Source organism: Saccopteryx bilineata, chromosome 5 (assembly GCF_036850765.1).
Source record: "Saccopteryx bilineata isolate mSacBil1 chromosome 5, mSacBil1_pri_phased_curated, whole genome shotgun sequence".
Taxonomy (NCBI): Eukaryota; Metazoa; Chordata; class Mammalia; order Chiroptera; family Emballonuridae; genus Saccopteryx; species Saccopteryx bilineata.
In genome coordinates this window covers 262248590-262786089 of record NC_089494.1, presented here as the reverse complement: position 1 = coordinate 262786089, position 537500 = coordinate 262248590, and the positions used below count along the sequence as shown (strand labels likewise).

The 537500-nt window shown below is 54.8% G+C and overlaps 10 protein-coding genes, 2 long non-coding RNA genes, 1 other non-coding gene and 2 pseudogenes across 19 annotated transcripts in view; 6 read left to right on the top strand and 9 right to left on the bottom strand.

Annotated features, from left to right (window-relative positions):
* Nucleotides 1–75984, bottom strand: part of SORCS2 (sortilin related VPS10 domain containing receptor 2) — a 368252-nt gene extending 292268 nt beyond the window's left edge. Inside the window, exon 1 of one of the 2 annotated variants that reach the window (XM_066233323.1) lies at nucleotides 75446–75984. In XM_066233323.1, the coding sequence (XP_066089420.1) occupies nucleotides 75446–75916 (471 nt within the window). In that variant the 5' untranslated portion in view covers nucleotides 75917–75984. The remainder of the gene's footprint in view (nucleotides 1–75445) is intronic. The other variant, XM_066233322.1, reaches the window with a different exon arrangement.
* A 63192-nt stretch (nucleotides 75985–139176) lies between these two features.
* GRPEL1 (GrpE like 1, mitochondrial) lies at nucleotides 139177–144686 on the top strand. The gene is made up of 4 exons (XM_066233316.1): nucleotides 139177–139332; nucleotides 141420–141579; nucleotides 142826–142907; nucleotides 144022–144686. Exons 1-4 carry the CDS (start codon nucleotides 139271–139273, stop codon nucleotides 144366–144368), a joined length of 651 nt encoding a protein of 216 aa, XP_066089413.1. The 5' UTR covers nucleotides 139177–139270; the 3' UTR covers nucleotides 144369–144686.
* Nucleotides 144687–145004: 318 nt separating this feature from the next.
* On the bottom strand, nucleotides 145005–164716 carry TADA2B (transcriptional adaptor 2B). Its single transcript, XM_066233312.1, has 2 exons — nucleotides 164445–164716; nucleotides 145005–149870 (listed from the first exon to the last, which is right to left on the bottom strand). The coding sequence occupies exons 1-2, from the start codon at nucleotides 164712–164714 to the stop codon at nucleotides 148878–148880; spliced, it is 1263 nt and encodes a 420-aa protein (XP_066089409.1). The 5' UTR covers nucleotides 164715–164716; the 3' UTR covers nucleotides 145005–148877.
* Nucleotides 164717–165070: 354 nt separating this feature from the next.
* Nucleotides 165071–167934, top strand: CFAP184 (cilia and flagella associated protein 184). The gene has a single exon (XM_066233309.1). It carries the CDS (start codon nucleotides 165333–165335, stop codon nucleotides 166941–166943), a length of 1611 nt encoding a protein of 536 aa, XP_066089406.1. The 5' UTR covers nucleotides 165071–165332; the 3' UTR covers nucleotides 166944–167934.
* A 5463-nt stretch (nucleotides 167935–173397) lies between these two features.
* TBC1D14 (TBC1 domain family member 14) lies at nucleotides 173398–290270 on the bottom strand. Of its 5 annotated transcripts, none has more exons than XM_066233303.1 (14): nucleotides 290145–290269; nucleotides 279749–280484; nucleotides 236125–236245; nucleotides 205902–206020; nucleotides 204828–204910; nucleotides 203158–203275; nucleotides 201188–201294; nucleotides 196498–196578; nucleotides 195773–195867; nucleotides 192529–192600; nucleotides 191761–191889; nucleotides 187062–187171; nucleotides 178116–178374; nucleotides 173398–176004 (listed from the first exon to the last, which is right to left on the bottom strand). In XM_066233303.1, the coding sequence occupies exons 1-14, from the start codon at nucleotides 290248–290250 to the stop codon at nucleotides 175939–175941; spliced, it is 2202 nt and encodes a 733-aa protein (XP_066089400.1). In that variant the 5' UTR covers nucleotides 290251–290269; the 3' UTR covers nucleotides 173398–175938. The 5 variants fall into 5 exon arrangements, with proteins under 5 accessions (XP_066089400.1, XP_066089403.1, XP_066089401.1 ...); XM_066233306.1 differs by lacking the exon at nucleotides 290145–290269 and adding an exon at nucleotides 289687–289841; XM_066233304.1 differs by lacking the exon at nucleotides 192529–192600 and having other exon boundaries at nucleotides 290145–290270.
* Nucleotides 290271–293176: 2906 nt separating this feature from the next.
* LOC136306773 (large ribosomal subunit protein uL18-like) lies at nucleotides 293177–294158 on the top strand (annotated as a pseudogene).
* An 8963-nt stretch (nucleotides 294159–303121) lies between these two features.
* Nucleotides 303122–398891, bottom strand: KIAA0232 (KIAA0232 ortholog). 2 transcript variants are annotated; one of them, XM_066233298.1, is made up of 9 exons: nucleotides 398688–398888; nucleotides 360405–360879; nucleotides 341638–341775; nucleotides 328740–328806; nucleotides 327650–327731; nucleotides 321765–325029; nucleotides 314419–314527; nucleotides 309351–309448; nucleotides 303122–305523 (listed from the first exon to the last, which is right to left on the bottom strand). In XM_066233298.1, exons 2-9 carry the CDS (start codon nucleotides 360546–360548, stop codon nucleotides 305344–305346), a joined length of 4083 nt encoding a protein of 1360 aa, XP_066089395.1. In that variant the 5' UTR covers nucleotides 360549–360879; nucleotides 398688–398888; the 3' UTR covers nucleotides 303122–305343. The 2 variants fall into 2 exon arrangements, with proteins under 2 accessions (XP_066089395.1, XP_066089396.1); XM_066233299.1 differs by lacking the exons at nucleotides 309351–309448; nucleotides 314419–314527 and having other exon boundaries at nucleotides 398688–398891.
* Nucleotides 380768–380843, bottom strand: TRNAS-GCU (transfer RNA serine (anticodon GCU)). Its single transcript has one exon. It is a non-coding gene; the product is annotated as a tRNA-Ser (tRNA).
* Nucleotides 398892–411439: 12548 nt separating the features above from the next.
* LOC136306782 (uncharacterized) lies at nucleotides 411440–414607 on the bottom strand. The gene is made up of 3 exons (XR_010725679.1): nucleotides 414322–414607; nucleotides 414131–414245; nucleotides 411440–412499 (listed from the first exon to the last, which is right to left on the bottom strand). It is a non-coding gene; the product is annotated as an uncharacterized lncRNA (long non-coding RNA).
* Nucleotides 414608–458283: 43676 nt separating this feature from the next.
* On the bottom strand, nucleotides 458284–459658 carry BLOC1S4 (biogenesis of lysosomal organelles complex 1 subunit 4). Its single transcript, XM_066233315.1, has one exon. It carries the CDS (start codon nucleotides 459627–459629, stop codon nucleotides 458976–458978), a length of 654 nt encoding a protein of 217 aa, XP_066089412.1. The 5' UTR covers nucleotides 459630–459658; the 3' UTR covers nucleotides 458284–458975.
* A 9293-nt stretch (nucleotides 459659–468951) lies between these two features.
* Nucleotides 468952–469967, top strand: LOC136306783 (uncharacterized). Its single transcript, XR_010725680.1, has 2 exons — nucleotides 468952–469207; nucleotides 469725–469967. It is a non-coding gene; the product is annotated as an uncharacterized lncRNA (long non-coding RNA).
* Nucleotides 469968–470859: 892 nt separating this feature from the next.
* S100P (S100 calcium binding protein P) lies at nucleotides 470860–473488 on the bottom strand. Its single transcript, XM_066233320.1, has 2 exons — nucleotides 473285–473488; nucleotides 470860–471146 (listed from the first exon to the last, which is right to left on the bottom strand). Exons 1-2 carry the CDS (start codon nucleotides 473420–473422, stop codon nucleotides 470997–470999), a joined length of 288 nt encoding a protein of 95 aa, XP_066089417.1. The 5' UTR covers nucleotides 473423–473488; the 3' UTR covers nucleotides 470860–470996.
* Nucleotides 473489–495046: 21558 nt separating this feature from the next.
* Nucleotides 495047–497205, top strand: LOC136306776 (MORF4 family-associated protein 1-like). The gene is made up of 3 exons (XM_066233317.1): nucleotides 495047–495154; nucleotides 495316–495751; nucleotides 496197–497205. Exon 2 carries the CDS (start codon nucleotides 495359–495361, stop codon nucleotides 495737–495739), a length of 381 nt encoding a protein of 126 aa, XP_066089414.1. The 5' UTR covers nucleotides 495047–495154; nucleotides 495316–495358; the 3' UTR covers nucleotides 495740–495751; nucleotides 496197–497205.
* Nucleotides 497206–511555: 14350 nt separating this feature from the next.
* On the bottom strand, nucleotides 511556–512024 carry LOC136306778 (mitochondrial import inner membrane translocase subunit TIM14 pseudogene; annotated as a pseudogene).
* A 1157-nt stretch (nucleotides 512025–513181) lies between these two features.
* On the top strand, nucleotides 513182–515145 carry MRFAP1L2 (Morf4 family associated protein 1 like 2). The gene is made up of 2 exons (XM_066233318.1): nucleotides 513182–513741; nucleotides 514083–515145. Exon 1 carries the CDS (start codon nucleotides 513364–513366, stop codon nucleotides 513721–513723), a length of 360 nt encoding a protein of 119 aa, XP_066089415.1. The 5' UTR covers nucleotides 513182–513363; the 3' UTR covers nucleotides 513724–513741; nucleotides 514083–515145.
* Nucleotides 515146–537500: the final 22355 nt, after the last annotated feature.

Genomic DNA, 537500 nt, shown 5'->3' with positions numbered 1-537500 from the left:
CACACAGACACACACACACACACACACACAGACACACACACACACACACACACACACACGTTTGCTCCCGGCCCCGGCCGGGCCTTCGGATAATGACGACATGAGGCCTGTTCCCTGTCACCCCTTCCTCCTTCCCCACGACACCAACAGCGTGGGGGACACCACAGCTGGAACCAGACCGGCGAGCCCCTCGCCATGGGACTGGGAGTGACCTGTGACCTCTGGGACTGTCAGCGGCCAGGGCACCCTGGCCGGTGGAGCTGACCGTCATCTGGGTCTCTGGTTAGGAAGCTGGCGAAGGCTCTAGCCACCTGCCCCAGAAAAGTCCCAGCGTGGTCCCCAGTTTCAGGTCAAGCCTCCTGGCTTTGGAACCCACCTGGGCCAGGACCCCGGGAGAGGGCAGCTGGACCCCCTCACCTCTGACGCACCCTTTCCAGCACCACCGCCCTCATCATCACCCGCTGGGGCCGCTCCATGCCCAGCGCTCACTTCTGCCTCCCCAAACACAGCAGAGCCCAGGTTTGGAGTACAAACGGAGGACCCCCCAAAAAAATAACTCCCGTCTCTTCACACCACAGCCCCATCCTGGCCCTGTGGGGCCTTGCACACACACCCAAGTACCAGTCCCTCATCACTGTACCCCTCTGCCATGGGCCAGCCCTCAGGCCTGCTTCAGAGCACACACTGGCCAACCGCCCACTCTGAGACCCTGGAGGCAAACACAGGCCCTCTGGGCCCGGAGTCACAGGGCCCCAGGCATCAGCGTGCGGCCTAAAAGGAGACACCAACCCCAGAGGACTATCTCTTGGCCCCGCAGACTCTCTTCTGGGCCTCGGAGAGGGTCACGGCCTGAGGAGAGGAGGCACTGGACCCTCTGAGGTGTGGGGTCAGGGCAGGACCCATGCCCCCCCCAGCAGCATTCTGGGTCCCAAGGCACTTCCTGTGACGGTACTTGGGTCTGGGGCCAGCCTTGCTCTGGGTGTCACACAGAACGTGCCAGACTCCAGTCCCGGTGCCCAGCCCCGGGAGAGCAAGCCATGGGCACCAGAACTGGAAAGCCTCCGTCACTCCCGGCACACACACCTCCCACCACTCGGCAAGGGGCAGTGGCTAGCCCGGGGCCCCAGGCCGCTCGGGCAGCAACAGCAGAGTCCAAGGCCCTGTTCCCAAGCCCGACCACATGCCCAACAGTATCCCCAGGGAGGGAGGGGCAGGAGGGGGACAGGCCGAGAGGCCAGGAGGGGGCAGGGCCGGCAGGACAAACACAAAGGTGGCATTCATGCCAGGGAAGGGCTGCTGCCCAATGGCAAGGGAGAGGCCAAGGACAGCCTGGCTTCCCTGCCCAGCCCAATTCTGGGGTCGTTCTTCCCACAGCCACTGGGCACCGTGTGGGACCCCGTGACGGGCACTGGGGTTGCCGGGGTGACTCAGACAGGGCCTTCCTGGAAGGGGGACATGGGTGAAAATCCTAGCCCTCTCCACAGAGCGCAGAGCAGAGGCCCAGAGAGGGAGCCAACTGACGTTCTGGGGAGCGGGAAGGACCTCCCAGAGTCCTGGAGGAGAGAGCTGGGCTGAGTCTCTCGGGCCGGAGACAGTGGGGCACGGGTGCCCAGATGGTCCTCTGCCCGGGCGAATCCACAGGCCTTGAACACCAGGCCAGACGTGTGGACTTTACCCAGTGGGGGCCGAGAAGTGGAGGCACTCATGCTGTGCCTGTCCCCAACAGACAAGCCACCACGAGCACACAGAGGGCAGGCTCTCCTTTCTAGAGAGGTCGCTGTGTTTGCTGCTGACCCGCAGGGGTGGGCCTGGCCCTGGTCCGGGAGACAGAGTCACGCACCCCTCCCCACCGCCCTGAGTGGCTGTGACATTCATTCCCATTGGAAAGCTGGGAAAACCGCGGCCCGTAGAGATGTGGTCACTTGCCCAAGGTCCTCGCTCCATCAGTGCAGAAAATCAAGGAGCGGAAAAGAGGAGCCGCTGGGTGTTCCAAGGGCCCTTCCTGTGACGCAGCCGTGCCCCGAGGGTCCCGGACCACTCCACCCCGGCAGCAGCCAGAGGGCCTGATCCCGGCTCACTAACCCGGCTGACAACACAACTGTGCTCGTCCCGACAGGCTCAGCAAACGAACCCCGTCTGAGAGAACACGCATCCGCCCGGGAGGAGAGGCTCCAGCCCCCAGAGGCCGTGAGAGCCGGGGTCCAGGGCGGGTCTCCCCAGCGGCTGGGAAGACGGGGCACCCAGGGGGAACACCCCCAAGAAACCCCGGGGAGAAGCGGTCAGCCTGGGGACCGGCCAGCAGGTGTCGCTGCAGCCGCAGAGCTGGGCACTGGGTTCTGCTCTCCCTCTGGACGTCAAAGGGCAGTTCCCACGGGCTCAGACATGCTGACCGCAGGGAAGGCCTGGGACCTGCCCCTCCATCTGCCAGCGGGGACCCGCAGCAGCCGTGGAGCCTTGTCACTGCTACCTTCAAGCATCCAGTGAGCACCTGCTGTGTGCTGGGCACCGCGCCTCCATCAGCCCATCGGCCCCGCTGCAACCCGGCGGGGAGGCACAAGGATGCCCGTTAGAAAGGTGGGGAAACTGAGGCTCGGTCCCAGGCAACGTGAACTAGAATGGTGGGTGGGCCACATTCAACACTGGGCCTGTCCCACCGCCCCCCACAGCCACCATCATAAACAAGAATGACAGAGTCACACATAGAACAGGCTGCTCTCCGGGGGCCCCAAGCTCACGGCCGGACAGGCCACCTGTCACACAGGAGCGGCCAGTCCCGCCCCTGCCAACACTTCCCACCCACTGGTCCCTGGCCGAGGGCAACGGCTCCTCCTGAACACCCCCAGGCCGGGCATCTGGCTGCAGACGGGCCCAGGCTCCATCCCTGTCTCCCCATCCCCACCACCGAGGCAACGTGGCTCCCGGCCAGGGACTCTTCATCCGCAGACAAAGCCCCAGAGCAAACCACCCGGCTGGCCGCCCAGGCTCAGGTTGCTGCCCGCAGGGCCCTGGCTGGGAGTCTGATTATTCATGGAAATCAGGCCTCCGCCATGTTTCTGGGCTGCAGTGGGGCTGGTCTCACAATCGCCACATTGTGTGGGTGGCCATAATGGTGCCTCTAGAGAGGAGAGGAGAGGAGAGAGGATGGGTAAGGGAGGGGAGGGGAGGGGAGGGGAGAGGAGAGGAGAGAGGATGGGTAAGGGAGGGGAGGGGAGAGGATGGGGAGGGGAGGGGAGGGGAGGGGAGGGGAGGGGAGGGGAGGGTGAAGGGCAGGAGGGGTGGAGAGCAAGCATGGGAGGAGGGGGGAAACATGGAGGAAGGGAGAGATGTGAGGGGAAGGGAGAAGGGAAGGAAGAGGAGGAAGGGGAGGGAGGGCAGGGCACTGGCTGGGCCCAGAAGGCAGAAAATACCTTCCCCTCCACCCGGCACCCCCCCACCTCCTGGGGTGGGGTGGCAGCTGTCCCTGGCAAAGGGGCTCCCTGAACAGTGCCCGAGGTCACACTGAAGATCTAAAGGTCTCCCCACCCCCAGAAGGTCTCAGTGACACACCCAGGTCTCCATCCTGGGTGGAGCTGGGGGGGGTGACCGGGAGGGGGAGACCCCGTTCTGGCCCTCACAGGGTTTGATGTGCAAACAACACAGTCCAGGACAGTTCAACAATTAAAAGCCCAAACACCCCCCATTCACCCCGAGTCCAGCCAGCCAGGCCAGAGAACCAGAATGGCTTTAGAGCAGGGGTCTCAAACTCAACTCAGCATGTGGGCCGCAGAGCAAGATCACAGCCGTTCGGCGGGCCGCACTAGGTCTACAAAAGGCAACCGTTACGCAACACTTTTCAGTGTCACAAAACGACCAGAAACTGTAGTTCGCATCACAACTGCTGTTAACTAAGCTAATATCTAGCTAGGATGCTAGAGAAATGAAAAATACAAGTAGGCCCCTAGGCTTACTTAATTTTATCCAAAATATTTTGAACTTCGTGGATTAGTCTGCGGGCCGCACAAAATTGTTCGGCAGGCCACATGCGGCCCGTGAGTTTCAGACCCCTGCTTTAGAGGGTCCTTCACAGAGAAACAGGGTGGGGTCTGTGTTTCCTAAATAAAGTCCCGAGAAAGGAAACCAAGCCGTGCCATGTCACTGACAGCTGCTTCAGCATCTGCAGGGGACCCGGAGGACACACCCCTGACACCTGCGGGGGACCCGGAGGACACACCCCTGGCATCTGCGGGGGACCCGGAGGACACACCCCTGGCATCTGCGGGGGACCCGGAGGACACACCCCTGGGATCTGCGGGGGACCCGGAGGACACACCCCTGACACTTGCGGGGGGACCCGGAGGACACACCCCTGGCATCTGCGGGGGACTCGGAGGACACACCCCTGGCATCTGCGGGGGGACTCGGAGGACACACCCCTGACACCTGCGGGGGACCCGGAGGACACACCCCTGACACCTGCGGGGGACTCGGAGGACACACCCCTGACACCTGCGGGGGGACCCGGAGGACACACCCCTGACACCTGCGGAAGACTCGGAGGACACACCCCTGACACCTGCGGGGGGACCCGGAGGACACACCCCTCGCATCTGCGGGGGACCCGGAGGACACACCCCTGACACTTGCGGGGGACCCGGAGGACACACCCCTGGCATCTGCGGGGGACCCGGAGGACACAACCCTGGCATCTGCGGGGGACCCGGAGGACACACCCCTGGCATCTGCAGGGGACTCGGAGGACACACCCTGTCTCTGGAACGTGACTGGCACCCCACTAGCCACCCCTGGGCACTCATGGGGCACCACCCCTCCCTCTTCTTCCCTTGATCCCTCCACCCCGGCCCCACCCGGGTCCTCCCCAAAACACTCGGTCCTGGCATCTGTTGGCCCCCAGCCCCTCAGGACTTTGCTCTGTGGAAGCCCCCCCATTATCTGCCCACACCTGTCCCCCACACCCACATCACTGCATCGGCTCTGTCTTAGCTGCCACACTCAGTGACGTGTGTGTGCGTGTGGATGTACACCCGTGTGTACTGTGTCTGACGCTCAGAACCGGCTGGTTAGTGAGAATTAGACGCCAGCGCGCAGTGTCTGAGCACAGACAACATAAAGCGGGGAGTGGGCGGCGCTCGCTGGACACGCTGACGGATTCGGGAAGGAGGAAGCACCCCGGTGGCCAGGCCAGCGTCATTCCTAGCTGCCGGCAAGGCCAGCACGAGGCAGCCGCCTAAAACGTTAGCGCCCAGCGTGCTAGGAGGGACGCTCGTCCATCTGAGCCCACGCAGGTGTGTCTGCTTCCAAGGCAAGCACGAGGTCACCTGCGCGGAGGGGACGCAGCCTGCTGGTCTCCGAGGGACGGGGCGGCCCACACACACACTGGGCGCTGAGGTGGCTGAGTCCCGGCTCCCGCTCAGCTGCAACGTCAGGTGGCCCCCACCAGAGTCCCAGCCCTAAGGGACATCCCCCCAGACCACGCGCACCGTGGGTAGTGGCCCCTCTCCTCGCCCTGTGATGGAATTACGCGACGCTGGGCAACCCGCATGGCCCTCCTCATCGTGAGGTCAGGGTGCACTGCTGCCTCCCCTGGGCGCTGCTGAGAACTATGTGCGAGGACACGTCCCAGTGACGGGGACACTGGCCCTGCAGCACCTCCATTCCCTCCTCCTCCTCCCTCCTCGGAGATGAAGGTACCAGCTGTGACGCAGTCCAGCCTCCTTCCCGGACACTGGTCACTGTCCACCTATGCTCACACTGGGGCGTTTCCGCTGCTGAAGCATCACCACCCGGACACCCGGAGCCCCGGACCCTCAAATCCCGCGTGACTCCTCTCTCTCAGGAAGAGTGCCACACACTGGTGTTGAGCCAAGAACCTGGGGCCCTTCTAGAAGCCTCCTCTCTCCCTCAGCCCACCGCCTGTCCCCGTGGGATATCCCGGTGAACTCGCTACTCTATCCCCCTTCCCCAGACGCCCTGCCTCCAGGGCGGCCCAAGCCCAGCACTGGCTGGACAGCAGCAGCGACCCCCTCACACCCAGGGTGGGCCTCCCTCCTGGGTGGGGCTCCCTCCCAGGTCCTGTGTCACCCATCTGCACCCTGCAGTCAGAGACACATGCCCGTCCAGCTGTTAAACCCTCTCCTGGCCTCCCACTGCTTCTGCCCACACCCCCCTCACGGGCTCGGAGACCCTCGGGCTCTCCCCTCACACTTCTCCTGCCTCGTCTCTGCCCCCCCAACCCCTGTCTCCTGTCTGTGCTCCAGCTGCCTCTGTCCTGAATAGCCATGGCCATTCCCACCTCAGGACCTTTGCATATGCCATCCCCTCTGCCTGGAATACTCCATGTCCCACCCACACTCAGCCCATCCCCTAGCAGTCCCCTGGATCTCTGCCCACGTCACCTGCTCAGAAAGACCTTCCCCCCGCCCCCAGCGAAATGCTGCCCCCTCACCTGTGCCCCCTTCCAGGAGCTCTCAGTGCAGGGGGGGCAGCAGGGGCAGTTAAATCACTGACTGTAAAATCAGATCTTTAATGTCCGCATCCTCCCACACAGACCACCCCTTCCTGTTCCTCACCCCTTCCGGCCCTTGACCTCCACTCACTGAGCGAATGAATGAATGGCTACCTCGTACAGCCACTGCACTCAAGAAGCTGGGAGCCGGCCCCGTCCGGCCCTGCCCAACACACACATGCACGCTTGTGTACTCACACATGCTCACACACTCACACACACAGGCACACACACATACTCACACAGGCATGCACGTTCACACACCAGCACACACACACACACATGCACGCTTGTGCACTCACACACAGGCACACACACAGGCACACACATGTACACTCACACAGGCATGCACGTTCACACACCAGTACACACACACACACATGCATGCTTGTGCACTCACACACACACGCTCACACACACAGGCACACACATGTACACTCACACAGGCATGCACGTTCACACACCAGCACACACACACACACATGCATGCTTGTGCACTCACACACACACGCTCACACACACAGGCACACACACATGTACACTCACACAGGCATGCACGTTCACACACCAATACACTCACACACACATGCACGCTTGTGCACTCACACACACAGGCACACACACGTACACTCACACAGCATGCACGTTCACACACCAGCACACTCACACACACACATGCACGCTTGTGCACTCACACATGCTCACACACACTCACACACACACACAGGCATGCACGTTCACACACGAGCACACTCACACACACACATGCACGCTTGTGCACTCACACACTCACACACACACAGGCACACACACGTACACTCACACAGCATGCACGTTCACACACCAGCACACTCACACACACACATGCACGCTTGTGCACTCACACACTCACACACACACAGGCACACACACGTACACTCACACAGCATGCACGTTCACACACCAGCACACTCACACACACACATGCACGCTTGTGCACTCACACACTCACACACACACACAGGCACACACACGTACACTCACAGCATGCACGTTCACACACCAGCACACTCACACACACACATGCACGCTTGTGCACTCACACACTCACACACACACAGGCACACACACACTCACACAGCATGCACGTTCACACACCAGCACACTCACACACACATGCACGCTTGTGCACTCACACATGCTCACACACACTCACACACACACTCACACAGGCATGCACGTTCACACACCAGCACACACACACACATGCACGCTTGTGCACTCACACACTCACACACACACAGGCACACACACGTACACTCACACAGCATGCACGTTCACACACCAGCACACTCACACACACACATGCACGCTTGTGCACTCACACATGCTCACACACACTCACACACACACTCACACAGGCATGCACGTTCACACACCAGCACACTCACACACACACATGCACGCTTGTGCACTCACACATGCTCACACACACTCACACACACTCACACAGGCATGCACGTTCACACACCAGCACACTCACACACACACATGCACGCTTGTGCACAGCAGTGTGGGAAGGTCATCACTGGCCCGGCGGTCTCAACGGGGTGCTAGTCCTCCTCGTCCCCCTGAGTCACTGTCCTTCCCAGACCTCCATGTCCACATCTGGCCAATGGGGATGTGGGGCCAGGAGACCCAGAGGGGACACCCAGCTGCGAGCTTCCATCAACGACACTGAGAAGTCCGTGCACGGCGTGGTACTAGGGGACCCCCGTCCATGGCGGGTGCACCCCCCCTGCAGGAGCTTGGAGCCCAACAGTCACCATGGGATGTGGGCACAAAGGCACGACTCACATCCCAGTGGCACAGAGGGGACGACAGGATAGTCATCCACTCAGGACGGCACGCAACTTACAACTGACGTGTTATTTCTGGAACTTTTCGTTTAATGTTTACGGACCACAGTTGGCCGCAGGTACCTGATACCCCGGAAAACACAAGGAGGGGACTGCTGCATCAGATGTTATAAAGACTGTCCCTGGTGGGGGCCGGGGAGGGTGGTTAAGTCTCCATGCCTGTTCCCTCAAGCTGCAGCTCTGCGGTGCTGCTCGTCCCATTCCCAGGGACAGCTAGGGACAGGAGAACCTTGTGAGACTCTCCAGCAAGTCCCACCAGATCCCAGACACCCTGGGGCTGGACCCCTCTCAGCCCAGGGACACGCAGCTGCCCATAGTCCCCCCGAAGCAGAGCCCCTCGAACAGGCAGAGGCAGGCCCCCCAACCCCGTGGGCGCCCACCCCCAGGCTCGCCACCTGGGGCCACCTCTGAGGGCCGCCTTTCTGCCAACCACAGGCCCTCTTGTCTCCCTCCCACCCCCCACCCCCCGCTGCAGCAGCCGGTGGCTCCAGGTGACAGTGGCGGTAAGGAGAGTGTGCGGGGTCCTCTGCAGGCGCGGCGGCTGGCCCCGTGCGCGGGCTGGCAGCCTCCAGGGAGGCCGGGAGGGGGTGGGAGACCTCCAGCTCTCGGGGGGACGTGCAAACAGCCCGTCTGTCCCCCTGACAGCCTTTATCCTAGAAGCACCACCGGGAAGGGAGTCCCCACAGAGTCAGAATGAAAAGCTCTACATAAATTGTGATATTTTATTCAATACTAACGTCTGGGGTCTGGGAGGGACATTATTAAGGACGGCTCCATCTCCCCGGCAGGGGCTGCTGATCTGCGTGGCCGACTCAATGAATACAATTCATCAAACGTTAGTGAGCTCCCACTAGGTGTCAGGCACTGCGCCAGGCATGGGGGGCTGGGGGGGAGGCTCCGTTCCAGCAACAAATATTTACTGAGCACCCACTCGGTGGTGGGCACGGAACAGCAGTGGGGATGAGAGCCAGGCAGGCCTCGTAAGCAAGACACTGAAGATGGCGTGGTGAGCTGCGGACCACACATGCTGGAAGGCTTCCTGGAGGAGGAGGAAACACCAGGCTGTATTGCAAGAAGAAATGGGCCAAAGAAAAGGGGAGGAGGATACTCCAGGCAGAGACGAAAGCCCAGGAATGATGGAGAACCACACAAGCAGATGAGCTTGGCTGCTAATCCTGAAAGCAGCCAAAATCTTCAGGAGCCCCAAACTGCACCTGGCTTCCAGGATGGGAAGCACTGGTGTGTCACCCACACTGAAGGGGTGGTATCTTCCCATTGTTAGCCACCCCCCCCCAGAGTCTACCCCTGATGTCTAACCCAGAGGGCAGAAAACAAATGCCATGACCCAGGACAGCACAGGGCACCCTGGAAACCCAGGGTAGAGAAGGGAAGGCTTCCTGAAGGAGGTGGCACCTGGACTCGATGGCAGAAACCTCAAGCCAGAAGGACTCACGCCCACAACTCTGCCAGGGACTGAACTGTGTCTCCTCCAAAGTCCATAGGTTGAAGAGCTAACCCCCACTGTGATCGTAGGAGGTGATCAAGGTTAAATGAGGTCCTGGGAGTGGGGCCCTCAATCAACAGGACTGTGGTCTTACGAGACGAGGAGGAGAGAGACCTCTCTGCCAGGCACGCACAGAGTGAGAAGGCAGCGGTCTGCACAGCAGGAAGAGAGCCCCCCGCCCAGCCACAGCATCAATCGGCGGCACCTTTACCTTGAACCTGCGGCCTCCGGAACTCAGAACTACACCGAAGTCCCAGTTTACAGTGTTCTGTTATAGCAGCCCGTACTGACCGAGACTGACCCCCTCACCCCAGCTCTCGGCCTCCAGTGGCCTCCAAAACAACAGGAGTCTTCCAAGCAAGCTCGGACAAGGACGCCAACGCCCCCGGGGGGCGGGCACCCTGCCACAGACCCCCAGCACGCAGGTGGAGGGGGCATCTCCTGGGGCCAAGGCGGATGTCCAAGTTCTCACGGTCCGGCTGGCCTTTCCCCTCAGGCGCTCATCTCGGGAACGTGGGTGACAACTCCAGCCAATCGTCCAAACGGCGTGAGCTGGTTTCCATAAAGCCCCTCCTGCCCCCCGCCACCCCGAGCCGGATTAGTGACCCCTCCTGCGGCACTGCCAGGGCAGCTGGACACAGCCGTGGAGGAAGAGGCTCGGGACAGCCGTCCGGTCCCGCTTCTGCGCGGCTGCCTTCCGCACCTCCCTCCAAACAAGGAGCTGTTCTCTAAGAAGGGCGGGAGCCGCCACCTTGCCTCACACGTGGAGGCCACCTGAAGTGAAGACACCGGGTCCTCCGCTCCCGCATCCCCTCCGACAGGAAGTCCGCAGACCCACCTCCGCCTGCAACGGTCAGTCAGTTGGTCAATACTCCTGAATTCCTAAGAAGCTATTTTTCCCCCACAGTCAAGTGTCAAGTGAAAGGCAGTCAATACTAGTATTGTAGAATCTTTCTTTAAAAGAGAGAGAGAGAGAGAGAGAGAGAGAGAGAGAGAGAGGACAGATCATCTATTGAACGAACTCTAACCCTGTAACACCAGAATCTCTCCAGCGGCTGGCACACAGGGGTCCCACCCCGGCCCCCTGCATCCCCCCGCTAAAGGCAAGTGGACGTGATTTAGGGAATCCCTGAAGAGGAAAAGGTGTCTCATCTGTCCAAGGACAGTGTGCCCCTGCTCCCAGTTCCGGGCACCAGCTTCCTGCTCCCAATGCCAGCCTGAGAGCCCACCAATGAGCTCCCATGTCCCCGAAGGTCAGGCCCTGCTGTCTGGGAGCCTCAGCACCTCTCGACCCTGCCCAGGGGCCTGATAGGCCCCCATCCACAGCCTCCTGGATCCAGAGCCTGCTCTTGTTCCCCGTGAGTCCTTATTCTTCCTCGTCCAAAATCATCCCTTTCTTCTAGGTGGTCATTCGTTAAGGAGAGTTAACACCCGCCTCTGAGCTAGGCATGAGACACACACACACACACACACACACACCACCCTCAGCCAAGGAAACTAGAGAAAGCTGAGACCCTGGGGCAGCACAGGCAGCTGGAGACTGAGAGGAGAGCAGGGAAGACTTCCTGGAAGAGGCAGCCTGGGCCACAGCTCCTTCAAGCAAGAAGGGCTCATGTCAAAGTTCCCAACTCCTGTCTCTGCCCCCTGCACCACTGACCAGTCTCACCTCAATCGGACTCAGTTTCAGCCACCAAGTTTACCTTCCCTAAAACTTATTCAGAACACTCTCCTCCCACAACCTTCCATGGCTCCCGATGCCTGAAGAACAACACCCCCAGTCTTTGCAGTCTGAGACCGAGCCCCCTGACCCCATTCTACCTAAAGGATCACCCGTTCTCCTCCTGACCTGCCCTGGTCAACTGAGGCCCGTGAACATGGGCCAGGCCAGGGGGCAAGAGCCTCAAATTCGAGTATCAACTCTGTCGGGGACCTTTGCCCCCATGAGCAAGCCCCTCTCTGGGCCTGTGTCCTCCAGGAGTTAAATAAATGTGGACCCTGGCCAGGGTCTGAGTGATGGTCGTGCCCCCTCTGGCCCTGGCACCCGCCCCAGCTCCAGGCCAGGCCAGCCTGCCACCCTCTGTCCTGCCTTGCCCATGGCCCCCGGGGGAGAAGCAAGGAGGCCAACCCGGGCAGATGCACCCCTCAAATGTCAGGTCCCTTGGGGTGCTCCCCAAGGCCCTCCCTCCCTCCTTCACCGCCTCCCCTCTGCTCCCCTGATGTGCCCACCTTCCTGGCCCATCCCCGGGCGCAGGGTGGTTCCGCTCACACTTGGCCCATGGTCGCCTACAGCACGCCGTCCCCGGGACCCCCAGGAGAAGGAGGGTGTGAGTCGGGCAGCGAGGACGAGCACGCTGGTCGCGCCAGGAACTTGTTTACAAGCTCATCAGGTGGGGGAGGGGAAGAGCGAGGTGGGTGGACAGCAACATGGGGTACGGGAGGGACACCAGGAGGGGTGGACAGGGGACAGCAGGACAGGTAGCTGGCTCTCGGTGGTGGTGGGGCCGGTCCCCGCGCCAGGCCCCCGGCCAGGTCTGGGTGCCGGAACACCGCCCACCGCCCACGGCTCCGGGGCTCCGGCATGAGGGCCCAGTGCGCATCTGGGCGCACCCGCGGGAGTGGCTGGAACACCGCCCACCGCCCACCGCCCACGGCTCCCGGGCTCCGGCATGAAGGCCCAGTGCGCATCTGTGCGCATCCGCGGGAGTGGCTGCCTCAGCGGGAGGACCTTTCATTTGCTCTCAGGTTTGCTTTGCTAGCGGGCGACCCACGTGCCCCCGGCCCCCATGGGACTCTGCAGTCTGAGCCAGACCAGAAGGAAAGGGTTTTGATGGGTTCAGAATGCTCTAGAAGGCTCTGCTGACAGGCTGGGCCTCCCTCGAGTAAGGCAGGCCTGAGTCCCAGGGGACACCGTGTACTCACCACACATACACACACACACACACACACACGAGATAGCTGTCACGGAGGCCTTGGGAAGGCAGAGCTCTGCAGAAGCTGTGCCCCCCACAGGAAACCCAAGTCGACCGCCCGCTCAGGCCGGGTCCACGGTGGAGTTCTGGGAGGGTGTGTGGAGTGGCATGCAGGTGTGGGGGTGAGGGCAGAACAGTGTCCCCCGCGGAAGGTATGTCCACGTCCTAATACCCAGACCCCGCCGTGTGACCTTATTCGGACAAAGGGTCTTTGCAGATGTCACCGTGTTAAAGACCTGGAGGTGAGATCATCGTGGATTATCCCGTAGGCCCTAAACCCTACACCAAGTGTCCTAATAAGGGACACACAGAGAAGACGGAGCAGGAGGGAGGAGTCAAAGAAGGACGAAGGCAGGGACGGGGGTGACGTGAGCCACAAGCCACGGTGCCTCTGATCTGGAGTCCTAAGGCGCTGCCCCCAGCCCAGCACTGCTGCCCTCTGCCCCGGTTCTGGCCAGGCTCAACATGGGGTCAGTGGAAGAGCTAAGAGCTGACCCTCCGATAGGGCTGCCTTGGTGACGATCCCCATAACCTAAGGCCACATCCTCATTCCAGTCAAAGAGGTCGATGGCGCCTGACCAGGCGGTGGCGCAGTGGATAGAGCGTCAGACTGAGATGCAGAGGACCCAGGTTTGAGACCCCGAGGTCGCCAGCTTGAGCGCGGGCTCATCTGGTTTGAGCAAAAATTCCACCAGCTTGAGCCCAAGGTCACTGGCTCCAGCAAGGGGTTACTCGGTCTGCTGAAGGCCTGCGGTCAAGGCACATATGAGAAAGCAATCAATGAACAACTAAAGTGTTGCAACGCTCAATGAAAAACTAATGATTGATGCTTCTCATCTCTCCGTTCCTGTCTGTCTGTCCCTGTCTATCCCTCTCTCTGACTCACTCTCTGTCTCTGTAAAAAATAAATAAAAATTAAAAAAAAAAAAAAAAGAGGTTGATGGCACCGAGGGACCCAACAATACGAACGGAGGTCATGGACTCCCAGTGGTCCCGAGTTCTTGGTATTCGCCATTAACAAGGTGTTATACGGGTTTGTGTGTTCCAACCCTGACCTTCCCCCCCCACCCCCAAATACCGTAGCATAATCTACTTTTTAAAGGGTTGGAAAGGTTTTTCAATATGTCCATAGTTACAGCAAATCTCTAAGCCCCACCCCACCCCGCCCACCCCCCAGAAAAGTGCTTGACTCCCCGAAGGCGGGTATTTCAATGTGCACAAGAAGACAGTGCCCTCCCCGGGGCCGGAGACAGGTACCTCAGCGACCTGCAGTGGTAACGTCTCCCGGTCACACCCACCTGGTCTCCAGGCCACGGGCGGGCCTGGACACGGAGCCACAGAGGTGGCCCGGACCTGAGGTGCACAGAGGACCCAGCAGCGAGACCAGGCTCTGTGCCGAGGCCGAGAGCGGAGCCGAGGTGGGGCCAGACCGGGCCCACCTTCCTGACAGAGCCCCTGGGCATAGCGAGCCCATGGGGGGGCAGGAGTGTGGAGGCTGGCCCCAGCGCTGGAGGGCGCCCTCCGGCCTAGGGGGACGCCCGAGCACAGTCACGGCCAGTCCTCCCGAGGTGGCTCTGCATTCACTTCTGCGACAAGACGCAGTCAGAAGCAGCAGACGCCCAGCCCCCACCGAGGGACGTCCCCAGAACCTCCGTGGCCACCACTGCGATCAGTCCATGAGGACTCATGCCAGAAGGGAAGGGACAAGAGGTGACAAACCAACACAATTGTTCCCGACAGAGTGTCACTCCCCAGGGACTTCCAGTCTGCCACCATGTGGGTCTGGCCACTCACCCCCCACGTCACTGCCACGCCTGTGCTCCATGAGGCCCCCAAATCCTCCGGGTTTGCAAGGAGCAGCCAGCAGGAAGCGCGTGTGCCCGACACTGGGTCGTGAAAAGGGAGCTCGGCCCGCCCACGGCCTGCGGAGGCGCAAGACAGGCCAGAGAGGGCCCTTGCGCTGGCGAGCTGAGAGGGAGGCGGCGGACAGGGGACAGAGAAAGGGACAAAGGTCTCCAGTGGGCAGCTCTGGGGCTGCATTCAGACCTTCGTGAGTTACCCTTTGCCTGACAACCAAACGGGAAGGTGGTGTGGGGGGCTGTTACAAAAAAACGGGAGCGGTTTGCCCACGCGTCAGCCCACACCACTGACCAGCGGGGACGTTCCACCCGAGAGATAATGATTGCTCGCCAACCCAGCAGCCCCATCTCAAGAACTGGGTGCGGGCTGCCACCAGTGTGACCCCCACGCTCCCCTTCCGTCAGCGAGGCTGACAAGTAACAGCAGTATTGTGCAGCGTGCAGAACGTGCAGCGTGCCTCCCTCGGCCCCACTGGGTCCCGTCACGTGTCTCCTTTCACCGGCCCGCGCTCCCCAAAATTCAGAGACACCCCGGAGCAGGCACAGCGGGATGGGGGGCTCGCGTTTGGGGTGCAGAGGGCGGTCCTGTGCCTCTCACGGAGCCGAGCAAGCCCTCACGCCAGGCTCTTCAGGAGATGGGAGGAAGGGCTCATGTGTTGGGCACCAGGTACACACGGACGTCGCTCTCCTCGGACGCCCGCTGCCTGCCTGCTCGTGACACTTCCTGAACACTTCTGGGACGCCAGGGGCCGGGCAGAGCCCTGCACTGGGGTACAGTCATGCATTCCTCGCCACAGTGGTACGAGGTCTGCATTTTACAAGAGGGAAAAGCAGAGGCACGGAGAAGGGAAGTCACCGAGCCACGCTGAACTGGGTGTCAGCTCCTGCCCTCCTGACGTAAGCAGAGAACTGCCACCCTGCTTTCTGGGAGAATCACCCTAGTGACCTGTGGATGGAGGGGGTTTGGGGGGAGTCAGCCCCCAAGGTGCATCCTGAGCCATTCTAGGTAGCAGCCGAGTGAAACTGGCCATTGCGTTTACCACAGGCTATGGGGTCGCCCCGACGGCCCCTGCAGCACCACTGCGTTCAGGAGAGAGCGCCTGAACAACTTGTGGACTTTCATCTGACCCTCTTCCCCTCTTTCCTCTTGCTGCTAGGAAGCTCGGAGCCGATTCTGGGGCCCAACTTTATTGATTTTTTTAGAGAGAGAGGAGTGAGAGAGAGAGAAGGGGAGGAGCAGGAAGCATCAACTCCCATATGTGCCTTGACCAGGCAAGCCCAAGGTTTCGAACCGGTGACCTCAGTGTTCCAGGTCGACACTTTATCCCACTGCGCCACCACAGGTCAGGCCTGGGGCCCAACGTTAGCAATAAAGCAAGGATTTCAAGTGCCGAGCTTGGCCTTGGCTCTATTTTGTTCTTCCCCTTATTTTCTTGCTTATTTTATTTTCATGTTGCTTTTATATCTTTGTAAAAAAGATAAATAAACAAGGAGAGGGTGCAGGAGCAAACAAGAACCATTTAAACACCTTTCCAGGACTCCCTTGCAGCTTGGGCTATAGCTTGTGATGTCAGCTCTCTGAGCAGAAGGTAATTCAGGGACTGAGTGGGGGGGGGGGAGGTACATGAGGCGGTTGTCTGCGGGGGTGGCTGGTGGCCAGCGAGGGTAGCTCTGTGGACAGGAACTGCCGGCCGGCTTCCTGACAGTGGTCCAGAAGGCAGCTAGCTCGCAGACGGCTGTGCGGGGTTTTCTAGAAGTTTGATCTTGAAAATGTTTGGTTTGCTCCCCAAGCCTTTCCAAGGATTCTGGGAGCAGGCGGTCCCCGTGTGCGACCCCCTCCATGCAGGCCAGCCGGATGGTGTCCTTTCTCTGTCACCGCTTGCTGACCAATCCACTCCTCTGAAAAGAGGGAGCCTCTTATCATTCACAAGACGACAAATAACAAGGACCCGTGAGGATGTGCAGGAAAAAGGAACCCTCCTGCAGCGGCGGTGGGAACACGGAGGGTGCGGCCCCGTGGAGAACTGTACGTGTCTCCTCAACACACCAGAGACAGAACTCCCACATGACCTAGCGACTGCTCTCCCTGGGCGTTCGTCCTCAAGAAACACCGCCACGAGCTCCACACGATGCCACGCACCCCCACGTTCACGGCAGCGTCATTCACAAGAACAGCCAAGTTGCGGAGGCGGCCTGCGTGCCCCTCGGCACAGACAGACGGGTCAAGACGCGGAACGTACTGGCAACAGCACAGCGCCGGGCCATCCAAGGAACGAAGTGTCGCCATCCGCGACCACACGGATGGGCCCAGAGGACGTTCTGTTCAGTGACGCGAGCCAGACAGAGACAGATACTGTGTGATGTCACTTACACGTGGAATCTAAAACACCAAACAGAAAGCAGCCAAGGACACAGAGAACAAGCTGGTGGCTGCCAAGGGCGAGGGCGTCGCGGGGGGGGGGGGGGAGACGTCGCGGGGGAGGGCGTCGCAGGGGGGGGTGTCGCGGGGGAGGGCGTCGCGGGGGGGGGCGTCACGGGGGGCAGAGCGGGAGAGGAGATTAAGAAGTGCAGGCTTCCGGCGACAGATTGACAGGGGCGTCAGGCAGGGCACAGGGATTACAGTCGGGAACATCCGATAACACTACACACGGGGACAGATGGGCACTAAACTTAACTCTGATCACTCCGTAAGGTGTGCAGACGTCTCATCGCTACGTTGTACGCCTGAAACTAAATAATATTGTATGCCAAGGATAACTTTTTTTTTTTTTTAGCGAGGGCAGAGAGACAGACAGGAAGGGAATGTATGGCAATGATCATTAAAAATAAATTTTAAAAATGTTTCATTAGAAAGGAAAAAGAACAGAGGCAGCATTTGGTGGCAGTCGAGGCAGAGGACCTTGCCAGGCTGCTACCCGTCATGTCCCCTGTCCCCGTGAGCTCTGGGCCTGCCGCACAGACTCTCAACAACGCCCACGGAAGGAGAGGAAGGAGGGCGGGGTGGCCGGGGGCCTGAAGCTGATATGATCATGGATGCCGGAGCCTCACACGTCAGTCACAAAACCAGCCCCTGCCTGTCCTTGCCCCGCGGACCCATTAGGGACAGACAGACCAGACCTGCGGGGAGGGAGGGCCAGGGGGACACCCCCACACTTGGAACTCGCCTCCTTTGAGCAGATTCCTGGGGCGTCAGGGGAGCAGACGATGAGAGCTCAGTGGGCTGACCCTCAGGCATGGCGGTCAGTGGGGAGGGCACTGCCCCTCACGGCCTGGGTCCAAGGTCCCTTCAGAGCTGCAAGATGCCAGTGCCAGAGGGTCTCAGCCATCGTGGGCCCAGAGCCCCAGCGCCAGGGTGAGGGCAGTGGGCCTGGGGGGCCTCGGCATCCAGCGCTCAGCGGAAGGGGTCTGCACAGGGATGGCCAGCTCAGAGCTCCCCAGAAGGGGCCATCGGCTGTAGACCCAGCCCAGAGGACGACATGCCTGGACGTCCCCAGAGCAGGGCAGCCAGTCCCTCCTGAATGCTAGCCAGCATCACCCTAGGGCACCTGGCTGAATTCAGAGCTGCAGCCAGCCCTGCTTCCCGGACGGTGCCCCCCAAGGCGGGCGGGAACGCTGAGGCCGGTGGCCCTGAGCGGGACGCGCCACCTTCAGGCTGAGGAACGCTCAGTGAGTCTCCATGCCCTCACCTGTGAACGGTGGCCGTGTGGCTACCCCAGGCCACAGGGAGGATGAACGCGACCCAGGACCTGAGGACAGAGGCAAAAACTTCAGAGAAGTTTCGAGAGCAGCCGTCAGGCACCACGGGGTCCGGCGGCCTGCGGTCACGTCCTGCCCTTAGCTCGGACTTCCCGGCGACCTTTGGCAGAGAGGTTAATCCCCCCACCCCGGTCCGCTTGCCGGCACAGTGGGATGACGCTGGACCCTGGGGGCAGGTGGGCACTCAGACAGGCGGGCAGCCAGCTGAGTCAGGCGCATAGCACACACCCAGTCCCGCCCCGGCACAACCTTCCACCAGGTGACAACAGTCATGGACAAACTGCTCAGGGACAGAGAGACTTCCTGGTGCCAGAAAGGCCACGGCATCGCCGGCTGGAGAACGGGCAGGAGGGTCCCAGGGGCCCGGGCCCGACTCAGCGCACAGCCAGGCTGGACCCTCAGCGGCCCCGGGGCCTCCACTCCCGTGCGGGTGGCGGGTGGCGGGGGCTCGCCCGTGCGTGACCTGGAGGGTGTGGGGGAGACGAGGACGGTTCTGCTCCTTGCAGCTCGTGGGCGGGCGTGGGGGGTGCCTGCCGCAGGCCGACTCGCTCCTCCTCTTGAATCTCATCATCTCTCTCGCTGACCTTCAAGCAGATCCCCGGTTTCCACGGGCAGATAATGAGGCCTCGGCTTGCCCAGGAATTCCGAAACCCGGGGGGCGTTTCGGATGCTCCCCGGGACACCTGCTTACCTTCCTGGGTCTTCTTCATGTAAAACCCACATCCGGGGGCGGGGCTGCACCCACACTGTCTCTGCTGCTGCCGCTGTCGGGGCGCATGGGGGGGCGAGGGCAAGGCTGCAGCCGGGGTCACACAGCAGCCTCCAGCAGGAAAGCGCCCCCCCCAGCAGAGTATCTTCTGTAGGAAACCACTCGGCCTCCTCCCTCTCTGCCCCCACCCCGTCCCTCACCCCGTCCCCCACTCTGCTACCCCCACCTCCTTTCTCACAGCTGCCAATTTCGGGCTGAGCTTTTAGAAGCAAAAAGAGGCCTCCACGCACCACCCACTCACCCACGATCCCCCTCCCATCCTAGGACTCTCCCCCACCCTCCACCCAGCTCAAGGAGCCCAGGGGAGGCCCTCGCCAGGCCTCAGAGGGCAGAGAAGGCTTCCTGAAGGAGGTGTCGGTCGAGCGAGGCCTAGGTGGGAGTTGCTAACATAGCCAAGGCGTTTCAAGTCCCAAAGCAGGGACCAGGCACGTGGCCACCCCAGTCCAGACAGTCCAGCCAGGGGGGACGAGACCAGAGCCGCACGGCCTCACTGCCAGTCCCGGCCACACGCAGGCAGGCTGGGTGACCCTGGGTAGGCTAGCGCACCTCTCTGCCTCAGTCCCCCCAAGGGGCTGGGGGGGCGGTTATGAGGACTGAACGCCTCCGCACGGGTCAGCCCTGAGGACGGGGTCTGGCGCAGGGAATGGAAGGCCTTCTCTGCAGGGGAAGTGGACGGAGGTGAGGTCAGCCGGGGCTCGCGGTCTGGGGAACCGGGAGCAGTCCATGCTCAGCCCACGCGGACAGACCACGTCGACGTCCGCAGCTGGCGGAAACCCCTCCCTCATGCCGTGCGAGCCCCACTGCTCTTCCCTGACTGGAGGTGCCGGCCTGGGCCTCACACTTCCCCCCAAAACTTGGGCACAAGTTTAGACGCACCCCATCTCGCCTTCCTGCTCTGGGGCGCTCAACGCAAGGCTGACGGGCGGATGAATAAAAGAATCAATAAACCCCGAGAGAAGTCAATGTCACTACCTTCCACATCAAAGCGTGCCCACCTTCCCCACCGGAGAGCTTGCAAAGCCCCTCACTCAGAGCCTGTGGACTCTCAGTTTGCTTAAAACACTAGTAAGGTGGGTGAACCCGGTTTCAGGTTTCTGGACCACGAAGTGGCCTCCAGACCCAGCAGCCACGCGGACGGCGTCGCAGTGCGCCCTCCAGGGTCCAGTGCTGCGCCTGGCCCCACGGCCTTCCATAACGGACCGCTGGTGCAGCCAAGGCTCAGCCTGACGTGGGTGTAACCAATCAGAGTCCTGGGATCAGACTCCTCGTCCCGACAGCCCGATCCTGGTGCTCTTGACCCCGAGCCACGGACAGACACCACGAGAATCATCCCTCCTGCGGTGTTTCCCACACCCGCAGGCTCCCGGGCCACGCTGCCCGCTGGACGCTCGCAACCACCCACAAACCGCAGACCCTTCCCCGCGTTACAGAGGAAGAGGCCGTGACCCCAGAAAGGGCAATACCCAGGCACGCTTCCGCCATCAGCGGAAATTACACGAGGCGTTTGAGGAAGAGCCCCTCGAGCATCAATAAGAGAAAGGAGAAAGCGTCGGCCCTGACGGGGTCGCCGTTCAGGTGGCCGGGGGTCCCCCGAGCACGCCCTGCGTCAGGGACCTGCGTCTGTCATCTCCTCGACACCCCAACGCCCCTAGAAACGCGCACCAGCGCACACGCTCCGGAGAAGCCGCTGCCCACGGAGCTGTGAGCAGGGGCTGAACAGGCAGGCGCGGGGGCTCAGACCCACCACCACGCAGGGACGAGCAGCTCCGCGGGGGCTCGGACCCACCACCACGCAGGGACGAGCAGCTCCGCGGGGGCTCGGACCCACCACCACGCACCACCACGCCGGGACGAGCAGCTCCGCGGGGGCTCGGACGCACCACCACGCAGGGACGAGCAGCTCCGCGGGGGCTCGGACCCACCACCACGCCGGGACGAGCAGCCCCGCGGGGGCTCGGACCCACCACCACGCCGGGACGAGCAGCCCCGCGGGGGCTCGGACCCACCACCACGCAGGGACGAGCAGCCCCGCGGGGGCTCGGACCCACCACCACGCCGGGACGAGCAGCCCCGCGGGGGCTCGGACCCACCACCACGCCGGGACGAGCAGCCCCGCGGGGGCTCGGACCCACCACCACGCCGGGACGAGCAGCCCCGCGGGGGCTCGGACCCACCACCACGCCGGGACGAGCAGCCCCGCGGGGGCTCGGACCCACCACCACTCAGGGACGAGCAGCTCCGCGGGGGCTCGGACCCACCACCACGCCGGGACGAGCAGCTCCGCGGGGGCTCGGACCCACCACCACGCCGGGACGAGCAGCTCCGCGGGGGCTCGGACCCACCACCACGCCGGGACGAGCAGCTCCGCGGGGGCTCGGACCCACCACCACGCAGGGACGAGCAGCTCCGCGGGGGCTCGGACCCACCACCACGCCGGGACGAGCAGCTCCGCGGGGGCTCGGACCCACCACCACTCAGGGACGAGCAGCTCCGCGGGGGCTCGGACCCACCACCACGCCGGGACGAGCAGCTCCGCGGGGGCCCGGACCCACCACCACGCCGGGACGAGCAGCTCCGCGGGGGCTCGGACCCACCACCACGCAGGGACGAGCAGCTCCGCGGGGGCTCGGACCCACCACCACGCAGGGACGAGCAGCTCCGCGGGGGCTCGGACCCACCACCACGCAGGGACGAGCAGCTCCGCGGGGGCTCGGACCCACCACCACGCCGGGACGAGCAGCTCCGCGGGGGCTCGGACCCACCACCACGCCGGGACGAGCAGCTCCGCGGGGGCTCGGACCCACCACCACGCAGGGACGAGCAGCTCCGCGGGGGCTCGGACCCACCACCACGCCGGGACGAGCAGCTCCGCGGGGGCTCGGACCCACCACCACGCCGGGACGAGCAGCTCCGCGGGGGCTCGGACCCACCACCACGCCGGGACGAGCAGCTCCGCGGGGGCTCGGACCCACCACCACGCCGGGACGAGCAGCTCCGCGGGGGCTCGGACCCACCACCACGCCGGGACGAGCAGCTCCGCGGGGGCTCGGACCCACCACCACGCCGGGACGAGCAGCTCCGCGGGGGCTCGGACCCACCACCACGCCGGGACGAGCAGCTCCGCGGGGGCTCGGACCCACCACCACGCCGGACGAGCAGCTCCGCGGGGGCTCGGACCCACCACCACGCCGGACGAGCAGCTCCGCGGGGGCTCGGACCCACCACCACGCAGGGACGAGCAGCTCCGCGGGGGCTCGGACCCACCACCACGCAGGGACGAGCAGCTCCGCGGGGGCTCGGACCCACCACCACGCCGGGACGAGCAGCTCCGCGGGGGCTCGGACCCACCACCACGCAGGGACGAGCAGCTCCGCGGGGGCTCGGACCCACCACCACGCAGGGACGAGCAGCTCCGCGGGGGCTCGGACCCACCACCACGCCGGGACGAGCAGCTCCGCGGGGGCTCGGACCCACCACCACGCAGGGACGAGCAGCTCCGCGGGGGCTCGGACCCACCACCACGCAGGGACGAGCAGCTCCGCGGGGGCTCGGACCCACCACCACGCAGGGATGAGCAGCTCCGCCCGCCAGGCAGCCTGGCCCTCGACGGCACAGGGCACCGACCCGCGCCATTCCGGAGGCTTCACGGAGCGGCCCCGGCACGCAAGGCTGTAGAATGAGCAAACACACCAAGGGGTGGAGGAACGAATGGAGGAACAAACACACGGAAGAACAGATGGGAGAGGCGGTGGAGGAGCGAGCCCCCCGCCCCCACGACAGGTAAGCAACGTGGAGCCACACCTCCCAGCCCTTCAAAACCGGGGCTTCTGAGGCTCCGCTCTTCACAGCCAGCGCCTGCGGGAAAAGGGCACGGAGTGAGGAAGCTGTTTTCAGGCCGGCTGGGCAGTGACCGGATGGACGCGGGGAAGCGGGCAGGGCAGGCGAAAGGTCACGGAAGGGAAGACGGTCAGGATAATAACACGCTGGCCATGTGGACGCTCGGCGTGTCGGGGATGGAAGCAGGCGCCCAAGGTGGGGGCGGGGGTCTGTCCTGGTCGGGAGGGTTCTCTCACGGTTCTCCCACCGGTCTGCCCCCAGTCCACCCCCAAGCACCAAGCGCACGCACCGCGGCCACGCACACAGCGGCACGACATGCATCGTCTTCCCAACCCGCCCACCCAGGAAGGAGGCGCTCTGCCCGAGATGTTGGCAGACAGGACCCCGGGGTCCAGAGACGCGGAGGCCGTGCGCAAGGTCACGCAGCTTCACGCGACAGAGCCGGGTTTGCCCCGGATGTCCAGTTCCAAAACCGCGTCCTTCACCCTTTAACAAACTGCCACCTGCTCCTGCCCGGCCCGTGTCACGGACCCGGCGCGGCCCAGGGATAAACAGACTCTCAAGCAGATGGCAGAGGGAATGTTTCCTTTCGGAGGGAGAACTTTGCCGCGCCCCCCCCATGTCTCGTTTGGTGGCTTCTGAGCCTCTCAGAACCAGCCCTTTCTTTGCCCCTCAACTGTGCACACACCCCGCTCTGCCTGGCAGCATTCTGCAGACTGGCACGCAGGGGGCAGCGAGACAGGCTCCTCAGGGGCCAGCACCCCCGCCCCCACAGGCGCAGCCCCCGCCGCCCGCACAGAGCCCCTCCCTCCGCCTCCCACAGCACAGTCACCATCAGTACTGAGATCCGTCCCCCCACTCCACAGACGGCGACGTGGGGAGCCGGGGGGCCCAGGCGGGCACCCACTGCTCTCGTCACAGTTATAACCGCGTCAGCAAACGTGATGCCACGAACAACGTTCTACACGTGTCGTCTGTGCCTCTACATACGTGCTTCTCATCGGAGACGCAAAGCCAGGAGGGTGGGCCCCTTGGTGTCCCCCTGCTCATGGTCCCGGCACCGTCCTCACATGCGGGACACTGACAACTCCCATGTGTGCTCCATGCTGTCTCCCGCCCCCCCACACAAAGGAAGGGAGCCCGGGTGCCCACAGCGGGGACCGTCTCGACAGTGCTCACTGCTGGCACTGTCCCCAGCTCATTCCCTGTGCCCCCCTCTCACAGTCTGCTTCTGGGGGGACCAAACCACGACGGGGGAGGGACAGGGCTGTGGACAGGCTTCCTGCACGGTCAGCCCAGGCAAAAAGAGGCCTCACATTCCTCCTTCCCACCCCCCTCCCCCCCCCCGCCACCGCGAGGTCAGGCCTCCCTGACCTGGGCAACACCATGAGCTCGTCGGCATCGTCACCGCTGTGTGTTTGCATCTGGTCTGGGTCCTCCTCCGTGCCCCCGGGGTGCGAGGTGGTGACCTCGAAAGCCGCTGGCCAGATGCCACTTTCAACAAGCCTCCTCTGCACTCTGCAGATGCAGGTCCTGGAGGCCAGAGGGGGCGGCCAGAGAACGCAGCCTGCCCCGTGTCCCTAACGGAGCCCCGGGGTCTCCTCCTGGCCCTGCCCCACGTGGCACCAGCAGCCCCGTGTCCCTAACGGAGCCCCGGGGCCCCCTCCTGGCCCTGCCCCACGTGGCACCAGCCTGCCCCGTGTCCCTAACGGAGCCCCGGGCCCCCTCCTGGCCCTGCCCCACGTGGCACCAGCCTGCCCCGTGTCCCTAACGGAGCCCCGGGATCTCCTCCTGGCCCTGCCCCATGTGGCACCAGCCTGCCCCGTGTCCCTAACGGAGCCCCGGGCCCCCTCCTGGCCCTGCCCCACGTGGCACCAGCAGCCCCGTGTCCCTAACGGAGCCCCGGGGCCCCCTCCTGGCCCTGCCCCATGTGGCACCAGCCTGCCCCGTGTCCCTAATGGAGCCCCAGGGTCTCCCCCTGGCACTGCCCCACGTGGCACCAGCCTGCCCCACACTCCGCCATGTTGGTCCAGGGCTGGGGGGGGTGAGTGGAAATGGTTACAGAGAAGGCGTGGGGGTCTCAGAGCAGGGCCGTGGGGGAAGGTGGAGCAGAAACACTCTGGAGAGTGTGCAGACAGAGCTGAACCAACGTCCCTGCCGGCCTCATCGGGGGCTCGGCCCACACCCCGAGGCTCGGAACCCGGCTGCACAATCTCTGCGGGCCCCCGCGGCTGCAGACGGCATGATCCCTGAGACCACCCATCCCCTGGAAACCCCCTGTGAACCCCCACACCTTTTCCCACTGATGGGGTGCCCACTCCTCCCTGGGCTGTGCGGGCAGGTTGCACCTCCCAGGGAGCCCGCTTGCACCCGGGTCGAGGGGTTTATGGCCCATTCCAGCTGGTTCCATCCGGTTCTGCACAACATCAATCTGGCTGGGCGCCTTCACGGAGAAGAACCGGCAGGCTCCACCACGTACCTGTGTCACCGTGTGTCCCTGATTCCAGGACTTGAGGGGGTTGCTGTTTTTACCCCCCACGTTTTTTTTCTTTTGTTTTTTATTTTTTGTATTTTTCTGAAGCTAGAAGCAGGGAGGGCGAGAAACAGACTCCCGCATGCGCCCGATCAGGATCCACCCGGCATGCCCACCAGGGGGCGATGTTCTGCCCATCTGGGGCGTTGCTCTGTTGCATCCAGAGCCATTCTAGTGCCTGAGGCAGAGGCCATGGAGCCATCCTCAGTGCCAGGGCCAACTTTGCTCCAATGGAGCCTTGGCTGCGGGAGGGGAAGAGAGAGACAGAGAGGAAGGAGAGGGGGAGGGGTGGAGAAGCAGATGGGAGCCTCTCCTGTGTGCCCTGGCCGGGAATCGAACCCGGGACTTCCACATGCCAGGCCAACACTTTACTGCTAAGCCAATCGGCCAGGCTTTCCCCCACATTTTAACATCTCTTAAAATCAGAATGACACTCCTTCCTCGGCGGTGAATAAAAGAACGGTGCCCCTCCGAGAGGTTTCGGAGGGCGTGAAAGGCTGCGTCTGAAAGGTCTGCCTGTGGCGAGGCAAAGACAGCCGCTCTCTTCACACTGACATCCTGCCTCTCCCCGCCCAGAGCAGCTCGCCGCAGCTTCTAACGCCATCTCCAGAGAATGGGAACGAGTCCTTTAAAATGCACTTGCGCTAGAGATGAGAGGTGGCTCTTCACGGTTCTTAAAAGGCAGCAGAGATGATGATGGTAAGCCATCCAGGCGCTTCCCACCCTACCCACATTCACACACACACACACACCGCGTGTGCCAATCTTGTTGCCTCCGTTAAATACCTCAGAGACTTCCCTGTTGCCTCAGGAAAAGGTCAAGTCTCCCAAGCAAACACCCAGAGTCCAGCATCCTCCTTGACCTGCCTCTGCGTCCTCAGCCCCCACCCAGGGCCCACAGCTCCCTGCTTTCCTGAACACACACTCTTCCCTGCCCCAGTGCCTTTGCACATGCTTTTCTTCCAGCTCTTCTGCTGGGAACTCACATTCACCCTCCAAGACCTCAAGCACCTACTCATCTTGCAACCATCAGTTATTTAGCACCTCCTGATGCCAAGCCCCGCCCCAGGCACTGAGGAAGGCCCAGCTGACGAGCAGGCAGTGAGTCCTGACTGGTGGAGCTTGCATTCTCAAGGGGGAGCCACAAGATACACAGGATGACTCAGTAATGTTAACAGTGTGTTGGATACAAACAAGCGCTTTTGGAGTAAAACCACCGGGAGGAAGCAAAAGCAGGGGTTAGGTGTTGACATTTTAGACAGAGTGGCCAGGGACACCTCCCTGTGAAGGTGACGCTGGGGCACAGGCCTGAAGGAGGCGGGGAAGGGGAGGTGTGGCCATCGAGGGAAGGCCGTTAAGGCAGGGAGAACAGCAAGTGCTACGGCCCGAGACTGGACGGTGCTTGCAGATTCGAGGGGCAGTACGGAGGCCGGTGTGGCTGGGAAGGAGAGGGACAGGGGATGAGATCGAAGAAAAATGGAGACTGGATCCTCTAGGCTCTTGTGGTCCACTGGGACCATGTGACTCTTCCTCTGAAAGAGCCAGAGAGCCGAACAGGGCTTGGCGCACAGATGTGACATCCTCGAAGCAGAAGAGAATATTGTCACAGGATCCCTTCAGCTGCTGAGTGCAGGACAGACCATAGGGGCCAGGGCAGCGGCAAAAAGGCCTGACAGGAGGCTGTCGTCATGCCACCTGCCTCCCTCACAGTGCTTCCTACAGTAGCCTCATCATTTGGGGTTTGGTCCGCTGTCGTCATGGCAACACCCTATTCCCTTATCCAAGAACTGTGCTTTGCTCATCCATGTCTGTCCAGTGTCAGGCACCGGCAGGAACGAATGACTAAACTGACGGCTGAATGAATGGGTGCCGGAGAGCACACCGTTATGATAAACAACCCTGTGGTGCCTCTCAGCGCCGGGGACTGAGGCCAGTGCAGAGGGGCTGGGCTTCTAACCACTGAACTTCACTCCCCAGCAGGGTGTACTCAGAAAATAAAATCTTCTTTTTTTTTTTTTTTTTTCCTTGACGTCCTTCAAGTCCTGAAATTTCTTCCTACTTAATTTGCATTTGGTAAAAACGCTTCACAAAAAAAGAGAACGTCTCTATTCTGGTCGTCACCTCCTTGGCAGCGTCTGTAAGGAGGGAGAATGGTTGGATCTGGGAGGGATCCTTTTTTTTTTTTTTTTTTTAAGTGGGAAGGCACTAAATGTTAATTTTAGGCTAAGTCTTCTAAGCAACCATTTTCCTAGCAACAATTAGTCTCTGGATGTGACTTTAAAAAACATCCAACCCGGAGGAGACGCGGGGGTGGGAGGCGGGGAGTGAGTGGGCAGGGCCTGCCAGCCCCGGTCCGAGGGAGGTGGGAGGGACGGGGTCCCACGTGGAGGGGCCAGGGGCCCGGCCGTACTGTAACCACACGGCAGCCCCTGGTGCTGACGGAGGGGCTGGCACGGGGGGCTTCCAGGGGCTGCTCCCGCCTGAGCGTAGACCAAACCCGCTCAGCTCACCCTGGACACCGGAGGGTGCCGCGGTTATTTCTGGCGCCACGAGCTCGCGCGGGGCGCCCGCCCCCGGGAGGGCACCGTGGGCTCCGCGAGCTGGCTCTGCAGCCGCCACCGGCAGGTCGCCCCCAAGCGGCACGGGGTCTCTGGTGAGACGAAGAGGGAGGAGCCACGTCCTGCTGGCTTCCTAGGGCTGCCACGCAAATTGCCACCAAGCGAGTGGCCTGGGACACCAGAAACGTGTTTTCCTCCATTCTAGAGGCAAGGCCAGACGTCTGAAACCGGCCTCCCTGGGGCACGGTCCAGGCCTCGGCCGGTGGGCTCCTTCCGGGGGCCGAGGGAGAACCAGCTGCAGGCCTCTCTCCTTGTCCCTGGTGGCTCCAGCATCTTTGGGATCACGACGGCGACTCTCCAGCCTCTGCCTCCGGCTTCCGGCTCCGCAAGGCCTTCCCCTCCGTCTCCCCGCATCTCAGACCTCCCTCCCTCCCCCCTCCAAGGACACCGGTCACTGGACGGAGGGCCGACTCAGACCATCCAGACGACCTCGCCCGGAGATCCTTAACCGACCACGTCGGCAAAGACCCTATTTCCAGATCAACTCACATTCACAGCCCCCGGGGTGAGGACACTGACACGTGTGCTTGGGGAACACCGCTCAGCCCACGGCACCGGCACGGTGCGACCATGGTCCCATCAGCACTCTGCAGCCCCCACCCCCACAGAGTCCCGGCCCCGAATCTCCCCAGGCCACCGGCCACTGCCCATCTCGCCCGCTAGGATCTCTGTTATTTCAGGGCACGGCAGTGCCATCTTCCCAGGACACCGCCGGCACTCGGGTGTCACCAAGGCCTGTCCTCAGCACTCGGAATCAGCTCCACTGGGCCAGCAACCCGGGGGGACTCTCATGAGCCAGGCACGGGCCTGGCCGAGGTATTCGTCAGTCCTGAATCAACTGCCCGGTCCCAGCCCCTGTGATCCAGAAGTCTCCCTGCCAGGCCAGGCCTCCTCATCTCCCCCAGGGTGCCAGCCTCCTCTCTCCTTCCCTCTGCCTCACTGACCCCCTCCGCCCCACAATGCCTCAATGATCACCCCACCGCCCCCTTGCACTTAACCCCTAACTCAGCAACCATTTCCCACCCCACACCCCAGGCTGGGGGGTCTCTTCCAGGTCCGTCCTCACGCGGACACCCCTCTCCCTGAAGAGCCCATGGGCTTGCCACCATCTGCTCATGCTTGAAGACATGGTTCCGGCATCACCTCCTCCTGGAAGCCTTCCCTGATCCTTCCCCATGTCCTCCCCAGCTGGGTCGGCACTTCCCTCCACATTCTCAGCTTCCTTCACTCACCCCCTGAGGACTGCACAGCCCAGTGATAAGCAGCAGAGACGTGTCTGACACGGGCTCTCAGCGAGCTGCTGTTGATGCTACTAAAGTGATGGGCCCCGTCTGCCTTTGACACCACTGCCTTCCGTTAGCTGGCCACCGAAACCTGATGGAGGAGAGACTGACAGCTGGTGTGTAGACCAATGGGAGCTGTCAATTTGAACAAATTATCACCTCCTTCCAGAGAAACCGCTGCCACCCCCCCCAGCTCCCCACCAGGGTAAGGAGCTGGAAGGAAGGAAGAGGACTGTCCACCAGGAGGTCCGCTATGGGGCGACGAGCTCATTCTGCTTTCTAGACCCTTCCACGGATGTGTCCAATTCCGCCCCATCAAGGCTCTACCAGGCCGCAGGCCACTCACAGCAGGACAGGACCCGCGAGACAAGGCTAGCTCTCGGAGAGCCCCCTCCCCAGGGGCCAGGCCCACCCCTCAGGCTGTGCAGACGCCCAGGATCCCGCCCGAAAGCCCCTTCTCCGCGCGGCTGGCACCAGCCGGCTCCGATCCCTCCCGAGGCAAGCGGTTCTCAAAGTTTCCTGGTGCAAAGGTCACCCACGTGTGGAGCAAGCCTTTTTAGTACGTGCTTAGTGACAGACAGCTTAGACAGCCCCCGGTGCCCCAGACAAGATGATCAATCCTTCCTCCTTTATCCAACCCACGCCAGCCCCAGGCTGGACCACGGGGGCACTGCCAGGATGAGACCCGGGGAAGCGTCTCCTCAGTCGGCCCTGCGTGGGGGTGGGGAGTGCAGAAGGACCCCCTCAAACCAGACCCTCAGATCTGCACAGTCATTAGCTCCGCCACCCCGGGGGCTTCTCCAGGGACGCCCCCGGCTCGGCCCCCGATTAAGCAGGCGTTTTGTGCAGACCAGAAAATAGACACCCACGAACGGAACCCGCTGCTCTCGGTGAACAGGGGAAGGAGTTAGGGTACCAGAAGGAGCACAAACCGTAAGAGGCTCCTCGTGTCTCACAGCTGCTCCGTCCCTGGGATGGTCATTGTCTGGCTGGATGAGGAAGGCAGGGCTGTTGAACTCCTCTTGAATGATTGAATTCAGTCATTTGATCCAAGCGACGGAGAAACTGCTAAGTGCTTTCTGGACAGCCTGAGGCGGCCACGACTCCTGCCACCGAATCTGCAAGGTGCCCGACAAACTGGCCACTATGAGAAGGAGCCACCATCTCCAGGAGGGACCAGAGGCTTGGAGGGGGAGGGGAGGGGAGGTCAGGACTTTGCCTGATGCCCCGGCCACCATTGGCGGAGCTCGGATATAAACACAGCTGCCTGGAGTCCAGCATGTTAGGCTCAACAAACAGACAGAACGTGACCGGTGTCTTCACTGAGATCCACAGCAGCAACCAGAGGAGGCCTCCCAGAGGAGGTGGCCTCTGGACGGGCATGGAGACCCGTTGAGGAACGAGTCTGGCTCATCACCCCACCCTGCGAAAGCGGCTGGGGCTCCCACGTACCTCCACTCCCGGGGGCCCCTGGGTCTCGCTCAAATCTATGCTGTAGACACATATAATGTATTTATCAATAGCCGGTCGTTTTTTTCCTCCCTGGAATGACAGGAAATTTGCATTTCATACATAACACACATTCTCCAATCCACACAAGTCCAGTGAAAAGGACCTTGGGGTGCCTGGTTCACCCTTTTCTTCCCTAGGTCAGGACGGGCGGCGGGGACCTGGCCACACGGCCTCTGTGCCCTCTGTCCCCACCAGGGAACGCTGCCACCGTCAAGTGCAGTTCGGAGGGTGTGTTTCCTTCCTTGTCTTATTTCTCAACCCAGCGTCTCGGGCGGTTTGCTGAGGGGCCGGATCCCCGCCCGGCTGTAATTGAATAATCAATTGCCACTTCCTTAATAACTGAATTTATTCAATGCCGGATGTGTACAGCTGATCGTTCAAGGGACTAATCTGCAAGTCGGAGCTTTTGAGGGATTGTTTCAAGAGAAGATCTGTGTGCTTCATAAATCTGGGCTTTGTCGGGGAAGGAGGGCGTTGACAGCTGACAGGGAAATAAATCCTCGTGGCGTGATCCGCATTTGGTAAATACTGTCCCCCGTCTTGGCCACGCAGGCCGCGGCACACAAACAGCACACTCGCCGATGAGGCTGCAGGTCCTGCCAGGCCAGCAAGCTCGAGGTGGGGCTGGTATGGCCCCCCAGAGCCCGGTCCCAGCTGCCCTGGGAGCCAGGTCCTTGGCTTTTGATGGGTCCCAGGCCGGTCACAGGCTTGCAGGCATCATGTGGCGGCCTCCCCCTGTGCTCCAAACTCGGTCCAGTCCCAGTTCCCACCATGTCCCTGCACGTGTCCCAACCAAGCCAAGCTGCCTGTCACATGCTTTTGCTGTTGCCTCAGCTGGGCGTGCAATTCCATGCATCCTTGCGCCTTCCAGGGCCTGCTGAAATGTCACCTTTTCCAGGAAGCCTTCCTGGTTCCACCCTCCTCACTACCCTGTCCCCTTCCTCTGAGCTGGAGTGGCCTCCTCTTCCCCTAAACCTTCCCCTCTCTTTCTCTCTCTCTCTCTGCCTCTCTCGGGGGGCGGGGGGGGGGGGTGCAGAGTGTTCCTCTGCCCAGTGGAGGGTTACACTGTTGGTTCATCACCTCCCAAACGGCCCGTGAGCAGTGCAGGCAGCGGTCAGCACAGCTGCCCACCTACCCGTGCATTCGCTCTCTGGACACACCGGCTGGGAGCCCGCCCGGCGGGGGCCGCAGCGGGAAGGCCAGCCAAGCACCGCGCAGCACGCCAACCTCACTTAGCTCCCCACGTCCTCCCAGACCGGCGAGCAGGCTCGGGGAGCCCTTTCACAGACGAGGACCCTGAGCCTCAGAGAGGTCACAGCTCTCAGGGCGCCGGCCCGGGTTTCAGCCAAGTGAGTGGAATGTTTGTTGAGTGACAGCTAGGCCGGCCCATCAATCAATCACTCCATTGATGGACCAATCAAGACCATTGGTGCCGCCCAGTCTGGGCAGCTGGGACTGGAGCACATGGGGGTGGGGGCAGGACGGACAGACAGAGGAGTCCCCGTGGTCCTTGTGGGGTAGACCCTCTAAGCGCAGCCACGTGCAGGACAAAGCCAGCCGCCCCTGGGGCGGTCAGCTAGGAGGTCCTGGTGCATGCAGAGGGGCAGCCCCCTCCACACACCTTTCACAGCCACAGGCTCCCTGTGTGCTGCGTCCTGGTGGGAAAAGGCAGGGGACCCCATCCCACCCTTCCCGCCTGGGCCTTCGGGGGGGGGGGGAGCAGGGCCACAGCTGCCCGATCCCAGGGCCCGAGGGACAGCGGCCAATGATTTACACGTTCTAATAATATCCTGCTCCATCTCCTGTCCCAGAGGTCCCCAGATGTAACAGTATCAAAACCTGCTCTATCCCAGGAGGACGCAGAAGTTCCCACCGAGCTTCCCAGGGTGCCAACAGATGCCCTGGGGCCGTAAATTAATGACAGTGCCTGTCTCCATGACAGGCCAGCGGCACCCAGCAAGGGTGAGCAACACACCCGCCCCCCCCTCCCGTGAGGGCACCGCCCCACGGAGCTGGCGCGAGGGTGAGTCAGCTCCTGGTCAGGCCTAGCGCACAACGCACGCTCAGCCAGCGGGCTCCTCACACGCGCCCGCGAGCAAGGCAGGGCCTCCGAGAGAGTGGCCGTGGCAGGCGTGGAGTGTCAGCACCTAGGCAGGTCCGAGTTCTTCTCCAAAGAGCAAAGTCAGCCTGCCAGGCGTCCTTCGGAACTGGGCTCCTCCCACGTGAGCAACGCAGACATTTTGACAGTTCTCCGTGGTGGGGGCCGTCCCCAGGCACTGTGGGGGTGGTGAGCAGCACCCCTGGCCTCCCCCCCACGGAACCCCAGAAGCAGTCCCACCCAGGGCGGCAGCCAAAGATGGGGCTCCGGTGAGACACCCTCCTTGATCTAGAGGGAGGGGAGACTCGTGTGTCCGTGTCTGTGAGGGAACCTGGGGGAGGGAACAGGAGGGGGGAGGGGACGTGGGGGGAGGGGACGTGGGGGGAGGGGACATGGGGGGAGGGGACAGGAGGGGGAGGGACATGGGGGGGAGGGGACATGGGGGGGGAGCAGAGCGTCCTCCCCCAGGAGTCACAGCTCGTTCTGGCAGCCACGCCCATACCCACAGCCACCCAGGGCTGGCTTCACGGTGGGGACGAGAGGGACGTGCCTTGGACCCAGCCTGGAAAGAGACTGACCTGCCATGTATTGTTTTAAGTGACCTTTTAATGGCAGAACGGTTTTTAGATTGACAGGTAAGGGGCGGAGACGGCACACCCGCCGCCCAGGTTCCCTGTGAACACCTCGCACCCGGGTCCCGACCGTGCGCCATCACGGCGAACGAAGCAAGACAGACAGGTCATCACGCACTCGGGCCCACCCTCCGCTCTGATTTCACCCATTTCAGCAAATGACCTTCTCCTGTCCCGGCCCTGTGACCCCACTTGCTCTGCAGACCCGTGGCAACGGAGCCCCCAGGCGGCAGCGCTGAGTCAGAACCTGCCTTCTAACAAGCTCCTCCCACTCCGGCTTCGCGTGCCCTACAACTGGCCGAGGCAGTCCTGCCCCGCCCCAACCCCGCCCCACCAACCGCCCTCCATGCTGTTAAGGTAGATGTATATATTTCTTTACAAAAAAAAATTATTATTCAATTTTCTAGAAAAACTTTATGACGATTCCTCATAGAACAAGTTCCTTCACTTAAGTAGAGCCCAAAGATAGCGCAAGAGGGAAGAACAGAAGACACTGAGGGAGACCCTAGAGCAGGGGTCCCCAAACTTTTTACACAGGGGGCCAGTTCACTGTCCCTCAGACCATTGGAGGGCTGGACTATAAAAAAAACTATGAACAAATCCCTATGCACACTGCACATATCTTATTTTAAAGTAAAAAAACAAAACGGGAACAAATACAATATTTAAAATAAAAAACAAGTAAATTTAAATCAACAAACTGACCAGTATTTCAGTGGGAACTATGCTCCTCTCACTGACCACCAATGAAAGAGGTGCCCCTTCCGGAAGTGCAGCGGGGGCCGGATAAATGGCCTCAGGGGGCCGCATGTGGCCAGCAGGCCGTAGTTTGGGGACCCCTGCCCTGGATCAAACCATGCCTGAATCTGGAGCTCTAACCCTGGAGTTACCCATGAGGCAAAGTCACACCAGCCTCTTTTTTTTTTTTTTTAAATTCTAGTTTGACCTGGGCTTTGTCATCTGCAAATGAAATATTTACACGGCTCACAAAAATTAGGGGATCAGGGGACAGGCAGAGACGCCAGTACTCTCAGCCTTTTGTCTGGTGCATTCTCATTTTCACCAGTGACTTAACAGTTGGTTTTGCATCTCATTTGCATCATAGAGCCACTTTCTTTGACTTGTCGTTTGCTTTTCTGATGTTCTTGTTTTAATAAAAAAAAAAAGTCAAATGCTTTTTTTTTAATGGCTTCATATTCATTTTGAAATATCCCCTAATTTCTGTGAGCAGTATATTGTTCTAAAACGTACCCATTGTACAGATGGGGTCCAAAGCTCTCTCTTACCCCGAGGCCCTGGGCCTTCCGGTGGCAGAGCAGGACCGAGAGCACTGTCACTCCTCCTCTGCGACCTCACCCGTGTTCTGCGCGGCCTGCAGCGGCTGGCTCTCAGCCCTCCACCCCCGCCCACCACCCCATCGCCCTGGCTGGACAGGCCCCCGCATCTGCACTGACAGGCGCTGGCCTTCTGCCGGCCTCCGGGGAGAGTCCGGGCACGCCTCACCAGGCAGCCAAGCTGGAGGGACCGGTGGCTCTTGGCAGACGGACGTCAGTTTTAAAATCCCCAACGGCAGCCGCGAGAGCGCTGTGTGTCCCTGGGCCTCGATGCCTCAGCTCCTCCAGTACCTGGAACACCTTGGGCCGCCACACGACCCCGCCCGCGTGCCACCCAAGCGCCCTCGCCAGCCGCCTCTCAGCTGGGGAGGCCCACGGGAGAGCGGGGATGTTGCAAGCTAATCATTCCACAGGGTCCAGAGATATGTCTCGGGGACATAAATCCTGGGAAGTCTCTATGGAAACACACAAAAATGCATGTTGTTTTTATTAATACAACGAAATGTCTCTGGAATAAGCCGCTGGCTTTCAACTGCACCAGAGAGCCGGCGTGTTTCCCGTTAAAGAGAGTCTGTGGGGGTTTTTTAATTACGGATGGAGCGGCCTCCGTGAAAAGACCCCTTCAAAGTCCGGGAGGCCCAGGTGGTGGGACCGGTGCTGGGGAAAGCCGCCCTCGTCCGTCTCACGGAAGATGCGCTCTCGCTGGCGCCGGCTGAGGGCAGGGGCCTGCGCAGGGCACCCGGCGGGGGCGTGCGGAGTGAATCTCCGTGGATAAATCTCAGGTCTGCAGGCCCCCAGAGCGTCTCTGTTGTTGCTCACACACACACACAGGGGTACTGCAGCAGAGAGGGAGGAGGCCTGGGTTCGAATCCAGGTCCCCCACATCCTGCCTGGAGCAGGTTCCTTCCCCTCCACCCCTTTACCTTCTCCTCTGTGAAATGGGGACATGCCAGCACCTGTCTCCTCGGGCACAAAGGTGAGGCTCAAACGAGTGGAACGCCCGCAGGGGCACGGGAGGCTCTCACACGGGGCGGCTGCAGGGATTACAGACACTTTTGGTCTTTCGGAACCGCCATGCTGTGAGGAAGCTCAGGCCGCACGGGGAGAAAGGGACACCAGGTGGCCCCAAGCCATTCCCCTGTTCCAGCCCACGCACTCAACACAGGACGTCCAGCCCAGGCGAGCCTTCGGATGACTCCAGCCCCACCATCTGACCGCGGCCCAGCGAGACTCACACAGGTGGGTCCAGTCAACCCATCCAATCACGTCCCATACGATAAATGACCATCTTAGGCCCCTGAGAAGTGGGGCTGCTTGCTGGGGCAGCACTCTCCAGACACCTGACCCAGCGTCCAAGCCACCACTGCCAGACTGACTCGCGATCAAAACTAAAGGGGCCTGAGACGTCTCAGAAGGTGAGGGCTAAAACCCTGCTCCCCAAATCTGGTGGCCCACAGAGTCACCTCCCCTGCAGTCCCAGACACAAGCTCTCAGGGGTTCCCCGCTCCAGGGTACCGGCATCCCTGGCCCCCTGCTCCCACTCAGACCATGAGTGGAATGCTCCATCTCAACCACAGTTCTCCTCTCTGAAGGTGAGGAGGCGTTTAGGCAAAACGCTGATTAAAGGCGTAGGGCTTCAAATACTGTCAATACAACAGAAGAACTGTACACCTAAAAAGCGGAATAAAATTAAATAAAGGTTTGAGAACCCTTTAAAATTCAAGTGCTCAAATACTGTCCCTTCATGGATGACAAAAACCAAGAACAAGACACGTCCCCACCCACAGTGACGTTGCTGGTGACGTGACAACTGCCACCACTGATGAAGTGCCCTCCTCGTGCCAGGCACAGTGGGGCGCAGTCTGTCATTCTCAATCAGAAACCAGCCAAGAAGGATCATCATCCTCTTTTTTATAGGGGACACATTAAAGGTTCAGAGAGGTTAAGTAACTTGCCTGAAGTCACACAGCTGGGCCACATAACTAATGGGAGTTGGCAATGATAAAGTCTGAGTCCATCCCACTGCCCCCCACCGCCAGGGAGGGTTTGGGCTGGAATCTCAGCTAACACTGTAGAATGCGCCACCTCAACCGGAACGGCCAGGGAATCGCGCCGACGTCCAGGTAAGCATCCTGGTCTCGGGGGCTCGGCTGCAGCGGCCACACACAGTAGAGCCACAGAGCCAGAGACTGAGCTCCGGCCTGGCCACCCCGTTCACGGAGCCCGGGGCCTCCCAGCTGGGCCTCTGCCATGGGTCTCCTGACACACACCCCTCTCCCTTCCTCAGAAAGCCTCTTCAAGTCGCACATGGAGTGAGGGGTTGGGCGTCTTAGGCGACGAGGGGCACGGAGCCTTGGGGATCAAGACCGCAGTCTCCGGGGACCGGATTCCAGTGAGGAGAAGAAGCCGTCCAGTGAGGAGAAGAAGCCGCCCAGCGGGAATGGCCTGCAGAGCGCTCGCCCACACAGCACCTTTGAGCCCTAAACAGTCCTCGAGGCGGGTTCCCGGCTGACATCAGGGGCATCTCCAAGTTTAGGATGAGGAGACAGAGGCCGGCAAAAGCGACACTTAGCTACCACCTGTCCGCCCCCATCTGTTCACGCCCAGCCCCCCCCCCCCCCCCCGGCCCCCGGCCCCCGGGGCTCAGCTTTCACATCTGGCCGCCCCTCCGGCTCTTCCAACACTCTCTGAGTTTACGCCCCAGATTCTCCAGAGAAAATATGTTGGCGCCGCTCCCTTGAAGACGAACAAATTTGCTTCTCCACTTTGTTTTACGCTGCTGCTCAGGGCTGGCCAAACAACCAACTCCAACGCCGCAGTGTTGAAGAAATGTTTCTCATTATACGTTAAAGGAATGTTTGGGTACAACTATGGCATTGTTTATTCATTCCAATAATTTTCTTCTCCGAGTTTTCCACTGAAAAGATAATGGGTTTCATTCCGCAGATACAGTCAAGCTTCCAATATGCCGTAAAAAAATAATAATAATAAAAAAAAAAAAGACCAAGCCGTCCGTGTGGAGTGTGAGATTCTCAAGTCGGCCACATCAGACTCCACCGGGGAGAGCCAGCCAAGAAGCATGTGGCTCTGCACACGGGCTGCACGGCGCCTGCTGCTGGAGCCCGCTGGCCCTGGGCCACCTCGAGGGACACCAGCGTGGCCAGAGACAAACGAGGAACACGCAAATGCGGGATCCAGCCAGCCAGGCACGCTGCTCCCCCCTCCCGGGTATCTCTGGCTCCCTGGGCAAGTTCTCCTCACTGCTTGTTTGACGCTCACTCCCCGAGCACCTGCTGTGCGTCCCTGTGGAGAAGCCTGGAGAGGGGGAGATCAGAGCGGGCTCCCTGGAGGCGGCGGCAATGAGCAGCACCCAGAAGAATGGGCAGCACCACTGATGGGAAAACAGCAGGGTCAGTGGGAAAGAGTGCTGGCCGGCCGGTCACCATGGGGACCAAGTAGATGGCCCGCATCAGAGGGACGGGTGACACCACACATGGTACTGCTCGCAGGCAGGCAAGGTGCTCCCAGGTCCAGAGCAGCAGTCCCAGGCTCGCCTCCCTCCCTCCTCCCAGCCAGCCCTGGCCTGCCTGGCCATCACCTCTCAGCAAGGGTGCAGCCCTGTCCCCAGGCACCACTTTGTGTTAGACCCCCCCACCCCCCCGCAGGAGGCCGTTGGGTCTGTTTCCTAACAGCACCGTGAGGGACCCGTGGAAGAGAAGCAGGAAAGAGCCCGCGGGCAGGATGGTGCCACCTGACCTTTAACCGCTGAAGCCGGCAATCTACAGATTAGACACTAGAATGCGGGTTCCAACTACCGAAAGAGGGCAAGGAGGGTGTGCGGCTTTCTGCACGGAGCCTGCACAGAGGCCCTAACGGGGTCACCACTGCAGAGAGGAGGAGACAGAGTAGAATCCGAGCCTATCTGAGCTGCAAGCCTGTTCTTTCAGAGGAAAAGGGAACCGGCAGGGCGAACCGGTTTGTTCTCCAACAAAGATCCCACAGCACTCCTGGAGCCCCGATGGGCGGTAACAGGAAGAAGGGGGTTTGCTGAACACGTTCCCCACAGCCCCGCGGGGAGGCGTCGGTATCATTCTGCCCACTTTCTAGCGAAGGGGACCCTATCTGTGCAGGCCACCAGCTGGTCATGGCGGGGTGACAACTAGGACCGAAGGGGCTTGTGTCCAGGCTCCTGCAGCCTTCCAGAGGGGCAGGGAGAAGCAGCCGGGCCTCCACCCCGATCCCACCGTCCACACTCCCCCGGATTCTCCAGGCACAGGGCCATCTGTGCCATCCACACCTGTGGGAGCCCAAGCGCGGGGGTCCAGGGCAGGCGACCACCTTGGGTTCCCGTGGTGGCTTCCTCCCTCCCCCCTTCCCACCCAGCCGGCCGACGAGGGGGCTGGGTGGACAGGCATCCTCGGCCTTGCTGACTTGCAGATCAAGACACACGGGCTCCCTCACCAACATTCTGGACACCTGGCGCTCAGCAGAACAAACCGATTGGCTGCACAACTGCCAGTTCCTAATTGCCTAGAAAGGATTTCCCGTAATTGTATGAAAAAGAGTCCGAGGAGGCAGGCGGGGCGGGAGTGGGCGGAGGTAGGGGGGGCGGGGGCGGGTTCCCGAGTGGGCGGAGGAAGGGGGGTGCGGGGGCGGGTTCCCGGCAGGTCCGTCGGGTCCTGGGTGCTCAGCACCGAGGTGCGGTCCAGCCCGCCTTGCCCTGCTTCCCGTTTCTCTCAGCCCCGAGAACGCACGGCAGGGACAGGGCCTGGCAGACCGGCCGCTCTGCACTCGTTATACAGGGGCGAGTGGCCCCAGGGGCTGAGGATGGACCGCCCTCGACGCCTGGAGGGGCGTCACGTCACACCCGGCAGTTGGCGGGCAGTCGAGGCCGCTTAGAGCCTTGGCGCATGAATCCCCAGAAGGACCTGGCGATAAATACCACGCGGGTCAGCGCCCGGGTTTAGACACTCACTCACCCCCGAAACTTGCTGCGAGGGGAGGTGTCTCTGCAGGGCTGCCGGGGTGGAAGCCAAGCTGGCGTTCTGGGCTCCAGGGTGGAGGCGTGGCAGGATCCGGGCAGGGCCAGGCGCAGGAGGGCAATGCCCTGCCCACCCCACCCCGCTTTCCTGAAGAGTGGCCCCTTCCCAAGTGAGGACCCTCCTTCCCTTCCATGCGGGAATGGCAAAAGAGAGTCAGGGATACACAGAGGCAACAAGGACAGGGGTGACTCAGCAGGACAGGGAGGTGATGAGTCAACACGAAGGTCAGTATTTGCCCGCCAGCCACCCAATGCCCCCCTGCCCTGCCAGAATCCCATCGGCCCCACGCCTACATGCCATGCCGTGCCCTGTGGTGTTGTGTGGGGTGGGGGGCACACTCGAAGCGGGAAGAGCAGGTGTGAGGTCTGGCTCTGCTGTTGTGTGGGTGTTAGCACAGCTTGCACGCCAGGGTCTGGGAGCTTGACTGTTAAAAAGGGTCCCCCCTCCTCACTGATGACAGTGGCTCACGGGGTCTAAGCTGCTTTGTGCCAACACTGGGGTCTGTGCTGACACCTGCTGTCCCCCGGGAGGCTGAAGTTTTGGCAAGTGTCAAGCTGAGGGTGCCCATGTGACCAGCCCCCTCTACACACTCTGGGCACCGAGTCCCTAATGAGCTTGGCTGGTGGACACCTCACACCTGTTGTCCTGTTGGGGTGCAGGGGGAAGTGAGCACATCCCTGGGGACCCTGGGAAGCCTGTGTCTGGTGAGACTGGACTGCGCCCCACACACCCTCCCATTTGCCCTGGATTCTTTGCTGCAATAAACCACAGGCCTGGGTAGGACTGCACGTCCGCGCCTGAACGCACAGCGAGTCAGTCACCGAACCTGGGTCTGACCTCAGGGACCGGTTCTGTGACCCTCGGGGCTCCAGCCAGGCCTGGCAGGGAGGAAGAGGAATACAGTCTCCTCCCTTAGCCCCGACTTTGCCCAAATCCAAGACCGACGTCCAGCATCCAGCCCCTGCCAACCCTATAGCTCAGAGAGCGGCCCCAGTGCTGGCGAGACCACAACATGCCACACAGTGACCGGTGACGACTGAGGGTGCAGTCCCCAGGGATCTGTAGGGGTGCTGGCCGGCTGGACCCAGGACTCGGCACAGGAAGAGGAAGTCCCTGGGAGCACACTCAGGCTGGAGCCACAAACTCCAGTGGACAGCGCACTCAGAGAGGCCCCAGCCTGGTCCCTCCAGAACCACCCGCCAGCGTTGCCCAGGCGCTGGGCTGCAGGTTAAGTAATGCCGAGATGACAGGTTGAGGGGCACACGGACACCTTCACAGCTGAACCTAGGCTCTGATTCTGGGGGGTGGGGGGATAGTGGGCTCATGAAGGGCAAGGGGGACAGGGGCACTCAGAGACGCGTGAGTCTGCTGCCACCCGGCCCCAGCGCCCTGTGGAGCACGCAGCCTGAGGAACTGGCAGGGAGGCAGGGGCGGGACAGGCCCTTATGCAAGGAGCCCAGGCCCCCGGGCTGCAGAGGGTAGGTTGCAGATTTAGCAAATCCAAATACCAGACCCACGGTGACATCTGGATTTCAGATAAACAACGGATGACTCGGGTGGTTCTCAGTGGAAGTATGTTCTGTGCTGTAATTGAGGTTGAAGTTCAAATACACAAAAAGTAATTTTTTTTAGTACAAGTATATACTACATATTACACGAGGCATTCTTATACACCCTCCCCCCCCCAAAAAAAATAATTATTCTGTTGCTTATTTGAAATTGAAAGTCATCTGAGCATCCTGCATTTTATGAAGCTGGGTCCACACCCTCGTCTCCGGCCCCCAGCCTCCGTCTCTGTGAACAGCAGCCCAGCGTGCAGGGCCTCTCCTGGTCTCTGTGGTCACCCTCACTGCGCCTCCTTCCGGAGAGGTCCATCACTGACGGCTGCGGGACCCAAGCAGGACCCGAGGCTGAGAGGCCAGGCCACTAAGAGAGTCGGTGCTCTGGTGACCCAGCAGGACCCGGCCGGGGAAACACACTGGACAGGGCTCACGGGTGGTAGAGCTCAGAGGGGGCAGGGCCCCGCGCTTCCAGCCCCCGCACGTGCACCCCGACCCCGAGGACCCAGAAGGGAGGAGACGGGCGGGTGGCCTGGGAGGACCGGGAGCCTCTCCTCACGTCTAACGACCATCGCTCCGGCCTCCGCGCTCCCCAGCACATCCGAGCGTATCCCTCCTTGCAGCTGACAGGCTGGGTGGCTTTCCAGTGCGTATCACACGAATTACGAGTCCCCGGGAAGGGCTCCTCGTGCTAATCTGCTGGCACGACATTTTCTGCAGGAGGGAAGCCTGGTGAGAAGGAAGCTCTCCGGTGCCCTCCTCTTCACCTTCCTCCCTCCACAGCAGGTGAAACACACGTTAGAGCCGCTGTCCGGGGTCCAGTGCTGGAGACCAGCCCGTTCCCAGGGACACGGAGGCCGCTCCCCCCACCAGGGAGGGTGACACAGCCAGCGCGTACCTGGTGCTTTGCTCGGGGCTCTGACATGGAGCTCCCGGGCGCCATCCCCCGCAGTGCCAAAGGCAGCCCCACGGCACTGGGATCGTGACCGCGGCCCAGGGAAGAGAGGCTGGGTGAGGTCGGGCCACCTGTCCCGTCCCCACACTTTGGAGGAGCCGGAGATGAAGCCAGAACCCACGTCCACCGCATGGAGACCGGACTCCTTTCCGTGACGCTGCATTGTCTGCGCCCGTCCCGACCACAGCCGAGGGTGACGTGGGGCCCGACGATGAAGAGGAACAGCGTCCGTCTTCCCAAAACAGCTCGGCAAGACGGACTAAGGCAGAAGGGGCTTTTATCTTCCAAGACAAAGCAACCAGAGAGCTGCGGCTTTTCTCTTTTGCCGCCCTCGTGAAGAGCGGAGAGGGCGGCGTGGTGCTTTCAGGAAGGAGACGCCACGCCGGGCGGCACCCGCTGCCAAGTTCAGGTCTTCCCAGAGACAAAGCAGGTGCGCCCCCCCCCGGCTCCGGGAGGGCCCTTCTCACAGCCAGATGCGTCCCCTTTAAGTCCCTTCCAGTCAGAGGGTGACCGGCAAAGTCACTGAGGGCCAGCCTGCAGGAGGGCAGCACCCCGGGGCCAGCGTCCATCTCGGGGAGGACACGGGGTCAGGAAGATGAGAACGGAGAGCCAGAGCCCCCCAGGAAGACAATCAGGAGACACAGAAACAAGCGGGTTCTGAGAGGGTCACCAGGGGGTGGCTTGTTACCGGCCCTGTGGGTTCCAATTAGGCCTGTCTTCCAGCAGGCCAGCGATTCTTGGCGGAAGGCGTCCCTTGCCAAAGGAGGTCGGGGCACCTCACGGCCACAGCCCCGCCCCAGGCCCTTGTCGCTGACCTCTGTCCCCTCTGCAGAAGCCCGGAAGCTGCCAACGTGTCCCCATCGGGCCCCCGCAAGTGGGCAGAGAAAGGTTCCCTTAAACTGGCAGCAGCAGGTCGGGCACAGTGTGAGGGACACAGGACCAGCGGGGAAGAAAGGGGGGCGGGGGCGGGGAGGGGACACGATGTCAAGAGAGTCTCCTGAAGGCGAGGGAAAGGCACACCGGACTGGAGAGATGACGAGGAGGACCCTGCTGAGGGAAAGAGTGGAGCGCCCTCCCTGCACCCTGGAGGACCCCACGAGGACCTGGCGGGGCACAGAGCTTCCAGCCGTGGGGGCTGCCGATCCCACCAAGAGAAGGCCAGATTGAGCAGGGCGGCAGGCAGAAGTGGACAAGAAACGGCACTCGGCAAGGAAGGGTCCAGAGGGCTTGGCCTCCCTGGCTCCAACCCTGGGACACATGTGCAAGGAGCAACGCTGGGGGGGGGGGGGGGGGGGGGGGGGCGGAGCCACGCACTCCAGGGAGGCTGCACCCAGCACACCCGGCCAGCAGAGGGCACTGTCCTGATCACACCACTCCTCCACCTGCCCAGGTGAAGACAGGTGCTTCTCCACGGAGACCCTGCCAGGCCCCCACCTCTGTGCACACACACACGCTTATGTACACACAAAGCACCCTCGTTCCCAACAACAGCCAGGCTGCTCTGGGCTGGCAGCGCCGTCCACTGGCCAAGGGGAGAACTGTGGGACGCGCTGCCCCCTTGGGACCCCAGCTGCCTTCCCACACCAGGGCCTGGGAGATCTGTGAGCGGCATGGTGATGCCTTGTAGTCAAACAAAAAGGAAAAGGACCCACTCTTCAGGATTTGGTTCTACCTACAGCAAAGGACACCGCCGGCAACCTCTCCAGCCTTCTGCAGTAGCCGGGAGCCCCACTTAGGCCCCTCCCCCACCCCTTCTTCTAATTAAGTCTGTCCCCCCCCAGCACCAGCATCCGAAATTAATAAAATCACTATTTATTCTTTCAAGTGCATCTGGCTCGCTCAACAGGCACATTAGCATAATTTCATTTTGCCTCTGCGAACGTGGCCTCCTCACTCCCAGCACGACTGCACAGGGACACGTCTCTTACCAATGCGTCAGGAGGAGCGCTGTTTCCAAGTAAGACGCGTGTGGTGTCTCAGAGGACGGACACTCACAGCACCTTCCACCCACAACGGGTGAGTGTCTAAAAGTCCTGAATGCTCAACACCATGTTCCTCCACTTCCTCGTTCTCTAATTTATTTTTCTTCTCTCTCTCTCTCTCTCTCTCTCTCTCTTTTTTAAATTTATTCAATGAGAAGCGGAGAGGCAGAGAGACAGACTCCCACATGCGCCCGACCGGGATCCACCCGGCATGCCCACCAGGGGGGCGATGCTCTGCCCATCTGGGGCGTTGCTCTGTTGCGACCAGAGCCATTCTAGCGCCTGAGGCAGAGGCCACAGAGCCATCCTCAGTGCCCAGGCCAACTCTGCTCCAGTGGAGCCTTGGCTGCGGGAGGGAAAGAGAGAGACAGAGAGGAAGGAGAAGGGGAGGAGTGGAGAAGCAGATGGGCTTCTCCTGTGTGCCCTGGCCGGGAATCGAACCCGAGACTCCTGCACGCCAGGCCGACGCTCTACCACTAAGCCAACCAGCCAGGGCCTCAATCTCTAATTTAGAAGCAAAGGAGGTCCCCCAAGAACTCACACTGCAGGTAGACCAGGGTACAATTCTTAGAGAAACCTGGCTCTACGAACACCCCCACTGCTGCGTGTAAGGAAACAGGGCACAAAGTCACCTTCCCGGCCGGCATTCGGCTGGTTCCAAAGAGGTTCTCACACACGACCCATTTGAACTTCTGCAGTCAAACGGGCAGTCGCTTTGCAGAGACAAGAGAAGCTCAGAGAGACAAACGCAGGACTGAACACTCCAGGACGGGGAATCACGCCTGCTCTGCTCACGGCCGCACCCCTGGCAGCGGGCACAGCCCCGGGGGACACCAGAGCAACTTGATCAAACTGCTGAATGACTAATGTAAACAAGGACAGAAGGCACTCCGTGCCAGCGTCAGGCCCCGTCCTGGGCCTCCAGCGGCTCCCTGGCCACAACCCCACGGAGACGGACGCAGGTGGGTCCTCTCGGAGGAACGGCAGGGTCAGGGTTGGCGCCTGAGAGGGGCTCCGTGGACGCGGCCGCGACGGGCCGGCAGAAGGGGGCCGTCTTCGAAGAGGAAGACAAACTCCTTGGATCAGGAGCCCTTACCGGGCATTCGGAAGCGGCGGTCTATTTTTGTTGCAACCAATTTTGTCCAAGTTGGACTCAGTAAAGAACAAGATAAAGACTCCCCTGCGTTATCTGCTGCCTGTCAGAAACCTCACGCCTCTATTTCCGCCCCTGTCTGCAGTCAAGTTCCCTAACTTCTCCAGTGGTGGCTAAAAATAGCACCCTCCCCAGCGGTAGCCACTGAGGCCAGCTGTGTCAGGAGAGCCAAACTGTCCTGCAGGCCCTCCCACTCACCCAGGAGAGCCATCCAGCTCCCGGAAAGCCTGGGGTCTCCACCTTAGAAATCAGAGATGCTTCTTACTTCTGGGAGACAGGAGACTGCATTAAAATTAGAACCACAGTTAAACTGTTCCCGGCGACCAGCTGCTGGGCAACACAGGCAAGGGTCCTAGAACACCCACTCCAAGGGCCCCTCACCCGCACCCCTGCCCACTGGCAGGACTCTGCTGGGCCTCACACAGGGACACGCGCCTGCCTCAGGGCCTTTGCACTTGCTGTATCCTGCACGCACACCATGGCTCATTCCCTTACTTCCCTCACAGAATTTCTCAAAAGGCTCCTTGACAGCGACTGCTCCTCTGGCCACGGTGCCTACAATATCTGCCACCTCTACTTCCGGTCATTCCATATGCCTCCCCCTCCACTGCACACAGTGCACTCACGAACAGATGTGCGTGTGTGTGTGTGTGTGCGTGCGCGCGCGCGTGCACGTAGGTACGTTTGCTCACATGTGGGTCCACAGCACGCCCCTGCTCCACGGGGAGGCTACAGAGAAGGGGTTTTCATGTCACCTGTGACCTGCTCTGTGGCCACCCCTGGAACGGAGCCTGCACACAACAGAAGCCCGGGAAAGACATGAACGCGTGTGAACGCAGGGCCTGGCAACACTCACAGCTGACGCTATGGGGGTGTTCACGCCCGCCCACAAATCAAGTCCTGGCTCTAGCACGTGACCACGCAGGGCTCATCCGTCACGAGAGAGACCCTTGGAAGCCAGACAGGAGGGTCTCACCTTTGCAGTGAACTGTGCCTTCTCCCATGAACAACCCGCCCACTGAGTGGGCGTCAATGTGGCCCTGGGGGACGGCCCCCAAGGGGCACAGTCCGTCCCCGCACCCAGCCAGGGCCTGGCCTCTCCACGGCTGCGCGAGCAGTCAGAACGGATCCCCATGGCCTTGGGGACTCAGCCGCCACCCTCCGCAGGCAGCTGTCCCCTCCGTGGGCCTGGCACCCCAAACGCTTCCCTCTCACCGCCCCATCCGGCCCTTCCCTGTGTCCAGCACCAGAGACACCTCCTGTGGGGGGTCCAGAGCCAAAGCACAGGCCTCGAGCCCAGGGACCATGACCCTGCGGGTGACCCTGGACAAGTGCCCGCACCTCTCTGAGCCTCGTGAAGCCACGAGGTTCCGGGAAGTGAGTCTGAACAGCTCCTGGCCCAGAGGTCGGCTCTGAGGACTAGGTGAAAGCCCGAACAGAAAGAAGAGGCTGTGAAGAGGACACGCTGTTTGCCCGCCTCTGGCCGAGCACACCGAGGCCCGGGCACCAGGAGAGCCAGGCCGGGGGCAGCAGCAGGCATGAATAAATAGCACCAGGCCTGCAGACACTCGGGCACCCTGGCGTAAGCGGGCAGGGTGGCTTGTGTCTCCCAGGACTGGTTCCCGCTCCCACCTTCCCTGCTGCTGGGCCCGGGCCACAAGCAAGGGCTCTGAGCCTCAGAGAGAAGAGAACCAGAGAGAGGCATGGGCGGCACGGCCAGGGCACGCACAGGTCTCTGCCCGCTGACCTGGCCCTGAGCACCCAGCTCGGACCCTGTGCTCGGCCCTCACTGCTCTGCCAGCCGGGGCCGCACTCCCTGCCACCCTCCCCGCCAGCCACCGGGTCCCCGCTAGCCCTGTCTCCTCGGCGACGCCTGTCCCGGCACCCGCCCAGAGCGGTCACCACCTCCGGGCATGCTCCCTGACCTGCGGCCGCCCTGGACAGGCTGCCTCGAGGGCCAGAGCCCGGGCAGCCCTCAGGCGGGTGGCTGGAGAGGGCCACAGGCCACGCTGACGGGACATGAGTGAGGCCGGGTTCCATGGGCGAGAACTGAGCTCCCGCTGCGTGCCAGGCGCTGTGACAGCTTCGACACGAGGCCCTGCCCTGGAGGAGGCGCCCAGGGGACCGGTCATCAAGGACGGTGGCCAAGGACATAGCCGGAGGGTGAAGCTGGGGTCCACCTCCAAGCCTCCGAGGCCCCTGAGCGAGCGCACTGCCTGAGCCTCAGGACTAAGCTGCCCCATGGCCAGCGGGATACTCCGGACAGGCCACCCTGCAGGAGTCCTCCAGCCAACCACCCTCAACGGCACCGGACGGGCTGCAAAGCCAGGCTTAGTTCCTAAAAACAGATCACGGCCTCGCCCATGGCCGTCAGCTCCTCGGACCAGCTAAACAGGCCGGCTGGGGGGGGGGAAGGACGGGGGAGGGGGAGAGTGGAGGGGGGTGGGGGCAGAGTCCCTGCCTCAGCTGGGCCAGCACCGGCCCCTCAGCCACAGGCAGCTCAAAATCAGGCCAACCTATCAAAAGAATCAATCCACATGAGGGTGATGGACGAAGCTGCCACTTCAGTGACAGCCTGAACCCTGGGCTATCTTTCTCCCTGGAAATCTAAGTCTGCCCCCCGCCCTGGCCCCCTAGCCCCTGGGGGCCTCCTGTCCTGCGGGCACTGGGAACGCCTCCTCTCACCTCCGGGTGGGACCACGCGGGGGTCTGGCCTGTGCACCTCCCACCAGTGGGGGGTAGAGGGGGCTGTTAAGCTTTCTAGCTCTGACCTCAGACCCCTGGGTCCGAGTCCCTGCCCTCCCACGCTCCCCGCGTGCAAGCTCAGGCCCAGACCTCGCCTCGCGGCTCCTCAGTCCCCCCCTCTGTAAACGGGACGACAATAAGAGGACCCACCTCATGGGGCTGTCAGGAAGATGGACGGACCTGTCCCCGACACACCAGCCCTGCCCTGTCTCAGCACGGCCACACACACACAGCAGGGTCCCCAGCCTTGACCTGACATCCAGCACCTGGTGTGGACCGTGCTCCATTAAAATGGAACTGAGCAGAGCGCCCTGGGCTTGCCCACGGTGTCCCTACCCACGGATGGGGACACCCCGTGGCGTCCCTGCCCGGAATGAGGGACCCACGGTGTCCCTGTCCGTGGATAGAGGGGGGCTCACATGGCTGCCCAGCAGGATGGAGTCAAGACAGCTAGCTGTCTACACAGCACGCCGCCTCCCATAGCAGCCGCGGCAGCGGGCGCGCAGCAGCCTCACGGCGAGGGCCTGATTGAAATGTCGGAGCAGAGCGGGAGTCTAAAGGTCACGGACCACGAGGCCTGGTGAGAAAGCAAATTAGAAGCTCAGGCCCAGAGCCTGGGGGCTGTGGAGATGATGAAAAGGAGTATCAGCCATCCCGGGCTACCGGGAGCGACACACTGCAGCGGCCGGCGCCCTGCGGCTTGCTCACTAACTAGTGCTCTCGGCTCTCCGGTGCCCCGGCTCCAGGCCCCGGGGCCCCAGGCTCTGGGCAGCGTCCAGAGGAGCCCAGGTCCAGGCCCCGGGGCCCCAGGCTCTGGGCAGCGTCCAGAGGAGCCCCGGCTCCAGGCCCCGGGGCCCCAGGCTCTGGGCAGCGTCCAGAGGAGCCCAGCTGGGAACAGGAGCTGAGCTGGTCTGACCTCGGCCGACAGGACACCCGCCAGCCAGTGGCCTGAGTGTGTGTGTGCGGGCAGGGGGGTCACGCTGTGCGACAGGCCAGGCCATGCTTGTCGCAGCACCGCACTGTCCACGGTGACGGTCCCCTGGCTGCGGCTCCGTGAACCCCGGCCCCGTGAGTCGTGACCCGGGGCAGGAGAGAGCGTGTCATTCAGTGAGGGCGCCTGTGATCTTGGTGAGGAGGAGACCCCAGAAGTGAGAAGAGGGAGAGCCACGCCCTGGCACTGCCCGGGTGTCCCTGAAGGCGGGTGTGGCATAGGCGTGGCGCCCCGCCCACCCCCACAATCAGAGCAGGGCCTGGCCGAGAACTCCTCGCAGGCCAGACCCCTCCCACCGCGGAGCCAGGGGGGGGTCTCAGCCTGGGCGGGGACGGGGCAGGAGGCGGCTGCGGGAGCAGGGACAGATGGCCGTCTGGATTAGTGGGTCTCGGGGGAAGGGCCACCGCTTTCCTTCGTGCTGTGCAGCGTCTAGCAGACAGGCTCTGGTGCGCCCGCAGGACCGCGGCCGGCGCCCTCCACCTGTTAGGGATAAACCCCATCATAAATCTCCCCGCCGAGCTGTCACAGGCTCCAGGACTTAACCCTTCCGCCATCAGGACGGCACCAGCGACGGGCTACAGGGCGCCTGTAGCATTCTACCCGGCTCTGTCCCCTCCTCCCCTGGGCCGTCTGCCGGAGGGACCCGTGGGGGCCAAGCAAGGCCAGGTCTGGGGTCAGATGGACCAGGATTCCAATCCAGGCTCTGCTCCGTGGGCTTGGTGACCGTGGACACGCAGCCTCCCCGGGCCTCAGCCCTAAAGGCTGGGGAGCAGAGACAGTCATGGGGCCCGTGTCCACTACAGGGCACACCCGCACACAGAAGAGCCGCCACAGGAGCCAGAGCCCCTGGGCTGGGGAGGTGGCTTTGGGGTTCATCAGCCACAACCATAAGATCTCCCCGTGGTGGTTTTAAAAACAGCCGCCAATTCTGTGACTTCGCTGTCACGGAGAGACAAGGCCGTGTTCCCTTCCCCTGCACCTGGATAGGCCTCTGACGGGTCGGCAGTGGAAGGGACGGGCAGTGACTTCCAAGGCTGCCTCCTGAATGACCACAGGGACCCCACTTCCCTGCAGGAACCCCTCGCTGGAGCCCAGGGCCATCGTGTGAGCACCCCACCGCTCGCAGGCCACCAGGCCGGGAGGAAGCTCAGACCGGTGCTGACAGAGGACACGTGGAGGGGCTGGGGGTCGTGAGGAGAGCAGGGTCTGCACAGCCGCCGGCCGCCCGGCTCCAGCCCCAAATCCCCCACCGCGGGCCGGTGCTCAAGGCGAAGCTGGCCCCACTCTGCCGCTTCCAGACCTCAGAGGGAGCCAGGGTGCCCGTCCTGGCCCTGCCCAGGACTGGACCCAGCACACACGCACGGTCCCACCCCAACAACTCCCTGCCTGGCCGGCCCACGCTGGGTCGAACCACGAAGAGAGGAGAAGGCGGGGGGGAAGAGTTCAAGGAGAATGGCGCAACGAACCCTCCTGCAACGCTCTGCGGGTGGCCGAGTGCCAGGGTCGGCATTCCAGAGGTAAAGAGGCCGTGGCCCCTGCTATCCAGAGTTCCTGGTCCAGCGGGGGAGACACAGATGTCAAGGAACCACAGTGATGGTTGGGCAGGGCCCACCAGCGATAAAAACGTGTGTGTGGCAAAGCACGAGTGCAAGCAACCCACGTGGGGAACTCTGTCCAGGGAAATCAGGAAGGGCCTCACAGAGGAGGCAATACCTCATTAGGGTTTTGAAGGATAAAGAGGAGAGGAGTCTGCCGACATAGTTTGTGTCATCGGATCATAGTCTCCCCGTCTCCCTCTCTTGGAAGCACTTTATGGAACGTAGTGTTCATGCATCGCTCCCCAAAGATGGAGGGAAGCCCAGCCTGTTTGCCATCGTGTAGAGGAAACACCGAAGCAAAGATGTCCGATGTCTCCCCCGAGGTAAAACGTCACTGATGAGGCTCGGGACCCCAGGATCTGGCCCAGCAAACTGGTGGGACAGTGCGGTGGCCTCCGCTTCGTCCTGGAGGGGAAGGGAGTGGGGTGTGCCGAGGGGGTGACCTGAAGCCCCTCCTCCCACCGCCATGGTCCCCAGGTGTGGACGGGGTAAGCTGGCCAGAGCGAAAGACCCAAGGTCAGAGACTTGCAGCCAGAGAAGACGGCAGCCTGGTGCCCACCAGAGCGCCCACGGACCAGCGATGGTGGCCCGCCTCCCACTCAGCCCCTTCCACTGCCACAGATGATTCAGAGGTGCTTCCACCTTCCCTGTGTGTCCACCAGAGCGCCCATGGACCAGCGATCGTGGCCTACCTCCCACTCAGCCCCTTCCACTGCCACAGATGATTCAGAGGTGCTCCCACCTTCCCTGTGTGTCGCTTCCACCTTCCCTGTATGTCCACCGGAGCGCCCATGGACCAGCGATCGTGGCCCGCCTCCCACTCAGCCCCTTCCACTGCCACAGAGGATTCAGAAGTGCTTCCACCTTCCCTGTGTGTCCACCAGAGCACCCACGGACCAGCGATCATGGCCACCTCCCACTACCACAGAGGATTCAGAGGTGCTTCCACCTTCCCTGTGTGTCCACCAGAGCACCCACGGACCAGCGATCATGGCCACCTCCCACTACCACAGAGGATTCAGAGGTGCTTCCACCTTCCCTGTGTGTCCACCAGAGCACCCACGGACCAGCGATCATGGCCTGCCTCCCACTACCACAGAGGATTCAGAGGTGCTTCCACCTTCCCTGTGTGTCCACCAGAGCACCCACGGACCAGCGATCGTGGCCTGCCTCCCACTCAGCCCCTTCCACTACCACAGATGATTCAGAGGTGCTTCCACCTTCCCTGTGTGTGTGGTTCCTTGCTGGTGCATCTGGCAGAGGAGGACGGTTTAGAGGAGAAAACTAAACTCCGTCAGACCTGCCTTCCCAGACGCTGAGCGTGGCCCCTGCGGCTGAGCCCCAGATGCTCCCACACGGCCTGACTCCTCTCCCAGCAGGGGGTGCCTGGGCCCCCCCAGACCAGCCCCCAGCCCTCCTGGCTCCGGGCAGAGGCCACAGTCTCTGCACGTTGCTGTTAACTTGCTGATACAATGACTAAGAAGAGGATCAAACAGCCCCTGAGCTGCTCCTCGGTGCCCGGTGGGTATCGGTAATCCCACTGAACAGAGGAGAAAACTGAGGCCCACCTCCCAGGCCGCTTTAAGAACATGGACCCCAGAGCAAGGTCACAGGGTGGCCCCCGAGCTGTGTGACCCGGTGCCGGTGACCGAACCCCTCTGTGCCTTCGCGCCCCCACCTGCACGTGGGGTGACGTGGGGTGAGGGCTGCCTCACAGGACGGCTGTGAGCTCCCAGCGAGTTCAGTCAGGTAGCCCCCCCAGGTGAATCCTGGAGCGACAGAGCCCTGGGTGGGCGTGGGGGAGGGGGGAGGAGGGGGGAGAGCCCCCAGCTCGGCCGGGCGACCCCGGGACCCTGGAGCCAGGTCTGTCTCCTTCCTCGGGGCCTCGCACAGCCTACGGCAGCAGCTTCCGGCTGGGCATGCCCCTGCGTCCTGGGATGCCCACGTGCCCAGCACCCTCTGGAGGGGTCTTCAGCCCCCACCCCAGCCAGCGCGCCGTTACCAGTGCAGAGGCAGCGGCACCTGCATTCGTGCCAACGACAACCCACCTCCACTTACTGACTGTCAGATCGGGTTTAGTTACCATGGACACCAGGGACCCACACAGGGCAGCTTTGGGCCCCGCTGAACCACAGTCCTCCCAGGACACTGGAATGACCCCTCCAGCTTGAGCCACACGGGAGACCACACCACAGCCCCGCACACACGCAGGGGGCAGCAGGTGGGCACGGGTTTTCCTCTGGTGCCCCCGGGACCCTCCCTGGACCGGGCGCTGACCAACGAATGACTCCTGAAATACAGGTCATCCTGAGTCAAACCAGGCTGCCTTGCTGACCAGCACTCAGAAAACTTCAAAACACCCAAGAAAAGAGGGTATTTATAGCCTCAGCTGTGCTAGTAACAAAAGCCTAAATTAAGCAAAATTCCTTTATTTCTTTTTTTTTTTTTTTAATCTCTCAATAAAACTTTGGCAAGGACGCGGGCCGAGGGGGGCCGGGGAGCTCGTTAGCCACGGCCGCTGTGAGGTCACAGAAAATCCCCTCTGAGCAGGCTTCACTTCCCGATGGGTCGCAGCCAGCAGCTCTGCCCGGGTGCCGAGGAAAGAGCCCAGATTCACCACCCGCCCGCGGGCCCCGGTCGCCTTCAGCCGGCCGCACCCACGGGAGGCCGCAGGCCGGTGACGGTGAGAGCCGTTCCCCCCGCGGTCCAGCGCCTGAGGGAGCCCTCGGCCTTGGACCCTGGTCTTTGAATTCCCTGCCCTCCCCCAGATGAAGGTCAGCATCCCGGCGGCCAGAGACTCCACACAAGCTGACCCCTCACCGTCCCACAGCGGCCTCGGGCCGGGCCGGGCATCACGACAGTCCCAAGCCCAGCCTTTCCCATGAAGGGCCCGGAAGGGCCCCCCCACCCCGTGACACCTGCGCTCGGAGCGTCATCACGCGCTGCCCACGCCGCGGATCCAGGAACACATCGGTGGATCTTCCCGTAAAACACCCGCGGGACTCGGCAGCCGGCGAGCGAGGGGGCGGCTCCTGACCTTCGTCACAGTGCCCTGTTCAGCCAACCCGCCCTGGGAAATCATCAGATGAGGGTGAAGAGTTACTGCCAGGGGCGCTGATCTGGTCGGGACCTGTCCGTACAAATTGTTTATGATTTAAAAAAAAAAAAATGCTAAGACAGTACCATCACCTAAAGTTTTTGAAGTATTTCCACCCTGGAGGAAAATCTTTGCTATCCTGGGAAGAATCCCAAAGTGTATACAGGACTCTAATCTTTGCACCCCCCCCCCAAAAAAAAAGGGCACGGAGTGACTCAAAGCCCGGGCACTGTGCCCTCTGCGGCATGGGACTGTCGTGATTTTAGGAGTCTTTTTTTCTCAGACCTTTCGTCTTGCAAGGTCTAAACCGAGCGTGGGTGACATCCTTAATCGGAACACAGGTCTGGGTTTTGTGCTGAATCTTGGTCAATTCAGGGCTCAGGAGGTCTGGGGTTTCGACGTCCCGGGGTCCCACTGGGGACCCTCCCCGCACGCCCCCGACGAGAATCTGCGCAGAGAGCTGGGAGAAGCCCCCACGGGGTGACTGAGGAGGAGCAGGGGGCGTGGGGTCAGTTTTCCAACCTCCCTTCAGTTTGTCCGTCTGCAAAAAATCTTCCCAGGCCTGCCGCGTTAGCACCCCTGGGGAGACCCATACCTGCTGTGCCCGCCCGCCCCCCGCCTGCTTGTGCGGGTCCTCACCCACCTCCGCCATCGGGACCCGCGGACACCTCTCCTGACGCTGCAGCTCCGCCCAGCCACAGCCCGGGTGCCTCTTCTCGCCCGCCCTGGCCCCCTGCCTAACCACAGCCCACGGCCTCCGCCCGCCACCCCTCTGCTCCAGCCGTGACACCCTTCCTTCCCGACAGCGGTGTGGAGATAAAACTCACGCACCACACGGTGCGTCTATCTGAAGTGCGCAGGCCGGCGGCTCTCAGCACACCCCCAGAGCTGCACGAGCAGCCCCACACTCATTTAGAACATCTCCAGCACCCCAGGAAGAAAGCCCGCACTCCTTAGCGCTCACCCCACGCCTCCATCTCCCCTGGCCTCTGGAAGGCCCTGGGCTCCTCCGGTCTGCGTGGACCAGCCTCTTCTGCATGTTTCCCGTGGACAGAAGCAGACGACGCTGTGGTCTTCTGCGTCCGGCTTCTCTCACTCAGCATCCTGTCTCCAAGTTCATCCACGTTGACTCGGGTGTTGGGGCTCCGTTCCTGTTCACGGCCGAGTAATATTCCATTTCGTGGACAAGACTACATTTTGTTTGTCCGTTGGCCAGCTGATGGCTGGCTGGGTTGTGTCCACTTTGGGCTGCTGTGAGTGCTGCCGCTGTGAACATTCGTGGGCACGTGTTTGTGTGGCGTGCAGACGCCTGTTTTCATTTCTCTTGGAGATACACGCACACACAGAGCAAGGGCTGAGGCTGCTGGGTCGTGTGGTGCCGCCTCTCTATCCCCAAACGTGCCACAGGCTCACGTCCCCGGCTCAGACCCCCAGTGCCTTGTCCCAGGTCTTGCGTGGCAGTTTCCCCAGGCTGTCCCTGACACCCTGCCCCCTGCAGGTCATCGTCTGCTTGATGTCTCCACGGCTCTCACCACCATCTGAACTTATTTCCCTGCCCGGAGAGTTCACGCCCTCTGCCTTGCTAAGACACAAAGTCCATGAAGGCGGGGATCTGTCTGACTTGGCTTGTCACTGAATCACCGCCACCACCTGGCACAGTGTTTAATTTCATGTAATTTTACTTAAGTCCCCATCTCTGTGAAGTGCCTCCTCTTCCAGGAAGCCTGCCCTGATCCTCATGCAGAACAAGCTGCCTTCCTCTGCTCCAGCGGCCCTGACAGGCGCTTACTGATCCATCTGCACACTGGGCTTGAGGCTTCCGGAGGGCAGGGCCCGTGTCTCTCTCTGCGCCCCAGTGCTGGGTGAGGCCACCGGTCCCCGACGTCACTCCACCTTGCTACGGTTCTGGAGGGTGACCCTGGCCACTCCAGACGTCACCACAGAGTTCTGTGATTCCTCTGGCCACACGGCCTGAGAAAGGGCTCTCCTCCGCCTGAGAAAGGGCTCTCCTCCGCCTGAGAAAGGGCTCTCCCGTGGAGGCGTGAGCCAGTCCCCCCGAGAGCTCATTCCAAACGCAGACGCCCGACCCACTGCGGACATCAGGACATCGGAGGCCGGCTCTGGCCTCTGTCTTTCCGACGAACGCCCTCAGGACACCCTAACACACACCTACCTTTGGAGGGAACGCCTCAAGGGCATTAGCGACTGGGGGGGGGAAAGCAATAAAACAAATAAAAAAAAAGGTAATGACTTGTCTAGGAGAACCTGGGGACATCTGGTCAACCCCACGGGGCGTGACCAGTGCCAGATGAGGGTGAGTCCGAGCGATTAGATGTTTAATTGGGCGCTTCCACCAAGCCGACGCGTTCGCCCGCATAAGTAATTATGATTTATTAAGCAGCACGCTGCCTGCGAGAGCTGTCTCCCCCCGCCCCCCTCTCTCTCTGACAAGTCACTGGGGCCTTACTTTGTTTTGAAAAATCATTCCTTTTTTTAAAACGAACTGTGTGGGTGTCACTTAATTAATCACTTACTTTCTTGAGCAACTTGGAAACATGACAGAACATGAGCGAAAACCGTGTGTTGGAAGTTTCCGCTTGTACAAACTCACACCCCAAGTCACTTCCCACTGCCCAGAGTGACCAGGTGTGCGCTTGGGGGGAAGACTGGGAACAGGGCGTGTCCGGGCAGCGGCCCAGAGAGGCCGCTCCAGGCGTGGACCCGGGGGCCGCGGAGCACTGGACCGGGTCTCAGCGTGGGGACTATTCCCCACACCACTCGGAGCCGGACAGCAGTCCCCCCACCACCACCACCGTGGGCATCAATCCCTCCCGCGTAAATTAGCACCGAATAGATGTTCCCATAAAATCACTGGAGGGGACAGCAAAGTCTTGCTCTGCCTGGGACACGCCCCTGGCCCTGCCCGGATGTAGGGATTAGGAAAATGGGCCTCGTCCTTTTGTCTCTGCCCCGTCTCCATCCACCGTTCCCTCTCCTCCGTTACTTCCCGAGGGCCTTCTCTGCACTAGGCCTGGCACTAGGCATCAGGGCGCAGAGCCGGGGCAGACAGGGCCCGTTTTCAATACGGCATCCTCCCATGAGAGCACGGCCCCTCACCTCCTGTCCCCAAGCCTTCGTCTCCAGCTGCTTTCCTGCAGGGCAGCCTCCCCATCAGACCTGCCACCAAGCCGGGCGCGGGGGACCCCCAGTCCGCCCACCTCCAGCAACACTGAGCCACCGCTCTGGGTGGCCAGCGGGGGCTGGGACCCTACACCGTCAATGCTTTCGATGGAACTAGTTCTGAGATCCACCCCACCAGTCTCCAGCTTCTTCTGTCCTGTGAGCCAAGCACGCCCTTACTCCACACAGACACGGGGGTATCACTCACACATGACTCCCGCCTACCCCAGTGCCAGGCCTCGGCCGAGGCCAGTGACACCAGGTTCCCTGGGGGCCCCAGTGGCCGTATTTAGAGGACTCTGGGTGTGCGGGACTTCAGCACCTGGTGGTCCCAACCCAACGTGGCCCTGCAGTGTGACGCTGGCCCTCGCCTTCGGAGAGTTACTCTTTATGGTAGGGACAGACACACACACACACAGACGAGTCAACGTGCAGACAGAGAAAGCAGACACAAATCGTGGGACGCAGTCGAGGGAGCAGGCAGGTGGCACAGGTGCACAACAGGAGGCCACCTCTCGGGAGGGTGCCCCCGGCAAGGCTCTGCCCAGGCGGTTCCCAGGGTGGGAAGGAATTGGGGGACTCAGGCCCTGTAGCCGGGAGAGCCCGCCATGCCCTGGTGGCAGCTGAGCGGACCCCGCACGGCAGACAAGAGGGCAGCGGCAGCCCGGGTGGAGGCCAAAGAGTTTGCATTTCTCCCCGGGGAGAGGGCGGGAGGGGGCAGCGGGAAGCCCCAGGACCGGTGTCTGTCTGTCTGTCTGTCTGTTGGCCGCGAACGCGGGCGGATGTACCTGGATGAGAGAGGCCAGCCTCTGCGTCCGTCAGTATTCGCCATGTGAGAGGGGATGCCTCCTCGACCTTCACCACCGCATCCCCGGTGGCTGTCGGAGACGTGAGAACCCACACAGAGGAGGGGACCCACCTCTCCTCAGTCACAGGAAAGGTGCCGACTCCGCCGCGTTTTAAATTCCCAGCCTCCTGTCTCCACCCCGCACGCCCAGCAGACATCGCTGAGGAGAGGACGCGTCCTGTTTAACGGGGCGTCGCGTGCTCACTGCCCCGGCTCTCCGGGGAAGAGCACTGTGGCCGTGGGCTGGCGCTGACAGCTATCATTAGTATCTGTGTCAACTGGAACCCCCCAAAAACATTTCTTCAGGGTAAAAAATAAAAACCCTCCTGTGATTTCTGAGTAATTAACAGTTCGGTCTTCACCACGGTAAAAAAAAAAAAAAAAAAAAGGCTTCCACCTGAAACTAATTTCCTTTTTGGCTACCGAGGCCATTCTCCGAGTGACGGAGGAGAAAGCCCCGCGGACCCATTGAGGGAGCGCCAGTGGGAGGCGACAGCTGGCCGCTCGGGAGGTGAGTGGCCAAGTGCAATTAGCAGCACATACCCTCTTTGTCCGGAGTTGAACTGTTTCTTTCGTCCAAACATCAGCTGCAGCCAAGTCCGACAGCTCAGACCTGCGAGATGAACTCTGCTTCTGGCTGCGGGTGGGGGGTGTGGGGAGCCCCTGACTCCGGCCAGCAGCGGCCCGGCCCACCCTCACCCCCGGCCATGCACCCACAGGCACGTGGGGAAGCCAGGCTCTGAGAGGGGGCCACGGACTGCCCAGTGTCACTGAGCTAACAACCAGTGGACGAGGCAGGAGGCCCGGGACCCTGGTCACCAGGACCCCAGCTCAGCCTCGCTGTCCCCTCTCGGGGCTCCCAACCATCAAACCGCTCCACCGTGGCCATCCTAACAAACGTCCGCTCAGGGCCCCAACGGCCCGGCAGCCGGGACTCCCGCAGGCAGGAGCTGCCCACCTGGCCGGTCTTCCTCACGCCTCTTCTCCTGCTCGTTATTGAACCCGTCGGGTGTTTTTCCCCTTTCCATCCATGTATGCGTTGCTGTCACCTACGCCTGAGACCAGAAGCCACAGGCCTGGGGCGCTCCTGTACCTGGGTGCGGAGGCTGCACGCCCCGGCCCCACCCTGGGGAACTGCCTCCATCCACCGATGCTCAGCAAATATTTGCTGCCCTGTTATCCTTTGAAGCCGGCCAGAATTTGCCTCCCAGTGGATTACAAACTTTCGTCTTCAGCAGAAGCATGAAGACTCAAAGCTCAGAGAAAGGCTGTCTGTGCCACGGGACCCCCTCCCCCCGCCCCACGTTGGTCTACAGTCGGAAGTGGGGACCGGAAGGCCCAGCGTCAGGCTCACTGGGTAAGTATGCTTGTGCTGGGGACCGCGTGTGAGGGGTGGTCAGGGCGGGAGCAGGACCAGGGGAGGCCAGAGGTTAGGAGGCTCGGCTGGGGGGCCATTCCAGGCCGCAGAGGGAGCCAGAAGAGCCAAGGCTGGAGATGGGGGGGGTCTCCTGTGGCTAAAATCAGTGGTCAGGGCCGCAGCATAAAGGTGGGACCAGGGCTACAACAGCGCCCCAGACGCCCACATCCCGATGACCAGAACCTTCTCCGGAGACCTCGCAGCTGTGACTGACCATAGGATCTCGAGATGGAGAGATGACCGTGGACTCACTGGGTGGCCCAATGTCATCACGAGGGTTCTCATAAGAGGGAGGCAGGGGAGGTGAGACGCAGGGAAAGGCCGTGGAATGGCGGGGCAGACTTGGGGGTGATGCAGCCAAGAGCCACGGGATGCGGGACCCGCGAGAAGCTGAGCTGACCAGGAGACACGGTCCCCCCAGAGCCCCGTTCAGCCAGGGACACGGACTGGGACCCCTGACCTCCCGAACTGCCTTGTTTCAGCCACCCCAGGAGCAAGGCGGGCAGACGTGGGCCTGGGTGAGGGGCCGCAGTGCAGACCCCGCCGTCAGGGGGCCGGCCCTGGGCTGAGCTGGGTGGCGGGACTCCCCTCTCCCCAGGGCAAGGTAAGGTGACCGCTCCCTCACCTCTGCTCTCCAGTGTTTGCCGTGGAACGGAGCAAAGCCGGAGCCCCTCAGCAGTCCTGGGCACCCCCCACCCTCCCTGAGGTCCACGGCAGAACAGACTCGCAGCCCAGAGACCCAACCAGCAAAAGGACAGGCATCCTCCGCTCCACCCCGGCAACACGACCCGGCCAGGGCGCCGACCTCCTCCCATAAACCTCAACGCCACGCCACTCTCAGCGGAGACCATGTGCCGTCTGGGGAAGGGGATGAGCCTCCCGTCCCTGGAGGGATTCCAGATGGAATGGGATGACCTCCAAGAGCTCTGGAAACTCTGAGAGACCCCAGGAGTCTATCCCGGGGACGCCTCCTTGGCGACCGTCCCACACACAGTAGGTGCCCACGTGGCGTTTGCTGAATGGGACTTCCCACCCAACAGCTGTCCTGCTGGCAGGGGGAGCCATAAGCAGAGGCCAGCTTCCTGCTCAGGAGACAAGAAGAGACCCATCTGTGACTCACCTCCGGGTTCCTGTCTGACAGCCAGAGCTGGAGGCGGGAGTCTGGAGGCAAAGGCAGTAAAACAATCGGCCTCCCAGCAGAGGGAGTCCGCACAGCCCACGGCCGCTGGCTCCTCGAGAACCGGAGGCTTCACTGCTCGGACCCCGGAAGCCTGCTCCGGCCACACCAGTTCCGGGAGGTGTCAGCCAGGGCTGCGTGGCCCAGACTCAAATCACCACGGAACGAGGGAGACCACGGGAGCCCCACCCCCAGGCCAGGACAGCCACGCTCAGTCACGGCGCCTCCCCCGACTCCTTCCGCCATGTCACCAAGTGCCAGGGCCAGCCCCAGCCCTGCCTGGCCTGATCCGTGGTCCATGTCCACGGCATAAGCTGGACATGAGTGTCCCCAGGAAGGCACCCTCCTCCCCTGCACGTCACCCCAGGACCTGTCACTGCAAAGTTCCACCCACCAGCCTCCTCCCAGAGATTCCCCGGGGCACACACTGACCACAGGACAGCACAGGCACTCTGCAGAGGAGTGCCACAGGCCACGAGTGACATGCAGCAGGGGCCACACACCAGGCACCTCCTTTACTCACAAGCTGTGTGGACATGGGCTTAGCCCCACCCAGAGCCGAGGGGCCCCCGGCTGCCCGGGTCTGGGGCTGAATGACGTTTCCATCACCTTCTCCAGTGGAAATCCCACAGCCTAGAACTGACCCCTCTGGGAAACCAAGGCCCGGAGGAGGGTGAGCCCCTCGGTCAAGGCTGGCGGAGACCCGGGGTGCTGCTCAGCCCCACAGAACTGCCCGCACTGCCCTGCCTAGAGCCCCTCCCCCCGGTCTCCATTGTGTGGACCAGAGTTGGACACGGAGGCTCGGCAGACAGAGAATCTGGGCCCTCTGGCTGAGATGATGGCTCAAGGCGGGCACGTGACCCACGTGAGCATGCGGGACCCAGTTCTGGACCCCACGGGGAAGCCCTGGCGGCCAGCGGCATCCTCTGGCCTCAGTCTCTCACGGGGCCACAGCCCGGGAAGGCTGTAGGAGGCAGGTGGCAGCCCCCGGGGAAGCGGATCCCAGAGAGAGACGCCCAGGCCACCCTGGCCTTGCTGGTTCTGCGAGCCTGTGACCCACTCCCCTCCAGCCAGCTGGTGTCAGGCTCCTGTGACCCGCAACCAAGACTCCCGCTTACGGCACCTGCTCCGTGCCCAGCAGCGCAGGACGACAGGACAGGAAGGGGGGACGGGAAAGAGAAGACGGAAACCCCGCAGGGCCCAGTGACAGGCGTCGCTTCCAGGAGGCCAGACACCGCGCCCGAAGGACAGCGCCCTGAGCCCCCTGTGCTCCGCTCCCATCTCCTCTCTCCAGGAGGCCAGACACCCCGCCCGAAGGACAGCGCCCTGAGCCCCCTGTGCTCCGCCCCCATCTCCTCTCTCCAGGAGGCCAGACACCGCGCCCGAAGGACAGCTACCTGAGCCCCCTGTGCTCCGCCCCCATCTCCTCTCTCCAGGAGAACTCCCTTCCCCCCACTGAGGAGACAGGAATTCCCGGCAAGGGACCCACGGAGACTCGGGACACCCAAAGGGACTCATCCACACAGGCCACTGGGAACATTCTCGATGGAATTATGCAGAAACGGACGTCAGAGAGCGGTCATGCCCGAGGTGCACTACGACAGTGGTCCCCAACCCCTGGGCCGCGGACCGGTACAGGTCCGTGAGCCATTTGGTACCGGTCCCTGAGCCATTTGGTACCGGTCCGCAGAGAAAGAATAAATAACTTACATTATTTCCATTTTATTTTCTATTTAAGTCTGAACGATGTTTTATTTTTAAAAAATGACCAGATTCCCTCTGTTACATCCATCTAAGACTCACTCTTGATGCTTGTCTCGGTCACATGATACATTTATCCATCCCACCCTAAAGGCCGGCCTGTGAAAATATTTTCTGACATTAAACCGGGCCGTGGCCCAGAAAAGGTTGGGGACCACTGCCCTACGAGACAAAAACTGCCCTCACACCTCCTTCCAGGCGCAGCCAGGACAGCTGAAGGGTTACGGACTCTCAGCCGCCCACCCACGCCTGCTCCGCCCCCCATACCTGCCTCCCTCGTAATGGTTTGGCCAACTTGTGCGTGCTTGCCGGGACCTCAGGTGGTGGTCCGCTGGTGAAAAAAGCCCCAGAACAAATGTGTTAGGGAAGGGAACCATCCTGCCTCGGGCTCCTCCTGCTGGGGTCTTCCTCCTCTTGTTCCCAAACAGCCAAGCTAGGCCACCAGCCTGGATGCCCTCCCCTCCTCTCCTCCCGCCACCCTCTCTGGGAAGCTCTCCCCGATTGCTCCAGGGGAAAGTTTCGCTCCTGCAATAGGACACGGTATCCAAGTTAGAATTTATTGGCTTAAGGGAAAAAATGCAGACATGAAATGTCTTGCACAGATGAGTCCGCGGCCCTGACTCAGCCGGCCGTAAACTTCTGGGCATTCGGAAGAGCACAGAATGCCAGGAAGAGCCGGGGAGCACCGAGGTGCCGGCAGCTGGCCGAGCCCCACCCCCTCTGCCTCCCCAGAAAGCCCCCCGCTCCTGAGGCTGGGAGTGGGCAGGCGGCAGACCCCCGAACCCCCTTCCTGGGATCAGAGGAGCTGACACAGGCTGGTGCCAGGTTCGGTGACCGGCATTTAATGCAGTGTGTCATCTCACAGCCGACAGTGTGACAAGGTGGGTACCGGGCACCCCGTTTTATGGGCAAGGACTTGACTGGGAAAGGACAGGCAGCCGTGGGCAGCAGAGCCACCATCCTGCGCACTCCTTCAAGGTCAGGGGCTGGACGCTGGTCCCCAGCCAAATGAGGACATGGGCGGATAAGTATGAAAGGATGACCCTGGCCAGCCGGGGTACTACCCCTGAGTGGCACTCTGCTGCCCCCTACACGGCACCTACCCCCTGACCTCGGAAAAACACCACCCCATCCTGCAGGACGCCCTCCCTGAGCACCGGTTCATAAGGGCCCTGGCTTCCTCACCCCAATTAGAGACCCCCCCCTCTCAGCAGGGGCCAGACTTTGGCCCAACCCCGTCACCCCTTCCAGCTGGCAGAGGGTCCCGCCCAGAGCAGGCTCTCAGTAACTCGCTGCAGAATGAACCAGCCAACCATTCCACAGCCCTCTCCGCACCGTCCTCAGGGGCAAACACAAGTCTGGGCCAAGCCCCCAGAAGCGTCAACAAAAGCTCACAGACTTGTTAGTGAGTGGGGTCACCCTGGCGTTCCGCCAGGCGAGCTTTGCAGGATGGTAAACGGCAGACTGGACGCGATCCCAAACTCACAGACCGGTGCCTGCAGGTCAGCCAGGGGTGAGGCCGGCCGCCGCGGTCAGCGAGCTCTGCCGTCCACTGCTGCAAACAGCTGGTGGGGGAACCAGAAGATTCCACGGGAGGGGCAGATGGCCGCCCTGTTGCCCCACTCGGACCTCTGGCAGCTCCCCTTCCAGCAGGGGGTCTCCAGTGGCTTCCCACGGAGAGGGGCCCCCGGCCAGTGCTGCTCACAGGCTCCCACCCCCGAGAGCACCCAGGAAGGGCCAGCCGAGCCCAGAGGGCGGGGCGGGGCAGGGGCGCAGGGGGCACGCTGAGCAGAGCGTGCCACCAACGCCGGCCCAGCCCTCTGCGTGCGTGGCCTCGGTCCACCACAAGGCCGGGCAGGTCCCCTCGCCCCCCGGAGGGGTGGGAGAGACAAAGCTCTGACAGGTTAGCAGCTGGCCAGGCCGCAGGAAGCCAGGAAGCAGCAGAACGGAGGACACTCGTGGAGGGCCTGGGTTTGACAGTGGTCAGGAAGCTGGGGGCCTGGGGCAGGTGGGGACTGTGCCCTCTCTGTTGTGTGGGTAGACGGGGAGGCAGATGGGCCCAGCCTTCACGCTCTGCCCTTGCCGAGCAGGGCAGGGGAGCCAGGCAGCCTCACAAGACCCCAGACCAGAGCACGGACGGCCACAGGCTCACCCACGGGACTAGAGGACGGGACCGACGGGCAGGGAGGGGACCCTCACCCCACACAGACCCCGGGAACCCTGAGGGAGGCCCAGCACAGAGCGAGCCCAGCCTGGGGTCCTGCTGGGCCCGGGCTGAGAGGGGCTGCAGGCTCCCGGAGAGGAATGCACACATGCTCGGGGCGCAGCAGGCGGGACTCTCGGCCCAGCCCCGGGCCACAGGCCTAAGTCATGTCCTGGGCAGGCGGCTGGGTTTCCTGCTGACCAGAGTGGGCGCTCAGAGACGTCCTGGAGGAGAGGCGTGAGGCTGAAGGACACAGTCTCTGAGGGCTGAGGTGGGCGGGGATGAGGAGGCTGAGTGGGTGGGCTCAGCCTAGAAGCCAGAAAGCCTTGTCCCAAGGTGGGGGCTTCTGAATACTCAAAGATGCAAATGGCCCCTTTCCCAGAGCCCCTCCCCTCCCATCACAGATGGCCGAGCCCACCCACCCCCAGCTCCAAGGCTGAGAGAATGTGTGCTGGGTGGTCTTCTGCTCCTCTCTGCCCACCCCCCAGCCCAGAACAAATGCTGGCACACAGGGAGGGGGCTCAAGAAATGTGTCTGCAGAAGGCCAGCCTTGACTCCAGCCACGTCCCGCCATGGCCCCGCCCCAGCAAACACTCCTGAGTTTTCAGTGGACACGGAAGTTCATGTGGAACTGCTCCGGAAAGCAGGAACCTTGAGTGGCCTGGAGAACTGAGGGCGACTTGCATCCTCCCCCCACATGCCCCGTGGACAGCCCCCAGCACCCCCCACATGCCCCGTGGACAGCCCCCAGCCCCCCCCACATGCCCCGTGGACAGCCCCCAGCCCCCACCCTCCTCTCCTCCCGGCTCAGAGGTCAAGGTGGCCGGAGCCAGACTCAGCCCTGTCTCCCTTTCTCCACAGTACAGAGGGCCAAGGGGGCCAGGCCAGGCAGGGAGGGTCAGTGTGTCCAGGGCTCACACTCCTCATGCCAAGGAGGGCAGTGGTCACTGTTCAGGGAGGCCAGGCTGGGTCCCCCACCCCCGCCCCGGGGGCCGGAGCTGGGGGACGTGGGATCCCGTGGAAGCCAACCCCGCAGTCCCCTTCCCGCGGGACCAGCCCCAAAGGCCAGGGTTTCAGGTTTCCCTGTGGCCACCAGGCCCCCTCGGCTCCGCTCCCGGGAGACAGGGAGAAAGTCTGATTCCATCTGAAGTGTGTCCGGCAACAACTCATCTCGGGAAACTTGTGAGAAAACCAGACGTCAGCGAGAAAGGCCTTCAAGGCTGACCATCTGGGAGCCGCGCCTCACGCCACACTGCTGGGCTCTGCTCTACTTCGGCAAACTGTTCAGGAGTCGGGAAGAAAACAGGACCACGCCGCATTTCCTTCAAGGAAGGGGGCAAATTCTGACTGGCACTGGCTGTGGTCTCCTGGGATGGCAGGAACTGAGGCCCAGAAGGGCTCCGAGCAGCCCAGCAGAATCCCACCCACCTCAAGGGGCCCGGGCCCGGGCCCTCTTCCCCGGCGGACACGGCACCCCGGCACGTGAGCAGGGCCCCCAGGCACCCCAGCACGTGAGCAGGGCCCCCACCCGGCGCCGGCCGAGCCCCGGGAGCCAGTGCACTCCCTCTGCCCAGCCCAGCCCAGCCCCGGCCCTGGGGAGGAGCACAGGGGTGCTGGGGGGAAGGGAGGCCGCAAGGCCCCCAGCCACAGCCTCCAAAACATGGCTCCCTTTACGCCCTTTTAAAGGTGATGCATTGATGTGACTAAAGACATTCATGGACACAGAACCAAGGCCACACAGGCAAAGGCCGTTTTCGAGGCTCCCTCCCAGATGGCGAGGTCAGACCCGGGATGCCCCTGCGAAGCTGGCCCGGAGGACGATGAACAAACAAGGGAGTGAATGAGTGAGTGAGTGACGTAGGACGGACACTCCCCGGCAGCTGCTCCCCAGTTCCCCTGCCTGCCTGCTCTGCCCCAGAGCGCCCTCCACGTCCCAGCCCCTCAGCGCCTTCACCTCTGTTGAAAAGCCGAGCAAAACCATCTCCTGCGTGTTTCCTTCGGTTTCTGCCCGTGAGACGAGGCTGGAACCGGGGAGGTGTTTGAGAAGCCCCGAGTCATTCTGGGACCAGTGTCTCTCACCGCCAAGCACCCGGCTCCCGGCTGAGCCACCCAGAGCAGAGGCCCGGCCGGCTGGCGGGAGGCGGGGACGGGAGGCACCACGGCCTGGCTGTCTGCCCACCACTGTGAGTCCGAAGCCCTGGACTGCTCCCCCGGTCGCCCCGTTGGACAGGGTGCAGACCACCCCACCCCCCAGCCGGGGTCCTCTCTGCAGAGAAGGCATCATTAGCCTCCCGACACGTGGGCTGGGCTAATTAGGGCTGGACAGGGAACCCCAGCTCTGTCACCCACTGATCAGGTGACCCACAGCACCCCAGTTGGGCCTTCCCAAGATGCTCAGCAGAAAGGAAGTGGGTGGGCCTCTGAGCTCACAGTCCCCTCTGGACCTACGACACCCCTACTCTACGACTCTGGTGAGTTCACTGGGCGTCTCCTGAGCACCAGGGACTGGGGGCCACAGAGACCAAACAAATGCCCCTACCCTTAGGGGCCTGCGGAGACCAAGAAGGTGCTGGGGGAGACAGGACACAGGGGACAGGGTTGAAGGGGACAGTGGGAGGAAAGAAACATCATCCCCCCGGGGTCTGTCTGTCTGTCCCCTCTCCTGTCCCACACTCACATCCTACCTCATGTTACCTTCATGTCTACACACGTGTGACTCTGCCTGCTGCTGCTAGCTCCTGGCATGGTAGTGAAAAAAAAAAAAAAAAAAAACCTCATTTTAATATTCTAGTAACTTCATCGCCACAGAATTGACTTCCTTCTCATCCTACACATTTTATGTGATGCTCGTCACGAAAATGACATTCTGACCCACGTCCATGAACTTCTCCAGCCTGGTGGGGCGGCGGGGGCGGGGGGCCGGTTCTGTGGCACAGAGAGAGCGCTAAGAACCCCGATGCCAGGTTGGGGGTGTTCCTAGGAGCCAGACCCACCACGTATCACGGACAAAGAACTGACCGATGCAGGAACCAAATGAACACCCAGGAGCCCCCCCGACGGTCAGATGACAAGTCAGAAAACGGGCCCCAGTGGGGGTAGGTGGTGTTGATGCGACCACAGGAGAGAGACGGGTTTTGCAGCGAGCTCTTTATTTTGACGGAGTGGAGACTGAAGTACTTAGCAGGTCAGGGGGGAAGCCCGTGGGGAGAAGCGCCTCACACAGGTGGCGAAACATGCTTTGAACGTGACAGCAGGCGCTCCCGGCCCGGGCAATCTGTGCCTGGCGAACCCCTCCTGCACCCCGGGCCCGGGCACCCGACCAGCCAGCCTACGTCTGCCTCTGCAGCGTTCCTGGGCCCCAAGCCACAGCCCCTCCCGGAGTCCCACGTGACAGAATCCAAGGGTTCGAAGAGAACAGAAACCGAAGTGACTCCCACCACACAGCCTCACTCTGCGCCCCCGGTCCACGTGGGAGCTCCTCCAAGCCCACCGGCCGGGCGTAGGCTTCTCCGGAGGGTGCAACCTGCAACTAAACTGGCAAGCGGGCGAAACTCAAGGCAGACCCCAGCGTGCGTTCTGCTGTAGCTAAGAAGGCCTCGGGCGCCATCAGAAAATTAACACAAACTTATCACATGACCCAGCCGTCCCGCTTTCTGGGTCAACAGCCAAAAGGCTCCGAAAGCCGGGAACTTGGACAGATATTTCGACATCCAGGTAGGTTCACGCGGCGTCATTCAGGACAGCCAAGGGTAGGGGGGCAGCTCATGTGTCCACGGGCAGACGGATGGATCAACACCTCGTCCGTCCGTACCAACGGGGTATGTGATTCTGCCCTGAAAACCGGAAGAACGCTCTGAGGCCTGCTCCGACAGGAATGAACCCTGAGGACATGGTGCTCGGGACACGGACAGGAGCCAGTCACATGGGACAAGCACTGCGCAGTTCCATCGAGAGCAGAATGGTGGGTGCCAGGGCCCGGCGGCGGGGGCGGGGAGTGAGTGTTCCACTGGGACAGAGTGCCCGTGTGGGAGGATGGCAGCGGTGACAGCAGCACTACCGTGGGAATGTGTCTGATGCCACCGAACGGGGCACTTGATGGAAATGTACGTTATTTGTGTTTCTCCACTAACAAAAAATAATCACAGAGACAAAAAAGGATAAAAAGTATTTCTCGCATGACAAGAAAAAGCACTCGGCTCAAGAGTGGAGGAAAGCACACCACAGCACCTCCCGGACTCCGCGCGATGTGGTCCCGGGCGAGTCCCCTGGCCGCGTGAACCTTACCCCACTTCTCTGCCAGGCAAAGATCATAATCACGGCTGCTTCCCAGGGCTGCCTCCAGGACTGATTAAGATCACGCCAGTGACGCGCCCCGCCCGGCGAGGGGCACGTCCACCGTGGTCGCCAACCTAGCTCGCGGACCGGGAGCCCTGCGTCAATACCCAGACGCGGTGGCGGTGGCGGGAGACCGGTGACACCCGGCACAGAGGCACCGAGGTGAGCCTGACACAGGCCACCTGCCCGGCTGAGGCCAGGGAGATGGTATCTCTGCTCCTGACACTTCGGAAATATGCACGGCACCGAGACCTCATGAAAATAAAATCCCTCTCTGAATGGAAACGGACGTGGACAGAGGCAGCCGCACCCGGCCTGGCTCTCCTCTGACTTTCATTTGAACTTCAGCTCTGAGCCTCGGAAAGGGCGCCGCGCAGGGGGTGGCCCTGCCGGCGTGGGGCGAGCTCGCATCACCAGAAAGGCTCTGCTTTTGAAAAAAAAAAAAAGACTAAGGAAAAAGAGTGCTGTTCTTTTCAGATCTTCAAGCCGGAGTGAGAGAAACTAATTAAATGATTGTCATTTTCTGTGCAAATACGGTGGCTGACTGCTACAGAAATGCAAAATAGAGGGGACTTCTCTGTCGCAGAAGAACATCAGAGATCGAAAAAATAATCTTTTTTTTTCAGCTCTCCAGTGAGAGCTGACATTCAGGTACCCCACTGCATTTTTAAAACAAAGCCCTGGCCAGTTGGCTCAGTGGATAGAGCGTCGGCCTGGTGTATGGACATCCCAGGTTCGATTCCCAGTCAGGGCACACAGGAGAAGCGCCCATCTGCTTCTCCACCCCTCCCCTCCCCCCCCCACTCCCTCCCTCGAACAGCCAGGGCCTCGGTTAGTTTGAGTATGGCCCTGGGCACTGAGGGTAGCTCAGTTGGTCTGAGCATCAACCCCAGACAGGGGTTGCTGAGTGGATAATCAGGGCGCATGCAGGAGTCTGTCTCTCTATCTCCCCTCCTGTCATTGGATAAAGTGTCAACCTGGACCGCTGAGAGGTCACTGGTTCAAAACCCTGGGCTTGCCTGGTCAAAGCACATATGGGAGTTGATGCTTCCTGCTCCTCCCCTTCTCTCTCTCTCTCTCTCTCTCTTCTCTCTAAAATGAATAAATAAAATCTTTTAAAAAACATTTTTTTTAATGACAGAGCTTAGTTGGGATAAAGATGCTGACCAGTGTGAAGTGTCCGGCCCGTGGGGCTCAAACACGGAGGACGCTGCTGCTGCCCTGGGCGGCTCTCCGCCCCTAGCCGGTCACCCGCGGCTGGAACACAGTGTATGCCTGCGGCCGACAGGCCAAGCCGCGAGCAGGTCAGGGGCTGCACCTGTGTGGACCTGCTCAGGAGAAGCCGCGGTCCCCACGGGCCACTGGGAGGACCCACCCGGAAGAGCCACGAGCTGAACGGGGCCACTTGTCAGACTCTGGAGAAGCCGCGGTCCCCACGGGCCACTGGGAGGACCCACCCGGAAGAGCCACGGGCTGAACGGGGCCACTTGTCAGACTCTGGAGAAGCCGCGGTCCCCACGGGCCACTGGGAGGACCCACCCGGAAGAGCCACGGGCTGAACGGGGCCACTTGTCAGACTCTGGAGAAGCCGCGGTCCCCACGGGCCACTGGGAGGACCCACACGGAAGAGCCACGGGCTGAACGGGGCCACTTGTCAGACTCTGGAGAAGCCGCGGTCCCCACGGGCCACTGGGAGGACCCACCCGGAAGAGCCACGGGCTGAACGGGGCCACTTGTCAGACTCTGTAAATACCTCGCTCTCTGGAGGCCAGGAAAGCAACAGCGGGGGACCCCCAAACAGCAGACAGTTTACAAGCACACCCTCACGTCTTCCCGAACGGAAAGGCTCCGTCCCAGCTCATTTATTTCCTCATCACTCCAAAGCCGTTCTCCCCAAGGTCCTCCGCGGGAGTCTGAGCCTGCCTCTGACGAATTAGAATAAAGTAAAAATTAAGTAACGGCCGTCCTCTAGAAGGGCCGTGGGGGCACCACCGGGCGGCGGTCTGACCTGTGGGGGAGGGGAGGGCGGAAGAACGATGCTCATGTACAACCTCTTTAAATGACTCACGCAACGACGAATTAAACGGCCGCCTTAGTGAAGTAAAAGGAGATGTGTGCAGCGTGGTCGGGAACTCTACGAATGGGGCCGTCTCCCCGGCCTTCCAGCCAGAGGTTGATGACTGACGGCCGTGCCCCTTCTCTGCCCACAACGCCACAGGCTCTCCCTCCCCCTCAGCCTCTTCCTCCCACCATCCCACCCACCTCCTCAGCCCTGGTGACGCCGACTCTACTTGTCCTTCAGAGCTGCTGGATCACCACTTCCTCCAGGAAGTCCTCCCTGACTTCCCCAGGGCAGATTTGCAGGGCACCAGGATAGTCCACAATGAATTCCTGTCCAGGCCAAACGTCTCACCAGGACGGGATCTATGACTGATGTTGCTCATCACTGTGTCCCCAGCACCTGACAGACCCTCTAGAAAGTTGGGGGGCTAATATGAGGCCTCCTCTCACCTGGGGCTCTCAAACTTCCTGTGGTAAAGAATACATAACACCATCCTGGGTCACCCTGGCGGGTGTCCTCCTAAGTATGACAGTGCCGGTGTGCATGCCGAGACTTTCCCAGGGCACATCCGTTTCCACTGTCACCTGTCCCACAACACAGCCATCCTTTTCTCTCTCATGCTTGACCCAGCCGCCCGGCCCAGGGTCCCCAGTGGGCCTGCCAGGTGGCTTCCTGACAGCAAATTTGACAGGTGCTCAACACTGGTCACCACATCACTTGACCTGTCTGCCTCTGTCTCTTATCTGGTGGCCCCTGGTCACCTCCAGGACTGCAAGACAAAGACACGGCCTACCGCACTTTGTTACTGTAGCCCCGGAAAGCTAGTGCACCTGTCCCCAAGGACTTGACATCGAGCAGGTGCCATGATCCAATTCACCCCGTCAGAGGCTCCGTGCTCCCTCTCTGGCCCCCGGAGCAGAGAAGGTGGAGGGGCCATCAGCTCAGAATCACCCCTGCATGTACCTCCTCTGGACACCCCCAGCCCTATAGACAGAGCGCAGAACAGATGCAGAAAGCGGAGAGAGGGGCTGCTGATCTGCTGATCGGCCGTGAAAATGCTACCAGAAGCTCATGTTCAAGTCCGTCCAACATCAAAGTTCAAGTGCCGTGAGGAGAGGCGCCCGGGCGAGCTGCACTAAAAATCGCACAATGAGCACATGACCTCCCCCAGAAACGGTAATCCCTGGGGCAGGGCACAGCACCACCCCACCGAGGTGACGTGAGGCCTCGACCCCAGAGGCACAGACCAGGGCTCTGCACCCGCCTTCAAATCTCCTCTCTGCCTCCGAGGGCGGCTCAGGAGACACATCCTGGGGCCTCTGCCCAGCAGCTCGGGCCCCACCCGCCGTAGGCTCACAGGTCTCAGTGAAACATTCGTTTCACACATGACACGTTGTTGCTACAGCGAAACCTCAGACAGAAAGGCAGTGTGTGCTCCAAGGCAGTCCGCGTCCACATCTCCACGGGAGCGGGCGGAGACCGAGTGCTGGGGGGGGGGGGGCACAGAGGTGGCCACGCTGCCTCCACGGTGGGGGGGCCCTTCTCAGAAAGGCCCGAGCCCCGCAGGTGCCCTACACCACCATTTTAACACGTCTATCCCTCTCATCAAATGCTTGCTTTTCATGTCGAAAAACACCTGACACGGGAAAGCGAACACGTGGTCTCGCCTCACGTGCCCCCCCCCCCCCCGCCCGCGGAGAGCCCTTCCCGGGGTCTCGGGACCTGGGCAGACCGGGTGACAGAAGAAGCGTGGTTTTGCTTCCTGCCTGGTTCCAGGGCTCACGCCTCTTCTGAGCTTTGCCAGAGGGCAGTCTGCTCTTCCGGGGAGAACTCGGTCCCCCTGGGCCGCTCCTTCCAGAGAAGGGGCGAGGGGGGTGGGAACGGGGAGGTGTTCCATGGCTCAGCATGTCCTCCCTGTCTGGGTTTCCTTACTCGCAGACGCTGAAACTGCAAACAGTACTGGGGTACCTGGGCTTCCGCCCCCCGAGGGTCTGCTCAGTGCCAGGCAATGCCCTGCTCCCCACACAGCACACACACCCTGCCTTTTCCCGGTGGCCAGAGGAGAGATGATCTCCCCTTCTGGACTCGTCACCCCCCAGCAAGAAAAGCCAGCACCCCCATTCCCACTCCCCACTCCCCACTCCCCTCCTGGCACTCACCTGCCAGCAGCCAGGACACGGGTCCCCCCAGCCCAGCCACAGTCCCCAAGGAGCAGCACCAGGTGGGTTCCTCTGACAGGCACCCCCCAGGACCCCAGCCCCGCTGGTCCAAGCCCCCTCCTCACACTGTCCAAGGAAGCTCCCGGCTACCAGTCTGTGTGCTCGGAATGGGGGGGGACCTAAGGCACTGGTCCCACCTCGGGGGCTAGTCTGCAGTGTGTCCCTCTCTCCCCTCTTTCACCCCCTTTCCCTCCCTGAAGCTGAAATAACAGAGAAGCTCAGTGAGCTGAGGGACCGACAACCTCTGCCGGCTGGGGTGGGAGGGTGGCCGCTTTAGCGATCTGGCCACAGGGCTGACGCTCACGTTACTTGTTCCTTTAAGTGACGGGCTGCCGGTTACCCTTCCCTCCGTAAATTACAACTGACCACATGGGACACGGCTTGTTCTCAAGTACAGGACCCAGCGGCACGTCTCGGGTCTGACCCCTCCCTCCAGGTGCAGATGGGGAGGACCCCTCGGGCTCTTCTAGGGAGGCAGCACCTGCTGCCCTCTGTGAAGCACCCCCTGGGCACCCCCTGGGCACCCTGCTGGCCCGCTGCTGGGTGGAGACCCAGGAAATCAGCCCCACACCACCCCCCTGCCCAGGGTTTCTAAGTCTGGCTGGAAAATGTCAGAAATCGCCAAACACCAGAGACTTGTCCTCTGCACAGCAGCCCCCGGGGGGGGGGGCGAGCCTGGGCTCGGGAACAGTCACGCCCGTCACACGCTGCCCCCAACGTAGTCAGCCACCCCCTCTCCCGCCTCCAGCAGAACCCTCAGCGAGGAGGAGCCCCGTGGGCTGGACAGAGGAGGGGGTGAGAGGGCTGCTCAGCCCGGGTCACACCCCTTTCCTGGTGAGGGTCGCCCCTAGGCTCCCAGTCCTCCCCTCCCAGAGCATGCCAGGGTCCTGGCCCTGGGCTGCCCCCTCAGAACTTTGGGGAGCAGTGGTCAAGGATGGCAGTTGGGAGTCAGGCACCAGGGGAGACCCCTGTGAATCTTCCATTGCCATTTCTCTTACACACACACGCAGCTGCCACCATCTGACACCACCTGACACCACCACTCCTCTCCTCAAACTGTGATGACCCACTCGGGCTGCCTGGAGGTGACTCCAGCATGACCATCAGTCATCTCGAGTGGGGCAGGGTGGGCGCAAGGGAAGCAAGGCAGGAAGCAGCCCCCAAGGGGAGAATATTAGGGTGCCCGGAAGCCCTGAGACACACCACCCAAAGGATGGGGTGGGACCAGAGGGGCGGGAACCACCACCCTGGGGGAAGGAGACTCTGGGAACCCTAACAGAAGTGGCTCTGCGGGGAAAGGGATGTCTGGTCGAACTTCCAGCTGGAGCAAGGCCGACGTGGCAGGGAGGGTGGTAGGGGCACGGAGTCTGCAGCCACGGGTGTGGAGCGCAGGGATGGCACCCAAACTCAGGGGGTAGTCAACCCCAGGCATCCGGGATTGCCCCGTGTTGGGACGTCAAGGCAGCCGCGGGTCATGCGAGGGTAATCAGGGAGAGGGGTGGCCACAGAACTGGACACCAAGCTGACCAGGGAAGTCCTGGAGCCCTTAGAGGTGCCATGAGAGGTCGGGGTAAACCAGGGTGAAAAGAGTCCCAAAGCCAAAAATCCCAGAACGCACCCCTGAGCAGACAAGGTGGGGTCTGACGGTGACTGAGACGCAACACCGAGTTGGGGGACAATCCTAAGGGGCCTGGGGGCACCCCAAGGTGGCCATGGTCCAGAAGCCTCTGGAGACAACCCTAACCCCCATAACCTGGCATCTGGAGGTCATTAGGGGAGCACCCGAGGTGCCTCAGGGTCCCGGAAATCTGGAAATATCCCCCGAGGTGAAGCATGGTGCTCACATATCTGAGGACCTCTCCCCAAGTAACTGGTGGCCAGAGGCCAACAGGGGCGCCTACGAAGTGACTCGAGTCTGCAAGTAGCGAAAATCGCCCGGGGTGACCGCCAGGCGGTCCAGAAGTAGGGGTCCAACGTGTCCCTGGGCAGGGGTCCCGGGATGCGCGGAGGTCACTTACGCTGCTGTTCTGGCCCGTCCAGTGCACCATCGCCTGGTTGTGCGACGCGTCTCCCTTGAGCACGAACGACGTGCTGATGAGCGGGACCTGCGCCTGCGAAGCTTCTCCGGCCACCGGCGCCGCCCGCGCCCAGCGCCCCTGGCCCGCGGCAGGGGCTTCGTCCTCGCCGGGACCCGCAGCAGGAGCCGGAGCGCCGGGCTCAGTGCCGCGCTCCTGCCCGTCCTCGCCGCCACTAAGCAGCGCGCGCCGCGCGAGCAGGTTCGGCAGCGATCGGGTCAGCCGAGCGCGGGGACCCAGGCGCCCGGGCTCGGGGGAGCGCCCCGTCGCCCCGCAGGCGGCCAGCAGCAGCAGCAGCAGCAGCAGGAGCGGCCGCGAGCGCGGCGAGCGCGGCGGCGGCTGCGCTTCGGTGCTGGGAGCTCGGGCGGCGGGGTCAGGGCCCTTCGGGGCGCGCGGGGGCCTCCGGTGCGCCATGGTCGCTGAGGGGCGGCGGCGGGGCGGCGCGGCGCGGGAGACCGCGGCCAGGAGAGCCGGAGGGCGCTGGGGAGCGCGCGAGAGAGCGCAGAAAAAGGAGCGGGCGAGGGGAGGGAGCCGGCGGGAGGAGGGGACTCGCAGTTCCGCCGCCGCCAACGCGCAGCCGAGGGCGCACCGCCACCTATCGGCCGGCCCCGCGCCCGCCCCAACAAGCACCGAAACATCAGGGCCCGGCCGGAGGTCTTAGGGAGCGGCCCCACCCCGCACAGACACAGAGCCCTTTCCTCCCTTCCTGGTCCTTCCTCCTCTCCGTCCTCTCTCCTTCCCCCTCCCTTTCTTCCTGGATTTACGGAGCACTCACTCTTGGCCAGCCGCGGCCTGCCGGCCCGGCCCACCAGGCTGCTGGGATACAGTGGGGGCTGCCAGCCAGTTGCCAGACCCTGGCACTGACAGTCGGATAAGGGAAGCCGACCACACCCAGGTGGGCACGTTTATGAGTAAGTAACTCCGGAGAGCCCGGACTAGGACACAGTGTGCGTGTGGAGTTTTCTCCTGCGGGAGCCTCCGAAGAGCTGGCCATGGGGACAACTTAGAACCATGAAGATCCAGGAGGGGCACCTTCTGGGCAGCGGGAGGCACTGCCAAGTGGAGGCTGCCCCCTCAGAACCTCTCTGGCAGCCACTCCTGCAGCTCAGGCTTCAGAGCCTGCAGACAGTGGCTTTATGTCCCAACTCCCAGGGCCACCAACGGGCAGCCCTGAGCATAAGGACAGACAGCTGGGTAGAGGGAGAGGGTGAAGCCCGAGGCCCCACCCAGGGCAGAGCCTGGCAGGTCAAAGTGAAGAGTGCAGAACGCCCCCCCCCCCCAGTTCATGGGTTCCTTTAGACAGATCTCAGTGTAACCTCACTGAGCACCCACCATGGGATCGCCTATTGGCCTTGGAGAAAAACATGGGGGGGTGTTTGCATCCTCCGCCAGGTCAGGGGTCACCCTGCCCCCATCTTCCCACAGAGGCCCCTACATTCAGTGAAAACCCTCAGGGTCAGTGACCCTGTCACTCCAGCGTCCCAGCTGGATCTCTGCTCCGGGGAGAGAGAGAGAGAGAGCAAAGGAGCCTAACAGGGCAGACAGCACAGCCTGGACACTGAGGGAAGAGAGTGGGGTTCCCCCCCAGGCCCTCTCTTCCGCTTGTTCACGGCCCCCCCCCCCCAACCCCTCTCATCAGAAGTCATATCCAGGAACCGTCACCAGGGCTTGTCCCTGCCGGCGCTGGGCGGGGCGGGGGCGGGGAGTGAGGGAAGTTTGGCTAGGTGCCTAGGAGGGTCTGCTCCCTTGGCATGCACCCTCACCCCCTCCGCGGTGTCAGGGTGTAAATTTGCAACCTGTCAGGTTCTCCTCTCCAGCTCAGGGGAGGGAAAGGGAGCCAGCAGCTGTGGGCACACCTGGTCCAGCACAGGGGGTGGAGGAGAACAGGAAAGGGTCAGTGCCAGGCTAACGGGAGGGAGGGGCAACAGGCAACAGGGAGGCGGAGCCAGAGAGAGGCTGGCGGCAGACCTGGCTGGCGGGGAAGACTGCTCTTGGTCTGAGAGCTGCAAAAGCATCACCCACACACAGATCCACCCCCACCGCCCCGGCCGACCCCATCTCCCCAGAGGCCAGGTCGCTAAGGCCTCTTCCCGGTCGTGTGCTTTTTGTCTCAGTAAAGGAAGACATCGAAGTCCTGTCCTCAAGAAAACTCGACAGTGACAAATTATTAGTCACTGTGCTGGGCACTTTGGGGGGGGGGGTGTCCCGGAAAAGAAGACAGGACCTCAGCTCTTGAGAGGAAGGGGCTGTGGGGGGTCATATTTAATTCTCACGACCAGGCTGTGGGGTAGGTACGATTGTCCCCATTTTACAGACGAGGAAACAGACTCGGAGAAACAAGTGCCCAAGGTCAGCGGCTGGGCATGTCAGAGGCCAGACTCCAGCCCTGTTTTCGGGCGGTGGTCTGGGCCTGGGGAAGGGAGGCTGCTCACAGGGGAATGCCCGCACTGATCCAGGTGGCAGCTGCAATGACAGAGGCTGGCACCTCCGGGACGGCTCCCAGGCCTGGCTCTGTCCTTGGCGGAAGAACTTGACCCTCACAGCAGCGATAGGCATGGATGCTGTTGCCCCAGAGTAGAGATAAAGGTGGGGAGTCACGCAGGGGTTCAGGAATTTACCCGAGGGGTGCAAAGGCCCAGGTCCCCTGTACCAGCTGGGTGTCCTAAGAGAGATGCTGCACCTGTTCCCTAGGTGACCACCTGCCCAGGGGGCCGCACTGCCCTGACTCGGGGGTTCTCAACATGCTGGCCTGGGACCAGCAGCAGCAGCAGCATGAATGGGAACTGGTTAGAATGCCGATTCCTGGGCCCTTCCAGAGTTACTGAGCCAGAAACCCAGAGCTGGGGTGCTTGGGTGGTTCTGAGGACATGCCCCCCAAGTCTGAGAGCCGGAGCTGAGTCCGCAGGGGTAGCTGGGATGCACGGGAGAATCGCGTGGAGACCAGGGGAATACCGACACCCAGGCCCGCCCCACGCGTGCCCCCTCCCTTACTGGGCACAGAGCCCTGCATCTGGGCCTCTCTGAACGCCCCAGGGGATCCGACTGCAGCCAGCCTCGCGCCCTGCCCACAGCGTGGGTCATTACAAGGGTTCCTGAGAGAACAGATGCTCATACCTGGTGCAGGACTCGGCCCTGGTCATCCGTGCCCTTCCAGAGAAGTTAGGAGGCCCCCCTGAACTCCAGTCCAAACCCTTTAGCTTCAGACTCAGACTTGCCTCCCACCCACCACCACCAAGGAGAAGACTCCTCTGTCTCCCGCGTAATCAGACTGCCTGCTCATTACCCCTCAGGCTTTTTAAAGTGATTGACGGTCTCCCGTGATCACATCTTCATTTGTCTTCATAAATGGGGCAGAGCTCAACTGTGTGCCTCGCCGGTGGGCCCACCTCAGAGATAGATGGTCCAGGCGTCCACGAGCGGTCCTCCCGGGGACGCTGGGGACCCAGCAGGAGGAGTACTGAGGGGACAGGCTTGTCGGGGTGCCGACTCCACAGAGGGGAGTCCCGGGCTGGACGCCAGTGAGCTGAGACGCTGTACCTGCTCGGGACAGGCAGGCTGCGGTGACCTGCAGAGAAGTCCCCTAATGACATTCAGCGGACGTCGGGAGTTACAGGTGACAGCTCTGAGCCGAGGGAGCAAGGCTTCAATTTCTGTTATCCGGTCGTCGTGGGAAACAGAGCCGGGCTGTGGGGACAGCTGCATTCCGGCCAGCTGCAAGCAAGCGTCTGATTCGGATACTGAAGGGAGACTCAGCCGCACGGAGGAGGCAGGAAAGGCCCCACAGTGAGACCGAGACCGACGGTGAGCCAGCCGCTTCCATCCCAGAGTGGGGAGCCAGGGAGGAAGGTGGCACGGCCTTCTGTGGCTGCAGGTCCTCTCTGGTGGAGGCAGGGACTTCTGTCTCCTGGAGACCCACCACTGGGGGCAGCCAAACATCTGATGTGTCAGAGGCCTGCCGAGGAGGGGGCCCGACCCGGACAGAGACCAGGATGACACTCAACCATGCCCGGGCCGTCTGGGTTCTGCTTCACCACACGCATCGCCTAGTTGACGCATTCGACAGACGTTTACTGAGCACCTACTGTGTGCCCAGCACAGCTCTGGGCTCCGTCATCATCTCCTTCCCACAAGGAGGGCACTGAGCCGCAGGCAGAGAGGCAGAGGGGCTCCCCCAGCTCCCCCAGGCAGCGGGGCACAGCAGCCATGATGCTGGCTGAGGAGCCCCTGCGTGGCTCTGCCCTGAGAGCTCCCGGGGGCAGGGTGGGCCTGGGGGCCCTCCTCCCAGCCAGGCCGCTGGGCCTCAGCTGTCCCATGCGTGAGCCACACACACACACACACCAGCCTCACTGACACCCGGGGAGACCGAGGCCCCCGGGACGCAGCAGCTGAGCGGGGGTGGGGGGCTCCCCCAGCTGCAGGTGCACCCACAGAGCCGGTGGGACAGAAAGCAGGGGCGGTGGCCAGCTCCGGCCAGTGCTGGCAGGGGTGGGAGGGACTTCCTCTCTTTCTTCCTGGGTCCAAGCATGGCTTAGAAGCCAGCCCTCAGCGACCCAGAGCCTCATGGTACATGGTCACCTTCTGCTGGGCACTCGGGGAGGCCTGGGCAGGAGGACCCCCCGTCGGTCTGTCTGGGGCCAGGGTCCGGTTTGGTCACTCCGGCGGACAGGGCAGGGGGAGGAGGGCTAGACTTAGCAGGGACACACCACCAGTCTGTGGGGTCTCCTGAGGCCCTCGGGGAGCACAGCCGCGGCCAGGAGGGTCTTCACAGAAGCCAGTGCAGTCCCTGACCTGCGCGGGCCGGTACAGCCTGTGGGGGGAGGGGGAGAGAAGGCACACAGCCAGCCTGCGGGGCCCTCACTCCCGTGAACACACGGGGTCTGCGTTTGCGGGCTTGGCGGTGGGGCAGCGTTTGAGCGCCTCCCGTGGGCCGAGTGTCCTGCTGCAGTTATTCTGACATTGGAAATAGGCCCTGGAGGCCCAGAGAGTCCAAGTAAGCTGCCTTGGGCCACACAGCTGGAGGGACAGGTCTTCAGGACGAGGGTGCCTGTATGATGTTTCAGAGGTAGTTGTGAGGGCACCAGCAAGCCCAGCCCCAGAGGTGACTGTCCTGCCTTTGAGAGTGCTCCTCCATCAGCCTGTCCTCGGGGGTCTGGGAGACAGGAGCTCACAGTGCAGCCTGAACTCAGTCCTGTCCTGCAGTCCCTGGTGAGTCACCGGACGTCTCTGTGCCTCGGGCGGGCCCTGTGCCCAGTGAGCACGGCGACGGCACCCGCGTCACCGGTTGTCATGCAGGGAGGTGCGTGTCCGTGACACACTCAGGAGAGCAGCCAGAAGGCCCTGACTCTGGTGTGTGCAGAGAGAGAGGTCGATGACAGAGAGCCACCATGAGTCCTGTGTGTGTCACACGCCCTCCGTCTACGTGATGAGGTCCACTCGGCAGTCTGTAGTCCAGCCCCCCAGATGCCCCAGCTGGGGTACGGCGCGTGCTCATTCCAGAAGTGAACATGTCCCGAGGCCGGGGGCAGCGGAGTGGGGGGCTGAGCGGCCAGTCCCCCCCGGAGGCCGGGGGCACAGGTGGCCCGGGCGGGAGTGCCACCCTCTGCCCACAGGTCACACCCCCACAGGTACACTGCATCCCCACAGTTCTGCCCCGCCTGCTGCCTCGCCTGGCCGTGCGCTAGCTGTACGCTCCGGGTGGGCCTCAGTTTCTCCATCTATAAAACAAGAGCGTGGACTGTATGAGGCCGTCCACAGAACACAAGCCCTAGGGGGCCCCCTCCGGAAAGGTCATCTGTGGATGAGGAAGTGTCACTGACTCGTCATCCCTCTCGGAGGGTCACATGGCACTTGCAGAGTAAGGACTGGAAAGTTCTGCAATTAAAAAACCTGTTTGGGGCCCTGGCCGGTTGGCTCAGCGGTAGAGCATCGGCCTAGCGTGCGGAGGACCCGGGTTCGATTCCCGGCCAGGGCACACAGGAGAAGCGCCCATTTGCTTCTCCACCCCTCCGTCGAGCCTTCCTCTCTGTCTCTTTCTTCCCCTCCCACAGCCAAGGCTCCATTGCAGCAAAGATGGCCCGGGCGCTGGGGATGGCTCTGTGGCCTCTGCCTCAGGCGCTAGAGTGGCTCTGGTCGCAACATGGCGACGCCCAGGATGGGCAGAGCATCGCCCCTGGTGGGCAGAGCATCGCCCCTGGTGGGCGTGCTGGGTGGATCCCGGTAGGGCGCATGTGGGAGTCTGTCTCACTGTCTCTCCCTGTTTCCAGCTTCAGAAAAATGTAAAAAAAAAAAAAAAAAACCCAAAAAAACCTGTTTGCCTTTGACTAACTCAGTTTCCCCCAACCCCACCCCCTGTTAGCCTTCTGGTCAACCCCATCCTGAGAGAGATGCGTTCCCCTCAGTCACAATCGCTGTGGGTCAGGTGCCCTCCCCCACCCTGTAGCTCTGTGGCCAGGACACATGGCCTCCAAGGTGACTGTGGCAGACAAAGAGAGACGGAGAAGGACACAGGACGAGTTGTAGGGGCCGGGCCGGGAGTCACAGCACCGCTCACATCCCATTGGCCGGAGTCCAGGTTCATAGCCTCCACCCACCTGCATGGCAGGCTGGCAGGTCTCAGAGCAGGTGGGCACCGGGCAAGCCCTCCTCCTCCCTGTCACACCAGCACGGAGGCTCCACAGGCCTCTGGAAACGGTGAGGAGGAGAGCATGGGGCCTGAGGTAGAGAGCTGGGTGGGACTGGGAGTGAGATCACCGGGAAGAAAACTAGGGAAGGGGGCGACCCAGCGGATACCACCGTAAACTCCTCGGAGGGGGCGTTCAGGGATCCCCAGAGGGTGACTCAAGCATTGAATCCCAGTCTCTTGTTTCCAAATATCCGATTATTTGTTGTCATATAGACAAGGCATCCAGACTTTTTTCCTGATTTTTCAGTTTCCATATGGCTCCTTGGCATCGCGCAGACAGCCAACGGCAGTTGGCAAGCGCCTGTTCCGCGCTGCGCCTCCGCTCTCCGCAGGGCCCCAGCGTCCCCGAGATGGACTCGTCCGGGGGCGGGACACCGAAGGCTTCGGTTTTAACAAACGTTTTGAAAGAGAACGTACAGTCTTCTCGCCTTTAAGATCCATTTCAGAAATCAATTTTTTTTTTTTTTTGCTACCAAACTACGGAAGATGAAACTGATTTCTTTTATGTCAATGCTTTTTCACACTTAAATTTTTTTTTTCACAGATAAAATTTTGGTTGAAAATCCTGGCTTTAGGGATTTTGGCTTGGAGATGAAGTAAAGCTTACTGCTTTCCCCAGGAGGGACGACAGCCTCCCACCCAGACCAGGGGAGAGGCTCACGGTGGTTCTTCACAACGGACCTGGTGAGTCCCGTTCCAAAGCTCGTGTCCCCGCTCTGAGACCATGAGGCCCGTGACACTGGGGCTATGTGTCATGTATGGTCCTCCGCTTGTCCTCAGAGCCCCGCACAGTTCTGGGCACACAGTAAGCACTTAACAAGTATTGGGTGGCCGGGCAGATGGGTGGGTGGCAGTCTCCTAGGAATAAGACTGCCAGACCACAGCTCCTGAAGCGAACAGCACCTCAGCGGACGGCACAGAGCATTGACTGGGCTGGCGGCAAGAGGGCCGGGCCTCCGTGTCCACGCTCCGCTGACATAGCCTCGAGACCCTGGAAAATCCCTTCCCTGGGCGCTGCCATGCTCCTCCTCCACTGAGCAAGCTCTCCTCCGCCGGCCACCCTGCCTGTAGGGTGTCACAGCCACCACCTTCCCTGTCCCCGTCCTCCCAAGGAGCCTGAACTGCGCCCACGGCGTTGCCAGTTGGAAATGTACTTCCTGGAGGTAGAACTTCCGCTGACGGCCAAGCGGAGAGGCTGGCAAATCTCTCTCCAAAAATCAATTATGAAACTGCACAAATTGACAAAAGAAAAAAACCACCATTTCCATACTCTGGAAGCCATCCAAGAGCATGCAACAATCTGAGAAGTGTTTGTGCTTGGGCGCTGAACTTCGTGCAGTTAACGGCAGGAGCCTGCCTGCAGCGCTGGCCCAGGGCGGCTCCCACGGCACCCTCCCGGCAGGGGCCGCCCGGAGACTCCGCGGGGGGCGGGGCTGGCCACCAGGGCGGCTCCCACGGCACCCTCCCGGCAGGGGCCGCCCGGAGACTCCGCGGGGGGCGGGGCTGGCCACCAGGGCGGCTCCCAGGGCACCCTCCCGGCAGGGGCCGCCCGGAGACTCCGCGGGGGGCGGGGCTGGCCACCAGGGCGGCTCCCAGGGCACCCTCCCGGCAGGGGCCAACCCGGAGACTCTGCAGGGGGCGGGGCTGGCCACGAGGACCCGTGGCTGCAACCTCTACCCTCTGCAGGCAGCAGCGGGCGACGCCCATGCCCACTAGCACTGGCAGTGGAAATAACCGTCGTCTGGAAGACTGTGTCAGAAGGGCTGTGTACCCCTGGAGAGGACCTGGGCCAGCCACAGAGTCCCAGCTGACCCCGAGGCCATGTGTGCCCACACAGGAAGCAGGTAAGTCGAGTGAAAAGTAACAGCCAGGCAGGCCTAAGTGCTGACGGTGCTGCCCCGCCCACACACAGGTCGCTGACCGAGGGTCGGAGGCTCACCAGCTCGAGGTATGTCAGTCAGTACGACCTCTGAGCTAACGCTGGCTGACCTCTAAGCTAGGCAGGCCCAGGGGCACAAAATTCAGGCTTAAAAATAAAAATGAGAAACAGAAACAAGCCCAGCACAGCAGCTACACACAGCAAGGGAGACGGGTCTCCCCTGATGAGCCTGGGCAGCCTACCAGGCTGACAGACAGATGAGCAAGCAAAAAAAAGAAGATAAAACACCAACCTTCTGAGGGAAAGCAATACATGTATACAACGCAGAACGTGAAATTCCCGGGTTTTAACAACAACAACAACAGAAACGCATTATGAGAAATGCAAAGAAACAGGACACTGTGGTCCCTCCCTGGGTTTATGACAAAAGGACACGTTCTGTGTGACGATCACGGCACAAAGAGGACGAAGGACAGAAGCTATGTTACAGCAGAGGGTCCGCACGTGATTGACAGACAGCAAGCGTGCATCTGAGGTGGATTGTGACAAATTAGGAGGTATTTTTAGTCCCTCGAGCAACCACTAAGAAAATAATTCAAAATATAGGTTTTCTTAAAAGGAATTAAAATGGGACCCTAAAATATGTATTTGACACAAAAGAAAAGAGAACAGAGGATCCAGACATCAACAACAACAACAAAAACAAAACCCACGGGAGACATAAAGAACACAGCACGATGGACAGTATAATATAAAAGTACTTTAAATGTGCAGAGTCTAAACACCCCAATCAAAAGGCAGATATTGTCAGACTGGATACATTAGCAAGAAAAAAAATACATACATACTATGTACAAGAGACATTACTTAAATTCCAAGACACAAATAGGTTGAAAGGAGAAGAATGGAACAAAGATATACAATAAGAACAGTGACCAGAGGAGAGCTGGGGGTGATTATTTTAATATCATACAAGATAAACTCTGCCTGGCCAGGCGGTGGCACTGGGGACAGAGCGTCGACCCAGGACACGGAGGGTCATGGTTTGAAACCTCGAGGTCGCCAGCTAGAGCATGGGATCCTCTTCATGATCTCAAGGTCGCTGGCTTGAGCCCGAGGTCGCTAGCTTGAGCAAGGAGTCACTGACTCAGTGTGAGCCCCCCCGTAAGGCACATATGAGAAAGCAATCAATTAAAAAATAAAAACTAAAGTGAAGCAACTATGAGTTGATGCTTCTGATCTCTCTCCTCCTTCACCATGTCTCTCTCTCTCTCTCTCTCTCTAAAAAGAAATAAACTCTAAGACAGGAAATATTACTAGAGACAAAGAAGAATATTTCATAATGATAAAAGGGACAATATCGGGAAGATATAAAAATTATAAATGCATACATCCCTTACAATGGAGCCTCAAAATAACATGAAACAAAAACTAACAGAATTTAAAGGACCACTAGGCAAGTCAACAATAATAGCTGGAAATGCCAATATCTCACTCTGAGTAGTTAATAGAACAACTCGACCTTTAAAATCAGCAAAGATATAGAAGACTTGAGTATACTATTGACCAACACAACCTAAGTGACCCAGTGACTTCAGGACATACACTCTTTCTAACGGAACATTCTCCAACATACACCATACGGTGGGCCATAAAACGAGCTCCAATAAATGTAAAAATACCGACTTCATGAAAAGTACGATTTCTGAACGGTGTGGACTTCTATTAGATATTACCGACAGAAAGAAATCTGTGAAAGCCCAAAATATGCCAAAACTGAAAACACTTCTAAATAACTCAAAGGACCACGAGGAAATCACAAGAGAATTAGCAAATATTTTGAAATGGACGGAAAATCCCCGTAATATACGGCAGTGTGCGTCACACAGCTACTACCATGCTTAAAGGGAATTTATAACTGTAAATACCTATTTCAGAAGGAAGAAAGAGCTTAAGTAACTTAAGCTTCAACTTAAGTAGGCTAGAAAAAGAGGAGCCAGCCAAACCCAAAGCAAGCAGGAGAAAGGAAACAGGAAACATCAGAAGAGAAACAGATGAAAGAGAAAACAGAAAACAACGGAGAAAATCAACGGAACCGAAAGCTGGTTTTTAAATGATTAACAAAAGTGGAGAACTTCTAGCTAGACAGACCAAGAAAAAAAAAGAAGGAAAAAGACACAAATTACTAAAACCAAGTGTGAAAAAAGGAGCACCATTGTCTGACCTGTGGTGGCGCTGAGGGTAAAGCATCGACCTGGAACGCTGAGGTTGCTGGTTCGAAACCTCGGGCTTGCCCGGTTAAGGCATGTATGAGAAGCAACTACTATGACTTGATGCTTTCTGTTCCTCCCACCACCTTCTCTCTCTGTGTCCTCTCTCTAAAAATCAATAGCTAAAACCTTTTAAGGAAAGAAAGAAAAAAGGAGCACCATTTCCAATCTCACAGAAATTAAACTGATTATAAAGGAATACCATAAACAACTAATGCCAACAAATTAAACAACTTAGATGAATGGAAATCCTCCTCAAAATACACAAATTACCAAAACTAACTCAAGATGAGATATAAAATCCAACCAGACCTGCAACGAAGACACTGGGTTAATAATCAAAAATCTTCCCACAAGTAAAGCCCGACCCACACGGGCTTCTACCAAATATTTAAAGAAGAAATAACCCCCCCCCCTTCACGAGCTCCTTCAGAAAACAGGAGAATGGGGTGTTTCCCAGTTCATTTATTCCCTTGGTTCATCCCTCATTAAATTGGTATAAAAAAATCCTTAAAAATATATCCCACAGCCCTGGCCGGTTGGCTCAGCGGTAGAGCATCGGCCTGGCGTGCAAGGGACCCAGGTTCGATTCCCGGCCAGGGCACACAGGAGAAGCGCCCATTTGCTTCTCCACCCCCCTCCTTCCTCTCTCTCTCTTCCCCTCCCGCAGCCAAGGCTCCATTGGAGCAAAGATGGCCCGGGCGCTGGAGATGGCTCCTTGGCCTCTGCCCCAGGCGCTAGAGTGGCTCTGGTCGCGGCAGAGCAACGCCCCAGAGGGGCAGAGCATCGCCCCCTGGTGGGCAGAGCGTCGCCCCTGGTGGGCGTGCCGGGTGGATCCTGGTCGGGCGCATGCGGGAGTCTGTCTGATATATATATCCCACAAACTGAGCCCACAGCACGTAAAAAAGTGGGCTTCACCCTAGGAATGCAGGGTTAGTCTTTAACATACAAATATTAATTAACATTATAGTAGCATAGTAACAGAACAAGGGGGGGGAGAGAGGAGCCACATGATTATCCCACAGAAAGAGCATTTAAAAAAAAAAATCAGTACCGACAGAAGATGGAAACTCTCAACAAAGGGGAAATAGATGGGACCATCCTCAGCCTGTTAATGTTGAACGAAAAATAACGCTTTCCCTTCCGAGGTCAGGAGCGAGGCAGGGACAGCCGCTCTCTCTACCTCTTCATCGTTCTACGGGACGTTCTAACCTGGGCGGTGAGTCGAAGTAAATCATCAAAACCACCCAGGTCCAGAATGAAGGAGTTACACTATCTTTCCTCACAGATGACATGACCCTCTACGTAGAAAACCCCCAGAGCCCCATAAAAGCGCCAGCAGAACTAGCCAACAAAGACGTGTAGCAAGGCTGCGCAATGCAAAATCCACATGCAAAAATCAGCTGTCTCTATATACGCCAGTGGACAAGCAATCCAAAAATGAAAATAAGAAAAAACAAGTCTGCCCTGGCCAGTTGGCTCAATGGTAGAGCATCAGCCCAGCGTGTGGGTGTCGTGGGTTCGATTCCTAGTCAGGGCACACGGGAGATGCAACCATCTGCTTCTCCACTCTTCCCTATCTCACCTCTCTCTCTCTCTCTCTCTCTCTCTCTCTCTCTCTCTCTCTTCCCCTCCCACAGCCATGGTTCCATTGGAGCGAGTTGACCCCAGGGCTCAGGATGGCTCTATGGCCTCCACCTCAGGCACTAAGAAGAGCTTAATTGCTGAGCAACGGAGCAACAGTCCCAGATGGGCAGAACATCGCCCCCTGATGGACTTGCTGAGTGGATCCCAGTCAGGGCGCTTTTGGGAGTCTGTCTCTCTGCCTCTCCTCCTCTCACTGAATAAAAACATTGAAAAAAAGAAAGAAAGAAAAACAATTCCATTCACAAGAGCAGCAAAAAATAATGGAATGCTTAGGAAAAATTTAACAGAAAAAAAGCAAGACCTAACCCTGAAAGCCACCAAATATCACCAGGAGAAATTAAAGGCACTTGAAATGAACGGAAAAGTGTTCCTCGTTCACAGGTTGGGAGATTCAATATGGTGAGGATGGCACTTCTGATGTGTACACCCAGTGCAACCCCCCCACCAAAATCTCCTAGGATATCTTTGTAGAAATCCGTAAGCTGATCTTCGATGTCATATGTAAATGCAAAAGCCCTGGAATTGCCAACCCAATTTTTAAAAAAAGAAATGCTAGAGTTATACAACCTGATTTCCCACCTCCCATGAATCCGGACAGTGGTTCATTCAGGGAAGAAGGGGTGTGCAAGCCCAAGGAAACGGGATTGGGAGACCAGAAGTAAACTCGGGGTGTCTGTGGGTAATTGGTTTTTGACAGATGGGCACCAAGGCCATTCAATTGGGGGAAAGGATAGGAATTCTACCCAGGATAGATAACAAATACCTAAAACTTAAGAAGACCCCCCACACACACACACACACACAAAAGCAATCAATTTAAACAAGGGCAAAATAATTGAATAGATGTTGCACCGAAGAAGATAGCAAAAGGGCTAATAAAGCAGATTAAAAGACGTTCATCCGTTATGAGTCATTAGTGAAATGCACATGAAAACCACCCTGAGCTATGACTGCACGCTCCACTACGTGACGCTGATGAAAAAGGCAGGGGTGGAGAAGATACGCAGAGGCTAGAGCTGTGTATGTTGCTGGGGGAGGGGGCATGCACAACGGCACAGCCGCCTGGGGGGGGGGGTTTGAGATTCTCCTGAAACGTTAACATGAACATTGCAAAAGGCACTCAACATCTGGGAGCCTGAATGTCCTCATCTCTAAGATAGGGGTGCCCAGAATGCCCGCCTCACAGGGATGTGCGAGCAAGTCCACTCTGAGAACCGCCCCCTCCCCCGCCCGCTCAGCGTGCCTGGGACTGGCTGTCCACAGCAGTTTCGCCCGTGACAGCCCCACACTGGAAACCACCAGCTGTCCCTGAGCTGAGGAGAAGATCAGCAAACAGGGCGTGTGTGCGACAGGAGCACCGTGCCGTGCGGAGAGAAAGGCAGCCAGGCTCACACTGCCTGCTGCATGGCGCCGTGGGTCTGAGCCGTGCAGAAGCGGTAGCCGTGGGGAACAGAAGGCAGGCCGGTGGCTGGGGGCCAAGAGGGGCCGGGCATCCGGGCACCGGAGCACAGGCGGCGGGGGGAGGGCTTGATCTGCAGCAGGCAGAGGGCTGGTCGCACAGATCTATAAACGGACTAACAGTCATTAAAAGGGTGTTTATGGTGTGTAAATTACGCCTCAATAAAACTGTTTTTAAAAGAGTAAGGCGAGTGCCTCTGGCTTTCCACGTGTGTCCGCTCGGCCCCGCGTCTGCAGCGCCTGCCCTGTGCTGCCCTGTGCTGCCCTGCCAGGCTATGGGCCAGATCAGGAGCTGACTGCGATGCCCGAGATCACTGTGTCGGTCAATCTCTGGGAGGCGGGCACTGTTAGGGTCACCCCAGTGGGGAGAGCAAGGCTCCCAGAGGGTCAGTGTGTCATTCAACATGACCCGGTAACTGTCAGAGCTGAGCAGGGACTCCTGCAGCCTGCCCCCGGCCCACCTCCCTAAGTCCCTCACCTCCCTCCAAGGGGCACAGGGCGGTCCCACTGTCTGTCCCCTGTTATGCCCAGCTCTGTGCCACAGCCTGAGAGCTGCCCTCCCCCCTGGCAGCTTTGTACCTTTGCCCGCGCCCTCGCTCACCCTGACTGCCTCCCCCACCCAGTTCCCACCCAGGCCTGAGCTTCCTCCTCTAAAGCACCAGGTGCCACTCACAAGGGCACACCTTCTCACCTTACCTGTTCCTCAGGGTGCCCTTGACCTCGAGGGCCAGTCTAGGGGGGCAGAGGTCTGCCGTGATTTGACATGTGTCCTCCCAGAAACATCTGTCCAAGTCCTAACCCCTGGAACCTATGAATGAGACCTTCCTTGGAAGTAGGGGTCTTTGCAGATGGAATGCAGCCTGTCATAAAAAGACAAATTGTGTGCTTCTACTTATATGAGGTCCCCAGAGTCATCGAAATTCATAGAGGCAGAAAGTGTGATGGTGGCTGTCAGGGGCTGCGGGAGGGGACAGTTTCAATTTCGCAAAATGAAAAGAGTTCCGGAGACGATGGTGGCGATGGTTACACAACAGTGTGATTTGTTGAATTGTGAATACTTCCGGCTATTGAACTGGACACTTAAAAATGCTTAAGAAGTGCCTGACCAGGCGGTGGTGCAGTGGCTAGAGCATCGGTCTGGGATGCTGAGGACCCAGATTTGAAACCCCGAGATCACTGGCTTGAGCGCAGGCTCACCAGCTTGAACGTGGGATCATAGACATGACCCCATGGTCTCTGGCTTGAGCCCAAGGTCACTGGCTTGAGCAAAGGGTCACTGGCTCAGCTGGAGTCCCCTGGTCAAGGCACGTATGAGAAGTAGTCAATGAACAACTAAGGTGCTGCAACTACGAGTTAATGCTTCTCATCTCTCTCCCTCCCTATCTGTCTGTCCCTGTCTGACCCCACCTCCTCTCTCTTTGGCTAAACAAACAAACAAACAAATCTATATCTATATCTATATCTATATCTATATCTATATCTATATATATGCTTAAGAACAGTGGTGGTCAACCTGGTCCCTACTGCCCACTAGTGGGCGTTCCAGCTTTCATGGTGGGTGGTAGCAGAGCAACCAACGTATAAATAAAAAGATAGATTTAACTACAGTAAGTTGTTTTATAAAGATTTATTCTGCCAAAATTAGCAAAAATCCGACATAAAGTACTTGGTATGTAATTATTATTATATGCTTTAACTTGCTGTAATTCTGCTTTATAAGTTTTATATAGTAAAGTTACTTCCCTACTTTATAAATCACCATTACTGTGGAACCAGTGGGCGGTTAGAAAATTTTGCTACTAACAGAGATACAAAAGTGGGCGGGAGGTATAAAAAGGTTGACTACCCCTGCTTAAGAAAGTAAATTTTGCGTCGGCCTAGCGTGCGGAGGACCCAGGTTCGATTCCCGGCCAGGGCACACAGGAGAGGCGCTCATTTGCTTCTCCACCCCTCCGCCGCGCTTTCCTCTCTGTCTCTCCCTTCCCCTCCTGCAGCCAGGGCTCCATTGGAGCAAAGATGGCCCGGGCGCTGGGGATGGCTCTGTGGCCTCTGCCTCAGGCGCTAGAGTGGCTCTGGTCGCAACATGGTGACGCCCAGGATGGGCAGAGCATCGCCCCCTGGTGGGCAGAGCGTCGCCCCTGGTGGGCGTGCCGGGTGGATCCCGGTCGGGCGCATGCGGGAGTCTGTCTGACTGTCTCTCCCTGTTTCCAGCTTCAGAAAAATGAAAAAAAAAAGAAAGTAAATTTTACATGCATTTAACCACAATTCTTTAAAAATCATTACAGATTACCACCACCACCTTCATCTTCTTCCCCACCGTCCTCACCCTCACCCTCATCCCCATCATGGTCTCAGGCCAGGATGGTCAGTTTCCACCCTGGGTGACTCTGGTCCTGGGAACATCTCTGTCCAGAGCTGCCATGAGGTCCGGGCTTCACGGGCAACGGCACCCGGTGGACGGGCAGTGGCTGCCAGGCACAGAGGGGGTGCCCGCCGCTGTGCAGGTCGGGGGCCGACCTTGGTGTAAGGTGTTGGGCCTCCCCGAATCTCACTTTCATAGGACTGGGGGTCACATGTTAAAAAAGAGAATTCCTAGCCATCTGGGGAGGGACATGAGGAGGAGAGAGGTTTCATGGAGTCCCACCCTGAAACCACAAGCGGGAGTGCCAACTCCAGGTACGGTCAGGTCTGCCACGGACCGTCCCAGCATCCACGTGAGCTCCGTCCACCACAGACCCTCCCGCCATCCATGTGGGCTCCGTCCACCACCGACCCTCCCGCTGTCCATGTGGGCTCCGTCCGCCACCGACCCTCCCGCTGTCCATGTGGGCTCCGTCCACCACCGACCCTCCCGCCGTCCACGTGGGCTCCGTCCACCACCGACCCTCCCGCCGTCCACGTGGGATCCGTCCACATGGGCTCCGTCCACCACCGACCCTCTCGCCGTCCACGTGGGATCCGTCCACATGGGCTCCGTCCGCCACCAACCCTCCCGCCGTCCACGTGGGCTCCGTCCACCACCGACCCTCCCGCCATCCAGCTGGGCGGCTGGTTCCCCCTGTGGCTCCGACCAGTGAGGTCACCTGAGGTGTGGACACAGGAGAGGCTGTCGGGCGAGTCCGTTTCAGCCGCCCACGGATGCTCTTTGGTCAGAGAGCTAACAGGTGACTGACCGCACAATGAAATCCGTTTGTACTAAAACAGTTTTAAAAGCCCTCCTCTTGATGTATGTCCAAAAGAAAATATCACAAAGGAGAAGGAGTTTTCAACTCAAGTGGCACTTAGGCCTGATCTAAGTAAATTAGCTCCTTTGAGCGGGTGGCTGTACCCTGCCGCCTGCAATAAAAATAACAATAATGTACATTTAGCAGGTGTTTGATCCTCTGCAAAGCACAGGTCTTCCGCGGGTGTGGGGGAGCAGCAGGGTGACAGCAGAGGGGCGGGGGCGGGAGCTCGCAGCAGCTGATCACGTTGGGTAAAATCAACAAACGTCCAATACGGGAGAAAGCTGATTTCATGAGGCCTGGAGACCAGTGGGCTAGAAGCCTCCGCTACAGACTGAGTTATGTCCTCAACGCCCAGATTCCTGTGCAGAAGCCCTGACTCCCAGTGGGATGGTGTTTGCAGGTGGGGCCTTTGGGAGGGACGAGGTCACAGAGGTCACGTGCCGGGGCCCCAGGACGGGACTGTGCCCTCACAAGGGAGGGAGAGACATGGTGCGTTCCCCCTCTTTCTGCCTTGTGAAGACTCAGGCCGGAGCCTCACCAGACACTGAAAGCGCCCACACCCGGACCTCGGACTGGCGGCCTCAGGAACCGTGAGAACACGGTTGAAGCCCCCAGTCTGTGGTGCTCTGTATGGCAGCGCCAAGCTGACGCCCACTGTTCTCTGAAGGTCAAGTTCGAAGCCGCGGCTCGGTCCGCTGTGGAGACGTCTGGAGGCGAGGTGTCCAGGCTCCAGCACACACTGGCTGTGGGTGGCTCGGGACATCTCCTGTCGAAGAAAGAGCATCTGCCTCTCTGGTCTGCCCACTCGGACGTCACAGGTCGTGTGGGTGAAGGGAAGGGTTTGCCCGACGACAAACGACTCACAGTCTTCACGGGCCCCACATCCGCCCTCACTTCTAGGTGACTCCTCTGCCCACATCCCCCTGCCCCAGTGCCCTGGTCAACTCCTTCCTACTCGCCTTTTTTAAGCGATGCTCATTCAATAGCATCTTCCTCCAAGAAGTCTGCCCTGACCACCTACAGTTCACGAGGGTGGAACTCCCATCTTCCCCATCCTCCCACGGCCCTCTGCAGGTCCCACCCCTCCTCCGTGTCACCGTGAACGTGTCAGTTTCCACCACCCCTCCCCCCGGGGCCTCTGGCTGTCCAGCACTGAGCCTGAGAGTTGTTCCATTCACGCCACAGCATCCAGCACCAAACAGGCTCCACAGGCGCTTGCAGACCTGGTCTCAGCGTGGGCCCCGGGTCACCACCTGCAAGTTCAGCCTTCACAGGCTCTGGGAACAGGTGAAAATAGGCCACCCTCCAAATCTGGGAGGTTTTGAGAAGCCAGAAATCCATGCCAGGTGGCTGGTCATTAGCTCACAGCCCAGCCTGCAATTCCAGGACCCTACACCCACAACTGTGCATAACAAGTCCCCCGCCTTGCACGCCGGCCCAAAGACAAGTGTGGAAACCCGGCCGCTTCCCTGAACAACAACCCTAAGGTCACAGCCAGCACCAGGGCTGGAGTGAGCCCCAGGTGCCAGCTCTTTCCTGGTCACCTCCTCCGTCTTCATGGGACAAGTACCATCACCCCACTTCCCAGACACAGATACTGAGGCTCCGGGGGGGTCCTGCACAGGCCTCCTTGCTAGCAGGCGGCCGAGCTGGGGCTGGCTCTCGCATCTGCCTGACTCCGGCTCCCGAGGTTCTCACCCGTCGTCTGTGCCACCATGAAGGGGGCCGGGCGGGGTCGGGGCCGGAGGAGCCAGGCACCGTCCCTCCCCGGCAGAAGCTCTCACGCGCCCACGGGGAAGTGAGCTTCGCTTTCTTTTCACGCTTGACATCATTCTGTACGTCGATATTATTTTAATTGCAAGTGAGGGCACCCCAGGCCGAGTGCGGAGCCTGAGCGAATGCACGGAGGTGGCACCGGCCTCATGGATTCAGGAAGCTGGAGGTAACTCGGCGGAGGAAGGGGGGTGGGGAGCTGCATTGCGGGCAGGGGACCGGGACAGCCCAGCAGGGCCGGGTTCTGAGGGGCTTCACACCTCATTCCACAGGCCAGGGGGCATCTCGGAGGGCCACAGCCCACTGCCCTTCAGAAAGTGCCCTCTGCTGACTGCTCAGCAGGGGACTGGCGGGTGAGTCTGCGTCCTTACTGCCACAGTGACCGGCTACTGCCTGTCTGTCCAAGCGGCAGCCCCCAGTGGAGGCCAGGGGTCGCTGACCGCCGTCCACCCCCACCACAACCGCCTGGGACGCCTCACCGGACTCACTGCCCCCCCCCCCCCCGGTTTCGAGGCTTCCTTACCTGCCCCCACCCTCTGCACTCAAGTCGCTGAGATGGAAAACACAGATTAGGGAAAACACAGGCCAGGACACGAAAGGGCGTTTGTTTTCGTGACGAAACCCAGCGAGGCCCCCGGAAACCCAGGAGCTCGGTGGGCAGCAGGGCGGCGCGCCCTGGATCCACAGCACGTGGATAATCCCAGCACGTCAGGCGTTTAAGATGCTTTAATCCGAGGGCTTCGGGCCCTTTGAAAATCAGGACTATGATTCAGGGAACATATGGCAAAGAACTCCTCTCTGAGCTGGGCACTGGGCGACTCCCGACAGCCCGGCCCTCGGGGAAGATGCGTGCGGTGCTGCGTGGGGCCCCGGAAGAGGGCTTGGGGAGGGCGTCTGCGCAGGCGTGAGCTGCCTTTGAGAAACCACAGGGAAGGGCCGCTCTCCGGGGTCCCTGTCCCCGCTCTGAGGCCTAAGGGGCGAAAGGCAGGGCTGTCTATGGAGAACGGTGAAACCTTCAGCAAGGGCTGGGCCGCCGGACAGGGGCGATGGCCGTGGACGCCTAGGGAGGCAGGAAGGGAAGGAAGGAATACGCTGGCCTCTCTCTCATCCAATCCCCCCCCCGGCCTCTTCTGAACCAAACAGGGAGTCCCAGTCCAGCGCACGGGTCCGCACATCCATAGGGGCCAGTCTGCCGGGGCCAGGGCCGGGGCAGGGCAGTGAAGGGGTCTGAGGGTGGCAGACAATGGCTGGCACGCTGGGAAGAGCGGCCTCTCTGGTACCCAGAGGCACAAGGGTGGCATCCGGTCCTCGTAACACCACTCAGGGGATGCACAAAATTCTTAATGTCATTTCACACTGGAGCAAACGGCACTTAGAGAGGTGAAGCATGTGACAGGCCAAACTGTGTCCTCCTGAACTCACGTGCTAGAGAAGTCCTCCCCCGGGACCTCAGAATGAGACTAGGAACGACGTCGAATCCCACTCACAGCATAGTTCATGTTAAGCAGACGCCCCTTATTTTACTGGAGGGAAGGGCAGAGACAGCCTCTAACCCCTCAGATAGGAATTCCGGGTGGCTGGGTAACCCTGAACCAGAAATACCCGTGAGGGTTCTTTGGTTGGAAACAGAAGTCTCTTCAGGGCTTTGCCCGCCCGGGGAAATGGCAGAAAGAGTGACCCAAGGAGTCTGAGCTGGGGACATGGGGTCCCCTGTCTACCCCGACTTCCACTATTCCCCGGGCCCGACTTGAACACAGATCTTTGTGAACTTTCCTATGTGCCGTGTGCACTGGCTTCCCAGGGCTGCTGACACTACTAACTGAAGGGTTCAGCACAGACAAGGGCGGGCTCTCCGTGCGGGGGTAGAAGTCCAGGCTGGGGTGGCAGCAGGCCGGTGGCTCCCGGGCCCGTGGAGGTGGGAGGGAGTGTCCCAGGCCTGCCCCCAGCTGCGGGCGGTGGCTGGCATCCTGGGTGTTCCCGGGCCTGTGGGTCTCTGCCTTCGTCGTCACGTGGCGTTCACCCCATGCACACCTGTCTCTGTCCACCTTTCCCCTCCCCACAGGGACACCAGACATGCTGGACCGGGGCACACCCTCATGACCCCACTTTAATCTGAGCATCTATTAAAGACCCCATCTCCAAATAAGGTCGCGTTCTGAGATTCTGGGGTTTAGGACTCCAACATGTAAATTTCGGGGCGAGGGGGACTCAGTTGAACCCACCACATCAACACCCACAAGAGAACAGGAAGCAGAAACGTCCAGCTTCACCCTGACTGTGACCCACGGCATGAAGAACACGGTGGCCCCACAGCCCCCGGGCACTTCCCAGCGGTACCCTGGGGGTAACCAGGAAGGACTCTGAGAAGTGCTGGTGGCCCCGCTGTGCTGTGTGGCCCTGCCCTACCTACGCATCCAAACCCAGGACCCCGCGGTCATCTGAACGTCACATAAATGGAGTCACACAGAGTCTGGCTCCTTCACTCAACGTGTACTGGTAAGGCTCATTGTCACCGAGCGTGGCTTCCCAGCACAGGGACCCACAGGGGTCCGCGTCGTGCCCACGGTGTGCCCAGTGCCATGCTCTCGGGCTGGGTCCCCTTGGGCCGCTGCAGCCCAGCTGCTGGACACAGCCTGCACTGCCTTCCCCTGCCCGGCACGACCTCGGCGGAGTGCTGGGTCAGAGGGGACACGTGTCCGTGACTCTCCCAGCAAATGACAACCGTGTTCCCAAGCAGCGGCAGCAACTGAAAGCAGGTGTCAGTGAGAACAGAGAAGCCCATCGTCAGGACGCCAAAACTTCTGTCCGGGGCAGTGGAGTCCGGCATGCGCTGCAGGTCTGGCCGCTTCTGGATGCCGTCTCTGCCGGGCATTTGTTGACTTTGCCCAACACCACCGACCTCCGAACCGCCGTGAAAGGTGCTGCCCAACCAACTGTCCCACTGCCCGGTGAGAGGCGTCAGCGGTGAGAGGGGCAGGGTCACACGACTTGTCCAAAGTCCCACAGCGGATCTGAGACTGGAACCCAGGCCTGTCCCAACTGAACCCTGCACAGGCGTCTAATGTCACACCCTCATTCCAGGCGGAGACGAAAGTCGTCACCGGAGAGCAGAACGTGGCCCAACTCTGCCAGCCCAACACCCTCAACCACTGGCTCCTGAGGGTCGGGAACCCACACCCTGTCTCCGACAAGCCGCCCCAGATGTTAAGACCTCGGGGCAATTTAAATGTGCTTTGTGTCTCATGATTTATGGATGAGGCCCCCGGGGAAGCCGGCTTGCACGTCGATAGAGCACCAGTTAGGCGTGTTATTTCTGGTCTACTTAGCAAGTGGACCACACGTCCCTGCTCTGCGACCTCCGAGGGCATCTGCTCTCCCCAGACACACCGCAGAGAACTCACTCTCAGGAAGAGTCGGGGCTCCCCCCCCACTTCCCGGACCACACGTCCCTGCTCTGAGACCTCCGAGGGTATCTGCTCTCCCCAGACACACCGCAGAGAACTCACTCTCAGGAAGAGTCGGGGCTCCGCCCCCCCCCTTCCCGGTCACTCTCACGCAGGAGTTTTCAGAACCGCTCCGACAGGTGCAGCGTGCCCCCAGTTACTCTGAACGGAACCTGCTGGAGACAGGCTGTCAGCTCGTCTCAGCGCCCTGGGGAAATCACGAACGTCGACTAAGGGTGTCCTTGGGCCAGCACTTTGCAGGACACAACGCCCATTCGCAGTGAGTGGACACGCGGCCCCCCTGGGGGGAAAACAGTGCCAGGCCAGGCTGCCCCGGGCACAGAGCTACTGACAGGGCCACGGCAGGATGTCACCTCACCCTTCTCCCTCCCTCACCCGAGAGCTTTTGTCACAGGACCAAGGAGGTCCCGATTTCCAACCTGCGTGAGGCGGGCAGAAAGTCTGATGAGCAGCAAGCTTAACAACAATTACCGTGATGGGTTGAATTGTGTCCTCTCAAAATCTACGGGTTAAAGTCCTAACCCCCGGGACCTTGGAATATGATGTTATTTGGAAACATTCACTGCGGGAACAGTTAACTAAGATGAGGTCATACTGGAACAGGGCCCTCATCCGGTGTGGCTGGTGTTCTTGCAGAAAGGGGACATGTGGACAGAGGCAGGCGCACAGGGAGAAGGCCACGTGAACAGGAAGGCAGAGATCCAGGTACAGACGCTCCTACAAGCCCGGAGCACCAAGATTCCAGCAACCCTCCGGGAGCCGTGGGAGAGGTCCTCCCTCATGGCCCCCAGGAGGGGCCAACCCGCCGACACCTTGACCTTAGACGTCTCCCTGCAGAAATAGGAGATCCGTCTCCACTGTGTGAGCCACGAGGACACACAGGCACTGCCCTTAGCTTCACGGTTACGTGCAAAAGCTTCTGGCTGCAGTCCCAACGTCAGCTACGCGCCGTGAGCCACCGCCCTGGACTGGCTCTCTCAACTGCGCGGAGCTCCTGTCTTCAGGGGCTCAGGTCACCTGCGACAGCAGATACTTAAATCTGAGCTCAGAACGGCTTAAATCAGGGAAAAGTACTATCCTCACGTCATAGGAGGCCTGGAGGTGTGGTCACTCAGGAGTCCCTCATGATGTCACGGGGACCCTGAGTGGAGAACCCAGTGAAACCCTGTGCGGAAGACCCCTGACCCACAAAACCCGCGAGACAGATGCCCAGTGGGCCGTGGCTTACGCTGCTCAGTGTGCGGCACTCTGTCACGCAGCAGGGGGAGGCTGATACGCTGGGGAACGGTGTGTAAACCGAGGCACGGCCCCTCCGCTCGGGAGAAGAGAGACCAGGCTCTGCCACACGGGAGAACACACTGATGTGAATGAGCTGGCGCCACGGGCATCCGTCCGCGCAGATAAATCTCAGAGGCACCCATGCGGTGAGCTGAGCTGAGCCAAGCCAGGCACGGAAGGAAGAAGTTGTGCAACTCGCGATGCAGATACGCACGTCAGTGTGCATATCGCAGATAAAACTGCGGGGCCGGGGACGGCCCCTGCCTGTGTGGGGAGGAGGGGACGGGTCTGCATCTGCTCTGTGCCAGCAACATTCAGGTCTCTTGTTGTTCGGGAGAGAAAATACAAAAAGGCGAACAGTGGCCAGCGCGGGTACCTGATTGCCTTTTAGCTATTTTCTGAATGTTTCTGCATGTTTTCAATGGTTTTAAAACTTCTGTAATTGGTTATACTACCTCAGCCTGACATTTAAAATCCAAGGATTCGGGCCAAACTTTGAGACAACTTCCATATGTCTCGAAACGCTGGCGGCGTCTGCCAGTCTGTCCACGTAGGATCACTGCGTCCCTCCACCCACCCGGCCAGCCATCATTGCTGGCAGGGGTCTCTCCCTCCGCTGCCCTCACGCCCCTCACAGGGCACCTGGCATGCGCTTGCTCCTCCTCCGGGAGTGCCAGGCCCTCTGGCGGTGGGGAGGGGCACAGGCTGCCCCACGGGGTCTCACGAGGCTTCTGGGGCGCTATCACCGGGCAGCCGTCCTGCTCCGTGACCAGCGGTGCCTGTTCAGTGGATGAAGGTGTCTGGCTTCCTCAGGGAGGTCGTCCACGAGGCAAGGTCAAGGTCAGAGGCCCCGCCCCGCCCCCGCTTTCGCACCGCGGGCAGGACTATGTATCCTCGGTGCCACCGCGGGCTGTCTGTCCACCCTTCTGCCCGCCCCTCTCCTCCCGCGCTGGCAGCGGGCAGGTCGCCCCTCACTCACAGCGGCCCCTCGGACTCCAGCACCCCCCCTGACCCCCGCCACCCCCCGCGGTCCCCACTGCCTGGTGAGGTTACCGCCCCCAAGAGGCCCCGCCCCCAGAGCAGAGCCTGGCTCACACCCACCCACTGGCAGTGCTGGGCCAGTGGGAGGTGCCCTGGGCAGCCCCTGTGGAGTGGCCGGACCCGGGCGGTGGGAAGGCCACGTAGGGACGCTGAGGAGGATTTGATGCTCAGGCCACTGCATCCTCTGGAAGGTTCAGAGCCTCCAAGGTGGCAGCTCAGTGACCAGTGACTCATGGTGGTGGCACGGGCCACAGACATTCTCACCCTGGACGTGAAGGGTCAGTGTGAGCCCACTCTCTCCAGTGCTGTTTGGGGTGGTGGGAGTTGGAGGTGAGCTGGGGGTCCTCAGGGGTCTGCGGTGGGCACCACGCAGCAGTAAGAGGCCGCAGAGTGGACGTTGAGAGACAGACCATACAGACAAGGGCCAGACCTCGTATCAAACAGGACTCGGACCACCACCGGCAGCGACCAGCCCAGGAAGCGCCTGTTGTAGGTCAGACTTGTTGTAAGTCAGCCTGCTGTCTCTGGCCACAAGCCAGGCAGCCCCACCGGGACTCCTGTGACCGCCAGCCAGGACTGGACCGCTCACTGACAGCCTCCCTGATTCCGCCCCACTTCCAACTTAGTACCAACCGGGGGAGCCAACCCCACTCCCCTAACCAGTCACCTGCGACACCCCCTCTAGTGGCCGCCCAGCCTCCCCCACCCCAACTCCTGGGCCCCACTTTCTCCACTGGGACGCTCCCCCACCCTCTGCCTGCCTTGGGGGTCTCTGCCAGATGCAAGTGCCAGCGGCCAGCCCTCTGCTCGGCCCTCTGCTCGGCCCTCTGCTCAGCCCTCTGCTCGGCCCTCTGCTCAGCCCTCTGCTCGGCCCTCTGCCCGGCCCTCTGCTCAGTCCTCTGCTCAGCCCTCTGCCCGGCCCTCTGCTCAGCCCTCTGCCCGGCCCTCTGCTCGGCCCTCTGCTCAGCCCTCTGCCCGGCCCTCTGCCCAGCCCTCTGCTCAGCCCTCTGCTCAGCCCTCTGCTCAGCCCTCTGCTCGGCCCTCTGCTCGGCCCTCTGCCCGGCCCTCTGCTCGGCCCTCTGCTCGGCCCTCTGCTCAGCCCTCTGCTCAGCGGCCAGCCTCTGCCCAGCCCTCTGCTCAGCCCTCTGCCCGGCCCTCTGCCCAGCCCTCTGCTCAGCCCTCTGCTCAGCCCTCTGCCCGGCCCTCTGCTCGGCCCTCTGCTCAGCCCTCTGCTCAGCGGCCAGCCCTCTGCTCAGCCCTCTGCTCAGCCCTCTGCTCAGCCCTCTGCTCAGCGGCCAGCCCTCTGCTCAGCCCTCTGCTCAGCCCTCTGCTCAGCGGCCAGCCCTCTGCTCAGCCCTCTGCTCAGCGGCCAGCCCTCTGCTCAGTGTCCAGCCCTCTGCTCAGCCCTCTGCTCAGCGGCCAGCCCTCTGCTCAGCCCTCTGCTCAGCCCTCTGCCCGGCCCTCTGCTCAGCCTTCTGCTCAGCCCTCTGCTCAGCCCTCTGCTCAGCGGCCAGCCCTCTGCTCAGTGTCCAGCCCTCTGCTCAGCCCTCTGCTCAGCGGCCAGCCCTCTGCTCAGCCCTCTGCCCGGCCCTCTGCTCGGTCCTCTGCTCGGCCCTCTGCTCAGCCCTCTGCTCAGCGGCCAGCCCTCTGCTCAGCCCTCTGCTCAGCGGCCAGCCTCTGCCCAGCCCTCTGCCCAGCCCTCTGCTCAGCCCTCTGCTCAGCCCTCTGCTCAGCGGCCAGCCCTCTGCTCAGCCCTCTGCTCAGCCCTCTGCTCAGCGGCCAGCCCTCTGCTCAGCCCTCTGCTCAGCGGCCAGCCCTCTGCTCAGTGTCCAGCCCTCTGCTCAGCCCTCTGCTCAGCGGCCAGCCCTCTGCTCAGCCCTCTGCTCAGCCCTCTGCTCGGCCCTCTGCCCGGCCCTCTGCTCAGCCCTCTGCTCAGCGGCCAGCCCTCTGCTCAGCCCTCTGCTCAGCGGCCAGCCCTCTGCTCAGTGTCCAGCCCTCTGCTCAGCCCTCTGCTCAGCGGCCAGCCCTCTGCTCAGCCCTCTGCTCAGCGGCCAGCCCTCTGCTCAGCCCTCTGCTCAGCGGCCAGCCCTCTGCTCAGTGTCCAGCCCTCTGCTCAGCCCTCTGCTCAGCGGCCAGCCCTCTGCTCAGCCCTCTGCCCGGCCCTCTGCTCGGTCCTCTGCTTGGCCCTCTGCTCAGCCCTCTGCTCAGCGGCCAGCCCTCTGCTCAGCCCTCTGCTCAGCGGCCAGCCCTCTGCTCAGCCCTCTGCTCAGCCCTCTGCTCGGCCCTCTGCCCGGCCCTCTGCTCGGCCCTCTGCTCAGCCCTCTGCTCAGCGGCCAGCCCTCTGCTCAGTGTCCAGCCCTCTGCTCAGCCCTCTGCTCAGCGGCCAGCCCTCTGCTCAGCCCTCTGCTCGGCCCTCTGCTCGGCCCTCTGCTCAGCCCTCTGCTCAGCGGCCAGCCCTCTGCTCAGCCCTCTGCTCAGCGGCCAACCCTCTGCTCAGCCCTCTGCTCAGCGGCCAGCCCTCTGCTCAGTGTCCAGCCCTCTGCTCAGCCCTCTGCTCAGTGGCCAGCCCTCTGCTCAGCCCTCTGCCCGGCCCTCTGCTCAGTCCTCTGCTCGGCCCTCTGCTCAGCCCTCTGCTCAGCGGCCAGCCCTCTGCTCAGCCCTCTGCTCAGCCCTCTGCTCGGCCCTCTGCTCAGCGGCCAGCCCTCTGCTCAGTGTCCAGCCCTCTGCTCAGCCCTCTGCTCAGCCCTCTGCTCAGTGTCCAGCCCTCTGCTCAGCCCTCTGCTCAGCCCTCTGCTCAGCCCTCTGCTCGGCCCTCTGCTCAGCGGCCAGCCCTCTGCTCAGCCCTCTGCTCAGTGTCCAGCCCTCTGCTCAGCCCTCTGCTCAGCCCTCTGCTCAGCAGCCAGCCCTCTGCTCAGTCCTCTGCTCGGCCCTCTGCTCAGCCCTCTGCTCAGTGTCCAGCCCTCTGCTCAGCCCTCTGCTCGGCCCTCTGCTCAGCCCCTCTGCTCAGCCCTCTGCCCAGCCCTCTGCTCAGTGGCCAGCCCTCTGCTCAGCGGCCAGCCCTCTGCTCAGCCCTCTGCTCAGTCCTCTGCCCAGCCCTCTGCTCAGCGGCCAGCCCTCTGCTCAGCCCTCTGCTCAGCCCTCTGCTCGGCCCTCTGCTCAGCCCTCTGCTCGGCCCTCTGCTCAGCCCTCTGCTCAGTGTCCAGCCCTCTGCTCAGCCCTCTGCTCAGTGTCCAGCCCTCTGCTCAGCCCTCTACTCAGTGTCCAGCCCTCTGCCCAGCCCTCTGCTCAGCCCTCTGCTTGGCCCTCTGCTCGGCCCTCTGCTCGGCCGGCTCTGCGTAAACAGCCTTGTCCCCGTGTGGGGGTTTCTGTGTTTATTCCCACAATGCGCAGAGCACTGGGGACGAAGCCATAAGAACACAGAACTTATGAAAACCATGTGAGCGGCACATCCCAACGTTGCTGGCGCGAGTTTAACTCACACGCACGTACATGTGTTCACCAAAAGCCACCACAGCCGGGGCCTGAGAGCCCCAAACCAGATGCCACCACAGACCTCTTCCTCCCCAGGGAGGGGACCGGAGGCCGGCGGGGTGCCAGCGACGTTCGGGGTCTGGATCTGGGTGCCGACCACGCAGGTCAGTGAACGTGAGCGTCCCTGTCCCCACACGCGGACGGTCGGCGTGCTGTTTGGCACGGGCTCTCTCGCCTGCCTATTATTCTTCCATTCCGGGTTTACTCGGAACCCGTGCCCAGGAAGGATCGATGCACACTTCATAAAAGCAAAGACGCGCATGAAACACTTAGAACGGCCGTCCCGGGAGGGACAGGAAGGGGGAGTGAGGGGGTGGGACGGAGAGGAATAAACAAACAGACAAGAGAGGCCCCGCAGGGACTGGGAATCACAGGCCAGGGGCAGAGGGCAAAGCGGCCGACTCCAGCCGGGGTGCAGGGAGACCCGCAGCGCCGTGGCACCCCCTGGGGGCGGCCACAAGGTGGCGCTGCGCTGGGTGCAGGCGCCCTCCCTCCTCGGACAGCACGCGTGCTCACGTTCGGAGTCTCGACAGAGTGGTGGGACCCAAGGGGCGGGGCCCACGCGGCAGGTCTCCCGGCGACCTCCATCAAAGCTCTAGACACGGAACAACGTGGACCCAAGTGACCCCACGTCTAGGGACGCCCGGGCTGAAGGGCTCACAGGCTCGCACAAGCCTGACCTCCCTGGGACTGTCGCCGCCGCGTGGTTTGTAACGGCTGGGGATGCGGGAAACACGCAAGGACCTCTCGATGGCAGACTCGCCGTGACTTTGGTGGAGGGACTGCCACACCCAGACCGCGGAGGCGGCAGCTTCGGAAGAAAGTACCAGGCCAAAAGCGCAGGACAGGCCGGACGTGAGGCGTGACCGTCCCCGTTTCTGAAACGCAGACATGCTGTACTACATTCATGCGCTCACAACCAACCTGGCAGAGGCCACTCCGCGGGTGGCACCAGGGCTGGGGCCGCCCCTCCACGTCCACAGGGTGGCACCAGGGCCGGGCCGCCCCTGCACGTCCGCTGGCTAACGTGTATTTTCTTGGGACAGGCGGCCACCACTGTGGCAGTCTGCAAGGACATCTGGTGTAAGGGCGGCCCCATGTGGCAGACCTCTGCCGGGCGGGGGTCAGGTGATCCCTGTCCCCAGCGGGGCTGCAGTACATGCCTCACAAGCCTCGGCGGTGTCAGTATTCATACATTCAGAGGAGACGCGGCTGGAAGCGGACAGAGGGGCTTTCCCATCCCCGTCCCTGTCCCCTTGTCCCCTCGGTGTGAACCTGACCCAGCCACGTCCTCCCGCTGGCTTGCTGGCAGGTCGCAGGCCCCAGAAACGGACAGGAGCACTTCCAGCTCCCCATCCAGAGCCTGTTCCCGCAGCTACTCTCCCCGGCACAGCCCCAGCTCCCTCTGCAGTCACACGGGGAGGCCTGTGGTGGCACATCCATGACAGGCCATCGACCTCGGAGGGGACAGTGCAGGGTGGGAGGGGGCTGGTCTGGGAGGAACGGGCTCTTTGGTTTCTGGCGTCCGGGCCTGGCCGGGCAGCTCCGCTCTGGGTCCAGAACACACCAAGCCTACCCCCCTCCTGTCCAGCTTAGCAGACCCCTCCTCTTCAGCACGCAGCCAGCGAGCACTGCAGGGGGCAGGAGCAGGAGCCAGCTGCCCCCAGACCCTCCCTCCAGTCCCTGTGCATCTGGCTTGGCATGGAGTCACTTGTCAGTTATGCCCACGGCCTGGGCCCACCGAGACTGGCAACGGTGCTGACTCATCTGTTACCCTGGCATTCAGATGTGGTGATTGGAGGAAAGGAGGGAGGAGGGGAGAGAAGCTGGAAGGGAGGAAGGAAAAGAGGAAGGGAGAGAAAGGAGGTGGCGAGGGAGGAAGGAGGAAGTCACCTAGCAGGTCAGGACAAGGGCAGTGACCTCTCTCCCTTCAGTCCCCACTTCCCTCCGAGACTCTGCTGGCTTGTCCCCAATTGCCCCCCAGGACCCTCTTTCTGCCCAGCTAAGAGGGAGTGACAGCAAGAGCAGCACCCGCTGAGACCGAGGGGGTGTGAGAGCCCGGGCACCACCCCTTCTGTCCACACGTCTGGAGGCACACGTGCTCAGACGGGCCGAGGACGCCGGCAGCTTCGAGTCCTGGCGGCCCTGCCTGAGCCCACGGCACAGCTGTCCTTACCCCCCCCCCCCACCCCGCCAACGAGGAGGACAACCACCACACTCCATTCCCCGGCGGCGGGGGGCTGCAGTGGTCAGACGGGCCGAGGACGCCGGCAGCTTCGAGTCCTGGCGGCCCTGCCTGAGCCCACGGCACAGCTGTCCTTACCCCCCCACCACCCCGCCAACGAGGAGGACAACCACCACACTCCATTCCCGGCGGCGGGGGGCTGCAGTGGTCAGACGGACCGAGGACGCCGGCAGCTTCGAGTCCGGGTGGCCCTGCCTGAGCCCACGGCACAGCTGTCCTTACCCCCCCCCACCCCGCCAACGAGGAGGACAACCACCACACTCCATTCCCGGCGGCGGGGGGCTGCAGTGGTCAGACGGGCCGAGGACGCCGGCAGCTTCGAGTCCGGGCGGCCCTGCCTGAGCCCACGGCACAGCTGTCCTTACCTCCCCCCCCCCCGCCAACAAGGAGGACAACCACCACACTCCATTCCGGGCGGCGGGGGGCTGCAGTGGTCAGCGTCCTCCACAGAAACACCGTGGGCTGTGACACATGGGGCCACAGCCGGTGACCCACTGAAGGGAGCACTGTGGGCCCGGAGAGGTGCCGGCAGCAGCTTAGCTGTCCCTGAGGAGGGTCAGAGGTAGCTCCCACGGGGAGGGACGTCTGAGTCAGGCACTGAACCCTGCAGGACCAGCAGGTGCCACCCACCAGAGAGGACAGGCTGGAGACAAGAGACCCTGGAAGGGGTCCGGCTGCCCCTCGGTTTCCTCACCTGCAGAAGGGGAGTGAGGACCCTTTCCTGGAGTGCAGCAAGGCTCGCCTGCCCTTGGGGGTCGGGGTGGGGGTGGGGGTTGCCGCCCAGGGCCTCCTGCTGCAGAGGCACAGAACCGACCCACCCCATGCCCTGGGTCCCACGGCCAAGGTGTGGAGGACGGGAGGGCGGGGGAGAGGCTGCACCTCTCCTCCGAGACCAGCACTGTGATGGGGTGGGTGGGGAGCCAGAAGGGTCTCCCGGAGCCAGTGACGGCCCCAGCCTCCCCCCGGGTTTAGAGCTCAGCAAAGACAGGAACAGACGGCCGAGGACTCGGTGATGAGAGGCCGGTCGGGACGGGGTGGGCTCCAGGGAGAGGGGAGCAGGCTCTGCCCAGCAGGTCCACCCTGGCTCCATAAGACAGGGGGGGCAGGCCGGCTGATGGCGCTCTCTGCCTGTCACCGGGCTGGGCCTCAGCTCCACTTACTAGACGTGTGACCCTGGGCAAATCACTGAACTCCTCCTCTGGGGCTCCGAGTCCTCACCTGGACATGGGGACAGCAGCACTGCCTACTACTCGGGATGGCCTGTGACTCAGATGAGCTCCCACGTCGCCCACTCAGCACGCGCCTGGGCTGGGCAGGAGCTGGGCAGGAGCGCCTCTCCCTGTGCCTCCACCAGGCTGCCACCCCACCCCCACCCAGGGGGCACAGTTTCCCTTTTCTTAAATTAGATCTAAAATAGTATATGTACTTTGGGAAATACCTAAATACGGCAGTGACTAATCCCGGTGGGAGACTTCCCTGATGGTATTCTGAGCAGCGTTCGATTCCTTCTGGCTGTGTTTCCATTCACATTTTTCTCCACACACACATCACGCAGCATGAATAATTGTGCCTTTTGCATTTTCTTTTTCCACTTAAAATGTAACCATAAGCATTTTCTAGGTTATTAAGTTTTTTCATTACCACCATTGTTATTAAAAGGATACAAAAATTTCTAGCACAGGTACCTAGGTAACTCATTGATTACCCTTTATTGTATCCAGAGGTGTACTGTTGTAAATGATTCTGATAAGTAGCTTCTTGCTTATTTATTTCTTTGTTCAAATTCTTTTTCCTCCTTAATTTCCCAAAGTGGGTTCCTAAGCCAAGCAAGAAGGCTTTTTTAAAACACTAACAAATCCCTTCCCCAAAGCTTGTTTTAATTCAGCTGCTGCCTAAAAGCTGGGTCGCAGTCACCTCCACCTGCATGGGATCCCACAATGTGCATGTTGGGGGGCTCCTCGCAGCCCTGGTCTTCATCTCTTTCCTCTGTTTTCCCTTCGCTCGGACTCCTGCAAAGTCGGAGCTGTGACGTCGTTTCCTCCCGGGCAGAGCTCAGAGGCAGACGCTGAGGCCCTCGCCACTCAGAATTAGCAAGTGACGGCTCTTTCTTCAGGGTAAGAAAATTCTTACAGTTCTCAAGCTCTTACAGTCAGTGCTTGAGATCTCTTTATTTTGAGAACTGAGACACGATGGACACCAGCCTCCTTCACACTCCTGCCCAGGGCTGCCACTTCAGGGCACAGCCACCCAGTGTTTTCACTTCTGCTCCTTAGGTGTCCATAAAAAAACAACAACACCAAAAAACAAACAAACAGAAGAAAATCCACAGAATTGCTCTGTGCAGAGGTCCCCAAACTACAGCCTGCGGGCCGCATGCGGCCCCCTGAGGCCATTTATCTGGCCCCACCGCACTTCCGGAAGGGGCATCTCTTTCATTGGTGGTCAGCGAGAGGAGCAAAGTTCCCATTGAAATACTGGTCAGTTTGTTGATTTAAATTTACTTGTTCTTTATTTTAAATATTGTATTTGTTCCCGTTTTGTTTTTTTACTTTAAAATAAGATATGTGCAGTGTGCATAGGGATTTGTTCATAGTTTTTTTTTATAGTCCGGCCCTCCAACGGTCTGAGGGACAGTGAACTGGCCCCCTGTGTAAAAAGTTTGGGGACCTCTGGCTTTGTGTTTTCAAAATTTACGTGAACAATAAAAGGCATAATTTTGCAACTTGTTCCTTCCCGACTGTTGCATTAAATCAAACTGCAACACAAAACAAAAACACCTTCTCTGTGACCCACACAAATGGCCATCCCTCCCAGCTCCTCTCTTCCAGAAAACCAGGTTCATCTGGGCCAGGGGAGAACATATGGGTGTTTTTCATTCCTGAACCCACATGGCAATGAAAACACCACACTTGCGGAGTGCAGCCAATGTCGTTCCCAGGGGGAAATTAGTAGTCTTCACATTTTACATCGGAAAAGGGAGGCTGAAAACTAGTGAGCTAAGCATTCAACTTCAGAGATGAAAATAACAACTCAACAAACCCAAAGAAAATAGAAAGAAGAGGACAAGTGAATGAAACAGAAAACAAAAAAATGATTAAGATACTCCACAGAGCCAACATCTGTTCTTTGAGATGGTGAATGGAGTATGTACATTCGTCTCTGGCTGTAATTATCGAGAAAAAAGATAGAATACAATAAACAACATTTGGAATAAAAGAATGGATATCGATATACTACAGAATAAGATGCCAATAAAAATTTGATGGGAACCTTAACAAAAATACATTTAAAATTTTAAATGTGATGGATGAGTTCCAGAAAATAAACATAATAATTGAACTTTGCTGTGAAAAAAATATTAAAATTTTGAAGAGCCCCACAATTTAAAACAAGGCCTAAAGATCAATAGTTTCTCGTAAAGGAAGCTTTAAGTCTAAACCACTACCATTGAGAAAAAAAATATTAAAATTTTGAAGAGCCCCACAATTTAAAACAAGGCCTAAGGATCAATAGTTTCTTGTAAAGGAAGCTTTAAGTCTAAACCACTACCATCCTATCCAGATGTGCCCATTTGGGTGACCAGTATAACACTGGGGCCAAAAGCAGAGGAGCCGCATGAGGAAGCAACTTATCTTGCCCGTAAACAAGGATGAAAAGACCCCAAATGAAAGGCCGACAGGCAGTTTCCAGCCTCCAGGACACATCTCTGTAGAAGTAGGATGCAAACATCTCACAACCAAGAAGCTCGGTTCTGGGAAGGCAAAGATGAGTTACCTTCGCAATCCATAGGAATGATGCATCGTGCCATCAGATTAAAGAAAGATGGCTGAAAACCAAACAAGGCTCTGGCCAGTTGGCTCAGCGGTAGAGTGTTGGCCCAGTGTGTGGAAGTCCCGGGTTCAATGCCCAGTCAGGGCACACAGGAGAAGCGCCCATCTGCTTCTCCACCCCTCCCCCTCTCCTTTCTCTCTATCTCTCTCTTCCCTTCCTACAGCCAAGGCTCCATTGGAGTGAGTTGGCCCTGAGCACTGAAGATGGCTCCATGGCCTCTGCCTCAGGTGCTAAGAAGAGCTCAGTTGCTGAGCAATGGAGCAATACCCCAGATGGGCAGAGCATTGCCCCTTAGTAGGTTTGCTGGGTGGATCCTGGTCAGGATACATGTGGGAGTCTGTCTCTCTGCCTTCCCTCCTCTCACCGAATAAAATTTTTAAAAAATCTTAGCAAACTAGAAATAAAAGGCATTTTCTTAACTTGAAAGAGTATATGTAACAAAAATCCTACAGCAAATGTAATCCATCCAATCCAAACTTTAAGAATTAAGACTCCCCACTTCTATTTAACATTGTACTAGAGAGCCTACCTAATGCAATAAGGCAAGAAAAAGAAAAAAAAAGTATAAGAAAAAAAAATAACCCTTATTATTCACAAGCAACATAACTACATAGAAAACCCAAAGGAGATCTACAATCAAATCAGTAGAAATACAAAGAAAATTCAAAAACACTTTTGGACTTGAGCGCTACATAGAAAAATCAATTACATTTCTTTACAACAACAAAAAAAAGAAATGTAAGTTTAAAATGATAACATGCATAATAGCAACACAAAAACATTAACCACCTAGAAGCAAATCCAATAGTATGTGCAAGACTTTTACGGGAAAATAATTCTCACCATGGTATGACACATGCACAGCTAAGCTCAACCTGTTGAGTACACAGCTCTCTGAAGTTTAAAAACATACACAGCCGCGTAAACACCACCACCAACAAGGCAGAGAGCATTCCCATCACCCCAAGCTGCCCCTTGTGCCCCTGAAGCTGTCACCTAGGGCCCTGCGTCCTGTGTGCCCAGTGGAATGTGTACGATACTGAGAAAACACTGTCCTACATCAAAGGCCTGAGCAGAGGGGACAGTGGTCACAGAGGACGGGATAGATAGGGGATGTCCCACAAAAGGGACCCTACTGGATAAGAAGGACCACAGGTTCTCAGGCACTGAACAGTCTGGATGTCTCTGTGTAGTGGGGCCAACAGCCCTCCCCACACCCGGGGGTGTCGTCCACCTGACACCCTGATGCAGAGACAACTGACGGTGTGTGCCCACGTCACAGAGCACATGGGTGACGGCACTCCCAAATGCTCCGCCCCTCCACCACAGCTGCAGACACCCCCCTGTGCCCCCCACAGACACTTCCTCCCCGCCGCCCACCCTGGAACTGTCCCTCCAGGTCTGTCCTTCTGTCCAGAGCCCAGCAGTGCACAGAGCATACGCAGACAGGTGAGTGTAGACATCCTAGCAGCACTTAGGAGCGGCTCTAAGTGGTCGGGTGGAACAAGGCCTCGACTGTAAATCTAGATTCCATCAGACGCAGCGATGGAGGGCAGCCCCCCCCCCCGTGGCTACAGCGAGCAGAGACACCCCCCCCCCGGCCGAGGAGGAGCTGGGGTGGGGTCATCGCAGACCTGGCTGCCTCCTGGCCTTAGTCCCAGGCTCCACCAACAAAGCACCATGTCCCCAGCAGAAGGGGTACCTGCCTCTCTAGCCCTCCCCACCTTCAAAGAACCAGGTGGCCTTCGAGGGAACGGAGGACTCCATACCCAGTGCTCCCTGTGCCTCAGCACTAGGTCATCGGGGGCCGGGCCTGCCCTTCCCGAGGCCCTGGTCCTGTGAGAGCCTCCAGAGGGCAAGGGTCTACTCAGTCGTGGGATACAATCTGCTTGCACCGATTTGGCAGAACCAGTACCTAAATTTTTGTTGAGTTTGGGAAACCAGCTGTTAAAATGGCCCTTGTCATCAGGGTTCTCTCTAGGGTGGGCACCTGGGCAGCCGTCCAGTGTGGAAATCAGACATTTATATTCCTGACTCCTTTTTAACATTCATCAGTGCAACAGCGTGTTCTAAGCGCCCGTAGTCATGTTCATTCCGTCCACAGGTGATAAAAATTGCCAGTGAGGATGCCAATCAAGAAAGCAATATGAAAATATCTTAAATAACAGTTTTATTGTTTTTTTCAGATATCATTTTTTTCATTAATATTTTAAAACTCTTTCTTATAACAACGTAGTCCTGTGCACCCCTTTTATTGTTCTTATTTAAGTATCAAATGCATGAAATAATATACTATCTTTTGAAATATTGTTTTCTTACGCTTAAAATGATCATGAGGGCAGAGAACCGCTTGTTAAGTTATTTGAACCCCACTGCTGGCCGAGCCACGCACACTGTGTTCCCAGTGGCCAGCGCAGGAGAGGCGGGGTCTGGCTGCGAGGGGAGTGGGCGGCTGGCGGAGACCGGGCACCCTCAGGCCTCCACACACGAGCTCTCTACTCTCGCTCCTAGGACGGCGGTCCCCCGCGAGGCGGCCTGTTGGGCTCCCCGGTGCTCCCCTGGGGTCCTGCGGCCCTGTGTGGGGACAGCAGGCTCCTCTGTCTCCCAGCTGGATCATGACCACCTTCACGGCAGAGGACAGCTGGGCTCAGACCATCTTCCCTCTTACTCGCTGTGTGACGTTAGGCAAGTCACTTAACGCCCCTGAGCCTGCTTCCTCGTTTGTAAAATGGGGTTAATCCCAGCACCTAACTTACATGGGTTTTACTTGAGATTCACTGAGTGGATACAAATAAAGTGTTGTTGACGGCTTTCCTGTGCGTGTCCCCCGTGCCCAGGGTCTCTCACACACTTTGCCCTGTGGTCACCTCATGTGGCCTCTCCCTGGTACTGATGTCATTGCCAAGCCGCGAGGCAGAGGCTCCAGAGCCTGGAGCCCAGAGCCAGGCTGCCTGGGTTCACATCCCAGCCCACCCCCAACTCCTCGCCTGCTGTGTGATGTCACGTGGCCCCCTTAGCCTCTCTGTTTCTGCAGTGTCGATGGGGGTCCCATGCCTTCTCTGCAGAACTGTTGGGGGACAAATATCTGATGTGGAGACAGTACGTGGCAAGCCCTCCAGAAGTCACTGTCATCACCACCACCAATAGAAGTAACTCCTTCCCTCCTCCCTAGTAAGGCTGGAAAGGACGAGGGAGGTGGCGGAACTGCACCAGGAAGCCAGGGGCCAGGGGAAAGGGGGCAGGAGAGTGAGGGGACTCTGGTTGGCGTCAGAGACTGATGAATGGAGCAGGGTCACAGGGGTTTCCTGAGCCCTGCAGTCAGCCACAGACACGGTGCTGGGGCCGGAGGGGGTGCCGTGCAGAGCAGGACGCAGGGACAGACGGCCCGTCATCCGTCACTTCCAGCAGCGCCACCAGCATCCCCACCAGAGTGCCAGCGTCGCGCCCGAGGGCGGCACCAAGACCGCATCTAGGGTCCCGTCTTCGAGGGACGTGGCCCACGGGGGCGTCTGACGGAGAGGGGCCTGCGCCAGCGGCCAGCTGCCTTTGTGCCCACATGCCAAGGTCCAAGCTCTCCAGCTCAGAAGGCAGCCAGGTGCCAGCTGTGCCTGTGCCAGCCCGGATACCACAGGCAGGCCCGCGGCCAGTTCCCGGCCCACCCCGGGCAGGTTAGGTCCCAACAAGGCGGCTCCGGGAGATGACTGTGAGCTTCCTCATCCCTTCATAACAAGCCCTGAGCGTGTGCCCAGCACAGGGGGCACTGGGCACGCAGGGGGGAGAGCAGACTTGGGTGCTGGACCCTGCTTCTTGGAACCCACGAGACACCAGTCAACGCTGCCTCCGCGTGCTCTGGACGGCCTCCTAATCGTGAGAAAGACGCGTGCAGCCAGCTGTGTGACGAGGGAAGGGCTGCAGCTCATACCACGGAGCCCAGGACAATTCCCGGGGCCACACCCGGACCCTCCACCTGGAGCCCAGGATGCAGGCCGATGGGGCGGAGGCACCCCACAGCTCCCGGCCAGAACCCCCAGCTCAGGGGCTGGGCCAGCGGGCTACAGGGAGACTCAGAAACACCCACCCTCGGTGGGTGCCCCCGAAAAGGGGCAGAGTGGAGCCAGGCTGGAGGGGACAAGCAGAGAGACTCACCAAACAGTGGGGGGCCCTGCAGCCCAGCCCCCAAACATCCCCTAAGTCCAGCTCGGGGCCAGGCTCTGAGCTGATTAGAGGCCCGCAGCTTCAGAGACACAGACCACACAGAGCCCTGGTGGCTGCTCCGCGGGCCGGGGCGCTTCCTGGGAGAGCAGGTGCACGAAGGGTGCGTCAGGCTCAAGCTGACCAAGAGTAGGAGCCACAGTGTTCCAGGCGGGGGAGGCTGGGCGGAGGGCAGGGGCTAGCGGTCCTTGACCCTGTCCGGAATGTGAGGAGGTAGATGGCGGGAGGAGCCAGAAGGTGGACAGGACCCAGGTCATACCTCACACATGCATTCACTCCCCTGACCTTCAAACATCCCTGTGTGTGTGTGTGTGGGGGGGTCTTATCCCCATGTACAGATGAGGAAACTGAGGTCCAAAGGGGCTAAGAAACTTGCCCAAGGTCATTCAGCTAATACAATGACCAAAGCCTTAGTGTCTGTCAGGCAATGGGGAGCCACTGAAGGTTACTGAGGGAGGGCGTGGCCTGGTGCCCTGCGCAGCACTGGGTGGGGAAGGCAGGGAGGATGTGCCCGGAGGTGGAGACCTTACACCTCGTGGCATAAGGAGCAACAGCACCCGGACAGCAGAGCTGGCAACTGCGCTTCTGCAGCCACAGCACAGCTGTGCCAACCCCGAGAATGCGAGGAGGGGTCCTAGGGCCTCTGCTGCCAGACCGGCCAGGGCCCACTTCCTCCCTTCTTCTCGGAGCCACTTCCTGGTTCAAAAGCCAGGCTTTGGGGCTGCTCTGAAATGCAGGTGGCATTTTCAGAAGTCCCTGTTTCACCTTTGCAGGGGGCGGCGTGCCCCGCCACCTGAGGCTCTGACTCACCATATACCTGCAGATAACCCTCAGTTCCAGGAATGTGGGGTCGCAGGGCAGGAGATGGAGGCCAGGGGTGTCGTCTGCTGCTGGGTCTGCGAGAAGAACAAATTACGGAATTCCTATTCATTTTCTATTTAGTCAGAATTTGAATTTCAAATCAGGCCTTGGGTGGATTCAGAGCGACTGTGGCCTGTCTCCCAGGGCCTGTCACTTGATGTCCAGTCCCCCCCCCCGCCATGGGCCCACTGACCCCCCGCAGCATCCGAGTGGCTTTCCCGGGGGAGCCCAGCACATCGAGGCAGGACGCGGAAGCTGGGCACTGGGACAGGCAGGTGGTCACGCCGCGCTCTGCCTTCCGGGCCTCTCCCTGGGTTCCACACCAGTCCTCTGCCCCAAAACCTCACCGATGTTGCGTTTCTTCCGGCTTCACTGAGATACAAGTCTCTACAATGTATATCATGGGGATTGGATACGTGTATAACTTGTGAAAGGATTCCCGCCCATCTACTTAATCGACACACCCATCACCTCACGTCTTTATTATTTTTTTTCTTTTGGTGAGAACATTTAAATTCAAGTCTCCTAGCAACTTTCTGTTACACAACACAGTGTTATCGACCATAGTCTCCATGTTGTCCATTACATCCTCGGACCTCATTCATCCTACAGCTGAAGGTTTGCCCTTCACCAGCCTCTCCCATTGGCCCAGCCCCAGCCCCTGACAACCTCCTGCTTCTCTGTTTCTGTGAGTCTGCCTTTCCTATAGGCTCCATGTGCAAGTGAGACCCTGCAGGATTTATCTTTCTGTATCCGGCATTTCTCACTCAGCATAATGTCCTCCAGGTCCAACCATGCTGTCACAAAAGGCAGGATGTCCTTCCTCTCACAGCTGAATATATTGGGGTGTGGCTTTTTTCCGATTAGTTTTGCTGAACTTTGCCGCCTGCCGCCATCTGTCTATGGATGAACCGAGAGAAGATCCACTCGTTCACTCTGTGCGTTCACCTGTTTCTGTGACCCAGCCTGGGCCTGGCCTCTGCTAACTGAAGGCTCTCCAGACACTCTGAGGCACTGAGACACCAAAGATACTGTCACCTTACAGTATGACCTGTCCCTGGCACCTCCCACCGCTCTCACCGTTGGCAGGTGCCCTGCCCTCCCAAGCCTCATTTTCCTCTCCTGTGAAGTGGGGACAGCCGAGCATGGCAGAGACCTGGCTCAGGCCTCCTTGTGATCTGAGGAGCATCCGACTGGCTCAGCGGCACTCAGCTGGTATTAACTGAGCACCTCTCATATGCCAACCTGACCTTGGGGGGTGGGGGCAGCAGGGATGGATATGACAGTGAACAGACCCACCCCCCTGTCCCCGGAGCTGTCATGCCAACATTGTGGTTCTCAAATAGGGGTGTTTTGTCCCCCAGAGGACACCTAGCAACGTCTAAAGACATTTTGTTTTTGTTTTTCAGAACACTGCAGGTGGAAGTGCTGGCGGCATCACGTGGGTGGAGGGCAGGGTGGTTCTGGAATATCGAGAGGGACCCAGGGCACAGAATGGCCACCACAGAGCTCTCCAGCCCAAATGCCACAGTACCCATCCTGGGGGGGAGACGGTGAGGAGGTGCCAAGCACTAAAGGGTTTGCCCCAGACAGGAAGTAAGGGCAGGGCTCCACCTTCCCCAGCACAGCAAGAATGGGGCTCCGCAGGGAGGAATAGGCCCCAGCCTGAGACCCAAAGACAGGCTGCCCGCCTGGCATGGACCCAGGCCAGAGACAGCCCACAGCAGCTGCCCACGGGACCTGGAGATGAATGGGGCCAGATTCCCGCCATCAGGGCCCCCAGCCTGGCAGAGGAAACTCACACATTGTGGTCTGAGGCTTTGGCCACCTGTGGGCTGTGTGCTCCTTGGCAGATGGTGGCCTGGATCTCTCTCTGAGCCTCAGTTTTCCTGTATGTAAAATGGGGACCGTGGTGGAATCTACCTCCCTTCTGTGACTGTTTCAGGGTCAAATGGGACCAGGCCACAGGAAGTGTTCACTCAAGGGTCACTGGCATTATGCTTCAGTGGTGGAGGGACGTGAAAGGTTCTGGGATACTGAGAGGAGAGAACGGGGAGTGTGCCGTTGGGAGGCAGAGGAGCTCAGAGACACTTCATCGGGGAAAGGGCACCCACCTGGGGTCTCAAAGGCTGAAGTTCACCATGTGGATAACACCAACAGGGAGGGGACACAAAGTAACCTGCTAAGTGGGTGTCACAGGGCAGGGTGTGTGTGTGAAGATACTGAGAGACAGGAAGGGACAGGGCCAGCCATGACACCCGAGAGGGTTATGGGGCCCCACGGGCGCGAGTGCCGGACCTAGGACCCACCTTCATCCTCGCCTCCTAACAGCCTCACAGCCTGTTCTCAACTCAGCCGTCCAGAAGGAGGGACAGAGGTGGTCCCTGCGGACTACCCGCTGCAGCCGCATCCATCACCTCCTGGCCTCACCACATCCTCCAAGGACTCGTCCTCCGCTGTACGGACTTGGAAGCGGCGTGCCCCACATCCAACCCGACGGCGCCGCCTGGGGTTGGGCTGCCTCACGCCCCTGATGTCCCTCCCAGGCAGGCCTGTGTCACCAGCGTGATTGCCAAAAGCTAATTTTTATTTTTAACGTGTCAGAAGGTGAGCGCGCTTCACACCTAACAGTCCTGCAACCGTACGTACCTGCTCTGCCCGTGGCACGCGGCTGAGCCTGTTTGGTGGCACAGGCCGCATAGCCCTCCACCTGTGCCCGCCCCGCTGACTCGTCCCCTCTCGGAGGACGGAACCGTCAGGGGCCCAGAGCCGCTCCCCACACAGGCCAGGGGCTCCCGCTGTGGCTGCAGCTGCGGGGTCCCCAGGCACCGAGGCCACCACCTCCAGGAGGCTGTGCAGCCCACGTTCCAAAGGTACTGGCACCGCTCGTGCCCCACCTGCTCTGGACAAGCCAGCTGATTGGTCCACACCCCTGCCACTGATTGGTCAGTGCCAAGGCATGTCATACGCATCTGGCCAATGAGAATGAAGAGAGGCCTGCCCGGGGGCATGCTGGGAAATTCCATGGATGACTAACTCTGACCCTGCCCATCCTCTGTTCTGGACATGATGCTCCAGCCGCCTTGTGAGCCCAGGAGAACCGGGCGCAGCAGAGAAACACCACCCCCACACTCACCAGCACGGGCCTGCGCTGCCGGACTGCAGACCGCCACAGGGCCTGTGGGTGGCCTGGTGGGTTCAGTCCTTCCCAGTTGGCTTGGCTGTTCCCTTCATGCTGCTGCTCCCAGCCTCGCGCTCCGGCAGTCGCGGGGTGACGCACTCTCCTCTTCAAATCCTCTTTCTGCTGAAGTCAGCCGGAGCCGGTTTCTGCTTCTTGCACCCCGATGACAGAGGAGAGCCTGAGCAGGGGCTGTCTGCGCTAGCGCAGGTGCCCAGAAAGGAATGGGCAGGGAGAGGCTGGGGCTCCCAGACTTACCCACCACCCACCCTCTCGGGCGCGACACCGATCTGACTCGGCAGGGGTCAGATCCCGGACGGCAGGGTTCAAATGCCAAGCAGAAGAATTTTGACTTTATTCTTTTTTTCAATTACAGGTTATATTCATTATTATTCTGTATTAGTTTCCGATGTACAGCATTGTAATTAGACAGTCGCGTACTTTACAGAGTGGTCCCCTCTACTCCGTTCCCGATATTTCCAGTACCCAACTGGCCCTGTACATAGTGATTACAGTATCTTTGACAATATTCCTGGTGCTGCATGTTAACTTTATTCTTAAAGTCACGAGGTTTTGACCAAAAGAGTCATTTATGGAAATGCACACTTTAGGGCAGGGGTCGGGAACCTATGGCTCACGAGCCAGATGTGGCTCTTTTGATGGCTTCATCTGGCTCGCAGACAAATCTTTAATAAAAATAATAATAACGTTAAAAAACACCAAATTTTTATTGGACAATGCGTAACATACACGGGTCGTTGTATGGCTCTCACGGAATTACATTTTAAAATATGTGGCATTCATGGCTCTCTCAGCCAAAAAGGTTCCCGACCCCTGCTTTAGGGAGTTTGCCTGGACATGGTATTTAGGGGCCCTGGAGAGGGAGTCTTGGTGTCCTCTGAGCTCCTACGGTGAGGTCCCTACCCCATCTCAGCTAAGCCACACCTACCTCCTCTGGGAGATTATGCCTTTTCCAGATGAGAGGCCAGAACTCAAATAGCAGAAGGGACTGCCCAAGAGCCCCCAGCTGGTCAGGGGCACAGCAGGGATTCTGACACCAAACCCAGGATTTTTCAGCCACCCCCTGCTGCCTCCCCCTTGCATCAGAAGAGGGTCAGTACCAGGGCTGCTCCTGCCAGTCATCCATGCTTCTCCGCCCAGCAGCAACGTACCTCTGCCATTCCCAGTGGCCAGCAACCAGGTCACCAGCTTTAAGGCTGGCTGGCCTCACGGCTGCTGAGGCTGCTGGGGACATTCCATCCTTTTATGCTACGTTAATTTAAATGAAGCTTTTGCCAGATGACCACCCCCATTGGTGTGTAATAAAGCATGCTGCAGGAATTTCAGAGAATTGCAGGAACAGCGAGGGAGAAAAGGCCAACTCTATCGCGTTCTCAGGCTCAGGGTCAGATCTCTGGCCCTGGCCCTGGCCCATCGGACAGCTGCACTGCTCTGCGGGGGCCGCAGCGGAGGGGGTTGCAGCGGGGGGCAGCCAGGGAAGCCTGTCCTCTGGCCTGAGCAGCTTGCCCAGGGTGTGGGCACCACTAGGCTTTTGTAGAAACCCAGGGACAATGACAAAGGAGCAACAATTCCGGCGACCTGCAAGGGCCTGGCACTCTGGGGGTAGATACAGCTCCACTCTCTCAGTCACCCCCTTATGTGCATGCTGCCCTCACCATCCCCCTGGTGCAGATGAGGCTGAGGGCAGCCCAGGGGTGCTGGGGGACTTGTTCCAGCTCCCGCAATGGGCAGGGCCTGGACCTGAGCCCGGAGCTGTCTGAGTGCACGTTCCCTGCCCAGCCCCTCACCATGTGAGCACAGCATGAGGAAAAGGCTGAAGTGACCAGGGAGGCTTCCTGGAGGAGAAGATGTTTCACTGAGTGTTGAAGGGGATTAGGAGCAGACAAAGGCCTTTTCCAGAGAGAGGAGAAGACAAACTAAGACACAGAGTTGAGCAGCCAAGAGGACAAAGCCACAGGGAGGAAGGGAATCCCTTCAAGCCCCCAGGAGTCTCCCCAGCACATCCCGAAGGGGAGCAGGAGAAAGGCTCAGTCCGAAAGGAAGAGCTCACGTTCACTGTCCCGTGGAGGAAAGCTCTTGGGCAAAGATTTAAAAGTTCTCTTAAAAAAAACAGCTTCGGTTTCCAAGCTGCATTTTTGGCACCTTGTTCCCTGAGGCTCTGGGCACTTGGGAGAATGACGCAGCAGGAGGTGCAGGCATGGGGGGGGGGCAGGAGAAAGGAGGCCTGGCAGGGGTTCTCCGAGGGGCAGGCGCCACCCACAGAGGGAAGGACAGGGACACCCCGAGTGCCTGCCAGGTGTCAGCACCCCGGCACTGCAGCATATGCCCCTCAGTGGCTGCTTGGACTGGGTGACACCTGAAACCCCAGGCCACCTTTTAGCTAGCCACCATGGACAAGGCACCTGCCAGGTGCATCCCAGGCACCACGCTATGTCCTGGGGGCAAAGGAGCCAAACCTCTGCAGCCATTCCACCATCAGGAGAATGCATGTGCTTCCACTCAGAAAGGAAGGTAGCTCGGAGGAACTGACGGCAATCAATAAAGCAATGGGGAAGAGGGGACATTACTCAACTAAAGCCATCCCTGCTGGGAGGAGGTCTGTGTGCACAAGCCCAGCTGCTGGCAAGGGCGAGGGCAGTAACAGGCAAACGGTGGCCCCGCGCAGTTGGTTCTGTTTTTCAGAGACTCTGGGTGCCCACTCCTCACTGGCACTCAGACACAGGCCTGGAGGAGTTCATAGTCCCATGGAGAAAGTGACACAAACACCATGTGTGGAGGATACTTCTCTGTCCCCCACCCCGACTCTGGCTTGGGGCAATGGCATGTCAGAGGGTGGGATGTGAGCAGAGGCCTTGAGTGTACCTGTATGTGGCCTCCTGAGCTCTGGTGATCCACCCACAGGCCTGGCCTCCAAAAGGAGACACGTGAAGGAGTCCAAGGCCTGCACACAAACCATCCTGACCCACAGCCTTCACTAGGGCTGCTGCAGCCATGAGTGGGAAGATAGCTACTTCCTGCAGGAAGCCACCTCATTTGGGGGGCACTTTGTTTTCCAGCATTATTGCAGCATTGGCTGACTGATACATAGTGACAACATGGTACAATAATTGCTTGGTTGGAGGCATACCCAGCTGAACTCAGACGAAGCTCTGAGCAGTCAGGAGGGCTTCATAGAGGAGGTGACGTGTGGACTGAGCCTTGGAGGATGAGCATGAGAAGAAAGCAAGAAGATGCTCCTGGCAGAAGGAGGAAGCACAGAGGGAGCCAAGGAGGGGCAGAGCGTGAGGGTGGTGGGGAAGCTGCACTACAAGGTGCTCAGTGCCACCAGAGCATGTGGGACACGAAAATCAGCGGCCAGAACACGGCAGAACAGGAAGCCCGTGCCGTCCACGGCAACCAGGAAGCCTGACAGTAATCCTTCTAAGGTGAGTGATCCGGCCACCGCCGCTCTGCCCTGGGAGACGGTCCATTGTCCGTGGACCTCCACGGGCCCTGGCACAGTGCTCTGTGCAGAGGGAAGCTGCTGGCTCGTGAACGGCCACCTGTGAGCCGGGCAATGAAGAGACAGCGGCAGTTCATTCCTGGGGTGAACTGCCCGCCTCCCCCTGGTGCAGCTTGGGGAGCCCAGGGGTGGCCTCAGGGGTTAAACTGACAAGCCCAGGGCTTCCGTTTCTGACTCCCTCAAAAGCCCAGAAAGCTTTACTCCATTCCATGTTCATGTGCCCACAGGCGCACCCCTGTGTAAGCCTGGGCTGCAGGCCTGAAGACACCATGTTCCTGAGGGGACACCTCCCTCAGCTGGATTGATACTGGGGGGTTCCCCGGTGGGAAGGACTGGGCGGCAGAGCCCCCGCCTGCTACGCCCACTGCCCCACCACGCCGCTCACACCAGCCCCGGCTTACAGTGGGGGAGCGTGGCTTTTCACCTCTGGAAGCCCCAGGTTGTAGGAAGGGTGGTCAGCACACACTGCTGCCCAGCCCCTAATCGCGGCTGAGTTCGCCACCTGTCCTTGGTGGACGGCAGGCCCCAGCCCCAGGTCACATGCCCCCTGGGGACTTCTCTAAAGCCCCAGGAAACAAGCAGTTGTCAGTACTGTCTTCTGAACTACTCCCCCACTACCACAACCCAGACGACATGTGGTCTCCGTCACCAAGCGCAGCAGGGACAGGTACATTCATCTTTCACGGCCACAGAGCATGGGTCACCAGCTTCCCAGCCTGGGTGGGCTAACGTCACCGCCCTCCCGCTTCCGTTCAGCCACGTCCACACTTTGGTTTCGTTACTTGGGGGGGGGGCGTCCTGCCTCTGGGCCACAGACCTGCTTCAGCCGGGACTTCATCCTCCTGCACGTAAAAGCAACCCCACTGTCCACCTCGGAGCCCCAGACAGGGCTCGGCCATGCTGAATGCTCTCTCGTGATGCCCGTAGGCACTTGGGACCTGCCTCGAGAGCAGGACTGGCTCACGCACACGCACGCACACTCACACGCTAACACATGCGCATGTTTGCACATATGCACTCATGAACGCCTACCCGTGTGTCTGCTTGTGAACATGCGTGTGCACACATGCACTTGCAAACGCACACACGCACACACCATGGTCCCCACATGCTCCCATGTCCCCCACAGCCCATCCCACTCTGCCGGGACATCCGGGCTCAGGCCGAGTGGCCCTGCTGAGGCCACACCCAACAGCAGCTTTCTGTCCCTCTCATCACGCAGGGCAGGGCAGGGCAGCCCCCTCCCCTGCTGAGCCCTCTCCACGCCCCTCCCCACGTAGGCACAGAGCCCCTGGCCGGGACTCCAGCGGGCTCCCCAGGCCGTCACTCGGCCCCAGCAGGCCCAGCACAGCCACACTCACCCTGGGGCGCTCAAGGCTGCCCAGCTCCCCTGTCTCTGGCTGCAGGTCCTGGTGGTTTGGGGCTCCCACTGCACCCCCTCGTCCTCCCCCAGGGCCCTTCCCCCACCTAGGTCGGAAGGCCACCACGCCCTCCCTGTTCATGGCCCCGGGTTCAGCCTCCTGCTCTCACCTGGCGGGTGAGAGCTCTTGGGTGTCTCCCTGGTCCTAACCCAGCTGTGTCTGTGGCAGGTCACTAACCTCTCCGAGCCTCAGTACCCACATCTGAGGACAGGGACACCGGGCCCTGCTCCAGTCCTGCCCTCAGCCTTGGCCCAAGCACAGCGGGCAGGGGCCCGGGGCACTCAGACCTGCCTGTCAGGGTCTTCTCCTTGCCCTGTGGCAGGGACGTCAGGGACCCTCGACTGACAGCCCCACTGGGGTCACTGGAAGGGTGGGTGAGGGCCCAAAAGTCAGGGTGCCAGACAGGCAGGAGAGGAGAACTCGTGTCTGTATCCCCGGGCAAGGAGTGTGAGGGCCAGGGTGGTGTGGGCACCGGGTCTCCTGCCTGCCGAGTGAGCCCTGAGCACCACCTTGCAGCAAGTCCACTGTTCTGAGAGCAGCCCCCCTCCCCAGAGAACAGCGCTCCCCGTGTCCTGGGCTGGCTGCTGGCGGAAAGTCTCTTGCTTTTAACCTAATCTCCAGAGGGACCGGCTCCAGGACCCGGGTCAGGAAGGAGGCGTGACCACAGCGGTGGAGGGGTGTAGACAGAAGAAGCCTGCTGGTCTGCAAAGTGCAGTGGAGTCCCCAAAGCCAGAGACACCCCATAAAGTCCCATGCAGCTGTGACCGCCCAATTCTCATTCATACACTCCCCACTGAGCACACACACACTTGATGTCTGCATTGCCAAGTCCCAGCAGAGGACATCCTGGGTGACCACAGCGCTCAGGGGACAAAACTCACGCTGGCTCCTCCTCCCATGCTGCCACCTTTTGACCTACACACCTCCTCACAGAGTTGAGGTGCAGGCTCGCCTCTGGGTCCACAACCCCAACTCAGAGGCCTGGAGCTTGGGGAGCCCGAGGAGAGGCAGAATGGAAGGGGGGAACCCAGAAGGCTCACGGGCCCCCGGGGCAGCCCTGGAGGAGATCCCCGAATCCCCGGCAAGGCAGCTCACTGATGACGAGACCAGGGACACGGAGCTGAGTGCCTGGGGAGTAACTGAAAGGTGCAATCTAGCGGAAACCCATTTCCCCACCAGCAAGCGTTTCCTACAAAACCAGCCAGGGAAGGGGAGTTTGAAATCAATCCCATCCCCCTGGGGCCACTCTGAGTCTACCGGGATGGCTGGCTTAAGCACACAAACGTAGTCAGTCATTCCCTTAACAGCTGGAATTGAGACAGAGGAGGGATCAAAGGGACCAGAGGAAAAGAGGACAGAGGGAAAGGGGATGATAGGATGGGATAAACCTGAAGGGAAGGGGGAGGACACTATAGGGAGGGGGGCAAGGGAGATGTTGAGGGGAATAGGGGGGAGGGGGGATGCATTCGGGGCGACCCTAGAATCTATGTAAAAACAATTATTTAAAAAAATAGCCCTGGCCAGTTGGCTCAGTGGTAGAGTGTCGGCCTGGTGTGAAGGAGTCTCGGGTTCAATTCCCGGCCAGGGCACACAGGAGAAGCGCCCATCTGCTTCTCCACCCCTCCCCCTCTCCTTCCTCTCTGTCTCTTTCTCTTCTCCTCCCACAGCCAAGGCTCCATTGGAGCAAAATTGGCCCGGGCGCTGAGGATGGCTCTATGGCCTCAGGCACTGGAAGGGCTCTGGTCGCAACAGAGCGACGCCCCAGATGGGCAGAGCATCGCCCCCTGGTGGGCATGCCGGGTGGATTCCGGTAGGGCGCATGCGGGAGTCTGTCTGACTGGCTCCCCGTTTCCAACTTCAGAAAAATACAAATAAATAAAGAAAGAAAGAAAGAAAATAAATGTCATGACATTTCTTTTCTATTCAAAAAAAAACCCCCAAAAAACAGTCAGTGAAAGCTTACTGTCCCAACCCTGCTCCATGTGCTGGCCAAACACAGGGACCCGGACACACAGGGCCCCACGCGACAAAGGGCAGCGGGGAAGGTGCTGTGGTCTCCGCTCCCTCAGCGCCATGGAGGGGCAGCTTGGGACTTGTCATCTGCCATTGTGACGGCCAGGCCAGCACACAGTGTGGCCCCAGGGCGGAATCAATGCATAAACAAGTGGGAGCGAGCTGTTACTGGCACCCCGTGTGCTGTCTGCAGCCCTCAAGGGCAGGAGGGGCTGGGCTGGCGGCTGCAGGCTTGGAGGAGGCCATGAGGCGGTGGCCGTGGCCGCTTCCAGGGGGCAGGCTAGGGGCAGGCTGGGGGCAGGCTGGGGCAGACGGACTTCTCGGGGCTCACCCTTTGTGCATTTTGAATTTTGTACAGTGTACATTGAGTTAGTTATTTACTGTTTTAAATATTCTAAAAGTGAGACCCGATGTTAATAATTAAGGGAAGCTGACGTTCACGACTTCTGGAACTACTATAACTGAAAGAGTATCATGAGGACAGATGCCCAGGGAGGGGCGGGCACGGGCCCACCCTCCCAGCCGGTGCGGCACCGGGAAGCACTGCACACCCGCGCCTGGCTGCAGGGATCCTATTTCCAATCCACGGCCGACGCTCCCTGTTTCTCCTTCACCAGAGTGATGGAGCTAGGACGTTAACCAGAACCACAGATGGGAGCTGGGTCCTGTCTCTCCTCCGCTCAGAACAATGCCATGACCATGTGTCCGTGCGGCGACCTGCATGTCCACAGCGGCACTGTTCACAACCGGCAAGCAGCGGGAACGACCCAAGTGTCCACTGACAGATGGACAAATGTACAGAAGCGGGCCATCCACACGGTAGAATCGTCCACGGCTGTAAAAAGCGCTGGACACCTGCTACGACAGAGGTGAACCCCGGGAACGGTGCCCTGGGAGAAAGAAGGCCACAGGGAGCCAATTCCAGGCACATCAAACGTCCAGAACAGTGAAGTCTGCAGAGACAGAGCAGATTCGTGGTTTCCTGGGGGAGCGGGAGGGGGGGCACGGGAGGGATAGAAAATGATAGCTAAAGGCGTGCGGGTTTCTTTGCAACATGATAGAAATATTCTTACCTTGACTATGGTGATGGTGATGGTTCACAACTCTAAACATACTTAAATCTATTTAATCGCCTGTTAAATGTGTGAATTATATGGCATGAGAATTATAACTCAATAAAGCCGTTACTTTTTTTTTAAGAAGCCACATGTGCTCTGGTCTCCCCTGCTCCTTCATGTTTTCCCACCACCTGCCCACTGCTGGAACCAGCCCCCCAAGGCCAAGTCCCACCCTTCTCCTCTGGCTCTAAGGCCCCCGGGTGAGGCCCCCCCACACTGGGATTTCATCCAGCGCCCGCCCGCCCCCACCTCAGGCCACTGCCTTCCCCACTGCCCCCTCCACGGGACCGGAGCCTCTAGACCAGGCAGTCTGCTCACACTGCGTGCGCTGCTGGCCGGCACTCCCCGCACTGGACTGCACGCACAGGGGCGGGACTCCCCAGCCCCTAAGACAGGCTCTGTCTTCTGGGCCCCAGGATGACTCCAGCCTGTTCCAGGGAATCACGCTGGGCCTGAGCATGGCTCCAAGGGTCGGCTGCTGGCCCGCACGGGGTGGGAGCTCTCTCCTGCCCTGGGATGGTTGTTCTGAGACCACAGGGGCCCGGGTGGGGTGCCAGCTTCCCCAGCTGCCTGCCCCCCCATGAGGTGCGGCCACAGCCCGTCCGAGGAAGGCAGGCCCGGAGGCAGAGAGAGGAGTGGAGACAACACCAGCCCAGGTTCAGCCAGCTGAGTCCAGAGCCAGCCCCGCACCTGGCCTTCCTAGTTACAACAGCCATTGGCTCCTGGCCGGAGCCGGTGTGAGAGGGCATCCATCACCTGCAAGGGCAGCCATAATGGTCTGGGATGGCTGCACAGGGACTCTGAGGACAGCTCAGTGGTTGGGCTCTGTAGCCACAGTGCTGGCACCGGCTGCATGACTCACCACCCAGGGGGACCTCACCAGGCCTGGCATCTCCCCACCCATGTGACAGAGCAGATACAGCTGCTGTCAGCACATGTGAGAGAGTGAGGAAGAAACAGGTGTGAGGGAGCATGGGAAAGTCAAAGCACTGCTCGGAGAAATGTGCTGCCCCCCCCATGGCCATGGGCAGCGCCTGTCAACTTCCCTCCCCCCTCCAGACAGTGGCTCCTCCAGAACCGTGTCCTCCCGACCTGTCCACCCGCAGCACCTGGCACCAGGCCTGGAGCCTCAAAGGTGCTTTCAAAACCAGGGTGGGTAGGCCCTGGCCGGGTAGCTCAGTGGGTTAGGGCATCATCCCAACACACGGAGTTTGCAGGTTCAATCCCCAGTCAGGGCACATACAAGAATCAACCAATGAAGCATAAATAAATGCTGGATAGCTCAGCTGATTAGAGCTTCGTCCCAAAGTAGAGAGGTTGCACGTTCGATCCCTGGTCAGGGCACAAACAGGAACAGATGGATGTTTCTGTTTTTCTTTCTCTATCTTCATTTCTCTCTTGCTAAAATCAATAAATAAAGTTTTTAAAAATAAAATTAAAAATAAAAATGCCCGGGTGGGTAAAGACCCAAGAGAGCTGAAAGCCAGCAGGGATGCGCATGCGCACTTGCACGCACGGCGGGGGCTGGGACGGATGCGCGCACACCTGCACGCAGGGTGGGGGCTGGGATGGACACGCACACCTGCACGCACGGCGGGGCTGGGATGGACACGCACACCTGCACGCACGGCGGGGCTGGGACGGACACGCGCACACCTGCACGCACGGCGGGGGCTGGGATGGACGCGCGCACACCTGCACGCACGGCGGGGGCTGGGACGGACGCGCGCACACCTGCACGCACGGCGGGGCTGGGATGGACGCGCGCACACAACTGCACACACGGCGGGGCTGGGACGGACACGCGCACACCTGCACGCACGGCGGGGGCTGAGATGGACGCGCGCACACCTGCACGCACGGCGGGGGCTGGGATGGACGCGCGCACACCTGCACACACGGCGGGGCTGGGACGGACACGCGCACACCTGCACGCACGGCGGGGGCTGGGATGGACGCGCGCACACCTGCACGCACGGCGGGGGCTGGGACGGATGCGCGCACACCTGCACGCACGGCGGGGCTGGGACGGACGCGCGCACACCTGCACGCACGGCGGGGGCTGGGACGGACGCGCGCACACCTGCACGCACGGCGGGGCTGGGACGGACGCGCGCACACCTGCACGCACGGCGGGGGCTGGGATGGACGCGCGCACACCTGCACGCACGGCGGGGCTGGGATGGACGCGCGCACACAACTGCACACACTGCGGGGCTGGGACGGACACGCGCACACAACTGCACACACTGCGGGGCTGGGACGGACACGCGCACACCTGCACGCACGGCGGGGCTGGGATGGACGCGCGCACACCTGCACGCAGGGTGGGGGCTGGGATGGACGCGCGCACACCTGCACGCAGGGTGGGGGCTGGGATGGACACGCACACCTGCACGCACGGCGGGGCTGGGATGGACGCGCGCACACCTGCACGCAGGGTGGGGGCTGGGATGGACGCGCGCACACCTGCACGCACGGCGGGGCTGGGATGGACGCGCGCACACCTGCACGCAGGGTGGGGGCTGGGATGGACACACACACCTGCACGCACGGCGGGGCTGGGATGGACGCGCGCACACCTGCACGCAGGGTGGGGGCTGGGATGGACACACACACCTGCACGCACGGCGGGGCTGGGATGGACGCGCGCACACCTGCACGCACGGCGGGGCTGGGATGGACGCGCGCACACCTGCACGCACGGCGGGGCTGGGATGGACGCGCGCACACCTGCACGCAGGGTGGGGGCTGGGATGGACACACACACCTGCACGCACTGCGGGGCTGGGACGGACACGCACACCTGCACGCACAGGGGCTGAGACAAACGCGCGCACACCTGCAGGCACGCACGCACACCTGGGCCATTCACAACAGCCATGCTGTGGTAGCAGCCACAGGCCGGTGGACGCTCCGTCCACACGACAGAAATGGCTCGGCCCTAACAGGGATGGAGACTCTGACACCTGCTACGACGTGGAGGAACCTGGAGGCACAGTGCTCCATGAGATGGGCCAGTCGGAGCAGGACAAACCCTGTGCGGTTCCACTGACGGGAGGTCTCTACACGGCTAGAGACAGAAAGCAGATGGCGGGTCCCAGGGGCTAGGGGAGAGAGGAGGGTTCGCGTGTCACAGGGACAGAGCTTCGATTTGGGAAGATGAGACGCCCTGGAGAGGACAGAAGGGACGACCACACAGCTGGGAACGCACTTGATACCACTGAACTGGACACTGAGGAATGGTGGTGACGGCTCTATGTTAGGTGTATTCGCCACAACTTTTTAAACACCTGAGAAGCAGGACTGGAAGTATATTGAATGGGACACATGAAGTGACTTCAGCAAATAAACAGGGAGCCCTCGCCACAGCTTACTTGCAGTGAAAATCGCTCTTGGCAGCACAACAGAAATGGTGATTTATTTTTTATTTTTTGGCCTTTGCAAAGCACTGGCCACAAATCACACCTGCTCTGCTAAATGCTCCCCGGCTTGGAGACCAGTCACAGAACTGGCGACCTCACTGCCGGTCGGCTGTGCCGGTGAAGATGGCAGGGAGAGGCTGACGTGTCCTTCCCCGAGGAGAACCTGGCCAAGCTGAGGCTCCGCGCTCTGGGAGTTGCCGGCGTGTGTCCGTGGCACGGCCGGAGGGGCCGCGGGCGCGCTGAGCCCGCTCCCTGGTGCGACCTCTCGGCCCGAAGAGCTCTCTGAACTGCGCTCACAGCGACAGCAGCGGTCAGCCGGGGGTGCGGACAGTGATCCCTTCACACTTTATCTGCTTGCGGTGGCTCAGCTTTTTCCAACTCACGTGTTTTCGTTTTGCAATTAAAAGAAAATGTTTAAAGGAGAAAATTTCATTTGCATGAGAAGGTAGGATTCCATAAATCACAAACGGTACAGGGCTTGCTATTTACAGAGAGTTTAACAGCCCCCGTTTGACTGGGTCTTCCAAACGCCCCCCCCCAGGCTCGCAGCACCCCCTGCAGAGGTCGGGAAGAGGGTGTTGCTGAGATTTAGGTCACCATCCAATTAGAAAGTGATGAACTCGGTCAACCCCGGGGCTCCAAGTCCACGCTCAGCCGAGCCCAGGGCCCGCGGAGCACCTGCACTTCTGAACTCCACGATCCAGGCCTGTCTTGTTACCTGGTCACCTCTCACCTCCTCAGCCGGCACCTCCTTTCACACCTGTGCCATCACACCACCTGTGCTGCCTGCTTTGGGGAGGACTGGAACAGCCCGTCGGTGACTCCCTCTCCCCGTAAGACCATAACATGAGGGCAGGAGCCGGAGCACCTGCCCCCCAAACCAGGGCTGAAATAAATGCGGACGCGGGGGAGGGGCGAGATTAGAGGGACCAGTCAGCCAGCAGTGAGCCAGGAGGGCCCACTTCACCCTCACAACTCCCCATCAGGGCCCCGGGGCTGGAACAGGCTTGTTTAACAGAAGCAGAAGCCCAGAAACAGGGATGTTAAGAACCCACCAAGGTCACAAGACTGGTGCAAGGGAGCTGGGATTTGAACCTGGCCGCCCAGCTCCAAAGCCCCTGTCTGAGCCACGTGCTGTCCCACCTGTCCTAGGTGCGTGGGACTCACGAGGGCCAGCGCACAGAGGGCCCTGGTCCAGCCTGGGCAGGGAGGGCTGGGGACGCACTGTGAGCCCCAAGACGGAGAGGGGGAGGGGGGAGGGAAGGGAGGGGAGGTATGAGACAAGTTTTCAGACAGAGTCTGGCGCAGGGCAGGGGCGAGCAGGGGAGAGGTGAGCTCAGAGAGAAAAACAGGCTGACCAGGCAGCGCCCTGGAACACACTGCACAGAGACAGTGTGTCCCTAAAGGCAACAGTGTATCCTAAAGCAATGGGGAGGCACGGAAGGCTTCAGGCAGGTGATTGCCAAGGTCATCTCGGGCTTGCAGAGAGATGCCTCTGACTACAGCATGAAGGGTGGGGTAGAGGAGAGAAGCAGGCGGGGGGCAGCCACCCTGGAGCACCAGGAAGGCGGCTGTGAGACTGGGCCATCCTGGACACCTCCTGGGGACTGTACAGCTATGAGACCATAGCCCACATAGTCCCCCAGGTCCCACAGCAGGCTCCAGTGCCAATTCTCTGCCCCTCGACAATGACCAATAAAGAAAAGACCATACACACGGCGTCCCACCACCAGAGGACACAAAATGAGCACATGCAGCCAGTGAACCAACGAGAGCTGTAGGCAGGGGCAGGGCACTCAGCACTCCAGTACCGAGCCGGAAAGGAAGGGGCTGCTATGGGCTAAACGTCTGTGCCCTCCCCCAAATCCCCATGCTGAACCTCGGCCCCCAGGGGGGTGGCATGTGGTGGTGGAGCTTTGGGGCGGGCAGCGACAAGGCTTGGATGACGGCCTGAGGGTGGCGCCCCCATGATGGGGTTAGCGTCCTCATAAGAAAGGAAGAGACGGCCCTGGCCAGTTGGCTCAGCGGTAGAGCGTCGGCCTAGCGTGTGGAGGACCCGGGTTCGATTCCTGGCCAGGGCACACAGGAGAGGCGCCCATCTGCTTCTCCACTCCTCCCCCTCTCCTTCCTCTCTGTCTCTCTCTTCCCCTCCCGCAGCCAAGGCTCCATTGGAGCAAAGATGGCCCGGGTGCTGGGGATGGCTCTGTGGCCTCTGCCTCAGGCGCTCGAGTGGCTCTGGTCGCAACATGGCGACGCCCAGGATGGGCAGAGCATCGCCCCCTGGTGGGCAGAGCTTCGCCCCTGGTGGGCATGCCGGGTGGATCCTGGTCGGGCGCATGCGGGAGTCTGTCTGACTGTCTCTCCCCGTTTCCAGCTTCAGAAAAATGGAAAATAAATAAATAAATAAATAAAAAAGAAAGGAAGAGACAGCATAGTGAGAAGGTGGCCATTCTCATGCCAGGAAGAGAACCAACCAGCACCCCGACCATGTGATACCCTGATCTTGGACTCCTGTCTCAGAACTGTGAGAAAATAGACTGGGGCGCTTTGTTACAACAGCTGAGCTGACTGAGACAGTCATGGCCAGAGCAGCCTGGGACATTGGCACAGGGCTCACCTCCTCACTGTGAGATTACACAACCCTGTGAACCCAGCCCAGCCCAGCCCAGGACTTCTGCCCCATTCACAGAAGAGAAACAGGCTCAGAGGGAAAAGGTGACATGTTCAAAGTCACACAGCTACTGAGAGGCAGACACCCTGCTAGGTTACACGTCATACAGTATGAGGCCGAGGTTCAAGTCCTAAACCACCCTCTCACCCGCTGCCCTGGGATACTGACTTCGCCATAAATTGAGAATGACAGTATTTACCACAAAGGGCCATTTCAACATTTCAGTGAAATTACGAATGTGAAATACTGTGGTAAACTGCAAAGTCCTAGCCAATTGTGAGTTGTCCCAAAGGAGTTTCACCTCGGGAGCAGGGTGAGCTCCTAGCCATCCTTCAAAGCCCCAGCTCCAACATCCCTCCTCTGGGAAGAGTATCTGACCCTTCACTGTGGGGTCCCAGCGAACAGAACTCAGGTACAGCCTGTCCCATTGGCTGCGGAAGTCAGCAAACAGGCGGCCCCGCCTCCAGGCGGAGCTCAGGGAAGGTGGGCTGGGGGCTGCCTCCATGCCTGGTCCCTCAAAGGGGCTCAGAAACGGCCGCTGAACCAGTGCAAAAGAAACTTGCCTTCTCCGAGTTCCTACGCACATTGGACCCTTAGGCTCCGTGCTGTCTCCTGTTGTCACGCTTCACAGAGCCCTCCGTCCCCCACGTGAGCACTGTCCTCCCTAGCTTGGCGAACTCGGGGGCCAGTCCTGCCGCCCCCGCGGATGAAATGTCAGCACAAGCAGCACGGGGCACTTACCGGCGGCAGCTGTAAAACCAGTGCCTGACTCTTGTTCTCATGCCCTTCCTCAAGAGCACGGCCGCTCCCAGCCACCTGGGGCCCGAGCAGGGTGAAAGGGACTGGTGCCCGCCCTGGGCACGCTGACCCTCGGGCTTCCTCCCTGAGCCCCCAGCTCCGTCTCCGGGTGTGTGGCCTGGGTCTGTGCGGAGCAGGAGTAAGTTCGAGGAGCTGCCACCACCCAGGTCAGCCCCAGCCGGTGATGGACAGGACTATCCCTGCCTCCTGGGCTGTGGCCCGTGGCCGGACGCAGGGGCCCCGGGGCACTGAGCCGTTGTCCACAGGGGTCTCCTGCTCGGTACACCGCAGCCCGCCGCCCCGCCCACTCCCTTCCTCACCCCCCAGCGCCCTGCGTCTCCTCCGCCCTCAGCTCCACCTGAACCGCGTGCAGGCGGACTTCTGCGTCCAGGCCAGCGTTGGGGGCACCGAATCTCACACTGGGGACGGGAAAGACTTCCTGCAGGGCCCTCTGCTGGCCCGTGGGGGCCGCGAGTTTGAGCAAGAAATAGGCCTTTGCCTCCAGCCCCTGAGTTGGGAACCCTTTGGTCACAGCAGCGTAGCTTTTCAGAGTTGGGAGCTATGATCCCGTCTGCGGTTCCGGAAGTAGGTGACCCTGCAGGAGTGGCTCACAGAGCTGTCCCTCTCAGAGGGCTGCTCTCAGCCACCTACTCTGTGCTGGGAGAAGGGGACCCTGTCAGGGACCACAGCTGCAGCCCAGGGCTCCTGTCTGCACCGAGCGGAGCAGCCGAGGGCTCGCCAATCTCCCCCATCATTTCCTGGGGCCACTAGTGGCCCCTGCAGTAGAGCTGGGGGGCAGCACACATGTTGGCCCAGCGTCTGGAACAGAGGAGTTTCCTGGGGTGTCCACACCCCTCCCTCACCCACTGCAGGAGCAGCTGGCAGCTCTGCAGCACGCACTGCTGAGAACGGCCTTGGTGCCCAGGCCACCCCGCCTGACGCGGTTCCATCTGGGAGGCGGTCTGGGAGGCAGGGCGGGCGGGATCTCCTCAGCCCCGGGCCCGGCCGGTGCGTGGCTCCGGGGCTGTTTCCAGGCTCTGCGGTTTCCTGGCACTTCCGCGGAGGCCCTGGAGACCTGCAAGGTGTTTTTGGTTAAGAATCTCTTCCAGCTTTAATGAGGGTGAGAGACAGAGCAGGGAGCGGGAGGCGTCCTGAAGGCCGTGTTGGACCTGAGTCATCCCTCACCGGCACGGGGACAAGGACCCGCCTGGGGGTGGGGACGACTGCAGACATTTCCCCCAAGAACAACCTGAGAGGTGCAGGCCAGTCGGGGCCCTGCCTCGGCCGAGCCTGCGGGCCACCCGTGTCTGAGCTTTCTCTACCGGCCAGCTGGGCCGGAGCAGAAGGCATTCCTAATGGCTTGGACTTCCAGGGTCTGTTTATTTCCCAGTCTCCGCGGGGACGGAGAGTCCTCCTAGAGCTGCCAGGCCTGGTCAGGTGGGGAGCTCCCTGTCGTGGGAGGTGTGCAAGCCAGGGATGCCACCAACGTAGACAGGTTAAGGGGCCTCCAGTGTTAGTCCGGCCGGGATTGCCTAAGTAACTCCTCAAGGGGGACCCTCCATGCCGGACCATCTGCCAGGGGAATGGGGTCAGGTGTGGACCCAACGCTCTGGCCCACTGCGTTTCAGTTCTTGTTTTTTTGGCTAATGACCGATTTGACAAACACACAGGAGGGTTCGAACCACAGTGGGCTCATGATGACCAGTGGGATTAGCCTTAGATTCAAATTCTCTCTCGTGTCCCCCTGGTTTCTTAAAAAGCTCTCCTCAGGCTTTGAGGAGTTTGCCACTTCCTCTCCCTCCCCCGTCCTCAGTGAGTCAGGCCACCTCACACCAACGCCATGGCAGGAGATGAACACAATGGGTGCCTGGGCCACAGCTGAGCCATGGCTGTCCTTTGGGGGTTCCGGGAAACAGCTGTGAGTTAACATTGCAATCACTCGTTCCCTGGCCAACTGATGAGGCTCTTTTTGCAGAGTTATTTCAACTTGACGTCTGTGGCATTTTCCTTTTTCTTTTTTATCTTCTTGATTGATTTTAGAGAGACAGAGAGAGGAAGGAGGGAGAGAGAGAAAGAGAGAAAGAGGAACTTGATTTGGTGTTCCACTTAGTTGTACATTTACTGATTGTTCCTGTTATGTGTCCTGACCGGGGATTGAACCTACAACCTTGGTGTTTTGAGACGATGCTCTACTGAGCAGCCGGCCAGGGCCTGGAGGCATTTCCTTACCAAGAACATTCTTTCTAGTTTGGAGCCTGTGGCAGTGAAGTCTGCAGCCAGGTCATCAAGTCCCTGTTCCAGGGAAGACCCTCCACCCACGAACCTCAGTTTCTTCAGGGGGTGGGGTCAGGGGTGTCCCCTGTAGCCACGCCGAAACAAAGTGGACCAAGAATGAGACATGGCAACAGGAATGGGAGCCAGGCAGAGATTAATTCATCTGTGTTCTGAGATCCAAAATAATGATCCAGTAAAACTGAGGAGACAAGTAATGCCCGCCTCCTGGGGTTATCATGTGGCTGGGCACCTGGGCTGGGGTCTCCCTCAGGATCTCACGGGATCGAGGTGCTGGTGGGCAGGGCTCTCATCTGGGGGCTCCTCAGGCCTGAGGTCCTCGTTTCCTTGCTGGGGGCCAGCTGGGGGCTATGCTCATGCTCTGTTCCTACAGGGCTGCCTGCCCGCTTTCTCACGACCTGTCCACCTGCAGAGCAGCGGTCACGACCTGCGTCTTCCTCGTGCTTTGAAGTTCTGACTTCACCTGCTGGATGAAACGCTCTGCTTTTCCAGGCTCGCCAAGGTCAAGCCCGCCAGATCGGCTCCGTCGAGGTCATGTGGCATGGGACTTGCATTACATCAGCAAAGCCCTTCACGGCATCAGCTTGACCAGTGCTTGTTGAAGGAGCCAGAGGGTGGGGCTCTTGAGGACCGGCATTCGAGTCCTGCCTACCCCACCTATTAGGCCCATGTTTGTTTCATTTTATTATTTCAGAGGTTGATGAAGAATGAAAACCCATGCCCTACCTGAGGAATAATAATAACAATGATGACGGTGATGATGGTGATGATGGTGGGGTTTGTAGCAGCAGATGGACTCTACACGCTGCATTCTAGCTTCTGTCCTGACAGTCACACGGGAGCAGCTGAGATTAGTCAGGAGGAACACACAAATGCTCTCCCTTTTCCCACCTGCCTCACCTTGAGCAAGTGACCCAGCCAGGTGAGTGGTCAGCCCGCACCGTGGACTGACCACTAGAGGACATCGGCTCAGAGCCCGGCACCCGCCGCTCTGCTGTTAGGTACATCACACCCGAGGCCGACATGCTGTTGGACCATCTGCACCACCTTCGCCTGAGAATGGTTTGCTTTTTAAGCGCCACCCCATCCTTGTTGGGCCCACTAGTGCCATCTAGCTTGGTCTCGGGCACCCCCTGGCTAAGCCCCCTCCCATCCCTTTGCTGGAAGAGTGTGCTGCTGGCTGGCCCAGGTAGGAATCACGTGTGGAGCCAGCTACAGGACACGCCCACGCCCACACCTAGAGCTTCCTCTCCACGTGATGACTGGCACTGAGGGGCTCAAGTTCTAGACCTCAGGACTACCTGAGCCGCTCCCAAGAGCAGCAGCAAAAGCACACCCCGCCCCCAGCTCCCTTTGGAGCAGTTCCCAATGCGGCCATTAGGTGGCAGCACAGGCAGGCCTCACGGTGAGGGAAATCCCCTAGTTGTAATAGGGATCCATCCAGGGCATGGCCTCCTGGCTGGCCTGGACTGACCATGTACCCAGTGTGGTACCGACGCCTGGAGTTTGCCTGTCTTCGGACACAGCGGCTGTAGCTCTACTGATTCCCTACACTGCACCATGAGCTATTTACTGCAGGATGCCCACCTGATTTCCTCTGACCCCAAAAGCAGTTAGGAAATGAATATTTGTATCGTTTTTCGACTTCAGAATAAATATAATCCCAGTTTTACAGGTCAGTACATCAAAGCTAAGAGCAAGCAAGGGACACAGCCAATGAGAAACATAACACGTTGTTTTAAATTTTATTACACTTTTTTTTCCCTTCTTTTTTCAAGTGAGAGGAGGGGAGATACAGAGACAGACTCCCGCATGCGACCCAACCAGGATCCACCTGGTGAACCCTGTCTGGGGCCGATGTTCTGCCTATCTGGGGCCATGCTCGGAACCCAGCTACTTTTAGCGCCTGAGGTGAAGGTTCCTCAGTGCCTGGGCCAATGCACTTGGTCCAATGGAGCCATGGCTGCAAACCGGGAAGAGAGAGAAAGAAAGGGGAGGGAGGGGGAGAAGTAGATGGTCTCTTCTTCTGTATGCTCTGACCAGAAATTGTACCCAGGACTTCCACACATTGGAGCGATACTCTACCACTGAGCCAACCAGTCAGGGCCTACACTATTGTTTTTTTGTGTTTAATCTTTGAAAAGATTTTTTTCACTTATTTATTTTAAAGAGGAGAGAGAGAGAGAGATAAGAGGCAGAGAGCAGGAAGCATCAACTCCCATATGTGCCTTGACCAGGCAAGCCTGGGGTTTCAAACTGGCGATCTCAGCATTCCAAGTCGATGTTTTATTCACTGTGCCACCACAGGTCAGGCTACACTTAGTTTTTACCATAATATTTATAAAGTAAATCTAGACACTGCGGCAATTCACTGTAAGTACAATTAGGACATTTTTCCTAACCACTGTGGCCATAATCTTTTCCTAACAAAAGTACAATAAGTCATTATTATCTAGTACCGTTTATACTCACATTTCCCCCCACTGTCTCACCAATGTCTGGTTTTAGCTGGTTTTTTCATACAGTCTGTACCTCCAACTCGATTGTGTCCCTCAAGCTCTTTTATTCCCCAACCGTCCTAATTCCCTTCTTTCCCCCCTCCAGGCCCTTAATTAACTAACAAATCAGCGCTTTTCCCACATAACATCCTAAATTCTGGATTTGGCTGTTGGCCTCCAGCCAGTGGCACAGGTTTAAAAAATAGATAATATTGAACCTGACACACAGTAGGTGCTCATTCAACATTAGGAATGCTTAAGGAGCAGCAAAGCGAAGTAACAGAGGTTCGGTCTTCACGTATGTGACAAGCAGGCAGCCCTACACTTGGTAGATGACAGGTTCCAGCCCCGGGATGCTGGAGGACACGGCTACTCCAGCCCTCCATCTTGGGGGACACCAGGGACTGCAGCCCTCAGATCTCGGCACAGGGGACGGCAGGCCAGGCAGAGTTTCCGGGGGCTCAGTGAAGGGACAGCAGCTAAGGGATGGAAGAACCAGGGAACCTCCCTTTCCAGCACCTGCGCTTCTTCGTGACCCGTGTAGAATGGCATGACCTTTGTCGGATTAATAGAACTGTTGGATTTATGAGCGTTAGCTGCGTCCCCACAGTGTTCCCAGGTGCTGTTTCTTACCTAGTTCGTTCCGTTTTGCTCTGAGAAAACGGAAGGTGGGCGCCCAGTGCAACGAAAACCAACACGCACGCAGCCGTCCTCCAACATCGCACTGCTGACGTCGCGTCCCACTTGCTCCCTGGGTTTTCTTGCTTTTGTTTTTTAATAAAACTCACAGATAGCGATGGAGCACTCCGACCAGAACTTGACCCTGCTCCCCTTGCACCACCGCAGAGCTGCAGCGTGAGGGCTGCAGCCTCCAGGCCGCTGTTTCTAACGTGCTTGTGGGTGCCTGTCGCCGTGCTTTGACCCTTAGCCTGACCATCTGCATTCAACCAGCAGTGGGCGCTCTGTGCCGGCCCCGGTGCCAGGCGGCTGGGGTCGCAAGGTGAACAGACAGATGCCCATTCCGCCCCCAGGTTGCCTCCAAGAGCAAAGGGCGCCCTGATGCGAAATGGACTATCTTCAGAACCGAACACTTGCGCACACTTCCGGCGCCCGTGCCCCGCCCACCTAGGCTGCCTCCCCACTGGTTCTTCCTTGGCCACGCCCCTCACGGAATCTCCTCCCACTGTTTCCTTCAACTTTCACCTCCTCACTTACTGGGGCTCCAAAGATCTCAGACCTCCGCCTCACCCGCCGTGACCCACGGTTATTGGTGACTATTGCCCGTCTATCAAAGAACACTCGGTCGCGAATTGGTTGAAAAGAAGTAGTAGGCACAGAGTCTGCGCAAATTGCCGGACCCCCCCCAAGAGGGCGGGCCAGCGGGATCTGCGCATGCCCGGTACGTGCGCTGTGCCGGCGCGGGGTGGCAGTTATGGCGGCTCAGTGCGTGAGGTTGGTGCGGCGCAGCCTCCCGGCTTTGGCGTTCTCTCTTAGGTAAGAGGCGCCCGGCTGCCTTCGGCCGAAGGGCGCGGTCTTCGGTGCCGCCCTGTCCGGGTCTGGCCCGGGAGCGGGGATCGCAGGCCGCGGACCCCCTCGTGGGCTGGAGTGGAAGGGACGGCGCGCCCCGCTCGCCCGAGGCCCGCACCTGCGTCTCGGGACCAGTGTGCGGCCCCCACGTGCGCGCGCCCGGGCACAGACGGCCGCGGCCCCGGCGGCAGCGCGAGGCCGGGTCCCCATCGGCGCTCGCCCAGAAAGTTGTAGAAGCCAGGCTCGGGTCGGCGGATCACGGGCTTTTTCCACTCGGCCCGAGTTCCTTCTGCGCCTCCGCCTTTTCCGGGGCCTGAGGTCAGAAGTGCAGCGGAGCCTGCCCGGCCCGGCGCGGGAGAGGAGTTTGTTTAGACAAGGGCGGCGACTCCGCAGGGAGGGTACACAGTGCAGGAGCTGGGCTTCCTCGCCGAGCGCACTCAAGTGCTCGGGGGCCCCGGCGGGCCGGGCCACGTCACTGGTTGTGGACGGGGGTCACGGCGTGGTTGCTTCCCTAGTAAAGTACATAAACAGGACAGGGGAGCAGTGACCCGCCTGGAGTACCTGAGTCATGCGTGGCTTTGAATTTGGAATTCACTGCCAGGCAGAGATGCCCAGTCAGCATGAAGGTCTGTCCGTGGAAAGAGGCTCAAGTGGGGAGGGGAAAGGGTCAAGAGAGCTGAATTGTGGTCATAGCTCTTAGAGGAACCGAGCAGCTCCAAGACTCAGTTTCCCTCTCTGCATCCACGACCTGCTGCGCTGCTGCCCTCCTTCCGCTGGCGTTGCTTACAGGAACGGCCCAGAGGCTGTGACAGGCACATCCAGAAGGCGGAACCACCAGAAAACAGGTTTCACAACAGCACACTCCATTTCTTTCGACTGTGAGCTTTTTGAAGTTACAGAAGCAAAAATACAGGAAGAAGGAGGTTATGGCTCTCCAACCCAGAGTGACAGACTGATGGCTCCTTGGTTCCACTCTGCGGAAGATCTCACATAGACCCAGGATTGTTGGGTGGTTCTACACACGTGGATGGGGCCGTGTTTTGTGTTGCATTTCTTGCACACTGTTCTATATTGTGGAAGCGACCGTGGATCCCACCAGTGCTTGACTTATGGGCCTTCTGATCCCAGCTTGCGCCCTGCTGCACTGTCGTTCTCATCCTCTTATGTTGTGTGTGCTGACAGCTTCCCTGCGCATTGAGGCAGCTCCCTCGAATCTGGAAAGGAGAGTTGAACGTATTTATTTTCTGATCGGATTGTGCCATAGTTAAGAAAGCTCCACTGGTCCGGGGGAAGAAATCTGGGTGTTAAGACTATTCTAACATTTATTCATGGCTCTGTGACTTTGGGCTTATTACTTCACCTTTAGGATGCGGGGATCAGATTGGATAACACGTGAAGTCACTTCCAGGATGAGTTGTAGAGTTTGATTGTATTTCCCATGTGTATACCCCCTGCCTTCCTGCCGCCGTGCCTTGTCTGAGCAGTTTCCTCTTCCTGAAGTGGGTCTGTCATGTCCACTGACTGCCTGTGTGGGCCAGCCTGCCCTTCCAAGCCCCTCCGCACAAAGCCGGCCATGGTCTTCATTCCCCAAGGACAGAAATGATCTGCCCTGAGGCTCCTGAGGCACTTGGCTCCTCTTTTATCACTTGAACCCCCAGTTAGAGTTCTTTGTGTATAGATTCCTTTCTTGTGTGATGGTAAGTGCCCTATGGCAGGGTCTCTGTGCTGTTCATAGCTGTGATCAGCATGGGCTCTGGCCTGGCCTCTGATGATGGCCACGCCCCTGGTGATAGCCACTCCTCAGTATGAGGTCTGGCCAGGGGACCATAACTCTGGGCAGAAAGAGGCGGCGGCGAACAGCACAGCCTCGGTTCACGGGTGTACCTGCTTAGGCCTGTCCCGCAGAATTTTCATAAATGGCTTCTAAATGTCGTGATTTGTCTTAAGTATATCCAAAATAAATCTTTTTCTCCCCCAACAAGTTAGTAGCAAACAGTCTTAATTATCTCAGATTACAAAAATCATACCTCTGACTGGTGTGAACTTGAATCCAGGCCCTCGCCACGGCTGCTGTGCACAGCTACGAAGCAAAAGAACAGTGGGCAGAACTTGGAAGAGGACGTGGGTCAGAGTGAGCAGAAGACAGATTCTCCCGCAGAGAAGACACCCGTGGAGGACAAGGTCAAGTTAGAGGAACAGCTGAAGGAGACGATGGTAAGACTGACAGGCCCTGTGGGGAGGGGGGTCAGCTACATGCCACACGGGTTCAGGCATTTGTCCAGGGACTAGAGCTGCGTCCTGTAGCAAGATACTGCTAAAGAAGAGACTGGAACCCAAGTTCTGTGGCTCTGGTTCTGTCATGGGGCTCATCTTTATATACGACATTGATTATATTGAATTAAGACTTAAACGGCCTTTACAAAAGAGGACTACTCACCAAAGCTGCTTAAGCTGGGTGGGGAGAGGGGCAAAGGTGGGGAGGGGGAGTATTATGGACAGTTAGTGACATGGATCGTTACTCCACGTAATGCGCAGGGGGCATAAATCAGTTCTTTAAGGATTTAGGAGTGGTGATCCAGACACTTCCTATGTGCTGATGGTATTCTAATATATCTACGTATATCAATGCTCACAACCACCCTCTGCGTTAGCTGTTAATGTCCCTGTTTACAGGCGAGGGAACTGAAGCACAGAAGGGTTAGGTCAGCTTCCCATGGTCCCTGGCTGCTGAGTGCAGAGTCAGGGTGTGCGACTGGGAGACCTTGCCCTTCGGCAGGGCACTGGCAGTGCCCAGGTGAGGACTGGGCAGACAGCGTGCAGCTGCCCCCACCCCCAGCGTCACTAGTCCACGTTAAAAATGTAAATGCTCAGGAGATGAGTGTGAGCTACGGTAAGTGGTGGGAAGTGGGGACGATGCCCTAATTTAGATGATTATTACACAATAGACGTGGGACTGAGCCATGTAGAAGTGATAGTAAAAATACCAAAGGTTCGTTGATGGGCTTTTCTTTCTTCGAAGGGATAGAGGCCTGAACTGTCCACCCAGGTTTGTGGCTGTCTTGAACCTCCTCAAAGTGTGGGAACTACAGTGTGCCAGCCCCCAACTAGGGTGCCGGGGTCCCCCCAAGCTGCAGACCGTGCCAAAGCACTGAGAGGTCTTTCCTGGAGGGGCTATGAGGCCGTCTGAATCTGGAGAGAGTCGTTTTCTCTTGTTCTCTTCACAGCTGTCCACTGAGTCAGAATGGTCCTGGGGCCACACAAATACTGTCACCTTGACGTCCTACTCCCTGCTTGCCGGACAGTGACACAGGTGTCACTGCGAAGCTGCGTTACACTGTCTAGTCCAAAAGCTCAAACATAATCACTGTTTGTATTCTGACTTAGAGTTTGTTTGTCAGACTGTCTTGCTGTGAATTTGTCCGATACTTTATTCATGTAAGTTTCCTTTTTTTCCTTTTAGGAGAAATACAAACGAGCTCTGGCCGATACTGAGAATTTGCGGCAGAGGACACAGAAACTGGTGGAGGAGGCAAAGTTATACGGTAACTTCAGACATTATGTGGTCATTGGTCTGGAAGGCGGGGTGGGGCGTACATGGGTAGCAAACAGCAAGATCAACCAGGCGGGACTGGGGGAGCCCTGATTTTGAGCCGGGTCAGTTCTGAAGTCTGTAAAGAGCAGAGCACGGAGCTATGACTGTGCACGCGGTTCCCTCAGTGAGGGCGGCGTGGCTGCTGGCCCACGTGCAGGCCTCGATGGGAACTGCAGGCCGTCCTGGCCATCGGCTTCTGCTGTCCATTTCCTCAGCATTACCAGCAGTAACTTTGGTATCACCTTGCCGAAGGGCAAGGTCTCCTGAAGTGCTGTCACCTTTGGATTTTTGTCACTGTCCTTCCCACTTTCCGGTGGAGACCCTTGAGGCTCCAGTGCCTGAGGCCACCACGTGACTGCTGGGCCGAGCCAGGCAGGCTTGCTTCCCTCAGAGCTGAGGGGCCTGAGGCCCAGCAGCCGCGGCTACAGCCAGGGCCCCCGCGGAAGCAGGTGCCAGTTTGGTGCTCTTGTCATCCCTGACTTCCGTTCAGCGTCGGAAGCATTCTTTTGAAACTGCAAAAATTATGCAATACATTGCCTTGAATTTCGAGTGACTTTTCTAATGTTCTGCCTTCTGTTAGATTAAAGTGAAGGCTTGGGGTGTGTCTGGGTAGCTTTTACCCCACGGTGCCTAAGAGTTGCCAACGTTCATTGAGGACTCTGAGCTCATATGACTCTGTCTCCATAACTACACTGGTGGATACTGTCCTCATCCCTGCTTTATAACTGAGTTTAGCTGAGATCCAGAGAGGTTGTTGACCAAGACCCCACGGCAGCTGAGGAAGAGCCGGGGATGTGGCCCTGGCTCTGTGCCACCTAGCTGCTGCACGGGGGCCTCTACCGGCGGCTGTAGCGTGCGGAGGGCAGTGTGCTCTGCTGGAGCCGAGTTGTGGGGAGCTGGTTCTGCAGATGTGCAGCCACCAGTCTGCATACCTAATTAGCTTTTGTCTAAACCCAGAAGAGGGTGTTGATTTTTTCTTTTCCAATCAAGCCAGTGAAATGACCACTGTGAGTTGCCCACTCAGTTGGTACAGATGGAATGCAAATGCTCTTCTCTTTGTTCAGGCATTCAGGCCTTCTGCAAGGACTTGCTAGAGGTGGCAGACATTTTGGAGAAGGCAACACAGAGTGTCCCCAAAGAAGAGGTTACAGATGACAACCCTCACCTGAAGAACCTCTACGAAGGGCTCAAAATGACTGAAGTCCAGATCCAGAAGGTGTTCACCAAGCACGGCTTGCTCAGGCTGGACCCCGTGGGAGCCAAGTTCGACCCGTACGAGCACGAGGCCTTGTTCCACACGCCGGTGGAGGGGAAGGAGCCTGGCACGGTGGCGCTGGTCAACAAAGTGGGCTACAAGCTGCACGGGCGCACCCTGCGGCCCGCCCTGGTCGGGGTGGTGAAGGGGGCTTAGCTTCCTGCGGGGGGGGGCTGGGTTTTTGGTCATCACTTGCTGTAACTGAAAAGGCGGGTTCATCTTGTCTCACCTGGGAATACGTTTGACCTCTCCCCAGGCCGTGTTGGGAGCTTTAGTGATCAGCAGGTACACAGGCTGCACAGTAGTTACTGGACTCCACATCTACCTGGGCCTGCCTGTTGATTTTCAGTACCCATTCACTAGTTCACACACTTCCAGAGCCTGGACTGTAGCGTATCGTGAATAACCCTGTATCTGATCTGCTCCAAGCCTGGTGACATCAAGGTATTGTAAATGAATAAAAGGTCCTGGGGAGTCCTGCCGTCTGGCTGCAGCCTGGCCGGCCACCCTGCGCGTCGTCTGCCTCCCTGTGGCGTGTGAGCTCGGACCACTCAGCCCACCACACTGCACTCGGCGAGGGCAAGGCGAGGCTGTGGGCGCCGTCCTCGCTCAGAACACCATGGCCCTGGTGCCCCGGTGGAGAGCGTAGGGAGTTCACTTAGAACCACTGTCAGTGCTGAAGGTGACCAGCCCCAGCTTTCTTGGGCGGTGTGAAAGGAAAACCTACCTAACACTTCTCACCACTTTGCTTCGCCAGTAATGGAATTTGCAAAATCAGTTACTTTTGCCCAGTTGTTCACCTTGTTTAAATCTTCTATTCAGAGAGGTAGATGACCTGAAAGTATTTTCCCTAGTAAGATGGACTTGCTCAAAATCTGATGTGTGCATGCTTGCTAAATTTTAAATGTTAATGTTTAGTTTATTTAGTTTAAATTTTTTATTTAAGAAGATTAAAGCCCTAATTTTATTTTCCTACTTTTTTTTTTTTTTTTCTGAAGCTGGAAACGGGGAGAGACAGTCAGACAGACTCCCGCATGCGCCCGACCGGGATCCACCCGGCACGCCCACCAGGGGGCGATGCTCTGCCCCTCCGGGGGGGGGGGGGGTCGCTCTGCCACGACCAGAGCCACTCTAGCGCCTGGGGCAGAGGCCAAGGAGCCATCCCCAGCGCCTGGGCCATCTTTGCTCCAATGGAGCCTTGGCTGCGGGAGGGGAAGAGAGAGACAGAGGAGGGGGGGGGGGTGGAGAAGCAGATGGGCGCTTCTCCTGTGTGCCCTGGCCGGGAATCGAACCCGGGTCCCCTGCACGCCAGGCCGACGCTCTACCACTGAGCCAACCGGCCAGGGCCTTTTCCTACTTTTTGATAACTAATTCATGCACCTTAGTGGAGCTCCTCACTAAACAACTGTGACCTCGCTCTCCTGTTCTCTGCTCAAACCACATGGCTTTGTGTTGGACGTGTGCGCGCAGACATGCACAGCAGGCTGGTGCATGGCCGGCCTGTGGCTCAGGGCGGTGTGTCTGTCTGAGGACCGTGACGGGGACCGCATTCAGGAGCTGCTGTGGCAGGAACAGTCTGCAAAGGCTGACCCAACTTGTCACAGGGCCCTCCGCATCTGTTACAAACAGAAAGTTCCTCTCTTGCTGCCTGCGCTTCTGAGGGGTCCTTCCAGGATCGAAGGGCAGGGCTTCCTAGCCCGTCACTGCATAAAGAGACAGTCAGTCGCTTTACTTTGCTTATAACTCAGAGATGTAAGTAATATTCCCATAATTAAAATGTCAATTTATACAATTTCAAAATACTTTTCTCTATTTAAATTATTTGGTCACAGGCATATCCCAGAAATAAGGCTGTGAGTACACACACACACACACACACACACACACCCCAGGACTCGCCTGGGTAAGAAAAGCACGAGAAAGGGACATGCAGTAACTCCTCCCTCTTCATCCGCAGCCATGCTGCTGAGGAGCCCAGACCCCAGGGGTGGGCTTCCACGCCGGGAGCCAGTTCTCCCAGTGCCAGTCCTTGGTCACCAGGCGTGGGACAGCACTGAACCTATGTATAGGACCTCCTCCGTGAAACCAGTTTTGTCACAGCCTAATTGCTATAAACGAGTTGGGCTCCTTTGGCGTCTCGGCGAGATGACGTTACTGGAGGACCTGCTGTACTATTTACACTGGGATTGTTGAGTCCTTACCCATCCGCGTCTCTGGGTCTGGCTGAGTGTGGCCTGGATCCATGCCCAGTGTGGACAGTCAGCGGTCTGCTAACGGCGGCCCGGTGCGGATGGGCCTTCCTCTGGCTGCCTTGGGGGGGGGGGCTGCCACAGAGGGTTTCCTGCTAAACAGTTTTAACTATGGAGTTGGGGTCGGGGGGAGAAATGGTCTGATGGGAGTGCTGTCCCCACCCTGCATCAGAAAGCTGGCTCAGAAAAGTTCCGGTTCGTGGACCAGGCGCTATGATAAGCAGTCAATGACACTATGTCTCAACTCGTTTAATAAGTGAAAGGGCAGTAAAAACAGTTTCCATTTTAACACACCTTGGAATGCTGGCTGTCCAGAGTTTAGAATAGCTGAGTTATGGAACTTGACTGAAAAGTTGGGAGTTTAAATTTTGAAAAGACCTAATTTTGTGGGACTATGGTAACTAATATATTATGAAAATTAAATATAGAAGTGTAAAGGCTCTAACAGGGTTACGGACAGCAATAGCTGGAGGGGTTGGGATAAATGCAACCAATCTGAAAATTACTCTCCCCTTATAAAAAAGTGTTAATACTTAACATAAATTAATTATACATTCATTATGGTGTTTTAAAACAGTCAAGCCTAAATAAACTCTTCATACATCAAAGATAAACATCCTATAAACCTTACAAAGTTTTCATCTGACAGCTCTTGGCCTGGGCCAGTTACAGGGGTGTTCTGCTTCTCAAGCTTAAAGTCTGAAAAATCATTTTATATAGAAAAATAAGACTAAATTTAAAACCTCACCAAACTAGGCATCTGACAGAAAACCCAGAAAAGACAACACCAGGGTAGCTAAAGCCGGTGGTTCTCCAAGGTTGGTTTGCATCCAGGCAGCCAGGAGGCTTGTGCCCGAGCTCCAGGCCCCGCCCCCAGGGTGAGGCGGGGCCTGGGCTGCACTTGGCGGGTTCCCAGGAGGCTGACGCTGCTGGTCCAGAAACTGCGTTAGGACCCCTGGCTAAGGAACTTGTAAAACCTGAGTGCTGTCTCCCTCAGTTTGGTGGCAGACAGTACTGGCTCTGTCAAAGGCAGGCATCCCGCAGGGGGGCGCCAGGAGGAACATCAGGGCTCAGTGCCATTGTCAGGAGTCCCGGGCCTGGTGGACAAGGAGAGCTTCCCCGCCAGCGTGCCGTGGACACTGAAGCCACGTACACTATATTTGAAATGTTTTATTTAATGCTGAAAAAACTTACCCTAGGGGACAAAGACAAAAAGAAAGGAAAAGGCACCGTAACTATGTCGTCCTTGGAAATGATGAGGGTCTTTTTCTTTCAAATAACTTCACTTTAATGTAACTTCAGGCCCAGCATTCTGGGAGGTAAACAGTCTCACTAACTGTGGGCCAGAGAGGCAGAGGGGTGGCTGCTGGCGGGGTGCTCTCACGCCCGCTCTAGAGCAGGCTCCTGGACCTGAGAGCCCTGAACAGCCCGGAAGACAAACAGCTGACCCCAGTTCCAAGGGAAGACACTGCATAAGAGGGTCCCTGAAAAAACTCCTAAACAGGGCTGGGCAGGGCCCCATCTGAGTCTGGTTCATGACAGTGACCCAGAAAAGCAGCAAAAGGGCCTTGGGGCCTGGACCAGCCATGTGAGCCACCCCATCTCTGGCCCGTCTGCTGAGTGCCTGAGGCCGCCCAAAGGCAAGGTGCTCAGGCAGGCTAGCGTGGTCAGGGTTCCAGTGAAAAGGGGACTTGAACTGTGATGGAAATCCTAGATGCTAACGCCAGAACTCAGAACTCAGCCGTGAACTTCCTATCCTGCATGTGAAATGCACAGCAAGTACAAAGAGCAGCCGCCCCCGGAAGAGACCCAAGTCCTGGCCCTCTGCACTCCTCCTCCTGCTGCCATGCCCCCCACAGCCAGGTTCCCCACCCTAGGGGGTGGGGGCTCTGCTAGAGCACACGAGGTAAGGAGCCGTTCCTGCCCTGGGACCCGGTCACGGCTGCCCACCAGACTCTTCCTCAAGCTCCAAGGAAAGCTCGCCCATCCTGTGGCCTCCCCGCCTCCCCACCCAGCCCCTCTAAAGTGCCACGTGTCAGGGCTGAGCCGGAACCTGTGTCGCAGGGGAAGGCTGGCCTGGCCGCCGGCGGGCCAGCACAAGCGGTGTAGCAGGGGGGGTGGGGGGCTCCATAGGAAACAATCCCACCTCCTCACATGCTCCAAACTGAACAAAGGAACGCAGATCATCTTAACGTGCTACTTCCAGGATTAATGTACATGTGTTTCTCCATGATCTCATCTAAGACTGTTACTATTGCTTCTTTCAGAGACCATGAAAAGAATTTATACCCTAAAAAAACAAAACTCAAGTTGCTTAGAAAAGAAGAGTGGGGTAAAGCGGTTCCTGTCCCCTCCCTCACCCGCAGTCATTTTGGCTCAGCGCGGTTTCAGCTTCACTCCAGCTGGGGGCTGGGCTTCAGGAGGCGTCCCTGGAAATCCAGCCGCTCTCCGTGAGGAAGTTTAGAATCCTTTTCTTCAGAACCTTGTCCAGGTAGCTGGGAAGGCGGCTCTTGGAGGGGATGCCCTGCCGCTTCTGGACATGGTCCCTGATGATGATGGTCTTGGCGGTCACGTAGCGCGCGGGGCTCAGGTTGAGCGAACTGCAGAGTGCCTTCTCGCGGTCGGACAGCAGCTCGAAGCCTGGCAGGTTCTCGATGGCAGCGAACTCACCGTCCTTAGCGTCCTCCCGGCCGCGCTTGGCGCCCGGCGCGCTGCGGTTCTCCTTGCGCCTCTCGCGCTTGTGGCGCGCCGCCTCGTACTCTGCCGACTCCTCCAGCTTGGTGATGCCGTTGCGCCGGTAGCGCTGCAGCTCCCGGATCTTGGCGCGCAGCAGCTTCTCTTTATGCATGTTCTCAAAAAGGTCATCGAACTCCTTGCAAGACATGAACTGGTAGAGCGGCCGCAGCTTCAGCCGCAGCTCCCGCTCCTCCTTGGTGACCTTGCGCTTGGTCGCCTTCTCGCGCTCCTTCTTGTCCTTGCCCAGGAAGGCCGGCACCAGGTTGTAGTCGCGCGCAATGTTCTTGCGCCGCTGCCTCTCCCTCAGCTTCCGCACGTACATGTCCACATGGGCACGCTTGAGCTCAATCTCCACGTCGTCATCGTCATAGTTGACCGAGAGCCCACTGATGAGCGTCTCGGCGTCCTGGTCGTACTCGATCTCGTAGTCATCCCGCAGCGGCATGTAGCCCAACTGCTGCTGCTCAGCCACCGAGATGTCTAGGGGAGGCAAGGGGGTGGTGAGGCTGGGCGAGAGGGGGCCTCCACTAGGGCAGGTGTGGTCTGTCACCCGGTTGGGGATGGTGTCCGGGATGCAGGCCTTCCCCAGGTTGCCGTGGATGTACATGCTTACATAATGCTCCATCACTTCCTGGGGAGTCCGGGAAGCTCCAACGTGAGCAGCCATGTCTTCCTACAACAACAAATGTCAGGGTCATTTCCAAAGTCAGAGGGTCAGACTCGGAGTCCGCACAGATTTCCGTAACATTTCACAAAGGTTACCTGGACTACTTCCTATTGCCAGCAAGACCCCCTCCCAAAACCAAGTCAACCACACCGTCCCGGGCCAGGCTTATCGGCTGATGTCAGCACTAGAAGAGACCTTCAGGCATTCCGCACGTGACAAGGTGAAGACCCAGAGCAGGGCACACTTGCCTGGGGTCACAGTGTGAGCTGGTGGCGGAGCAGAGACAGATCTGGACTGATCTAGTTCCTGAAACAGGACTAGCAGGGCCCACCTGGGACTGGCATTGTGCCCCTTATCTAACCCTGCATTTCTGTGGGGTGGGGGGAGCTGTTTGTGAGTGGAACAAGACACAGGTGAGCAGGGCCACAGGGCACCAGGTGCACCGCCTCCTCCCAACACAGCCCCTTGGTTCCCAGACCGGAGAACAGACTTGTCCAGACTTCACAGCCCAGGCCCCGACAGGAGTGGCCCACTCCACCACACTGTCTGCCCCGGGACAGAAAGGGCTGAGCCTCTGACTTTGATGCTTCCCTGGCTCAGAAGGGGCACACCGTCCTTTCCGAAGTGGCGGCACAGGTGAGGAAGCACACGCCTTTTAAAGGGAACAGGGGCCTCATTTCTGACAGCCTCCACCCCTAGGCAGCGCTCTGAACTCAGCCCTGGGCTGCCGGCCCCTCCTGCAAAAAGGTAACCATGAACACCAGGGTTATTAATGGGAGGAAATTGTACAACTCCTTCAATCTTTTCCTTCTGCCAAGAGCCCTCTTCCTTAAACTCAACCACTAAAGCCACTTGAGAAAGCAGCTGCCCAAAATGCGCACTCATCCCCCAGCAAGCACTCAGCTCCGCCCACAGCCTCCACGCCCCTTCCTCTTCTCCTGAGACACAAGCTGCCTTCCGCCCAGCAACGCTCACACCTGCAAGATCGAGGTGGTCTCTGCACCGCCACGGGCCAAACTGGAACCCCAGAAACCAGCGAGGCCACGTGGCTGGGCTGACAACAGTGGGCTTGGGGAGGTCCATGCTGGTGGTGCAGTGAAAAGACCCTATACCCGAGGCTCCTGTCAGGCACCTCAACCCCTACAGGCGCTCTTCCCACGGGCACTGGGGTGCTGGGGGCAGAGCCTAAGGCACAGGAACAGAGGCGGCCACCCTGGGACCTACCACAAGAAAAGGGAAGGTCAGAGCTAAAATTAGATTCTGGTCTTATGGGGATGAAATGTTCACAGGCTTCTTTAAGAGGTCACTATGAGCCACAAATCTATTCACTATATTTTCCCAGGAAGCATCTGGTCAGAAAACAAACTCCAGCACCTACTGCCACTCTGTGTGACCCAGGCTAGCCACCTGCCGTTGCTGAACACCCAGCGCTGGGGGGTGCCACAGGGTGGCCAGGCCTAACCCACCAGCTTCTCCAGTGCTGCAGCAGATTCAGTTACCGGGGAGCTCCAGGGCAAGGAAGCTGGTGCCGTTAGCAGCTTCATGGTCAGGAAGCCAGGCCCAGCGAGAGGACCCGCAGTGGCACACCAGCCACTCAGAGCAACATGTTGGATAAAACTTAAATCCAGGAAGAAAAGAAGGATTCTAAGTAATAAAATATATGACCACACCAAGATGATTTATTGGAACTTTTTATTTATGTCCACCAACTTCAACACTCTGGGGACAGAGAGCAGAAAATGGAAGCAGCAAGGAGCCTCCGGCAGGGGCAGGCCGACACCTCCGTCCCCCCCCCCCAAGCATCCTGCCGCTCCACACCAGTTCACTTTCCTGGGCTGGGCAAGCCGGTCAGCTGTGGACACTGAGCCAACACCTCGCGCCGTCCAGGTCCACTCTACAACAAAGGAGACTCTGTCCTCAGTGTTTACGAAGCTACAAATCCGAGGGGCGAGAGCCTTGTCACCAGGAGCCCAGGAACACCCATCATCAACCTCAGCCGCTGCCTAAGGACAGCTGAAAGGCCTCACTAGGAGCCAGGGCCATCAGCTACTCGTGGAAGACAACTGTCCCTCAGGGGCCACCGTGTCACTTTAATCAGTTAGAAAGGCCCAGGAAAACAAGCAAGACCCTAATTGTCAAGACCTGTGAAAATGGAGAGTGAGAGCAAAATGGAACAATGTCAGTAAGAATGACAACACAGCTCTGATTCTTACAAGAATCCACAGAAGACAGACAGGTTCAATGAAGAGAAATTATAGTAAGGGAGGTATTTTAAAAGATGATTACATGTACTGATGGTCACACAACTCACCCACCCCGCCAGGGAGAGAAGTGTCCTGTCACCGCATCACAGCGCCACAGGTGACAGCAGCACTCTGGCTGCGAGGGCAGTTCTTTCCCTCACAGGTTCCACCACGTTTCTGCCTGATCTGGATGGATGGGTGAATGAGTGGATGGTGGATGGAGGGATGGATGGATGGTGGACGGATGGCTGGATGGACGGACGATGGATGGAGCTGGATGGACGGACGATGGATGGACGGATGGGTGGATGGATGGATTATGGATGGATGGACGGATGGGTGGATGGATAGATGGTGGATGGATGGATAGATGGATGGATAGTGAATGAACGAATGGACGATGGGTAGATGGATGGATAGATGGATGGGTGGGTGGATGGATGATGGATGGGTGGACAATGGATGGATGATGGATGGACAGACAGATGGTGGATGGATGGGTGATGGATTGATGGATGGATGGATAGATGGATGGATGGATGGATAGACGGATGGGTGGATGAATGGATGATGGATAGATGGATGATGGATGGGTGGATGATGCATGGATGGAAGGTGGATGGACATATGGTGGATGGATGGGTGGGTGGATGGATGGGTAGGTGGATGGATGGATGGATGGTGGATGAATGGATGGATGGATGGATGGGTGGATGGATAGTGGATGAATGAATGGACGATGGATAGATGGATGGATGGATGGATGGATAGACGGATGATGAATGGGTGGATGGGTGGATGATGGATGGATGGACGCATGGATGGATGGTGGATGGACGGATGGTGGATGGATGGGTGGGTGGGTGGATGAATGGATGATGGATGGCTAGATGGATGATGAATGGGTGGATGATGGATGGATGGACGCATGGATGGATGGTGGATGGACGGATGGTGAATGGATGGGTGGATGGGTGGGTGGATGGGTGGGTGGATGAATGGATAGATGGATGATGAATGGGTGGATGGGTGGATGGACGGATGGTGGGTGGGTGGATGGGTGGGTGGATGGATGGATGGGTAGATGGATGGAGAGACAGAAGCAGCAGACGTGTATTTGGGAGAATGAAATGTAGAGAGAAAGTTCAACTCAAGTACGACTATAACAGAGAGCACAACTGTCCACTGAACTGAGTTTCGACACTGCAGCCTACAGGAGCAGGAGGCCAGGTGTGTTTTTTCTCCATGCTTTCTATTAAAAATAAAATAAAGAGAGACAGGTGCTGCTTCTTTAAAGTCCTTTGAAAACAGGGCGACAGTATCTCTAGAGAGTGAGCTTCCCAGGGAGTGAGGACCACACCGGTCTTCCAGCTGCTCTGGCCATCTTCACGCCTTCTTGTGGCTCCCGTGTGCTGGCCTCCAGCACCCGAGCAGGGAAGGTCCGGAGAAACTGTCGTCACCACAGGTTGGCCGGCTCCCACCCGTCAGCCTCGTTCAGGCTTCTATCGACGCTCCGGCCAGGGCCACCCCACCATTCTGCCCTGGGGGTCTCCACACACACTCAATGGGGCCTAGCTATCCAAGGCTCCCATCAGCAAACACACTGCCTCTCACTGGGCTGGCCAGGATCAAGGGTGAAATTTAAAAATACGTATATAAGGATGACGTAGATTTTCCTGCAAGCTAAACTTTGCCATTTAAAGGACAGTCCTTCACCCCAGGATTACGTCCACTCTGGGGCGCATTAAGATCATATTTCCTTTTGAGAAATGATGACCGATAGATAGCTGACTGGAGCTTTAAACATTTCTTTAATGTCAGCCCCGGCCAGCTGGCTCAGTGGTAGAGCATCAGCCCAACGTATGGAAGTCCCAGGTTCAATTCCTGACCAGAGCACACAGGAGAAGCGCCCATCTGCTTCTCCCCCCTCCCCCCTCTTCTAGCTCTCTCTTCCCCTCCTGCAGCCAAGGCTCCATTGGAGCAATGTTGGCCCTGGGCACTGAGAACGGCTCCATGGCCTCCACCTCAGGTGCTAGAATGGCTCCGGTTACAACAGAGCAACACTCCAGATGGGCAGAGCATCGCCTCATGGTGGGTGTGCCAGGTGGATTCTGGTCAGGCATATGCAGGAGTCTGTCTCTCTGCCTCCTCACTTCTAACTTCAGAAAAATATATAAAAGAAAAAATGAAAAAAAAAACCATTTCTTTAATGCCCTTCAAGTTGGTAATTCTACATCCTCTTTCAAAATGAACTGTCTACAAAATATGAAGGCACACAGTACTCATCCATCATACTGGCCAGACACCTCCCTGTGCTCTCCAGGGCCTTTCAGACCGCCCCTGCCCACCCCCGATGGAAAGCCTCTTTCTCCAAGTGCAGAGGATCATTTGCTGAGTAACTGGGTCCATTACTTCTTTGACCTCCCTGAGTCTCAGTGACACATGACTGCTTCACAGCACGGCGAGGAGGATCATGAGGGCACCCAGCTAGACTACTGCTTCCCCTCAGTGCTGGCCACTGTTACTTCCAGGAAGCTGTCAGCTTCATGCCCACAGCCTGTGTTCATCCTTCAGAACACAGGTCACCTCCTCCAGGAAGCCATCAATGATCCCCAGAGCTGGATTCGATTCCAGCTCAATTACTTACTAGCTGTTCCTTAGCCTCTCAGAGGGCTTCGTCAAGGTGGAAGAAAGACCGTGTCACGGTAACAGTTAACGTGAGCATGCAGCACAAAGCAATCCCACGTGCAGTGTGAGCAGTAACACACAGTTTACAGAGGAGGAGAATAGACTGAGGTTAAGCTGCTCCCAAGGGCAGCAGGCCAGTCCACACTGAGCCTGTCTAAACAGCATGCATCTCACTGCAGACAGCACCGTCCCTGTCCCCACACTGCCCTCGTGCTGCAGCGCCCCGCACGCACCAGTCTCGGTGCCGGACACTTGACACCTGCAGGGCGCTGCCTACCAGACGCCCTCTGTCCAGACAAGCACGTCCCAACGAGCCACCACGCCTCTCCCTGCACTGCAGCTCAGCCCAGGCTCCGGGACCTGGATGAGGGCGTGTGGCACCTGCTTCTGGCTGCAGAGAACTCCGTTCTGTCTCTGCGTACAAAGCAGCACCTTGAGCAAACGGACTAGCCTGAGCTTCCTGGCATGCTCGAAGCGCCACTGCACTCGTCCCATCACATCCCTTCTCCCCTGCGGGTCCCAACGGGAAGCACAGGCAGCGGCCTTGGGGTGGCTTTATTCCACAGGGGCTACAGGGCTTCAAAGGGGCAGAGGTGGCTGGAGGACCCTCCCGCATGAAGCGGAGGCTCCTGGGCAGCGGCTCTGAGGGCAACAAGACCCCCGACAGCGAGGGGCATGGGCATTGTGGTGGCAGGAGGGGCAGAGGCCATCACAGAGTCGGCAGAGGCTCTCTCTGAGGGAGGGACGTGGCGTGCCCTAAAGAACGGGCAGGCACTGTCCCAGCCCAAAGGGAAGACGGAGACAGAGCCATGGGGTCCACTGTCTCTGGAGCCCAGGCAGGGGCGTTCCTGGACTGACCCCTCACCCCTGGGCTCACGTCCAGAGCACGGGCATGTCTGCTGACAGGACGTGCTGAGGTGCCGCCTCTTTCACAAGCTGCGCGATGCAGGCCCGCAGGGCTCCCTCTCATCTGACCTGGCGCTGGCCTTGGCCACCTTGCAGGCTGGCTGTGTGGAGCTAGTGAGAACATGTGAGCAGGAGACCCAGGAGGGGCCTCCTAGGAGACGGTGCTGGGACAGGCCCCACATGGCCCTCAGTCAATCCTACGCCTGTCTCCTTTCCCTACTGACTGAACACAGGCTCCACACGCAACTCCCTGCCCTCTGCTCCGTCTGCACTGCTGTCACGTCCCGCGACACCACCACCTGTGGTACCCACTCAGTCACTGGTCTGCAAGAGCACCCAGACAGGCTCCCCCCCCGCGAGAGCACCCACGGGGCCAGGCCCCCCTGCGAGAGCACCCACGGGCTCCCCCCCCACAAGAGCACCCACGGGGCCAGGCCCCCCCCACGAGAGCACCCACGGGGCCAGGCCCCCCCTGCGATAGCACCCATGGAGTCCCCCTACGAGAGCACCCACGGGGCCAGGCCCCCCCTGCGATAGCACCCATGGAGTCCCCCTACGAGAGCACCCATGGGGCCAGGCCCCCCCTGCGATAGCACCCATGGAGTCCCCCTACGAGAGCACCCACGGGGCCAGGCCCCCCCTGCGATAGCACCCACAGGCTCCCCCTACGAGAGCACCCACGGGGCCAGGCTCCCCCTGCGATAGCACCCATGGGGTCCCCCTACGAGAGCACCCACGGGGCCAGACCCCCCCCTGCGATAGCACCCACAGGCTCCCCCTATGAGAGCACCCACGGGCTCCTGCTACGAGAGCACTCACGGGGCCAGGTCCCCCACTGCGAGAGCACCCACGGGGCCAGGCCCCCCCTGCGATAGCACCCATGGGCTCCCCCTACGAGAGCACCCACGGGGCCAGGACCCCCCTGCGATAGCACCCATGGGCTCCCCCTACGAGAGCACCCACGGGGCCAGCCCCCCCCCCAATTAGAGCACCCACGGGCTCCCCCGCGAGAGCACCCACGGGGCCAGGCTGTCTGTTTACTAGTGTGGCTGTCCCGGTAGCTGAGGTCAACACAGGCTTCAGACACCCCGCCCAGGCTAAAACCCCAGCTCAGCCACACAGGGGGACCCTGGACACGATCATTCTGTCATCTCTGAAATGACAAGAACAGCCCACCTGCCTCAAGGGGGCTAAACACCCTCTGGCCTGGGCTACCCTCCAACCATGTCCTCCAGACCCTCCCTCCATCTTCCTGTTGCTTCCCACTCAAGAGTCCCAGCCCTCCTCTGAGGACACACTGGTCATCGGTGCCACCTCCGATGACTGACAATGGCTATCCATCTGTCCTTCCAGGTCATCAGCCATTCCAGGGGCCCTGTTTGCCTTGGCCACCCCTCTTGCTTGTTGGTTTTTTTTCAGTGGAAAGTTCCATAAGCCTCAGGACCAGGCCCCTGCCCTCTAAACCCACTAATTCCCATGGCTGTGACTGGCCCTCAGGTGACTAGAGCCTTTCAGGTGAAGTGAGGCTATCTGTGATACAGCTTTAAAGGTGCAGCTGCAGACAGCACCTGGGTCCTCAACAAATCAAACAGAACCCTCATCCGACCCAGCAGGTCCACCTCTAGGCGTTCGCCTGAAAGGACTGAAGGCAGGGACTCCAGCAGAGAACCGCACACCCACACCCACAGAGCACCCTTCACAGCAACCCCAGTGTCCGTCAGCGGGGGCACAGACAAGCAAGATGCGGTCCATCCTGACAGCAGACCCGTCCTTAAGGAGGAGCCTGACCTGTGGTGGTGCAGTGGACAAAACGTCAACCTGGAATGCTGAGGTTGCTGGTTCGAAACCCCGGGCTTGCCTGGTCAAGGCACACACGAGAAGCAACTACTACGAGTTGATGCTTCCTGCTCACAGCACTCCTTTCTTTCTCTCTCCTCTCTCTAATAAATCAGTAAATAAAATCTTTTTTAAAAAAAGAAAGAAAAAAGGAACTTCTGGAGCATGCTGTGACAGGGAAGGACCCAGAGGACATCACACTCAGTGAAATTAGCCAGATACAAGATGAACATTATGCCTCCACTTACACAGGGTTCCAAGAATCAAACTCAGAGACAGACAGTAGGTGGTGGGTGCCAGGGCTGGGGGAAGGAAAGGGGAGGGCAGAGGAGGAGAGGGGAGGGGAAGGGGCAGGGGGAGGGGAGGAGAAGGAAAGTGGAGGGGAGGAGAGGGGTAGAGGGGAGGGGAGGGGGGAGGAGGAGGGGAGTGAGGGTTCAGTGGGGACAGAGTTCAGTCTGGGAAGAGGGAAAAGGCCTGGAGAGGACAGTGGTGACGGCTGCACAACAATGTGAATGCACTTGATGCCACTGAGCTGTGTGTGCACTTAACAATGGTCATGACGGTATAGATTCTATGTCTTACATATTTTACCACAATAGAAATAAACTTTTAAAAGTAAAAAAGAACAACTTTAAAGTGGTAGGCTTTAGTCCACATCAGTGGTTCTTAAGGTGGGATCCTAAGCCAGCAGTATCAACACCACCTAAGACTTGTTAGGAATGCACGTTCCCAGGCCCACCCAGACCTGCTACCCAGAGGACAGGCCCGGGGAGCTGTGAGCCTTGCTGAAGGGCAAGGCACTGCTCTGCCCAGCCCTCTTCCTGGGGGCTGCTTTCTCCCCCTCCCCACCCTTAATAGCAACTCCCAACCCCACTGTCAGAATACTCCCTGGAGGGGCTTCCCCAGTCCCACAGAAGGGACTCCTGCCTCAGCGACGGGTGGCCGTTCTCAGGTTCCGAAATGCGGTTCCATGGCCCCACCTTGTTGGAACTCCCTGGGAACCTTTTCACAACCACCTCTTTCAGACCTGCCCCACAGATGTGCCAGTACAGGAGGCCTGGGGGAGTCCCTGAGAACCCCGAATCCTCAGATGATTCTATTACGCAACTGGTGAGCCAATGACATAGAAGGTTCTAGGCACAGAGTCAAATTCTCTCACTGCCTACCGCTGCTCCCTCACTGGTAAGTGAGGGCCTAGGAGGTCGTGTGGCCGGGACTGTGAGTCAACATGAACAGCCCAGCTCAGAGTGGGGTGCTAGCTCGCACCCAGGGACAGCTCCGACTGAATCAGCTTCAAAACCCCATCACACCCTGGTGGCCCGGAGCTCAAGGGTTTTCAAAATGTGACCCCACACACCCTGACCTGCCTATCCCCAACCTGAAGCCTCTGCTTCAGGCCCCCTGGCTTTTGCCTGGCTCCTTAGCACACCACACGCCTGGGACGTAGAAAGCCCTTGTCCACACCACCCTTCCACCTGGAAGGCCTCCTCCTCCCCTTTCCACCAAGCGAGACCCCGAGTACATGTAAGCAGACAGCAAGGGGACATGGCTATCTCACTTCTCCCCGTTTCCACCACAAAGCCCAGGCTGGGGGTGGCCCGTGCCTCCAGCACAGCGCTGACATGGAATGGGCCCTCAGGGAGTGCTGCAGAACTGACAGCGAGTAAGGGCCCCACGCAGGGCCTACCCACAGGCCTGCCATCACCCGGCCTTCTACAAGAGGGGAAGGCGCACTCCTGACACCCTGCGTGTCTCCACCAGTCAGCCTGAACACGCACACACAGGCACAAGGCCCGGCCCGGTCTACCGTCTACCGAGAACTTCACAGACTTTTTTTTTTTTTTTTTTTTTTACATTTTATTTTGTTTTTTTATTTTATTTTATTTTATTTATTCATTTTAGAGAGGAGAGAGAGAGAGAGACAGGGGGGAGGAGCTGGAGGCATCAACTCCCATATGTGCCTTGACCAGGCAAGCCCAGGGTTTCGAACCAGCGACCTCAGCATTTCCAGGTCGACGCCTTAATCCACTGCGCCACCACAGGTCAGGCAACTTCACAGACATTTTGTTTCATTTTCTACCATTTTGAAATTATGCTGCAATCTCACAAAACACCACTTCTGAGTAATTTTGTATGATTTTCCTACAAACAAGGACTTTCTCCTATGTAACCACAATATCACCATCAAATTTGTGAAATTTAAAAGACGCTGCCTGAGCAGGCGGTGGTGCAGTGGACAGAGTGGACCTGGGACTTACCAACAACTCAAGACCTCGAGGTCCCCAGCAGGAGCGTGGGGTCATAGACAAGACCCCATGGTCGCTGGCTTGAGCCCAAAGGTCATCCGGCTTGAAGCCCTAGGTGGCTAACTTGAGCAAGGGGTCACTAGCTCAGCTACAGCTCCACCCCCACCCCCACCCCCGTCAAGGCACATATGAGAAGCAATCAATGAACAACTAAAGTGTGGCAACTATGAGTCTCTCTCCCCTCTTGTCTGTCTGTCTCTCTTGCTAAAATAATAAAAATAGAAGTTGCATTATTACTATGCAAACCTCTGCTCCCACTGAAGTTTTCCCAATCTCCCTAACAACATCCTTCATTGACCAAGGACCCAACTCAGGATCCTGTATTGTGTATAGTTCCACCCTGTTTCTCAGTCTTTGATTTTCCTCACCTGCAGGGCTCTGACATTAAATTGTGGACACACACACACACACACACATGTCCTCTTTACCCACTCGGCCTGTGACAACCTGCACTGGCCATCCTCCCAACCACCGCACCTTCCTCACTCCACTCCAAGGCTGACGTCCCTGCTGGGAGGCCTCCCTCACCTCCTGGGCTCCGCCCCCCTCACGGAGGCCCTGCTCATTCCAGTACTCTACTGAACACAGGGCTTCTCCCACCTCCCAGTGTCATGTGGACGCCCGGGTGGGCACCCCGCCCCCGTCAGGCCAGCGCAGCTACAGAGAACCCACATGCTTTTAAAATTCAAAATCTAGTTTCAAAGCTAGCCTGACCCTCACCCACCCCCAAAGTCCATCTGATCACGACCTGCAGAGGAACTCTGGCCTTCCTCAAACTGCTCAAATGTCTGACAACCAATCAAGAAGTCTACAGCTCACCTACTACAGGCCAGAACTGTCGTAAAATAGTTCATGTTGGCATGTAGGTCTGCGTACGCGTTCCAGCAAGACCTGCACTTCTGGAATCTGCATGGCACCCAGCACAAAAGAACTGCCTCGAGGTTCTCAAAACCCCTGGTCACGTGACTGTGGGTCCCTGGTCTCGTATTCACAAGCACCTCTCCCCGCCTGTCCCCTCTGCCGCTTGTCATCAAATGCATTCACCCCGAGTGTCAGAGCCTGGCCACACTGCTCGTCCCCAAACCCTCCGGGCCTGTTAACATCCTTCAGCCACACCTGTTCCTGGAACAAAGTGTGGGTAGATGAGACCTTGGGGTATCCTGAAATAACCCACCGCCACGAACTCCACACAACACAGGACAACCCCAAGGTCACAGGTCACCCACCAGCTGAGAACCAGAACGCAGTCTTGCCTTCCTCTGTGTCACCGTCCCCAATATGCACAAGGCCTTGCTGCTTACTCCCCACCTGGTCCATGAAGCCGGCTCCCACACACAGCAGGCCCCCGACCCATCCCACACAGCGAGTGCCCGAGGGGGAACCAGGTCCAGACTCCACTCATCAAAAAGCCCTTCCAAGCTAGCCATGCCTTCAGCTGCCCCCAGAAGCTCCCACGCCAAGTCCGACCCACATTATCTAATGCTCTTACACTGAGAGGTCAGAGCCCAGACGTCGAAATCGACAGGCCTGAATCTAAACCTTGGCTTTCGCACGGGAAAAGCCGGGCCTCCTGGACTTCAGCTGTACATGAAGGAGTCCCTCCACAGCTGCTGGGCAGAGCACGGACATGTGTGAGCAGGAGCCTGGCCCAGAACCGGCAGGTGCTGAACACAGCACCCGTGGACCGTTTCATCCGCACATCTGCAGCTCTGCTCAGAAAGGAACCACACATCTGAGCTGCATGTGACGTGGCGAGGGTCAAGTGGGCAGCCCCACAGCGCACAGCAGACACCGGAGCCCGCTGCGCTGTGCGGCCTGTCCAGGCAAGGTTAGCACGCAGAGCTGCAGCCGCCCCTGGAACAGCCCGGGAGAAGGCCCCGGGGCCACAGGCCCAGGCACTCCTCCTCCAGCTCCGCCTCTTCTGACAGCTGACACGCTCTGAATGAGAACCTGCACTTTCAGCGGCCCTCCAGGGGACTCAGGTGCACATTAAAGTTTGAAAGGCACTGCTTTAAACAATGCTCCCTTCCAGCCCCGTGCTTCCTCCAAAACGGTGTAAATGTTTTAGTCCCTCGGCTTGTTTTTCTCTATTTCTCACAGTGCTGCAGGGAAGGTAGTGTAGACAGTGCAGCTAGGAGCACAGCCTCTGTAGTAAAATACTGAGTTCAAACCTGCTGCACAGGCTGCTGGGAACACAAGAGGCATGCACAGCACCCAGGGAGGGCCCGGCACTCAGCTCAGCAAGGCCCAGGCACCCAGCGAGGCCCCGGCACCCAGTGAGGCCCGGGCAGCCAGCTCAGCGAGGCCTCAGTACCCAGCAAGGCCCCGGCACCCAGTGAGGCCCTCCGCTGCCCAGCGAGGCCTCAGCACTCAGTGAGGCCCCCCGGCACTCGGCGAGGGCCCCGGCCACGTCAGCTCTTCTAGCTGCTACTGCAGATATGTCCTAAAGGGTGGTGTGGGAAAGGGATGTCTCTGAGGCACCGACATGTAACAAGAAAGACCAGTCAGAAACTGTAATTTGGAAAAGAGACCTCTAAGCAAAAGAAATAAAAAACGATCCCGGGGGCAGCAGCTGAGACCCCAGACTGCAGCAGCTACTGGAAGGCCAAGCAGGCTGTGAAGTGGAAGTGGGTCTGGGAGCCAATAACGGGATGTGATGTGACATGTCTTCTAAGACCACTCTGATTATGGTGTGTGAAACGGGCCAAAGGGCTCCCGGCTGAAGCAGGAGGACCAAACGAGAGGCTCCAGATGTGGCCAGGACAAGAGAGAAACAGTCTGGACTGAGGCTGTGAGAAGCAGTGTGATTCTGGAACAATTTTTTTTTTTTTTTCAGCAAGTGAGAGAGAGAGACAGGGACAGACAAGAAGGGAGAGAGATGAGAAGCATCAACTCATAGTTGCAGCACTTTAGTTGTTCATTGATTGCTTTCTTATATGTGCCTTGACTGGGGGCTCCAACCGAGCCAGTGACCCCTTGCTCAAGCCAGTGACCCTGGGCTCAAGCTAGCAACCTTGGGCTCAAGCCAGCAACCAGGGGGTCATGGCTATGATCCCACGCTCAAGCTGGCAACCCCAAGCTCAAGCTGGTGAGCCCGCACTCAAGCCAGAGACCTCAGGGTTTCGAACCTGGGTCCTTAGCATTGCAGGCTGACGCTCTACCCAATGTGCCACCACCTGGTCAGGTCCAGAACAATTTTGAAGACAGGGCTGCTGCTGAGCTGGACCTGGAAGGAGGAACTGAGATTCATCCAGCGTGCCCAGGAGCTAAGCAGATACGGACAAGGGGTAGTAGTCTGACAGTCTCTCAATGTCGTATGTGCTTAATACACACCAGCGAACAGCATTTCAGGACAAGGTGACGGCGGTTTCTGGAGAGTGGTGATCTCAATGCTGGTGCTTAGGTGAGAATGTGCAGAGCCCTGTCTAAGGAGTTGAGAGAGAAGTAAATAATCCAGGGTGTAGAATGAGTACTGGCCCCTGAAGGCTGGCTCAGTTTACGGAAAGAACAGCAAAAGGAAATAGAAGCAGGATCGGTTTGGGGACAAAGGGAGCCTTCTACAGGAAACCCGCAGGAGGGGAGAAATTCTGGAGAAGGGGCGAGAACGAGTACTGGTTCAGGAAAGAAGGGGCCCACCACGTGGAAGGGTCTGGAAAGATTCCGGGGATGGGATGTCTCTCCTCCCTACTCCTCATGATGTGGGAGGCAGCCACTTACCCTTTGCGATTCTTGGCCGGAACACAACCAGAGATTTTTCCTTTCCTTTTTTTTTTTTTTTAATTATTTTTGGATTTTTACTTTCTCATACAGGCAAAAGCTTCCTCTTCCAGAGCGGAGAGAGCTCCTCAGAGACCGTCTAGGGAAGAGCACGCACTTCCCTCTCAAGGAGTGCAGCACACCCGCCGCTGGCACGAAGGAATCCAGGCCAGCTCGCACCTTCTGCCGTGGGATAAAAGCCCCTACGGAAACCTTCTCATAGAGAGCGATGCCCGGGACAAACGCCTCCTAGCCAGGCTCCTCTGTGCAGTTCCTACTGCCCACTCCGCAAACCCCGTCCTGGGTGTTGTGAGTTCCCAGGATAGACACGGCCCTGGCCAGGGACACGGGCGCGCGCACACACGTGCACAGACAGCAGCACCAAGCAGCTGGGGCCACCGGTGCAAACTCGGTGCCACCGGACTGTGACAACCCGGGGCGTGTGCGAAGCTTGTCTGGCCTTCACCACGCCAGGGCTCCGAACGAAAACCAACTCCTTCCTCGGTGCTCCTCCTGACCTGCCTCTGTCCGCCCGTTCCCACTCAAGTAGGGAGCCGGGTCTTACCCACAGTGCGCACGCAACACCTACGAAGTATTTCCTAAAGGTCAGGAAAATGGCTCGGTTGCCAGAAAGCCCCGGTCCAAACCCCTGCTTTGCTACTTCCTGGCTGTGTGACCTTGGGCAGGTTGCTTAACCTCTCTGCGCCCCGGCTTCCCGTGCGCACTGTGCCCGCCTCGCTGGTGGCCCAGGGCGCTGTGCATCGAACGAGCAGGTGCGCGTCGCGTCCGCACCGACCGAGGAGGGGACGAGCCCCAGCGCCTCCCGCCCGGGGTCCGCCGCTCACCCAGTTTCCGAAGCCAAACTGCTCGATGGCATCCAGCAGCAGCTGCTCCTCGCGGCTGGTCCAGCCGCCCTCGGCCTCGGGCCCCCAGAGCGTGAAGCGCCCGCCGTCCACCAGCTGGTAGCCGTGGTAGCGGCGGTGGTGGCCGATCTCGGCGCCGGCCGAGAAGCACTCGGGGCACAGCTCGATGTCCTGGCACTCGGTGCAGCGGAAGCGCAGTGGGCTCACCTCGGCCAGGCAGTACACGCAGTACTTCTTACCGAGCTCCGCCATCTTCCCCCGCCCGCCGCCCGCGCCCGCCGCCGCCGCCGCCGCCGCTGCTGCGCCCGCCGCCGCCCTCGGCGCAGCCCGGGCCGCCGCCGTGCTCCAGCAACCGCCGCTCGCCGCTGCCGCGCCGCCCCGCCCAGGCGCCGCCGAAGCCGGCCAGCCGGGCCGCGTCCCGCCTCAGCACGCAGGCGCCCTCGGGCCCGGCCCGGCCGCCACAGCCACCGCCGTCGCCCCGCCGCATCGCGCAGGCGCCCCGCTCGCGCCACCGCGCGGAGGCCCGGCTCGCCGCTCTGCGCCTGCGCGTTCCTCGCGCCGGCCGCCCGCCCCGCCCAGCGGCTCCCGACGCCACGCCCCAACCCGGGCCCTGGGAAATGAGCGGAAAGCAAGCGCGGCGGAAACGCCACGCCCCTCTCGGCGGGAGTCTATGCCCTCTCCCAATCAACGCCGCCGTTCGTCCCGTCACGACCTCCCATTGGTTGGAGTCCGCTGAAAGGCGGGGAGAAGCAGAAAAGCGTCGGAAAGACTCCTGGCCAATCGCCGGGCCCACCGCGAGCGGCCCTGGTTGCCCCTGGAAACCTAACAGCCTGCAGCCAGCTTCAGCTGCGCTGGCGGAGGCGGAGGGAGATGGACCGCCAGCTTAAACACACCGGCGCCCCTGAGCCGGAGGGCGAAGAGGTAATGAGCGTAGTCTCCCGGCTGTCTGGGATCACGGCCAGCTCTGGTCCCGAGTCCCCTGCCGAGCCCCCGAAGCCGGAAGCCATGGAGACCTCGAAGGAAGGCGCCGCCGCGGCCGAGCCCGCCGAGCCGACCGAGCCCGCCGAGCTCAGGGAAGGGTCGGCGGCCACCGATGTTGAGGGCGAGGAGAAACCTGGAGAGCGGGAGTGGCCGGCCGAGCCAGAGGAGCCAGCCAAGCCGGGGTCCGACGGCGGGCCCGAGGAACCCGAGGAAGAGAAGAGAAAGAAGGCGCCGGAGGAGGACAACACCGTACAGCAGAAGAAGAGGAGTAAAACCCTGTCGTGGGTCTCTGTGCCGCTGTCCACGACCGGCCGGGAAGAGGCTGCGCCAGTCTCGGAGGCTGAGCGGGAAGGATCGGAGGAGGAGGCAGAGAGCGAGGGCGGCGAGGGGAAGAGTGGGGAAGGAAGCCGGGCGAAAAGCAAGTTGGGAGCGAACGGTCTGGACGAGGGTGAGGATTTGGAATGGACCGAGGAGGTGCAGAAGCTGCAGAAACAGCAGCTGCGCTCTGAGCTCCTGGAACAGTACCGCTCCCTGATGGAGAAGCGGAGCCTGTATCAGCGCTACAACATCTACCTGCAGCACAGGATCTTCGAGTCGCTGCGCAAGAAGAAGGGCCTGGACGCAGCAGCCGAGGTGCCCGAGAAGGGCACGGAGCCCGACGCCCCCGAGAAAGAGCAGGCCTACCTCCGCTATCTGGCCGTGCTGGAGGAGCTAAGGAAGCAGGAAGCCGACGACCTGGAGTGGTATCACCAGGAGCTAGACCAGCTCAAGCAGCAGTGCAGTGAGAAGCTCTCCAGGGTGGAGAAGGAATGGCGAAGCTTCCAGGCGCTCAAGAAGCAGGTGATGATACAGGCCATGGGCAGCTGTTGGATGAGGGGCGGTCGGCAGGCCGCCCTGCAAGAGGTGGAGCAGATCCAGGCGCTGGAGGACAAGAAGGAGAAGGAGATGAGCGCCGTGAGGCTGGAGAACGTGCAACTGAAGCAAAGCCTGGTGCATTTTGCAACCAGGATGAGAACGCAGGAGGACATGGCCGAGGGCCTGCTCCTCATCGACTTCGAGCAGCTTAAGATTGAGAACCAGACCTTCAATGAGAAAGTCGAGGCGCGAAACGAGGAGCTTTTGAAATTGCGCAACAAGGTGAACAACAACGTGCAAATCATCACCCACCTGAAGGAGAAGTTATACTTCGTGGATATTGAGAACGCAAGGAAAAAGTCCCAGCTTTTGGAAATTGAAACTCAGGTGGCCCTAAGGAGGGACCTGCTGACCAAGACTAAGCAAGTTCGGGACCGTCTGCGGACTGACAACATCAAGCTGAACCAGAAGTGCGGGCTGCTGGGCAAGGAGCCGCTCCTGCGGGACATGGAGGACAAGGTGGGCAAGAAGGAGCTACTCAAGGAGCGCCTGGAGTCCCTGCAGCGCCACCACGCCGGGCTGGCTCTGTCCTGCCGAGGGGTGAGGCAGAAGATCCGTGAAGCCAGAGCCTTCCTTCCCCCCTGAAACGGCTGAGGAGCAGGGCCCACCGGCAGTTTCCACCTCAGCACACGTTATTCTTCGTTAACTTTTATTCTCCCTTTTATTTTTTGGCCCTTCTTTAAAAGGCCTATGATATTTAGGCTGGAACTACATTTTTGTCTTGTAATTTTTCAGCTTCCAAACGAGTGCTGAACACAAAATTGGGTGAGAAGTCAGGTTGTTTTTTGGGAGGGGGGGGGGTGTATGTAAAATAGGCCCAGAGAAACAAACAACAGGTAATGTACCTGACTTCTCCTAACAGCTCTCAAGCCCTGGCTCGGTAGCTCCGTGGGTTAAGTAAGCAGCACCCTGGTAACGCCAACATTGGGGTTCGATACAGGGCACACTCAGGAATCAACAAGTTAATGCATAAATAACAGGAAAAAGCATAGTCGATGTTTCCCTTCCCCTCTAAAATAAAATTTAAACAGCAAAGCCGTTTTATCTGAGCAATTTCATAATTTCAGTGAGCTGATACTAAGGAGAACTATTCCTCTTCAATATGTAAGGAGGGGTCAACCAATGGGCAGGCTGTGCCCAAAATTTCTGTGCTAGTTATTAAATCCCTTTGAATTTATTAAACTATGTAGTCCCGAGTCTGTCTCAATTCAAAGCTCACTAATCCCCTTAGATGAACCTAAAATTTTGTATGTAACTAGCCTAACTTCTGGTGCATGTATGTCTATATATATTTATAGATACACACACACACCCCTCCAGGAAACGGGAGAAATAATAGGAAAGAAGCTGTTCGCTGAAGAGAGGCTCAGTCTGCTTAACTACTGATGCTTGTTTCTAGCTCAATGACTGTCTTCAATTCTAATGAAATGTTCTCCTGGATCCTCTAAAGCAGGGGTCCCCAAACTACGGCCCGCGGGCCGCATGCGGCCCCCTGAGGCCATTTATCCGGCCCCCACAGCACTTCCAGAAGAGGCACCTCTTTCATTGGTGGTCAGTGAGAGGAGCATAGTTCCCATTGAAATACTGGTCAGTTTGTTGATTTAAATTTACTTGTTCTTTATTTTAAATATTGTATTTGTTCCCGTTTTGTTTTTTTACTTTAAAATAAGATATGTGCAGTGTGCATAGGGATTTGTTCATAGTTTTTTTTATAGTCTGGCCCTCCAACGGTCTGAGGGATAGTGAACTGGCCCCCTATGTAAAAAGTTTGGGGACCCCTGCTCTAAAGGAAGGCATTGATCTGTACCAAGAAATGAAATCTTGTTGTCTAGTGAAGACAATGATGGTTTTTAAATATTTTTTTAAGACTTTATTAATTTTAGAGAAGAGAGAAAGAGAAGGGGGAGGAGCAGGAAGCACCAACTCCCATATGTGCCTTGACCGGGCAAGCCCAGGGTTTCAAACGGGCGACTTCAGCGTTCTAGGTCAACACTTTATCCACTGCGCCACCACAGGTCAGGCACAATGAAGGTTGTTTTGCCAGGTGCAAAATGTATGGTCACTCCTGACTGACCATACGCCTTTTGTTTTCAGGAAGGGAACAGAACCCTCATGTGGTTCTACTATATATCAAAAATTAAAAACACCTGTTATTCCTCGTGTTCCTGTAAGAGAGTTCATGATAGGTCTATCTCCTAATGCAGCATCAGTGACTAACATTTTCAGTTTTCCTTGATGCTTCTGGAGCTAGGGGCTTGGTTTTATTCTTAATCTTAGGTTAAATTTCTAGATGGGAAGCTTTGGTATTAAAAGTATTCTCCCATCCCTAACCTTAAGTGGGTCACAGGAAGGGTACTCTATTTTTTTGGTGCTAAAAACCTTTTATGAATGTTAGAAACCCCACTCCAGGCAGGTGACTCCGCTGGTCCTGACAATGTCCCAACAACCTTATCTTTTGATGGTTTTGTTTTCTAAAGTGTTTTTCCTTTGATGCCAATAAAGGTCAATTAAAATTCCTTTTTATAGTCTACATGTTGAATACACTTTTTATAATAATATACTTATCCTACCACACAAATATAACCATTTGCAAAAAGCTTTGACTTCCTATTTCCATTCTCCTTATCCTCTACAATTTTTCTTTTTTCTCTACCTGTTCATCAAGGCCAAAGTAAAGTAGTAAGTCACTGGCAAATAGCCTCCAACAAAAAGCAGCACTGTTCCTCTGTGGTTGGGAGACTTCAAGGTGAAACTAGCAATATGCTTGGTGAAGACACCAAACTGTATTGTTGGGTACCCAGCCTCCTGATTCACAATCAGTGGTAGTCAACCTGGTCCCTACTGTCCACTAGTGGGCATTCCAGCTTTCATGGTGGGCGGTAGCGGAGCAACCAAAGTATAAATAAAAAGATTTAACTATAGTAAGTTGTTTTATAAAGATTTATTCTGCCAAACTTAGCAAAAATCTGACATAAAGTACTTGGTAAGTAATTATTATTATATGCTTTAACTTGCTGTAACTCTGCTTTATAAATTTTATAAAGTAAAGTTACTTCCCTACTTTATAAATCACCATTACTGTGGAACCAGTGGGCAGTTAGAAAATGTTACTACTAACAGAGATACAAAAGTGGGCGGTAGGTATAAAAAGGTTGACTAGCCCTGCACTAGAGGGAGAAGAGATACCTTCAGCAGATTTTGGCCCATTGGCAATTAATTATCCAGGTCAAACTAAGCATTCCCCCATTGTCCTTGACCTCAGCCGAGGCAGGTCTTTGAGAGCACAAAGATAACAAAAGAAACTGAAGAGGCAGTCATTGTTCTAAGGAGTAAAGTTACCAATGCCCTTCAATTCCACTAATGCATGCTACAGTGTTACAATTCACTAGAGGATAATCCTGATCATAACAAGGTTCTTCCTAAATAGATTATAGGAGATCTCTTCACCATGGAAAAGCAACACATTCACAGATTGTTTCAGAGGGACCACCTTGAGGGAGCCTGCCACAGACCCTAATAGTCCTCTCCCCAGTTTTACCGACCTGCTGCCTCTAGTCCCGGGTCAGCCTTCTACGAACTGCTGTGTGCCTGTCTGCTCAGCTTTCTGCACCCCAATGAGATAAAGGCCCTGGAAGGCAAGGACTTGGGGCTTCTTATTTCCCCTAGAAACCAGCCTAGTGCCGTGCACATCATCAATGCTCAATAAATGTGTCGAATATACTATGAATATAAAGCCAGTCTCGTTTTCCTGAAAACTAAGCGTTACTTGAATGCTTAATACATGTCAGGCGTTGATAATTCCTATGTTGGATTCAAAAATAACTACAGGTAGAAAGAGGAATCCTCAAGAAGTAGAAGCATTTTATGGACAGTTCACCCCCCCCCCCCAACCACTGGCAAAACCTAAACTCTGGGCTGCAGATGAACTTATATATATTTTATATATATATAAAATGACAGGGATGCAGGCCTGTCATCATGGAAGGATGACCCTACAGGTACAGAGCTGTCCATGCAGCATGAGAAACCTCTAAATGAAGATTAGTTTTATGAATGCTAAAATCACAGGCAAAAAATTTTTCCTCTGTCAAAGTGCAGGGCCTGAAAAATGCAGGCCTAGTAAAATCTGAGTGAGGGGCTACATGGAAATTAGCCTTTTGGAAATGGGTCTGAGTCCAAAGTATCCCCTTCAGTGTTACAGGAGGTGGTCTTTGTTTTAACAGCACTAGCAGGCATCTGAGGACACACTTGTTAAACATTTATTTATTGATTTTAGTGAGAAAGGAAGGAAGGGAGAGAGAGAGAAACGGGGACATCCATCTGTTCCTGTATGTGCCCCGACCAGGGATTGAACTGGCAACCTCTGTGCTCTGGGACGATGTTCTAACCACCCACGCTCTGTGGCCAGGGCGGACATTTTTTTCATCGGGAAATGAGAACCATTTCTGGTGACTTAACACATTTGGGACTTTTAAATTATGTAAATGGAAATACATGCTTTCTTTTTTTCCTAAGTTCATCTAAAGCTCCAATTCAGATTTTGCCACTGGTTGAGGGTGTCTGTCCACAAATTAAGAAAGTTAATGCACCCCAATTTGGTGCTTTATATGCTTCAAGCTTTCAGAAAGCCAACGTCGGAGTGATGAATGGCACCCTGAACGGAGGACAGGGCAGAAGCTAGCCGGAGCCGGGACCAGCAGGAAGAGCACTGCTGAAGTTCATGTCTCCTCCCTCCCATGCAACATTCCTCTCAAGGGTCCTCTACTTTTCATTTAAAAAAACAGTGATTCAATAAGTGCATGTTTAATTAATAAACCGACACCCTCCCCAACTTTTCAACTCATGTGAAGTCTTTTTTTTTTTTTTTTTTTGTATTTTTCTGAAGCTGGAAACGGGGAGAGACAGTCAGACAGACTCCCGCATGCGCCCGACCGGGATCCACCCGGCACACCCACCAGGGGGCGACGCTCTGCCCATCCGGGGCGTCGCTCTGTCGCGACCAGAGCCACTCTAGCGCCTGGGGCAGAGGCCAAGGAGCCATCCCCAGCGCCCGGGTCATCTTTTTGCTCCAATGGAGCCTCAGCTGCTGCGGGAGAGGAAGAGAGAGACAGAGAGGAAGGAGAGGGGGAGGGGTAGAGAAGCAGATGGGCGCTTCTCCTGTGTGCCCAGGCCGGGAATCGAACCCGGGACTTCCGCATGCCAGGCCGACGCTCTATCATGTGAAGTCTTCTAATATCTCCCCCAAAGGATGAAGGCAGATACGTAAGGAGAATACAGTGTCGTGCTTGGGGACAAAGACTCCAGTCCCAGGCTGACCTGGGTTCCATTCTCTTCCGATTGTCGCCTGGGACAATCACCACAACCCTCTAAGCCTCAATGTACTCACCTGTAAAACGGGGAAAAGGTCAGGATATGATAAAAGTATCTCTTTTCTGTGATAAAATTAAAATTATTTTCTTTGTGCTTTTCTGTAATTTACAAATTTTATACAATGAGCATTTTAGTGTGTGTGGGGGTCCTGAATTTTAAAAATTCGAAAGTTCAAGAAAAGTGATGAACGCTGAAAGTGTGCACATTGAGAGGAGCCCAACCATTTATGGCAACGTTCCTTTTAACGACACAATTCAGCAAGTTAGTTTAATCCTCACAAACCAGTGGCTAGGTGCTGAGTGTCCTTTATAACCTGAGTTACAGAAAAGTGAGGCTTAGAGAATTTAACTTCTCTTGTTCCTAATCCTTAGCTAGACTGCACCTTAAACTGGGGTTATTTTCGACTGGAGCAGTTTAAGAAAAACTGCTGAGACTGCGGAGTCAGCCGGGGGAGCCGGCTTTGCCGTGTTGTTCAGGGAGGAGGCCACTGCCCCTCCGTCCACAGGGAGCCCCACAGGGCTCAGGCGTCCTGGGACGTGGCGGCAGGGGCCACGGTGCTCCCCGCAGTCCTGGAGTAAAACCTGTGCAGACAGTGCTGGGGCTCAGACAGCGCATGGCCCACCGGAGGACTTGCTTTGGCTCCAAGGCTTCCATCTGCTGGTCCACCTGGAAGTATCCTTCTTCTGTCTGCTCCGCCCGATGACCAACAGCTCCTCTCCAGGAGACTCAAGGAGACACGAGGGGCGAACAGGAGGGCCGCAGCATCTGTGACAGTCGTGGACGACAGGTACAGGCACCACCATGTGACCCTGAGGACTGCTTCAGCCACCGCTCATCTCCGTGCCACAGATGGGAACCGGGGCACACGCTGGTCCAGGAAGAGCCAGGGACCCCGTCCCGGGGCAGCGGGACACAGCACCGGGCTGAGCAGGCTGGGGGTGGGTTTCCCGGGGCAGGGGGAAGAGCCAGGGAACCCGCCCTGGGGCAGCGGGACACAGCACCGGGCTGATCAGGCTGGGGGTGGGTTTCCCGGGGCAGGGGGGAGAGCCAGGGACCCCGCCCTGGGGCAGCGGGACACAGCACCGGGCTGAGCAGGCTGGGGGTGGGTTTCCCGGGGCAGGGGGGAGAGCCAGGGACCCCGCCCTGGGGCAGCGGGACACAGCACCGGGCTGATCAGGCTGGGGGTGGGTTTCCCGGGGCAGGGGGAAGAGCCAGGGACCCTGCCCTGGGGCAGCGGGACACAGCACCTGGCTGAGCAGGCTGTGGGCGGGTTTCCCGGGGCGGGGGGAACAGCACCGGGCTGAGCAGGCTGGGGGCGGGTTTCCCGGGGCAGGGGGAAGAGCCCAGTGGCCGGCACGGAGGAGGCGACCTGCTGGGCGGGGCGGCAGGCGGGTGGCAGACATGGGGATGGGGGGAGAAAGGGCTACGGCTGGGAGCAGAGTCCCGTTTGACAGGGGCAGCCAGTCCGGGGCTCCGCTTCGGCTCAGAAGGGATGCACTGAATGCTCAGACTCCTTGATCAAATCACCAGAAATGCACCATGTCTCATCCACCTGATCCGACTGAGACTTAAAACCCTGAAACGGCATCATGCCTGCCCGAAGTCAAGCAGCCGCCAAACTTCGAAGTGAGGACTCCCCGTTTTAAATCAAACTGCAGTGACGTAAGTAACAAGTTTACATGACTTTTATTTAATAAAACCATATATTTACAATTCAAAAAGTCCTAACTTGATACATATTACTAAATAAGATTAAAGGTTAACTGTACACGCAATTAAAACATGATATGTAGCAAGAGTTATCGGGATTTTTCTATCAGCAAACTATTCAAAATAGTCAAAACTGAGCGGTTAAAAAGTACCTTTTAAAGTGAGAGTTGTGTTTGGAGGAGATTCCAAGCCCTGGTGGGGGAGCGAGCGGCTTTGAGCAGCTGGTGGCACGTAGGCCCTGGCGGAGGCCGGAGGGTTCAGACTGCAAACCTAGGGCCCGGGGTGGGAAGCGTGTGCTTCCAAGGGGCGTGGCCTAGGGCCCCGGGGGGTGGGAAGCGTGTGCTTCCAAGGGGCGTGGCCTCGCAGCTTCTTTTCCAGTTTTCTTAAAGGATGATGTCAAACAAAGAAGCACAGCCCCATGGTCTCAAGCAACCCTCGGTGGAAAGGGCCCAGGCGGCCACGGGCGGGAACTGAGAATGTCCAGGCCGCTGAAGGGGACACAGCAAACCAGCCAGACCTCACGGGGTCACTGAATAGGTCATGAAAACCTCTTCTGAACTAGAGATTTGGTTTCATACTCCAAATGGAACCTATTTAAAACTTAACACGGAAAGGATGCTATCCAAAGAGGTGTCAAACTGACAGATCGTTAAGGTCTGGGCTGGAATGCACAAATGCATCCTGAAGGGGACTGCTTTCTGTCAAGAACTTAAGGAATATCTAAGAAAATATATACATCTTTCAGAAACAGAAAGCCCCTGTCATGGAACAGAACAGGTACGTCTGCAAGGGATGGCTGAGTCCAGGTTACATTCAGCGTCGTGGTGTCAGGGACCGGCTGTGTCCGGAAGGCACCACGGCCTCGGGAGAGACAGAACGCCTCGTCCCAGAGGTCGGGCACGTCAGCGGTTAAGGGCTCCGGCGGAAAGGGCATCCATGATGCTCTGCAGCCTCCCTGGAGTGTGCAGCGAGGAGATGAGGGACAGAGGCGGCTCCACGCAGACGGACACACAGAACAGACGGGATGGAGGGCACGAAGACGGCCACAGGCTCGGCAGGTGCTACTGCACCCATGGCGACGCTGGCAGACGTGGCCAATGCCCACAGCCAGGCTATACCTTCCACCCCAGGTCTCCTGGCTGCAGGCTGCATGCTCAAAGCAGAGGGTGCTTCCAGCACCAGACACGAGACCAACCCTGGGACACCCCCCAAGCGGGGCAGCGGGGCTGAGAGGGCCAGACGGAGCGGCCAGACCCCACTGCGGCAGCACTGGCGGCTGGCTGCCAGTGCCCTTGAACCTGGTCTGCCCAGCATGCCCAGAGACCAACATGCCAATAGCTTATCACGTGAGAGCTTTCTTCTTAAGAGATTAGCTAGTCCTTTGGACTACTCTGTGCAAAAACTACTCATTTCTTTGAATCTGGACAACCCAAAGTTCTCAAAACTCGTCAGAGAAAATCTAGATCAAAACATGGTGCGAATGAGCCCCGGGGAAACCAACTAACAGGGAAAGGCCGATGGTACGGGCACTAAGAATGTGATGAGACTGCCTGGGCCGGCAGATGTGCGGCTCACTTCTCAGTCCTCTCAATAGTCTACCTTTAGGCCAAATGCACAAGGAGGGGCCCAGCGGCACTCCGGGCTGATCCTGTGGTCCGGGTGACAAAGGACTGAGCAGCCTTGTCAGCCCAACGGAGCCCCCCCACACACACACACAGTGCTGTCTGCAGCCTGCACGGAAACGAGGTCTAACACCCTCCTTCTCTGCCCTCTGACTTAACTGGGAGCGGTCTCCATCAATTTAGGAGCTGTCTGCGGTCCCAGGCCTTCTGCGTGTCCAGTCCTCTCTGTGCAAACCTTCCTCCACTGCTGAGCAGGTGCAGGTGCAGGGAGCCGCCTCTGGGAGTGTGGGCACCCCCAGCCCGCGCTGCGCGGTGTCAAGGCAACATGGTAGATATCACTCCGCGGCCGGCGGAGTCCGGGGCTGCTGTCGGCACCCACCCACCAGAGCCCGCCTGCCTTTAATGCATCTTTGGTAACTGGGATTTAAAAACAACCTGTTTCTAGAAAGTTTACCTCGACAACTCAATCATCCACTTTTTTCTTATCAAAATAGGTCCCTGGGAGCCGATAACATCTCTGAGGTCTGTCTCCCAAAGCACGTCTCACGCGCCTCGGCTAAGAAAGTCTGTAGTGTCCCTTCCAGTAGCTGACATAAAAGCATTGCCATTTAATTAACTTCTGCTGGAATAAAGGGAGGGAGGCAGCCGCTGCCCTGTTTTTAAACCACACAGAGTGCGCGGTGGTCGCCATGTCAACACCAGGTCACCGTCCCACTGAGCTGCTTAAGGCTGAGCCTTGGTCGGGTTCTTCAAATGTTTTGCTCGTTCTGTTTAAGGCCAACTCCAGCGTCAGGAATCAGACAGGAAAACACCCCTGTTGTAAGCTGCGGGGTGTCCATCCCCAAGGACACAGGTGCGCTGGGAGCTACGCCGGCGCCTCAGTGTCTCAGAGACGGGCTGCCTTTCTCCATCTCGCGGCTGTCCCTCTGCAGCGCGGTCAGCACCTGGGAATCACAAGGAGGGCGTCATGGCGACCCGCCACCCACGCTGAGGAAGATCCCGGAAGGCTCCCACGAACCCTCTGCCTCTCCTGACGTCCACCTCCCGCTCCCAGACGCACTGACTCACGCAGGGCTGCGCCAAGCCGTCTCTGGGCGAGTGCCCCCAGCCCCTCCTGGCAGCTACGGTGCCAATGCCCCGGTGCGGAGGACTGCAGGGCTCACCCTGCGCTCACTGCCACCGCAGCTGGGCTCCCGCTCCCTCTTGGACTCCTCCTCTCTGCTCTCTCAGCTCTTGCTTAACCTTTATTTTTAAAATATTACATCCCAGGCCCTGGCCGGTTGGCTCAGTGGTAGAGCATCGGCCTGGCATGCAGGAGTCCCGGGTTCGATTCCTGGCTAGGGCACACAGGAGAAGCGCCCATCTGCTTCTCCACCCCTCCCCCCTCCTTCCTCTCTGTCTCTCTCTTCCCCTCCCGCAGCCGAGGCTCCACTGGAGCAAAGTTGGCCCGGGCGCTGAGGATGGCTCTGTGGCCTCTGCCTCAGGCGCTAGAATGGCTCTGGTTGCAACAGAGCAACGCCCCAGATGGGCAGAGCATCGCCCCCTGGTGGGCATGCCTGGTGGATCCTGGTCGGGCGCATGCGGGAGTCTGACTGCCTCCCCGTTTCCAGCTTCAGAAAAGTACAAAAAAATTACATCCCACTGTGACTGCTTAAAAACAGTGGCTGCATGGCCCTGGCCGGTTGGCTCAGTGGTAGAGCGTCGGCCTAGCGTGTGGAGGACCCGGGTTCGATTCCTGGCCAGGGCACACAGGAGAAACGCCCATTTGCTTCTCCACCCCTCCGCCGCGCTTCCTCTCTCTCTCTCTTCCTCTCCCGCAGCCAAGGCTCCATTGGAGCAAAGGTGGCCCGGGCGCTGGGGATGGCTCTGTGGCCTCTGCCCCAGGCGCTAGAGTGGCTCTGGTCGCAACATGGTGACGCCCAGGATGGGCAGAGCATCGCCCCCTGGTGGGCAGAGTGTCGCCCCTGGTGGGCGTGCCGGGTGGATCCCGGTCGAGCGCATGCGGGAGTCTGTCTGACTGTCTCTCCGTTTCCAGCTTCAGAAAAATGAAAAAAAAAAAAAAAAAAAAGTGGCTGCAGTTCTTGAAGGCCCCCTCGACGCCCATCAGAGCCCACACTCCACCAGGTGCGTCACGCCTGGTGGCTGTTCACTCACCACAACAATCGTGCTCAGGAAGCTTCACACCCATCACCAGGCACCCGAGAAACGGGCGCCCACAGGAGTGGCCTGCTCCAAGGCAAACAGCTCGGATGGATTCAAACTCAGATCTGCCTGGTTTCTACGCCCAGGGAACGTTTGAAGCACTCATGCTAACCCACGAGGGGCCAGGCAACATGCCCCCTGGACTGAATTACAAACTACAAGGGGTCGAGCAGAAACCTTTCGTGCAGGTTACAAACAGGCTGCACAGGTCTGAGCTAGATAAAAGTGCCCCCCACCTCTAAGTAAACTGGACTGCCGACCACACCCAGCATCTACTCGTCCTGGAGAGCTCACCGGGGTCCTCACCGCAAGCCCGGCATTAAGAGCCAGGTGCACAGACCACAAGTCCCACGGGACCTGCAACTGTGTAAAACTAGACAATGTTCACCCCACAGCCACCATCGGGATGTGTGTGAATGTGGGGGAGGGGGTGTATGTTGGGGGGCGTGGCCACGGGGAAGACCAGTGACATGGAAAGGACCCAGTGGACTATGACTGCACACATTGCACAGCCCAGGAAGCCGGGTGGGACCTCTGTCCCGGGCAGCCTCCCCGTGTCAGTTCCCTGTACTTTCCATCTCAGGCACCTTTATAAAGGGGAGGGGCCTGGTTTACAAAACGCCGTCCACTGCGCAGTGGGCACCATGACGACGCACTGGAGGTCCTGACGCCCAGCGCCACTGCAGACTGGCTGGCAGCCCCGCGGAGGGGAGGGCTCCCCAGAACCCCGGCTGAGCCCAGCCCCACACCCAGGCCTCCAGAGCAAGAGCCACTGGGGAGAGGGCTGTGGACGGTGCCTCCTAAATGTTGCTGCTGAGTCCACAGGGGAGAGGGGAGCCCCAGGCCCGCTCACCTGAGCCCACTTCTTGTTCCGACTCTGCATCTGGACGGTGGCTATGGAAGCAAAGAGCTCCTCCGCGGGCAGGTCGTCGGGCAGCCTGGTGAGGAACTGGGCCATGTGGATGAAGTCCATCTTAGTCAGGATGTCCTCGAACAGCCGCAGGATGCCCAGGGCCGTGCGGAACAGGAACTCCTCCCCGTCGCGGCAGAACACGTCCCATATGCGGCAGGCCAGGTCGAGGGGCAGCGACTTACTGTACAGGGTGAAGATCCTGGAGGGAGAGCAGGGCGGTTCAGGCTCTGGATGGCGAAGAGCAAGAACTGCGGACGGCGTGTGTCCATCACCAACGCCCCGAGTCAGGCCCGTTCGTACTGAGACACACACACGGGGCCTGGGGCACGAGCACGAGCCTGCGTTCAAGCCTACGGCAGGGTGAACGCTTCCAGAGACAGCACCGTCGGCTTCCACACGGAATCTCGAACTCAGCGCGACTCTGGAGTTGCTGGTACTGATGACACCGCCACGCAGCGGATACTCATCAAGCACCTACTTCACGCTTGCTTCGTGGGTAGGCGCTGGGTATGAGGTTCATAAGGCAGAGAGAGTTTAGGGCAGGAACTGGGAACCATTTTGGCTGAGAGAGCCATGAACGCCACATATTTTAAACTGTAATTCCATGAAAGCCATACAACAACCCGTGTACATTACGCATTATCCAATAAAAATTTGGTGTTGTCCCGGAGGACAGCTGTGATTGGCTCCAGCCACCCGCAACCATGAACATGAGCGGTAGGAAATGGATTATAATACATGAGAATGTTTTATATTTTTAATGTTATTATTTTTTTATTAAAGATTTGTCTGCGAGCCAGATGCAGCCATCAAAAGAGCCACATTGGGCTCTCGAGCCATAGGTTCCCGACCCCTGGTTTAGGGTCTGGTGGGCAACAGAAACGGTGAACAGAAGTTTACAACTCGGTGTCCACATGTGCACAGTACTTGTGGAGAGTACTATACACTCTTCTTCTGAAGGGGTCAACAAAGGAACAGTGAATTTTTCCAAATAAATTTGACCGTGGATTACAAAAAAACTGATCTTATATTTAACAATGCAAGTTATCAGATGAAAAAAAAAAAGAAATACGAATATGTATTCCCTTAAAAAGTGGTGATAATCACAACGCACACTGCCAGACAGACACAATCCCAAGGGACCCAAGTGTTACCAGGCTTACCCGTGTCTAACTGGGCCTCCTTCACACACGGCACGGAGAGTCCAGGCTGAACGTTGGCAAACCGATTCCCCGTGAACCATCCCCTCCTTCAGCTGCGAGATGCAGCCTGGGCACCACCCCCAGGGAGTCCCGACCCGCAGCCCAGCAGAGTGCCCCTCCCTTCCTGGGCTCCCCTCCACCCAGGTGCTACCACAAGCATACAGGCCCTGGGCTTGCCTGTCTCCTGTGGAGACAGCACGGGAGTAGGGACCCCGCCCTGCACCTCTCCGGCCGGAGCATCCAGCACGTGGCCATCTTTGCTGAAGGAGCCAGTAATGGACAGGCTCCCAAACCTGCTCTGGATGTCCCAGAGTGGTGGTTCTCAGGACCTCCTCCCCAGTACTGGTACTCACTAGAAGTGGTGACTCTTAACTGGTGGGGGACAGCCCTATCAATCCTGGAAAATCACTCTTCCTCAGACTTCAGTATTCCCTTTGTGCCTGTGCTGGTCTGGGGGACCCACAGGACCCGTGGGGACACCGAGCTCAGGCTCCCACCGTGGAGTCGCCTTGGTCAGGAGGGAATGTCATCAAGCCTCCAACAGTGGGACCCTCACCTTCCTGTAGCAGACACCACCAGGAACACTACCCCGTGTTAGCAAACCTGCACGCGTTTCATGGGCAAGGCTTCCTGGCTGCAGTGATGTCCGGGATGCAATTCAGCCCTAGCTTTCCCTGGCTGGACGCTCCGCTGGGAAACAGCCTCTCCCCCAGGACCCAGAGGAGCCACTGTGCCCGCAACACACCAGGCTGACAGAGCCCAACAACGCCCAAGGCTACAGCTCGTCATAGATTTACAACTCGAGAGGATTGGAGGAAGCCACAACAATTTAGATCTCACTCAACTCAGGCGATGGGACAGGGAGACCGATGTCACAGGAAATGTGCCCAGGTCCTGCCACCAGTAAGTGGTAGAGCCAGGCTTTGAACCCGACCCCAAAGCCCGTGCCCTAATGTCCAGACCACACAAGAGTCCATCAGGCGGCTCAGGGAGAGGTCACAGCAAAGCCCCCGCCCCCGCCCCCCGAGCTCTGTCCCAGTTCAGAAACTGAGAGCAGTTACAGAGAGGACCGGGAGGTCTTCTGCTTCTGGTCTCAACCTCCAGAACCTTCTCCATCCTGTCTAGAGCTGTGGTTTTCAACCGCCGGTCCACCAGAAATTTCCCGCTGGTCCACAGATGAACGCCACCAATCTAAGAGGATGTGGGGTTTTTGTTTTTTTTAATTAAGTAGAACTGACTCAATCCACAGTTACAACCTCTTCCTGCCAGTTCGTTCAGAGAAATCAAGCCTTCACGTCTTCAAAGCAGAGTCCCGAGGGGAAAGGACGAGGAAACAGAGCAGCGGTAAGAAGTTTCTTCAGCGTGAAATTCTTCAGTTCGGGGGTGGGAGGGCTCCATAAACGAGCTGTTCCGAACTTCGTCCAGTCAAGCCAGCATGTGAGCGACCCGGGTGCCGCAGTCACAGCCTGAGCGCGCGCACAGCCCTCACACACCGAGCACTGCGGCCCCCGTGAGCTCTGCCCAGACCTGCGCTCTCCTGGTGCCAAGTGAGCAGTCAGCCCGTCGTCTGCAGTCCTGCTTTGAAGTGCTGTCTGCCTGTCACTGTTCTCCAGGGACGAGGCTGCATCATAGTAGCATCGATCAGACAGCACTGCCTCCCCTCTGGGGCAGAGGGTGTGCTGACTTAACTGCAAGCAGGGGCAGGAGACAGGGACTGCCAGACTGGGCGTGCACGCACGTGTGAGGGCGTGCACGCACGTGTGAGGCGTGCACAGACACACGCTTGGAAATAGGATCAGCAGGGAAGACCACATCACTGAAAAGTGACATCTGTCTAAAGTTCTGAAGAGGAAGCCACAAGCCAAGAGAAAGGGTCTGGAAAGGACCCAAGTTTACAAGCTCTGAGGCGGGAACGGACTGGACAGATCCCAGGAAGAGCCAGGAGGCCAGCAGGCTGCAGCCACAAGCAGCAAAGGGGAGAACACATGGAGAGGCCCTGAGACCAGGGCCTGGCACGCGTGGGGCCTGACGAGCTTTCTCCTACGTGATGTGGAAATGAGTGGAGGTCTGGCCACAGGAGGGTCCCATCCACGGAATAGACACGCGCCTGTGGGGGAACAACGGCCACAGGGCGGCCACTGGAACCAGGCCCGGTCAGAGCAGCGTGGCAGTGGCGGGCTGGCCAGCAGTCAGGAGAACCTGAAGGGACCCTGCAACGGGGTCGTCTCACAGAAGACGGAACAGGACGCACGGACGCTGGGTGCTGGCTGAGTGGTTCCAAGGAAGGAGCTGTCATTTATGGAGACGAGGGACCTCTGGTTCGGAGGGGAGGGTCAAGGGCTGAGGGTTTAGACGTGTGAAGTTTGAGGAGTCTGACACCCAGAGGGTGCACGAATTCACCGAGGTCAGGGGTGGCTCCGGGCTGGCGACAGTGTGCGTGCGGATAGCGCCCCAGAAGAGAGGGTTCCAGGTCAGAGGGCGAGTGTCCAGCGCTGCTGACCCGTGAGACAGTCGGAGAACTGGTCCCCAGGTTGTACTTCAAGCAGGAAAGTGTAAGTCATGCCACGCTTGATATCATTTACCATTTTTACAGACTGACATGGAGTTATTAAGGCCTTGAATGCCTTTATGGCTTAAATAAAATGTGCTTTTTAAACAAAAATTTTTTAAATTTCCACCTGGCCAATGTGTCCTTCTCCACATCTCAGCTGGTGCTAGGCTGTTTCCATGGCCTCAGACCTCCCCTTTCATGGGTCACCAGGCAGGGACGGACACCCGGCCACCGCCCCTGCTGCCCCCCCCCCCCCCAGCCCAGAAGACTCAGCGGGCCTTTCAGCACCAGCTTCCCAGTCCAGGGCTGCCCTGAGAGCCAGGCCCGGACTGCAGGGACCTCTCCGCCCCGCTCTCCGAGCAGTGAGGGAGGGCCTCTCGGCTGCGTCCCCCGCTCCCGCCATCACGGAAAACCCTTCGTCACCACCAGCTTTCAGACGCTTGGCTGGAAATTTTACACATTTAGATTCAAATCCCAGCTGTGAACAGGAACCACAGACAATGCTCTCCCGCCTCAGTCTCAGAAGAGGGGCGAAGCAGCTAGCTCCTTGCAGCCTCTGAAGAGCCAGCCCAGCCCCACCCCAGAGCTGACACCTGACCCAGGGCTCCGTCCTGGTCCCCCAGAGCCGGCCACGGGATAGGACAGCGCTCGGAGCGCCCCCATCCTGCCCTCGGAGAGCCCCTGCCCCGCCCCCGTGCCCTCTGGGCTTGTCCTGCCCCAGCTAGGGCCAGCTGGGAGGAACAGGACGGGCGGAGCCAGCCCTCCTGGCCTCCCTGGTGCTCCTCCCACGGAGGAGGAGATCATGCGAGGACTGTCCTCCCCCGAGCACTGCATATTCATGCACTGTATATAAATATGGTAATGTCGGGCAGAAATTCAACTAATGCAAATTAATGTCTTCTGTGCTGCTGAAGCAATGAGGTGGCTGTAGGTTTATCAGGACCCCAAGCGCCGGCTGTATCTGCTTCCCCCACAACGTGTGTGAGGGGTCGACAGGACGAGTTTTCTGGTCAGGCCTTCACCGTCCCCAGAAAGCATCTGGCGACATCTGCTCTGGCTGCCGGCCTGAGTGTGCAGCAAGCCAGGGTGCATGGAGCGGGAGGGAAGGCCAGATGGGGCAAAGGCTCCCTCTCAGACCCCCAAGTGAGGCCACTGACTTCTGCCCTGGGCCACTCCTTCCTCCCAGCCCCCAGCTCGGGTCCCAGCAGAGGGAGGGGGCACTTGCTTCCCTGGGTGGGGCTGCCCCCTGCTTCCACCTGGGCTCCTCCCACACCATGACAGAGCTGCCGCCACCTCAATTCCACAGATCAGAAAACTGCACACACAGGGAGGGCGAGGACTCCAGACTTTAGCCCGAGGGAAAGCAGGGCAAAGGTCACATAGCAGTCTCCCCCTTGAGAAGCCACAGCCAGAGACTTGGACCTTCAGGGCCTGACCCCACCAATTTCCAGTGGAGCCAAATTTCCCCTCCAGACTGATTCCTGAGAACAAGCCCCTCCCCCATGGCGCTCCTCTAACCCGTGAACCGCGAGACAGATGCTGCCGGAAGAGAAGGGCTGGCCGCTCAGCGAGACAGATGCGGCCGGAAGAGAAGGGCTGGCCGCTCAGCGAGACAGATGCGGCCGGAAGAGAAGGGCTGGCCGCTCAGCGAGACAGATGCTGCCGGAAGAGAAGGGCTGGCCGCTCAGCGAGACAGATGCTGCCGGAAGAGAAGGGCTGGCCGCTCAGCGAGACAGATGCTGCCGGAAGAGAAGGGCTGGCCGCTCAGCGAGACAGATGCTGCCGGAAGAGAAGGGCTGGCCGCTCAGCGAGACAGATGCTGCCGGAAGAGAAGGGCTGGCCGCTCAGGCTCCTTAGGTTTCGTGAGGTCCCAGGTAGAACTACATTCATTAAAAATTGCAGGTAGTGATTCAGACTCAGTCTGAAGTTAGTGAACACGTCCAACCCCAGCTCCCATCCGGAAAGTCATTAAATCCTGCATTAAGTCCAGAGAGCGCCTTGTAATTTGAGCCAAGAGGCGCTGTTACCTCACGTCCCAGCACCTAGTAGGGGTCAGCAGAACCCTGCATTAGAACGTGGGCTCCACCTTCCCCCAGACCAGGGTGGCGGGTGACCCACAGGGTGGCTGTGTGGCCCTTCCTGTGAGCAGGCTTCCTGCTACAGGCTTGGAGTCCTCCGCCCCACACACACTCGCACTGAACATGCGTGCACGCACACACACACCAGCCCCAGTATGTGACAGACACCGTTCTGAATGCTTGGGAGCTCACCAAGATAGCCCCTGCTCCGGAGAAGTTCTCAGACACGCTCACTGAGAATCATGCCACGCTCCCTGAGAACCAGCCACACCCACTGAGAACCAGCCACGCTCCCTGAGAACCAGCCACGCTCCCTGAGAATCACGCCGGGAAGGTGGTGTCGTCAGCTGTGACAGCCCTGGAACCACCAGTCAGACAACATCCAGTTTCCACACAGAGCAGCGGCTACAGCCCAGGGGGGCTCAGGCTGGATTCTAAGTATTTAAACCCAGAAAGGGGCCCCGCAGGAACAGAGGTCTTCTCTGATCCAGGAATCGTGCCAAGCACAGGGTCAAACACGAGGGACAGAGGTGACTGACGGAGCTCTGTCTATCACAGGAGCAGCATGCAACAAAGGACAACCTCAAGCAGACTGGCGCTGTGACGGGGGAGCATCGGGCGTGGGCGGAGGGGGGAAACAAACCAGGTACCAGCCGACCCTGCAATACCCAGCAGGACGGAGAAACCGGGGATGAGGAAGGACGGTTCCCAGCTGGCCTCCGTGCGGACAGGACAGTGGGGCAGGGAAGGTACTGTCTTCTCACCGGAGCCCCAGCCCAGCTCACCCAGAATGCTCAGCGGCCAGCCCACGAGTGCCCTCAGTCTCTGACAGGGTGGGACAGAGGTCTGCTGCTAGGGAGCGGGTTGTGGGCACCCTAGACTTCACCGTGTTCACGGGCCGCACCCAAGGACAGCCACCGTGCGCATGGTATGCAGAGGCAGGCCTGGCCGTCCAAGGTGTGGATGTGGCTTCTGGGAGGTGAGGTGACTGGCAGAAGAGAGCAGACAGAACTGGCTCACTCAGAACAGGTGCGCCCGGGCGAGGGGCCTTGGCGGCTTCCTCTGCTGAAATGCGCACCTACTCCAGACACTGTGTGATGACCCCCACTGAGGGTCGGACTGTCAGCTCCTCGGGCGGGCTCTGGGCAACACTGGCCCTGCCCTGTGCCTCCTCCCGGGGCCCACCCTGCTCTGCCTTGAGCTTTCACCCCCCTCTGAGCACCCAAGTGAGGGCCGGGACCACCGCAGGCCGCCTCTAAATGTGGGCAGGAATAAACAGTGAACGCACGGTTTCCATGCTGCACTCAACGTCAGCGTGTACCTGGGACTCACGGTGCGCCCAGCCCTGCATGGGGACTGCAGACCCAGGTGACGTATGTCCTACTTGGTCCTCTTCTAAGAAGCAGTCGAGCATTCACTTCCTTGTGCAAGAATATAAGCTGACACCGGCAGAGGCCTCAGCAGAGCTCAGTGGGCAGGGATCATGAGGTGCTCAGCAGCCACATGTCACATCATAAAGGTGTCAGCAACCCCCGCCCCAGCCTCCTCCTCATTTAGACATCCTGCACGCTGCTGCACTCAGCGCTGCAGACAGGACTGACCCATGCTTGACCCTCCCCCGTGGGGCCATCAGTGCAGTGACTCCACCTCCAGAGGCTGTGCGGGGACCCACATCATGGATATGCTGCCCTATGACGAAGTCCCCGGGAAAGGAATGTGCAGAAGGCGTGCCAGCTCCGGGGCCGGCTACTGGGCACGAGTGCCAGCTTCGCCGTTCGGCCCGCCGTAAGACCCCGGCACGCCACTGTACCGCTCTGAGCCTCAGCTGTCTCACCTGTAAAACAGGTGTTACCACGGACAGCCAGGGGCTGTTCTGAAGGTTAAACGAGGTCCCGTGGGAAAGCACGGCAGCCGGGCAAGCGGGAGGCCTGGGCCTCTGCCCCACTCAGGATCAGGCCACCTTCCGACTACAGAAGACAGACAGGTAGCGCTGGTCATCCTGCCCAGGTCCTCAGCGTGGTGTCCCAGATGCACCAGGACCCGGCCTGCCACCCCTCCCCTGCCCCCTCCATCCCTGACTTGAGGCCCAGCATCACCACGCCACCGCCCAGAGCCCTGCTAATTCCGGAACACCACACACTCCCAGCGGGCCTTGGCACAGGCTCATGTGTTGCCCTGTGCCCTCTGATCCCCAAGCCCGGGTCCAGGGCCTCCGGCTTCCCCTCACCCCCGAGAGACAACACTCATCATGCTGCACAGCCATCCGTGAGCACGTGTCTCCCTCCAGCCAGGGCTCTTGGCAGGCAGGCTGTCTCGCTCAACACCGATCCCTGGTGCCAGCAGAGCCTGTCACAGACAGACCTGGTACTGAGTGACATCTCGTTCAATGAATAGATCAATGGCACTTAAAAACAGACAGGTCAGCCCTGGCGGGTTGGCTCAGCAGTAAAGCACTGGCCCAGCATGTGGATGTCCCGGGTTCGATTCCCGGCCAGGGCACACAGGAGAAGCGCCCATCTGCTTCTCCACCCCTCCCCCTCTCCTTCCTCTCTGTCTCTCTCTTCCCCTCCCACAGCCAAGGCTCCATTGGAGCAAAGTTGGCCTGGACGCTGAGGATGGCTCCATGGCCTCTGCCTCAGGCGCTAGAGTGGCTCTGGTTGTAGCAGAGCAACAGACCAGATGGGCAGAGCACTGCCCCCTGGTGGGCATGCCGGGTGGATCCCGGTCAGGCGCAAGCGGGAGTCTGCCCCCGCCTTCTCACTTTGGAAAAATACAAAAATAAATAAATAAATAAACAAAAAAACCAGGTTCAAGACACCACTTCTCCCCTGCAAGAATTTAGAAGGACCCGTTAAGAGTCACAGATAGTAACCAAAAAGCTAACCGTGCCAGCAGACAATAGGGCCGGAGCTCAGAACACAGAGGCTGCCGGCGTGCGGGGTGGTGGGGTGGGGGTTGGCCGAGCCCTGAAGGAAGGGCCCACGAGGACACTGGAAAATGGGGCAGGAGAAGAAACAAAGGAAAACACTCTGAAAACATAACAATGCAGACTTACCAATCAATTAGGTAGATGTCTGGAGTCAAATTGTTTTTCTTGAAATGAGCAAATAATTTCGGCAAATTTTCTTCAAAGAATACCTCAAATGCAGCAAAATAAGTCAACATCTGGGGAGATAAGGAGAGACACGAATAAACTGCTTGTTGGCACCGGGTTCCATCGACAGGACGCGTCAGCGCGCTCACAGTAAGAACCCAGCAACCGCCTCCTCGTGGAACTAACAACACACGCTGACGCCGCTTCGCAGCCACGCACCAGGGCTGGCCCCGGCACCCCTCGGTCTCCTGTCCCTCCAGACACTGTGCTGGCCCCGGCACCCCTCGGTCTCCTGTCCCTCCAGACGCTGTGCTGGCCCCGGCACCCCTCGGTCTCCTGTCCCTCCAGACGCTGTGCTGGCCCCGGCACCCCTCGGTCTCCTGTCCCTCCAGACGCTGTGCTGGCCCCGGCACCCCTCGGTCTCCTGTCCCTCCAGACGCTGTGCTGTTCACAACGTGAGCTGGTGGCAACCCGGGGTCGGGCAAGTCTCCCGGCACCGCTGTTCCCGCAGGCCCAGAGGATGCTCAGGAACTTTTAGTAATATTCTTTTCCTTGGTTTTTTTTTTAAGATTTTATTTATTGAATTCACGGAGGGTGAGGGAATGAGAAGTAGTTGCTTCACTCTAGCAGTTCACTGGTTGCTTGTCGTATGTGCCTTGACTGGGCAAGCCCAGGGTTTCGAACTGGGGACCTCAGTGTTCCAGGCTGGTGCTCTGTCCACTGCGCTATCACAGGTCAAGCAGAAAGTGTTCTTTAACTAAGGTGCGCATACCATTTCAGACACAATGCTGCTGCAACTTAACCAACTGTAGTACAATGTAAACATCATTTTAAGGCCCTGGCCGGCTGGCTCAGTGGTAGAGCATCGGCCTAGTGTATGGATGTCCCAGGTTCAATTCCCAGGCAGGGCACACAGGAGAAGCACCATCTGCTTCTCCACTCCTCCCCCTCTCTCCCTTCCCCTCCTGCAGCCATGGCTTGATTGGAGCTAGTTGGCCCTGGGCACTGAGGATAGCTTCATGGCCTCAAACACTCAGAAGAGCTTGGTTGCTGAGCAATGGAGCAGAGCCCCAGGTGGGCATAACATTGCCCCCTAGTGGACTTGCCAGGTGCATCCCAGTCAGGGTACATGCAGGAGTCTGTCTCTGCCTTCCCTCCTCTCACTGAATTTAAAAGAAAAAAAAAGTGTAAACATCATTTTATGTGCACAGAATCCGTGACTGGCTTTGCTGAGATGCTGCTTTATTGTGGTGGTCGGGACTAAACCACAGGATCTCCGAGCATGCCTGTGAACACAACCGCTAATCTTCACAGGGAGACCACTAGCCACCACTTATTATTTCTTCAATTTATAGATAAGAAGACTGAAACCCAGAATTGTTACATAATTTGTCAAATAAGGTGATGGCATCAGCGTGTGGCTGGGGCTGGGCCCTGTGTCTGTCCCACTGCAGAGGCAGTCTCCCCCTTTCCTGAGAACCAGGAATGAACTAACTGCCTGAGCGACCTGGATAAACAGGCAGGGCTCCCTCCAACCCTGGTGTTTCTGGGGGCAGCACAGCACTGATGTCTCAGCATGGGCACCAGTGCTGCAGGACCCAGGGCAGTGAGGGAGGACACAGATCTTAGCACGGGCACCAGGGCTGCAGGACCCAGGGCAGAGAGGGAGGACACAGGTCTCAGCACGGGCACCAGGGCTGCAGGACCCAGGGCAGTGAGGGAGGACACAGGTCTCAGCACGGGCACCAGGGCTGCAGGACCCAGGGCGCCCCCAGGGCAGCGAGGGAGGACACAGGTCTCAGCATGGGCACCAGTGCTGCAGGACCCAGGGCAGTGAGGGAGGACACAGCCCAGGTCAGTGAGGAGCGAGCGGTCCTAGCCGGCGCCTCGGCAGTGCAGGCCTCTCGGCCTCTGCAGGGCCTGCAGGAAACGGAAGGGCAGCGCAGGGGAGTGGTGCGAAGCGGCCGCTGCTGCTGGAGCAGGGGTGACACGCAGAGGGGCAGCCGGCCCGACGCTGGGCCGTCCGTCCTCCAGCTGGACGCTCGCGGGCAGACAGCAGCTCTGGGAGGCTACCTGCCTGCTCACCTTAAAGAAGGGTCGTCCTGCAAACCAGAGGTTCCCAACAGGGGGCTCTGCCTCTCAGGGGACATCTGGCAATGTCTGAGGACATTTCTGATGGTCACACTGCGGGGGGAGGTGAGAGGTGCTGTCCACTGTACAGGACAGCCCCCACCACAGCCCTCGGCCCCAAATGTCTTCAGTGCTACTACTGACAGGCCCTGCATCATCGTGATTGTTATTTTCCCTTCATAATTAGGCTAAAATTCTTAAATACAGTCTTTACCCAGATGTTGCCAAAAGCAGGGGTCTTATCTTCAAAATTAAGAGATGTTTAGATATAAGTCATGGTACTACACATGAAGAGTTTTTCCCTATGAAAGTGGCACCCGTACAGGCCCACTGCAGAAAACTTAAGTAAGTACAGAAACCAATAAAAACCACCCATACACGCTGTTAAGGCTGTGGTGGGTTTTCTTTCAGTGTTCAATACGGAAGCCATCACAGCTCATGTTCTATTTTACATACTTTGGGGGGAAATTAGCATTTTATCTTAAACCCTTTTCTATAGTATATAGAATTCTCGGCGAACATCACTACTGCAGTGGATATGTTACTCGATTTCAATGAACCATTCTGTATTCCCCAAAACCCTGTGTGTGTTTTTTTGTTTGTTTGTTTTTGTATTTTTCTGAAGCTGGAAACGGGGAGAGACAGTCAGACAGACTCCCGCATGCGCCCGACTGGGATCCACCTGGCACGCCCACCAGGGGCAACGCTCTGCCCACCAGGGGGTGATGCTCTGCCCCTCCAGGGCGTCACTCTGTTGCGACCAGAGCCACTCCAGCGCCTGGGGCAGAGGCCAAGGAGCCATCCCCAGCGCCTGGGCCATCTTTGCTCCAATGGAGCCTCGGCTCTGGGAAGAGAGAGACAGAGAGGAAGGAGAGGGGGAGGGGTGGAGAAGCAGATGGGCGTTTCTCCTGTTTGCCCTGGCTGGGAATCGAACCTGGGACTTCTGCACGCCAGGCCGACGCTCTACCGCTGAGCCAACTGGCCAGGGCCCAAACCCTGTTTTTAAAGGATTTCGCTTTCACAGTAAAATGCCATTTTAAATTATTATTAAATAATTATAAATAGTTGGGTGACAACTATCTTTGTGCAAAATGCGTCCACAATTTTGACTCTCTTAGATTCTTACAAGCAGAATTACATACCAACACCATTTAGTGCCACTGATACTTAATACCCTGTTTCTCCCAAAAGAATTCTGCCAATGTATGCTTTCCCAAATAGCTACCCACTTAGCAACAGTTTTTAAATACTTTAAAAAAAAATGTACGTACTGCTTGAGCAAGAAATACTCAGGAGTCCTTAAGATATTACGGAGGGAACAGTCCCTCGCTGATCTAACTACCAGACTGTTTTGGTCCTGAAGTACTTGGTGGTAATTATCAGCCAACGATCTAAAATTTATTTTAGCCCTGGCCGGTTGGCTCAGCGGTAGAGCGTCGGCCTAGCGTGCGTAGGACCCGGGTTCGATTCCCGGCCAGGGCACACAGGAGAAGCGCCCATTTGCTTCTCCACCCCTCCGCCGCGCTTTCCTGTCTCTCTCTTCCCCTCCTGCAGCCAAGGCTCCATTGGAGCAAAGATGGCCCGGGCGCTGGGGATGGCTCTGTGGCCTCTGCCTCAGGCGCTAGAGTGGCTCTGGTCGCAACATGGCGACGCCCAGGATGGGCAGAGCATCGCCCCCTGGTGGGCAGAGCGTTGCCCCTGGTGGGCGTGCCGGGTGGATCCCGGTCGGGCGCACGCGGGAGTCTGTCTGACTGTCTCTCCCTGTTTCCAGCTTCAGAAAAATGAAAAAAAAAAAAATTTTAGTTTGAAATGCTCATTTAAAATTGCTACTTTAAAAGCCGATGGATTTGTTAAACCGTGACTTTTGTCTGGGCCACAGACAAGACAGGGGCTTAGGAGGTGCAGTGGGTAGCCCCTGGCTCCCCGGCTGCGCCCAGCAGAGCTCCACCCCCCAGGGCACGGGAGGGCCTCGGGGCAGCCGCACCCTCCCTGGGCCTCAGGCTTGGCACAGGACTGAATGAATGCGCGGAGCCCCTCCGCTCACCCAGTCTACAGGAGTGCACCCAGCACACTGCTCCTCTGTGCAGCGAGGGGGCCGACTCAGACGTGCCCCCGTCCCGCCTGTGAGCGCACCACCGGGCACAGCGTCCCCACGTGACAGGGAGCAGCAAGGCAGGTCGTTTACGCCTTGTCCTATGCGACAGAGCAAACCCGGAGGCTGCTCTGCACACACAGCGGGCACGTTTCTGCAGGGCGCCACCCTCCCTCCTGTGCAGAACACGTTTGCAGAAACACTCTCTGAAAGAATGTACTCAGAAATTCACACACATGGCTATTAACCCCACATGCTGTTAAAATTCAACACAATGCCTCAAGAATTCTCTACCTGCCACAGTGCTACTTATTCTAACTCCCTCCACTGAAAAGACACACAGTTCCTGCTCTGTGAAGACACCGTATCCAGGGCACGCGTGCGCGTACACACACACACACACACACACACACACACACACACACACGGGATACTCACAAGGCCATGGTCCACTCGGAAAAACGCCATTTGACAGGGTTTATTCAAAAGATTAGAAAAAGCAATGAAGGCATCCGCAGTATCTAAGTTCAAGATCAACACCGCAGCTATGAAGGACATGCCCTGAACCTGAGGGAGGGAGAGAGGGGGTTAGACTCACGGCGGCCTGGACGGCAGAACAGCTCTTCCATTTCATGACAGAGGAACCCAAACACCCCCCACCCCCATGGCTGCCCCCACGCTGAGCTGACAGCCTCGATTCTGACCTGCTCGGCCCGTGAGCCGCCCCGTCTGTCTCCTCTACCCCGCCCTCACCACGTCCACACGGAGCCCGTACACAGCCCCGCCCCGGGCACCTGCCCGCTGGGACACCACCCCTGGAAGGTAGTTTCCGGGCGCGCGGAGAGAGGTGCGTCTAACTCCACGTGTTAGATCCGGAACCATGCACACAGCTGCTAAGCCGCGGACACAGCAGCAGCGCTTTTAAAAAATGGTTACAGCTCAAGGCATTTTTTTTTCACTTAATGCTGAAAAAACCCCACATGCAAATAACTAAAATCAAGTCCAGCTGCAGTGTGGCCGACGGGGCAGAGCCGCCCGGTCCGCTCGGCTCGCTCCGAGGAGCCGGGCAGACACGTCGCCCGTGAGGCCCAAGTCAGCCAGGAACTAGGCTGCTCACGTCGGTACCCGCAGCTGAGATACTCTGGGCGACGTTCTAATTTTTTTTTAAGATGATTAATATTATAAATATCGAAAAAGTTCACTTACGTAGCCCACATCCGGTCGGTAACAAGTATAAGCGCCCAAAATACTGTGCAACATGTCATGATACGGGCCACCCTGAAAGGACCAACACACCAAAGGACACATGCAGAAGTCTTGTTAGTGCTCGGGCCACCCTCTGCGCCTCTGCCGCCGCGGTCACACCGCTGCAACGGAGGAGAGCCCGATCACGCCAAGCACAGGCCAGCCGCTCTGCGTGTATTAGGAACCGAACAACTCAACAACAAACCAGTTAGCACGGGGCCTGCAGCTCAATCCACCGAGCTGCTCTGAGCTGGTGGGTCAAGCACGAGCACCTCGCTAGGAAGACACCTTGGTTCGGCTCCTGCTGTCTAACGGTAGTCCCCTTCCAAGTTCCACAGACAACCGGGTCCGTCCCCCCACCCCAGGGCCTACAGAGCAGCCCTGTGCTGACTGCTGCCCTGATGCTGCCCTCTCCCCCTCTGCTGTGCCCTCACTGACCCCTGCCAGCCCACCACGGCCTTGACTCGGCCCTGTTTTTCATGCTGGCAGGTGTAGAAATACACTCTCAATCTTGAGTCGTAACAGCCTCCACTCAGTCCCACACTGTCCCGGCTCGCCCACCCCTCCCAGAGGTCCACTTGCTCCTGTAACGCCTTCCAAACATCTAGGTGCTGCAAGTTCTTCTCTCTGATTGCGCACAGGAGAGCGAGGTGTCTCCCTGACGTCAGCAGTCTGTGGACACCAGGACAGAGCCGCGGGGGCCACGTCACACACTTAACTGTCCCCACGTTCCATATGCCCACAGCGCCTTCCACAAGGAGTAGGAGGTGCTGAGGTGTGTGGCTAGGAAGTCCCTCCACAGGTGACTACGTGTGGCTCATGAAAGAATGCTGTGGCCCAAACCATCACATTTTAACATTAAAAGAAGAAACCCTTCAGAACACAGAGGGACAAAGAAGACAATGTCCAGAACTAGATGGTGAGAGAGGGGGACAAGGAGGGGACGAGGGGCCTGTGGCAGCCTCAAGTGCCTACCTGAGCTCTGGGGACCTCACCTGCTGTCACCAAGTTATATCGGGCCCACGCCAATGAGAAACACAAGAGAGCTGTCCTTAACTTTTCTTAAAGCTAAATGCTTTTGGACCTGACAGACCTCTCGCCATCGTGATATGTCCTTCCTCTGATGAAAAGACGGTGGTGGCAGACGTCAGCCCCCTACTTTAAATGCCCGTGGCCAGTCCTGGAGGGCTCACTGTCCCCCTACCCCCACCCCACCCTTTCTCTTACTATTGCCCATTTATGAAACCTAGCACTTTGAAAGACACACCTGGAGGAACCCAGAGGAAAAGAGAAAAGCCACCTGTTCCCAACCCCACCTGAAAAAAACCCCTAAGCTCCTCCCCTCCTCTTTCTGCTCCAAGATCACTGCCCAGTGACTCCCAGAGTCAGCGCAACTGAGCTCCCGAGAGGCTCCGTGGGGAGCCTCGGTCCCAGGCGCGGGGAAGGCTGGACCTCAGCTTCAGCGGGGTGTCAGCCCCCTTCAGGATCCAGTCCCGGTGCCCTGACCGCCCTCCTCAACCAAAGCTCTGCCCTCGTACCCTCCTCCAGAGCAGAGCTGCCCGCAGCAGGCCCCAGCTCAGAGCAGCCAGTTAGCAGGGAGAATGCACGAAACTGAACTGCGCCATCTCTGTCCGTTCCCCTGGCGATGTTCTCTCTCCCCAAATGAATCGGGACTCCACGACCCATCAGTGGTCTGACACCCCCATAATAGACCTTCTGCCTGGAATGTCTTCCCATTTTCTGGCAGACTGTCATTCAAAGCTAGTCAGAGCACAGCCCAAGAGCTGCTTCCCCAGGGACGCCACTCCTGACCCCCTGGTCCCCTCCCCCTCCCCCCGGCTGTACCACCAGGAGAGTGAACCTTCACTCCTCTGGGCTGTCCGAGTGTCTGGGACACGGACGTTTTTGCAAAGCCCAAGTGTAAACCTCTAAGCCTCCGGTCCCATTCTAGGTGGCCACTTAACTAAGTTGTTCCAATTTATTCCACTATCCTTTCCTGGTCTCCTAGTGCTGTAAGGTGTGGTGGCAGAAACTCGGGCATGAGAGAGTCAGAGTGGGGATGCCAAGGTTACTTGGGAGGCCGTGGCGTGACCGGGCAGAGGGAAGCGGTCAGGAGAGATGCGTAGAGGCCAGGCGCAGAGGTCCACAGGAGATGAGGTCTGAACGAAGTGAAGGCAGTGAGAACAGAGAGGGGACAGACTCAGAGATATTTCGGAGGCAGAGCTGGCAAAAAAACGTTCTACGCTGCACAAGGGAAGGATCAAATAGGACCCCAGGTAAAAGTCTGCCGGCCGAGACAAGGTCTCCAGACACCTCTGCTCCGGAACCTGGGCTGGCAGCCCTGAGCCTGTACTGCACTCAGAGGCCCATGGGAGATGCCACTTTCTCAGTGCTGCCAGCCAGAGGAAACCTCCCGTCTTGTCTCTGTGCTGGCCTCAGGGCCCACTGGTGCACCTGCCGGCCCACCTGCTCAGAAACCCCCCCTGCCTACACTCCAAGGCTGCCGAGGCCCCTCCTCCCCCGGGCTGGCGCCCTCTCCGAGATGCACTCTGACAGGTGGGCTGTGCACGGGCTTCCTCGGGCCCTGGAAAGGCTTCTGATGCAGGGGTTTCAGAGGACAGAGCTGCCCTCAGAAGCAGGAACATGGCCACGTGAAATATTTGTTGGAAAGCATCAATTACCCTTACTCTTTTTTTTTTTTTTTTTTTTACAGAGACAGAGAGTGAGTCAGAGAGAGGGATGGACAGGGACAGACAGACCGGAACAGAGAGAGATGAGAAGCATCAATCATTAGTTTTTTTGTTGCGCGTTGCAACATCTTAGTTGTTCGTTGATTGCTTTCTCATATGTGCCTTGACCGGGGGGCTACAGCAGACTGAGTAACCCCTTGCTGAAGTCAGTGACCTTGGGTTCAAGCTGGTGGGCTCAAACCAGATGAGCCCGTGCTCAAGCTGGTGACCTTGGGGTCTCGAACCTGGGTCCTTGGCATCCCAGTCCAACGCTCTATCCACTGCGCCACTGCCTGGTCAGGCCAATTACCCTTACTGTTTAAAGTCTACACGTATTAACACACGGTCCACCCTCCCTCTCCCACCCCTCCCCCCAAAACCCAAGTGCTTTTCAAATTTGTTGACCAATGTATGCATTTAAACATCTGTGCATTTTAGACAAACAGACTTGAAAGAAATAAATCACCACCACCTACTTGCTGGAAAATGCAGAGGTTGGGGAATGTTCTAGAAATGTCCAGTTTAATAAGCTCCAGACTGGCTTCTCTGTCAGCTGCTGAAAAACCAGCGTCTAGCAAAAGATGAAGAGTCATTACACTCTCAGAGGCGGTACGCGGGGTCATTAGCCAGGAGGCTCCGTGGTCTTACAGGAGCAAGACAAGGGTGAGTTCTTCGGGGCCACGCAGACCTAACGACAAGCAAACCGAGTCTGCAGAGCTTCGTGCTGAGGAGCAAGTGCTGCCGGCCCCCCTAACGCTGGAGCGTCTCAGGTGGCTCCCAGCGCCTGAAACAGTCTCCTTTAATAACACTGGCATCCACAGGGTCCGTGGGAGCGACGAACGAGTAAGGGAATACACAAATTCATTCCAGGCACGAAAACCAGTAGGTTCTTATTTGATCTAAAACAGCACTGGTGCAAACTCAGAACCCATGGGGGGTGTGGCCGTGCGACACTCACGTGTACTGTTTCTAACAAATACAAATAACTAACTGGGTTTTTATTTTTGTGAATTTCAGTACCATGTAGGTAGTAAAAAAAAAGGTTTTTTCTTTAACTTGTTTGCTCTTTAAAAATCCCTTTTTCATAAAGCTTTCTGTAAACCAGCACCAGGCATGACCTGGGCTAAGTGACCTGTCTGTCATGTGGCAGCGACGCAGACCACGGGCCAGAGCAGCCTGCCAGCCTCCGCGCAGTACGTACCTTCGCCCTCCGCTTCCGAGCCACCCGTGCTGAAGGACCGCCACCTCTCCTTGGCCCGGGCGAGACAGATGTCGAAGAGCTCTGGAAGAAAGGACTCCAGCTGAGCATCACGTGCCGGGAGGGTGTCTCCTCAAACCCACCAGGACACACTGCCGGCCGCCCCACCGGAGCATCTCAAGTTTGCGGACTGCGGACTTCTATTAAGGCTACTTAACCCCCCGACCTGGCCTGAGTCCCTTCCCCTGCCTGAAGACAGCACCATGTACAAAGACAGAATCACAAACACTGCCACCTCACTCTGTCACACGGCCCACCGCCAACGGCTGTGCACAAGAGAAACAGGCCAACGTTGCAAACAAGAGGGGCTCTAGTGGCAGAGAAGGATCAAGACCGGTCTACCCCCAATCTCCAGATCGCCTCCGTGCTTAGGACTTCTTTTCTCAGGAACTGTCCTCTTTGGGTGGGCCGGTGCGACAGGCCTCCAGGTCTTGGCTGCCCCACCAGCCCGGACCCGGGGCTTCTGCTCCTTGGGCCCTGATGCTCCCTAGCAGATGTCCTGGGCCACTCACCATCCTTCAGACTTGAACTACAGCAGGGCACACCTGCCTTCCAGAAAGCGCATTTTATTTCATTAAAATATGTCAAATTCTTTTGTGATCCAACAAGTAAAATCTTTTTTTTAAAAGTTTAATTTATTGGTTTTAGACAGAGAGGAAGGAAGAGAGCGAGAGGGAGACACCGACCTGTGTCCCACTTGTTTACGCATTCACTGGGCGATTCTTGTACATGCCCTGACCAGGGACCAGGCCTTGCAACTGTGGCGCACTGGGATGATGCTCTAACCAAGTGAGCTACCTGGCCAAGGCCAAAAGATAGAACCTTCCGCTCTATCCACTGCGCCACCGCCTGGTCAGGCCGAAAGATAGAACCTTAAGGACCTTCTCCTGGCGTTGTGCAGGCCCTAGCTTACAATCTACGCGAGTGCCAAACGGAAGAGAACTCTGGAACGCACCTGTCTGCTACCACCACTGCCCAGAGGGCAGCACACGTCTCACCTCAGACACCTGTGGTGCTGAGCTGCAGGCTGCAGGGTCTGGGGGCCTGCTCCAGGAGGCGGGCTTGGCCTCGGCCGTCCCAATAGGAGAGGGGGAAACAACTGGGTGGCCCCCAAACCCTTGCAACCACGCCCAAATGAGGTACCTGAGTTACCACACATGCTGCCGCCTCAGGGTCCGAGTTCAAGTATCTCTGGGCTTTACTGGTGTGTGTTTGCGGGGCGGGTGGGGGAGGGGGAATTTTGGAGGAAAGATGTTAGAACAGCAAACACCTCCTTCCCAGACCCATTTCAAAATACAAGGCTGACTTCCCTGGGAGTGAAATTTCAATAGTGTTATTAGAGTGACTTTTACTAAGTTTCTAATTGCATGACCACAACAGAAGAAAAATTCTGGCGCTTCCCACGTCGGACCAGGAGCTTCTGAGTTGCCAGGGTGAGCGTGGGGACCCCCAGCGCCACAGTGCAGCAGCCAGGAGGAGCGTGGGGACCCCAGTGCCACAGTGCAGCAGCCAGGAGAGCGTGGGGACCCCCAGCGCCACAGTGCAGCAGCCAGGAGGAGCGTGGGGACCCCCAGCGCCACAGTGCAGCAGCCAGGAGGAGCGTGGGGACCCCAGTGCCACAGTGCAGCAGCCAGGAGAGCGTGGGGACCCCCAGCGCCACAGTGCAGCAGCCAGGAGGAGCGTGGGGACCCCAGTGCCACAGTGCAGCAGCCAGGAGAGCGTGGGGACCCCCAGCGCCACAGTGCAGCAGCCAGGAGGAGCGTGGGGACCCCAGTGCCACAGTGCAGCAGCCAGGAGAGCGTGGGGACCCCAGTGCCACAGTGCAGCAGCCAGGAGAGCGTGGGGACCCCCAGCGCCACAGTGCAGCAGCCAGGAGGCTGGGGCAGGCCCTCGGCTGTTCTTTGGGGCGCTCAACCTTCCTGGGGTGAACACAGTCAACAGTACCTGCTGTCAAGGCTCAATGAGAAACTTCGGCAAGTAACCTGACATGACGCCTCGCCTCTACAGCTGCACTGGCTTAAAGACGCAGAAAAACTGAAATTAAGTAGAACCCTAGAAGATAGCACTCATTCATTCATTCACTCATTCATTCATTCAGCAAATTCCTCTCGAGGGCCTGCCACGTGCACACAGCTGTGCCTGGCATGGTGACAGCGCACAGAGCAGAGCAGGGGAGGCCCCAGCTTCCCGAGTACCGGTTACGGTGGAGGGAACTGACACCTGGCAGCTCATGGACAAGAGAGACACGGTTTAAATACGATGAGCTAACATCAGGATTTAGACACACTTTTCAGACATGGAACTGCTTCATTAGCTGTTCAGCCCAATCTTCTATGGTATGGACCACACAACATTTTAATCTAAATAAAGCCATCCCAGACATCAGCGAGGACCAAAACTAAGCATGCACACGCACACGTACACAGAAACACGCGCACGCACACACACACACGCTACTTTGCATAACATTCAGCTGGCTTCGTTGCACAGAGCTGTTGAGAGTTTCAAGAATAAGGAGTGAAATAACTGCTCAGCAATCCTCCAAACCCCTATCTCTGGGATGCTTTTTTTAAAAAAATTTTTATTGATTTACTTTTTAAAATTTTATTTATTCATTTTTATTAGAGAGAGAGAGAGGGGAGGAGGGAGAGAGATAGAGAACAGGGGGAGGAGCAGGAAGCATCAACTCCCATATGTGCCTTGACCGGGTAAGCCCAGGGTTTTGAACTGGCAACCTCAGCATTCCAGGTCATTGCTTTATTCACTGCACCACCACAGGTCAGGCCTGGGATGCTTTTTAAAAACTACGTTACATGTTATACTTCTTCTCAAGTAAAGATGCTCAATTTTTGGTAGGCATGGAGTTCAATTTTTGGCAGGTATGGATTAGCCAAAAATGGAGCTTTGAACAGAGGCCAGTCACACTGCCCCCAGCTAGCTGGCACTACTCAAGACAGAGACAGACTGGCCAGGCTGCCATCACAGGATGGATGGACGTCTCAGGAGATGGAGACAATAATAATACAAACCCCAAGCACACAGAGAAGATAAATATCAAATCTGTTTTAAACATGAAGGCCTTCAACTGCTACCATTGATCCCACAAGCATTTCCTGGGCACCAATAACATAAAGATCACTGACAGGAAGGGGGAGCTCCTGTCCCCTGCAGGCAGGGAGAGAAAAGCAAAAAGGAACAAATCCAAGTCATTCCGCATTTAAGTGCACGTCTGTGAGCTCCTGGCCCGGATGTCACCGGGCGCACAGTGCCAGGCGGAGTGGCATGAGTGCAGGGAATGCAGATGCATGAGACGGGGCATCCCAGGCTGGGCACAGGGCAAGACACGCCACCCTCGGGAAGGGGCGTCCAGACCTCGCCTCACGCCCCCCCACTGAAGCCACTGGAACCTCCAGCAGGCAGGCGGGTGCAGTGTGTCACCTCTAAAAGTGCTTATGGAGAAACCAACAGTCCCTCAACTAGGATCTGCACCTCAGACAGAAGCCCCACCCACCGCCCTCCCACCGCCGGGCCCCTCCCGCTTTCCACAGAGCCCGGAGGAGAGACCCCAGTGTGACTCCACCCCCTGGTGCTGTGACGATGGCAATGACGTCAGACCCGCAGGAGCTCCCCGTCTCTCCAGGGAGCACGCAGGTATCAGGAAAGCAGGCAACCTCTCTGAACGGGCAGGGAACCGAAGAACCTGGGAGTGAACCCAGGCCTTCCAACGGCCTCTCCCCCTAGAGCAAGGGTCCCCAACCTTTTTTGGGCCACAGACCGGTTTAATATCAGAAAATATTTTCACGGACTGGCCTCTAGGGTGGGACGAATAAATGCACAAAATTAAATTATGCGACTGACATAAAAACTGTAGTATTTTAAAATATAATTGTCAAACTTATGAGACAAGTGTTAAGAGTGAGTCTTAGACGGATGTAACAGAGGGAATCTGGTCATTTTTTAAAAATAAAACATTGTGGGCCCTGGCCGGTTGGCTCAGTGGTGGAGCGTCGGCCTGGTGTGTAGAAGTCCCAGGTTCGGTTCCTGGCCAAGGCACACAGGAGAAGCGCCCATCTGCTTCTCCACCCCTCCCCCTCTCCTTCCTCTCTGTCTCTCTCTTCCCCTCGCGCAGCCAAGGCTCCATTGGAGCAAAGATGGCCTGGGCGCTGGGGATGGCTCTGTGGCCTCTGTCTCAGGCGCTAGAATGGCTCTGGTCGCAACAGAGCAACTCCCAAGATGGGCAGAGCATCGCCCCCTGGTGGGCGTGCCGGGTGGATCCTGGTAGGGCGCATGCGGGAATCTGTCTGACTGCCTCCCTGTTTCCAACTTCAGAAAAGAAAAAAAGAAAAATAAATAAATAAATAAATAAAACATCATTTAGACTTAAATATAAATAAAACGGAAATAATGTAAGTGTTTATTCTTTCTCTGTAGACCAGTACCAAATGGCCCATGGACCAGTACCGGTCCGCGACCCAGAGATTGGGGACCACTGCCCTAGAGAACACCGGCATCTGGCCTCTCAGAAGACACAGCTCCACAGCAATGGTTTCCTCGCCCCTGACCCTGCCGACGGGACAGGGAAGCCATGGGCCCAGAGCGTGGGTCCCGATCCCACAGTCACACAAGCACTCACCGTGGGTGATGTTTAACTCGTTGCCGATGGCCAAGCTCCAGACCTTGCCCCTCACGCTGGGCGGGACGCCCTGCCACCACAGGTCCCGAGCTTTTCTGGAGCACCACCTGGGCAGAAGGGAGCACCGGAGTATGAGTTTGCGCTCGGTGAAGAAATACATCTACCTATCTGTGTGCCTGGCCCCAAACCAGAAGGGCAGGGGTGTACTGCAGCCCCTGCCCTTAGGGGGCTTATAGTCCAGCATGCCAGAGACCAGGAGGTCAGTGCCTATCTCCACTGGGCAGGTGCTGTGACAGGTCCCGCCAGGGCATTGCTCTGGAGCCGCAGCCTCAGCACCTGGTAGCAGCTTAGGCAAATGGAGGGTGGGAAGGACTTTCTGAGCAGAAAGGACAGCAATGAGACCTGGCCCTGCTCTACGGCACTGCTAATCAGGGGCATGGGGCGGGGGTAGGAGCGCCTGGAGGACGGCTGCTGAGGGGCGGGGCTGCGGGGGTGGGGTGGGGGGAGAGGATGTGGCGGGGCGGGGGCGGGGCGCGGCCAGGCAGCCAGCAGCTGCGCTCCTTACTGCACAGGTGGCGCACTCAGGGGACAGAGAACTCTGCTAACTCAGAAGTTCCCAACTGCTCAGAATCGTGGAGCCTGCTGCTCACAATGACTCACATTGCCAACAGACCCGGACGAGTTGCCAAAGCCTCCCTGGTGCTCCTCAACACAGCCCAGGGGGAGAGCACAGGTCCCGGCTGCAGAGCAGGTCTGCACCCTGATGCCTGGCTTCCCTGTTGAACCCCGAGCCCGTAACACCTCTCGGCATCGAGATGACGAGGCCCCCCCTGAAAGGGCTGTTGCAGAGACGATGTGGGATGACGCATAATGCCACCCGGCCCCTGCCGGCACCCAGCTGGTGCGTTCCACGGCAGCTGCTGGCAGGTGGGGCACCTGGCCCTCAGCCAACACCGTCAGTGAAGGACGGTATGCGGTGGGCTCTGCAGCCACAAAGGGCAACTGGTCCCCTTGGAGAAAGTGTTTTCTGCCTGTGTCCAGCCTGCTGGAGACACTGCCTAGAAAACCTGGCTCTGGGAATGCTAGTCTTCCTAGTGGGCGTCCTCAGCGGGGCCGTCTGTCCCCTGTAATGAACCCAAGTGAGACTCAGGTCAGTCCCACGTCCTGACCCATGGTGTGGGCTGAACGGGAAAAACCCAGAAGGGAAACTGGCATCCAAGCTTCCTGGCAGCTCCTGCTGACGAGGGGAGGCCCGGGAGGTGCCATGAGCCTCTGGGCCTGGGCCTGCTGTCCACACACTCCCCCTGCCTATCCTGAACCACAGGGAGACGATCGACAGCTGCCCCTCGGATGTAAAGATGACAGCAGCTGTCAGGCTCTGCTAGAACTGGCCACTGGGGGATGTCATCAGAGAAGACCCAGTCCCTGTCCTCAGACAGAGGACAACTAGCAGTGTAGCCAGGGGTGTCCTCTATGGTCACAGGGGCAGGAAAATCTTCCCGACCACGGAAGAGTGAGCTTTAAAGAACAGAGAGCTGGGCAAGGAGTTAATGAGCCAGGGGACCCCAGGTAGAGGGAACAGAGCATGCAAAGGCCCTGAGGCTCCTTAATGAGAGGGCTCCGTCCAAGAGGAGAGAGAACAGGTGAGGCTACAGAGACAGGGAAGAACTCATGGTCACAGTCATTGGCAGTCACTGAACTTTCACGTGGGGCATCGACACAGACAGGCCTTAGAGACCCCCTGGTTGCTGGGTAGATGAGCTGGGAGAAGGGTTGGGTAGGGGGGAGGGGGAACTGTCACCGGATCCAGGCAAGGGACAATGCGTCCTGAGCCCAGGCAGGGGATGAGTGACACGATGTAACTCCACTGAGGTCACGTGGCCAAAGGCTGCACTGCGACCAACCACTGCCGCTGGGCGGAGCTTCTAGAGGAGCGCTCAGCCCAGTGCTACCCGCCCTGCGCAGCTTACATGGCGTCCCAGTTGGGCAGGATCTCGTTGTTCCAGGTCAGGACGGCGTTCCCAATGCTCTCCTCCAGCCGGCACCGCTCCTCCAGCTGCCTCTTCCTCCGCTGGGCTTCCTTCAGCTCTAGAGACCACAGTGGCACACAGGGAGACAAAAGGTCCACTAGCCGGTACCCACCACTTCCAAGCCGGGCGACTGTTCTCAGAGCCCTGCAGCCAGAACCCCTGGAGAGCGGCTCTGCAGGAGGGCGGGGAGACCCCGCCCCGCCCGGGCGTTTCCTGGTGCAAGGTTTCCAGCTCTCGGACACTGTCCGCCTACAGTACGCTGTTGAAGTGTGCATACACACAGACAGGTACACAAAGAAAACACGATCGACCGCTGCCCGATGACAAACCCAGGACACTACCAGCTCGGTCCACAAGCAGAACGTGACCCGACACCAGACGGCCCCGTGCTCCCTGCCCAGCTCCCGCCCGGTGTCACCAGCAGCCTCGCTTCTTACGGCTGTGGCATCACTCCTGGTGCTCACCAGCAGCTGAGAAACACCACGCGTTTAACTTACAGGGACTGTTCTCTATTTTTTATGGTGGTGAAATACACAAGACATAAAATTCACCCTTTCAGCCATTTTAGGTATACAATCCGTGGTATTAAGCACATTCACGCTGTTACACAACTATCACCAACAGCACCTCCAGAATATTCTCATCTTCCCAAAGGGAAACTGCACCAACTGTACTCTAACTCCCCCCCAATTCCCTCCTGCTCCAGCCCCCGGCCCCCAGCATCCGACCTTCGGTCTCCATTCCGACTACTCTGAGGAGCCGAGAGAAGGGAAATCACACTGTGTTTGTCCTTGACTGGCTTATGTCACTAAGCATGACATCCTCAAGGTTCACACATGTTGAGGCATGTTCTAAAATTTCCTTACCTTTTAAGCCTGAGTAATATTCCATTGTATGTACAGACCACATCATGTTCATCACATTTACTTTTTTTGAGGGAGAGAGAGGGAGTGAGAAAGTCAGGGAGAGAGAGGGTGAGAAGCATCAACTCGTAGCTGTTTTAATTTAGTTGTGTATTGATTGCTTCCTGTATGTGCCTTGACCGCGGCCAAGCCAGGGTCCCCCTGCTCCAGCCAGCGACCTTGGGCTTTTCACACCAGCAACCTTTGGGCTCCAGCTGGCGAGCTTTGGGATCATGTGGACGATTTCCCTGCTCAAGTCAGTGACCCCACACTGACAAGCCAGCGCTCAGAGCCAGCAACCCCCCGGCCTTCGAGCCAGCGACCCCAGCATTCTGGGTCAACGCTTTATGCCTTTTACACATCCTATAATCGAGTGTTTCAAGAGATTTTATCAAATCCCATCCGCTCTTTAAAATAGGGAAAACAGCCCAGAGAGAGAGAAGAGCGCCTGGCTGGTCACTACTGGGAGAGGCGTTCTCTCGTCCAGTACCTTTACCATATAGACGGTCTCTTTTGTGGCATGTGTTCAAAGTGTTACTACCTCGAATAGCTACCAGGAATGACGTTTAGCAGGAACACACATTTTTGGTGGAAAACTATACACTTCAAAATACTAAAACAATCAACACAGTTCAGATTCTGGGGCCCCAGACGGGACACTCAATCTTGTGTCGTCTTACACAAGCGAACACGTGTGAATCCCATTACCTCGTTTTTTGGCCTGAACCACCATTTCTTCATACTGCTGTCTGTGTTTCTGAGCTTCGTCAGCTGGCTTCGCCGGGAGATTTCTTGATAGAAAAAAGAAAAAAAGCTTTTTCACCATAATAAATACCAAATAAAATTCTTTGGGAAACAAAACTTGAAGCATCATTTACTTAAAAAAAAAATTAAAAGCTCAAAGATAAAAAACCCAAAAAGTTAATCAAACAAGATCATTGTAACAATGTGAAGTATAAAAGATTAGTAGGAAGAAAAAGATAATAATTCCCCATAATCCCAAAAGAGACAAACACTTCAGCTTCTCCTGTGGTTTTTCACCCCGGCCTCCAAAGAACCTTTGATGTGACCACGGTACACTAATGAGTGCCAACAGTCTGTGAAGAAGGGGACCCAGTGACCTGTTACATATGTGTCTGCACACATTTCCGGGCCAGTTTGCAGGAGTGCAAGTTTCACAGTAGCTATGTGGTCCGCCGGCTTTGTTTTTTATACACAAATGGATATCACAGTTCTAAGCATCTGAATGTGCCGTTCAACTGCGAATTCTAAGAAAATGCAAGCTCTCTTTCAGAAACGTGCAGCCCATCAGAGAGGAGGCCACTAGGAGAGGGGCTTGCTAAGGCCACCGTCCCCACAGATCCCCAGGACCCAGAGGCCCGCCCAGGCACTGCTCTGTACTCCTGGGTCCCTGCAACTCTCGGGGACCCAGAACCCCACCTGCACTCTCGGGGTTCTCCTGCCGCTATGAGCCCGCCCACGAGTTAGAACAGCAACTCCGGTATTTTTAAATGCTAAACGAAAATGAAAAGTCACCGGGACGGAAAATCCTGGGCAGAACGTCTATGTTAAAGGTTGGTTTTTCCAAACTGGTCATTTACTATGAGGAGCACAGGTGTTCATTAACATAGGGAATGAGAGGGACTGGACGTTCTGAGCGAGCGTGGGGCTTCTCCTTCTGCCCTGCGCTTCCCTGGTTCTTTCCCAGCAAAAAGGTAATTCATTAGCAAGCTGTGCTTCTCCACCCAAACACACACCCTACAGACTCCTCTTAGGACTCACGCTGGTCTGTCTTCCAGGATCAGCGCGGTGGTCGAAAGTGGCTCAAAATCGAGATTCTTCCTCACATTCTGCTTCGGGGAGGGTGGCCTGCTAGGTCGTCCTGCCTTGTCTTCATATTCCTAGGACAAAGGGACCGGGGTTAACTCCAGGCCTGGCTTACGGAGACACGGTGCTGCCCTTCTGAAAGCAAGAACGTGTCCTGTTAGGATGAAACCATTCAAGTTGATTTTGAAGATGATGTGCTAAAAATATCTCTTGCTCTTCAGAAGGAAAAACTACCACGGAAAGGGGAGGGTCCTACGACTCTGCAGGTCCAGGCACCACTTTGTGACACAGGACAGTGGACTTCCCACGCTGGTGGGAAAGCCATTAAGGACTCACTGGCCCTTTGTAAGGGCCCATACACACCTTCTCAGGCATCCCATGCTTCTCGTGGGTTAGGGGTGTGTTCTCTGGACACTGTCAATGTTAAATGATTGTTACAATGGCCATGGGAATCTCGGAGCCAGAGCAACAGCCAGTTCTAGTGTTCACCTGACCTCCCAGCCCATCTCACACACTCTCTCCCACCCTCAAGTCCTAATCCACTTCCCTTCATCCCATGGCATCTGATATATATTTATTTTAGATTTATTCATTTTAGAGAGGAGAGGAGAGAGAGGGAAAGAATGGGGGGGGGAGCAGGAAGCATCAACTCCCATATGTTCCTTGACCAGGCAAGCCCAGGGTTTAGAACCAGCAACCTCAGCGTTCCAGGTCGATGCTTTATTCACTGTGCCACCACAGGTCAGGACTCATGTTTACTTGTTAGCCCTTTAAATCTTTTCTGAAATGAGTTACAGGTTAAAAATATTTTTTATTTTTATTTTTTAGCAAGAGAGAAAGAGAGACAGAGAGGAATGAAGAGATGAGAAGCATCAATTCTTCCTTGTGGCTCCTTAGTTGTTCATTGATTGCTTTCTCATTTCTCCTTAGTTTCATTGATTGCCTTGACCAGGGGGCTCCAGCCGAGCCAGTGACCCCTTGCTCAAACCAGCGACCTTGGGCTCAAGCCAGAGACCCCATACTCAAGCTGGTGAACCTGAGCTCAAGTCGGGGACCTCAGGGTTTCAAATCTGGGTCCTCAGCATCCCAGGTCAACGCTCTATCCACTGTGACATCACCTGGTCAGGCAGGAACAGGTTAAAATCTTTTACATAAATATGATTAAAGCGGTTTCATTGTCTTAAACCGGAAACATCGAAAAAGAAATCCTGAAAAACTCTGTATGAAGCCCTCACCGCACGCTGTTCCATAAATAACTGCCGTGCCCTGGAAACCGAGGATCAGCCCCTATACTACCAGGTTACCAGAGCTTCGTCACATCTGGTGACCCACATTCCGAACACCCAACCGGAAGAGCTCAGGAGAGCCAAGCAAGTTGGCACCAGAGTCTAGCTTTTGAAATTGTGTATGTGTGATTGTGTGTACTCTCTGCAAATTAAAACAAACAAAACCCACAGTCTTTTCTTGTTGCCGATTATGGACAAAGCTCATGGGACGCTCCCTTAAGAGAAGACAATCTAGCTGCAAAGAGCGGACACACAATCGAGCAGTTAACCTACGACCGGAATCACCCTCCTGAGTAACGACAGAAGCGGTATCACGAGTGGGAAGTGACTAGCTGCCAAATGAATTTTATTGACACCAGCTGCCGAGAGGGGTGCTATAGGTAAAATTATTTGGCAAGCCATTCTTCTCAGCCAGAAAAGCCTCCAGAGGCCTCTCCATGTGGAAAGGAGAGCTGATCTCAAACACCCAGGCTACGGGAGGGCGCGCCCCATGGAGCCGCTGGGCGGGGCAGTTTCTGTACATCTGGATGTACGGGTTTGGATGTCTGAACATGGCTTACCCTGACTTAGGATGGTCCCATGAAAATACTAAGACCTCCACTTACCAAAGACGGAGACAATGGGTGCCCTCTGCCATCGCGTAACGTGGGTCCGAGCACCCACATGAGCAGGTGCTCGGCTGTCACTTAACGGTGTTGGTCAGCAGGACACTCCACCCCTACCTTCCCATAAAAATTCTGACTTTTATTTTTAATTTTTTTAAATATTTTATTTATTCATTTTAGAGAGGAGAGGGGGAGAGAGAGAGAGAGAGAGAGAGAGAGAAGGGGGGAGGAGCTGGAAGCATCAACTCCCATATGTGCCTTGACCAGGCAATCCCAGGGTTTCGAATCGGCGACCTCAGCATTTCCAGGTCGACGCTTTATCCACTGCGTCACCACAGGTCAGAAAAATTTTGACTTTTATAGGAAACCCATTAAAAGCTGTGTGTGGAAAATGAGTCTGAGGTACATTGCATTCAACGGTAATTAGTAATGCATGCCCCATAAGGTGCCACCTACCTGCTGACCCTTGTCTAATGAACGGTATACCAAGCCAAAGCTGTTAGCCCCAAAGTGTGATGCCCCCAGAACCTGGGCACCCGTTTCAATTTGCCTCTGTGTGCTTTACAAACGCCGTCTCACTTTCCGTCAGTAACAAGCTCAATGCCAAGTGTCAGCCCATTTTACACAACAGGGTAGCTGACCTGCCCCCAAGGACACAGTCATCAGGGGGCCGGCCTGCGGGACCAAGAACTGGGGAGAGGCTCATGAGGCCCTGAGCACAGACCCCCAGTCCCCCCCCCCCTTTCCCCCGTGCAGAGAAGGGTACCCTGGATGCCACAGAGGCAGAACTGATGCCCTAGGGCCAGACAGCAGCCAAGGAGCCCTGCAAGGTCTGCAGGCACCCCGTCCGGGATAAGGAGGAAGAAATGAGTTCAAGGCCTGAATTGAAGGTAGCTCCGGTTAGAGCTCAGAAGCTCCATCACTAACAAGAGGTGGCAGCGCTGAGGTTAACAGCAGACATTTGTCAAGGGGCTTCGTACACATGGAGCTAGCTCAATTTCCCCTCACACGGGGCCGCCTGGGAGGAGCGCCATCGCGCCCCGGTCGCACGTGGGAAGGTGGAGGCCGGCGACCGTGACTCATCCCGCTGAGGAGCTGGGGTCAGAAGCCGAGCGCCCAGCTGTGCAGCCACACTGCTCATCGAGGGCTGCTCCCCAGAGCCCACGCGGCCGCTCACAGGCGGGCTCCAGAAGCGACCTCAGCCTCCCCACTCAGTACAGAAGAGCTTTTCCAACTACGACAGCAATCTGAAGTGAGCTCAGGGCACGTGCAGGGCAAACACTGACGCTTTCATCACAGAGCATTACATGATTCAAAAAAACAACAAAGCAGAGGCGGCCTGCCCTGCCTTTCCCTGCCCAGACTTGAAACCCCAGGGAAATTCTTCTCAAAAGCCCAAGCAGCATTTCAGAACATGAACAGAACCAGACGCTGCTGCAGGTCCCGTCCAAACTCAGCTCTCCCGCAGGTACCCAGGGGTCAACGGCAAGCTCATTTTCCAAACCAACTTTAGAAACAAGAAAGAGGACTATTCACCCTAAGGATCGGGGTCGGGGGTAGGTCGGGTAGTGGCAGGTAAGAGTCTCTGGAAGAACGACTTGCAGTTGTGAGCCACCAACGTTGGGGTCAGCTTGTGAGGTGGCAAGAGCTAGGGCTTCGGAAGCAGAGACTTAGCCCTTAGTCGTGGCTCCGACCCTTCGGCACATCCTCTTGCTTCTGTCTCAGCCTCAGTCTCCTCATCTATACAATGGCAGCAGCTGCAAGGACTCCTGTGACGCTGGCATTTTCCTGCGGCCACCCACTGAAGTCGGAGCCCTCTCTGCGAGCTGGGCAAACAGCAGGGCAGCCCCAGCCCCAATCCAACTCATCATTCCCAGGTTCCTTCTCTTTTGGGGACACTTATGGGATCGAGTTTTGAAGTCTCCTGGCTTAAACCAAGTGACAATGCCCTTCACTGTGGCACCCATCAGAAGCCCAGGGGCTCATCAGTACGAATCACCCATTCAAGCAACTGCAACAGACTCCAGCGTCCAATGCCCAGGCCGAGCATTTAGAGCAGGGTTCTGCAAAGTTCCAGTGGCCAATTAGTTTAAGTGGTCAGGTCAGCATTTAAAAAAATAGAGTAAAAAGCATCAGAGTGTCTATCATAAGGCCAGTTTGTTTCAGTTCTATACCTAGTTTTACCTGTGCGCTGAGTCTCATATTGCATAACAGAGTTGGAATATGGGGGTCGGGGGGTGTCGTGTCAAAAAGGTCTGTGAGCCACTAACTTAGAAGCATAGTAGGCCAGGTCCCTGCCCTTAGTAGTTCACCATGTATCCTGCTGGGAAGGGAAGACCAACACCCATGAGACAGCAGCAAATAACACGCTGCACCTAACAAAGGGCTAGGCTGTGGGGCGCGGTCTGATGACCCCGCAAAGGGACAGGGAAGAAGCAGTGGGCAAGGGCCTAGGGGCAGGGCCTCGGTGCCACACAGGGGCCATGGCAAAACCAATCCAGCAGGCAGGAGGAAGACGGGGAGGACCTCACTTGTGAAGGAACCGCATATGGCCCAGCCCTTTTCAGGAGTCCCATAGAAGCCAGCCCTCAAGGGCTCGCTCTGGTAGGGGCACGTAAGATGCCAGCGGAGGCTAGGAATCCAGGGTAGATCCCAAAAGCTGCCAGGAGAGAGCACGCCACATGCCGCGGGAGCCCCAAGGACGAGACGCCCATGGCTGGAGGAAGAGGAAAGCATCTCATCAAGGGTGTCTGAGTGGTCAAAGGACTGGGGAGAGGGAGCCATCAAGGAGAGGCATCCTGACAGCACAAGCAGAGGACAAGAGGTGCCCATGGGCGGGCTTACTCATGGTTAGCACGAGCACTTTAAATGGAGAATGATGCTGAGTCAAAGTTGTTTTTGCTCTACATTTTAAGATCTCAGCAACAGGCTGTTTAGAGCTGGCAGACAGGTGGGTGGGGGAGAGCCGGACTCGGCACAGAGCCAGACAGCAAACCGGGAGACGTGGTTAGCCCGTCCCAGGCACCCACGCGGGGTCTCTCGCATGTCTGATCTGAGGCAGGGATAAGGGCATCAGACTTCTGAATTACGTGCATAGTTTGCCAGTTGAAAAAAGAAAAGAAGGCCCACCTGAACAGATACTTGCTTTAAGAGAACAAAGAAAAGATCAAGAGCCTCCAACGATGAGATCCTTCTCCTGTAGGATGACAAGAGAGACGTCCACGCCACTTACACTGGAGAGTACTGTCAGAATGGCCAATTGTGCTAAGAGCTTGCCCAGTAGAAGCCCCTAGCTTCTCAGGGCTGTCTCAGTAGAAGGAGAAAGGGTCATCAGCCAAAACCTGTGCTTCTAAGCCATTGACTCAACTGTACACAGTATCAAAATTAAAATAACCACTGAGGGTTCTGGAGGGATGTCTGGGATAAAGCATGGCGGGTCATCACACGTGGTAGCTATCTGAGACTGACATGAACCCATGTCAGTGACCGCACAGTGCCACATCGGTACCACATCTGCAGGCTGGGACCCAGGCAGCCCGCGGGGGAAACAGGGTGGGATGGCAGCCTGGCCTGGGTCTGAACCGTCACCTCCCCAGGGGACCAGCACCACCAGCAGCCTGACCTTGAGCACATTCCTCCACCTTCCAAGGCTGTCTCCCCACCTATGAAAGAGAACGCATTACCACAGACACGTAGCCATAGCAGGTGCCCAGACAACGACAGACAGGGAGAACGGCTGTTACCGCATTACCAACAACACGACTTTTCACAGTATTTCCCACTCAGGGCACTTAACAGGGTTGAGGATGGGAGGGTGGCATCTCGGAACACTATGGCTGGTTTCACACTCTGCCATTGGTAACAGCCATTCTGGAGCAGAGAGGGGCGTTGTTTTAGAATCTGACATGAGACCTGTTTCGGTCTTGCCATTTTTAGTGGAGAAGAGCGCCCTGTGCAGAGATCTTAACAGATGCCTGGTTTTCAAAAGCCAGTACCGGCGGCCACGTTTGTTAGGAAGGGCCTCTCGGAACCCACGGGGCTCCGCTCCTGACACTTCAATTCTTTTATCTACTTACTGCGCACTATTTTCCCAGAAAGCACTCTCTGGAAATGTTGGCATTTGGGAAACCCACTCTCCGGAGACCTTGTCTCATTGTCATGGTCCTTACAGAGCATCCAGGACACAGGAGTGACTCTGAGGACTGGACAAGGCCGCGGACTCAGAACTGAACTGGGGCTTCGAACACGCCGCCGGGTTGCTGCTGCTGCAGTCCGACCGCCTCACTCGGACCCAGGGTGAGCGGGGCACCAGAGGCCTCGCCCCCAGGACGGCCGCCAGGCCAGGCTGGCCTCTAGCAGGGATGCCCGGCCTGGACCCACCGGACTCTGGGAACAGGGTGCGATGGCACTTGGGAGCGATCGGGGTTATAGGCACCGCAGGATCTCCCACCCTCTCTCGCGACGCCCACCGGTCCCCACGGAGCCCCGTGCGACCATTACTGGGAGTCACGGACACAAAGCGCGGCCCCACGCACGCAGGCAGCTCCCGCCGGCTGGAACCGATGACGGTGACACACATGCACGGGGGCCGGCGCACACCCGCGGACGGAGCCGCCGCAGGCCGGTGACAGGCGGGCGGGCCCCACTCACCATGAACGCCGCGGGGCTCAGAGGCGCGCGGCCGGCCGCTCCATGCCCGGGGAGCAGGCGAGCAAGCGGAGCTCCGGCGGGGCCTCGGGCGGCGGCTCGGCTCGCCTCGGGCTCGGGCTCCGGCTCCGCTCGGCGCGGGCCAAAACCTGGGCGGGGGCGGCAGGCCGCTCAATCGCGCGCAGATGACGCGCCGCCGATCCGCGCGCTCGGTTTCTGCGCGTCAGGCCTGGCCAGCCGGGACCCTGGGCACTGGGCACTGGCGGGGCACGGGCACGCGGAGCTTAGACCCTGGGTCCCCCACCAGGTAGAGGAGGTGCCAGGAGGCACGTGGCGTGCAGATGCGATGCAGCGGGCGGGTTAGATGCCAGGCGGTCACCCCGTTCCAGAGGCGGCGGCCTGACTGCTCGCAGCAGCAGCGGCGGCGGTGGCGAGGTGAGCGGCACCCTGGGCACAGACACCGCGCTGGAGGACCTGCGTTCTCGGAGCAGCAGGGACCCAGCCGCATGCGGCCAAGCTCGGCTTTGGGAAAGGAGAAGTGGACGTTACCAAGCGGAACTGCATAGGAGATATTCACACGGGGAACCTCGGGCCGGGGAGTTGGTTATGAGCAAACTTCTCTTCTTTATACGCTACCATGATTCATATGTTTTCTATAGTAAGATGAGTGCAGTCAAGACGTTAGGGACACACAAAAATACACACACATAGAAATCTGACTTGTGACTGTCTGAGAAGGGGCATTAGAAGCTGGTCCAGGAGATGATGCATACAAACGCTGCCTCCACATGCATTCATTAAAACTAATTAAACGGGGGGAGGGTACTGAGGAGAGGTGGAGTAAAGAGGAACAAATGCACAGTGACTGTAAATGATATGACTTTGGGCAGTGGACACACAGCGCAATTAACAACAGTTCAAATGCCATAGAGACGTTCACCTGAAGCCTATGTACTCTTATTGATCAAGGTCACCCCATGAAATTTAATTTCAAAATTAAAAAAAATTAATTAAACAGTACACTTCAGATAAGAGTATTCCATTGTTTGTAAATTATACCTCAATTTTAAAAAAGAAATGTTTAGAATCTGCATAGGGTCAAAATTATTTCTGGCCCCCCCATGGGTCCAATGTCCGAGGACTGACCAAACTCAGTCTGGTTTGTTCAGACCACACAAGACCCTCCTGTGATGGAAACTCACAAGTCCATAGACTGTCAGTACCAGGCTACCCCCCCCCCCCAGCTGATTTCTGGATACAGAGCCTTACCAAATCACCACTAGACACTTCTTCACTCAGATGAAGCCTGTGACATGCACCAGGCTAGAATCAGAGACAGACAATGACAAGTGGTAGCATGTGAAGAATCTGGAATTTTCCTAAGTCACTAGCAGGTCATTTTGAGAATGAGTGGCATTTTCTGATATAGTTAAATGTACACCTACCACACGCCTACCTACCCCGGAGAAATAAAATACATACATCCACAAAGACTTGCATGCAAATATTCATAGAAGTATTATTATTATTTTTTTAATTTATTATTTAATTTATTCATTTTTTAGAGAGGAGAGAGACAAAGAGGGAGAGAGAGGAGAGAGACAGAGAGAGAGAAGGGGGGAGGAGCTGGAAGCATCAACTCCCATATGTGCCTTGACCGGGCAAGCCCAAGGTTTCGAACCGGCGACCTCAGTATTTCCAGGTCGACGCTTTATCCACTGCGCCACCACAGGTCAGGCTTCATAGAAGTATTATTCATAATAGCCCAACACCAAAAACAACCAGCAGCCCACTGACCTGTGAAGGAGGACAGGTACACAGCACGGACACGAGATGAAAGGGAACACAGCGCTGATGCACGCTGCCCCGTGATGCGCCGCGGACACGTCATGCTAAGTCTGAGATGCCAGACAAAAGAGAGTGTGCGTGCTTCCACGTACCTGGAATCTCCTTAAAAAGGCAGCTCTCTAGTGAGAAAGCAGTGCTTCCCTGAATCCGCAGGTGGGAACAGAGAAGCCACTGCGGACAGAACAGGCATGAGGGAACGTTTTCAAGCAATGAGAATAGTCTCAAGCTGTACCGCAGCGACAGCTGCACCCCTGCGTCAACTCGTGAAAAATCACTGAGTATCTACAATGAGTGGGTCTTCTGGTGTAGACATTATTCTTCAATAAAGCCAACTTTAAAAATAGTGAGAGAAAAGTAGAGAGGTTGATTCTGGCTGGAAGGATTAAAGAAAACATTGTTAAGAAAAATTACTCAAAATTTGAAAATATCCAGGCGGTGGCGCAGTGGATAGAGCATCAGACTGGGATGTGGAGGACCCAGGTTCGAGACCTCAAGGTCACCAGCTTGAGTGCAGGCTCATCTGGTTTGAGCAAGGCTCACCAGCTTAAGCCCAAGGTCACTGGCTCCAGCAAGGGGTCACTCACTCTGCTGTAGCCCCATGGTCAAGGCACATATGAGAAAGCTAATTAAATGAAGAACTGATGTTTCTCATCTCTCTCCCTTCCTGTCTGTCCCCATTTGTCCCTCTCTCTGTCACAAAAAAAATAAATAAATAAAAAATAAAAAAAATTGGAAATAAGACACAGGACAGGTGTGGGGAAGAGGAGAGGTAGTATTCTTTCAAGTCATACCTGGGCATTTTTAACAAATCTGCCTAAAGTTTATTTAAATCTCTAGGCAAATGTGAGCCCAGAAACTGAAGTGACATATTACTGTGGATTTATGTCCAACAGAAAAGATAACTCCAAAGATTTTCTTGTCCCCATTAGTTTGTGAGTTTAAATCTAACCTAGCACTCTTATTCAAATTCTTGTTTGTTTTTATGCCTATAAAAACCTAGTTTCTCAAATGCCTTTGTGATCAATGTTACCATCTTACTAATCTCCTCAATGTGTTAAGTGAATCTTTGACTCCTGGTCATTTTTTTAAAAAGTAAACATAAAAAATGGTAGAGCCTGACCTGGTGGTGGCGCAGTGGATAGAGCGTCGGACTGGGATGCAGAAGGACCCAGGTTCGAGACCCCGAAGTCACCAGCTTGAGTGCGGGCTCATCTGGTTTGAGTGAGGCTCACCAGCTTGGACCCAAGGTTGCTGGCTCCAGCAAGGGGTTGCTCAGCCTGCTGAAGGCCCGCAGTCAAGGCACATGTGAGAAAGCAATCAATGAACAACTAAGGTGTTGCAACGCGCAATGAAAAACTAATGATTGATGCTTCTCATCTCTCTCTGTTACTGTCTGTCTGTCCCTGTCTATCCCTCTCTCTGACTCACTCTCTGTCTCTGTAAAAAATAAATAAATAAATTTAAAAAAATAAAAAAAAATGGTAGAGCAATTGTTTTCCATTAAGAGATTAAAAGGACAAAGAACTAAAAGGTCAGCAGCTACTATGGAATTAACTGAGAATTTTCTTAGGTGTGTTAACAGTTCCACGGTTATGTAGGAAAATGTTTTTACTCTAAAGAACTTTGTATGCTGACATATTTAGGAATAAGATGTCATAATGTCTGCAACTTACTTTCAGATGGCTCCATTTTTAAAAACTAGAAAGAAGCAAATTGGCCCTGGTCGGTTTGCTCAGTGGTAGAGCGTCGGCCTGGCGTGCAGGAGTCCCGGGTTCGATTTCTGGCCAGGGCACACAGGAGAAGCGCCCATCTGCTTCTCCACCCCTCCCCCTCTCCTTCCTCTCTGTCTCTCTCTTCCCCTCCCGCAGCCGAGGCTCCATTGGAGCAAAGTTTGCCAGGCGCTGAGGATGGCCTCTGCCTCAGGCACTAGAATGGCTCTGATTGCGTCAGTGATACCCCAGATGGGCAGAGCATCGCCCCCTGGTGGGCGTGCTGGGTGGATCCCAGTCGGGCGCATGCGGGAGTCTGTCTGACTACCTCCCCGTTTCCAGCTTCGGAAAAATACAAAAAAAAAAAAAAAGGAAGCAAATTAAAATGAAGAGTGCAAAATGTCCACAATTGTTCAGTCTAAGTAGAACATACACGAGTGCTCATTAAAGCATTTTGAATGCTTCTGTGGGTCTGAGATTTTTTTTCACAAGGGCAGAAGCTAGAAGACAGCTGGGGAAAAAATCCTTCTAGTTCGTCATACACACCTATCCCCACAGACAGCCTGGCCACGGGCGGGGCGAGGCCCTGTCAGCTTCTGTGCTAGCATCCGGCTGTTTTCTCCCAGCACTTAGCACAACTTGTAATTACACGACTATTTGATTAACAGTTCTTTCCCTCCAGAGACCTTAAAACCTCTGAAAGCGGGGACGTCAGTGGTCTTTTCACAGCTAAAGGCTCTGTTAAGAACACAGCACATAGGAGACACTCAGCATTTGTGAACTCATTCCTCCCTCCCTCCCTCCCTCCCTCCCTCCCTCCCTCCCTCCTTCTCTCCCTCCCTTCCTTGTCTCAGCATTTGTGAACTCAGTCATTCCTCCCTCCCTCCCTCCCTCCCTCCCTCCTTCCTACAAGCACTGAGGGTTCTTGGCCCTAGGAATGAAGATAAACAAGGTCAATGCCTGGAGTCATTCGTAGACCAGCGCCCACATTTCTACACTGCACAGGGGCTCTGCCCTATGGCTGAAAGAAACCTCTGAGGTTTCCAAGAGCCCCAGGAAGCAATGACCCAGCCTGAGGGGTTCCTATTGTCTTTCTGGAGACAACCCTACAGGTGGGCGAGGGCTAACCCCCAAAGCTCTGTGCAGAGAGGCGCGGGCTCTCAGCCCTCCACGCCTCCTACCAACACCTAGTGCCTCACACACCGCAGACCTCGGCCAGCTGGAGCCTAGAGCTCGCTCCCCGCACGTGGGAGACGTGCCAGGCAAGGACCAAGACGTACTCACCCAACACCTTGCTCATCTCTTCCGGCAGGCTGTAACCTGCAAGCTACTACCCTCTATTTCAGAACTGAGTACCGTTTACAAAGTTTTGACTGTATGTTATACCAGGTGATGACAGCCTGACTTTTATTTTCTATTTATTTTTTATTCATTTTAGAGAGGAGAGAGAGAGACAGAGAGGAGAGAGAGAGAGAGAGAGAGGAGAGATAGAGAGAGAGAGAAGGGGGGAGGAGCTGGAAGCATCAACTCCCATATGTGCCTTGACCAGGCAAGCCCAGGGTTTCGAACCGGCGACCTCAGCATTTCCAGGTCGACACTTGATCCACTGCGCCACCACAGGTCAGGCCGACAGCCTGACTTTTACTAAAGCGAATCATGGCCCCCAAATGTGCCCACGTATTAATCCCAGGACCTGTGACAATCACCTCGCATGGCGGAAGGGCTTTTCAGATGTGATTAACATAACAGACCTTGAGAGAGGGAGATTACCCTGGATTATCTGGGTGGGCCAAGATAAGAACCATTGTCCTTGAGAGATGGCAGCAGACGGAGCTGTGACTACAGAAGGGGCAGGCAAAGTGTCACCACGAGTGAGCCAGCCACAAACCAAGGAACGCCAGCAGCCTCTAGAAGCTGGAAGACAAAGAACTGACTCTCTCCCAGAGCCTCTAGAAAGGCCAGCCCAGCCAACGCCTGCCTCATAATCTGGAAGACTCAACCTGGACTTCGGACCTCCACAACTATGGCAGAATTAAACCCAGTGTTTTAAGCCACCAGGTTGGGGGTAACTTGTTAGAGCAACAACAGGACACTAATGCAAGTGCTATCAACATCACCTCCCCTGCCACCCCCCTGACCCCAGATGCAACAACTAGAGGGACCCCCTCTAGGGAACAGCTGGCATGGGGGGCAGGGCCGGATTCCAGCCCCAGGAGTCTGATTCCAGAGCTGCTTACCGTCAAGTCCCCTGAGGAGCTGCTGCTGAACTAAGGTTTAGTTTCCTAAAATAGAGGTCCCTTCACGGCCTCACGGCCACATTAACTGTCTGACACAGGCCAAGGGACGACCGCAACCCTTGCCCATTAATTCAGGGAATACCAAGGAGTTATTCTTGACAATAATTAGACTCCTTCCAAAGTGCTTCCCCAGGCCGACATGACGTTTTGTAAAGTAGTATTCCAAGTTCCACTGCGACCAGTGACTTAAAGAAAAATGTCGAGAGAGCCTCACTGTCCTCAAATCCGAGGTTTCTCAAAGTCCTACGCAGTCCCTTGTGAAGAGCACAGTGGGCCACCCCAAAATGTGCCGCTTTGGCATACAGCTGGCACAGGAAGGTCCCCTAACCCTCTTTTGTCCCCGAGAGCAGGAGCTTAAGCTCCATGTGAAAGGTGCCCTCCCTTGACCAGGAGGGTGGACGGGGTCCTCACCACCAGAGACCAGGAATCGGGGCCAAGAAGTCTGCACAGAAAAGGGCTGTATACATTGTATACATAACCTTGCTACTTCCTCGCCATTTACGACCCCAAGCTCCAACACCTCTGTCCTATCGACTCTTCACAAACCTACCGTGTCCTTGTCTAGAAGACAGCAGAGCCTCCCGCTCTGATCCCATCTTTGCGTTCCACCCCTTTATGGGCTGCTGTGTGCCCAAACTTAAATGTGTCTTTCTCCTGTTAATCTGTGTGACGTCAAAGTAAGTATTAGATCAGCCAAAGAGCCTGGAGGGGAAGAAGGGAGACATTTAGGCCCCTAGGCTCACTGGCTGTGCCTCCTTCCTGGGCGTGCGCCGGGCCCTGACCGATGCGCCAGCACCAGCCACCAGCCGCGGAACACAGGCCGGCAGGCTGGGCTGTACCCATCGACCACAGGGAAAGGCCCAAGGCAGTAGTAGCTCCCCTGCTGCTCCCACGGAGTTGGAGAGAGTATAAAACTTCCCAGTCCTACCGTCTTCTCCTGGAATTAGCTCGAAGTGACGGGCGGTTTACTTTGGCCGTCACTGTGCTCTTAGGAACACAGGGAACTGCCCGAGGAAGGCAAAGGCGTTCGCAATCCCCAAGGGCCACCTCTCTGGGTCCTCCTCGGAAGCTGCCTGGATGACAGGAAACGCCCCTTTCTGGTTCCAGTGACGTAGAGCGCCACCAGGACGCAGACGCTAGATCGCCAAGGTCGGTCCGAGACTGGGTTCAGAACACAGACGGTCCTCTCTAACTAACCGCAGGGGCCTGCGTCTTCCCGTGGTGTCCAGCGGGCTTCCTGAGCACAACTCCCGCAGCCCAGCCCGGGACACCATCCCGCGAGTGTATTCACGTGGGTGAGATAGACACACGTGTGATCCGACTCAAAGGCAGGCCTGGGAGGGGCAGGGGAGGCACCCGCCCCTCAGAGGCCCGACCGGGAAGACCGGGAGGGGCTGGCTGCCAGTCTCCGGGGCGGGCCTTCCGGCTTCACTCCACCTACTTCTCTCTTTTGAGTATTTTACAGGTATTTTTTCAGGCACTGTTTTTTATAATATCAAAAAAAAAAACCCAAAAAAGATCTTTAAGCCATTTCATGAAATTCAAGATTGATTTTGCCAAGCGCCATTTCCAAACCACACTGAATATGCCTGCAGCAATTTTGGGGTTTTTTTTCTGGAGGGGGTTCTTAAATTTCATCCACCCACAAGAGTGAAAGGCAACAGAAACCGCTGACCCTTGCTGGGCTCCCACTGGACACCACCCGCGGCTCCAGGAGTGACCGCTGTCGTCCTGCAGAAGCCTCGCAGACACCGGCAAGGGAGGCGTCACCCTTGCAGAGGGGCCTGGAGCTCAGAGACAATGTTGCCGGCCAAAGGCCACACTGCTGACTGGGGACGACAGAACCATGAGACTCGGGGCATCTGAAGGACAGTCACTGGCATCTAATGACCACTGTGGCGAACTAGCCCAGCAGCCCTGTTACCTCACAGAAAAAAAAAAAAAAATGAAGCATGCTAATTGGCTAAGCTAGCTATTATAGTATTTCTTTATTTAATAATACACAGTTCTAAGGGAGTTCGCGGGCTCCTCGTGTAGTTTCTTAAGGTAGAAAACGAGGATTACTGATTTGAGAACTTTTTTACTATCCATTTCCCTCTCGAGCACCACACCGCACCTCACCGCACCGCACCACACCGCACCACTCCACACCACACACCACACCCACACCACACCACTCCACACACCCACACCACACACCACACACCACACCCACACCACACCACACCACACCCAAACCACACCGCACCACTCCACACCACACCACACCACACCACTCCACACCACACCCACACCACACCACACCACACCACACCCACACCACACCCACACCACACCACACCACACCCACACCACACACCAACCACACCACACCACACCACACCACACACCCACACCACACCACACACCAACCACAACACACCACACACCACACCACACACACCACACCACACACCAACCACACCACACCACACCACACCCACACCACACCCACACCACACCACACCACACCCACACCACACCCACACCACACACCAACCACACCACACCACACCACACCACACCCACACCACACACACACCACACCCACACCACACCACACCACACCACACCACACACCAACCACACCACACCACACCACACCACACCCACACCACACCCACACCACACCACACCACACCCACACCACACCCACACCACACACCAACCACACCACACCACACCACACCACACCCACACCACACCCACACCACACCACACCACACCACACCCACACCACACACACACCACACCCACACCACACCACACCACACCCACACCACACCCACACCACACACCAACCACACCACACCACACCACACCACACACCCACACCACTCCACACCACACCCACACCACACCACACCACACCCACACCACACCCACACCACACCCACACCACACCACACCCACACCACACCCACACCACACACCAACCACACCACACCACACCACACACCCACACCACACCACACCACACCCACACCACACCACACACCCACACCACACCACACCACACACCCACACCACACACCCACACCACACACCAACCACACCACACCACACCACACCACACCCACACCACACCCACACCACACACCAACCACACCACACCACACCACACCACACACCCACACCACACCACACACCAACCACAACACACCACACACCACACCACACACCAACCACACCACACCACACCACACCACACCACACACCCACACCACACCCACACCACACACCAACCACACCACACCACACCACACCACACACCCACACCACACCACACCACACCCACACACCACACACCCACACCACACCACACCCACACCACACCACACACCCACACCACACCACACCACACACCCACACCACACCACACACCCACACCACACCACACACCAACCACAACACACCACACACCACACCACACACACCACACCACACCCACACCACACACCAACAACACCACACCACACCACACCACACACCCACACCACACCACACACCAACCACACCACACCCACACCACACCCACACCACACCACACCACACCACACACCCACACCACACCACACCACACCACACACCCACACCACACCACACACCAACCACAACACACCACACACCACACCACACACACCACACCACACACCAACCACACCACACCACACCACACACCACACCCACACCACACCCACACCACACACCAACAACACCACACCACACCACACCACACACCCACACCACACCACACACCAACCACACCACACCCACACCACACCACACACCACACCCACACCACACCACACCACACCCACACCACACCCACACCACACACCAACCACACCACACCACACCACACACCAACCACACCACACCACACCACACCACACCCACACCACACCCACACCACACACCAACCACACCACACCACACCACACACCAACCACACCACACCACACACCAACCACACCACACCACACCACACCCACACCACACCACACCACACCACACCACACCCACACCACACCCACACCACACACCAACCACACCACACCACACCACACACCAACCACACCATACCCACACACCACACCCACACCACACCACACCACACCCACACCACACCCACACCACACACCAACCACACCACACCACACCACACCACACACCAACCACACCACACACCACACCCACACCACACCACACCACACCCACACCACACCCACACCACACACCAACCACACCACACCACACCACACCACACACCACACACCAACCACACCACACCACACCACACCACACACCACACACCACACCCACACCACACCACACCCACACCACACCCACACCACACCCACACACCACACCACACCACACACCAACCACACCACACACCACACCCACACCACACCACACCACACCCACACCACACCCACACCACACACCAACCACACCACACCACACCACACCACACACCACACACCAACCACACCACACCACACCACACCACACCCACACCACCCACACCACACCCACACCACACACCACACCACACCACACCCACACCACACCACACCACACCACACCCACACCACACCACACCACACCCACACCACACCCACACCACACCACACCCACACCACACCACACCCACACCACACCACACCCACACCACACCACACCACACACCAACCACACCACACCACACCACACCACACCACACCACACCCACACCACACACCAACCACACCACACCACACCACACCACACCCACACCACACACCACACCACACCACACCCACACCACACCACACCCACACCACACCACACCCACACCACACCACACCCACACCACACCACACACCAACCACACCACACCACACCACACACCACACCACACCCACACCACACACCAACCACACCCACACCACACCCACACCACACCACACCACACCCACACCACACCCACACCACACCACACCACACACCAACCACACCACACCCACACCACACCCACACCACACCACACCACACCACACACCAACCACACCACACCACACCACACACCAACCACACCACACCACACCACACCCACACCACACACCACACCACACACCACACCACACCCACACCACACCCACACCACACCACACCCACACCACACCACACCACACCCACACCACACCACACCACACCACACCCACACCACACCACACCACACACCAACCACACCACACCACACCACACACCACACCACACCCACACCACACCCACACCACACACCAACCACACCCACACCACACCACACCCACACCACACCACACCACACACCAACCACACCACACCACACCACACCCACACCACACCCACACCACACCCACACCACACCCACACCACACACCACACCACACCACACCACACCCACACCACACACCACACCACACACCACACCACACCCACACCACACCCACACCACACCCACACCACACACCACACCACACCACACCACACCACACACCACACCCACACCACACCCACACCACACACCAACCACACCACACCCACACCACACCCACACCACACACCACACCACACCACACCCACACCACACCACACCACACCCACACCACACCACACCACACCCACACCACACACCACACACACACCACACCACACCACACCAGTTGTGACAGCCTGTATTTTTCTTCAGTTCCAAACGCCTTCTAATGTTTGTTCCCCATGACTTCCGCGGGGTCCCGTGATTTATTCAGAAGCGGGTTGCTTGTTTAATTCCCAAGTTTAGGGAGATGTTCTTGTTATCTTTCTCACCGCTTGCGAGTGTAACTTCCAGTGTGGTTGGAGAACTTACTCTGGATAACATCAACCATTCAAACTGGTAGGTCTCTCTGACAACGCGGGTTCCGTAAGGTCCACCTTGGTGAGCGTTCCGGGCGCACTGGGCAGGAATGAACACGTGTTGTGTGCTTGCTGGAGGGCGGTGTGTTCTCTAAATGCCGGCTGGTGCAGCTGGCTGACGGTCAGGTCTTCTCCCTGGCGGACTCTGCTGACAGCCCTCTTCGTTCCAGTCTAGGGAGGGGGGCTGGGACCCCCCTGCTGCCGCAGCTGTGGACCTGTCCACTTGTCTCACACCTGTTGGTGTGCTGGGCAGCTGTCACTGGGTGAGGACATTTAGAATCATTCTGTCTTCATTAGGTAACATCCCACCCACCTTCTTCCTGGCAATTTTCACTGCTGACGTCGATATTAACCTATCTGTTCCCTCTTCATTTCGATTAGTAGTTTCGATGCTATGCCTTATCCATCCTTTAACTTTAACCTACACATTCTACAGTTAAAATTTCTTTTAGACAGCATACAGTTGGGTCATTTTTTTTTTTAATTTTTTTTTTTACCCATTGTGACAATCAGTCAGAACTGGGTATTCAGACACACACTCGGTGTGTTCAGAACATTTAACTTAATGTAATTATGGATATGTTTCTATTTAGACCTACCATCTGATTTCTGTTTTCCTGCCTCTACTTCCTCTTTCCAGCCTTGATTTCAGTTTGTTGTTTTTTTAACTTATTTTAGAATCCCGTTTTAATGGATTGGGTTTTGGCTCTCGTTAGTAAGCGATCTAGAGATTACAATGTATTCAACGTTTCACAATCTACCTAGAAATACGGCTTCGCCCCTCCGGGTGGGATGTAGAACCTTTACCCCCACATCCCCGCCACGCCGTGTTTTCTTCGTCTTCTGTGTCACGTCTACACGCACTGAAAACCAGACATCGTTTTTTTCCTTTCAACCAGATATATTTTAAAGAACTCATTAAGAGCACAGTGGACTACTACTGTATTCACCTAGACACTGGCCATTTCTGTTTCCCTTCTTTCCTGCGATTCAAGTTTCCCTCTAGCGCAACACCCCTACCGCCCGAGAGACTGCCTTCAGCGGTCCCTCCTGTCTGCCGGCCACAGATGCTCTGTGTCCCTCCCTGAGAGCGCCCTGACCTCCCTTCCATCCCTAGGCATTTCTGCCTGCCACTGAATTTTAAGTTGATCGTTTTTTTTTTCCTCTCAGCACTTTAAAAATGCTGTTTCATGTCTTTCTGGCCTCTGTGGTCTCTGATGACGGAACCGGTCATTGAAATCGTTGTTCCCCAACAAGCAAGAATGCTGTTTTCTCTGACTGCTTGTCAACATCTGTTGTCTTGGTGTTTCAACAATTTGGTCACCATGTGTCTGGGTAGGGACTTCTCTGTCTTTATGCTGTTTGGGGTTCAGGGAGCCCCCTCCCCCCCAGTCTGTAGGTTTATGTCTTTTGCCAGATTTGAGACCCATTCAGCCATTATTTATTTCAAACATTTTTTTTTTCCTGCATCACACTGGTCTCCTCTCCTTCTGAAACTTGTCACACAGATGTTCGACTTTAACATTGTCCTACGTGTCCCTACGGCTCTGATCCTTTTCTTTCCCAACCTTTTTCCCTGTATTATTCAGATTGGATCATTTCTACTGCTCTACCTTAAGGTTCACTCACACTTCCCTTCATTGTCTCCGTTCTGCTAGTGAGCCTAACCAGATAGGCTTTTTCTTTCAGTTACTGTCCTCCTCAGTGGTGAAACTTCTCTGTAGTTCTTCTCTGAACTGTTTCTTCACTGACACATTCTATCTTCCCATTTCAAGAGCGTCTGCATTTACTTGTTGGAACATTTAAAAAATGGCAGCTTTTCGTTTTTAGTGGATAATTCTAACACCTGTGTTATCTTGACACAGGTGTCTGTCGTTGGTCTTATCCCGTGTGAGCAAAAGTTTTCCTAGCTTTTCACATGCCAAGTAATTCCGAATTGCTAAATCTAGACATTTTGAATAGTGTTAGGGGACTCTGGGTCTTGTCTAAACCCCGAGAGGAGTGCTGCTACTTCTGTTTGAGTAAGCAGTTGACCTGGCTAAATTCCAGACCCAAGTCCCAACCAGCCTTCTGTGAGTTGTGGTTTTAAAGTCAGCTGAGTTTTCTATTTTTTTTATTTATTGATTTTTTTAAAGGGGGGGAGAGAGAGAGAGAGAGAGAGAGAGAGAAAGGGGAGGATCAGGAAGCATCAACTCCCATATGTGCCTTGACCGGGCAAGCCCAAGGTTTCAAACCGGCAACCTCAGCGTTCCAGGTGGATGCTTTATCCACTGCATCACCACAGGTCAGGCAAGTCAGCTGAGTTTTCAAAGCCTTTGCAGTACTTGGTGAATCTCTCCCACATGGACCCCACCCAGTGGCCAGTCTGCAGTGGCCAATGGTGGTCTAGCCCCATGGTCAGCTCTCAAAGTCTATCCCATTTGGGATGGATCCGTGTACCCACAACTTGGGAGTAAGCCCAGGAGTTCGTAACAACCGTAAAGGGTCGCTTCCCTGAGCTCTTCCTCCCCACACTGCCCCCAGGACGTGCTGGTTCCCGTGGGCTCCCTTTTCCTGGCTCTCCAGCCACACACTTCCCACAGCTACGCCTGCCTTGAGACCAAGTGGTGGGCAGATAGAACAGAGCACCAGGGGTCTGCCCCTCCTTCTTGGGGACGAAGCTCTGCTCATCAGTGCCCATCCTGAGAGTTCTGGGCTCCTGCCAGCCTTTGTCCTGCTGCCAAGAGACAGCTTGGTGGCTGGTGCAAGAACAGAGAAGACAGCAACAAAGCACGGGGCTTCTGCATCTCCTCTGCGTGTAGGAGACCCACTCCTTGTGCCAGGACCACACGGTGTCTCCCTGCACCCTCTCCGTCCATGGTACCGCCCCGTCCAGGGCGTGCGGCTACCATGAGCCCAGGCTGGGAGATATGGGGGGGTGTGTGTGTGTGTGTGTGATAAACTCAATCAGTGAAGTGGTACTTCCAGTTCTGGCTTTCCGCCCCAATCCACTGCTACTGGGACTTTCCAGAATCCTCAAACGGCTACTGCACGGGCTGCGTTCCAGTTCTGTAACTGCATCCGTTGGAGGAGACAGGGTGGGGTGTGATCATTCCTCCTTACCCAGAACTGCGGTCTGCTTTTTCTGTAAAAACTGGTTCGCACCCATTTCCCAAAGGTATATGGGGTGATGGCAATGAAGGAATTTCTTATTTCAGGATCCCCCTGTAGGCCCACCCGAGTTAACCTGCACTGACCACCAAGACCTACCCTTTCTGCAGTCTGTGACGACTTATGATTTCCTAAGAACCCCCGGACTTCCCAGAACCCACAGGGGAGAGGAATGACTGTCACTTTAAGACGTCCTGGATTGGCCCTCTTCTGAGATTCTCTCTGGAACATCTAACAGCTGATGTGAAATTCCAGAAGGCCATCCAAGACATTCCGGGGAATAAAAACCCAAACACATGCGCTCATCCCGGCTCACGTGGCAGCCCTCTATCTGGGCCACCGGCGTCCACAGGCCTGTCCCCTCCTGCAGCTATCCCCGCCACGGTCAGCAGCTGTCTTGGCCCCGGCCAGGACTCACGCTGCCTGCTCAGCCCCGTTTCCTGACAATACTGCCTGTCTCTGAGGTCTGTGAACACACCGCTATGTCTCCAAGACTTGTTCCGAGGCCTCCCCAAAAGCTTGCAGTCCCGAGCACCCCTGACATCTACTCAAACTACAAAGACTCACTTTTATTTTGTAGGTGGTTTTTTGTTTTTCATACTTTATTAATTGATTTTACAGAGAGAGGAGGAGGAGGCCGGACAGGAGAGGTGGCTGCTTCACTCTGTCTATTCATTGGTTGCTTCTCATACATGCTTTGACTGGGCAAGGCCAGGGTTTCGAACCGGCGACCTCAGCATTCCAGGTTGGGGCTCTAGCCACTGCGCCAGGCCAGGCCAGGCATATGTAGTCTTTTCTTTTAAAAAAAAAAAAATTAAAAGAAAGAAAAATACCAAAAGGCAAGCTAGTTATTTTGGGGCAATAAGACTATAGGTGTTTTCTTTTTCTTAATTTGCTAACATCTTATACCTCTTCTACAAATTAATATAACCAGGATGTATGTATTGCTCTTTTAGCTGAAAATATCCACCCTCCACTTCCCAGTAACTTGAGCGACTGGTGGACCATGAAGTCGTAATCACCTCACGCCAGGCTACACTAGGAATACCCCGCTAGCACGGACTCACCCACACAACCTCACGGGGCATCTGAATTTCCCAGCAATCTCTGCTTCGCAAACAAGACTGCACATCAGACCCACCAACAGAGTGTAAACCCAAACAGAACACCCGTAGCACTGTCAGGGGTGTGAGAAATGAGAAGTCAAGAACGATTCTAAAGTCTTAGACCTGAAAAAGAGGCCCACGCCCATCACTTACCAAAATGAGAAAAGATACCAAAGGGATTGGTCCAACAAAGTGGCAAAAAGGAAATCAAGTTCAGGCTTACGCTTGCTGAACGGGAAAGGCCTGTCAGACACCCAGCAGGAAGCCGGGGGCCGAGGCCTGGAGCTCAGAGATGAGGGCCTGGCCGGAGACCCGTGGGGACTGTCAGCGCAGGCCCGGGACGGAAAGGCTCGAGTCCAGTTCAGACCCCCCAGAGGGCGACCACAGGCGGAGAAGCACCCAAGAGGCACGCTAACACCGAGAGGGCGCCCAGCAAAGGAAGATAGATGCAAAGGAGGATGAGTGTGGTGGCTGAGAGCAAGGCCACCAAGCAGAGGCCTGAGTGGTCAACTGAGACAAGAACTGAGAAATGACCACTGGATCTGGCCACTGGCGGTCACTTAAAAAACCTGATTTCAAGCCCTGGCTGGTTGGCTAGGTGGTAGAGTGTCGGCCCGGCGTGTGGAAGTCCCAGGTTTGATTCCCGGCCAGGGCACACAGGAGAAGCGCCCATCTGCTTCTCCACTCCTCCCCCTCTCCTTCCTCTCTGTCTCTCTCTTCCCCTCCCGGAGCCAAGGCTCCACTGGAGCAAAGTTGGCCCCGGCACTGAGGATAGCTCCATGGCCTCTGCCTCAGGCGCTAGAATGGCTCCAGCTGCAATGGAGCAACACCCCAGATGGGCAGAACATCGCCCCCTGGTGGGCATGCCGGGTGGATCCCAGTCGGACACATGCGGGAATCTGTCTGACTGCCTCTTCGCTTCTAACTTTGGAAAAATACAAAAAAAAAGAAAAAGAAAAACAACAGCTTGACTTCAGCCTGACCTGTGGTGGCACAATGGACAGAACGTCAACCTGGGATGCTGAGGTCCCAGGTTCGAAACCCTGAGGTCGCCAGCTTGAAAGTGGGGTCACTGGCTTGGGCATGGGATCATCGACATGACCCCATGGTCACTGGCTTGAACCCAAAGGTGACTGGCTTGAAGTCTAAGGTCGCTGGCTCGAGCAAGGCGTCACTGGCTCGGCTGGAGCCCCTGGTCAAGGAACATATGAGAAGCAATCAAGCAACAACTCAAGCGTCCCCCTCACTAAAAAACAAAACAAAGAACAACCCTGATTTCAGAGAAGTGTGCTCGGTGGTGCAGGACCCTCTCCGGGAGGGCTGCACCCCACTTCCTCTCCGGGAGGGCTGCACCCCACTTCCCCTCCACAGCCCTTCCATGCTGCCGTCACTTGTAACGCGTGTCAACCTGTCTTTCCCTGATCAAGGGAAAGGCTGGAGCCAAGTACACCCTGCCCTTCATTAGAATCCTGGGAGGACCCACAGATTTGTGGAGCAAATGAGGGGCCACAGAGCCCGAGGACGGCTCCTCTGCAATCACCAGGCAAAGGGTGCATGCGAGACAGCGCTGTCACCCGCGCCAATGCGGCCAGAGCCCCACTCCACACACACCCCGCGACAGCAGAGCTGAAGGCGGCCATCTTCACATGCAGTCTCCTGCCTTCATTCTCAGGAGCACCTCCAGGTCTCCAGCAGCTGCTGCCGGGTGTGCGCGGCTGCCACTGGGCCCTTCAGGTAACGAGCTGCGGCAAAAGTGGTTACGTTCCTCTCAACGCCGACATTCCCTTCCTGCGTGACGGTGGTCTTCTGTGTGGCCGCGTGTGTTCCCATAGCCTGGAGAAGGGCGAGGACCCCGCCTGCCAGGCCTCGGCCCCGGGGTCTGCTCGCTGTGTCCTGTCCCCGGGAGAAGGGCGAGGACCCCGCCTGCCAGGCCTCGGCCCCGGGGTCTGCTCGCTGTGTCCTGTCCCTGGGAGAAGGGCGAGGACCCCGCCTGCCAGGCCTCGGCCCCGGGGTCTGCTCGCTGTGTCCTATCCCCGGGAGAAGGGCGAGGACCCCGCCTGCCAGGCCTCGGCCCCGGGGTCTGCTCGCTGTGTCCTATCCCCGGGAGAAGGGCGAGGACCCCGCCTGCCAGGCCTCGGCCCCGGGGTCTGCTCGCTGTGTCCTGTCCCCGGGAGAAGGGCGAGGACCCCACCTGCCAGGCCTCGGCCCCGGGGTCTGCTCGCTGTGTTCCCATCGCCTGGAGAAGTGCGAGGACCCCGCCTCCCACCTGCCGGGCCTCGGCCCCGGGGTCTGCGCGCTGTGTTCCCATTGCCTGGAGAAGGGCGAGGACCCCGCCTGCCGGGCCTCGGCCCCGGGGTCTGCTCGCTGTGTCCTATCCCCGGGAGAAGTGCGAGGACCCCGCCTCCCGCCTGCCAGGCCTCGGCCCGGGGTCTGCTCGCTGTGTCCTATCCCCGGGAGAAGTGCGAGGACCCCGCCTCCCGCCTGCCAGGCCTCGGCCCGGGGTCTGCTCGCTGTGTCCTATCCCCGGGAGAAGTGCGAGGACCCCGCCTCCCGCCTGCCAGGCCTCGGCCCGGGGTCTGCTCGCTGTGTCCTATCCCCGGGAGAAGTGCGAGGACCCCGCCTCCCGCCTGCCAGGCCTTGGCCCGGGGTCTGCTCGCTGTGTCCTATCCCCGGGAGAAGTGCGAGGACCCCGCCTCCTGCCTGCCAGGCCTCAGCCCCGGGGTCTGCTCGCTGTGTCCTGTCCGGGCTGGGCCTGCTAACTGGTGCTCCTCACCAATGCCCAGGGGTGACGAGAGGCGTCTGGGGACCACACTTCCAGGACACTGTTTTAGTGAGATTCATACAGCAACCTTTGACCATTTGTATATCCCCTGTTTACGAAGATCTTTCTGAAATCATCATGTAAGCTGATAGATAATAACTTACTTTTCAAAACTTTTACGAAGTTGGAAAAAACAATTGAAAGTGACAGTCCAACGTTTCCTAAAAAAGTAGCCCTGTGCATTATTAAGGCTCAAGCAAGGAGAATCGGCCCAGTTAGAGTGAAGTCAGCTGTGCCCTCAGGGGCCCTGGGAAAACCACATACAGGCCCTAGGCCGAGTACAGGGCCTGTTTATTAACTGGAAGTCACGACAGCCACTCCTTGAGTACTGACTCGGGGCCACATGCTGGGCTAAGCACCGGGCAGAAAGATCCCACATACATCCTCTCTGAATTTCTAAGAATCCGGTGAGTAAGAATCACAATGCCCATTTCGCAGACAACACTGAGAGCTGGCCCAAGGCCACATGGACAAAAGGAGGTGACGCTCCTCAAAGCTGGAAATCAAATCCAAGCCCACGAGTCCAATGACCCTGGCGCCTGCGCACGCCTGCCTCCTCAGCTGGACCCCGGGCTCCCTGGGGCACGTCGACCCAATCCCCTGTGTGCCCAGCGCCCGGAGCCCGGCGTGAGACAGGCCCACACGCGGCACTGTCTGCTGGTCAATGCAGGCAGGGACCTGAGAGGGCTGCCATGCACTCCCACAGTTTTACCTCCCACTGTCCCTGGGAGACCTGTCACCGGACAGAAACACCAACAGCAAACACTTCCTACACTTACCACACTCGGTGCTGTTCAGAGCACCTGACAGCTATCTAATCATTTAATCCTCACTTCAGAGGCAGGTACCACTGGTCTCCAAATTCCAGAGGGGAGGAAAAGGAGGTTCACAAGGTTAAGTAACACGCCCGGAGCCACACAGCCAAACTGCGGCCGAGCTGGGGTACAAACACGGGTGGCTGGCTCCGCAGTCCCCGCTCTTGAATCGCCGTGGAAGCCGCCTCTCTCGAGTAAGGAAAGAACACCCCGAAAGACAGGGAAGAGGGAAGCCGCCTCTCTCGAGTAAGGAAAGAACACCCCGAAAGACAGGGAAGAGGGAAGCCGCCTCTCTCGAGTAAGGAAAGAACACCCCGAAAGACAGGGAAGAGGGAAGCCGCCTCTCTCGAGTAAGGAAAGAACACCCCGAAAGACAGGGAAGAGGGAAGCCGCCTCTCTCGAGTAAGGAAAGAACACCCCGAAAGACAGGGAAGAGGGAAGCCGCCTCTCTCGAGTAAGGAAAGAACACCCCGAAAGACAGGGAAGAGGGATCTGCTTCCCGAACGTACTGCGGATGCTCTGGCTCGGAGCTGTCACCAGCACTGGGGATCACGCGTCCAGGCACCCAGGTCCCGGTGCTGCACCCTCTAAAGCAGTGGTGGTCAACCTGGTCCCCACCGCCCACTGGTGGGCGTTCCAGCTTTCATGGTGGGCGGTAGCGGAGCAACCAAAGTATAAATAAAAAGATAGATTTAACTAGAGTAAGTTGTTTTATAAAGATTTATTCTGCCAAACTTAGAGAAAATCCGACATAAAGTACTTGGTAATTATTATTATATGCTTTAACTTGCTGTAACTCTGCTTTATACATTTTATAAAGTAAAGTTACTTCCCTACTTTATAAATCACCATTACTGTGGAAACGGTGGGCGGTTAGAAAATGTTACTACTAACAGAGATACAAAAGTGGGCGGCAGGTATAAAAAGGTTGACTGCCCCTGCTCTAAAGTGTGTGAGGTGACATGTGGGCGGCAGGTGTAAAAAGGTTGACTACCCCTGATCTAGAGTGTGTGAGGTGACATGTGTGACGGCAGCCAGCTCCAGCCTGGTGTCCCGAAGTGGCCCCCAGGGGCAGGTGCCTGGCTCTGGGTCCCACCCAGGCCTTGCCGGCATGGGGAGCCAGGGAAGGGACGAGAGATGAGAGGGTCGGAAACACAAAGGGCACGCCCGCAGAACCCGGCGGGCCGTGTGACTCACGCAGGCACGGTTACATCCTTCATTATTGATGCCTGAAGCCAGATGGGCCTCCTCTCCGCAGTGTCGTGTTACCACAGGAGGAGCTGACCTAGCCACTGCAGTTCACAAAAATCCTTTCATTTCAAGAACATATCCATGCTCACCTCAAAAACAAAAAAAAAAGTATGAAAAAAGGGAGCAGAGAAATCTAATCAAGATGCAAATGATATTAAGAACCACAAAAAAGGGCCCTGGCCGGTTGGCTCAGCGGCAGAGTGTCAGCCTGGCGTGTGGGGAACCCAGGTTCGATTCCCGGCCAGGGCACACAGGAGAAGCGCCCATTTGCTTCTCCACCCCCCGCCCCCTTCTTCCTCTCTGTCTCTCTCTTCCCCTCCTGCAGCCAAGGCTCCATTGGAGCAAAGATGGCCCGGGCGCTGGGGATGGCTCCTTGGCCTCTGCCCCAGGCGCTAGAGTGGCTCTGGTTGTGGCAGAGCAACGCCCCGGAGGGGCAGAGCGTCGCCCCCTGGTGGGCAGAGCGTCGCCCCTGGTGGGCGTGCCGGGTAGATCCCAGTCGGGCGCATGCGGGAGTCTGTCTGACTGTCTCTCCCCATTTCCAGCTTCAGAAAAATACAAAAAAAAAAAAAAAAAAAAAAAAAGAACCACAAAAAAAGATCTATTTTGTATGATAGATACTTTTTTGAAAGAATGGCCTTCTTTTAAAATATTTTAGCTGCTTGGCTACTTAGTTTCTTGAGAAACTCATTGCTGAGTTTTGCAAACAATGCTGTCTTAATAAGGCTACACAGTAAGTGATCCAAAATAGAGCAAACTATAAAAAAAAAGAATTCCAACACTGATTTATTTTGTGAGTCTCCTGGGCCCAGACAACTGCTATCGGGAATGTCAGACCAGTCAGAACAAACTGAACTTGACGAAGCATAAAGAAGGTGCAATCCACCCTGCCGTCCCAGCTCCCTGCCACGCCGCAGCCCCCACGCCCGTATCTAACCTAATACTCAGAGGGACCGCTCTCTGCACGCCCGCGGCAGCCCCAGCACCAAGCCAGGCGCCTCTTTCTCACACCTGGACTAGTCCAAGAGCCGCACCCTTGCCAGGGTGACCTCATCCCTCCATACAGAGGTCACGCTTCAGGTCTGAGCCAGGTTCCAGGACCATCCTCACAGCACACAGGCCCCACGGCCAGTGCCCTCCCTGCTGGCTCAGGCTGCCTCCTCCTGCAGAGGCAGAGGACCAGGGGCTGCCTGCGGGGCTGAGCCAGGTTCCAGGACCATCCTCACAGCACACAGGCCCCAGGACAGTGCCCTCCCTGCTGGCTCAGGCTGCCTCCTCCTGCAGAGGCAGAGGACCAGGGGCTGCCTGCGGGGCTGAGCCAGGTTCCAGGACCATCCTCACAGCACACAGGCCCCAGGACAGTGCCCTCCCTGCTGGCTCAGGCTGCCTCCTCCTGCAGAGGCAGAGGACCAGGGGCTGAGCTCTAGCGCCGCCCCTCACTGGCTCTACAAGTCACTTGGCAGACGCCTCAGTGCGTCCCTGGTATGATGAGGACAATGCCAGCATCTTCTTCAGCCTGGCCTGTGGGAGCACCTTGCATAAAGCGCTGACCTGGAACGTGAGGTTGCCGGTTCGATTCCCCAGAATTGCCCGGTCAAGGCACATAGGAGAGGCAACTACTGAGTGGATGCTTCCCACTCCCCATCTTCTCTCTATCCTCTCTCTAAAATCAATCAATAAGTAAAAATTTTAAAAATAGTATCTTCTTCATAAGGTTGTTGCAAATTTTAAAGGAACTAGAAACCCAAGAGCTGACTCATTAACATCAGCACAGAGTAACCACCCTGTACACGACCCTCCCCAGTATTACCGCCACATCTTTCCCTCAACCTCCCACGTGGCCCTGCGGTCTGCCCCACGCACCTGCGGCCCGCCCCCGCACACCTGCAACCCGCCCCGCACACCTGTGGCCCGCCCCCAGGCACCTGCACCGCCCCCTTCAGCGCCTGCACTGGCGGCCTTTCCTCCCCAGGGGGCGCTCCTGAGCTCAGGCGCTGGGCATTCCTCCAGTCCCAGGGCAGAGCACAGGGACCCACAGGAGTAGATCCTCAGTCTTTACTGAGCAGTTAGTCACCAGGAAGACGCAGGTGGTAAAAGTCAGCCGCCCTCTGGCTTGGCTCCCTCCTTGAAAAGATGAGCTCCTGCCTGCAGCTGCCGGCATCAGCCCTCCAAGGGGGGCCTGGCAGTGGTGACACCACAGGCCTGGCCTCACCCTGAACCCCACCGCTCCCGGCAGATGGGGGCGGGGGAGCGTTGCAGAGCCAGCAAGGGGAAGGGGCTCACCACAGCCTGGGAGAAGCATGGCCCTGGCCTTCCTAGCCACAGCAGCACTAGAAGGACTCAATTCCAAGAAACCCACGGGATCAGAGGGGGAGCACGCTTTAATACCAAACACAATCAACTAAAAATGAACAATAAACAAAAAAAGGATTGAATTACATCAGGTTAGAATGATCGAAAGCCCAGCTCCCTCAACTGAACACTCCTATGTGCATATATTACAAGCTCTAAGAAATGAAAAGGGTTCAAGTCATCAACATTCTGCAGACTTAAATTTCATAAACTTGGCATGCAAATGAATACAAAGTTTCCCTCCCAATTTCAAAGCCTCGAAAACAGTCATTTTTGCAAGGTTCATAAATATCTGCTGTACAGCACAGTTCTGTGAAAGTTTTAACTGGATACCTTTTGTATTCTCTTTGACTCTTTCTGAGCGTTCTCTCGGAGTGGTATTCTTCCAAACAACTTCCATCCCAGGTCATTTTGTTTGTCAAGTCTTGCGTTCTGTTTTCTAGCAAGCAAATTCCTATGGGGAGAAAATAAAAGGGTTAGGGAACTTCTGGGTGTTTACAGGAACATCAGGACGGTCAAATCACTCCCAAAAACAAGCAGACTTCCTAGCATAGAACAACGTGATGGGCCACAAACCTTAATTTTTCAGACTTGATTTCCACATATTATAGATATAGAATTATGAGGCAGGCAAAAGACCTCGAATCTCAAATAAGCTTTTTGATATTTGCTGACATGTGTACAAAGTCTATCATTTAGAGTAAGGAAATGTATCATATAACAAAGTATATCAGAAAAAGTAGACTTTGAAGTCAGACACAAGTCAACGGAAACTCTGGATCAACCATTCACTAGCTGGCTGACTCTGACCAATATATTAACCTCTCTGATCCTCAGTTTCCCTATGTTTAGCAAGGGTCTCTGTAAGAATTAAAATTACAGGTACATAATCCGTGCTTAAAGAACAGCAGCTTTAAAATTGAATCTCTAGTTTTTATTTAAATTATCTATCAGATAAATCTATATTACCTGTTTACAGAGTCCCTACATGTCAAAAAAAAGAAAGCCACGGCCCTGGCTGGTTTGCTCAGTGGTAGAGTGTCGGCCGGGCATGTGGAAGTCCCGGGTTCGGTGCCTGGTCAGGGCACACAGGAGAAGCACCCATCTGCTTCTCCACCCTTCCCCCTCTACTTTATCTCTGTCTCTCTCTTCTCCTCCCGCAGCCAAGGCTCCACTGGAGCAAAGTTGGCCCTGGCACTGAGGATGGCTCCATAGCCTCTGCCTCAGGCTCTAGAATGGCTCTGGCTGCAGTGGAGCAACACCCCAGATGGGCAGAGCATCACCCCCTGGTGGGCATGCCGGGTGGATCCTGGTTGGGTACATGGGGGAGTCTATCTGCAGCCCCACTTTTCACTTCGGAAAATACAAAAAATAAAGGAAAAAGAAAGCCACCCATGAAACCATCACCACAAGGTCTTCTCTCCCAACATGTCAACTCAAGTTCCAAATAACATAAATGAATCCCAAATGGCAGCACAAAATAAGCTACATTTTGGAATGTACTGTATTGGTGTATCCATTAAAAACAAGTGGTTTCCAGGGCTCACGGGAAAGGATAGATGTGCAGCATCTTGTGTGCCCGAAATAGGGAAGTCTTCAAAGGGGCATAGGGACATGTCTAACGGAAACAGTTGCCAGTCTGAAAGGGCTTCCACTGGCCCTGGCAGGTAGGCTAAGTTGTAGAGCAACAGCCCAGCGTGTGGATGTCCCAGGTTCGATTTCCAGTCAGGGCACAGAGGAGAAGTGACCATCTGCTTCTCCATGCCTCCCCATCCTGCTTCTCTCTCTCTCTCTCTCTCTCTCTCTCTCTCTCTCTCGTCACTTCCCATAGCCATAGCTCGAAATAGAGTGAGCTGGCCCCAGGCAATGAGGATGGCTCCATTGTCTCCACCTCAGGTGCTAAAAAAACGGCTCAGTTGCCAAGCAATGGAGCAATGGTCCCAGATGGGCAGAGCATTACCCCACAGGGGGGCTTGTCAGGTAGATCCCGGTCGGGGCACATGCTGGATTCTGTCTCTCTGACCTCCCATACTCTCACTTAAAAAAAAAAAAAAAAAGGGCTTACACTAGCTACACCTGAAAAAATTTAATCATTGAAACAAATAACAAGAACACCTGATTATAATCCACTGAATAACAGAAATGCATGAGCCCCTATGGATACAAATAAACAAACAGTGATAAACCGAGGAGGAAGGAGAGCATTGAAGCCACCTAATGAGTGCAGAAAGGCTGATGATGTCAGGAAGTGATGGCTGGGTGCTAAACCTGGTAGGAGAAAGCTGGATGAGGAACAGGACTTTTCACATCATCTGAAAGTATGTCCCACAGACTGCTTGTTCAATACAAAGGCAAAAATAGTTCTCTCCCCAGTGGAGAGAGCTCCTTGACCCAGTGATCAAAGCCGGCGTCCCTAACATCAGGAGAGACAGCACACACCACCACGTTGTTGGCAGCTCCCCAAAAATGTACCCCCTGGATCTAACAAGGAAATGCAGACACACCCAAACTGAAGGGCAGTCTATGAAACTAAAAATGTCAGTGTCACAAAAGGCAAAGGCTACGGAATTGTTCCCGGTTAAAAGGAGACTAAAGAGACCTGACAATTAAATGTGGTGGGTGATCCAGGGCCACATCCTGGACCGCCTCTGGGACCACGGGGAAAGCTATAAAGATCATTGAGACAAGTGACAAAATCTGAATATAGAGTGTAGATTAGAAAACAGCACCAGGTCAATGTTAAATTTCCTGATCTTGAAAACTGTAGTGTAGTTTTGTAAGAAGAGAATGCCCTTGTTGTTAGGAGATATATTCAGGGGGAAAGGGGCGTGGCATCTCCAACTGACTCTTCCAACGGTTTAAACAACACGTAACTACTTACACAGCACACTTACCACACTCACTGAATGGATCAAACAAATGGAGTAGATGTAAACCAGGGGCAGTCAACCTTTTTATACCTACCGCCCACTTCTGTATCTCTGTTAGTAGTAAAATTTTCTAACCGCCTACCGCTTCCACAGTAATGGTGATTTATAAAGTAGGGAAGTAACTTTACTTTATAAAATTTTGAAGCAGAGTTACAGCAAGTTAAAGCATATAATAATAATTAATTACCAAGTATATACTTTATGTCGGATTTTCGCTAAGTTTGGCAGAATAAATCTTTATAAAACAACTTACTATATAGTTAAATCTATCTTTTTCTTTATACTTTAGTTGCTCTGCTACCACCCACCATGAAAGCTGAAACGCCCACTAGTGGGCGGTAGGGACCAGGTTGACTACCACTGATAAACACTGGTGAATCTCGGTGAAGGACAGTATATTTTTCTAGCAAGTTCTCAGTAAATTTGAAATTATATCAAAATAAAGTTTAAAAAACTCACAAAAAGAACACAAATGGCTTTATTGTATCCTTCCTTGCTTTTCTGTTGTGGTGACATTGGAATCCATTTCAGAAAGAGCCCTGGCCGGTGAGCTCCGTCGGTTAGAGCGTCATCCCAAAAGGACAAGGTTGCAGGTTCAATCCACACAATCCCAAAGCTCATTTGCTTGAGCCCAAACGTCACTACCAATGAAAAGCCCAAGGCCACTGTCTTGAGCAAGGATCCCCTTGCTGGCTCCACCCCCATCAAGACAGGTACGAGAAGCAATCCCTGCCCAACTCAAGTGAAAGCAACTACCAGTTGGTGCTTCTCACTCTCTTCCTTCTGGTCTCTCTCTCTTTCTCTCTCATAAATAAATAACAGCTTCAAAGTTATTTTTAGTGTAAGAGCTTTAGCTATCCATAATAGGCCATAACTTCTGAAAGGTTTATAAGAGGTATTTTAGGATATAACCCTTTTTGTGGATGAGAGGCTAAAGCAGGGGTCAGGAACCTTTTTGGCTGAGAGAGCCATGAACGCCACATATTTTAAAATGTAACTCCGTGAGAGCCATACAACGACCTGTGTATGTTATGCATTATCCAATAAAAATTTGGTGTTGTCCCGGAAGACAGCTGTGATTGGCTCCAGCCACCCGCAGCCATGAACGTGAGCAGTAGGAAATGAATGGATTATAATACATGGGAATTTTTTATATTTTTAACATTATTATTTTTTTTTCCCATTTTTCTGAAGCTGGAAACGGGGAGGCAGTCGACAGACTCCCGCATGCGCCCGACCGGGATCCACCCGGCACGCCCACCAGGGGGCGACGTTCTGCCCATCTAGGGCGTCGCTCGGTTGCGACCAGAGCCATTCTAGCGCCTGAGGCAGAGGCCACAGAGCCATCCTCAGCGCCCGGGTCAACTTTGCTCTAGTGGAGCCTCGGCTGTGGGAGGGGAAGAGAGAGACAGAGAGGAAGGAGAGGGGGAGGGGTGGAGAAGCAGATGGGCGCTTCTCCTGTGTGCCCTGGCCGGGAATCGAACCCGGGACTCCTGCACGCCAGGCCGATGCTCCACCACTGAGCCAACCGGCCAGGGCCAACATTATTTTTTTTTATTAAAGATTTATCTGTGAGCCAGAAGCAGCCATCAAAAGAGCCACATCTGGCTCACGAGCCATAGGTTTCCGACCCCTAGGCTAAAGTCACTACAAATTATCACGTGCTCTCAGCAGAGAGGATTATGTCCCTTGCGTCAGCTGTTTGTGTCATAGGGCACCTTAGCACAGGGAGCCAGCCAGGAAAACGTTCAGGCCCACTGTCCCCGTTCAGGTCGGGGTCACCGGAAGCCTGGCAGGGAGCTGCCTGCCGGGCCCAGGTGGCCAGGGCTCAGGCAGAGCCCAGGAACTGCCTCTGCCATCACATGACCAGCCCCATTCCGGGGGCAGGGCGAGCCCATTAGCTCAGACCTCACCCCTTTAAACTGTGCTGTCTTCCTCGCCAGGTGACCCCCAGGGCACACATGCGGTACAGCTCGCCCCAGTCCAGGAGAGCCCACAGGGAAGACAGCCATGGATCCGTCTGGCTGTCCCTTCATGAGCCCTGTGCCACAGTGAGTTAGCCCAGCCTTGCACCCTCAGGTGCCCTAAACGCTCTCGTATCGCTGGAGAAGGCAGTAGCCACTGTCACCATCTCAGATACCTCGCCAGGGGGCGGAGCACAGGGACCAGTTGATTCAAGCTTCCCATTTTATTTCCAATTCACCTTTCCCACCGCCGGCTTCTCCGAGTCCTCACGTCCGTCCTGTGTTCTGCAGAAACTGTGGACTTACTCTCCTCTGCCAAGCCTTCCCTGACCGTCAGCTGCCAGCCCAGCCCTGGGCCCGAGTTCCCACAGCAGCTGCTTCCCGAGAGCTCAGCGCGCTGTTCTGTGCTTGCTGGAGGTAGCCTGTCCCCCCGCCCCACACAGCTTTCCGCAGTGGTGGGCCTTCCCGGAATTCTATGGCACGCAGCAGGTGCTCAATACCTGTTTGCTGGCAAATGGAGCAGCTGCCGATGTGTTTGCAGGAGAGGCAGCTGCGGAGCAATCAGGAGGCAGGACGGGACCCCCCCACCCCGAGGCCAGTGGGGTGAGCCACCTCCAACAGGCAGTGCGTGTGCGTGCATGCACACACACACACACACACACGCACACACGCACACCCTGAGAGCGGGCAGAAATGCACTCCAGACGAGCCCCCTTCTTCCATGATGCCCCCTGAAACCCACCCTCCTACAACCACCAGAAAGGGGGTGCGAGTGACGGCCGAGGGGAAGCACCTAGGACTCTTCCAAAGGTGAGATGACAATCATTTCTCCTAAGAGGCTGCTAACCGTGGCCTCAACACCTCCAGGAGCCTTGCCCCAGAGCAGCCCTGCTACAGGAGAGCAGAGTGGGGATGCTCCCAACAATCCCCCAGGCCTCATCCACGCCATGAATTTTTTATGAGGGCCTTGACTATATTGAGCAACAACAACAAAAAAGGGGGGCAAGATGGCCCTGGCTGGTTGGCTCAGTGGTAGAGCGTCGGCCGGGCGTGTGGAAGTCTCGGGTTCGATTCCTGGTCAGGGCATAGAGGGGAAATGCCCATCTGCTTCTCCACCCCTCCCCCTCTCCTTCCTCTCTGTCTCTCTCTTCCCCTCCCACAGCCAAGGCTCCACTGGAGCAAAGTTGGCCCGAGCACTAAGGATGGCTCTGTGGCCTCTGCCTCAGGTGCTATAAATATCTCAGTTGCGAGCATGGCCCCAGATGGGCAGAACATCAGCCCCTGATAGGGGTGCCAGGTGGGTCCCGGTCAGGGCACATGCAGAAGTCTGTCTCGCTATCTCCCCTCCTCTCACTTAAAAAAAACAAGAAAACAAAACAAAACAGTGTGTTCGTTTCTGCCTGCCAGCTCTCCTGTGAAGACAGAAGCTCACAGGTACACTGTGGAGTGCCATGTCACATGTCAACAGTGCCATCAGCATTGGGAACAAGATCACATTTCACTGGGACAGAATGGGCCACCGGAATTGTGGCCTCCACCAAAGCTCTCCTCTCCTCAGCCGCCTCCATACTGCCAAGCAGGAGCGGTCCTGTCACAGGCTGTCCCCCACACCCCCAGAGGAAGGAAGTGCAGACAGGACTGACGTCTGGAAGAGGCCAGGGGGGCTGAGTGTGAGCGGGGAAGACAGAACCCTGGGGAGTGAGCAGCGTCACCTCCTAAGGCAGGCTGACACCTGTGCTGCCCGACACGGAAGCCGCCCGACACGGGTGACCACTGACCCTGGGGAAGTGAGCAGCGTCACCTCCTAAGGCAGGCTGACACCTGCGCTGCCCGACACGGAAGCCGCCCGACACGGGTGACCCCTGACCCTGGGGAAGTGAGCAGCGTCACCTCCTAAGGCAGGCTGACACCTGTGCTGCCCGACACGGGTGACCCCTGACCCTGGGGAAGTGAGCAGCGTCACCTCCTAAGGCAGGCTGACACCTGTGCTGCCCGACACGGAAGCCGCCCGACTCGGGTGACCCCTGAGCACGTGAGATGTGTGTATGATCTGGGTGAAACACAGCAGCTTTACTATGACTTTACTGAAATGTCACAACAAGACTGAAAACGATCCAGGGGTTCGAGACCCTGAGCGCAGCATTAAGGAGGGTTGGAGGGCACTTCCTGGAGGGACCACGGACAACGTGAATGCCATTGCGTCTGGAAGAAGGGGACTGACAGCAGCCACTGCTCTCAGCAGGCTTGTGGTGGCTCGAGGCACAGGCAGGAAGGAAACTTGTCACCCTCTACCCTCCTGTACTTTCTGGGCTTTGAACCATGCAAATGTTATCACCAACTGGGAATGGTTAATAAAATAAAACACCGCTGCAAAATCAGGAATTGCTGTCCATAAAAATATCAAATGCTCTCGCACCACCCCCATCCCATCTTCTGTGTCAGTAAGGCTTCCTCTAACCCCAGAACTGCGCCCGGCCTCTGTGCGCGCGCCTGGGGGCTCCAGGTGGTGGGTTCAGGGAGCGCCTGTCCTCTTGGGCGGGAAGGGAACAACCGTGCTCAGCGACACACTTGGTATAAAAGATGGAGCCCTCTGGAAGAGACGGGTGGAAAGAGACGTGTTCCTCAGCCGTGTGCGTACGATCGGCCGTGTGTCAGCACGGGTCCTGGCTACATCACTGGGCGGGGGCTGCATGGAGAGCCGTGCCTGTGCAGGCGTCCCCTGCGAAGACGTCACCTGTGCAGGCATCCCCTGCGAAGGCGTCACCTGTGCAGGCGTCCCCTGCGAAGGCGTCACCTGTGCAGGCGTCCCCTGCGAAAGCGTCACCTGTGCAGGCGTCCCCTGCGAAGACGTCACCTGTGCAGGCGTCCCCTGCGAAAGCGTCACCTGTGCAGGCGTCCTCTGCGAAGATGTCACCTGTGCAGGCGTCCCCTGTGCAGGTGTCAGGACCTTCAGCCTCTCAGCCCTGGCGGCTTACACTCGCCCACCAGCTCTGCTGAGTGAACGCCTGTCTGCCGAGTGGTAAACAGTGGCGGTGTGAGGTTAGGGACAGTGTCCCCCCCCTCCAAATGACTTAGAAGTTCGGCCAGTTCTCGAGATCGCCAGAGGGACTCAAACTCGGGCCCTCCCAGAGCCCCCTGGTCCAGTGCTGACGCAGTCACGCCCCCAGAGGAGGCCCACACGACTCCCCGATGCCTCCCACACGAGGGAAGAAAGGTGGCCGCAGCCCCCGGAGGAACAGAGCACAGAGCTGGCCTGGGGTGAGCGGGCCCTGCGCACAGCTGTACCCGCCCCGACTCTTCCTAGGGGAGGGCCGAGCTGCAAGGACGTGGGAGGGGCACGAGAGAACCCTGAGAAGGCACAGAAGCCAGGAGCCCACAGGCCGGCCTGCTCCCCTCACCGCTGGGCTGCCCAGGCAGGACGGAACCGCAGTCTGCCTGTGGAGAGGCCCCGACCTAGTCCCCGCCTCCCGGCCCCAGCCGCTGGGGCATCTACCTGCTCCAAGAAACCCACCCAGTGGGAGACGGCCTTGCAGCACCCGTCTCTGCCTGACACGGCCCGCAGGAGGCTCTAGGGGCCCGGCCTGCCGTCCCCAGGCCGGCTCTGCCCTTCCGGAGAGAAGCAGCGGCCAGGCCTCCTGTGCCTCCTCTGTGGACGGGGTACGAGAACTTCCGCCGGGGCCATCATGAGAAGCGAGTGAGATCGGGCAAGGGGGTGCCGGGGCCACCGTGAGAAGCGAGTGAGATCGGGCAAGGGCGCGCAGGGCTCCCGGCAGAGACGGCAAGCTGACTGGCAGCCTGTGCCTTCTGTCTGCAGGCTGATTTCCAGTCTGAAGTATTTATCAACATGTTTAGTTATCAGAAAACCAGAGAAAAACGGGGCTCCCAGCTTCCTCTGCAGTATGGGACAACGTGGGCCCCTGGCCCCCACGCCCCGTTCCTGCAGGACGACAGGCCAGGGCGGGGTGGCCGCCCGCGGGCCAGGCTCGACTGGTCCCTCCAGTGCCCCTCGGGGTCTATAGGCCAGGGCGGGGTGGCCGCCCGCGGGCCGGGCTCGACTGGTCCCTCCAGGGCCCCTCGGGGTCTATAGGCCAGAGCGGGGTGGCCGCCCGCGGGCCGGGCTCGACTGGTCCCTCCAGTGCCCTCGGGGTCTATAGGCCAGAGCGGGGTGGCCGCCCGCGGGCCGGGCTCGACTGGTCCCTCCAGTGCCCCTCGGGGTCTATAGGCCAGAGCGGGGTGGCCGCCCGCGGGCCGGGCTCGACTGGTCCCTCCAGTGCCCCTCGGGGTCTATAGGCCAGAGCGGGGTGGCCGCCCGCGGGCCGGGCTCGACTGGTCCCTCCAGTGCCCCTCGGGGTCTATAGGCCAGAGCGGGGTGGCCGCCCGCGGGCCGGGCTCGAGTGGTCCCTCCAGGGCCCCTCGGGGTCTATAGGCCAGAGCGGGGTGGCCGCCCGCGGGCCGGGCTCGAGTGGTCCCTCCAGGGCCCCTCGGGGTCTATAGGCCAGGCGGGGTGGCCGCCCGCGGGCCGGGCTCGACTGGTCCCTCCAGGGCCCCTCGGGGTCTATAGGCCAGAGCGGGGTGGCCGCCCGCGGTCCGGGCTCGAGTGGTCCCTCCAGTGCCCTCGGGGTCTATAGGCCAGAGCGGGGTGGCCGCCCGCGGGCCGGGCTCGACTGGTCCCTCCAGTGCCCTCGGGGTCTATAGGCCAGAGCGGGGAGGCCGCCCGCGGGCCGGGCTCGACTGGTCCCTCCAGTGCCCCTCGGGGTCTATAGGCCAGAGCGGGGTGGCCGCCCGCGGGCCGGGCTCGACTGGTCCCTCCAGTGCCCCTCGGGGTCTATAGGCCAGAGCGGGGTGGCCGCCCGCGGGCCGGGCTCGACTGGTCCCTCCAGTGCCCCTCGGGTCTTCATCCGCTGCTGCAGCCTCCTGTCGCCTGTGCACAGGGGCAGGGCCAGCGTGGGGGAGTCTCCACCATCTGGGGGAGTCCTCTAGGAGGAAAGAAACCTCCGTTATGTTTAAGTGCAAACACAAGATTAGGTGTGAGGGCAGAGTCCCCAGGGCTAAGTCCCATCGACATGGTGAGCGCAGCTCTGTCTCCTCGGCTGCCGGAGCCGGGACAAGTTCCGCAGCGGGGGCCGCGTGCTGACAGGTGATGCAACTCCAGCGAGCACGGCCGTCTGGGTTCCACCTCTGTTTCCTGACGAGAGGATGCGCCACAGGGCGACCGGCCCCTCCCTCCCGGGGCTGTGGGGCTGAGGCTGCGCCTTTCACTACCTTTCAGGTGACTGCAGGAGCAGTTCAACATGGTCCCTCCAGGAAGAGTTCAGGACGTGCCAGGCCTGAGCCCCGGTGCCAACGCGCCACAAAGACGCAGTGCGTGCCGGGAGCAGCCAGCGCGGGGTCTGTGCAGGCCCTCGGTGCCCCTGCTGCCCCCGCCCGCCGTCCTGTCTCCAGCACCGATCAAGTCCGCGAGGTGCGGACAGCAGGCCCTCTCACGGTGACGGTGACGTCGATGAGATGTCTCAGGAACTCTTATTAAATCGGGTTTGTTATGCGTCCACTTCAAGTCGCAGAAGCTACGGACACGTTAAGTGAGGACTTACGATCCTGCCCCTCTATTTACTGCGGTGCCTCTAGTGTGGAACAGCTCCTGGCACGCAGGGAAACAGTCAACGTCCTTCAGGGCGCGCTTTCTCGAGGAATCTCCACAAACGCCCAGAGAATCACTGCTGCCCATTGGAGATGGTGGAGGCCAGGATGTGGACCGCTGGCGTCCTGCCGAGAGACACACGCCGATCTCAGAGGCTGCGAGGCAGAGGGAGGGGGAGGCCACAGGAGGAAGCGATCCTCCCCACCTGGTGCAGCCGGTTCCACAAGCCGCCGCCTCTCCCTCTCCGCAGGGATTTCTCACAACGTCTCCGAGACTTGAGAAATAAACCTCCGTGCCCTCCTCCTGCTGTCACTCTGTCCCTCCCTGGGCCTCCTGCTCCCGCCCTCCTTCCCCTCAGGAACAGGAGCTGCAGCGATGTGACCGGGAACAAACAGGGACACATCCCGTCCCCGGGGACGGGTGGCCATCCCCTCCACCGTTTCCCGGACTGGGGTCACCTTTTACGGAGCACCTGGCTCTTCACACACATCCCATGGGTACAAGAGCCCTACAGGGAAGGTACTGCAGACAGGACACACGCTTGGTGGGGTGCAGACATGTACCCCTAAAGGGACACAGACGTCCTGGCACTCATCCGGGACACGAAAGACAAAAATCTTGAATGAGCTTTGTAAGAAGCCCATGTCACCGTGGTTGTTTCCTTCCCAGATCTCCGCCCTTCAGAAAAAACCGACAGGCTTCGCTGCCTCATGGATCCACAGCGGCCCTCTGACCCTGCTCTGGACAGGCAAGGCGGAAGGCCGCCGCTTCAACCATCACAGAAACATGCCAGACAAGACAGCATTCCACAAAGCAAACCACCTGTGCGATAAAATTCTACCAAATCCTCGTGCCCACAATTCCTCGTTCCACACACATCTAAAACATGACCCAAGGAGCGTCTGAGGCCAAACGGCTGACCCCTGAGAACAGAAACAGCAGTCAGCTCAGGGGAGCGGAGTGGAAACCAGACACCGAGAGCCTGCACGCACTGCAAACCCTCCCGAGACACAGGGCCGCACCCACTAGCCCAAGAAATACCCAAGGATCGGCTCCGCCCAACGACGGGGTGGGGGTGGGAGGCTACAACCCCCCCGGACGGTGAGAGCCGCACTCCAGTTCCGTCTCTGATTACCACGAGGAAAGGCAAGACGGCGACCACAGACCTGTCCGCGAACAGGAGCGTCGAGGAGACGGACATCACGTCTGCTGGGACCACACAGCTCTGCCAGGCCGGCCGCAGGAGCGGTGACTGTCCCCTTGCCACATTCCTGGCAAGCCCGAGCCACGGTCCCAGGGGAGCGGCAGGGACGCCCTTCGGGGCCACGCTCCGCAGTCTGGGAGGCACGCAGGACAGAGCAGACCAGCCGGAAAGGCGGGGGGCGGGGCCGGCAGGGCTCTGACTCCGAACTAGTCACCAGGCGGGCGGAGGAGGAGGGCAGGCGGCCTGCCACGCAAAGCACAAAGAAGCACAAAGCGCGAGCGGCTGGTTCCAGGGCTCAGCACAGCGCCACTCCACGTCCCGGCGCCCCACAGGGACCCAGGGCCACACACGCCAGGACAGGCCAACGGTCGCACAACCCAGGGCACTTCTGTCTGGGAAGCAACACAGAGCCACACCTGTGACAACTCAGCGTCTCCGATGTGCCAGACACCAAGCTTTGTGAAGAGGAGAGCGGGTTTCAGGTGAGTCACCGACAGGGTCACGGAAATTCCTGTCCAAACCCCTGCACCAAAACCACCCCCGGGGCTTTCTCCCTGTTCCGGACTTCAAGTACCATGAACAACTTTCAAAGGACAAGATCTGCCTAACAACTGCAAGGTCAACAAACCTGGTCCATTCTAAACCCACGTGAAGTTACTACAGGTTGGCTCGCCCACGCTGGCGGCTGGCATCAGTCCCTCTCGGGCCCACAGTGAGCCCACGGTGAAACCACGCTCCACGCCGGGGCAGAGCATCCACTAACCAGCCCCACTGCCCCTTTCAGTAAGGGAGACCACCTGTCGGTGAGTCTGTGCGTCAGCAACCGTCCAGAAAGGTCTGACGAGGGACAGTCACTAGAATGCCATCTCTGGCAAGAGGATGTGGTAAGGGACAAAGATGGAAATTTTCATTTTATTTTACAGATTTCTGTGTTGCTAAAAAAAAAAAAAATCAAATGAGCATATATATTCCTTCTGTAATTACAGAAAAGAGACAACCGACTACGGGGACAACACGGCACAGGGGTGGCACTAAGCACCCGGTCTGTGCCAGGCCCGGGGACGAGGGGACAGAACCCACGCAACCCTGCCCCAGTGCGGCTGATGCTGGCGCGTCCGGGAGCAGGTGGGGCGCCTACTGATGCCTGGACCCCAAAGGGCAGCATCTGCACTAGAGGCAGCAGGGCCCAGGAGCTGGCTGGGAACCCTGATTCTTAAGCCCTACGCAGACCTCCCGCCGGATCAGAGACTCTGGGTGGGGGGTCTCAACCATCTCTGTCTTCAGGCGCCCTCCAGGTGGCTGATGCTTGCTCCAGTCCCCGGCCGGATCAGAGACTCTGGGTGGGGGGTCTCAACCATCTCTGTCTTCAGGCGCCCTCCAGGTAGCCGATGCTTGCTCCAGTCCCCAGCCGGATCAGAGACTCTGGGTGGGGGGTCTCAACCATCTCTGTCTTCAGGCGCCCTCCAGGTAGCCGATGCTTGCTCCAGGCCCCGGCCGGATCAGAGACTCTGGGTGGGGGGTCTCAACCATCTCTGTCTTCAGGCGCCCTCCAGGTGGCTGATGCTTGCTCCAGTCCCCGGCCGGATCAGAGACTCTGGGTGGGGGGTCTCAACCATCTCTGTCTTCAGGCGCCCTCCAGGTGGCTGATGCTTGCTCCAGTCCCCGGCCGGATCAGAGACTCTGGGTGGGGGGTCTCAACCATCTCTGTCTTCAGGCGCCCTCCAGGTGGCTGATGCTTGCTCCAGTCCCCAGCCGGATCAGAGACTCTGGGTGGGGGGTCTCAACCATCTCTGTCTTCAGGCGCCCTCCAGGTGGCTGATGCTTGCTCCAGTCCCCGGCTGGATCAGAGACTCTGGGTGGGGGGTCTCAACCATCTCTGTCTTCAGGCGCCCTCCAGGTGGCTGATGCTTGCTCCAGTCCCCGGCCGGATCAGAGACTCTGGGGTGGGGGGTCTCAACCATCTCTGTCTTCAGGCGCCCTCCAGGTGGCTGATGCTTGCTCCAGGCTGAGAAGCCCCGTTCTAGTCACACCCTCAACATTCCGCCCTCTCACTGAGAACTTCAGGAGTCAAGGCCAACATTCCCTGGCCGGGCCCAGCAGCAGCGGCAGGCTGAGGGGCAGAGCGGTCACTCATTACGCCCCCACATCCTCTGTCCCTTGCTCGGAGAGCCTTGTGTCTGTCTACCTGACAGTGCCGACGGTGTCATGTTCCCACGCCCCTCCAAATTCTCCAGCCTGCAATACTCGTGTTTTATAATTACACCTCAGCAGAACAATTTTCAAAAATGTCTATAATTAAAAATCCACAAGGAAAACTCAGGTACAGATGGCCTCACGGGTGAATTCTTCCCTAACATTTAAGGAAGAAATACACAAACTCTCTCAGAACGAGTTTTACTCCTCGCCCCTCCCCACCCCGGAGGAAATGTATTATTAGGTCATTCAACGGGAGCATGTATGGTCGTGACTCAGCAAGAGAACACTTATTCAGCCAGAACTTTCTGATTCCCTTTCGAGGGTCATTTGACATCGAGAGAGAGTAAGTGTGTGTGTGTGTGTGTGTACGTGCGCGCACACACACACACATTTTTTAAATTCCATGTGAAGGCTTTAACTATTTACTTATTTTTCATTCTTCCATTGATTTGGGGGGAGGAGGGAGGAAGGAAGGGAAAGAGAGCAAGAGAAGAATCAACTTGTTTCACTTAGTTGCTCCACTGTGTTGTGCACTCTCACTGGTTGTGGAAAAATGAAAAATGGAAAGACACACCACACTCAGACATCGGACGTCTCCACGCAGTAAAAAATGGTCCATAAATTCAATGCAATCCTGAACGAAACCACGAATTTTTTTGTAGTAACTGCCAAACTAATTTTAAAATTTGTATGAAAATGAAAAAGGACCTAGAATGGTCCAAAGAAGCGCAGAGAGCAAAGCAGGAGGGCTTTCGCTGTCCGATGTCGAGACCTTTGAGACACCTGTAGTCGTTGTTTCAAAGGGCTACTGAAGGAGTGAGAGTAATGAAAGGACGGGCAGGCAGCAGGACCCGAGTGATCACCTGATCGACCTCAAGGTTCGGCGAGAGGACGGTCTGTACAGTGAGCAAACATTAACCACGACCACACACCGCACGGAAAACCAGTGCCGATGGACGGTGGATCTGGCAGGTGATGTCAAAACAAAGCTTCCAGGAGATAACAGAATTTCTTAAACAGGACAAACAAGGCACTAACCCTGAACAGGAAAGAGACTTCACTGTTCACTGCGGGAACAAAACAGCGCGGGAGCAGAGGATGGACAGGCGAGCCCAGCGCAGGGACGCCGGCCACGCACGCGGCTCACAGAGGGCTCTCGGCAGGAACACAGCGGGCACCTCCAGATGAGAGGCACCTCGGGACAGGTGTCCGGTGACCGGGGTGATAAATGTGAAGAGGCATTGCATGCCCTGCGTCATCAGGGAAATGCACAGTGAAGGCAGATCCCCAACCCCCGTCACCAGAGTGGCAGGAGGAGAAAACTCACCAACAGTGCCACGTTCTGAGGGGACGGAGGCCCAGAATGCAGAAGGACGAACAGGCGCCCTGGGAACCGGTTGCGCAGCGTCCACGACAGCAGACTCGGCGAGGACACCCAGGGCGCACACACAGCGAGAGACGAGGGCAAGAACCTGAGCGCCAGCACCCCCTCCACATCCCACAGACAGCGACTCGAGGGACCCTCGCAGGGAACCGGGGTCTGCCTGCACCCCCTCCACATCCCACAGATGGCAACTCGAGGGACCCTCGCAGGGAACCGGGGTCTGCCTGCACCCCCTCCACATCCCACAGACGGCGACTCGAGGGACCCTCGCAGGGAACCGGGGTCTGCCTGCACCCCCTCCACATCCCACAGACAGCGACTCGAGGGACCCTCGCAGGGAACCGGGGTCTGCCTGCACCCCCTCCACATCCCACAGACGGCGACTCGAGGGACCCTCGCAGGGAACCGGGGTCTGCCTGCACCCCCTCCACATGCCACAGACGGCGAATCGAGGGACCCTCGCAGGGAACCGGGGTCTGCCTGCACCCCCTCCACATCCCACAGACAGCGACTCGAGGGACCCTCGCAGGGAACCGGGGTCTGCCTGCACCCCCTCCACATCCCACAGACAGCGACTCGAGGGACCCTCGCAGGGAACCGGGGTCTGCCTGCACCCCCTCCACATCCCACAGACGGCGACTCGAGGGACCCTCGCAGGGAAACCCCCGGAGGTCTGCCTGCACCCCCTCCACATCCCACAGACAGCGACTTGAGGGACCCTCGCAGGGAACCGGGGTCTGCCTGTGCACCGGAGAGCCAAACAGCAGGAAGGGAATGACTACTGCCACCAGCCGTGAACAGCCTGGGGGGACCTCGGGCCACGCTGAGCAGACAGCCAGACACCAAAGGATAGGCTGCATGACTCCAGCTAGCTAAAAAAAAAAAAAAAAAAAAAAAAAGCAGAACTGCCCTGGCCGGTTAGCTCAGTTGGTTAAGAGCATGGTCCAGAAACAACAAGGTTGTGGGTTCGATCCCCAGTCAGGGCACACATGGAAAGCAACCAAAAAATGCACAAATGAATGAAACAACATGCTTCCCTTCCCCCTCCTCTCTCTCTCCCTTCCTCTCTCTGTCTCTCTAAAAATCAATAAAAATTAAGCCCTGGCCAGACAGCTTGCTTGGTTGGTTGGAGCGTTGTCCTGGAATGTGGAGGTTGCTGGTTTGATTCCCCGCTCAGGGCACATACAGGGGCAGCTCAATGTTCCTCTCTCTCTATCTCTCTATCAGTCTCTCTCAAAAAACAAAAACAACAACAAAAACCAGGCAAAGCAACCTGATCTGTGGTAAGAGCAGGCAGAACAGGGGGGACCCTGGGGGAGCAGGTCCTGACAGGGAAGGGAGACTTCTCGGGCAGGGGTCCCGTGACAGTCCTACGCCCACGTGTGTGTGCTCGCGCTGCACACGTCCAGTACACACTGCACACACCTCGGGAAGGGAGACTTCTCGGGCAGGGGTCCGTGACAGTCCTACCGGCCCACGTGTGTGTGTGCTCGCGCTGCACACGTCCAGTACACACTGCACACACCTCGGGAAGGGAGACTTCTCGGGCAGGGGTCCCGTGACAGTCCTACGCCCACGTGTGTGTGCTCGCGCTGCACACGTCCAGTACACACTGCACACACCTCGGGAAGGGAGACTTCTCAGCAGGGGTCCCGTGACAATCCTACCGGCCCACGTGTGTGTGCTCGCGCTGCACACGTCCAGTACACACTGCACACACCTCGGGAAGGGAGACTTCTCGGGCAGGGGTCCCGTGACAGTCCTACCGGCCCACGTGTGTGTGCTCACACTGCACACGTCCAGTACACACTGCACACACCTCGGGAAGGGAGACTTCTCAGGCAGGGGTCCCGTGACAATCCTACGCCCACGTGTGTGTGTGCTCGCGCTGCACACGTCCAGTACACACTGCACACACCTCGGGAAGGGAGACTTCTCGGGCAGGGGTCCCGTGACAGTCCTACGCCCACGTGTGTGCTCGCGCTGTACACGTCCAGTACACACTGCACACACCTCGGGAAACACGAGCTCAGCTCACACCGCTCTCTGGAGCTTTCCCAGCCGCCGGCCCTCATGCCCCAGGGCACTGGACACGCATCTTTGACAGAGCGCCAGGGCCTGCACCTTAGTTATTTCCGCATCTCCTCCCACTCTACGGAGGGGGTGGTGTCCTACTTGGTCTTTGTGTCCCCAAGGCCTGGCAGGAAACCCGCCGGACAGCACTGCGCTGACGGGTCACTCATTAACTGACCCTGAAGCACACCCGGGCCTATGTGTCTCCACTGATAAGTCAGAGTCCAGAACGAGACCCAGAGCTCTGTGTCACAGCCTCCCCGAAGCCTCCTTCACACACTCCCAACACGTAAATTCAGGAGGAGGAAGCCAACCAGGGACGCACCCGCTCAGGTTTCACAAGGAGAAGGAAGGCAGGGAGAAGGTGCCCGTGTCATTTAGTATGTCACTCTACTAAGGAAAAATCCAGACTTCCTCATCTCCAACTGGACGCTAAGAAGAGGGCAGAAGCGTTGCCGGTGGACAGTGCGTACGCATCACAAGCGCGATGGGGCCTGGGGCTCCCGACCACCACTGACAGGAGAGATGAGTGCCTCCTGGTTCCGCTTCAGGAACCTTACGGGAAGTGATCTGAGGCGCAAAGACTGCACGCACCGGAGTCAGCGTCAGGCAGGCCTGGGCTCGAATCCCAGCTTCAGAACAAGCTGCCTCGAGCGTCGGCCTAGCGTGCGGAGGACCCGGGTTCGATTCCTGGCCAGGGCACACAGGAGAAGCGCCCATTTGCTTCTCCACCCCTCCGCCGTGCTTTCCTCTCTGTCTCTCTCTTCCCCTCCCGCAGCCGAGGCTCCATTGGAGCAAAGATGGCCCGGGCGCTGGGGATGGCTCTGTGGCCTCTGCCTCAGGCGCTAGAGTGGCTCTGGTCGCAACATGGCGACGCCCAGGATGGGCAGAGCATCGCCCCCTGGTGGGCAGAGCGTCGCCCCCTGGTGGGCGTGCCGGGTGGATCCCGGTCGGGCGCATGCGGGAGTCTGTCTGACTGTCTCTCCCTGTTTCCAGCTTCGGAAAAATGAAAGAAAAGAAAAGAAAAGAAAAAAAAAAAAAAAAAGAACAAGCTGCCTCACTTCGGGTGAGAAAACAAACCTCTCAGCTCTCTCCTCTGCCAAAGGCGGCCACCACTCAGGCACCAGGTTAGTACTGTCACGTGTGCTCATTAACAGAGCAATGGGCGGTTTACTCATTACACAGGGCCAAGCATCTCACCCCATTTAATCTTAATGCCACGCACACGCTCTTTCTATCTTTTCACACACACAGTCTGCGCACAGACGAGGTCCTAGGCAGGCACTGTGCCAAGGACGGGAACAGAGTCATTGGCGACCAGAGACACAGGTCCCCAACCTCAAGGTATTTGCATATGAATTGCCCCATCTGGGAAATTCAGATATAACCTCACCCAAGGTTGCACGGTCAACTGACGGGCTTGGACTTGGACTTAAGTCCATACCTCCCCATTTGTGGTTCTCACCAATCCTGGCTGCAACCTAGAATCACTAGGAACTTTAAAAAAAAAAATCCTAATGTCCTGGTCCTGCCCCAAACAAAAGAATACTGATCTCTGAGGATGAGGCCTAGACATCAACGTATTTATTTAAGTTTCCTGGACAACTCTTCCGTGCAGCTAGGACTGAGAACTTCGTCCTGAACTAATAAATGCTTCCCTTCCTGTGTTCCTTCCTTTTTTTTTTTTTTTTTTTTTTTGGTTTAGTTTTTTTGTGTGACAAAGAGAGACAGAGAGAGGGACAGACAGACAAGAAAGGAGAGAGATGAGAAGCATCAATTCTTTGTTGCGGCACCTTAGTTGTTCATTGATTGCTTTCTCATATGTGCCTTGACCTGGGGGCTCCAGCCCAGCGAATGACCCCTTGCTCAAGCTGGCGACTTCAGGGTTTCAAACCTGGGTCCTCCGCGTCCCTGTCCAACGCTCTATCCACTGCGTCACCGCCTGGCCAGGCTCCCTCACTTCTTTGACTGATGCTCTGACCCCTGTGGATGGAAGATGAGCCCCACACCAGCAGTCTCTGCGCACGATGGATTACAACCTGAGATTTTACTTTAGACTACCCTTAACAATTCCACTCACTAAAGCGAAACAACACAGTGCACACCTGCCTGGTCAGGCACACTTCCCTGGCATTCCCACCTCCTGTCTCCACTGACTGCTACCCTAGGCGGCAACCAGAGCTCAGCCCAGGGTCCCCCCCACACACTGCAGCAAATCCGGGCCGGGCCCCCAGAATCCCGCAGGCCCTTGTCCTTCCCTCCCCGACGGGAGACGGGAGACGCCTCGCCCAGAGCAGGCCCAGAGCCCTGCCCCCGTGGATGAAAACAGACCCCTCTCCCGTGCAGCTCCAGGAACGAGGGGCCACACTGCTGCACAGGCGGGCAGAGCCGAGCCACGCTCTGCCAGTGTTCCAGGGCCACTCAAGAGCACTCGCTGGGCACTGAGTTGGGTCTCAGGGACGACTAAGACCCAGGCTCTGTCCTTGAGGGGCTCACAGCAGGATCCAGACATGCAAAACGAAACTGCACTCGGCTGGACCAACGCGAGGCAGCGGGAGAGGGCAGGAACAGACAGCGGCATGTTCAGGGGCGGCCGCCTCGGCCCTGGGGATGCCCGGAAGGCTTCACAGAAGAGGTGTCAGCTGTGCTGGGCCTTAAAGATGCGCAGCACTCCGACGGGGCGCACAGGGCGGAGGAGAGAGGGCATCTCAGGCAAAGGCAGGGCAGGGTGAGTGAGTGGGTCCTGAGAGCCAGAGTTATGACAAATTCTAGAAGCCCTCAGCCCTCGCTAAGTGTCCTCGTTCCTGAGACGGACGGAGGCTGGGCTTTCGCTGCCGGGACGCCAGCACGAGCAGAGGGCTCCTGGGGGCTCCCGGCCGCCCCTCGGGCGAGGGCTGCCTGGGGGCTGGGACTGTGGCCGAGAAGCGGGCAGCACTTCCGGGATCCTGCCCAGGAAGCCGCCCGCAGTGGACACGACACCCCAGTGACGTGCACACGGTCGTTTCATCAAGCAGAACAAAACCACTTCCTTGTCATGAGGCGAGTAAATGATTCACAGGACGCAACACCACAAAGACCTCCGTACGTGTACACATGTTTAATTATGCAGGGAACTGTTTTCTGTAAGCAAAGAAGCAAGGTACCCAACTAGAGAAACACTATGCATTTTTATGTTAAAGATTCACAGAAAGTCTGTGAGGAAAAAGAGTAAAAAGGAAAAGAAATCACTAGTAGGTGTAGAAGTGGAAAGGGAAAAAACAGAATGATGACTATGAAAATGCCAACATTTTCCTGTGCGTATTTAAACAAAGAGAACCTTAAAGAAAACAGGTAACAAAGAAAAGAAAGGTTCATCGTTTAAAAAAAAAGTCTCAGAAGAGCATGTCAGCTTTGCAGACAGCACAGGTGTGGGGGCCACACGTGCAACCTGACCCCTACACAGCTGTGTCACCCAGTGAGGGAGACCCGACTGCAGGGACAGTCTTCTCCCACAGGGTTGGCGAGGGTGTGGGTGCTGTCACAAAAGCAGTGCAGGAACTGCGGGATCCAAACAAGGACTCTGGGAGGGGTGGGGTGACCCGAGAAGGCTTCCTAGAGGAGGCGTCCCTTCAGCTCAGTCCTGAAGGATGACTCGGAACTCCGGAACGGCTCAGTGTTCGCAGCTGCAGCACAGACCCGAGCTGGGGTCCCGAGAGGCAGGCAGGGGCCGGGCCCGCAGTGCTCCTTCCACCACACCCAGCAGTCTGGGGAGAACTGGCAGGTGGGGAGAACGGCCAGTTAGGCAACAGAATGACAAAGCATTCAGCTTATCGGCTCCAGGGATTTAATTCTTAGGAAGAAGTTGAGAAGGGAAAGGGGAGGAAATCCAGAAAAATGACCCCAAAACATGGCCAGGGCTCCCAGCTCTCCTCCGACCCCTCCTGCGCTGCCCTAGGCACTGGTCCCGCTCCGGTCTCCCTGCCAAGCAGGCGATGCCACCACACGGCCGAGTTCGGGCCAGCGGATCGCAGGCGTGGGGACGTGGGCTCCCGGGACAGCCTGGCCCCCACACCCCCACACCCCCACACCCCCACACCAGACAGCTCCGGGTCCTGTCCCCCTCTTGGCTCGACACGAGAGGAGCCCAGAGCCCTCGAGCTGGAACCGCCAGAGCGGGAGGCTGAACTCGGGGACGGCCAGAGCTGGGGACCAGCGTCCCTCCGTGTCCGGGACATTCATCCGCCCCAGGTCTGTCACAGCGGCTGGCCTCACCTAAATAAACACATGTTCATTCCCATTTTCCCCCCCAACTAGGACCACCACCCGAGTTCTGCTGTTTTAAAGATAACTGCTCTCAAAGGGACTTTGGAAAGGAACGGAACCGGTGCATTCCAGGCACAAGCACTGTGAGTGAAGAGCAGCCGCTCACCCGGGCGAGGGCTGACCCAGGAAGTGCTGCTCCCTGTCTGACCAGCCCTCGCCCTCTCCCTCTCCCTCCAGCTGGGCTCCCTCCCATCTCTGCAGGAGTGGATTCCGGGACAGAGCCCACATCCCCTTGACCTCTTTCCCTGAATCTCCCCTCCTGGTAGGAAATGTGTTTGACAGGCAAATCTGAAACCTAACAGCTATTAGGACTTAAATCCTCATTTTCAAACTCCTGCAACATTGACTACTCCCTGTGACAGACACCCTGTGCACGGAGACAGGATTTGAAAAGCCCCGCCCGACCAGGCGGTGGTGCAGTAGAGTAGAGCGTCAGCCCAGGACGCTGAGGACCCAGGATCGAAACCCTGAGGTCGTCAGATTGAGGGTGGGCTCATCTGGCTTGAGCGCGGGTTCACCATAGACATGACCCCATGGTCACTGGCTTGAGCCCAAAGGTTGCTGACTTGAAGCCCAAGGTCACTGGCTTGAGCAAGGGGTCACTGGCTCAGCAGGAGCCTCCCCCCACCCCCATCAAGGCATGTACGAGGAAGCAATCAATGAACAACTAAAGTGCTGCAAATATGAGTTGATGCTTTTCATCTTTCTCCCTGTCTGTCTGTCTGTCTCTCTCTTTCTCTCTAAAAAAAGAAAGAAAAGCTTCTGGCTGAAAGCAAAGTGGAAACAACAAGAAAACTGGACTATAGTGGGGACCAAAATGGCTATTAGGCAAATCTGGATGACTCATCAGTCTCCCATATACGGAACCTTACAGGAATCCTGACAGAAACCACAACTATTCACAACAAAGAATCAGTAAAACGGGAACTGAAACAACTCTCAGTTACAAACCGAGCTCACTTAACATAAACAGGAACTCACTGGCATGACCATGGAGACTGATACGTGTGCACACAAAATTACAGGAGGCACTAATGAATTCAATGTTAGCTACACCAGAGATTCTGTGCTCTGCAAACAAAAGGTGGGAACATTTTACAACAGGCACTACACGCAAAGTAGAAAACAGGATAAGAGAGTTTAAACTGTGTTATCCCATGAACAGACTTTCAGTAGGACAGATTTTCTACCCACCAGAGCAAAGGAAGTTAATTTACTAGTAGGAAGGAGCTGGTGGCTCTAGAGCTGCTTTGCAGGAGTGGGCTTGTCTGTGGGTTTCTCAAAACCCCACCAACGCCTATGTGCCCACAAAACACCTGCACGTCACACTGAACCAGCCCTCCGGGCGGCCCGAACCCCACCAAGGGCAGGGCCAAGGCAGACTGGAAGGGCAAGGCACCGGCCTCGGGGATCCGGGAGTTCCCACGAAGTCAGTGTGACTTCCGGCAGAGCCAGCACCGGGGTGTTCTGAAACTCGGAAAGCCAAGGGAACCCTAGAGAACAGACACATTCTCCCTCCCCCACTCCTCACAGTGACCTGTTCTAAGCTGTGATCTTTTCTTTTCTTTCTTTTCTTTTTCTTTCTCTTTCTTTCTTTTTTGGTGACAGAAACAGAGAGAGGGACAGACAGGGACAAACAGGCAGGAAGGGAGAGAGATGAGAAGCATCAATTCTTCATTGTGGCAACTCAGTTGTTCATTGATTGCTTTCTCATATGTGCCTTGACTGGGGGGCTATAGCAGAGCAAGTAACCCCTTGCTCAAGCCAGTGACCCCACACTCAAGCTGCTGGGCCCGCACTCAAGCTGGTGACCTCAGAGTTTTAAACCTGGGTCCTGGCCCTGGCTGGTTGGCTCAGTGGTGGAGCGTCGGCCTGGCATGCAGGAGTCCCGGGTTCGATTCCCAGCCAGGGCACACAGGAGAGGCTCCCATCTGCTTCTCCACCCCTCCCCCTCTACTTCCTCTCTGTCTCTCTCTTCCCCTCCCACAGCCAAGGCTCCATTGGAGCAAAGCTTGCCCGGGCACTGAGATCGGCTCTGTGGCCTCTGCCTCAGGTGCTAGAATGGCTCTGATTGTGGCAGAGCAACGCCTCAGATGGGCAGAGCATTGCCCCCTGGTGGGCATGCTGGGTGGATCCCGGTCGGGCGCATGCGGGAGTCTGTCTGACTGCCCCCCTGTTTCCAACTTAAGAAAAATACAAAAAATAAAATAAAATAAAATAAATAAAAATAAGCCTGGGTCCTTCACAACCCAGCCCTCTATCCACTGCGCCACTGCCTGGTCAGGCACAGTTGTGACATTTCTAAGGACGTGGACACCCTCCAGAAGCCAGGGCGTAGAGGCTGCAGAGACATTAATGAAGCCCCTGAGGTTTATCAGGAGCTCCATCCGGCTGGTGAGCAGGACACGGACATAAACACGGAGTTCTTTCCTGGTTCTGCTCACGCCACTCCTAAATGTCCCCGATTCCGCAGTGAAAGCCCCACCTGAGGAGAAAGGCACCCACGGGATGGGCGGCTGGGCTTCAAAGCTTCTTTCCTAGATCAGAGAAGTTTCCGGACCCACCCAGGGGAAGGAAGCGGATCGTCCAGCCCCACTGGGATACAGAACAATTCCTGCTCCCTTTCGTTCAACACGAGCACAGCGCACGGAGAACAGGCCAGACCACAGAAAAACCACCTGGGGCCTTGTAAAGCCAGGAGCCACCATCGTGGCCATTCACATGCAGGTTCGCATTGGATTCGGACAGTCGGTAAAGAAACAACGGAGCCTGTTGGGCAGATAAAATGTATTATGCTCACTTTGTTAAAGATTACGCTGCCCACGAGGAGGCCGTCACCCAGGTGATATTAATGTGTGCTGAGAATCCTTGTAGCCTGGGGCTTGGTTTTGGGATTAAGCCTTTCCCACCCTTTTTGATGTAGGGCGGTACAATCCTATCATGCCTCAGAAAGTGACTTTGTATTAGAGACTTCCCTATTTTGTATATTGGATTAAGAGTTTGGATTTCTACACTATAAAATGGGGACTGAGCGAGAGCTTGGGCTCTTGGTTCCTGAGATTATCATTAGAGGAGACAGCAGAGAGCAGAGAGCAGAGAAAGGCCACGCGGAGGAGGCCAGGAGAAGCAGCTAAGATGGCGGAGTGTTGAGTGAGAGGCCAGTTTGTGCTGAGTTTGTATCTGGGATAAGGAAGGAGATGGGGAATTGAGGAGAATAAGTCTGGTAAGCTAGAAACCTTTGATTCTAGGAAACTCGGATAAATCAGTAGCTTTGTGAGCACTGAATGTGATTGGGTTTTGGAGCCCAGTGTGTATTTTTACTTGCCCGCCGGGTGCAAGCTAGGATTAAAGACTATGGCCCATCAGCTTTTGGCTCCGTTGTTTCTTTGCCGACTGTCCGAATCCAATGCGAACCTGCATGGGCCGGGCTGCTCTGATGGTGGCCCTGGCCGTGGCTCCTGGCTCTACAGAGCCACAAACTGGTGGGCCATAGTCTTTAATCCTAGCTTGCACCCGGCGGGCAAGCAAAAACACACACTGGGCTCCAAAACCCAGTCACATTCAGTGCTCACAAAGCCACTGACTTATCCGAGTTTCCTAGAATCAAAGGTTTCTAGCTCACCAGACTTATTCTCCTCTGTTCCCCATCTCCTTCCTTATCCCAGATACAAACTCTTCGCAAACTGGCATCTCACTCAGCACTCCACCATCTTGGCTGCTTCTCCTGGCCTCCTCCACGTGGCCTTTCTCTGCTCTCCTCTGCTCTCTCTTCTAATGATAATCCCAGGAACCAAGAGGACCAACTCCCGCTCCGACCCTATTTTATATTGTAGCTTCACAACCTCTAATCCAATATACAAAATAGGGAAGTCTCTAATACAAAGTCACTTCTCTGAGGCATGATTGGATTGTACCGCCCCACATCAAAAAGGGTGGGAAATGCTTAATCCCAAAACCAAGCCCCAGGCTACAAATATTCTCAACACACATTAATATCACCTGGGTGACGGCCTCCTTGTGTCATTTTTAACAAAGTGAGCATAATACACTTTATCTGCCCAACAGGCCTGCTTTTAATCAAGGCGTCCTTAACGCAGAAGAATCCACGCAGTTCAGCCCTCAGGACTGATCAAATCCTTCCTTTCTCTGCTTTCCCTTTTCTGCTGCATCTCTCCGGCACTGAAGAGCATTCATTCAGTAAGTCACTCACTCCGTCAACCCCAAGCCGGGCGGCGAGCCCTAACAGTCCAGTGAGGGTGCAGAGTCGACCACAGGGCCGGGCATACCACAGGCCCTGCCCGCTGTCACCGTTTCAGACGTAAGGAGCCAGGTCTCAGGAAAATAAAGTGGGCAGCCCCTCCGCCCAGCCCAGAGGGCAGAACAGAGTCACATCTTGACGCTACAGGTATACTCTGAACGTCCACAAGTCCTTTGTCCCCACACTGGACGCCTCCAGAACGCACCTCTGGGAGGTGCAGGCCCTTCCCCCTCCACTGTACTCAACAACCCCGGATACGCAGACATGCTTGAGTTTCCCGGCAGGGTCCCACGGGACTTCATGTGGCATTCTCAGCAAGGCAGCCGCTGCCCCAGCCCCAGAGGAGAAAGCGGGTCAGGCCTGTCCACTCCACCTGCCTTACCAGAGGCCACCTTGCCTCCATTCCTGCCCCCTCCCTGCCCGCCCAGGGCCCCGGCCGGTTTCCTCTGCAACCTTCCCTTGGCTCACACACCTCATAGGGGCATTTGCTTCTCAGCCACCATGCGCTGCTTCTATACATCAGAGAGGGGCAGATTAAAAATAAAGTCACAGGCTGTCATTTAAGCGCCGAACAACAGAACTCCGGCGGTAATGGAAATGTACAAATCTGAGCTGGGCAGCCACTGGCCGCCTGTGGCCACTGAGTGCTAGAATGCAGCTAGTGTGACCGAGGGACCACACTTTCCATTCTAATGAAATTTAAATACCTACGTGTGCTTAGTGGCTAATACCCTGGACGGCACAGGTCTAGACTCGGGACATCCACAGGCCAGGCCAACACTCTATCCACTGAGTGCCCCCACCTCAGACCTCAGACAACTACAGAGCCTGACTGCTGCTGTGTGCAGGGCCTGCCGCGGGGCCGGGGCCACGGGCACAGGTCAGTGGAGGCCGGCAGACTGTGGGAGAGCAAGGCAGGCGCCCCCAGCCCCAGAACCGCCGTGCTGCGCTGATCCCATCAGAACTCTCCGCTCTCCGCTCACTCGCTCACACCTCTGCTCAGACGTCCCCCCTGACCATCTACAGAAAGTGGAGCCTCCTCCAGCTTCCTCACTCCTCCCCAATACCCCGCTTTTACCTGTCCCAGCACTTAAAGCCCCGGCCACTGCAAGCCCCAAGGCCATCAGGTACCTTTTATATATTTGGGGGAAGGGCTTGCTGTCTCTGCATCGCCGGCCCCTGGTCCTGGGTACAGGTCACCGGGGAACTGACTGACATCTGAATTTAACTATTTACTGAATCCCAGCTAGGTCCCAGCACGGGATGAGTGAGACACAGTCCCTCGAGGGGCACCAGGCTGGGGGGACCCATCGTGTGATGGCAGCTGCCATAGCAACGGCATGAGTTGGAAGCCGTGGAGCCACTGCAAGGGGAGCCCTCCATTCTGTCCTGGGGGTCTTTGGTGGGTTCTTCTCATTTAGAGTGTGTGTGGCGGTGAGGGCGGCAATGGACCCTGAGCCAGGAAGGGGTCACAGAGCCTATGGGAGGCCAGGTGAGACACAGGCAGGTTCCCACGGAGGCCGCCTGGCCACTCTGCAGGGAGCACGTGCGAACAGGGAGTGCAGAGAGACCTGCCGCAGGTGCAGAGTCGGCGGCAGAGCCAGGACAAGTCCCGCTGCTGCTGTGAGGGCTTCCCTGGGCTTCTACAGCCCTTCCCCACACCCCACTGCAGCTGTGAGGGCTTCCCTGGGGCTTCTACAGCCCTTCCCCACACCCCACTGCCGCTGTGAGGGCTTCCCTGGGCTTCTACAGCCCTTCCCCACACCCCACTGCCGCTGTGAGGGCTTCCCTGGGCTTCTACAGCCCTTCCCCACACCCCACTGCCGCTGTGAGGGCTTCCCTGGGGCTTCTACAGCCCCTCCCCACACCCCACTGCCGCTGTGAGGGCTTCCCTGGGCTTCTACAGCCCTTCCCCACACCCCACTGCCGCTGTGAGGGCTTCCCTGGGGCTTCTACAGCCCCTCCCCACACCCCACTGCCGCTGTGAGGGCTTCCCTGGGCTTCTACAGCCCCTCCCCACACCCCACTGCCGCTGTGAGGGCTTCCCTGGGCTTCTACAGCCCCTCCCCACACCCCACTGCCGCTGTGAGGGCTTCCCTGGGCTTCTACAGCCCTTCCCCACACCCCACTGCCGCTGTGAGGGCTTCCCTGGGCTTCTACAGCCCTTCCCCACACCCCACTGCCGCTGTGAGGGCTTCCCTGGGGCTTCTACAGCCCCTCCCCACACCCCACTGCCGCTGTGAGGGCTTCCCTGGGCTTCTACAGCCCTTCCCCACACCCCACTGCCGCTGTGAGGGCTTCCCTGGGGCTTCTACAGCCCCTCCCCACACCCCACTGCCGCTGTGAGGGCTTCCCTGGGCTTCTACAGCCCTTCCCCACACCCCACTGCCGCTGTGAGGGCTTCCCTGGGGCTTCTACAGCCCTTCCCCACACCCCACTGCCGCTGTGAGGGCTTCCCTGGGCTTCTACAGCCCTTCCCCACACCCCACTGCCGCTGTGAGGGCTTCCCTGGGGCTTCTACAGCCCCTCCCCACACCCCACTGCCGCTGTGAGGGCTTCCCTGGGCTTCTACAGCCCTTCCCCACACCCCACTGCCGCTGTGAGGGCTTCCCTGGGCTTCTACAGCCCTTCCCCACACCCCACTGCCGCTGTGAGGGCTTCCCTGGGGCTTCTACAGCCCCTCCCCACACCCCACTGCCGCTGTGAGGGCTTCCCTGGGCTTCTACAGCCCTTCCCCACACCCCACTGCCGCTGTGAGGGCTTCCCTGGGGCTTCTACAGCCCTTCCCCACACCCCACTGCCGCTGTGAGGGCTTCCCTGGGCTTCTACAGCCCTTCCCCACACCCCACTGCCGCTGTGAGGGCTTCCCTGGGGCTTCTACAGCCCTTCCCCACACCCCACTGCTGCTGTGAGGGCTTCCCTGGGGCTTCTACAGCCCTTCCCCACACCCCACTGCTGCTATGAGGGCTTCCCTGGGGCTTCTACAGCCCCTCCCCACACCCCACTGCTGCTGTGAGGGCTTCCCTGGGCTTCTACAGCCCCTCCCCACACCCCACTGCAGCTGTGAGGGCTTCCCTGGGCTTCTACAGCCCTTCCCCACACCCCACTGCCACTGTGAGGGCTTCCCTGGGGCTTCTACAGCCCTTCCCCACACCCCACTACAGCTGTGAGGGCTTCCCTGGGCTTCTACAGCCCCTCCCCACACCCCACTGCCGCTGTGAGGGCTTCCCTGGGGCTTCTACAGCCCCTCCCCACACCCCACTGCCGCTGTGAGGGCTTCCCTGGGGCTTCTACAGCCCCTCCCCACACCCCACTGCTGCTGTGAGGGCTTCCCTGGGGCTTCTACAGCCCCTCCCCACACCCCACTGCCGCTGTGAGGGCTTCCCTGGGCTTCTACAGCCCTTCCCCACACCCCACTGCCGCTGTGAGGGCTTCCCTGGGCTTCTACAGCCCTTCCCCACACCCCACTGCCGCTGTGAGGGCTTCCCTGGGGCTTCTACAGCCCCTCCCCACACCCCACTGCCGCTATGAGGGCTTCCCTGGGCTTCTACAGCCCTTCCCCACACCCCACTGCAGCTGTGAGGGCTTCCCTGGGCTTCTACAGCCCTTCCCCACACCCCACTGCTGCTGTGAGGGCTTCCCTGGGCTTCTACAGCCCCTCCCCACACCCCACTGCCGCTGTGAGGGCTTCCCTGGGCTTCTACAGCCCCTCCCCACACCCCACTGCCGCTGTGAGGGCTTCCCTGGGCTTCTACAGCCCCTCCCCACACCCCACTGCCGCTGCGCCCACACAGCGGGGACCGGCAGCGGCTGCCACGTCCCTGCTCGGGCAGGGCTTTCCCTATGCAGACCCCACAACGTCCCCGAGGGGGCTCCAGTCCTGACCCACGTGCAGGGCAGGGCTGCAGCAGGGGAGGCACCAAGGACCCAGAGCAGCTCTGGCCAGATAGTTCGGTTGGTTAGAGTATCGCCCTGAAGCATTGGCTCAGTGGATAGTGTCGGCCCGGCGTCTGGATGTCCCGGATTTTATTCCCAGTCAGGGCGCACAGGAGAAGCGTCCATCTGCTTCTCTTCCCCTCCCTTTCCTCTTCTCTCTCTTCCTTTCCCACAGCCAGTAGCGCGATTGGTTCAAGCATGGCCCTGGGCCCTGAGGATGGCTCGGCTGGTACAACCATAGGCCTCGGGTACTAAAAATAGCTCAGTTGATCCAAGCAGTGACCCAAGACAGGGTTTACCAGGTGGATCCCAGTAAGGACATATGTGAAATCTGTTTCCTCTCTGCTCACTTAAAAAAAAAAAAAAAAGAGGCCCTGGCCGGTTGGCTCAGTGGTAGAGCGTCGGCCTGGCATGCAGGAGTCCCGGGTTCGATTCCCGGCCAGGGCACACAGGAGAAGCGCCCATCTGCTTCTCCACCCCTCCCCCTCTCCTTCCTCTCTGTCTCTCTCTTCCCCTCCCGCAGCGGAGGCTCCATTGGAGCAAAGATGGCCCGGGCGCTGGGGATGGCTCCTTGGTCTCTGCCCCAGGCGCTAGAGTGGCTCTGGTCGCAGCACAGCAACGCCCTGGAGGGGCAGAGCATCGCCCCCTGATGGGCAGAGCATCGCCCCTGGTGGGCGTGCCGGGTGGATCCCGGTCGGGCGCATGCGGGAGTCTGTCTGACTGTCTCTCCCCGTTTCCAGCTTCAGAAAAAATGCAAAAAAAAAAAAAAAAGAGCTGGGACCCACCAGGAGAACTACCAAAGCTACAGCCCCTGGGCAGCCGCAGCGACACACACAGCTCCCCTCCCAGCCCCTCCCATGTGCCTCCTGTGTGAATATGAGCTGCCAGAGCACACAGGCCTGGGCAGCTGGTCCTCACACGGGGCCTGGAAAGGACCCTCCTGGCAGTGGCTAAGCTTTACACAAACAGGTGTGGGTGCAGGCTGTCACACAAGCAGGGAGGTGTCCCTGAGTGAGCCCCCACTGTGCTGGCCTGGTCCCGGGCAGGGGAAGCCGTCCAGGTGGTACTCACTGGGGAATGCCAAAGGAACTGTTGCCACAGGCAGCCAGCCGGAGTGAGGGTGGGGTCCACTGGAGGCGCCAGGGCCTGAGGAAGTGATGCCCCGAGCCCGCCACGACGGTCCAGGCCTCGGAGGGTCCCTCCCGGCACGTCCTTCCCTCCTCGCCGCTCTGGCCTGGGCCCTGTAGAGGATCCCACGAGGCCGGGCCCGCTCCCGGGCACCACGGTCCCATGCAGCCCTTTAGCAGTGGGCCCAGCGGTGAGCCCATTCAGGGCTATTTACAACAACTCTCCCCCGTGCCAACCTCCTCCGAGGACAGGGTGCCGGTCACACGTATCAAGTCCAGCCCTCTAAAGCCGTGCCCGTCACAACAAGACCCCAGACAGAACTGCTGCCCCTTGTCACGCCCCCAGTGCCAGAGGACAGGGAGGAAGGCATGGCGCCCGTTCTCACTCAGCCCTCCCTGCGCAGATGCACGGGCGTAGCTTGGGCGAGACCCACTTGCCGCGGTTGAGCTCTACTGTCGGACAGACAGGCCAGGCTGGGGGGGGGGGGGAGAGGGGGCGCAACTCCTCCAGGCTCCAACGCCAACCAGCTGTACGACTGCCAGCGTAGATACATGTCATCATACAGCCGTCCAAACTCACACACTGCACAGTGCCAAGAGGGAATCCTCACATCAGCTGGGGACCCTGGGGGACTCCCACCTGCCCGTACAAAGGTACCACTCTGGAGGGGAATGTTGGCAGTGGGGGAGCTCGGCTCTGTGTATGTGGGGACAGGGGGGACATGGGACATCTCTGTACTTTCTGCTTAATTTTGCTATGAATATAAAACTGCTCTATAAAACAATGTTCGTTTTTTTTAGTGTGTTGAAATTAAAAAAAAAATCTATATCCACAAAAATAATAGACCAAAGCAGCCTTAAAAATAATAATGACTTCTATACGCACTGAGAAAAGACTTGCACCGACTCCAGCATCTCTACCCAGCCGCCTGTGGCCCAGACGATCACCCGCTGAAGCCACGTTCTCAACCTGCGTGCATGAGGCCCAGGGAGGACGCTCCGGAAGTCACGCCTTTCGCTTACGTCAAATTCCTGCTCTTCAATGTGCTAGGTTGTTCTGAACGCAAACGAAAACACGTTACAGCTCCAACACTGAGGAAAGGAAACAATGTGACAGCACTTCTTTCTGCAGCTGTCACACCATCTCTCTGCGCCCCTGGGAAGCGCGCCCACCGGGGGGCTGTGCCCGCTGTCTCCAGCTTCTCTCCCCTCATTCACTCTTCTGTAATTCACTCGATATCCCTCCGCCTGCGTCACTCCGCTAAAGCAGCTCTGGCCAGAGTCCCCAGTGACCTACTTTCTCTAAACGGCCACTCCTGGGTCCTCATCTTGCCTGACCCATCAGCACCCTCTGCCCAAGTGCCGACCCGCCTCCCTGACACCACGCTGTCTCCCACAGCACCCTGACCCCGCTGCTCGGTCTCCCTGAGGCCCCTCCTCTCCCCAGACTGCTCAGCGCTGCAGTGGTCCCCTCACCCCGTTCGGAGCCGGCCATAATGCCCACAACTCCAGGCTTCTATATCCTGCCCAGACCCAACTCTCCACCCCCCTCCATCCAAACTCCCGCGGAATCGCCCACCACACCACCTTCTCAGAAGTGACTCGCTGTCTCCAACTCGGTGTCCCGTCCTCTCGCCCACACCCGTCTGCACTGATGACAGCTCTCCTTTCCCGAGGGTTCGGGCCCGAGTCCTGGACTCATCTTCAACACTTCTCTCCACGGTCCCCAGCCATTCCTCACATGATAACCCTTTCTCCCCCCTCCCTGGCTACCGGCCAGTGCCAGCGCCTTCCGCCCTGCCCAGCAGTCTACTCTCAACACAACTGAAGCCATTCTCCGAAACCCAGATGACATCATTCATCCTGTGTTACACGGCCCCTCCGGTCCCCTCCCCCTGGGCTCACACTCTGTAGCTTCCCCTCCCCCGGAGCATGGGCATAACCTAGGGATGTGACAGTCACCTGTGGTCAGGTTATGTCACATGGCACTGGTAACAGATTATGCTCAGTGAGCCTTAGCTATGCAGTGAGCCCTTAAAACAACAAGCCCTGGGGTCTTCCTGCAAAAGAGGTTCAAACTGTGAGTGGGGCTCGACACAAGGGACATTCTCTGCTGCTGGCTTTGAAGATGGAAGGGACATATGGCAGGGGGCCTCTAGAAGCTGAGTGACAGTGGCCCCACCTTACAGCTGGGAACTGAGGACTCCGTCCTGGAACCACAGGGAACTCGGTTCTGCCAACGGCCTGCATTAGCATGGAAGCAGGTATTGAGCCAGTGATGCATCTGAAGCCACCATGTGTGTGGTTATTTGCTACAGAGCAGCAGACAACTAGGACAGATCCTCTGCTCAAAATTCTGCCCTTGCTTTCCCTTCCCTGAGTCAAACCCAACACCTTATAGGGGCCCACAGGTCCACATGGGACCTGCCCCACTGAGCTCACCCCCCAACACCCTATAGGGGCCCATAGGTCCACACGGGACCTGCCCCACTGAGCTCACCCCCAACACCCTATAGGGGCCCACAGGTCCACATGGGACCTGCCCCACTGAGCTCACCCCCCAACACCCTACAGGGGCCTACAGGTCCACACAGGACCTGACCCACTGAGCTCACCCCCCAACACCCTATAGGGGCCCACAGGTCCACACGGGACCTGCCCCACTGAGCTCACCCCCCAACACCCTATAGGGGTCCATAGGTCCACATGGGACCTGCCCCACTGAGCTCACCCCCCAACACCCTACAGGGGCCCACAGGTCCACACAGGACCTGACCCACTGAGCTCACCCCCCAACACCCTACAGGGGCCTACAGGTCCACACAGGACCTGCCCCACTGAGCTCACCCCCCAACACCCTATAGGGGTCCATAGGTCCACATGGGACCTGCCCCACTGAGCTCACCCCCCAACACCCTATAGGGGCCCATAGGTCCACATGGGACCTGCCCCACTGAGCTCATCCCCCAACACCCTATAGGGGTCCATAGGTCCACATGGGACCTGCCCCACTGAGCTCACCCCCCAACACCCTATAGGGGTCCATAGGTCCACATGGGACCTGCCCCACTGAGCTCACCCCCCAACACCCTATAGGGGTCCATAGGTCCACATGGGACCTGCCCCACTGAGCTCATCCCCCAACACCCTATAGGGGTCCATAGGTCCACATGGGACCTGCCCCACTGAGCTCACCCCCCCAACACCCTATAGGGGTCCATAGGTCCACATGGGACCTGCCCCACTGAGCTCACCCCCCAACACCCTACAGGGGCCCACAGGTCCACATGGGACCTGTCCCACTGAGCTCACCCCCAACACCCTACAGGGGCCCACAGGTCCACACAGGACCTGTCCCACTGAGCTCACCCCCAACACCCTATAGGGGCCTACAGGTCCATACGGGACCTGACCCACTGAGCTCACCCCCCAACACCCTACAGGGGCCCACAGGTCCACACGGGACCTGACCCACTGAGCTCACCCCCCAACACCCTACAGGGGCCCAAAGGTCCACACGGGACCTGACCCACTGAGCTCCTCCACCCCACCCCACCACTCAGCATCAAAGGGGCCTGCCGTGCCCTTCCCCTGCCTGAGTCGCCCCTCCTCCAGGTACCTACCTGCTTGGTAAACTTCCTCCTCCTTCAAGTCTTTGCTTAAATCCCTCCTCCTCGTGCCCCTGACGGGCACTGCCAGGTGGGCTTCCCCGACCAGCCCTCTCCTGTGTCTCCTTCTCCAGTCCTCCTAGCCCCTCCTACTGCCCCTCCTTGCCCGTGACCCCCACAGCACCTCTCCCCACCAGCACACACGCTTCACTCGCTCACTCGTGACAGTTCCTGTCCGCCTCCTCCACTAAAATACAAGCTCTTCGGGCCCGGTCTGCGGCTCACTCACAGATGAATCCCAGCAGTGCCCCGACACACGGTAGAAGCTCAGTACATACTTCCTGAGAGACGTGTTACGAGAAACATTTGAAGGACCCAGCACAGTGCTCGGCCCACTGCGGGCACTCCGTAGGTCATGACGGGGCGACCTGCAGCAGGGCCCCGGCGCACCTGGCTGTCCTGCCCGGGCACAGCTGCCCACCGGCAGACAGGCTCCCCCGGCAGCGCCTGCAGTGGTGACAGAACCTCCCCCCTCACGTGTGCAGCACACAGACAGCGGGCGCCCTGTGGCTCCTGTCAGCCACATCTGCAGGGGAACACGACCCGCTGCCTCCTCGCCGAACTCCACGGACAACCTCAGAAGGAAGCTCACCCGGGGTTGGGGAGACCTCTCAGGTCATTCACCAGTGACCGCCCAGCGCGGGGCCATGGCTGCTTCGAGCACAGCCGCGTGGCTCAGCGCTGGAGAAGGAGTGCGGGCATTCCACAGTCGAGGGGGCTGAGGTGCTGCTGCAAACCCACCCAGCACGAGAATTCAGAGCAGAGGAACTGAAGACCTTGGGGGGGGGGGGTCGTCAGTACAGGCTCAGAGAAGCCAGGACAAGTGCCTGCCTGTGACAACACTAACACAGAAAGGACAAGATTCTGAATAATTGAGACCCTCACAGACCTCCAGTCAGTGAGAACGCAACCACCCCACTCGTTGCTCTGCCTGCTAACATCTTTCCCGCTCCCGCCACGCTCTGGGCCTCCCCGGGGCAGGCCGGCGCCTAGCGCCGACTCTGCTCTGCCCGGAGTCCACCGCGGCACTCCCAGCCCACCCGGCCCACCCCCTCACAGTGGCGGGCCTCAAGCCTCAGAGCGGACCAGCCCCCTCCCACACTTCACCAGGCCTGGAGAACTCCACCACTCTGGGAGAAAAGGCTTTCTCAGCCTGCTCGCCCACGGTGCCCCCTTCCCATTGAGGAACTCCCTCCTGGGCCGAGGGGACCCCCAAGCTGACCTCCCTGGCCTGGTGGCGTCTCCTGACATCCTCCACCCACCCCTGTGCAGAGGCCCCATTGCTCCTCCACCGCCAGCCTGCAAACTGCACGGCACCTGGCAGCAGCCCGCCCCTCTGCCCTCCCAGGCCCAGTGCCCCGTCCTGCTCCCAGCACGGTCCACAAGAGACCGTGCAGAGGCTTCTGCAGAAAGGGCACGGACTCTGGAGTTGGACAAGTGCGTGTTCAAGTCACAGCTCTGCCACTCAGAGGGTCTGCGCAGTCAGCCTCTCTGAGCATGTGTGCAGCGCGCCTCCTCCTGGAAGCTGCTCAGAAGGCAGCTCGGAGCCCCCCCCCCCCACTCGGGTTAAGCCCCCCTCTCATCAAGACAGATCAGCAGCTCCTGTACCTGAGCCCCACACTCCGATCAGAGGGCTCTGTGCATTCTCCCAGCCCCGTACGGTGATATCCTCAGCTCGTTCTGCAAACAAGCCCCATGAGCCCCAGAGAGGTTGAGTGTCTGCCTTACCCAAGACCACCCACCAGCGAACAGCGAGGTCAAGAGGACAGACAGCAGCAAGTGCTCCCGCCCCGGCACCGCAGTGGCCCGTGCACACACACCGACCCCAGCAGCTCGGCGATTCCACAGGTGTTTTCTACACAGCCCCAACGCCAGGTCGTCAGGGACATCAGTCACCAGGACCGTGAGCAAGCAGGCTGTGTAGAAAAGTTACAGTACGATCTTACACCTCAGTTCACGGATACTAACTCTAAAACAGTCAACACAGTAGAAAACTACAGTCAGTTGGGCAAGAAGGAACAACAGAGCAGATATGAGTACACCTGCCATGTGCTCAGGGCTTCGTGTCCAAGTACCCTGCTGCCCATTCAACCCCAACAACCTCTGACGCATGAACTAATCCCTGTTTCCCAGATAAGAAGCCTAAGCTGAAAGACAAGGCCCGCACCGTGCCTGTAGGCCCTGCACGCTAGGGGCCCGCACCTGCCTGTAGGCCCTGCACGCTAGGGGCCCGCACCTGCCTGTAGGCCCTGCACGCTAGGGGCCCGCACCTGCCTGTAGGCCCTGCACGCTAGGGGCCCGCACCTGCCTGTAGGCCCTGCACGCGAGGGTCCCGCCCCGCGCTCAGCGCACTCGCCTGAGCCGGAACTACTTACACGGCTTCCCGGGACCCGCCAGCGGTCTGTGCAGGACACAGGAACCACTCCAGGAATTGTAAGCAGGAAGGGATTGAACCCAAGGAATCAGCTGACTTCCAAATCGCTGTAAGGGCTGAAGCAGCTGGCTCTGCCCTGAGCCCCAGGAATAGCCCCCCGAATAACAGAACCAATGCACCGGGGAGATGCCGCTGCTGAGCTGCCCCGGGAACTAAGGAGCTCCAGGATGCAACAGGTCGGGGGCCGCTACGGCTGCCTCTCCTCTGGACCAGGGCACAGAATGCAACCACCTCCCCCCCACCCCCTCCGCCGCTGCTAAACAGCCAGGAAATGAACACGGGAGGGTCTGCAGGAGCGCCTCACGTCTCCATGGCATCCCTAGATGGCAGATAATAGCCAAAGGGGAAGAAAGATGGTCTCCACCAAACTTCTGCCTCAAATCCCTCCTACATGGGGGAATGGGATGGCACCCAGTGACCATGCAGAACCCCAGCAGCAAGAGACTCCGGCAACGCCCCGTTTCCACCTCTGGCTTGCACGGTACCGGTGCCGGAGGCACCCCGAGGAGAGCAGGCCGGAGCACGTCCACAGGACCGGCCACACCACGCTCTCTCGTGTGCTCGCTGGAATGCAAACATGGCGACCACCGCAGAGTCTGAGGATGGCACCTGGCAAGCGTGAGGTGTTGCCTGGTATTTCCTGTGCCGAGGCTCTGCTGTCACCTGTCCCTGACACGCTCTGCCCCCCGAAGCGACCTCGCCTCCCTCGAGACAAAGCAAAGGGCACATTCCTTCCTTAGCATTCGCTGCTCACAAGAAAAAATAATAATAAAATAAAGATTTACTTTTCTTAAGCCAGTGGTTTCAAACTTTTTCATCTAGCAGGACATTAAAAAAAAAAAAAAGTGAAATCTTATGTGAAACCCCAACAAAGGCAGAAAGCAGGGCCAGAAATCCATCTGGCACTCTGGGTCTGCACTCTGCCCAAAGCCCCACGGGTGCTATCTCGTTTAACCTTCACACCACCTCTTTACGAGAGGTTCAGTGACCACAAGTCGCCCTGCACCCCTGGGGATCACGGAGGTTCAGTGAGTCTCCTGAGGTCACACGGTCAACAATGGCAGAACTGGGGCTCACACCTGGGTCTGAGCAACCCCGCCTCTCAACCGCCACACTCACTGCCTCTGAATCACAACTCAACGCAAGGGTAAAGCAGACACAGACGGTGCCCCCAGGGGCCCCCGGCCAGGCCAGGAAGCAGACCGGAAAACTGCATCATTCCGGGTCTTTAAACACAGCCAGGTGCACCTCACCTCCCAGCCTCCTACAAGCTGTTCCCTGGGCCCTGACACCTCTCTGCAGCCACGGACACTCGAGCACCTCTTCTGTCTGTGCTCAACACAGGGTGATACAAATGTTTACCCAAAATCGATGTGCTCTTGTTGATCAATGTCACCCCGTTATATTTAATTTTCTAAATTAAAAACAAAAACAAAAACAAAACAAAACAAAAAAAGATGTAAGTGGTCAGAGCTAACTGCTGCCCTCCAGGCCAGTGCAGAGGAGCAGCCCTAAACCCTGGGCTTCTCAGAGACAAGCGTGTCACTGAATTCCCTCACAGCTGCTGCCCGGCTCCTGGGTGAAGACTGTTCAACCACACGGGGCTCGCAGGAGGCCTGGACCCCGTCCCTCTCACATTACACGACAGTAGTCAACTTCCCACAAGGAAGCAATTAAGTTCCGATATTTTACAACCTGCTGGCTTAATCGCACTCAAAATCCGAGTCATTTAACAATGTCTCAGAGCAGTTTCTGTTGTCGAAACTGGGAATGCTACTGGCATCTAGTGGGCAGAGGCCAGGGACGCCGCCCGACAGCTACCGGCGTCTAGTGGGCAGAGCCCAGGGACACCGCCCGACAGCTACCGGCGTCTAGTGGGCACAGCCCAGGGACGCCGCCCGACAGCTACCGGCACCTAGTGGGCACAGCCCAGGGACGCCGCCCGACAGCTACCGGCATCTAGTGGGCAGAGCCCAGGGACACCGCCCGACAGCTACCGGCGCCTAGTGGGCACAGCCCAGGGACGCCGCCCGACAGCTACCGGCATCTAGTGGGCACAGCCCAGGGACGCTGCCCGACAGCTACCGGCACCTAGTGGGCACAGCCCAGGGACGCCGCCCGACAGCTACCCGCACCTAGTGGGCACAGCCCAGGGACGCCGCCCGACAGCTACCGGCGTCTAGTGGGCAGAGCCCAGGGACACCGCCCGACAGCTACCGGCGTCTAGTGGGCACAGTCCAGGGACGCCGCCCGACAGCTACCCGCGTCTAGTGGGCACAGCCCAGGGACGCCGCCCGACAGCTACCCGCATCTAGTGGGCACAGCCCAGGGATGCCGCCCGACAGCTACCGGCGCCTAGTGGGCACAGCCCAGGGACGCCGCCCGACAGCTACCCGCACCTAGTGGGCACAGCCCAGGGACGCCGCCCGACAGCTGCCGGCACCTAGTGGGCACAGCCCAGGGACGCCGCCCGACAGCTACCCGCACCTAGTGGGCACAGCCCAGGGACGCCGCCCGACAGCTACCCGCACCTAGTGGGCACAGCCCAGGGACGCCGCCCGACAGCTACCGGCGTCTAGTGGGCAGAGCCCAGGGACGCCGCCCGACAGCTACCCGCGTCTAGTGGGCACAGCCCAGGGACGCCGCCCGACAGCTACCCGCACCTAGTGGGCACAGCCCAGGGACGCCGCCCGACAGCTACCCGCACCTAGTGGGCACAGCCCAGGGACGCCGCCCGACAGCTACCGGCGTCTAGTGGGCACAGCCCAGGGACGCCGCCCGACAGCTACCCGCATCTAGTGGGCACAGCTCAGGGACGCCGCCCGACAGCTTCCCGCATCTAGTGGGCAGAGCCCAGGGACGCTGCCTGACAGCTACTGGCATCTAGTGGGCTGAGCCCAGGGACGCTGCCCGACAGCCTCCAGCACGGGAAGCCTCCCCTCACACAGATCCCTCCACCCCAAATGTCAACAGCGCCAAAACCAAGAAATCCTGACCTAGCCTTTTCAATAATGGATTGATCGATGTTGGCACAATATCAAGAAAGAACTAAAAAAAATTTTAGAAAAACTATTTTTTAGAAATGGCAATTATTTATATTAGAATCACAGTTAGCTATGACTTAGGTATTGTCGAGAAGTGTGCTCGCTGCTTTACCTACCTGAGCTCTAGCCTTGCGCAGTGGTTTTATGCCCCGTTTAGGGCTCAGGGAGGTGAAGTGACTTGCGCGAGATCACACAGCTGTTGGGCAGGAGAGCTCACGCCGCACCCAGCCCGCCAGACTCCTGCACCAGCACCCCGGGCTCTGTCCCTCAGCCCCCACCTCACAGTGTCTGGTCCGTCTTCCCCACCTGCAGTGAGCTCCTCGGTGGCGGGGCCTCTGGGCTCAGAGTGCAGCCTGCCACGGTGACGCCTGCTCCAGGCCAGACAGAGGAAGGTCCACAGGAAAAAGGGGAGCTGCCCATCAGCTGCCACTTGGCAGGTGGTCAGGCCAGAGCCGGCCTCCCTGCTGCCCGGCTGTCTGCCCCCCTCCACCAGGCCATCCTTATCGGGCACAATCGCCACGGGTCTGCTCCCAGGCCACAAGTGCCCCAGCCACCTCCACCCCTTGCTCCAGCCCTCCAAGCCCGTGTCCCCTAGACTAGCTTCCCGCCATACTGCCCACGCCTCCCTCTACAACCTAGACCTCGACTCAGTGCGGGTCAGGAGGACAGAGGGGCACGAGGGTAAAGAGAGTCACTCGGGCGGGCTCAAGGGACAAAGTGAAGAAACAGGATGACTCAGAAGCCTGGGCTGGGAACCCCAAAGGACCTGCCCTCCACAAAAACTCAGCCTGCAGTCCTCTGAGGGCCCACGACGCGCCAGGCCCTCTCCATAACTCCCCTATAAACTTCCCTGTACAACGTCTTGTGGGCTCCAAACACTTTCTTCACAAGAGCCCTTTCCCCTTCCAGGGAATTCCAGATTGAAACTGTTTTCTAACACTTTTTAAGATTCTAGGACCAAAATGTCACTGGACTTGGCCCATGATGTCACATCACTGATTCCTCTGTCACTGATGGTCCGCAGCTTCCCGGAAGAACCTGATGGCTCCCAAACACCGTCGCAGCCACGAGAACAAGGGAAGGAGATAGAAACCAAGGAGTACAAGGAGGGGACGTCTGATTTGCGGCACAGAGCTGAAGGGTTTTCAAGAACCGGTGGCTTCAGAAACGCTCTGCAGTCACTGCTGCTATTTCCTTTCACAAGAGAAGACGCTCTGAGATAGAGAGACAGAGACAGAGATAGAGACAGAGACAAAGGCAGCAGACGAAACAGGGAGCCGTCATGGTCATCACAACATGCAACTGGAACAGAGTTCTTTTTTTTTTTTTTAATTTTTTTAAATTTATTCATTTTTAGAGAGAGAGGAGAGAGCGAGAGAGAGAGTGAAAGAGGGGAGGAGCAGGAAGCATCAACTCTCATATGTGCCTTGACCAGGCAAGCCCAGGGCTTTGAACCGGCGACCTCAGCGTTCCAGGTCGTTGCTCTATCCACTGCGCCACCACAGGTCAGGCCCCCGCACTGAGTTCTAAGGGTGAGCCCACTCGCTTCCCGTGACCACACGAAGCAGGTCATCACCCCACTCCGCAGATCAGGAAGCTGAGACAGAGAGCACCAGGATGATGCAGAGGACGGGGATGACGAAGGGAAGTGCACACCCTGCATGCATATAACAGCACCATGTGCTAGGCACTGACCGCTGCTATTTTAGACAAGAGAGAACTAATTCAGAGCCGTGCAGCCACTTGCCGCAGGCCACACAGCAAGGACGGGGTACCGGCTCCTGAATCCTGAAGCTAAGCTCTCTCCTGTCTGCTGCTTCCCAGCCCCCCTCATCTTGAGCGAGGTTTCTCAAATTTGCCAAGAATCCCAAGTGATTCTGAAAACCTGGTCCCCGGGCCCCTCCCTGCGGCCCTGACTGTGGGGGTCTGGGAAGACCCCAGGAGCCACACTGAACGGGCACCTGGGTGGGACCCGTCACAGGAAACGCTGAAAACACTGGCTTGAGTCAAGGGATCGGCCCAGCCACACAACTCTGAACTGCAACAACATGAGCTCAAGCTGCGGCCTCGGCAGGGAGGGTGACAGTCTCCCCGAGAGTTCCTGGGTCCCTCCCGTGAGGGCAATCGCTGAGTGAGTGCATTCCGAGACCAGGAACACTACCCGCGGTAGCTCCGTACCCGTCTGTCTGCACATCAGAGAAGAGGTGCCCCACAAAACACAGTCCGCGCTGCAGACTGTTTCACTCGACAGGTCTTGGACTTGTCTACCATGGTCCTCACTTTCAGCTGATGAAGCCACTGAGGCCGCCTGGCCCGGGTGGCACAGTGGATAGAGCGTCGACCTGGAAGGTTGAGTTTGCTGGTTTGAAACTCTGGGCTTGCCTAATCAAGGCACATACGAGAAGCAACTACGACAAGTTGATGCTTCCCGCTCCTCCTCCCCTTCTCTCTCTCTCCCCTCTCTCTCAAAAAAATAAAATAATAATAATAAACAAAATAAGATAAAACAAAGCAACTGAGGCAGCAGCAGGTGAGCATGCGTGCCACAGTCACAAACGTCTCCGCTGAGGCTGGCCAGCCATCGCAACCTCTCACCGGGACACACGGTGCTGCCGTGTCCAGCAGGGGCTCCACTAGGCACTCACATGGAGTGGCCAGGATCAGCGGCAGCAGGGATGCTCCCACCTGCCACGCCCGGGACCACGCCCTCTGAGCAGCAGCTGTGGGGCAGGCGGCCATTCCCTGCACCCAATCTCCACAGCCCGTGCCCCCCGCACAGCCCTCCTCATGGCCCTCCACGGTCTGGGAGTTCCCATTTCCTTGTGGGCCTGACTGCTGTGCCTATGTCCACCACCCCCAGCCTGTAAGCCCCCCAGTCACCACAATGACCACTGCTACTGCCCTGCTGCCCCCGTACTCCCTGCCAAGAGCAGAGCTGGTCACAAACACGTGCTGAAGGAAAACACGGAAGCACAGGTAAGAGGCTGATGCTGTAGGACCTGCCCTCACAGGGCTAGCGGTGACACAGAGGGACCCCGGCAGCCCTGGTCTGGCACCTGGATGACAGGGCGCCATGGGCAGTGGGGTGCATGGCCTGGCCCCAACACAGGTGACAGCACACATCGCAGCAGCGAGGCCAAGGCCGGAACAAACACGGGCACACTGCTGCCACGCAGGAGCACAGGGAACACAGCCAGGGGCAGGGGCACCCAGAAACGCCAGCCCTGGGTTACGCCAGCCCTGGGTTACGCCATCGGGGCAGGAGTTAGAAACGTGGGTTACTAACTCCGACGTCAACCTCATCAGCACCCTCTGCTGGCCCAAGAAACTCAAGGCATCCGCGCAAAGGGCCCTTCAGAGAAGCAGGCTGACAGAGTAAGGCCACTGACTCGGTAACATGAACCGCTCCTGGGTCACCCTCAGCCACAGCCGGTCGGAAGCCAGGAAGTGACAACAGACTGTATGAGAGAGCCGAGGACACAGACGTGACAGCGAGCAGGGCGGAATCAAAGAGCAGCGTCACCAACAGACCAGTCCCACGCAACACTCCCCAGGATCCTGGGCGCCTGGGAAGAGGCGCGGTCCCCTGCAGGACACAGGCGCGGTCCCCTGCGGGACACAGGCGCGGTCCCCTGCAGGACACAGGCGCGGTCCCCTGCGGGACACAGGCGCGGTCCCCGGCAGGACACAGGCCAGCCCAAGCAGGCAGGAGACACAGCACACTTTAGACAAGAAGAACAACTCGTCTGGTCTGAGGAATTCAGCCCTGGAGCTTCTGGAGAAACAAAGACGGCATTACCTGGAAAAGAAGTTACTAAACGGTCCCAACAGTTTCGATCTACTTCCCTCCGCAATGCCATCAGCCCAGTCCCGCGGGTGCAGGTCGTGCGCTTCCCTGACGGAGCTCAGGGTGACGTCAGTGAACGGCGGGTCCTCGTCATTCTCCAGGGTCACAATGGCACTGGAGCTGCTCGTGACCACGAGGTCCAGGATGTCCTCGTTACTGACCGACAGCGTGGCCGACAGCTCCGTGCCGAGACTGGACACGCTGCAGACGGAGGCATCGTCGCTGCGGCTCAGGGCGTGGGAGGTGGGGCTGTAGAGCTTCACAGAGTCGTAGCCCGTCCTGGGGAACGTGGAGGACTTCCGCACACTCTGCTCCCGCTCGGCACCCGCGGGAGCTGGGGGCACGCAGGACGGCAGGGGGCACGCGCTCTGGCAGGCCCGCTCAGGCACGGGCTCCGACTCGGACTGCTTCCTCTTCGCGTGGCCCAGCCCGCAGGGGACGGGCTCGGGGTTGCCGATCTCCAGAGTAGGGATGCCCGAGTCCACCGACTGCAGGCTGTGCTGGTCCGAAGCCCCGAGCCTCAGCTTGGGCCCATGCTCAGGCAACAAGAGGGACCCGGGTGCCTTGAGGTTGAGGTGCTGCAGGCTCCGGAGGTGGTTTCCTGACCGGCTGTCTAGAATGCCCAACAAGGCGACGCCATTTGTAGAGCTGGAAAGGTTTCCATCGGTCATCTTGGTCCAGGGAGAAACTAGGAAAGACACCAAAAGGGACATTTTAAGGCAGTGGATGCAAAAGCCAAAGGTGCAACTCAAATGTTGTGACACCTATTTTAAAAGAAGGAGTCCTTGAAAGACAGTTCCACCAAGGTGTGATTCCAGACCAGAAGCTCGAGTTGTTACATAAATGATCATGATACAGAGTAACCGAAAGATGACTCCAGCGAAGGATCTGTGTAAGGTAAATATACATAAAACCACGTCTTCACCATCCTCAGCACCGCCCACCAGTCCCAGCTCCCACCTCAGGCTCAGCCGGACGCAGCGTGAGGACCCCGTTGAGCAGCCAGGTTGCTGTTTCCCGTGCTTTGTTTTGCTTTGCTTTGTTTTGTTTTACGAGAGGAGGCTACCTTTGTTGAAACTGTGAATTCATAATCCACACATAAGTCAAGGTTCTACCTGCTCTGAGACAGCACAAAAATCAAGTTTTCAAGGCAGAAAACAAGATAAATGGTACATGCCGCGTGCAGTGAGATTACGCCAACCGCATCCTGGTGAGCAGTGGCCCTCCACAAATATTTCAGTCACCTCACTCAGGCCTGTGAGGAAAGGCACACGGTCCCCTTTACCACAGAAGAAACGGAGGCTCGGAGAGGTCGAGACAGGTTCAAGACCGTACCGGTACTGAGCGGCAGGGCTGGGCTCTGCGGGACCGACCCCCAAGCACGCCACACCTGGGAGACGGACGGCCCAGTCTGGAGCTATGAAACCCAGGTCAGAAGGCCAGCTCGGTGCAGAGAAGCAATAAAGGAAAAATAAGGCCCATAGCCCTACAGTGAAGACGTGAGGGGGAGGAGTCAAGGCCCCGCGGATCCAGGACCCTGCCTGCCATCCTCTGGCTGAGACTGCAGAGGGGAGGGGGGTGTGTGAGGTGCACCAGCCCCACGCACACAGTCCCCAGCAGACTGAGGACCCCGGCATCTGTTATGTCACCTTCTATTATCCTGTAAAACAGGGGTTGGGAACCGATGGCTCGCGAGCCGGGTATGGCTCTTTTGATGGCTGCATCTGGCTCGCAGCCAAATCTTTAAGAAAAAAAAATAATGACATTAAAAATATAAAACATTCTCATGTATTACAATCCATTCATTTCCTACCGCTCATGTTCATGGTTGTGGGTGGCTGGAGCCAATCACAGCTGTCCTCCGGGACAACACCAAATTTTTATTGGATAATGCGTAATGTACAGGGGTCCTTGTATGGCTCTCACAGAATTCCATTTTAAAATATGTGGCATTCATGGCTCTCTCAGCCAAAAAGGTTCCCGACCCCTGCTGTAAAATATCAAAACTAAAGAGATCTGGCGGGGCATTTAAATCTGATCTATGGAGCAGAACAACAGAGAGAGTGGCACTTTGGACTCAGACTTCCTGGGTTCTAATCCCAGTTCCACTATACACCGTCTCGGAAGAATTAAAAATAGATACCGTGAGAAAACCGTTGAATGGGTGCCTGGCCCCCAGCAGGCACTCTGTAGAGCTGCTATTATAAACAGCAAGTAGGTGGAGGCTGTGAAGCATGGCAGACACAACAATAGCCACTGCCCTTTGGGTGTTATTTTAGCTTCTGCAAAAAGCTTCCTCCTCTCCTTTAAAAAGCCTGGCCTGGCCCTGGCAGATTGGCTCAGCGGTAGAGTGTCGGCTTGGCGTATGGATGTCCCAGGTTCGATTCCCAGTCAGGGCACACAGGAGAAAAGCCCATCTGCTTCTCCATTGTTCCCCCTCTCCTTTCTCTCTGTCTCTCTCTCCCCTCCTGTAGCCAAGGCTCCATTGGAGCGAGGTGGCCCCGGGTACTGAGGATGGCTCCATGGCCTCTGCCTCAGGTGCTAAGAGGAGCTCGGCTGCTGACCAATTGAGCAACGCCCCAGATGGGCAGAGCATTGTCCCGTCCCCTGGTGGGCAGAGCATCGTCCTCTGGTGGGCATGCCGGGTGGATCCCAGTCAGGCGCATGCGGGAGTCTGTCTCTCTGCCTCCCCTCCTCTCACTGAATAAAAAATGAAGAAAAAGAAGAGGAGGAGGAGGAGGAAGAGGAGGAAGAGGAGGAGGAGGAGGAGGAGGAAGAGGAGGAGGAGGAAGAAGAGGAGGAGGAGGAGGAGGAAGAAGAGGAGGAGGAGGAAGAAGAGGAGGAGGAGGAGGAGGAGGAGAAGGAGGAGGAGGAGGAGGAGAAGGAGGAGGAAGAAGAGGAGGAGGAGGAGGATGCCCTCCTCTCAATGTCAATACAACACAAGCAAATTCATTAAAAGCAGAAAAGGAGGCGTTCATCTCCTTCCCTTCCAGAAGCTGAAGGAACCAGTCAGCCCAGCACCAAAGCAAAAACAGCAATATGGAAGAATGAATCCAAACAGGAAAGAATTCAGAAATAGGCTGAACTACATATAAACATCTGAAATACGACCCAGTGAGGAAGGAAGGGCTATCTAAGCATGATGTTATACTAATCGGTCATCCGTTTCTCACATGCTTCACAATACGCCCTGCCCTGGCTTCCAGGGCCACCCCCCAGACCCCGCCCGCCATGCGCTCTTCCCCAGCGAGGCCACAGCAAACTCTCCCTGGGCCCCGCTCCGGGAGACCCCCTGAGCTCAGCCCACAGCGACACAACAGGACTCACAGCAGGAAAACAGGATAAGGAACACTTTTAGCACAGAGTTAAGGACTCATGTTTGGCAACATCAAAGGTAACTAGAATTATCAAAACACCATCAACACTCCAACAGGTCATGCTGGCAACAACTGTAAACCCAGAGGAAATCCTCAGGAGACTGACAGGCCTGGCTCAGTTCTGGGTGGGCCACTCACCAGCGGGGGCCACCCCAGGGGAGGTGCTCAGCCTCCCTGAGCCTCAGCCTCCCGCCCCCCAGCGGTAAAACGGGGCCATCGCGGAGACACCCCGGGGGCTCCGGAGGGTGAAGGAGAGGACAGGTGTGGTGCCCGCACGCCCTGCCCCCGACGCATGGTAAGCGCCCAGAACACGTGAACTTTCTCTACCTCAGCCACACTGAAAGCTCGTGCTCCTCCCAAACAGAGAGAGTGAACTGAAACATCAACACCAGAACGACAGGAACAGGGAACGAGTGCGCAGAGGGGACCCTCTGAGTCAGCGAGACGAAGGCTCCGGAAGAACGAAGCCAGCGCGGCAAGGCCCAGAGCCGCGGGCTGCGTGGCAGTGGCCCGTGCTCCAAATGCTTTTCTGCCGCGTGACCACGACGGGCAGCGGCCAGGGCCCCCTCTAAGGCCGACGCAGAGCTACCTGGAGGCCTCTGCCAACTCCCAGTCCAGTTTTTTAAGTTCATTTGGGCTCAGGAACAGGGTGTCAGCCTTCAGGGAAATAAACAGAAAAGGGAAAAAGCACTTCCGCTTGCCACGCACTCGCAAACCGAACCCGCAGGGGCCAAGGCCACCTGCCCTCAAACCCTTCCGCCTGGTGCCACCAGCGCCATAAACCAGAGCCACACTCCAGAGCGCCGCCTCCCACGGTGCCCTGAAGGGGGTGGTGGCCACACAAAGTGCGGGCTTCCGAGACAGGCTGCCGGGCGGACTTTGGAAGTCCGCCAGGAGGCCAGCTGCCGATGGCCCGCCTCCAAGTCACACGTTGTCTAAGGACAGAATAAGCCCAAATTCCCTGAGCTGGCACAGGGCCCTCCTCACCCCCCCTGCCAGCCTCGCCAGCCTCACACTGTCACCGCGGCTCTCTCAGCACCCAGGATCAGTGCACCATGCCAGGGTATTCTCCCAGCTTGGCCTTCAGCGCCCCCCGGGGCTCTGGCAGCAGGTGCCACGGGGAGACACAGCGTACTTCCTACGCCCCGTACTCTGAGAAGCCTTCCTACCTTTCCCATAAAGCTGCAGGCCTCCTTCCTCCTAGGCTCCTTCCCCCCCACACACATCTAAAACAACTCTATTTACAGCTGTCCCCGTCTCCCCGCACTGGCTCCTCAGCTGCAGGTCGGCAGGCACAGCACTAACAGTTTCTGGACACCAGTGCCTGGCCAAATACCTGGCATGGCCTAAGGACTCAAAAATCTATTTGCTGAATTAATTATCACTAACAACTTGTGCTCTCAGTGGGCATGTTTCAGGAACAATGCATCCAAGAAACATCTGCTGAGAGCCGGGTTATGTTCCAAAAACAAGGTGAGCAGTGGAGGTAACAGGAGAAAGAAAGCCCATCCCATCGAGCTCCTGGCACGTCACGACAGACACCACCAGGAAGCGAGGGCCGCCTTGTGCATCACGCCTGCCACCAGACTACCCAGCAGAGAACGCTGTCGGCCGTCGATGGTGTCGGAAAGTAAAAAACACAACTCCTCCCTCCGTGGCTGTTTCCCAAAGTCTAACCCATGACGGCCCAAGAATACGAGCCCTGCAGCAGTGACCAGCACGGTGCATACACTAGGGCTCTCAGGACACAGCCGGAAAAGCCCTCGATGCGAGTCCAGCGGTGACTGGCCATCACCTCCCAGACGAGAGAAAACACGGGAGACATCAAGTCTGAGTGAGAAGAAGACTATTCCTCTGAGGCAGCAAGAGCATCTGAGCTTTGTCTACCTGCCACACACCGAGGCCTGCGGGTCGCAGACTCCAGCCACCTCCCTCCACTGGGGCCGTGTCTGGGGGCTGATACAAGTCAGAGTGGACAGAGGCTCTGCCGGGGACTCCAAGTGCGGCTCTGGAAAGCAGTCCCACCCTACACCAACAGTTTGATCCTCTCCTCTTCCAGAAGCAATGGAGCCAAGTCTTGACTAAGTCCTATTTTATTCATAAATAAGAGTCAGATTATGAAGCCAAAAACCAAATGATCTAGTTGTGGTCCCAGAGGGGAAACTGCACTCTTGGTGGCTCCCGGAAGAGACGATGCCGCCCACCCAGGACGCCGCCCTCCTCCTCCCGGCTCCTCCCTGGACACTGCGGAGGACAGCCGCCTCCTCGAGTCCCCATCAGCACAGGGACATCACTGCCTCCCTGGACACTGCGGAGGACAGCCACCTCCTCGAGCCCCCGTCAGCACAGGGACATCACTGCCTCCCTGGACACTGCAGAGGACAGCCGCCTCCTCGAGCCCCCGTCAGCACAGGGACATCACTGCCTCCCTGGACACTGCGGAGGACAGCCACCTCCTCGAGCCCCCGTCAGCACAGGGACATCACTGCCTCCCTGGACACTGCGGAGGACAGCCACCTCCTCGAGCCCCCGTCAGCACAGGGACATCACTGCCTCCCTGGACACTGCGGAGGACAGCCACCTCCTCGAGCCCCCGTCAGCACTGGGACATCACTGCTCTCCCGGATGCTCCGAGGAGGCTGTGGGCACTCACTTGCGTACCTCTGGTGCTAAGCCTCCCAACAGCCCAGCTCCGACACCGACTCCCGACCCTCACTCTTCAGTCAGTGCAGCCACCTCTGTGGCAGCTCCTGTGGATGGGTCCGCTCCACAGAGGCCCCCAAGTACCAACCACCACCTTTCTCTTTCTGACGCCAGTGCCGCCTCAGGCAGGAAGGTTCCTGGAAAGACAGGCACAGGACCTCCCAGGTCTCCGGTGCCTCAGCTAGCTGTCTCTGTGCTCGCCAAGTGTGCGCTGCACGTTGGGCACCGTGTTCGGCGTTCAAGCCCACCACCTATGTAAGCTCCATAACGACTCCGTCACTGCCACCGCACAGACAAGGCAGGGGCACGGAGGGCCGTGCAGCACGGTGGTTGCGCCGAGGCTAATCTGACTCTAAAGTACGTACTTGTTCTTCACTCACCCTGCTAGCACAAGGGCCTAAAACAATGGATTAATTTCCATTATCTAAAGTAGAGAAGTCAACTATAAAAGTAGTTTGGTTTTTAAGTGGGTTATTCTTTAGGGTAAAAAAAAAGAAATCCTAAAAACAAGAATGTCTTAGAAGCTCAATATATTCCTCTGGAGGGTAAATGGCAACTTTTAGGAAGCTGGAACTTAACACAATGTCGTTTCAATAAGTTGTGGCCCATCAGCAAACTGGGCAGAAACTGGGGTTAAACTGTTGAGAAGACGTATAAGTTACACTGCCCAAAAGGTGGTCATGTTTAAAAGGCCTAGGTGGGGACACTTTAAATTAATGACATTCAATATATGGGGATTCTCTACAACCCCCAAATGTTTCAGCTACATTTATTTAGTGATTTACCAAAACTAATCATCATAAGTAGCTATGTCATTGAGACGCAACTGACAAGTTAGAAGGGCATTCAGGTCACTTAAGGTCAACATAATTTACAACCTTAATTATTAATAAAAGAAACCATTGGCCCTGGTCGGGTGGTGCAGTGGATAAAGCATCGACCTGGGGCGCCAGAGGCTGCGGGTTCCACTCCCTGGTCAGGGCATGGCCGAAAAGCAATCAACAAGTACACCACTAAATGGAACAACTAAGTGAAACAAGTTGATGCTTTTCTCCCTCCCCCCCCACTCCCTCTTCCCACCCACTCAAATCAATAGAAAAACTTAAAAAAATAAATAAATAAGAGAAACCATTTACCGAACATGCAAGGAACAAGTACTCTGAAGAAACTGAGATTCAGAGAGGCTGAGGAACTCACTCAAGTTCACACGGCAACAGAAACTGGATGCAAACTAGGTCTGACGTCAAAGCCCACATGTATGGCTTCTGGCGTACTTAAGAACACAGGCCCTTTCCCTTCTCATCTCTTTACCTCTCACAGCCAGTGGCTTGACTGGTTGGAGTGTCCGCCCCAGGCACTAAAGATAGCTCGGTTGCTCCAAGACGGGGTGAGGGGGTTGCCAGGTGGATCCCGGTGGGGGCGCATGTGGGAGTCTGTGTCTCCATGTCTCCATCCCCCCTCCTCTCACTTAAAAATAGATAAATAAAAGAACACAGGCCCTAGAATTTTGTGATACTCAATAAGCCACACAGTTAACAATCTTTTTCTGTATCTATGTTAGTTTCACAGAAAAGTTTAAGAAAATAAACAGGTGGGGAAATGCAGGTTCTGGAGATAGATTGTCCAGGTTCAAATCCCAGCTCCTCCATTACTGCGTGACCTTGAACTGGTTTCCTCATTTTCCTGTCGCTCAATTTCTGTGTAGTAAAATAGGGCCGATAATAGACCCTTATCTCCTTAGGCAGCTGACGAGATTAGGGGAAGAAATCAACATAAAGCCGTTAGAACTGTGCCAGGCAAGAGTTCAGCTTGAGAAGAGTTGGCTGGTGTTCTTTCCTGGGCACCAGACAGGGCCAGCCGGCTCAGGCCCACTATTTTAGCAACTTATTTGCATAAGCAAGCTCCAACACAGCCAGCCTATCTGCACAGCCTCCCCGTACAGCTTCTTCCGGTCACTAACCTCCCTCCTCACGTCTGTTCTGTGGCACTGACTGAGCTCTGGGCCTCAATGTCCTCACCTGTCACACGAGATGACTAGGTCCGCTGACCTGCCCCAAGTCCTTCCTGCTTGGAAATCTAGAATTCTAAACAACCCCGGCCCTCACACAAACGTTAACACCACAATCATGTTCCTAAATTCCTTTTACCTATGCATAAATGTCTATTTTGATGACAAATCTTCTCCAAGGTCTCAAAGGTCCACCAGCAAGCACAGCAGGCAGGTAGCTGTCTCCTGTGCTGAGGCTGGGACAGGAAGGTCAGATGCTTTGACCAATGGGGGAGCCGTGCTCTGATAAGCTGGGTCCTGCCATTAGAGAGGCCTCCTACAGAGCACAAACAAGGGGAAGTGGCGGTAGGAAGGACAGGAATTCACCACTGGACAGAGAGAGCACAGCCGGGGGATGGTGCGACAGAGAAGTGGAGGGGGGAGAGGCACAGGGAGGGTCCCTGACAGAGAGAACTGCAGTGATCGGTAAAGCCAGGTGAGGCTGGGGCAGACTGTGAAAACTGCTTCTCAGACCTGAAGCAAATCCAGCCCAGTGCAAAGTGAGGCCGAGAAGGGACCAGCAGCGACCTGCTGGAACCGTGGAGGACATCGAGGTGAGCAGAGTCAGAATCCCACCTCCGCCTCTCTCCAGTTGGGTGACTCTGAACCAGTTAGTTCCATTACCTCCCTAATGTTTCCCAAACGCTGCATTCACTCAATAACCCCTGTACCCAAGTACATGCCGGGCTCCTATTAGGGCTGGGGCCCAGGTGGAGCCCACAGTCTCAAGGAGCCAAACATACAGAACTGCAACGAGAGCTCAGGGGCAGAGGGCCAACCCAGGTGGCGCAGGGGATAAGATCTGGGGAGGAGTCACACCTGAACTCGAGACTGGCACACAAACAGGGCAGGAGGAAGTGTTCCAGGACCGCTGGAAGAGCCGATTGGTCCATGCAAAGCAAGTGCCCAGCCTGCGGACCTAACCACCTGCACAGCAGGACAACGACGGGGTGCTAACGCGCTGCTGATGCTGGCCCCCAGTGCAAGGCTTCCAGTGCCATCCTGGTGAAAACGGTGCCCTGTGCAATTTTTAAGACAGAAGCGGTTTCACGTGGCCACTAAAACGCCCCCGCGGAGCCTCGGGACTGGCGCGTGCATTGCCAGCCCTCCGCTCCCCGAGGAGCCGTCCTCACCAGGGGACGGCCTCGCCTCCGCAGCTTCCAGCCGAGTCCTTCCTCCTGGCAGCGCCCTGCCCTGCCCGGCCCGGCCCGGGGCAGCGCCCCCGCGCGCACTGCTGCGCCCACTCCGCCTGGGTCACCGAGGCGCGGGGGTCCGTGGCCGGGAAATGGGAGCCCGAGGAGGAGGGGCCCGCGACCCAGGGGCAAGGATTCCAAGAAGGAGGAAGGGGATCAAAGGCTCCACGGTGGAGGGGGGCAACCGGGAGTCGGGACCCCGAGGTGGATGGGTCCCGGCGGCCAGGAGCGGCGGGTCCGCGCGCCGAGCCGGCTGCACTCCCCGCCCGGGAGCCCCGCTCATCCGAGGAGGAAAACTTTTCAAGTTCCGGAAAAGGAGCGTGTCGGGGCGTGCGCCTCCCTGGGGGTCTCTGCGGTGGTCCCGGGCCCCCACGCACTCCGCGGCGCGGCAGGCGGCGGCGGCGGCCGCGCGGCGAGGGGGCGCCTGGGCAGGACCCGGCCCCGCGCCGCCCTCCGCGCCCGCCTCGGGCCGCCTGCTCGCTCCGGCCGACGCTGCAGCAGGTGGCAGCGGCCCCGCGCCTCCGGCTCCCGTCCCTCCCGCCCGTCCCGCCCGCGGCAGGCCCTCGGTACCCGGGTTAGCTCGGCTCCGATGCCATTCCGGAGCCCGCCAGCCGGCACCGCAGGTCCTGCGGGAACCGCAACTTGAGCGGCCGGAACGCCGGGAGCGACGGGGCCGGGACAGCAGGTGCGCGCGAGAGGCGCCCGGAGCCAACAGCGCAGCGCGCCTCGCCCCGCCCCGCGCGCCCTCGCCCCGCCCCGCGCGCCCTCGCCCCGCCCCCTGCCGCCGCCGGCCGCTCTTCCGCTCGCGCAGCCGCCTCGCGCAGCCGTCTCCCGCCGCCGCCGCGGCTCTGAGAGCTCGACGTTCGCTCCGCAGCCCTTTTTCCGGCCGCTCTCCCGTCTCCCGAGGGCCCTGGAGTGGCGTCGACGGCCCTTTTCTCTCCCGAGGGCCAAGGGGTGCCGCGAGCGGTGCCGGAGGAGGTCTTCGTGTGCGCAGAGCCCCTGTGGACACCTGCCGGGGACCCCCTTACCTGCTCGGCTCCATCCGCGGCCATCTTGGAAGTGGGAAGCGGCCGGGAGGGGTAGGGGCTCGAGCGGGCAAGGACCAGGCGTAGGGAGCCGAGCGGCGGAGCGCATCGATGGGCGCCCCTGCCCCAGGGCGGGTGTGCAGGAGGGACGCGGGGACCCAGCCCCCTACCTGCCCGGAGGCAGGAGCCCTGTGTCCGCGCGAACCGCGACCTCAGGCCCGGGACGGGCAGCCTCAGACCTCCTGCCCGGCCTTAGTCTCTTACTCTGTAAATGGGCTTTTCTGGTAGTTGTCCTTAATTGAGCTTTTACCCAGTGCCTGGTGCTCTTTGAAAATACCTAAGCCTAGGCCGGTTCATCTGGAGGTGAGATGCAGTTTTGGAAGGTGTGGAATGTGCAGACACGTTTGGGAACCGCTTGCCTAGCGATTATGTGCATTATTTCGCGTCAGCGTTGCAGAAACGCGTGGGGATGGTCTGTGATCACAGCCGTACAGAGCGGGCAAGAAGCGACTTGCCCAAGGTCCCAGGACCCGTCAGGACTTGGGATAGGTCTGAAGGCGGATGCCCCGCCCAGACCACCCTCCAAAAAACCTTGCAAGGCCCCACCCAGCTCTTGTTAAGTAGTAACTATATAGACTTCCTGAATCAAACCTGGCTTGTCTTGTTGGCTGCTCTGTTCCCTGCTCCTGGCAAATAGTAGGTCCTTAAATATTTATTAAGTTATTATATTCTATAGACGTCAAGGTTAGAGGAAAGAGCCCTGGGGCTGGGAGCCGGAAGGCTTTGATCCGACCAGCCAGGAGTTCTGAGCGCTGCCACAGGTGGAATTACCAGAGAGGAAACCTCAGAGGCCGAATAGCTGAGGCTAAGAAAGGACCCAAGAGCAGAGTGGTCAGGACAGGAAGGGTAATCCCCATCACAGACAGCATGTGCACTGGAGCGTTGTACGTTGTCTGGGCCATGATCATGCAGGTTGGACCAGAGAACCCCTGACTTGTTTCTTCTGTCTCATAGCTCAGCAAACAGCGCCTATTACATAGTTATGGTGGCAAGAGGGGTGAGAACTTGAAAAAGGGAAGCTCTTTTTTTTAAAAAAAAAAGTCTGCATGGCACTGGAATTGTTTTTGTTTTGTTTTGTTTTGTTTTACTTTTTAATTTATTTATTCATTTTTAGAGAGGAGAGACAGAGAAGGAGAGAGAGAGAGAGACAGAGAAGTGGGGAGGAGCTGGAAGCATCAACTCCCATATGTGCCTTGACCAGGCAAGCCCAGGGTTTCAAACGGGAGACCTCTGTGTTTCCAGGTCGACGCTTTATCCACTGCGCCACCACAGGTCAGGCAACAATTTAACTCTTATTTTTTAAAATTTATTTATTCATTTTAGAGAGGAGAGAGAGAGAGAGAGAGAGGAGGGGGGAGGAGCAGGAAGCATCAACTCCCATATATGCCTTGACCAGGCAAGCCCAGGGATTTGAACTGGCGACCTCTGTGTTTCCAGGTCGACGCTTTATCCACTGCGCGACCACAGGTCAGGTGGAAAGCTCTTAATAGAACACATTAACACCCTCCAGGGCTTGGGGCACAGAAGACACTTTTAAATGCTTTTATGTCTAGGTGCTTTCAAAGAAAAATAATACCAGGTCTCCTTCAACTTGTGGCCTCCCCAGTTCATAAGGAAACAATGGGGACGAACACTTGCTTCAGGCCTAACTTAGCAATGTAATACATCAGATTAATAAATCTGATTTTACAGTGTTCCTTGTGACTCCACAGATCCCTTCCAGCCCTCATTCTGCGTCTTAGGGTTTTAAAACCACACAATGACAAAGAACCATTGTCCTGCATCCAGAACAACAAAAAAAGTTTGTGGTCCACAGATTTGCATTTAGCGCCCTCTGCCTTTTCCTCACTGCCCTCCCTATCCTGCCCCACCCCCCAGCCCCACACGCCCCTCCCTGGGACCCATCAGCCACTAATACCCTCAGTGTGGTCTGACCCATTTGTCACCTTACCGTTTGTCACCAACACCCAGAAGTGGCCCAGATAAGTTCTCATCACAACCTGAGTCTAATAGTATTACAAGGACAGTGAGCAAAATCAGCTGTGTTGCCATGCACACTCACACTCGAGTCACTTTTTGAAACCTCCGTGCCACACCCCCCCCCAGCCTCCATCTCTGATATGTTCAGGGGAGATAGCCACACTGAAACTGGAAAGTGTCCAAACCACCCGAGGAGCCACCGTGACGGAGCCTCTGCACTGTGCTGCAAAAAAGCAGCTCTCAGACCCTCACACCACAGCCATCGGCTTATGTTTTATTCAGTTTTAACAAGTACAGGGACCCGTCTCCAACCTGCACTAGAGTAAAATCAGGGAATTTGGGAGGCAGAACTCCTAGAAGGAGCATGTTCAGGACAGAGATGGCGTGGCCCCAGGAGAGGAGGAAGCAGAAGAGAAAACTATAGCACTCAGAATCCCTGTGCTCCAGGAAGCTCCTAAAACCATCCTGTATCCTGGTAGACCGATGTCACCAGCAGGGACAGAGCAGTCAACAAGACAAGCCAGGTTTGATTCAGGAAGTCTATATATCAATAGTTAATATTTAACAAGAGCTGGGTGGGGCCTTGCAAGGTTTTTTGGAGGGTGGTCTGGGCGGGGCATCCGCCTTCAGACCTATCCTAAGTCCTGACGGGACCTTGGGCAAGTCACTTCTTGCCCGCTCTGTACGGCTGTGATCACAGACCATCCCCACGTGTTTCTGCAACGCTGACGCGAAATAATGCACATAAACGCTAGGCAAGTGGTTCCCAAACGTGTCTGCACATTCCACACCTTCCAAAACTGCATCTCACCTCCAGATGAACCGGCCTAGGCTTTGGTATTTTCAAAGAGCCCCATGCACCAGGCACTGTGTTCTTTACAACACTGACGTGGACATAATGTACAAGTCCAGCCATGAGGGAAGGTTAACTAAATGGAGCCATTTAAAAAAAAACCTTTAAAGAATTTATAATACAGAACAGAGGAAGTGCTTAAGTTGTAAGAGTGATACTGAATTGAAAATAGAAAATCAAAGAAGATGGACTCCGCCCTTCCCCAAACTGTGCTGGACCAGCAGGTATGTATGTGGCAAACTGCTGACACGGGTCTCTTCCACAGCACGGGGTTTGTCCATCTTGTCAAGAATGAGGGCTACTCCAAGAGGCACCAAGTGAAATATAGAGGATGACAAGAGGGTAAAACGGACTATTGTACCCACAAACACTTGGTAATCCAGGATCAAAATTAAATACAACAGACCCAAGTACAGGATGGTAGTTTGCATAACCAGCAGAGATAGCATTGGTCAGAGTGCTTATGCCCCTATGGGACGAGCTGGCACGGTTTGTGCAGCTCATGCTTGTGAACTCCCGAAGTACGAGTGTTGCTGGCAGGACGGGCTGCAGCGCAGGCTGCTCGATAGGTCTGGCACGGACCAGATCTACAAGGCTGAGTGGAGTCTGGCATGGACCAAATCTACGAAGGCTGAGTGAACACAACGAGAAAAGCATCGATGGGCAACCTGGTTCACCTGCTCTTCGGATGGAGGGCTTGCCAGAACAACTGGAAAGAGAGCTTTGAGGGCCCAGAAGGGAGCTGTGGACAGAGGTTTGTTCGTCCCTCGCGGTACCGAACAATGCCCTTTTATGGTCATGGTTCAGAAAGCAAGGAACTCAATGCAGAGGTTCCTCAGAAGCACAGCACAGGGGCAGAACATTGGCAGACTGTATTCGTTCCCTGACGGAAGGAGATGGAGATGCTTACAAGAAACAATGCTCTCAGTACACAGAGAACAGTGTAACTCCAGGCGAGATGGGGAGCTCTCTGAGCGAATCCAGTCTACAAGACGAAGCCTAAGCAAGAAGCTAAAAAGTGAAACTGTCCCAAAATGTCTCTTCCCCAGAAGAAAGTTTGGGGAGCTCAGAAGAAGGGAAGCTCCCTCCGAGCTCAGGAACAGGCTGCTGAGGGCAAATAAACCCAAACCCCAATTTTCTATGAAGATTTTTCAGATAAAGACAATAATAAACACATTGGCCAAGCCAAAAAAAAAAAAAAAAATAGAGGAATATGGAATCTGCATCATCCACAGGAATAAAAGACAGGAAGAAAACACCCAAGTGACTAGCGGAACACGTCATTATCTGCCCCTGTATGTGTGGAGAAAGTTTCCCCAGAGCAAGCGTGTGCTGTCTTTACAGTGAAGATGTGTAAGATGCTGCCTGGTGGGTAAGTCACAGACTTCGAAAAGCACAGTAACTTGAGGCCATCAGAGGAGGGCTCCGCCCCGGCCCTTCTCACCAACCCGAGGTAAGCGAGTCAAATGATGTTGCCATTTTGTGAATGGGGAGAACCCAGCTCCAAGAGTTCAGATACCATGTTCCCCATGTAAGAGATGCTCCTTTAAAAAAGGGGGGGGTGTCTAAAATCTGGGTGCGTCTTATTCGGTGGTTGTAGATTTTTTACCTGCATTTCCCACTTTTTCATGCTTTTTTGCTCATTGTTGAAGAGTGATTCATCATCAGACAGATGAGGACAAGTTAATGGGTGGGAGTTTGTGACAGTGATGAGTTGTATGACTTTTATAACTAAAACTTGAGTTCAGTAACTTTATGTAATACATTATTTTTCAAATGTTGGGTCCCCAAATTAAGGTGCATCCTATACATGGGGAAATACGGTAATCAATGCAGGTCCCAAGTCTTGGTGTCGTGGAGTGTGCTGTGCCGGCTATGGAGCCCTGAGTCTGCTCTCTGTGTGCTCCACCTCTGTAACAGCGTCTCTGACTGTCCCAGACCTCCATGATGCTGTATCACTGCCCCAGTTCACTGGGAACACTGAATCCAGGTGGGTCTGGCCCCAAATCAAGGGTCACTCATTCCCAGAGCATCCCAAGTAGTTAGAACAAGTAAGTTACGATGAAACCAACAGATCACAACCTATGGTGGGGGGTGTGGGGACACCCCCTGCCACCCGTGGCCTGTGGCTCACTGATTGTTAAGAGGTGCCCAGTGGTGGAGGCCTAAGGCAGTAGGCATGAAGGAAACAGAAAGAGAAAGGCTCCCTGTTACAGCACACCACAGTGGAATTTTCCAAATAGCCTTATTTTTGTTAAAGGCATCATCCAGTTGCCTGCTGCTGCCAACAGCAGACAGCAAAGCCTGATTTAGAGGCTGCAGGAATCAGGTCCCACGTGGGGAGCTGTGTGAAGTGGGTGCGGAAGGCAGAGGTCAACGGGCACGCCAACACGACCCGCTGTGAGAATCGCCCCATCCGGGCGTGAGGCTCTGTCTCTGGACCTGAGGTCCCGCCAAGCTCACGGAGCTACCTGCTCCACTCTGAGCACCGGAACCGCTCCCGTGCTGCCTTTGCACCTGCTCTGCCCTCTACCCGGACTTCTAGGAACTCCCTTCCCCTAACTCCTAGTTCCCCTGTGGTGACTCAAAATGGTACCCCAGGTGCTCTGGCCCTCGGAACATCATCCCTGACTCTCACGCCACATCCCCACCTCCGGGCTGCCACGGGGCCCCTCTCAGACACCGTATTGCCCCGCAGTCTCTGTGCAGCCCCCAGGATTCTTGCAGAAAAGGGAGGAACAGCAGAGCTTTACTGAGCCCTGCTCCTGCTTCCCTGCCCTTGTGGCAGAGAGGAAATAGGCTCAGATGAGGGAACCTTTCTGACCAAGGCCCCACAGTTGCTAAGTCCACAGGCAGAATTTGAATCCAGGCCTTGGAACAGCCATACACACACCCCTGATCCCGGCTCCAGGCCCTGTAACACACACACACACACACACACACACACACACACCTGGTCCCAGCTCCAGACCCTGTAACACACACACACACACCTGGTCCCAGCTCCAGACCCTGTAACACACACACACACACACACCTGGTCCCAGCTCCAGACCCTGTAACACACACACACACACACACACACACACACACACACACCTGGTCCCAGCTCCAGACCCTGTAACACACACACACACACACACACACACACACCTGGTCCCAGCTCCAGACCCTATAACACACACATACACACACACATACCTGGTCCCAACTCCAGACCCTATAATACACACACACACACACACACCTGGTCCCAGCTCCAGACCCTATAACACACACACACACACACATACCTGGTCCCAACTCCAGACCCTATAACACACACACACACACACACATACCTGGTCCCAACTCCAGACCCTATAATACACACACACACACATACCTGGTCCCAACTCCAGACCCTATAACACACACACACACACACATACCTGGTCCCAACTCCAGACCCTATAACACACACACACACACACACACACCTGGTCCCAGCTCCAGACCCTGTAACACACACACACACACACACACACCTGGCCCCAGCTCCCTCCCAGCCAGACACTGGCTTCCTCAATGTCCCCATACCTCAGTCCAGCCCCCGTCCCTCCTCCCTCCTCCCTCCTCCATCGGGTGTGGTGGTGGATCCTCCCAGCTCCCCTGAAAACACCAGGCAGGGGCTCCTTCCTGCCTTTCTCACTCCAGAGCTGCTGTCCCCTCCTCTTTAGGAAGGGAGCAGTTCTCAGCCTCTCCACCCCTGGCTATCTGCCCTGAGGGGTCTCACTAGAGCCCCAGGCCTGAGGACCTCCCTCCCTCCTGTCATCACCCCCACCTGTCAGGAGACCTGCCCTTCCTAGGCCTGTGAAGCCCCGCCCCCAGAGGGTTTATCAGCCTCCATGAACCAGGCTTGTGCTAGGCATGGACACCCAGGTGACAATACCCAATTGAACAGTCTATCTCTGCCCTTAAAGATCTCAAAAAACTCCAGGAAAAACCTTGAGATTCTGCTAATTATGCTGATCATGCCAAGTGCTTGCCAGGTTGCCTCTGCCACCTACCCACCCTCCCCCAGTGCCCACACCTGGCAGAGCTGGCACCCCCTCTGGAGGGAGCCCCCAATCCCTTGTCCATCCCAGTGTCCCTCTAGCTGACACGCGGCAGGGGGGCTAGATCAGCCACGCGGAGGCAGCACGAGAACTGGGGATCACCCACCTCTGCAGCCTGGCCCAGGAGGGGCTCAGTGGTGACCTGCTGAATGACCATGACTGAGCCTTCCTCCTCCCCCATGGGGAGAGGGGCCCACCTCTAAACTCCAGAAATGAGCCAAGAACCACATGGTGAAGGCACTGCCTGGAGCTGCAGGGGAGGCCAGGCCAAGCCCCCAGCCCACTCTTCTCCCAGAGCACCCCGATCCTCCCGGGTCCCGACATGGCCTCTGTGGTCCCCATCAGGGGCCTCTCAAATAGTCTGCCCACCTGTCCGCCCGTTAGACTCAGCTTAATGATGGCACCCAGGAGGTGCTCAGGACACGTTAAGAATGGCTGTCCCAGCCCACAGGGTCCCACCGCCAGGCTCCTCTGGCTGCTCCACGCAGCCCCCTCGTAGGGCTGGGAGGAGGCTGGCCCTGGAAGGGCCGTGGAGGCCCCATTCTGTGGCAGCCTCCCCACCCCAGGGAGGCGGTGCCCAGGCACCCGTTTCCGCCCCAGCTGAGGAGGAAATGACACTGTCAAGGCCAGTCTGCAGAGTCATCGGCTGGGAAAGGGTCCTCGTGTGTCCTCCCCCAAGGAAATGTGTAACTCATGCCAGGGGAGGGCCACAACCACTCTTGAGTGGGAGACGTTGATGACTGCTCCTCCTTCCACCTCCCGTCCAACCCAGAGACGCCCCATGGCCCCGGTCAGAGCAGAGCTGTGCCTGCCAGCTTCGCCCCGCGTCACGAGCCTGCCCACTCCCTGTGATCCCAGACTGGAGAAGGGCGAGGTGGCTGCTAGCAGGAATGTTTGGGGGCAAGAGAAGGAAGAGCCTTCTGATGAAGAGGGCTGCCTGGGCATTCAGAGGGCTTCACGCCTTCCCGTCCAAGTCCCCGGAAGGGCAAGCTGGAGAGCCTCCCCAGGCTCTGGGGGGGGGGGGGCAGCCACCAGGATCGACTGCAGGCAGCTGCAGGCTCCCACGCGTGGGCCTAAGGACAGGCACAGGCCACTCTCTGTGTGGGGGTGACCAGCGCAGGTACGGGGGCCCAAGACGAGCACAGTGCAGGACTGTAGCTCAGAGCCAGGGTCTGCTGCTCGAGTGCTGCCCAGCACAGTCCCTAACCTCTCTAAGCAGGTCCTGTCTGTGCGTGGGCGCCCTCACACCCCCTGCCAGGCGGCCAGGGCCTGAGCCCATAGACACGGGCAGCTCCGTTATCCACGGCTGCAGCTCGCAGCTGGCGGGAGGACGCCGTGGACATGCCTGGCACTGCGACCAGCAGGAAGCGGGCCCTGTGCAGACACAGGGCTGGTGCCCCAGGCCTGTCACAGTGAGAGGAGCCAGGCAGTCTGGAAGGGGGCCAGGGCCGGCAGGCCCTCAGCAAGCCCGGGGGTAACGCACGGAGCTCAGGCTTCCTGCAGCCTGGCTCCGCTTCAGCTGGGGGGGACCCTGGAGCCGGCCCCCGGGCTGGACCTGTGTGGGCGTCTGTGCTGCAGCAGTCCCCAGGCCAGGACTTGGAGCCCTCCAGGGGCCTAAGCCCCCAGCTCCAGTGTCAGCTCCGGTTCCTCCAGGGCCTAAGCCCCCAGCTCCACAGTCAGCTCCGGTTCCTCCAGGGCCTAAGCCCCCAGCTCCACAGTCAGCTCCGGTTTCTCCAGGGCCTAAGCCCCCAGCTCCACAGTCAGCTCCGGTCCCTCCAGGGCCTAAGCCCCCAGCTCCACAGTCAGCTCCGGTCCCTCCAGGGCCTAAGCCCCCAGCTCCACAGTCAGCTCTGCTCCCTCCAGGGCCTAAGCCCCCAGCTCCACAGTCAGCTCTGCTCCCTCCAGGGCCTAAGCCCCCAGCTCCACAGTCAGCTCTGCTCCCTCCAGGGCCTAAGCCCCCAGCTCCACAGTCAGCTCTGCTCCCTCCAGGGGCCTAAGCCCCCAGCTCCACAGTCAGCTCTGCTCCCTCCAGGGCCTAAGCCCCCAGCTCCACAGTCAGCTCTGCTCCCTCCAGGGCCTAAGCCCCCAGCTCCACAGTCAGCTCTGCTCCCTCCAGGGCCTAAGCCCCCAGCTCCACAGTCAGCTCTGGTTCCTCCAGGGCCTAAGCCCCCAGCTCCACAGTCAGGAACCACAGTCAGGTCCGGTTCCTCCAGAGGCTCTCCCTCTACCTGCGGGTCTGAAGGTGGAGGAGCAGGAGCAGCGGTGTGGCCACCCTGGTTTGGGAGTGAGGAACCAACAGCAGGCCCGGCTTGCCAGCGGCCACTGTGGGGTGGGTGTCCTGCACAAGCCCCTTGGACCTGCTGGGGGAGCAAGCCTCTGCGATGGACCCCCAGACGGCCGGGAAGGACCCCAGGTGGCAGCCGAGCCAGAGCAGGGGCTCCTGGTGTGGGGGTCTGACCGGGGTCCACGAGCCGCACCAGGAGGTGGGCATGCGTGGGGGCAGGGGAAGCCATAGAGGGAACGGAGCAGGGCAGGGAGGGCGAGGTGCCCTCGGGATCTTGTCCGTATGCCAGTGGGGTGATGGGAGCTTAACCTGCCCATCACCAGCTGGGCTGGCCTGGCCGTGGGAGGGGGCAGGTGGTGTGCCCCTTCCAGTCAGGGTCACACAGCTGGTGGGGGGAGGGTTCTTCCCGTCATACCTCAGGTGGGCAGCGAGAGGCTGGAGGAATGTCTAAGCTCTAGGCAGGCCTGTCACCTGGCTTCCAACACGCACCCAGGGGCACTGCGGGCCAGTGTTCAGTGCAGCCTGCTGCCTGGCAGACAGGGCAGGGAGTGTCATCCCCACCTGGCCCTAGGCTGGGCCTCTGGGAAGCCAGGGCCTGTTGGCGTAGCAGGACAGGGGGTGGAGCTTCTTCAATGCCCCCACACAGGCCTCCCCAGCCTTGGGGCTCCCAAGCGATCCCCTGGACTGTGACGTGAAGTGGCAGGCCCAGTATCGGAACTGCAGCAGGCCCCGTGCCTGACCCCAGGGAAGACCGGGGGCTGCCAGGCCCTGGCCTGCCCCTTTACCGCAGGGTCATAGCCACGCAACTCGGCTCTGACATGTGACATTTCTGCTGCTGCCCCTGGCCTCTTCCCTCAGGCCTGCCAGTACTGGGAGGGGTAGTGGGACCTCGCTTCAGGGTGGGAGGGTAGGACTGAGCCAGCCACGATGGCCACATGCCCACAGTCACCACCGCGCACTGCAGGCCTCCTCAGACCCAACCCCCAAGGCAAGGACCTCTGCCACCACGGGGTGGGGGGTACTACAGATGTGATTTTCTTGAGTTACTGGGCCTGGGTGTGGCAACTTCTCCTTTGCGGTGTTTCCTGCTCTGCTCTGTTCCTGTCCAGGAACCACGGGAGGCGGGTCTTGGGGTTCAGGACCACGTCTCCCTGGCTCTGCACTCCCGCTAGTCTGTATGGCTGTACTTACTATTTCAACTTTCCCGCCAGCCCAGTAGGGGGCCCTGTGAGGATCCCTGTGTCCAGCAGAGGGTCCGTGGCATGAAGACGAATGGGGGGGTGGGGAGGCCAGAGTGCAGAACCCGAGGGTGGCAGGACTGGGGTCCTTACCTGCACCCCAGCTCAGTCCGTGGACTCCTGTCAATGACTCCCTCACCGTTGACTGGAAGACCGTTCAGAGCCATTACCCGCAGCAACCCCTACACACACTTCTCACGTTTGTGGGATGTTGGCAAGACGCAGTTTTGGAACGTATCCCCAGGGGCTCTGTCGTCTCCACCAGTCACTAGGTGGGAGACTTCATCACGTGCTTCACTTCTCACTGTGCCTCAGCTGCCCCACCTGTGAAGAGGGGCACTGTACCCGCCTCACAGGCTGTGAGCTACCACCCCGTGATGCGTGGCAGCAGTGAGCGTGTGTGCTGTGCCTGTCACTAGCACAGACCACACCGACACCATCCAAACGTCAGGGGCTGGCGTCACTCCCAGGCACTGCTGGCTTGGTCAGGTGCTACTTGGCCACCCAGGCCGGCGGCGGATTGCAAAGTGGAAGTTCGTTTCCTAGTTGTGCTTGCAACAGCGCCCAGCCTGTGATGCCACCCGCTCGGCTGCTTTCCAGAGAAGCCGGGCTGGGCCCTCCTTTCCGTCCCTGGACCGCTGTCCCAGACGCGGGCATCCTGGGCACAGCTGCAGCCACCTGACCCATGTGCCCAGAGCCTGCGGGAGTGGCGTCTGCAGGGACAAGAGCAGCAGCAGCACAGATCCTGACTGCGCTGGCCAGAGCTCATTAGACATTTCATCTGAAGAGAGGCCTTGACACCCCTGGTGGTGCAGAAAGCACGTACGTAGCTGAGATGTGAGACTTCCTGGGGACAGTGACGGCCGGAGAGCCCCGTCTCCAGATGGCTGATGTGTGCAGGGCGCCCACCCAGCTCCTGCAAGTAGGGGCGCTTGTGTGGTAGTTACGCGGGCGGCACTTACAAAGAGCCGCAGCAAAGGAGGACCAATGTCAGCACAGCCGCCAGGCCTCCATGCCAGCAGTGTGCCAAACCCACGGACAGGGACCTCCCGTCGGGTGACCGGTCGCCCCCCACAGGGTCGCCCTGCTGTGGTAGTGAACCCAGTCCTGCCTCTGGTACCTCCAGAAGGGCAGCATCCCACCCGGGCATAGCAGCCCTGCTGAGGAGAACTCGGTCCCCAGCAAGAGGGCAGAGCCTGGAGGGACGGTCGCCCACAACTCCGACAGAAGCTCACGCTCAGGGCTGAAGGCACGAGGCACCGCCGTGATCCCGACTCGCTTTAACCTTCCCGAGTCACAACGCTGACACGCAGCCAGGCCGGGGATCCTCACTGCAGGAGCCGGACACAGCTGTCACTTCCCTCAGGGCAGGCAAGGGCTCTATACACGACTGCCAGCGCTGAGCGGGCCAGCAGGCTGAGTCGGCAAGCCTCCCTTCCCGTACTCGGTACCTGTGCTTCCGAGACGGACTCTATATAAACCACACGGGTCCTAGAAGAGGACGGGAGGGTGTCCTTGTGCTCCTAAGGCGAGAGCATCGGCACACCTGCCTGCGCCCGCAAACACCTGGGTCCCGCCACACACGCCCCAGCTCTCCTCCTCCGAGAGGGAAAGCACCCACCACCTGAGAACAGGACCGGCCCCCAGCAGGCAGAGCAACCAGGAGCGTACAGGCAGAGAAAGGGGCGCCCATCTCAAACGCAGCCCCCCCGTGGCACAGGGCGCTGGCAACATCAGCCTACGCAGCAGCGGGCCCTGCACAGGCTGTCAACTCCCTTGGAGCGGCTGTGCCAGGAGGCCCGTGGGTAAGGGAGTCCACAGGAACGCTGCTCAGCACGCTGTAGAAGCCAGTGCTCCGCGCTGGGAAAGCTGGGAGTCCGTGTCAGGGAGTAACGCAGCTGGGAGAACCAGAGGCCTAGGACGACCCCCTGCAAAGACGTCGGAGTGAAAACGCCCCCTGAAGTTACGGAAGAGCAGTCCCAGTGCGGCCCCTCCGGGCACGGCCCCTCCTCTGCATGTGCAGCACGTGGGCATCGACACACCCAGCTGCCGGAGTGTCCTGCACAAGCGTCAGAACTGCCCCTCAGCGTGGATGGGAGGGCAGATGCGTCTTCTTGTACATTTCTTTAAAAATGCACTGGTTTCTTGTTTTACGATGAACACTATCATGTTAATAAACAGTATACACAGGCATTTTTTTCAGAACAAAAAGACTAAGCTTGGTCTACCACCTCGGGACAAAAGCCTGGTGTGCTCTGCTCCACAGAGGTCGCAGCTGGGGGGTTGGGGAGGACTCGTTTCTCAGCAGCCCCGCCCGCTTTCCTGCCCAGCAGAGCAGCACACCTACCTCTGCCCGCCTCTAAGTGACACCTTCACCAGGAACGAGGTGACTGGGACTTTCTGTCTCCACTGGTGCGCGTCATTAGAGGGGGGAGGGAGGGTTCTTTGCTATGATAAAGGCAACCAACTGCTTTTTAAATTTTTTATTTTGGTGTTAACTCCACAAGAAAACAAAAAATCAGTTATTCCGGTGTACGTGAAATCAGAACAATACGACCACGGGAGAAACCTCAGCCCGGGAATGGAAACGGACATTCAGTGCTACGGATATGCAATGCGCTTCATACCACAGTGCGTCTCAGCGTTTTGCCAACTTTTTAAAGGATGCTTTTTCTTTGTGATCACCCATTCATGAAACTAAAAACCACATTTCGACTCTGCTGCTGAAAGCCTGTCTGGCCTTCCGCCACTTCGCCATGAAAACAAATAAATACATAATCCGTCCATCCCCCCCATGTACACCCCACCCCCTGTGGAAGGCGCACCACCTTCCCATCGGCACGGAAGGAAGTCTGCACCGCGACCACCTGGAGCCGCTCCTGGATCAAAGCAGCTGTCCAAGATCAGCTAAGCTGAAGGTGGTGTCGGAAATAGATTTGGTCTCTGCTACATAAGCAACGATTTCTAGGACAATCGTCATTGTAGTGATTTTAGGAATTTACAACATCCAATTCTTTTTTGCCTTTGCTGTCAAATTATATTTCAGTGCAGATGCTAATGGATTTTTAGGAAGCTCTGGAAGAAGGAAAAATACATAAAACCATATAAAATCTGTAAATAAATAACAGCAACATAAAATCTTACACACGTGCGCACGCACGCACACACACACACACAAACCCACTTTAAAGTGTCAAAAAGACGTGTTGTATCAACACAAACCCTGACATGTGGCGAGATCAGACCTAGCGGTGCCTCCGGGTCCTCACAGGGAGGGTGCAGAGGCTGGGTGACACCACAGCCTTCGGGGGAGTATTCTGTGTCATCAACTAAGAAAAAGGCAACAAAACCCAATGCTCAAAGCAAACCCGACTTCTCAGCCAGTTCAGCACCCCCCCCCCGCCCCGGAACTAGTCCGGGTACTGCCCACCAAAATGAGTGGCGAAGCGGTCCCGTCCACGTTAGACTTTTCTGCTGTTCCTGATTCAGACATGCTAAACTGATTTCACACATTAAGTTTTTTAAAAATAATGAGTTGGTTAAAAAAAAAAAAAAGCCACTTAAATGTTCAGGTTTTGCAAGCACTGCTCCTCCCGCTTGCACCTGTGTGGCACAGCGTGCGAAGCTCGAGCCGGTGGCCACGGGGAGGGCAGGGTGCGCCCCGAACCTCAGGCCGAGCCGGGAAGGCGAGCCCCAGGAGGCCATCGCACAAGTACGAGAGAAAGCGATACTGCGCCCGCCCCAAGCCGCCACACGGAACTGGCCCAGAACATTCTCTCAAACACAAGAGGAGAGCTAAGCTACACTAAATCACAGCCACGAGCAGCCAGCTGCAGCAGCCCAGGTTTCTCTGGGTGACGGGTGCTCTTACTGCATTTCAAATGTTTATGATTTTGAGTTCTAGGGGTTTCAATCAATGTTGGTTCCAAGAAAATCATAATTTGCGACTAAGATCCTCACCAACTATTCTAAGACTTGCCACACAGAACCCTGAAAGCTGTTTTGCCCTCTCACCTCCCTGTGCCTCATACACTAGCCCACACCCCAAAAACCGTGGCTTCTTCAGTTAGCATAGTCACAAACCATAGTATCTTCTATGACACTTTAGGGGGAAATCCTAAGAGAAAAAATACAGTATTTGTAAGTCTCTAAAAGCACACCCTGTGGCTGCTACTTGCGAGGCCGGGAGACCTTGCCGATGAAGACCGGCTGAGCCAGCCACGCCCCCTCGCCCGCAGGAAGGCGCCGATCCACTGCGGGACGCCTTTCGTCCCAGTTCCTACAGAACAAAGCCTACGTGTTCCAAAGCTCGCTCTCTGGAGAGCGGAAGTGGTGCGGGCACTGCAACGCTAACGGGTTAACAGAGGCCGGACTGCAGTCCGAGGGGAGTGGCCGCAGGGGAGATGCAAGGGGCAGCAGGACTTCCGAGACAAGCACATGCACACCCATTCTTGATTCGACAACACAATCTAGTCTATTTCAAATAGCCAAGAATTTAACAGCTTGGAAAGAAAATCTTCAACAGGACAGCTGTCCTCAACTCTAAAATAAGCAAGAAGAGAAAGATAATTACTGATCAGAATCAGTTGAGAAGAAACCTAAGTTGTTGTTTTAGATTAACAGGCCTCACAAAAGGGTAATTTCCCATCACATTTCATTTTTAGGAAATAATGTGTACTACTCTGCAGGTTTAGAGATGAGTTCGAGAGAAGAGCTGCTCCTCGCCGGGGTCCGCCCAGCCGCCGGCGCCGTCCGAGCCCGTGTCCTCCGAGCCAGAACTGGCACTGGCGCACCGCGTCCTGCAGGGACCCTGCGGCCCCGCGCTGGGGTTCCTCTCTGCTGTACACCGCGCTTCACAAACAGAAGACACCTGCAGGAGAGGAATGCGTTCAACAGGTCACAAGGGCCACATGCCTTTTTATAACTCACTGTTTTCCTGCAGAGTTAAAACATGGTTTACTGTCTAAAAGCAAAACAACATCCCCCCCTCCTGGTTTAGAGACAGGTGCTGGGCTGGGATTGGGACACCGCATGTGACCACACCTTCCCAGGGCTCCCATTCCAAGAGGGAAGACCACCAAACCCCCCAACCAAACCTCCCACGGAGCACGTGGGGCCCCGCAGACAGAGCCCCTGGAAGGCCGTGTCTGAGGAGTCGCGCCCACACCTGCACGCTGCAAGCGAGCAACCCGGACCCGCAGCTGAAGCTCGCGGGCCATGCACAGTGCTTTGAGACTGGAGCTCGCCCACTGTCTGGTACTGTTCAGGGAAGACTGTGGTATGAACTGTCCCCTACACACCCGACGGTCAGTGTCTACCGCAGGACACCACATGCAAGGGGCGGCCTCTCCCCAATCAGTAACTAGCATGCTCCCCCACCCACCCCATCATAGTAAATGAACTCAACCCTCCCTCCTCAATAACTAGTAATGTTTCTCCCATCCCCCAAAAGTAGGAGAAAGCCCCCAGTCACAGCAACTAGCAACATTGCTGTCACAGTAACCAATACCCTTGCCCCATCACAGTAACTCACACCCTCCCCCGTCACAGTAACCAGCACCCTCCCCTGTCACAGTAACACCCTCCCCGTCACAGTAACTCACAGCCTCCCCCTGTCATAGTAACCAGCACCCTCCCCTGTCACAGTAACACCCTCCCCCGTCACAGTAACTCACACCCTCCCCGTCACAGTAACTCACACCCCCCGTCACAGTCCCTCACACCCTCCCCGTCACAGTCCCTCACACCCACCCCGTCACAGTCCCTCACACCCTCCCCCGTCACAGTAACTCACACCCCCCCGTCACAGTAACTCACACCCTCCCCGTCACAGTAACTCACACCCTCCCCGTCACAGTAACTCACACCCTCCCCCCTGTCACAGTAACTCACACCCTCCCCCGTCACAGTAACTCACACCCTCCCCGTCACAGTAACTCACCCTCCCCTGTCACAGTAACTCACCCTCCCCTGTCACAGTAACTCACCCTCCCCGTCACAGTAACTCACCCTCCCCTGTCACAGTATAACTCACACCCCCCCGTCACAGTAACTCACACCCCCCGTCACAGTAACTCACACCCACCCCGTCACAGTATAACTCACACCCCCCCGTCACAGTAACTCACACCCTCCCTGTCACAGTAACTCACCCTCCCCGTCACAGTAACTCACACCCTCCCCGTCACAGTAACTCACACCCTCCCCGTCACAGTAACTCACCCTCCCCGTCACAGTAACTCACCCTCCCCTGTCACAGTAACTCACCCTCCCCGTCACAGTAACTCACACCCTCCCCCCGTCACAGTAACTCACACCCTCCCCGTCACAGTAACTCACCCTCCCCGTCACAGTAACTCACACCCTCCCCTGTCACAGTAACTCACCCTCCCCGTCACAGTAACTCACACCCTCCCCCCGTCACAGTAACTCACACCCTCCCCCTGTCACAGTAACTCACACCCTCCCCCGTCACAGTAACTCACCCTCCCCGTCACAGTAACTCACACCCTCCCCGTCACAGTAACTCACCCTCCCCCGTCACAGTAACTCACACCTTCCCCCCGTCACAGTAACTCACACCCTCCCCCGTCACAGTCCCTCACACCCTCCCCGTCACAGTAACTCACACCCTCCCCCGTCACAGTAACTCACACCCTCCACCGTCACAGTAACTCACACCCCCGTCACAGTAACTCACCCTCCCCGTCACAGTAACTCACCCTCCCCGTCACAGTAACTCACCCTCCCCGTCACAGTAACTCACACACCCCCCGTCACAGTAACTCACACCCCCGTCACAGTAACTCACACCCCCGTCACAGTAACTCACACCCTCCCCGTCACAGTAACTCACACCCTCCCCGTCACAGTAACTCACACCCCCCGTCACAGTAACTCACCCTCCCCTGTCACAGTAACTCACCCTCCCCGTCACAGTAACTCACACCCCCCGTCACAGTAACTCACACCCCCCCCGTCACAGTAACTCACACCCCCCCGTCACAGTAACTCACACCCCCCGTCACAGTAACTCACACCCTCCCCGTCACAGTAACTCACACCCTCCCCGTCACAGTAACTCACCCTCCCCGTCACAGTAACTCACCCTCCCCGTCACAGTAACTCACCCTCCCCGTCACAGTAACTCACACCCCCGTCACAGTAACTCACACCCCCCGTCACAGTAACTCACACCCTCCCCGTCACAGTAACTCACACCCTCCCCCGTCACAGTAACTCACACCCCCCGTCACAGTAACTCACACACCCCCGTCACAGTAACTCACACCCTCCCCCGTCACAGTCCCTCACACCCTCCCCCGTCACAGTAACTCACACCCTCCCCGTCACAGTCCCTCACACCCTCCCCCTGTCACAGTAACTCACACCCTCCCCCGTCACAGTAACTCACACCCTCCCCCGTCACAGTAACTCACACCCTCCCCGTCACAGTAACTCACACCCTCCCCCGTCACAGTAACTCATACCCTCCCGTCACAGTAACCAGCACCCCCTCTCCAATGGCAGCACCGGCCCTGCTGAGCGCTGAGCAGGAGCACAGTAAGACCACCTTACTGAGGGAGGGCACAGAGGGAACAGAGATCAGAGGGCACAAGGGACAAAGCACACAGGGTCTCAGGCATAGCAGGGAGTCTGGTTCCATCAGGGAAGGCAGAGGCCACTGTGGCTGAGTAAGGCACCAGGTCTGGGTCCGCGTCCGAGGTGAGGCTCCCACCAGCCCAGGTCTGCACTCAGCAGGCACGGGTGGACCCGAGAAACCTGGTTCTGAAGCTCACATATTCCAGGGCCTCTCCCACACGGGGTAACAGCACTGCCCACCTGTGGCCCTGCTGAGAGGCCCGCACTGGGCAGGCAGCCCGCGCACCATCTACCTGGCCGTGCCGTGCGGGGAGAGACCGAAGAGTGGCAGCAAGCGGAGGAGAAGACCAGGGACAGGCCCGCAGCTGTCCCCAGGGCCAGCAGTGCGCAGGGCGGTGGAGGCGGGGCACAGGGACCTGAAAGGGCTGTGGTGGGTGCTCAGGGCCCACACACAGGCTGCATGTGGAGGGGGGGAGAAAGGATGAGTTGTGGGAGGGGACAGCCGCTGAGCGGGGACAGTGGGGCCATGGCAGGGAGTGAAGATGAGCAGCAGCAACACACGGCGCTCTGGGAGAGCGTTCTCACTCCCCTGCCTGACTCTGACATCACACTGGGAAGGAAAAGCAGTCTGACCCCTCGCCCGCCCGCCTGCCTGCCTAGCTAGCTGAGCAGAGCTCCCAGGCCCTGCCACCCGCCCGCCGCCCGCCTGCTCACCGGAGCTCCCGCCATCTGCATCTGCATCCTCCACAGTGCGCATGGTGCGGGGCACAGAAAGGGCTGCTGGGCTGCATTGGGAAGGGGGGAGAGGGTGCCCACCGCAGGCCGTACGGGGAGGGGAGGCTCCAGTCTGCACACAGAGACCCCTCTGGCAGCAGTCAGTGGGAGAAGGAGGGGGAGGAGGAGAGGCGAGGACCCGGGAAACCTGGGAGGTTGAGGTGGGAGGCGACAGAACAAGCAAAGTCCACAGGGCACAAGGGCAGGCCCCTGGAGCTGGGTGATGGCGGGCAGAGCGCAGGACTCCCAGGTTTCAGCTTGAGTGATGGGGCGGGGTGGCCATCTGTAAGTTAACAGTAAGGAGCAGGACAGTGCACTTACCCTATTAAAATCTAATAGACGCTCTTCATTACTGGGTTTGTCTTTAGCATCGGGATACTCTTCTATACCATTCTCTCCCTTGGCATTTGTAAAACATTCTTAATCATTTTGAATGGAGAAGGGAAAAAAGGGAAAGGGGGAAATTCCATTAAGACACAGTTATGAAACATACATTCTTGTTTCACTCTCTGCTGAAAGATCAGTTAGGTCTACCAACCCTCGGGAGATTTCAAGTACTACTAAGTAGCCAGCGGGGTGTAGGAGGAAATCACTAGACCAATTTAAAATCCTTCCAACAGACTGAGTTTTTAAAAAACTAGGCCAGCATAACCATATATTCCTGTTACCCTACATGACACACTCGTTCAATCCACAGTCACACCTCACTTCACTGCGCTTCAAACTTAAACTCAAGTGAACTGAAAGCAAGACCCCCCACCAGTGGGGGTGGAGGGCCTGGCCCGAAGCGGCAGTACCTCCGAGGTGCGTCTGTGTCCACACCCAGTGTGACAGGCCCTGGGGACACAGGCTGAAGACTGGCAGGCCGGAGCTCCCAGAGGGCATGCTGCACGGAGGGCGAGATGGCGCATGGCGTGTACACTCCCATCACAAACAAACAAGGGGACTCAGACAGGAGGGTGTGTAGTGAGAGAACGGAATGGGGCAGCATCCTCAACAACATACTAACGACCGCCTTTCACCTGAACAAGGGCAGAGAACGAGGGCGGTGGTGTGGTGGGTAAGCGGCCCACAGAGGGCGCGAACGGGGACCTCGGCTGACCCTGGAAGGAATCAAGTGTCCACTGGCTCTCAACCTTGGTTCACTCCAGCCACTCGGGAACTGGAAGGGGGTCTGCAAGCCCAGCCCCCACGTGACACTAACTGAACTGGTCTAGGAAGAGTCTAGGTATCTGCATTTTCTAAAAAGCTCCCAGGTACTTCTCTTTCCCTCCAGTTTTCAATACATATGTTTAATGTTAAAGTGACAGCTCTTTCCCCAGGGACCTGGAGGCACAGCCAGGCTGAGAACCCTCGGGCTCCATCTACTCCAGGGGTCGGGAACCTTTTTGGCTGAGAGAGCCATGAACGCCACATATTTTAAAATGTAATTCCGTGAGAGCCACACAACGACCCGTGTACGTTGCACATTATCCGATAAAAATTTGGTGTTGTCCCGGAGGACAGCTGTGATTGGCTCCAGCCACCTGCAACCATGAACATGAGTGGTAGGAAATGAACAGATTATAATACATGAGAATGTTTTATATTTTTAACGTTATTATTTTTTTTTATTAAAGATTTGTCTGCGAGCCAGATGCAGCCATCAAAAGAGCCACATCTGGCTCCCGAGCCATAGGTTCCCGGCTGACCCCTGGTCTAGACCAGCCCTATTGGCCATCGGGGCGGCACAGACTGAAGCCCTTGGGCAGGCCGCTGCCTGCACCCTGTCGTTGCTCCCCTTTCCCAGGTGGTCAGTGAGATGGTGTGCTGTCCGACAGAGAGCAGAGAGGACAGGCCGGCGCCGTGACTGCTGGGCCGAGGGAAGGCCTCTCACCCAGGCCACACGGCCACACTGGATGCACCAGAACCCGTCATCCTCTCTGCTTCAGGTCCTTCAAGTCACCAGTCTAGGTGCACGAGAACAGCCAGCTCCGAGGCTCTGGGATAGACAGACGTCCGCTGAGCCCTGGTCATGCTCCTCATGCCACAACTGGGCAAATGGACGGAACCTAGGAGCTCAGTCCCCTCAGCTCTAACGCAGGCCCAGCACGTGCCCACAGATCTCTGCACAAGTGTGAAGACGTGATGTGTGCCCCCCAAGGACAGTGCTGGCACACTCAGTGCCCCTGGGCGTGGGGGCTGGGTGCTCTGGGACAGCGGGGTAAACACCACGTGCTTCAATGGGGCAGGACACCCTGTGCACCCACGCTAGGCGGCCACCTCCTCCTGGCTGGCCTGGCCCGGCTCCCACCACCCCCACGCCCCCCTGCTGGGGCAGCACTCGCACTAGGCTAGGTGAGGCTGGGAAGGGAGTTCTCTTTGACCAGGACATGCCCCCAGGCTCTGGGTCCTCCCAGCCCCTGCCCCTTCCGTCCTCCTCCTGCTCTGGGAAGTCTCTGGGTACAAAGGGGCCGTGACACCACAGGCAGCAGGACAGGACTCTGCCTGACGGTCAGTGTGTTCATGCCCCTCGTGCTGACAGCTGCCGCGTGTGGATGAGGACGCTGTGTCGGGCCTGTTCTAGGCACTTCACTCCGCATAGCTTTTCTCCCAGGGAGGCCCAGCTACAGCCTGTCTTCAAAGACAGACCACAGAGGCCCACAAAGGTTGGGCCATTGCCCAAGGCCCACCAGTAGGGAACAGAAGCGCTGCATTCCCGCTCAGTTTTGTCTCCTGAGCCCTTAACTGTTATCTGCACTGTCTCCCTATAGGGCTCTCCCTTGAATGCCAGAATAATGCACACACTTCCAGCAAGTGCAGAAGGGAGTGCACGAGCCCGAGACCTCCACGCCGGACAGATCCCCGCACCACAGCCTGCAAGGCCCTGTGGGTCTGGCTCCCTGCTGCCTGGCTGACTGCCTCCCTCACTGCACTCCTACCCAGTCCCCCCCTCCGCCGGGCATGCGGGGGTCCAGCCAATGCGCTCCTGCTCCAGCAGGGATCCCCACTCCCACATGGTGTGCACCCTTATTTCCCCAGGGCCCTACTCAAACGTCAGCTAATCAGGACAGCAGGAACTCTACCTGTTACCTCTGCATCCCCGGTGCCTAGAACAGTGCCTGGCAAGAAATACTTGCTGAACGAATACACCTATAGGTGTCCGGCGAGGCAGCAGGGGGCAGCGTGCAGGTGGGCTGACCTCTGCCTCCTGCCCAGTGTAAACTGGACGACCCTGCCCTTTCCCCGGTCAGCCCCAGACGTGCACATGCTCGTTGTTAATCATTAGCAACAGCAGAAGCTTCAGGAGCTGAGACCGGCTGAGCAGGTGAGGGGCTGCCTGCCTCCCTGGCCAGCCCCCTGGAATGACAAGAGAGAAAGAACGATTCTTCTATTGTAACATCACAAGGCTGCTGCGCAGGGATTTAACTCATGCTGCGAGGTAAAGGTCATTCAAAGCCCTGGCTACCGTTATTTATCCACCAAGAGCTTGTCTGTATGCCACTTCACACACAGGAAAAGCGCCCACCAAGGGACCGCACGGAAGCCAAGGGCCTAGGACTGAGAGCTGGACCTGATTCTTCACTAATGACAGGAAACTGGACCGGGGCTGCCAAGGCCGGTCAGCACACACACACAGCATGGACTCACGTGGCTGGAAGTCATCCCCAGCCTCACAGACACTGGTCCTGCTTGATGTCCCCGGCGCTGCCCGCTGCCCGTCCTCTCTCCCGCCTGGCCCTTCTCAGGAGGCCCTGCTGCCCTGCTCTGGGGCCCCGGCCCTCCGACCTGCTCTCCTGTGAGCTGCGCCTGCACCCTAACGCTTATCAGGACAGAGAGGAGTCGAGGCAGGTGTGCCCGTCACCCAAGCGTCTCCCTGGGCACCACGTGCAGACAGCTGCTGCAGACAGCAGAGCCCCTGAACCACAGGACAGCTGGACTCGGGCCGATTCTGGGCAAAGCACTAGACCTGAGAATTCGCTCGGCCACCTGAAAACCAGGGCAACATCACACAGGCTTGTGGGCGCCACGTAACACAGGAGGGGCAGTGAGGGCATCTTGCAGACGTTACGGGTAACCCAGACACTAGCTGGTGGCGGGGAGCAGGTCTTGACTGAAGGCCGTGAACGAGACAAAGACACTTCACACGAAGCCCCTGCTCTCTGCTCCCTTTATGACCCTGCAGAGCTGTGGGAGGAAGAAAGGCCGGGTCTGGCAGGCCATTTCTGTGCCCACAGCACGGAGAGAAACACAGGGTGCAGCGTCCCCTCCCCCGTCGGCTGCAGCCAGGCTGCAAGGGCGGGCAGGCCTGGTGCCCAAGTGCCCGGGCGGACGCGGCATCCCAGGCAGAGAGTGACGGCGCTGTGTCCACGTCAGTTAGACTGGCTGGTGAGACAGGACGTGACCATGGAAACATGAGCAGACGACTTACAGGCCCCACAGCCCTCAGACCAGCCCAACCTCGTGGCGGCTGGTCCGTTGACATCGCCTCCTCAAGCGCCCACTTCTTCTAAAATGTCAACCGCGGCGTTCTCCAGTGTCTCGGGGAGTGCCCCGGAAGCCCACAGACGAGCTCGTCTTCCCCAGACCTCCCGGGCCGGCTCCCCAGCTTCCCGCCACGCGCTCCTCACAGAGGTCACTCAACAAACTCTAACGGGGCAGGGACCCTGGACAGGGCGGCAGAAAGCGGTGCTCCTCCATGCTCCCCCGTCCTTCACCCCGCCCGTGCCCCAGCACCCCGAGACCACTGCAGAGCAGGGACCCCTGACAGGGCGGCAGGCAGCAGGGCTCCTCTGTGCTCCCCCCGTCCTTCACCCCGCCCGTGCCCGGCACCCCGAGACCACTGCAGAGCCCAGGGCTCCCGCGGGCGCCCTCCGTCTGTCCACGCCACCTCCGCTCTGCCGCTGGGACTGTTCTAGAACACAGCTGACACTCCGTTTGAAACCCCTCACGCGGCCTCCCCGCCTACGCGTTCCTCTCCTGACTGGGCAGGCCCACACCTCCTGACGAGCTCCTCTCCTGCCTGTCTTTCTGGGCTCAGCAACAAGGCAGCCGGCCCAGGGACCCTGTTCCCTCAGCCTGCCTCTGCCACCTGGCCTCTGTGCAGCATGCCCTTCCTGCGCCCTGCCCACCCCCACCCCCACCCCACGACCCCCTGGGAGCTGGCCTGCGCCCCTTCACACAGAGAGGCCGCACTGCAGTCACACGTGTCCACGTCTTCCCTCCACATCAGGCGGCGGCGCGGTCTGGGAGCAGGGGCCGGCTCTCGCTCGCTGTGTCCCCAGTGCCTGACAGAGGCTAGCCACACGGAAGCCTCTGGGTCAGTGTGTTTCTGACTGGTATTCTCAGCAAAGGAGGAAGGACTGCTCTTCACGACCCAGAAACCCGGGAGGGTGACCGGCCTCCTTACCTTCGCACTCTGACGCAGGAAAGAGAGGGGAGTACAAGGCCTTCTCCCACCAGCTCTGCTTCTCTTGACTTCCACTCACTCCTTGTACCTCAGTGTTCAGGACGGAAAACTGTTCAGATCAAACCAAACACAGAAGAGGTTTACAAACTTTCAGGATGAAAGAAAAATTCAAGCATTTAGTATGGACTACAAACCCAGGGTTTTTAAATTGATGAGGTTTTTTTTGTTTTGTTTTCTACTGTTCCAGATAAGGTGAATAAAAAAAGCCAGTGTTCACAGCATACAAAATGAGTTTTTCTTAAGAAGCACTTATATTAGAAGTGGAATGAAAATCTTAAAAGAAAACACAACAAAATCCTTACAAGGTAAAAAACGTATCAGGAAATACCCCCTTACCCCCAAGTAAGACAAGTTCCTAGACTTGGGGAGCACAGAGAGACGAGGACAGTCCTGTCCTTACTGGCGTAGGGGCTGTAAGGAGAACAGGGAGGGCACTCTTCCTCACACGCCCACCAGGCTCAAGGGAGTCAAGAAAGCAGACACAAGACAGAAGGGAATTTGACAGGCAGTTATCGGCCTAAATGTGTTTATAAAGGAACTATCGGTTTCAGTGAGAAAGAGAAGAACGTTGGATGGATTGAAACCCAATCATCACGCTGAGAGCAATCGAGGTTCAAACAGACACAGCCTTCAACACGGGAGGAGGGGGGCTCCTGAGCAGGAGACTCCCACTCTGCACCCCAGGCCCTGGCAGAAGGGCGCCCAGGCCAAAAAGGGGGACCCACATCTGACTTCAGGCTCCGCCCTTTACTAGTGGAACTCTCAAGCCCTGGCCAGATCCGGCCCACCTGCCTGGGCAGTGCAGCCTGGACGCAGCGTGGCCCGTGGGCAAGAGACAGCAGCTGCCATCCGTGATCAAGGAGTGTCCTTGCGAGTGGTGACTACACAGAAGACTTGCGGCTAGCTGGGGTCACCACACGCACCCTGGCATGCTGGTGGTCAGGCCATCCTCACCCAGGCTCCTCCTCCAGCTGGGGTCACCACACGCACCCTGGCATGCTGGTGGTCAGGCCATCCTCACCCAGGCTCCTCCTCCAGCTGGGGTCACCACACGCACCCTGGCATGCTGGTGGTCAGGCCATCCTCACCCAGGCTCCTCCTCCAGCTGGGGTCACCACACGCACCCTGGCATGCTGGTGGTCAGGCCATCCTCACCCAGGCTCCTCCTCCAGCTGGGGTCACCACACGCACCCTGGCATGCTGGTGGTCAGGCCATCCTCACCCAGGCTCCTCCTCCACTGGGTCTGACAGGCGCCCGAGGGGAGCCCAGTCAGTGTCTGCTCCCCCACAGTCCCTGACACGCCTGACAGATGTCTGCTGCTCAGTGACAACCCTGTGACACACATCTTCACTGTTTCGGAAGACATCTCATCAGTGTTCAGATTTAAGATCTGAACTGTTTTAGCAAGTAATAATCATCAACTCTCTAACAGGATTTTGTTACTCTCTTATTTTATGGGTTTAAGACTTTGATTCAGCAATTGTGTTTTTTATTTAACCAAATGGGAAACACACTTCAAATTTTCATTTTTGCTTAGAGTAACTTGCCAGAACTCAGAGATCAGAAACTGAAGGTGAGTTGTCCTGTCTACTCGGAGTAGTCTGTCAGCCACCAGTATTTTCTCTGGCAGTTTATTCTGACAATAAAAATGAGTACTCTGGTTAGATAAACAGAAGCCACGGCCTACAGAACTGTCACAGCTAGACTGGCTGGAAACGAGGCCAGTGACACAGTCTGCAGCTGGTACAAGATGGCTCACTGCACCTGCTTGTAGCTCAGGGCACCGGAGACCTTCCCAGGATGGCCTCATCTCTCCCAACGTGTCCCTATTCGATGTGACAACTCAGTGTTGCTCAGGAGCAACACGGAAGGCTCCCTGACAGACCCCACACACACCCCCACGGCTCCCTGACAGACAGACCCCCTCCACACCCCACGGCTCCCTGACAGACAGAGCCCCTCCACACCCCCACGGCTCCCTGACAGACAGAGCCCCTCCACACCCCCACGGCTCCCTGACAGACAGACCCCCTCCACACCCCATGGCACAACCAAAGAAAGAAACCAGGGGAAACCAGAGCCTAGTCGAGAAGAAATGTCCTGGTCGGTTGCGAAAGGGATGGTGCTGTATCTGTGAGCATAGTTATGCTCGAGTCCTCCAGTGAGGCTGTGGGAACGGGGAGGACAAGGGAGGGAGCAGTGACCAGGCAGGACAGGAGGAGGCCGGGAAAGCAGGCTGGAGGGGTCAAGGCAGCCAAGGGGCTGCATCAGCGGAAGGAAGGCGGCTCAGCAGGAGGGGAAGCGGAGGTGAGCCTGTAAGGGCAGGGACCATGTCTCATTTATCTTTATGCCTCCAAGTCCAGGGCCTGGCACCACCTGGACTCGAGGTCTGCGGCCCCGGAGCACAGCTCCCACCAGGACCAGAGCTCCTGAGGAGCAAGCACCCCGTTCCCGTTCCCTCTCCTGCTGAAGCCACCACAGCGCCTGCCGGCTTCTGTGTCCTGCACACGGGGTCAGTTCCCACGTCAGGGCCTGTCTTGTCTTCTGCTGCACACAGTCAATGAACATACATTATTTTTATGCTGTTTTGTCTCCTGATGTTTTTTTGTTAAAATATAGTCTGCAAAATAGTATTTGTCTCAGATGTACAACATAGTTATTCAATATTTATAAACTCAAGGAAGCAATCATCAGAATAAGTTTAGCGACCACGTCACCCTGTCAAGGTTATCAGTATCGACTATATTACCGCTGCCATATGAACATGCATTATTCTATGACATCTTTCCACTTAGCTCTTTACAAGTTTTAGGTTGCACAGTATAGACGACCATGCTTTGTTTCAATAATGCCTGCTTACTGTACTAATTTGACTTCTGGCCTGGCTGAGAATAAAAAGAATGAGGAGAACAGAGGAAAAACAAGAGACTGCAACCTTGGGCAAGACTAGGCACAGCCCTGCCAGGGGGCACCTGTTCCCTGCAGATGGCTCACGGCTCGCTCTCTGCAGGCCTGCGCTGAGATCGCCGACCCAGGAGGCTGCCCAGACGCCAGACCGATGGTGGCCAACTCCCACAAGCACCCTCGTCGCCCACACCCGTACCCAGTGCCACGTCCCCCCACGACACCGCGTCCTGGCGGACCACAGAACCCGGCACTCCTTCCCCCTATGGCACCGCGTCCTGGCAGACCACGGAACCCGGTGCTCCTTCCCCCTACGGCACCGCGTCTGGCGGACCACAGAACCCGGTGCTCCTTCCCCCTACGGCACTGCGTCCTGGCGGACCACAGAACCCGGTGCTTCTGGCGGATCACAGAACCCGGTGCTCCTTCCCCCTACGGCACCGCATCCTGGCGGATCACAGAACCTGGCGCTCCTTCCCCCTACGGCACCGCGTCCTGGCGGACCACAGAACCCGGCGCTCCTTCCCCGCACCGCGTCCTGGCGGACCATGGAACCCGGCGCTCCTTCCCCCTACGGCACCGCATCCTGGCGGACCACAGAACCCGGCGCTCCTTCCCTGCACCGCGTCCTGGCGGACCACGGAACCCGGCGCTCCTTCCCCCTACGGCACCGCGTCCTGGCGGACCACAGAACCCGGCGCTCCTTCCCTGCACCGCGTCCTGGCGGACCACGGAACCCGGCGCTCCTTCCCCCTACGGCACCGCGTCCTGGCGGACCACGGAACCCGGCGCTCCTTCCCCCTACGGCACCGCGTCCTGGCGGACCACGGAACCCGGCGCTCCTTCCCTGCACCGCGTCCTGGCGGACCACGGAACCCGGCGCTCCTTCCCCCTACGGCACCGCGTCCTGGCGGACCACGGAACCCGGCGCTCCTTCCCCCTACGACACCGCGTCCTGGCGGACCACAGAACCCGGTGCTCCTGGCGGACCACAGAACCCGGTGCTCCTTCCCCCTACGACACCGCGTCCTGGCGGACCACAGAACCCGGTGCTCCTGGCGGATCACAGGACCCGGTGCTCCTGGCGGACCACAGGACCCGGTGCTCCTGGTGGAACACGGAAACCAGTGCTTGTTGGGTGTAAGGCCACAGACGCGGCCCTCTTTGTTCCTTACACACAGCATCTAGAACAGCACCCGGACATAACAGGCTCTTAATGACTCTTTGGTGAACGAATGGAAAGAAAGAAGAGACATGAACTTAATCCAGTAAGCCTGACTAGAAACACTTTTAGCAGCAGCGTGATGCTCAGTGGTTCTCCGAAAGAGGGGAGCCAGGAAAAGGCCCCGTGTCAGACTCTGCCACGTCCTGTCCCGCATGGAAGGCCATGCTCCGGAACTGACTGCCACAGTCAGCACCGTTGTCTGGGGCACAAAAGGGGAAGAAAACCTTCCAAATGAGTCTTATTCTCTGGGAGAAAAGAGAGGCAATGCAAATGAAGAGATACACGCAGAGACCAACAGCAGACAGCACACGGCTGCTTGACGGTTCCCTAACTGACCGGAAGTGCGAAACAGTGCCGAGAACTCGGGTCTGTCCCTTAGCCTGGGGTCTGGGCGGTGCTCCACTCTCTGGACACAGGTCTCTGTGGGAAGTCAGGAGGGTGATGGGGAGGAAGCAGCAGGCCTGGTCCCTGGCACGGGGGGGCTGGGTGCCACAGCTCCGGGACAGCCCCACCCCTCCGCCTGTCACGGCTCCCCGACTCCCCCGGCACACTGTCCGCCAGGCAGCACAGCTGCCGCTTCCTTTCTGGGCTCCCAAGTGTGAGCCTCTAATCAGCAAGCACATGAACGCAGAACACTTTGCCGCACGCTTAGTACGGACGGACCCCAGGCACACTCTGCTCAGCCTCAGAAGCCAGGAACTCCTGCCGGCAGCTGTCCACACATGAGAAGTCAACTTCAAGCTCTGCACCTTCACTTCTGCTATTCCGCCTGCCCAATGCGCCCAGCGTCCTCTCTGACCCTGCAAAACTCCCTCCTTGACTCTCACAGGCTCGAGTGCTTGCCTCTGGGCTCCCACGCCATCCTGTGCTCACCTCCACCACGCTGCTAACCGTGGTGCCTAAAATTACGTAAAGGGTAAGGGACTAGCTGGGTAAATCATGGTACATCCACACAATGAAATAGTGTTCCGAAAATAAAAAAGGAAGGGTGATAATAATAAAGTGCTATTTCAATAAGAAGAAAAAATAGGAGGAAATAGATGTCAACATATATTTGCTTATACCTGCAGAAAATATCCTTGGGAGAGACACCAGAGCTCATACTTGTGGCTGATGGTGGGGAGGGGCATCTTCACTGTGCCTGTTCCCTCTTGTGAGGTCTGAACTTGACCGTCGGAATGAATTACCTACTTGAATCGAAATAAATGGTCTGTTTACAAGTTGGTCTTCTGACTAGACCTTCCTTGAGGGCAAGGTCAATGCCTTGCTCATCCAGGGCACCCAATGGGTATTTGATAACATGTTTGCTGGCTTGAACTTCTGAAAAAAATCCTAATTCATGCTCCTGGGCACCAACTCTACTGAAGTTCCTACACTGTCAGTCCGCTTGCTTTGACATAGGTAGGCAACGAGTGACCTTTACAATGGGGCTCCCAGACCACCCTCTGCAAAGATGGTCCTCACTCTGGAGAAGGGCAGAGACCCCGGCAGGGGCTGCCGAAAGGCCAGGCAGTGCGAGAGCGGAGAGGCGCAGATTCTGGTCCCGGCCTGACCCCAAACCGTCCGTCCCTTCAGGCCACTCTCCCCACCTCGCCACACCTCATGCATCTAAGCAGCAAGCTCCACGCTGGCTCTCGACGCAGGCGATGCTGCCAGGACGAGGGGTGACAGGACCGACAACAGCCAGACTGTCCTGAGGACTCTGCTGGCGCCTAAAACTTCCATGACAACCCAGAGTTCTGATAACACATAGATACATCAACATACTAGAAAGCGAAGGAATATGGTAGTGGCATGATGCAGAATCGCACTTCTTCCCTCTTTTTCTTTCTTCCCAATCTGGAGCCAGGTGAGATACAAAGTACACAAAGGAATATTTAAGGATGAAAAGTGGCGCAGTAAACAAACAGACAAAGGCTAGCAACATTGTTTTTTTGCTCTCAGCAAGTTAAAAATTCAGAGTTTCAGGGCGATTCAACTCATGTCTAAGGACTTCCAGGCACGTGATCAGAGCAGTGACTGCTGTGCCTGCGGGCTTCCAACTGTCACAACTGTCACAAGTGTCCACACCAGGCCCTAACCCACCAAATGAGGAAGGCATGGTCCACACCCACAAGGAGCTTATAATCTAACAAGAGAAAGCACATAAATGACTCATGAAAAATGGAAAATGCAATTTTAAAAAAGAGGCATGAAATGCATGAAGAATGAAGAGAAGGGAAAAACTTTCCGCTGCAAGGAGGGGAGGAGTGGGGGAGAGGAGAGGAGCCGGGCTGTGTCAGTGGGGGAGAGGCCTGAAGGCAGGGTTACAGGTGCCAGAGGAGGGCAAGTGCGCTGGAGGCCGGATGGAGGACGGGAGCGCTCGTCTGCTCTGGCCACAGGTGTCCTGACTCCTAACCAACTGTCCCTGGAATACGCTGTTCCTAAAAAGGCCCGGCACTGCTCTATCGAGTAACAGCTGAAAAGGGGGCAGATCACTGCTTTTTTGTGAAACAGGTCATAATGCTTTACGTATTATTTCTTGTACAATCAAGTCAACCTCAAACCACTTCTTAGGAATAGTCAAAAGGTACGATGACTCCCATGAACAAAACCACTCCTCTCACTTGTCATACTTCACAGATAGTTCACACAACTTCAGGAATGGGTACTTTGTATAAATTGAGTGTTTGCATAGGTTCTGTAGACGCTGTTTTGTTGTATGTGGATCATGGGTGGATTTTTACATGCACCACAACACACTTTAGAGCGCTCTATACAGATGCAATTGATTTCAGCGTTCTGGAGGCTGTCAGACAGACTCGCTGCTTATTCTGAATGAAGAGCAAAGTGCCACCTCCTGGTTCGTCAACTTTGAAAGCTGTAACGCTTATGTACTAGACTTTGCTTTCATCGTAATACATGCATATTCAGACAATACATAAGAATCTTATATCCTGTAATTTATTCTAAAGTGGGTTTTTTTCCTGCAAAACATCTAGTTCAAGTTTATAAAGATCAAGTCCATTTTAAGTCCTTCTGTAAAATTCTAATGATAAATTTTCAGACAGTTAAGCTCACTTCCCAATAATTTAAGACCCTCTCTTCACTTACCTTTACATGGCTGTTCTTGGATCAAATGCTTTTATCAGATACCAACAACACACAGACACGTACCTCCTCCAGCTGCCCAGGAGAAACGGGATTATCTTCATAAGCAGGGAACTGACAGCCTGCTTTGCAACTGCAAAGATTATTCACTTCTTCCTCACACTGTGCCATTATTTTACAACTGGCCTCTGAGCTTCCTAAGTGGATTTCTGGAGACTCATTCATGCTACATTCCAAACAGGGACTCGGCTTCCCGGCTGGCAGAGCCCCGGCCGACTCCTCCTGGGAGTCCAGCGACGTCTGGGCGCTCTTCTCCATCCCAGACTTCTTCAACCGGGGCAGGAATTTTCCAGACTCAAGCTCCGACTTTCCATAGTAATGGCCCTCTTTCTCTGCATCTTCTTCCAGGGGCTTGAGGTCTGCCTGCGGATCTTCAAAGGCATCCACCTGAGGAGGAACGGGAAGATTGGCCTCGTCTTTCTCAGACTCAAACTCCGAGTCGCTTCCTCCTCCCGGGGACAGTTCCGACGCAGAAATGGGGCGGAAGTGAGTCCTAGGAGAGATCCGGATAGCCCTGTACTGCGTTCTGTCAACGCCACAGATCCTGGGGTGAAACACTTCGCTGTCAGAGTCAGAGCAGAGGATTGATTTCGGTTTGAAACCAGGGCTGAAGGAGGCAATCGCTTCGGGTTCAAACGAACATTCTACGTGAAGAACCTGTGAAAACGGGTTATTTAGGTCGAAGGAAGAGAATGAATATTCAAGTCCAGGGTCTTCGACTTGAAAATTACCACATGCTCCTAGCAAGTCTTCATGGAAGACAAAAGAAAATCCCTTATTTAATCCGTTCTCCCCACTCTTCGGCTGGTCGTTCTGTTCGAAGGACACGTAGGGTTTCCACAACTGCCTGTGCCCGGGAGCGAAACTGTTTCCCGGGGTCATGAAGACGTCCGTGCCAGCTATGGTCACGACGTCAGAGGCCGCGCACTGCAACAAACTTCCTTTTGTGTGGCTGGGCGGCACGACCGCCCATTCCCCATCGTTGCTGAAGGTTTTCAGTTCTCCATAAACGCCTCCGAGAATGAACGCGTTCTCCTTCTCCTGGGCAGCGTCCCAAGGTTTCGAGGGCGTGGTGTAATCCCCACCGTCCACCTTGGACAGCTCCCCGGACCCGAAAGCCCTCTTCTCGGGGTTCTCCTTCTGCCCCTCCCACAGGTGGTACTCTGACCGCTGCACAGCCTTGTCCGGCTCCTGGAGGGGCCCCGCCTCCACGTCCACATCCAGGCAGCAGCAATAGTTATTTACATCTGTCGAAAACAACTCATCAGCGACTCTTTCTACTTCTACCATCGCTGCAGAACTTCTATCTGCTATCTTTGTCCAAATGTCTTTAATAACCCCTGAGCTGTAGCCATCCCCGCGTGGGCTTTCACGACACGCCTGCGTCGTTTCAAAGGTTTTGTTCTCCATTTTCTGCTCTAGCTGAATACCACAGACAGATTCTAGTTTAGATTTTTTTTTGAAAACTAAAGTAGAGATTTCTCCTAAAGTTCTGTTCTGCTGGCAAGTTTCGTCTTGCAAAAAATCTAGAAGTTCTTCATCTACATAATTTGACGAGACTCTAGGAACTACATAATTAATATCTTCTGTGTTAAACTGTGTGGATTCTTCAAACTGAATATTTAATGTCTCATTGTCCGAACGTGTTTCTTCTGAGTGGGACCACGGACTACAGGTTCTCGTTGAAAGATTAGAACAGTGTTCGTTTTCTTCAAAGGCACTATTTCTGGTCCATATTAACAATCTAGACTGTGTCTTCCCAAGCATATTCACGCTAGAGTCTGTATTTTCACTTCCCAAGTTGAGTGTTTCAAAAGAAAATGGTAAAACAGAATTACTGCATTGCACTTCAAACACGGAAAAACAAGAGTTTATACCAGATCCTTCATTAATATCTGAAAAGAGCTCTTGATTGCCAGCGAGCAAATGCGGGTCGAGAGCCGTGCTGTCTACGAGGGGAGACAGTCTGATTGGGGAGTCTCCCCCAAAACTCTCCCCATCGGCGTCGCCGGAGCTGGACGAGCAGCACTCCCAGAACTGCGCCAGGTTGCCAAGGTCCTGCAGGAACAGGCCCTCGGCGCCCACAGAGCGGGTCGCATCTGTCCATATTGCACGTTCCCCTTGCAACTCCATTCCATCTAACACTATGCAACATTCTGCCTCAAAATCTGTTTTCTCTTTGCTTTTCTGTCGAATCATATTCAGAATCCGACTTTCTCCTTGCATTGTTTCTGAGGCACCAGGATCCAACATGGATTGATCAATGTCCACTTCATAGAAGTGTGTTAATTCTGAGAGATGAATATCATCTAAGTATTGGTCGTCCTTCGGGAGAGAACAGAGAGAGGTCCCAGTGAGGTCGAGCTCCTCGTTTATAACTGTGGGCATTTCTACAAAGTGGCCGTCAATGAAAGTCCCCGCCGCGAGGTATGTTCTATGAGCGTTACTGTTGCCGATGCAGAGCCCGTGCAGGGAGTCAGACAGGCCTTCCGCGGCCTCCGCTGCCGGGGCGTGCGCGGCAGGCCTGTTCCGGTAGGTGGTCTCCAGTTTGCTCTTCCTGCTCAAGGGAACGAAGTACTCCGCCAGGGGCTCGGTGTACCACAGGGGCTCCTCCTTGTACTCCGTGTCGTTCCTGCTGTCCAGGTAGAGGTCTCTACCCGCAGTGCCCTCTGCGTCCCTCCGGCCCGCCTCCTTCAGCGGCCTCTTGGCCCGTCGGCACAGTTGCCTGCCGGGGCCACCGCTGCCGCCCAGGTGGCCGCTCCTGTCAGCCCTGTCGACGTGCTTCAGGGCGAGCCTGCTCTGCCCACCGCGCCCTTTCTTGCTGCGGATTTCTCGCGTCTTGTGTCTCACCTTCACGCACTTCGTGGCCGCTCTCCCTTCCCCCTGGTGGCCGCTGGAACTGGAGCCCGCTTCACTGGAGCCGGACGACCAGGAGCGAGGGCGAGGCTTCCCTTCGGGTCTGTGTCGGATCTGCCTTTTGTACAGGGCGGGCTTTTCTTCCATCGCGCAGTGACTGAACCTGCTCTCCTTCTCGCTTCGGCTTCTGCCCGGGGCCTTCTCCTGCGCAGCGGCGGGCGCCTCCCTGCCCCGTCCCCGCGCGGTCTCCCCCTCACTGGCGCAGTCCTTGGGCGAGGACGTGTCTGTGCTGGCCGGCGGGGCGGAGGACGACGAGGAGCTGGAGCAGGAGCCGGCTGCAGGCGTGTTCCACACGGTCACAACCTCCTGCGGGCAGACGGGCTTCTCAGAGAGGGGCGGGAACGCCTCGTAGTACCTGCAAGACAGCGGGAGGGCTCAGAAGCGGCACAGATGCACCTGACACAGGGAGGCGGCACTGCCAACCTCAGAGATGCAGTTTCATTCTCACAGTCAACGCTTACGTCACCCATGAGCCATCAGCTTCTCAGTAATCAGTGATACAGTAAAATAGCCTTTATGTGAAGTCCTACATACCAAGCGCTGAGACAAGCATTATGGGAATGTTAAGAAAACATGTAAAAAGAGTTTTTTCTTCAAAGCCTGAAGTTTATTTAAGGGGCCGCAAGTGAAAAGTACAACGTAGTGGGAAAAGTATAATCTCCTGATAAGAGATAGCTAATTTCCGTCTCAGCTCAATCACTCACTATGCTCGTGACTTTCAGCGGATGAGTCCATGTTCTGCTCCATGCATCTGCTCCGCCATAAACTGATGGCCACCTGGCCCACCTCACAAGTCTGCGAGCGCCGGGCGGACACAGCCAGAAGGCCAGGTGGCAAAGACCTGCAAGCATGATCTGAGGCCACGCTTCCTGAATCTGAATCTTGACTGTCACCTTCTAGCTGTCATGACCTCCAGCATGTCACCTACCCTCTCTGTGGCTGGGCTTCCTGGCCTACAAAAGGGGGTGATAACAGCATTGACCTCACAGCTGTGAGGAGTAAAGGAATTAAGAATGGGAATGAGTGGTAGCAGCACCTTTGTAAGGGACTACTGTCGCTGTCACCTCTTTCCTCAGGAGGCGAGCCCAATGCCGGGCACTAGGGAGACCCCCAGAGTTAGTAGGGATGCTGGTATTCAGGGTTCAGGAAAGAGGATGCTGGCGGGGCCCAGAACAGTTAGTGACAATGGACCGTAAGTGAGCTGACGGTCCCGAGAGGCAGCAGGCGGTGAGCAATGACTGAGGGGCAGGAACCTGGCGTGGGCCTGACCACGTCCGATGCCTGATCAGACCAGTGGCCGCTGGAAATGCAGAGCAGGGAAGCCGGGGAGGCTGGTTTCAGAGGGCTTAAAAGCAAGGAAAAAGTTTTTACTTTGCTAGGAAGCTGGTAGCCGCTGGAGACCTCACGGTGAGACAGACTGCTGCCGGGAGCATCTCGAGCCAGGCCGGCTACCAGGGACTGCCGCTCGGATGCGGCCACCATCAGGTCACCCAGGCAGGGAGAAAGGCCTGTGCCTGGCTCTCCTTTCCGGTTTGAACTATAGCTGTCTAACAGAGACAGACTGAGTGCCCCATACGTAATTTTTCATGTACTAGGAGTCACATTAAATGTCAAAGAAAGAGGTGAAATTAATTTCAAAAACATATTGTATTTAACCAAATATAACCTGAAGATCATTTCAATATGTAATCGATATTAAAAGATGTTAATGAGGCCCTGGCCGGTTGGCTCAGCGGTAGAGCGTCGGCCTAGCGTGTGGAGGACCCGGGTTCGATTCCCGGCCAGGGCACATAGGAGAAGCGCCCATTTGCTTCTCCACCCCTCCGCCGCGCCTTCCTCTCTGTCTCTCTCTTCCCCTCCCGCAGCCAAGGCTCCATTGGAGCAAAGATGGCCCGGGCGCTGGGGATGGCTCTGTGGCCTCTGCCCCAGGCGCTAGAGTGGCTCTGGTCGCAACATAGCGACGCCCAGGATGGGCAGAGCGTCGCCCCCTGGTGGGCGTGCCGGGTGGATCCCGGTCGGGCGCATGCGGGAGTCTGTCTGACTGTCTCTCCCTGTTTCCAGCTTCAGAAAAGTGCAAAAAAAAAAAAAAAAAGATGTTAATGAACTAGTTACATTCTTTTTATACTAAGTGTTTGAAACCTGGTGAGAATTTACACTCACAGTACATCCCACCTGAAGGAGCCACACGCGGCTCACACCTACCAGGCCGGACAGCCCAGGTTCACTGAAACCAACCAAATGCTATTTTCCCCTTAAGTTTGAGAAGTTCAGAAAAGTCAAATAAAATGCATAATAAAAACTCTGCTTAGCCTGGCCTGTGGTGGCGCAGTGGATACAGTGTTGACCTGGAACACTGAGGTCGCCGGTTAGAAACCCTGGGCTTGCCTGGTCAAGGCACGTATGGGAGTTGATGCTTCCTGCTCCTCCTCCCTTCTCTCTCTCTACCTCTTTCTCTCTCTCTCTCTCTCCCCTCTCTAAATGAATAAATTAATTAATTAAAAAAAGAAGTCTGCTTATAATGCAGGTGATTTTAACACTAACCATTTATAAAGAAAGAACTGAAAGTGTCTTTAGCAAACACAGTCGACAGAGTCAATGACATGCCCATGTTCCCTTTGGAATCAGTGGTGGGAAACTGGTTTCCGGTGTGTGAAACAAGGATAAGCATAATTTCTTCCAGCTGTCCCAAAGGACTGGCCTGAAGTTCAGCGGTAACAGGACATGAACTGACTGTAAAAACCTTGTTTGTTTCACTCATTCATTGCACAACTACTGATTCAATATGAATATTAAAGACAGAACCATCGTATTCACCTTTGAATTGTGTCAAGTATACAAGTGCTCAATTAATGTCTCATGAACTATAAAATATGAAACTACATGCAAGATGATGACCAAAAACTGTAAACCATGTAACAATTAATGGCCTGACTTTAACAAATGCACAGTTCAATACTGAATACAATCGTACATACATTTCCACTTGATCCTTTGCTGTAGGGGATAGTTCTGCATCTGGAGAAGGAGACCCCTCTAACTTTTTGTGAATCTTCTCTTCTGTTATGAAACAAAAATTCAGAAAGATCTGTCATGTTTTTTAAAATTTCTCGAGTAACTGTAATGGAAATTATACAGGTTTTTGTGACTTAAAAAGAACTGTATAGCAGTTTGTCTTTTTAATCAACATCTACTTCTTCAGGGTGCCCGAGCAAATTCTCTAAACCACAGAAACACAGGCCGAGAGGGGAGGCCCGTTCACCTTATCCTGAGCCAGTGCTCTAGGGGCACTTACAGATTAACTCCCCTGTGTACTTGTTAATTACACCAGAAGGAGACAACATCTGTTTAGATTACAAAAATAGTTTCTCACAAAATTTTGTACTCATGGATTTTTATACTGACTCACTTTAACTAATGCTAATCTGCCAAGAAAAATTTTCATCACAATTCACAATCCATCACTTAACACCTAAGTGTCCAAGGGCTGTGTTTCAACTAACATGGAATCAAGGGGCTATCCCCTCAGCTGCCTGGGAATAAAAACAAGCCAGCCACACCCATAACGGAAGGCCCGCCTTGGTGGGCAGCGACGGCTGCGACAGGCAGGGACAGGGGCACCAAGAGGGCAGGAAAGCCAAGGCTCCCAATCTCTGTGCAGCTCTCCCGCCAAGGGCTACAGAAAAGTTGAGGAAAGGAGTTGCGAGGGTTCATGAGAGCAGATGACTTACTGAGGCTGTCAAGCCTGCTTCCCCAAAACTCCGAGAGCCGAGGCAGAAGGTCCTTCTAAACCTGAGACAGCTGAGGCCAGCACCTCGGGAGGCCCGGTGTCAGCGGGCAGACGCCAAGGGCAGTGGCTAAGAGCAGTCCAGTGCTGCTCTCCGTCTCCGGGCTTCAGGACTCGCCCTCCCCCTCCCCCTCCCCAGGCGGTGCCGGGGGCCTGTCTCCCAGTGACTGAGAGGCTGCCTCCCAGCACAAGGGACTTGTCGCTCGTTCTTGTTTTGCTCAATTCTAAGCTTTCCCTCCCCCCATTCTGCGCTGACCTCGGGCCCCGTGTGAACAGCTCACCTTGCTTACTCTGCAGGTCTTTCAGCCGGGAGCAGAGCTCCTCCACTAACATCTCGATGCCGGAGCTCTGCGTGAGAACACACACACCACCGGTTACCGCCGGGTGTAAAGATCAGTATTTGTATGCTTTTGTTTTAATATAAAGGTTTTACAAATAAATTCATTTTCCATGTTCCAAAAGAAATACAGTACTGATATTTAAATAAACAGAAGAGTTTGAAAATTATGTTTGTAGATCCAATTTAGTGTAAATATTTTACCAACTAAGTACACTACTCACAAAAACTAGGGGATCAGGGAACAGGCAGACACTCTACTTACAGCCTTTGGTCAAGTGCATTTTCACCAATGAAATAAAAGTTGGTTTTGCATCTCATTTGCATAATAGAACTTTCCTTGACTTGTCCTTTGCTTTTCTGATGTTCTTGTTAAATAAAAAAAACCCCACCAGATGCTTCTTTTTTTTATCGCTTCATATTCATTTTGAAATATCCCTTATTTTTTGTGAGCAGTTTATATATATATATATATATATATATATATATATTCAGTAGCAATTACTAAAAAAAAAAGACTTCTGTCTTGCCAGAGTAGTATAGCATGGCCTCTCACTGATGGGGCAGCCTACGGACCTGAATGCCCACCGTACGACTGAAGAGTCACCCTCTATTCCCCACCTATGCCAGTGAGGTCTTATACCAAACTCAACACAAAGAAAAACCACAGAAAGTTCATCTGAGTCCTCAAGAAGCTCCTGGTCTAAGAAAACAAAATTATTTTTCTCTCTTAAAGTGAACACTCACGACTGCAACAAGGAGCAGTCTGGAAAGCTGCCGCCTGGCAGTGTTGTCCCTTTAAGCTCACGGGAAGGGTGCAGCCTCTGTGCAGAAACGGCACAACTGAAGGAGAGCCCGGGAGTCTGAAGTTGGGAGGACAAGACTATAGCCGACCTCTAAGGAAAAATGAATGTTATCATCGGCACAAACAACCTTTTACTCATGTAGACTTTTAAACTTGAACACTTTTCCATTTCTCACAATAGGAAAGAAAAATCTTTTACAATGTACAAAAAAGTGAATGCATTTCCTGGCAACCTTGTCCTTCTTCAGCGACCAAAAGTATTTAAAAGAGAACTGAGTCCTTCTAGGTGGGCACTGCGAAACAGGTGCACATGACTCTGTTCACCCTTTGCCCTCCTGGGCCTTGAGAAGCTAAAAATAGAACTTTGCCCTACTCACTTAACTCAGAATGACTCAGCACAAGTAGTCCAGCTATCCTAAACGAGAAACCAGGTCCCCGCCACAGTGTGAGGCAAAAGATTACAATGAAAAGGGTTAATTGTAAACAATGACAGTTACATTTTATCCACATCAGATCGCAGCTTTTACTAGGGACACAGGACAGAGGGAGACAGGGAAGTGGGCCAAAAGAGAACTGCTCTTTCCTCAAAAACACTCTTCACAACCACGGCAGCCATTAGTCACAAACACTGCTCGGACCACACAATTCCATCAGGGAGACTGCTTACCATAGTGTTCAAGCTGGGCTGAGGAGGGCCGTTTTATTCCACTTCCTCCAGATCCTGAACCTAACACCGGTGTCAGCTGACACGCGCCTGCTGCACGCTGCTCTGTACACAAGCCTATGTCACTGACTCTGAAGCCAGGCCAGACCCAGTGCAGAACGTGAGCCTCGGGGATCCGCTCCCCCTCTCCTTCAGCACTAAGGCAGCTGGCCACTGCAGTCCACGGGCTAGAGCCTCACACAACCAAGGGACTCGGTACTCTTTCTTCTGCTTTGTCTTGGAACTCGATGCAACTGTAAAATTTAGTAGTCCTGGAGACTAATACGACTCAGAGGTACATCATCTGCTCTTACACACACACGACAGAGAAACTGAACTTACACCTCAACTCTGCATAAAGCAAGCTCTCCCCACCAGGCTCCTCTTCTGTCCCTGACTGCAGCATCCTACCCGCGTGCATTTCTGTATGTTTTTAATCTAAATATATTTATGTGTATTCAGACCCCTGGGTCATCCTAATAACACACTGAGAAGGAAAAGGGGCCGTAAGCAGCAGCCACCGTGCTGTCTTCACCTGGCAGGTACTCCACATTACTTACTGGGAGCTGTGAATGAGAAACTGTTTGTTTCCCCAACTATAATGTAAACTATTAGATAATCTTAACAATCATATTTTAATAGTATACCATATCCACAGCTTTCAAGACTATTGAGAGCCTGTAGTATCTTAAGAAATAAAATAAATTATACCCATATTTTAGAACATGCTGTAAGTGGGGACAAAAATGCTAACATTATACCACTTGGCTCAACCACCGCTTTTTTAACTATGACAAGGACACTCAGCAGCCAGTACCAGACAAACGGCTAGGTGCTCTGCTCACGGTAAGAGCACTCCAAGGTTCAGACGGCAGCACTCCGAGTCTGAGCACTGACAGCCGCACGGGGGAGCAGCACGGCTCAGGTCCGTCCGTCCCTGCACAGCCTTCCAGACCACCACCACGGGTCCCCCATCCGCTCACTCGTGCAGTCAGAAAATAGCCAGGAGCACCCCAATGCGGTGGGCAGGGCACAGGGACAAGGGTCCTGCCCTAATGGCATTTATGTTGTAGTAACTCTTACTTCTCAGAGAAAACAGCCAAGTGGAAAGTGTTTGGACCTCACAGACCAGGGTCTGATTCCTACACTGCCCCAGACCCACTGGGCAGCAAGGGTGTGTGGTCTCCGGACGAGATGGGCCTCTGCTTGGCGGCTGACCACAGGCCTCCCCTCTCCCTACTGTCTTAATCACCTAGCTTCCTGCTGGGCCCTACACCAAGCCCTGTGAGAGGGCCAGTTCTGGGTGAGATAAACAGACAAGCAAACGGTCTGTCCTTGACCTCTTCCCCTGGGACCCGGTCCCACACATGCACAGCTAGCTGCCTTTTCACAATCTCCACTTGGTGCTGGCACAGGCCTCTGACATCCAGATCTGTCTCCATACCCCCTGCCCACGCACCCACCACGAGCTGGCACAGGCCTCTCACATCCAAATCTGTCTCCACACCCCCTGCCCACACACCCACCACGAGTCCGTGTTCCTCCCTCATTTCCTTTTCCCCAATAAATGAAAATGCCATTCCTACAGCTGCTCAGATCAAAAACCTTGGCTATTTTCCTTGACTCCTCCATTCCCCCCCCACCACGTCCAATCCTGTCAGCCCTACCCTCAAAATACGAGATACGTACATGTGGACCCCCTCACGGGGACCCCCCGCGGCCCTCCCCAGCCCTGCCTGCCTGGCTGCCTCCACTGCTCCCTCACCTGCCCCGCCTGGCCGAGCCAGTCTCAGAGCACGGCAGCCTCTTACAAGCATGAGGCCCAGTTACAGGACCCTCTGCTCCAAACTCTCCAACCCGCAGGCTTTTCAGAGGAAAAGCCCGAGTCCTTGTGATGGCCGACAGGCCCAGCTGCAGCTACACCCAAGGAGACAGGGCCAGGCTACCCCGCAGGCTGGTGTGACCCCCGACCACGCAGTGCTGAGCACGGGCGGGGCCAGGCTACCCCGCAGGCTGGTGTGACCCCCGACCACGCAGTGCTGAGCATGGGCGGCCTCCGCACAGCTGTGTCTCGGGTGCTGACCTGCAGAGGGAGCACTGGGCACACAGCACCAGATGGCGCACATGTCCACTTCAGCACTCAAGGAGTGATACCTATCATTGTTATGATGCTTTTATTAGCCAGAATGAGTCAAATTCAAACATCGGCTTGCAAAGGGACAATGAATATACACGGTCAAAGCTAATCTTGGAAGTACACTGCTCTGAAATACCTTGCATGGCTTTTGCACAGACAACCCTGCACAGCATATAAACACGCGTGCGAACTGGTAAGAGGCGTGTGTCCTCTGACTGGGCTTGGCTGGGTGAGAACAGGAGGAACTGCAGGAGGACTGACCACACCCAGGGCACAGACCCTCTGTGAGGCTCGCTCCACAACCACAGACCCGGCGCTGCCCCAGCCTGGCAGCAGTGCCTTCCTCACAAAACTAGCTTCACCGAAGTTCGCATTCATTCTACCTTTACTCGCTCCCCAAACAGAACACGTAGAGCTGCCGATCGAACCATTCCCAAAATGGGAGCCAAAATCATAGTTTGGATTTTGTTTTAAATAGCACAATAAAAACAATAGAAATATAACTAATTATTAAAAACAAACTAAAACAAACAAAATAAGAGCTCTAATTCTGAAGAGAAAACAGAACCAAAACAACAAGAGCTGTCACATTTCAATATTCTGTCTCATGTATTTTTAAACAGAGAAAGAGAGATCTGGGGACATTTAACAATACTGCGCACGTACCATGTCCACTGAGAACAAACAAGAGCGACAGCTCAGGAAAACACCACTGAATAAAAACTACCGCTCTGGGGGCTGAGCTGCCCATCGCCGCATCACACCGCAGCACACATCCCTCTCCGGCCCATCATTAATGCAGTTGAAATAAATGCAAACAGCCTGACCAGCGGTGGTACAGTGGTTAGTCTCGACCTGGGACTCTGAGGACCCAGGTGTGAAACCCTGAGGTCACTAGCATGAGTGTAGGTTCATCAACATGATCCCAAGGTCGCTGGCTTGAGCAAGGGGTCACCGGCTTGGCTGGAGTCCCTGGTCAAGGAATGTATGAGAAATAATCAATGAACAACTAAAGTGAAGCAACAAGTTGATGCTGCTCATCTCTTTCCCTTTCTCTCTCTCTCTCTCTCTCTCTCTCTCTCTCTCAAAGAAAAAAATGCAAACATGTTATAGAAAATGAATTTTCCATCTGGAAATGCAGAGATTGCCGGTTCGATCCCCAGTCAGGGCACCACGGGAAGCAGACAACAGAGTGGAGCAAGAAATGAGTGCTTCCCTTCCTCCTACCCTCTCTCTCCCTTCCTCTGTGTCTCTGAAAAGAAAAAAAATTAAAAAAAAGAAACCCTGGCCAAGAAGCGTGATCCCGCAGCACAGAGGTTGCTGGCTCGACTCCCCAGTCGGGCACACACTGGAGCAGCTCCACGTTCCCATCTCTCTCTCCCGCCTCTCTCAAAAAAAGAAAAAAACCAAAATAGCCACTGTTGGGCAGATGAGATTGCAGAATTTGTGTTGTTTGGTTCCGCTCACTTTTATTAAAAATGGCCCTCCCCATGTGGGGTGGCTGATTGCCTTCCTGCTTGGGAAGGGGCTTGGTTATGCTAATGTGTGCTGGGGGAGGACTTTCTCACCAAAAAGTTTTTTGTTTTTTGTTTTTTTTGTTTTTTTTTTTTTCCATTTTTCTGAAGCTGGAAACAGGGAGAGACAGTCAGACAGACTCCCGCATGCGCCCGACCGGGATCCACCCGGCACGCCCACCAGGGGCGGTGCTCTGCCCCCCAGGGGGCGATGCTCTGCCCATCCTGGGCGTCGCCATATTGCAACCAGAGCCACTCTAGCGCCTGAGGCAGAGGCCACAGAGCCATGCCCAGCGCCCGGGCCATCTTGGCTCCAATGGAGCCTTGGCTGCGGGAGGGGAAGAGAGAGACAGAGAGGAAAGCGCGGCGGAGGGGTGGAGAAGCAAATGGGCGCTTCTCCTATGTGCCCTGGCCGGGAATCGAACCCGGGTCCTCCGCACGCTAGGCCGACGCTCTACCGCTGAGCCAACCGGCCAGGGCACCAAAAAGTTTTAAGAGGAGGAGCTAGGCGGCCATTTGGGGAGAGGAGAAAACATGGTTGCAGGGAAGGAGGCAGCCAAAATGGAGGCATGCAGAAGGGACTGAGTGAGACTACTGGGCCTTTGATTCTAGGAAAAAACCAGAGAAAGTCAGTGGCTTTGGGAGTCCTGAATGGAAAGGGAAGTGTTTTCCCGCTGTGTATATTTCTCGCCCGCTGGTTGCGAGTAGGAATAAAGGTAATGCCCGCCAGTTCTTGGCTGGGTTGTTTCATTACGATCTGCCCAAACTGACTGGGAACCTGCATGGGCCAGGCGGCTGTGATGGTGGCCGCAGCTACTGGCTTTACACCCATGGCACAGGGAAGTGTCTGATAATTATGGATGTTCCTGTAGAAACTGTCAGCTCTGCACCTGTAACAGTCACACCTGCACACGCAGTAATGAGAACAGAACTCACCTTGCATGTAGCAGTTAACACCACCCCTACCTGCCACTTAACCTCAGCATCACCTGTTTACTGTCTTGTGTAAGAGACTGCAAGCCGACAGAGTCCTTGCAGTTTAGATTTTGGGGGGACAATGGTGTGAGGACTGGCAGAAAGCTGACAGGGTCCTTGCTGCTCATCCCCCATCTCACTTGCTTGATTAAGTTGCTAAAGGTTGAGCTCTCTTCGTTTTGCAAATGACTTTGCTTTACACTATAAAAATAAAGCCTTTGGGAGTGCAGGTGCCTCTGGTAGGTCATCAGCCACCGGAAGACCTCCTGATCCCATCCTTTTTCTGTTTACTTTCTAACCCTCCCCTGTTCCCACTGGAGACCTGCAAAGTAAGAGTTGGGTTGGGTAGTAACAGTCTTGTATTACATCGTTGATATTTTAATCAACTAGAGTGCAGACTTGTTAGTGGCTTTTGATTTTGATCAGTTGGTAGTGACTGTAAACAGTCAGCATCTAGACTTGCTGGGAAAACTCAGCACAGAACCTGAACATTACCATCCTCAGTAGGGCACGAACAACGTACCCACTGTGGCCAAAACACAAACTAAAACTTTAGCATAATAACCTCCTATGTAGGGCCTCTTTGCTCCCTTTTTTTTTTTTTTTTTTTTTCCCCCTGAAGTAAGAAACAGGGAGGCAGACAGACTTCAGCATGCGCCCAACCAGGATCCACCCGGCATGCCCACCAGGGGGCAATGCTCTGCCCATCTGGGGCGTCGCACTGTTGTGACCAGAGCCATTCTAGCACCTGAGGCAGAGGCCATAGAGCCGTCCTCAGTGCCCGGGCCAACTTTGCTCCAATGGAGCCTTGGCTGCAGGAGGAGAAGAGAGAGAGAGAGAGAAAGGAGAGGGGGAGGGGAGGAGAAGCAGATGGGCGCCTCTCCTGTGTGCCCTGGCCGGGAATTGAACCCAGGACATCCACACGCTGGGCCAATGCTCTACTATTGAACCAACCGGCCAGGGCTGCCTCTTTGCTCCTTTCTATTCATTGAAGCCACCAGGCAGATTCTAGAGAAAAAAGCCAGGGACACACAGCCTACAACTCATAACCACCCAGTGATTGCTTTCTATTGTTTTAGATTATAACTGAAGAGGCCTTCCTCAAATTCTTTCTCCTGAGTCCTCAAGAACCAGGAGAGTGGCTGGAGGAGTCTGTGCATGGCACACCCCACAGCAGGCCACCCAGGAGCAGGGCACGGGGCCCGAGGGGTCTGTGCGGGACATACAGGAGCAGGGCACCGGGCCCGAGGGGTCTGTGTGGGACGCCCCAGAGCAGGGCACGGGGCCCGAGGGGTCTGTGCAGGACGTACAGGAGCAGGGCACCGGGCCCGAGGGGTCTGTGCGGGACGTACAGGAGCAGGGCACGGGGCACGAGGGGTCTGTGTGGGACGCCCCGGAGCAGGGCACGGGGCCCGAGGGGTCTGTGCGGGACGTACAGGAGCAGGGCACCAGGCCCGAGGGGTCTGTGCAGGATGCCCAGAGCAGGGCACGGGGCCCGAGGGGTCTGTGCGGGACACCCAGAGCAGGGCACGGGGCCCGAGGGGTCTGTGCGGGACGCCCAGAGCAGGGCACGGGGCCCGAGGGGTCTGTGCGGGACGCCCCGGAGCAGGGCACGGGGCCCGAGGGGTCTGTGCGGGACGTACAGGAGCAGGGCACCGGGCCCGAGGGGTCTGTGCGGGACGCCCCGGAGCAGGGCACGGGGCCCGAGGGGTCTGTGCGGGACGCCCCGGAGCAGGGCACGGGGCCCGAGGGGTCTGTGCGGGACGTACAGGAGCAGGGCACCGGGCCCGAGGGGTCTGTGCGGGACGTACAGGAGCAGGGCACGGGGCCCGAGGGGTCTGTGCGGGACGCCCCGGAGCAGGGCACGGGGCCCGAGGCCCGAGGGGTCTGTGCGGGATGCCCCGGAGCAGGGCACGGGGCCCGAGGGGTCTGTGCAGGACGCCCAGAGCAGGGCACCGGGCCCGAGGGGTCTGTGCGGGACACCCAGAGCAGGGCACGGGGCCCGAGGGGTCTGTGTGGGACGTACAGGAGCAGGGCACGGGGCCCGAGGGGTCTGTGCGGGACGTACAGGAGCAGGGCACGGGGCCCGAGGGGTCTGTGCGGGACGTACAGGAGCAGGGCACGGGGCCCGAGGGGTCTGTGTGGGACGCCCTGGAGCAGGGCACCGGGCCGGCCAGAGGGGTCTGTGCGGGACGCCCAGAGCAGGGCACGGGGCCCGAGGGGTCTGTGCGGGATGTACAGGAGCAGGGCATGGGGCCCGAGGGGTCTGTGCGGGACGTACAGGAGCAGGGCACGGGGCCCGAGGGGTCTGTGCGGGACGTACAGGAGCAGGGCACGGAGCCCGAGGGGTCTGTGCGGGACGTACAGGAGCAGGGCACGGGGCCCGAGGGGTCTGTGCGGGACGTACAGGAGCAGGGCACGGGGCCCGAGGCCCGAGGGGTCTGTGCGGGACGCCCCGGAGCAGGGCACGGGGCCCGAGGGGTCCTGCTCCCTCTTCACTCCCAGGCACTCACCATGCTCTGGGTATATGCCTGGCACATTCATCTTCTCAGCTGATTCTAATAAGATTTTTAAAATAATGCAACTTTTTTTCTTTTTAATAAATTGGAAAGGAAAGAATAGGAGGACAAATATGCCTCATTGGGTTTGAAAGCAAACATCCCACCTTGAGAGCCAGGTAACAACGTAGACTCAAAAGACCTTCCCCAGCCACTGCCCTGGTTGTGCAGTGTCTTCACCTTGCCTTGCGCCGGCCAGCAACCATGGACGACACGCAAGCTCAACACAGGCGTGGGCCTCGTGTGACCACGACAAAATGTCCACGTGCCTCACTCTCATGGCCGGCCAACAGCAGCGGCCTGGCTTTCCACGGCTGCACCACGGGGCTGGACTCATTTCCCAGCGACAGGGTTCAAGGCAGAAATCAGATCCTTCCCAGACTGACCTTCCTCCTATCTTCCTTCCAGTCATGACTCAGCAGCTTCTTTGGATTTGCTTGAAGAATTTACCTGAACTAACCTCTCACTTTTAAAAACCACCTGCACTCTGTGAATTCCTTTAAAAGCTCCAAATTATTTGACCAATCTACTCCCCGCAGTGCCATGTAGAAAACACCTCTGGGCAATTGTCCAAATGCCCCGCTGTGGGCCTGGACCTGCAGGCACCGCTGTCCCTCTCCACAGCCTCTCACACCAGGGGTGGCCTCCCGCCCATGCCTAGCAGTCAAGTGTTCACAAGTGCACGTGCATGGACACCAGCTTCCAGCAGTCACGTGGGCTGGCGTGGTCCTTTCTTCGTCGTACGTTTACTGAAGCTGAGAAAGCCAGACTTCAGGTAGAGGGGGAAGGACCCAGGAGCAGAGAGAGAAGCAGGAGTGACTATGGGTCTCAAAGAAAAGGGCTTTGGGGCTCGCCCACCACCGAGTTCCCAGCTCTGCAGCTCCTGCGGCCGCAATGTCCCTGCACTTGGTTTCAGTGAGATATCCCTGCACCCCATCCGTGCAGCCCCACTGTTTCTTACACTAGGTCAGGGGTCGGGAACCTATGGCTCGTGAGCCAGATGTGGCTCTTTAGATGGCTGCATCTGGCTCGCAGACAAATCTTTAATAAAGAAAATGGTAACGTTAAAAATATAAAACATTCTCATGTATTACAATCCATTCATTTCCTACCGCTCATGTTCATGGTTGCGGTGGCTGGAGCCAATCACAGCTGTCCTCCGGGACAACACCAAATTTTTATTGGATAATGCATAACGTACACGGATCGTTGTATGGGTCTCACAGAATTACATTTTAAAATATGTGGCGTTCATGGCTCTCTCAGCCAAAAAGGTTCCCGACCCCTGGTGTAGGTTATTATGTTCCTACTCTTTGTAATAAAATAGTAACTGATTAGACAGTCACAGAAGCAATAACTTCCAAATTCCTATCCTATAGTCCAGAAGTCACAAGTCAGCCCGGCCAGTGGTGGCGCAGTAGATAGAGCATCAATCTGGAAAACTGAAGTCCCAGGTGTGAAATCCCCGGGTCACTGGCTTGAGCAAGGGGTCGCGGCTCAGTACATATGAGAGGCAATCAATAAACAACCAAAGTGAAGCAACTACTGTTGATACTTCTCACTCTTTCTCTTTCTCCTCTTTCTCTCTCTTCTTGTCTCTCTCTCCTCTCCAAAAAAAAAAATCAATTAAATAAAAAGAAATCAGAAATTTAAAAAATCAAGGGGGTGGAGATAGGAAAAAGGGGAACTTTAAAAACCAATCATTCCATTCAGTTGAAGAGAGATTCAGTACTGTCTGCGTGATGGGAGCTCAATCCCTTAGTCACCAGGAGATGTGAAGATGGGCGACTCACAGTCCTGGCCCCCAGGGCAATCACAAAGGGAAGACAGCAGTGCACAGCTGCAGCTTTGGCCGTGAGGGCCCTAATGCTAGAGGCGTACCTGAGGTCTCAGGTACACTCTCTTCTAGACAGTTCTGAGCAGGATGAGCACATGCGGCTGGGAAGCACTGAATGAGCTTTAACAGGCGAGTGTGGTAGGTGGTACCCGGACAGAGTAACTTCTCGATTGTCAAGTGTATCAAAGCTGGTTATTCCAACATCAGACCATTAGATAACATAGATCAGGAAGAAGTTTCTGTGATAAGAAACCTCTCTGCATACCGTGTATGAATCTTCTTATAACTTTACGTTATAAAGGTACTTAAACTACACTATCTCAAGTAGAATGGTAAAAACAAAATCATTTTCGGCCCTAGCCAGTTACCTCAGTGGTAGAGTATCGGCCTGGCATGTGGATATCCCAGGTTCAATTCCCAATCAGGGCACACAGGAGAAGTGTCCATCTGTTTCTCCACCCCTCCCCCTTTCCCTCCCTTCCTCCCTTCCTTCCTTTTCTTTCTCTCTCTCTCTCTCTCTCTCTCAACCCTCTTGCAGCCATGGCTCGACTGGAGTGAGTTGGCCCCAGGCACTGAGGATGGCTCCATGGCCTCCACCTCAGGCGCTAAGAGGAGCTCAGTTGCTGAGCAACAGAGCAACACTCCAAATGAGCAGAGCATCACCTCCTATTGGACTTGCCAGGTGGGTCCCAGTCAAGTCACTGCAGGAGTCTTTCTGCCTCTCCTCCTCTCACTGAATAAAAAATAAATAAATAAATCTTTTTTTCAGTAATGATCTCAGAGATTGCATCTTTGGTGGCGAGAGGGGGAGACAGGGACGGACAGACAGGAAGGGAGAGAAATGAGAAGTATCAATTCATAGTTGCAGCACCTTAGTTGTTCATTGACTGCTTTCTCATATGTGCCTTGACTGGGGGCTCCAGTTGAGCCAGTGACCCCTTGCTCAAGCCAGCGACCTTGGGCTCAAACCAGCAACCTTGGGCTTCAAGCCAGCGACTAGGGGGTCATATCTATTATACCACGCTGAAGCTGGTGAACCCGTGGGCAAGCCAGCAACCTCAGGGTTTCGAACCTGGGTCTTGACGCTCTATCTGCTGTGCCACCACCTGGTCAGGCAGAGATGGCATCATTTTTTTTTCTTTTTTAAAGATTTTATTTATTGATTTTACAGAGTGGGGTGGACAGGATGTGGTTGCTTCACTCTAGCTCAGGGGTCAGGAACCTTTTTGGCTGAGAGAGCCATGAATGTCACATATTTTAAAATGTAATTCCTTGAGAGCCATACAACGACCCGTGTATGTTATCCAATAAAAATTTGGTGTTGTCCCGGAGGACAGCTGTGATTGGCTCCAGCCACCCGCAACCAAGAACATGAGAGGTAGGAAATGAATGGATTGTAATACATGAGAATGTTTTATATTTTTAATGTTATTACTTTTTTTTATTAAAGATTTGTCTGCGAGTCAGATGCAGCCATCAAAAGAGCCACATCTGGCTCGCAAGCCATAGGTTCCCGACCCTTGCTCTAGCTGTTCATTGGTTGCGTGTTGTTTGTGCCTTGACCAGGCAAGCCCAGGGTTTCAAATTGGCAACTTCAGCATTCTAGGTCGGTGCTCTATCCACTGCGCCACCACAGGTCAGGCATCAGAGATTACATCTTATAGTATTAAAATAAGAATTTATAGTACCAACTTAAATAGATGATTATATTCTAAAATTATTTTATTTCTTGATGTTAAAGAACATGAGAAATATATTATATGAAACATTACAAGATTAATAAAATAATCATAACATTTTCTATTAAAAACAAAAAATTATAAAGAGAAGCAAATACACTGTTCTTAAAAAGTGTTGGGTCTATTATCTCAATTCTAAAGATGTATTCCAAAGAAATAATGGAGACGATGAAAAAGCCACATGAAAATATCCTGTGTTGCACAACAAGAAATACCCAGTAACATGAAGTACATTATGTTGTGGTCAGAATATCTGATAAAGTATCACTTAACCACTGAAAAGAATAAAGATAATACAGTAACAAGATCAAATATATGTGAAATGGAATAAGAGGATATAAAATTTTGCATATACTCTAATTACAATGATACATAGAATATATAAAAATATATAAATAAAATACAAAAAAGGAAAAAAGTGATCATGTATATTTTACCATGGGAATATAATGAGTAGCTAATTTTTCTACGTTTTTTTTTTTTTTTTCTTTTTGGGTCAAGATGGTATAATTGTAAACTTTTTAAATATTCCCCTTTTCTCCTCTTAAGTATTAAAAGTAAAATGTAAACTCACTTCATCAGAAGCAGATCGGAGACACTGGACAGCAGCCTGTTTTTTCATTTCTTCTAGAGTGAGATCTGAGCACTTTTTCTTACTTTTTCCCCATTTCTTATAAGCTCCTTTGTCCCAGCCCAGGAAGATGTCATTCTCCTAAAATAAGATAGGGTAAGTTTCAATGACCAAGCGTATTTAACAGGTTTCAAACACTGTTAATGCCCCCATACTTATGTATACATTCCCCTACCAAACATAGTAATTCATAAAATGGTACACAGTAATAACTTAAGGGACCACAGAGCACTGTCAATCAGAGCACTTCAGGATAATCCATTTGTTTGGTATCTACTACTGAGATTACTGATTACTTAAAATTCATTACTTATGGTCTTAATAAATCCGACCCACTTATATGAATAGGAAGTGCTAATAAACAACTCAGGGCCCTGGCCGGTTGGCTCAGTGGTAGAGCGTTGGCCTGACGTGCAGGAGTCCCGGGTTCGATTCCCAGCCAGGGCACACAGGAGAAGTACCCATCTGCTTCTCCACCCCTCCCCCTCTCCTTCCTCTCTGTCTCTCTCTTCCCCTCCCGCAGCTGAGGCTCCATTGGAGCAAAGTTTGCCAGGGCGCTGAGGATGGCTTCATGGCCTCTGCCTCAGGCGCTAGAATGGCCCTGGTTGCAACAGAGCAACGCTCCAGATAGGCAGAGCATCGCCCCCTGGTGGGCATGCCGGGTGGATCCCGGTCATGCACATGCAGGACTCTGTCCGACGACCTCCTCATTTCCAACTTCAGAAAAATACAAAAAAACACACAAAAAAACCCAACTAAGACATTTGTATGTAAATTCAAGTACTACTTAAATTTCAGTGTAAGTCCAAAACTATATACTAATTAAATGCCCTCTCTTCTAAACTTCTCATTCTTCAATGGTGAGTGTTCAGGATTTAATAGTTAAATGGTTAAATCCCTATTGCTATAACTCATAATCTAAAAACAACAGATATAAAATATTTTTGTTAGTATTTAATGTTAATTTTTCCCCTTGATTTTATATGCCCATTTAAAAAATCTGAAGAAAATTTGAAAAGCAGGAAGCAAGCAAGCAAGTCACCCGTCCGTCCCCCCCCCCAGCTGGGAGACAAAAGCTCTGCTGGCCTTGTGTGGACTTCCTCTTGTGCTTTAAAACACAGCGTCCACTTTACACCATCTGTATAATTTTGTATTTGATTTAACTTATTACATTGTGAACATTAACTCCATGTTAATACAAATTCTTTGACTATAATATTCCAAAATGTTAGGTTTACTCAGCTATTTCTGTAGACTGGGACTTTTAAAAATTAATATTTTTGATTGCTTTGCTACTTTGTCTTTTAAAAAACTTTTATTTGATAAATTATGATTAAAACCAGTGGACAGACAAGAGAAAAAAAGATTAGAAAGACAGACAATGGCTAAATTGCAAACATTACTTAAGAAGAGTGTTGGCCTCTTGTGGGCCCTCAGGAAATAGATATGAACCAGACGGAAAAGCATAATAATTCACTCAAAAGATCTTTAAGATGAAATCATGTAACATCAACTGTCTAATTCCATTTTTTACTTCAACCCAATACATAAAAGTTACTTTTATGCCACCAGGTAAGAGTGCAGGCAGGAACGGGCCCTCCCCCCAATACTCACCACAACAGTTTGACTCTCTCTCTTAGACCTGGTCTGTGACTCTAACGCACCTGAAAAACATATTTCCTGGCTGAGTGGTGTCAGTTCCATTTTCCAAGGGAAAATGTGTTCAACGGCCAAGTAAGAACTATCGGTGTATTTCCACTGATCTAGTGTGTTTGGCTGGACAACACCTGAAACCTGACATTTCTTATCAATGTATCTTCTGGAGAGAGGGCTTGTCCTCTCTAATAGGAACCGAGGACAGAACCATGACAATGCATTCTGGAGAGAGGGCTGTCCTCTCTAACAGGAACCGAGGACAGAACCATGACAATGCAGAGTCAAAGCTTCTGGAGGCAGAGAAAAATGTTGTAACTGCATCTATTGTCCAGTATAAAAAACAAGGTAGACGCCCTGGCAGGGTAGCTCAGTCGGGTAGAGCATCATCCCAACGTGCTGAAGTTGCAGGTTTCACCCCCCAATCAGGGCCTATGTAAGAATCAACCAGCCTGACCAGGCGGTGGCGCAGTGGATACAGTGCTGACCTGGGATGCTGAGGACCCAGGTTCGAAACCCTGAGGTTACCAGCTTGAGCATGGGATCATAGACACAACCCCATGATCGCTGGCTTGAGCCCAAAGGTCACTGGCTTGCGCAAGGAGTCACTGGCTCGGCTAGAGCCCCTATTCAAGACGCATATGAGAAGCAGTCAATGAGCAACTAAAGTGCTGCTAATCTCATCTCTGTCTCCATCTCTCGCCAAAAAAAAAAAAAAAAATCAACCAATGAATGCATAAATAAGAACAAATTTATGTTTCTCTCTATTCCTCTCTCTTAAAAAATCAAAAAAACTTTTAAGGTGGAAAAATTATTTGTGCAATTAGTGAAAACATGACTCCTTGTTTGAGCTGCGGAGACTGGCTCTTTCTCTATACTGAGCACTATGAACACATTCTCTACTGAAGCTATTATATGTGATAACGCAGCAGAGGTCACACACATTCTAAGGTCCTACTGCAGTTTTATCACACAGACAGAAGGGACTTTCAAAATTCACATGCAGTCTGTCCTGTAGGGCAGTCTGACAATACATACCAGACATATTAAACATGTACCGGGTACCTTCCACCCACTAATTCTACTTCTGGGAACTTATCCTAAGGAAACAGTCACTGAGGTGCACAGCTCTCACTAGTGATGGCAAATGTGCAGGAGCAACCTAAGTATCAAGGATGAGGACTTGGTTCAGTAAGCTAGGATTCACCCAGGAGGGGAATTTCCGGGCAGAAACAAGCGGAAGCAAGGGGTATCAAACTTCTTCTGTAAGGGCAAAATAAATAAACTTTATAGGTCATGCAGATAAATTAATGTAATGTAGGTACTTTTATCAAGAAAAGAGAAGAAGTAAATTTTTCACAATTATTTATTGATGGAATTCAAAATATAATTCAGTACAATTTTTTTTTGTAATACAGGTCAACTAATGAAAAGAAAGAAACCTGGAGGGAGCGAGACAACACTGCTTAGTCAGGGCTCAAAGTAAGTGCTCTCCACATCAAATCAATTATAAATGTTCGACTGTTAATGCTCACTTTTAAAACAATAGCTTTATTGACATATAACTCATGTACTATAAGATGGCCTCTTTAAAATGTACCATTCGGTGGTTTTCAGAGTAATTCACAGGGCTGTGCAGCAATACCACTATCTAAGCTTCCAGTACTTCCATTACCCAAAGGAACCCCTGCGCGCTTGCAGCAGCTCCCCTCTCCTCTGAGTCACTGGTGGCTACTAATCTGCAGTCTCCACGGGCCTGCCTGTTCCGGACACTTCATATAAAGGGATCACGCAGTGTCTGTCCTGTTGTGTCTGACCTCTCTCCCTCAGTGGGACGTTCGGAAGGCTCACCCCTGCCGTGGCACGTGTCAGCACTGCACTTCCCTTTATGACTGCACTGAAACGCACTCCATCGCCTAGCAGACCACATTTTGTTTATCCATTCGTCCACGGATGGACATTTGGCTTGTTTCCTCCTTCTGGCTATCATGAATACTACTGCTATAAATATCCACATACACCTTTTTATACAGACATATACAGACATCAATTCTCTTGTTATATATTCTAGGAGTAGAATTGCTGGGTCACATGGTAACTCTATGTTCAACTTTCTGAAGAACCACCAGGCTAGTTTTCAAAGCACCAACTCCATTTTACAATTCCACCAAGAAGGTATGAGGGTTCCAGTTTCTCTACAGTCTCACCAACATTTGTTACTATCTATGTTTTATATTTCAGCCATCCTAGTAGGTGTGAAGTGGTATCTCATCCTGGTTTTGATTTCCCTTAATGACTAATGATGCTATCTTTTTGTCATCTTATTGGCCTGCTGGACAAATTCCTATTCAAATCTTTTGCCCATTTTTTTTTCTTTTTTCTTTTTTGTATTTTTCTGAAGCTGGAAACGGGGAGGCAGTCAGACAGACTCCCGCATGCGCCCGACCGGAATCCACCCGGCACGCCCACCAGGGGGCGATGCTCTGCCCATCTGGGGTGTCGCTCTGTTGCAACCAGAGCCATTCTAACACCTGAGGCAGAGGCTATGCAGCCATCCTCAGCACCTGGGCCAATTTTGCTCCAATGGAGCCTCAGCTGCTGGAGGGGAAGAGAGAGACAGAGAGGAAGGAGAGGGGGAGGGGTGGAGAAGCAGATGGGCGCTTCTCCTGTGTGCCCTGACCGGGAATCAAACCCAAACTCCTGCACGCCAGGCTGATGCTCTACCACTGAGCCAACCGGCCAGGGCCTCTTTTGCCCATTTTTAAATGATCTATTCTGAATAAACATCTCTTATCAACTATATGATTTGAAAATATTTTCTCCAATTCTATGGGTTGTCTCTTCACTTTCTTGATGGCGTCCTTTGACACACAGTTTTTCATTATGATCAAGTCTAACTTATTAATGTCCTCTTTGGTTGCTTGTGATTTTTTAGGGTCGTACCTAAGAAACCATTGCCTAATCCAAGCCACGCAGATGAACTCTAGTGTTTCCTTCTAAGTTGTATAGTTTTAGCTCTTACTTAGGCTTAAATCCATTATGAGTCAGTATTTGTATGTGGCAGGAGGTAGGAATCCAACTTCCTTCTCTTGCATGCGGCCACCCTTTTGTCTCAGCACCTTGTGTTGAAAGGACTGTTTTTCCCCAATCGAATGGTCTCGTTGGAAAACAAGTAACCATAACTAAAAGGCTTATTTCTAGACTCTCAGTACTAAAATGTCTTGGTTATTGGGAGTCTTGTAGTAAAGTCTTGTAGTAAGTTTTGAAACTGGGAATTGCTGAGTCCTCCACCTCGGTCCTTTTTCAAGATTTTTTTGGCTATTCTGGATTCCCTGCATTTCCAGATGAATTCTGGGATCAGCTGGCAGTTTCCACAACAAAGGCAGCTGGAATCATGACAGACTGTGGTGCGTCTTCAGATCAGTTGGGAAAGTACTACTGTCTTAATATTGTCTTCTGATCAGGAGCCTGGGATGTCTTTCTACTTGTTACGTCTTCTTTGCTTTCTTTCAAAGACATTTCATATTTTTAGTGTAGCAGTCTTACACTTCTTTTGTTAAATTTATTCCTAAGTACTTTAATTCTTTATGACACTACTGTAAATGGAATTTTCTTAACTTCATTCCTTAGGATTTTCCATGTCATGTCAATTGAGGCATTTTTAGTCTTCCTTTCCAATCTGGATGTCTTTTTTTTCCTTCTTATCTAACTGCCTTGTTAATGCTGATTTGTAAGATTTTACGTATTTCATCTTTGAAAATGTCTTCACCAAAGGTACTACCAAATACTGATATTAATCCCAGGCATGAATTTAACGGAGCATATTAGTTCTTAGAAGGCGTGTATATAATTCTGCTGGATTCTTCTCTTGATGTCTGCACATTCGTCACTACCAAGTGAGAGAGGTGGAAGTGTCTCAGCGGAACAGCTCAACAGGTCCTGAGACACAGACGCCGCCCCCGCACCGTGCCGGGTGGAGAGGCTGCCGGAACTGCAACGTCAGCCTGAACAGCACGCCCGCCAGACTCCGCATGGGAGCGCACGCTTCCTTCTTCACTTGTGACAGGATAAAAGCGCATATCCCACTCGACATTATTTGTGATTCAAACAATGTTAGCTGTTACAATGACTTGGCTCCATTAGAAATCTTGCACATAAGTGCTATTTTACTTATAATTTTAAGTTGACTTCATTAAGAAATATCAAGTCTATAGCAAAAGCTATACAAAAATTAAGTATATTTTTCTGCATTCTGCTCTTTCCACTTATTATATTGGAGAGCTCCTTTATTCTACTTTTTCCTTGCTTCATGGGCTGTGTGAATGTATTATGAATTATTTAACCAACAGTACTGAACTAATAATCAGAACCTAAAAAAACATAATATGAAAGTCAAGTTCAAGGGATTTCTCTTTTCTTCCTGTTTTCAGTCTCCTGTGCTGTACTAATTAAAAGCCACACAGAGATAAAATAAAACAATAGACACACACCAAACACCATTCATTAAAATCAAGTATGACTTTTCAAAGTCATCATCCTGAAAACGGCACAATTACCAAGTACCAAAAAGAAGATACGGCTCCAGACCTCAGCACTTTCCTCAGATACTGCTGTAGGTAACGTAAGGTCCCACTCTGAATGACTTTCCCCGCCTTCTATCAGGAAGAAAATCAGGAACTGGGGGAAGAACAAGAACACAGCCTTCTGAAACTCAGCTGGTACCAGTGACATCTGCACCCTGGCCGCTCAGCACCCACCCCTGCCTCCCACGCTGTCCCGCTGTGTCCCCAAACACCCACAGCCACACTGTGTCTGAATGAGACTCGTGCACCCCATCTTCGGGCCCTAACTGGCCTAATCCAGATCACCGTGTTTCATCCCTGTGACCCAAGACTGGCTCCGAGAGAGGCATGTGACCAGTCAGAGATGAGAAAGAAAAGGTTTGTACTGGGAATGCAGGAAACACATCCTCCAGATAGTGTAAGATAAATGCCGTGCTCACTGTCATGTGCCCTTATCACCACGGAGCTGGCTGCCAGACCCAGCTGACGGAGGGAGGCAGGCCAGGTGGCAGGGCACACGCCCCTGCTGTCCCTGGGAAGCTCTGAACCGAACCGGGCTGGGGCTGGCCCGACTTCAGAACAGTTAGTTATATGAGACTTTCTTAAGCCAATTTTTGGCTGCTTGTAAATGAAAACCATAGCGAGAATCTGAGGAAAGGATTCAGTAATAAATCTACTTCTCATTGCTCAAAAGAACTGCGGTTTGCCTCCAATTAAACAAGAACAATTTCAGTTTAACTACATCCATGTTTTCCCCACAAGGTCTTCAGTCACCAGTGACAGCTTCCTCACTGGCCTCCCTGCCCTCAGTTGCCCAGCCGGGTCATCCACCAGCACATGCTATTTGTACTGCTGGCTAAAAATAGTAACGGGTCTATTGTCTCGGGCACTAAAATAAAACACAAGTCCCCAAGCACAGCACAGAGGGTTCTTCCAGCTCCCCTTCCCAGTCTCACCCTCCCTCTCTCTCACCACCCTGTCCTAGCCTCACACACTCGGGCCCCTTCCTGTTTCTGTGACTCTGTGTGCATTCCTCCTTTCTTCTTCCTTCAGCACAGGTCAAGTGTTATCTCCTGCTGTCCCCGCTGCCACCGTCCCCATGCAAAGGGCCCCGTGTTCTGCACAGCCAGAGAAGTTTACAGGTCCCTAGAGTGGCAGCTGTCTCCCAGGGACCACCACTGATCAGCTGCCTCCCAGGAACCGCCACTGATCAGCTGCCTCCCAGGAACCGCCAAGGGGCAGCTGTCTCCCAGGGACCGCCACCAATCAGCTGTCTCCCAGGAACCGCCACCGATCAGCTGTCTCCCAGGGACCATCACTGGTCAGCTCTGCATTCCTGGTGCCTGCCTCCACGTCCACATGTCATGGGCATCCATGTGGTGAGTAAACCAACAGAAATGTGCATTTTATACAGTATTTGTATTCAAAACATTTTCTCTCTTTCAAGAAAAGGTTTTACCAGAAAGCCCACACTGTATTATGCTATCTCTCAGACATCATAGACATGACTCTATGTTCCCGCATTAGCACCAATTTCTACTCTGAAGTTATTCTCATATTCTTATGTGTAAAGTTAATTCAGTGGTTCTCAAACTTTTTAAAGTCAGGGCGCATTTAAAATCCTACAAATAATTGTAGGCGCACTACATATAAATTTCTGAGAAATATAATAATTAAGTCAAATATTAAAGAAAAAACCTGACCAGGCGGTGGCACAGTGGATAGAGCATCGGACTGGGATTTGGAGGACCCAGGTTCGAGATCCCGAAGTCACCAGCTTGAGCGCGAGCTCATCTGGTTTAAGCAAAGCTCACCAGCTTGAGCCCAAGGTCACTGGCTCCAGCAAGGGGTCACTTGGTCTGCTGTAGCCCCCCACCCCCCATCAAGGCATAAATGAGAAAGCAATCAATGAACAACTAAGTGACAGCAACAAAGAATTGATGTTTCTCATCTCTCTCCCTTCCTGTCTGTCCGTATCTGTCCCTCTCTCTGACTCTTTCTCCCACAAAAAATAAATAAATAAATAAATATATATATATATATATATATATATGTATATATATTCCAAGTGTGCTTTTATGGTAATTAAATGAAATAAATACGACAAAATTAAATTTATTCTGACATTAAAAAACATTTTTATGTTACATTTTTTGTTATGCTTTTTAGAATTTGTAAAAAAAAGAGGAGTTAAAAAATTAAAAAACGACAAAAACATTATCTTTTTAGATACATAGATACATTCTTAGTAAGATTTAGTAAATTCGGCAGGTCCCAGTGCAAATGTGTTAAGTTTTTTCATTCTTGTGCTGATGAGAAACATGAGCCTGATGTGTCCTAGCGATTTCTTCAATGTTTGGGTGTATATTTGAAAGGCAAACTCTCATTTCATCAACACAGTGAAGAATTCCTCTCTTTCTACTCTTAATTGTGTTGAGGGTAGAAAATCCTAATTCACATAAATAGGATGTTGAAAATTGTAGCAAAACGTTCAAAGCATCTTTAAATATTGCCACATATATAGAAATCCAAAAGGCTTCAGGAGACAATTCCTTATGTTTAATCATCAATCCACGATCAGTGGATATAGCTGCCAGTTCTTCTTCTGTTAATGTTAAACCAAAATCACTTGAAGTTTCCATGAATGGGTTTCTAATCCAATTGTATTGTTCAGTGTTAAGTGATGGAAAATGCTATAAATTAAATTCTGCCCATCAGCCTTCAAGTCCTATTTTATTTACACTTAACTTTTGCTCACTTCCAGAATCAGATTCTTCAATACCACGCTTCTTTTTGAGAAATCTATCCATTTTATTTGGGTGTATTTATCTAAAAATAATGTAATGACATGTTAATAATAAATATAATAATGATGTGTTAACAAAAAGAGCAGTATTTCCATAATGAAATGGTATAATAGAGTAACTATATTTATTTTTATATCTAGGCACATACTGCAAACCAGCGCAGCTAGTAATTCTAGGTCCCAAGTGGGAACAGTGCGGAATTAAGAAAATACGGGTCAGGAGGGCCCTATAATTGCTGCTGGCAAGAACAAAGCATGCCCCAAAACCACATCTTGCTTTATTTATAAGGCAAAGTGAGGCCATTAACAAATCTCAACTTTACACCAAACAAAGGACAGAAGAAACTTGCCTCCAGTCTTTCCGGGGAACATGGGGGGTAGTGTAAACAATCCAGCACCACAGCTTAACTGCCTTTGCAACCTAATCAGGCAAGTGAGGTGGGGGGTTGGGCAGACTGTCAGCTTACAGCCAATTCCCCACACCTCTATCCCCAAAAACCTAAACTCTAAAACCCTGTTGGATTTTTGGTCCCCAACAGGCACATATTTCTCTGGAATACCATAGGGTGCACCTGGAAATCTTCTAGGGTGTACCAGTGGGCCCTGGTGCACACTTTGAGAACCACTGAGTTAATTTAATTAATGTTTGCTGAGTGACTATTTGTTAAAACACAGTATATTCAGTGAGATACCTTAAGAACTTAGGATGGATCAGACTTTTATAGCTGTAATTGTTAAAATATTATACTAACCTATAACGGAAAAAAGTGCAGGTGCTAGTCTTTCCAAGCAGTGATGCACTCAACCAAGGGTCTACAAACTTTTTACACAGGGGGCCAGTTCACTGTCCCTCAGACCATTGGAGGGCCGGACTATTAAAAAAACTATGAACAAATTCCTATGCACACTGCACATATCTTATTTTAAAGTAAAAAAAAAAGGAACAAATATAATATTTAAAATAAAGAACAAGTAAATTTAAATCAACAAACTGACCAGTATTTCAATGGGAACTATGCTCCTCTCACTGACCACCAATGAAAGAGGTGCCCCTTCCAGAAGTGCGGCAGGGGCCGGAAAAATGGCCTCAGGGGGCCGCACGCAGCCCGCAGGCTGTAGTTTGGGGACCCCTGCACTCAAAAAATGGGGTGCCACAGTAGAGCGTCAGCCTAGCGTGCGGAGGACCCGGGTTCGATTCCCGGCCAGGGCACACAGGAGAAGCGCCCATTTGCTTCTCCACCCCTCCGCCGCGCCTTCCTCTCTGTCTCTCTCTTCCCCTCCCACAGCTAAGGCTCCATTGGAGCAAAGATAGCCCGGGCGCTGGGGATGGCTCTGTGGCCTCTGCCTCAGGCGCTAGAGTGGCTCTGGTGGCAACATGGCAACGCCCAGGATGGGCAGAGCATCGCCCCCTGGTGGGCAGAGCGTCGCCCCCTGGTGGGCGTGCCGGTGGATCCCGGTCGGGCGCATGCGGGAGTCTGTCTGTCTCTCCCTGTTTCCAGCTTCAGAAAAATGCAAAAAAAAAAAAAAATGGGGTGCCCCACGGGAGCACGTCCCAGTGGGCTGAAGACAGATGTGCTCGATTCCCAGCCTGGGCACACAGGAGAAGCGCCCATCTGCTTCTCCACCCTTCCCCCTCTCCCTTTCCTCTCACTCTCTCTTCCCCTCTCGCAGCCAAGGCTCCACTGGAGCAAAGTTGACCTGGGCACTGAGGATGGCTCCATGGCCTCCACCTCAGGTGCTAGAATGGCTCTGGCTGCAATGAAGCAGCACCCCAGATGGGCAGAGCATTGCCCCCTGGTGGGCATGCCGGGTGGAACCCAGTCGGGCGCACCCCGGTCGGGCGCATGCGGGAGTCTGTCTCTCTGCCTCCCAGCTTCTCATTTCAGAAAAAAAGTAGTAATAATCCAGCTATATTTGCATAATGATGGACTCTGAGCTAAAAGATACAATTAGAGGAGTCAAAAGAAATCACAACAAAGCACAGTCATCAAAACAGTGTGTTAGGCCTGACCTGTGGTGGCGCAGTGGGTAAAGCGTCGACCTGGAAATGCTGAGGTTGCCAGTTCAAAACCCTGGGCTTGCCTGGTCAAGGCACATATGGGAGTTGATGCTTCCAGCTCCTCCCCCCTTCTCTCTCTCTGTCTCTCCTCTCTCTCTGTCTCTCCCTCTCCTGTCTAAAATGAATAAATAATAAAAAATAAAAACAGTGTGTTAATGGTATACGACACACAGACCAATGGGCAGAACAGAGGGGGCAGAAGCAGACCCTCACATATACGGTCAAATGATTATCAGCAAGGTGTCAAAAACACTCAATGAGGAAAGGACAATCTTTTCAACAAATGGTGGCAAAAGAATAAAGCTGTACCTCTACTTCATACCATGTACAAAAATTACCTCAAAATGGAACAAAGGTTTATATTTAAGAGCTAAAATATAAGTCTTGGAAGAAACATAGGGCAAAGCTCCATGACACTGCACTTAGCAATGAGTTCTTGGATATAACACCAAAGGCACAGGCAACTAAAGAAAAAATCTGTGCATTAAAAGACCCTATAATAGCCTGACCAGACGGTGGCGCAGCGGATAGAGCGTCGGACTGGGATGCAGAGGACCTGGGTTCGAGACCCCGAGGTCGCCAGCTTGAGCGCGGGCTCATCTGGTTTGAGGAAAAGCCCACCAGCTTGAACCCAAGGTCGCTGGCTCCAGCAAGGGGTTACTCGGTCTGCTGAAGGCCCGCGGTCAAGGCACATATGAGAGAGCAATCAATGAACAACTAAGGTGTTGCAATGCGCAATGAAAAACTAATGATTGATGCTTCTCATCTCTCTCCATTCCTGTCTGTCTGTCCCTGTCTATCCCTCTCTCTGACTCTCTGTCTCTGTAAAAAAAAAAAAAAAAAAAAGACCCTATAATAGTCAAAAGGCAACCCACAAAATGGGAGAAAATATTTGCATATCATATCTGATAAGGGGTTAATATCCAGAATATACAGAAAACTACTTAAAACTCAACAACAACAAAAACAACCAACCAACCAGATTCAAAACAGGCAAAGGACTGAGACATTTTCCAAAGAAGATAAACAAAGGCCAATAAACACATGAAAAGATGCTTAACATCACCAATCATTAGAGAAAATGCAAAACAAAATTACAAGCCCTGGCCGGTTGGCTCAGTGGTAGAGCATCGGCAGGTGGGCAGAGTGTCGCCCCCTGGTGGGCATGCCAGGTGGATCCTGGTCACAGGCACATACAAGAAGCAACCAATGAGTACACAACTAAGTGGAACAACTACGTGGGATGAGTTGATGCTTCTTTCTCTCTGCTTCCCCCCTCCCCTTCCTGTGATGGTGCAGTGACTTTGACAGGCATTTTCATGGTTTCTAACAAAACTACACATGCCTTACCACACAACCAACAATCATTCTCCTTGGTATTTACCCAAAGGAGATGAACTCATGTCGGCACTAAAACCTGCATACGACTGTTTATAGCAGCTTTATTCACAACTGTCAAAACCTGGAAGTAGCCTGACCTGTGGTGGCGCAGTGGATAATACGTCAACCTGGAAATGCTGAGGTCGCCGGTTCAAAACCCTGGGCTTGCCTGGTCAAGGCACATATGGGAGTTGATGCTTCCAGCTCCTCCCCCCTTCTCTCTCTCTCTGTGTCTCTCTCTCCCTCTCTCTGTCCTCTCTAAAAATGAATAAAAAAAATAAAAATTAAAAAATTAAAAACAAATAAACAAAAAAAAACCCTAGAAGTAGCCCTGGCAGGTTGGCTCAGCAGTAGAGCGTCGGCCTGGCGTGCAGGAGTCCCGGGTTCGATTCCTGGCCAGGGCACACAGAAGTGTCCATCTGCTTCTCCACCCCTCCCCCTCTCTGTCTCTCTCTTCCCTTTCTGCAGCCAAAGCTCCATTGGAGCAAAGTTGGCCCGGGCACTGAGGATGGCTCTGTGGCCTCTGCCTCAGGCGCTAAAATGGCTCTGATTGTGGCAGAGCGACCCCCCCCAGAGGGGCAGAGCATCACCCCCTGGTGGGCGTGCCAGGTGGATCCCGGTTGGGCGCATGCGGGAGTCTGACTGCCTCCCCGTTTCCAACTTCAGAAAAATACAAAAAAAAAAAAACCAACCTGGAAGTAATGAAGATATCCTTCAGTAGTTGACTCTACAGATAAAATGTGGCCCGTCCAGACAATGGATTATTATATTACTTCAGTGCTAAAAAGAGATGAACTATCAAGCATGAAAAACCATGGGGGAACTATAAATACATATTACTAAGTAGCAAAAGCCAATCTGAGAAGGCTACATACTCTATGATGCCAACTACGTGACACTCTGAGAGGACAGAACCATGGAGACAATGAGAACTCAGCTGTCAGGGGCTGGGGGGAGGGAGGAGAGCTGGAGCACAGGCAGGGACACGAGCCTGTGCACGCTGGCACGGTGGATACATGTCAGTTGTCCAAGCCCACAGATTACACACCACCAAGAGTGATCCCCATGGTGCACGGCAAACTCCTGGTGATCACGGGTCAATGCAGGTTCCTCAGTCGTAACAAAGGTGCCGCTCTGGGAGGAACACTGCTAACAGGGTGACTATGGATGTGTGAGGCCAGGAGGTGTGGGGGGGCTTTGTATACTACTCTGAATTTTACTGTGACCCTAAGATTGCTCTAAAATTAAGTCTGTGATTATAACAGAACCCCCAGCTTGGCCTGGCTTAAACAGAAGTAATAGTAATTTACTATTATTACTTTCTAAAAATTAAAGTCTTGGATGGCAGTTGTAATCAGTGACAAAGGAAAACTGATAAAGGCAACTCCATCTCCCTAAAATAACTCTTCCCACCTGTGACCCACGACGCTGACCATCAGCCTAACACAACCTCAGAATGGGGAAAGTTAACCTTCTCCTCTGTTTCCTGTTTTACTATAGCTTCCCTTTCAGCCATTTTTAAATAATACTATAAAATGTTTGCAAATAACGTAACACAAACCTATTTTCAGAGTCCCAGGGCTCAGCTCCCACCCATTTCCTGGAGACACACACCACCATGTTGCCTTCTCCCTCCACAGGGACTCAGTGCAGAACTTGGCCGTGGGCTGAGAAGACCAGTGAGTTTCCCAGCTCTAACACCACAAGTGCATTAACAACAGTGACCAACCCCACATGCTTCTTTCTAAAGCTAGCCTTTACAAGTGTTTATATGCCATTCAACAATTATTTGTTATATATGAAAACAAAGACAAAATTTTCTAGAGTAAAAAATGGGCACATGATTTGGGTATGACAGGCATGAGCTTAAATCCTGACTCATCACTAACCGTGTGGCCTCAGACTGATCAGCTAACTTCTCTGAGCATACATTTCCACATGAGTAGACACAGGGACAGTCACACTTACCTTCACGGTGTGCCATGGGGACCAAATATGGCAATCCCTATATATGTGTGGCCAGCACTGCACAGAGCACGCCATCGTGGTCCCTACATGACAGGGCACCTGATTTTAAAAGGATGAAAGGCATTGCAGGAGAATGTGCTAACCGTCAAGTGTAGGGGGGATAACTGTGTTAGAAAAGCCACCGTTTTGCAGTCATCAAAGCAGTAACTGACTCAGGTGGAGCTGCCTAAGGATGACAAAACCCTCACAGCCTCTCCTCACAGGTCACCTGACGATTACCGAGAAGAGTGCCACCGGGTCTATGGGGAGACCTGGCCAGCCCCGTCTGGACAGTGAGCACCGCCGACAACGAGACAGCCGGACGTCACGTGCTGTGGTGCACGGAGGAACAGGAAACTCCGCTTACGTGTGCTGCTGCCATAAACACGTAAGCTGACTCCAAACAGGAGGAAACATTAGACAAAGTGAGGGCTGTTCCACAAAACTGACCCTCCAAATGTGTCAGTGTCCTGAGAGACAGAGGAAAGATGACAAACTATGCCAGACTGCAGGAAGTTAGCGATGAGACCACAGAAGCTAACATGTGACCTCAAACTGGGTCCCGGACGAGGGGAAATCACAACGAAGGACATTACCTGGGACAACTGATAAACACTGAACATGGATGGTACGTTAGATAGTAATGTGTTGATGTTAGTTTTCCTGAATTTTATAACTGTGCTATAGCTAAGAGGAAGTACGATTTTAAGAAAAATATGCTTATTTATGATAAGTGGGCATCAAAAGGAAAGGAGAGAAACACAACAAAAGAGGGAAAATGTCAGCAACTGGTGACTGAGTGAAGAGGACCCGCGAGTCCTTTGTACTCTTCTCACTATTCTTCTGATGTTTCAAATTATTTTGCCAGATGCCTGACCAGGCAGGCGGTGGCGCAGTGGCTAGAGCATCGGCCTGGGATGCTGTGGACCCAGGTTTCGCAGGCTTGAGCACAGGCTCACAAGCTTGAGCGTGGGGTCAGACATGACCCCATGGTCACTGGCTTAAAGCCCAAGGTCGCTGGCTTGAGCAAGGGGTCACTCGCTCTGCTGTAGCCCCCAGTCAAGGCACATATGAGAAAGCAATCTATGAACAACTACAGTGACACAACTACGAGTTGATGCTTCTCATCTCTCTCCCTTCCAGTTTCTCTCTCTTGCTAAATTAAATTATTTCTTAAGAAGTTTAATTTTTTAAAAAGGAGTATTTGATTTCTGTCCATAAGAATCTTATCTCCTAGAAAAGAGAACACATTCTAAGGACTACAATGAAGACCTCCACAGCAGAAATACTGTATGATCAAGTCTGGAAGAGATGACATTGTTTTCATTGGGAATTATCAGATAAGAATTCAGAGAGAAAGGTGACCAGGGCCTTAAAGAATGTGTCAGAAAAGTAGTTGACATTTTAAAATGATAGTCAATTGCTGATTATCTGAGAGTACTTTTACCAGAGCATGGAAATTATGACCAAAAGGAAGAGAAAAAGAAGAGAAAGAAGACTCTGGAAATAAAACTGCTGAGATGCATTAGAAGGTAGTGTTCTGTAGAATCCGAGTCATCAGCTGATGTCCCCACTACTGTGCCCACAACCCTGTCAATCAGAGCCTCACACAGGACTGCCTGTGATGCAGCCTCAACCGGGGCCAGGGTCTGGGCAGCTGGGAGCCAAGTCCTGTACACGGGCTGAGAACTCGAGAGCTCTTTGAGGGCTTGCTTCACCTGATTGCGGAAACAACAGATCAAACATGGCACAGGTTAGTAGTTGAAGTAACGGCCTTAAAACTGGCCATTATCAAGTCCAGGTTCAACTAATTCAAGAACGGGGGCGGTGCAGAGAAAAGATGTGATGAACACCCCAAAGCGGAGTCGACTGCCCGCCAACTGAGGGGCCAGGAGACCGTCGTTCTGGCCCAGGGGTCGGGAAAGGTGGCACGCCTCCTGGCCGACAGCAGCTGAGGGGCGTGCCTGGCAGCTGGAGTCTGGCACGGGGTAGGCTAAGGCCCCTGGCAGGCTCCTCCCTCCCTCCGAGGGGCGTTCCCCTCGGTTCTCCGCCCTAATTCTCTTCGTGAAGATACAGTGAGCACACGTTTCTCTCCAGTCATGGAAAAGCAATGCAGGTGCTAACTGACCCTCAGGTCAGCTCTTATAAAACAAGGGTCATTTTCATTTGACCTTCCCTATCAGCATGGGACCCAACACTCCCACCTGGGCTAAGGTGAGGAGCAACCGAGGGGCCTTTAATTTCCTTGTGGGGTCTCCTCGTAACTGTAGATGCTGTTCTCACTAACCTTCACCTGTCCTGTTTCCTAAAAGATGAACAGAGCTCTGGAGGGAGGAGTGAACACAGCTGCCCGACCTCGGGCTCCAAGCCCCACTAGTGAGAAAACGAGGAATTCACAAGCACATCTCATCAGAGACCTGTTCAACTATAATCTTAAGAGTAGGCCTGTTTTATGCCCTTTCCAATGCCCTGTGGCACCTAGCACATAAATTCTTTGTGCTAATAAATTTACTGGTGTTAACTAAATATTTTAGGCTAATATTGTTAACAGACAATTCTAAGAGTACATGATTTTTGAATTTAAGGAAATAGCTTCCTCATTTCTGAAAATAAAAATTCTTCCATGTTTATAGACATGACATTTCACTTGCCCCTAAAGAAGCATATTTTACATCTACTGGAAAGATAATAGAAAATAATAGAACCTCAGCAAGGAAATTATACAGACTATTGACCAAAATAACCTGTTTCTAATCATCAGGTTATAAGCCAATGCCCGGAAGACTTTATCTGACCTAATTCTCACCAGCCAGGGCCATCAGCAACCTGGAAGCAGGGAGAAAGCAGTGTGTCCAGGTGGAGAGGACGAGAAATGTGGGGCTGAGAAACCCTCTCCAGACACCGCCACGTGACAAATGGTGAGCACACAGCTGACACCCTCCGTATGCACGGGGCTCCGAGGCCCTTCTGCCGTCGGGGAGGGCAAAGCCCGCTGCTCCGGACACCAGCCCTGCTCTCAAGGTTAGCAACAGCGGTTCCAAACAACAGAAACTGCCCACAAAACACTGTTTTATTTGTGGAATTTGTACACGGAAATCACCCAGGGCCCGTTTGTTTGCTGGTGATAACTCCACTTCCCTTTCAGTTGAGTTTTTTTTCCCCAAGAACCTAGATTTGGTAGCTTTCTCACTTTTTTCTTTTTGAACCAAGGGCAGGGAGAGAGAGACGTGGGAACACCGAGCTGCTCCTGTATGTGCCCTGACCAGGGACTGAACCAGCAACCTTGGTACTCTGGGACGATACTTGAATCAACTGAGCTATCTGGCCAGGACTTAATTTTTATTGATTTTTAGAGAGACAGTGAGAGGTAAGGAGATGAGGGGGAAAAGGGGAGCATTTGTTGTTCCACTCAGTCGTGCATCCTTTGATCTCTTTCCGTGTATGCCCTGACCAGGGATTGATCCCACAACCTTGGTGTTTTAGGATGACACTCTTAACCGACTGAGCTCACTGGCCAGGGCCACTTTCTCACTTTAAATTTAGCACTTAACTCAAATAAAACCTTGTAGTTGCTGACTTACCTGGTGATATACAATAACTTTTGGCAAAGTTATGTGCTTTGCCAAACTTTTAGTCTACTTATTTGTCACGCACAATGGATCAATAAGCAGCTGAGGCCCTGGCCAGGTAGCCCAGGTGGTTGGAGTGTCAGCCCCATACAGCAAGGTTGCGGGTTGGATCCCTGGTCTGGGCACATGTACAAGAATCAACCGATGAATATACAACTAAGTGGGACAACAAATCAGTGTTTCTCTCTCACATCAATAAATAAAAGGAATATCACTCCTGCAGATAAAACAGACTATTAAACCCTGGCATGTAAAGAAGTATGCCTGACACATTATCAGAACGACCCGTCATCAGATGGGACAGTCCTACAGAAGGGAAACCAACATTGGGAAGCAGTGCTGCTCAGAGGCGGCAGGTGGTCAGCCTGGTACCAGTCTGTGACAGGCCCCAGAGTCCGCGCCGGGAAGTAACCAGCACTGAGAAAGCCCAAGTGTGAAGAGCCGAACTAGGGTGCTCTGTGCCACGCTCATTACCACTCACCGACAGGGGAAAGTTCAGGGACCACAGCGGTCCACAGCCCTGTTCCCAAGTAGGAAAGCACTCTTTGAAGAGAAACACTAACATGAAAACACAGCCGTGAATTTTCACAAGGGCAGTTCAAGCCTGTGAATACCTGTTCCTGCAGGTCGTAGTCATAGCTGTCATGCAGCAGAAGACTGAGGACGTATCGAGTGTAGATCATGGCATCGATGCCACATTTCTCCAGCTCTTGTCCCAGCCAGGTCTGCACTGGGCCCAGCGCATGCAGCAGAGACATCTCAGAGACAGGGGCAGGGCCTGGGCAAGAGCTGCGGGGCTGTCAGGGGGGGCCGTCCACAAGAGCCGTGCAGACAGGGCACATGGATCTAGGTTGCTGACATCCTTACAACGCGAAGCATCTTCTGGAGCTGATGTTGTGTGGGAATCTGGAGGGGGTTTCACTCCAGGAACAAGGAGAGAAGCTTGACATCTAGGATAAGTCAGCTGTCTAGAACAGGGTCTCCCTCTTCACGCATGACCATGAGTCAGCGTCCCGGTAGCAACACACGTGCAGGTGTTGACTTTCTGCTTTAATTTCACATCGAGGCCAAATGTAAGTCTGGCAGAATCTACAAAAAAAGAGAGAGAGAGGTATGTGTTACATACACAGATGTAAACTACTGGTCCACTTTATTAAAATACCTTTGCTTCTTAGAACACTTTCTTTTTTTTTTCTTTGTTATAATTTTTGACATTTTAACTAAGTGACATTTTAAACTTTTAAAGGTTTAATATCTTTTAAAAGAAAGGAAACTCAGAAACATGTATTGTTGGGCTTGTGCTACCTTATCTCCATGTTTATTTTGCTCTCCCAAGAGATGTGAGTAGTGAAACTCTGTTTGCCTGTGATGCTGAAATAACTGATCTGGTAACAAAGCCCTAGTCGGTTTTTCATCTGTAACTGATTTCAGTGAAAGAGGAGAGAGAAAGAGACAGGAGAATCGGTCTGTCCCTGTGTGTGCCCAGACCAGGGATCGAACCAGCAACCTCTGTGCTTCAGGATGATGCTCCAGTCAACCGAGTCACCCCACCAGGGCCGCCCTGGCCATTTTTAAGGATAACAGAAAACAAGCAGCTGAAGAGTAATTCACTGAAACACTGATAAAAATAATGAGTCCTTTAAATTTAAGCTTTACCATAAACAATCAGTTATTTTCTATGGCTAAGTATCTTGGACTTGCTCATCACTTGTTTCATAAAGATTAAAGTGCGACATGGGTGTGTCTGAGAGCCACGCCAGGCTGTGCTGCCGCGTCTGCTGTCACCTGCCATCCACCTCGACAGGCCTTTCTGATTACTTGTGATAGATGCCACTCTTTAATAGTTTTCTCCTTAAATTAACATACTTTCAATATGTCAGATTAATCTAACAATGGCCTTATTAAATCATGACAGTCTTTATGTTAGGGTTCTGAGTATGCCACTAGAAATGAAAATTGACAATACTGACAGGTGAATCTCATCGGCTCAGCTTTCCCATGAACTAGCAGATAATGAAAGGGCCACCAAAAGCAGCAGCATCGGCTCAGGCACAGACGCCTTCTCAGAGACTCAACAGTCTCTCGCACTCCACTATAATCACAAAGCAAATGTTACATACGGTAGATATAAAGGAAAATGTTTAATCCTACCACAGGACTAAGTTACTACTAATGTATATCCTGCTACTTTTTAAAATCCTCTCTACCAAACTATCTTTTGTGAATTGTAAAAACCAGATAAAGCAAAGATTTTCTGTAATTTTCAATCTGCTGAAATTTCCGAGCTGACTCTCAAAATTAAAACCATCAATTCTTTCATATGTTTGGATCTCAGGGTGCCAAACAGACCATCAGCTAAGTAATCAATTCTGGGGACATAACTTGGAGCAAGCTGACGAATGGGTCCCATGCAGTGAAGACCAGGCGAGACAGAAAGGCGCCTTGAGCGGTGGCTGGAAGGCGAGGGAGACTGAGGCAGCCGGAGGCCACAGGGAAAGGACGAGGAGAGAGCTGCAGAGAAAGCACCAGAATTGGCAGAGGGTCGCCCTCACACGCTCAGTCTGCTCTGGGCACACATGTGAGGAGCTCCCCGAGATAGCAGGAAAGGACCATCACAAGGATGGGAGGAAACAGGACCCACGCTCAGGGTGCTGGTGATGGTGTCTGCTTCGCACCAGCCAGGCTGGAAAAGCTCCTATCCTGATGCAGGGACACCTGGTAGAGCACTCAGGGGACCGTGCCTTAGCGGGGGGGATAATTAGCCCTAAACTAAATTCCGCTCTGGTCCTGCCTAACAAGTCTAAAAAACAAGACCCGAAATGACCAAACTTATTTCCAACTAATTTCACCGTGGTCCAAGAACAAAGCTCAAGAAATTTAGAGGAACACAAAAATATCCAGCATTCAAGAAGATAAAATTTACAATGTATAGCATCCATTCAAAAATGAGCAGGCCCTGGCTGGGTAGATCAGGTGGTCAGAGCATCGTCCCAACACCCGGAGGTCTGCGGGTTCAATGCCAGTCAGGGCACAGGCGAGACTGAACTAAGGACGGCATGAGTTAAGTGGAGAGCAAATCTATATCCCTCCTTCCCTCCCTCCTCCCTCTCTCTCCCCTCCTTCTGTTCTCCCTAAAAATCAATAAATATAGAAAGTTTTTAAATGAACAGGCATGCAAAGAAGCAGAGACAAAGGGACTGGATATGAAGAGAAAAATAAATGAACTGAAACCGACGAGAACCAACATAAAGTTACAATCAGCAGAGACAGCACAGGTGGCTTCCGCCTGCACCACAACCACTCGCAGCTCCAGTGTCCGTTCTCCTGACTTGGAAACCAATGAAACAGAACATGGAAAAATAATAAAACCAGATTTATTTTTGTTATTGAACTGCACTTTATTAATGAGGAGGCTAAAGCTCAGAGGACAATGTTTTTTGCTTTGCTTAGTTTACCTTATTTTTTTCTGAGACCTGATTTTTTACTTTTGGTGGAATTTGTCTTTTTTAAATTTCCCTTTTTATTGAATTTATTGGGGTGACACTGGTTAACAAAATTACACAGGCTTCAGGTGCACAATTCCACACACATCACCTATATACTATGCTGTGTTCACCACCCAAGGCAAGTCGCCCTCCACCATTTGTCCTCCAACGCCTGCTCCAGCCATCAGCGCACTGTTGTCCATGCCCGTGAGTTTTTCTCTTTTCTTTTATGCTCAATCCCTCCACCTCCCCCCCCCCCAACCTCCCAACCCCTCTCACAGCTGTCAGCTTGCTCTCTATTATGAACTTGTCTCTCTTGTTTGTTAGCTCATGTTGTGCATACAGTCCACATGAGTGAAATAGTATGGTACTTGTCTTTCTCTGACTGGCTTATTTCACTTAGCACAGTGCCAAAGCTGGTTCTTTCAGACAACAAACTTTACAAACCTCTAGCCAGACTATTCAAGAAAGAGGCATAAATCAACAATTTCAGGAATGAAAGAGGGGAGATCTCTACAGATTCTATAGGTATAAAAAGGAAAATAAGGAGGTATGAGAAAAAACTTTACACCAATAAATTTACAACTTAGATGAAATAGACAAATTCGTTGAAAACACAATTACTACAATTCACTCAAGAAGAAATAGAACGAATGTCTCTGTATCTATAAAATGAACTGAATTTATAGTTTAAAACTTTCCCACAAAGAAATCTCCAGGCACAGCCTGACCAACTGGAGGCACAGTGGATAGTGCGTTGCCCTGGGATGCTGAGGACGCAGGTTCAAAACCCCAAGGTCACCGGCTTGAGCGTGGGATCATAGACATGACCCCATGGTCGCTGGTTGTAGCCCAAGGTCACTGGCTCAGCTGAAGCCCCCAGTCAAGGCACATGAGAGCAATCAGTGAACAACTAAAGTGCTGCAAATATGAATTGATGCTTCTCATCTCTCTCCCTTCTTGTCTCTCTCTCCCTCTTTAAAAAAAAATAATCTCCAGGCCCAAATGGCTTCAAAGCCAAATTCTACAAATATTTAAGGAAAACATAATGTCAATTCTATACAAACTCTTCCAAGAGGAGCAAATACAGCCCTGGCCGGTTGGCTCTGTAGTAGAGCGTTGGCCAGATGTGTGGAAGTCCCAGGTTTGATTCCTGGTCAGGGCACACAGAAGAAGTGCCCATCTGCTTCTCCACCCCTCCCCCTCTCCTTCCTCTCTCTCTCTTCCCCTCCCGCAGCCAAGGCTCCACTGGAGCAAAGTTGACCCGGGCGCTGAGGATGGCTCCATGGCCTCTGCCTCAGGCGCTAGAGTGGCCCCAGCCATGGCAGAGTAAGCCCCAGATGGGCAGAGCATCGCCCCCTGGTGGGCATGCCGGGTGGATCCCGGTCGGGTACATGTGGGAGTCTGTCTGACTGCCTCCCCACTTCTAACTTTGGAAAAATACAAAAAAAAGAGAAGCAAATACTTCCCAAATCATGTTATGAGTACAGCATTATCCTGACATCAAAACCAGATAAAGAATATATTACAAGAAGAGAAAATTAAAGGCTGATATTCCTCACGAACACACATGTAAAGTGTCTAAACAAAACTTAGGAAATTGAATCCAACAATGTACATCAGACCTAGACAGTACAGGAGATATTAGAAGAATATACATCAGACCTAGACAGTACAGGAGATATTAGAAGAATGTACATCAGACCTAGACAGTACAGGAGATATTAGAAGAATGTACATCAGACCTAGACAGTACAGGAGATATTAGAAGAATGTACATCAGACCTAGACAGTACAGGAGATATTAGAAGAATATACATCAGACCTAGACAGTACAGGAGATATTAGAAGAATACTGTAAGCAAAATCTACAAAATTGTCTTTGCCATGGAACCTGTAAAATACTAGTTTTACTGTAAACAACTTAGTATAAGGCTCTCTCCATTATTTAAATACACAAAGGCCTTCATTCACTAACGACTGACTTGACAAACTGTCAAGACCAATACAGAAATGCTTTAGTATTTTTTAGTTTTTACTTGAAAACATGGTATGAACCCAACCATAAGATTCCCACTGTTGTCATTAAGAGATTTCCAGTTTCTTTAGGAAGAATTGGAGAAGTAGGCGAGAATGGCCTACAAATGCGAAATAAAGCAAAGAGCACAGAACACCTCATCAAAACACTGGCTAAGACCTTCACTTGCACTGCTGCCCCTACGAGAACTCTTCCTGCACCTGCTCCGTGGCTGGCCCAGCCCTGGAGTCGGTAGCAGTCCCAGTGTGTCTCTCCTCTCTCTCTGGAACAGACTGCAGAAGACCCAGGAGCGGGGAGGAGAGGCGGGCAGGCCTGGCAGCACTGACTCCCCGGCACTCCTGTGCCGCACTTCTAAGCAGACACCAACCACAGGGTCTGAGACGGAGGCCCCATAATCACTCGGCACTAAAGAGTGCCCATCCTCTTTACTTTGAACCCCAGATTGTCAGCAGACACCCAGGTATAGAAATTGGGTCATAACTAGCTCCCTCTCCCTCAGCAGCAAACCTTTGGTAGAGGGGCGAACACTTGACAAATGAGAGACTGTTTCTAGTTCGGGACCAAAAGGAAGGGAGCCTAGGTCTGCTGGCTCATGGTTATCTACTTCATTAAAACTGATTTTACATGGAATCCACCACGTGGCCCACACAGCAGGGGGACCTGACAAGCGCCGGCAAAACCACCGAACATCTGCCTGGCAAGTTCAAGAACACAGCTGGCAACCCCCCACACTTCAAACCGTCGACTCCTTTCCACACTCATTCTGAATGTGGCATGTAGTCACTATGAAGTTAAATGTCACTGCTTCAGTTTATTATTTTAAATTGTCTAAAAAGAGTTAAAGAAAAAGCATCTGAAGGTTTTTTGTTGTTTTTTTCAACATTCTCTTTTCCAAAGGTTTACACTAAGAAAAAAAGGACCTTTAAATCATCTTGAGACTCTTTTTCTCATGCAATATTAACCCAAATCATCCCAAAACTAGGTTGTATAAATGATCATTTATAAGTCCCAAAATACTAAATACACTTACTTTAGAATTTCTTTGAATTTTTTACTTTAAATTTTAAATGGTTTTAAAAGGTTGTGTGTACACACACATGTATGCATATAGATATATAATCTACTAGCTATGAAGTGCCCACGGAAGCTTGTAAGTCACTTGAGTCCTGACTCCCAAGGTGAAGAGGGAAGTGTGGAAGGTGCGCAGCACTAAGAATCCCCAGGCTCTTGTAGTCAGTCCCAGCTCTGCTACTTGGTTACTGCGTTTTGTATCCACAACTTCTTGGGTTTTCTGGTCAGTACAATAAAATAGTGAAGGCTTGCTCTCCCTACATTTCTCAGCCACTCACCGGTGCTGAAATGAGCGAATGAGGGCATCTGCATTTCGTGGCCTTTGCATTTCACAAAATGTCATACAAGTGGAAGGTACCATAAACTACCCTCCCAATTGTTAACTATTTGCTTCATCTTCCAGGTTCCTTCACTAGTATGAGTAAGTGAAGAACAGTAATTATGTGAAATAAACTAAGTTTTAAAAATAGATTTCCTTACTATTCTTTTTTCTTTTCTTTTCTTTTTTTTTTTTTTTTTTTTTTGTATTTTTCTGAAGTTGGAAACGGGGAGGCAGTCAGACTCACGCATGCGTCCGACCGGGAGCCACCCGGCATGCCCACCAAGGGGCAATGGTCTGCCCGTCTGGGGCGTTGCTCTGTTGCAACCAGAGCCATTCTAGTGCCTGAGGCAGAGGCCATGGAGCCATTCTCAGTGCCTGGGCCAACTTTGCTCCAATGGAGCCTCGGCTGCGGGAGGGGAAGAGAGAGACAGAGAGGAAGGAGAGGGGGAGCAGTGGAGAAGCAGATGGGTACTTCTCCTGTGTGCCCTGGCCAGGAATCAAATCCAGGACTCCTGCACGCCAGGCCGACGCTCTACCACTGAGCCAACCGGCCAGGGCCTTCTTACTATTCTTTAATAAACTAAAATTTGCCTTCACTTAAAATAATCCAGTTCAAATCTTATCATATGGTTAAGTAACATTTTTGTTCTCTGCTGCAAATTCAAAGGAGACATGTGGAGAACTCGGTACTAAGTGCAGAGGATGAGCCTGGGGAACACAAGAGACTCCTCCGCTGCCCTGGGCTGCGTGTGCCCGTCTGCAGAGCAACCTCCATGTGTGTACTCCGCACCATCCACTGCCCTGGGCTGCGTGTGCCCGTCTGCAGAGCAACCTCCATGTGTGTACTCCACACCATCCACTGCCCTGGGCTGCGTGTGCCCGTCTGCAGAGCAACCTCCGCGTGTGTACTCCGCACCATCCACTGCCCTGGGCTGCGTGTGCCCGTCTGCAGAGCAACCTCCGCGTGTGTACTCCGCACCATCCACTGCCCTGGGCTGCGTGTGCCCGTCTGCAGAGCAACCTCCACATGTGCACGCCACACCACCCCCACCCAGCACAATCAGGGAAGCTCAGCACACACTGGGCTCTTTCTGCTGCCTAATGTATGATTTCTAGCCATTTTAAGGACTCAAGAATTAAAAGCAACCCCAGTGGTGAATGAAAATCAGCCTCCAAAGACTGGGGCGACTCTACGCAGGTTTGTGGAACCATTTACAGACTTGGGACCTAACACACTAACGTGAGCCTGGCAGTGAGGGTGGCAGAGTGAGGGGAGCACCAGTCAAGCCCTCTCCTCCCTGACACTGCCCAGGAGACCCCCTGCCACTCAGGGCCCTGTGCCATTTATGACCAAATATGGGACTAGAATAAACTAAATTTTCAAAATAAAAGCATTTAGGCCCTGGCCGGTTGGCTCAGTGGTAGAGCATCGGCCCAGCGTGCAGGAGTCCCAGGTTCGATTCCAGGCCAGGGCACACAGGAGAAGCACCCATCTGCTTCTCCACCCCTCCCCCCTCTCCTTCCTCTCTGTCTCTCTCTTCCCCTCCTGCAGCCAAGGCTCCATTGGAGCAAAGATGGCCCGGGCGCTGAGGATGGCTCTGTGGCCTCTGCCTCAGGCGCTAGAATGGCTCTGGTTGCAACAGGGCAACGCCCCAGACTGGCAGAGTATCGCCCCCTGGTGGGCATGCCGGGTAGCTCCCGGTCAGGCGCATGCGGGAGTCTGACTGCCTCCCTGTTCCCAACTTCAGAAAAATACAAAAAAATAATAATAAAAAAATTTAAAAAAGCATTTAGCTCTTTATCTAGTCTGCATGTTTTCAGAATCAACAAATGATTTGTCAATTAAGGAAGAAAGAAAACAGAATTAGATATCTAAGTGATTTCATTAGTAAATACTTTTCTAAAAGACAGGTCATGGTAATGACACAAATTTTAAATGAGTACTTTAGTAACAAAGGCCTTTGCAGGGCAGGGCAGGGCAGGGCAGGGCAGGGCAGGGCAGGGTAGGGTGGGATGAGAGTCATTCTGAAAATGCTCACTGACCTTACAAAATTTCACCCCTTATGTAACAATATTTTAGGAAACACAGTCCCATCAGACATTCCTGAAAAAAACTCCACTCCTGGTCCCCACTAAGGATGGACACTACCCACTAGGGACGACCACTACCCACTAGGGATGGCCACTACCCACTAGGGACGGCCACTACCCACTAGGGATGGCCAGCAGCGTCTCCCACAAGCTATAGGGGACACGCCGCAGCTCAGTTTCTTCAATTCTCAAGAAGAGCACACCAGGTTTGCTAAATAAATTTTAAAAAGCATTTAGCTCTTTATCTAGTCTGCATGTTTTCAGAATGATAGAATCAACAAATGATTTGTCAATTACGGAAGAAAACAGAATTAGATATCTAAGTGATTTCATTAGTAAATACTTTTCTAAAAGACAGGTCATGGTAAGTGATTTCATTAGTAAATACTTTTCTAAAAGACAGGTTTGCTAAAAACTCACACAAGTTATTTAAAAAGCATAACCTCTTTCTGACGTGATACATACATATCACTTGCAGAATGTCTTCTCAGTTTACTTGTGTGACATCACAGCTAATCAAAGAGCACCAGACAGTAAACATAAACTGGGCTTTTCTGGCCAAAATGTAAAATGTGGAATGTGTCCATTGAAACCTGAGTGCCTGTGTACCCAACATATTCATCTGCCGGAACGTTCTCTGGGTCTCAGAGCTCTCCTTCTCTGCTCAAGTCTGTCATATATACTTTCAACTATAAAAATTTGCGGTACTTTTTTAACATGAAAAAAGAAGGGTACCACATGTAACTTCCTCGCCCTAACACACTCACTGTTAGTACTGTGGTGTGGGTGTTATCCGTGTTCTTTCCTTTGTATAGAACTTAAATATTTTTATTATTTCAATATGTATAATAATAGTATTTTATATTCTGCTTTTCGCACCTAACGTTATGCCATCCCGACGTTGTTCTAGGGTCCTGCTGCACTGTACTGTGACAGCCACTAGTCACATGGTGCTATCTGAATTTAAAAATCAGTTCCTCTGGCACACTAGCCGTAGCCCAGGTGCTGACAGCTCCATGGAGCTCCTGTGCAAACACAGGACACTGCCACTGAGGCAGAAGTCCTGCTGGACAACGCTGGCTTGGATGGACTACCCAGCCAACGACCATGCTGGGCTGAGCAGACTCACCAGCTCTGTCAACAGCATTCATTTGCCCCTCCTCATGTGCCTGTGGACTGTACAAGACACCCATCCTTACACTCAGAAGACACTCAGAAGACAGGTGCTGGTCCCAGCTCTTCTGAGAAACAATGTGTCCAAGAGGAACTGTATAGGAGAACTGGGAAACATCTACCTTTATGTTTGATAGGTCTCAAGTTTCAACAGGTCAAATCTCATTACAGAATGCAATCATGGCAGGTTCAATGGCAAAGTCAGCCTGGATAAAAAAGCCAAGAACAGATGAAATCGCTACAAAGCTAAAAGAAAATTGAGAATTATTAGGATGGAGACCAAAGAACAAAATTTGGAAAGATTAATCAAAACAGAGTAGGTGATTCTCAGATCACAGCTTAACACAAATGTCTGTATCTTGCTCATGCTACATGTCCATCTTGGGTGAGCAGGAATGCTCAGTGTAATCACTCTAGGAGACAAGATGACAGTGTGGCCCCAACCTTGAACCCTGCTGAGCCAGGAGCCAAAGAAAAAGATCTGTGCCAACGCGAGTGCTGGGGCTTTGCGAGCTTTCTCCTGGAGGGGAATCACTCACATCTCATCAGTCAGATCAAGTCTCGTGGCCTCACTTCACTCAGAGGGGTGGGGAAATGAACTCCTCATAGCCAGGGAGAAAAGGGAAGAGCTGTTAACAGCTGAAGTTCTTCTAACAGCTACTTCCTTGAGAGAAAACAACTCTGAAGTTTTGTTGAAACCAGCATTCTGGCAAACTTAGATGGACTATTTGAGGCACAGGAGAATTAAAACAATGCAAAAGAAAAAAAATAATCCAGGCCCTGGCCAGTTGGCTCAGTGGTAGAGTGTCAGCCCGGCGTGTGGATGCCCGGGGTTCAATTCCCAGACAGGACACACAGGAGAGGCAACCATCTGCTTCTCCACCCCTTCCCCTTCCCCTCCCCTTTCTCTCTCTCCCTCTATCTCTCTGTCTCTCTCTCTCTCTCTCTCTCTTTTCCTCTCCCACAGCCATGGCTCCAATAAGTTTGAACACATCAGCCCCGGGAGCTGAGGATGGCTCCATGGCCTCTGCCTCAGGTACTAAAAATACCTTGGTTGCGAGCATGGCCCCAGATGGGCAGAGCATCGGCCCCAGATAGGGGTTGCTGCGTGGATCCCGGTTGGGTGCATATGGGAGTCTATCTATCTCCCCTCCTCTCACTTGGAAAAGAAGAAAAATAATAATCCATATAAAAGACCTTACAGCAACATGCTCAGAAAGGTCTCAGAAGGCACGAACACTGCTGAAACATTCAGACCTAAACAGTGATGCAGTTCTTTCCTGCCCTCCCGCCCCTACTCTAATTACTTAAGGCCACACTGCTCTGTCCCCATCCCCCTCTGCCTTTTGATGACATTCATTCACCCTGTTCTACTACTGCCTCCTGCATGTAGGTTCCCTCACACGAGGCAGAAAGTTCTTCAGGGCCAAACTGTGACATATTCCATGCACTATTTAGGAGAATGCTTAGGCCTTGGCTGGTGATCAAAACTGTGTCAAACTCAATACTTCCCAAGTCTAAAATGTGGGGAATAAATTATAAAAAAGAGAGGTTTGGGAAATAAAACAACACTCATAATATTAGCACGTGGAGGAAAAACCTCCACTCTCATCACCCACACTCACTGGAGGGCCGTGGCCCAGGCACTGGACACTTGGTAGTGACACACCGACGACGACTTCAGGCGTTTTCCTTCTGCGCTGACCATCCTGTACTAGTGGGCGCCGATCTTCGTTCTTAGGTAACCACCTTGTACTTCTTTCTACTGAAACCCATGCCTCTCTTTGACCTGGCACCATACTTCTGCAAATCATGCCTTTTATCATACAGGCAGTCCCTGGGTTACAAACAAGATCGGTTCTATAGGTTCGTTCTTAGGTTGAGTTGCACGTAAGTTGAAACAGGTATATTTACCTATATATTAAATGCAACTTAGATGTTTGTCTTGACAGTCTTTTTTATCTTCCTGTGCATATAAACACTTAACATTTCAATCCTACAGAACCTATCTCATTCGTAACCCAGGGAAGGACTGCCTGTATATTTTTATACAGATATATATTTTATATATGTATTCATTTCACAATAAACTTGTTAAAGTGCTCAATATTCAAGAATATGCATTACCTTTCATAATTCTTCAATTTGGAAAATTCCCCAGAATTTTCACAAGAAGAAAACCTTGGAACGGGAAAGGTAAAGGATATAAAATATGAATAGAAGAACATAGAAAAGAGAACCAGAAAAATGGGTGCCTGAAATACTAAGATTCTATGACTTTTCACCAAGATGCTAAGTAATATTTGCCTGGCAAACCAGAGATCCACACACAACACAAGGTGGTTTTATATAATCTTCAAGGCCTGTTATTTTCTTTTCTTTTTTCTTTTTTTAATTTTTCTGAAGCTGGAAACTGGGAAGGCAATCAGACAGACTCCCACATACGCCCGACCAGGATCCACCCGGCATGCCCACCAGGGGGCGATGCTCTGCCCGTCTGGAGCGATGCTCTGTTGAGACCAGAGCCATTCTAGCGCCTGAGGCAGAGGCCATAGAGCCATCCTCAGCGCCCAGGTCAACTTTGCTCCAATGGAGCCCTGGCTGCGGGAGGGGAAGAGAGAGACAGAGAGGAAGGAGAGGGGGAGAGGTGGAAAAGCAGATGGGTGCTTCTCCTGTGTGCCCTGGCCGGGAATAGAACCCGGGACTCCCGCACGCCAGGCCGACGCTCTACCACTTGAGCCAACTGGCCAGGCCCAATTTTCTGATCTCAGCCCATTAAGTGGAACCAAGGTACTGCTTATGCTTTTGGAAGCCAGCCTGGCTTAGAGAATCTGCAGCCTATACTGAAACTCTATCACAGAAGGAAGGGCCAGGGGCTAAGAGCTGATCACGGACACATGCTTAGCCTAGGTAGCTGGTATGGACAATCAGAGCTACAGCCTCTTCCCCACCTAGAAGTGTGTAAAGCCCTAGGAAATGAATGCAAGGCCTCTTTTTAAGACACTGTCATCAATGAAACTAGTACTTTCGCCTGGCGCAGAGGACAGAGCGTTGGACTGGGATGCTAATAATAATAATCTACTTGATAATAACAAGAATTAGCAAACGTCTTAAATTACAAGGAAAAACCAGACCTGGTTAATCTCTCTATGTGTAAAAGATAAGGAAGAAGAGATAAGGAAAAACCAACCAACTACAGAATGACAAAATCTAGGTGAAAGCGCTCAGTTCTACATAGAATCATAAGCACTAAGTACGTCACCATCCCCAAGTCCGTGTGCTCACGCTGCAATGCTTAGAAAGGTCTACTGATCCAAGAGGCACCGACTGGGAAAACGGAAGAGCTGATCTTTAAATCCAGAAGTCCAGTACAGAGTTCAGGCTTCTTTTATGTCAAGGGAATGCGAAATGGGAGAGGCAAGAGGTGACTGGCAACAGAAGCCACCAGCAGGGAGGAAGACCGTTCTTAGTCTGCTGACTCTAGCTGATGTGGGTCCAGTCACAAGGTTCCTGCAGATCTCTGACAAACAAGACATGGGTCAAAGCAGGCCTGGACAAGACCGAGTCAGAGAGGCCAAGTGTTTCACTGTCACAGACTTCCATTAAAGCAAAGCAAACGAACTCGAGAACAGTGTGCGATGAGACTCGGGAAGAGGGAAGAGCTCTCTGTCGGACCTGAGCAGCCCTCCTCGGAGGCACACAGAGCTGAGTCTGGATCAGCCCAAGTTCTTGTCATTTTACCTGGGCTATTATTATGGAGACAACCAGTTTATGTAAAGTAACATTATTCTATTTCTAACTTTGACTTGACTGGCAGTTATTTGATAGTTCATACTCATGTTAATATTTGTGGTTTGAAAAGCTCGACCACTTTTCACTGACTAAAATTTCTTTGCAAGCTATCACATTACAATAACCAATGAGGTGTTTACTTCATTCAGATCTATTAGATGTCATAAATCTGTAACAGGGCCTGACCAGGCGGTGGCGAAGTGGATAGATAGAGCGTCGGACTGGGATGCGGAGGACTCAGGTTCGAGACCCTAAGGTCTCCAGCTTTGAGCGCGGGCTCAACTGGTTTGAGCAAAGCTCACCAGCTTGGACCCAAGGTCGCTGGCTCGAGCAAGGGGTTACTCGGTCTGCTAAAGGCCCGCAGTCAAGGCACATATGAGAAAGCAATCAATAAACAACTAAGGTGTTGCCACATAAAACCGATGATTGATGGATTGATGCTTCTCATCTCTCTCTGTTCCTGTCTGTCCCTATCTCTCTCTCTCTCTCTCTCTCTCTCTCTCTCTCTGTAAAAAAAAAAAAAAAATCTGTACCAGGGCTACAAAATCGGCAGTTTTTCATGCCTTCATAAGTCCTTACAGATCTACAAAAATGCTTTTTTCCCCTAAAAGGGGCAGACTTTGAGACAGCTGTGGATGAAAAGGGGCCACATACTAAACCTGACAGGCTCAGGGGAGGCCCACGTGGAAAGTCTTACAAACCCAGGAACCAGAAGTAACCACGCAGATGGTCTGGATGTAAAAGTTTCTAACTAAAAGTGGTTCCTGGTGAGTAGTCATGATCTAGGCGTGTAGCTTCCTGTACAAAAGCCAATCTTTTTTTTCTTCAAGATTTCATTCATTGATTTTAGAAAAAAGAGGGAGAGAAAGGAAGGGAGAGGGGAGAAAAGGGAGAGAGAGGAGGAAAGAGGGGGGAAGGGGGAGAAAGGGGAAGGGAGGAAGAGAAAAGTGGGAGGAGGAGCAGAATGAACGCAGTAGTTGCCTCTCCTATGTGCCTTGACCAGGCGAGCCTCAGATTTTGAACTGGCAATCCCAGCATTCCAGGTCAACACTTTACCTACTGCACCACCACAGGTCAGGCAACAAAGGTCAGTCTTCAACTTCGAAGTTGTCTACTGTCTTGTGTACCTGTCTTACAAGGTTCCTCTGAGGTGTCGCAGGGACCTTGCCCGGACCCCTTGGAGACACAGCCCTGCACCAGAGCAGGGCCCATGTGACCTTGTTGCCCACACACCACCTCCAGTTCTGCCAATGTTAACTACCCTGCACCCACCAATGTAACATTTTACTTTCCATCAAAACCCAGAGAGTTCCCCCAGTGTTCCTGCTTCCTGAATCTACCACCAAGGATTTCATGTAGCCCCTTCCCTATCCTCCTTGACTCTAATGTATCCAGTCTACCAGAAAGTTCTGTCCGTTTTTGGAATAAAACAAAATACAAATTTTTCTTACCGTCAATAAACTTTATTAAATAATATAACTGCCATTATTATTAATGATTTCTTGCCAGCGTGAGGGCAATTTGTATATCCCATTTTTGAAAAATGTTTTATCTTTTGATGTGAAAAATTGAACCAGTGCTTGTTTGATACCGTCTTCATTTTTGAATTTTTTGCCCTTCAAAAAATTTTGTAAGGACAAAAACAAGTGATAGTTGGAGGGTGCTAAGTCCAGGGAATATAGTGGATGCGACAGAATTTCCCAGCCTAGTTCTGCAATTTTTTGACGAGTCCCCAAAGCAGCATGTGCAGTTTGATGCTGTATGATGTTGATACAGTATGATTATCATGATGCAGTATGATGTTGTTCCTATTGAACATCGCCGGCCTCTTTTCTTGGACTGCTGTCTTTAAATTATCCAGTTGCTGACAATACTTCTCCAAATTGAGCTTTTCGTTCAGTTTTAAAAGCTCATAATGTACTGGTTCTCGAATGTCCCACCATATACACTACATTCTCTTATTCAGAGTCAAATTTGGTTTAGAGGTGGAAGGGCTAGGTTTTCCGGGTTCACAAGATGCCCTTTTCCTTACAATATTTTCGTAGGTAATCCACTTTTCATCCCCAGTTATCATCCGGTTCAAGAAGGGCTCAATTTTGTTCCGAGCAAGCAGAGATGTGCATATGACGACTCGATCATCCAAATTCTTCTGACTTAATTCATGTGGCACCCATCTTGAATATTTCCACACCAATCCTATCTTCCGAATATGGTCCGAAATGGTTTGCTAAGCTGAATTAAGCCTTTCTGCAATCTCCGATGTTATCAGAAAAGGATCTTGCTCCAACATGGTCTTAACAACATCGTCATCATCAATCAAAGATGGTCACCCAGGACGTGGCTTATCAGAAAGGTTGAAATCACCTGTTTTGAATTTTTCAAACCATCTTCTGCATGTCCTATCAGACACTGTACCTTCACCAAACACTTTCAATAAATTTCTACATGCTTCTGTAGCATTTCTTCCTTGTTGAAATTTGTATAAAATACAGTGGCGTAAATGAACTTTATCAGTAGCCATGGGTATATCGCTTCACACATAAGACTAACGTGAATCAACTTTTAGTTAATTTGCTACGTCAGTATGTATACATTAAGTCAGGGGTCTCAAACTCGCGGCCCACTGAACAATTTTGTGCGACCCGCAGACTAATCCACGGGCTTACTTAATTTTATCCAAAATATTTTGAACTTTGTGGATTAGTCTGCGGGCCGCACAAAATTGTTTGGTGGGCCGTATGCGGCCCATGGGCCGCGAGTTTGAGACCCCTGCATTAAGTGATAAAAATAGAGAGGCACACATGCGCCAAATAAACGTGCTTACGTGTCGAAACTTGTGATAGAAACAGACAGAACTTTCCGGCAGACCTGATATATACAATAAGCTGCAAAACTCCCATTTTCTAGAACATTTTCTCAATCTGCTGAGACTTTACTTCCTGGGACCTGTTGGCATTTTGGATCAAATAAGCTCTTACAAGACTTTTTTCTTAGGCTGGAAGTCCTTTTATTGACACAGTTTACAGCAGGGGTCTCCAAACTTTGTTCACTGTCCCTCAGATCGTTGGAGGGCCAGACTATAAAAAAACTATGAACAAATCCCTATGCACACTGCACATATCTTATTTTAAAGTAAAAAAAACAAAACGGAAACAAATACAATATTTAAAATAAAGAACAAGTAAATTTAAATCAACAAACTGACCAGTATTTCAATGGGAACTATGCTCTTCTCACTGACCACCGATGAAAGAGGTGCCCCCTTCCAGAAGTATGGCAGGGGCTGGATAAATGGCCTCAGGGGGCCGCATGCGGCCCGCGGGCCATAGTTTGGGGACCCCTGGTTAACAGGGTGTAAAAAAATAGAAAAGGCCCTGGCCGGTTGGCTCAGCAGTAGACCGTCCGCCCGGCGTGTAAAAGTCCCGGATTCGATTTCTGGCCAAGGCACACAGGAGAACCCATCTGCTTCTCCACCCTTCCCTCCTCCTTTCTCTCTGTTTCTCTCTTTCCCTCCCGCAGCCAAGGCTCCACTGAAGCAGAGTTGGCCCAGGCACTGAGGACAGCTCTATGACTGGAGTCTGTCTCTCTGCCTCCCCTCTTCTCACTTCAGAAAAATACAAAAAAATTAAAAAGTGCATAAAGCCCTTTAAGGGATCAATGGGAAGGAGAGATATATATAACTTATATCCTCTTGCAAAAGATAGCAAAATAGCTACCAAAATCCAAAAATCAGGTTTTTTTCTTTATGCAAGAGCTTTCAGAAAAGTTACTGGACAAGTGATAAAACAACTAAATTTTAGAAGTTTTAAAACTTCAAGCCCTGGCCAGACAGCTTGGTTGGTCCGAGCATCATCCAGAAGCACAGAGGGTGCCAGTTTGCTCCCCAGTCAGGGCCCAGACAGAACAGCTTGATGTTCCTGTCTTTTTCTCTCTCCTCTTTCTCTCTTACTGAAACCAAAAATTAAAAAAAAAAAAAATTAAATAAGACTAAAACTTCAATGATAAGAAAATGAAAATGATCTTCACTCTAAGAAACATGAATTTCTAAAACCCTGAGCAAGTTTATTTAGAAACAAAAAATTACAGCAAGTACCATTTTTAGAATTTTTGAAAATGCAGAAGCTCTAACATGATGAAACCCACTTTGTCCAGCAAATAAAATACAGTGTGTCCGTAAAGTCATGGTGCACTTTTGACCAGTCACAGGAAAGCAACAAAAGACGATAGAAATGTGAAATCTGCACCAAATAAAAGAAAAACTCTCCCAGTTTCATATCTATTCAGTGCAGTTCGATGTGGGCTCATGCACAGACTTTTTAGGGCTCCTTAGGTAGCTATCCCATATAGCCTCCACAGACTCGTCACTGACTAATGGCCTATCAGAACGGAGTTTCTCCACCAAACTGCCGGTTTCCTTCAACTGCTTATCCCACCCAGTAATGTTATTATTCCTATGTGGTGGCGCTTTGTTATAAATGTGCCGATATTCACGTTGCACTTTGGTCATGGATTCGAATTTAGCGAGCCACAGAACACACTGAACTTTCCTCTGTACCGTCCACATCTCGACTGGCATGGCCGTGGGCTGCTCCGCTGTATACACGGTGTTACGTCATCATCTGCGCATGCGCACATGCTGCCACATCATCCTACAGAAACTGGGAGGGTTCTCCTTTTATTTGGTGCAGATTTCACATCTCTATCATCTTTTGCTGCTTTCCTGTGACCGGTCAAAAGTGCACCATGACTTTACGAACACACTGTACTAGATCATTGTGAACTAAAATAATTTTTCAAAATGATACTGTTGTTGCCTGTCAAAATGTCTGTGCATAAAAATTCAACAGCTTTCAGCCCTGGCCAGGTACTCAGAGCATCACTTCGAAACACCAAGGTTGAGGGTTCAATCCCTGGTCAGGGTGCTTACGGCAAGTGACCAATGAAGGTACAACTAAGTGGAACATCAAATGAATGCTCCCCTCTCTCTCCCTTCCTCTCACTGTCTCTCTAAAATCAGTCAATCAAAAAAAAAAAATCTACAGCTTTCAATTACTAGTATCAAAAATACAAAGATATCTATCTTCTGAGTCTCAATGAGTAGAGGGAAAAGGGCCTGAAATTCTGCAGCTCACTGGTAAGACAGTGGGTCAAGTTCTGCTTCAGTTACTAAACTACATATAAAAAGCCATAAGCTGCCCTGGCCGGTTGGCTCAGCGGTAGAGCGTCGGCCTAGCGTGCGGAGGACCCAGGTTCGATTCCCGGCCAGGGCACACAGGAGAAGCGCCCATTTGCTTCTCCACCCCTCCGCCGCACCTTCCTCTCTGTCTCTCTCTTCCCCTCCCGCAGCCAAGGCTCCATTGGAGCAAAGATGGCCCGGGCGCTGGGGATGGCTCTGTGGCCTCTGCCTCAGGCGCTAGAGTGGCTCTGGTCGCAACATGGCGACGCCCAGGATGGGCAGAGCATCGCCCCCTGGTGGGCAGAGCGTCGCCCCTGGTGGGCGTGCCGGGTGGATCCCGGTCGGGCGCATGCGGGAGTCTGTCTGTCTCTCCCTGTTTCCAGCTTCAGAAAAATGAAAAAAAAAAAAAAAAAAAACCATAAGCTAACTGATACATTTTACAGTTGTCCAAAATAAAATTAGGTAATAAGCAATACTTTGGTAATGTTTTAACATCTGTCATAACATATCTTAGTCAATATAAAAATTAAAATGGATTAACTGACTCATATCCTACTAATTAGAAATTGTAAAGTATCAGAATAAAATTGTTTGATTTTGCAAAGATATACTTTTGAGAACTCAATATAGGTTCAAAGTATATACTTGTTTTCATTATTCATCCATTAGTTATCTAACAAAGATTAAATCATGTCGTTAGATGTGACTCTTAAGATAACTAAGTACATAAAGCTATTCAAATGAACCGTGATATCATTTAAAAGATATCCTGCTCGTTTCCCCAAAGTACACAGTGGATGATACAAAATACTGTTTTTGCTATAGAACTTCTTTTTGCAAAACTTAGGGAAATTCCAGAGCTGAAACATCAGCAGGTTTGTTTATTTTAGGACATCTTAAAACTTGTAACATGGTAATGTGCATCTGGAACCTCCAGGAAGGAAATGGAGATAGCATTTTCCATCCTTACTTAATTATAAACCCCTTCTGTGTTCTTCGGCACACACTTGGGGAAACATGACCCTCTAACCAGAAGAATGAACATCTATCTTCCCTCAGGTCCAAGTTGTTAAGACATAGCTCATCTAGAGTCCTTATGTCCTAAATTTCCCGGGACTGGAAAGTTAAACTTAAGATACATGTTAGGAATAAGATCATTAAGTATATTCTTCTTTTCTTTCCTTTAAATAGTCTGCATAAAATTACTAGTCTTCATAGTAAATCAATCAGTACTCCCTTTTCTATGGTGTCAGATACTTCCAGATTCCCTTTCCCCTGGGCATGCCTCAGCCCTCATTTACTATCTCTGATGACACTCACTCAGGGTGTTCTCTGCAACACTGCGCGGGCAGGGCCCACGACACTCACTGACCAGTGACCACCACATGCACAGCAGTGAGGCCAGCACCTGAGCATCGAGGAGCTGCTTACAGCCACTTAAATGATCCTGGGTTTGTCTCCACTTCACAAACCACCAAGCTGTTTGTTCTGGGGGTTTTTTTGTTGTTGTTGCTGTTTTTTGGGTTTTTTTCTTTCCTCTTTTTTGTATTTTTCTGAAGTTGGAAACAGGGAGGCAGTCACACAGACTCCCGCATGCGCCCGACCGGGAGCCACCCGGCATGCCCACCAGGGGGCGATGCTCTGCCCATCTGGGGTGTCGCTCTGTTGCAACCAGAGCCATTCCAGCGCCCGAGGCAGAGGCCATAGAGCCATCCTCAGCACCCTGGCCAACTTTGCTCCAATGGAGCCTTGGTTGCAGGAGGGGAAGAGAGAGACAGAGAGGAAGGAGAGGGGGAGGGGTGGAGAAGCAGATGGGTGCTTCTCCTGTGTGCCCCGGCCGGGAATCGAACCCAGAACTCCTGCACAGCAGGCTGACACTCTACCACTGAGCCAACCGGCCAGGGCCTGTTCTGGGGGTTTTTTAGACGTGTGACAGACGTGTGACAACAGGACATTAATGGCAGAGTCCCCGCTAGGAGTGAACCCACCAGTGGTGGTTCCACAAAGCCGGCAAGCAGAGTGTGGTGCTCTGAGGGCCCCTCCAGGGGCTGCCAGGACCTCAAGCTAAAGGAGAAGCGCCTACACATAACAAACATTTGCGGGGTGTCAGGCAGGCTTACCAAACAGAAGTGCTACCTAATGTAAGTGAACTCTCAGGCACCCCTAAGTCTGGGAAACAGGTCAGAGTCCTGCTGCACTTTGAGCATTCATGTGCCTCTATCTACAGGGGTCTCCTTACATCACGGAAATAGACCTATTCTGCAAAACCCAAAATGTAAATAAATACTTTAAAGATTAACAATGCAAAATTCTCAAAAATATTTAAGATATCTGCAAAGGATGATCCTCTACAGAAGTGACACATTTTGGATTGGAATTGTTACATTAATTGAGACTCTTCTCAAAAATTAGCCGGAAAGGACTATCTACAGAGCCTGATACATATCCGAATTCCACACTGCACTGACATGCTCAACTCAAATAGTATTACATTACAAGGGTAAGTGCAAAGGGGAAAAAAAGTAGCAGAAATATGCACTACAAGGCTTAGAAAAACATCCAAAGGTGGAAGAAAGAATTAACTATCTAAACACTAAATATAAAACTCAACTTTTGAATGACTTATGTTAAACATAAAATTGATCATTCCATTCTTACAGATTCTGGTCAAGTTTTCTATCATGAGAAATATTTGATTTGGGGTTAATAATAAGTATTCTGCTCAAGTGAATATGAAATTAGACAATTCTGGAATTATCCTTTAAAATATAAATTAATCTTATCCAAATGTATCTTCCAGGTGTTACTTAACTACCAGTAACTATAACTGCTGAAGTGAATTTTGCCTAGAGTTGTTACAGAGCCAAGAACATTCATGTTTCAATGTCAAAGATCTGTGTAATTCATGCGTCACTACTCGCAAATCAAATCTCCTACCTTGACCTCAGTCTAAGCTAGCTGAGCCTCACTCTGTACAAGAGTCGCACATGTGCATTCATATTTAACGGTCCCCTTTCTTCAATGTTGTCACTCCTTTCCCTCCCAGAGACAACCTTACACCAATTAATTTCACCATTCTTTGCTCCCTACATCACCAATGCCTTGTTCTCTACCTGAGTCACCACTGTGTTATCTGTCCTTTGTGTCCTACGTCCTGGGGGAAGGGAAAGAGGAAGCATTCAGGTTTGATCCAACTTCCACAGCGGTGCACAAGCCTGACCGGCCAGCAGGAAGGTGCTGGGACAGGTGCAGGAGTCCCGGAACTCGGAAAAAGGGGTGAGATGCAAGGGCCCCCACCGCAAGCTCTGAGAGCTTCACTGGGGAAGGCCTTACTGAGGAGTCACTGTGGGGTTCATTCCATGTGCCAGATGACCAGGCCACGGTGGCCAGAGATGTGGCTGAACACGATGCTGGGCGTGTCTGTGAGGGTGTTTCTGGGTGACACTAACATCTAAATCTGGAGCCGGATAAGGCAGACTGCCCTCCTTGGGGCAGGCCCGCCAGCCTAGAGGCCAGGACAGAACAAAAGGCTGGATTGGATGAGCAAGGCTATGCGTTTTACCAAGTTTGAGAACACTGTCTTCTAATATCCTTCTCCTACCCCCAGGGTCAGAAACATACTTGTCCACATTTTCTTCTAAAAGTATTAAAGTTTCTCTTGTCATATTTGTGACGAGGAGAACTTAAGAGTGCATTCATACTTTGAGACAAGTCCTCAAACTTTAAAGTACAGTGGTCATCTGGGAGCCTGGTAAAATGCAGACTCTTCCTGACTCAGCCTTTTGCTCTACTCGGGCCTTCAATGGACGGGTCACATGTGTGGCTGACCACATTACTGTTCCCAACCATCCAGCCCTTCCCAATATATCCCTTTCCACCCCCCTTCAGGCTGGGAGTGTGCTCCAGCCTGCTCCCTCGGACGCTCTGCCCATGGAGTGCAGTGGACATGGCCTACCCCACGTCCAAGCAAAAGCGTCAGAAGTGCTCATGGGACGCAGCCTGGCCTATGTCCTGGTATCACAGAGGCAGCATGTCCCAAACAGGCGCCTCCTTAGCAAGGGTCCCGGCACGAGAAGACACCTGGAACAGAGCACACAGCTGCCAAACTCTGTTGAGCCAGGAAGAAATGTTTGGTGTTTAAGACACTGAGATTTGGGTTTTCTGTCACCACAGTACAATCGTGTAAAATCTAATAAAACAATCCATCTACAGGCAATCTACATCTAGAATTAGTGAAATGGGAGTGTGACTGCGGGCTCAGCCCTGCACTCCCGTCTGTGACACCGCTTCTCTACTGCGCCCACGCTGCGTGGAACCCCAGGTCCAGCCCTGCACCCCCATCTGTGACACCGCTTCTCTACTGAGCCCACGCTGCGTGGAACCCCAGGTCCAGCCCTGCACCCCCGTCTGTGACACCGCTTCTCTACTGAGCCCACGCTGCGTGGAACCCCAGGTCCAGCCCTGCACCCCCGTCTGTGACACCGCTTCTCCACTGAGCCCACGCTGCGTGGAACCCCAGGTCCAGCCCTGCACCCCCGTCTGTGACACCGCTTCTCCACTGCGCCCACGCTGCGTGGAACCCCAGGTCCAGCCCTGCACCCCCGTCTGTGACACCGCTTCTCTACTGAGCCCACGCTGCGTCGAACCCCAGGTCCAGCCCTGCACCCCCATCTGTGACACCGCTTCTCCACTGCGCCCACGCTGCGTGGAACCCCAGGTCCAGCCCTGCACCCCCGCCTGTGACACCGCTTCTCCACTGCACCCACGCTGCGTGGAACCCCAGGTCCAGCCCTGCACCCCCACCTGTGACACCGCTTCTCTACTGCGCCCACGCTGCGTGGAACCCCAGGTCCAGCCCTGCACCCCCGTCTGTGACACCGCTTCTCTACTGAGCCCACGCTGCGTGGAACCCCAGGTCCAGCCCTGCACCCCCGTCTGTGACACCGCTTCTCCACTGAGCCCACGCTGCGTGGAACCCCAGGTCCAGCCCTGCACCCCCGTCTGTGACACCGCTTCTCCACTGAGCCCACGCTGCGTGGAACCCCAGGTCCAGCCCTGCACCCCCGTCTGTGACACCGCTTCTCCACTGCGCCCACGCTGCGTGGAACCCCAGGTCCAGCCCTGCACCCCCGTCTGTGACACCGCTTCTCTACTGAGCCCACGCTGCGTCGAACCCCAGGTCCAGCCCTGCACCCCCGTCTGTGACACCGCTTCTCCACTGCGCCCACGCTGCGTGGAACCCCAGGTCCAGCCCTGCACCCCCGCCTGTGACACCGCTTCTCCACTGCGCCCACGCTGCGTGGAACCCCAGGTCCAGCCCTGCACCCCCGCCTGTGACACCGCTTCTCTACTGCGCCCACGCTGCGTGGAACCCCAGGTCCAGCCCTGCACCCCCGCCTGTGACACCGCTTCTCCACTGCGCCCACGCTGTGTGGAACCCCAGGTCCAGCCCTGCACCCCCGTCTGTGACACCGCTTCTCCACTGCGCCCACGCTGCGTGGAACCCCAGGTCCGTCTGGGGCTCTCCTGTGGGTGCACCGGAGCCAGCCCGTCCAGCACCACCTGTCTAACTGCTGGTCCTGCGCATGAAGTCTGGGGACTCTCCAGCAGGGTCTCCTTGCTCTCGGCCTTTGCTCTTTCTCATACTTTTAGAATCAGTCGTTACAGCTATGAGAAACCCTGTCAGGATTCTGGCTGAAAATGTGTTAACTACAATACATAGATCCACCTGAGAATTGACTGGTTTACGGTATCGAGCCTTCCTGTTTATGAACAAGGGCCATTTCTCCATTTATTTAGGTCTCCTTTTATGTCTTTCAAGTAAGTTTTAATGTTTGACACACAAGCCTTGGCTGCTAGATTTACTTCTAGACAGTATGTCATAGATTCTCTTAGATTTTTCTACAGTCAGCAGCTGCAAATGACAACAGCTCTCTCTCTCTCTGGCATTCCAGCCCTCAGGCTGTGAGTGCCGCCCTGTGCGGTGCTGGCTGGCCCCACAGGACAGGGAGGAGAGGTCAGCGCGCGCCCTGTCTCACACCAGGTCACCCAGGAAACGCTCCCATCCTTCCTCATCCGGATGGGCACTCTCTTCCGGTTTTCTGCAGACAGTCCTGACTGATTACGAACACTTCCTTCCACTGGAAGTTTGCTAAGATGAAGGGGTCGCTCAGTCACCAGTACCCAGACTCAGCGGACTGGGACCCTTTCCGCCTCGCAGTCAGTGTGCTCACTGGCTACCGACGCCCTGTGCTCTCCATGCAGTTTTATTTCACTCTAACAACTCTATGAGGTCGATACTGTTGTTACTCCTTTTTTAGATAATGAAACTGAAACTTAGAATAGAAAATTAATTTCCACAGAGCACAGAAGAGGAAGAGTTGGGATTTGAAAGCAGGCTGACCTAACTGTAGGGCCAGCTCTTCACCACCGCAGAGCCCGTGATGACAGCCCACACTACCCAGCAGGAGGACCCTTCGGGCCCCAAAAGGGTGACCTTAGCAACCTCGGTCTGCATCTACCTTCGGCTTTCTGAGAATTCTACTCCACTTAAAGGTGGTCCAATTTAACCATAGACTCCTAAAGAACTTCAAATCATCAGAGCAGGACAAATTAAACAGGGGGAAAAAGAGAGGTAGGAATAAATGAACTGAGAATTTTCAATTCAAATAGGTTCCAAAACATTGAGAATGAGCTACTGCTCCAAGGACCTTAATAGCACTGGTATGTGAAGACGCACAGATAGACCGCTGAAGGCAGGCACGGTGGGCAGAGATGCTACGTGAAATAACATAACTGTAAAGAAATCAGCATGCTTACTCTGAGAAAGAAAAGCTCCACGCACAGCGACCTGCACAGGCGCGCGCACGCAGCCATACACAGTGGGGCGGGGGTGGAGGGATCTCAGAGAAAGGAACACAGACTTAACCCTGGATTTTTCCAGAAGACCAACCATGAATCCAAAAATAATTTTTAAGAGAATGTTGTTCCAACTGCAACCTTGGCAGACACTGTGATGGACAACCCAAACCCAAGTGAAGGACGTGTGGCTGGCTGCGGGGAGTCACGTGTCAGGGACTGCCGGAACTGCAGAGAGCTGCCCTACCCAATCCCCTACCCTTTCCCAGGAGTACGCCACATCCAACGACTGACTCATGAGAGCATCCAGGTCCTGTCCCCTGGTCCACCTTGGGGCTGTTCTAGCTGCACAGCTCCCCCTGTGTCAGCTGGTCAACGCTAACGAGGCCTGCAAGGCAGTCCAACTTCTCTCTCCCTCCTATGGGTGTGGACCCCAGGAATACCTATTAGTCAGTGTTCTACACGCTAAACCATCTACAGCTGCTTTCCAGAGGACCCAAGTCCCCCATAAACCGATAAAGGAACTGACTGCCCGTCAAATTCACACTCCCCTGAACTGTCACTGCCTATCACTATTTGGTGTGTGTCCGCTATGAGCAAGACACAGTGGGAGACACAACACAGCCTAGCCTGGGGGCAGTGGCCGCACGCTGTCCGGCAATTGTAAAGCAGAGAGCGTGTGTTTCGGCACATGCACAAACGGTCACCCTCCATGGCCAGCACCGCTGTCTGTCCTGCAGACAAACCAGAGTCCAGGTTCCCACTCTGTTCCCCATCTGAGAACACGACGTGCTAACCAAAGTCCTAGGCACTCCGGACACCTTCAGTTAGTAGTCCATTTTCATCCTCTTACCACCGCTATTCACTTTCAGTCCACCTCTGTTCAGACCCAAATTCAATAGCAGATGTCCTTATAAGAAAAGGGCAATGTGGAGCCCGGGCCGAGTAGCTCAGCTGGTTAGAGCACCGTCCCAACACGCCAAGGTTACAGGTTTGATCCCCGGTCAGAGCACACAGGAGACAACCAATGCATGCCCAACTAAATGGAGCAAGAAATCAATGTTTCTCTCCCTCTCTCTCTCTAAATGGAGAAGGGGGGACAGAAGGGGGGAGGGGAAGGGGGAGGAGAGGGGGAGGGGAGGGGGAAGAAGAGAGGAAGAGGGGGAAGAAGAGAGGAAGAGGAGGAAGAAGAGGTGGAGGAAGAAGAGGAGGAAGAGATGGAGGAGGAGCCTGGCCTGTGGTGGCACAGTGAATAAAACATCAACCTGGAATGCTGTGGTCATGGGTTTGAAACCCTGGGCTTGCCTGGTCAAGGCACATGTGACAATTACCAATGAACAAATAAAGTGAAGCAACTACGAGCTGATACTTCTTGCTCCCCTGCCCCCTCTCTCCTCTTTCTGTAAAATAAATAAAATCTTTTTTAAAAAGAGAGGGAAATGTGGACACAGACTCACAGAGAAGGCCACAGGAAGACAGAGGCCGAGACGGAAGCGTGTACCTACAAGCCAAGACATGCCCAAGATTTCTGGCAAAGCCAGAAGCCGGGAGACGGGCAAGCACAGGTCCTCCCTCAGAGCCTCCAAGGAACCAGCCCTGCGGACACCTGAGTCTCTGACTTCTGGCCTTCAGACCTGGGAGGAAGAGCCTCTGCTGTTCTGAGCCAGCCAGGCTGTGGTACTTTGTCACAGTAGCCCCAGGACATTAGCACAGCTCCTCTGCAGCACTACTAACCTACAGCTGCCTGAAACTGCATTTGTGTTCTGTAATGTCCTGTAATACCAGTAAAAAGTACATGGCAGAGATTTTCGACCAGTGTCCACATGAAGCACACCGTGTGCTACAAGACTGTTGAAAGCATTAACGCTGACGATTCATCAGGGCCCTGACCTCCCTTCCCTCAGGCTGTCACATTAAAAACGACAGCAGCCAACACAGCCACAGCCATCTGCTGTGAATGAATCCAAATTATACCTTCTTTTTTGTCAAAAAATGTATTTTTTGCTGTGCCATAGAACTGTAAGTAGTTCATGTGTGCCGTGAGATGAGAAAGGTTAACAGCTGCTGTCTACAGGGACGTGAAGTGATGGGAAAGAGCGGGCTGGCTGGGTGGCATCAGGAGCAGGCCACCTTCACGCCCAGAGGGCCTAATCCAGGGCTCCCCAAACTGCGGCCCCCTGAGGCCATTTACCCGGCCCCCGCCGCACTTCCGGAGGGCCACCTCTGTCATTGGTGGTCAGTGAGAGGTGCATAGTTCCCATTGAAATACTGGTCAGTTTGTTGATTGAAATTTACTTGTTCTTTATTTTAAATATTGTATTTGTTCCCGTTTTGTTTTTTTACTTTAAAATAAGGTATGTGCAGTGTGCACAGGGATTTGTTCATAGTTTTTTTATAGTCCGGCCCTCCAATGGTCTGAGGGAGAGTGAACTGGCCCCCTGTGTAAAAAGTTTGGGGACCCCTGGTCTAACCCATGGCTGATCAAACAGTTTTCAAAGCTGAACCCAATACTATGCCTGAGGCAGGTTAGAGCGGCACAGGGAGGAGAGGGAGCTGCCCACACACCCCTCTCCCACCCGCCTTAAGTATCTCGACTCTCTAGATCTCTCCTTCATTCCTTCCTTCATTCATTCAACCTGCATCTGAACACCCACTCTGTGCCCAACGCTGCTTCTACAGCATGGAAAAGCACTGAGCTGAGCCCAACCTTCCTCACGTTATGAATTCAGAAACATAAACCAGCCTTCAGGGTCCTACCGCAAGTCAGGACCAGGCTACTCCGGGTCTCGCTCCAAGCCGGCGCCTCTGCCGTCCTGCCTGCTGACTTGCAGCCTTAGCATCGCACAATTTTGAAGGATAAAAGCAAAGCCTTTTGACTTGGCAGTAAGCAGATTCTTCTTAACCAAAGTTTCTGGAACGGGCGTGACTGTTCACAGCCCGACTGGCCCGGAGGCCCTTTGAGAAGCTGGGGTCCTGAACCCCAAGCCTGAGAGAAAGCGAGGCCAGCTGTGCCCTGCTTCAGCTGAAGGCGAACGGGAGGTGCTACCTGATCTTCTCCCTTTCAAGGTCATCTTTTCCTGCCCTGGCAATGCCCGAGCAAGTTCCAGTTTCCATGACAGTGCCTGCCACTGGTGAGGGAAGAGACTGTTATTAATACTGTTCTTGAATGTGTACGTGTTTTCCCAGAATGGCAGAATAAAATGGGGGGGGGGTAACGTCTAAGGAGGAAAAACAACTACCGGATGCTCTACGGACACGGCTACCGACACAGTGACAAGAAGCCCACGAGTGGCCCCCGAAGTCCTCAGACCCGTCGTCAGCGAAGGGCCCGAGTCCGTCCCCAGCTCTGGATCTCCAGAGATGATCGGAACTGAAGGTGGACTGGGGTACCAGATCACGGCGACAAAGCCTCGCCCTCACACACAGCTAGGCTCATTCAAGGGGCCTAACTGATCATTAAAAGGGGCCGTACAAGCTTGGCAGTAAAAAAATGAAGGTCAGATCATGGTAGTTTCATCACGTGATGTTGCAAGCTGAAAGCGGACAGGCTTTGGGTGGTCAGTCAGCCTGCACTGAGAACACTGGGCCCTCTAAGCGTGTCTCTGCCACTGCCTGAGTCCTGCAGGAGGGCAGTGGCAGCTCCTGGCACACCAGCTGCAGGCCTGTCCTCATGGCACCCACTTCTGGAAGAACCGCACTGGGAACGATTCATCCCATCCTGCAGACTAGCTCCAAGGCGTGGTCACTTCTCAAGAGGCCAGCCCACCACTGCCTAGGGGTCAGGGCCCCCTGTCCTGCCACGTTTCCTTTACACAAACTGCAGGGCAACGTCCGTGCCACTCACCTGCCCAAACACCAGGCCATCGCCACTGGGTCGCCCCAGTTCCCACCTCCCCGGTGGCCCTGCAGCTGCCTCCCCTCCGGCAGCACCATGCCAGAGCAAAGCTGACCAGACTACGAAAGTTATCACTTCGGAGCAGCCGTATTAACAAAGATAAGTGAAATTAACTTTAATGCATTTTACTTCACTCAATATATCCAAAATATTATCACTCTGAATATAGTATAATCCAGGTAAAAAGATTATAAATGATACTTTACATTCTTTTTTCCTATACTAAGTCTTCGGAATCTGGTGTCTATCTGACACAAAACAGCTCAAGTAAAACTACTGTAACCACATTTCAAGTGCTCAAAAGCCACAGTGGCTCATGGCTACCCCACTGACAGCGCTGTCCTAACCGATCTCAGCCCCATGATTTCAAATACTGTCCACGCAGCAATCACTGCACACTCATCTCCACTCAGCCGCTCCTGTGAACCCAGCATTCTAGAGCCCTCAGCTACTAGACAAGTAGGTGTCTAACTGGCCCCTCAACTTACAGCATGTCTTTAAAAAACAACAAAAAGTTCTTCTGAGTTCTCACCACCACCATCCTTGTCATGGACCTTCCCAATGTCATCACAGGCACCCCATGATTCCACAACTTAAACCGAAAGCTCCAGCCCCATACCAACTCCCTCCCTCCTCACACCCGTATCTAGTCCGCCAGCACAGCTTCTCAGTGCTGCTTCCCCAAGCACCCTGGAACCAGCGTCTGCACTAGTCCTGCCCTCCCGAGATGTGCTCACATCTCTCCCAGTTCCCTCAGGTTTCAGCTCAGCTGTCATCTCATCAGCACCCTTCCCTGTTCACCCTACACAACACACACTCCACCTTCTGTCCTGCTCTAGGGTTCTTCTCAGCACGAAGCTGCACTGGATTTGCCCACTGCTCACTGGTACTGTCAGCATCTCCCAGCCCCACCAGGACAGAAACACACTGCGTGTGGGGGATGAAATGTCCCAGTTTACCTAAGGTCCCTCATACGTGGTCTGACACACAGGAACTGTTTCAACAAGTGTGAGTGCATTCTGACCACTTTTCAATGAAATAAAGCCCCAAATAATCCTATATACCCACTAGGGAATCTCCTGTTCAATTGAGCCTGACAAATAAACTTTATTTTCATTCCTACTGATGGACTTCAAGTTTACGTACTAGATTCTAGAAAGTGAAATCTTGCCTGACCTGTGGTAGCTCAGTGGATAGAGCGTCAACCTGGGATGCTAAGGTCGCCAGTTCAAAGCCCTGGGTTTGCCCGGTCAAGGCATATATACACATACAAGAAGCGGCTATGAGTTGATGCTTCCTACTCTTTCCCCACACACACCCTGCTGCTCTCTCTAAAATCAATAAATAAAACCTCTTTTAAAAAGAGAAAGTAAAATCTCATCAGAGACATTTATCATAACATTCTGTAACTTAAGCTGTTTCCCTAAAGCTTCAAGAAAGTACACTTTTAAAAAAAACCCCACAAAATCTAAAAATGTGGTTCGGCACCAACTTCTTATGGCTAAGATTTTTAAAGCCCCCTCAAAAGAATGTTTAAGTTTATAGCATTCTAGATTACTATGGAGTTTTTCAAGAAACTATACACTGACTGTGTGGATTTCAATTTAGCAGTTTAAAAAAAAAACTCTCAAGAATGACGTATGTGTGTGCACTTACAACATTCTAGAAAGCCTCCAGTGTGCACACTAAACAGTGAGAGTCATGGGAGCTGGGTTGAGGAGTGTGAGGGTAAGAGAATAAAATCACTTACATATGCTTTCTAAAAAAGTCTTTACATGACTGGCTACATAATTTGTGGGGTCCAATGCAAAATTATTAAGCATATCAAGCCCGTGACAGCTGAGCACTGAACCGAGTGAGGGCCCCATGTGACCACACAGGCTGCTGGTTCATGAGACAGATTGGGGGTCTTTATCATGTTTATTAATCATGTATATTCAATCTGCAATACAAAAAGTTGTTGGCCTTAATAATACAATATTATATTCTAGGACCACATCCAAAAAAAAGTATCTAGCCCCGTATCTAAAATTATTAAAGTATAGACACTCAAAAATAAATGTAACATGGCCCTGGCCGGTTGGCTCAGTGGTAGAGTGTTGGCCTGGCGTGCGGGAGTCCCGGGTTCAATTCCCAGCCAGGGCACACAGAAGCAGCGCCCATCTGCTTCTCCACTCCTCCCCCTCTCCTTCCTCTCTGTCTCTCTCTTCTCCTCCGGCAGCCGAGGCTCCATTGGAGTAAAGTTTGCCCGGGCGCTGAGAATGGCTCTGTGGCCTCTGCCTCAGGCGCTAGAACGGTTCTGGTTGCAACAGAGCGATGCCCCGGATGGGCAGAGCATTGCCCAGGCTGGATCCCGGTCATGTGGGAGTCTGACTGCCTCCCCGTTTCCAACTTAAGAAAAAGGAAAAAAAAAGTAACGTGACCAATGACAATTCAGAGAAGTTAGAAACCTGCTGGTCAGTGTTTATGCAGGCTGTGCAGAGTAAGAAGGTTACAGTATTCAGGAAAGTTCCCCGAGACCTACGCATGGGAATGCTCCCTGCAGCCCTGCGTTCTGCAACGGCCGCCTGGAGGCCCACCCCACGAGCTAGTTATAAAACCTCTGGCACGTTCCTACAATGGAACTCTGGGACCATAAAAGCAGCAGTGACGTAGATCTATCTGTACCTGAAGCAGATCTGCGTGTGCCGATAAGAAAAGCACCCCAGACACAAGGTTTAGTGTTTACTTAAGCACGGAACACTCTCCACCTGACCCCACTTTGTACAAGCACAGGCATACTTGTTTTTCTATGACACCAAGGACACTTACCAGTGGTTTTTTCAAGAGTAGTACAGGGTTGGAAGATAGGTGAAGGTGATAAACTTTTTCATCTTATAATTTACTTTTTTGTATTTTTGTAGCACGTATTTTTTTAAAAGTAGGCTTTACAATTATTTATATTCAAAACAACGTTTTAATAATACAAAGTATACTTTAACAGACTAAAATTAAGCTTTACATTTTATAAAAACAAGAAACTCCTTAGGTGATACTAGCAAAAAATGATTAACAAAGCTACAATCAATACTCAATTATTTAAGGTGGTAACCAAAGAAAGCAGCGGCAAGTCACCACCATCACCAAAAACAAAGGGTCTAAAATGTGTCAATCCAACGTCAACTTCCTCTCAATTAAAATCTTCAGGGAAGATGCAAACAAGAAGCAAAATGTTAATCAGACACTGGAGAAAAAACTAGTAACTAAAGAAAAATAGCAAAAAGCTTGAGAAAAATCCCCCAAACTGGACAATTTTGTAATACTAGTTATATACTGGCTATTAAGATTCCAAAGGTGCTCAAGAAAATGTAATTGAGCGAGAAACAAACTCCCGGTTGAAAGGGCAGATGAACCCCCCCCCACGTTCTACCTGCCCCCCTATTATTGAGGTAACAGCCATTCCCCCCACCGCACCGGGCCCACCCCACCAAAAACATTCTGGAAACACACTGGGACACATCTCTTTACACTTATTTACCTCGGGTATTTCTTCTCCACAGGGGCCGACTCATCTTCCAGTCTGCACTGAGCGACCGCTCTCCTGCACCGGCACCATCAAGATGCCAGGCGCACAGTGTCCAGGCTCACTCCATGGTCATGAGAGAATCACACGCACACACACAGACACACAGCTCCTTCCTTCATCACTCCGGCTAGAAACACACGCAGAGCAACATATGATCAAGCATTCTTGCAATTATTAATTTTCTAACTGGTTTATTGCCTTTATTTCTAATACAGGTACTAGTTTAATCGCTGGCCTAGTCCTCTCATCCCCAAACCTTTGGGACAAGTTCTAAGAGCAAGTCATTCGGAATAGGTAGATTTCCAATGATCTTTTTAAAAGCTCATAATCATAAGTATGTCAATGTATGTTAAACAGCAAGCAATACATATTCTTATGTTGCTGCAGGTAGGAAATTCCACATTATTTCAGAACCAACAGATATCACTTTTTAAAGTCTCTGGCTACACCCTGTTAATAAATAACGCACATAAACTAAAACATAGTCACTGCATATTGAATTGAAAGTTTCCAGATGAGAGCTGGTTTTCCTCCCCTGTCTTCTCCCTCTCCAACTGAGGGTAGGACTGCCCAGCAGGAAGGCAGACACTGAAGCCCACGGAGAAAGCTTGGCTCAGGGAAAAAGTCTTGGAGACGATGTCATAAACAGCTTTTCAATTTTGACAGTCATTCCAAAGACTAAACAGGGAGGCTCTACTACTTAATAAATTAATTCAAGGTATAAGATTAAAGTGGAAACATCTGCTTTAATGAAAATTAACATACAGCGTAAAATCTGACAATTCCATTTTCCACTGACTGTTAGCCACATGGGGGGAAAAAAGACCTGAGTCACCTCCAGTTAGGTTTGCCTGTCTTCAGAATAATGTCGGCCACCATCATGAATCTGCTTGTGCAAAAATCCTCTCCAACCAACTGCTCACTTTTCTGCTTGTTCTCAAAACTAACGAAAGAACAGAGCAGTTGGAGAGACCAGATGATTTTTCTGCTTTACACACAAGCACCAGAAATCAAGCCATGTACACGGCTACAGTAAACCAGCACAAGCTGTCTAACCCATCAACTTATCCAACCACTAGAGTTCTCCACACCTGCTCCAACGAACAGCCACAACCTGCCACTTACTGAGCACTTACTAGGTGCCGGGCCCTGTTCTGTGTCACGTCAATGGATTCAAGAAGCTCTCATAGAAAGCCACTCCGATCGTACTCGTCCTCCCTTCTGCTGAAATCAGAGACTACAGAATGAATGAGTTAATTCAAACATTCAGTGAATAAGCACTATGTACAAGGTTATGTAGTACATTAGAGGGAATCAGCAATGGCAAGATTTTCCTCTCTTCCCCAGGTCAGTTTATAATCCACAAAAGACCTCCATGTAAAGACTTAACCAAAAAGTCATAGGGAAAAAATAGCTAACTGGAGGTGCCAGTCAAGCACTGTGTGGGAGAGGAATAATGAGGAGTTAATTCTGCAAATTAGGGGAAGCTCCTTTCATAGAAGTAGAAGTATTAAAGCCAAACCTTCAGCATTAAGGATTTTGACAGAAAGAAAAAGGCAGAAAGGACAGTTCAGAATAAGGAAATTGTACAACCAACCATGAAAATGGCCAGAGGTCTAGTACTGAATCACAAGGTGACAGAGAGGGAGGTAGTAAAATATCAAGCTCAAGGTTAGAATGAGGCCAGATGGCACAGGTCTTAGTATGATTTCCCAACCCTTTAACATCAATTCTCAACCAAAGCCAGGTGGTGCTGCCTCCAAGGTGAAATCTTGGTGGGAGTCGGCCTGCTGGCAGAACGAGGGCATATCCCTCAGGTGTGATGGAATGGGGGCCATCTCGAGAACCTCTGGTGTACACTTAGGGGAGGGTATGCTATGATCTGACTCTCATGTCAAAATCTTTCTGGTGAAAGAGCACAGGAGGACCGGAGAGATTAGAGACAGGGAAGTCACTCAGCAGGCCACAGCACAGCCCACGTAAGGGCTGCCAAGAGCCTGCGGAGGGCAGGGCGGAGGAGCCCAGGATGACCGAGCAGATGCCCGGAGGCAGACCTGGTGAAGAGATCTCGGCAAGAAAGAGAAGGCTCCAAAAGTTCCCAGCCCAGGTCGAGAGAAGGATGAATGTGCTGTGAAATAAGACATCTCATTACCTCACATCTGAACAAAGCAGAGCCGCTTTAACTGACACTACACAGCAAAAAATAGCACAGACAAGGCTGTTCTCATTTCACAGAATGAAGAAACTAAAGTCCAAGAGAGATGTAACCGACGTGCCCGCAGCAACCAGGGGTGCGTGCTGAGCCAGGACACAAACCCGAGTCCTCCAAATACAGGGCTAGTGTTTTTTAAACAAGCCCCCCCCCAAATGCAGATTACTTTTTAATGAGTATAATGAATCTTTTATTAAAATCCATGCAATCTGCTGGGAGTATAGTTATATTTCAAAGGTAAGAAATATGTTAAAACTGTACTCTGGTTCCCTCCACCCAAGAGATGAGGCGCAGCAACTGCTCAGCCAGCAGAGCGCGCTCAGGGACCCTGAATGGTTAGACAGACGAGGTGCTTGTGTCCATTTTGTATAAAGATCCTACCTGGTATCATGTGAGAGGCTAAAACAATGGAGAAGAAATGTTCTAAGTACTGTGTTAACGACTATCTTCAACACGGTATCCCTGCATTTCAAATGTGGCTGGTACTGATGACCGTTAATAACATAGCTACTTCGTAAGAATGATGTACTACACAGGCAGATTCCAGTCTTTACTGAGCAAACATTTGATACGTTCCGGTTTAAACTCCCGAGCAAGGTGTTGAGGGTAAAATGACACACAGCTACAGTTTCGCATACACAATACAACATGATGTTGGCAATAATGGAAGTAAAAATAGAGGGTTAGGGCCGCAGAAATGAATAGTTCATTTTCACAGGATTTCCAAAGGGCTCCAGAAAGGACATAAAATCAGAGGTGGAATTTTAAAAACTGGAGGCGATGAGAGTGAGACAGGGCCTTCAATCAGAGCAAAGACCAGAAGGAGCAAAGAAAAGCAGCAGCTTGGCACGTCCCGAGAACCCAGAGGAGCCCCGAGCAGCGGCGGCAGTGCAGGGGGAGAGGTGGGGGGGAGGACAGGTCCAGCCCAGAGACCACCCGGCCAGGAGGGGCTCTGAATGTGATGCTGGCGGCCCTGATTCCAGTCTCTGGTCTCCAACCAGCAGGCAGTCTCAGAAGCTTTCCCAGCCAGACCCTGGCAAGATGGGATCTGAGTTTCAGAAAGAGGGCCCTGGCAGCCAGACAGGAAGAGGCAGAGAGGAGCCTGAAGACAGCGCCTTCAGCCAAGAAAGGAATCTGAAGCTCTGACACACTGGCATCAATTTAATATTTTAAAAGGGGCTGAATGTTGCTAGATTTCCCATCTCCCCTCACTTGACCATCCCAGCCATCCTGAGACAGGAATCACCATTATTCCCATTTCACAGATAAGAAACTGGCCCAGAGACCATTAACTGCTCAGAGTGTAATGCTGCTAAAACAGAGAGAACCCAGGCTCAGTACTTTTCCACGCTGGGACAATTTTTTTTAATCTATTACTTTTGGAAAGTACTACCATAAAAGCAGAGTGATCTATACTATCACTAAACAAGTGCTAAAGATCCATGTAAATTTCCTAAATGTTTGCAACTTGTGTAACAAGTAAGCTAATTACCCTTAAAACAGTTACAGATCTGCTTCCTGTTATTGCTATGTTAAAGACCTGTACTTTAACAAACAAACAAACAAACCTGTACCTCTAATTCTACTTGCTATGGAGTTAACTATTTAAGAGAAGAATTCTGCCCTTCCGTCAATGTTCCAGTGGCCGAATTGGCATTTCACTGATGAAACAGGTTTGGTAGAAACCATAATACGTTGCCCAAACTGAAGCAGTCAACTTCTGGAATTATTAAACATTCAATTATTTAGCAGGGACAGTAATTGAATCTAGAAAGCTATAAGAGGTGACTGCAAGGAGCTTACCTACAGGTATGCAAAGGCACAAATTCAGAAACTGTTTGCCACAAAGGAATAGCAGAGAGAACGAGACCCATTTAAGAATGTATCCATCCAAAAAAATAACTGATGAGAGAATCTCTGACCTTCAGGATGCAGAGTGGTAGATGTTTTTCCTCTTTAAATTCAAAGTCTATAAAATGATCAAGGCGTTCTGGCACGGGTCTTACACGACAGAGCAGAAATGGAGCTCAAAGGTTTGAGTGCACAGTTCTATTCACAGCACCTATGACCCAAAACTGCTTTTCCACCCCCCAACTCAACAATCTTCTACCACCGTTTTTGGCTTTTTTTGTTTTTAAACGAACAAAGACCCAACGACACAAAACCCCCTTCTCAGGAACTTGGACGAAGTATCCCCACCCAGGCCATTATGAGCAGGAGCCGCATTGAGTTAAATCGTTCCGACGAACCGCATGCCCTCCGCTCCGCGTATCTCCTCCTATCCTTTCTCCTAGGCTGAGTCTCCAGAGCTTGCCTACGGAGGACAGAAACTGAGAGGTGGTGAAAAGCAAGTCAAAAGCCGGCTTGGCCACGACGTGAGGGTCCGCTACCAGGAATGCGCAGGCGCGGTCAGGAGCGCACCTCCGGCCGCACGCTCAGTCCTAGAGCAGGACGCAGCATTTCCCCCGCGACAGACACACCGCGCTGCTCGGGCGGAGAGCTCCGAGAGGCCGCCCCGGACGCGTGGGCTCGGGAGCCAGAAGGGTTAGGACCGCCTGCGCCGCCGTCGCGGCGGCGAATGACTTTGTGGGCCTGTCATTCCTGCCGCAGGCGGCCGTAACCTTCGCCAAACCTTGTGCCGCGCCCGCCCGGCCCCGCCCCGCCTCCCCCCGCGCGCCGCGCCACAGGCCCGCGCGCCCGTCAGTCAGCGCCGGCCCCGCCCCCAGCCTGGCCCCTCCCCCGCCGGCAGTTTCCCTTCTCGGGCCCCTAAAGGACAATGCTGGAGGGGAGGGGGCAGCGCAGCGAGCGCCCACCCGCCGGCCGGCCACTCCAGGAATCCCGCCCGCCGCCCGCCGCCCGCCGCCCGCCGCCCGCCCGGGGCTCCGCGCCCTAGCCCTATGTCCGGCTCCCGCCTCGCCTCACCCCCAAAGAGCCGCTCCCAGCGCCGCGACACCGGCCCATTGTGCGGACTCATCGTCCGCTCCCCTGCTCGGCCGGAGTGCGGCTGCAAGCCGGACCCGGGGCGCGGGCGCCCGAGCCTGCAACCCACCGCACGCCGAGGCCGGGGCCGGGCCGGGGTTCTCGCGGAGCCCGCGGCTTACGGGGCGACCCAGCCTCCCTCTGGCCGGCCCCAGAGTCCCCTCGGCGGCGGCGGCGCGCCTGGTCCACGCCCGCTCGGCCGCGGGGCCGCCGCCCGCCCGCCCCGGCCTCCTCCATTACCTGCCGAGCGGCGCGGCGGCTGGCGGCGGCGCCTCCTCTTCCTCCGAGGGCTCCGAGCGGCTGCCGAGCGCCGGGCGGCCCTGGCCTGCGCCTTACGTAAAGCGGCGGCGGCTCCGGCGCCACTCGCGGAGGGCGGGAGGCGGCGCGCCGCGGCCGCTCCGCTCCGTTACCCGGCAACTGGCCTCAGCGCCCCGCCAACCGGGCGCGCTCCATATCCTTCCGCCCAGGCGCCGGGATTACATCAGCGCCGGCCGCCCCGCCCCGGCCCCGCCCCTCCGGCCGGCCGCAGGGCTGCGGGATAGGGAGGGCGCGCGGAGCACCGGGGCTGCGGCGGGATCCGGGAGCCGGCCCAGGAGCCGGGCGCCGCGGGGAGGTTGGAGGGCTGGAAGCCCACTCTGTGTGCCAGGCGTCGGAGCGGAAACGACACCCCCCCTACATACGAAGGGGCTCGTGCCAAAGCACCTAAACTCTGCCGCCTCCCCGACCCCCGATCCGGGGAATGGGGCTCGACTTGCCTCTCCCCACCCGCGGTCTGGTGCAGCCCCCGCCTTCCCGGGCGCACGCTCCACCTGTCTGCACCCTCTGTTCGCTGCGTCGTGGGATGGCTGGAGTGAGCTGTTTAAAATAAAGACTTTAAAACACACACACAGAAGACAGGCTAGAGAAATGTAACGTGGTTCTTTATTAAGTAAGCAAAAATAAATTCTGGAAGATTCGGAAGTGTGCACTAACCTTTTAATCATCCTTTTCTTACCACCCACTCTCTACATGTCATTCTTAGGCCTGTCCCAAAAAAGGAAATCCTGAGGTATAACAGGAACCAGAGAGGAAGGAACCGGGAGATTACCTACTTATAAAGAGAAGCTGGGTTCCGAGTGGGAGCAACGTGCCAGGGGTCATTATTTACTTATTTCTTTATTGAGCGCCCACTGTGTGTCAGGCACTGCGCTTTTCTGTGCAGAACTTGTGAACAAAGTTCCCGTAGCAGCTCCCAGGCTCTTGGGAAAAGCAAACCTATGGGCTGGGTGGGGACATAGTGGACACGATAGCTGCTCCGGGCTGGAGGGACGGACCACCGTGGAGAGCTGTCCTTTACACACCACCTACTCCTGGGTCTGAGCATTGTCACCCCCATTTCACAGGTGAGGAAGCTGAGGCTCAAAGGAAGTGATTTCACCTGAGCCTTGCTGGTGGTGAGTAGGCAAGATTTTCTGACTTCTCTAGGCCACACTGCCTCTTGCAGGAGGCAAGGTTTGATCCCAGGCTCCTAGCTCTGAGGTCTGGGATCTTTTCCTTTACGCAGTTCTCTCCAGCCTTGCTCAGTTTTAGTTTCCGAGTGTTCATCTCAGTTGAACAGTATCTCATCGTAAATCACAGTGCATTCATTCAATCACTATCTTCTGAACACCTGTTGTAGGCCTGGCTGGATGCCAGGCAGGGGTGGCCCTACCTTTTTGGAAATCAGACTCTGAAGAGAGAGGAAGAGGATGAAAGGGTGTGGGAGGCCTGACCTGTGGTGGTGCAGTGGATAAAGTGTTGACCTGGAACACTGAGGTTGCCGGTTCGAAACCTTGCACTTGTCTGGGCAAGGCACATATGGGAGTTGATGCTTCCTGCCCCCCCCCCCTTTCTCTCTCCTCTCTAAAATGAATAAATAAAAAGAAAAAAGAAAAGAATGGGTGTGGGAAATCCAAGGTGATCTGGGAGCAAAGGAGGGGCAACTAGTGGAACTTGAGAGACCCAGGTGCCCCCAGAACTGGGATTCATAAACTAGTAAAAGGCCCCTCCACTATATATATATTATATATATATATATTATATATGGGATTTACATATATATATGGAATTTACAAAGTTAAAACTTTTAATTTTTCCACACTGATAACATTGTTGTCATCAACGCTCATCATTTTTTGAAGGGACTTATTAACAGCAAAAAAGAACCCCACAAAAAAGTGTATCTCGCCTAACCAGGTGGTGGCGCAGTGGATAGAGCATTGGACTGGAATATGGAAGACCCAGGTTCAAGACCCCGAGGTTGAGCAAAAAGCTCACCAGCTTGAGCCCAAGGTCGCTGGCTCAAGCAAGGGGTCACTCAGTCTGCTGAAGGCCCACAGTCAAGGCACATATGAGAAAGCAATCAATGAAAAACTAAGGTGTTGCAACGCGCAACGAAAAACTAATGATTGATGCTTCTCATCTCTCCGTTCCTCTCTGTCTGTCCCTGTCTATCCCTCTCTCTGACTCTCTCTGTCTCTGGAAAAAAAAAAAAAAAACAAGAAAAAAAAACAGTGTATCTCAGATAGTCTCAGAAGAAAGGAAACAGTTGATAATTTTATATAGCCACACACAGATTACAGAATGAAACTGTCATGATTACTTTGTTTCCTTAACAGTATAGCCCCCTGTCTAGGTTGTTTGCTTTGATAAAAGTCCTGGAAGGTTGGCTGACCCCAGCCTCAGGGCCTTTGCACTTATCACTTCCTGTTCACAGAACCCTCTCTCCCTAGTTCTTTCCAGAGCTGGCTCCTTCCTGTTCGAGTTTCCCCAACAAGGTCACCTGCTTGGAGACGCCTTCCCTGATTCCTAGTTTAGGGTGGCTACCCTTCCCAGTCATATGGCCACCACACTGTTTTGTTTTCTATCCACAACTCTCTTCAGTATCTGGAATCATCTTGGTTGTATGTTAAGATAACCAGTAAGATCCCCAGGGAGTGCAAAGGAGGCCCAAGGAGGCTGGCATGAAAGCCCAGTTGGCGTGGAAGCAGAAGAGTCCCACATCAGGATTTTCTAAAGAGAAACCGTCTGGGTCTCTGTGTGTGTCCATGAACATTCATTTCTCCAGGCTCAGGACCACCTATCACAGCTCTTTAACCACGGAAGGAGGGCGAGGCAGTGACAGGGGAAACATGACCACCTCCAGTGCCCTCTGACTTGGATGGTGTGGGTGCCAGCTGGGGCAATGGTTTACAACGGCGTGTGTGCATGCGTGGTGAACAGCGACCTAGGCTGGATCTGGGATGCTTTGTAAAGCACATGCCAACCAGCAGTTAGAAAGTAGGGACCAGACCTTCTTGGCTCGGTGATCTTGGATCTATACATAATCTCCCTCTCTGGGCCTCAGTTTTCCCATCTACACAGCAAGGAATTTAAGCAAGAAGGTTTTAAATCTCCTCCTGTTCTCCCCCAAAGGTGCCCCTCCTTTGCTCCCTGTGAACTTTGAAAACAAAATTTCAACGAAGCTGCACTTTAATAAAAGGGGGAGGCGGTGGGGGGGGGAGTGCAGGAGGTATATGGGAACCCTCTGTACTTTCTGCTTTATTCTGCTGTGAACCTTAAGCAGTTCTAAAAAAATAAAGTCTGGCTTTAAAAAACAAAAGAGCATGTAGAAACCTCAGCTATCATCCAACACTAACAATACCAGCTCATTCACTGACCTCCAGCTGCACACCCGGTGCCGTCCTCGGTTATCCCCACCCCCACGATAGCCTCCGGGAAATCATCCCCATCTGCAGTTAGAGACCCTGAGGCTCTGGAGAGGTTAGGTGGCTTGACCCCGGCCACGCTGCTACTAGGTGGCAAGCAGCAGGATTTGATTGCAGCCCTGCTCTGGCCACTATGCCACACTGTTTCACTCAAGCCTACACTGAGTCAACTGTTAAATCATGTCCCGATAAGAACCTCCACCAGAGACGCTCCCATTGGCTCCCCAGGGGACCAACACCCTCATTTAGGAGTCTAACCGGTCATCTCAGCTTGGACACTGTCGGTCAAGGCAGTCAGCTAACCTCTGAAGGCCAGCAGCTCTCCTGCAGGTCCTTCCTCTCTGCAGCCCTGCATTCCTCTCAGGAGCAGTAAATACCACTCCAGCATGTGAAGAGCTAAGGTCAAGCCTCTGACACAGCCTCACAGCCTGGCCTTGAGGAGCTCAGTGACCTTCACAGGGCTTCCGAGTATCTGACATGATGGAGAGAGAATGGAGCTGTCCTGGTCGGTCGGTTGTATTCAGGGCCAGATGAGATCGGAGCGGTGGTGTCCTCCACAGACGCTAAGATGCCGTGTAAACGTCAAGTCTCATAGTTGTCCTTTCAGATTTGTTCCAGGGGCTGATGACTTTTCCCCTCACTCCTCTCCCTCCGCCCCGATCCACGGAAGCCGGCCACGCTCGAGGGAGGGTAGTGTGATGGTTAAGCACGCAGACCGGACCACTGGGTTGAAGCTGGGGTCCACCTCTTATTAGGTTGCCGACACGATAAGATATTGAGCCTCTCGGTTTCCTCACCCGTAAATGGCAACATAATATTAGTATTTACCTGAGGGGGTTGTCATGAGGGGCACAAAGGAATCCATGCAGGAGGTCAGAGCGGTGCCCGGCACACAGTAAACACTCAACAAATGCCTGCCCTCCTTATGTGGCTCCCACCCTGCCCCGCCTCAGGTCCCCCCTCCCTCCGTCCTTCCTGGCGCCTCCACTTCGGCCCACTCGCCAGGCACCTGGACAGCTCCACCCACTCAGCAGCCCGCACTACCACAAAGGCAGAAGGACACACACGTCTCCCTGCTCCACTGACCTATCTCCCAGGCCGCAGACCGGCCACCTGCACTTGTCGGCTCCAGCATGTCCACAGGTGGCTCACCCAGCCAGCGCCCCTGTGCCCATCTCTGTTTCAGGGCACTGCCCCCTGCCCTCTGCTGAGCTAGTGCCCCACGCACTGCCCTACTGCCCTACTGAATCAGCTTCTGAAGTGGACGTGCAGTCGCCTTCTGACGTCATAGAGCCTGGGTGTGGGTGTGGCGCTGCTGCCTGGCCGCTATGCAACCTTTACCGAGTTACTGCCCCTCTCTGGTCTGGCTTCCAGGTCTCTGAAATAGAAACAACCAGAGCTCCCTCTCTTGATTTAGCTCCCAGGATATGAAGCCCCTCCCAACGTGGAGAGAATCCTCCCACCTGGTGAAACTAGGTGCGAAGCAAGGTTGACACTTTCTCAGCAGGAGCCTGAAGGCTGGGCGCTGACCATACCTCCCTCACGAACTCCTGCCCTCAGCCCTGATGGCTTCTCACTATGGATGACATGAATCTATTCCTGAGGCTTCATCTGCACTACTCTTCTCTCCCATAGTCAGGAGTACCTGCACTGGGGCAATCGGCATGCTACGGGCCTGGAAGTGATTCCTAATCAAGAGATTAAACCGTGAGCTTAGCCTCCCAGTAGCTGGTCAGCGGCCAGGCCTTCCCTGGGAGAGGATGTTCCATCAAGGTGATATTGAGGGTCCGGAGCAGGTGAGCCGGAGGGAGTCATCCCCACATCTCCAGCAAAGGGGCTCCCCCACTGCAGTGCCAAGAGGGGGAGCCAGGAAAGGCACAAGAGGGAATGCTGGTCAGAGAAGTTCCCATCACTGAGAACCTGGGCTGGGCTCAGACCCTCTCCATTTGCCTCCACATCTTGGGCCAGACCCGTTCTTTCTGGTGCACAGCATGGGGTAGATCCCAGCCAGGCAAGGACAAGAAATTGGCCCTTTCCTTCCCACCACCAAGCGCACAGGGCTCTTATAAAAGGCACTGGTGTGCCTGATTCACACCTCACAAGCACGCGTGCGCCATCGCTGTCTCCCGTCAGGGGCCTGAGGGGATCTAACGAAGACCGTTTGGGGGGCCACACTGTCTCCTGGGGACGACATGAACATAAACAGAGGACTGATAGAGCCCCAAAAGAAGGAAGGCACACTGACCTCATGTTTTTTGGTCAGTAGCGCACAGCGGCTATAAAATGTACCCCAAACCAGGCAACTTAAAGTCTGTGTCCAGCAATGAGGGCTGAGCAGGGGAGATGTTGAGGGGAATGCGGGGGTGGGGGGATGCAATCGGGGTGACGCTAGAATCTATGTAAACACAATAAATTAAATTAAAAAATCACTTAAAATAAAAAAATGAAAATAAATGAAGACTGAAAGTCTGAAACCAAGGGGACAGCAGGGTGTGCTCCCCGTGAAGGCTCGGGGCGGGGGGGGGGGTCCAGGCCTCTCCTGTGTGTCTGCTGTCCACCAGCCTCTCCTATGTGTCTGCTGTCCACCAGCCACCCGTGGCATCCCACAGCTTGTTGATGCCTTGCTGCAGTCTCTGCTGCCATTGTCACATGGCTGTCTTTCCCCTATTTCTCTCCTTTTTTTTTTTTTATAAAGACACCAGTCATATTGCATTAGGGCCCACCCTAACCTCAGGATGACCTCATCTGAACTAATTACATCTGCAAAGACCCTGTTTCCAAATAAGGTCATGGAGGTACTGGGGGGGGACAAGACTTCCACATATCTTTCTTGGAGGGATGCAGTTCAACCCACACTACCTACCTTGTGTTTAGCCTTGCATATTATACATACCATCTTGTTTAATCCTGCAAAGAAGGGAGGGGCCATTATTATCTTTGCCTCTCAGATGGGGAAACTGAGGCTCAGAGAATGGAAGTGATTTTCACAAGTTCACAGTCCAGCTGCTATGTGCTCGGGCCAGGAATCAAAGCGGGGTCGCCATCAGCCCCAAATTCACTTTTCTTCCCTCCAGCCTCCTATCCATTTATCCAGCAAAACTTTTCTGAGCACAGTCTGACGGGCACCGTCGGGACTCTCAGTAGGCACTGGTAAGAAAAACAAGCATGGCTCCATGGAACCTGCAATCTAAGTGACGATGCAGACTGACTATAAAAAGTTTTTAAATATATCATTACTAACTGTGATAAATGCCACAAGAAGGAACAAACAGGAGGCATCTGCTTAGCTATGGTGTTAGCAAAAGGCTTCTCTGAGGAAGTGATATTCGGGTTGAATCCTGAAGAATGAAAGGGACTCAGCTGTTCACAATCAGGAAGAAGGGATAGGTTGGGAGGAGTGGTAAGGTAGAAGAGTAGCATGTGCAAAGGTCCTGAGGCAGGAAAAGTCACCATGCACTGGGAAACCAAAAGCGCTTTAGCATGGCTAGAGAATTCCAGATGCCATTAGAGAGGTGGGGTGTGTCTGTGTGAGTGTAACAGAGTGCAGATCAAGCCAGGCCTTGTAGGCTATGGCAGAAAGTTTGGAATGTATTCATCGTGCAGATGGAAAATATGAATCCATGGCAAATATGCTGTGGAACAATCTGTTTACCAACTTGACCAGTTTGGCTTGAGCCCACGTGATGAGTTCTTGCCTATGAAGAGGTTTGCATGGATGCCAGGTCAGATCTCGTTCAGAAAGGACCATGAGGAAGCTCAGGAGTTAGCCCCTGGCTGTCTGGGGAGCCCAAGGCTCCAGGAGAAGGAGCCTGGGCTCTGGGCCTCACTTCCTGTGGGGCCCGAATGAGTTACGCCCTCTCTTGAGGCTCCTTCCTCCTCCCGGCAAAGCCGTCCGTTTTGTGTGCACTTTCGGAACCTCTGAAGGAGAAAAAGGAAGGTCTCTTTGGTCACCCTCTCCCCTTGGTTTCTAACTATACTGCTCACAAAAATGAGGGGTTCAGGGAACATGCAGAGACTCCAGTCCTCTCAGCCTTTTGGGCATTTTCCCAATGACTTAAAAGTTGGTTTTGCATCTCATTTGCATCATCAAACTGCTTTCTTTGACTCGTCATTTGCTTTTCTGATGTTCTTGTTTAATTAAGAAAAAATCAAATACTTCTTTTTTTTATCGCTTCATATTCACTTTGAAACGTCCCCTCATTTTTGTGAGCAGCGTATATCTCAGACTCCTGTGCTATTATTGCAAGTTTGTATAAAGCAAGGGCCAGACTCCGGCTGGCGCTGTCTGATGTCCGGTGGCCACTGAGCCCCGCACTCCTCAGCTGTAAGAGAGGGTTAATAATACATGCCCTGCGCAGAGAAGAAGCATTTGGAACCCTTGCTGCACCTGGAATTGCTCTCGGGTAAGGTCATACATATTTACACTGTTAGCAGCAGATGCTTTTACTGAGTACCTACTATGTACAGGTACTGTGCCAAGAACTTTCACCTCTATCACGTGTTTCAACCTCACCGGCCAACCCCATGAGCCCTCATTTTACAGGATGGGACTCGGAGAGGTGAAGTGACTTGTGCCAGGTCCCTGGGCCCAGCATCAGGACCCAGGCCATCCTCTCCCTTTCTGGCGCTCTTTAAAGAGCCATAGGTGTTCTGAGGTGGGACGGACCTTCTCAGGAGTGGTGAGCAACTTGTATGTGGACGGTTTGTGCGCAGACTGATCCCTTAGCTGAGAGACCCTGTAGGAGTTATGTAAGCACCTCGTACAGTCCGGACGGGAATCTCCAAGGACCCTCCAGCCCTGCGAGTTTGGGACGCTAAGATTGAAGTGCGTGTATTAAGCTACAGCCTGTGGAGGAGGCAAGGTGGGTGGTGGTATAAGTTAGAGTCTGGAGGCCTCTCAATCACTTTTGGATGTAACCCAGAGGCCGGGAAGCTCCTGAGGCCATTGTTGAGTCTCACAGATGAACCAGGTCACTGCGGAAACCCCATAAAAAGAGCAGGGGCTGGGGGCGGATGCTTTTCCAGGTCCTGTGCATACTGAAGCATACGCATAACGGAGCTTCCCTGCCTCAGTCCAGTCGGAAGTAAGATTGCGTTCATTCTGGGGTTCAGAGGACTGGCTCCTTCACTTGTCAGTTGCGAAAGCTTGGGCCAAGTCCCCGCCCCTCTCCGGGTCTTAGCTTTCTATCTGTAAGATAGGCGTGAGGATAATGGTATCCACCTGCTAGGTGGTTGTGGGCTTGGAGGGAAACAGTTAACCTATGGAAGTAAAATGCTTGCTCACTGTCTGGCACAGACACTGAGCCATAAGGAGATAATGTTTCCCAGGGCCTGCAGGAGGCTTTGTTTGGCTGGAAGAGAGTTTGCCTGGTGAGAGAACCAGTAGTTTCTATGGGAAATGCGTTCAAAAGGGAGCTGGGGTGTTAGACAGGAAGAAGGGTGACATGTGCTGGGTGCTGTGCCTGGTAACTTCCCCTTTTCTTTTCCCATCAGACCTTCCGTAAAACACATGAGTTTGGCAAAGCTTCTGGGATTAGATTTGACTTCCTTGGGGGCAGTAATGTGGGTTTCTCCTTCCTACCCTACTTGGTCTCATTTTAGCTGCCAGAGTGGTATGATCACTGACCACACACTGGATCATGTTACCCTCCTACCCCAAACCCTCCAGTGGTAACCTATGTCATGTACAATGAGAGTCAAAGTCCTTTACTCACGAGGCCCTCCTATAAGAATCTTGACCTGCTTTCACATCCCCTAATACCATGTGTGCTGTAGCCACATTGGCTTTTTGCTGTTCCCCAAATCTCTCTAGTCGGCCTCAGGACCTTTGCACTTGCTGTCCTCTCAACCTGTGATGCTCTTCTCTCACATACCTGCATGGTGACTTCCTTGCTGTTTTCAAGCTCGGATCAGAAGTTATGTGTATTAGTTTCTAGCGGCGGCTGTAACAAGTGGCCACAAACTGGGTGGCTTACAGCAACAGAAATTTATTCTCTCAGTTCCAGAGACCAGAAATCAAAGCATCATCAGGGTCACGCCCCCTCCAAAGAGGCTAAGGGGAAATCCTTTGTCTCTTCCAGCTTCTGATGGTTCTAGACATTCCTTGACTGGTGGCAGCATCCCTCTAATCACTGCCTTTGTGGTCTCTGGGCCTTCTCTGTGTGTCTGTGTCTCCTCTTCTGCCTCATATAAGGACACTTGTCATCGGATTTGGGGCCCATCCAGGATGATCTCAGCCTGACTTAATTACATCTGCAAAGACCCTTTTTTCCAATAAGGTCATAGTCACAGGTCCTGGGTAGATATATCTTTTGGGGTTCACCTTTCAACCCACACTACATGATGTTCCTAGAAATCTTCCATGGTCATAAAATAGCACAGCCCCTGGCCCTCCCTCCTTGTTCCCTAGCTTTCTTTTCATGGCTGGTCTTAACGTGGCTCCTTGTGTATTCATCTGTCCTTAGCCCTGGGGGGGGGGGGGCAGGCTGCACCCTGGGCCCCAGAACAGGGCCTCAGACACAGCAGGTGGTGCTCAGGATAAAGTTGTTAAATGAATAAAGATCAGAGGATACCAAGTATTTACACAGAGTTGTCATAACAGCTCCTGATGCTACGGTGTTTACACAGAAAATGGGTATAATTGATACTTACTGAAATGGATATTTATGCTTACATGCCACAATTATGTCATAATCTGATGGCAGTGCTTAAGTACCCTGGGTAGGAAGCTGGCATCTTCCAGGAGGAAGTGACTGTTAAGTGAGAAGATGCCCCGGGGAAGCTCCCGGCACAGAAACTGCCATGGAGTAAGGCGTCAGTCAAAGGAGGGTGGTGGGGGGTGGGTCTTAGAGACTCTGTTTCCCACATGGGGTAGCTGGTCTGGGTGACCATTACCCCAGGTCCCTTCAGCTCAGGCTGGGAGACCTTGGTGGCAGGAACGCCAACTTGTCCCACCTCTTGGCCAGAGATGTCTTCTTCACTGAGCGCCCAGGGCAGGGGGCTTCCATCATGGCCCAGGGGTGTCCCTCAAGAGGTAAGTAAATAGAGAGGATCGAGGCCACTATTTTCAGAAGCAGGAAGGTCCCCCACTGCGTGGCAGCGGGGAGGGGGGGGAGTGCCTCTGATGGGTTGGGTGGAGATACTTGTGGGGTTTGAGACTGATAGGCTCCCCTGAGAATAGTGGGATCTCAGAAGGGGATTCTCTACTAAGAGGGGAGGGCGGGCAGCCAACGTAGGAGGAGGGGCTTCGCCAGGATCCAGACGGAGCCTATCCGCCCATTGCTCCCCGCCTCCTTTGTGCACCTTGACCCAGCAATACCGGACGGGGAGGCACAAGAAAGGAGTCCCCTACCTCCAAACATCTCCTGTGTCCCTACATCATCTCACTTCATATTCCAAAGTCCTCACAAAAATAACACCTCTCGGCCTGACCTGTGGTGGCGCAGTGGATAAAGCATCGACCTGGAAATGCTGAGGTTGCCGGTTCGAAACCCTGGGCTTGCCTGGTCAAGGCACATATGGGAGTTGATGCTTCCAGCTCCTCTCCCTTCTCTCTCTCTGTCTCTCCTCTCTCTCTGTCTCTCCCTCTCCTGTCTAAAATGAATAAATAAAAAATAAAGAAAAAATTTAAAAAAAAATAACACCTCTCACGAGGTGACATTGCTACTCCCATTCACCCCGTGAAGAGGGAACCGGAGGCTCAGAGACTGGAATCACCATACCAGGGTCGCCCGGCAATCCCACTGGCTTCCAAACCCTCAGTCTTCCGGCCTCTGCAGCCGCCCGCGGGCCTTCACACGTGCTGTTCCCAAACCGGGGGCACTTCCTTCATCTTCCAAAGTCCGGCTTGGGGCGGGGCGGGGCTGTAAATCCCGGGAATACCCAGTTGGATGTGCCCCGCTGTGCCCCTCTCCTGCCCGCCCAGCCCCGTAGCTGTGTCAGGATTGCCCTCCCGCGGGGCTGAGCTCCTGAGCTCTTTGTCTCTATTCGAGCCCCTGCAGCCCAGCTGCAGTCTGCTCAGTCAGGGCTCAAGACCTAGCCCAAAGGCCACCTCCTCCAGAATGCCTTTCTGGGGCCCCAACCAGAGTGCAGCCTTCCCTTTGTCACAGACTCTGCTGGCCCCCACCCCTGAAAAAAAAAAAACCTACCCCATTACCCATCTTTCTTCGTAGGATCTATTCCTGTTTATTTACTTGTCTACTGTCTGTCCTCCCCAATAGGATGTCAGTCGCCCCACCCCCACCCCATCCCGTCAGGGACCTGGCCCAGAACTGAGCTTGGTACACGGTGGGCACTGGGGGAGGGATGGAGTTAAGACAGTTCTCAGCACCAGCAAAGACCCCAGGGCAGGGAGGGGCACGGGGGTCCATTGGAGCTTTCGGAACATACCTGGACATCCCTTCTTACCCTCCTCAGACTGAGAGCTGGGAGGACTGGCGGCCCTCCTGACCCGACCCTCATACAGGAGCCCAGAGAGGGTGAGTGGGGTGCCCACGCTCACACAGGGGAAGCTGCCTGGCACCTCTTTCCCCACCAGTCCCTCCTCTCTCTCGTGTCTCTCCTCAGTCAAGTCTTCGGCTCTCTCTCTGGAAGCCACGTTCTCCCCCTGAGTTTAACCATCCCACAGACATGTCACAGGGAGGTTTGTGACAGGGAGCCACTGGCTGGGGAGTCCTTCAGACCTGGGTCTGAATCCCACCTCTTGCTTCCCCGCAGAGTGACCTGGGCAAGCTGAATCATTGTCTTTCTTCTTTTCAAAAAAGTTTTCATTGTGGTTAAATACACATAACATACCATTTGCCTTCTTAACCATTTCTAAGTGCGCAGTTCAGTGGTGTTAAATACATTCATAATGTCGTACAACCATCCCCATCACCCACCCCTCTTTCCAAACTGTCCCCATTAACACTGACTGCCCATCCCCCCCCCCAACCCCTGGCAATCACAGTTCTGGTTTCGGTTGCTGAGTCGGACTACTCTAGATACCTCGTGTAAGTGAAACCATGCAATGGTTGTTCTTTTCTTTTTTTTCTGTTTCAGAGAGGAGAGAGTGAGAAAGAAAGGGGGGAGGAGCAGGAAGCATCAACTCCCATATGTGCCTTGACCAGACAAGTGCAGGGTTTTGAACCTGCAACCTCAGCGTTCCAGGTCGACGCTTTATCCACTACGCCACCACAGGTCAGGCCTTTTTTTTTTTTTTTTTTAAGATTTTATTTATTGAATTTACAGAGAGAGGAGTGGGGAGGCAGCGAGGAGTATTGGCTCATAGTTGCTTCACTTTAGTCGTTCATTGCTTGCTTGTTGCCTCTTGTATGTGCCTTGACCAGGCAAGCCCAGGGTTTTGAACCGGCGACCTCAGTGTTCCAGGTAGACGCTCTATCTACTGCGCCATCACAGGCCAGGCTGCAATGGTTGTCCTTTCGTGACTGGCTCGTTTCATTCAGCATTATGTCCTCATGGTGTAGCAGGTGTCAGAATCTAATTCCTGGTCCTGGCTGGGTAGCTCAGCTGCTTAGAGCGCCGTCCCAACAGGTAGAGGTTTTGGGTTCCATCCCCAGTCAGGGCGCATACAAGGAACAACCAATGTTGGCATGAATAAGTGGACCAAGAAGTCAATGTCCACCCCTCTCCTGGCTCTTTCCCTTCTTCTCTCTCCTAAAATCAATTAAAAGGAAAAAGAACGTCATTCCTTTTCAGGGCCAAGTCACATTCCATCGTATGGATAGACCCCATTTTGCTTACTGGTCCCTCCCCGCACTGGTGAACGTGTGAGTAGCTTCCACCTCGTGGCTCTGTGAGTCCGTGCTTCTGTGACGGCTCACTTCTTTTTCAGCCTCATTCCTCGTTTCTCAGTGACGTCCCTGTCCTCACAGTTGAAACAAATGAGTCTGCCTCGCACACGCTCGACAAGCCCCAGAGGCCCCTTGAGCAGGGGGAGAAGAGCCAGCATATTTGCTCAGAGCTCACGGTGTGCCAGGGGCTCCTCTGAGGACTTCAGGTGCACGTGGGCATCGAATCCGCGTGGCCCTGTGAGGTGGGCGCCGGTGCTGTGCAAGCCCACGGGAGCAGAAAGAAACGGACCTGACCCAGGGTCAGAGTCAGGGAGTGGCCGAGCTGGGACCGGAACTTGAGGCTGGTACCAAGCTCGGCACCCTCAGCCACTTATTGTCTCTCAGGACTGGGCTTCTCCCACTCACGGTCTCACGTACAGCGTGTTTGGGAATTCACAGGGACTGTTCTCACGAGCTCCCCGCCGCTGAGCTCCTGGCTTGTCCTGAGCATTCCTGGGGTGGGGAGTGGGCCACAGAAGGGGTCAGTTCCCATTGCCCTGGTAAGAAGATGGAGAAAGGTGCTAGAAAGCTCTGCGGCCCATCTAGTTGGCCAAAAGGTGCCCAGCTGTTACCGAAAAGTAATGTTCCCGCAACCCACCCTTTAAAAAACAGAACAAAACAGCCATGACAAAACCCATTCAGAATCATGTAAAAGCTCCTGTTTTATACATCTTTTTTTTTGGAGAAAAAAAAAATGCTAAGGGTATATACACACCAATGCCCCAAACATCAAAATTCATCGCATAACTTGCCTCCGTGATCAAATGGAGGGCTGGCTAGCCATACACCACAAAAGCCTCGCGGGAGGGAGAAATCGCCGTCAAGTCACCACACCCTCCCTGCTTTGAGGGAAAATCCGACACCCTCCGGTTTGTGGCTGGATTTATGGCATCTGGGGACTGTTGGAATTTCTGCCTCGAGACCATCTGGCCTCCTAACCCGCGTGGCTGGCACGGGGCCTGCAACTGGTCTTGGTTTTGAGGCGAAGGTGCTGGCAGACCCTCAGAGGAGCCCCCTCCCGGGCCACCCAAATGTCAGCCACTTCCCAGGCAGCCCCAGCACCACCGGCCAGAACAAGTGTCAGCTGCACCCGGCTGGGAGGCGTCAGCTGGTCCTTTGCATCCAGGAAACGAACAAACAAACACACACCCATGCACACGTACATGCGCGCGCGTACACACACACACACACACCACACACACACACACACACACTCGCTTCTTTTGCCCTTAGGAAGGCTGGCAGCTCAGGGAGGCGGCAAACATTTAGTTATTGTAACTCTTTTCTGTGAAGAAGACGACAAAGGCTAGAACTGCTCCTTCCCTGTCAACAGCCCTTACTTCCTGAGAAATCCTGGGAGCCTCTCACCTGTTCAGTGATGCCTGCAAGCCCCTCACTCCCTCTGCCAGGGGAGGAAACAGAGGCTCCGAAAGACCCACAGGGCCTCCCAAGGCTGCCGGACAAGGATGCTACAGAGGCAGGATTTGAACCCAGCACCCGGGGAGGCCCCACCTGTACACCTTTTTTTCCAGCCTGAGTGTGACTTCAGTTCTCCACCTGGCTTCTTGCCTCAATTGTCCCGGCTTCAGAGAGCCTCTGAGGGGCAGTGGGCGACGCCTTGCCCTGGGGTGGGGGTGGGAGCTCGGAGGAGGTAATTCAGGGTGAAAGATCAGCAAAACCCAATCTCTGTTACAGGCTGACCTGCCAAGACCCCCCTCGAAAAGGGGAGGCAATGCTGACCGGAGTTGGGGGTACACGGTGAAGAATAGTTTGGGGTTCCTAGGATGGGGCCCCCAGAAGCAGAACTTGGGGCAAGGTTTCAATGCAAACGGTTTATTACGCAGGTGAGGTCAGCAGAATATCAGCCCCCAAAGACGTACTGCTCCCCCAAGCCTGTCAGTCTGTTACATTGCAGCCGGAAGGGGCTTTGCAGGTGTGATTAAGGTTACGGGCCTCGAGATGGGGAGATTATCTTTGATTATCTGGCCAATAATCTAATAAAGAGAATCCTTACAAGCAGAAAAGGAAGGCAGAAGATGGGGTCAGAGGCACGATGACAGGAGAAGGACTTGACCTGCTGGCTTTGAGGGTGGGGGAGGGGATCAGAGGGCCGCCGAGTGCTGGGGACCTGGAAGAGGGGAGGGCGTGGCTTCTCCCCAAGAGCCGCGGGAGAGGAACGCAGCCCCGCCCACGCCTGGACTTAGCCTGGAGACACCTGAACGTCAGGCTTCCGACCTGGAGACCTGTAGGAGAAGAAACGTGTGCTGTGTAAGCTGTTAAATTTTAGGTCATCAGTTACAGCAGAGACAGGAAACTTACACAACAGGTGACCCTAGGAAACCCGGCAGGGGAGTGACAGCAGTCCAGGCGAATCCTCAAACCAGCCATGGGGGGCAGGGGGCGGGGGGAGGGCGGTCAGCACTCCAGAAGTCAGTCCACACGCCCCAGAGTTACCCCACCACAGGGCCCGGGGCTCCTGGCGTAGTGGGGAGAGGTGGGAGGGGGATCTGGTTCCAGTAGCCAGAGAGAACCCTCGGGAAGACTTGCAGGTGCTGGATGGAGCCTAGAGGTCAGGTCAAAGGCGCCTCCTTGCATCCGTGGCAGGAACGCGCCAGGACCAGATGGTGGACTCTGGGCCTTGGTGTGATGGCCTCATTCGGTTGGAATATCCAGTCTCTCTAAAATGCTGACCTGATTTGTCACCTCCTGCTCTGCCACCTTTCTTAGCTCCCCATTGGCCAACAGTCCTGTCCAGTCTCCCCTGCGGGGTGGGGCCTGCCTGCTTCCCTGGCGGACCCTGCATCCTGCCCCAACAGGCACCCCACCCTTCAGAGGCATCCAGCTCCTTGCCCACTCTGATGGCCCCCTATCAGTCACATGGAGCCTTTGCAAATGCTGTTCCCACTGCCTGGAACCCTCTTCCTCTCTCCCTCCCCCTCTTAACGACTGTATTCTCTCGTGGGACCTCTTTCTCCTCCCAGTGGGGCTGCTGGGCCTGACTCATCTCTGCCTCCTGGGCGCCAGGCCCCAGGCCCAACACACAGGACAGGCTCCGGGAGGTCGGGAGGACGGGAGGACGGACGAGGCTCTGCAGACCCCGAGTCATGGGAAAGGCACGCCTGCTGCCCGCAGCCCAGCGGGCGTCTGCTCTGCTGGGCTATTTTTATTTCTTCCCCTTGCAGAGCTGAGGCCTGGGGGCAGGTTCTCAAACCAAGCCCGGGAGACCTGCCAGACAGAGAAGACACTTGTCCCTGCTGCCCCAGCAAGAAGCCAGCCACCAGCCACCACGAAGGGTCCCGGGGGTAGGAGGGTGCTCCTCCCCTGCAGCACCAGACCCACGACTTCAGCTGCTGCCTGGGGAGGGCCCCCTAAAATGCAGCTGGGATGGGGCCCAGCTTAGCCTCATTCTCAAGGTGTGGTGTGACCTTAAGCAAGTCACATGACCTGTCTAGCAAATGGGTGGGTGGGGGGGCCGACTCTCTCTTGCAGGTCATTCTGAGGATCAAAGGATAAATCCATAGGTCTAATTCGAATGTCATTTGCAATAGGTCAAGCAGTCCTGTGATCTAAAACTCAGCCCTGGCCGGTTGGCTCAGCGGTAGAGCGTCAGCCTAGCGTGTGGAGGACCCGGGTTCGATTCCCGGCCAGGGCACACAGGAGAAGCGCCCATTTGCTTCTCCACCCCTCTGCCGCACCTTCCTCTCTGTCTCTCTCTTCCCCTCCCACAGCCAAGGCTCCATTGGAGCAAAGATGGCCCGGGCGCTGGGGATGGCTCTGTGGCCTCTGCCTCAGGCGCTAGAGTGGCTCTGGTCGCAACATGGCGACGCCCAGGATGGGCAGAGCATCGCCCCCTGGTGGGCAGAGCGTCGCCCCTGGTGGGCGTGCCGGGTGGATCCCGGTCGGGCGCATGCGGGAGTCTGTCTGACTGTCTCTCCGTTTCCAAGCTTCAGAAAAATGAAAAAAGAAAAAAATAATAAAACAAAAAAATAAAAATAAAACTCAAATACAGAAAGGGCCATTTGGGCAGTGCCAGTCTGGCCCTCCTGACCAGGCTGCTGGCCAGGTGTCCTCTCTGAAGGCTGTTTTCTCTGTCCCCTCTTTTCTTCCCTCCTTCCCTTTCTCCTTCTCTCTCTCTTTCCTCTCTCTCTCTAAATATATTTACTTATTTATACATATGTAAGCATGTATGGATGGAGAGGTTGTTAGAAGAATGTATATTTGTATTTCTATTTATAAACACACACATCGCCACCATGAAGCACCTACTCTCTGTCCCATGCTTTATTATTACCTAGGAGGTGCTCATCAGCGGTAGCTTCTACTCCGCACCCGCCCTCAGCATCAGCGTCATCGTTTCTGGCTCTAAATACTAGTCACTGAAGGGGCAGCTACCAGGCGCTGTGCTAGTTTCCCTGCAAATATCACCCTCGTGGCCTGGATGCGGAGACTGGGGCTCAGGGAGGCTGGGTGACTCGGCAAGACCACAGAGCTGGCTGGAGGCGGAGCCAGGAGTCATGCCCCAGGCTTTGGACCCCAGAGCCTATGCTGGGAGCCGCTCAGCTCTATTCTTTCTCTTTTTTTATGTTTTTTGTTTGTTTGTTTGGTTTTTTAAAATTTTATTTATTTATATTTTTTACAGAGAGTGAGTCAGAGAGAGGGATAGACAGGGACAGACAGACAGGAACGGAGAGAGATGAGAAGCATCAATCATTAGTTTTTCGTTGCAACACCTTAGTTGTTCATTGATTGCTTTCTCATATGTGCCTTGACCGCGGGCCTTCAGCAGACTGAGTAACCCCTTGCTAGAACCAGCGACCTTGGGTCCAAGCTGGTGGGCTTTTGCTCAAACCAGATGAGCCCGTGCTCAAGCTGGTGACCTCTGGGTCTCGAACCTGGGTCCTCTGCATCCCAGTTCGATGCTCTATCCACTGTGCCACCGCCTGGTCAGGCCCCGCTCAGCTCTATTCTGCGGCCACTGTGATCACCGACCCTGAGGAAGGGCCGCTTCTCCACACTTGCCCCCAGCACCTTCCCCAGGTCCCGGGCGTGACCGGCTCACCCAGGCTGTCCCTGTGGAGCCCCCCCCCCCCCCGCATCCTTTGGACAAGCAAAAGGGAGGAGTGTGTCCACCCAGCTTCCCACACATCCAATGGGGCCCCACCTCCCCCCTGGAGTCACCGGTGTCAGACTGTCAAGTGTCACCCCCTGTCTAGGTAGGGCAGGACCTTGCTCTAGGTCACACAGCGAAAGAGAACCTAAGACCGGCTCTGCCCCACCCTTCCCTGTCACAGGGGAAGTGTTTAATCAACGCCAGTCTAGGAAAGGTGTCGCACCCATCCCTGTTAGGGCACCCCAAAACATCCCTGGGATTCTGGTTAGATCTGGGCCACCCTCATTAAACCCTGGGCTCCTGGAAGGCAGGGCCACCCATGGCTTTGTCATCTCTATGGTCCTGTCCCCACCACGCCCGCTCCGGGGCTCGTGGGATGGGCTGGGAACAAGGCTGGAGGCATGCATGACAGAATTCTTCAACTCCTCCGACACAAGGTTATTACTGAGCTGAGTCCAGACTCAGAAACGAAGGACTCTTGGCGTGTTTAGATTCAGTGACACGCGCTTCCTCAGGATTGCGAGGCCCCGGACTTAGAATCAGGAGACCTCTTTGAATTCAAGTAGTCCCACTTACCGGCGATGTGGTGCTGGGCAAGTTGCCTAGTCTCGCTGAGCCTCAGTTTCCTCACCTGTCAGATGGAAGTAATAAAACCCACTGTATGGGCCACAGGGAGGACACGATCAGACCATACAGCTGACAGCATCCGGCAGGTAAGGATAAAATCATGTTCATCACTACAAACTGAACACACATCAGGCCCCACTTCTGTTCAGACGGTGTGCTGGGCTCCTGATGTCCTGTCAGCAGGGGACAGGGTCATGCATACACCATGGCAGTTTGCCCTGAGTTTTCAGACGTTTTGTGTCGCTTAGTCACCCGACATTCTGCACCCTCGCCGATCTGGCCACCATCAGCTGTCCCCCCACTGGAAGGCCACTGGAAGGACAGCAGGAGCTGGTCTCTTCTGTTTACCCCTCGGTCCCCCGCACCCGGAACCAGCCAGCCCAGCACACGGTAGCTGGGCGTTAAGGATCTGTTGAATGAAGGCTCAGTTCAGTCACTTTTCCGTTTTACAGGTGAGGAGACCGGCGCAGACAGGCAGGAGGGGCTTGGTCCCGGAGGCACGCCCACCTTCCTCCCGCAGAGTTCCACTTGAGAGCTGCCGGGAGTGGAGGGGCTCAGAGCGCAGGCCCTGGAGCCAGACTGCCTGGGCGCAAGGCCTGGCTCTGCCACTCACTGGCTGTGTGACCTAAGACAAGTCCCTTGAGCTCTCTGGTCCTCAGTTTCCTGTCTGTGAAACGGAGGCGGGGATAGCAGCTGTGAGAGTAAAATGAATGTTGCCCGATAAAGTGATTAATGAGAACCGTGCAGGGCAGAGAGGCGAGCACAGGCCATGTCAGCTATTGGCAACATCATCTGTGACACCAAGAACAGCCAGGTCCAGAAAGAGGTGGCCAGCCACCATCACCCTGCTACACCTCACACAGCCCCACCAGCTGCGCTAGGGGACTGGCCGCGCGTGGGGAGTGAGCCACGCCCAGTCATGGTCTCCCCAGGCAGGCGGCTGGGGTGTTGGTGTGCTCCCTCCAGGGCAGGGGGCCAGGTCTGGGGACGGTGATCAGCACCACACTCAACTCCTGGAAATGGGCACGCCCCCGTTGGCTCCTGTTGGTCCATGTTGGCTATAGCTGCGAGGTCCGGGTTGGGTAGCCCGCAGAGCAGGGCTGCCAGCCTGGCAGGGAGCCGGGGATGGGAGCGTGCCAAGAGGGCGGGGCGCCCCACTGCTGGAAGCACACCTCTGCCCCCGCCAGGCCCGTGCATGGCCCCATCCTGTTACAGGCAGGAGCTCCAGAGGGCCCCCCACCCTGCTCTGGAGGACCGACTTCCTCGGCCAGACTCCCATGGATCCCACGGCAGTTCCCAGATGCCAGGGTGTAGATTTTTAGAATGAGCCACAAGTCTGTTCAGCAGATAAGAATCATCAGGTCCGTGGTCCCCCTCTCCCAGAACAGAATGGGGGGGGGGGTTGGGACACGCTGTTGCAAAGACTTTGTGTGATAGGTTTCAAAGAACGAGGGTTTTGGTGCCAGATGGACCCGTCTCTGCTTCTTTCCTGCTCTGCGGCCTCCCCCTGGCCCCAGCCTCCTCCTCTGGACAATGGGCATGATGACAAGCCCTCCCCACACAGCCGTGCTAAGTGAGAAAGAGCACGCAAAGCCCTTCCTCCCTGGCCGATCCCCTTTCCAGCCAGAAAGACAGCAGAGCCGTGCCTGTCCGGGAGTCCCGGTGGGTGGGCGCGCCCTCTCTTTGCTGCGGGTGCCTGACGCTGCCATTACTCATCACGAGGAGAGAATGTACCAGGAAGCCAAGTCCCGTCAGAATCTGCACGGCTGGCTGGGCTCTGGTCTTTACCTGATTCTGATTCGATGCCCACTGGGTCATCGGCGCTGTGTGACCCTCCCCGCTGCTGCAGGGCCCGGGCTTGATGCACAGCTCACGGCTGACGGGGGACAGACCGAGGCACCGTCCCTGTGCACCGTGGAGCAGAGCTGCCGTGGGGGTTAGTATCAAACAGGTGGCCCGGGTGTCAGAGCTAAATTGGAGTCCTGACTCCGCTGTGTGACTCTGGGATAGGCTGCTGGGTCTCCTCGGGCCTGCTTCCTCTTTCGGAGGGTGGCATAACTCATCGCCCTGGAAAAGGCACGTCAGTGTCAGCAATGAGCTTGGCACAGGAAGCACCGCTTCCTCCCATCTCTGGGGAGGCGGGGCCCTTTCTCACCTGGCCGCCAGCTGCCAGGACCCCTGAGTCACTGCGGACAGAAGACTGTGTGAGGGGACCCTGGGCGGTGACCGAGCTCCCAGAGAGACAGGTGCTGCTTGGGGGGGGGTGCCTCTCCCCTGCCAGCTGAGAGAAGTGAACCTGGGGGAGACACTCACTGCACCAATGAGCCCCTCTGTCGCCGGGGAGGGTCCTGCAGAAGGGAGGGCTCCCTGGGCCTCTTTGAGGCGGGCGCCATGGAGGAGAGAGAGACCAGACGAGCTGTGGGCCACAACAGGAGAAACCTCTGATGGGCCCAGGATCCTTTCAGAGAAGGGGGCCAAGGGTGGGGACTGTGACCATTAGTGCCCTGAACCTCGGACTCTGCCCACATGTGCTCCTTGTTGGCTCTGCCGGTGTCCCTTTAAAACAGGAAGGGTGGGTGTCCTTGATCCCAGGGGAAGACGTGGGCAGTGGCTGGCTAAGGAGGAAAGGAAAGGGGCCCAGCCCTGAGCCAACGGGAGGAAAGGGTGGCCCAGAATGCCAGCGGGGTCCTGAGAGGTGCTTCCCAGGGCCGTGCACGGTCCCGGAGTGACCGTGGTCTCACAGTTGTCCTCGCCGTCCCTGTCCCTGTGAGGTCCTTCCCCTGCAGATGGAAGCGGTGGGAGGGCTCTGGGAGACGGGGCTGGAGGACCCTGAGGCAGGGCCCCTCGACCCAGGAGCTGCGGGCTGCACCTCAGAGCCAGACGGGTGTGAATCTGCCGCAGATAATGTGCGCTTTAGAAAGCTAACACCAGAAACAAATGTTCTAAAGATCGACATGGCCCAGGTAGGTGACAAGAGGGAAGGCCAGTCTTGAGTAGAGACCTCTTTTTTCTTTTAGGTGAGAGGAGGGGAGATGGAGAGACAGACTCCTGCATGCACCCTGACTGGCATCCACCCAGCAAGCCCGTCTGGGGCTGATGCTCAAACATCCACCCGGCAAGCCCGTCTGGGGCTGAGGCTCAAATACCGAGCTGTTTCTGTTAGACCTGAGGTTGACAGGCTCGGACCAACCGAGCTGTCCTCAGCGCCCGGCTCAGGGCTCGGACCCATCAGCTGTGGGAGGGGAAGAGGGAGAGAAAGGGGAGAGGGAGGGGGTCGTTTCTCCTGTGTGCCCTGACCTGGAATCAAACCCGGACGTCCATACGCCACCACCGAGCTGACGCTGTGTCCACTTAACCACCGGCCAGGGTCAAGTAGAGACCCTTTTAGAGTCCTCAGGGGCCTCTCTCGGCTGTCATCAGCCCCTCATCCCCACTCATGGACAAGGATGGTGCCGTGCAGAGGGGAGTGGGAGGAGGGGACCCGAAACAGCCACTGCATGTCCCTGGATTGCAGGCACTGAGCACAGACAGCTCCGGGCTTGCAGCGCCCCGGAGGGTAAGGTGGACGCAGAGGTCTAAGTGCCGAGTTTGCCAGGCACGGGCCCTCCGTCACCACTGCCCCAGTCAAGACCTAGAACATTTCCGTCACCCAACTGACTCCGAGGCCCTCACACCCCTTTCCCAGCGACTCCCCGCCCCCGCCCAAAGCGCTCCCTGACCTGCCTCCTGTCCCTGCGGGTGTCTTTCTGCCTGTTTTTGAACTTCGGGTGTGTGCTCTCCCGCTGGCTCTTTTGTTGTTGTTGTTGTTGCTTCCGCTGTGAAGCAGGGTGGGATGGGGTGCACAGGAGGGAGGACCAGGGGTGCACACGAGGGTGGGACGGGGTGCACACGAGGGAGGGCCGGGGCCGGGCGCTACCGGCTAGGGAACAACGTTTTCTGAACCTAGTGTCCTGGGGCCAGCGGCCACCAGCACGGTGTGCGTGTCCACACCACACCCTCTCCCTCCCCGCTGCGCAGCACGCTGACCCCTCTCCTTCCGGGAAGCCCTCTCTGACCCAACCCGCCTGCCGCCGGACGCTCCCCTCGCCCAGAAACTTCCTTCCTGGCCCTCTGCACAACTGCGCGGAATCACTGGTCACCTTGTTTTTTCTTCAGCACCTGTGTCCCCCCCACCTGAGCCCAGCCCCCAGGACAACGCCCCATTGTGCTGTGGGCACGTCATATTCCCAGGTGTCGCTTGTCCCAGCATTCTCAGGGTTCAGTGAAGGCTTGTTGAACAACTGATTGCAGGATTGTGTGTGTGTGTGCGCGTGTGTGTGTGGTGTGTGGTGTGTGTCTTTAGAAGGACTGTGCGAGTGGGAGAGAGAAAACGGGAGTGTGGGTCAAGGAGCCCAGAATGACTAGCTCAGGGCTGGCCCTGCTGGGAGGGGGGGCTGGGGGACGGCACCCCCAGGTGAGCTTCACTGAGCCTGGCACGGACCCACATGCTTTGCCCTCTAAATCCTTGCCAGCACCCCGTGAGGAAGGAACCTCCATCACCTCATTTTAGAGATGAGGAAGGAGGCCTGGAGAGGTCCTGCCGCTGAACCCGGGCCACACCGGCCCGCGTCCTCCACACGTCTTGGCTGAAGCAGTCACAAGCCCAGCCGGGGCAAAGAAGCAGGGACACAGACCCCAGCGCTCAATGCAAGAAGTAGCAGAAAATGTGGGGGCCATGTTTTAAAATCATTACCATACATAATTAGACTAAGGGAAAAAAAACATCTAAACTGTATGATGTGCTTATCCGAGCCAGATGTGGTGCTAAATCGCTTTATCCAGCTAGTACACTATGAAATAAATGTTATATGAAGTAAATAAATGTAACAGTGAGAGCATGCAGGTGAAAGTCCCAGGGGTTGTGCCTCTTCCCCTGGATGTGCTGGTCACAGGGATTGTGGCTAGTGGTCAGGGAGCCCTCTGGCACCCACCCCTCCCCACCAGCCCAGGCCCCCGTTGCTGGTTGGCTGCTGGCCATTTCCACCGTCCCTCCAGGGCTTTGAGTCTCTCTATTCTGTGGGGAGGAGCTGCCCAGCTTTATGTCACTCGGAGCCCTCTGGCCTCCTCTCCTCGCTGACCCCCCTGCCAGCCCTCCTGCACAGCCCCCAGAAACCTCTCCAGGGTCCCCGGCAACCCTGCGGTGGGAAAACAGATGAGCTGCCCAGATGTGAGACTCGTCCACCCTTAACACTGGGAGGTGGGAGGGAGGACTGCATGGTGAGAGGTCAGGGCCACATGGGGACATGAAGTAACCACTGGGATTGGGGACAGAGCTGCCTTTGTCCTTGACCTTCCAGGGGATGCCTCTCTTCCGGAGCTGGTGATACGGGGTTCCCTTGGAGGCAGGCTGGGGTGGACAGTCTCCCTGCTCCGACCGGGTGCCTGTGGCCTGTGTGTGTGTGTGTGTGTGTGTGAGAGAGAGAGAGAGAGAGAGTCTGGGGGTGGGGCAGTGGGCGAGTAAGAACCAAACCACGTGTAGGCCTGACCTGTGGTGGCGCAGTGGATAAAGCATTGACCTGGAATGCTGAGGTTGCCGGTTCAAAACCCTGGGCTTGCCTGGTCAAGGCACATATGGGAGTTGAAGCTTCCTGCTCCTCCCCCCTTCTCTCTCTCTCTCTCTCTCTCTCTCAATCTCTCTCTCTCTCTCCTCTAAAATGAATAAATAAATAAAAATTTTTTTAAAAAGTTAAAAAAAAAAAGAACCACGTGTAGGTTATATAACCTGCTAATCTAACAGGACCCCAGACAGTGTAGCAACAGGATAGAGCTGTTGTCATCTGGCCATGTCTTGAGAGGGATGTGGATGACAATTGTGAAACTCCGCCTCGGGACACGGAGCATCCTGTAGTCCACTGTTCTTGTTTCACAGATGAGGAAACTGAGGTCCAGAGACAGAAAGGCCTTTTCCAAGGTCACACACACACACGTGCACACACAGATCCTTCTCTGGTTCTCAGTTGTCACATCTGCAGAGTGGTTCACCTGAGCTGGGCCTCAGGCTCTGAATCTTTCCAGAGGGTGGCAGCGGCTCTCTGCCCGGGGGGACGGGGGGAGGCGGGACTCTTCTGTAACCAGAAAAGCCTGCACCCACCTACCAGAGGCTGACGTCTCAATTTTGAAGCGTCACATAAGATAGCAGAGGAGGAGGACATAACCGCCCTTATTTTTGTGGCTTTCCTGGTCGGCTCTGCTGGGAACACGTTCTGATCTTCCCCATGCCCGGGGCGTCATGAGCTGCCAGTGGGGGCCCGAGCAACCTTTTCTCCAGCACCCAAAGGCCATGGCAGCTGCAGGAGTGCTGGGGGGGGGGCACACGGACAATTCCCAGGTGGCCTCTTCTGGACATTCATGGTGAGTGGGCGGGAGCTTCCTTCCTGCAGCCCGAGGGGTGGCCTGTCCTACAGAAGTCAGGGTGCAGCGGGGGCGGGAGTCAGAGCCCAGAGACCTGGGCCTCACCTTGCACAACCACTTCCTCTGTCACCTCGGACAGCTGGCTGAACCTCTCCGGGCTTTATTCCTTCACTCAGCAGTGCCCAGCCCCGTGCCAGCCGGTGCACAAGGCTGAGTGACTGAGCAGGGGACTCACGGATGAGTCACCAGGTCCTCCCTCCAGACGCTCCCAGGTTCAAGGGAGAGGCAGCCAAGGAAACAGACAGGGATAGGCAGTGGGATCCCTCTGTAGCCGCGAGGGGCAGTGAGCCTGGGCATTGGGAGGACTGCCTGGAGGAGGCAAAGTCTGGGCCACCATGTTTCTGTTCTGTTCATTGAAAGGATCAAAGCAACTAACATTTTGTTTTTCAGAGTATAATTTTATTTAGTTAGTTTTTCTTTTTCTTTTCTTTTTTTGCCACTGATTTGAGAGAGAGAGAGAAGAACAAGGGGGGGAGGAGAAGAGAGGGAAAGAGAAGAACGAGGGGGGGAGGAGAAGAGAGAGAGAGAGAGAGAAGTATTAGCTCATTGCTCCACTTAGTTGTTCCATTTAGCTGTGCACTCATTGGTTGCCTCTTGTACATGGCCTGACTGGGGATGGGACCCGTGACCGTGGTGTGCTGGGACGACGCTCTTCCCACTGAACCACCCTGCCAGGGACAAATATCATTTCATTTTAAACTATTTGATTATAAAAATAATACGTGTGCCTGGTGAAAATGTTCAAGCAAGCAGAATAGCACTGAGTGAAACGTCTTTTTTCTCGCTTATTTCCGGAAGGAACCACTGTGCCCGGTTTCTCGTATAGCCTTCCAGAGGGGCTCTCTGTGCGTGGAAACCGAAGTGGGGAAAAAAAAGTTAAAAGCCCAAATAAATAATAATAATAATAGCTCCCGCTTATTGAGTGTTTCCTAGGTGCCAGGCTCACCGACTGTGCTCACTCTTGTCACTTACAAGTATCTCCTGGACACACCCCTACGTCCGAATCCACTTTCCGAGGGACCGCAGGAGAAGCCCGGAGTGTCGCGGAAGCAGCAGGTAACCGTCAGAGTCGGCCTGGCTCCTGGGGAAACCTCCCGGGGGGCTGAGTTCCCGTTACCTTTGGTTTTCAGATGGGGAAACTGAGGCTCAGGAAAGCAAAGTGACGTTCTGAGGCTGCAAGGTGACCAGAGGCAGTTCCCCTCCATGATGAACCCACGTGGGGTGCCGGACCCTGCGGGGTGCCACCGCCCTGCTCCCGGGAAGACACGGCAGGATTAAATACAGCCCAGGCAGGCAGGAGGCGGGTGTCGAAAGCACAGGCTTCACCCCAGAGTGTGGGCCAGAGGGCAGCACCGCCCTCTGCCCCGCTGGGCTCCAAGAACAACCACACTGACCAGTCTCTCTGGATCCAGGCCGGTGGCCCTTGCTGCCACCCACCCAGGTGCCCACACAGGGTGAGGCTCTGTCCCCAAATGTGTCACTCAGCAACTTTGGTCTCGTGACTCTGCTCCTGAAAATCAGGGTCATGGTGATGAGCCCGTCACCATGATAAAGGGCTCTGCCCTGTGGCCTGTGGGTTGGCCCAACCTGAGAACCATCTCTGCTACTTCAACTGTCCCTGGCTCGTGAGCCTGAGCCTGCACGCATCACTGGCTTTGATTTCTTCTTCTCCAAAAATTGAGGTGGAATTCACATAACACCAAATCAGCTATTTTAAAGTGTACCATTCAGTGGCATTGAGCACATTTGCACGTTTACAATGTTGTACAATCACCACCCCTCTCTAGTTCCAAAATATTTTCATCACCCTCAAAGGAGACCCTTTACCCATTAAGCCATTACTCTCATCTTCCCTCCCCCAGCCCCTGGCAACCACTTACTGCCTCTCTGTCCCTGTGGATTTACCTGTCCTGGACGTTTCATGGAAATGGTATCATACAGTATGTGGCTTTTTGTGATTGGCTTTATTTTTAATCAAATGAGATGCAAGGAGGTAGAGAGACAGACTCTCACATGCACCCTGACTGGGATCCACCTGACAACCCTCATCTGGAGCTAATGTTCTGCCCATCTGGGGCTGCTGCTTCGTTGCTTGGCAACCAAGCTATTTTAGCACCTGAGACAAGGCCATGGAGCCATCCTCAGCACCTGGGGCCAACTTGCTCTTTTGAGCCATTGCTGCGGGAGAGGAAGAGTGGTGGTGGGGGGGAGGAGCTCCTGTGTGCTCTGTCTGGCAATCGAACCCGGGACTTCCACATGCCCAGGTGATGCTGTATTGCTGAGTCAACCGGCTAGGGTCATGATTGCCATTTTTTCACTCAGCAAAATATCTTTGAAGTTCAATCATGGCGTAGTGTGTTCGCTGCTTCATTCCTTGTTATAGCTGAATAGCATTCCATTGTGTGACACACCACATTTTGTTTGCCCATTCTTCCGTCTCTGAACGTGTGGACTGTTTCAACCTTTGGCTACTGTGAATAGCACTGCTATGATGCTTGGCCTATCTCAGCCTCAGTTCTCACGTCTGTAAAATGAGGATAATAAAAGTACCTACTAAGTAAAAAGAAGAACATATAAAACAACAAACAAACAAAAAGTAACTACCTCACGTAGTTAGTGGGAGGATTAGATGAATTACAGAAGCAAAGCCCTTACCTGGCACGTGGTGAATGTGTTATATGTTAAGCAAAAAATTGCTGCAACAATGTCACGTGAGCTGGATCCCAACCCTGTGGACAAGCGCACGGAAAACACCCAGGACTGTTCACCGGTGGATTGATACAAAGATCGTTTCTGAGGGCTCAGGTGGGATGAGTCTGTGATTATTCTTCTCTTTTTTAAATTAAAAAAAGAAAATGTTTCCCCGTTGATTTAAGGACAGAGGAGGGAGAGAGAGAGAGAAGCATCAACTCATTCCACTTAGTTGTTTCATTTAGTTGTGCGTTCATTGGTTGCTTCTCGTACGTGCCCTGACCAGGGATTGAACCCGCGACCTCGGCACACCGGGATAATGCTCTATCCGTTAAACCACCCGGCCAGGGCCAAGTCTGTGATTTTTCATTCAAGTTTGGTATCTTTCTAGCTTTCCCAACTTCATTTTGACAATAAACAAGTCTCACCTTTATATTCAGAAGGAAAGTGATTCCATTAAAAAAGGAAAAAGAGAGAGAGAGAGCCCTTCCCAGCTCAGACCTGAGGGTGCGCTGCTGTGGGCTTGGCTGGGCTGGTGCGTCTGAGCTGCTGATAGCCAGGGGACTCAACAGGAAGCTGTCAGATGGGGGTTTCCTGCACCAAGGGCCAGGCCCAGGGATTGCTAGCCTGATACACCCGCCTCCTGCCTGCCTGGGCTGTATTTAATCCTGCCGTGTCTTCCAGGGAGCAGGGCGGTGGCACCCCGCAGGGTCCGGCACCCCACGTGGGTTCATCATGGAGGGGAACTGCCTCTGGTCACCTTGCAGCCTCAGAACGTCACTTTGCTTTCCTGAGCCTCAGTTTCCCCATCTGAAAACCAAAGGTAACGGGAACTCAGCCCCCCGGGAGGTTTCCCCAGGAGCCATTTGTCACCTTTTCTCCTTCCCAGGGACACAGAGAAGATACCCCAACTTCAGGGCCTCCAGCACAGCGCAAGGAGCAGGGCCACCAGCCCCTCGCCTGTTCTGTACACCACCCCCCCCCCTGGGATTCCCGTCAACCTCACTGGCCCTCAGGCGCAGTCAGCGGGCCCAGCAGAGCATTAAGAAGAGCGGACCGCAACGGAAGGAGGTGTTGGTCCGGCAGCGGGGTACAAGGTGCTTTCACACCGGGAGGTGGTTCTGCGAGTCTGGCCTGGGCTGGGTTCCTGGGTCCTAGGACAGGGCCTGGCCTTCAGACGTTGCTCAGTACATGCTGGAGGCAGGCTATTGGTACTCGCCCTAGTTAGAAGACACCTGAGGACCAGAGAGGTTAAGCAACTTGGTGAAGGCCACACAGCCAGGAGGAGGCTGGGCCACAGAGCTCTGTCAGATTATACACCAGTGCCCTTGGCTGCCGGGCAGCCCTCCCCTCTCTGGGCTCTGGTTCCCAGTGGGAGCTGGTCCTCAGTGACGTGCAAAGAGTTTGGTGGGAAGGAGGTGGGCGGCGGGCACAGACACTGGCACCAGATGGCCAGAGTCCAGATCCCAGCTCTGCCACTGCCTAGCTGTGTGACTGAGAGCAAGCTTCCTGCCCTCTCTGTGCCCATTTCCTCATCTGTAAATGGCACAGTGGTAGTGCCCTCCATGCATGACTGCCATGAGGACCAGGTGACCCGTGCCTTGTCCAGAGTACACAAGATACTTGCTAGTTACAGAAAATCACGCTTCTTAGGGGGTGAGCGGAGCTGCTGGGCAGAGCCAGGCCTGCTGGGCCATCACGGGGAGGCTGGTGGACTCCGAGCTGTGCGGCTGGGTGGGGGGCAGCACTGAGCCCCTCGCCCCGACTGGACATCTCCATATCTGCCTCTCCCTCTCCCTGTCACAACCTGATTCTGGGACCCCTATGCCCCCACTTGGCCTGGTTTAAAGTGACACCCCCTCACCTAAGAAAAGGGGGAAGCCTGACCATGCGGTGGAGCAGTGGATAGAGCATCGGTCTGGGATGCGGAGGACCCAGGTTCGAGACCCCGAGGTCGCCAGCTTGAGTGCGGGCTCATCTGGCTTAAGCAAAAAGCTCACCAGCTTAGACCCAAGGTCACTGGCTTGAGCAAAGGGTTACTCGGTCTACTGAAGGCCCGCGGTCAAGGCACATATGAGAAAGCAATCAATGAACAACTTAGATGTTGCAACCAAAAACTGATGATTGATGCTTCTCATCTCTCTCCATTCCTGTCTGTACCTATCTATCCCTCTCTCTGACTCTCTCTCTGTCCCTGAAAGAAAAAAAAAGAATAAAAGAAAAGAAAAGGGGGAATTGAGCCTCCCAGACGGGGGTGGGGACCTCTGCCACAGCCAAGATGGCCATCGTGACATGACAATGTAGCAGGCGCAGAGTTCATCTGGGAAGTCCAGAAGTTTCCTGGGGGCAGTGCCATTTGAGATGTGGTGTGACAGCCGGTTGGAGTGTGACAGGCTGAGCAGAGAGAGAAGAAGGCTTCCTGGCTGCGGGGGAGCAGTGCGTGCAAAGGCAGGGACGGCGGCGGGAGCTGCCTCTGACCCCGCGGCCACCTTTGCTTTGGCAGGACATGCAGGGCCAGCCCGGCCCAACCCTGCCGGCAGCTGCCAGGAGAACAGGTCAGAGCAGGACAGACCCTGGCAGCAGCGCACGCTAGCCCGGCTGGGACACGAGGGTGGGCGGGCTGGGCAGGAATGGGCGCCTGGGCTGGCTGCTTGCCCTCCCTGGGACTGTCGCTCCCGCCCCACATCCAGGCCACCCAGTGAGTTTGCAGGCCATGGGTTTGCAGGCCAGTCACAACCGGCTGCCCCAGGGGTAGGGGTGGGGGGAGGTGCGATGCGGGTGAGAGGAAGGGGAAGCTCAGAGCCCAGCTCAGGTGGGAGACCCGTCTCTGCCCAGGGTCCTGACCCAGCTCCACCCAGGTTCTAGGCCCAGCCTCCTGTGGGACGGGTCTGCCCTCGACACACGTTGCCATGGCCACGGTGGACAGCCACTCGGAGCCTCAGCTTGCCATCTGTGAATGGGGATGAGAATTGCTTCCCTCACTGCTCAGGACAGCATCTGGGGAGCTCGTCGTGCTGGAGAACGTGCATTTGAACGGAGGACTGTTGGTGCTGCGGGACCATGGCTATTACTTCTGTGTTGGGGTTGACACATGAGAGGCTGCTCCACTCGGCGGAAGACGCCAGACAGATCTGGGTCCGAATTCTCTTTCTGCTTCGGGAGCTGCGGAGCTGCGTGAATCACTTCTTTGACCCTCGGTTCCCTTACCTGGGAGGGGTGGGTCTCTGACTTGGCTGTGGGGGCAGCTGGCCTCTAGGAAGGGCCGAGGTCAGCCCAGGAGGACAGGGCTTGGCCAGGGCAGCTCCAAAGCCAGAAGCGCTCTTGGAGCAAGGCCAGGCCGCTGCCCCGGGCGTCCTGACGTCATCCCTGCCCCCGGTGACCCCTCCCCTCCCCGCCCCACCCCCGCACTCAGCCGGCTTGCCTTGCTCACGCTCATGACCCCTCGCCCCTGCACGAACCCTTCACCATTTACGTGGCATTTCGCCGAAAAGGTTCTGTCATCCCTTTTACGCAACCATACCGCTCAGCAGCTACTGTGGGCAGGCCCTGTCCTCTGGACCCACGAAAGCCACAGGCCAGGGGCACATCCTCTGAAACTCAGGGGCTTTGGGAAGAATAGGCAAGGCTTTATCCGAGGAGGTGGCCTCAGGCTGGGCCTCGGAGGGGCCCGAACGTGGGTGTCTCTCCCCTCCACCCACCCTTAGACCAGCTTCGTTATTGGCTCCCAGGGCTCAACCCACGCCCTGGACTTGGTGGGGGGCGGGGCCCAGTGAGTGTCCATGGAATGAATGAGAGAGTGAATGAACCCCAGAATTCTTCTCGAGGAGAGAACTGACTCTGGGGAGTGACTGAGTTGAGCCTCGTAGGGTGGCAATGGAAGCATCAGGGAACGTTTGGTGACTGCACGGCAGATAGTCCCCCTTAGCGACACCACGTGGTGGTCCAGGCCCCCTCCCAGGCCTTCTCACTACCACCCAAGGACAGGGAAATCCTGACAGTGGGTGCCTTTGCTGTGCTGTGTGGCCTCAGGCCATCCACTGGCCTCCCTCGGCCTCAGTCTCCCCATCTGGGAAATGGGATCATCGCTGCAGTGTGCCCAGGGCTGTGTGGGGGTGGGAGAACTTAGTCTCTGATTTCCGGTGTCCCCAGGGTCCCCAGGGTGACTCTGTGAAGATTCTGATCATTCATGCTCCTAGGCATGCTGGTGCCCGCCGTGCTGGCTGCTGGCACCGTCTTTAATTATCACGTCTGTCCCCACCGCTCGGCGCAGCTCCGTCTGCCTGAACCCTCATTTCGATCCTATAAAATGGGGTGACAGCGAGACATGTCGGAGATGAACAGACAAAGCTTCCCAGAGGCCTCCGGATTCACGCAGACACCAAGAAGGCAGGCTGGTTTCCTGGGGGACAGCTGGGCTGCATCTGCCCAAAATGCCCAGCAGGGCCAGGGCCAGCCTCTCCCTAGGGGGAGGTGAGCGAGAGAGAGAGAGAGAGAGAGAGAGAGAGAGAGAGAGATGGTGGCCCAGGAGTGTGGGGAGGAGAGAGGCCCTGAGGGTGAAGGACAGGGAGGGGAAATCTCAGGAGAGAGCTGGGCACAGCAGCTCCGGCCTGGCCTTGGAGGTCCCCCGGGCCTGGGTGGCCCTGCCAAAGCGCACAGAAGCCTGCGGGGGGGGGGGTACTGCAGAGGGCCAGGCTGCCAGCACGGCCAGTCCCCCCACAGCTCCCAACAGCCCCCTCCTCCCTGCTCCCAGCCGCACCAGCCCACACACTCTTCCTCCTGGACGAACATGCCTGTGCCCACTGACATACCTTCACAGGTGCGCACACTCACACTCACGGTCACCCACATCGTGCTCACTGCACGTGTGCCCACGCCCACACCCAGCCCTGTGTTCCAGTGGTGTTTGACCCAGGGGCCACCATTCTGCCAGGAAAGCAATCACAGGCCCAGGCACAGAGACGCATCTCTGGGACCTTGTCCCCTGTGGCCACCTGTTGTGCCCTGGGCTCACGAATGACCCTAAAGGGCTTGGCAGGTCCCTAACTTTCTGCGGGAGGGACTTTTCCCTGCAAGGGCCACACACTCCGGCTTCAGAGCTGATCCTGCCCACCATGCTTCATTCCTGCCGCAATTCAGCCAGAAGTGGGGGGCCTGCCCCTCGCAGGTCCCCTGCAAGGGGCTCTTATGCCATGGGCCCCATGGCCTTGTGCTGTCCCGTGGCTCCCCACTGGTCCTGCGGTGACACAGCTTCTGAATCACATTGTACACCAAAAGTCCACTCCCAGCCGGCATCGCGAGCAGAGCTGGGCTTAGGGAATTGGGTGCGTGGTGTAGACACAAGGGGCCTTCAGTGGCAGTAGTGCCCATCACCCAGGCTGACAGCAGCCCGCCCCCCTCTGCCCTCCTTCCAAGCCCAGCACGGAACCCACCTCAGCTGCCCTCACCAATGGCAGTTCGGAAAGAATATTCTGCCTTGCCTGACCAGGCGGTGGCGCAGTGGATAGAGCGTCGGACTGGGATGCAGAGGACCCGGGTTCGGGACCCCGAGATCGCCAGCTTGAGGGCGGGCGCATCTGGTTTGAGGAAAAGCCCACCAGCTTGAACCCAAGGTCGCTGGCTCCAGCAAGGGTTACTCGGTCTGCTGAAGGCCCACAGTCAAGGCACATATGAGAAAGCAATCAATGAACAACTAAGGTGTTGCAACGCGCAATGAAAAACTAATGATTGATGCTTCTCATCTCTCTCTGTTCCTGTCTGTCTGTCCCTGTCTATCCCTCTCTCTGACTCACTGTCTCTGTAAAAATAATAATAATAAGAAGAAGAAAAAGAATATTCTGCCTTGAGCGGATGAGTGAGCTCTCTCAGTTTCATTTCCGTCCACCCACCTTTGTGCCGATGGATCTGTAACAGTTCCAGCATCCAAAAACACGTTCACGGATGCACAGTCAGCGGAGTGGGTTCCCACTGAGAGCACCCCTGTGCTGGGATGATCACAAAATGCTGAGGGTTGCCACTTCTATCCATTCACAAACTTTCCCCTCTACGGTTACTCTTTTTTAGTTGCATTTTTTACTTAGATTAATTTGTATAACATACAACTTGTCATTTTCAAGAATGCAATTCAGTGGTGTTCAGTGTATTCCAAATGTGGTGCAACCATCAGCACTGTCCAATTCTAGAGCATCCTCATCACCCGCAAAAGAAACCTTGTCCCCAGTTAGCAGTCACACCCACCGACCCCTCCCCCAGCCCCTGGACCCACCAATCTACTTTCTCTCTCTACGGATTTGCTGAACTTGGACATTTCAGATAAAAAAAATCGTACAATATGTGGCCTTTGTGTCTGGCTTCTTAGCGTCATGTTTTTTGTTTGTTTTGTTTTGTTTTAAGCAAGTCACACAGAGAGAAACAGGAAGAGAGAGGGATGAGAAGCATTAACTCGTAGTTGCATCACTTTAGTTGTTCATTAATTGCTTTCTCATACGTGCCTTGCTTGGGGGGGGGGGCACAAGCTGAGCCAATGACCCCTTGCTCAAGCCAGCGACCTTGGGCTTCAAGCCAGCAATCACGGGATCATGTCTATAATCCCACGCTCAAGCCAGTGACCCTGCGCTCAAGCGGGATGAACCAGGGCTCAGGAAGCATCGTGTTTTTGATATTGCTTTCCATCAGGGTTCCCCAAACTACGGCCCACGGACCGCATGCAGCCCCCTGAGGCCATTTATCCGGCCCCCCGCCGCACTTCCGGAAGGGGCACCTCTTTCATTGGTGGTCAGTGAGAGGAGCACATTGACTATCTCATTAGCCAAAAGCAGGCCCATAGTTCCCATTGAAATACTGGTCAGTTTGTTGATTTAAATTTACTTGTTCTTTATTTTAAATATTGTATTTGTTCCCATTTGGTTTTTTACTTTAAAATAAGATATGTGTGCATAGGGATTTGTTCATAGTTTTTTTTATAGTCCGGCCCTCCAATGGTCTGAGGGACAGTGAACTGACCCCCTGTGTAAAAAGTTTGGGGACCCCTGATTTACATTGTACCCGGTAACAGTACTTAACTCCTTTTTAATATTATAATTATTAAAATAATATTTCCTGACCTGTGGTGGCGCAGTGGATAAAGTGCCAAGCTGGGATGCTGAGGTCCCAGGTTCGAAACCCTGAAGTGGCTGACTTGAGTGCAGGCTCACCAGCTGGAGCATGGGATCAAAGACTTGACCCCTTGGTTGCTGGCTTGAGCCCAAGGTCATTGGCTTGAGCAAGGGGTCACCGGGTCGGCTGTCTGTCTGCCCTATCTGTCTCTCTCTCTGTCTCTGTCACACACACACACACAAAGAATAAAACAATAATATTGCATTGTGTGGCTAGACCACATTTTGTTTAACCATTCATCCACTGATGACCATTTGGGCTGTTTCAAACTGTTAAGATACGTTGTTTACAGAATAATTTCAGAAACCTAAGTATGCAGTTGACCTCTGTTCTTCTTGTTATATTTCCTAGTTTGAGAATAATTTTTTAATTCTTTCCTTTGCTTAAATGTTTGTTTGTTGTTTTTCTTTTAAGAAAGGATGGCCCTGGCCGGTTGGCTCAGCGGTAGAGCGTCGGCCTAGCGTGCGGAGGACCCGGGTTCGATTCCCGGCCAGGGCACACAGGAGAAGCGCCCATTTGCTTCTCCACCCCTCCGCCGCGCTTTCCTCTCTGTCTCTCTCTTCCCCTCCTGCAGCCAAGGCTCCATTGGAGCAAAGATGGCCCGGGCGCTGGGGATGGCTCTGTGGCCTCTGCCTCAGGCGCTAGAGTGGCTCTGGTCGCAACATGGCGACGCCCAGGATGGGCAGAGCATCGCCCCCTGGTGGGCAGAGCGTCGCCCCATGGTGGGCGTGCCGGGTGGGTCCTGGTCGGATGCATGCGGGAGTCTGTCTGACTCTCTCTCTCTTTTTCCAGCTTCAGAAAAAAGAAAAAAAAAATTTAAAAAAGAAAGGATGGTGACTCTAGTTTTTAGCAAAATAATGAACTGACTCCCAACCCTTCTCTACTCCCTGGGCTGGAAATCACGAGGCTGATGGCCTGTCAGCACTCGTCAGCTGTGACACTCTTGATGGCAGAAGTTGGATGCCTTCACCTTTGTCAGTTCATTCCTTGCTGTTTCCAGGAACCTGCATCCGTGAGGTGAAGAAGGCAATTCCCAGCCTGTGGGGAACTAGACATTCTTGGTGCCTCTGTGCACATCTATCCACCCTGGGGGCGGCTCTGTGCCGAGGAGGGGACGGGAGGAGGACCCTGTGATCACATCCACTGAGTCACCACGGTTGGGGGAGAACAGGCGCGCTGGTCTTACCTGTGCTCTTTGCTCCTTGATGTCAATCCAGAACAATAAAAAAGAGTATGTGTCAACCGCATACTGATGTTCCCAGATAAGTTTAGGTTTGGCAATGGCCTTGGGGATGGGGTGGTAAACTGGTCATAAGAAAAATAGCTGTTTGCCCTGACTGGATAGCTCAGCTGGTTAGAGCATCGTCCTAAAGCGCAGAGGTTGCTGGTTCAATCCCAGGTCAGGGCACATACAGGAGGAGCAGATCGATGTTTCTGTCTCTCTCCCTCTCTCTCTAAAATCAATACAATAAACATTCATTAAAAAAGGAAAAAAAAAAGAAAAGCGGCCATTTGATGTTACAAATTACATGCACAGAGCGTTTATTGTGACAGTAATACAATAGAGCAAGTCAAAATTTAAAAATAGGAAAAGAAAAAACAATCACCTCTCATCTCATCTCAAAATAAGCACTTATTTGCAGCAGAAGGGAGAGTGTACCCCAGTGGACAGGAAGCTGAAGATGCTGCCTCCCGGGCGTAAAGACAAACACACAGACCGACAGAACACAGAGCCCAGAAACAAAACCTCGTGGGTGTGGGCAAAGGATTTGCAACAAGGGTGCCACGACCATTCGATGCGGAAAGGACAGTCTTTTTAACAAATGATGTTGGGAAAACTGGACAACCATATGCAAAGAAAGAAGTTGGACCCTTATTTAACACCACATACAAAAAATAACTCCAATTGGATCTACACGTAAGAGCTAAAATGATAAAACTCTTAGAAGAAAACATTGGGAGAAAGCTTCCTGACTTTGAATTTGGCAACAATTTCTTGAAAATGACACCAAAAGCTCAGGCAACAAAAGAAAAAATACATCAACTGGACTTCATCAGAATTAAAAACTTTTGTGCATTAGAGGACACTATCAACAGAGTGAAAGCGACCTATAAATGAGGGAAAATATTTGCAAATCATACATCTAATAAGAAATTAATATCCAGACTATATAAAGAACTTCTACAACACAAACACAAAAAATCCCTAACAAGTTGATTTTTTTTTTTTTTTTTTTTTGGTATTTTTCTGAAGTTGGAAACGGGGAGGCAGTCAGACAGACTCCTGCATGTGCCCGACCGGGATCCACCTGGTATCTGGTGCGTAGCTCTGTTGTAACCAGAGCCATTCTAGCACCTGAGGCAGAGGCCATGGAGCCATCCTCAGTGCCCGGACCAACTTTGCTCCAATGGAGCCCTGGCTGCAGGAGGGGAAGAGAGAGACAGAGAGGAAGGAGAGGGGGAGGGGTGGAGAAGCAGATGGGCACTTCTCCTGTGTGCCTTGGCCGGGAATTGAACCCGGGACTCCTGCACGTCAGGCCGATGCTCTACCACTGAGCCAACTGGCCAGGGCCAACAAGTTGATTTAAAAATGGGCACAGTGGCCCTGGCAGGTTGACTCAGTCATAGAGTATCGGCCTGGCATGTGGATGTCCTGGGTTCAATTCCTGGTCACGGCACACAGGAGAAGCAACCATCTGCTTCTCCAACCCTCCCCTTTCTCTCTCTCTCTCTCTCTTCCTCTCCTGTAGCCATGGCTCGATTGCTTCAAAGGCATTGGCCCCAGGCACTGAGGATGGTTCTGTGGAGCCTCCATCTCTGGTGCTAAGAATAACTCAGTTTCTAGCATGGCCCCAGATGGACAGAGCATCAGCCCCAGGTGCTGAGGATGGCTCTGTGGAGCCTCCACCTCAGGTGCTAAAAATAGCTTGGTTTCTAGCATGGCCTCAGATGGACAGAGCATTTGCCCCAGATGGGGGTTGCCAGGTGGAGTCTGGTCAGGGTGCATGCAGGAGGAGTCTGTCTCTCTTATCTCTCCTCCTCTCGCTTAAAAAAGAAAAAAAAATTTTTTAAATGGGCATATTGCTTGAGTTAACATTGATGGACTGATCGTCAGGCTTCATCTGGTTCTGAGCATCCTGGCTTTTCCAGGGACAGAGAGAGCCCTCTCCAAGGAGGCGGTGGCAGGCAGAGAAGCATGGCTGGACTTTTCCAACAGGCTGTGTGTTCCTTGCTCCCCGGGGAGTGCTGAGTGGGTTCCTCCCACCGGCCTTCCCATGGCCTGGCCCTACTCTGGACGCTCCTAAGAAGGCTCCCAACTATCTGCTCACCCCTAGCTGGGGGAGTGGCTACGTCACCCTGGGATCAGAGCAGGCCTCGGCAGAGCCAGACGGCCACCTCAGCCTTCCACTCGCGGTACACCGGCTCCTGGGGAAGTCACCTCCTGGAGGAGCAGGGAGACCAGACTCTGGGGACTTGCAGGGGTCAGGAGCTCTGTACTTTCCAAGGCGGTAAAGGGCGAACGGTGGCCGAGCCTGCGGCTGCCCCAGGTGGAGGCCGAATCCCTTCGGCCGTGGAGAAATAAATGGAGAGGGCCATTTCACAATCCTGAACGATTCAAAACAGGTCGGCTTCCCCCCAGCACAGCGAGGGAGCGTGCTTGTTTTGGAAGACAGATTCAAAGGCCGATTCCTGGAGGGTGGGGGGGGGGGGTGTTTTACAACGTGTTTTGTTATCTGCCCTGAGCAGATGCGGCTTTGGAACACCCAAACAGCCTGGGCGCCCTGTTTGCCCAGATAAATGTCAGGTCTGCACCCAAAGGAGGCTAGAAAAAGCCACGGTGGGGGGAGAATAGTATTGGGGGGGGACTGCGAAACTGAAAATGATTTCCTTCCCTCCTCGAGTGAGCTGGCTGGTTCTTGTGTGATCCTAGCCAGATGGGAAAAGGATGCCACTAGGGACATTCAGATAAAGTCTCGCACGTTCCATTTGGCTGTAAAAATCCCTGCTCGGAGCTCAGCGCATAAAATGTGGTATTTTTTTTTAAAACCCTGATGTCATTCTGTTTTTTCTTTAACACATTTTTCACATTACCAGCATCATACGTGTTTATTGTAGACAGTGCAGAAAACACAACACAAAGAAAACAAAAGTTAGTTACCTTTAAGCCCCTCCTCTAGCAATAACCACTGTTACCATGTTGATGCATTTGTTGCATTTCTATCTTTCTTCTTCTCTCTGTCTCCCCCTCCCCCCCTGCCACCCAACCCCCTCATCAATGGTCTTATACTGTACTTAAAAAAAAAAGAAAGACCCCTGGCCGGTTGGCTCAGCGGTAGAGCGTCGGCCTAGCGTGCGGAGGACCCGGGTTCGATTCCCGGCCAGGGCACACAGGAGAAGCGCCCATTTGCTTCTCCACCCCTCCGCCGTGCCTTCCTCTCTGTCTCTCTCTTCCCCTCCCACAGCCAAGGCTCCATTGGAGCAAAGATGGCCCGGGCGCTGGGGATGGCTCTGTGGCCTCTGCCCCAGGCGCTAGAGTGGCTCTGGTCGCAACATGGCGACGCCCAGGATGGGCAGAGTGTTGCCCCCTGGTGGGCAGAGCGTCGCCCCCTGGTGGGCGTGCTGGGTGGATCCCGGTCGGGCGCATGCGGGAGTCTGTCTGGCTGTCTCTCCCTGTTTCCAGCTTCAGAAAAATGCAAAAAAAAAAAAAAAAAGATTGCATTGTATCTCTTGCACCCGCTAGATAGGAGGGAGAGAGGAGTGGGGCGGCACAAACAAGGGCCACCCTCGGGGAGCTCAATCCAGAGGGGGACACAGGACAAACAGGGCAGTGACCTTCCCCAGGCTCCAGGTTTCTGTTACAGGCCGCAGCGGAGGGAGTGGAGCTCCGAATGCACCCATGTTGACTGCATTAGGATAACTCTCAAAGAGTGGCATTTATGAGACGGGTGTTTATGGCCCATTATGAAGAAACGGTGATGATCATCTTTGTGCCTATTTTTATTAGCCTGTGGATGTAGATATTATCTGAGAAAAGTGTATACTTCCTCTGTCTGCACAGACCCTTTCTAACCACAGGCCTCTAGAGTCTCTGGGCTGGAAGGGGGGTGCAGCTTTCCTGCCTGTCTGCCTGTCTTTCCCCTCATCCGTCCCTCCTCCTGTCTAGCTTACATACCCTCCTGGACAAAAAGCTCCATCCTCCCTCAAGCAGTCTGCTCCATCTCCTCGTGGCTCTGTCCTGGGCTATGTCCTGTGTACTGGAATGACATCGGCCTTCCTGGGCCTTCCCCACTGCTGACCCCGGTTCTCGTCAGCGTGCAGAGCACACCAGGCCTCCTCTTCACACTGACCCAGCTGAGCGCGCGGCCAGCTCCAGGGCCCCTCTGCACAGCTGCCTGCACAGTCCCACCCCCTGCTGAATGGCATTTCCTGTCTTGGGCCTCTGTCCAGGCTTTGCCTCACCTCCCCCAGGGAGACTTCCCTGACCACCTCTCTTCCTGAGGAGCAGATGGCCCAGCTCTTGCTCATCCAGGCCTCTGTCCCTCCCTCCAGGGAAACACCTGCTTCCTTACAGCCTGTCCCCTTCCCTCCAGAGTGGCTTCAATCGCATCTGCATAAAAACCTGCTGAATGCCTGACCTGTGGTGGCGCAGTGGATCAAGTGTCGACCTAGAAATGCTGAGGTCGCCGGTTCGAAACCCCGGGCTTGCCTGGTCAAGGCACATATGAGAGTTGATGCTTCCAGCTCCTCCCCCCTTCTCTCTCTGTCTCTCCCTCTCCCCTCTAAAATGAATAAATAAATTAAAAAAAAACCCTGCTGAATGAACAGGAGGACAGGGTTCCAGGGCCTGCGTCTCGGACAAACTCTGCGACCTGGGGCACAGCACGCGTCACGTCTGGGCCCTGCTCCCTGCACTGTAAAGTGGGCACAAAGGCTGCGTCCTGGGGTTGCCCATGCACCAGAAACATCCACAGTGCTGGGACTGTGAGCCGTGCCCTGTGCTGAGAACTGAGCACGCGAGCGAGGTAGGACCGATCCGGCCACGTGGCGCCTCCTTGCAGCGGAGGCAGATGAATGGGCCCTGAGCTCCCTGGTGTCTGGGAAGGAACCCCGCCAGTGCTGGGCTGGAGGAGAGGCTCAGGATGAGTGGCCGGGGCAGCCCGCCCTGGGAAGGGGCTGTTCCAGCTGAGGCCCGGAGGAGGAGGGGGGGTCCTCATGTGAGGTGGGGACGCAGCAGAATGGCAGGCCCAAGGAGTAGTAGTAGCCTGTGTAAAGGTCTGGACACAGGACAAAAGCAGGGTGCCCCCAAATGGACCAGGGGTCAAGTGAAGGGCTTACTCATCCAACCTGCACTGTGGGTTCTGGGTCCCCTGGGGAAGGAGCTAGCCCCAGCTGCCCTGGAGGGGTTGAGAGGTGAGTGGCGAAGGTCGGATGACTGAGGACAGATTGGGCAGGGGTTCCTGCCTGCGGCCTGATTGCGGTGATTCGGTCACCGATCAGACCTGCTGACTCTCAGCCTCACCAATGTACAGCTTGCACCCTTCACCTGGTTGTTTTGTTCCCTCATTCATCTAGCACAGTGTTTTTCAACCGGTGTGCCGCGGCACACTAGTGTGCCGTGAGACATGGTCAGGTGTGCCGTGGGGAAATTAAACATGGGTCCCCAAACTACAGCCTCCCTGCCTGATACGGCCCGCGGAGGCTATTTATCCGGCCCACCGCCAGCCACCTCCATCCGAACATAAAACATTCCCCTCACAATCCCTCCAGCTATCAGCGACAGGAAGAGTGGAGGCACAGGGAACGCTCACTGACCAATCACCTTCTAGGATTCATCCCGACCACTAGTGATGAACCTATAGTAGGCCGCCTCTCATCCACACCCAGGAAGGTCCCCGCTCGGGCTGCTGCGCACTTGTCATTGTGTGGCCGTGTGGAGTAGTTGAAGCTGCTACTCCTCCCCATGGTCCCGATTTCTAATCCTGGTCAGGACTGGAGGTAAATGTTGCTACCACTAGATGAAGCCTCAGCCTCAGCTGGTTATGTCTATCCTGATGGTGTATATAGATATTTGACCTTTTTCTTTTTAAAAGAGGCCCCCGCAGAGGGTGATATACAATGCATCACAATGTTATCTATATTGTATATGGCCTCCTGAAGGGCCATCTTCTTAAAGAGCTCAAATCTCTATATACACCATCAAAACAGACAGAACCAAGGCCCCTGCACCCAGCTGACCATGGGATTTGAACCCACAACCTCAGGGAGAACTCTAGTATTTATCAGAATCCTTACCTAGAAAGCAAACTTCTCAATCTGACAGTAGAGATGCTCTGAGGACTTATGATGTTACACAAGTACCCAACATTTTCTAAAATTGATTTTGTCCAGTCTCTATATAGAGAGAGTATTTGCCAAATTGATTTGAACCCACAACCTTGATGAAAGCTCCAGTATTTATTAGCGGGACTGTATATATGAGGTTACATGGGACTGTATATATGAGAGGATGTTACATGGGACTGTATATGAGGGGATACATGGGACTGTATATATGAGGGGTTACATGGGACTGTATATGAGAGGATGTTACATGGGACTGTATATGAGGGGATACATGGGACTGTATATATGAGGGGTTACATGGGACTGTATATGAGAGGATGTTACGTAGGACTGTATATGAGAGGATGTTACGTGGGACTGTATATGAGAGGATGTTACGTGGGACTGTATTTATAAGGGGATGTTACATGGGACTGTATATATGAGGTCACATGGGACTGTATATATGAGGGGTCACATGGGACTGTATATATGAGGTTACATGGGACTGTATATATGAGGTCACATGGGACTGTATATATGAGGGGATACATGGGACTGTATATATGAGGTCACATGGGACTGTATATATGAGGTTACATGGGACTGTATATATGAGGGGATACATGGGACTGTATATATGAGGTTACATGGGACTGTATATATGAGGTTACATGGGACTGTATATATGAGGTTACATGGGACTGTATATATGAGGTTACATGGGACTGTATATATGAGGATATATGGGACTGTATATATGAGGTTACATGGGACTGTATATATGAGGTCACATGGGACTGTATATATGAGGTTACATGGGACTGTATATATGAGGTCACATGGGACTGTATATATGAGGTTACATGGGACTGTATATATGAGGTCACATGGGACTGTATATATGAGGTTACATGGGACTGTATATATGAGGGGATACATGGGACTGTATATATGAGGTTACATGGGACTGTATATATGAGGATATATGGGACTGTATATATGAGGTTACATGGGACTGTATATATGAGGTCACATGGGACTGTATATATGAGGGGATACATGGGACTGTATATATGAGGTTACATGGGACTGTATATATGAGGTTACATGGGACTGTATATATGAGGTCACATGGGACTGTATATATGAGGGGATACATGGGACTGTATATATGAGGATGTTACATGGGACTGTATATATGAGGTTACATGGGACTGTATATATGAGGGGATACATGGGACTGTATATATGAGGGGATACATGGGACTGTATATATGAGGTCACATGGGACTGTATATATGAGGTCACATGGGACTGTATATATGAGGGGTCACATGGGACTGTATATATGAGGTCACATGGGACTGTATATATGAGGGGTCACATGGGACTGTATATATGAGGTTACATGGACTGTATATGAGGGGATGTTACATGGGACTGTATATGAGGGGATGTTACATGGGACTGTATATATGAGGGATGTTACATGGGACTGTATATATGAGGGATGTTACATGGGACTGTATATATGAGGGGGTTATCCTTTCTAATTTAACTTTTTTTAAAATAAATGTAATTTATTTAAACTTTAAATAAATTCTAAAAGTTAGAGTGTCATTTTATGTCATTTTGGTAGGTGGTGTGCCCCAGGATTTTGTAAATGTAAAAAATGTGCCGCAGCTCAAAAAAGGTTGAAAATCACTGATCTAGCAATCTTGGTGTGGCTTTCTGGGAGCCAAGAGCTGAGCTGGGCTTTGGCAGACAGGTATGGACGAGACAGACCCCTGAAGCTCACCTTCTGGAGGGCCGAGACAATGTTAAATACGAGACAGTCAATCAGGGCCAGCAGACTCAGGGTCCGAGGAGGAGGCGTGGACGCTCTGGCTTGAAGCAGAGGGAGGAGGAACAGCTTGTGCAAAGGCCCAGCGCCAGAGTGGGCTTGGCAGGTGCTGGAGGATCAGAGGAAGCCTGCTCTAGAGGGAGGTGTTTTGCCCTTAACAAATCGCCCCCTAATCTGGACAGGCTGCCAACGGAGAGGTGCCCGTCTCTGGCCACACACAGTGCGTCGTCCTGGAAACCGGGGGAGGCAGCCTCCCTGCGGCTGGCACGGGCTCCTCCCGATGGGGCCGCGGTGGAGGAGCTGGCGGCTGTGCGGTGGGGAGAACAGGGCCACATTGTGAACGTCCCACAGGAGCCGCGGGCAAACAGAAGGCCCGAGTGTGTCCAGGGCGGGCCGGCTGGGAGCTCAGAAGAGCCCATTGAGCTCCTGGTGGCTTGGCCAAGAGTGCGGCCAGGAAGAAACAGGTCTTTATTAAGGGGAGGCCCAGCACGGCCCGAACGAGGCCACCCTAGGCCTTCCATCTGCGACCTTCCAGAGGCTTCGGGCGCGGTGGGGGCTGGACGCAGAGCCACGGGGTGGACAGATACAGTGAGTGTGCATGTATCGTCCTAGGCCCTGTCTTTCCCGGGGGAATTCTGCACACTCACAGTGCACACGCACCCACACACGTCTCCCTTCCACCTCCCCTCCCCTGAAGACAGAAAAACAATTTTTTTTCTCATCATTTTTTTAAAAGATTTTATTTATTCATTATAGGGAGGGGAGAGAGAGAGAAAGGAGGAGGAGCAGGAAGGGTCAACTCCCATATGTGTCTTGACCAGGCAAGCCCAGGTTTTGAACTGGCAACCTCAGCGTTTCCAGGTTGACGCTTTATCCACTGCGCCACCACAGGTCAGGCAACAATTTTTAAATTCCCAGATGAAAGTGAATATGCCAGCAGTGCCCCCTGAACTCCTCAGTAAGCCCACCAAGTTGGTGCCCATGCTGACTGGGGCTAGCTCCTTCCCCAGGGGACCCAGAACCCACAGCCAGCCCTGGGCCTGGCACACCACTGCTCAGTAAGCCCACCGAGCAACCGCATGCTGCAGATGAGATCACTGAAGGTCAGAGGGCTCGTAACTTGGCCACTTGGCCGGTTGGTAACTGGTACAGAATAGAGCAGGGAGGGGACCCAGCTCTTCCCGTGCCGGTATATTTCGGTGTATCTCACCACCGTGGTGAGTGTGTGTGTGTGTGTGTGTGTGTGTGTGTGTGTGTGTAGGGGGGTGTTTAGTTGTTCCCGGGCACAGACACTTGACTTGCTCAGAACACGAAGGATGGGCTTACACACAACCACTGGGGAAATTTCCCCAGGGTACCCCCCATGAGTGGGCAGAGCAGAGCACCTGCTCTTTAGGTGGGGGTATCCCTTTCATGGGGTCAGGGCTTCTGGGGCACTGGGCCAGTCGCTGGGAGGCTGGGGGGCAGGAAGAGGAGCAGAGCCCCAGAGGGAGGGAGGGAGGGAGGGAGGGAGGCTGGGGGAGGGGCAGGGCCTGCAGAACCTCAGGGCCTCACAGTGGACCCACCTGCCTGGGAGAGGAATCCAGTATTTATGGGCTGTCACCTGCTACTGGTCGATGGCCTCTGACTAGGACTCCCCCCACCATGTGGCCCCAGAGGGTCCCTCCATCAAATCTGCTGGCCCTTCCCTGTGTTTAGACCTTCCTGGACACAGAGTCCAAAGCTTCAGGACCTGTTCCCTCCCCGCGCTCACCTCCTGCCTCCTGCCTTTGGACCTGGCTCTCCGACAGAGCTCTCCAAGCCCACGGGCGGGTTCAGGCCTCCATGCCTGTGCTCAAGTGCCACTCAGCTACAATCCACAAGACGCCCCCTGGAAGGCTCTTCTCCCCTCCGTGCCATGCTGTGCTCACAGGGGATGCACCCTGCCTGCCAGGCTGGAGAAGGCGCTCCCCGCCGGCCTCCAGCTCCTGCGTGTCCCCTGCCCAGTGCTGGCCTCAGTGGAGAGTGGTGACTGATCTGTCCCTCTCCGAAACTGCTCTCCACCCGAGGTGGTCCCATTACTCTGACTACGGAGCAAATTACCCCGAGACTTTGTGGCTCGGGTCAGGAGTTGGGACTGTCTCCGCCCCCACGACGTCTGGGCCTCAGCTGGAGTCACGTGGAGATTTCTGCATGTTGGGTGGCCTATGCCGGCTGTCCACTGGGGATCCCAGTTCCTCTCCATGTGGCTAGTTTGGGCTTCCTTGCAGAGGTGGCTGGCTTCCCCCAAAGCGTACATCCCCAAAGACGGAGGCAGGTGGAGGGCAGCCCCAAGGGGAGGGAGACAGACACTCCCCCCACACACACACTGGTTGGTGGGAGACGTGTCCAGGTCATGGTGTAAGGAGAGCAACAGGATTCTGGTCACTTAGGATGATACAGTCGGCCGCATGTTGTATCCCCCTAGCCCAGCGCAGGACCCGCCCCCCAGCAGGTGTGCCGGAGATCTTTGTTGAGCTCACATAGTCCGGTGGTCACAGCCTCCAGGTGGGGAACCTGAGACCCGGAGATTTGCAATAATTTGCTGACGGCCCTCAGCTCTGGGGGGTGGGGGGTGGGGTGGGGACGCCGGTCCAGCTGCGCCACACCATCCCCTAGTGGCCAGAGGCGGATGTGCAGGAGCGCAAGGCTCCCCCCCATCCCCAGTACCCGCGTTGACGTTGGGGAACCTGACCCTGCCGCTCCTGGGACAATGGGCAAACTCGTGAACCTTGGCAGGGTCCAGCACAGGGAGTGATCACTGCGCACTGTGTCACCACACTCCGTCATCTGGTGACCTTCCACCCCCGTCAGTGACATCCTTAGAGATCTCTGTGGCCACGAGGGGGGCAGTGTGGTGCACATTAGGCCTGCAGCCTGCAGTGTGGTGGTGGTGGTGGGGTGTCCACAGAGCAAAACGACTCTGATGTATTTGGGGAAGCCATCCAGTGGCTCCCGTTGATCCCAGGGTGAAGGCCACAGTCTTTGAAGTGGCTTGGAAGGCCCCACCTGCTCCCTTTCCTCCCCCCAGGTACCCAAGGTTCATACTACCTGGGTCAACCCTCAGCAGAACCAAATGCCCGGGCTCTGCAGGCCGGGGGAGTCAGACCAGCAGCCCACGGAGAAGAGGGAGAACTCCGGGTAGGGTCTGAGTTCAGTGAGCAGGACTGTGCCCGCCTCAGTGTCCTGGGCGTGTTCATCGCCTGACGGTTATGTAAGAGGCAGGGGCCTGGGTGCAGGGCACACAGGAGCTCTTCGAACTCTGTTGTTGAAACTTCTGCACAAGTCTAAAACTACCTCTCAAAAAAAAAAGTTAAAAACAAACAAAAAAACAACAACAACAGCGAGACCACTTCATCCCATAGCAGAATACACATCTTTCTCAAGCTCCCGTGGAACATTCCCCCCGGATAGACCACGTCCCAGACAGACCATAAAGAACACCTTGATTCTAAAGGATAGAAAGCAACGCCTGCTCTCAGACCGCAGAGGAATTAAACTAGAAACCAGTAACTGGCAGACAGCTGGAAGGAACACCCCAAGATACTTGGGGACCAGACAACCGCCTTCTAAATCACACATGGGTCAGAGAGGAAACTCTCAAAAGAAACTTAAACATATTTTGAACTAAGTGAAACTGAAAATGCCCTTTGTCGGAAGTTGTGGGAGGCACAGTTCTCAGAGGGACCTGTGCAGCACGGGATGCACATTTTAGAAGGCAGAATCTCAAGTCAATCACCCGAGCTTCTGCCTTAGGAAACTAGAAAAAGAAGAGCAAATTCCCCCCAAAGGAAGCAGGGGCGGGGGGGGGGGGGGAGAAGTGGCACCAAGAATGCCTGCTCAAAGCCTCAGTGGTCCCTGTGCAGTTCACGAGCAGAATTCCATGTGGTGTGTCCCCTATGTCTGCACGTTTTGGCCTCTTAGGTGTGAATCAATACCTGTCTGTGGCCCGAGATGCCACAGCACCCATTCGATTGGGGGGGGGGGGGGCTTTTGATGTCCCTGAAGTCAGAGTATGCCTCTGGCTTCTGCCTCTGATTGGCTGTGTATCCCTGCTGAGTCTTGATGGGCTCACTAGTGCCCGCAGGTGACGAGCACAACCTAAAGGTTAGCTGCTGCCCAGAGCTGTGTCCCGTGCTGGAGCTCTGAGCTTCCTTTCCTGTGTGCTGGAATGCTCGTGGGGCTTGTCCCTGTGAGCAAAGCCCTTCTACTTGGGCCCTACCGCCCGCCCCTTGCCAGGAAGGCCGAGGGGATACGCGCCTGTTGTGGGGCCCCTGCCCACGTGCCTACAGGCCAACGCCCTCAATGATAAGGAAGCTTCTGGGGGCAGCGGCTGTAACTCAGTAGCGCCACCAGCTGGGAAATGGAACTAGGGCTGCCTGAGGCTCACACCCGGCATCCAGATAAATCACTCCTTTGCCTGGGGGGGCGGGGGAGGGCGGTGGGAAGGAAGGATGGACAGGAATGCCGAACAGAGATGCAAAACCACAAGGGGACAACATGCCCACTACCCTTACCCCCCATCCTCGGCATCGCTCCCCTGAAAAACCTCGGCCTCCTTACTGCCTCACACCCATCCGTGTGGCCGCTATCAAAAACTGCAAACGAACAAGTGTGGGCGAGGATGGGGAGGAACTGGAACCCTGGGAGCGGCTGTTGGGAACGTAAACCGGGGCAGTCGCTGTGCAAAATGGTATGGCGGGTCCCTCAGAAAGTTGAAAACAGAATCACCATGTAACCCAGTAATTTCACTTCTGGGTGTAGACCCTCGAACATGGAAAGCAGGGTCTAAAAGTGACATTTACTGCCCCATAGCAGTATTATTAACAGAAGCCATGCAAGTTTCCATCAACAGATGAAGGATGAACAAAATGTGGTTCATGCACACCATGGGATATTATTCAGCCATAAAAAGGAAGGAGATTCTGCCTGACCAGGTGGTGGCACAGTGGACAGAGCATTGGACTGGGATGCAGAAGACCCAGGTTCGAAACCCCAAGGTCTCCAGCTCGAGCACGGGCTCACCAGCTTCAGTGTGAGATCATAGATATGACCCCACGTTCACTAGTTTGAGCCCAAAGGTCACTGGCTTGAAGCCCAAGGTCACTTGCTCTGCTGTAGCCCCCGGATCAAGGCACATCTGAGAAAGCAGTCGATGAACAGTTAAGGTGCTGCAATGAAGAATTGATGCTTCTCATCTCTTTCCCTTCCTGTTTGTCTGTCCCTTCTCTCTCTCTGTCTCTCTCTCTCTCGCTAAAAAAAAACAAAACAGAACCTGGAAGGACCTGGACCTGAGGACACTGTGCTGAGTGACACAAGCCAGTCACAAGACGAATGCTATGTTGTTGCATTCCCATGAGGTCCCTAGAGCCGTCAGATTCACAGAGACAGAAAGAGGGTGCCAGGGGCTGGGGGAGGGGACAACGGGGAGTTGCATAATGGGGTCAGAGTTTCAGTTTTGCAAGATGAAAAGCATTCCAGAGATGGACAGTGGTGACGATTGCACAACAATGGGAATGTACTTAAGGCCACTGGATGGGACACTGAAAAATGGTTAAGATGATCAATTTGGGTCATGTTTATTTTACCACAATTTTTCAAAAAGTGCTTTAAAAATATTTTTTAAATAGTAAAAAAATAAATGCCTCTTAGACGTCAAACTGAAACACCTTCCTGAACAGTCTCATGAAGCTGACGCTGGCGTCTGAATCGCATCTCGTGCTGAATCCCTCCCACATCTCACTAACACTCCCTGCCAAACCTCCCATCCTGCCACCTCTTATCTCCTTCGGTAGCATCACAGGGAGGCCCTGGCTGGTGGTGCAGGGGGTCAATTATCATCCCCGGGCGCCTGTGCCAAGGTTGTGCGTTTGACCAGCGGTCAGGGAATATACTAGAAGCAGTCACTGAATACACACGAAACAGAATGACTAAGTGGAACAACGGAGTTGATGCTTCTCTCTCTTTCTCCCCCCCCTTCTCCTTCAAATCAATGGAAACATTTAAAAACATAAGACAGTATCACGGGGAACAATGTGCTTTTAAAAAAGTCTACCAGGAAGCATTTCCAGAGCCCAAAAACGGCGACAGAACTATGGTGGGGGGAATAGAGGGTGGGGGACGTCTGCTTTTGGAGGAAACACGACATAGTTTCCTGGTTCTCCAGGACGGGACGCGGAGCTGGATTGACACCCAAGGAGCCTGTCAGACAGGGAAGCCGCCCTGCCCGGCTCCCCTGTGGGCTGCCCACTGAGCCTCCGGTTCCCTCTCATTCATGTAATAGATGCGCTTAGGGGATGGGGGGGGGCGGGGCTCTGCTCTGCGCCAGACACTGTCCCCGGTGCCGCAGATCTCAAGGGCACACAAAACAGACAAAGGCCGCGCTCCTTGCCTTGGCTGGGAGACACAGAAAAACAAGCAAATAAATAAATGAGCAGCCCCCTTCTGGACAGAGAAAGAGTGAGGGGAACAGCGGAAGGAGTGAGGGAGTGTGCCCTCTTCTATCCTCGGCCGAGTGGGTGCTCCCATCCCACCTTCCTCCCCTCCCACGCCGCATGCAGGAAGAGCAGCCCCGGGGGACAGCTGTGGTCCCCACACTGGGAGCCCTGCCGGGCGGACTAGGCCTGGGAGCGCGGAGTCTCCAGCGGCCAGGGCCCCACTGCCCCAGGCTGGTGTGTTTATGTCCCTGAGGGCTGGGCCAGACCCGCAGGTTACAGGCGGCTTTCCTGATCTGTCAGTGCCCTCTGCTGGTCTAGGGCTGTCCCTGCACGACGCGGACTGCGCGCCCGTATAGGTGGGGTGCCGGGAGCACCCCAACTCCCTTGTTTCTGCTCCAGGGTCTGGTGTGATCACACCTCGACCCCGACCTCTGTGAGGATGAAAGTCACAAAGAAGAATCGTGCTAAAAGAAATGCGTTTCTGCCTGACCTATGGTGGCACAGCGGATAAAGCGTCAACCTGGCGCTCCGAGGTCACCAGTTGGAGACTCCGGGCTTCCCGGGTCAAGGCTCATACAAGGAAGCAGCTTCTCTGAGTCGATGCTTCCGGCTCCTCCCCTCTGTCTAAAAATCAATCGATAAGAAAATGTAAGAAAAATGCATTTCCTCTTCTATTACTGGCACTAAATGACAGGCCAGTTTGGAAAGAAAAATGTTTTTTAACAAATGATTTTTAACCCTTTGGCCTAGGAAAGAAAGGCAGGCCTACAAGTTCCCGATCAACATTCAAGGAGGGAGGAAGAACAAGGCCTTCCGGAACCCACAGGAATCCTTTGCACAAGTTCAGTCTCCCCCAACCTTGGTGTGGACTGAGCTGGCGTCTGACTTCTCTCCCTCCGGCCCGCCCAGCTCTCAAGAGAATGGGAGCTTATTTTTGTGTCCTCTGTCCTCCCGTGGCCCTTGAATTCCCAGAAAACATTTGAGTGAATTATTATATCGGTCTTTCTGTCTGTCTGTCTCCCATTCCTTATGGGGTGTCTCGTTTCTGTCTAGCCTGTCCTTTACCCAGAGGCGGATTAAGGTCGGTTGAGGCCCCGGGCGCAGAAGAAAATATTGAGTCCCTTGTCATTAGAAGAAAGTGTCAAGTTGGGGTTTTGCAGGGCCCTTCAGACGTCGGGGCCCAGGGCACACGTCTCATGCGCCTACCGTTAAATCCGACTCTGCCTTTACCCCACCAGTCTGACGGTCATTCGTTCAACAGCTGTCTCCCTGAGTGCACCAGACATGGTGTTACCTGTTGAGAACACAGGTGAGGCTGAGCAGGATGAACAGAGCCCAAGCCCCACGGGAGGTGGGTGAGGCAGACAGTAATCAAATGACATAGGCACAGTGGCGGCAGCGAACGCTAAGAAGGAATGATAGCGGAGCCCAAAAGTTAGACATTTGGCTTCAGTAATAGTAGCTTTTTAGTTGTAACGAATGGGAGATTATCTGCGGGTTAGGAAATAGTTCATCTCCTTGCTCTTCTCTCTCAAGGGCTCCCTGGCCTTTAGTTTGAAAAGTTTACCTTTGCAGGAATGTTGTGGGGGAGGGGGAACTTACTTGGGGTGGGAACTGACCATTAGGGGAATTTAAATCACAGTAGTTGTTTGTAAAAGCCTAGCCACTGGGATTTACTGTGAAAAGTTAAGGTCTATAACCTAATGAGGAACTTTGCTCACCAATCTTAAACAGGGAGTCTCTTTTTTTTTTTAAGTTTAAAAAAAAAATTTTTATTTATTCATTTTTAGAGAGGAGGGAGGGAGAGAGAGAGAGAGAGAAAGAGAAAGAGAGAGAGAGAAAGGGGGGAGGAGCAGGAAGCATCAACTCCCATATATACCTTGACCAGACAAGTGCAGGGTTGTGAACCAGCAACCTCAGTGTTCCCAGGTCGACGCTTTATCCGCTGCGCCACCAGAGGTCAGGCGGGAGTCTCTTTGCAGACAATTCCCAGAGGCAGATGGTCCCAGAGGTGCCAGGTCCCGTCTGTTCCTGGGAGACACCTGTCGCCGGCTATCTTGAAGATTTACCGAGGACACCAGAGAGGACCAGGCTGACTGGGCCTGTGTTACATCAGAAGAACTTGCAGCGGAGACATCCCTGCACCTGAACCCGCATCTCCTGCCATGGTTACCTGGCTCACTGCATGGTCTTTGCCCCTTACACCGTTAGGAACAGCCTCTGGGCCCTATAGAACCCTCCAGCCGGGAGAGTGTTAAGGCAGTTCTTTTGGACAGGAGTCCCCTGCCTTCTCAAGTTGCTGCAATTTGAATGAAAGATGCTCTTATACCTTCTGTATTCGGTCCCCGTCTCTTGTAAAATTGGCTAAAAGGGCAGTGGACAACAGGTATCCTGGCTTGTTCCGGTAACAGGAGCACACGGGGCATCTTTCAGGATCAAGGTGAGGGGAGAGGCCCAAGACAAGGGTGTGTGTGTGTGTGTGTGTGTGTGTGTGTGTGCGCGCGCGCGCGCGCACGTGTGCATATTCTGTAGAGCCTGGCAGGCCATCCAACAGTCAACAGAAGAAACCTCCTCACCTGTAGAGAATTTTTATGAGTTTATTTGAGCCAAAACTTTGAGGACTAGGACAATTGCCAGAAAGCAAAATCTCAACAGATCAGGAGAATGCTCAGGGAACTGTCAGTTTTACCACCTACTTTACAATCAGAATCAAAGGGGAAGGCGTCGGGGGGCTAGATCAGGGAGGCGGGGGAACAGCAGCCCAGAGCACGCTCGGAGACCGGACAGAAAGTAAAATGGGGAGGCATCCATCTACAGTGGTGGGTACAGGACTGTTAACAGCTCACAAGAACCGGGAGGGGTCCTGTGGTCTGTCCTCTGGTGCAGTGACCGTGCCCTGAGGGGTCTGGGAGAAAGAAATCACCCTGAAGTTCCAGAAGCATGTTATCTTGGATGCAGGAAGACCACAGACAGGTCAGTTGAGGTCAAGATTGACCTTCATGCCTGACCTGTGGTGGCGCAGTGGATAAAGCGTCAACCTGGAAACGCTGAGGTTGCTGGTTCAAAACCCTGGGCTTGCCTGGTCAAGGCACATATGGGAGTTGATGCTTCCTGCTCCTCCTCTCTCTCTCTCTCTCTCTCTCTCCCCTCTCTATAATGAATAAATAAAATCTTTAAAAAAAATTAAGATTGACCTTCGTCAGGGAAGGTACCAGCCTAGGACATGACCGCCTGCCATGACTCTCTTTCCGTTAGAAAGTTTCTGTTTCAGACCAACCTCATTTCTGAGTTCGCGGGGCCACCATGCAGGCCTCTCCTGAACCTGTCGATTTAGTATGTGGCCCTTTTTTTTTGTCCACACTAGAATTTGGAGTTCATTCTAACGTGATGAGAAGTTATTGAAGGTTCTAGGCAAAGCCCAATATTATCTGATTCGTGGCTTTCCAAGACCCCACCGGCCGCTGAGTGCCACGTGGAGAGCGGCTTGGAGAGGGGACAGGGTCTACGGCCATACCACCCTGAACGCGCCCGATCTCGTCGGAGAGGGGACAGGGAAACCACCTTCGAGACTCTGAAGTGGGTCAGGTTGGGTGAGGTGGGGGGGGAGGTGCACTTGGGATGTGTTGGGTGGTGCCTGCAGTCACACTGAGAACTGGACATTACCTCTTTCCATTAACAGCAGGTCATTCTAAGCCAAAGTCCTTAGTTACCTCCCACAGTCCACTGGAGCAAAGTTTTTGGCCAAGAAAAAGTGGGGGTGACAAGGCAGATAGGACCCCCACCTGGGCTCCACCTGGCCCGTGCGTGACCAGTGTCTCACGTCCAAGAGGAGCTTGTACCCTGGACTCCATCTGCCATCCTGAGCCCGTCTTTCTCCTTATTCGCTGTCAGTGGCAGGGGGAAAAAAAACCCTAGAAACTAAAGCTTTTCAGCTTTCCAGACTGCTCCTCTGGTGGCTGTTTAGACAAAGTAGTTCCCCCCGCCGAGAAGTATCAACTCATAGTTGACTCGTTTTATTTTTTAAGACTTTATTCATTTTAGAGGAGGGACAGGAGAAAGTGACAGAGAAGGGGGAGGAGCAGGAAGTATCAACTCCCATATGTGCCTTGACCGGCAAGTGCAGGGTTTTGAACCGGTGACCTCAGTGTTCCAAGTCTATCTATGCTTTATCCACTGCGCCACCACAGGTCAGGCCAAAGTAGTTTAAAACTTTAAATTCGCCTGACCAGGCAGTGGCGCAGTGGATAGAACGTTGGACTGGGATGCGGAGGACCCAGGTTCGAGACCCCATGGTCGTCAGCTTGAATGCAGGCTCATCTGGTTTGAGCAAAGCTCACCAGCTTGGACCCAAGGTCGCTGGCTCGAGCAAGGGGTTACTCGGTCTGCTGAAGGCCCGCGGTCAAGGCACATATGAGAGAGCAATCAATGAACAACTAGGGTGTTGCAACGAAAAACTAATGATTGATGCTTCTCATCTCGCTCCATTCTATACCTCGTCCCTATCTATACCTCTCTCTGTCTCTGTAAAAAGAAACCCACAACAAACTTTAAATTCATGGGCATTGTTAGTTTTTCCCTCTGACTATGTCTCTTGTGCCTTTGTAAGTGAAGTTGCACTTGCACACTGCTGGCACGCTTGTTCCCGTATCGCCTCGCTGCTTCACCGCAAGCACAGTGGGGGAGACGTGAAGGGTTGTGAGACCGCGGGGCCCGCCATGCTCTCTGCTGTCCGGCCCTCTGTTGACCCCTGTCCTCCCTCAGTCTGCAGGCTCACACCTGACTCCAGGACCCACCTCCTCCTGCACAATCCGAGATCCACATTTCTGCAAGTTCTGGCGTGGGGCTGAAGCTATGAGGTGCTTTCCAGCTCACTGGTACCCAATTTGATGTGCACACAGACTGACTCCTGGGTGCCGGGGCTGCCCTGGGACTGACCGGGGGAATGTCCTACGGACTCCTGAAAACTCCTAAATAGTCCATGCCCACAAAGAACAAGTTAATTCACTCCAGTGTGCCTGGTGGGCTGCCCCGTAAAGCTTTATTAAACCCAGCCCTGTTTATTCTAGAAAGCGAAGGAGGTCCAGACTCCAGCAGATAAGATGGTCGGTCTGCAGGGGTCACCCAAGACCACTGAGCCTGGCCAGGCGGTGGCGCAGTGGATAGAGCATCGGACTGGGATGCGGAAGACCCAGGTTCGAGACCCCAAGGTTGCCAGCTTGAGTGCGAGCTCATCTGGTTTGAGCAAAAGCTCACCAGCTTGAGCCCAAGGTTGCTGGCTCGAGCAAGGGGTTACTCGGTCTGCTGAAGGCCCGTGGTCAAGGCACATATGAGAGAGCAATCAATGAACAACTAAGGTGTTGCAATGCGCAACGAAAAACATGATTGATGCTTCTCATCTCTCTGTTCCTGTCTGTCTGTCCCTGTCTGACTCTCTCTCTCTAAAAAAAAAAAGAAGACCACTGAGCTTAACCTCTTCAGCTCCCCCTCCCAACTTGTAACTGATTTACGGAGACATGGAAGAACCAGTTCCCCAAGACCCAGAATGGTGGCAGTGCCAACAAGAACAGGGGTGCCTGGCTTGCTCAACACCCACTTGACCCAAATGACCTTTATCTAATCTGTTTTGTGCTATGCAAACCAGCTTCAAATCTCCATTCCAACAACGCCGGGAACTAATCTCTCCTTAGAAACCACATAAACACCGATGGACAAAGAATTTCAGACCCAAGTTCCCTCAGACTTAAGCTGTACATAAAGTTGCCATCGAAACCAGAACTTTAAAAAAAACCAATGTAGCGCCAGGATATTACATGTGGTTCATTTTAAAAACTGTTAAGCTAAAGTTCAATTAAAAAATTTTTTTTCCCTCCTGATCAGGCGGTGGCGCAGTGGATAGAGCGTCGGACTGGGATGCAGAAGACCCAGGTTCAAGACCCTGAGGTCGCCAGCTTGTGCACGGGCTCATCTGGTTTGAGCAAAGCTCACCAGCTTGGATCCAAGGTCGCTGGCTTGAGCAAGGGGTTACTCGGTCTGCTGAAGGCCCGCGGTCAAGGCACATATGAGAAAGCAATCAATGAACAACTAAGGTATCGCAACGAAAAACTGATGATTGATGCTTCTCATCTCTCTCTGTTTCTGTCTGTCCCTATCTATCCCTCTCTCTGACTCTCTCTCTCTGTCTCTGTAAAACAAGAAGAAAAAAAGAATGAAAAAAATTTTTTTCCTCACTGATTTGACGGGAGGGAGAGTCAGAGGGGGAGGGCAGGAGCGGGCATCAGCTCGTTGCTCCACTTAGCTGTGCATTCGTTGGCTGCTTCTCATAGGTACCCTCACCTGGGATTGAATTTGCAACCTCATAATGTGGGCAGCTACTCTATCCACTGAACCACCCGGCCTGGGCCTGAATTTCATTCTTTTACCGGTTACTATCTTTTTAATTTTCTCAACCCAATTGTTTGTAGGTAATGAAAATACATATTTAAGCATTATATATTCCTAATTAAGAAAGTTTTACTTTAGCCCTGGCTGGACAGGTCAGTTGGTTAGAGCAGTGGTCCCCAACCTTTTTTTGGGCCACGGACTGGTTTAATGTCAGAAAATATTTTCACGGACCGGCCTTTAGGGTGGGACGGATAAATGTATCATGTGACCGAGACAAGCGTCAAGAGTGAGTCTTAGGTGTAATAGAGGGCATCTGGTCATTTTTAAAAAATAAAACATCGTTCAGACTCAAACATAAATAAAACGGAAATAATGTAAGTTATTTATTCTTTCTGAGGACTGGTACCAAATGGCCCATGAACCGGTACCGGTCCGCGGCCCGGGGGTCGGGGACCACTGGGTTAGAGCATCGTCCCAAAGCACAGAGGTGGCTGGTTTGATCCCCAGTCAGGGCACAGACAGAACAGCTTGATGTTTCTGTCTCATTTCTCTCTCTCCCTCTCTCTCTAAAATCAATAAATTTAAAAAAAAGTTTTACTTTAGAGCATACTTGTTAATTTATGCTTTCTGGAGTTTAGGGAGTCTATTATGCAGATATTAAATCTGTTTTTAAATTATCTTAATTTTTCATAATTTGTCCTAATTACTACCTGCCGTTTAATATTAACCACAGTTTAAAAACCATTTTAGCAAAGTAGATGTAATGTAAGGAAGCTATTTCCACATTCAGTGACTATGTTGTAAGGATACACTAATTATTTACGGTCGTACCCAGTACTTGCCAAACATTAAAATGTAGCTTAAGCCTGACCTGTGGTGGTGCAGTGGATAAAGCGTCGACCTGGAAATGCTGAGGTCGCCGGTTCGAAACCCTGGGCTTGCCTGGTCAAGGCACATATGGGAGTTGATGCTTCCAGCTCCTCCCCCCTTCTCTCTCTCCTCTCTCTCTCTCTCTCCCTCTCTTTCTCCTCTCTAAAAATGAATAAATAAAATTAAAAAAAAAAAATGTAGCTTAAGCCTGGCCTGTGGTGGCACAGTGGATGGAGCTTTGACCTAGAATGCTGAGGTCGCCGTCTGAAGCCCTGGGCTTGCCAGGTCAAGGCACACACCACAAGTAACCAATGAGCAGCCAGAGTGAAGCAGCTGTGAGCTGATCCTTCTCACTCTCCCACCCCTTTCTCTTCTCTCTGTAAAATCAATAAATCTTAAAGTAATAATAATAATAATAATAATAATGTAGCCTAACTGTTCTTTCAGCTTCTGAATCCAGGAAACCACCTGAATAAAAAATATAAATGTTAGGCCCTGGCCGATTGGTTCAGTGGTAGAGCGTTGGCCCGGCACATGGAAGTCCTAGGTTAAATTCCCGGCCAGGGTACACAGGAGAAGCACCCATCTGCTTCTCCACCCCTCCCCCCCTCCTTCCTCTCTGTCTCTCTCTTCCCCTCCCGCAGCCAAGGCTCCATTGGAGCAAAGATGGCCCGGGCGCTGAGGATGGCTTCATGGTCTCTGCCTTAGGATTGCAAACAGAGCAAGCCCCAGACGGGCAGAGCATCGCCCCCTGGTGGGCGTGCCAGGTGGATCTCAGTCAGGCAAATGCTGGAGTCTGTCTCTCTGCCTCCCTGCTTCTCACTTCAGAAAAATACAAACAAGGAAACAACTGTGTGTGTGTGTGTGTGTGTGTGTGTGTGTGTGTGTGTGTTAACGACACAGAAGGACCAGGAGAGCTAAGGCTGAGATTAATTTATCAGGCTTTTCATTACACACAGCTAAGTGAGAATCAGACCTCCTCGAACGACCTCATCCATCAATGACACAGGACACAAAGGCAATCTCAGCTGCATGCTTCCCTGAGGCCTGCTGGAGGACCAGCTTACAGAACCAATTAAGATCAAGATCAAAATCAAAGCCCGTTGTTTCTGCAAGGGATCTTAAAGAGTCGATGCTGTCAGGCTCCAAGAACAAAATCCTGATGCCACTCATCCACACAAATAACGGAACTGTTCGCTTTGAGGGGAAAGCAACACAGAACACTGTGAAGACAGCAGCAAAGGTTAGGTTTTCACATTAGCCTTCTGAAGGGGGCACTCCTAAGCCCCATTTCTTCACCCCACTGCTAAAATCACCAGAGCAACACGTCTACTTCCAAACCAACAACAAAAAATGTCAAGTCCTTTGCAGAAGAAAAGCTTCCCAATAAAACTTAAAATTTTTATTAACATTTAAATTTTGTCATCCAAACATTGGCAACCACATAGGTACAGGTTGGCTAGGACAAAATTAAGATCATGAGGTCACAGTTTCAAATGCAACTTCAGAATTAGTTGCAATGAATCAATACATGTTCACGGGAAGTTGGACTGCTTCCTTCGGTTTACAATACATATGGGAAGTTTAATAGAAGGTGAATAATTTACCACCTACTGTTCAGAGTAACTATAGAAAACTGAATCACTCTTAGGATCAAAGTATAACAAGGCTTTAACAACAGCTCAGTAGTTTTTCCCAGAGCGCATATAAATATATAAATCCTGAAAAGGTAATACTGTGTGCTGAGCCGTAAAATCCGTAAAAAGTAACAGTTTTGCCACAGTTGCACCTACTGGTTCATTCATTTTGCTTCCCCCATCGCTTCCCGACCCCCACGCCACCCCAAGCAGCTTTCGGGTTAGAATCGGAAGACATAAAAAAAAAAAGTAGCATACAGCCCACGTGAAGTAAGGAAGACAAAGAGAAAAAAAGTGTGCAAATTAATCCACTTTAAAATTCCACACTGCAACCTCCTATGTCTTATAACAGGATTTCGATCGACTGAATGACTACTCTGAGATCATCTCCGAGGGCAGCGAGCGTCCTCTTGCAGCGCGGTCTGCAGGGCTCAGATCTGAGGTCTTTCGCTGCAAGAGGGGAAGTAGTCCTCGGTCCGAAACAGGGCCGGGGGCTCGTAGCCGGCCTGCGGGGGCCTGCCGGAGGGCGCCCTGTTGAAGATGGAAGACACGGGGATCGTGTGCAGGAGTTTTCTGAAGGCACTGGGGAAGGACCCCAGCTCGGCCTCCGCCCTGGCGACCTGCTCCTCCATTCTGGCCACGCTGGCGCCGATCATCCGGACGAAGGCCTCGAGTCTGTCGATCTTGCCGTACACCCGCCGCATCTCGGTGGCTTTGGCGTGGATGCGAGGCACCCCTTCGCTGACCACGTGGGAGGAGTCGCCGCGCAGCATGTCCAGCATGCCCACGAACTCGTCCACCCTGGTGAGCAGCTCCTCCAAGCTCGCGTCCAGGGCCTCCACCTCCGGCCGCGCCCCGGCTCCGGGCAGCAGGCAGGCGGCGTAGCCCGCGGCGGCGCGGCGCAGCAGCGGCAGGTCGCCGCCCGGCGCGCCCAACTCCGAGCCCTCGTCCTCCCACGGCCCAGAAGCGCTGCTGTGGCTCTGGGACACGTGGCCGCTGTCCCCGCTCCAGGCGGCGCCCTGGGGCTCGGCCTCCTCCACCGATCCCTCGCGAGATGGCCCGCGGCTGGCGGAGCGACCCTCCATGGCCCGCGACTTCCGGGATGCCGGCCTGCTTCCGGCCTCAGCGCGCGCGCGCACAGCAGCACGCCACTCCTTCCGGCCTTCGCTCACGCGCACGTACCATGTATGCTTCGGCGTGCGGTCTCCGCGCGTGCACGCGTGCTGCGGTCTTTGGAGGGCGCTTGCCGTTCAGAACCATATTCAAAAAGGAAGTACCCCAGAAGTATCGCGAGGTGCATGCATCTTAAGTATACACACGGATTGTTTTGCATATCTATACAGCCATGCCATCTCTGTCCAGATCAAGATAAAGAACATGTTCAGGACCAGGGAGGGTCCGTCCCCCATCCCCCCAGTTTTGTTCTTGATATTTATCGTAAGGTGACCAACTTTTTTACAATGAAAAGGACAAAAAATAAATAGAAGAAAACAATATCGTAAATAAAAGAAACATTTTATTCATTGCAACAATAATACACTAGAATATGATAAATGCATAATAAAAACATTTGTAATATTTTTATTGTAATTATGCTTTCATGCCTATTAATTTTTACTAATAATTGTAAGAAAAAAGTGCTCATTTAGATAATGTTATCTAAATGAGTACTCATAATCGCGTCTTGCCACACTGTACTGATCCTTGACAAATAGACATGTCAAATACAAATATGTCACATCACACGCAATGGATCCACTTTGCATGGATCAAATACGGACATTTACAGATTAGTCTTCCAATGTCAAAAAGGAGGACATGGCCTGACCTGTGGTGGTGCAGTGGATAAAGTGTCAACCTGGAAATGCTGAGGTCGCCGGTTCAAAACCCTGGGCTTGCCTGGTCAAGGCATATATGGGAGTTGATGCTTCCTGCTCCTCCCTCCCCCTTCTCCCCACCCTCTCTCACTCTCCTCTCTAAAAATTAATAAAATAAAATTAAAAAAAAAGAAGGACATGTAGGAAGACACTTTTCAAGGGAGAATGGAACCTACAAAAGGACTGTCCTCCCTAAAGAAGGATGATTGGTCACCTTAGTAAAATGGAAGAGAGGAGATTCAAGCAAAAGAGTGCTTGATGACTTTGAAAGTTTTTGGCTTCTTCAGAGGGCTCAAATACAGAAATAAAATTAAGAAATGGCTTCATTAGTGAAGATCAAATCCAGGACACTGCCGGAAAAACCGAAATATTATGACAGTGAAATCCCTCTTCCCGATCCCTGGCTTCAGTTGTTCAAGATATTGTTAAATAAGACAAAAAAAAAAAAGTCTAAAATAACTTTCCCCTATTTTTACAAGGAATTATTGGGTGTTGAATGGAGAAAACGTAGAAAACAGAGAAGCAAACCCAGCAAAGAATGGAGGCCTCTTACCAACAGCCAGTGCAAAACTGCCTCCTTCCAACACAACCATGTTGGTGAGTCATCTTGGAAATGGATCCTCCAGCCCCATTCAAGCCCAGGAATGACCACAGCTCCAGCTGATATCTTTTTTTCCCACTAACATATCGTTTCTCCCACTAAATATCTACATTTAGATAATAAAGTACATGAGCTATCATTCATGTACTATAATATTAACCCTTTAAAAGTGTACAGTTCAGTGATTTTAGTATATTCACAGACTTGTGCAACCACCACAGCTCTCTAGTTCCAGAATATTTTCATCATCCGGAAAAGAAACCCTGTACCCATAGCAATCATTAACCAACCTCCCTTTCTCCTAGCTCCTGACAGTGATTGATATACTTTCTGTCTATGGGTTTGCTTATTCTGAAAGTTTATTTAAATGAAATCATACACTATGCGGTCATTTGCGATTTGCTTCCTTCACTTAGAATAATATATATATATATATTTTGCTTTTTCTGAAGTTGAAAACGGGGAGGCAGTCAGACAGACTCCTGCATGCGCCCAACTGGGATCCACCCGGCACGCCCATCGGGGGGCGATGCTCTGACCATCTTGGGGCCTCGCTCTACCGCATTCAGAGCCAATCCAGCGCCTGAGGCAGAGGCCAAGGAGCCATCCCCAGCGCCTGGGCCATCTTTGCTCCAATGGAGCCTTGGCTGCGGGAGGGGAAGAGAGAGACAGAGAGGAAGGAGAGGGGGAGGGGTGGAGAAGCAGATGGGAGCTTCTCCTGTGTGCCCTGGCCGGGAATCGAACCTGGGACTCCTGCATGCCAGGCCGACGCTCTACCACTGAGCCAGCTGGCCAGGGCCCACTTAAAATAATATTTTTAAGGTCCATCTATGTTGTAGCATGTATCTGTACTTCATTTTTTTATTGTTGAAGACAAAGACATGATATAATCTATGCATTATATAGATATACTACATTTTGTTTATTCAGTAGCAGATAGACATTTAGGTTGTTTCCATGTTTTGGTTGCTATGAATAATCCTGCTGGTAACATTCATTGGTATACAATTTTTGCATGTACTTATAAATATATTTTTAATTCTAGGGTTAGATACGTAGAAGTAGAATTTCTGGGTCATATGGTAGCTCTATGTTTAACTTTTGAGGAACTGCCAGACTAGTTTCCAAAGCACCATTTTATATTCCCATCAACAGTGTATGAGGTTTCAAATTTATTCACATCTTGGGAAACAGTTGCTATTGTCTACCTTTTTGATTATAGCCACCCTAGTGGGTGTGAAATGGAGGGCATCTCATTGTTAAATTGATTGGCATTTCCATCCCAGACAATATCTTTTTTAAAATTTTTATTTATTTATTTTTTTTTTTTTACAGAGACAGGGAGAGAGTCAGAGAGAGGGATAGACAGGGACAGACAGACAGGAACAGAGAGATGAGAAGCATCCATTATCAGGTTTTTGTTGCGCGTTGCGACACCTTAGTTGTTCATTGATTGCTTTCTCACATGTGCCTTGACCACGGCCTTCAGCAAACCTAGTAACCCCTTGCTCAAGCCAGCGACCTTGGGTCCAAGCTGGTGAGCTTTTGCTCAAACCAGATGAGCCCATGCTTAAGCTGGCGACCTTGGGGTCTCGAACCTGGGTCCTTCGCATCCAGTCCAACACTCTATCCACTGCGCCACCTCCTGGTCAGACCCAGACAATATCTTGACTGAAGCCTCATTAAATATCCTGAGCTGAAACTATGAAGGTGATAAATATGTGGGTATGATTTTTGTTTAAGTAAGAGGAAGGAAGATAGTGAGACAGACTTCTGGATGTTCCTCAACCGGGATCCACCCTACAACCCCTGTCTGGGGCAGATGCTTGAATCAACCAAGCTATTTTCGGCCCCTGAGGCTGATGTGCTGGGAAACTGAGCTATCCTCAGTGCCCAGGCCAATGCTCGAACCAATTGAGCCACTGGCTGCAGGAGGGTAAGAAAGAGAGAAGGGAGAGAGGGAGGGAAGAGAAGCAGATGGTTGCTTCTCCTGTGTGTCCTGATCAGTAATCAAACCTGGTACGTCCATATACCAGGCCGACACTCTATCCACTGACCCAACTGGCCATGGCCAGATCTTGGCTTCTAAATACCATTTTCCACTAAACGGAAGTAGGGCTGATTGAAGAAATGTTCAATTCCAGAGCCAGGGCAGAGGAAGTATAAGATGTATCCAGCCTGACCTGTGGTGGCGCAGGGGATAAAGCATTGACCTGGAACGCTGAGGTGGCTGGTTCGAAACTCTGGGCTTGCCTGGTCAAGGCACATATGGGAGTTGATGCTTCCTGCTCCTCCCTCCGTTCTCTCACTGTCTCTCCTCTCTATAAATAAATAAATAAATAAATAAATAAATAAATAAATAAACTTTAAAAAGCCTAGCGTGCGGAGGACCCGGGTTCGACTCCCGGCCAGGGCACATAGGAGAAGCGCCCATTTGCTTCTCCACCCCTCCGCCGCACCTTCCTCTCTGTCTCTCTCTTCCCCTCCCACAGCCAAGGCTCCATTGGAGCAAAGATGGCCCGGGCGCTGGGGATGGCTCCTTGGCCTCTGCCCCAGGCGCTAGAGTGGCTCTGGTCGCAACATGGCGACGCCCAGGATGGGCAGAGCATCGCCCCCTAGTGAGCAGAGCGTTGTCCCATGGTGGGCGTGCTGGGTTGATCCCGGTCGGGCGCATGCGGGAGTCTGACTGTCTCTCCCTGTTTCCAGCTTCAGAAAAATGCAAAAAAAAATAAAAATAAAAATAAACTTAAAAAAAATCATTAAAAAAAAAAGATGTATCCAGATATTGTTCTATGGCTGAAAGAGAGGAAATGTTTAAAAAACAGTGGGGATAAATCAAAAGGACACAGAGGCCCGCTTGGATGGGTTCCTACTGGCAAATCAGGGACAATTTGATCATTGGAACAAGTAATTGTGGTAACAGTCACACCCCATTGCATCATTTGAGAAACTACGAGTTCATATAAATACGAACACGTGAATAAATCAAATGCTTAAGGGACACAACCTTTACAGTTTCAGAGTCCCTCACTACAAATGCTCATTCGCTACGAAGGTGAAAAGAATAACTGGATAATGGAGACTTGTTCCCGGTCAGTCCTTGAACATGTCCTTACTCTCTGTCTGAATAAGATGTTCTAGATACAGCAAGATGCTTCTTGCCCCGGCTCTGGAAGCGGTCATTTCCCCCCCCCCCCAAAATACCATCTTAATCTAGTGATCAAAGTGACTACAATCAGTTAGGGGACAAGCTGAAACCATGTGCCATCTGATAAGCTGCAACAAGCACATTACATCACTTCTGTGACATTCTCGCCAAAGAGAGCGACTCAGACCTAGAGGCGAGGGCACATCTGACACATGCAAAAGGAAAAAACTTCTAAAAATAAAAATAATAATAATAAAAATGACCTGTAATCTTCAAAGTGTCGGGTCCCAGGGTGGCCAGGTGAAGGTGACAGCTCACTGGAGAAGAGCAGTCAGGGGCCAGGGAGGCGTGGCGTGGGATCGGGCGCCCTGGGAGCACCCCGAGCTGGGGCAAGGAAGGAGGCGCCAAAGTCCGTGTGAATGATGAGACGTGGCGTGGGGTCGGGCGCCCTGGGAGCACCCCGAGCTGGGGCAAGGAAGGAGGCGCCAAAGTCCGTGTGAATGATGAGACGTGGCGTGGGGTCGGGCGCCCTGTGAGCACCCCGAGCTGAGGCAAGGAAGGAGGCGCCAAAGTCCGTGTGAATGATGAGACGTGGCGTGGGGTCGGGCGCCCTGTGAGCACCCCGAGCTGAGGCAAGGAAGGAGGTGCCAAAGTCCGTGTGAATGATGAGACGTGGCGTGGGGTCGGGCGCCCTGTGAGCACCCCGAGCTGAGGCAAGGAAGGAGGCGCCAAAGTCCGTGTGAATGATGAGACGGGGAGGGAGGACGGCAGATGAGGAGGGAGAGAGGGTGGTTAGCCCCCCAACAAGTTCTCTGGGGCTCTGGCAAGAGGAAGGGGGTGGATCCGCTAGGGATGCCCTGGAACACGGAAGGAAACATGCGGTATGTAGGAAGAGAGACTGGGAGAGAAGTGGGTGCTGCTTCCGTGATGGGCAAGGAGCGTTGTGGGTGGGGGGCAGGGTGTGCTGACGATGCCCCCCCAGTCCCCGCAGGCCAGCGGCAGGCCTGGGGTCTGGGGTGGACCCAGAGCGGTTTCTGAGCAGGGAAGGAGTGACACGAGTAAACTGTGGTGGAGAGCAGCCCCTTAGGTCCACTCCTGGCACACGGTGGAGACCGGGGTCTGGGGTCTGGGGTGGACCCAGAGCGGTTTCTGAGCAGGGAAGGAGTGACACGAGTAAACTGTGGTGGAGAGCAGCCCCTTAGGTCCACTCCTGGCACATGGCGGAGACCAGGGTTTGGGGTTGGGGTGGGCTTAAGGGGTGACAGTCCTGGGCAAGTTCATGTTGAGGTAAGGTAAGGCTGGGCAGGCAGGGCATGTGACTTGCTCTGCTCAGCTAGAAGTTAGCCACCGTGGTCCCAGCACCCACGAGCACTCGGGCACTTGACCTGAAGAAGGTAAAAATGCATCCTTCTCACTTGGGGACACAGCTTAGCTAAGAACCAGTTCTGTAAATCATCAGCAGGGGACACTGGTGACCTCTGAGGGCCAGGAGTGTCCTCCCCCGCTGCTTCTCCTGAGGGAGAAACTCACATTTCCCCAGCATGATAGTGGAGACACACTTGACATGGGTTAAAGTGTGTGTGTGTGTGTGTGTGTGTTTAATCCTGGAAGCAATCCAAGTGTACGTTGATGGGTGAATGGATAAGCAAACTGTGTTCTATCCTTAAAAAGAATGGAAATTCTGACAGCTGCTACAACATGGATGAACCTGGAGGACATTATGTATGCTCAGGAAGATGGGCCAGTTACAATAAGACAAACAGTATATGATTCCATTTACCTGAGGTCCCTAGATTAGTCAAGTCACAGAGAAAGATAGAACAGCATTTGCCAGGGGCTTGGGAGGGGGGTATTTAATGGGTGCAGAGTTTCAGTTTTGCCAGATGGAAAGGTGTCGGGAGCCGATCCACTAATGCTGGCTAACTAGGTCACAGCAGAAGAAGATCCACAACTGCTGGTTGACAAAGTCACAGCAAAAGAAGATAGAGTCACCGCAGTAAGACCAACAGCTGCGGGTTGACAAAGTCACTGCAAGGAAAGGCACAACGATTCCTCCCCTTTTAATCTTTTGAATTAATCTGGCCTTATATCCCCCCTTTTTCTGGGTGTGTGCTATTATTTGTGGCACAGGGATAATAGTACCGTGCTTTCCCTATAGATTTGTAGTAATTTCTTTGGAAATGAGACAGAAGGTGTAAGTTCCACAGAAAAGCCTGTAAGCTCCTTGATCTGGGCTCGTAAACATAAGAGGCTGGCTATGATATCCCTCGTAAAGGGTTAAGTTTGTAGGAGAATTTCTTCTTACTCATGTTAGAAAGAATAGATTGTGACTTGTGAATGGGTAGAAGGCAGTGGCTGTGCACAGAGCACCTTTTGGCCTTCACTTAATTCATCATTTTTCCTCCCTAGCCTTTTCATGTAATAGAGTAGAGAAACTTTCCTTTCTTTTTGCTTATTTGATCTGCAAATAGTGGAACACTCTAAGAAGAATATAGTTAGAATTTACTAGTGTGTGAATATAGTAAATAAATAAAGTTTAACTAGACATTAGAATCTTAGGTAAAGTGTAATGGAATGGCCCGTTGCATGGCTTGGGATGGGAATGCAGTCAGCAAGAAAAGAATGTTTTGCTAAGAGAATTGTTTTATGACTGAAGGCAGTTGCTGGGCTTTCTCAGTGAGACACTCTCATGAAATTTATATACTTTCCCAAAAATTCTTTCTTCTGATAATGAGAGGTATGGAAGGGCATACATCGAAGCAATAGCAATTAATGTCTTCTGAAATTATGTTGCTACTAAGCTATCTTGCAGGTGCACTCTATATATCTTTAAGCAAAAGTTACTCTTGATGTTATGACAATTTCTTAATAAGCAAGCCTTTTGAAGTCTTGTGAGAAAAGTCAGGACACTGCATAAACTCAAGGCCATTTGCCTAAGCAAGCGGTGGTCCTTTGCTACTCCCTAATGATTTTGTCTGTTAATCTCTCTCTGCCCCTTGACTCACAACAACAATAAAGTTGAGTTATTAGTTAGTACTAATCCTTTAAAAGCTTTCACCGATGTTATCGCTATTCAAGTTATTTTTTAATTGTACTTTGAATAATTTGCCACCTGATTTGTAGTTTATAAATATAAATTAATTGTTATCTGGAAACATGTAAACATAGTGAAACAGAAGCAATGATTAATACCATGTAATTGTAACTTGGTGTGTGTGTATAAAAAAGGAGCTGTACTAGCATTTGGGAGAGATGCCTGGCAGTAAATGCTAACTAGAGAATAAAGAGAAAGAAAAGAATTCGGCTCTCTCACTCGATTTCGCCGACGCCGTCTCCTCCTGTGGGACCCCTGGACCCCCCCCCCTGGGGCTGGACCCCGGCAAAAAGGTTCTGGAGATGGATTGCACAACAAGGTGAATATACTCAGTGCTACTGAACTGTTCATTTAGAAATAGTTAAGATAGTACATTTGATGTTTGTGAAGCCAGTATCCACGGCCACCATCACAGCCGCCTGGCTCATGCAGGTTCACATTAGATTCGGACAGATGGTAATGAAACAACAGAGCCAAGAACCGGTGGGCCATTAGCTTTAATCCTAGCTTGCACCTGGCAGGCAAGTAAAAACACACACTGGGCTCCAAAACCCACTCATTCAGTGCTCACAAAGCTACTGACTTATCCGAGTTTCCTAGAATCAAAGGTTTCTAGCTCACCAGCCTTATTCACCTCTGTTCCTCATCTCCTTCTCTCTGCACAAACTCTGCACAAACTGGCTTCTTCTTCAACACTCTGCCATCTTGGCTGCTTCTCTTGGCCTCCTCCACGTGGCCTCTCTCTGCTCTCCTCTCTGCTCTCTCCTCTAATGCTAATCATAGGAACCAAGAGAGCAAGCTCCCGGTCTGCCCCATTTTATAGTGTAGAAATAAAAATCTTTAATCCAATATACAAATAAGGAAGTCTCTGATACAAAGTCACTTCTCTGAGGCATGATGGGATTGCACCACCCCACATCAAAAAGGGTGGGAAAGTCTTAGTCCTAAAACCAAGCCCCAGGCTACAAGGATCCTGCCTGAGGATCTTGCCTGCCCACAGCCCGCCCCAACATACATTAATATAATCACGCCCATTCCAAGCAAGAAGGGCAACTAATATCATCACCTGGGCGAAAGGCTTCCATGTGGGCAGCGCCATCTTTAACAAAGTGAGCATAATATATTTTATCTGCCCAACAATGTTATATATATATATATATTTAAAAATTTAAGACTTTATTTATTCATTTTAGAGAGAAGAGAGAGAGAAGGGGAAAGTATCAACTCCTACGTGTGCCTTGACCAGGCAAGCCCAGGGTTTTGAACCGGTGTCCTCAGTGTTCCAGGTCGCTGCTTTACCCACTGCGCCACAACAGGCCAGGCCTGATATTATATATTTTTATCACAATTAAAAAATAAATAACAACTCTCCTCTAACCTAGTAATTCTAGGTGAAACATGTAATCCATTGTGAGAAAATTATTTGAGCTTAAGATACAGATGTACCCATGAAAATATTAACTGGAGCATACCTTTAAAAACAAAAAAGTTAGAACTATATATTTAATAATGAGTAAAAGTTGGTGCCCTCATTCCAGCGAATTCCAGGCAGTCATTAAAAAGTGCTGGTTGGACGTGGCTTTGGCTCCCTGAGGACCTGGGTGCCAGGAGCCCCCCTGGGGAGTGATGAAGTCCACAGGAGGGGCGGGCATTCTGCACCCTGCGCAGGGGACCCCCCAGTGAAGGTGGGCTGACAAAGAACCACGGAGGCTGGTGTCTCGGGCGGGCGGGAACCTGTCTCCCAACCAGACGCGCTCTCTCAGCGGGAGGCCCGGGTGGAGCCGCGATAAGATGCCAGCAATGCCAGGAATTCCATGCAGCTGAGAGCCGCGCAGAGACGCAGAGACGCCGCTTCGGAGCAGGCCCGGCCGCAGACCAGACCGGAGGCCGTCTGTCGGGACGAAAACAAAGGCCGCTGGCATCCTGAGTTGAGGCTGGGGATGGTAAGGACCTGTCCAAGAAGCCCCAAGGACACTTGAACGCTGTGGCATGGGGTCATGTTCACGCTCTCGCGGTCTGGGTTCTTGGTTGGAAAGCACAGAATTAGCCCCTGCTCCCAGGTCATGATTCAGAAAGCCTCTCCCTAACAGAGGGAATAATAGCTCAGGACAGCCGAGACCTGCAGTGCGGGGGCAGGGCGCCCTGGCGGGGAGGTGCTCCCACAACCAGGCCTGAGAATTTTCCCAGGCCCCACCCGTTGCCAACTCCACGTGCGGGGTGAGGGCGGAGCCTGGGGGTCCCCGCCGGTGCCGGTGAGCAGGGGCTGTAGCGTTGGCAGCAGGCTCGGCGGACTCTGCCTCCTGTCAGCTGTAGGGTGGTGACTAATTTGTCAAGGAGGGCGAAAAAAGAAAAAAAGATCTCCACTCCGGTCCACACTTTTTGCTTCCCCCGTGTCACGTTAACTTGGCTGATCACCGTTTACCTAAGTGTTTTTACTGGCTCCTGTCTAATTTAATGCAGCCTTCCCTCGTACAAAAACATGGGCCATCCCACCCCTTCCCCGGCCAGGAACAAGCCAAAGCCTCGTGTCAGCACACCCACTGCCAAGGTCAGGACCTCCCGGTGATGATGTCTCAGCGGTCAGCAGAGGCTCCAGCTGCCCACACTGGGTCAAGTTACTGACCCGACAATCATCACCTCCCTTGTGTCACTTTGGCTGCTCTGTAGGGACAGTTTCATAAAGCTGTAAGCATTGGGGATGTAGCTGGTTGTTCACTGGTGGTGATTCTAATCACTCTTAATTCATTCCTTCTTTAAGTCTGTTACTGAGTTTTATGGTTTTTGTGGGGGAAAAAGCAGCATACCATTAAAAAGGTATTACCAGCCCTGGCCAGTTGGCTCAGTGGTAGAGCGTCGGTCCAACGTGTGGAAGTCCCTGGTTTGATTCCCGGTCAGGGCACACAGAAGTGCCCATCTTTTCTCCACCCTTCCCCCTCTCCTTCCTCTCTGTCTCTTTCTTCCCCTCCTGCAGCCAAGGCTCCCTTGGAGCAAAGTTTGCCCAGGTGCTGAGGATGGCTCTAGTGCCTTAGGCACTAGAATGGCTCTGGCCACAACGGAGCAACGCCCCCAGATGGGCAGAACATCACCCCCTCATGGGCATGCCAGGTAGATCCCAGTCGGGTAAATGCAGGAATCTGTCTGTCTGCCTCCCCGCTTCTAAGTTCGGAAAAATACAAAAAAAAAAAAAAAAAAAAAAAAAAAAGTTATTCCCTGAAAAAGCATGTTTGGAGAGATGGAAGAGTGAGGGGCCAGGTTTGATGAGTGACTCCATGACTGACTGACTGATTGAAATGGATGGCTATCACGTGATCCTCCCTGAGCTCCCGTAGAGGATGGCGATCACTCTGTACTGATGAAACATAAGCAGGGACCGTGACTTACCTAAGATTGGCACAGGGTGGGCACCCAGGAAATGGCCTGAAAAGGGATTTTTACCAGCTGACCTGTGTCCTTTCTCCTCCATGTCTCCACTGGGCAGGTGATGAGCATGAAGTGACAAAATAGTGAGTGTTGTGTGTGTGTGTGTGTGTGTGTGTCTGTGTGTGAGTGTGGTATGGAGGCTTTAAGGAAATCATCAGTTTCTCTGAGACCAGGATCATTTCACAAGCATTTTATTAATCAGACAGCTGTCCGCGCGCTCAGCCCAGAGAAGTAATTGCTGCCGAGAGCATTCTGGGAGCCAGGGGCCTGCTTGCTCCCTGCGCCTCCATCAGGACTTTGGGCTGCAGAGTGTCATCTGGGCCCCTCCTGCTCAAAGTACTTGTGACAGGCAGACGTGAGCGCCGCCACAAACACGATGAACTCATTGAAGTCCACTGTGGCATCTCCGTTGGCATCCAGGTCCTTGAGCAGTTTGTCCACGGTGTCCTTGTCCCTTCCACTCTAGAGGAGACAACAGGGGGCCAGGGTCAGCGATGAGGGTGCCTGTGGCGGACCGTGGCCTCAGCCAGGCACCGCTGCTGGGCAGAGGCAACAAAACAAAACAGAACACCCCCCAAACCTGAGTTTGTGCCAGGGCCCACTGTGCCCGGCTGGCACGCGGCACCTGGAAAGAAGGCTCGGCTCTGGGAGGTGGGCACCTGCCCTAACGTATCTGAGGGGATGGTGTTTGGATTGTGTAAGGTGCTTTACCACCAGGATTCCCGGGAAACGCGCTCCCTCTTGGCTCCAGCCGTGGGCACCGCTGCCTCTGTGAGCGTTGCCTGTTTAAGACGCTCCGCGTCACGTTTACTGAGCCCCATCTCTGTGGGCACCAAGCTAGCTGCTTTACATAGACCTCTAGTCCTCACGTCCAAACGGCAAGGAAGGTGTATCGCTCAGGTTACAGGTGAAGAAAGCAAACCCAGAGGGCGGAAGGGACCCGCCTGACAGGGAGCAGGAGGAACCTGCGTTCAGACCAGCCCTGGAGGAACAGGAGTCCCTGCCCTCCCGGACTTGGCCTCCAAGGTCCTAGGTCTTCTTTCAGAGGACAAGGTGGTGGGGGGGGGGAGGGGAGCGTCTCTGAGAGTCCGCTCACCTAACGGTTAGAGCACTTGACCGCAGTGCTCTAACATTGGGACCAAGCACCACCACGGTGCAGATCCGGAAAGCAGCAGCAGGGGGCGCTGCCGACCCAGCCCCGGAGTCTACTGGAAGCAAACCGGGACGTGGCCATCAGGCGGAATACCTCTCGGCCATCTAAAGGACGCTGCCTGAAGTTTGTATAGCCACCCAGTGTTGGTGAAGCCCGGACTGTGCTAGGCTCCCGGCCGGGCATTGAGGAGACGGTCACAGGGGACATTGCTAAGTGCATGTTTCTCCAACTTTGCGGGGCTTCAGCATCCGCTCGGGGCCCCCCGCTTGTCGAAGGGCAAAGCCGCCAGGTCCCCCTGGGGATGCTGTAACCCAAGTGTGAGAATCCCTGGCCTAGTGGCTGATTCTCAAAGTGTGCTCTCAGGAGGACATGAATGGGGCGGGGTGTTCAAGGAGCATCAAAGCTGTAGAAGGCAGGCTACCAACATTAAGTTCCAAAGGAAATGAAGTTGCATATTCTTTAGAAATTCATTCCCATCAAATTTCATGTCGGGAGAGGCTGTGGGGAGGGGGTATTTCTTCTTCCCTCCACGGTTCTGTATTTTTACATGTTTCTACTACCACAGACATATTTATTTATTTATTTTATTTATTTTTTATTTTTAGAGAGGAGAGAGAGACAGAGAGGGAGAGAGAGGAGAGAGAGACAGAAAGAGAAGGGGGAGGAGCTGGAAGCATCAACTCCCATATGTGCCTTGACCAGGCAAGCCCAGGGTTTCGAACCGGCGACCTCAGCATTTCCAGGTCGATGCTTTATCCACTGCGCCACCATAGGTCAGGCCCCACAGACATATTTATAACAGAGAAAAACAAATGAACTTTATTTTTAAAAATAGTCTATCTTCATTGCTCAGTGTCTCTCAAAGTGATACTTAAAGCTGAACATTTCAGGGTTCCCTTTTTAAGCGTCAGTATCAGCGTAGAAGAATCTTGGCGGTGGGTAGGCAGAGCTGGGGGAGGGGGGAAGGTGGGAGGAGAGGAGGAGGAGAGAGGAGTTGGGGGAGGGGAGGGGGGAGAAAGCAGGGGGGGGGGGGAGTGCAGCCTAGGGGAGGGACAGTTCTGGGTGACCAGCAAGTCCTGCCTCAGAGCTGACCCTGGATTCTGTCCCTGTGCTCAACCCCCACCGCACTCCCTGCCATGGCGCCCCTGCAGAGGAAGAATTCTGCTCACAAGTAAATTGGTGATCCAACTCTTTCAAGAATTGCCCTGGCCACATCTCCTCCCTGCTCCCGAGCTCCAGGGTCCCCAGGCCCTGGGGCAGCAGACCCATTCCTCAACAGTTCCTGCCCCTTCTGCCTTCCCGCCCGCCTTTCTCCTCCCCGCACGCCCAAAAGTCCTCCCTGACCCTCCTCGTCTTCCTGGGTCCTCCCCTTGGTCCTCTGACCAAGCCGGCTCTGCCCCGGGCGCGTGGAGCCCCTCATTCTGCCGCCCAGAGCCGGGGGCCTCACCTGCAGGAAGCCCGGGAGCTCCTTCTCCATGAGCACCTTCAGCTCGCCCTTGCTCAGGCTGTTCTTGCTGCCGTCCGTCCCTGCGTACCGGGCAAAGACGTCGATGATCATGCCCATGGCTATCTCCAGTTCTGACATGGTGCTGGAGTGGGTCCCACGTTCCTCCTGGCTGCTGGCGTGGCTGCGGAAATGGCCCACGGGCGGCCTCTGGGTGCCTTATAAAGCCCGGCTTCTTATTGACACAGTGGGTGGGACAAACCGGGCTGGGTCGCTGGGCAAACCCGGCCCCGCCCCGTTCTGCATTGTTCGGGTCCAGTGAAACGCATTGTTGCAACTTCCTGGTTCCGTGGTCTGGGAACCCTCGCCCCCGACCCAGGCCCGGTACAGGTCCCCCCTGGCGTGCCCACGCTTTACTGGACTGAGTTACAATGGTGTCGTCCCCCCCCCGGGGGACAAGTCGGGGCCCCCTGGAATGAGTGGGCGCTCGCTGCGTGTTTGCCCAGTGAGTAATGAATGAGTGGAGCTGTCCTTTGGCCCCGTTCTGTGTGGATATCAGATGGGCCTGGCACTCGGCGGCGGCAGAGAAACCGCTCGAGTGCGCGGATGACGGAGGTGCCGGCTATGCCCCGGCAGTGGCTTGTTTCCCAGAGCGCCCTGAGCTGTGAGTCACTCGGAGGACCGGCTGGCACCACAGCCCTGCTCCCCAGAACACACGGGTTAGATAAGGAGAAGGCTCCTGGGGGACCCCGTGTGTGTCGGGAGCGCGGAGTGTGGGGTCTGGCCCAAGGGTGCACCCTCTCCGCGCTGCCTCTCCCTTCTCCCCAGGGATGGGCACGGAAATGGAGGTGTGTGTGGCAGGGGCAGCCTGCAGCCCCGCCGAGCACGGAGGAGGGGAAGAGCCTGGACAGACCCGGAGCAGGGCGGGGGGGAGGCAAAGCCACAGCTGATTCTCCTGCGGGCATGAGGCTTTCTTCCAGGTTCCCCGGGGTCAGGTGCGGAGAGGCAAGGGCCAGCCCTACTGACTCCTGTGCTGGGCAGTTTCCTCTTAGGGTGAGATTCCAGGGCCCAAGGCCCCGGGCTTTGGCCTCCCAACTCAGAGGAAGGTGCCTCCCGAAGGAATCCATCAGCCCCGATGTTATCAGCACAGCCAGAGCGGAGAGCTTGCCTCAGGGGTCCATGTCCAGTCTAACCTTCCAGGACTGTGGTGAAGCAGCCAGGCTTCAGGCCGCAGCCACTGAGCAGCCCGCCTGACTGTACAGAGTGCGAGTGCATCTGACCAGCACGCCCTGAAGGCTTGGTACCAGCCGGCCTCGGAGGATGGGCCACGTTTCCAGGAAGGGGTTATACTTAGACTCTGTGTCAGAGGCCCCGTTGGAGAAAAAGCGATTCTGACACTTGTTAAAACCGAAGGAAGACAATTCAAGACTATCACAGTAGGAGGCATCACCATAGAAACAGGGGAGAGAGACCGGCCTCAACTTCAAACAGGACAGGGCGAGATGGGCATTTATAGCCAAGGGGGCCGAGCGAGTGGGTTAGTGGATGGAAAAAGATTAAGAGGAGACGGCAAGGGTTGGGGATTCTTGCTAAAGGCAGGCCGTGGATTTACAAGTCAGGGGTGGGGTCCGAGGAGCTGGGTCAGATACTGAAGGTGGGGTGATGCAGCTTGCTGCTGCGGCTGGGCTAGGCACTAGGACATGTCTACCAGCCGTGAACTGCTTTCAGTTAGAGAGCTTTCATTCTCAGGCCTTCCTGGCTACTGTGGGTCTCTGAGTTGGTGAGGCAGCCACGCAGGGCTCCCCCGAGCCTGTCAGGTTCAGTGGGGGCCCCTTTGTGTCCACGCTGGGAAGGGTTGTCTCTTGCAGGCTCCACATGGATGCTCTGGACAGGCTGACCCAGGAAAGCAAAGCGTTTCTGCCCTTTGCACCTACACCCTGAGTTCTCCTCCCTCACAGTCAGCCAGCAGCTAGTGCTTCGTGATCAGACGTGATCAGGGGCAATGGAAAAAACAGAGGCCTCTGCCATCAGCAGCAGGGCCACACAGCAGGGCCTCCAGGCTTCCCCTGGGCTCTTGCTCCTGGTCACACACTGACCACGAGCCAGCCAGCCAGCGAGAGCTGTCTGCTGGCCCGTGTCCAGTGTTGAGAGGTCAGATGAACCGGAATGACCGGTTTCCTCCACTTTAAGCCAGGGAAAGGGAAACTGAACACAAAGGGGCTGGTAATCTTCTGGCCCAGGGGCCAGAAGGAGTCCAGGATGCTGCCCCCCTTCTGCGAGGGGATGGGTGGGTGGGAAATGTCTCCTGTGGGACTGAGTGTGTGTGGGGACAGCTAAGCTCGGAAGTTCGGTCAGATGAGGTGTCCGAGAAGGACGCTTGTGGTGTGGACTGAGGGCCCATCGTGTGTGGCCTCTGCCAGCACAGAGCCCGGCCAGCACAGGCCCCAAACCACGTTGGCCCAGCAAGTTCCTGAGAGCCCAGGGTCCCTGCACTGGGCTGGGGGACACAGGAATGAGGGAGACTCAGATCCTGACCTCGGGGGCACCCCAGCCAGAGAGGGAGAGGCACAGGAGAGGGAGTAAAGGTAGGGAGGAGGAGAGGGCGAGGAGGCTCTGGCCACACACGCAGGCACCTGAGAGAGGAAGCGGAGTTCGCAGGGGGCGGAGGGCAGGGAGGCCAGGGCGCTGTGGGCCGCGGGGCAGCGAGGGCGCAGGGGCACTGTCACTGGGAGGAGTGGGAAGCTGGAGCAGGCCGGGGAGGGGGCCGTACAGACCAGGAAAGACCCGCAGGCCGCCTCACCAGGACCCTCTCCTGTACGCCGGGCCTCCCAGCCCTGGCTGCCCAGCAAGGCTCCTGGGTGGCTTTACAATTCCCAGCTCTGTCCGGGCCCCACCAGCCCAGAGCTGCTGATGTCACCGGGCTGGGCTGGTCAGAGCTTCCCAGCCACCCAGCTCTGCAGCCAGCCTGGGACCTGTGGTCCGCAGGGTTTACAGCTGGGAGAGATGTAGTTCAACCGCCCCTTTGAGGCCCACTCGGTGGTGGCATCTGGATGAGGAGAGTATGGCGGGAGGCCAGGGAGGAGGCTGCAGAGAAAGGAGCCCCCTCCACCACGCCCGGCCCAGGGGTCCTGCAGCCAGGAAGCCGGTGGAGGGCTTGGCAAGGAGAGGAAAGAGAAGAAAGAGTCGGGGCCTGTGATGCCCATGGCCGAGGCCCGGCGGGTCCACACTGCATCCGGGCAGATGGTAGAGCCACCGTGGAGCCGGAAAGCGTTGGGCCATCCCCATGTATTGGAGGCTTGTGGAGACGGGCGAGCGAATAAACGAAGGAAAACCTGCTGTTTGCAGCAGAAGGTGTCAATGAAAACAAAAAGAATTCCAAACCTGTAAGAAATGTTTATGAGTTTATTTGAGCCAAACTGTTGACAATTGCTGGGAAGCAAACTCACAACAGATTGAGAAAATGCTTTGAAAAATGGCTGTAAAGCCAGTAGCTGCGCCCACCATCACAGCTGCCTGGCCCATGCAGGTTCGCATTTGATTCGGACAGATGGTATTGAAACAACGGAGCCAAGAACTGCTGGGCTATCTTCTTTATCCTAGCTTGCACCCGGCGGGCAAGAAATACACACAGTGGGAAAACACTTCCTTTTCCATTCAGGGCTCCCAAAGCCACTGACTTATCCGAGTTTCCTAGAATCAAAGGTTTCTAGCTCACCAGCCTTATTCACCTCTGTTCCCCATCTCCTTCTCTCTGCACAAACTCTGTACAAACTGGCTTCTCCTCCAGCACTCTGCCGTCTTGGCTGCTTCTCCTCTCCAATGCTAATTTCAGGAACCGAGAGAGAGCGAGTGCCCCCCCCTCCAATGTCTGCCCCATTTTATAGTGTAGAAATCAAAACTTTTAAGCCAATATACAAATAAGGAAGTCTCTGATACAAAGTCACTTATCTGAGGCATAAATGGGATTCCTCATGAGAGTGCACCACCCCACATCATGCAACAGTCAAAGGTGTGGGGAAAAGCTTAGTTTTGAAAAGATGTTAGTATTAAAAGGGTGGGAAAGGCTTAGTCATAAAACTAAGCCTTAGGCCAGGGGTCCCCAAACTTTTTACACAGGGGGCCAATTCACTGTCCCTCAGACCATTGGAGGGCCGGACTATAAAAAAAACTATGAACAAATCCCTATGCACACTGCACAAATCTTATTTTAAAGTAAAAAAACAAAATGGGAGCAAATACAATATTTAAAATAAAGAACAAGTTAATTTAAATCAACAAACTGACCAGTATTTCAATTGGAACTATGCTCCTCTCACTGACCACCAATGAAAGAGGTGCCCCTTCCAGAAGTGCGATGGGGGCCAGATAAATGGACTCAGGGGGCCGCATGTGGCCCGCGGGCCGTAGTTTGGGGACCCCTGCCTTAGGCTATAATGACTTTGCCAGCTTATAGCCTATGTCCCACATAAGCAAGCAAACATATCATATTTACAAACTTATTTGACTGACAATGGCAGGTTCACCACTTATTTTATACATCAGAATCAAAGGGGAAGATGTCAGGGGGTTTCATGAAATTGATCAGTGATAGATGAGGGATGCGGGAGTCAGCAAAGCCGGATGGGGGAACTCTGGGACTGGGTGAAAGTGAAAATGTGTACACTAATACCTCTCTTACAGAGGGAGGCACAGCACAGGTTAAGTTAATTAACACGATAATAATAACAATAAAAGGGTTTGTTGGTTCCTGCTCCGGTAGGATGCCTGCCTTGAGGGGGCAGAAAAAGTTACTCCCACACCTAAAAGGCATGTGATCAGATACATTATTGCAGAAGCAGAAGGCAACAGGCTTCAAAGCAAACACTGACCTTTGTTCAGAGAATAACTCCCTAGGACGTGACTACCCACCATAACCTGCTTTGAGTAAAAAGTTTCCATTTCAGACCTTCCTGTGTGTTTACTTTAGGTCCCAGAGTCTGTAAGGACACCACGCAGGCTTTCCCGGAGCTCGCAGGCTCTCCCTGAGCTCCTCAGGTTGGGCATGTGGCCCATTTTTAGTCCCTGAGGGCAAGGGAGCAGGAACAGCGCCCCTCACAGAGGTGGCGGCTGAGGGAATCGGGAAACCCACCTCACGATCTGGGAGAATCGCCCATGAGAGAAAACACCCATAGCTTTTCCTGGAAACACACCGTGTTTCTCTGCCGTTTGCTCACGAATTTATCGTGCAAAGGGCTGGCAGCTGGGAAACCAGCGAGCAAGCCTAACACATATTTTCCCCTCACAGGGCCTCACTATCTGTGCACCCTCTGTGCTTGCAGGAGGGGAAACTGAGCCTCGGGGCAGGGATGTGGGTAAACAAGCCTGCTCCCTGACTCCTCTCTGACGCACCAACAGTTCAGCATCATACCAGTTGTATCCCTGATAAGTTCCGAGAGGGATATTGTGGTGAGGGAGAATGTTGGTCAAATAAGTTTGTAAATATAATATATAGATTTGCTCGCCTATAGTTTGCACTGGGTGTGGGGGACAGGCTGTAAGCAGGCAGGGTTGTTATAGCCTAAGGCTTAGTTTTAAAACTAAGCCTTTCCCACCCTAAGTGACTTTGTATCAGAGACTTCCTTTTTTGTATATTGAATTAAAGGTTTTGATTTCTACACTATAAAATGGGGCAGACCGGGAGCTTGCTCTCTCTGACCCTGAGATTAGCATTAGAGAAGAGAGCAGAGAAAGGAGAGCAGAGAGAGGCCACGTGGAGGAGAGGAGGAGCAGCCAAGATGGCGGAGTGCTGAAGGAGAAGCCAGTTTGTGCAGAGAGAAGGAGATGGGGAACAGAGGTTGTAAAGCCAGTATCCTTGGCCACCATCACAGCAGCCCGGCCCATGCAGGTTCGCATTGGATTCGGACAGTCGGTAAAGAAACAACGGAGCCAAGAGCTGATGGGCTGTCATCTTTAATCCTAGCTTGCACCCGGCGGGCAAGTAAAACATACACTGGGCTCCAAAACGCACTCACATTCAGTGCTCACAAAACTACTGACTTATCCGAGTTTCCTAGAATCAAAGGTTTCTAGCTCACCAGCCTTATTCTCCTCAGTTCCCCATCTCCTTCCTTATCCCAGATACAAACTGCACAAACTGGCATCTCACTCAGCACTCCGCCATCTTGGCTGCTTCTCCTGGACACATGGCCTCTTTCTGCTCTCTGCTCTGCTCTCTCATGCTAATCATCCCAGGAACCAAGAGAGCAAGCTCTCGTTCTGCCCCCACTTTATATTGTAGCTTCACAACCTCTAATCCAATATACAAAATAGGGGAGTCTCTAATACAAAGTCACTTCTCTGAGGCATGATTGGATTGTACCACCCCATATCAAAATGGGTGGGAAAGGCTTAATCCCAAAACCAAGCCCCAGGCTGCAAGGATTCTCAACACACATTAATATCACCTGGGTGAAGGCCTCCATGTGGGCAGCGCTATCTTTAACAAAGTGAGCATAATATATTTTATCTGCCCAACAGAGGTGAATAAGGCTGGTGAGCTAGAAACCTTTGATTCTAGGAAACTCGGATAAGTTAGTGGCTTTGGGAGCCCTGAATGGAAAGGGAAGTGTTTTCCCACTGTGTGTATTTCTTGCCCGCCGGGTGCAAGCTAGGATAAAGATGATGGCCCACCAGTTCTTGGCTCCGTTGTTTCATTACCGTCTGTCCGAATCAAATGTGAACCTACACAGGCCAGGCGGCTGTGATGGTGGCCATGGCTACTGGCTTTACAGAGGAGGTTGAGCAAGTTGAGAAACTTGAGTTTCTCAGAGACCAGCAGAGTGTCAGGCAGGGATGGGCCAGCTGCCACTGAGCTGTGAGGACAAGGCCCCATCTTGCCCTTGGAGGCCACAGGGAGCCCTGGACCCTGGAGCAGCTATCTGTATTTGTAACCTTTCTCCAGGCTGGACCATTAACGCAGCCTCCCTCCCAGCTTCTGGTGGTGGCCAGCGATCCTTGGAATTTCTCCGCCTGCATCTGCTCACTCCTCTAGCTTCTGACTGTCGTCACAAGGCCTCCTGCCCTCTGAGAGTTGCCGTCTCTTCTTGGGACGCCAGTCACGCTGGATTTTTAAGGGCTAATGCTACTCCAGCATGACCTCACCTTAACTTATGTCATCAGCAATGACTCTACTTCCAAATAAGGCCCCATTCTGATGCTCTGGGCAGGACAGGACTTTTGGGAGACATGATTTAACCCAGTACAGGGCTTGGTTATGTTACAAGGGGGAGTGGCGAGACCTTGATGTTTATTTTCTTGAGAGAAAGAATTCAATCAAGAGGTCACTTGCGGCCCTGGCCGGTTGGCTCAGTGGTAGAGCGTCAGCCTGGCCTGCAGAAGTCCCGGGTTCGATTCCTGGCCAGGGCACACAGGAGAAGCGCCCATCTGCTTCTCCACCCCTCCCCCTCTCCTTCCTCTCTGTCTCTCTCTTCCCCTCCCGCAGCCGAGGCTCCATTGGAGCAAAGATGGCCTGGGCACTGGGGATGGCTCCTTGGCCTCTGCCCCAGGCGCTAGAGTGGCTCTGGTCGCAGCAGAGCGATGCCCCGGAGGAGCAGAGCATCGCCCCCTGGTGGGCGTGCCAGGTGGACTCCGGTCGGGCACTTGCGGGAGTCTGCCTGACTGTCTCTCCCCGTTTCTAGCTTCAGAAAAAATACAAAAAAAAAAAAAAGATCACTTGCAGCAAGTAAAGGAAGAATTTATTGGCCATGCAGGGAGAAAGTCAGGGGAAAGAGGACCTTGGAGGCAGGTTCAGGGGGTTATTTCTGGACAAGCTGCCGCTGCCCACTGCTCCCCTGGTTGCAAGTCTCGTGGGGTCCCTTACAGCAGGGGTCCCCAAATTACGGCCGGCGGGCTGCATGCGGCCCCCTGAAGCCATTTATCCGGCCCCCACTGCACTTCCGGAAGGGGCACCTCTTTCATTGGTGGTCAGTGAGAGGAGCATAGTTCCCATTGAAATACTGGTCAGTTTGTTGATTTAAATTTACTTGTTCATGCCTGACCAGGCAGTGGCGCAGTGGATAGAGCGTTGGACTGGGATGCCGAGGACCCAGGTTTGAAACTTCGAGGTCGCCAGCTTGAGTGCAGGCTCATTTGGTTTGAGCAAAAGCTCACCAGCTTGGACCCAAGGTCACTGGCTTGAGCAAGGGGTCACTCAATCTGCTGAAGCCCATGGTCAAGGCACATATGAGAGAGCAATCAATGAACAACTAAGGTGTCGCAATGCGCAACAAAAAACTAGTGATTGATGCTTCTTATTTCTCCGTTTCTGTCTGTCTGTCCCTGTCTATCCCTCTCTCTGACTCTGTCTCTGTAAAAGAAATAAATAAAATAAATTTACTTGTTCTTTTTTTCATTTTTCTGAAGCTGGAAACAGGGAGAGACAGTCAGACAGACTCCCGCATGCACCCGACCGGGATCCACCCGGCACGCCCACCATGGGGCGACGCTCTGCCCACCAGGGGGCGATGCTCTGCCCATCCGGGGCGTCGCCATGTTGCGACCAGAGCCACTCTAGCGCCTGAGGCAGAGGCCACAGAGCCATCCCCAGTGCCCGGGCCATCTTTGCTCCAATGGAGCCTTAGCTGCAGGAGGGGAAGAGAGAGACAGAGAGGAAAGCGCGGCGGAGGGGTGGAGAAGCAAACAGGCGCTTCTCCTGTGTGCCCTGGCCGGGAATCGAACCCGGGTCCTCCGCACGCTAGGCCGACGCTCTACCGCTGAGCCAACCGGCCAGGGCCAATTTACTTGTTCTTTATTTTAAATATTGTATTTGTTCCCATTTTGTTTTACTTTAAAATAAGATATGTGCAGTGTGCATAGAAATTTGTTCATAGTTTTTTTTATAGTCCAGCCCTCCAATGGTCTGAGGGACAGTGAACTGGCCCCCTGTGTAAAAAGTTTGGGGACCCCTGCCTTAGAGCTTAGGAGAAAGAGAGGCAAGGAAAATGCACCCAGGGGTAGGAAAAGGAGAAGGGATTTTTTAAAAAACGATTTTTATTTATTGATTTTTTTTTTTTTTAGGGAGAGGAGAGAGAGAGAAAGAAAGAGAAGGGGAGAACAGGAAGCAGCAATGAGCAGCAGCTGCCTCCCGTTTATGCCTTGACCGGGCAAGCCCAAGATCCCAAACAGGTGACCTCAACATGCCAGGTGGACTCCTCCTTGTCCACCACGCCACCACAGGCCAGGTGGGGAGGCGGTTTTGGGGGAGGGTCCCCATAGAATATTCACCAGCCTTCCAGGTGTTTTCAGGGTCACGTTCTCCACTGATGGGTGGGTGCCAGGGCAGGGGGTCAGCAGGCAAGGCGGCTGGTCCTGAGGTCAGCCTGGCTCTCCTGTCTGGTGTTGCTGCTCTTCCGGGCCCAGGAGCTGAAACACAGCTGAGGCCTGACTGTAATCTCTGGGGGTTAATGCTTAAATGCTATTCTCCGGCTTTCTTGTTTGTTCCTCCTCTAAAGGGGGGCGGGGTGTCTAAGACCATGTGGCTTGTGATATGCCAGGGGAGGAAAGGTCAGGGAGGGTCCGAATTCCATGACCAGTGATGTGAAGTCAGGGGCATCTAAACTGAACGACCAGGTAAGGGAAGAAAGGTCACCCTGGGGGGTGAGCTTCTTGTTTTCCCGGTGCTGCCCACTGCTAGTCACCTGGGCCTCTGCCTTGACGGCCTTCGGTGTCTGGTCCATAGTCCTCGCTCTGCTCACGGCCAACAGCCTAACGTACTTACACCGCCCAGCTGCTTGACAGCGGCCGCGCTGACGTTGTGGAATGCCTCACACTGACATCACGTTGATTCCTCCTACTCTCTTTATTTGCTCTGTGACACCTGGGACAACTTCTGTAACCGGGGGTCCACGTTAGAAGGAACAGTGATGCGAACCGTTACCCTGGGAGGTGGAGAGAGCACTGGAGGGCGAGGAAGGCGCAGGAGAGCTGCAGGGGGCCGTGTGCAGCCCTGAGGGGCGTCGGGACCCCACGGCCCTCAGCTGTTTCTATTCCTCTCCCTTCTCTTCCTTCCGCGTTTCCCAGCGGCCTTCTCTGCACCAGACATTCCGAAGGACAACTGTGTCTGGATGTGGAAAAGCAAGCGGACAGTGACAGAGGCCCGAGGGAGTCCTGAGTAGCACCAAACCCTGCCAGGGAAATCAGGAAGGCTTCTGAAGGAGGTGGTGCTTCAGCCGAGGTGACGAGACAAAGGGGCTTGCTTGCTCAGCCCAGTGGTCTTCAGGGTGGTCCCGGGGCGGTGGCATCAGCATGCTCAGAGTCAGAGACCCTGGGGTCTCTGCAAGGGAGGCTGGGAGCTGGAGCTGGATGAGCTTTCTCCAGGTTGAGTTCTTCCAGGTGATTCTGATGCCTGCCCCACAGTGAGACCCATTTGTCTAGACCCAAAGGGAGGTGTAAAGCCAGTAGTGGTGGCCACCATCAGAGCCACCTGGCCCGTGCAGGTTCGTATTTAATTTGGACAGATGGTAATGAAACAACGGAGCCAAGAACTGGTGGGCCATTACCTTTAATCCTAGCTCATACCACCTGGGGGGCAAGAAATACACAGTGGTGGCCTGACCTGTGGTGGCGCAGTGGGATAAAGCGTCGACCTGGAACACTGAGGTCGCCGGTTTGAAACCTTGGGCTTGCCTGGTCAAGGCACATATGGGAGTTGATGCTTCCTGTTCCTCCCCCTTCTCTCTCTCTCACTCCTCTCTCTCTAAAAAATCAATAAATAAAATAAAAAAAAAGAAATACACAGTGGGAAAACACTTCTCTTTCCATTCAGGGCTCCCAAAGCCACTGACTCATCCGAGTATTTCTAGAATCAAAGGTTTCTACTTCACCAGCCTTATTCACCTCTGTTCCCCGTCTCCTTCTCTCTGCACAAACTGGCTTCTCCTTCAGCACATCTTGGCTGCTTCTCCTCTGCAATGCTGATAGCAGGACCTGAGCGAGCGTGCCCCTAGTCTGCCTCATTTTATAATGTAGAAATTAAAGCCTTTAAACCAATATACAAATAAGGAAGTCTCTGATACAAAGCCACTCATCTGAAGCATAAATGGGATTACTCATAGGAGTGCACCACCCCACATCATGCAACAATCAAGGGTGTGGGGAAAAGCTTAATGTTGAGAAGACCTTAGTATTAAAAGGGTGGGAAAGTTAGGCTATAAGGACTGCTGTGGACCTGCGCAGCTAATAATTCCACGTCCTGAGGGAGAATGGTGCGGAATTAAGAAAATAGACTCACGGAGAAAAGAGGATGGGATCGGGAGGCCTCTTCAATGCTGATGGCAAGATCAGAGAGAGGGAGCTCCTGTCTTTGCTTTATTATATAGTGTATGGCCAGTGGCCAAGGCCACTATCACAGCCGCCCGGCCCATGTAGGTTCGCATCGGATTCGGACAGTCAGTAAAGAAACAACGGAGCCCAAAACTGGTGGGCCATCATCTTTAGTCCTAGCTTGCACCAGGCGGACAAGTAAAAAACACACACTGGGCTCCAAAACCCACTCACATTCAGTGCTCACAAAGCTACTGACTTATCCGAGTTTCCTAGAATCAAAGGTTTCTAGCTCACCAGACTTATTCACCTCTGTTCCCCATCTCCTTCTCTCTGCACAAACTCTCCACAAACTGGCTTCTTCTTCAACACTCTGCCATCTTGGCTGCTTCTCCTGGCCTCCTCCACGTGGCCTTTCTCTGCTCTCCTCTCTGCTCTCTCCTCTCTAATGCTAATCTCAGGAACTAAGAGAGCAAGCTCCTGTTCTGCCCCCATTTTATAGTGTAGATTCATAACCTTTAATCCAATATACAAAATAGGGAAGTTTCTAATACAAAGTCACTTCTCTGGGGCATGATGGGATTGTACCACCCCACATCAAAACGGGTGGGAAAGCCTTAATCCTAAAACCAAGCCCCAGGCTACAAGGATCCTGCCTGCCCACAGCCCACAGAGACACACATTAATATCACCTGGGCAACGGCCTCCATGTGGGCAGCGTCATCTTTAACAAAGTGAGCATAATACATTTTATCTGCCCAACATATAGCATAGACAGTTAAAGCCTTTAATCCAATAGACAAATAGGGAAGTCTCTGATACAAAGCCACTCATCTGAGGCATAGATTGGATTCCTCATAAGAGTGGACCACCCTACATTATGCAACAGTCAAGGGCGTGGAGAAAAGCTTAGTGTTGAAAGATCTTAGTATTAAAAGAGTGGGAAAGGCTCAGTCCCAAACCAAGCCTGAGGCTACAATGACCCCACCAGCCTACAAAGGACCTTGCCAGTTTACAGCCTGTCTCCCACACCTAATGCAAACTATAAGCAAGCAAACATACACATTATATTTACAAACTTATTTGACCAACAGAGGGCATTCTCACCACAGAGAATTAAAAAATGTGAAAAAAGGGTGTTGGGCAGATAAAATGTATTATGCTCACTTTGTAAAAGGTAACGCTACCCACGAGGAGGCCGTTGCCCAGGTGATATTAATGTGTGTTGGGGACAGGCAGGATCGTTGTAGCCTGGGGCTTGGTTTTGGGATTAAGCCTTTCCCACCCTTTTTGATGTGGGATGGTACAATCCAATCATGCCTCAGAGAAGTGACTTTGTATTAGAGACTTCCCTATTTTGTATATTGGATTAAAGGTTTGGATTTCTACACTATAAAATAGGGGCAAAACGGGAGTTTGCGCTTGGTTCCTGAGATTAGCATGAGAGAGAGGAGAGAGAGAGGAGAGAGCAGAGCAGAGAGCAGAAAGAGGCCATGTGGCCAGGAGAAACAGCCAAGATGGCGGAGTGTTGAGTGAGAATCCAGTTTGTGCAGTTTGTGCAGGGAGAAGGAAAGAGATGGGGAACAGAGGTGAATAAGTCTGGTGAGCTAGAAACCTTTGATTCTAGGAAACTCGGATAAGTCAGTAGCTTTGTGAGCACTGAATGTGAGTGGGTTTTGGAGCCCAGTGTGTGTTTTTACTTGCCCGCCAGGTGCAAGCTAGAATTAAAGATGACGGCCCATCAGTTCTTGGCTCCGTTGTTTCTTTACCAACTGTCCGAATCCAATGCAAACCTGCACTGGCCGGGCTGCTGTGATGGTGGCCCTGGCCCTGACTACTGGCTTTACAAAGGGACAATGAGAATTTCATGACTTTTGTTTCTCTTCAGTCTTAACTCTGCCGTATTCCAAAGGAGGACTTGTGTTCGTCCCCCTGACTGGAGGACAGAAACCAAGCCTACAGCATTCACGCAAGCCGGATTCCTGACATTTTTCTTGCTGTTTTGAGACTGGCTCAACAGGCTAGAAAAGTCACTTATCTGTTTTTAAATTTTTGTGTTGAGTGATTTTTTTTTCCCTGCCCAATATTTGAATTAACTTTAATATGCATTTTAAACAGAAGACATTCTGGAATAACTTAAATAAAATTTTGAATCAGGTTTGTGAAAGGCAGAAACCACAGGCTGAACTGAAAACAGGAGGCTAGGAAAATTTATTTTAAAACTCCTGGGTGCAAGCCCCTTTGCTGGTCTCAGCCCCGAGCTGCAAGAGGGAGCCTTAGATACTGGGCTGGGGCGGATTAGCATATCTTGGTTTATGACTTTGGTCACTGTGTGGTAAAGTGCCAGAGAACTGTAAAACTTGGTATTGGCAAAGCCGTTTTAAAGAGGACAAGTCAGGCTTTCTGCTGTCTTCTCTTTGGAAAATGGAGGGAAAAGGATATGAAAGTCTCCTGACTTACAAGGACAACTGGGTCATTTAGTTTTAGTTCTCTGAAAGGATTAAGGTTATCTGAAGATCTTCCTTTCCCTTTCAATAAGAGACAGAATTTACATACCACCATACACTGATTTTGGCTCTCCCTCCCTTCCTGGAATCCTGAGATTAACCTGTACCTCTAGGCAAAGGGGGATAGACAGACACTAAAAGGTTTGTGAATGTCTTTGATTGTATTACCTTGAAAGTTTTAATGTTTTTTAAATCCTCTAGACCAGGGGTAGTCAACCTTTTTATACCTACCGCCCACTTTTGTATCTCTGTTAGTAGTAAAATTTTCTAACCGCCCACCGGTTCCACAGTAATGGTGATTTATAAAGTAGGGAAGTAACTTTATGTTGGGCAGATAAAATATATTATGCTCACTTTGTTAAAGATAGCGCTGCCCATGTGGAAGCCCATTTCCCAGGTGATGATATTAGTTGCCCTTATGCTTGGAATGGGTGTAATTATATTAATGTGTGTTGGGGCCTGACCAGGCGGTGGCGCAGTGGATAGAGCGTTGGACTGGGATGCGGAAGACCCAGGTTCGAGACCCAGAGGTCGCCAGCTTGAGCATGAGCTCATCTGGTTTGAGCAAAGCTCACCAGCTTGGACCCAAGGTCGCTGGCTCCAGCAAGGGGTTACTCAGTCTGCTGAAGGCCCGCGGTCAAGGCACATATGAGAAAGCAATCAATGAACAACTAAGGTGTCGCAATGCGCAATGAAAAACTAATGATTGATGCTTCTCATCTCTCCGTTCCTGTCTGTCTGTCTCTGTCTATCTCTCACTCTGACTCCCTCACTGTCTCTGTAAAAAAAAAAATAATAATAAAGATTTTAATGTGTGTTGGGGGCGGGTTGTGAGCAGGCAGGATCCTTGTAGCCTGGGGCTTGGTTTTAGGACTAAGCCTTTCCCACCCTTTTTTTTAAAATTTTATTTTTATTTTATTTATTCATTTGAGAAAGGAGAGAGAGAAAAAGAAGAGAGAGAGAGAAAGGGGGAGGAGCAGGAAGCATCAACTCCTTATGTGCCTTGACCAGGCAAATCCAGGGTTTTGAACCAGCGACCTCAGCATTTCCAGGTCAACGCTTTATCCACTGCGCCACCACAGGTCAGGCTTCCCACCCTTTTTGATGAGGGTGGACTTTGTATCAGAGACTTCCCTATTTGTATATTGGATTAAAGGTTTTGATTTCTGCACTATAAAGTAGGGCAGACTGGGAGCTTGCTCTCTTGGTTCCTGAGATTAGCATTAGAGCAGAGAGCAGGTTGGAGGGCAGAGGAAGGCCACGTGGAGGAGAGGAGAGGCAAGTAAGACCAAGATGGTGGAGTGCTGAAAGAGAAGCCAGTTAGTGCAGAGTTTGTGCAGAGAGAAGGTGATGGGGAACAAAGGAGAATGAGGCTAGAGAGCTAGAAACTTTTGATTCTAGGAAACTCGGGTAAGTCAGTAGCTTTGTGAGCACTGAATGAGTGGGTTTTAGAACCCAGTGTGTGTTTTTACTTGCCTGCCGGGTGCAAGCTAGGATTAAAGCTAATGGCCCACCAGTTCGTGGCTTTGTTGTTTCATTACCGTCTGTCCGAATCTAATGCGAACCTGTATGGGCCAGGCAGCTGTGATGGTAGAAGTGGATACTGGCTTTACACTTCACTTTATAAAATTTATAAAGCAGAGTTACAGCAAGTTAAAGCATATAATAATAATTACTAAGTACTTTATGTCGAATTTTCACTAAGTTTGGCAGAATATATCTTTATAAAACAACTTACTATAGTTAAATCTATTTTTTATTTATACTTTGGTTGCTCCGCTACCACCCACCATGAAAGCTGGGATGCCCACTAGAGGGCAGTAGGGACCAGGTTGATTACCACTGCCCTAGACAAATGTTATAATCTTGTTAATGATTGTGCCATGATATCTGTAAAGCCAGTATCCAAAGCTACCATCACAGCTGCCTGGCCCATGAAGGTTCGCATTGGATTCGGACAATTGGTAAAGAAACAATGGAGCCAAAATCTGGTGGGCCATCATCTTTTTCTTTTTCTTTTTTTGTATTTTTTCTGAAGTTGGAAACCGGGAGGCAGTCAGACAGACTCCTGCATGTGCCCAACTGGGATCCACCCGGCATGCCCACCAGGGGGCGATGCTCTGCCCATCTGGGGCGTCGCTCTGTTGCAACCAGAGCCATTTTAGCGCCTGAGGCAGAGGCCACAGAGCCATCCTCAGCACCTGGGTCAACTTTGCTCCAATGGAGCCTTGGCTGCGGGAGGAGAAGAGAGACAGAGAGGAAGGAGAGGGGGAGGGGTGGAGAAGCAGATGGCACTTCTCCTGTGTGCCCTGGCCGGGAATTGAACCCAGGACTCCTGCATGCCAGGCCGACGCTCTACCACTGAGCCAACCGGCCAGGGCTGGGCCATCATCTTTAATCCTAGCTTGTACCTGGCGGGCAAGTAAAACACACACTGGGCTCCAAAACCCACTCACATTCAGTGCTCACAAAGCCACTGACTTATCTGAGTTTCCTAGGATCAAAGATTTCTAGCTCACCAGACTTATTCTCCTGTTTCCCATCTCCTTCCTTCTCCCTGCACAAACTCTGCACAAACTAGCTTCTCACTTAGCACTGCACCATCTTTTTTTTTTTTTTATAGGGACAGAGAGAGTCAGAGAGAGGCATAGACAGGGACAGATAGATAGGAACAGAGAAAGATGAGAAGCATCAATCATCAGTTTTTCGTTGCGAGATCTTAGTTGTTCATTGATTGCTTTCTCATATGTGCCTTGACCACGGGCCTTCAGCAGAACGAGTAACCCATTGCTTGGGCCAGCGACCTTGGGTCCAAGCTAGCTGGTGAGCTTTTGCTCAAACCAGATGGGCCCACGCTCAAGCTGATGACCTTGGGGCCTTGAACCTGGGTCCTCTGCATCCCAGTCCGATGCTCTATCCACTGCGCTACCTCCTGGTCAGGCACACTCCACCATCTTGGCTGCTTCTCCTGGCCTCCTCCACGTGGCCTTTCTCTGCTCTCCTCTCTGCTTTCTTCTCTAATGATAATCTCAGGAACCAAGAGAGCAAGCTCCCTTCTGCCCCCATTTTATAGTGTAGAAATCAAAAGCTTTAATCCAATATACAAAATAGGGAAGTCTCTAATACAAAGTCACTTATCTGGGGCATGATGGGATTGCACCACCCCACATCAAAAAGGGTGGGAAAGTCTTAGTCCTAAAACCAAGCCCCAGGCTACAAGGACCCTGCCTGCCCACAGCCCGCCCCCAACACACATTAATATCATCTGGGCAACGGCTTCCATGTGGGCAGCGCCATCTTTAACAAAGTGAGCATAATATATTTTATCTGCCCAACAATGTCATGCCTCCCCCAACCTGTTATGTGGTCAAAGGGTATATAACCAACCTCTGAGATGTATTTGGCGTACATGATTTGGGTCTGCAATGCCCTGTGTTAGTCATATGCAGCCGGCATATTAATAAATCTCCTCCTTTTAATAAAACCCTTCAAAATTCATCTGGACTTGGTGTCTCTATGTAAACCCGTGGGAGTGAGGTACGGTCCTTTACAACAACTGACTTGATGAGTAGGAGGTGGGGGCTGGTGGGGGTTCAGCTGCAGGAACACCTCCTCTGCACGTTCTTCTGACATAGCACAGGCCTAATCAGCGTGGTCCTGTCTTGGTGTCCTTGGTAAATCTTCAAGACAGCCGGGGTCAGGTATTTCCCAAGAACAAACAGCAGGGACCTGGGAATTCCTCTGGGTGTTATCTGTGAAATTTCTCTCACAGACTCCCTGTATTCTTAGGATACAAAGTAAAGATTTAAGAGTCATGATTTAGCCCCCTTCAAGACTGGCTGTCTCCTTTCCTAACCTTAAGGTTGGGTTCCTCACAACTCTTTGCTCCGGAGGACACTTCCCAGATCCTCCTGCGAAGATAAACATGTTGCTGCCTTTCAGAAGGGAGCCCAGGGAGCCCAGGAGCCCTTAAGGAAGCAAATTAGCCACAAGCTTACAGTGGGGGATGAGAATGTTCTGTTTGGAACCCAGCCCTTCTCCTCCTTCAGGTCTGCATTGTTCTCATGATGGCCACTGAGTAGCCATTTTACCTATCAGTTTGAAACATTATTCAAAGTGCCCGGGGTTCAAAATACGCAGTGAGAATCTACAGCCTAGGACCTGGAACAGCGGAAGAAATTTCATTCAATGTACCATCTCATTTCTCTACTCAAACTTGACAACTGTATATATTAAGGTGACCAACATTGTTACAATGAAAAGAAGGACAAAAATAAATGAAAGAAAACAATATCATCAATAAAAGAAACATTTTATTTATTGCAACAATTATATACTATAATATGATAAATGCATAATAAAACATTTGTAATATTTTATATGGTAATTATGCTTACATGCCTATTAATTTTTAATAATAATTGTAAGAGAAAAGTACTCATTTAGATACAAATACATCACACGCAATGGGTTGACTCTGCATCAATCGAATACAGACATTTACAGATGAGTCTTCCAGTATCAAAAAAGAGGACATGTAGGAGGACACTTTTAGAGGGAGGATGGAACTTACAAAAGAAGGACTGTCCTCCCTAAAGGAGGACGATTGGTCACCTTAGTATATATTCAACATATCTTAATACTACTCAGATATACACTGTTACTCATTTCAAAATGGGTGCATTCGAGCCTGACCTGTGGTGGTGCAATGGATAACACATTGACCTGGAAATGCTGAGGTCGCCAGTTTGAAACCCTGGGCTTGCCATGTCAAGGCACATATGGGAGTTGATGCTTCCAGCTCCTCCCCACTTCTCTCTCTCTGTCTCTCTCTCTCTCTCCTCTCTAAAAATAAATAAAGAAAAAAAATTAAAAAAAAATGGGTGCATTCATTTAGACTGCAGGTTTTGATAGTTGACTTGTACATAAACATGAAAAGAAAACCAAAATCAATCAGATGGTTTATGATTTTATGCGGTTTTAGTAATCATGTTCAAAATATTCCTCTGCTCTCAGTTTCCAGAACTGACTGGCATCTTGTCAACTATTGCTAGGCAAAGCTATGGCCAGTGTTGAATGTAAAGAGCTTTGATTTAACATTTAAAAAAAAAAAATTGAATTTATTGGGGTGTGTAAAGCCAGTATCAAAGGCCACCATCACAGCCGCCTAGACAGTGCAGGTTTGTATTAGATTCGGACAGACGGTAATGAAACAACGGAGCCAAGAACTGGTGGGCCATCAGCTTTAATCCTAGCTTGTACCCGGCGGGCAAGTAAAAACACACACTGGGCTCCAAAACCCACTCATTCAGTGCTCACAAAGCTACTGACTTATCCGAGTTTCCTAGAATCAAAGGTTTCTAGCTCACCAGCCTTATTCACCTCTGTTCCCCATCTCCTTCTCTCTGCACAAACTGGCTTCTCCTTCAGCACACAGCCATCTTGGCTGCTTCTCTCCTCTCCTCCACGTGGCTTTATTCTCCTCTCCTCCAGCATGGGCTTCTAGAAGGTAATCACTCTTCCCTCAACACATATTAACATAATCACACCCATCCCAAGCAATCACCTGAGTGACAGATTTCCACGTGGGCAGCGCCATCTTTAACAAAGTGAGCATAATAAATTTTATCTGCCCAACAGGGTGACATTGGTTAATAAAATTATATAGGTTTCAGGTGTATAATTCTATATACATCAACTGTATATTGTGTGTTCACCACCCCAGTTGTCCCCTTCTGTCACCATTTATCCCCCTTAAACCTTCTACTTTTCTACCTCTCCCTACCCTCCATATTCCCCTTGGTAATCACCATGCTGTTGTCTGTGTCCGTGAGGTATTTTTTGTCTTTTTTTTTTTTTCTTAATCCCTTCACTGTTTTCATCTGCCCTCCCCTTCCCTCCCCTCGGACAGCTGCTCTCTATGCTTCTGTGTGTTTTGCTTGTTGTTCCATTTTGTTTATTAGATTCCACATGAGTGAAATAATGTGCTACTTGTCTTCTTCTGATTGGCTTATTTACTCAGCATAATGTCCTCCAGGTCTATCCACACAGTTGCAAAGGGTAGGATTTCTGGTTTTTACTGCGAAGTAGTATTTCCTTGTATAAATGTACCACGTATGACTCTTTTTTACCCACTCATTCACTGATGGGCACTTGGCTGTCTTCAGATCTTGGCTGTTGTAAATAACACTGCACTGAACACAGGGGTGCGTGTCTTCTTTCAAATTACACTGCTCATAAAAATTCGGGGATCAGAAAACGTGCAGATAGTTCATCCAGTATGTGCAGTTTTTTTGTTTTGTTTTGTTTTTGTATTTTTTTGAAGTGTAAAGCAGTGGGGAGGCAGATAGACAGATACTAGAATGTGCCCGACCAGGATCCACCCGGCATGCCCACCAGGGGGTGATGCTCTGCCCATTTGGGCTGTTGCTCCACTGCAATCGGAGCCATTCTAGGGCTTGAGGCGGAGGCCACGGAGCCATCCACAGCACCCGGGCCAACTTTGCTCCAGTGGAGCCTTGGCTGCGGTAGGGGAAATGAGAGATAGAGAGAAAGGAGAGAAAGGAGAGGGGGAAGGGTGGAGAAGCAGATGGGCACTTCTCCTGTATGCCCTGGCCAGGAATCGAACCTGGTACCTCACTCTGGGCTGACACTCTACCGCTGAACCAACCAGCCAGGGCCACTTTCAGCCTTTTGTCTAGTGCATTTTCACCAATGATATAAAAGTTAGTTTTGCATCTAATTTGCATAATCCAACAATTTTCTTTAACTTGTTCGCTTTTCTGATGTTCTTATTTAATAAAAAAAACAAATGCTTTTTTTTTTGTATTTTTCTGAAGTTGGAAACCGAGAGGCAGTCAGATAGACTCCTGCATGCGCCTGACAGGGATCCACCCGGCACACCCACCAGGGGGCTATGCTCTGCCCATCTGGGGTGTTACTCTGTTGCAACCAGAACCATCCTAACTCCTGAGGCAGAGGCCACAGAGCCATCCTCAGCGCCCAGGCCAACTTTGCTCCAATGGAGCCTTGGGCTGCAGGAGGGGAAGAGAGACAGAGAGGAAGGAGAGGGAAGGGGTGGAGAAGCAGATGGGCACTTCTCCTGTGTGCCCTGGCCAGGAATCGAACCCGGGACTCCTGCACGCCAGGCCAACGCTCTACCACTGAGCCAACCGGCCAGGGCCCAAATGCTTTTTTTTTTATCACTTCATATTTATTTTGAAATATCCCCTAATTTTTGTGAGCAGTATAGTTTTTCGGGTTTCTTTCACTGTATTCCCAGAAGTGGAATTACTGGGTTATAGGGCAATGACATTTTTAATTTCCTGAGATAACTCCATACTGCTGTTCACAGTGGCTGCACCATCTGCACCCTCACCAACGGTGTAGGAGGTGCCCTTTTCGCCACACCCTGGTCAACACTTGCTGCTTGTTGACTCATTGTTGACAGTCATTCTGACAGGTGTGAGGTGAGAACCATTGTGGTTTTATTTGCATTTCTCTGACAATTAGCGAAGTTGAGCATCTTTTCACATGTCTGTTGGCCATCTGTGTGTCCTCTTTGGAGAACGGTGGTGTTATAACAACTTTACTAAGTGTGCCTGCTCAGGGTTTTAGGGACACACACTCCCTGTCAACCCCGAGTCCCAAAGCAGAGCTGATTCGGAAAAGGAAGAGGCTATTAAAGTTAGCTGGGACGTCACAGCCTTTTAATACATCACTTTTAACAACTTCCTCTTCTCTGTTGGTAGGTCAGGGTTACATCTTAAAAACATCTAAATTCCACGTTGGAGAAGCTCCCCAAAGCACGGTAGCAGAAATGCGGGGTAACTGGGGGGGAACCAAAAGTGGACCGGGAGAGCGCCGGCGTGCTCGCGCTCTTCTGCGTGCGCCCGCGCACCCGCGCGCCCGCGCCGGAGCCCTCCCCCGCGACGTGCGCGCACTCGCCCCTCGTCTGCCCGCGGCGTGACCGTAAAGAGGCACGGGGCCGTGTCGTGAACGGGGCCGCAACACGCAGGGAGCTGGTTGACGGCCGGGGGACACCATTTTGTTCGCCGCTTCTCTATTCGTAAGTCGCTTCTGGTCGTGGTCTAGCTTTGAAACGAAAAGTTTTTTTTTTTTCTTTCTTTTTTTTTGTTTTTTAAAGAACCGAGTCCAAGTATTCAGGAACCTTCTGGAGCTCTGTGGTGGGTAAGCCTAGCGAGTCTCCCCGTTTTTCTCTCTCCGCAGCCGACGTCGAGACAGCGCGGTGCCGGGAGGCGCGGGGGCGAGGATGCGGCCCTTGGACATCGTCGAGCTGGCCGAGCCGGAGGAAGTGGAGGTGCTGGAGCCCGAGGAGGACTTCGAGCAGTTCCTGCTGCCGGTCATCCACGAGATGCGGGAGGACATCGCGGCGCTGACGCGGGCGCGCGGGCGCGGGCCCCTGCGGGACCGGGGCAAGCTGTGGGCCATGGACCACCTGCTGGTCCAGATCAAGACGCAGGTGGAGGCCTCGGAGGAGAGCGCGCTCAACCACCTGCAGGAGCCCGGCGGCGCCGAGGCGCGCGCGGCGGCGCGCAGCGAGCCGGCCGAGGAGAAGGCCAAGGAGATGGCGAAGATGGCCGAGATGCTGGTGGCGCTGGTGCGGCGGATAGAGCGGAGCGAGTCGTCGTGAGCGCGGGGCGCGGTGAGCCGGGGGCCCCCCGGGTTGTCTTTCTTACTCGGGGTCCGCGCGGGGCGGGGCGGGGAAAAGCGCGTCCCGCTCTTTTTTGCATTCTTTTTTCTGCGGATGATCGCGGGGAAAAACTTGAGTTTGGCGTGTTTTGGGTTTGTTGCGTGGGCGTGTGTTTGAGTCGGAAGGTCACGGTCGGTAGAAGAATGGCGGGATGATAACACCCGGCAGTTGCCAAGGGAACGAGATTCAAAGAGGCCGCGGACGGGGGTGGGGGATGGGGATGGGGGATGGGGATGGGGGGTTGGGAAGACGTAGAAGTAGAATTTTCGGGATTTCCCGAGGCGGGGAGGCCGGTATTGGACCATTGCAGACGTGGCTCGGGGGCGCCCCCCACCGCCACCCCCCAGTCCGCGCCGAGTGGACGTCCTGACGGTGGGTTTCTCGCCATTGCCCCCAGGTTGACAGCCAATGGAGTCTGGCCGCCTGGTGGAGATTGGCTGACACCCCCGGAGAAGCTGAAAACCAGAGAGCCTTTCTGTTTCCTCCCCGCCCCGTCTCTCCTCTGCCCTCCTACACTACGTCTCTGCTGTGGTCTGCGGTTGACGACCTCGATATGCGTTTTGACTGTTGAGTGTTTTTTTTTGTTAGTTTTGTTTGGGGAAGCCACTCTGATTTGGGACGTGCCCTGAACCCCCCGAGGCGTGGGGGCCTCCTTAGATTGTAAGCTCTGCAAGCAGTCTCCTCTGTGTTCCTGGGCTTCGGGTTGTTTCTAAGATGTTTTGAGGTGCTTTTGCTTTTTTTGGTGGGATCTGCTTAGCTCCCTGGGACTTGGGGTCTGTGTGTGATGCTGATGCGTGAGGCTCGGAGCTGGGTTTCTCCAGCCCTGGAGGTGCCTGAAGGAGCTTGCCCACTTCTGGAGACGACGCCACGCCACGCGGCAGAGGAGAAAGGGACCAGACTTCACCTGGCTGGGACTGACGGATCCGGAGAAGGTGGAAGTGGAAGATGGCATTGTCTGTGTTTTGGGGACTTGAATTTCTTTCTGTGTGAGACCAAAGGAGGAGAGATGTATTTTGTTCAAAATCTAAATTTTATGTGGCACACATCTGATGTGATCTATCTATCTGGTCACTTTTCAGACAGCCTAGCTCGGCTTTGTTGACATGGAACCTGGAGTAGGGAGAGATCTGGGTGTTGTGTGCAAGTCAGGCTTTCGCCCTGATGCCCTTCGGGGCGAGCAGTGAGAGATTTGCAAAGGCCCTTAGGGGCTGGGGCAGGACGGCAAGGACTGTCTTCATTGGACCCTAAAGTGGACAGGGACTAGGTAGGTATCTTGAAGGTTCATAAGTTGTCCAGCTCTAAGTTCATTTGAGTAGCAGACCTGACAAGTATTTGAGGTCAAAACCCTACCATGTGTTTGAAAAAAACTTACCATGTTAATAAATACTCATTTGCTTGGAAAACGATCTAAGAAGTTATTGACCGAGAAATCTTACTTTAAAGAGGAGACCTTTCTCTTTGTTATCGTTGTCAAGCAGAGGACAGATAACCTAAGGTTTTGATCCTGTGTGTCAGCCCCTAGTCCCAGGGAAGGTGACACCTCTGCGTGTGGCGGTGGGACCTGAGGAGAGGTGCCTCTGCTCTGGTCCAGGCTCCTGCCTCAGCAGCTGGAAAGTTGGAACAACTCTAGTCCTTGCACTGGGAATAAAGTTTAAGATGTAAATACAGTGAGGGGTAGCCCACTCCCTTGCTGGAAGTATTGCTGGCAGGCGGCCCTCGGCTGGTGCACCCTCTAAGACGGGTCCCCAAACTTCTTACACAGGGGGCCAATTCACTGTCCCTCAGACCGTTGGAGGGCCGGACTATAAAAAAAACTATGAACAAATTCCTATGCACACTGCACATATCTTATTTTAAAGTAAAAACAAAACGGGAAAAAATACAATATTTAAAATAAAGAACAAGTAAATTTAAATCAACAAACGGACCAATATTTCAATGGGAACTATGCTCCTCTCACTGACCACCAATGAAAGAGGTGCCCTTCCAGAAGTGCGGCGGGGCCAGATAAATGGCCTCAGGGGGCCGCATGTGGCCCGCAGGCCGTAGTTTGGGGACCCCTGCTCTAAGAAATGCCTCTGCTTGAGCTGCCTCAGCCAAGGTCATGCCCCCCTTCCCAGGTGGCCCATATCCAGGATAAACAAGCTGGGGGCCTGAGGGCCCTGTCCCTCTCACTGCAACCTGGGACAGCTTTGAAGGTCATCTTGGCTTCAGAGCTCCCAGTGGGGTCCACTTGGGCTGTGTTAGGACTGCACACAGCGCTGCTGCTCCCTGCCCGTTGCTGGCCTTTCGCCTTCCACAGGTGTCATTCCTAACCGTTGTTCTGTGTTCTAGTTTTCATCATAAGAACCTGCTTTCTGGGGAACTCAGTTAATAAACGTAAAGCAATAGAAACTGGCACAATCTAGATACTGTATCTTAGGAGAGCGCTCGGCAAGTAACTGGTGAACTTGAAAGAATGAGTATAGCTTCCAAAGACTAGGAGAGAATGAGGAACATCCCAGACACGGAACAGAGAGAATACCAGGGGTACCATGTTTTCTCAGCACATTGTTTTTTTAAGTGAGAGATTGGGAGATAAGACCCCCATGTGCCTTGATCGGGATATACCTGGCAGGGCCAATGCTTCCATCTGAGCTATTTTTAGTGCCTGAGGCTGATGCTGGGACGAATGGAGCCGTCCTCAGCACCCAGATGGATGCTCAAACCAATTGAGCCACTGGCTGCGGGAGGGGGAGGGATGGGGGAGAGAAGCAGACAATTGCTTCTTTGTGCTCTGACAGAATCAAACCTCAGACATCCAATACTCCGCGTCGATGCTCTATCCACTGAACCAACTGGCCAGGGTCTGAGCACATTCTAACGGTGGGGAGAGGTAGGACAGAATCACGATCCAGGAAACAACCACCACCAAAACTACATTTTGTACTTTTGTTGAAACTAGGGAACTGACGTTGGTACAGTACTACTTAGACTACAGACTTTATTCTGATTTCACCAGTTTTCTGCTAATGCCCTTTTAATGTTTTGGGAAACTACATTGCATTTGGTAATTGATTTTTTTAAAGATTTTATTTTCAGAGAGAGAATGGGGAAGGATGGGGAAACATCAACTAGTAGTTGCTTTTTGTATATTCCTTGATTGGGCACGCCTGGGGTTTCAAACTCATGACCTCAGCATTCCAGGTTGATGTTTTATCCACTGCACCACCACAGGTCAGGCTGGTAATTGATTTTTAAAATCGGTAATAACAAACGGCACAAAATTCAAAGGGTACAAGTGATCTACAGTCCCTAACTTTCCAGTTCCCTTCTGGGAAGACACCCCATTTACCAGTGTCTTACATATTTTTCCACGTACATCTATTTGAGCATATACATGGCTCTTCCCAACATTTTTTTTAGATAAATGGTAATACGTACAATCTGTGAATATTCTGTGTTGCTTTCTCCCATCTAAAACCACAGGTTGAAAGTCTCGCTCTATCTCAACATCTAGATCTGCCCTTGTGAAAATGGCCGCTTGTGTTCCTTGTCCTGTAAATGTTAAGTATCAGAGGTGATGCTTACACCAGTCAGAACTAGTGTCCTAAGTTCTTTTCAGTGACTTCCTTCGTTCCTCTTCCCCGTGATTTCAGTCACAGTCGCAAAGCAGCCCCCGACTCCCGACTTCCGCAGCTCCTCTCAGTCCTGTCCTGGCTTGCCAATATCTGGAGGAGCGATTGAATCTTGTGTTTCCTGGGCAAAAAAATCTGACGAGGAACCTTTCCCAGAGGCTAAATTGAACATGGCTAGTGTTGCCAGATTTTTTTTTTTTTTTGTATTTTTTTGAAGTGAGAACCCGGGAGGCAGACAGACAGACTCCCGCATGCGCCGGACCAGGATCCACCCAGCATGCCCACCAGGGGGTGATGCTTTGCCCATCTGGGCTGTTGCTCTGTTGCAACCAGAGCCATTCTAGTGCCTGAGGCGGAGGCCATGGAGCCATCCTCAGCACCCGGGCCAACTTTGCTCCAATGGAGCCTTGGCTGCGGGAGGGGAAGAGAGAGAGAGAGAGAGAGGAAGGAGAGGGGGGAGGGTGGAGAAGCAGATGGGCGCTTCTCCTGTGTGCCTTGGCCGGGAATTGAACCCGGGACTTCTGCACGCTGGGCTGATGCTCTACCGCTGAGCCAACCAGCCAGGGCCTTGCCAGATTTTTTAATGGCAGGTCCATTTGTCCCTCACGAGCTCTCCCAAGTTCCTGTGCCCTTCCTGGCAGTCCCTCAGAGTTCAGGTCATGGACGGCTGGGCAGAAGGGCTGCTGGGCGTTCTTGGACGGGGTCCTGGAGCTGGAGCCTGTCTTTGCTCAGGTAGCTCGGTGTGACGAGTGTGCTTTCTGTCAGAGTGCTGCCACCGAAGGACCCTAAGAGCCGTGGAGTGTGGAGGATTAGGTACCAGAAGCTCCGATGAGAAGCGGAGGCAAAGAAGGCGACATGTTCAAACATCTCGAGTCCACACTCAGCCGGAATCAGGCTGGGCAGACAGACCGCAACGCAGTACGACAGGTGCTTGTGCACCCGGATGGGTCTCCAGTGACCCCCGGGAGGAAAAATTTCATCCTCGTGGCGTTATGGGAGGACTGGCAACAGCCACGGACATGGTCAACACTTGGTGGGGTAGGGGACAGGAACAAAGTCTTGACTCCAGGACAGTCTGAAGAGTTCTTAACCTTTCCCGAAGATACAACCTCAGCATCTGGGCCGCTGTGGGACGGGGGCTGGGACGCTGGAGACCTGGCTCCCAGGCACCTGCTCTCTGCTCTCGTGTGGTCCGAGCAGACGCTGGCTTGTCCCGGGTTGTGTCCAGCCCTGCATTCTGTATGCTTTACAGCAGTGGTCCCTAACCCCCGGGCCACAGACCGGTACCGGTCTGTGGGTCATTTGGTACCAATTAGCAGAGAAATAATAAATAACTTACATTATTTCCATTTTATTTATATTTAAGTCTGAATGATGTTTTATTTATTTATTTATTTATTTGAAATATATAATTTTATTTTATTTATTTATTTTTGTATTTTTCTGAAGCTGGAAACGGGGAGAGACAGACTCCCGCATGCGCCCGACTGGGATCCACCCGGCATGCTCACCAGGGGGTGACGCTCTGCCCACCAGGGGGCGATGCTCTGCCCCTCCGGGGCGTCGCTCTGTTGCGACCAGAGCCACTCTAGCGCCTGGGGCAGAGGTCAAGGAGCCATCCCCAGCTCCCGGGCCATCTTTGCTCCAATGGAGCCTTGGCTGCAGGAGGGGAAGAGAGAGACAGAGAGGAAGGAGAGGGGGAGGGGTGGAGAAGCAGATGGGCGCTTCTCCTGTGTGCCCTGGCCGGGAATCGAACCCTGGACTTCTGCACGCCAGGCCGACGCTCTACCGCTGAGCCAACTGGCCAGGGCGAATGTTTTATTTATTTTTATTTTTATATTTTTATTTATTTATTTATTTATTTTCATTTTAGAAAGGAGAGAGAGAGAGGGGGGAGGAGCAGGAAGCATCAACTCCTATATGTGCCTTGACCAGGCAAGCCCAGGGTTTCGAACCGGCTACCTCAGCATTTCCAGGTCGACGCTTTATCCACTGCGCCACCACAGGTCAGGCCGATGTTTTATTTTTAAAAAATGACCAGATTCCCTCTGTTACATTCGTCTAAGACTCACTCTTGATGCTTGTCTCAATCACTTGATACATTTATCCATCCCACCCTAAAGGTTGGTCCATGAAAATATTTTCTGACATTAAACCAGTCCGTGGCCCAAAAAAGGTTGGGGACCACTGCTTTACAGAACTAACGCTCATCTGGGATGAGGTGCTGTAGGGGCGATTCGTGCTGTTCAGACTCTCTACCCTCCAGGCACATAGGAGGGTTGCACTTGAGCCCCCGATGGTGCTGGTGCTGGTGTGTGTGGCCAATTCTGGTTAATGAGTTAGGAAAGAAAGTCACATCCAAGCCAGAGCCTCCAACGAGACCCTCCAGAGCTCTTCCTTCTGGCACAGGGACCAGCAATGTCCCTGTTGGAGATGGGTGGCCGATCATCAGCCTGTGTTTGTTCCTTTGATGAGTGGAGCTCCCTGCGAACCCGGATGAACGTGGAGCACAGACAAGGAAAACAGCTGCTCTGCCCAGGCAGCGGGTAAACATGGCGTGGCTCGAGTTTCCACCATCTTCCCAAGGTGAGTGGGGAGATGTTATCTGGTTAGCGCTTGGCCAGATAAGGGAAAGTCTGTCCGGGGCTTGCTTCAGTCACTGCCCCAAATCAGACGCCCTGGTCAGTTCTGTTTCCCCCTCTTCTGATCCCCATAGTGGTCTGTAGTTCCTTCCTCCTCATGTATGTCCCCATTCCCGTTTCCTTCCAACCCTCCATTGCATGCTATTATTCCCAGGCTCATTCATAGTATTCTTTGCCTCTTCAAAGAGTGTTTCTTCACAGTCACAGCAGCTGAGACCAGACTCCCCCCACGCGCTGGGCTGGCCTGCAGCCTCGTTGCGATGGTCCCTACAGCACTCTGCTGACCAGGGACGGTGCTGCTGACAGTGGAGTGGGGAGAGGGGAGGAAACGGAAGAGGAGTACCAGCTTAGGGTTTTGAGGAGGCCTTGTCGTAGCAGCAGCGGGCCACACACACTCACCGGAGACGTGGGGGAGTGGGGCGCCCGGGAGCAACAGGAGGAAGCCGCTGTTAGGGTGAATGGAGGGGTCAGAGAGGTTGGAAGACAGTGCTGGTGACTCTAGTGAGAGGATCACCTGGAAGGATGGGGTGTGGTCAGGAAGGAGGAGGGCTGAGCAGGGATTGGGCAGGTGTGGGGTGAAGGAGCTCCCAGTCGCCCCTGGGGATGAGTGGCTAAGGGGGGTGGAGGAGCTCTTCGGATAGGAGGAAGCCCAGGACCTGGGCTCCCAGGTGTGGGAGGGTGGCCGTACGAGCTGGAACTCTCCGGGATGATGGCCAGACAGGGATGGAAAGGCCAGGAGCCAGATGCCAATGTGTAGAATAAGTGAGGGGGGTCCGATGCGGGTGGCTGGGGGGGCGGGAAGATGACAGGGGAGGGGGGAGGACAGTCACACCTACAGCAAGTGCTCCAAAGAAGTGCCATTTCAGACAAGAGGGAGGGCAAGGAGTGCTGAGGCAGTGGCCAGGGGAGAAGGTGGCCCCAGCTCCCAACCAGGGCACAGGGGAGCGGGGAAGCGAGGGGCTTTCCCTCCCTGGCCCCAGGACCGAGGCACCATTGTCTGGGGACGGTCCAGCAAAGGGCACGGCGGGGGTAGAGGATGGGAAGGCAGGCCTATGTTGCCATTGGCTCCCCAGTTCCCGGGGGCGCAGGGGAGGGTTTGGCGGGCTGGGGAGCATGATGGGAGGCTTCTCAGAACAGCACCCTGGGCTGATTTCCACTTGGGTCATCAGCGGGAGAAAGAGTGGCGGGCGGTCAATTTAGTCCTGACCTTAGTCTCTGGGGGGCAGGGTAGGGGGACAAAGCCTTGGCACGGCCACTATGGCAGAGCCAGAGCAGTGGTGGCTGGAGGGTGTCACTCAGCGGCTTCCTGCAGCAGCTTCTCTGAAGGGAGAGGAGAGGCCACCACTGCTGCTCAGGGGGCTTGACAATGGCGAGGGTCTCTACTTCCCTAACTGCAGCATCATGAGCAGGCTCCAGAGGAAGCTGTCTTAGAGACAGACAAGATTGAGGCCCTGGGTCTTTCTCAAGCACCTCCTTTCCAGGTCCTTCTCCAGACCACGGTGCCAGGGAAGCAGCGAAGACCAGCGTACCCTTCCCGTCAGGGCCCCTCGCCCCTCGCGGGCACCGCAGGGGAAGGCTGGAGCGGAGACCAGCACACAAATCAACTCGAGTCTGCACGACAGTCTGGGCCGGCATTACCGGCACGCTGGAACTGACCGAGAGTAGACAGACGGGGAGAATGTGAGGGTTCTGAGGAAATTCCAAGCTGGGGGCGCTAAGTGCTGTGCTTGTTCACCCGCTGGAGGCGCTGCTGAGCCCGGTTCCCGCAGCAGGAGGCAGGCTTCTGAGGCTGCACTCCCGGGAAGGGCGCGCTTTCCGACACCTATTTCCTAAGCAGTCTGGGGAGATGACGGACAAGGAGGATTGTCGGGAGCCGATCCACTAATGCTGGCTGACAAGGTCACTGCAGGAGAAGATCCACAACTGCTGCTTGACAAAGTCACAGCAGAAGAAGACCAATGACTGCTGGTTGATAAAGTCACTGCAGTGAAGACTAATAGCTGTGGGTTGACAAAGTCACTGCAGAGGAAAGGCACAATGATACTTCCCCCTTTGACCTTTTGAATTAATCTGGCCTTATATCCCCCCTTTCCTGGGTGTGTGCTATTATTTATGGCACAGGATAATAGTACCGTGCTTTCCCTGTAGATTCGTAGTAATTTCTTTGGAAATGAGACAGAGGGTGTGAGTTCCACAGAAAAGCCTGTAAGCCCCTTGAACTGGGCTCATAAACATAAGAGGCTGGCCATGATATCCCTCATAAAGGGTTAAGTTTGTAGGAGAATTTCTTCTTATTAATCATGTTAGAAAGAATAAAGTTAGAACTTAACTAGTGTATGAATATAGTAAATGAATAAAGTTTAACTAGACATTAGAATCTTAGGTAAGGTGTAGTAGAATGGCCTGTTGCGTGGCCTTGGATAGGAGTGCAGCTGGCTAGTAAAGAATGTTTTGTTAAAAGACTTGTTTTGTCACTGAAGGCAGTTGCTGGGCTTTTCTCAGTAAAACATTCTCATGAGATTTTTGTATTTTCCAAGAATAAGGAGAGGAATGTGGTGGGATTCATAGCAGCAATAGCAACTAATGCCTTCTGATATTATGTTGCTTCTAGCTATCTTGCAGGTGCACTCTATGTATCTTTAAGTAAAAGTTACTCTTAATGCTATGTCAGTTTCTTAATAGCAAGCCTTTTGTAGTCTTGTGAAAAAAGAATTAGGACACTACATGAACTCAAGGCTATTTGCCTGAGCAAGCGGTGGTCCTTTGCTAGTCCTTGATGATTTCGTCTGCTATCTCTCTCTGCGCCCTTGACTCACAACAACAGTAAAATAGAGTTATTAATTAGTACTAATCTTTTAGAAGTTTGTACTGATATTGTTATTACTATTCAAGTTATTGTATAACTGTACTTTGAATGACTTACCACCTGATTTGTAGCTTATAGATATGAATTAACTGTTATCTGAAAATATGTAACCATAGTGAAACTAAAACAATGATGTATTCAAAATACCATGTGATTGTAACTTAGTGTGTGTGCATAAAAAGTAAAGTTAGACCAGCCATTGGCAGAGATGCCTGGCAGTAAATGCTAACTAGAGAATAAACAGAAAGAAAAGAATTCGGCTCTCTCACTCGATTCGTGCCGACGCCATCTCTTCCTGTGGGACCCCTGGATACCCCCCGGGGCTGGACCCCGGCAGAGGAGTCCCCGAGGACTTCCTCCCAGAGGACAAAACCAGGGGCTCACCTGGGAGCAGCACACTCCTGCCCGTGGTCTGTGGGCTCCTTAGGGTCCAACAATGCGTGCTTCCCAGGCCTCCCTTTTCTGAACGGGAAGTTTGTACAGCTGTATGCCAGCGCCTTGCCTAAGGAGGAGCTCAGGCCATGGCAGGGTTCCCCCAGGGGGCAGTCCAGATGAGAGCTGCAGTCTGCACAGCTCTGTGGTACAAGGGACATGCCACCCTGTCTCCTGCATTCTGTCCCCTGGCATCAGGTCCTGCCCACACTCCAGGGAGGAGAATCAAATTCCACCCCTTGACCAGAGAGGTGTAGCCAAACATATGTGGACCTATATTTTAAGCCACCATACTATTACCATGATAGTCTAATGCTAAGATGTTTTTGAAACTCTATAGAGACAAATCATCAGCCTTAGGAGTAAAGTTTAATTGTTTTATACACAAAGTCAATACATAAGCATCAGTAGTGTTTCTATTCACTGGGTACAATGATAAAATATTCTTAAAGGTATCACTGATAACAGAAACAAAATAAATATTTTTGAATGGCATATTATTTTCCTAGAGATACTGTAAATTACCACCAACGGAGTGGCTTAAAGCAGTAGACATTTCTTCTCACGCAGTTCTGGAGGGTAGGAGTCGGAAGTGAGGTGTGGGCAGGGCGGTGCTCCCTCTGAAGGTGCTGGCAGAGAATCCATCCGCCTCTTCCAGACTCTGGTGACTGTTGGGGTCCCTGGTGTTCTCTGGGGTGTAGCTGCATCAGTCCAATTCCCCCCTGTCGTCACATGGCCATCTTCCCTGTGTTTCTCTGTCTTCACTTGGACTCACACGAGGATGCCAGTTGTTGAATTTAGGGCACACCCTAATCCAGTATGATCTCATATTAATGAATTACATCTGCAAAGACCTCATTTTCTCTTTTCTTTTCCAAGTGAGAGGAGGGGAGATAGACAGACTCTCGCATGAGTCCCCACTGGGATCCACCCAGTGATCCCTGCTTGGGGCTGGTGCTCTGCCCGTCTGGGGCCATGCTCGCAACTGTGCTGGGAGGCTCCATGGAGTCATCCTCAGCACCTGGGGCCAATGTGCTTGAACCAGTTGAGCCATGGCTGTGAGGGGTGGGGGCTCCGGGGAAGGAGGGAGGGAGGGAGGGAGGGAGGGAGAGAGAGAGAGAGAGAGAGAGAGAGAAGGTGAGCCATGGCTGTGAGGGGTGGGGGCTAGGGGGAAGGAAGGAGGGAGGGAGGGAGGGAGGGAGAGAGAGAGAGAAGGTGAGCCATGGCTGTGAGGGGTGGGGGCTAGGAGGAAGGAGGGAGGGAGAGAGAGAGAGAGAGAGAGAGAGAGGGAGGGAGAGAGAGAAGGTGAGCCATGGCTGTGAGGGGTGGGGGCTAGGGGGAAGGAGGGAGGGGGGGAGAGAGAGAGAGAGAGAGAGAGAAGGGGGAGGGGAAGAGGTGGAGAAGCAGTCATTTTTCCTGTGTGCCCTGACTGGAAATCAAACCAGGGATATCCACACACTGGGCTGACCCTCTTTCACTGATGCAACTGGCCAGAACAAGATTCTATTTTCAATAAGGTCACATTCCGAGGGTCAAGCCTTATTTCAATCAGCTTTGCAGGCATAGCTTTTGTGAGTATATCTACCAATCCATTATGAATAAATTAATAAGAAAAAGTTTTTTTCTTTGTATTTTTCTGAAGTTGGAAACGGGGAGGCAGTCAGACAGACTCCCGCATGCGCCCGACCAGGATCTACCCAGCAGGCCCCCCAGGGGGCGATGCTCTGCCCCTCCGGGGCGTCGCTCTGCTGCGACCAGAGCCACTCTAGCACCTGGGGCAGAGGCTAAGGAGCCATCCCCAGTGCCCGGGCCATCTTTGCTCCAATGGAGCCTTGCTGCGGGAGGGGAGGAGAGAGACAGAGAGGAAGGAGAGGGGGAGGGGTGGAGAAGCAGATGGGCGCTTCTCCTGTGTGCCCTGGCCAGGAATTGAACCCGGGACTTCTGCACGCCAGGCCGACGCTCTACCACTGAGCCAATCGGTCAGGGCCTAGAAGTTAAAGTTTTTAAAGGAAAGTCACCATTTTGAGTTAAAGGAGACAAAGACAATACAAAAATGAAAAAGGAATTTTGGAAATCAGAAATTGAAATTACTCTAGGCAAGAAGCAGGCTGAAAAACTATTCAGCTGCAATTCCTAGCTCTATTTTATGGGGGAAAATAAAAGATAGTTGAGAGGTTGGCACGGAGAGCCCAGAGGGTGGAGCCAGACTCACAAAGGTCGTCCCCAAGCAATAAGAGTGAGCCCTAATTGAAGGACTGGAAACACGACACAGCTGGATTTCAGAATTGCTTCGGACAAGTGATTCTATATGCTTCACGCTTCCCCTCTATAAAGGCCCATTCTCTACTTAATAATCACTCCACGTCCCCCTCCCCTCACCCCCTGGCAACCACTAGTCTGACTTTTGTCTCTTATGTATTTTCCTATTCTGGATATATCGTAAGTATGTTTACTAAGGCCACCACGAAAGAGGTGTTTTAAGCCACAGAAGCTCATTTTCGCACAGTTCTGGAGGCTGGAAGTCCAAGGTCAAGGTGCTGGCAAGTTTGGTGTCTCCCAGGCCTTTGCCCATTGGCTTGTGGATGGCTGCCTTCTCCCTGTATCCTCACGTGGCCTTTTATCTGTAAATGAACAAGCCCGGTGTCTCCTCCTCTTCTAAGGACACCAATCATATTGAAGTAGGACCCCATCCTCATGACCGCTGTTAACTTGAATGACCTCTCTAATGGCTACTGTGATCTAAATGTTTGTGTCCCAAAAAGTGCACTTGTTTTATGTCTGCTAACATCCCATTAGCCAAGACCCAAGGCAAAGGACATAGGTGCAGGATGGGGTGAAAAGTTGAGATCATTTATGCAATCTTTATGATCTGTGCCCGTGGCCCCCAGTTATGCATGTAAAATTTCCTCTCTGCATCCCCGTCCAAATATCCCAAGTTTCTCCCATTAAGGGCATCAGGCTACAAGTCCGGGATCTTGTGATGCACATCAGGTTTAAATATGGTTTTTCATGGTATAGAGGCCTATGAGCTTCTTCTCTCTCTCTCTCTCTCTCTCTCTCTCTCTCTCTCTCTCTCTTTAGCAAGAGAGCAAGACAGACAAAAACAGAAACAACAGATAGGAAGGGAGAGAGATGAGAAGCGTCAACTCGTAGCTGGGGTACTATAGTTGTTCACTGATTGCTTTCTCATATGTGCCTTGACTGGGGGCTACAGCTGAGCCAGTGACCCCTTGCTCAAGCCAGCAACCTTGGGCTCAAGCCAGTGACTTTGAACTTCAAGCCAGCAACCGTGCTCAAGCTGGTGAGCCCGTGCTCGTCAGATGAACCTGCATAGAGGCCTACGAGCTTTTAAAAAGACATGTTATTGCCCACTATCTTAGTTCGGGCCACTGTAACAAACACCATAGACCAGGTGGCTTAAAACAGCAAACTTTTATTACACTTCTGGAGGCTGGGAAGTCCAAGATGAAGGTGCTCACAGATTTGGTGTCTGGTGAAAGCCCTCTTCCTGGCTCTCAGCTGTCTGCCTTCTCACTGTATTCTCACAGACAGGAGTGAGCTAGCTAGCTCTCGAGTGTCTCTTCTTAGAAGGGCACTAATCCCATCATGGGGCTCCACCCTCATGACCTAATTGCCTTCCAAAGGTCCCATCTCCAAATACGACCTATTTGTGGGGCTAGGGTTTCAACATACAAACTTTGGGGGACACAACACGCAGTCTATAACACTCACATACCCAATATACAATGGTGAGACTAGAAGATAACGTTCATTTGGAAGGGAGGAATGAGCAACACGGCAGTCACTGAATTACTATACAACACACTTAACATTCTGTGGGGGCAAATATTGCCAAGTTTCTCTACTGTAAGGAGAATATTCCTTGATTAGACTTTGGGTTTTGTTTTTGTTTTTTTAATGGGGCGACATCAATAAATCAGGATACATATATTCAAAGATAACATGTCCAGGTTATCTTGTCGTTCAATTATGTTGCATACCCATCACCCAAAGTCAGATTGTCCTCTGTCACCTTCTATCTAGTTTTCTTTGTGCCCCTCCCCCTCCCCCTTTCCCTCTCCCTCTTCCCCCTCCCCCCGTAACCACCATACTCTTATCAATGATTAGACTTTGGTTTTGAAACCTAGAAGTGGTTTATTAGGATAGGGGTTGGTAAATTTTCTTTTATTTTTTTTATTTTTTATTTTTTTAAATTTTACTTATTCATTTTAGAGAGGAGAGAGAAAGGGAGAGAGAGAGAGAAGGAGAGAGAGAAGAGAGAGAGACAGAGAGAGAAGGTGGGGAGGAGCTGGAAGCATCAACTCCCATATGTGCCTTGACCAGGCAAGCCCAGAGTTTCGAACCGGCGACCTCAGCATTTCCAGGTCGATGCTTTATCCACTGTGCCACCACAGGTCAGGCGGGTTGGTAAATTTTCTGTCGAGTCAGATAGTAAATCTTTTTAAGGCTTTCTGGGGGGCAAATACAGTTTCTGTTACAGATTCCTTTTCTTCTTTTTTTTTTCTTCAGCCCTTCAAAATTAGACCATTCTTAAAGGGCTATAGTCTGCCTGACCAGGTGGTGACGTAGTGGATAGAGTGTCGGACTGGGATATGGAGGACCCAGGTTTGAGACCCCGAGGTTGCCAGCTTGAGTGAGGGCTTATCTGGTTTGAGCAAAGCTCACCAGCTTGGACCCAAGGTTGCTGGCTTGAACAAGGGGTCACTCGCTCTGCTGAAGGCCCGCGGTCAAGGCACATATGAGAAAGCAATCAATGAACAACTAAGGTGTCGCAACCAAAAGCTAATGATTGATGCTTCTCATCTCTCTCCCTATCCTGTCTGTCTGTCCCTATCCCTCTCTCTTTTCTGTAAAAGAAAAAAAAAAGTTGAAAAGGGCTATAGTCTGCCAACCCCTGTCCTTGTCCACTGTTCTTTACAGTAATGTCTGGGCTCTCCAACATGCTCTTCCTTTTCCATCTCATTCTCTGACCACTTCTGAAGAAAGCATTGAAGAAAAAAAGCCAGTCTTTGGCTCCAGAGCCTGCTGTCTGCTGGTAGAAAATTGGGGAGTCATGCAGTCTTTTTACATTCCCAACAGTCTTAGTCTCTCTTCATCCAGGTTGACAGCATTTTTGCTAATATGGTTGCCTCAAAAGTTTTGTGAGTTTATGTATTTTATTCCATTCCACTCATGTACCAAAAGCAAGACAAGTCTAAGGTATGTTTAGCTCTCTAGACTTAACTAGCATTACTTTTGTTATATCTTTTTATTTTTTTTATCGTTTTTAATTATGAAATCTGAAGTCAGTGATATATACATACCTGCATCAATTCTTTTTAGCTTGAAGTTGTGGCTAAATTCACTTTTTTTTTTTTTTTTGTATTTTTCTGAAGCTGGAAACGGGGAGAGACAGTCAGACAGACTCCCGCATGTGCCTGACCGGGATCCACCTGGCACGCCCACCAGGGGGCAACGCTCTGCCCACCAGGGGGTGATGCTCTGCCCCTCCGGGGCGTCGCTCCGCCGTGACCAGAGCCACTCTAGCGCCTGGGGCAGAGGCCAAGGAGCCATCCCCAGCGCCCAGGCCATCTTTGCTCCAATGGAACCTTTGCTGCGGGAGGGGAAGAGAGAGACAGAGAGGAAGGGAGACAGAGAGGGGGTGGAGAAGCAAATGGGCGCTTCTCCTATGTGCCCTGGCTGGGAATCGAACCCGGGTCCCCCACACGCCAGGCCGACGCTCTACCGCTGAGCCAACCGGCCAGGGCCGCTAAATTCACTTTTAAATTCACAGTTCCAAGCAGCTGAGCCAGCTCTGTACCTTGACAGCCTTTCTTCCCAATGAGTCTACTATAACACCCTATAACATACTACTCCCATCATAGTATTTATCACATTGCATATGAGTCACCAGTTTATCAGTTTCCCATATGATTGGGGTTCCTTGAGAGTAGACTTTCATGTTCACTTTGCCTTATTTGCTAAATGAGTAATGAACATTTCTATTCAAATGTTATGTTTATCCATAATTTTTGAACATTAGTCTCCAAATATTCTATAATCAAATTCAAAATCCTTAAACAAGAAACATATACCAAGGCTTTGACTTAGTTTGTGCTCATTTTTTAAAAATTTGTAGCTTTGTGACATTTTATTATAAAAAGTTGGTACTTATAAATAACTTAAAATTCATCATACATTTAACTTCATTTTTTTAGCTTGACCTTCTAGTAAATCTTTAGCTTCATTGATTTTGGCCGCTACATAAGGAGAGATCCTCCCTTGTCTGGGTGATTTAAAAGCATAATTTGTCGATGAGCATCTCTTGTTTTCCCTTTATTGGCAGTAGGGCTTACACCTAGTATTAATGCAGCTTCCCGTTCTGTCATCTTGGGTTCAAACCCACCTCCGTAGTAGCCACCACTGAAGGCAGATTTGGGTAGACTTTGAAACACCTGTTTCACTTGAGGCTCCATATGCTTCATGGCTTGCAAAACATAACGACCTGCAAATCCTGCAGCAGCAATGGTCAGTCCAACTGCTACCACTGTACTGGCCATGGCTCCGGCTCAGCTCACCCGCCTCTGCCCAGAGCGTGGGTCATCCTAGCCCAGAGCCGCGGACACCACCTCCACGCTGCAACGGGAAAGCCCTTTTGTCTCATCCCGCTGCTGTGAGATCATGTCCTTCATGTTCCTCGGAGCCTGTGCTACGCAAAATTTTAAGATGGCCCCCACTGGCCTGTGCTCCCTTGTATTACTTCTGTGATTATGTTACATTCTATTGCAAAAGGGAGATTATTCAGGTACACCTAAGCCATTCATGTGAGCCCCTTGAAAGTAGAGTGTTCTTTGGCTAGTGGCACAAAGGATGCCAGGGAGGTTCAAAGGATGAGAATGGTTCCACATGCCCTTGCCTGCTTTGCGTATGGAGGGATCATGTGCAAGGTTCAGAGAAGTGGCCAATAGAGGCCGAGAGTGACCCCTGGCCTACCAACAAAGAGGGTCTCCCCGCTCTATATATACAGAGTTGAACAATCTAGAAACTTAACCTTACCCAGGAACTGCACATAAAAATATCTTTTGGGAGGTAATCTTGAGCAATTTATTGAACTCTTGCCGCGTGCCAAGCCCAGTGAGGGCAGTTGGGCAGTAGATGAGTAAGTACTTGCCCTGAGGCCTGTTGTCTTATGGAGAGGTGCTTATACAGCAGCGTGAAGCATGAATTCTCTCCGTATTACGCTCCAAGGCCATACTCGGTGCCGGGTGGGGGTGAGGAGACAGGGCTGAATCGGATCTACATGACAGTCTGGTACAGCGAGATGCAGACATAACCAAAAATCAAGGCAGGATAAAACCTACCCTTGAGACAAAAGTAGTGGCAGAGGGTGGGGGGCGCCGTCAAGGAGAAGAGGGCCATTAGCATCAGGGCCGGGATATGGCAGTTCTCAACTAGCTTTGGGGAAAAGCAACTGCCCGCGCGGCCTTGGTCTAGCCTACAATCCACACACTTATTTGCTCCGTGCATTAAATGACTCGACCAGTACAAACGGAATTTACTAAGTTACGGTTTAGAACGTCAAGAGCTTAAAGCATCCCACAGTGCCCGCTACCCTACGCTCTCCTATTATAGTAGTGCAGGGTCTCCGACGTTTAACCCAAGAAGTGTTAGAACAGAACGCCGCGCTTAACGGCGGCAGAAGGCAGCGTGCCGGAACCACACGGGAACGTGCACGTGCGAGCGGGCGTCAGCGAGGCTCGAGCGCCGCGGCCGCAAAGGAGTTCCGGCCTGTCGTAAAAGGGCCGCACGCCAGCAGGGCTCTGGCGGACGGCTGGGACTCCATTTTGGACGCCGTCTCTGCTACGAAAGTTGAAAGAACCTGTTGCTCGACAAGGTGGCGGCTCCACCGAGCTCGGCCCCGCGCCCGGCGCTCGCTATCAGCCGGGCGGCCTCTCAAGCGCGGTGATCGGGGCCGCGGGGGGGGGGACAGCGAAGGGCGGCGGCGCGATGCGGCCCGTGGACGCGGACGACGAGCGGGAGCCCGAGCAGGACTGGCAGAGGCTCCTGAGCCCCGTGCTCGACGCCGTCCGCCGGGACGTCAGCGCCCTCGAGCGCGAGCACGTGCGCGCGCACCTGCGGGCCCGCCGGCGGCTGCTGGAGATTGACAGCCTGCTGGATGAAATCAAGAGCGAGGTGGAGGCCTCGGAGGAGAGCGCCCTGGACCCCGCCCGCGGCCCCGGCGCCGAGGCGGAGGAGAGGGTGATGAAGCTGTGTGAGAAGGTGGAGAAGAAGGCGGTGGAGGCCGCGCTGATGGGCAAGCGGATCGTGGAGCTCCACCAGCAGATTGACAGCTACGAGTGTTACTGAAGGACGCGGCAGCGGCAGGTGCGGGGCGGGCCGCCGGCGGCTGGAGCGGGATCTGTACGCCCTGCCCCGAAATGCGGCGACCCTGCGTGGTGGGAGGCGCTTGGGGGGACAGGGAGGCTGAGACTGCTGAGATGTCAGCCTGCTTCTTTTTTATCAATGGTAATTAGAAGAAAACAGTAGGGTGCGAAGTTGTGAAAGCATACAGGCGTATATAGAAAATATTTGCACGGGGGGTGAAAACCTAGGTCACGGGGCCCGAAGAAGAGGAGACGCATCAGGGAAGCGAGAACTCGCAGGTGGTAGCATTTTGCGCGGTCACGTTGTCATGGTGACTCTCTCCCGCTTCTTGTTCTCTCTAGGTTACCTATCCGCTGATGGACTCCGTTCAGCCGGGAAGGAGGGCTGACTGCTGGAGAGGCCGAGACCACGAGTCTTTCTTTCCCTTTCTCCGGTCCTCTGCGTTGTCATCGTGGTAAACACGACATCTCCAGTGCCGCGCTGGTAGATGAGCTCAGCATCATGTCGTAGGCGCATTTACGACTATTCAGTGCGTTCAGTTTGGAAGAGACAAGCTTAGGTATCACTTTACTTTTTTGTTCGATGCTCTTACAGAAAAAAGGTAGGACCTAGATTGTAAGCTGCCCCGTGGTCTTCTTTGTTACTGTGATTATTGTATTTTTAAAGTTCGCGAGTATACTCTTGTGCTTTGCTGTTTGTTTGTTTTTTCTCACGATTCTTGGAATTTGGGGACCCGTGCGAGAGACTTGCGGTCAGAGTTCTGCAAGAGAGAAGACACATCTAGGCTGCTGCGGCGGAAGCAAGAACAGTGACCCCGGCGGAGGGTGCCCTCTTCCTCGGACAATCTGGAGGAGGCCCAGGGGACGGTGGGGCCCTGCGAGTGATGGTGTATGAATTCTGGGACCATGCAGTCTGGCAGATCAAAGCAGGACGGCTGTGTTTTGTTTGTTTCTTTTTTTTCAGAAATGTAATTTTTCTGTGGCACGTTAATTGGGGCACATCATTTAACTTGTCTTGGTGAGTAACCGAGGCTAGGGGGTGATTTTTAGTTACTACGCGTACTTGCTGACTCTTTGATATAACACAGGCATGCGTTTCCCGGGCTTCTCTGCCACAAATGCACGTGACCTCTAGGGGGTTGGGCAGGAAAGCTGGGAGAGGAAGGCCACCGTGGGCCTCAGACTGACCGCAGGAGGCCTCGTCCAGGCTTCGATGGTGTCCCGTCTGGGTCATCGGAGCTGACCGGACGGCGATTGGGATCAGAGCCCAAGGTTGTTACAAGAAAGTTTATTTGCCTAGAAAAACAAATGCGGAATGCCAGTTTTTGGAATCTTTGTACAAATGACCAAAGCCATTGACTTGGCCAGGGAAAGGTGAGATCAATAAATTTCTTTCCAAATGAAAGCTTCTCATTGATCCTCATTGTCAAATGGAGGTCAAATGCTTCTGGTTAGAAATGTGTTCAGAAGCCCGTGTAGCACAGAGGAATGTTTGACCTGCAGGAGCTGGAGTGAGAAGGGGCCTCAGGAAGGAATCTGGTCTGGCCCCCACCTTCAGGAAGCTGAGGTTTGTTTAGTCACTTATCCTCTGTGACCATTCCATGCACTATTGAACACTAGGGATTCCCAGGAGAGATGGTTCAGGAGTTTGAGACAGTCTGTACACACACAGTTACAGATTGGTGTCCCCAGTGCTGGCTTTGATTCAACACGTAGACTGAGTGCCCACAGACGCAGGGCTACTTCCGTGCACAGAGCTGCTCTCGGACACTTGGGTCTGATATGTTAAGTTTAGAACAGCGCCTGGCCAGGGTAAGCTCCCAGACGCACGTGCGGGGGGAGGCGGCACACTTCGGAGTAGTCAGGCCTCAGGTGTGCCGTGTGCTTTGAGAAACAGTAATGGAAAGGTTTAAGTAGGACAACAACACTTAGACACTCCCGGTTTAGGGAAACACGGGTAGTTGTGGAAAACAGGCCAGGCAAGTGCCCCCTCACTGTCGGTGAGAACATGGGGTGCAGAGAGTAATGACCCCTCCTGGCATGCCCCACCCTGCCCCGAACACACTCCTGACGGGAGGAGGAGACCCACATGGGGAGAGAGAGCTGTGCTACTTGAGTCTGAGGGCACAGGGTCAGTGGCCCGGCCCCTGTCTCCAGTGGGCAGGGCTGCCCCCGTGGGGAGTGCTGTGCCTCCAGGCTCAATTCTGGGAGGAGGAGGAGGGCTCAGCTCCATTCTGGCCGCAGGTCCCAGGCAGCTTTTCCATTGTATCTTCTCCCATGAACTGAGTTTCAGCCCCTGGCTCTGGTCTCACCCAACGTGAGGAGGCCAATGCCCACAGCACCCCCGGGCCTTGCTTGGGGGTCTCCCCTTCCCTCCCCTGTGAGGAGGCCAATGCCCACAGCACCCCTGGGCCTTGCTTGGGGGTCTCTCCTTCCCTCCCCTGTGAGGAGGCCAATGCCCACAGCACCCCTGGGCCTTGCTTGGGGGTCTCCCCTTCCCTCCCCTGTGAGGAGGCCAATGCCCACAGCACCCCCAGGCCTTGCTTGGGGGTCTCCCCTTCCCTCCCCTGTGAGGCCAATGCCCACAGCACCCCCAGGCCTTGCTTGGGGGTCTCCCCTTCCCTCCCCTGTGAGGAGGCCAATGCCTACAGCACCCCCAGGCCTTGCTTGGGGGTCTCCCCTTCCCTCCCCTGTGAGGAGGCCAATGCCCACAGCACCCCCGGGCCTTGCTTGGGGGTCTCCCCTTCCCTCCCCTGTGAGGAGGCCAATGCCCACAGCACCCCTGGACCTTGCTTGGGGGTCTCCCCTTCCCTCCCCTGCGCGGTCTGCACCAGGGCTGGTGAGTTGGGCTCCTGAGCTCATGAAGCTGATGGGACGGCAGCTTATGGTCCCTTCTTCCCCTCTTGGTAAAGCGTTTGGTATATTTGACACTCAGAAGAGAGAATTTTTAAATCCCCCCTCCTCTCAATGACAGATTAGCTACTGTAATAAACGTGAACTGAAACTATATGTGATGTTGCAAGCATTTCGAATCTCAACATAAGCCCAGGCATTGCATCAATTGCTGCCTCTTGCTTACTTACAATTTTTCTTTGCTGAGCTTTACGGGGTCCATGTCTTTAAAGGTGCCCCCTTCACACTTCTTAATGAAATTAAGGTTAATTATGGACCAATTGTTGGTTTCACAACACAGAGGGCTTTACAGTCCCCCAATTCCCAAAGGACAGAGAACTCACCCATGCGTTCAGTAGTGCTGATATCTAATGCTTTCATCTGTGCTCTTGGGATTTGTGGGTTAATACAAAATATATGTATTGGTCTCTGCCCCGGGGCCCTGACAACAGCACCTGAAACCCTCCTCATGTCCTAAGTGATAAGAGCACCAGGACCATCTGCAGTTCTAACATTTTGTCTGACCCTTGTTCCTGACACAAGGCTTCAACATTCCTTGGAATTTCATGGGTGATGGCAGTATCTTTTGCTCTAATAAGTGACTTGGGGTGGGCTCCTGGGTGGGGGATGGTTACCCATCCAGAACGATCATAATCATACAAGCCAGGATTAGAAGTGTGGCATTTTTAGGCTCCCCCAAACCCCCATTATGCAGAGAGAGGAGAGGGGCTGGAAACAGAGTTAATGATCGATTATGCCAATATGATGAAGCCTATGTCAGATCCCAACACGGGGTTACAAGAGCTTCTAGGGTGGTGAACACATGAGCCTGCAGGGGGTGGGTACTCCAGCTCTGGGCGGGGACAAGAGCTCCTCTGCTCGGGGACCTTGTTTATCTGGCTATTCATTTGTGTCCTTTATAATAAACCAGTACATGTAAGTGCCCTCCTGGGTTCGGAGAGCCATTCTAGCCAATTACGAACCCAAGGAGGGAGTCATGGGAACCCTGATTTATGGTCAGAAGTACAGGTGACCACCTGGGACATCTGATGGGTGCCTGAAGCAGGGGCAGTCTTTTTTTTTTAAAGCTGGAAACGGGGAGAGACAGTCAGACAGACTCCTGTATGTGCCCGACGGGGATCCACCTGGCACGCCCACCAGGGGCGATGCTCTGCCCACCAGGGGGCGATGCTCTGCCCCTCCAGGGCGTTGCTGTGCTGTGACCAGAGCCACTCTAGCGCCTGGGGAAGAGGCCAAGGAGCCATCCCCAGTGCCCGGGCCATCCCTGCTCCAATGGAGCCTTGGCTGCGGGAGGGGAAGAGAGAGACAGAGAGGAAGGAGGGGTGGAGGGGTGGAGAAGCAAATGGGCGCTTCTCCTATGTGCCCTGGCCGGGAATCGAACCTGGGTCCTCCACACGCCAGGCCGATGCTCTACCGCTGAGCCAACCGGCCAGGGCCTAGCAGGGGAAGTCTTATGGAACTGACTGACCCCTTAACTTGTGGGGTCTGACGTGAATTCTGGGCAGATAGCGTCGGGATTAAATTGAATTATAGGACACCAGCTGGTGTCTCTGAGAAGTACTCGATGCATTAAAAACGCACCCCTGTGGCGTCAACGTGGAATGAGGTCTTGTGTGAGTCACAGTGTGCGGGTAAAAGACACAAGAGTGAGTTTTTCTTTCCAGATTAGTCTTATAGGATATTTTATATAAACAAGTGTGCAATAATTAGTGAATTATTAATAAAACCTACAGCTGCAAAAGGTGCAGTCTAGGCAACTAGTAAATTACAGCACTAATACAACATTTTATCTTTTTTTTTTTTTTTTGTATTTTTCTGAAGCTGGAAACGGGGAGAGACAGTCAGACAGACTCCCGCATGCGCCCGACTGGGATCCACCCGGCACACCCACCAGGGGCAATGCCCTGCCCACCAGGGGGTGATGCTCTGCCCCTCCGGGGCGTCGCTCTGCCGCGACCAGAGCCACTCTAGCGCCTGGGGCAGAGGCCAAGGAGCCATCCCCAGCGCCCGGGTCATCCTTGCTCCAATGGAGCCTTGGCTGCGGGAGGGGAAGAGAGAGACAGAGAGGAAGGAGGGGGGGGTGGAGAAGCAAATGGGCGCTTCTCCTATGTGCCCTGGCCGGGAATTGAACCCGGGTCCCCCACACGCCAGGCCGACGCTCTACTACTGAGCCAACCGGCCAGGGCAACATTTTATCTTCTTGATTAGTTCCTTAGTCTTACAGCCATTAACGATTTTAAAAAATACACTTTAAAGATAGTTTGCCTGACCAGGTGGTGGCGCAGTGGATAGAGCGTCGGACTGGGATGCCGAGGACCCAGGTTCGAGACCCCGAGGTCTCTAGCTTGAGCACGGCTCATCTGGTTTGAGCAAAGCTCACCAGCTTGGACCCAAGGTCGCTGGCTTGAGCAAGGGCTTACTCAGTCTGCTGTAGCCCCACGGTCAAGGCACATATGAGAAAGCAATCAATGAACAACTAAAGTGTTGCAATGCGCAACAAAAAACTAATGATTGATGCTTCTCATCTCTCTGCTCCTGTCTGTCTGTCCCTGTCTATCCCTCTCTCTGACTCTCTCTCTGTCTCTGTAAAAAAAAAAAAAAAGATATTGTTCAAATTAAAATAATTTGTGTATGAGCTAAAATTTGCACTCACTCACCAAACCAAGCAGTTTTAATTTGTAAATATATAAACTAAAAGTCCCAAGTGGTCGCATGGATGCTAGAATGAGAGCAATGAGGTTTTGTTTATTTTCACAATAACTATGCCCTCATTGCTTACTTTGCCAAGCACGAAGTCATCATGGCACCACAGGACTTGCAGGTGTGAACTGTGCCCAGCGCCAGTGCGAGTACCTCGGGACTGTCGTGAAGTCACTCTCAAAAGGACACACAGAGCTGAGCCCTCGTGAGTCCGGGCAGCTCTGCAATCGGAAGTCTCTGAATTCACGTCTGAGTGGCATCAGTGTTCACCGGAGGAAGAGAATCGTGAGGAGGCGCTGATTGGAAGCTTACGTGGGGTGCCCGTCTCCTGCAGCTGCCACAACAAGTGATCACAACCTTAGCGGCTTAAAGCGGAGCCTTCGTTCCGTTCCTCCTGGTCTGGAATGGAGGGCAGAGGCAAAGCCGTCCCGGGACGTCAGCACGGCTGGGCCCCGGGAGGCTCAGGGGAGAAGGTTTTCTCCTCTCTGCAAGCTTCTGGAAGCGCCACGTCCTGGGGCTCCTGGCCCTTTTCCTCGGGTCATGTCAGGTCACTGCACCCTCTTGCGCTGTCCTCACACTTCCGTCTCCTCCATTTTTCTTACAAGTTTACCTGGGCCCACCCAGGTAATCCGGGGTCCTTGACTCAGTCCCACCTGTAGAGTCAGTCCCTTCAGGCACCTAAGTGGCATTGATGCGGCAGGAGATTAGGATTTGGGCATCTTTGGGGAGCATTGTTCAGCGCCCCGCACCTACATTCTCAACAGGAAGTGCGGCCTGTGTGTTTGCTTTAACCCTGATGCGTGAACGGCCTGTGAGCAGTGAGCACAGGCAGACGAACCTGGTCGGTTCCATTGTTCTCAAACTCCCTGGAGAAACTGCACCCTTGATTGCCTGCCTCCATGGGATGTCCACAGCTCCCCCCACCCCCATCCACTCACCTGGGTGCCCCCCCAGGACAGCCTGTAACATTTTCCTTTCCTCTCCATCCAGATCAGCAAAATCAAAGACGCAGTGTGCGAGCCAGTTCTGGGCAGCGCAGGGCTTCGGTAGCGGAATCCCAGGCCGTTTTGGCCGGGTAAACGGGGCAGGAGGAACGTGGAGAATGGTTTGTCCCGGGCCACGTGAAGTGAGGCTGGGCCGTGTGGGCTGTGGGCGAGAGCTGGAGCTCCAGCGCTGTGGCTCCTCTGAGCCCTGCGGAGGAACAGAGGAAGGGGCTTTTGTCTTTTGATGCCCTTGGGGGAGAAGGTGGTGCTAGGGGCCCAGTGGGAGGGGCCCAGTGGGAGGAGCACAGTCCCAGGACCCACTCCCAGCCGGACTGAAGCTGCTCGCACACCAGCGGTCCTAGGAGAGCCCCCGACAGCAGGTGCCCGGAGGCTGCGCTGCGCCCAGCACCCGGGTTGGGAGAAGACAGGCCTCCTTGCCACCCTGCTGGCTCCCAGGGGCCCCTACTGCCATGCTTCCTCCGTTTCTCTCTTACTTGCTTCTCGGAGGCTGGAACAGCCCTACAGACGCAAAGCTGGAGGATGTCAGCCAAGGAGGGGAGAGCGGAGATGTTAACACGGCCTGCAGTTTTTAGTTTGCTAGTGGGAGAGAGAGGAAGGAGGTGGGTGACAGGGTCGTCTAGGTGGTGGTGAGGGATATTGATTTTGATATCCCAATAGAGAAATACAGGCTTAGCCATCCTTATAGGGGGGGAAACCCCCTAATAAACAAAAACAAAACAAAACAAAAAATCCCCAGGAAATAACTACTAACACAATTTATTTTATTTATTTATTTTTTTACAGAGAGAGAGAGAGAATCAGAGAGGGATAGACAGGGACAGACAGACAGGAACGGAGAGAGATGAGAAGCATCAATCATCAGTTTTGTGTTGTGACACCTTAGTTCGTCGATTGCTTTCTCATATGTTCCTTGACCGCAGGCCTTCAGCAGACCGAGTGACCCCTTGCTTGAGCCAGCGACCTTGGGTCCAAACTGGTGAGCTTTTGCTCAAAGCAGATGAGCCCGCGCTCAAGCTGGCGACCTCGGGGTCTCGAACCTGGGTCTTCCGCAACCCAGTCCGCCACTCTATCCACTACTAACAAAATTTATAAGTAGTGTAGAAATTTTAAAATAATGAGGGGAAAAGAGAGAATAAAATAGAAACTAGCCCAGTTGAAAAAGAGGGAAAAAATGGGCAAGGAAACAGTGCAGCACAAACACACTTCACGGCAGGAGAGGAAACAAGGTCCAGTCAGCGAGCACACCAGCTTTTCCTCAAAGACAGGAACTGGCAGGCGGAGTTAACAACCGACCTCCACGTGGGTGTTATCTACAAGAAACACCCAGGATGAGGTGACCCTGAAAGTATGAGAATAAAGGAATAAAACAGAATTGAAGGCCAAAAGTACGGGACAGAAAAAGGGACATGCTGTACTGAGAAGGGGCAGGATGTGCAGAGAAGTCCTGTATTCCAGTTCTCTGTGGCTGTGTTCAGAACGCTCCCAAACGTCATGGATTGGAACCCTGACGGCACTTGTCACAGTCTGTGGTTGGGGAATTTGGTCAGGGCTCACTGGTTACTTCTGCTTCCTGCGGAGCTGCCTGGATTCGCTAGGCTGCGTGGTGCGTGCAAGGCTGGGCTGGGCTGGGAGGTCCCGAGAGGCCTCACGCAGGTGCCCCGGGGACTTAGCTGGGGTGTTTGGAACAGCCAGGGGCACCCTCCCTGTCTCATTGCATCGGTGAGGATGCTTATGCAGCCTTTGGATGTAAGGAAAGCCGGATGTGTCACGTTTGCACAGGGAGATACAGGGACAAGCCCCAAACCAAAAACCTACCTCCGGAAGCAAAGGGCAAGAAAGAGGAAGGGACGCCCTGCGTCCGGAGAGAGGCCACTCGATCGGCCAATTACCTGAGTTTATTAAGGCAAACGTATGTAGGAGGCGCACCAGGTGCAGCGGCACGACAAAGTGGGCACCCCTTTCCAGCACGGGAGCCAAAGAATTCTAAAGAGCAAGGCAGGATGGGTGGGCGCTGGGGCGGAGCGCCCCTCCCAGGAACCAGCATGCCGGGGGGCACAGGGGGGAGGCCCATCGATCGGGCGGCCCTGGGAAACAGTGTCTGTCCCGGCCAAGGTCGAGCTGTGGGGCCCGTAGCAGTCACGTCGCGAACCGTTTCTCCTGCACACGTAGCTTCTGCCCCAGGTGCCACTTCTCAGCTGAAACCGGCGCGCCGTGCAGGGGAGGAACGGGGAAGAGGGGGTTTCGGCGGAGAGCCCACCGTCTCTGCCACAGCCAGAAACGCCCCGGTGCCGGCAGAGCCGGTTTGAGCCAGGTCGGCGCAGTCTGGCTTATGTCCAAGTGGCTGTTCCAGGTCAGGTGTGAGTTTGGACTTTGGTTGGTTTTTTTTTTCTGTTTTCACTTTCACAGTTCTCTGTCACTTCTTCGTATTTTTTTCTTTTTAATATTTTTATTTTTCTGTGAAAATGACAATATGTATTATATATGCTATATATATTTATACCTGTATAGGGAATGTTATGAGTGATGTATCATTTTAATAATAAGTAATTTTAAAGGAAACGCACGTGTAACCATTAACCAGATCAGAATAAAACCATGCCGACCTCCCCAGAGATCCTACTGCCTTTCCTTTCAATCCAGTCCTGCCTCTCTTCCTCGGAGGTAGCCTGACTTGTGACTTTCGGTTACCAATATCTTTGCTTTTCCTTACTGTTTTATGAGCTGCAATCATAAGTCATATGGTATATCAATTCCCCCCCCATTTTGAAGTTTATAGAAATGAAATCATTTTTTATTATGTGAGAGGCGGGAAAGCTGAAACAGACTCCTGCATGCACCTGACCAGGATCCACAGGCAAGCCCACTAGGGGGCGCTCCTCTGCCCCTCTGGGTCCTCTGCTCCATTGCTTGGCAACTGAGCCATTCTAGTGCCTGAGGCGGAGGCCATGGAGCCATCCTCAGCACCTGGGGCCAATTCACTCCAGTTGAGCCATGGCCGTGAGAGGGAAAGAGGGAGAGAGAGAGAGAGAGAGAGAGAGAGAGAGAGAGAGAGGAGGGGGACGGTGGAGAAACAGACGGTCCCTTCTCCTGTGTGCCCGGGAATCAACCTGGGACTTCCACACACCGGGCTGATTCTCCACAGCTGAGCCAACCAGCCAGGGCTTCCTCCTTTGTCACTCTTGACTGCCTTTCTGTTTTTCTTTTAATGTCACTTTGGGTTTTTAAAATCTTTTTATTTGTTATTGCTTTTTCCCCCTATAGGTACAGATATTAATGAATATGATAAAACTCTATACATTATGTCAATAGGCCAAGTATGGCACATTTAATGTACATATGTATGTTATATTTTATATATATGTAACTTTAGATGAGGCTTGAGGCGTAACTTAAAATACATGTAGGCACTAAAGAAACAAAATACCTTACCGGCCAGCCTACGAGCTGATCAAGTCTGGTTTTACCACACTGGCAACTGGTAATTTTGCTGGGAACACCGGTCAAAACCTGACGAGAATTTCCCTAGCAGTTCTTGTTTTGTCCATGAGAGCAGGCTAGAAGCCGTGAACCAGGCCTTGCTGATGTGTGTGATACACACCGCTGGAGACGGGCATCAGGTTGGGGGCCATGAGCCGAGGGACACATGCATTTGAACTGCTTTGTCCGGACTCATGGTTCTATCCCTGTCGAGACTTACAGCGTTGCCTCCTCTAGGCCAGACCTCTGTGTCTCTCACAAATACTCCCCGCAACTCTGTTTTACGAATTACTCAGCAGAACAGAATTCCCAAAAGGATAACTTTGAATAATCATGAGTTTTTTGGGAGAAATTTTTTTTATATACTTCAACTCTGTTTTCTTTTAAAAATTAAGGTATAATTGACATAGAACGTTGCATCAGTGTTAGGTATGCAACATCATGGCTCCATATTGTACAATGATTGCCTCAATTAGTCTAGTTAATGTCCGTCCCTGCACAGAGTTACGTAAATTCTTTCCTTGTCACGAGAGCTTGTACCGTCTACTCTCTTGGCAGCTTTCAAATACCCAACCCGGTCTGTTACCTCTAGCCACATGCTGTACATTGCTTCCCCGGGAGTTACTTATTTTATAACTGGGATTATCTGTCTTTTCACCCCCTTTCACCCATTTTCCCCACCCGCCACCCCCCACCTCTGGTGACCACCTATCTGTTCTCTGTATCTGAGTTCTTTGTTTTTCTTTTTTCAATTTCTACATGTAAATGCGATCAGAAAACATTTGTCTTTCTCTGTCGCTTTTCGCTTAACATAATGCCCTCAATATCCATCCATGCTGTTACAAACGGCAAGATTTTCCTATTTTTATGGTAAAATCTATTCCATTTTGTGGATATATGTATGTATAGGTATACATATACTACATTTGTTTATCCACTCACCTATCAGTGGATACATAGGGAGCCGCCATGTTTTGGCTGTTTTAAATAATATGGGTGCAGATATCTTTTTTTTTTTAATTTTTCTGAAGTTGGAAACGGGGAGGCAGTCAGACAGACTTCCGCATGTGCCCTACCGGGATCCACCCGGTATGCCCACCAGGGGGCGGCACTCTGCCCATCTGGGGCGTTGCTCCATTGTAACTAGAGCCATTCTAGCGCCTGAGGCGGAGGCCATGGAGCCATCCTCAGTGCCCGGGCCAACTTTGCTCCAATGGAGCCCTGGCTGTGGGAGGGGAAGAAAGAGACAGAGAGGAAGGAGAGGGGGAGGGGTGGAGAAGCAGATAGGCGCTTCTCCTGTGTGCCCTGGCTGGAAATCGAACCTGGGACTCCTGCACGCCAGGCCGATGCTCTACCACTGAGCCAACCGGCCAGGGCCTGTGTGTCTTTTTTGGAAAGATCTCTGCTCAAATCCTTTGCCCATTTGCCCATTTTTAAATCAGATTGTTTGGTGTTTTGCTACTGAGTTGCAGACATTCTTTTTTTTTTTTTTTCAGACATTCTTTATGTAGTTTGGATATTAACCCTTTATCAGATACATGGTTTTTTGTTACATTTTGTTTTGTTTTGTTTTCTGAAGTGAGACGTGGGGAGGGGGGAGGACAGACAGACAGACTCCTGCATGCGCCCAACTGGGATCCACCCAGCATGCCCACCAGGGGGCGATGCTCTGCCCATCTGGACTGTTGCTCCATTGCAACTGGAGCCATTCTAGCACCCGAGGTGGAGGCCAAGGAGCCATCCTCAGTGCCTGGGCCAACTTTGCTCCAGTGGAGCCTTGGCTGCAGGAGGGGAAGAGAGAGATAGAAAGGAGAGGGGGAAGGGTGGAGAAGCAGATGGGCGCTTCTCCTGTGTGCCCTGGCTGGGAATCGAGCCCAGGACTTCCACACTCCAGGCCGATGCTCTACCACTGAGCCAAACGGCCAGGGCCCAGATACATGATTTGCAAATATGTCCTCCCAGTGAGAAGGCTGCCTTTTCATCTTGTTGATGGTTTCCTTTGCTGTGCAGAAGCTTTTAGTTTGATGTCATCCCACCTGTTTATTTTGGCTTTTATTGTATTTGCTTATGGTGTCAAATCCAAAAAAATCACCACCAAGACTGATGTCAAAGAGGTGATCACTCAGGCTTCCTTCTAGGAGTTCAATGGCTTCAGATTTTATGTGTAAGTCTTTAATCCATTTTGAGTTAGCTTTTGTGAATGGTCTAAGATAGTGGTCCAGTTTCATTCTTTTGCACAGACGTCCAGTTTTTCAAACATAATTTTTTGAAGAGATCGTCTTTTCCCTATTGTATATTCTTGGCTAATTTATCATATATTAGTTGAACACATATGTATGGGATTATTTCTGGGCTCTTAATTCTGTTCCATTGATCAATTTGATTGTCTTTAGGCTAATACCCTACTGTTTTGATTCCTATAGATTCTTAACATAATTTGAAATCAGCCTGATGCCTCCAGCTTTATTTTTTTTCTCAAGATTGCTTTGGCTACTCGGGGTCTTTTGTGGTTCCATACAGATTTTAGGATTGTTTGTTTTTATTTCTGTGAAAAATGCCGTTTTGAATTTTAATGGGGACTATGTTGAAACAATTGATGGCTTTGGGTAGTATGGACACTTGAGCAATGTTCATTCTTTCAAACCACGCATGTGTGTCTTCTTTAATTTCTTTCACCAACGTTGTGCAGTTTTCAGTTGTTGGGTCTTTCACGCCCTTTGTTAAATTTATTCCTAGGTGTTTTATTCTCTTTTATGCAATTGTAAATGTGATTGCTTTTTAATTTTTCTTTCTGATAGTTTATGAGCATGTAGAAATGCAACTGATTTTTGTGTATTGATTTTGTATCCTGCAACTTTGCAGAATTTGTTTATTAGTTCTAACAGTTTGGGTGGCCCTTAGGGTTCTCTCTATAAAAGTTGTCATCTGCAAAGAAGAACACAGTTTTACTTCTTCCTTCCAATTTGAATGCCTTTTATGTATTTATTTTTTCTTGTCTAATTGCTGTGGCTGAGACTTTTAATAGTCTAATAACTCCTACTACTGAATAAAAGTGGGGAGAGTTGCACCCTTGCCTTGTTCTTAATCTAAGATGAAAAGCTTTCAGCTTTTCACTATTGAGTATGATATTAGCTGTGGGCTTGTCGTATATGGCCTTTATTATGTTGAGGTACATTCCTTCTATTTCCTCTTTGTCAGGAGTTTTGATCATAAATGGATGCTCAATTTTGTTAAAGGCGTTTTCTGCATCTTTTGAACTGATTATATGATTTTTATTTATCATTTTGCTAGTGTAGTATATCAGATTGGTTGACCTGTGAAGGTTGACTGGCCCATCCTTACATCCCTGGAATAAACCCCACATGATCACGCTGTGGGATCTTTTTAATGTATTGTTGAAATCAGTTTGCTAATATTGTGTTGAGAATTTTTGTACCTACGTTCCTCCGGAATATTGGCCCGTAGTTCCCTTGTGACGTCCTTGTCTGATTCTGTATCAGGGTGATGCTGGACTCATAAATGAGTTCGGAAGTCTTTTCTCCTCTTCTATTTTTTGGAAGCTTTTAGAAAGATCAGTATGAATTCTTTTAATGTTTATAGCATTAACCAGTGAAGTCATCTGGTCCTGGATTTTTGTTTGTTTGGAGTGCTTTTTTTCTTTCTTTTTTTGTGTGAAAGAGACAGAGAGAGTCAGAGAGAGGAATAAACAGACAAGAAGGGAGAGAGATGAGAAGCATCAATTCTTAATTGCGGCACCTTAGTTGTTCATTGATTGCTTTCTTATATGTGCCTTGACTGGGGGGCTACAGCAGACTGAATGACCATTTGCTTGAATCAGCGAACTTGGGCTCAAGCTGGCGAAACTTGCTCAAACCAGATGAGCCCGCGCTCAAACTGGCGACCTTGACGAGGGTCTCAAACCTGGGTCCTCCGTGTCCCAGTCTGATGCTCTATCCACTGCGCCACCTCCTGGTCAGGCTGTTTAGAGCTTTTTTTTTTTTTACAGAGACAGAGAGTGAGTCAGTGAGAGGGGTAGACAGGGACAGACAGACAGGAACAGAGAGAGATGAGAAGCATCAATCATTAGTTTTTCATTGCGCGTTGCAACACCTTAGTTGTTCATTGATTGCTTTCTCATATGTGCCTTGACCGCGGGCCTTCAGCAGACCGAGTAACCCCTTGCTGGAGCCAGCGACCTTGGGTTCAAGCTGGTGAGCTTTTGTTCAAACCAGATGAGCCTGCACTCAAGCTGGCGACCTCGGGGTCTTGAACCTGGGTCCTCTGCATCCCAGTCTGACGCTTTATCCACTGCGCCACCGCCTGGTCAGGCTGTTTAGAGCTTTTTGATTATGAATTCAGTCTCTTTACTGGTAATAGATCTGTCCAAATCTTCTATTTTTTCATATTTAGTCTAGGTAGGTAGTATGTTTCTAGCAATTTTGACTTTGCCTTTTTGAAGGTGAGGTTAAGGTCTATAAATGTCAGTCATGGCTATTATCATTATTATTCATAGTTATCATAGTAACTGAATTAATGATGTCGATGAGTAATGATGCTAAATTGCTTTTAGAAATGCCGGGAAGTGGAATAAATCTAAGAAAGACAAATACTATGTGATTTCACTTACATGTGAGATTTAAAAACACAAAACTCACAGAAAAAGAGACCAGCTTTGTGGTTGTCAGAGGTGAGGGCGTTGGGGGGTGTGGAAATGGGTGAAGGTAGTCAGAGGTGCGACTTCCTCCTTATAAGATAGAAGATAAACACATAGAGGGGATGCATAGTACGTTTTAGAAAAAAGAGTTGTGCGAGCATTACCGCGTTACATTTTAGAACATATTTATTACCCCAGAGAGAAGTCTCACACTCCCCGATTTCCTGTTCCCTGAGGGCCCTGGCAGGTCTAACCCGTTTTCTGTCTCTCTGGATTTGCTCGGTTTGGACATGTCATACGATGGAGACAGACCACACGTAGTGCCTTTGTGGCTGGCTTCTGTCATGTTTCCGAGGCTCATTCATGCTGCCCATCGGACGAGTACTGTGTTCCTTTTCAACGGCTCAGTAATATTCCACTGCTGAGACACACCACTTTTACTTATTCAGTCTGTAGCTGATGGGCATTTGGCTCAGTCCTACTTTTTGGATCTTATGAAAAATGTTGCTAATACCATGCACATACATAGTTTTCCTTTTTCTTGGATAGATTCCTAGGAGTGGAATTACTAGGTCGTGTAGGGTAAATCTATGTCTGACCCTTTGAGGAACCTCCAGACTGTTTCCCACCACGACCACTCCATTTTCCAGTCCCACCACCATACACTTGGGTCACGTCCTCACCAACATTTGTCCCTTTCTGTCTTTTCGATGATAGCGACCCTTGGGGTGTGAAACTGTACCTCATGCTGGTTTCGAGGGGCACTTCCCCGTTGACCAGGGTGCCAAGTGTCTCTTGCTGTGCCCGTTGGCCATCTATCTGTGTATCTCCTCTGGTGAAGGAGATATACAATTTAGCATCTGGTGAAGTGTCTGTGTGGAGCCTTTGTGCATTTTAAAATTAGGTTGTCTTTTTATCATTTCATTGTAAGAGTTTTTGTCTTTGTTCTATGAAAGTCCGTTCTATGTCAGGTAGGATTTGCAGATCTCCCATTCTGTGGATGACTTTTCCCTTTCGTGACGGCCCTGGGGGAGTGTTTATGAAAGAAGCCCGGTGGGGATCCAGGGCCTGGAGGGAGGGGCTCTTTTTTTTAAAGGAGCCCAATATTTTTTTTCTGCGCCGGGGGCTTCAACCGACCTTAATCTGCCATCCGCCTCTGCCTTCACATGAAACTCTTAGCGCCATTTCTATACCTGCCAGGCTCGGCCATTAGGATGATCCAGAGTCCTTCCTCTGCTTTCTGCAGGTTCTGCCTGTCCCTCTGCAGCCTTCCCCTCCCCACTACCCCCAGATTTTCTTTGCTTCAGTCACATCGGTCTTCTTGCATTTTCCTCTCACACACAAACACAGCCCCACCTCAGGGCCTTTGCACGTGCAGCTTCCCCTGCCTGGAAAGCACCTTCATGGCCACCTCCTTGCCGTATTCAGGTCTCTGCTCAGAGGTCACCTTCTCCTTTGACCACTCCACACAAGACGTAACCCCCTTCCCACCAGGTCATCCTGTCCCTCTTCCAGGCTTCAGAGTCCTCTCACTGTCCCTTATTATACGTGGGGTCATCTGTCGGTGTGTCGTCTGACTCTTCCTATCAGATGTGAGCATCACAGAAGAGAAAGCTTCTGTTTTTTCTTTTCCTGCACCGTGTCCCCAAGTTAGCACCGTACCAAGGCACACTTGGGCCTTTTTCAACATTTATGAAATGAACAGGAGCTGCAGGCATGGAGAGATTACATGATTTTTGTTCAGAAGGATGATGACAGGAAGATGGGAGTCACCCCAGCCCCATCTGACCCCACCCTTCCGGGCCAATTGACCTTGGAAAGGGCCCCATGCCACCAGGGGACCCTCGCCTTGGCTTCAGTCTCCCCAGAGGGACCCCGGAGGTCTCTAGGCTCTGTGTGACGGAAAGGAGAGGGAAGATTGGTCTGAATTGAGCTCTGGGGTGTTGGGGTATTGCGTCCCCCCTATGACTGATGGCTCAAGGGTCCTACATGGTACACACCCTCTAGGCACTGCAGGGACAACCGTTCAAAAGTCCTGACACGGGGACAAATTGCTCCAATTCGAGGATCATCTGAAACCCTGCAGGGGCCCGGGGGAGCTGGGTGTTAATGGTAATAATAGCTGACTCAGAAGAATGCATTAACCTCGCTGGCCCGATGCGGTCGCACCGCCCACGCCTGCCTGCCACAGCCCGGGCCCAGCTGAGGTGCTGCCGCGGCATGCCGTGTGTCTGCGGCTCTGGGGGCAGACGTGATTATCGTGATCTGGGCTTCGTTTAAGCTGGGATAATTAACTAAATTTGTCAGGATCTGGGGGGATAGCTTCTGACAAACAAGCTCAAACGTTGCTCTCCCTCACACCATGCCTGGGCTGCTGCTCTTGGATGGCAACACATAAACCCAGCTGTTGTCATAAAATGTAATCAGCTCATTCAGGAACCAGAGGAAGCTGGGCCTCTGAGCTGCAGGCGTGGGGCTGGAGTCCGGGCCCTTCCTGCTGCATACACATGCTCTCTGAAGTGGAGCCCTCCTGCCTCTGCCTTGTGAGTTCTATGTGCTTCGAACCCCAGAATGATAACTCATGCCAGGAGACCCTTTGAGAACATGTTTTTAAATGACTAAAGGATGCCAAGCACCTGATTTGATTTCCAGCTCTGACACTCACTAGACAGTCCCTGAATTTATCCCAATCTCAGTTTCTTCTTATGTAAAAATAGAGATACTAATAAACTCACCTGTCTTACGGTATGTGTGTGAGGGTTACCTGAGAAAAATGCGGTGACTGCTTAGATCAGCCCCTGACATGAAGTAAGTGCTTAATAAAGGTTAGGCGTTCTGGTGATGATAGTATTGGTTGTGGTGGTGGTGATGGTGATGATGGTGGTGGTGGTGGTGATGGTGATGATGGTGGTGGTGGTGATGGTGATGATGGTGGTGATGGTGGTGGTGGTGGTGGTGATGGTGGTGATGGTGATGGTGGTGGTGGTGGTGATGGTGATGGTGGTGGTGATGGTGATGATGGTGGTGATGGTGGTGGTGGTGATGGTGATGATGGTGGTGGTGGTGGTGGTGATGGTGATGATGGTGGTGGTGGTGGTGGTGATGGTGGTGGTGATGGTGATGATGGTGGTGGTGGTGGTGATGGTGATGATGGTGGTGGTGGTGATGGTGATGGTGATGATGGTGGTGATGGTGGTGGTGGTGGTGGTGGTGATGGTGGTGATGGTGATGGTGGTGGTGGTGATGGTGGTGGTGGTGGTGGTGATGGTGATGGTGGTGGTGATGGTGATGATGGTGGTGATGGTGGTGGTGGTGATGATGATGATGGTGGTGGTGGTGGTGGTGATGGTGGTGATGGTGATGGTGGTGATGGTGGTGATGGTGATGGTGGTGATGGTGATGGAGGTGGTGATGGTGGTGGTGGTGATGGTGATGATGGTGGTGATGGTGGTGGTAGTGATGGTGATGGTGGTGATGATGGTGGTGGTGGTGATGGTGATGGTGATGGTGGTGATGGTGGTGATGATGATGGTGATGGTGGTGATGGTAATGGTAATGGTGGTGATGGTGGTGATGATGGTTGAGCATGAATTACCCCCTGGGCTCAGGGTTCTGTGCAGTGATCTCATGTGTATAAAAGTGCCTCGGGTGGTGCTGGACAAATGGTAAGTGCCTAATAACTGTAGGTTTCATTTCAGTTGAGTCCAGTTTAAAAACAAATGTGTCACCTTAGGATAAAACCCAGTGAAATTAGACCTAGGAAAATTACACTGAATAAAGTTCTGATTTACAGAATTAGCTGGTCATATCAGGAATATGGTAAGAACTTCACTGTATTTTATTGCATCTTGGAGAATTTTTAAAATAATTAATTTTGCTCTAAATGTGGAGGTTTTTAAGGACTTGCTGTCATTAGTGTAATTGGATAACATCTTAGGGCTAGAGAAGTTTCCAAAGGACAACACCTGATTCTCTCACTCACTCTTTTTTTTTTCTTTTTTTTCTTTTTTTTTGTAATTTTCTGAAGCTGGAAATGAGGAGAGACAGTCAGACAGACTCCCGTATGCGCCCGACCGGGATCCACCCGGCATGCCCACCAGGGGCGAGGCTCTGCCCACCAGGGGGCGATGCTCTGCCCCTCCGGGGCGTCGCTCTGCCACGACCAGAGCCACTCTAGCGCCTGGGGCAGAGGCCAAGGAGCCATCCCCAGCGCCCGGGCCATCTTTGCTCCAATGGAGCCTTGGCTGCGGGAGGGGAAGAGAGAGACAGAGAGGAAGGAGAGGGGGAGGGGTGGAGAAGCAGACGGGCGCTTCTCCTGTGTGCCCTGACCGGGAATCGAACCCGGGACTTCTGCACGCCAGGCCGACGCTCTACCACTGAGCCAACCGGCCACTCATTCTTTCATTAATTCACTCATCACAAACATTGTGCAAGCATCTACTCAATAAACATGTTCTGTTTTGACAACTTTCCATGGTAATGTATAAATCTCATTACTGGGCAGCTTTGGTTTTCTATTTTTATTTTTTATTTAGTGAGAGGAGGGCAGGCAGAGAGACAGACTCCTGCATGTACCCCGACCGGCAGCCACCCAGCAAACCCACTGGGGATGATGCTCTGCCTATCTTGGGCTCTGCTCCATTGCTCAGCAACCAAGCTCTTCTTAGGGCCTGAGGTGGAGGCCATGGAGCCATTCTCAGAGCCCTGGCCAACTTGCTTCAATGGAGCCATGACTGCAGGAGGGGAAGAAAGAGAGAGAGAGAAGTGAGAGGGAGAAGGGTGGAGAAGCAGATGGGTACTTCTCCTGTGTGCCCTGGCCAGGAATCGAACCCAGGACTTTCACATGCCGAGCCAATGCTCTACCACTGAGCCAACTGGCCAGGGCCAGCTGTTTTTCAATTCAGTGTATCAAACAGATCCCAGGATGAGATGGGATCTGCCTAAATAGTGAGGAGGGAGCTAAGGGGGTTAGGCACAAAGAGAGAAGGCTGGGGAGCCCCAAGGAGGACCCTCGCTGGGATGGGAAGCAGGTGAGGCATGAGCAAGAGAAAGGCTTCCTGGGAAATGGGAGCCTTAGCAGGAACTCAGGGTGAGGCCCGAGGGTGACCAGCCGGGGAAGATGGTGGAGGCCCGCAGACACATCTGCTTGCATGGCCCCATGCTGCTCTGTGAGGGGCTGGAGGAATTTTCAGTGAGTGAAGTGGGCATGAAGGGGCCAGGTGCAGGCGTGGGGGTGGGCTAGGCCGGGCCGCTTTGCAAAGCGCCCTATAGCTTCCTGTCTCGGTGGTCAGACTCAGGGACAGGTTCACCTGGGAGCACACCGGGCAGGGCGGGCAGGGAGAACCAGGTGTGGGCAGGGTCCTGCAGGCCCCGTGTTCTCCCGGTTCTGCTCGGCTCTGTGCGGCCCAGCCCGGGGCACGCAGCCTGTAGACACCACCCCTCCTCACCCAGAACGAATCACCTACTCTTCACAACGGCTTAGGAAAAGATTTTGCAACTCTCTGGTGAAAGGAAATTAAATTAACACGAATACTGAGGCTTTCTAAAATGGTTCAAATACAGATGGGGTGTGTAAATCGGGCCTCTTATATTTAGAAAGCTGCAGCGTACCACAGCAGAGCCGTGCTCAGGAGCACCGGGTTAATTTCGTGTAAGGAAAAAATAACTTTGCTGCCTCTGACTTTCTTTTCCTTTTCAGAAAGTACAGAACCTGGTATTGTTGAGTTATATTTCCCCCTCGTGTATCTAAATCTCAGGTGAAAATATTGTGCAATTAATCTTCTCAACCTTGTGAACTCATGATATTACTAGAAATTGAGTTTCATTTATTGAAGGAACCGCCGAACCGGGGGACTTGTTATTCTATTCCATCCCATTCGAGAAGCGTTTATTGAAGGTCAGGGGGAATCAGGTACCTCCCAGATGTTTGCACATCTGTCCCCACTTAATCCTTACATGTCTTAAGACAGGATGGTGATGGCCACCTTTCTAGAGGTCAGGTGCTCCCTGGGTGGTCCGAGGTCTCAGCGGTGCTGAGTGCCACCCCTGAGCATTGTAAAATCTCCTCTCCCCTCTGACCCCAGAGCCTTGACCTGTCGGGAATGGCCCCTCCCTGCCCTGAGTACACAGAGGTGTGATGCACAGATCCTGCCCCGATGGGAAGAATGCTCAAGTCCTCTGAGCTGTGAAATTGGGGGAGTTCAGACACCTGGCTTCTAGAAGGTGCTGGAAGAATGTGGGATGGAGGTGAGAACAGGATGAGCCCAAGTCAGCTTGTAGCAAAGCGTGGGGTGCACACGTGGTCCCTGTGGCCACTTTCACAAGGTGCCACCAAGGAGAGGCTTAACAACATTGGGAATCGATCCTCTCACGGTTCTGAAGGCCGGAAGTCTGAAATCAAGGTGTCTGCAGGCCACGCTGTCTCCCAAGCTGGGTTCCAACAGGTGTCGTTCTGACTGATGAGAATTCGTCCACGTCCCCCTCACAAGCCTTCATGTGGAATTTCTGGATTACAGCTTATATTTGAGTGTAATTTCTACCAGATAAGGCCAGCTCGTGTTCCCAAGTGGTTGAGGTCACGCGTCCTGGCTGGCCATGTCCCCACGCAGTTCCTGGGGCTGTCAAGAGTGCCGTCCCGTGGGTCAGGTGGCCGAGGCTTCACTCAGACTTTCCTGAGGACGAATGGAGTGGGTTGAATTTGGATTCCCAAAAAGAGAGGTCTGAGTTCACACCCCCTGCCGGCCTCGTTGACTGTGACCTGACTCGGAAACTGAGTCTGTGCAGGTATAACTACATGAAAGGCTTTCAAGATGAGGTCATCCTGGATGCAGTGTTGGGCCCTGAGTCCAGTGACTGGCGTCCTTCTACGAGAAAGGCGAGGGAGGCTGGGGGGTCACAGAGGAGAAGGTGGAAATCAGGGTGAGGTGCCTGTATGCCAAGGGACACCAAGGACAGTGGCAGCCACCAGAAGCCAGGAGAGAGACGGAATGAATTCTCCCCTGAAATTTCTGGAAGGAACCAGCCCTGCCGACCCTCGATTTTATCCCGTAAGACTCATTTTGGGCCTCTGGCCTCCAGGGTTGTGAGAGAACAAGTATCTGGGTTTTTTAAGCCATCAGGTTTGTGGCAGTTTGTTCTATTAGCCCTGGGACATTAGCACACCCTGCGAAGAGCACCCAGCAGGAGAGAGAGAGATCCTCCTCACCACGCTCCCTCCTGGGAAGCTGTCGTTTCAAAACCTTCGACACCCCTTCCTCTAGCTGACGTTCACCACAGCCTGGGATCCGGGTCTGGCTTCAGTCGGGATCGAGCTGCTTTTGTGTTGCTGTGTTCTGGCTGCTCGCCCCTAGTGGAGTGCAAACTCTGAGGGTCACAGGCCTTACTCCTCTCTGCCTGCAGGATCTGGCACAGGGCTTGGCACCAAGAAAGTGCTCTTAATGTTTGTTGAATGACTGAATGATTGAATGAGTGAGTGTAGGATGGGCTCCGAGGAGAGGCCACCTGGAGAAAGGACTTCACATCCGTATCGACCCACCCAGGGTACTAGGTTGACGGGCTATTTGCAAGGACCCCCACTCTACAGGGCCTACCCAGGTCCCCTGGCTGCAGGGCGGACATGGACACATTCAGGCTGCAGGGACAGGCCTGGTCCTGTTCCTGGGTGCTGGCCAGCGGGCCGAGAAAGCACGAAGACTCCTGCACGGAAGTCCGACAGGCTAAAGTGCACGACCCCGGGTGCTCTGTGGAGCCGATGCTAGAGCAGTGGCCACAGACCGTGCACAGGGGCAAACGAACATGTTTGGATAAAAAAAGAAAAAAAAAAGAAAAAAGCCAAAGCATCCAACAGCCAGGGAGCCTTGCTGTAACATTCCGGCGTGTTCTGTTGATTTATGGCTGTTGCTAGGTAACAGAGTACACCGAGGCGGGTGTGATTTTAAAGCTGCGTGCACCTCCTGGCCAGAGTCTCAGAAAGAGAACACCACTAGTGGGCCGGGGGCTGGGGGCTGAGGGAGGGGGTCTCGGCACAGCCCCAAGCACGGGGCACTGTCAGAAGCAATTAGAGCGAGGCCGAGGGTGCCCACCCCTCCGCGCTGGCAATCCCTCACGGCGGTGTATTCCGCTGCAAGCCCGAGAGCCAGCTGTTGACACGGCGCCCCCCTCGGAAAGACCCCAGCATGGATTTATCTTGTATTTTGCGGTAAATTGATTTGCACGTGTCAGGCTTCTCACACGGCACCGCCGGCCGGGCCATGTGCGTGTAACAGATGAAGTGTGTAATCCTGATGGGCGGGATTAATTGTCTTCGTTTTCCATTACAAAAGGCTCCCGCCTCCCACCAGCGCCACGCATTTGCTGAACGCACACTGACACCTACTGTGTGCCCGCCTGGGATTCAAGTTTGAACAAGACAGAACCTCTCCCCCCGCCCCGATGCCCCCCTGCACCAAGCTGACATTCAGACTGCGGGAGACAGACACTAAACAACAGTCATAATTGAGAAGCAAATGATATCTTATGTTAAAAAGCAAAGCAAAACCCAGCATAGAGGACTGGGACTAAGGGTGTGTAGGGGCTTGTTGCAATTGTCAATAGGAGATCCTGGTTGGCCTCACTGAGGAGGTGACATCTGAGCCAAGTTTGTTTTTTTTTTTTTTGTATTTTTCTGAAGCTGGAAACGGGGAGAGACAGTCAGACTCCTGCATGCGCCTGACAGGGATCCACCCGTCACGCCCACCAGGGGCGACGCTCTGCCCACCAGGGGGCGATGCTCTGCCCCTCTGGGGCATCGCTCCATCACAACCAGAGCCACTCCAGCGCCTGGGGCAGAGGCCAAGGAGCCATCCCCAGTGCCCGGGCCATCTTTGCTCCAATGGAACCTCGGCTGCGGGAGGGGAAGAGAGAGACAGAGAGGAAGGAGAGGGTGAGGGGTGGAGAAGCAGATGGGCGCTTCTCCTGTGCGCCCTGGCCGGGAATTGAACCCGGGACCTCTGCATGCCAGGCTGATGCTCTACC

Coding starts and splice junctions, on each gene's coding strand:
- LOC136306776 (XM_066233317.1), top strand. CDS start 495,359: ATGCGGCCCTTGGACATCGTCGAGCTGGCCGAGCCGGAGGAAGTGGAG.
- TBC1D14 (XM_066233303.1), bottom strand. CDS start 290,250: ATGCGCTCCGCCGCTCGGCTCCCTACGCCTGGTCCTTGCCCGCTCGAG. Junction 195,868..196,497: donor CTCGGAAGCGGAGGGCGAAG/GTACGTACTGCG, acceptor ATCTTTTGCTAG/ACGCTGGTTTTTCAGCAGCT. Junction 176,005..178,115: donor GGAACAAGAAGTGGGCTCAG/GTGAGCGGGCCT, acceptor TGTGATTCCCAG/GTGCTGACCGCGCTGCAGAG.
- TADA2B (XM_066233312.1), bottom strand. CDS start 164,714: ATGGCGGAGCTCGGTAAGAAGTACTGCGTGTACTGCCTGGCCGAGGTG. Junction 149,871..164,444: donor AGTTTGGCTTCGGAAACTGG/GTGAGCGGCGGA, acceptor TTGTTGTTGTAG/GAAGACATGGCTGCTCACGT.
- S100P (XM_066233320.1), bottom strand. CDS start 473,422: ATGTCAGAACTGGAGATAGCCATGGGCATGATCATCGACGTCTTTGCC. Junction 471,147..473,284: donor AGCTCCCGGGCTTCCTGCAG/GTGAGGCCCCCG, acceptor TGTCTCCTCTAG/AGTGGAAGGGACAAGGACAC.
- CFAP184 (XM_066233309.1), top strand. CDS start 165,333: ATGGACCGCCAGCTTAAACACACCGGCGCCCCTGAGCCGGAGGGCGAA.
- KIAA0232 (XM_066233298.1), bottom strand. CDS start 360,548: ATGTCTCTGCTGCATGCGCTGGGCCCAGTGCAGACCTGGCTGGGACAA. Junction 314,528..321,764: donor CTCCTGGGCAGCTGGAGGAG/GTACGTGTCTGT, acceptor TGATCTGAACAG/TTTTCCGTCCTGAACACTGA. Junction 305,524..309,350: donor GTCTATTAGATTTTAATAGG/GTAAGTGCACTG, acceptor CCTCTCCTGCAG/GTGTCTTCTGTTTGTGAAGC.
- BLOC1S4 (XM_066233315.1), bottom strand. CDS start 459,629: ATGGAGGGTCGCTCCGCCAGCCGCGGGCCATCTCGCGAGGGATCGGTG.
- GRPEL1 (XM_066233316.1), top strand. CDS start 139,271: ATGGCGGCTCAGTGCGTGAGGTTGGTGCGGCGCAGCCTCCCGGCTTTG. Junction 139,333..141,419: donor GCTTTGGCGTTCTCTCTTAG/GTAAGAGGCGCC, acceptor ACTTGAATCCAG/GCCCTCGCCACGGCTGCTGT. Junction 141,580..142,825: donor AACAGCTGAAGGAGACGATG/GTAAGACTGACA, acceptor TTTTCCTTTTAG/GAGAAATACAAACGAGCTCT.
- MRFAP1L2 (XM_066233318.1), top strand. CDS start 513,364: ATGCGGCCCGTGGACGCGGACGACGAGCGGGAGCCCGAGCAGGACTGG.